The sequence below is a fragment of the Melozone crissalis genome, unplaced genomic scaffold (genome assembly GCF_028551555.1).
Source record: "Melozone crissalis strain CALT ecotype California unplaced genomic scaffold, PUWL_Pcris_2 ptg000005l_1, whole genome shotgun sequence".
Taxonomy (NCBI): domain Eukaryota; kingdom Metazoa; phylum Chordata; class Aves; order Passeriformes; family Passerellidae; genus Melozone; species Melozone crissalis.
The window spans coordinates 37,055,591-37,632,306 of record NW_026535783.1 but is presented as its reverse complement, the minus strand read 5'-3'; the positions used below and the strand labels follow the sequence as shown (position 1 = coordinate 37,632,306).

Genomic DNA, 576,716 nt, shown 5'->3' with positions numbered 1-576,716 from the left:
ATCTTCCAAGTCATCAGTTATGAAGTGCATATTTAGAGAACAGAAAACTTCTGTGAAATGTTTCAGAAAACAGCCTTGGCTCCTTTATGCATGTGTACTTTTTAATTCAGTCATATGATTTTTTTAAAATATTGCTGATCATTCTGAGTTTCTTTTTCAAAATTTAATCTGTCATTTTATTGGAGCAAAAGCTCCAGTCTGAAGCTAAACAGAAAAGCTAGATGAGCTCTGATAAAAGATTGAAAACCACTCTCTGCCAAAAATAAAAGGATATTCCAGCTTCTTGCACTTAATGAACTTTGTCTCACAGAGCTGCTCTAGGAGAATGCCATCCATTTGTAAAGTAACCCTTATTCAGATAGCTTTGTCCTGTTAGAGATTGGATGTGCTTATTTTATTTGCTCAACACCAGATATTGAGCAAATTGGGTTAATACAGCTTTTCTTCTGAATCTACTGACTTAAAAAGAAGGATAGCAATGACACTTCCTGGCCACTTTTGCTCTATCAGCTGTGGAATATACAATGAGCAGTTGCTGAACAGTATTATTTTCTACCCATCACAGTGTAAAAAGCTCTGGTAAATTACAACAATAAAGGCTTCAAGCATTACAATCAATACTTAATGGAATAATGTAAATCCAGCTTGTGTATGACTTGGGGATTGTGTTCTTTTGCAAAGAGCAAAAGATTAATGCACAGCAGCAGAAGTGCATCTTTTTTTCCCCTGCAGTCTGAGCTATGAGAGACAAAATAAAGTGCTAAAGTTGCTTTGCTTGTATTGCGGAGTTATTACTTATTTTTTAGCCTAGTTTAAAAGGAGGCAGAAAGACATTGTGTCTCCCAGAGCTCTGTAAAAACCAAGTTAATGGTATTCTGAGTCTTTAGACACATTTACACATCCTCCATCTGGTTGGGAAGAAAAAACCCCAGATTTCAGTAACAAAAATTGTACAGATCTGCCTTCAGGCAACAGAAAATGCATGTGATAAGGGAATAGCCATGAAGTGTAAAGGAGTATTTAGGTCTTAACGCTTATTGACTGGAGACTGTAAAGGAGATGTGAAGGATGTGTGAAAAATCCTAAATAAAAGAGCTGGCATAATACATAATGTCTGTAAAAAAATGTGCTTGGAAGGGATGCAACTATCTTTAAAGAACTTGGTGAGAGGAGAAGGTGGGATGGAAAAAATTAATTACAAGAGTGAAGATAAACAGCATTCTGCATCCAGGGCTTGTTTCAGGAAATATACTGCATTCTGCAATTCACCTGGGTTTGTTACTATCAATAATAACAACACTCAGAATGCACAAATTCAGCTCTTCTCCTATCCTCTGTCTCTATCAGGAAAATGTCATCTTTCCTGATAGAGACAGAGGATGAGAGCAGAAGACAAGGCTGGAGACTGCTATGTAAGGCCTGGTTTCCTGCTTCTTCAAGAAGCATATCAGAGTAACACCTTTCTTCCAGTTCTAAAGCACACAATGAAAATGGGATTTTTCCTTTTTTTCTCACTACTATTACCACTGGTAACCCAGTAGCAATGAAGTTAGCAGTCATCTAAATCCTAGCTCAAAATCTATTCATGGACTGCTGACACAAATTTGGGTTTATGCTAGCACTGACCTTTATCTGACCTTTAGCTTGGCAAGAGATTCCTCCTAGGTGTTTGACCTCAAAATGTTCTTCTGGAGAGCGATCCTGCCTCTTTTAGGCTAAACAAGCCAAAGTATTCCAGTCTCCCAAGAGGCTCTATCTTTATTTCAGAAGTCTTTCTACACATCCATTTCTGTACAAGCCATCTTTCTGGAGGAGAAGCAGCTAAAACTGTCCCTTCTACATTTCAGACAATAGGATCAGAAAGTCCACACTGAGATATTAAAGAATGGAAAGAAAAGGTGACAACACTACAGAAAAATCTGTTCATTGCTGACTCATAGAATCAAGTCTTATATGTGCATCGAAGAATAAATTATATTTCATAACTTAAACCTGACAAGCCCTAAAGTCTGATTTGAGCTGACTGCTAATACTCAGAAATGGGATCTATGAGAGAAATCAATACTTCCATGAAAATTTTAGTTGAGACCTTGGTAGCACACACACGCATAAAAAAAAAAAAAAAAAAATTAGAAATTACAAAAAAAGTGGAAAAGAAATAATGAAGGAAAACAAAAAACAGAGAAAATAAACCATTGTATCAATCTGTGGCATGTCTGCCTCTTGAACACCATAGGGTATGAAACTTTTCATCTCAAAAAATGAATAGAATACCTGGAAAACATTCAAAGGCAGCAAGAAAGCTAATCAAAGCCTGCAGCATGGAAGAACCATTAAATAGGCTTATACTCATCAGCCTGAAAAGAATGCAAATGAAAGTGGCTGTGGTAAAGTTTTATAAAATCATGGGTGTCAGAAAGGTGGTGGAAATAGAAATGCTGGTAAAGAAATGGGAGTAAAATTTCTTTCTGTTTGGAGTGCTGGAGCAAGATCACGTCCTGCAGATATACCCTGCACACACCAATCTGTGCTATGCCAGCTTTTCTCCACTGAGAGAAATGTGTTGCTATGTGTAAAGTGAAATGGGATACAGCAAAGCTATCCAGAGTCTGTTAAAACAAATTTATGCAAAAGCATTCTTCTACAACCCATATAATATTCAGCCAAGGCATTAACTGAGTATGAGTATGAGTATGGGTATGAGTATGAGTATGAGTATGAGTTTGAGTAGCATACATACCACTATGGAGCTTCATAGAGATGAATTTAATGCTGCCCACAGATATCTAAGTAACATTCTTTAAATGTCTGGAAACAACAGGGTAGTCAATAAAGTAATAATAAAAAAATTTAAATATCTCATGAATATCTGAAGAGAAGCCAGAGATGTCTATGATCAGAATAAGATCTCTTGTTGGATTTCCAACTTAAAACAGTTGAAGAAAAGATAATTTTCAAGTGTTAACACTGCTGTATTTCTGTGCAGAGGAGTTGACACATGTCCTCCTTCAGTTGCTGACCTAAATTAACAAAAAGTCATCTCATGGGACACACTTTTAGTGACTCTGAGGACAGAGCATAAGAAGGAGATGAGGAATGAAATCCTGCCATATGCTACAACATATGTACAATAACATTGATTGTTGCATTGCAATGAATTAATGTCAACATCAGCCTCTCCAATTTAAGCATACCATGATAAATTGTAAACTGAGTTTTACACAGAGAACAGCCACATTTAAATAAGATAAAACAAAACCACAAGAGTTGTTCAGTACCATCACTCTTAAAACATAACAACACCTAAGTATTATATTTTGCTTTTAAATTCTGACTGTTTTCTGTTATAAATAACATTAATGCTACAGTACCTAATGGTATAAACTACACTAGGTAAAATGCCCCATATCTATTTGGATGACTTTTGGACAGGAGGGCCTAAATGAATTATTATTATTATTATTTGCCACTGGTACCCAAAGGCACCCTCTAACCCAGATACATATTGCTTTCTTTCTGTTATAAATAGCAGGCCAATTCTGGTACTACACAAAAGGATATACAATCATTCAATTTTCAAAGACTTTACATATGCTTAAAAAACAGTTTGAGAGGTTCAACTGACTTCACAAAAATTACAGATCTTTTCAATATTAAGTTATAGAAAGATCTTTGTGGGACAAGGGTCTAAAATCAGCCTGAACAGATCTTCTGGGTTTGTTACTTTAGATCATCACTCAACAAAATCATGTTACAAACAGCATGAAGTGGGAATTGATTTAAACCTCTCTGGAAGGGAAAAAAATAGCACCTTATTTACACTTTATGGAAAGATGGTAAAAGAACATTTCTGAAACAGCTCCTTGTAGCTGAGTTTTTGCTAGGATTTTGAGAACTCTTAGAAATCAAATTTCTCACTTTACAACAAAATAAAATAAAATTTAAAAAGAAAGCCCAGTATGCTACTTTTTTAAAAAAAGCATTGTCAATTTCATATGTTCAGTGATCAGGATAAAGAAAAGATAAACAAAACAGCTAAGAATTCAAAGGAAAATGGCTCCAGAAGGTTGGGTTTTATTTCTAAAGCCATGACCATAAGTATAATGGGAAGTCAGCTAGAAGTACTATATGAAGTCACACTGAAACCATAGTAAGCTAATATTTAGAAAAAAATATGTTTGCATAATAAGGTGTTTCTTGGAGATCATTTGAAATAAAGTAACTTTCAAGACCAAGGAACAGGGTAAAGGGATGTGCACAATGACAAATTTGGAGAGGAATGTGTGGGGTGGAGAGTGTTAAGAGGAGCAAGAAGTTGATTGGTTTTTTTATGCTCCCATTTTTGATTATTTCTCCTGCCATGTCTCTTAATTTCACTCCTTAAATACAGAACCAGCACAGTTACATCAATGTAAATGTGATTTCACCAATGCAACATCAGGTAGCAAGCTGCAGAAATAGGAGTAAAAACTGTCCTTCCTCTGACTTACAGTAGCCTACACTGAATTGTATCTCTGTGTGTTATATTTCATAACATAAAATATGTATTTCTCCATATTTCTCTGCATTTTAGAAACTGGTGAGTTTTATTTCTTTGTCACTACCAATGTGAGCAAAGATAATTTTGTGCAAAACGTACAAAGAGATACGTACACATTTCAAAGCCTGCTACATATATAGAATAGTGATAGGTAGTAGCATTTGCTGCAAAACACAGAAAAGAGCAGGAGCTTCAATGTCTTAATTACCAAGACCAGTACAGCTCTATGCTCACTTGGTGCCTCACTGTCACTGATTTTAAGCTGGATTTTCTGTACTAATACTTAGAAAATCTCTAATTTGGTGAAGGTTAGTTAATTCTTTTGCAATGTTAGGAAAGTGCTGAGTATGCCTACTAAGGGTTCAAGATAGGAAAATGCAATACATTTGTCCATGAGGGTCCCCTCCTTCACATAGTGATTTAACATAGTGAAAACTACCCATATGGTACAACATATGGCAGAATTCCAGTATCTCGTCATATACCTGATTCTTCATTCTCAGTGTAAACAAATGGCTCTTTCACAGGGGGATACTGAATCAAATTGGGCCCCAGACTGAATGATTTGTCTTTTCCTAGAGCAGATTGACAAAGGAAAATTGATAAACCAAAACAGACAACAAATGTTTTTTCATCTTAAAGGGGAAAAAAACCCAAAAAACCCCCACAATTCACAGCACAGGTATGGTATATAGGTGTGCTGGTTTTAGATTAGCACTTATGTGTTTTTTAGCTTTTTGGGTACATTTTAGAGGGTTGTTTTCTTCCATACCCCTTCTAACACGAATAACAATAATGGACCAGTAGACGGTAAGTATTTTCCTAATTCTAGCTTTTTTCCCCCAAATCCTTTCAGAAACTGAACTTTATGGCCCATATTAGAATGTTCAGTTTCAAAATTACCTTAGATTTACCAAACAAACCTCTGTGCCCAGCATTGGAAATACAATCAAATCTTCAGTTCCATTTCATCCCATTTTTAAGGTGAAGTTTAAATGCTTCATTCACAGGAGCTTGTGATGCTATATACCTCTATACCATAATATCATAAAAGTATACCAAAACCTCTTTTACTGCTTTACAAAGAGAAATACTGGAGACTGGATTAAATCTGAGAGAAAATAAAAGTAAAATCTTGTCTTGTTTTAGGAAACGACTTGCCACAAGGGCATTTAATATTTTCATAATTATCATAAAGAATGAGTAGTGAAATCTTGACCAGATTTTCATGCGAAATAAGAATGGGACCCAAGTCATCTGCACAACTGATGTAAATATCAGCTGCCTTGATTTATGCACACTACATACATATATGTTTTGAGTATCCAAAAATACAAACCTATAGAACTGACAAATTCAGTAGACTGCTGCTCTGAACAGGTATCTTTCCCACAATCAACTGTATATGTTTTGCATCCAATAATAGATTTCAAAAAAGAATATGAAGACAAAACCTCTGATATGAACAAAACCTGTACAGAGACAAATCAAGAAAAATGAGCTCAGAAAAGGAGTTAATTTCTACTCCCTTTCTCATTTGCTGACCTGCCTGGTCTCCTCTTGGTGCTAAAGTTAGGGCTGTGAAAAAGTTAGCTACTGCATTTGCACCAGGCTGCAGGTCCTCCAGGGAGACAAAATTGAAACACAAATTGGAAATGGCATCACAGAAATAGGGCTTCTTTTAGAGGTTTTAATTTATTTTTGTTTCAGCTCAATACCAGTGTACCGTGGCACAAATCCAGTTGACCAAGTCAGATTTCTAGATGTGATAGGACAGAACAAAAGCACTCAGGATAACAAAGATTCTATAAATTTAAAAATATTAAACAGCTGAATTAACTAAAACATAATTGTCCATATACATATATATAAAATTATTTTCAAGCCATGTGAGACATTTTTACAGTGCATTTTTAGTCAGAAATAGCTCCTTCAAGTCAAGTGATTTATGATTGATTTACAGTATTTCTTTCAGAAAGTTCTCTTAATTTCAGACCAGAAAGAATCCTGGAAGAATGCTGGTGGTTTTATTTCAAAGATCGCTAAACTCTTGAAAATTTGCTCCTTATATCCAGTATGGTTTTGTTTAGCTTTTTTCCTTTGGTTTATTAGACTCTTTATGGCCACTGTGTTAAAAAGAGAGGCATTACTGCATACTTTTCCCCATGCAAATAATTACAAAGTAGTATTAAATTAGCTTTCAGTTTTCATTCTGATGAACTAAAACATAGAATTCTTTTTATTTTTCCCCTAAATTTATTTCTGTAAGATATTTTTTCTCTTCTTTGGATCTCTCTTGTGATCCTGTGCTGAATCACCTCCAAAGTTTCCATGAACTTCTTTTGGATTAGGAAGAAAAAAATTAAATTACATTGCTCTTAGTGTTTGAAAAACAGAGCACCAGTGATGACAACAGTGTATCACAATAGTTGTATACGCTTATAGAAAATAGGACAATGACAATCTAGTCATTTGCCCCCATCATAAAATCAGCTTTATTGTATGCATATAACAGGACTGTAATCAATACAGGAGCCAATAGCAAGTGTTCAGTATCAAGGTGTACCAAGAATCCCTTGTTCATGTGTTGCTTTATGTTACATTGGACTGAAAACTAGAGGTATTTCTTCTACTATTTTTAAAAGACCTCTATTATAAAGAAGACCTAAACTCAACCTGTCACTGAAAAGACTTTTCCATAGCCAAAAGTAAGTTAGTCAGAATTTATCTTCAGGTGCAAAAAACCATTCCAGAAATTATTTAGTGAGTTTGAAGACCTAAAGCAATGCAAAGTTAACCCATATATAAACATTTTCAACACTGGCCTGCTGTGATTGACAGCCACTGCCTAAACCAACAGCATAATCATAGCCTAAATCTTCAGGAGTCATAATTGGAGAGCACAGAGATAGAATGAAAAACAAAGGCTTGTTTGTAATAGATTTATGTGTACATAGGTGTGCCTCCAAACTACTCAGCCACTGACAGGTTTGACTTGAGTTAGGCTAATGAACAGGGATGAAACATCTAGAGTTTTCCCCCCATATTTCAGTCCTATTGAAGCAAAGTTCCATCTTTCTCAAATGAAAAAAAAGTTCATCAACTCTCTTGTTTGTTTTGCATTACAAGTTCCCCAATAAATTATTGCTTAAATATTAAGAAGGCAAGCAACAGCAGGCTAACTCTCATTAGCATACATTTCTTCACAAAATTTTTTGATCTGCTTGGTTAAGTAGGAAATCTTGAGAAAAACTTATCTGATAGATTTTTATGCCTGTACAGTCAAGCAGAAAAGAAAAGCAGGCAAAACTGAAAGAAACTAATAGTTTTAAAATGGTTTGAGATTCATTGTACAAAGATGTGAAATCTGCAAATGGTCAGTGTCTGACACCGGTAGTTTTACAAATGAAATCCAAGTCAAAATGGTATGTTTCATGTACATACATGCAAATGGTTCTTCCATCTATGACTAATATGAAAGCTGCATCTAGGAAAGATGGAAAGACTTCAGAGAAAATCAAAAAAACCTCACAGCATCATGAAAAAAAATATACTGGGAAAAGTAGCAGGGACAAAGAAGTCATAAATAAAATTCAACTAAATTCCAGATGTAATATGATGATAAAACAACAGACAAAACATGAAATGACTGGTCATAAAAACAGGAGACTTATATTCCAGGAACTCCCTTTCATCCCTATACGAATGAATTTTTCTTTAATTTAGCCAGGTAAGAGGGGAAAATTGAAGTATTTCATTTATTGGTTGGCCCTTTCTGATTTTTAAGTGCACAAGTTTTTCGACATGAGATGCATGCAGGCTAGTATACTTTTGTTCTCCACTTTGCAGAGAGATTTCTGGAAGCAGAGTCACTGCTTTGGACTTTTAAAAATGTACTAAAATAAGCTTGCCTTTCACAGTCTTTGGAACATGGTGGGGTATACTGTGGGCTTGTCAGCAGGGAGTGTCTTTTACAGTTTTGTAGGGTTTTTTCCATTAGGAAGGAATAGACTTCAATGACAGTATTGTATATTGCTGTTGGAATCCATAAGGTTAGAGGGTTTTTAGGAAATGGTTAAAAAAGGTATAGGCCTCAGACTGAAGTTCTGTTAGCATTGCAAATGTAAGCAGAAAAGTTTCCCATACAAGCAGAAAAGTTTCCCAAGCAGTAGACGTGACAAATAACAATAAGTCTCTGTAGAATTGGTTTTAGGATGGCAACAAGGTTATTTAATGTATATCTTTAGAAGGTTAGCATGAATAGAGCTCTGTTCATTGTCTCTTATGAACCAGTCTTTGTTTTAGCTACGATTACGTATACTTTGTGGGATTAGATAGAATGCTTGTCAATATGTGTTTTCTGTGTGTGATTGGCTGAACTCTAGATTGAAATGATTTTATGTATTGCTGTATGAGCCCTCCTGGGGGAGGCATTTTTTGGGGTGGATCAGTGAGCTGTCATGTCTCCTTTTTGTATTATGAGACTGATGTACTAGAAATAAAATCAAAAATCTCTTCACTAATCTGTTTACAATGTTATCCATATTTAGATATTTTGCCGCAGCCTAGTAGGTTCCTTTTTTAAGACGTGAGTTCCAAACACAATTAAACTTATATCTACCCATCCCCCGAGAAATGTCCGTTTCAATTAATAACGTGGAGCAAAGGGTATGCTTCTATCTCCACAGGTGCTGGAATTAAGTGGGTTCCTGCCAAAAACGTCAAACCATATCGCACTTCAGAACCTGTTGTCGAATCCAGAACCGAAGAAGCAAGTACGCAGACGTGAACCGAATCGAAAGATCCCGAGTCTCACCTGACGCCTCTTGTGCCTGACGTTCTTTGTGCATCGGTAGAACCCATGAACTCTGATTTTGTGCCAATGTTATTCATGAGTATACTAATTGAATGCTGAATGTTTGCTTTACAAAATTAATATTTAGCTGAACACTTAGGTTGTCGTTTTTGTGTAGAAAGAATTTTGCCAAAACTTAGTTCTTGAAAGAGATGGGGAAAAATCAAATGGTATACTTGTTTTGCTTGATTTTAATTGTTTTTTGTCGTGCAGATTTGCCTGTAGATCAACCAAAAACGAATGTTTGAGTGACCTTAGCCAAGGCTGCTGGATCGGATACTATATGTCTGTCTAATTCGGAACCAGAAAAGCCTTTTTCAACCTGTCTGGTTGGTGTGCCAGTGAAAGAGTTGCCTTTGATCAAAAAACAATCTAATAGTAAACCAGGTGGAATTGACAATGGAAACAGTCCTTCCTTGAATTGGAACATTTAGTCCAAAAAACTCCTTAAGGCAGCATCTGAACCTCAAGAATTAGAAATCCTTAGTTCTTTGACCATGGATTTTTGTTTTACTTTCATGACTCGTGCCTGGCGAAAAGGTGATCCCCCGGCATATTGCAATATTTTTTCTATCACAAATAGTTTCTTCAAGTAAGAGAGAAATAACAGTGTTCTGGTTTCAGTGGGGACAGAGTTAATTTTCTTTTTATTATCTGATACAATGTTGTGTTTTGGATTCAGCATGAGAATAATGTCAATAATACAGTAATATTTTATTCTCTGCTCAGTAGGGCCTACCTTAAGGCAAGGACTTCTCAGCTTCCCATGCTCTGCCAGCCAACCAGTGCAGAAGAAGCTGGGAAGGACCTCAGCCAGGACAGCTGACCCAAACTCACCAAAGGGATATTGCATACCATAGAACATCATGCCCAGTATATAAACTGGGGGGAACTCGCCAGGAAGTACCAATTTCTATTGTGGGACAGGTTGGTCATCATTCAGTGGCTGCTGAGCTGTTGTATTGGGCATCTCTTGGTAACTTTCTCTTCTGTTGTTGTTCTTGCTGTTGTTGTTGTTATTATTATTGCTGCTCTTGGTATAATACCATACTATTTTACTTTATTCCAGTTATTAAGTTGTTCTTATCTCAAACCAAGAGCATTTTTCCCCTTATTTTCTTCCCAATCCTGCTGCAGGGGGCGGGCAGAGGGGTAATGAGCAGCTGCATGGTACTTCATTGCCAGCTGGGGCTAAAACACAACAGACAGGCAAACACTATGTCTTAAAACCACCATAGAGAGTCGTTCTGTAGATCTTTCTATCACATCACTAGATGTGATAGAAGCAGCAGGAAATATCATTTTGGATTTAGTGTTTGACACACTAGTGTTTCTGTCAGTAGTGTGAAAGCAATAAATGCCTGTTTGAAAAAATGCATGATGACTAAACAATTCTATTTACTAAAAAGTTGAAAGCTACTTCTGAGAAATCTAACAGTTACCAAAATAAAGCAAGAGTGGGACAATGGTCACAAATTTAATTCAACAGTTTCAGAAAACAACACAGCAACAATCATGAAGATTCATTTAGATAATATAATAATACCTCCCCTCTTTTCTTTTTCATATACCATGAAAATGAACTAAGTCCCTGACTAAATGACATGAGCAAAGACTCCTTAATCTGAAGAATAAGGACAGGTTCCAGTTCTGAAGAATGAGGACAGGTTCCAGTTGTGACATGAAATGATATGGGAGTATCCTTTGCTAAGATTCTGCAGGCAGTATTGCCAAGTGAGGAATCAACTGAAAATTTTAATATATTTCTTTCACATGTAAATTTAAGGAAAGGTCAGGGTTACCTCACAAAAGAAAACTAAACGTTTGGACCTGGTTTGACTGTGTATTGAGTTCTGGACTGTGCAATGCATGTGTGGGTAGCTCAGGCTTCAGCAGTAACACATCTCAGCTTCAACCTTCTGGACTGTCTGTCACTTGCTAAGTATTTTTATGACAGATCCATAGAAAATGTGCTCTGGAATTTATTATTAATTATTCTGGTGGTGTAATGACAGCAGAGTCTACTTCAGCTCCTTCATCAACCCTGCAGTGAAATATCAGACTTTTCACTTATACTTTTTAACAACAGGTTTTGTATGCTTTGCTATACTGCATAATTTTTTATTGCACTTGGAATTTCTTTGGTGTGGCTGAATCTGCCTGAGAGAGTATTGCTAGCTATTTGGTCTGCTGTAATTTACTGCCTACAAACCCAACCCAGCTTCTGTAACTACAGAGCTTAAATATCCTTTTCTTAAATACCTGTCTCATCTACCTCCAGGCATCTTCTTACTGGTTAAAATGTCAAGACTGAAAAATTAATTAATCATTTCTAAAATGAGCTGCAAAGTACAAACTGCAATTTAGTACGTTGTCTGTAAGTAAGAACCCATATTTTATATTCTGTCTTTTTATCCCTTCAAATTTTGGATGTTCCCTGACTCTATACTGAGTGAATCTTTTTTCTCTTCCATTTGCACTGCCAGCATCTGTTTTGACTGTTAATAATTTTATATGTCCAAAAATTCCTTGCTGATCTATCTCCATTAGACAAAACTTTGAAAATTTGTGTCAAGACTAGTTAAAATCCTTATGCATACATATATATATGCACACATACACACACACACGCGCATATATATATATATATATATATATATATATATATATATATATATATATAAAGAAAAACCTATGTCCCTTTTACAATGGATGAGCTTTTAGCTTTTTTACTTATAGATTAGCAATCAGCGACTGTGGCTGAGGGCTAGCTTATTCCTTTGACATTGGCTAGTAAAAATCCTTGGAACATAAATATATGCAATAAGCCAATAACTCTGCCTGCCTTTCTGCTGCTCTTGAGGGTATCTCAGTTCTGGCAAACAAATGGGTAATGGGAATTAGAAGGAGGGGAAAAAAACAGCAATAAAAATATAAATCACAAAAGGAAGGAAATCCATTTGGTCCTTGGCAGCAAAGACACCACTCAGCTAATCCATGCTGAGTGCAATCCAATACTCCTTTATATAATCCTGTTCTTGTGGAAGAAAATTAAAGTTTAATGCAATAACGGCTGACACAAATCACTTTTGTTGCCCAGAAGCAGATTAAAGAACAGTTAAAATCATACAAATCTAATTTATTTTCTGTTGTTGTTGTTTTATTTTATCCAGTGACATATTTATTCCTTAATTCACAGCATCAATTTTTGATTATTAAGGATATAATCCCAATATAAGAAAGATTTTGTGATGCAAGGAAAGGAAAAGAAAATAGTGACAGCCAAGAAATGATTAGTTTTTAAATGGTACATGTTAAGGTTCTCTCAAAATTTTGTAAATTTTTCATAAATTGATATGGATCCTTATCTTTAATCAATCTGTGTCCAGGGGACTTTAAAATACGCATAAAGGAACTGGAGAGCTATCATTCATAATTGGAACGGTACAGGTCACTCCCATTAAATAACACTCTTAGTACATATGCATTTATTGTTCTGCAACACATTAGAGATCTGTCAGCAATGGACAAACTGGGAAATTCTGCAAGACAAACAGCAATGTAAAAGAATTGTGACTCTGATCTTCCATTTTATTTCTCCAACCATCATCCTTAACATGCCCTTCATCAGCAAATTGGACTGAAAAAAACACCCACAAAACAAAACAAGGTGAAAATACGCCCTGGGCATATTATGCTCCATACAATACATTCTTTCATGACAGAAAAGGTTACAATTTATCTGCAATGTTGATCAGACTCATGACTGTGTTGAAATAGGATCAGGTTTTTCATTTTCTTTGCCTTTGTCCCCAGCTCCAACATATCATCTCTCACAAATTCCTTTGGGAAATTTCCCTTCCTACACTTCATATTGGTGGTACAACACAACCACAGATGTATGTGCAGAGAATGCAGGAGACCGGGTACAGTTACCATTTTTCCCTGCAGAGCTATCAGAATATTACCCAAGGCACTAGAGAAGTTTGTGAAATACAATACAGAAGTGGAAAGGTTGCATAATTTCTCCAGTATTTTTCTTCTTCACAGCTTTCTGCAGCAATATCTCTGCAGGTATATCCTTAGAGAAAGAAGGGGTTACTTTTGAACAGGAGTTAAAAACATACCTTAAAAACATAAACAGGTTTTTTTTAATTTTCATTGTATTATACTGTCGTCATTTAGACTGTAGGTAAGGAAAAGCGAACACCTTGTGTCAGTTCAAGGTCTCATTACTGTTAGATTTAAGGGAATCTTGAGAACAGGTTCATGAGCAAGCTATTTCCTCTGGAAAGGCCACTTTACTAGGAAGAAGAGAAAGGAAACAGATCACAAAAACCTACAAAATATTATATCCTAGGAGTACCCTATGGGAAGGCATTAAAATTAGTAGGGTTTTATCGTGTCTTAGTGACACCCAGCTAACTCTTTGACAGAAGTTATTTCGTATCATCTTGACATATGTTCTTGACTTACATCTGTTCTTGCCTGTGTTAAGAATTTAGCCCAATCAGATGCACCAGCAAGGCCAAAGTAAAAAAGGTAACTCAAGAACCAACTCCTTTCTGAATTTCAACATGCATGCCTATTTAAAACTGGGTTTCTCGGGCTGCTGTAGTCATACTTTTTTTAGGCGTGTTTTAAAAGGACATAGCATGAAATCAGGCACATTTCTGTTGTGTTTTGGGTTGGTTTTTTTTCTTTTTCAAAGCACAGATTTTCATTTTTGGCATGTGAAAGCAAGTCTATAGAGAGTATATGGGAAGAATTGTATACATTTAGGAGTACATGGTTCTAAAAAGCAATTTTTAATTAGAGGTGGTGCACTTTAAAAGACTATAAAATTTCCAGCATAGAAAATAATAGTCTTATTTTTCCTATTTACTTATTTTGTATATATGTGAAGAATGCCACAACAGCATATTTTATGACCCTGTTATATTGTGATCTTCTCCAATTTTATGGGATCAATCAGCAGTGACAAAACTCAGCCTCTGGCCTCTGGAATGCCATTGGATTTGTAGGTCAAGTCCTAGTTTGCCAGACCACTGGTTTTGTGTTCTTGGTGGAAAAGTACTAAATGCAGAAGTGGGGGATAGGGCATGGGGGTGCATATTTGTGTGCGTGCCTGCTCCCTAATCCCTTTGCAGCCTGCCAGCCTTCAACTGGAAATGCCATCATCACGAAGGCAGTAGCCGAATCCAACAGGTGGGGCAATAAACCATGACATTTCTAGTAGGTTTAATTGTAGGGGGTGTGCTGGAATACTTTTCAGTACAAACATGGTTTCACTTGACGTCAACATCAAGATCACTGACCTAGTTTTTACTCCAAATCCACAGGAGCTCGGGTGTAAAGTGCTCACCCCAGTAGACTTTATGACCCTCCAGGTGCCTAAACCTCTGACCCATATCATTCCCATCTTTGCTGGTTCAGCTGGCACATGGTGACAACCTGCTAGACTTTGTGTCTGGTCTAAAAGTGATTTAGTGCACAGTAGAATTAAAGTATTAGCACGATATTCCTGTCCATCCAACCTGAAAGGGCTTATTGATGGCTGTAGAAAAGGTTCCCTGGAGGAAATTGCAATATACAGGGATTTGTTGTGAGCCTATTATTGCCTAGTGCTAAGGCACTTCATAAATTTACATCTATGACATCTATGCTTCAATTTTTTTTCATTACTGCTCTTCCTTATGACAATTTACTAGCTGCATTCCTCAATAAAAAGCTAGTCTGCGATTGAAAAGTAAGATGCAGACTTTGTTTCACTTACAATTTTTTCGTGATTCTAAAGTATAGATATATAAGTTAGGAAAGCAGAGCTAATTAAAAGACAAATTATACTTTTAAGACTCCAAATTAGTATCTCATTTAGATCACAACTGTTTTGCTGTCAACAACATCCATACCAAATTAAGGATAAAAAGACCAAAATATGCCTAGCTTTCTTTTCCAAGTGCTACTACTACTACTACTACTACTATACATCATTATTCTATAAAACAGAAACTATATAAAAGTTATTCTATTAAATAATCAATTACTGAGGGTTAGTTTCTTTGAAAAAACCACCTTTCATTCTAAGATATTGTCATTATTATTGCTTTGATATGACTATCAAAATTACATTCGTACTTGTAAGCAAGGTAGCAAAAGACAAATCAGATATGATCTAGCTGGAAACAGCTTTTTCTGAACACAGTAAATACAAAAATGGTGAATTTGGGGAAATAGGGGAGTAAAAAAAAGGGTTAAGCCATAGATACAGAAAAAGAATGAAATTAACTTGCAAATATCACAGAACAAATTTCTAGTAAATTATGTTAGATTAAATATTTTTCTCTTCTAATTGGATATGAACTGCAGTAATTTCAGTGTCCACTACAGGTTATGCCTTCTTTTCTTTTTGGTGTTGCAAATATTCAGGGTGTTTTTCTGGAATTTTACTTAGAATGCGTACCTCAACACCTGCAGGATTTTAAAATAAAATTTTAATATCTGTTTGCTACTGAAGTTAGATGCCACTTCTTAACTGTAAAATTACTTAAATTCCTATAAATTTACTTCATTTTGTAAGACATTGCATACAAAAGCATAAATTTAAGTAAATAATTTATGCTCACCTGGCAAAATTAATGTCTTTTTTCCCTTTGTTTCAGTTACTCCTTTCTTCTGTCCTGCCAAGATTATTACAGTGTGCTCCTCAAGAACATATTAGACACTTCCTTGAATAAAATCATGCAAAGTTAACAATAAAACTTATGTTTGGGCAAGTTTAACTATCATTTCCATTGATGTCAGTGGCAAGGCTTTTGCTGAATTTATGAAAAAAAATCATAACCATAAAGTGAAAATATTTTCAATACTGCCAATCTTTCCCTTTGATAAGGGCAAATCTTCACAAAATCAGAATCATCAGAAAACTAATAGGAAAGTCCCTGTGAAACTTAACGAATCCACCCAACAGCTTATTATATAGCAGACAATCTTCACAAGCCTCGTTTGCTTTCAGCTCTAAAATAGGCATAAATATCTGTCTGTGCAGTCCTTTACTGCTAAGTCACTTTGACTCTTCAGTGGTATCAGTGTTATCTAACAGAGTGTGGTGAAGAAAAACTCTGAAAATTCTATGTCAAGCAAACTGCAGGGACTGTCTTCTCCAGTTTGTAGGCAGTCTGCCACATGGTTATAAATGACATTAAAGTTTTCAGGTGTGAGAGCCAAAAAGTATCTGCTACTCCAGACATCATTCTCCTGAATTCTCTTTTCTTTTCCACATCTCAAACACAAAAGCCTAACCAAGTCTCTGGCTCCCCACTGACAAATATAAAATGATTTTGCATGTTGCTATTTGAGGCTTCTGCTGGACAATGATAAGCTGAAAATGTAGGAATTTCACAAATATAACAAATATTTTTAAAGCTCAACAATACCTGACAGTGTAACAATATAAATCGATTTCAACTTGCATATTTTATAAATAAGAGAGCACATGCCTGAGGAAGGCCACTAAGAAAATGAGGCCAGAGTACTGACTGGATGCCAGTTTTATGTCTGAGTGACTATGTGACTTCCTCATTTCCTTGTGGCTCTGATCTCCTCCAACACCAGAAGCCCTGAGCAGCTCATTGCACACTATGTCAGAGTGACCTTAAATCCTATGTTACCTTCAGAGTGAGTGTAAAAAGTCATCCATTCCTCAACGTGAAGATCTCATCAATGACAGCTTAAAGTGCCATTCATATTCTTTAAGGACCTTACAGTACCCAGAGAATAAAAGCTCTGAACAGGCCCTCAAATCTCAGACACACAGTGGAAAATGGCTTTTTGCAGGAGCATGGCACCTGCTGTTTAGATCCAGTCAAGTGTATTCCAAAATTGGCTGTTTCTAAAAGAGAGTTTTACTGAATACTTCCATGCCAAAATCGTACTTTAACTAAGAGGTAAAACATTAACTGGTAAGGAACATGGCAAAGAATGCAGAGAAAGAACATTGTTTCATGTCTGTTGTGCCACGTTTTGTACTCTAGTTGTGCTCTATTCTTATTTTACAACACAAACACATATTACGGGCTCAATCAATTCTCTTCAGACTGTTTTTTTTAGAGGTTATCCCGAAATCTCTACTGTTTTCAGAATTGAGCCTCTGCTGAGTAGAATAAAGTTGGCACATTTTTGGTGTAAATCTTAAATAATAATTGTGACTTTTTAATTAAGGCCTGACACAGTACTTCCAGCTATTTTAACTACGCCAATAGCACCAACTCGGGTGCAATGTTACAACAATGCAATAAAATACTTCCCTATAATGCAGACCCACAATAGTCTTTGAGTGTGTTCTTTCAAATGATGAAGACATGATTAACTGCAATATAATACGTGAACTCCATCAATTCCACTGATGGCATTTTTAAGGTAAACATTGCCTGTTGTTGCTTTTTCTTCATGTCTTACCTTTTCCCTGAACCCAGTAGGTTTTCTGGTCTGCTTTTCTGTAAACTTGAGTGTTCAGTAGCAATGCAGATATACAAAGGTACAACTGACAGAGTCTCCATCAGTCACCCCGTATTCCTTACTCACAACCTCAAACTAAAGAAGTTTAAGCATTAATAGAAACAGTCTGTGTCCAGCTGCTTAACTACAGTGAAACCATTGAGTTCTCAGACAGATGACATTAGCAAGAGCAACACAACATACTTCATGGCTGTAAAATTTTCCAGTTGTAGATCCCCTTCTTCAATGGCCAAAAATTTTAACAGACACTGCTGATACAACTGTTTCTTCTGGATTTTTGTCGACAGCAGTTCTAGTTATAAATTGCACCTTACTGCCCCCCTGATCAGCGCAGCTATATCAACAGTGTTTATGGTATAGACAGTCTTTAGTTTCTGGTCTAAACTGGAATTTCTTTGCTCTGTTGCAACTGTGAACCTGACTCCAAAATTAGATGAAGCTTATTAGCCAGTTTCCATCAAGACATCAAAAATAAACCAAGAGAAAACCATCAGATGATTAATCCAATCTGCTCTCAGAATGTGGCTGGTGTAATCCCAGTGTTATTGGAGACCTGAACTCTACTTTTGCAACGTGTTTGCCAGTACTGCAATATTTTTAGTTTTCTTTACTGCATGTTTATCTTGACTCAGTGTTGATTAACAGACTCTTGTGCAGTAAAAAAAAAAAAAAAGAAAAAACAAAACAAAACAAAACAAAAAACCAAAACAAAAGACATTCTTTAAAATCTATGTTGTTTTAATATGTATTTAAGAAACAGAATGTAGTATGCTGAGCTATGAATACCTGGCCAGAGTCCAACTGGCTATCAACCAAATAGATTACCAAGGAAGAAATGAGGGGGAAAAAATTCCAATCCTCAAAAAATAAATAAAATTTTTAAAAAATCAGCCATATAAGACTAGATGTTACGTGAACTGTCAGGTATAAGGTTGTTATGAGGTTTTTTAAACAAAGAGCTTGATTTAAGCTCCCAGTTAAACTCTTTAGGAATTTTTTATGAGGCTCAAAGTTGTTGCAATAATAAACATTCTTGCCTGTTGGTTTCTGTGTGCACAATACACAATGTTTTGAACAGCTCTTTTTGATAGGTCAGGACATGTCTCCCTTGTTATTACATAAATGGACCATGAGGGCATTTCAAAAACCCTCTTACTAAAAGTTTGCATGGCAGGGCCCATTTTACCACAGCTTAGCCTAGTGAACTGCAATGAAGAAAGGACAACAGACAATACAAATTCATACAATTCAAGCAAAATTTTTTGCTAGCCAGGCTTGCAGATAAGATATGACTAAGAAATCATTGAACATAGGAATGCAATATTTTCAGCAGCACAGTATGCCAGAAGCAAGAAAACGGCACCCTAATGTCCTCAGATTACTTAAAATGCATTATTTTCCAGTGTCAGGTGCTCTGACTCTGAACTGCAAAACTTCAGGAAATTACTTTTCTACTCTGTGGACATAAATACAAGCATATTCTTTGTGTCAAACGTATTCAGACTACACCTTTGGAAAGACATAGGCCTTATCAGATGCTGAACAATCTTTCAAATTGCAGAATTCCAGCCAAGAACCTCACTTATAACCTGATGTGATAAGGTAGAGAAGCAATAAAGTTACAGACAACAGCTAAGGCAATTTGGTAAAGAGCAGTTGCAATGCTGGTATAGGCAAATGGACACATTACAACAAATGGGGACACTGATTATATGTAACTGATTCATTATAACAAGGTTTGCTACATTTCTAAGAATATGCCATCTGTGACATGCTGTTGTTATATTTCAATATGCAATAGTACTCTAAACAGCAATTATAATTTCTATGCATTTTAGTCCCCAAAGCATTCACAAAACCATCCTATCCTAAAAAATTACATAAATATCACTAATCTCTAAGTTATAAATAGCAGTATATCCACAGAAAAATGAAGAAACATGGTGAAAACAGCAGCAGAAAAATCTGTTGCCGGGCCTTGTATAAGAATGTAACCACTTGGTATGAGCTTAAGTCTGTGGTTGTGGCTGAAGTCAACAAAAAACCTAATTTTTAAAAATCCCACCCTGGAGTTCACAGGTTGTGAGGCCTTACATTCAGACTTCAACAAGTTACTCCAAAAATTTAAAAAAAAAATATCCAAAGGTGTGTTTGCATAATTCTTTTGGGTTTTTTGCTTTTGGTTTGGTTTGGCTTTTTTGGGGAGGAAAGAAGTTAAAAATAATGTGCCAGAGCACACTAAGGCAGCATAAACTATGCAACATTCCTTTCAAGCTGATGGCGTGTAACTGAGGTACTGCTTAATAATTTTAACTGCAAGGGACAAGGAATACCTGTGAATAACAGCTACGGAAAGACAGGTATCCAGGGTCTCTTTTAAAGTTACTGAATTGATAGAACCTTTACTCTTCTAATTCAGAGTCTAATAAACACATTGCAGAAAAATACACTCAAATAACTGACAGAGAGGAAGAGAGACAGATTGCAGTGAGCAAATACGCTCCAGGCACAAGAAATCTCCACTTTCCTTCTAAGGCTTGTTAAAGTTTTGAAGTCATAAAGCCATGAAGAAGGGCTGTTCTGTTTTTCTAACCATGAAATCTCCACATTGGCTCTTTCAAAGGGAAATGATTTCTGATCATGACATAAGCTTAACTTGCCATCTATTGTGCAATATTGTATGGAGCATGAACTTGGATTTCAGATTTTGTGAATGTTAACACATGTTATATCAATAAATCCATTATTTATTGATACTAGCAGAACTAGCTAATTTTGTAGTTCTTACCCAGACAAAACACAACAAAAGCTGAAGTGAGCAACACCTACAAAAAGGCTACAAGATTTGGGAACTCTAGCTCTGCTTTTTTTTCCTCTTGAAAAACCAAGGCAAACAGGTTTCATTTGATTTTATGCATGCCATTGGAAGGAGAAAGGAAAGAAATGGGAAAATAAGAAATTGAGTTTAAGGAAATAATTATTCTTATCCTTCCTTCCTAGGCCCACACTACACAAAATCCCATATCCAGGGAATCAGTGGTAAGGGTGAGGGTGAAGTTCCTGGGAGACTTCAGGATACTCAAGTGGTCAGGAGGTTTCTTATGAAATTCATTCCTTACCCACTACAGTGATGGGACTGGAGCCTCACAGGTCCTTGTTCAATTCCACAGTAAGGTAGAAGACCATTGGTGTGCACCTCCCAAAGCACAGCCAAGCTTTCCTGTGCCTGTTGGGCAGAAGTGTAAGCTTGAGACTACAATTTATTGCTAAGCAAACTAAAAGTCTGATATCAGTCTGCCACAGCCACTCAAATAATCTCCAGTGTTAAAATAAAACTGAGATCTTTCAAATTAGTTTCAAGGAAGAAGTTTTCTGAACATGAAATAGCTAATCAAGAAGAAAATGTGTTTAGTAATTCTTAAAATGCTAAGTTTCACAGTAAGACATATAATACCAGTGATTTATTAAGCAATATTATTCTCATGATTGTAGTGCTATATTATTCTTACATTGTCAAGCAATCTGTAGAAATTCGTTCTGCTTCAGGCAACCCTTACTCTTGCCATACAACTGTTGTTATGTACATTTTTCTGTTGTTATGTACATTATAGTAAGCACTTTGATCTCTCAGAAAATGTTCAGCGTCTTATCAACTGTAACATAAAACCTACACAGAGCAACATGGTGGCTGAAGAGATCATAAGAATCACAACTGTAGTTCTCAGACAATCCAAAAATACACAGGGGAAAAATAAGGGGGGAGGGGACAAGATTTCTTTTGACTGTCAGTAGAGATTTAAATTATTTTAAACATCAGATTATTTTCTCTTTTAGAGATGTCCCTTGGAGATCTGATTTTTACTGTCATCATAAGCCAGATTCAAGTAAAACAGTTCCCCTGTGATAAAAAAGCAGCCTTCACAATTCAGAACTCATCTTCCAGAGAGCACTAACCGCAACCCACATTACCGAGAATACACCTAACCAAGCACAGTCATGAATTCATAAAGCCTGTATTTCAGTGCTTTTAACATTAAATCCTGCAGACTGTTATCAATTTGAGGCATAGTTTAGTGTGATTTATTGTTAGCTGTAGGTCAGCCTTTTCTATTAATTCAATAGATGTGTATTCTCATAGAGAAGAGACTCAGAGTGTAGCCAAGATGTGGATGTGTGAGGTTCCTGGGAAGCAGCACAGTACCTCAGTCATTCTTTCATTATTTCATTCATTCATTTTCTTCCTGACAAAAGAAAAAAGTATTATTCCCCAAGGCAATGCATGAAAATTAGGTTGGCCCAGTTCAAGCAGGAATCTCAGAATTTTTTCAGAAAAGTAAAACCTGTTATAAGGTTGACAATCAGTTTCACTGCAGTGCAAAAAAAGCTTTAGCTAGGGAAAAGACAGGATTTCTCTGGGCTTGTCATCTAGCACAGTCTGGGCTTGTTAGAAACATGGTTTGAATTTTCCTTGGGAGAAATATTTCTTTCCTCTCTTCCAGCTTCCTGAGTTTTCCCTCCCCTGTCATGTCTCTCATCATTTCACTATCAGTATACCTATACCTATACCTATTCACTATACCTATACCTAAACGCTGTGCTTCACACAGGCTTTTCTATGCAAAGGCACCCAAGGAGGACCTATAAGCACGTGAAAAGAAGCTTAACAAACACGGGTAAGTAAATGCTGACAGATAAAGAGGAAGTTTTCCCACAGATAAAAAGGGAAAGGATAAATAACCTTCCAAAAGGGCAAAGTGCAGGAGTTATAACATTTTGTCTATAGTGTTTTACACCTGGGGAGACAGTGCAGACACATACTAGCAAAGACAGAAAATTATCTAACCAGCATAAAACCAAGAAAGAAAATCACTTTAATCAGAAGTTATAGTGTTCAAGAGCAAACCCTCTAGCTTTATAAATTGCTGTTAGCAGGAGCACTACAGTGAATCACTTTTTGCAGTAGTTGCAAGGTCTCAGCCTCTCTCAAAGGCAGTGATGAAAACGAACTGCAAATCCAACACATACCACAAAGTGGCCTTGGCTGAGAAGCCCAAGCCTGAACTGTCACCTCTGAGGTATTTGAAAAGGCCATTTTGGCTGGGCACCAGCTCTGTGACTGGGTTTGGAAGATCATCTGTCTAAGGTATTTCTTTATGCTTTTGCTTCCATGCTTGTCACATGAGACTTGACCGCTAAATATGAGACACATTACTTTTGTTAATGCAGGAAACTGCTAGTGACAAATTGATTTTCCCTGTTATTCTACACTTATTTCAGCACAATGTTAGGCATCTGAAAGAAAACTACTGCTATTCCATTTTGTTTGGGGAAAAATAAAAGTTGACTTATGAAACTCGTTATTTTTACTAGTCTGCTATACTCTTAAATGTGATGATTTTCTTATAGAAAGGAAAGAAAGTGTGTCTCAGATTCACTATTTCTATATTAGTGAATTTGGACCATACAAGGAACATGGTTAATAATGGGGATCTTACACAAGTAAGTAGGGACAAACAGATCAAGGGCAAGTACCAAGCCAGAGAAGATATGTCAACATTTGCAGAATATTACCTAGGAATCTTTTTCCCAGTGAGACTGGAAAATGCTCAATATTTAATGGCATTGTAACATATTCACTTCTACTTTTTTTAAAAATCAGAATCAGTGTAATATCATTCCATAAATTGAATGCAAATATATTCTCCCACAAAGTGGAGGAGAGAAGCATGAAAATAATTTTTAGCAGGGTGTCAAAATGGTTTTGCATACAACGCTGCATATATTTACTGGAAGTTCTACCCTCAGTCCAGAATCTGGTTTTCATTAACATAATCCTCCAACTGTGCATGATGTTGGTGTTATCTTCACTCTCTGATTTCTAAAAGGACCTGCAGTGACCCTCTATGCTCTCTGGCTGGGGTGTTATGATCTGGTTTAAACACAGAAGAGCAGAGGAAACTAATTCTCTGTGAAAAAAGTGGATCAAACCCAGAACAGTTCAAAATATACCCAAAAGACATGGTTAAAACCAGATGAGGTTAGATCTTGGTGCCAAAAAAATTATATATTTTATTTAATAGTAAAAGTGGCAAAAAGAAAGAGGGAAAGAGCTGAAGAAAATAGAAAAAGGAGTGTGCATAGGGAGTAGGAGGGCAGGGAGAGAGTGACAGGGGTTAGGTAGACACATATTAACCCTCTGGGGGTCCCAATGATGTCTTCTCCTTGCTCTCCTCCATCTGGTCTTGGTGGTGAGGGTCCCCTACTGCTGCACTTCCACTGCATAACACCCTGGCACACGGACTGTATGGAATCCCGGGGATGGATGTACCTGTGGGCAGTGGGGATGCCCAGGTGCCTCCCTTGCAGGCCCGGTCTGACGGCGTCCCTTGCGGCGCTGCGGCTCTGTCGCACCGCGCTGCCGTGCCCCGGGCGGCTCTGGGAGCCCTCGGGGGATCCTGTGGCAGTCCAGGGCACCCCCGGGTCCTCGGTGCGGCTGCGGCTTCTCCGGGGTGAAGGGGCCCCTCTGCCGAGCGCTCTGCACAGCCGGCATGGGCGGCCACGGCCTCTCAGCAGAGGCCCTTTCCCCACAGCCCAAAGCCTCTCCCGCAGTTCTGTGTGAGGCCTGTGCGGGCCTGGCCGCTGAAAGCCCTGGGGCTGTGCTTTCCCTTCCCAAGGTGCTCAGCTTGTGCGCTGTGAATTGATTCTCCTGCCCCAGCCCTAGTTGTTACTTTATTTATCTTCATCAGCAAACAGTGTAGGGCCTCTGTCAGGACCCCATTTAGGGTGTGGGGGTCTTCTCTGCAGCTTTTGTAATACAGTGTTTGCTATACCAGGCAAAGGTTCTTCATGAGGATGTTTAAGTCATAAACTGTAATATTTCAGTCTCCAACATGGAGTTAATTTGTTTTCTAATCTGTGCTAAAAGTACTCCTAGATACTACTATCAAAAATTGACTTTTGCCAGCAGACATAACAATATCCATCCTTTCAGGAACAGGAAAAGACAATAAAATTTCAAGTAACTATTATCTGGCTGTAAACGAATGAGTTCATATTGACATCCATTCCCAAATACTTCATAGGGAAAAAGGGATAAATTTTCTTTAATGTTTAGAGAATGCTTTGGAGGCTTTAATAATGAGTATTAGGGACACACATGTGTGAGTAGCTATGAAGGGTTTTAGTCTTTTCTAGTTACTCTCTCTCATGGATCTCTTTTCAGCAGTTGTGGTGGGTAAACCCCAGAAAAAGCCATTCCACTCCTCCCATTTACAACTGGACAGAGGACAGAAAATATAACAAAGACTTCGTGGTTTAAGATGAGGACCAGGAGAGATCACTTACCAAATACCATCAAGGGCAAAACACACTTGCATTGGGGATATTAACTGAATTTATTACTAAAAAAATCAGAGCAGGAAAATGAGAAATACAGTAAATCTTAACAACACCTTCCTCTCATACTTCCTTCCATCTCAAGCTCTACTTCTTTCCCTGCAGCAGCCCAGGGAGATAGGAAATGAGGGTTATGATAAATTCATCTCTCTCTGCCACTGCTCAGAGAGAGAAGTCCTTCCCCTGCTCCATTGTGGGGTCCCCCTCACAGGACACAGATCTCCACAAACTTCTCCAACATGAGATCATGCTACATGCTACAGCTCTCCACAATCTAGTCCCTTTCTCCATTAAAAAAACGTAATTAAAATAGCAATAGGTGAACTAGCAGCTTTGGGTTTTTACCTGGTACATGGAATTGCCAGCTTCTGGAAAGTAAGGTGGATATAAAAGTAATTTCATAGAATTAAATTTAATGTAAAAAGAGAGCAGAAGCATGCTTCATGGTGCAAAGAAGAAACTTCTTATTCAGTGGACCAAGGCAACAAACAACTCACGGTGCAAGTTTCTTACCCAGCCTATACATCTCCATTAGGGACACATATATGCAGCAATTTATAGGCCAACATGAACTTGCCCTACCTATATTCCAGTCAGCTCAAAGCTGCAAGACACATTATGAAATCTGAACTAGAATACCAGCTCTGAGAGAGCTCTTGCTATGTTCAGGCTGAGTCAGTACTAACAAGGTTTCTAGCTGGTTTGGAGCACAGAAAAAACGAGCTCATGCCCACCTGAGAATGACTAGGCTCAATGTAACCCATGATTCAGAAAAGGTACCTCATCCTGGAGGACTGCTTATGTCTCTTCGGAAGAAAACAGGCAATTTTTTTGTTGTGAAACAGCAGTGAACTGAACTTTTTAGAAAAGGCAATAAAGGACCTGAAAGCACCCTCTCAATTCTTGGTAATTATAGACAATGAAGATGGTATTAATCAGGGTTCTTGACAAGAAATACTAGATTTGAAGATACATATGTGTTGTGATTGAAAAATAAGGACAAAAGTAGCTTCAGGAATGTTTTCATTAAAGTCAAAATTAGTAAGAAACATCAAAAACACACTCTAACATTAGTAAACAGGAATGCTGCCACCTACACACATGCATGCAATACTTAGTATCCTCAAAATTAATCAGACTTGTCTCCAGATCACCCGCTCACCTGTGCTACCCAGCTAGCAGAAAGCCAGCACAGCCAACCCGGTGCCAGCCCTTCCCAATTCATCTGGAATACACAGGAAATGTGCTGTAGACAACATGCCTTGTGCACCACAATCCCTGATCAATGGGTTTCAGCAGGTTTCAGTCAGTGGGGGGAGGCTGACTATTAAGTAGGGGGTCAGGTGACTCAGAGCCCTCCTGCTTCTACAGCCTACTACTATGTTTAAGGCGCTTTGATCTGGCCAGCTGATTTTAGCTGTCATAATTGAGCCACTGTGTGACACCCAGTAACAACCTCTGGACCAGGAAGAGTTAACTTGTAAAATAGCGCTTTGTGAATTAAACCTGGCAAAAGCTCACCATGCTTTCCTTCTCAGGGATTACATCTTTACTATGCAAATTCTGACTGTAGACAGGCAAATGGATATACTGGAATAAATCAAACTTCAGCACTTACACTGCTAAGAACAGTAAGAGAATATAATACACCAAGCAGATTTATATCCGATTGGGTAATCCTCCAGGATTTCCCTTGCTGAAAAGTCAGACCCAGTTTATGTCAGAAGCAGTCAATAATACAGAAAATAAAACATGGAATTGAGTGAGTGTCAATTTCTTAATTCATAAAGGGAGCAAGTAGCTTTTCTTTAGTAACCTCACCTCCCTCAGAAGGTGGTGCAATATTTCTGCAGCAGGAGAGTAACAAAAATTAGACATTGTAGAGATATGTTATTTAGCTAAACAAGCACTATCAAAGCAAAACAAAAGTAATGGCAACAAATTTCTGTCAAGACTGACTTGCATGAGAAACAAGGTGGGGTCCTCCTCTGAACCTTGAATAGAAACATTATTTTTACCTCCACAAGAAGCCATTATCACTCTTTCACCAAGAGGAAGGTCATACCATCTTTCACAAAAGATTTTCCTGCTCATAATTGCCGCCTGCAGTGTACAGACAAATGCAATCTTTTAAAATGCTAACTGTGTTATACTTGCACCCGAGGGATCCAATGGTACAAATGTAATGTGGCCTAACCAGTTTGTCTTAGCAAGACCTTACAGTGCTGATTTGAAACAGCTGAACTAAATCAACAGTTACCTTGAGCCAAAGGCCTTTGGAGAGCAATTAGAGTCAAAGCTTGGGTTTTGAACCCAATATGCCCTGTCAGTCTCAATGATTTGTGTTTGTTGTACTCAGCCTCATTTCCTGCGTGAAATATGAGGCTGTATAAAGAGGAAAAATTCCCAAGATTAAAAAATATTTGACCTCAGTGCATTTGCAAGCATGAAAGTACACATGTCTAAATGACCATTTTGGTTTGTAGTACAAAGTTCTATTGATGTTGGCAGGCTGAGCTTCCCTGTCTCAAAGCCACATGAATGGTTTCAAGTTTCAGCCAAAAAATGTTTTCCACATGCTTTAGTGTGGGCCAATTTACACAGCAGATTTTGCACAGTCTGTGGCCAAGTGCTTCATAAAGGGCTGCCTTCTTTGGGATCAGGGAAACCACAACAGACACATTGCTAATGCAATCTAATTATCTGCTTGAATATTTTTCCAGATGTATCCAATGTCTAAAAATACTGCAATAAAAAAGGTATTATTTGGCTCCTTGGACTGAAACAGTGGCATAAAGAACCTGCTTGTCTACAGGGGAAGTTATAACGAAGTAATTCTGTGACTGCCTTTAAATCAGTCAGAGAAAACTGAACAGCCCAAAGGCAGGCTATTTCTTGACTCATGTTTGGAATTAGCCTCCCAAAGAAAACCATGGATAAACGGGAGCAGGTTTTTTTGTCGAAAACTGCATCTATTTCTTACAAAGCAATTTCCGTCATTTGCAGATCACAATTTGATATTGGGTAGGCTCATCTAATACAAAACATCTTTTCACTGCAATGAGATGTAAGACAAAGATTCTGGGCAGTGGTATATGGATAGTCATGTCATGAGTTATTGCTTATTTTTCACTAATAGTTCACTACAGGTGAACTATTAGATGCACAGGCAGGATCACTCAGTACCCTCAGTACCTCAGGTCCAAACAAACATAAAAACTGAAGAGGCTTTTTCCCTAACAAATCTTCCTAGGGGACTGTCACTGGAGACTCTTTCCTTTCTTTCCACAAATGTGCCTGAAAAATCAAAATGTGGCATAGGTTATTCAAACAGGAACTGACAATTCAATAGATTTTTCTGCAGTTCTATATTTTGATCAAGTAATATAAATAAAAATACAAATTTAAGATGAAGCAGTAACTAACATTTATTTTCTGAGTATTCTTAGCCACAACCACAAAAAACCAAATCAAACAAAAAAAACCTCAAACAACAAAAACAAACCAATCCAAATCAAACCAAAGGAAAAAACCAACCCAAAGAAACAACAAAAAAAAAACCAATGCAAATCAAACAAAAACAACAAAAACCCCCCAAAACACACAAAAAAATAACAAAAAAACACCCCTAACCGATAAACACACAAAATCCCCAAACAGTAGGAACAACAACCTTGATTTCCCACAAATCACTAAAATGAAGGAGCGCTGGTGCCAAGGTTAAAAAGGCTGGAGCTGAAGCTGTGGCTGCTGAATCTGAACACAATATAAGAAGAATGCTGCAAACCACATGGGAGACCAGGACGAATCTGCTTTGGTATTTCTGTCATTTCAGTGTAGTTCTTGAATTATTTGAGCTATTTCCATGCTCAAATAATAATGTTTGTCATTTACAAGAGGCTGTGGTTATGTGTGTACTCTTAAGTACTTGCATCAGAAGAAGAATTTGCCAGTCTTATGACTTGGTTTATTGGATAAGGAGAGGCAACAGTGGAATAGAGAGATTAGTCCAGAAACAGATAGATAGGCACCTTTCTAGTGGTTTAAATCACTGTTTGTATGTTTAAGAGAAAATAAACTTCATCAGGTTACCTGTCTTCTCTCATCACATTGGCTTGCCATAGCTCAACATGCTTGCTTTTATTTTCATAAAGCAAATTCATTGCCTTTTCAAATAAATTCCAAGAACTTGAGAAACAGTAGAATATGGAATCTATACATTGTGCAAATATTTGCAGTACAATGATGTCATATAACATTGAAGAAATGTTATTGAAGAAATATCATGTATAAGTACATTCATGTCCATCACACACATGCAAAACAATCACGTTATGAAGCTGTCAGTCAGTATTCAAAACTCTAATGTTTTAAACAGGTTATAGAGGTTGCAAAAATCCTCAGTTAGCAGTGCAGATTAACAGTAAGTGATTAGCAAAAAAAGTATAATTTGAAACTACCTCTAATTAAAATGAGTTTCAAAAGACCTGCTAGGGACAGACTCCCTTGACAGCATATTTTTTAATGCATAAAACATATTGTACGCTCTATTGCATTTTGCAATGCAATGGTCTCTACACTGAGACCAACCTACTAAGGCAAACAGTTCTGCAAGTTAAGACATACATGCCTGTAGATAAAGATGTACATGAGGCCTGAATCACACAGATTGATCTGTTATGTTGCATGAAATAATGAGAAAGATTCTTCTATTTGTTGTTTCTTTCTCTCTTATGTAAAATAAGAGAGAATTATGTAATATGTTAATCGTGTTAACATTGGTATAAGGAACTTTCTGAGGAGCAGCTCCCCCTAATTTTTTCTGTAGCAAGGAGAGACTGCAAGAGGCATTTAACTGATTGGCATTCCTGTTGGGAAAAAAAACCAGAAGCAATTTTGGGATTTTGTGAACTGACTTAGCTATCAACAAGACTTAACCATCAAGCAAGCTAAAGTCCCAGTGTTACTTAAAGACACCACTATGTCTTTATACTATGCCATATGTACCACATTGACCTAAAGCACTTGCTTTCAAAAGTCAGTATTTTCAAAAATATGTGGGACTTTCCATTAGGTGTGCAAATTTCCAGCAAAATATTAATGTGTCAAAAGCTAAGCTACATTTAAAATGTTGTTTTCATTGCAGCTAAACCTGTTTAAAGATCGCTGCTTATAACCATATGTGAAAGGTTCTCTTTCCTGAGACCTGTTGGATAAGCTGCATATGAAAGTTTGACTTTAGGCCATCTCTGACAGAATGATCCAGATTTTAAAAATGCAATTACTCTAAGTATTTAAACTAATCTAGACCACACTGATACAGTAAGGAGAAGGAGTGACTTCACAGTTATGCTCCAAAGTCCAGTAGTGAAGATTGTGGGACCTCCTGACCTTTCAGTCTGCATCTTGTTTTATCTTTGTTTCCTCATCCTTTTTCTTTGACCTCCTACCTTTATTTTCTTCCTTTAATCACTGGTATTTCTGTTCCCAAAACTGACACATTTTCAAAGACAGTACAGCTTTGCTGAAGCAAATCATGGGTGAAGTTACAAATTCTCTCTTTTTCATGAAAAAAGGATGGAAAGAGTAAAGGACAACTGGGAGGTCTGGTCAACAAGAGCAACTGAGAGATCACTCTGCAAGAAACAACTGGGTAGCATCTCTACAGAAAGTGCAGAGCACAACTGAAACCTGTCAGTACTACCATAATGTAAACATGACCCTGTTGATATTAATATTGACCATGATGAAATATCAGGTGCATTTTAGTGTCCTCTCTTTTCCTCTTATATTTTTTCCTTTCTAGTTTGTTTCTGATTTTGTTTTTTCTGGGTTTTTTCAGTGAAGGAAATTGTCTCTCATCTGCTTGCTACCATTCCTTCCTTTGGCCTTTCCTTTTACCAATTCATTTCTTTCAGTTTCTTCCAGTTTTTTGCTTTGTCCCACTTCCACAAGTCACACTCCTACTAAAGGCTGACAGATTTCTACACAACAGTAAGGAGCAAAGAAGTAAAGGCACAGTGGCAAATGCCATGAGGGAGAATGCATTTTGCAAATTTCTACTCTTATGTGGCATTACCAGACAAGGAAATATATTTTCCACGCAACTGATAAAAAATTACTATTTGAGACATTGGGGGTTTTTTTTTTTTCCTCAGTAGCTAAATAATACCTGCATAATTCCAGATACAAGCTCGGGGCTCTTGGCTAGTTGCACATTCTAATGAAATTGAAAAGTTCCTATCCAGCACAATATCAGTAAAAGTTAGTTATGTCAGCACCACTGGGTATTAAATACTGCTGTGGGAAACCATTTACCTTTGCTCCTTGCTACTGACTATAACCTGTAAACAACAATCATACTCAAATACAGGTGTGTTGTTTTTAACATGAAAGAAGAAAAAAAAAGTTGCTTTGGGAAGTCAAGAAAAATCGAGAATAATTTCTAAGTTGCAAAACAATTACATAGGACAAACTCAGGGAGACTCATAACTTCTCAATACTTTTCCTGAAGCTGCAAATGCTTCATCTTATGTTACTATTATTGTGGGTGCCACTGAAAATACTACTTCAGCACACAAAAGTGCTTGCAAATAAATTGAGAAAACCTAAGAGCAAACACAATGTTAGGTATTCTCATGCTGATGTTTTGTAGCACTTCTTTTCAGAAAACTGTCAGCCTCATAGTAGAAGAAGATTTTACAGGATTCACATAGTTCTGGGAAACCTGTCAAGGAGGAAATGAAGACTTTAAAGAAGAACAGAGAAAGGCAGAAAGATTTTCAGACTCTTCAATCCCTTACTGAGGTAGCACTTGCTGACACAACCACTCACTTTACATCTATGCACACACACTTGCAAGAAGTGCTGTGGAAGGTTGACCTCAGTCAGGCCAGGGTTCTCCCCTGCTCCCCCATACTAAGCAAGCTATCAAATAAAGTAACATATTATGCTTTGTGTTGCAAGTAATTCCCAATAATAACACATAATGATATTTTGAATTTGCTCACTCTGTAGAAAGTTACTAAGTTCACAGCATTTACTTGTATCTTAGCAGACTACATCTGTCATTTCATTCAAGAGCAGGCCTATGGGTAATCATTTAATCAAAACCACTGCTGTGATTGCTGCTCGTAAAAAAAATTACAAAGCAGCAGCAGCTTCAAAGCCAGGATTACAAAGATTAAATAGGAGCCGCTTTTTGCTAAGTGTTGGGTAAGAATAAATTGCAGTGTCCTTAAATTTGAAGGAAGGTAGCGTGGGAGAATTATTCATTTTGCCTCATGAGTATTTCCTAATTTTCATATCCTCTCCTCACAGTTACACTAAATTATAAAACTGAAAATTCATGTAAAACTGCTTAGCAATAGAGATAGAAATTCTAATGGTCAAAATGATACAAAGAAGACACTTTGTACTAGATCTACAACTTGGAGTAATAAAGACATTTTATTTAATGTTGATTTATTTTTTTTTTTAAATACACTCTTGACATTATTCTTACAGGTTACCACTCAGACTGAAGTCTGAAAATGTACAATTTTATGTACTTTCCTCATAAAAGATACATCACTGTACACAGTATATAGATTCATACCTAGATGCATGGACAAGCATGACCAGTTTCCAGATTTAGGGAGATTGGAGAAAAAAGAAACTTGTCAGACTGGAGTTCTGATTTTTAAACATGCTTATAGGGAAAATAATGGCAAGCAATTCATTTAATTTCAAAAGACTAAGAATATTCATTGTGAAACAGAACACTTAAGTAAAATTAATACATCTATTTATCAAAATAACTGACCTCATATTGATAAAGAGACTTATATCTGTATTACCTCTTGACATCAAGTGTATTGCCAAGTGATCTTAATTACTACACAATCATGTCACAGACACCTCCCAAATACAGTGCCCAAAAGTTAAGAATGAAAGACAGAGACAGGGTTAGACACTGAATCAACAGAAAAGCTTCATTTCTAAAGGGTTGGAGCACATGGATAAAAGAGCTGCACTACAAATATATTCTGTCAGCCAACTGTTTTTCTTATTTACATTCCTTTTTCCAGAAGTCTGCTATATCTGGCTGCATGTAGCTTCTATTCTAGAGCTGGTTGAAACAGCTGTGATTGTAATACACGTCTCATTAATCTTGGCCTTTCCTGTTAAAACACAGGCATACAGTAGAGGCATACATCTAGGCTGAGTCTAAATATAATTTCAAATTATGTTTTTATTGTCATTCCTTCCTTGTGACACAACTCATTCTTATCATCTTACTGAAACCATTTAAAGAGACAAGAGGAGAAGGAGGAGGAGGAAGAAGAAGCAGTGCAAAATGCACAAAAAGAAGATTATTGAGGCTTACTTTACACAAGAGATACACCCAGATGTACTTTGTTACTAAATTCACTATAATGTAGACAAGCATTAGAAGAAGCCTATGGCAGTTTTAAGGACCAGGAAAGAGTGAACTTGCAACACTATTTTCATGTCCCAAAAACCATTTCCATGTCTGAACTTCTAATTGATTTCAAAACATTGAGAAAATCAACGTTGTATAGTCTTAGTTCTCCCTATTCTATCAACAACAACTCCTTAAGGATAGAACAGTTCCTGGGGCTAGAAAAATCTTGAACCTTATTTCCCATAGAGACTGTACAGTCAGGGTGCTCTATGTGTTACAGTAAACCCTTACAGTTCACCCCATGTACCCAATTCTTAGAAACTCATTTGTCATCTCAATGAAATGTGACCTGCATCACAATAATGAAATATTCATTCAGCATACTTTACTTCAATACCTGCTAATTTCAGAGTAAGGCTCTTGCTTTAAATTCATGATTAAATTTTCTTGTGACACACACATTCAAGTATGACTTACTCAGGATTACACTGAAGTAAGAAACCAATGAATTTGCCTTTATCCGAAAAGCCCATAAGGAGGCATCAACATCAAAAGAATCCCTAAGTTGATTTGATGCTTGTCATCAATATTTTTTTCACAGGATCAAAATAATTTTGAGTGTGTTAAATAATACTGACCTCTAATACTGACCTCTAATACTCCTTAATCGTTTTGATTTCCTCCAATACATTAAGGAGTTTATATATAAGGTAACATAAAATAGGCTTATATGTATGTCCATTTGTATTCTTATTTTTTAAGAGACAAGGGGGAAAGAACACTAAGCCACTTGTGACAGGTTTGGGTTTTTTTACTATGTCTGTTTCTAGCACACAGAAAATTGAGTTGAAAATAATTTACATCTAAAACTCCTATTTTAAAATGCCTATGAATTTACAGCCATAAAATCTGATCAAATGTATCTAATATTCAGGGTATAAGCAATTGCTGCTTTATTGTTCTTTTACCCCATCATAAAAGCATGACTTTAAATGATCTTATATTGACATGGTGACCATGTTGCAACACACTTATCAATATTAAACAACCAGTCAAGCACATCAGCAGGTGTTCTTTCTATATACATTACTTATTTTGTGTACTTAACATATTTTGTAAAATGTTAAGTATACAAAGATATGCCAGAGTACTATTTTTATATCAACTTGATTGACCTTTAATAGCCACAGTGTTCTGCATTTCACTTCTTTATAATAGCATTTCTGGGCTAGATGGCAAGGGAAAATTTTTAAGCTTCAGGCATGTGAAATACTAGTCCTACTTGTAAATATCTGGAAATAGGTCCACTAACAACAGTGCTTGAAGAGCTGTAAGCAGATTTCATTGTACTCTCCATCATTACAGCAGCAACCTCCTCAACCCAGCACCACACACTAACATAGTGTTAGCTAGTTTCCAACATCTCTCAATGGAAGATCCAGTGATACAGCCTATAACCAGCCATCCTTCTTCAATCAAATGGGCTCCTGTCATTACATGAGCCACCAAAGGTCATGCACAGCTTAAGGAGCCTCTCCCTGCTCCTAACAGCAACAGTTCTGCCCTGGACCAAGGCTACTGCTGGAAAGAGGTACCACCACAGGTTTACTCTCAGCACAGACTAAAAGTAGTTCCTGTTACATCTGTGAGGATGCAGAAAGTCAGTTCATGTGTCACAGATTCTCTCTGTTCGCTGCAAAATATCCCTAAGAGTTTTATCTTCTCTAATATCTACCTTGTAAGGATACTATGCTTCTAGAAGGCCAAAGATTCATAAAGTAAGTACTATTGGATACAGCTTAGGTAACACTTATGATGTGTGTTTTTCACAGGTTCTGTTTATATGAAAGGGAGTAAAAAAATTTGTTTCTCCAAGGAATTAGTCACCCTGTTGCAATTTAAAAAAATAAACTCCCCATCTGAAGTTTAGGTGTTTGATTCTTGGTGCACAAATAAAGTTGAAAAAACCTTATGAATAAATCAGATAGAGACCATCCTGCCACAAGCCCGCCAACAAATTTAGTTGTACCACTCCCTCACCTTTCCTTAGCAGATACTATGACTTCACTGTTCAGATGAGTAATTTTTCAATACATAGAGCTGCAGCTGTGCTTTTCATGGCCAAGCTCTAGAGTTGGTCCACTTTGTTGTCCTGCTCTACTATTCATACCACCAAAAAGACAGGAAAAATGTTAGTAAATTTGAAGAATGACCGAAGAAAGATGTTTTTTTGATATGAGGTTTATAAGATTTCAATTTATTCATCTCGCAGAATACAGACTGAGAAGTGTCTTGATGACTGTGGGTAAGAAATCACAAAAGGAAAAGACAAGATGCAGGAGAGCTTTTCAACCTTTCTGTCTAGGGTGTAATAAGATTCAACAGCTGGGCAGTGAAGTTAGATAAATCAAACTTTGAAATAAGATACGATTTTCTCACTCTGAGAGGAATTGAACAGAGAAAGAGGGGACTATGAAAAGTCAACATGAAATGGAATGTTTTGAGATAAAATTAAATAGCTTGTAAAAGTTTCCTAATTTAGATCTGGAAAAAATTTTACATTTAGAAAGCATAAGTCAGTTAACATATAATTGTTGAATTTTATGGTTGTCCATTTGCTTTCCTAACTAGGAACCTGTGATTTTAATTATATATGATTCACCTTCCTGTGAAACACAAATTTTCCTAAAATTTTCCTCATGATATCATGGTCATTTTCAATTGTTTAAGGCCCTAGATCTCTAAGAGTTTCCCAGTGAAAGAGCAAATTGCATTGGTAGATTGCTAAACAGCATATGTGACCCAGAAAAATTTCATCACCAATCTATTCAGAGTTTTTAGAAATAACCTAAAGTGTGAGAGCCACAAAACAAAACACTCCCTGATTAATACTAAAAATAATTACTATCAAACTTCAGGTGGTCACCTGTAACACTACAGGTTTACATTCTTTTGGTCTAGGTTTTTTTGTTCCTTTTTATTTCCCTCAGTCATGTTTTGGTAAAGGGAGTGAGCAACATCAGTAAAAGGGTAGAAAAAATCCTTTTCTGAGTTACTTGAAGATCAATACTGCTTACACCACAGAGCCAGCTTAGGAGTCAAAGGGAAATGTTTCCTATGTTACAAGTGGATGTCTCTTTTTTCCTTTACAACTGGGAGAATGGTCAGTCTCCTGGTGCTATCCCCACCTACTTCACTTCCTTTTGTGGGAATCTTAGACATTGATGACAGGAAGGTGTTTCCTCATTATCATCAGTGGCACATAGGAAAAGTAAAATATAATATGTAAAGTAACCATCCCACCATGATGGGAGCTGACAGAGTGCTGGGGGTCCTCCTTCTAGGAGAAGTTTTTTTGTGTATATGCATTGAATTACACATTCCTCATGATACAAGCAACACTATGCTTTTTCTTAGTCTTTGTGACCCTGCAATCTACCTCAGAAAGTCATAGACTAAGTTAGCAAGAAGTAACTAATGTAAAGCAGAACTTGCCGTAGAGATGCCACCCTCCTGTCTGATGAAGGTGCTCAGCTACAGTGTTGCCTGAAGAGAGAAAGCAGAGCCTAACATGTAAAGAAATACAAAACCATTGAGAACTCCTACACCTGATAAGATCAGTATTATAAATGTATTTGTTTTGAGAAATGCTACCGCTATCACCAATATAATTTCATTTTCAAAGCAGTTAGATAAAAAAATGTGAGACCTACCAGGTTATATAGCTTTATTTAATTGCACATATTATTGGTCAAATTAACAAGTATTCTAACTGAATTCTGGACTCCATGGAAACAAAACCTGCAATTCCAAAGCAAGTTGATGCTTTTGAGCAAAAAGGGCCTATTTTCACCAAGTTTTTATTGTGCTTATTGTCCTTTGAAAAGGAAATTACCTCATGAAGTCTTTATTAAATACTACCACAGCTTTCCCAAAAGCAAATGCTTATGCCTGTGTTTTCATAAAGTACTGCTAAATGAATTAAACTTCATTTGAGATTCCCTGTCCTTTAACTTTTTTCCCATTCTGTCAGAAGTTTGAGTAGATTCAGACAGATTATATTTTTGCCTGTCCTTGCAGTGGTTATTGCTGGCTGGACCTGGGGAAAAAAAATAAACTGGATAAAGGGCACAGTTTCCCTTCTTCCTTCATTCCTCAAGCTCAGCAGTGTAGGAGCCTGTGCACAAATCCATATCAACTTTCCCTTGATAATAATGACCACAAGGTGCAGGATAGGACCAGGAGTATTAGCATTACCAATAACAACAACAAAAAACTACATAAAAACACCCTTGTGATCAAAGCAAGGACCTGAAACAGAGCTATTCAACCTGCTTTACAATGAGCAAATTCACTGATGTGAATAACCACATTAAGAAGGTTTCCAGAGCCTGAGCTAGGTCAAATATCACAGCACATAGTACCGGACAACCACATAGACATTCTCCTGTTCACGGCTTGCATACAAGTGTGTTCATTGTTACACTCTGAATTCTCAGAGCTGCACAACACTTCCTTTCACAGCTGCTCCTGACTTCACAGCATAGAGGTGTCTAAAGACAAAATAACTTTTCTTTTCAAATAAAACCATTGCAGTTAGCCAAACAAGCAAGGAAATAATCAGGAGACTTAGGTCTCACTGTGACGAGTTATAATCTTGAAGTTTTTTTTTTGAAAGCACCTCCAATCAATGCTATTCAGCGTAAAGGATTTCCTACTGAGTAATCTTCCAGAGTTTTTTCCCTTGGCATTTTGATGCCAGCTACCAGTCTTTACTGAACGTATACCTCCCTGCATCATAAGCAAGCACTTTAATAATAAAAAAAAAAAAGGAAATAAAAGAGAGAGAGAACAAAAAAAAAAATTACTTGTTTATACAAAAATAAATGGGATTTATTTTTTAAACTCCACACTAACCTCTTAAAGAGGCACACAAAAATGTTCTAAATTTCAAGATTCTAGTTTTAAGTAGAAACTATAATGGAAAGAAGAAAAGTATTACAGGACATCAAGCATTTCTTCTAAATTCACTGCTATATTTCCTTTCCTCTTCAGCACTGGGGGTCCCAGAGCTGAAGAGGAAAGGAAATAAAGCAGTGAATTTAGAAGAACCCAGAATTCCAGATGAGGTCCAACCAGTACCAAGTACAGGGGGGCAATCACTTTCTTCAACCTGCTGGCAATGTCCTGCCTGATGCAACTCAGGATGCTGTTGGTTATTTTTCATAAGTGGGTGCATTACCAGCTAACCATCAGCTTTTTTTTTTTTGCTAGAAATCCCAGGTCTTTCTCAGCATAGCTGCTCTCCAACAGGTCTCCTGGGGGGGGGGGGGGGGTGTCTACAGGTGCCTAAGACTGTTCCTCCTCAGGGGCAGGATTAAATATTTTTCTTGTAGACCTGCACAAGATTATTTTTTTCCTCAGTTCTCTATCATGTCAAGGTCCCTCTGGATGGCAGCACAACCCTCTGGCATATCAGGCACTCGTCACAATATTATATTGTCTGAAAGTTTGCTGAGGGTAGCCTCTGTTTCGGCGCAGAGTTCATTAATGAGGATGTTGGGGGATTGGCTTTGGTAGAGTCCCCTTTGGTGAGGTAAACTTTTGGTAGAGTACCTTTGGTGAGGTAAACTGCTGATGATACCTTCCAACTGGACTTTGTGCCTCTGATCACAACACTCTCAGCCACTGTGCCAGTTTTCAGTCTACCTGCCTGATTAATTATCTAATCTGTACCTTGTTAGCTTGTTTATGATGGTGTCAAAGACATTAGTATAGTCAAGGGAAACACAGTCAACTTTCTTCTTCTCATGAAGGCTGCCAGATTTGTTAAGAGTGTGTTCCTCTTCATAAATATATGCTGATACTGATAATCACTTTTTTGTCCCTTGTGTTTCTGGAAATGTTTTGCAGGATTCTCTGTCACCATACGAGGTTGTAAAATGACACCAAGTAGCATCCAGCTTAAGATTAAAATGACATTTTTTATTTTATGGGCTGCAAGAACCTCTCCCAGTTCCCACAGCCTTTCAAAGATAATCAAGATTGTCCTTGTAATGGCAATGAAGCAGGCTTGCTTCATCAGAATTTGTGAGTGCAACCCATCAGCCCCCGCAGACTTATGTCCACATTTTCCTGTGCTCTCTCTAGGCTGACACTATCTTCCTTGTTCCAGACTTTCCCTTTGGTCTGAGAGCCCTGTCTTCCCTAAGGCATGTGTTAGTAGTGGTGAATGAAATTTAAAAAATAGCATTGAGTATCTTAGCTTTTTCTGTGTGTCTTCATCAAGTGCCTTACCCCATTCACCAGTTTTCCCTAGCCTTCCTTCAGGAAGCTTTCCATGAAAGCTACAGGCACATCAAGAGCAACTGCAAAGAATTAGAATTGTGATTAAGCTCCTAGTTCTGCATACACAATTAAAAAATCTAAAGCCCTCCAAAAGTTAAAGACAGGATTACACAAGGACAAGATTCCACAAACACCTCTGTGTGAATTGACACACGCAGGTGACCAGAACAACCACAAAAAACCTGCAGCTGAAATGCAGAGAACAAGTTTATTCCATGACCTCTCTAACTGGAGGGTCCTGAAACAAGGCGGGCAGCAGTGACACGAGTGAGGGCACAGGCACCATCAGGCTCAGTCCAGTCCTGGCAGTGGCAGCAGGGCTGCTGCTGTGCCCATTTCTCCAGGGCCTGAGCACGCGGAGTTTAGCACCGTGCAGTGACCTCCCTGTGCTTTTTATGGTCTCTGCTTTGATCTTTCTCCCAACAGGGAGCTGAAGCATGTCTGGGATAGGGCCTACAAGTCTCTGTAAACATCTATGTTATCTCTACACAGAAATTCTACTTCTCCAAACAGATAGGGGATAAACAGCAGTAGATTTAATATATGGTTTCCCACACTGATATTCTCCAGGCCTTGGTATTCCCAGCTGCAAGGTCACTCAAGCGTATCTATCCTCTCCTCCACAGTCTTCTGCTTTCAACTCTTTCCTCCCAACAAACTACAATGTTAATTGAAAGTTATGTCAAAAATCCAAATAATAACCATTCAGAAATTTTGGGAAGAAATATTTTATTTTTATCAAGTGTCTTCCAGTCATGATCTGAAAAAAATTCTATTAATCCATATGATGCCAATATTTATGTTTCTTTCTCCAGTATTCTTTAATGGAGAGTAAAATTGTGTCCAAGTTAGCACCAAACTGGTATGAAATTCAATGAGGTTGCAGCTGCTAGTTAAGATAAGTAAAATTTTCACAATATCCACATGCATTAAATGTATCCATACCCAGACATTTGGCCTAAAATTTCCTTGAAAGAAAAAATATGGATTTTATATATACCCAGCCATTTGGCTACAATATCCTTGAGAACATCCTGCAGACAGGATGGTTTAGGATTCATTAGTATTCAACAAAGTTTGCAGCTCTATGACCTCTGATTTGAAAAGACATCAGAAAGAAGCATGTTTCATATGAAAATTCCTGCATCAGTGATCCAAAGACAAGAGCATAAGCAGTAGCTTAAGTCCTATCCCTGAAATAATGCTTCTGCCCCACTGCATAACTCTTAATTATAATTTCAAGAGATTTTTCTCCCTGAATTAGATTTGTGACTATTCAACCATAACCACCATTGACAGCCCCAAAAATGTTCCATCTAACCCCAAAAATGTCACAAGGCTTCAAGGTTAAGCTGCTTCTTCAAACAAGTTTCCTTCCCTGCAGATTCACGAGAGGATACAATTGCTGAAGTACTTTTTTGTTGGCAAGCCTGTCCTGAACATCTTTGTCAGTTTTTATCGCTTCTGCTGGCTTTGAAATATAAGAGGTTCCATGTAACAGCCTGCAGTTTTGTGACTGCTTCTCACTCTCTGATTTGCCATATGATTAGTACTCATTAGCAATGCTTGACTGTTCCAAAGGAGATGCTGTTCCTAACTTCATTTTTGAGATCTACTGCCATCCAGAATCTGTGTGCTACATCCTGCACACATGTAAGAGCTGATATAAAAGCACCCCACTAATTTGAACATTAACTTTTGGCTCCAAAACTACTAAATGTTTAGAAAACTAGGACAAGTTGTTTCCCTTACCTGCACCCTGCAAATCTATAGAACCATTGAATTTGGAAGTGGGAAGTGCCTTCCACAAAGATTCCTCACAAATGAAACAAAAAAAATTAGAAACAGATCCTGGAGTAATAAGCTTTGACTATATATCCTTAATTAATTAAAAAATACAGGACTAATATGAAAAATTTAAAGTTATGCAAAAGCATAGCATATCCCCTCGAAAAGATAAAACACCAATAAAACCATTCTTAATATTTTAGTGGTTTTACTGTGTCACAAACATGTTACTGATACAGTACTTTTCTAAAGGACACAGGGCAAAGGGCCATTTCCTTTTAAGCTGTAAAATTACTTTCAAGCAAGCAACAGATAAAATTGCTGATTTACAAAAGCTTTTATCAGACTTATGATGGATTTTACAGAAGCGGAACTCTATATGACCCATGTGATTTGTTTTCATTTACAAAGGTGGAGAGGCTTTGAATTTAAAAATGGAACTTTTTCTTCTCGTGCCAAATGTAAACAATTTAACATCCATTTCCCATCCAAAGATTTTAGCAGTTCAAAAGACTTCATATGAATCTTATCTGTATTATATTTCCTGCTGATTGGCAGTGCTTCACACTTCAAATTGAAAGCCAAAAATGTGTTGGCTCTGAATGGAGACAGGAAACAAATAACAAAGAAAACTGGGAAATAAACATAATGAGTAGTTACGAAGTGCTGAAAACTATACTTAGTGTTTGAGTTCTTGTTAGTTCTTGAGAATCAAATGCTGCCATATTGATTTATGTCTGGGAAGCCTTGTTTAGAATCAAAGCATAAACAAAAGCCTTTCAGTATTTTGTCAACAAGAAAACATAGTTTATATTATCTTCAAAGCTCATGTCTATTCCTGACTTGACTGATTCCATGCTCCTTACTGTGAAGCACTTTGTTATTTCCATGAGAGGTGCATGTTGCATGCAGAAATTACTTTTCCCAGGGGTAGTGCGTGCATGTATCACTAACAGTCAGTCAAAGGATTCAATGAGACCAATGTTCAGCTCAACCAAAAAACCTGTCCTGGGTGACATCATGACTGGAAACAGAACTGATGCATTCTTCCATAGCAGGCAGTGCAGCCACTGGGAAAAAAAAGATGAAATTCATTACCCTTAAAGAATATGAATTCTTCATATTCTCCCTTTAAAGTCATGCAATTCCCAGTAATTTCTCAAAAAAAAAAAAAAAAAAAGGAAGAAAGAGGACAGAGAATAATCACCTGTTTTATAAAACAGAATCTAGCAATGACTTCATATATTGCAACTGAGTTTTGTATTATTTGTATAACCTGATCATATCTATCATGACTCAGATATAAAACACAGAAAACAACACTGTATGGCAATACTTCAAGAAAATCCATATAGTGCTTCTTTTTAATGAGGGAGTTCACCCATCATAAAGAATTAATAGATTTTAAAACCAGCAAACACTGCCGTGACAAACCAAGTGGACACAAAATCCAGATACAGCGCTGCAGCTGGTATGTACTGTGGTACAGTGAAAGTCAACTCATTCCAATGCTTTGTGTTCTGCCTTACTAAGAGTTTTTCCTTCCTTCCTTCCTGCCTGCCTGCCTCCCTCCCTTCCCAGAACTTCCCTTCCCTTCCTGGAACTTCCCAGAACTTCCCTTCCTTTCTTTCCTTCCTCCCTTGTTCTATCCAGTTGTTATAAAGGTGTATAATCCAGAATCCATACGTATCCTCTTTAAAAGTTCCAGACATGGGCATTTCCCCATCTTCTCTTTCTTAATATGCAAGTTCAGAGAACTGCACCAGGTACATCTTAAATAATTGACATTATTTCTTCTGTCAAATGACAGAGATTGCAAACTTCCAAATTGTCTTTTTTAAAGTACATGGTGAATAAGTTAAAAAAAAAAAGAGTTCTACAATGTATCACATTCTTTCAATATGAATGGTCACTTTACAGGCACAGTCCAGACCTCATTCACCACTAATACAGTGTAAACTAACATTGGCCATGGACACAAAAATTTCCCTTGGTGCTCATGAACACTAGTGCTTCCTGCAACACAGAAGAAACAGACTTGTCTGTCTTCATGACATCCATGAAAACCTACTTCCTTTTAAATAAAGAAGACTTATCTTCATTAGCAGGTTATAGACTTTGGCTCTAATTCAGCAACGATGAATGCTGGATCAAATTTCTACTGGAGAATGAGTCCTCTTATATGTTATCAACAGTATCTTCACAAAAGCAAAAATAGTGTGCTTACAAACTCTGAGATCTTGCACTGTTAACATTCTCTTTTGCTTCTTTCTCATTACTCTTTAAACATTATTAGGTAAAGCTTCATTTAGCTTTTCCAGCACCTGCATAATGATTGGACCCAATGACCTTAGAGGTCTTTCTCTACATTAATGATTCCATGACCCTATCTTTTCTTCTTCAGTCTTGTCGATCTTAACCAATTCTCAACTACTTCTTCTTCTTCTTCTTCTTCTTCTTCTTCTTCTTCTTATTATTATTATTATTATTATTATATTTTTGTTTTATTATTATTTTTATTAATTTTAGCCATCTTGACTTTGCAGAAGCTCAACTATCCCTTTGAAACAAGTCTATCAAGATTTGTGCATGGGGGAAAGGAGGAAGAGTACTTCTTCAACTGTAAAAGGGACATATACCATTAAGCAATGTTTCTGTTTATCCAAATGCTGTTGTTTCTTGACTGGAGTCTGAAAGCTGGAGTAAGGCTGAGGCTGATAGAGTTACGGCAACAATATAAATTATGTTCAAGGACTGTCATTGCCCCAACACAAAACTATATCACTAGGACAAAGATGGCAACAATACATGACATTTAGAGGGAGACAACAGGCTGAAAACCCATGGATGGGAAGGCATGTAGCAGAGGAGGGGCCTCCCCCTTCAGATTATCTCCTTTATGCTCTGTGCTTTCATACAGAAGTCTGTGGGAATGAATCAGGTATTTTCTGGTGGAGAATGATGCCAGTCCTTCACTCACATTTCTAATACAGTTTTTCCCAGACACACAACAAAAGTATTACTAAGAGCTGGGAAATATTAGAGTACCACTGAGGATTTAGATATATTTCCAATGAGGTTTCTCTTTGTACTGCCCTTCAACCTTCCTCAAGAAAGGAAAATATGCAGCCCAAATGCTTACTGTCTATTAAGTATTGCTACTGTGTTAAGTTCTTGTTACAGCAGTTACATTTGGTGAAAAGGTCTCAATTAGCTTTTATATATAAAGTTAAATTTAAATTCTACAGGTCTACTTAAGAAGAATTTGAAATTCAACAAAGGCAAATGCAGGATTCTGCGCTGGAGAGGAATAACGCCAGGCACGAGAACAGGCTGGGGTCTGATTTGCTCAAAAGCAGCTCTGTGGAGAAGGATTTTGGGACGCTAGTGGACATCAAGCTGTCCATGAGCCAGCAGTACTCTGGTGGCCAAGAAAGCCAACAATGTCCTGGGGTGCATCATGAAGAGCATGGCCAGCAGGACAAGGAAGCTGATTCTGCCCCTCTACTCAGCCCTGGTGAGACACACCTGGAGTGTCTCTGGAGTTCCATGTCCAGCTCTGGCCTCTTCAGTACAAAAGAGACAAGGAGCTCTTGAAGGGAGTCCAGCAAAGATGATTAAGGAACAGAAGCATTTCTCTTACAATGAAAGGCTGAGGAAGATGGGACTTTTCAGCCTTGAGAAGAGACAACTGAGAGGAGGATCTTGTCAGTGTAAGTATTTGAGAGACAGTGTTGAGGATGGATCTAGGCTCTGCTCAATGGTGCCAAGCAAAAAAACACACCAGGCACAAACCGATGGACAGGGAGTTCCACCTGACTAGGAGGTGTGGAGTCTCCCTCACTGTGGGAATGTAAAAGAACAGTTTGGACACAGTCCTGTCTGTGCTGGGCGCTCTTGACGACCCGGCTTGAATGGAGAAGTTGGACCAGATGACACTCTGTGATCCTTCCAACCCTATGCATACTATGATTCTGTGATAGCTCATGACAAATTAGAAAAGAATATAATTGCCAAGAATAGGGAGAGGAGTAGAGGAGTGCAGATAAGCATCTTTTGTAAGATTTATTTCCCTTTTTTTAAGCCTTATCTTCTCAAGCAACCTGTATTTTGAAACTGAGTGGTTTGCATGCTTGTTTATGTACAAATTATGTCACTGTACTCATAACAAGAAACTTGAAAAGTTGTATTACCACCACTCCTACCCACAGCAGAGATGATACTTTTACTCTAGAAAAGCAGTTCAAAAAAGGCACAACTACAGAGCTGTCACGCATTTTCATGCCTATAGAATTGCAGAATCTACTTTAGGAATCTTTCCCTTTTAAATATACATATATATTTATTCATTTCAGGTTGAAGCAAAGCAATTTTATTCATATTAAGGCATATGGGGAAAGAGCAATTTTTGAAGAGACAGGGAGTTTAATTATGACATAGCATGCATAAATTTAGAAATATGCATTAAAATATAAGCAGAATATCAGTAAAGAATCAACTGAATTTGCTAGAAAACAAAATAAAAAGTGAAACAAAACTCCAACACTTTTTCCCACACAAAACTATACTGAATAACCTCCCAGATATCAGTTTGGCTTAAGTTTTCAACATTTTGCTAGATAATACCTGGTAAAGTTTGTGATCCCCACTTATATCCTCCAGTTCTGCTGCAGTAGTGTGAGTTACTGTTCACAACTGACATCTCACCAAAACACTGAAGCCTTTAGCTCTCTACAAGATGTGTTTTTACAAGACTCTGAAGACCTATGCATCTCTAACTTCTTCTGCTAGGAGTCTCAGAACTGCATAGGCTTTTTCCTAACAACAATTGCTGCTTAAATTTAAGAGAGCTTGAACTTTAGGATACCAAAAAAATGTAGATACATAAAAAGCAAATAACTTTTTATGTTCTTGATAATATGGAACATGCCACTGTTTGTCTGTAGTTACATTATGTACTGATAGTCATTTACAAACTTAAGAAAACTTTCTCCTTTAACACACTTAATTTTGGAAAATTATGTCATTACAATTGTCCTATTTAGGAAACTGTGGGGCAAAGTCATATCCTCTGCCTTCTGTACTATTTCAGTGTAAATCAGAAGTTTCCAACTTACTGAGTGGAAATCCCCAGGTTGCTATAATCATATATTTGAACAGACCAGCTTGTTCATAAACAGAAAGATCAAGCCTCAATCACTGAACTTTAGGCAATTATGTACTTTCCTGTCTAGTAAACAGAGATTTAGCCAGATAAAGTGTTGTAACTACAAAGTAAGCTCTCAGAGAAATTACTCCAAAGATTTTTTTTACTAGAGATCATAAAATAACTTCTCATTTTGATTCCATAATTTGAAATGTGAATTTTAAAATGTCATTGTTCAACTCCTCAGTTTTTAGAAGAATTATGGGCCTTTCCTTTCCTAATTTTAAAAGTTATGAAATAAACAATACAACATATGAGATTTTTACAGAAAAGGGCTTAGTTTAAAAACGTGCTATTTAACATGTTGACAACACAAAAAAAAATAGTATTTCAAAGAAACTCTACACAACAAAGCTTCTCCTCCTGGGTCAAGCTTAATTAAGTGAACAACTTGGAGTTACTGTGACGTTTTTGTTGATAACCTATGTACACTGATTAAATTATTTCAACATGGTATTCCTTAAGCCATTACACAATTTTGTATTTTTTACAAAATCCACTAGAGATATAAATTGGAATTATCTTAGAAAGAAGATTCAGTTTATTTTGCTCTAAACTTCTCCATCCCCATTCTCTTATTTTCAAGAACCCCACCTTTCAGAACATGTAAAATTTAAAGAGCCACATTCGGTACAGAAATTAAGCTACTTCCTTTTGCTGTGTCATAAAATTATGGGGCCATGTGTATGTCTCAGCTCTGTGCTAGAAACATACCAGCCAATATAATATAAATGAAAATAAATTAATTCTGCTTAGATATCACACCTCAACCTTATCATCTAGGAGAACGTACACCTAGCTCATTCATTGCATCACAGAATGGCTTGGGCTGGAAGAAACCTTAATGATTATGGAGTTCCAAGCCCCTGCCACTGGTAGGGACAAATTTCACTAGAGCAAGATGCTCAGAGCCCTATAACCTTCATCACTTCTAGGCATGGGGCATTCACAGCTTCTCTGGGCAACCTGTTCCAGTGCTTCACCACTCTCACAGTAAAGAATTTCATCCTAATATCCAATGTAAACCTGCTCTCTTCAGTTTGAAGCCACCTCCCCCCCCAGTCCTGTCACTACATGCTCCTGTAAAGAGACTCTCTCTGTCTTTCTTGGAGGCTCCCTTCAGTTGCTGGAAGGCTGCAAGTAGGTCAACCCAAAGCCTTTTCTTCTCCAGGATGAATGATCCCAATTCTCTTAGCTTTACTGTGTAAAAGGGCAACTCTATCCATCTGATCACTTTTGTGACCCTCCTCTGGACTTGCTACAAAAGGAGATGGAACTGGAAGTTGGCTCAGAACAGCACAGTCAAACCCCCATAAGACTTTTTCTCAATCATAGTTTTCCTGTCACAATAATTAGGATGTTTAACAAAAATACACTTACGTGCTTCTGCCTGGTACTCCACAGGTAGTACTCATGGGATTCAGTAATTTGGATACACTCATATTTTTACACACATAGACCTGTATCCTGTCTTGAGCAGCTTCTAAATGAAACACTCAGAGAAGAGTAAGAACAAGGCAAGCACAATATTTCTTCCCTGGTCTCCAACTATTTTCAGGTTGAGGGATTCCCTGAACTTGACATGAGCCATCCCTTTTGTAATCCCCAAGGATACCTCATGTTTAACATGTATGCAAACTCCTTCACTTGTGTCTAAGTTTTCCTTAGATGTTCCAAAAAAGATGGCATTTCAACCCCAGAATGGTAGTAGGAGAAAGTTAGCAACATTAATAGAAACCTGATAAAAAAAAAACCTGACACATGCCCTTAACGTATTTTCACACAATATGTTACTAAATAAAGAAACAAAACCGCAGTGAGATAAATTACCTTCTTTTAAGACCAGGAACTTAAAGCCAGGATTGGCCAGAATTTTTTCAAAACATCCTAGTTCATCCATCTCCTGCCATCTCTGGCCATCTCTCCCACGGCTGGCAGTGAAACTTCCATTTACTTTCAAACAACCAATGAAAAAACAAAATAATGGCTTGATTTTGAAAAGAAAATACCCAATGTACTAAAGCATATAGTATTTTCTAAACTCCTTTATTTTTTTTTTTTTAAGTAATGCTGTTTTAGCAGCAATTCTTCAAGATCAGTACTGCAAAATGCTGACTTCAACAATGACTTCTGAAGATTGATTTTAATTCAGGCTATCACCATGTTTCTTCTGGAGTGACATATTTCAGTAAAATTTAAGAAACTTCAGGAGTTTTTTCAGCATTTGCCTTGCTTCTTTCCCTCAGAAAAATGGATATACCAGACATTCAGAAAAGTAATTTCTGATCCCTTTTTAATTTTTCTCCATAGGTCAGAATTATTTAGATTTGTGCTGAGTGATGGTATCAGACACAGCTCTAAATGAATAGAAAACTGTCCATTACACCTTATCCCAATGTACATTCTATTCTTCACAAGTTTTTATTTCTAGAAAGTACATTACAGAGGAGAGAGCGCCTGAAGGGTATAGTACATTTAAAAACACAATTAAACTAAACTCTTCAAGTGGAAATGTGAAATGTATTTGTATTCTATTAAAGCCTTTGGCCTTATCAGTCACAGTGCACTATATAGCAAGGTCATTAGCAACAAGCCACATGAAATGGAGAACATACATCAGCAGCAGAAAAACAAACATGAGTCCAAAACATCACAATAACTTCCTGTACCTGTTCTTGTTTGCTTGCTGAGCTCTCAAACATTGTGAGTCTCTGAAATACATAAAAGCATAACAGCTTGAGTCAATATTTGCTGACCAAAGTGAATGATTTTATTTAGCATGATGACTGGACTCCTTGAGCAAATACATCTTGTAAGGAAGCATAACAACTGCAGGCCAGCCTGAAAACCAATCAGAAGTGTCCAACCACTCTAAATGTACATTGTGTCTGAGGAAAGCTTAGCAGCTGCTCCAAGGTATTCCTCACAAATAAAAGATAAGATGATTCATTTGGTTTTCCATAAAAACCTATTAGGAACATAAACTGGAATGATTTTATAATAAACTTGTGCTTTCCTTTTCTTGCTTTGAGATGGTTTATCCCTGTTTGAATTCCAGGGAATGAGTATTTTCTGATTCCTTTTCATATAGAATCCTTCAAAGAGTTCAGAGATCCTTTTTAATACCTAAACAAATGTCTATTTAAACAAGTTCATTTGGGATGTGGGCAGAGAGGTTCATAAAACATATTGATTTCATACCAATTACTACAGGAAGCAAATTGTGTTGAATAGGGAACTGCATCTGAAAATCAATACAAGGAAATTTCCCTTTTGCCCATGGAAGTGCCAACTGAAGTAAAGTCTTAATCCAATTTTCCTTTTTCTTCAATAAGTACAAGCTATAGTTATGATATGGACCAGCTGATGATTATGTAGTGTTATAAATAAACACACATTTTCTGTATCAAAAAAATTCTGCTTCCTTTCCATTTTTTCATATATATCAGTGAAAAAACCTGTACCATATGAAAGTGCTGATAATGCAAAATAGCTTCTTAGTCTGGAGAAAATATTTTTCTCTTCCATTGACCTATGTCATAGTTATGCAGCTCCTCAAATGCAACAGAATCTAGAAAGATAACCTGTTGTGGGTGTGGGAGCAAGGTTTAGCTGTCACAAAAAAACCCCCTGTGTTGGGACTACTAAATTAATGTTTTATTCTCACTTGTCTGTATGAAGACAAGGTGTCTACACCATCTATTAATCTGTCTCTGTGCATGCAGACCAAAGGCCAGAATTGGAGCATTCCTTACCCAGCTGCCTTGAAAGTTCAAATGCTCTTTGTCAAGACACAAGTTGTGTATAAAAAAAGAGGGAGCTTTCAGTATTATATGCCTATGATATAAGGCACAAAGAAAGCTAAAACTCATCAAAAACAAAGCCAAGACCAATCTGAGGATGCAAGTGGTTATCTTAAGGGTAGTGTGGTATTAGTAGGTTTATTAAAAAATATTAATTTTGTCCAAAGTGATGATTTTATCATGCCTAAAATGTAATGCAGGAATAAAAGAGGTCTAAAATTTGCATGGTATTATCAAGATATTTCATACATTAGCTGGGCTAAAACCTCCAGGGTTTCAACTGGTCTATTAGAACAGAACTTCCTGTCTGTGAAGACAGACAGAGGCCCACACACTTTGTAGGAAACTTTGTAGGCATGCTATGCAGGCTGCAGGTTGCCAAAATTCAAAAGTCATCCTCAATTTCTTCATCCATATAGGTGTATTTGCATTCTTGAGTTTTTTTAACTACTTCAAAATGTGTTTATCCAATTAAAATAATATTTCTGAAGTGAAATACACTGGGGGTAATAAACTATTATTTTATAATTGGTAGACCAAATATAATCAGTTAAATTTGAGTAACTAATGCAAAGTACTAAATAAAGATGCCTAAGATAGTTCTACAAGTTTGTGTATTTAAATCAGAGTACCAAGTGCGCTCATTATTTCCATCCTAAAGAGTAGACAAGATATAGGTATTTCTGTAAAAAATATCTGAAAGCTGCTCATGATTTCAGTATAAAATCCTTTATGTTTTTAACACATACACAGTAAAGAGGCTTTGATTAAGTAGAGCATGGCGCTAATGAAGCCCACATTCATGGGTTCCTTCCCTGTATGAGCCATTCACTTTTAAGAGTTGGACTCAATGATCCTTGTGGGTCCCTTCCAACTCTGAATATTCTGTGATTCTGCGAAAAGTGGTGAAAATTTTGCAAAATACTTTACCCCCTCCCAGTAGGAGAAGGGAGAGGACTGATTGCAAAAGCATAGCAAAAAGCTCAAAGAAAAAACTATACTGTTTATTTACTGATAACTTCATTTCCTCAAATAGCCAAGTCCTTCTGCTTAGCAGCTGACCACTCCTATTTATCAAGAGACTAACACAGAGAGCAAATAAAAGACAAATAATGTATAGGATCTGTTTACACTTCTGCATAAAGGTACACCAAACTTCCAATTACTTAGAGCCTTGAATTTGTGAAATTTTCCAAAGCAAAAACATAACCATGTATTATATGGTTAAAACAAAAAAAAAAGAACTGCTGAGTTTTCTTAAGCACAGTATCTAAAACACAAAAGTACAACTGTTCTTGAAGATTGTGACATGACTATACTTTCATAGGTCTCACTATAATATGATGGCATTTAAAGGTGCTATTTTTGTTGCAATTACAAACCTGAAAATCACAGTATTGAAGCCTTCTTGATTGATAAAAACAACCTATTTATTTTTCTTTGAAAAATTCTGATTATAGTCAAATTTTCATTTGACAGATTCACTTCCCATTTTTCTTTACATTTTAAAATTATGAATATATATCCTTGATCCAACCAGCAAAGTATTTATAGGCACTTTTTAAAACAGCATGTAAAGTATTTAAGATCAACTTCAGCAAAGTACTTAAAGGTCTTGAGGTCAGAGTTAGCAAATACCACTGTCACACTAAGAACACCAGCCAATATCATGCTATGTGTCACAGAATCACACAATATGCTGAGTTGGAAGTTCCTGGTCCTGCACAGCACCATCCCCTAGAGTCGCACTCTGTGCCTGAGAGCACTGTCTGAATGCTTCTCGAACTCTGTCAGCCTGGTGCTCTGACCACTTCCCTGGGGAGCCTGTTCCTGTCCCTCTGCGTGAAGAACCTTTCTGTAACATCCAGCCTAAACCTCCCTGACACAGCTTCAGGCCATTCCCTCAGGTTCTGTTACCAGAAAGAAGAGATCAGTGTCTGCCCCTCCTCTTCCTCTCAGCAAGAAGTTGAAACTGCAGCGACGACTCCCCTCAGTCTCTTCTTCTCCAGGCTGAACAGACCAAATAACCTCAGTTGCTCCTCACATGTCTTCCCCAGGTTTTTAATGAAGACATTGAATAGCAGAGGGCTGAGGATGGGGTCCTGTAGAACCTCACCAGTGGCAGGTCCCCAGTCTGCTGTCACCCCATTCACTGAGACCCTTTGTGTCTAGCCTATGGTCCAGCTGCTCTCCCACCCCATGATGTGTTTATGCAGCTGAGGGCTGCACATTTTGTTCAGAAGGGACCTGTGAGAGATGGTATAGAAGCCATTACTGAAATCCAAAATGATTACAACCATCTGGCTTCTCTAGATCAACTAGGTGGCTTATCTTTTCCTTTCCTAAAAGAAAAGATTTGATAAACAGGACTTTCCTCCATGCTGGCTGTGACCAATGACTGTGTTGTCTTCCAGGTGGCTTTCAGTACCCCCAGAATAATCTTCTCTATAACTTTACCAGGCACAGAGACTGACAGGCCTTCCTGGTTTCCAGGAGTTTCCAGGGCCCTCCTACTTGTCCTTGAAAATCAAGACAATGTTCATCAGCTTTCAGTCAGCTGAAACCTCTACAGATTCCCAATACTACTCAAATATTATTGAAAGAGGCTTTGAGACGACATCAACAATTATTTGAGGATTCTTGGATGAATTGCATCAGGCCCCATAATACTGAACAAGTAATGTTCTTATACTAGCTCTGTCTTCAAAGCCATCAGTGTAGCTCAAATAATTTTACTTGAACTTGTATGCAAGCTGTGTATATTTACATCATAAGAGACATAAATAGTCTTCCTTTCACTATGTCAAAGTAAAATTGCTTTTATTTCACAGATGAAGTATTGTCAACTCATCAAAAGTTTTACTCTCTTCAAAACCCATTACTCCTCTACTTTGAAGAGCTTTTAATTTTCTGTGCCTGTCATTTCAAGCCATTCTAGTCGTCAAGAGTGGCATGCGGAAAAGAATACATGCATTATATATTACATCTCATGAGCAAGCTCTGCTGCAACATTTATCTTCATATGCGAAGAGAAATGGAATGGCTCCGTGAGGGTAAAGCACCCAACCCTATTCATGAGTCAACCACTCTTGTCTCACTCTTGATATGTGAAGACAAAGGACATAATCAGATACCACTCAATATATTGTTTATATAAAATATTAAGGTTTTAGCTTTGCAAATGTATAGGAGATAACCGAGGTAATCTGTAATCTGTATAACAAAGTCATGCTTTGGCAAAAGAGCTCTGTATTTATTTCAAAAAAATCTTCTTTCCAGCTTTGAACAGTTATTTATTCTTTTGTCCTTTAAACTTTGTCCTTTTTAAGAAAAAAAAGTGCAATAAAAACTACATTCCTTGGACTAGGACATAAAGTGAAAGAAAAAGGAGTGATTAAAGGGTTAAGAAGTAACTGCCATACATTTTTAACGATCATCAAATGAATTCCCTGTCTTTTGTCATTTTAATATTAATTTCCTAAACAAATGTTGATACTTGCAGATATTTATGACTTTGTGATATATTCTGAAACTCTAAGCATTTTCTACATGAAGCTCTATTAGTTAAAAGTTCATCCACTGTAGAATTAGACATGAACTTGTTCAGTTAATCAATGAGTAAAGAATCCAATAGTTTTTTTGATTGCTAATTTGATTCCAATAAATCAACTGTATATTGCTATGGCTTGTGATTATGTGTGTCTTCATACTTATGTTCCTAGGTAAAACATTCCTTTATCTGAAACACAACTCCAGCTCTACCTCACTACCTGGTGAAAGACAAACAATTAAATGTCTTCTTGCTCTGCTGCACCTATATATGTCCCTCTGCAGTTGTGTCTCCAACACCAGCCACAGACACTTGAAAAGCACCCCTATAGGAAGACTACTCCCCAAAAAAGTAACTGTCTGAAAGAGGAGGAAGAAGGGCAGGAGAAACCCAAGCACCAACTTCCCCAGCATGATGCAGCCAGTGACTGTGCCAGGTGGGACCAGGTGGAGGAAGAGCAGGAGAAGGAGGAGGAGAAGGAAGCATGCCAGCTAGCAAGGCTCACTGGTGGGCAGGAGAGGAGTCAGGCAGAGGAGGAGCAGGAGATTCAGACAGGTAGAACAGTTTCTAGCATGCCACTTCAGCATGCATCAGACTGAAAGATAGAAAGAATAATGGGAGGGAGGCAGGATGAATTTCAGGCTTGCTGGGTGATTCAGAAGACTTGTTTGGCAGAATGGTCTAAAGAGAGAGTTTTATCTATTTTCCTTACACAAACTATTATCACAAGTGTAAGCAATCAATTCTCTGTTCTTAGAGCTCACATACATCACTCTGTCTATCTTTGGCCTCTCTCTCTACTCCTACCTTCTTTTTTGCTCTCATCTTGATTTGAACTACAGGCAAATACTCAGCAAATGAAGCTTAACATTTTGGTTGCCTTAACTCTGATATTTAATGAGCACGATCTTCTCACAGAAGACCTCAAAAAAACCACTGAAAAAATCACTGTTGTATTTGTTCTGCATAAATCCTAAAGACTTGGGGTAGTGATCCTAGGGAGAGGCGGAGGTCTCCCTTCAGTCTCCAGTATTTTATATAATAGTTCAAGCCAATACCTATGTAGCCTTTTTGGTACAGATTGGGCAATGCTCTCACTGAAATGGAAGTAAGTACATACAAACTGCACATTTCCAGATCTTGCCAGTCTAGGAATTAAAACCATGGTAGCTTAATACCACAACTTCTCTGTATCCCACTAAAATTGATCACAACTACTCCAAAATGCTTCAAGTTTTTAGTTAACCAAGTAGCTGAGTTTTTGAACAATATTTGATTAATTCCCATGTACCTTTCAAAAATATTAGGATTCCAAAGTTTTCCATGGAGTAGTTTTCCACTGCCGCTGCTGCTATGTGAAGAGACAAGTCCTCTTCTTTTGGCAGAGCTTTAGCTCTTATTCTGTTCTTGTCAGAGACAGCCTCAGGCAAATATTGCCTGTGAACCCTCTCATGTGTTCTGCCTTCCAATCAAACTGTAGAACTCCTGCTTCTCCCCAGTACCCCTGCATCAGGAACAGGTCATGACACTACTGAACATTCCCTTGAGGCATCACTTCCACCACACTGTTGTCAGTCACTTCCACTACACTGTTTTCTCTGTATGCATGATACTTTAGAACTCTCTGTTCTAATACTTTTTTAATATATATATATACACACACATATGAAAAATTTTATTTAGTTAGCTTTAACCTAGAGGTTTACATGCAAGCTTATGTTTATGTTGTCAGCCTGTCTGTATACAAGCGCAACACGTGTGGAATTTTTAGATACAGGCTAGTAAGTCATTCTATCCAAATCCATTCCTTTCCAAATAAAAGCAGCATATAAATAATGCTCCAAGACTAACATCAGTTACTTTGATACTAGTAAAATTACTATCCTTAAACCGCACCAAAAAAGCCCCCACAAAAGTCCCCCACAAAAAATCTGAAGCCCCACAGTGCCTTCTTAATGAGAGAATCACTCATTTACTTCACTTTCTTACCGGACCCTCTACAATCACAGCAATGTAGTCATCATAGAAGTTTATTTGGCATTGAAAACAGCTTTCAAAATAAGAGCAGCTTTCTGAGGGGGTATGATATTATTGTTTTACATATTCAGTTATCTTTGGTCCAAGTAAAACCAAATGACCAAGCCAATAACAAACTATTTTTCAAATCTTCACCTGGTCTCGACAGCTGGTTTGTTTCTAACCACTAAGGGTGACAATAACCATGCCAGCAGTGTGTGGCTTAGTCTGGGTCTCATCTCTCTTGAGTACACCAGTGCTGAAATCTGTATATCCCCTACAAGACATACTCAGCCACTTATACCATAGCCTTATGAGATCAATGTTTATGTCTTTCTAACTTTGCAATGGGAACTGTTTCTTCCAACTGCATTGCATCTTTCTCATGTGCTCTTCAACATTAAATTCCTTCTTTTTATCAATAAAGGTCCTACTGTATCAAGCTGTGGATTTCCTCCTCTTTACTTATCTATGGCTTTATTTTCAAAAGTATTATTTTAATCTCGCAGAATTACCTTTCACTATCATTTTCTTCTTCAAAAAAGCCCATTGCTAGGAAGAAAATGCATTATAGCACTACCATTTTCTTTGTATTTGTAATACTTACTTCCTTAGCATTGAAGAATGTTAGTAGTAATACAATATATTCCAAAACCTACCTCCATTATACCAGGACAGTGACTTGCACAGATCACTCTGAGTGCAGATTTATCCTGGCTTTGAGATCCAAACATTTTATTACCTTGCATCTTCTGAATGCGCTTGCACCAATATACATTCCATCAACACAGTTAATCTGTCTGGAGTGACATGTGGGATGACTGGAAAATTCAAAGACTTGGCTTTGTCTACTCTAACAATCTTTCTTTTGCTGTGGTATTTGGGGTTTTTTGGTTTTTTTAGGTTTTGGGTTTTTTGGTTGGTTGGTTGGTTGGGTTTTTGTGCCTGATCAAAGAATGTATCATTAAGAGGGATTTGAACTCAGCTTCTCCCATGGGTCAAGTTGCTTCAGCCAATGAAAACCCCTTCTGTAAATTCCGAATAACTACTAATGACCCCACAGCTCTGAATTGGGTTTTGTTTGGTTTTGTTTTGTTTGATTTTTTTTAAAAACTAGTCAACCTTAGTTTTCCTTAGTTAAGAGTTTCAGGAAATAAGAAAAAGCAACTTTCAGACCACCTTTTCTTTCTATGATATACTCTTCTTACAGGTATAAAAAGAAAAGCTGAGTGTATCTTTTTCAAGATACCTCAAGGGAATGTAAGTCTTGATGAAGGTTTTATCTATATTATTTGTATATTTGGGGTTTTCTTGCAATCTGCTAACTTCCATTTCTGTCATACATTGCTCTTGACTAATGTTAGAGGGTGGAAGTCTCCACTCAGTTCCCATCCCCTTATGTGTAATATTTCATATGCTTCTCTCTTAACCTAGCTTCCAAATCAACCATGCCATTTAAGAACTTAAATCTCACTACCACGTTTTGTTTCACAGAAGACAAGTCTTTTGTACAACTTGATCCAAATTATATTTCTACCTAATAAAGCATAAATCATGACAATTTGTCCATTTTTATCATTCCTGCAGGACTCTGGAGTGTATATATGTCATCAGTCTAAGAATGAAACCAAGTACAAGGCCACAACTAAGATTCTTATAGCATATTCTATGATATTCTCACACCTAAACATAATACAGTTAATTTGGCTCTCCAAGCAATTAAGATTTTCTTAGTTTATTGTGATTGCAGTATATAGGATTTATAAAAACTTAAAGCGAACTACTTCACCTGAGCAGCTTTTAAGCTTTTGTTCAGAGAACTAAAGAGGTTGAGTTTAGTGATTAAGTACTGTACTGCTGGTTTGATCACTTGAGCTGGATTTTTTTGAGAACCATGCTTCAGTTTAAAAACCAAATCACTTCAAAGCCAATTATTTAAGACTTAATACAACACAATACATTTGAGCCAATAATGACCTTACTGTATTGCCAGTTTTCCAAGTGGCTTCTGGATCAGACAGAAAACAGAGATCAGCCTACAATTCACTCCCAAAAAAAGCCAGTCAAAAATAAAATTAAGGCTCAATAAATATTCTGATCACCCCCCCAATTTTTTTTTTTACAAATATAAGTGCAATTTTATAATGTTTTCCTTTAGAATTCTCTATTTACCATAAGTAGAAAGACTCATTTTTTCAAGGGTCTTTATAATTATTCATGTACCAGATGAAAACAAAGGATTCATTCTACCCCATCCTTTAATTTTAGTCACCAATAGGTGAATTCTTCTTACAGCTGGCATTTCAAACCTATTAGTAAAATTTATCACTCAAAGGCTTATGGAAGGACTAAATTACACTAATGAATTGACTATGAATTTGAAGCCTAAGATGAGGCCAAGTATTTTCCGGCTTCGTTTCTGTATCTCAGCAAACTGCTTAATTTTCCCCTTACTTATCCATTACTGCTAAATTGTCTTGCTATTATTGCAGAAAATTGCAGCTAACATTGGCTTGCCCTTAGGCCTATACTGAATGAAGCAGAAATCAGGATTCCTGCAGAGACACTTGCAAGGTATGAAACCAATTCCTCCACTAATTTTGCTGAACTGAAAAAAAAATGTGGAAGATAACATTCAATCCCTCTTTTTCAATTTTATTTAACAGTTAGTGAATTATTCCTATAGTTAGCTTTTCAAATATATTAATTGATTTTCTCACTTAAAGCCACGCAAAAAAACTAGATTAATGAAGCAGCTACATATCTTCTATATATAAAAGAAGCTAAATACTTTCCAGCTTCAGATTGTATTTGTTTTTCTGGAGAATGGGTGAGTATATGCATTTTTTTGTTTGATTTTTTTGTGTATTTTTTTGGGTTTCTATATGAGGAAAGAATAAATGTCCTTATATGGGTTAATCTTAAGCATGATTCCAATGCTTGATAGAAACACTAGGGTCAAATACCTGTGGTTTTTGCTATTAAAAAGGCGACACTATAATTGAGATGTGATGGGGGAGAAGGACAATATCTGAGTTGTCCCTGGCATGCTGTAGGATGAGAGGAAAAGGCTAGAGGGATAGGGTGCTAGCAAGGGCCCTCAGCTAGGGACTCTGAACATTACTGGCCACATTGCTGCAGATCTTCAGACTTATGGAGATGAACCAGGGACTCCCGAGCTGAGAAGCCAACAGGGAAACATCAGGGAAATATATGAAAGAAACTGAGGGGTGCTCCTCTAGGAAGATGACATATCTGAGATCTCAGCTGCATTTATGTCAACATACAAACAGCAAAGGTTGGAAGCCACTGTGCCACTGTGCTGCTAGAAAGTTATGACTTCTTTGCCACTACCGAAACTTGGTGGGGTGGATCCCATAACTAAAGGGCAACAACAATCAATGGCTACATGCTGTTCAAAAGAGGCATGGGAGGAAGGAGAGGGGGAGAAGTTTCCCTTTGCACCAATAGCTGGATCAGGTGTGAAGAGTTGTCCCTGAAGAAAAATCATGAGCTGGCTAAAAGCCTGTATGAATCAAAGACTGAAACAACAAAGGGAACCTCATGCTTGATGTTCAGCACAGGCCCCTGATTAATGGGAGGTTGCTTATGAAGCCTTCTTTCTCCATTCAGAAGAGGCGTCTCACTCACAGGCTCTCATCCTGGCCTTCAAATGTTCCAGCATCTACTCGGCAAGCAGCACACAAAGGTGTAGGCAACCTAGGAGACTGCTGGAATGCTTGGAGGATAACTTCCTGATTCAGGCAGCAGACAGACCTATCAGAGGAATGTGTTACTGGATCTGTTGGTCACCAGTGCAATTGAGCTAACTGGAGGCATTGAGACTGGAGACAACACAAGCTGCAGTGACCCTGCATTGGTGGAGTTTGCACACCTTGACAGATGCAGGGGGAAAGTTAGGCCCCTGGACTTCAGGAAAGCAAACTTCCAGATCTTCAAGGAGACAGTCAACAGGAGTCCCTGGAAGACTGCTCACGGGAACAGTGAACAGAGCTGGTAAATCTTTAAGGGAGTCTTCCATAGAGAACAAGACCTGGCAATCCCCAAGAGCAAGAAATCAAGTAAGACGGACATGAGATGGCACAGCTGAGTAGGGAACAGCTGGTCAAACTAATGGGAAAGTTCAACCAGCAGGCAGTGGAAACAAACAGGTGACCTGGGAAGGGCATAGAGATGAAGTTCAGTTGTGTAGCGATGAGGTGAGGAACAACAGCCTGGAACTGAACCTGGAAAGGTGTTGTAGTGTGTTTTTAAGTTTTTCGTTTTGCTCCCCCATTTTATGTATTGTTCCCCCCTGTTTTATGTAAAATGGTTCTGTCCTCCCCAGTTTTCCCGCCACAAGCCCTTTGTCAGTTATGTTTCCATGCTTACCCCTGCTCCTCCAGTTTGTCAGTCACCTAAGTTATGTAACTTCTCCTCCCCTATTTGTCCTTATAAGTAAACTTTTCCTCCTCCTTGGGCCCAGTCAATCACCCCCCACTCCTCCTAGTCTTCGAGAACCTTCCTCTCTCTGGGGGTTGTGGTTGGCTGTGGTCCCAGGGCCCCTCCTTTACTTTGTATTTATTGGTTGCTTTTGTATGTCAGTTAGGTTATGTACCTCCCCATACCTTTCCTTATTGGCTAGCTGGGCATCCCTCCTTTCTCCACCCCTTGCCTTTAAAACCTTGCCTCTCCCTTTGTTCCTTGCCATTTGCTGGTCGGTGCCTTCCCTCTGTTGGTGCCTACCTGTCATCAATAAACCGACTTCCACCCCCAGCAAGTGGTCACTCCTTTCCTCGTCTCCTCCGTGTCGTGAATCCGGTCCGCCATCCAGCCCAGTCCAAGGCCAAGACGCCAAGGGGGGCTGGCCTTCGACGCAGCAGAGGCGTCGGCCTTTCACCTTCTGCTAGCCGGACCTTTGGCCACATACGCCTCCGCCGCAGTTTGGGGCCCAACGTGGGGCCCACGAAGTGGACATCTAACCACCGACGGACCCCCTGGATTGGATTATAAATTTTCCTCTGGACGCCAGGCTACCCCAGGTAGTAGCAGGCCCTGTTCTAGGGGCAGCGCTCCCTGGGGATCAGGGTCACAACTCCGTGCACCCGTCAAGGAGGACCCCGGAGACGAGGACCACCGCACAGTTTTCATTTTCACCGTCGCTGGATTGGTAAGTCTGGGCCCTGACCTGGGGACTCTCCGGGCTTCCCCCCTGCCTTTTTAGCCCCCCCTAGGAGTACATGCCCTGCTCTGGGGACCTACTCCCTACCCTCTTCCCTTGAGGGCTGACAACCCCGACTTGGGGACGGTCCTCACCCCCTTGCACTTTTTGTTTTCACTTCCCCGTGGGGCCGGTTTCCCCAAACTTGGGGCCCGGACCCACCACCCAACATCCTTTCTTTCCCTCCATTGAACCCCCAGACTTGGGGACAGTGGAGGGAGCAGGGACCGGTGGCGGGCATCGCAGTGTTTAAGTTTTTCTTTATCTCTGGGCGGGTGGTGTACCACCAGCGGTTTTTCCCCCTTCCAAGGCAGCAGTTCCTGTCCTAGAAGATAGCCATGGTTGCGGGCTTGGGAAAATCCCAAAAGGGAGTTTATTATGTTGTTAAGGGTTTGCTGCTTGGGAGTGGCTATCAGGCCCCCAAGCAAGAGTTGAAATTTTTGGTTAAATGGGTCTTTTCGAAGTTCCCTGAAGTTTCCCTGGATCTTGCTAAGCAGCCACGGTTTTGGGCAGCCATTGTGGCTAAATCAGACGAGGCCGTCAACTCTTGGGAAACTAAATTGGCCACTGTGGCGTATTGGGTGGGCAGGGTATATGCTACCCTCCGCCCGTCTGGGGAACTGAAGAAAAGTCCCTCAAGTTCATGTTTGTCCCCCCATTCTCCCAGTTCAGTTGCCCCTACCCCTCAACCCTTACCCTCTTTCCATAGGCAGGAGCCCTCAAGGGAGATTTTAAAGGCTGATAAGAGGCAGGGGGTTCATCCCGCCCCTGTTCCCCCTCGACCTGCTTGGCCTCCCCCTTCGAGGAGCCCTGGCCAGGCTCCTTCTTTTCCTTCACCCTCTGTCCCAGTCCCCAAGTCCCCGGTTGCTCATCCCAAGGTTGTTTGGTTTAGTGATGGTTTTCAAAATGGCTCCCATGGAGCCCAAAATGGCGGTGACCACGCGGTCGTTCCCACCAGGGCTCCCTCTTCTCTTCCCAACCCTTTCCTTCCCAGTGCCAACCCCTTCCTTCCCCCTGACCCAACCCCCTTTTCGGCTGCCCCTCCCTCGTTTCCCCCCTCCGTCCCTCCTATTTCTCCGCCCTCAGCTCCTCCCTTGGCTTCTCCCCTTACTCCTCCTACAGTTCCACCCCTTGTTGACTCCTCCCCTGCTCCTCCCTCGTATTTCGCTCCGCCTCCAATCTCCACCCAGGAGGCGGAGAGGGGTGGTGTGCCGCGCCCACGCCCTCGTCCCGCCTCGTTGCCAGACCCCGCCTCAACCTCCTCCTATTCCGGTTCCCACGTTCCCTCTTCTGGTTTCCACGCTTTGTGCGCCGGGGCAGGCGCCTTTATTGGAAGCCGCTCCGGTTACCTACCACCTGAGCGGGGAAGGGGGTTCCCAGGCCCAATGGACACCTTTAGCACAGGCCCGGATCAAGGAACTGTGCAAGGCCCAGAAGGAGTACACCCGGGAGTCTGAGTACTTTCGGGGGCTCCTTCGTAACGCCCTTGCACAGGGAGATCTGGTGCCTGCGGACCTGAGGGCCCTCTTCTCAAGCCTCACAGGACCCATGGAGTTTAGGGTCTGGGTGGCTGAATGGAGGAGGGAGATCTTGGAGGTTCTCCCAACTCTTTGGGGGAGCCCTTCAACGTCTCACGACGCGGATGGTCTGGTGATATTAGAAGACCATCTGGTGGGCGTGGGGCAGTGGGCAAACGGGGCAGCACAGGCCAAAGCTCTCTTTACAGAACAGTTAGTGGAGACCGCCAAGGCTGCAGAACGGGCTTTCTTCAAGCTCGCCATTGTCACCTCCCAGTGGGAGGAGGAGGAGATCCAGCAGGGCGCACAGGAACCCTACATGGCCTTTATCGAGCGCCTCTACTGCTTCGTCGCAGCACAGGTGTCCGGGGAGAGGGAGAGAGAGGAAATGCTCAGGAAAATGGCTTATTACAACGCCAATCCTGAGTGCCGTAGAGCCATCAAGACTCTCCCTCGGAGTCCCTGGCCCACGGTAGAGGCCATGATTGAGGCGGTGGTTAGTAGGGTTCCGCTGTCGGCACGCCCAAGAAGAGCATCTGTAGCCTTCGCTGAGTCTCCAGAGCTTGAGCTTTTTGACGTCGAAGCTGCCCCCGTCGCCGGACCATCAACACCAGGGTCCGGCAGAAGATCAGCGGCCACCCACCCCTGCCATTTGTGTGGCAAGGTCGGGCATTGGATGCCACAATGTCCAATGCGCCTAGACTATTTGGAATACAGGAGGAAGCGGGACAAGGAGGAGAACCAGGGCCAAAACAACTAGGCCCCGAGCGCAGTCCCTCCCTGCGCGAGGATAAAAATGCGGCGGGTGAAATAACATCAAGCGGGGAGGGAGGAGAAAAGGGAGAGCCACCGTACGCCTCACCGAATTTGACTTACCTATCGGACTTGACATCTTCAGTCTGTGGTATTCAGCCTACACCTGCGCTTAACACCATGTCCTCTGTTTCCCCTTACAGGCTGCAGCTAACTAGGGACCTCCATCTCCCTAATAGTGAATTACAGCTGGTGTCTGTCGACCTGCAACATCTGGGTCGCTGGAGGAAATTAGGATGTTGCAGGTGGACCGTCGTTGGGGACACTAAGCACACGCCGTGAGACATCTACATCGTCCCGGGTTTGGTAACTACCAACCGGGACCGTTTCGCGGTAGGGCTGTACTGTGTCCGACCCCCACTTTTCCTCCCTAAGGGACAGGTCATCGCCCAGGCCATCCCTGTTCCAGAAGAAGAACACTGGAAGAAGTCACGGGAGCAGACATCGCCTCCAACAGTGGCCTGGGTGCAGGTGGTAGGGAGGGAGAAGCCCCGCCTGACTTGTCAACTTTCCTTGGGCGGGGAAAAAAAAAATGTGAGGGGTCTATTGGACACGGGGGCAGATGTGATGATCATTCCCTCTCGGGAGTGGCCGTCACATTGGGGCTTGCAAAGCGCTGCCGGCACGATTTTGGGTGTTGGAGGGCTTCAATTGGCAAACCAATCCAGGAGCGTTGTACAAATTAAGGGGCCCGACGGGCAACTGGCTTCTATACGCCCGTTTGTACTAGATTACACCGAGCCACTCTGGGGGAGAGACCTTCTTGCCCAGTGGGGAGCCAGAATTGACCTACCGAAGGCTCCTCAGGTTTTTCAGGCGGTGGCCACTGAAGAGCGCCAGACCTGGAAACTGAATTGGCTGTCAGATAAACCAGTACAGGTCTTACAGTGGCCACTTAAGAAACAAAAATTAAAGGCGCTCAATGAACTCTTTCAGGAGCAGTTGCTTAAGGGCAATATCGTGGAGACCATGTCTCCATGGAATTCACCGGTCTTTGCCATCAAAAAGCCCAATAAAGATAAGTGGTGGCTCCTGACCGACCTCAGACAAATTAATGACCAAATTGTTGATATGGGACCTCTCCAGCCAGGGATGCCTTCCCCAGCAATGCTCCCCTGAAATTGGAATTTGGCTGTAATTGACATAAAGGACTGTTTTTTCCAAATTCCTCTCCACCCGGACGATGCCCCGCACTTTGCATTCATGGTTCCATCCATCAACCGTGAGTCCCCAGCCAAGCGCTACCTGGCGGGTCCTTTCACAGGGCATGAAGAACAGCCCTGTGATCTGCCAGTGGTACGTTGCTTCGCTGCTGTCCCCAATTCGTACAGTCCTCGGGGATGCCGTCGTGATCCACCATTATATGGACGACATCCTCGTGTGTGCGCCCGACCACAGTCTACTTGCCCATGCACTTGACCTGACAACCAATGCGTTGGTTGCTGCAGGGTTCAAGCTCCAGCAGGACAAGATTCAGCGGATGCCACCTTGGAAGTACCTGGGCCTCGAAATTACAAAGCGGACCATTGTTCCGCAAAAATTGGCTATTCGGACGAAAGTCCAGACCCTAGCGGATGTCCATCAACTGTGTGGGTCTTTAAATTGGGTGAGACCCTGGCTGGGTATTTCTACCGAGGACCTGGCCCCCCTTTTCAATTTGTTGAAAGGGGGAGAGGGGCTTAGTTCCCCTAGGGCTCTCACCCCAGAGGCACAGGTAGCCTTGGAGAAGATCCAAAAGGCTATTTCGGCCAGGCAGGTCCACCGCTACCATCCAGGCCTGCCCTTCAAATTCATTGTGCTGGGAAAGTTGCCACACCTCCATGGCATTATCCATCAATGGGACGACAGTTTAAAGGACCAAGGCTCAGGAGATAAGCTCCTAATCATAGAGTGGAGTGGGTCTTTCTGAGCTACCATCGGTCCAAAAGGATGACAAGGCCACAGGAGTTGGTAGCCGAACTGATCCTCAAGGCAAGATCGAGGATCAGGGAGTTGGCAGGTTGCGATTTTGCGTGCATTCACATTCCAATTGAATTAGAATCGGGCCAACTGAAATGAAAGACCTTTGATGAACTGTTGCAAACTAATGAAAATCTCCAGTTTGCATTGGACAGCTACACTGGGCGCATTGCAGTAGATCAGCCGGCCCATAAATTGCTTAATTCGGAGTTCAAATTGTCTCTAAAAAAGGTCCAAAGCAGGGAACCACTGGATGCTGTGACAGTTTTTACGGACGCGTCTGGAGCATCCCACAAGTCAGTGATGACTTGGAAGGATCCTCAGACTCAGCAGTGGGAGACCGATGTTGCTGTTGTGGAGGGTTCTCTGCAAATTGCTGAGTTGGACGCAGTCATCAGAGCATTCCAGAGATTCCCGGGACCTTTCAATTTGGTGACAGATTCTGCGTATGTCACCGGTGTAGTGTCCCGAGCGCAATCCGCAGTTCTTCAAGAGGTCTCCAACAAAACATTATTTTAATTACTCAATAGGCTCGTTGAACTGGTCTTCCACCGCGAGCACCCGTTTTACATAATGCATGTAAGATCGCACACTGACCTGCCTGGGTTCATTGCAGAAGGCAACCGTCATGCCGATTCTCTGGCCGCGGCTGCTGTTACGCAGGGCCCATTCCCAGATGTGTTCAGCCAGGCTAAGATCAGCCACCAACTTTTCCACCAGAACGCGCATGGCCTGGTTCGGCAATTCAATCTGACGCAGGATCAGGCCAAGGCCATAGTGGTCACATGTCCCCAATGCCAGCAAGATCAGATGCCCACCGATGCCTCGGGGGCTAATCCCCGAGGTTTGGCAAGCTGCGAGGTGTGGCAGATGGACGTAAGACACATCCCATCTTTTGGTCGATTGTGTTACGTCCATGTCTCAGTGGACACCTTCTCCGGGGCTATCTATGCTTCTGCCCACACAGGGGAAAAGGCAGCGGATGTCCAGAAGCATCTGCTTCAAGCATTCGCTGTCTTGGGCATCCCTAGGGCCCTAAAAACAGACAACGGCCCAGCGTACACCTCCAAGGAGCTGCGGAGCTTCCTGCAGCAATGGGGGATAGTGCATAAGACCGGCATCCCCTATTCCCCGACAGGCCAAGCCATGGTGGAGAGGGCCCACCAGAGCCTTAAGAAGATCCTGTCAAGTCAACAACCGGCAGTGAGGTGGACACCCCCCACGTCCGGTTGTCGAGAGCACTTTACACCCTCAACTTCTTGAACTGCTCATTCGACAACCAAAATCCTCCAGTGGTCCGACATTTCGGCAGCCACCAGCAGCTGCAGCCTAAAGCCAGGCCTCCGGTTCTTGTCAAGGATCCGGAGACCTGGCGGACGGAGGGGCCTTTTGACCTGGTGACCTGGGGGAGGGGATATGCTTGTGTGTCCATTCCCTCAGGCCCCCGGTGGATTCCATCAAAATGGGTCAGGCCTTTCGTCCCGAAACAGAGGACAAAGAAGGAGGCAATACCACAGGTCTGGCAGGCGTGCTGGCAGCGGCGGAGAAAACCCTTCCACCGGTCGACATCCTTTTCTCCGGAACTCCCCTCCGTGGCTGAGGAGCCCTCTCCTCCCTCTTCTCCTCCACCCCTGGATCTCCTATACCACTTCCAGTCTTATTCCTCCACTCCAGCTCTCTCCCCGCTTATGTTAAATTTAAGTTGGTTGTTTGAGGAAGAACCATTTTTGTGAATTCTTTATACTTTTACCACTTTCTTTTGTTTCAGTTACATCTCCCCAATGGCCCCCGCTCTGTCATCGCTGGCTCCCAACCCTGGCCTACTGCTCATGTTGTTGACGACCTGCGGACTCCTCCTGCCATCCTCGGAGCCGTGGGTCATCCCCCAGCTGAAGGTCAACATCTGGCGTGCCTTGGCTCAGTCGCTAGGACAGGACCACATATGCCTTGACACCGGCGCAGCAGAGGACCTGATGTCGTCTTGCCTTGTGGGGATCCCTTTCTCTCCAGGCGAGTTCCCCTCTGCCTTCCAGTCTGCCCTTTCCCCTATTCTGGCCCGGAGCCTCACTATCCTTCCCAGTTTCGACTCCACCAATGCCTGGAGAGACGGAGTGGTCAGGCTGGATCCTGCACCCTCCGAGCCCACAGAATTACACCTTCTCGGTTCGGCCAATTCGTCTATTTGTTTTCAGTTTGATTACACCATCACCCCCATCGAGAAGGGCAGTGAGGTGGTCCAACAGTCTAAACTAGAATATCAAGCCAATCAGTGGTGTCGGGCTAAAGATCAGTGGCCCCACCACTACTGGACGGACTCCTTACGCTCTTCCTAGGAGAGTGTTTTTAGTTTGTGGCGACCGAGTGTGGGCAGGCATCCCCTCTGGTCTGGTCGGAGGGCTGTGCACTTTTGGCCGGTTGACGCTGTTTACCCCCAACATAACCCAAATTATCAATTGGAGGAAGACAAACATCACATCCGAATTGGCCAGATCTAAAAGAGATCTTAAAGATCTCACCGAGGATTGTGATGACAAAATTACCCATTGGTCACATTCCAAATCCGTCGCTTTTACCATTTTATTGCCATGGGTATCAGTGGCGAAGTCTCTAAGTGAATTGGGCCGCCTAGAGTGTTGGGTGGCTAAACAAGCCAATCTTACTTCAGCTGCGCTATACGACCTCCTTACAGACGAGGAAATTACAAGGAAGGCGACGCTCCAAAACAGAGCAGCGATAGATTTTCTATTGCTGCTTCACCATCATCACTGTGAGGAGTTTGAGGGCCTCTGCTGCCTGAACCTGTCCTCTCGAGCCGAGGACACCAGACACTCCATCAAGAGACTGCAAGACCTCTTACATCAGGTTAAGCAAGAGACCTCGGACTGGCTGGGGGACATTTTCAAGGGTTGGGGCCTTAGCGGGTGGGCCAGTTCTGTCATAGAATCTGTTTGTAAAGTTGTTTTGAGTTTAATTATACTTTTAGTTTTTATTACTTTGATCTGCGGTTTGGTCAAGAGACTGATGGCCAAGGCTGCCTCGCCAAGTGTGAACCATGCCGCCGTTCTGCTGGATGAGCCCATCGAGCTGGAGGACCTCTCCTCGGAGGCCGAGGAAGCTGCAGATGAGGAGGGGGCGACCGCACTGCCCCTCGACCATCCATGGGCGGGCGGACTCCAGCTCGAAGAAGGCGAGGCCTGGCAGGACCAGCCGCGGATCTCTACGTTTTAAGCTTATATGGACTTTTCTGTTCCTTTTAATTTTTATTTGTTAAGAAACGGGGAGATGTTGTAGTGTGTTTTTAAGTTTTTCGTTTTGCTCCCCCATTTTATGTATTGTTCCCCCCGTTTTGTGTAAAATGGTTCTGTCCTCCCCAGTTTTCCCGCCACAAGCCCTTTGTCAGTTATGTTTCCATGCTTACCCCTGCTCCTCCAGTTTGTCAGTCACCTAAGTTATGTAACTTCTCCTCCCCTATTTGTCCTTATAAGTAAACTTTTCCTCCTCCCTGGGCCCAGTCAATCACCCCCCACTCCTCCTAGTCTTCGAGAACCTTCCTCTCTCTGGGGGTTGTGGTTGGCTGTGGTCCCAGGGCCCCTCCTTTACTTTGTATTTATTGGTTGCTTTTGTATGTCAGTTAGGTTATGTACCTCCCCATACCTTTCCTTATTGGCTAGCTGGGCATCCCTCCTTTCTCCACCCCTTGCCTTTAAAACCTTGCCTCTCCCTTTGTTCCTTGCCATTTGCTGGTCGGTGCCTTCCCTCTGTTGGTGCCTACCTGTCATCAATAAACCGACTTCCACCCCCAGCAAGTGGTCACTCCTTTCCTCGTCTCCTCCGTGTCGTGAATCCGGTCCGCCATCCAGCCCACTCCAAGGCCAAGACGCCAAGGGGGGCTGGCCTTCGACGCAGCAGAGGCGTCGGCCTTTCACCTTCTGCTAGCCGGACCTTTGGCCACATACGCCTCGGCCGCAGAACAAAGTGTAACAGAAAAGGCTTTTGCAGGTGTGCTAACCAGAAGAGGAAGGATGAAAGAAGGTGTAACACCCTCTGATAAATATGGCCAACCAAGTGGTAACACAACTGATGGGGAGTAAGCTAAGGTTTCTGATGTTTTTTACCTCAGTCTTCAATGGCAACCTCTCTTCTCACACCTTTCAAGTGGATGGACAGCAGGATAGGGACTGGTGGGGGCAAAGTCCCTCCGTCGTTACCTAAGGAATGTCACTTCCAACCCAACCCACTCTACAGAATTTTATATAGAAGTGTTAATAATGCATTAAGAACTGCTATTCATGACAGGCTCCTTGGAGCTAAATCTTCTTCATGAATTGATGTAAATTGATTTTTTTCCACCCGTAAAACATAGGCAGGTAGGTTTTCCAGTGTTCTTAAAAAATACAAGACTTTGCACAAATTGTTAGCTTGTTCATTCAAAAGGCAAAGAGTATTTTTAGGAGATTATAGCTAGGTAGAGATAGAGGCTAGATAGGTAGATGATAGATAGATAGATAGATAAATAGATAGATAGATAGATAGATAGATAAAGTCCCTAGTCAAAGTTCTCACTTGGTCCTTCAGAATTCTAAAATACTGGATGTGTATACCCTAACTCTGAAGAAATAATCTAGCACATAAATAGTTCATATTTAGCAATTTCTTAATATGAGTAATTCTATTAATGGCACTCTGTGTCAATGCTTACCTTGACTCACCCCCTTGTTTCACAGCTGTCCTTACAACATGTGCCATATTTACTGTCCTTCATTGCTGTTGACTACATGACTAACCAGAACCTGGGTTGAGACTATGAAAACTAAAATAGACATATATCTAAGAATATCTGCTTTTCCTGATAGAATAGTTTAAAAAGGGTTTGAATGTAACTTCTAACAGGGAATTTACTTTTGAAATTGAACACTTCGCACCATTAAAAATCTCTCATTAAAGAGGTCCAGGCAACTATTTGCCCTAGGAAGGCACAAGTCTCAAATTTTCCAATTCTAAAAAGCATAATTCATGCTCTGTTTCTCAAGTATTTGGACCTTCTTTTTAATTTCCTCTTATTCTCTTCCCACTAGCATTTGAAGCCTGTGATTACTTTCTCTGTCTCTTGACAAATAGTCCTAACAGTCCCTGAAGTTACTGTGTGAATTGGACACATTACATTTGATTTTACCCTCTATTTTATAACAAAACGTTTAACTTTTTTTCACGTGTATGCAAAGAGACTCTTAACCATATTGAGGTTTTGGCATCATAAAAATACAGAAAAAGTTGATTTTATCGTGGAGGAAAATAGGATTTATATAGTTTACTTTAAAAAATTACTGGTTTACTATTCATTATAAATCTTTCTATATTACTGCATTACCTTTGCATATACATTGAAGATCACTAAATGCTACCTCACAGAAGTGATCACACCATACTGAAGGGGCAATTTTTCCCTTTTACACTAATTCCCAATAAAGTTATCAATCTGGCCTCTTTTATTTGTTGTTTGCAATGAGGGTTTTACAACAACATATCACTAAATCAGATACAAAGAGCAAATACCTCTCTGTCATGCCTACCTTTTATTATCCATTACCTTTCTGAGTACAAAATCCTGCTAGCTCAAAATAGAAAAATTGTTCACACCTTTTCTGTGCATTTTTTTCCAATATTAATGATTGTATGCACACACCTACTTTGCAGTAACTGCCATAGAATAATGCAATGCAATAGTGCTCTTTAGAACAATGCTGATTGTTTTGGTTCTTCTAGATCAGGAATCAACCACTGACAGATATTCCTGAATGCCAGTAAATCACAGGCTATTCAATCTAAGTTGTAGGTCTAAAACAGTAAAAAAGCAGGACATGTTCCATGTCAGAGTTAATTATGTTTCAAGAATACACAATATAGCATTACATTATTTGTTCTTCATCCGCATCTCAATGATAAACCTTTCTGCTGTGTTGCCTACATGCTGAACCTTTTAAAAATTTTTAAATAGCGCCCAGGGATGCAATATCATGGCATTCTAGCCACAATGCACAGGTCCAGTTACAGCAAGTGCTGTAAGTTCAGCAGGTCTTGGAGAAAGTAATGGACAAATATTGATTTCACAAAAAACAAAACTCTTAACATCATATCAAAAATAGCAGCAGAGGGATAGAAACTTACACCAACACTACACACATCTGCTAAAGTATCAGCCACTGTCTTGCTCCAGACAGTTTTCTGAGCTGTCTTCCTTCTAACATGTGTCAGAGAAGCATTAAGGATTTTTTATTACAGCTGTATACAGTACTTCAGAAAAAACAAACTGCACGAACAAGTGGTCTGTATTGGCAAGACCACAACCAGAATGTCAATGGAAGTGACTATTCCCTTCTCTGCAGTATTTTTGTGACTACATCTGAGCACTGTATTCAGTTTCAAGCTTCTCAGCACAAGAGAGGTGTGGACATCCAGAAGCATGTCCAGTTACCACAGGGGTTAGGTGATTGCAGCAAGAGAGAAAAGAGTAGGAGTTTGTTCAGCCTTAGGAACAGAAGTCATCTAATTTCCGTCTGCAACTATCAAATTAGATCGCAGCTATATGTTAATAGAAGGTGCATAGTGACAAAGTAAAAGCCAGTAGCAAAAAAGTAGGAAAATAGTAGCTTTTCACATAAGAAAATTTTTTACAGCATGAGAAGAGTCAAACCCTGGACCATATGCTGAATGACATTGTAGAATTTCCATCCTTGGAGATGGTCAAAGCTCATCTGAACAAAACCATGAGCAACCTGCTTTAACTGGACCAGCTTCAATGAGGTTCGATTGAACGGCACATAGAGGTCCCATCCTAACTAAATTACTCTATGATACTGCCAACTGACTGTAATAGAGAAAACATTGAGCCAAGGCACTTGTTAGCATTTAACTTCAACTCTAAAAAGCTGAAATTGCTATCAGCTCTGCCATTATACCACTCACACAGTGCAGTTGATTGACAAGTGCTAATTTAAGGGACATAAATGAAGTTTTACTGCTTTTAGTTCCTGGTAGGTCAACCAACAGGGAGCCAATATAGCCAAAATTGAGAAAGCTGGTTTGTATTCAGGCATATGGAATGCTGGTGCTTTGTGTGACACCAGAACATTATCAACCTTACTATGTAATCCACGAAAACCTGTGAAGCTGGATGGGTGTTAATCACAGAATACTCAAGGACTGGATATAAAGCAGAATTTTTATTATTTCTTGGAGTGGATGGGATGAAAGAATCCTTCATGTTCTCCAAGGCTGAGTTGATTGTACAAACTAGAAATAGGCAGGGAAATAGTCTATGTATTTTCTTACATCATACTTCATATACATAGCTCAGAAAGCATTTCAAATCAAATGCTGTACATCATGGAAAGATTTTTATTATGTTAGTTTTTAAGAATGAAATTGCAGTTTGAAATTTTCTGGATGAACAAACAATACAGAAAACTCTTTATCATGTTTTCTTCATCACTTTAGCAAAGATGTGTGAAAGGAAACATTTTGCTCCCAAACTGTTAATCTCTTGTGTACACCCAGTATCAAACCCAGACTTAGAATTCCTCCAAGTAATCTAGATAACTTTTCAGTTTCTTTCTTGTTTAAACACCATGTGGAAAGGGTACAGTGCAAAGGACATAGCTGTGTAGAGCTGAACTACATCTGCAATGTTAGTGACACAAGAGACCGTTTCTGTTTACATTGTAAATTTTTCCACTGATAGGAAAAAAGCTCTGTATTACCCTTCACAAAGTGCCATCTACTAAGAGTAAGAATGGAGGTTGAATCACTTACTAAAGGAAGGTTGTTCTGAGGATCTGTAATGCCTGGTATCACCTAGGTAAAGCGCCCTCACAACAGGAACTCTTCTAATGAAGCCTGAATATGTGTATGTGTAAGAACACATTTCAGTCCTCAACAAACTGTTTACTGTTCAAACATTAAATAAATGTAGAACTGTTTTAATCAGCTGAACAAATATTTAATATACACTCCTGTGTAAGAGCTATGTTTAAAAATATCGCTTATGCAGTTAAAGCATGGGGAATTTATGGAAACTAATGCTCTGAAAGGTAAAACAAATACTGTCTAAACAAAACTTGCACATAAAAACAAAAGTCATATCTTTTCAACCTCTGTCTAATGCAATCTTCATTATTGACACCATGAGTCTTTTATGTTGAAGTGTTAGCAGGATTGGCTTACCATGAAAATGCTTTGGTTTTCAAGAAGTCATAATTGCAGTGCAGAAACAGGATTAGTTTCTAATAAACTAACTGAGGAGTGTAATGTTAATGTTACATTCACAGCAGGGCTTCCTCTGTAGAGTAAATGTTTGTTTACTCTCTGGGATCCAAACACTGAAGGTCATTCATTGCAGGAGTAGCTGGATTTCCGCCTAAGCTGTTAGAAAGGATTTGTAAAAAGTCTGACAGGAAATTACAACTTCTTTGAAAACACATGTGCCTGAATAGTTTCTGTGTAAATATAGTACAATGCTGGCAGAAATAAAAGGGTTTTTAGATATAATCTCTTGAAAATACATAAATGTGCTTCACCTTGGCTTTATCTATTTTCATAGAGTTTATGGCTGTCTTTTTGTCTTTCCTTGGAATGAGCATGTGTCTGCAGGACGTTCTACAAATTATTATGTAGTGAGAAAGAGGTGATATTCCCTGACCTCAAAAATTGGAGCAGAAATTCAGTACCTTTACTCATACACATTTTGTTAACAAAAAACATTAGAACCTGTTGCAAACTCTTCTCTCATCAACTGTTTACTTTATTGTACATAAATGAAATGCAAAACTAGGCAGAATAAATATTTTTAAAGAGTGCAGGTTAACTTTCAAATATGACACAAGTTCCCCAAGCATGACCTTAAATGCCTAGAAGAGCAAGAAACAAAGTCAGAAAGCTTTCTCTGCCTCTTACTGAAGCAAGGAGTATAAATTATTTTTCTGTAAGGGTACGATAGAGCATGTTCGGGTCACCCAGGCATCTGCTTTACAAAATACTCCTTCCTTCAAATTACTGGTTACTTCAGGTGAGGACAAGAAGGTAGTAATCATTAAAAGCAAGAGAAACCTCCAATTCAGCAAGAGTTCATTAAAGTTTTGACATCTAGATACAAGTGAATAGAGAATTTTATTTTCTGGGGCTCCTCATGCACTCAAAGAAAGTAGTGAAATCAACCTGAAGGAAGCTAGCCCTTTCAAGGATTAAATTTGCTCTGTCCTGTTGTTACTCCAAACCAGTTTTATTTATCTGTGATAGTGGTTGCATGAGTCAGAATTTCTTGCACTTATGTCAGAAGACAGACACTGTGCTTGATGAGAATTCCAAAGATGTATTTTAACTACATTTTTAATTGCTTCTGACTCCCTCAAAGTTTGTGTAACATAATTTTTGAGTTCAACATCACATGAGATTACTTGCATCATTTAGCATACCGTATGGCAGGTCTACATCTATTTTAAATAACTTTCTTAGATGAAACAACATTAATGCAAAGATTAAAGATAAAATATGAGTCTAGACATGTTTAGTTTTGGAAAAACAAAGAACTGATCCATTCTGTATGCACTTGGCTGGAATATATTTTGGAAACCGGGAAGATCCAAGATCTTCATCAATAAGTTTTTGGAGATTTTTGGAGACCCTGAGAGGCTGCCTGGAGCTTCTGTGAACTGAAGTGAATAAACTTGCAGAAGGAAATATTTCTCTCACCAGCATAGCAGTTCTCTTCTGTCTAGCTGATGCATTGTGGCAACAGCACTTTGCAACATGGCACAAAGTCATGGTGAGAAGGGTTAAACGCAACTCTCTGGAAAGGCAGCAGGCAAGGTGCCTGCCATATACATGATGGGTATCAAAAGTAGCTTTCCAGCTACCACTTGGATTGCACTCTAAAAGAGCCCCAAAGATTAGGAGCTGATACCCCATTAACAGTAAATTATGGCTAATTGTCCTCTTAGCCTAGTTCCCTTTGTTGTGCTGGTTTCTGTCTGGATTCACACTGAAACAGAAGGTAGTCCATGAGGACGAATTGCTATCAATGAAAAGTAACAGGTTACTGACCTTCAAATTACACATTTTTCTCTTTTCAATAAAGCCTGTAAAATTTTTGTGTCCCTAACCCAAGAGGACCTGTGTGCACGGCAATGAGCAAGGATCTATATTTAAGTTTGTGGCACATGTAAACTGTATCAGAGGAACAAGAAAAGACAATGGGCTATAAAATCTAACAACTAATTATTTAATAAGAATTAAATGAATCAGACCCTATTTTGGATTTCAGAGCCATCTGCAGAGCTTTTTTTCACTTCAACTTCTCAAAATCAATTACATTGCCAGTAGGTCTTTGTTTTCAAGTGTTGTAGGGTGACCTTATATGAAATTGCAGTAAGCATACAGATGTAGTTCAAGACGTGTCAACAACATGATGATATTTGGATATGTGAGATGTTGGGGTTTTTAGGTATTTTTATGATATATTAGTCAAAAATTTTACAGTTTGCTTCATTAACTGGCATATTCTAAACACTATGTCAAGGACGCCACTGAAAAATATAACTATTTTTGGTTCAAATTAAATGAACCTTATAATTTTGTATTTGCTCGGAGAGAGCTTGTGAGGAGATAGTACAGTTTTGATTTGCTTCAACAATGATTGTCGGACGCATGTGGAGGAGTCAACTAGAAGAAGCCTTGTCTCTGTGAGGACTTCTGACAACACCTCACAGGAGACGGGCAGTAGGAGACACTGAACTCCCCAGAGGGGCTTTCCCAGCCAGGAAGGGTTGGACTGGGCCAATGGTCTCCTGTCAGCAGCCAGGCTTTGGGAGGAACCAGGGTCATAGAAAGCAGCTGTGTCACAACCCTGGGTGTGAAACTTGGTTTCTGAAGATGGGCTTTTGACGTGGGCCTTTTTTGAGACTGCGCTTTTGCTTTTAATGTTTGGTGACGGGGGAGGGATGGGGGGGGGGGGGGGTGGTTCTGAGACTTGCTTTTGCCTCGGGGCTTTTTGAGTCTTGTGCTTCTGATTTGGCTCCAGCCTCCTGAACTCTGCTTCTTGCCCTGGCTCTAGCCTGGTTTTGTCCCTTCTGCCCTAGCCCCTGCCAGCCTTTTGGCTCTCCTGCCCTCGCTGGCTCTCGCTGGCCCTCCCGTCTGTGCTGCCGCCCTGAGTCCCTGTCCAGGCCCGGCCCGCTTCGTCCCAGCGCCCTGTCCCTGCGTCCGGCCCTGCCGCCTCCGAGCCTGACCAGGCCGCTCCTGGCCGTGACCCTGCCCGATCCCTCCCCTCGTGTCCCGCCGCCCGGCCCGGGCTCCTGCCCGATCCCTCCCCTCGTGTCCCGCCCGCAGGGGCCGTGCCCAGGCCGGCAGCTGCACAGCGCCGCCTCATCGGGGACATGGCCGCACCTCCGAGGCTAACGCCCTCTGTGCCCTCTGCTCCTCTCGCCCTCTCTCTCTACAGCCCCGCTTCTTTCCCATTTTTCCTCCTCTTGCTCTGTCTTCTCTAGCCCTCTTAAGTAGGGTAACTGGTTTGATTTTGTTTTTTCGTTACCAATAAACGGTTCTCAGATACAACGCTTCTCTCATTTGACTTAATTTCGTTCCTGACCATCTATTTTTAAACTCCTCCCAGTTCCCCTTCGTGGAATGGTACAGAGCTGCTGAAGGGTTCAATTTAGATTTTGTGCAGAGGAAGGAGCAACCACACCTACTGTTGCTGCATCAATTTAGAACAGATTAAATCAGTGATAAACTCATAATGATAATCACCAACCAAAAAAAACAAACCCCAAAACAAAACATAAGAAAAAGACACAGTGCAAACTTTAACTTCCCAGCTTTCCAAAAACACTTGTACTTGAAGAGTAGGTTCAGAGTTTGACTACTATAAGGCCACCCTGGGTTTTGAGTCGCTGTTTAACCTCAATTCTGTAAAACTGTCCCAAATAGACCTGGAGGGTAATTTTTTTGGACCAGATACATTCATAATCCTTTAATTTTACTTGCAGTATAGCAGGACAGGTGCAGACATCCAGAATTCTTGAACTGAAGGATAATACTAGAAGAAAGAACATATCTACTCATTCTCACTCACTGCTGTAAATGAGATTATGCCCTTTCTGACATTCTAAGCACTTCTGTGTCTTGCTATGTGGGCAGGTACATTACAATTACTGTTACTTGTTCTTAACATGCTGTGATGATAGGCCCTATAAAAACACATCCATTTCTAAAGACCCATACCGTAGGTAAACACCCAAGGCAGACTGTCAGGCAGCAAAGAGAAGTCTAGAGAGATTTTGTTCCTATACTGAAAATGTTAAAGGGTTGTAGATTTTAGTTTGCTTTAGATCATATTGCAGGCCACTGCCCTGGAATTTATTACTAATAAATCAAAACAGATGGTCTAATTTAAAAAATTTATAAAGTTGCATCAAGTTTCCCTAAATTCATCAATGTTTTTCTCAGTGCTTGTAAGAGTAAGATAAATCCCTCAGTAATTTAGTCGTTAATCTTTCACCTCTTTAATCAATGAGGAGTTTGCTTTTCAAGTGAATTAAAACAGGAATAGAATTTTTTTTATTCTTGTCTGGCAAATTAGAGTTGAAGTAAAAGTCAAATTAGTATTGAAGTAAACACATTTGCTAGCAACTATTCTTGATTTGGATAATGATTACACAAAAATTGGCGTAGTATGGCCCCTGGTCTGTACATCTTACATGATATCTGTAATCCTTAGATCATCACAGCTACAGGACATGAGGTAGAAAGCATTTGTAAGCAACTTAGAATCTTTTATTTGAACAAAGATAAAGTTCAGGGAAAAAAATGGGGTCATGTGAATCTTTATCTGCTGAAGTTATCTGCTAGCTGTTGGTGAGTTTTAAGATTACCCATATGCCCTGTTGATAAACATTTGTACAATCATGAATTCTTGTTTATTTGTCAATGATTTGAAGTTACTATTTTTGGACACATCAGCAATTACTGGAGTATTCTTTGATAAGAAGGACTAGAAATTCCTCTCTGGGGTATATGCATTACAAAGATTGTTTAGAAATAAATTACACTTTTTAACCCTGAGAATTTAATTATTTAAATGTACAAATATTAGGTACATTTAAATATTCACTTGTAAAAATTGGCATATTTAAAATAGAATATGAAATATCTGTTCATTTTGTTTTACACAGATGAGAATTTTCTCCCAAATGTTCAAAGATTCCCCCAAAGATTTCATAGAAACTCACTAAGAAGAATGTATATGGGTTACATAAATGTGAAGTGAAATTTACTGAGCAGTTTTATCTCTGTGCAGATCTTACCTCCACTCTGTCCATTGTTAATGACAATACAGAATGCAACAAAACCTCAGTTGTTCAAAAAACCAAATGGCCTTTACAATATTAATGTAATACAATTGCAAGATAAACAAAATAGGTTGTAGATTTATGTACAGCACAAATACAGCATGTATTAAAAGTGACAGCCTGAATGACTCTTTGAAGGCACACAAAATTAGCTCTTCTTTTCTCCTCCTCAAAAGCACAAAGAGACTATATATTAGACTAAGTATTTTGCTGCTAAGTGCACGTGATAATCCCGGGTTTATACGTGTTTATGAATCTCCCTCCCAGATGGCTTTGTCTGTTCAAAGGTAGAATTTGGTGCAGTATATCTGGTTTTTACATCACATGTAACTGTAATATTAACTTACTTGAATCCTTTGTAGCATCTTTGCATGAAGGAGTAGGGAGAGCAACTCACAAGCAACTATTAATCTATGTTTTCTCTGCTAAATGCCAATAAAACGTTTCAATATGTGTTCTTCAAAGCTAGAAGAAAAAAACATAAACATACCAATTTCCTCCTGTTTACTAAATTTTAACCAGAGCCAGCCAGAGAAAAATGAAATTCTGATATCGTGGGATCTTAGGTGGGATCTCCATTTTAATCCAAGAATATAACCTTAGTCACAGTTCCACCTTAGAAAATCGTTTCTGCTTCAGAGATTTACCCCGTGACATAGTTCTTATTCAACAGGTACACACTGCCATCTAAAGGCCAGTCTTTGGACTTTTCTAGACCATTTGGGCTCCAATCTCTCCACTGATGCTTCTCGCTGTGTCCAAATTCTTACTTGCAGAAATCGAAAGGCGACATTTTGGAAGAAGATATAAGGAAAGATCTTATCGCTTAGGCTGAAATGGAAAGATGACACTGAGTCAGGCCCTGCAGACCTGCCAAGAGCCGGTGTGCTTCTGGGACATGCAACATGACTATGCAGCCCAGCAGCTGACTCTCTTAATTGGAACCTTTCTGGTCAGTTACTTCACAGGGATGTTGCTGAAATGTAATATCCAGACCTCAGCCTCACTAAGGCTACTACCAATGCAGAAAATATTAAATGGAGGCCAGAATTACATTTCACACATCAGAATATTTTCTTACATCTTTACCTATCACGTGTGGATGATAGTGAAGTATTCTCCCATGAAAAGAGATTGTGCCTCTCTAAGCAGATGGTTGCCTTTACTTGCAAATTCAAATGAATAAAATAATTTAGAATGGATATATTGTTCTCTGGAGCTCTGGTTTTAGCTGTCCATTTCGACCTCTGTGGAAATTTTGTATCATATATCTTCTTCCTCATCTACACTAAAAAAAAAGGAAACAAAAAAAGCCCCCCAAAAACCATTACATTCTTTCTTTTGAAGAAGCACAAGGTTGTCACACTTCAGGATATCTTCTGAGTCAACCAAAATATGTGGCTGCTTCCAAACATTGTCTGTTTCTTTGCTGGGGAATAGGCAGCTCAGTACATTCCCATCATCCTGAAGACCCTTTGGGACTTGAATCTATATTCATTCCTCAGGGCGACAAGGAATGAGAACAAGTGCTGACATATATCCTTTACTGGTGTTTATTCTGAGTCAATACAAGTAGAAGCAAAGAGGTTTTACAAAGCAACATTTGACCTCAGCCTATACCAGATGATACTTCCCATTGGTATGATTTGTTAAGGAAATTCAGCAGTATTAAATACAAGATTTCTCTGAATTTTGAAGTACAGACTTTAAATAACACCACATTTTCCAGCTACAGTTAAATGGTACCATGTTATATAACTACAAATAATGATACTGATAGAGCTCAAAACACAAAGGAAGATGAAATGAAGATTCTTTTTTCTAATTATAGGGCTGCCTATACTTTGGTGTGATAGGAGCAGTTTTTTGTTGTGTAAAACAAACAGCAAAAAAAACCCAACAAAAATACCCCAAACCGAAATTCAAACGCCAGACCCAAACATTATGTTGATTGATCAGTTCAGTTAAAATAATATCTCAGTAGAACCTTCAGTCTCTCTGCTATGTGTATTGAAGTTGGGGGGTACAGAATGTCCTGTTTTAGGCTGGGATGGAGTTAATTTTCTTTCTACTACCTGGAACAGAGCTTTATTAATGTGTTGATAACACATTGATATTTTAGTTGCTGCTCAGTAGTATAAGGACTTTGCTGTTTCTCATGCTCTGCCAGCCAGCAGGTGCACCAGAAACCAGAAGGAAGCTCAGCCAGGACAGCTGACCCAACCTGGCCAAAGGGACCATTCCCCATTCTCCCCATTTCCCCATTCCACAGAACTGGAGGGAACTGGCAAAGAGGTACTGATCATTGCTGGGAGACTGACTGGGCATTGTTCAGTGGGTGCTGAGCAATTGACTTGTGAACCAATTGTTTCTCTCAGGTATTATTCCTCTCTCTTTTTAATTTTTAATTTTATTATTTTTATTTTTAGTAGTAGTAGCTTTCATTCAATTGTTAAAAGACTCTTATCTCAAACCATGGGGTTTAGATTTAAAAAAATGCTTTTTCCGATTGTTCTTCTCATCCCACCAGTGTATGGATGGGAAGTGAGTTAACAACTGTGTAGTTGTAACTTATCTGCGAGCTGGTGTCATGATAAAAAAGAACAGCACAGTAGACTTAAAAAACTTGAACCATTGCACAGGACCATCATAGGACTACAGTTATTTCTAGACTAGGTATAATAAATAAAATTCCTTTGCTGGAAATGTTGCAAGGATAGATTAGCATCTTAGCCATGAGAACAGTGGTGTCTGCAGGTATTAGCATTTTAAAAATTGATTCCTAGCATATCAATTTCATAGTCACAGCTTAGAAACCTAGAATCTGAAATTCAGCAAGGTAGATAAAGAGATGGCATGAGGAACTGTCTTTAGAATTGTACACATTATCTTGATCAAGGGTCCAGGTATGAGAAGTGTGCATCCATCCCCAGACTAATCAAAGCACGGGGAGCAAGACTGGTGAGTAACCCTGACCTCCTTCTGGAGTCCCAGGACTCATGGCAATGAGGATAAACAATCAGTACTTCAGCACAAGCTATGAAAGCATTTTAGCTTCATATTGTCTTTAACTTTTATGGCAATTCTGCTGCTGTGGAGCTTGGCCAGAATACTGCTTATTAAATCAGCACAAATCATATTAATTTTTACCATGGAACCAAATTGGTTTCAATTGGCCTAAAAAAAGATTTATAAAATGCTCAACCTTCAGTATTATATTTTGGATGGCAATGTGGTTTTAGAATTTTTGCTTTTTGGCATTTTACTCCTTGTTCTAAGAAAATACATCAGCTCCATAGTGTAAAACATCAGCCCTTCATTTTTAATATAAATAATAATTATAGTAATAACTAGAATAACAGTAACATATGAATGACAAGATATTGTATATTGTCCCACTGTTGCTTAATACATACCGCTCTTACTTTCTCACACAGGTAATTTATAGAAGGGACATTTCTGAAATGGTTGGTTTCCAGCAGTAAGGCATGATTATTACACTTTTTGTTGCTGTTCCAGTTTAGCAGATGAAAATTTGAGAATGGTGAAGGGGAGAGACATTTGTAGGTCCAGTTCATCTTTCCTACTCTTCTAGGTTGCTTTACCCCAGATTTTAGTTCTGACCAACTATTTGTTTATAGTATTTGCTATAATCCTTCTGTGTCTGTATGTAAAATCATAAATCAGTGGCCTATTTTTTCTGCAAGGAACATTACCTATGTAATCCTAATTTCTTGGAGAGAACCTCCAGATAATTTAAATCTATGAAGTCTATCGAGGCCACTCTATCCTACTATAGCTAAGCATTTGGATTTCTGTTTTGAATTGCCAATACGTCTGTACAATCTGTTTACCCTTCGTTCTCCAACTCTTCCCTCAAGTCTACTCTTGCTATTTGCTCTGATTAAGAACAAACACAGCTCCCAGAGTATGCACATTGTTTACCTCTCTTTTCACAAGGAAGTTTATAGTTTGAAATTTCATCTCTCCATTAAATCCACTGAAGCTCATAAGTAACTAGACACTTTTAAGATCTCAGAGTTCAGTGTCCAAATATGAAATTTGAAGCTTCTAATAAATACAGTAAAATACACCTTGTTCCAAGCAGAGGGCATATAGAATATGAAATAATGGCTATGGACTTTTTACTTTAGATGTGTGTGTATATTTCACAGAGAGAGAGATAATATGCAACCATGGGGGAAGAAAAACTTGATTGAACACTAACTTTCCAATCATCAAAGAGTATTTATGAGTATCTATCTTTCTATTTCAACAGATTTTATTTGCTGCAAAGTTATTAACTAGCCCATTAGCATTGTCCTTGGTGATTATTCTCCATTAGGCGCAGTATTACAGATTTTTTATTTTGCATGTGTGCATAGAATAGGATGAAGTGAAGACAACCTTCACATTTGTTTAAGAAATATGAAACACTTTTGGAAGGAAATTATTATATTTTTGTATCATTTTTCCTTTTTAAGTTAAAAACATAAGTAGCAGCTTAGTTACATCTAGTACTTCAAATTTTGAGGAAATAGGACAGAGCATCCACTAATCAATCCAAGAAGAGCCAGAATCCTGTGCAAGTGAATGATTTATTTCTCAAAACAGAATGAAGAAAGGTAGGTAAAGTATAAGGAAGGGAAAGTATTATTCCTTTTCTTTAAAAAACCTTGAAATATGTTCAAAAACATTTTATGAGGTCACACTAAAAAAAAAAGAGTAATTGGAAGAAAAATTCTGCTTGTCTAAGCGAAGAGCACATTTGTTGCAGTAGGCTAAATGTTTTATCGATTGGGAAACTGGGAAACTCAAGTCATTACTCACCATGGGCTAAAGAATAATTGCTAATGCTCTGGCGGAAAGATTAAAAACAGTTTCTGGAAGTATTTCTTACAATGATCAATGGTGTATCATCCCAGGCCATTGGATCTTCAATAACATTTTTCCCTTTTGGGATACAATCAATTTTTATAATATGATTCATTTGCCAGCAGGCATGCTTTCTTCATGCAATGAAAAGGCACTTATGCACCTTATATTGTTGAAAAATAATCTTATACATCCAGAGCCCAAGCTCTGATATGAAAGATTTTTCTTAAATCATCTCTATTTTTACATGAGTTTGGGAAATAGATGTGTTGAATGGCTGCTAGCTTTTGTATTGTTTTCCCTCATTTGGGAATGAATGTTTTCATAAAATTGTTTTTAAAGCTTTTAAAATAATAATCATTATTACAGAAGTGATGTGCAAGAAGATTTGAATAGACAGTAAAGTGAGCCATTCTCTGACCTGTGGGTGGCTTAACTAATTTATTGCATGAACATTAATTGTAGTGGTAATTCAGGTCAGGGGTAGCTATAATGCTACTCTAGCTCATTTAAAAAAATCTTGTATACCTCTGCTTAAGTAACCAAATGCTGCACACTGCTTTGCAATTGTCTGATTTAATGAATAGCTGCTTAAATATTTAAAACTACTAGGATTTCAGAATCAAATATATGTACACACAACACAGTTTATTTCTTACTCTGAGCCTGAAACATTTCGGAAGGAGAGAGCAGCTGTCACAGCAAACAGCTGACTTGATTGATAAACGAGACAGATATAAACCTAGACTCATTTACAGTTCCAGCTAAAATCAGAAAACTCCTCACATCTGAAATAAAGGAGTATCTATGAGACAGAGACACAGGTACAGCTGGGAGCGCCTCACTCTTTTTGCCCAATGTCAACTGTACCATATTAAGGAACCTGAAAACTTTCAACCAAGATATTTCTTGTCCATTTGTCTTTTACATGTCAAGAAATTTCACAATAAAATACTATTAAGATTTTCTTATAGGTATAAGAAATTTACATAAAACTGAGAGTGTAATTGGCTGCATCCCATAATCTGAGACAACCAAGTCTAAAATCTTTATACAATTTCTGCTAAATATTAGTTAGCTGAAAACTGCAAGTTAAACTGGCTAACAAGAAGGCCTAATAGTGCAAGAGTCCTTATCTTTTTTGATGGAAGGAGAGAATGGCATTCTCTAGAAAAGTTCACAATACATACCATACTCAAAAAATCTACCAGTCGGCCAATTAAGGAAGGCCCTAGCTATATTAACATTAGTGGAAGAACAAAGAATGGGGCAACTATCAAGCAAGACACAAGTGTTTCCTCAGTTTTTCTTGTTCAAATAGGTTTAAGCAAGTTTCACAAAAAATGTGCTTGTGTAACAGGCTACAGACAATTTTCTATCTGTGCATATATTGACTTTGGCTGGAATGAAGCTAATTTTCCACACAGTATCCTTCATACTGCTGTGTTGGCCATTGGCAGCTGAAAAGGTTTTGTAACACAACAGTGTTTTGGCTACTGCTGAGCAACGCTGGCACAGCATGAGCAATGTCTCACTAACAACCTCCTCATCCTCAAAGGGTCAGTAGTCTAGAATGGACAAGAACTCAGGAGGGGATATAGCCAGGACAGCGGACTAAAACTGACCACAGATATTGGGAACATTACATACCATATGACTTTGACTCAACAATCACAGCTAAGAGGAAGGCTGGGGATGAAGCAGGGATGGGGTGGAGTGAACATTTGTGATTGCAGAGCAAACTTCCTGCCCTCCTAAGGGGAGTCATAGAGTGTCTTGGTGGGCAACTCATGGCCAAAGTCAACCCACCACAGTGCATCATGCACCTATTAGATTAAGATTCTTTTGATGCTTTCATGGAGTCAGAAAAGACACTCATTTGCAAAGACAGTGCTTAAATGAGAATCTGGTAAAGGGCCAAACAGTGATAACTTCTGTACTGTAGCTTCAAAATTTACATTCTGCCTTGACTCAGGAAATTTTTGAGAAGACATATATTAAGGTTTTCTATTAGGGATGTACAATTGATCTGTTAGTAACAAAAATATCAATTTATTCTTGAGGTTGATACTTGATTTTACCTTCCACAACTAATGGCTACCACCATAACTAGTTTATCTTTTTAGACAAAAGAGGATGTTAAATATCAAGCAGGCTACAAAGAATAAGCAAAAGCCCTCCCCTTCCCCCCCCCCCCCTCCCACCACAAAAAAAAGCATCTAATGGAAGAATGCAAAAATAAAACATAAAGAGAAAATTAGAAGCAAATAACAATCTAAATTAATGGACTGGAGTGTACCATGAAAACTTGATAATGAAAAGAAACATTAATTTAACATTATCTCTACAGAGACTTCCAAGTAGATAAAATATGGATTTGTTTTAATTAAATCCTCTAAAATATTTTTTTAAATCACATGTAATTTGTTTAAAACCAGAGACACCTGTAATCCTCCAAGTATAAAATTTCCTATAGTTACACATTCTAAAATACAGCAATTTCTAAAACAAACAAGCAAAAAGCTATTTGGATAATACATGTTCAAAACTATTTGGAAACATGCAAGAGGTGGGCCAAGACTAGCACTGCCCTGTTTTGTTCATGGCTTGTCCTTGTCCTGACATGTCATGCTTATGGACTGATCTCACTTAAAAATTAAAGGTGTTTTAAGAGCATTCTTCCCATTGCATCAATGAATGATGAATATTGTGCTAGGTCATAGTTTCTTCTTCTTCACAGTGAAGAACATGTTAGATTATTCCCTCCCTAGTGCAATCTGGAATTAGGGTTGAATTTGTGAACCTGAAAGGCAGTTACTTCCTTGACATCTTCAGATTTACCTTGTCCCCATCATGTTTTCTAATTAATGATGTCCAGAATATTATATTGTTATAGGTACCCACACAGGAAGGAATGCAATAAACATAGTGACTATAACTAATTTTTTTTTTTTTTTAAGATCAAAGCTGCCTTTAAGAAAATACATCTTTGATATAAGGAGGCTTACCTAGAAGAGATACATATGCTTTACTGTTTTAGAAAAAGCAGGTTTTCTCAGCTGCCTGACTTTTTTCCCTTTTTTTGCTCTTTAAGGAAAAGGGGAACAGAAAGCAAGGGAGTGAGAATCAAAGAGCAAGGCTTAAAGGCTAATCAACTTAAAGTAATTTTAAAACTTTATATTGTAACAGGAAGTCATGGGAGAGAGGATTGAAAGCAATATATACTTACATAGATGCAGACAATCTAACACAAACAAATTGGTCATGATAACCCACTACTCAAATCAATTTCAGTCTTTAAAAATACAACACAATACAGATTTTTTTTTCTCAGACTCAGCAATTTAAAACTTTCATAAGGAAGAAAGCATTTTCATGAGCAGACTGTCAATTAGAAAACGTGGGTTTAACAGTAAGACAGAGCACCTACAACTCCTTCTCATATCCATTAGTTCAGGGCCAGCTACAAAAATGCAGGCCCTCGGAAACAAAATCAAATAAATTTCTGTGTCTCCATTGTATTTAGGCATTTAAGAAGTGACTTAGCAGCCAGCATTCAAAGGTGGAAGCCAAATTCAATGGAAATATTTTAATAAATCCCTATGTAGAAACAATCCCAACTGAAATCAAGAGGAGTTCTGCCATTGGCTTCAGAGTTTCACATCAAAATTTCTGTTTCTACAATGGGTAAAAAATATGAGCATTACTGCTAGCATATAAAACTTACAATTCAGAAGGGCCCATAATCGCGATTTGCACAAAAAGGTTCTCCACACAATTTTTAGTAAATGTTACTACCAACATTTATTGCATATTTGTAGAGGACAGTGTAGGGAAGGCAGCATTAAGCTGAAGCTAGTTTGCCTTCTTGTAAAGCAGTTTAGAAAATGCTATTCTAGAGAACTTAGTCCTATCCAACTTTTCTTTATACTATGATGAATTTGACCAAACCACTCACCATTATCTACAGTTTCTCCACTGATTATATGTTTTCATGTTCCACCAGCAGATTAATTAGTCCTCCTTTCATGACATCCAGTTGTTCTACTTCATTGCAAAGCAGTTTCATTAAACTTAGTCAACAACGTGGTATCTTTCTGTACTACCTGTTACTTTAAATCCATGACAGAGTTGTTACTCCTATTACTTGTTCCTTGCAGTACAGTTTCCATTTGATACTATTCATATGCCTTCACCTTTAATTATGTCCTTAATTGCTTTCGCTTAATACAAAATACCACACTACCCACTATTTGTACTTAACAGACCTCCTCTAAATTTTGTGGATTGACTACTCATCCATGTACAAAATTGAAAAAAAAATTAGCAAGCTTTAAAATGTCTATCCAGCTTGACCAACTTCATTAACTGCATGAGCAATTTTCTGCAACTCTTCATCATAAACTGCTTATGTGATGGATTTAACACATTACTCAGCAGTGACTGACTTTTCAACCACATATAATATTAATCTGGATTTTACATGAGAAATAAAACATTTCTAAGTATCTCTGTACATTGATTCACCAAATCAAAGACTAAAATGAACTTTTTGCTCCAGAAAGCTGAAATATTCTGTCAGCCTGGTCTTAATGATGGCAAATGGTGTTTGGTTACTGATGTCATAGAAGTGACAACTGTGACATTCCTGATTCAATGGCAGACTGTTCACAATGTATTCCACATTCCATCAAATGCAGAATTGATTTGGCTTTGTTTTCTCTAACTCAGGAGTTTATTTGCATACAAATGGTGTCTGTGTCCTGTAAAAGTACAAGGTTCAGAAATATATGCTTATTAACAACTGCCAAGCAGAGTTTATCTAAAATATTTTTATTTGAATAGAAATACTGCTCTTTTATTACACTTAAAAAAGAATTTGACATTTTCATCTTTCATCACTGTTGGTAAGTTACTACTAAAGCATTTTAGTTATTGTAGGCTCCATTTTATGTTTACATGCTATTTTACTGGTCAGCTTATTGCTGACCAAAAAGGTGTAATCTTAAATACTTTATGAAACTAATTCTGGTCTTCTTTCCTTGTTTAAAAATAGCAAAATAGAAAAGAGTTTTATAAATGAACTTCTGGAGAGTAGCAATATCACTAAAGAGAAAATATTGAGACAAAAGAATATAATAATTACTTCAGCAGCCTTATCAAGAAAGACTTTCTTTATATGACTCATAATTATCAACCAAAAACTTTATTTACTGTGCTTGGGAAATTATCAATATTTATTCATAAGAAGTACTTATGATGCTGGAACTATGCAGATCCTAAATGGTTTTCCACAGGGAAGAAAAAGGACACTTCATGATATAATGATCACTTTCTGCATAAGCTTTCATGAAACACAGTCAGCAGAACCCATGATTTCTGGACTCTGTTAAACATTAATGTATGTTTTGTGTGCGCCAGCAATTATAATCTATTATAATATATGAATTCATGTCCCATTCAATAACTATTTATGCTTGCATACATCCACCTCAGAGCAACATAAAAATTACTTATGGAATTTACTACCAAGTAAAAAGATCTACTGATTAATGTAATGCTATTATTTTTTCTATTTTATGTTATTTAGAACTGTAGAGAATTGTTTGTTTTGCTGACAATGGCAGTTTAAGATTTAGAGTATCTGGTTTTTTAGTCAACAGTATCTTAAGATTTAAAGGACCTATATATTTGTCTAAATCTTGTTACATGCATTCCCATTCTTCCCATTTCTTAAAACACTTTGGTGGTACAGCTCAGCTTCCCTGCCAGGTGCTTGCTCCTGCAGTCACTCTCTGGGCTGCATGTTCCTTGAGGACGTGCTCCCCTGCTGCAGCTGCAGTGCTTTAGAATGTACAGTGTGGAACAAAATGCTTCACCATGGTCTCCACCACCAGGGAAACTGGGAAGGGGAAACTGGGCCCTGGTGACTGGGTCACCTATTCCTTCTTGTCAGGCCTTGGTGTCTGCAGGTCTGCTTCTCTCACATTTTGTCTCACACTTCTCTGTCACACAGTGTTTTGTCCTTTCTTAAATAAGGTTTCCCAGAGGTGCCACCATCTTTGCTGGGCAGATTCAGCCATATCCTACAGTGGACTTTTTAGAGAGAGCTTGCACCAGCTGTGTCCATTCCAGCACATGTTTTACTGTCAAAGCCTTGCCACATAAATACCATATTTCCACTTGACCACTGTGAGGACATATTTAACAACTGGTGTTAAAATATACATTCATCAGACAACCTTAATAAATTACATCAACAACAGCAACAACCACAAAAATTCCTCATACCAAAATCAAAGCAGTATCATCTCAATACTGGAAAAAGTAGGCAATTCACACACATATTGTGAAGGCCAACCACTCCTCCCTTCACCACTTTACAACAACAAATACTCCCCCACAATCACTCTACTTTTCAGCAATATCCAGTATAAGTGTTGCCTATTACCTTGAATTCCTCAAGCTTCATTTTGAGTGCTAAAAAGTACTGTGGTGAGTCTTCCCCTGCCTTTCACACATTCCCCTCTCTTTGGGCTGTGGAGATAAATAGAAGGAAGGTGAAAAGGATCAAGAGAAAAACAGTTTAATAGGAAAAGTAAGAGTAGTGCATGCGAGCAAACAAGAAGAGGGATTATTTCACCGCTTCTCATGGGCAGACAGGTATCCACTGGAAAGACTCACTAGAAAGAAGAGACCCAGCACACTTAATGGTCACTTCAGAAGGCAAATTTCAATGCCACAAACATCTCTCCTTTGCTTGAACTTTTATTGCCTGACATGAATTCATATAACCATAGAATACTTTAAGTTGGAAAAGGTCTTTAAGGTCACTTGTAAACCTAAGAAAGCCAAATCCAACATCAAACCATCTCCCTAAATGCCAAATCTACATGTATTTTAAATACCTTAGGGATGGTGTATTTTAAATACCTTAGGGAGTCAGCCATGCCCTTTCCTGGCCATATTGTTCCAGGTGTCTTGGGATATTCTATTGGCGATCTTGGACCAAATTTTTCAGTTGTGTCACCTTCTGAACTCCTGCCCACCCCAAACTTCCTGACGTTCAGGGAATGAAGGGGCAGAGAGAGAGAAATCCTTGTTGTTGTGAGAGCACAGTTCAGCAATAGCCTGAAGATTACTGTGTCATCAACACTGTTTTAGCCAAAAATGCAAAGTGCAGCTCCCAACAGGCCAGTATGAAGGCAGTTAAATTCATAACTTTATCCCAGAAAAACCCGGTTTTGCAATCACAACCTTCTCATGGTTTTTTGGTTTTTTCATTCATTTATTTACCCAGATAAAATCTTTGGGTAAATAAATGAAGGTATTTCTATGAAGGCATTTCAGTTCCAGTACAGAAAAATTTGCTGGAGACTGGAGTTCTGAAATCATACCTACCTGCACAATTTCCAGCAAAATTTCTCTGGTTGTGGGATTTCAGCCAACTAGTCACCAGGGATATAAAGAGACTGAAAAGCCTTTTTTGAGACAGCATGATGTAGTGGACAAATCCTCAAACAGGTGTTGATTCAAATGTGAGTTCATTGAGGAACCACCTTCCCTTATAGTTCCTTTGAGATTCAAGACTAAAGTGATATTACATGCTAAATTGACATTAAAATCAACTAATTTATTTTAATGCAAAATTTTCAGACATTCACAGATCAAAATAGCAGAAAAGTGTGCTGCTAAGACGGGAAACTTAGATGTAGAAAGTGCACATTCATCTCTCAGAATCAAATCCCTCAAAAGCAAATATCAATGGAACATATCTAGAATTTTATTTGCAATAAGCTACAGCTAAAACATCAAATTATGATAACATGTCATGACATTTATTGATTTCTCTTTGAGCTAAGATTAAAGCCTCCACACAGGAAGCAAAATATTTGCCTAGCCAAATATAAAGTTCTTCCTCCCTTTTTATGAAAGTTCTTTCAGATTTTGCTGAAACATTTGAAGTTCCTGTTCCAATTGCTCAGAGTTTCTTGCCAAGCCCAGTGAACGGAGAATTTAGAATTAGCTAAGTAAATCCTAGTATCTTTCTGAAATTCTTTCCAGGAAGATAAAAGTCATTTATCCTTCCCCCAATTTACACAGTGCTGAATGAATAAGTAATTTAAACTGTTAATCATTCTGACTAAAAATATAAAACTTTTAATTGCCTTTCCTTCACATATTTCTCATTTTTCTCTGAAAAGCATCCATTCTCTTCTGGTTTTGATGCAGAGGGTTTGTAGATTGACCTACTTCCAATTTTTATTACTGCTGACACATATTTTATTTTCTTTGGTTGAAAGCAAACAATAATGTAACAGGTAATCAGCATGGATGTAGGTCACCAAAATGTCCCAGTTTTGTTAGCATTCTCTGTAAGTGTATACAAATAGCTTGGATTTTTAGGCATTCAAAAACAAAGAGACACTCCCAACCCTGATCCCAAAATGACAATTAAAATCTCTGCGTCTGACAACACATAATCAATTTTATAATTCACCACAGAATTCAGAGCTACATTCAGATTTATTGGCATCTACATATGGTAATGAAGAGCAAAACAAAATCCAAGAAATCAGTCAGTACTTTATAAGTAAGTTCTTCCAGTGAAACAACAGTCAGATATATTACTTCAGCCTCGTCATACCTTTGTCCCAATACTGGAGTGCAATTTTTTTTAATGAACAAGCTCTGGTGAAATGGAATACCAGCTTGAAACAGTCAAGATAGGTAACTAGACAGGCTGTACTTGGAAGCAAGTTAGATGGCAAGAAGCAGAAAAGGTGGGACAGATGCTGTTAGCACCAATTCGCTCCAGCACATACACATATGCCATGCATTTCTGAATTAACCATGCTTTAACCACACCAGGTAGCAGGCCCACACAAATATAAATACAGGTTTGTTTTCCTTCATGCTGTATTGATTTGTTTGACTAGAAGTAGTAGCAGTGCTCTTCCACCTGGCCTGTGCACTGCTGATAAGAAGAGGTAATGATTTCTAACCCTACAGTCCTGCGATTCTGCATTCTTCTACAATTGTAATTCAAAAAAATCTAATTTAAACGCCATGCTTATAAACAGGAAGTTGTTTAGAATTAGCAACTCGGCAAAGTATAGCCAGAGCTTTGACATTTACCTGGCACAGATAAACCTGAATAGAGAAAAAGAAAATTCAGCTCATGAGTACTCCAGGTATTCTTCTACAAAGCTAGTCTCAGCTATGTTTAAAAGACAGGACAGCAATGTTGATCTAGATTGTGCCCACCTTCTAGTAGAATACCATGTTAAGATATTTAATTTTAAAAGTTAAAGAAAACATTTCAGTGTTAGGAATAGAAATTATTAAAGAATTTGTCTGTAAAACTCAAATAAGTTCCACATCTACACCCCCAATCCAGAATCAATTCCTAATAAAGTTTAGATGCGGCAGATCTTTTTGAAAGAGAAGTTGGCCATTTTAAAAGCCTATCTCAAAAACCACATTCTGAGCAGTACACATTCACCTCTTGTCTCCTTGTGCCATTTTATCTCAGGGTTCTCATTATAGATTTGTTTTCAGAAAGCAAAAATATTAATATTTAGGATGCATGTTATTTTAATTTAGTAACATTTTCCAGATGATTGTGAAGCATTATTTTTAAGTGTATGGAGTACCCACCTATTTAAAATATTGATCATGCTTATTAATACACCATGTCTTTCTCTGAAGTTTAATCAGTTTTTTATCACTTTTGCCTTTTTGGTGATATCAATCAAGCAAGAAAAAACACATGTACTTTTAGAAAGTTAAGAAAAAAAGGATTTGAGAATGCATGTTTCACCAAATTTACCTAAGCATCTAAACTCAGTTTTTAAGATAGCAAATAGTCATTCAATTATCATTCTTGCAAGCATTATAATTTATTTCAGTGATGCACTGGAAATGAGCTGTACACTTCATTAGAAAAACCAAAGAATATCCATACTGACGTTACTTTTTTGAAATAAAGGGAATACTAAAATAATGGATAAAACTTTTGATTAATATCTATCTTCATTTTTGAACAAATTCTGCAAGACCAAATGATCTGTTATCACCAGTACACAAATTGGTGCACATGATACTGGCATGTGCACCATACTGAAAGAATAAAAGATGTTTTCTTCCCAGTCCTTGACTCAGATATATTATAACTGAAAGGATGGGCATGGGATAAGCACACGAATACAAATTTAGTCAGGGTATATAAATCCTAATAATTTGACTCTTCCCCTTTTGGCACTGCTTGTAGATGGAAGATTTTTGGATGCACTAACAAATTTAAGGTGGGGAAGAGGGGTTGGGAAGACGAGGAGATCTAAAATCAACATTATTGACTTTTTTCTGATGACAGTTTTTGATTTATGACCAAGCAGGAAAAATCTCCTTGACTTTTTTATGCCTGTAAAGGAGATGGACAATGCACTCTTGCTTCTTCTTAGAGGACAACTGTCATTTCCACACTACTCAAGTGTATCCACACATCCACTTGAACTGAAAACCAAAATATTTTCAACTCTGTCTTGGAATAATATAGTCATAGGTGCCTCAGAAGAGGGTTGCTGAGTGAAAACTAACTCAATAACAGCAGAAACATGTACAGCTTCCATACTGAAGAATTTTCATGTAATAAGAGAGGTGAAACTGGCAAAGAAAAAGTGACAACTTTTCAGTCCAGCTGAGCAAGCTCCAGTCCTTTTTAAAAGTCAAGTTTTTAATTTTCTTTCATTCATTTCTAGCAATGCAAAAATGGTATCTCAGATGAAATTAATTGCTTTAAACTATCTTGAAGGCTGCCTCAAATCAAATCTAGAGCCAATTCTTATCCAGTAGGCTACTAATATAAAATAATTTAATTACAGAATCCTAGAATTATAGGATAGTTTGGTTTGGAAGGGGCCTTAATGATTATCTAGTTAAAACCCTCTGTCCTTGGGGAGGAACACCTTGCACCTAGACCAGATTGTTCAAAGCCCCTTCCAATCCAGCCCTCAACACTTCCAGGGATGAAGCACCCACAGTTTCTCTGTGCAACCTGTTCCAGTGTCTCATCATCCTCATATTAAAAAATTTCTTCCTAATATTTATTCCAGACCTACCTCGTTCAGTCCAAAGCCATAACCCCCTTTCCTATTGTCCAGGTTTAGAGCAAATTTGGGGAAGAATCCCCCAAAAGGAGCTCCGTGGGAAAAGCAGATCCAATCGGCCCCTCCCCCCAACTGGTCCGGGAGGGAAAAAATACCTCCTTGGAGAAAGATGGAAAAAACCTGTTTATTAAACAATAAAACCAAAACAATATCAAACAATGAGACCCCTTACCACTCTGAAAGAGATGACAAACTGAGAAAACCCCGGGTTGAAGCTCAGCTCACTCAGTCTCCGATCAGTCCCTCAGTGCTGGAATTGTCGCAGGCCAGGCCCAGCCCGGTGCGCCACAGCTGCAGCTGCCCGTGCTCTGCTGGGTGTTCAGTCCAGAGCAGTTTCAAGAGGTCCAAAGAAAAAGGAAAAAAACAGTCCAGGGAACTTCTCTGCCTCAGCTAGCTAAACTAACTAAAAGCAAAGGAAGAGCTCTGTCCCGCTGTCGGTTCATCCACAGACAACACAGTCAGGAGCAGGAATGTGAGTGCAGTGTCTGAAAACAAACTGCGCGCTTCTTCTCTCCCTCCCTTCACTCTCTGGAACACTCTTAAAGGTACAAAACTTATTATTCAACATAAACAGAATGAGATGACTGGGGATAAAAGCATCATATAGTCAACCCAGGACACCTATTACACCATGAACCTCCCCAGCTCTCTTGCAGGCCCCCTGTAGGCGCTGTAAAGTATCCGCAGAGCTTTCTCCAGGCTGGACAACCCCAACTCTCTGAGCTTGTTTTTAATGAAGAGCTGCTCCAACCTCTGACCATCAAACACAATCAAATCTTATGTTCCAGCAAACATAATATAGAACAAAAAGTGTTGTGCTTAGGTCCAGCATGAGGAGATCAAAATAAGAAGGATCTATTTCATTAAGGTTTTGGGATCTAGAGGGATAAACACAAGCTATCAGGAATAAACAAAACTAATTTGAATAAAAGCCAAAAGATATTGAAGAGAATTTGAAAATTTTATAAATCCAAAGCCTTCTGGAAACAAAATAACAAAAAATATTATTATTTTCATCTCTATCTACAAAAATAAATATCCCCTTAAAGAAAATCTACCGGATAACTGTCTGTTGTTTAAAGAGGTTCAGATGTTGACCTATTAGTCAGGCAGATTTCAACTTTGAAACTCTGTCACAGAAACTTTAGGAATATGTATTTTGCAAAAGATAATGGTAAGGTGACAATATATCATTCTGTAAAGACCAAACAAAGAGAAGCACCAAATCTCAGAGAAGGGAAATGAGTAAGTCTTTACAGAGGGCTATAAATTTAAAACTCCATCTTCTGTTTTGAGATAAACAAGCCAAGAGTAAAATTGTAAATCCCCTGGAAGAAAAAAACCAGAAATGTAGCAGGAAGTCTTAAAAAAAATGCTATACAAATATCAGGAGCTCCTCAGTTCAAAATGACTCACATGAGAGACATGTGGACCCTGTAGGATATGGTCAGCATGACTGAAAATTTTTCCTGCCTAACAGTTCCCAAAACATAAAGGTGTATAGTGCTCAGAAGTCCGAAGACTTGCTTGACCTCTCCAATGAAAAGCAGGTAGCATTAAACCAAGACAATATATGAAGACTGTGCAAAGTAGCATAAAGGTGTAGATGTACTGCTGTATGTTGAATTTAAATGCCCTCATGTACATGTAAGTCGTTAACAGGAGGCACAGAAATAAATTCTCCCCGAACCTCTTCATGAAGAGTAGCTCTCAGAATTTTGGCTGCAGTCAAAAGTTGATGCCTGCTGATATATATAGAAATTTGGTTAGTCAAGGAGAGGATGTTAGAAAATTAATAGCTTCATAAAATTTCTTAGGGAAGGTCAGTGTGACTCGAATCACACTGTAATTTAATGACATTCTCAAAAGACGAATGATGAACATAGTCCTGATCCTGAGAATATCCCTGTTCTTTTTCCAGTTATCAGAATCTATTTCAAAGTTAGAAATGTACCTGCCACCTTGATCAAAGATGCCCTGCCTTGGTGCAATTGCTAGAGCAGTTAAAGATAAAGATCTGGAGGGGCAGAGTCACTTAAGTATGACTTTTCAGTTCTGAATAGGTCTTTAAGAAGCATCAGGATGGTAGCAGGAAGTATTACAGAAAATACATTCTAAAATTATTTTTAATTTAGGGATTGAGAAGCAAAAGTATAAGCAAAGTGCATTGTGAACTGAGCTGAAACAGTAACACTGAAAAATTTCAAGGTTTTGTGTGTGAGAAACAATGGAGATAAAATGAAATAAAGACTTTGATGAAATTGAACACTGTCCCTGTGACAAAAAAAAAAAATAAAAAACCAACAAAAAAACCAAGCAAACAAAAAAACCCAAACAAAACAAATCCAATCAACCAATCAAACAAAAATATGGTGTATCTTTATTTAACTATTAAAAATGCTTCTTAAAAATTACACTTCTGGAAGCTTTTTCTAGACAGATCAAAAACAAAACAGTGGACAAGGCACATCAAAACAACTTTTGTTATCAAGCTATACATATAGACATGTACTTGTTATAATGACAAGGGTTTGCCACACAGATATTGCTACATTTCTTATTATAGCTTGAAAAGAGCCTAGTCTCATTACAGCTTACTTTAAAAATCATTGAATTTCCATGCCTCAGCTCTTCTGACCTTGGAGTTCACCAGCTTTTCCTTCCCTAAGGATAACAGTGTATGAGCACAGTAGAAAAAATTATGGTCACATCTTTGTACAGCTGAAGTGGGCTTGACAAAGGTGTTACCACTGCCTACACATAAGATACTGCTGACCTTAAAAATCATCTGTCTTGATGTACCAAAATTCTGTACCCTTTGTCACTTCCAGGATGAAAGGTGAAAAAGGGAAAAAGTGGGTGTGTTTTGGACAGATGATTTAGCATATAAATGGTTAGCATGTAGCCACACAATTCTTGACCCTGTCCAGTGCAGGGACATGGGTTGCAGTAGACTGTTGGTAGACTGTTCAGGAACGTGAGACAGGAAAGGGCTTTTCAATTAGTACAAAATGCATTAAATGCAGCTGTGTTGAAGACTAATCCTTTTTGTCACAACTGCATTCTTGGGTTGAGGGCCCAGGCTGGCTTTGCTGAGATTTTTTTATGTTTCCCTGACAAGCATTTTACCTATAGAAAGCACCAGTTTCTCAGTCCCATTAACACCAATCTGCCATTCACAAATTCACAAGTCCAATGAGCATCACTTGCAATGTTTTAACTTCAAGTTTGGCAGAGCTGAAAATTTGCAATAATGTACATTCTTCTGACCTAGTGAATGACATTTCGAATTTTCACCTACTGCTAAGAAAAGTCAATCTCACTATCAAACACCCTGCTCTTATATACACCTAATGTGGGTTTTGTCTCACTTCTAGTTTGTCTCTTCCACGAGGAGAAAGAAGGCAGACAGATGAGGCAGACCAAGAGCCATAAAAAATATATTTTCCTGAAACTGGATTTTTTTACCATCTGCTTGCCCTGCACTTTAGGAAGCAGTATAAAACCCAGCTTTGTCTCTTTTCAACCATTTTTCACATTCCTACCACACAAACCTCCACCTCAGGAAAGTGTTCAACACAGATATGGGATCCTCTGAGAATTCTTTTCCCATCAAGCTCCTTTGTCTGCCTTAGTGTTCCTCAGTTTTGGTGCATCTGTGGTGTGAAATTCAACTCTGCTGCCTACCTAGCGCACTGAATACATAAAGGACATCCAGAAAAAAAAATAATTCAAGTTTTCCTCTGCTCCAAAATCTCATGTTTTAGAGATGCAATCTTTTAATTGAAGAATGGCAATGGCATACAGGTTTTCCTACTCATTGACTAGATCATAGTGTAGGGTCTTATGGACACAGCTGAACTGAAAAAGACCTGTGATTTTCAAAACAAAAAATTCTCCCAAGAGACACACAAGGTTTTTCTAGGAATTCCATCTGCTGCTTGAAAATCTCATTATAGCAGAAACTGCCTTCCAAAGTACCATTTACAAGCTGTTATCTCTAGTTCATAGTCAGCCCTAGAAAGAAAACACTGGCTAAACTTTTTTTCTTGAATATTTTGTATTTTATGGGTTTTTTTCCACTAAAACAGAAGGCATTAAAAAGGTGCCAAATAGCATTTAACAAATTGAACTGTAAAAAATAAAAATATAAATGATTTAACATTCCTACAGTGAAACACCAATCATGATAAAAGACAATAAATTGCAATCACAGAATGCAGAAAAAGATAGAAAAACCTTATTTTTTGGAACCAAGTTCCAAACATAGTTTGCATTTTAAAACTTTCTCAGATTTCTAGAAATGAGGCAGCAATGTGTAAGATGATAGCATAGGAAAAGCAGACAAGAGTAGACTCATTGAATCACTCAGTCAGAAAGACTGGGAAACATCCTAACTCTCAGCACCCATTACATTTTCTCACTGGTCATCAGGAAAATGAGAATGCATTGAACCTTACAGAATCAATAACTAAGAGAGATAATATTTCTCTATATGCCCATGCCTTTGATTTTGGACATTAAAGAATTCCTTACATATGCTATGGAAATTTAGAAAATATGTATGTAGCCAAACATACATCATCTTCTTACCTTATACCGAATTTGAGCTACATTTGCCAAGTTCTCCCATTTCTTTCTGAATATTATTCCTACTTTAATGATGCTCTGTTATTTAATTGTCCCATAAGCACTGAGAGCTGTGGTAAAACAACACCTTCAAACTGTGCCCCTCATGGGCGGCACAGCTGTAAGGGTGTTCTCTATCAGTACATGCTGTCAAGAAACAGGTAATGGAGAAAAAATGATCATAGATAACTTCATTACAGAAGTGGTTTTTTAAGGACACAGAATCTAAATTTTCAGTCACATTCTGGATCTTAGGACCTGTGGTGGGTTGATCCTGGCTAGATGCCAGGCACCCACCAATGACTCCTGTCTACAGCTGGACAGGGGTGAGAAAATATGATGAAGGGTTCATAAGTTGAGATGAGGACCAGGAGAGATCACTCACCATCCATGGGCAAAACAGGCTCAGCCTAGGGAAATTACTTGAATTTACTACTAAAAAAATCAGGGCAGGACAATGAGAGGCAAATATTAAAAAACACCTTCCCTCCTTCCTATCTATGTCTCCTTCCTGCAGTTGCACAGGGAGACAGAGAATGGAGGTTATGATCAGTTTGTCATAAGCTGTTCCTGCTGCTGCTCAGGGAGAAAAGTCCTCCCCCTGCTCCAGCAGGACATCCCTCCCACAGGAGACAGCTCTCCATGAACTTCCCCAACATGAGTCCATCCCATGGGCAGCAGCTCTCCACGAACTGCTGCAATGCAGGTCACTCTTCCCCAGGGTGCAGTCATTCAAGGACAGGCTGCTCCAGTGTGAGTCTCCCAGAGAGATTTCAAGTCCTGTCAGGAAACCTGGTCCAGCATGAGCTCCTCTCTCCATTAGTCTGCAGGCACCTGCCAGGGCCCTTCTCCAGAACAGGTGTCTCGTGCATTCACAGCCTTCTCTCAGGATGGAGTCTCTAGCTCCAGCCTGGGGCTCCTCCACCAGCTGAGGGTGGATCTCTCCATCCTCATGGATGTCCATGGGCTGCAGCGCACAGCTGCCTCGCCATGGGCCACACCAGGGGCTGCAGGGGAATCTCCACTCTGGTGCATGAAACACCTCCTCCCTCTCTTTCTGCACTGACCTTGTTGACTGCAGAGCTGTTCCTCTCATGTGTTCTCATTCCACTTTCCCTGGCTGCAATTACATCTGCTATTTTTTTTTTCCTTCTTAAATATGTTATCATAGATAGAATGTTACTATCATTCCTGATTGGCTCAGCCTTAAGCAATTGTGGGTCCATCATGGAGCCAGCTGGTATTGGCTCCACTGGACATGGGGGAAGGTTCCAGCAGCTACTACAGAAGTGATCTCTGTAGTCCCCCAGTTAGCAAAAACTGGCCACACAAACCCAAAACAGGACCCCATATGCTTAGTGTGAAATAGCTTTGGTGCACACTCAATTCCTGTTTTATAATCTGAAACAGCTCTGTTTGAAACCCTGTGTGTGTCCTGATGGCAGGCTAGGAGGAGACAAATACCTGAAAACTTCCCCAATTAACATCTGATTAGTCAGGCTTCATGGGGGAGAGTGACTTTCACTTCATATGTTCTGTCATACTCAACAGTGTACTTAATGTACCAATACCACGCACATTAGCAAAGTACACACCAGAAAAAGCAGCCTTTCATGCATTACATGTGACCGGAAATCTGGGACCTCATTTCCTAAATGTTCTGCTTTATTTTCTAATTGAGTATCAGAGGAACTCCTTGCTGGGTGTAGGTTCTTTGGTAATTTCGCATCTCTCTGGTTGCGTAGCAACGAAGGTTAGAGAGGCAGGCACAAGTTCATCACTATATATCTGACTAAAATGCTTCATTAATCTGTGCACAGTTTTTGTCCCTCTTGGTAACAAATGGATTAAAGCAGGTAGAACTAACATATTCCCCTGTCAGCCTTTCTGCTCTATCTTCACTGCAGGCTTCATTTCAGATGATTTTGAGAGCACTTTTTCCCCCTATAAACTTTCTTAAGCAGATCTACCAGAGCTAATTTCAAAATTAACAATTCTTCTATAATGTGTAGCTCTTGTCAGGCATCATTTCTCTAATAAACTCTCAAAGATAGTAATAGAAGCTTCCTTGCTCCTCACAGCATTACACCATGAATACATTGACATTTCATCCAAGTTAGGTTTCAAAGGCTTCAAAATAGATCAAAGCCTCATTGAAAAGGCCTGATTTATTCAGGACAGCTACATAAAATCTGTATTTAATCTCTGTTTAATCCAGTAAGATAAAAGACACATAGTATTTTATAAGATTAAAAATATAGACTTTAAAAATCAAAAAAGATATTTTCAGGAGAAACCAGCGATATTTTTCCAGCCACCTTCAATGCTAAACAATTCATTTCATTGGAGACAGTCACTGTTTCTCTGGCCTCTACACGTCAGATTAGAAATAAATACAAGTTCTTTTACAGCATCTAGTTGTCAATATGTACTGTTACAGCAGTCTTTCCAGCATCATCATCCTCTGGCTATAGAGGATGTGATTAAGGCCATATTCTGCTAAAGCTGTTTGAGCTCAATACATCCATGGAAGGCTTTGCACAAATCTTCACTTCAGTAGGGGGTGAGAGTACATCACATCTTCAACACAATTTGAAGTGTATGGAATAAGGTTCATAATGAATTCTAACCTGAACTATGTTCAAAGAAAGGTGACACTGAAAAGAAATTTCTGTCTCCTTTGCATCCAACAACACATAGTCTCTAAAACTTCAAGAAACTACATACAGCCCCCTGCTACTCACCTTTCTCTGTCACCACTTTTCATTAAAGGAGATGCACTTCATAGGAAAATTAATACAAATTTCTTCACAAGTAGAAGGATTTTTTTTGTTCACAAGCAATCAGGGGTGAAAGCATATAACGAAAGCACATAACTTTGTCTAAGAATTTTAAAGAATTGGTGCTCTGAAAGAAAACATATGATGCAGGTTAGCAACAGCTAAAGTGACTTGGCAAAGGAAAAAGAAACAAGTCCAGGCTTTAACAAAAAAAAAAAAAGACACCCCCCCCCCCCAGACCACCAGACAAAACAAATATTTCAATGACCTTTTTTGTCTTGAACTTTGCCAAATTTTGATTGGTTACAGCATGAAAGTCCTAAAAGCACAGCTTTAGCTTTAGAATTAGAACTTGTAATTCCACAGAGGGCATACCCATCAACGCTGTGTGTGTAAAATCCTTGTTCATGTGCAAAAGTGGAATTTCCTTAGTGAATCTGACTGCATTTGTTAAAGAGTTCATTTATGTTTGGGGGACATGCAGCATGAGCACTGTTTCCATCTCCCCAGGTGCCTGCTAGGTGGCTTCTCCAATACAGTTCCTTTTCTGTTTGAAAGTCTTGCCTCTGTACAGCTCTCATAAAGAAGCTCCAATAAACAGCTTGTTATTTGTCTCACTGTAAACACTAAATATAAGGCTGCAGTTTAACCCTTAAAGAATTATTGCCTGTGTGGCTAACCAGTTTTAACAAGAATTAGCACTTAAATTTATGAAAAGAATGTGCTACAATATCAGTTTCTATCTAGCTTATCTCTTCCTCTGATCTCTTGCAAATCTAGTGCAATACACCAGTAATTGATAAAGAGAACTGAGAATACTTGTTGCTTCCTGGGACTTCCATCCTTTGAATAATGGAGGCAAATAGCAGTTTGCCTCTTTTATCCTTTCTTTACTTTCCTAAATTCTGGAGTATCTGAGAAAAAAAAATTGTACCAAGTTCTAAGATAAAGGAAAACATCTCCCCCAGCAGATTATTTAGGGTCTTTTATTGTTCTTTTAAACACAGGAAGGAGCCCAAGACACATTCCATTTTTTACTGTTGCTCATGATTTCATTTCTATTAGCTGGCCTTTTTTATTGCTCTTAAAATAATTACGTATCAGTAAGACATGGTCAAGATAGTGGAGGTTCAGATTAACTAGAGAAATCTATAGCCCTTGGCTCTTTTATTATAGAAGATTTTCCTCTTCTCTGTCTCTTGATCCCACATCCTACACCCCACTTATACTGTTACTTTTCCCCACATTTCCACACCAGAAATAGGGTCAATTATCAATATCTCAGTAGAGTTTAAAAAAATTAAGTAAGTTAAAAAACCACTTTTTTTGGGTCTATCATCTTCTCTGTCTGCAGACAAACAGTCGTGACTACATTTCTGAACAGCAGTAACATGAGAAAATTATATTCTGTCTTTCTAAAAGGCAATTTTCCTCAGCTTAATGTGCCTCCATAAAATAGAATTAACTTCAACATGGAAAAGACGTAGGTGGACAGAAAAAAAGTAAGGTACTGTACACAAATGTTGATTGCAGCTCCACTCCTTTAGGCCAAGAACACCACCTAGGAAGAACAGAAGCGAACAGATTTGATTCACTTAATAGACTTTAAGTGCCTCAGGACACAGCATAAACTTGTATCACATTATCAGACAGGCCCCCTCATGGTGTCAATGTCTGTAAAGGCTCATGAATATGTAAATAATATATGTATCTTGGAAACATGCTTGACAAGAGAATAGCTAAAATGAACTGATTCTAGTTATAACCCATCAGTATGCCATTCTTTATGTTTGAACAGGCAGCCTATTGCTAGGTGACAGATCATTAAGGCTATCTACTCAGTCAGCGGAAATGAAGAAATAATTTGTTCATAATAACCTTCAGATGACCTCCCAGGCAAAACAGAGTCTTTAAAGAGCTATCCTTACTGATACATGTCATGCCTCTACGTGGGGTTCTTCTGGCTTCACAGTAATAGCAGGGCTGCTGGTGAAACAGAGCAATAAACACCTAGTGACAGGGCTGTAGCGTGAAAAGATCTCATCACCTGCCATCAACTGGCTGATGAATAATTCAGGCCTTCCCATCAGAACTAGGGATTTTAGACAGTGCCATGTTATATGGAGAAAGCAAGCAGAAAGGAAACATTGCTGCCTTCAATCGAAGCCTTGCTAAGCCCACATATAAGGTGATATTGCCAGGCACAATAAATACACATGCGTCAGATTGCTCTCATCAACAAGCCTAAGTCTCAGAGATATTAGAGGCAAGATCTACTCAACAGAAACAGGCCTCCTATGTAGATGCTGCTGTTTGCTCCATTTCTATGTATCGGTTTATTCATATCTAGTCCTTCACTGTAGGTTGCTTTTTAATTAATTTTTCCACAGCTGTATGGCATAGTCCCCTATTGCCCTGGAAAACATATTCCTTAATGCTTCAGCCTTCATCCTTACTGTAAATTCTCTGTTAGCTGATACCTCCCTGAACTCCTCGACTATTTATATTACTGCACAGGGTAGCCCTCTAGACCCACGCATTTTTGCCACATCTTATTAAATGTCTCTTCTGCAGAGAGGGAAAACTGAAAGAAAGAAAGGAAGGTGGCCCTCCATGATATTATCCTCTCAAATTAAAAAAAAAAAAAAATAGAGCATAGGCTTTACTTTTCATGTGTATTTTCTCTTGGAAGAGAAGAGAAGAACTTGGAAAAAAAGGTCTTACACCTTGCGTTCTGTTTTGCTTTTTTGTTGGTATTGGTGGGGTTTTTCCTTCATTATGATAATCCTGCATTTGTTGTGGAATACTAAATGTTCAATGGGGAGATTTTCAAAGAATACTAATAGAGATTAAACCTTTATCTGTGAAACATAACAAAACTCCATTTTAGGTTATTAACCTAAACTCTTGTTTCAAGATAGGGTTTTAGTGAAAGTAAGCCACTGAACCAGAAATTGTCTGTCCAAGTTTTTTCCCTTCAATTATTTCTATAAGGTTCACAGCAACACATTTCATATTGCAAGATCACAAGTAACAGGAACGGGGTTATTCTAATTACAGGGTTGCTCAACAGAATGATATTTTCCTTTTAAAACACTTCAAGGAGAAAGCCAACCTTTTGCTATAAATCACTACGTGTTTGAAATATTTTTTTTTAATATTCTATGTCAGAAGTTCTTTTCACCTTGCTTAGAACACATTGTAAGCTCACATTGAAGAGAAGCACCCAGGAAATATATACCCCACAGATTTGTTTTCACTATTTTAACAACTTTGTTTTCTACTGCAAGTGGATGGAATTAATCCAGCCACTTAATTCTTTAGAGGCAGATCTGTCAAAAAGGAACAAACATGGCATTGTCTTCTGCTCCCCCATCTTTGTCTTCAGCTAAGGAAAAAATGTAATGGAAAATTCCCCAAGCCAAAACATCTCAAGAGGAACTTGTTGCAAACAGGAAAGAGTTAATAATAGGTTTACCAATTCATTTTGGCAGTAAGGCTGGGACAAACACTGCACCATACATTGCTTGAAAGCACCTAATGGGGTTCATTTGCAAAGAAAGAGTCTTTATTTCTCTAGCCAAGGAAAAGCATCTCTTGCTATTTGCTATAGCATTCATTTTCAAGTAAATAATTACAACTCTTCCAGGGATGAGGGTAAAAGCAAAGTTTTAATCAAACTGTTTCACTGCCTAAGCCCATAGATGGCAGTTTTTTATCTTGCCTCTCACCTTTTCTTTCATTTTGGTATTCCTGATTAGTTTGTGTTATGGATTTCTGTAACTGCAATGTAAACAAAGTGAGAAATATTGGCAAGAGGATACCAGGGGAGCAGTAAATGAGACAAAAGGTATAGCTGAGAATACATTCAGTCCAACAGAGAAAAAAACTTTCTCTTTCTGTAAGTTCTTCCTAGTTATTTCCTACACAAGCAAGAACAAATGACACCCATATTAGATTTATTTAATTTGTGTATGTCCTGAAAATGAAACTAAAGAAAAAATTGAGTACTTGCTTTCCTTCAACTAAAGAGTTAAATAGAAAAAAGCAGACAATAAAACAAAACAAAATAAACAAACAAACAAAAAACCACACCTGCATAAAGGTAGTCTAGGCAATATAGACAAGATAGATCTGGAAAAGTCATATGTTCCTACCTTCTGACAAAAAGCCATCCATTATTAACAACACAAGCACACTTTTGTCTAGTCTAAGTGGAATTATATGTATGAGCTTTACTTATGCCTATAGATATATCTGTTTATGTAATTTCCTTCTTCTATGAATAAACAAACTAGTGAAATCACAGCAGAAGTGCTCCAAATTCCAGGTGTCCCTCTAATAGATTTCATAGGATTTTACTCTGTAGCCATGATCCAAACTGAGAGATGACAGTTCAGTGAAGAAAAAGGCATGTTTACTTCAGGAAAGGATGTCCTTATGACACCTATCTGCTCTGATGAATCCTCTAATGTGAAATTTCTGACCCAATAGGCAGTGATTGCACAGCACTGAGACTTCTCTCATTATTCAGGAAATATGTGTTGTTACAGTGTCAGCTCTCTGCCTGCAGACTTGCTGCCAAGCAATTACTCATTTTCATCACTTAGATTTTCTCATCCCCCCACCTTCTCCTTTTTATTTTACTATGTTTGGTGGGTGTCTATATATCCAGCATACTTCATGAGGCAAACACATACAGTACTGGAATGAAAATTATGCTTTTCTTATTTGATTTTAAATAGAAAAGCACTTTCACATCCTTAAAAATTGATGCTCTTTTAAGCTTTACAGAAAGCAATAGGAAAAACCAGTATCTGCAGGGGAAAAAAAATGGAAAGCAATCAAGAGTATTTCCACTGTTATACATATTTTCTCCCTGTGACGTCCTGTGAAAACCATCTTCTATGCCCTGAGTCATTCATCTCACTCTCTGTGAAGCATCAGTAGTAGACAGAGGGGATAAAAAAAAAGCAAAAGAAAGAGCAGTGATACTTTTTTATGAATGTGTCTAACTTGGTCTCTTAATGAAGAACACTACTGGATTGCAATCTGACTGTCTTGATTTTTTCTCATTTAAATCCATTAATCCATTTAAATCTATATCTGCATTTTGAATTCAAGAGTTCAGTTGCAGTAGGTGGAAAAGGGGTTCTGGTGAGACAAAAAAGAGTTTTAGAGAAAATAACTACATATATGATATTAGATGATATATCCGTGCCAAATTCTTTCTATATGGTCAGATTTGTACCAGCACAAAAGCATTCAAACATTAGTGACCTGTAGAAGATAAGTTATTCAACAATATAACTGATCTAACATCCCATTAATCCTCAATTTAAACAAAGTATCTAACAAGCCAAAAAATGTGTATGAAACAGCCATCTAGGACAAAAAGGTCAAGATTTTACAGCAACTGTTGATTTGACATGCTTTAATTTCAGATGTTCCACCTGACAGGAACATTCTGTATTTTCAGAAGGTATCCAGCAACCTACATTGAAAGTTGAGACGTGGTAGTCAACCATGATGGATGGCAGAGAGTTTAGAAGGCCCCCAGGAAGTATTACTGATGTTATTCCCAGAAGTTTGTTGTTCCTGTGAGCCAAGGAGACAGGAGACTCAAATCTATTTCTTGGAAAAGTTTGTGAAATGGCTCCATTGTGAGGACTCTAGATTTTCTTATAGCTCAGAACAAGGCTTTCAATATACTTCTATAATCTTAACCTTCGTAGATGTCCTCCCTATTTATATATTCTTTCCCTTCTCTCCTACCAGCCCAAGCACAATCATCTAAGACCTTTCTCTTACTCCAATAAATTAAAGGAATAGCAGCCACAAAACTTTCCTCCGGTCACTCATGCTGGGAATCAATCCTTACCTTCTCACTGGGAACTGAACTTTCCAACAGGGCATCATGACAGCCTCCAGGACTCTACTGAATGGGAGTGTCATTCTCTATTACTTCTCTATGTTCAGCAAAATAATGTGTGTGAGAGGAGTATTTAGATGACTTGCTATCTGTACCTCCTTCCTATAGTGCAGAATACAAATTCATGACAGGACATAATCTCAGACAATATGCCAGGACACAATGGCTAAATGGGTGCGTAATTCTCACAAGCCCTACACTCAGAAGAGAGCATACCGTGAAGAAATCAAAATGATAGCCATTGATGTGGTAGTTCAGAGCCATAACAAAGCTTTGTGTCATAGTCCATAAATGACACAGAGGATAAACCTAAGTCATCCCAGAGCCAAAACATGGGAACAGTCCTGGCAAAGGCAGGACTCTAAAATTTAAAGTCTCTAAAATCTCTAATGTGTAGTATGTGGAGATGGCATGGAAAACCAGAACTATAGGTCCATTTAATAACATATATTAATACACCTAGTGAAATTGTTGCTGTACTATCTAGACAAGTTCACAGATACACAGAATCAATTAGGATGGAAAAGACATCGAGTCCAACCATAAACCTAACACTGCCCACTCCACCGCCAAGCCATGACCCTAAGCACAACATGTACATGCTTCAAACTCTCCAAACTTGAGCCTCCCTCCTCAACCACTGTCGAGGGGTGCAAGTCCCCAGGCACTGACTGGAAATGGAGCTGGAAGCAAAGAGGGGCAAGGAATGCTTCTTTTCAGAATGTGGCTGCAGATGAAGTCTGCATGCCTGCTAGGAAAACTCTATTACAATTTTTATATAATCATTATTCAGTATAATCCCTTGTGATTTTTGTCATCATTTGGTCATCATTAACAGGATTTATATTATCAGACAAGTAATTTTCCTTAATTAAGTGGCTAACTGCAGATGGTATCCTACAGAAAACATCTGATATCATCATAAATATCCTCAAAATCTTCTTGTGTGTACAGGCAAAGCTCTTTTGTCAGTCTTTCATAGCATTAATAAGCAGTAAGTTTTACCTTAAATAGCTGAATAATTTTGCTTCTGTTGTTGTCAGATATAGCATAAAATACAGATTTTTGAAGCAAAGTCAATTGTGAATTTCTTTATCTTGATCTGACTTAAGAATTCTAATTTTCTAATTCTTAATATTATGTGCAGATCATTTCTATTTGCATTCCTCATTCTTCTATTTGTGTTCCTCAGTCTTCATTTTCAAAGGATGGAACAGTGGCCAAGAGCAAGTACTAAAATTTAATAAATATTTGCATAATTTAAATGAGGAAGTGGACCTTTTCCTAGAATTTGAGACAACCATCCAAATATTTTTCCTGCATTTCCTCTAGAGTCCTTAACACTCAGTGACATGCCTGTTTCCCCTAATGTAAGTGGACAAAGGATAGAATGGAATGTAAGATTGATGTAACAGGAAGAATGACTGAATAGCAAAAGAAAAATTTCATTATTTTTTAAGAAATCTGTGGTTTTTAGTTAAACCTGATGTGACCCTAACTTACCAGAAATGTCATCTATAGAAGTTAGCTGATGGTGTCTTTCCTCTCATACTATCCTATCAGCTGCTCTCATGCAATCCAAAACAATGTAAAATTTCCTCAAAGAGAAGAGAGCTTTCACCAGCATAAGAATCCAGTGCCTGGTCTTTTCAGTCTGTTTTCTGGAAGGAATGCACAATGCAATGTGGATTCCTCCTACAGAGTGATTATGATGCTATTTTCCTTCCTGAAAAAAAAAAAAAAAAAAAAAAAAAAAAAAAAAAAACCAACAAAAGAAGAAAGTGATCTCAACTAAACTGAGTCTACATTCCCCAGAGTTCTGTTTTCAAGGTATCCAATGCTTTGAAACTCAATTATTTTTGCAGATAGATTATCCTGTCAATGTAGGACAACAAAACTTTTACTTTATTTTTTTTAATCGGGTTACTGGGGGCAGCTCAAATCCATTCACTGAGATTCATTAATTCATTACAGAGGAAAAAAGTCCCGAAGTTTTCTGCCATACATCAGTGGCATTTTGGTCTTCTTGTAGACAAGTATATAACCTGCAAGGCAAATCTTCAGTAGGAAGATATTTCTCTGCTCAGAATCCTTATAAAGTAAGTATATCATAGAGCACTTGTATGATAATCGTGCAACAGTTGCAATACTTTATTCAGTGAAATTTTTACTATTTATGTGGTATTTTGGAGATATTTTTCTCAGCAAAGGTATGTCTAGGGATTTTTTCCTCTCATTTTTGCATACAATGCTATTCTGTATTGCCCAAGGTTCCAACAGAAGTATCATGGGAAGTAAAGTAACTTAGTGTAAAAAAAATGTTCAACATTGAGATTGTTAAATTTGATCTGGGAGAAAAAAGTCTTAAGTGGCCAATTGCAGAACTATCTGTCTGGTAGATTAAGCAGATGTAAGTCTTGGAATTTAGATGTCTTACCATAGTCTGATTCACCCTGAGCCAATTCCCAAAGTCAAAGCACTTGGAAAGCTCATGTGCTGACAGACAGATAAACACCTTTTAAGATGTAAGCCTTCATCTCTGATCTCTATTCCAAATTAATATAACACAAGTCTTGCTGAGAACAGTAGAATAGTGTGCACAACACTCTTTCTTCCACAAGGCCTTTCTTTTTCACTTCTCCATTGCACCTTCACTAGCAGTTCAGCTAGCTGTACAACAGACCACTCCAGAGATGAGGTCTGGCCGACAACAAAGACTTTTTTCCTAGAATGAATTTTCCTCTGGAGCTGTTCCCTGACCTAATTCACTGTGTGACTGCGCCCAAGCCACGAATGTGCATCTGGAGATGCTGAACAGAATGGAAACATGTTGTCTGCTCACAGCAACAAATTACCAAGACTAAATTTCTAACTGAAGACTGAATTCCACAGCTATGGTTGATGGTATATTTAATTAATCACAATCCATGTCTTCAAGAAACTGACATATTCTCTAGTTCTTGACATTAAATTAGTAAATATATGGAAAAAGTAAAATCCAATGGTTTATAGTTCTTCTGTTATTTATTTTCATGTTATGTAAATGCATAGTATGAAATGCACCATCTGATAATGTGTGTAATTAATATGCCCCTTATCCCACTAGTTATTTAGGTCAGTGATTTCATATTTTATATTTCAGGTCTCCTTTTGCAATAATAAATTTTATCAGACTTTTATTGTAAGAAGGAGAGACACATCTGGAAAAAAGGTTTGAAGGCCAAAAATCTTTCTGTGTTCTATGGGGAATCTTGAAGTCAAAGCAAGTACATACATCACTTTGCAGAACTGGTGCTTGTTTTGTTAGATCAGCAATTTTAATCCATATGGCTCATACTTACTCAACTAAGTTTGTATTTTGTTAAGAGCAGTCAGGCATAGTTGAAAGCAGTGAGGTGAAAGCAATCAGATACAATAAGGTAAACCCGTACAATACCATTTAAAAGATACTAACAAAATCCGAAATTTTTTTCCCATCATTTTTCAATGGACTACTGTAATTTTCTTACTTTTTAACACAGTTATAAAATATTTGTCACAAAACAGAAGCAACATGAATCTGCAGCATCATATACTAAAATTAGTTCATAATTCTAGTATATAAACCAAAGTTAAATTTGTAACTTTGATGACAACTATAGAAATAATATTGGACTATCATGGTTCTTTTAATTACTGGCACTGTTGGCTAACAGAGTTCTTCAAAGAGGAGAGTTTTCAGACCTCCAGGTCTACCACAGTCCTGCTGTGCATAATTATCTCTACAAAAAGAACGAAAGCTTGTCAACACTTTCTAAAGTCTGTAAAATATTTGCATTTCTGGAGATCAAACAATCGATAATGTAAAATATATCATAAATACATCATATGAATAAATTCTTAGCAATAAATCATTGCAATTATAAACTATTTGAGCGTATAGAATTTATTTCTAAAATTTCCTGAGCACTTTTTATTGATCCATGCTCAAAATACCTAGTAGGCACCTAACAATAATTACAGTAAGCACAGTCTCAAGCCTGCACCACACAAGCCAATCTCTTTGCTGAAAGAGTGGAAAACTTTGGTAGTCAGTAGTTAATTTGCCACTAGATTGATTTAAGATGAAGACTCTTGTAAGATGCAAAATTGATGGCTGGTATCTGGGGACTAGGCTTGGCTGGGGACTTGGTTGGGCTTGGGGGTGGTTTTTTTGGTTGTTGGTTTTGGGTTTTTTGGTTTATTTGGTGGGGATTTTTTGCTTGAAGAAAAATAATTTAATGGGTCAAATGCAATTCAATTTTCTAGTTTACTGGGACTTCTTTTACTAGTTTCACTTTTTGCTAAACAGTTTGTTCAAATTAACCCCAGTTTTTTTCTTAACATTTTACCATTTCCCACACACCATTTTTGTGGTACTATGTAGATGTAAGTATAAAAAAACCCCCATTTTTAAGGTAAGTTTTGCCACAGAAGTTAAACTTTGTAGCGATTGTGAAATAAAGCCTTAATTAGGAAATGAATGCTGACATTTTGAGATGACTAATTTAAGTGCTTTGAAATTCCTAATTGCTTCAGTCTCCTGAAACTGGCAAAAACTAAAGACAATTGAGATAACTCTAAAAAACTATAGCAAATTATGTAAAATTACTGAAAAGAAGTTTTCCAAAAGCCCTTTGCATAAAGGCTAAAGCTACGTGTTTACTCCCAATAGAAAAGCTAGAGAACTTTTGCCAGAAGACCAACTGAGGTTAAACAAGGCACTGTCAGATAAGTTGGGATGGAAAGACTTAATGCAGCAACTCACTCACACACATTTTTCTTCTCTTTTTATTGTAACTTATATCTACATATTTGAACTTGCTCAGAAAGTCTTTTGGAAACCTGCTGCCTACCAGTGATGGTATAACTGGTGTTCTCACAGGCAGAAGGACACTGCCATTTTACTCTGGAGGCCAGAACTGATTACAAGAGCCCATTTTTTTTTAAATGGTAACAACACCATGTTTCTTGAAAACACCAGAGCAAAGCCATGGTGGAACCCTATTGCTACTCTATGATGGAATTTCTTATTCTTGAAATAAGTGAAAAGTAAGCATGTTGGCAGAATTGAGCTCTTACAAAAATTGAATTCACAGCTGTGCTTCATCACTATTTTGATCTTCTGAAGCACGTAAATAGAGCATTTTTCACCTCTGTATATTAACTATCAAATTGTTATCATTTAGTTGAAAATATTATATTGGAATGTTCATGATACAGTAAAGAAATTGGCTGCGCCATGAGTAAAATGCTGTTCTTAAACTTTTCCTGGAGGATTTGACAGGGAAGGAGGCAGTATAATTGCTCTGAAGAGGATAAAGATTTGAGCCTAGGATTCATTTCTACAGCTGGGTCATAGGTCCATGGAAGCCTAAATTGGCAGTGAAAACGTTAACTGACACAAAGTATAGCTCCAACACTACCAGAGATAAACAATTGGTATTTACATTGGCAAATATTCTTGCTGCATTATGTTTGCCCTATTTACTTCGTTGTCAGTAATGCATCAAGTATCCTATAGCATAATCCTTCTCTCAGCACTTACCAATGAACTATGAAATAGTATTAAATAGAATTAATTAGAAGTTTTAATGAATCATGTCTGTCCTCATTTATTATACAATGTAATTTTCAAGGAGTGATTAATTATGAGCCACAGATGAGTGAATGGTTAATGTAGTTTGTTAACCTTACTAAGAAGCTACAGTACATGGTCCAAGTTAGTTCTCCTATAGTGTTAGCATACTTAAGTGCTTGCCATTACTTCAAGTGAGCAAGATTTTCATGACTTTGCTATTAAGATGCAGAATCGGCTAGATGCTGACCTTCCTCCTGTTTTATTTTTACAGTCTCTGACACACAAAACCTTTTCCTTCTCCTTCCTTTCCTTTCAACCTTAATTTACAGATGGAAGCCACACAACAAAACCCTCCCTCCTGCCAAAGTGAATTTGTATGCTTAATTTAGCATACGTCATTTAGCTCATGCAATATTTTACCCAACTGTACCCAAAATTGCTAGATTCTGCTATGTTCTCAGCACACAGTATTACCATAACTATAATTTCAGCATTTCCTCCCAGCTGGAGCTGATAACACAGCAGTGTTTTAGGTACGGCTAAACAGTATTTTCAATTTCCAGCTCTTGCCTGAAGGGATTAGGCTGGAGTTGTACAAGTAAGTGGGTGAGGACACAGCAGAGAGAGATGAACTCAGCAGGCAAAAGGGATATTCCATGCCATACAACATTCTCAGAAGTAAAAACTCAGGGAAAGGAGGAAGAGTGAAATATCCCTTTGGGTTACAGCATTTTTCTTCCCAAATACTTGTTACGTGTAGTGAGGCCTTGCTTTCCAGGAGGCAGCTAGACATCTCTGCCCATGGCAAGTAGTGAATAGATTCCTTATTTTCCTTTGCTTTCATGTGCAGTTTTGCTTCGCTTCCTAAACTGTTTTTATGTTGACTCACAATTTCATGTGAGTTTTTAGGGTTTCCTCTTCCTATTTTCAGGTCTGTCTTCCTGCAGAGAACGAGAGAAAGATTGGGTGGAGGTTCCCCTGTCAGCTGGGATCAGTTCACTGTTGTTCCCACTCAGACTTCTTTAAAAAGTAATCATACAACACAGGTTGGTATGGGTGAATTACGTCAATCTCTGCTTTAATAATTGTTTGCTTTTCCTAGCTTTAATATAATTGCTTTAACAGGTGATATTTGTGTGGATACATGTTGAGGCAATTCTCTTTTCCTTTTATTACCTTGGAAGAATGAGAACATTTTCAAATAGTCAAGTTCTCAATAAAAATATAACTTAATGAGACTACATCTTTGCCATGAAAACAGAAATCAAGGTCTCCTTAAATTTTACCTCATTATTTTGAAGTCTTAAAGAAGCATATCATTCCTTCTATTATGGTAGTAACATAACCTCATGAATTTGCAGAATCATCAAAATACAGGGGTTACATTTCTAATTCCACATGTAGTCATAGATATGGATCCTGTCCTCAGTAGGCAGATTTCCTTTGTAAGCTTAGATACAGAAATAACTGCTTAAAATGTGGCTTGAAAGGACTCTTTCTATACACACCTTTTGCCCATGGCAGGATCCAATTCTTTGTGTCCTCTAGGATGTTTGCCTACAGCAATACCCTTAGCTTTTGCCAGCTCTCAGAAGCGCTCTTCCAACTCAGAGACTGAGGTCACAAATAGGACCATCCTGAGCAGTGCGGATCAAGGCAGACAAGATCCCCCACATACTTGGGCCACAAGTAGTCTCTGGAATGATTCATGTCTAGAAATGGCCCCACACTAAGTTTCAGCACAAAATGAGTTCCAGAATTTATCTTAACCAATTAACTGCAAAAGGCAGCAGAATTCTGTCTATTTTCCCAAATCAGGAGGAAGAAATAAAATATATTCTCTATTCTTAGGGTACAAGGACTATAATGTTTCTACAGGTGTAGAGCTATTTTTCATCTGAACACACAAAATAATAATCCCAGCAGTCAGTCTGCTGGGATTTTCTCTAGTTTTACCAAAGTAATTCTTAATATTGAATTTGAATAAAATCGGTGGGTAGATAACAGTTTATGTTCTTGCTTCACTGATAATATGAAGTAGATCTTACACACATTCATAGTCAACTGCAAATTTATTATGGCTCTTGCAAGATGTTGAACTGCTTATGCTTCAGCAAAGTAGGCATACAGCTTACTAAAATTTTTCTGTTGGTGTAAAAGTGTGTTCTACTTCTACTGTGTTTTCCTTAACCGTGCTAAAAGCCTTCCTTAGCCTTGCTAAAAGCAAGGTAGTTGTGATCCAAAGCTTAAGTTCCTAATCTCAGAACAACAGAGAGAAAAAAATTATTTTCACCTTTAACAAAATAAATAATTGTGGATTTATAACAGCTTATGTATTTAAAGATGGTGAGAAAGACAGCATTAGCCAAATGTTGATGTATTTATGCCCAAGCTGAGTGATTCGAACGGGAGCTTAATTAGATGGGAGCCCTCAAAAAGTGATTAATTGATTATTTGAATCGAAGTAAAAAGACTTATTCAGAAACAATTGCCTTGTGTTTGTGTGTGTTGTATGCATGTATTATTCTTAAAATCAAGGGGATTCTATGATTAAATTTATCTCAGGGTAACTTAGTGACAGTTTCTTTCATTGATTCATATTTCATATCCATACTAGGGGGTTTCTGATCACTCTGTATTTGCTAAGACAGTCAATTTAAGTAGCCACCAAAAAAAACCAAATAAGTATTTCCTTCCCTCTTAGTAATAGAAAGCTTGAAAAAAAAAGGCTTCTTCATAAATTTGGTGCCCAAAAATGCTCATGGTTATCATGTGTTTATCATTTTGAACTGAATTTTATGGCTCTTTGTCACCTCCTGTTGCCTGGTCATATTAATGTTTAGTGATACTGTATCAGGATGTTCTGCTCTGGAATGTGGTCAAGCAACTCAGGCAATGCCCTGTTTGAGGGCTTTAAGTGGCATACTGAGAGGGGGCTGTCGTGCTGGGTTTGGTATTGAGCTATGCTAAAACAAATCTGGCTCATCAACTCTGAAGCTAACGTGCTGATAGTGAGACAAAGATGTGACAGATATGGTAAATTCTTATAAAAAAAAATGCTGTGCTGATCAGAAGACATGTGACTAACAGCCAATTGTTTTTTACTGTAAAAGTCAAGTTCCACTTTTGTACAGTTAGATTCTTCTAACATGTCTCTTCTTGGAGTCTGTGTGAAGATGCCTCAGTTGGACAGGTATGCCCCTCAGTGTTACTGCTCAAGGCTGAGTGAAAGAGATTTTGCTCACCATTGTTGGTAAGGGTGAATTACATCAATCTCTGCTTTAATAATTGTTTGCTTTTGCTAGCTTTAACACAATTGCTTTAGCATGATGGCTTCGATGTAGTTCACTATCCTAATCTATTCTAGCCATTTTAACTTCTGAGCTGTATAATAAATTATTCTGATCAAGATACTTCTGGCTAATTATTTATCATGATAAATAATTTATTTTTAAAGAAATATATCTGATTTCTCATTATTAATTCTACAGGATAAAGTTGTACAAAGGCTCAATCACACGTCTCTAATTTCTTAAACTTAAACCATTCTGAGGTTAAGATTGGAAATTCTGAGGCTAAGATTGGATCCAGCTGCACCCAACAGCTCTGGGAAGGAGTTTGGAAAGGAAGGGGGTCCTTTCAGCATCTCATGACTCAATAGGAGGCTTCCTCTGATAAACTTTGTCTCAAGCTTCCACTCCCAATGGCAGCAGTTCCCCTCTTGTAATACATATCTCAGGTGTTAACTTGGCACAAGTCATTGTAAACATAGTTCTCAGCTTAAGGAGAATCCATCTGAAATATATTTAAATAAATAAACAACAGAGAATGACCTCATGGTATGGATTAAACACATCAGTCACAAAACGGAAGTGAGATGGAAGAATTTCAATAGAGAAAAAGAAATATCTGTGGCATGAAGCTCAATTTGTAACGACCTCAAACTGCAGGACTCCCGAAACAGAAAGGCTGCTGCTGAGATACATCAAAAGTGAATCTTTATTGAAGAACAATTGCATGACCTAGTTTCTGGTCAGCAACAAGCTTTTGCAGAAACTTCAGGAGCTGATAAAAATCTTTGTCAAGTTAGGATGTGCACTTTTATCTTTATACCAGTAGGAAGGAGGGATTAGAAGAGATTTTCTGCCATCTTATTTTAAATTTAATTCTAAAATTGTATAATTGTAGGACCAATGGAAGAAACAAAATTTGTATACACTAGATGTCCATAAATATTTATTGTACTAGGTACAATATTTATTTAATATCTATTGTACTAGGTAGAAGTTTAATATTTAGCTAGTATGCATGAAAATATGCTTCTGTTTTAAGTAACTAGAAACAGTAGAACAGAAAAATATAAGGAAGATGCGATTTGATTCAACTCTTAATATTCACAAAGTAAACTTAAGTTATACAAAAAGGGTAGACAAGATTCCTTAAAAGACATCTATGACATGTGTTGGCTGTACCCAATCTGTATGAAAAACAAACAGAAGTATGGGTTCATTTCACCTGTCTGGGTTGAGTTTTTTTGCTGTTTATGCAGTTACACTTACCCTTTCTAAGATCCAATCCCTGACATTCAGCCAGTTAAACCAGCACACTTCAAGCTACCCTGTGTACTGCTTCCAGTTGTCTCCAGCTTTTCTGCACATGCACTTTACCTTCCCATGCCACACCAGCTTTCAAAGGTACATCTTCTAGAATGACAGATGAATCCTGCAGTGCATGAGCTCCAGAAACAAGCAGCAGCCCAGAGCAGTAACTCTGGATCAGACTTGGGAGAAGTATCAGCAGGGAATGATTTTGGCAGTTGCTTGTCCCTCAGTGAAGGACAGTAAATGGGGTGGGATGAGAGGGAGGAGGAATCACAGAATCACAGAATATTCTGAGCTGGAAGGGTTCCAAAAGGGTCATCGAGTCTCTTAAGTGAGCATGTCAATAGAATCCACAAGCATTAGCACCACCTTCTAACCAGCTGAGCTAATCTCAGGGAAGAGCTTCTTTGAAGTTCTCAGGTTTCTTTTCCTGAGGAAGACTAGATATAGTGAAATTTTTTACAGCTGGAGCATGTTTTTAACTAGATGCAGAAAAGCTTTAAAATATATTCTATGTCTATTATACGTGGCAAATCACCCTAAAACCTCACAGATGATAGGAGATAGTATAGACATATAGTTCTACTATCCATAACCCCAGACCACTAGTTCAGAAATCTGTTTTTTACTGTAATTCCTCATCTCTAATCCAAAGCAGTCCCTATGGGATGTGGCTTATGTACTTGCAATGATGCTGGTAGTTCACTACAAAAGCTGTCTTTAGTAGCCCCAGTTGCCTAAATGGATGGTTTCGAAATCCAGAATCTTCTGAATATCACTGAGTAGCTTCATATCTTTGTCTCTGATGCTTACCAAATAGATGTGGAAACACAGTAAAAATAGAAAACAAAAATAAAAGTTACCAAACCCAGAAATTGAGAAGAAAAACAATCTCAGATTTATTAAAAAAGCAAAGACAAAAAAATACAAAAAACCCCCAAAAACAACAACAAAAAAAACCCAAAACCAAAACCAAAACCAAACAAGCAAAAACCCAAAACCGAACCAAAACAAAAATACCCCAAAACAAAACAAATCAAACAAAAACAAAACAAAACAAAACAAAGCAAAAAAAAAAAAAAAAAAAAAACAAAAAACAACAAAACCAAAAACCCAAATCCTGACTTTCTTTGTCAAATGCACCAGTTTGGCATTCACTCTGAAGCATGTGGTGCATGGCATCTTATTGACATTAATTGTTCAAGTATTTTCTTCTGGATGCAGTTCTTTAGCACTGGCATTGTCCAAAAGTGTTTTTTTTGTTCCAGATAGAATTTTCCCACCTTATGTACAAACAATAACACACTTCAAAGCCATGCTCTCAGGCAATTTTGTAGGCAAAAAAATTAGTGGGCCAGATGGATTCATAGTGGAAACAGTAACAGATTTGGCAAGACTGATGCCGTAAGAGCAAAGATTTTCAATTCATGTGAAGCAAATTGTCAGGAGGGAACCATGTGATGTTAAAAGCAAGCAAGGAAAGAAGTTGATGTTTGCACTCCTCACCATACTTTTTAATGTCATTCAAAATCCCAGATGTTTCATGTAAAAGCACGACATATTATAAAGACAGACCAAGTCTCATTTTTATGAAACATTTAGAGTTGTAAAGTATATCTACAATGAAAATCCAAGCAGCTTAAAAAATTCATAAACGTTCTACTGGCATGACCAGACATCAGCAACAGAGAGAAAGACACCACTTTTACATCTGCCTCAAGAATCAGGCTGCTTGTTGGTGACAGGCAGACAGAGTCCACAGCTGTTCCCTTTCTTGTACCTGCAAGGAACATTAAAAGCTGTGGTGAAGCACAGAGCCACCACCACAGCAGTCTCAAGAGGTCAACAGCCACGTATCAGAAAAGATATAAGATAAGATAGATAAAATAATTGTTGATCAGTTTGGTTTTGTGTGATAGAACAAATTTTGAGTGTCCTCCTCTGCTACAGCAAGAACTTCCTGGGAATAATCCTGTGAAAAACATGGACAACATTTTAACTGGCACTAGCGTGTTTCTTCCAGGTTGTACTACACAGTAAAATATTGAATATAAAAAAATTACTCATGCTCCCTGATCAAGTGACAAAAGCGGGTAATTTTCAATTAATGCACAACAAAAAAAAAAGAAAGACTGCTGTTTTTAAGTATAAAATCACCCATTCTTGGATGTCTGACTCAACCTTGGCTGTTCTACAGTTAAAATTTAAAAAACAAAACATATACAGCCCAGACATACACTTGTGTGTCTCTTGAGAGCTGGCAGTCAGGGACTGCAAAGGATCAAGCAAAAGGCAAGTCCCACCAGAACTGCAACACTCCAAAATCTTAGCTCTCAGGTCTTGCACACAAACTCACAATTAGCAGAATGATACATACATGCACATTTCATAAAATAAAAGATTTCTTCAATAACGAGATGCCAAAACCACTATGAAATTAGAGAGGGAAATCAAATCAATAGTAGGTCCAGCAGGAGACTGTGTGCTATCCTTGGATCTGTTTGCAGGCGTGCTCGATGCATACAGATTAGCTGATAAATGGCTGATTCAATAGACTGGTAGCAAACACATGGTTTGCTAGAGATGACTTTTTAAGTCATCATACATCAAACAGACAGTGTCAGCCTTTGAGGATAAACCAGTGATGGCTTGTTGTGCTCTTTGAACTGCCTCGGAGACCCAGAGACTTAAAAAGTGCCTGAATGTTTCCCTGAATCCACTGGGAGGATTGAAAGCTTCAAAGAGTAACACTATCACATCCAAGGGGAAATGCATTGATTGAAGGAACCAGTGTGAAATAGTCTTTTATAATTACCAGAATGCTGGAATCGACTGGTGTTTTGCTGAGCTATATTTTATCTTTATTGGATTAACTGTGACACAGTAGGTTATGTCAAAGGGAATCTGCATGAATATTAAAAGTAAATGTGGTGTGAATAATAGATAACTTACATTAGATGCAACAGCATGCAGCAATTTTTATTCACCTATGTAATTAGATTAAAACAAATCTGCTGAATAAAGTATATTGTCTTATTATAATCCAAATTCAAAAGTATCAAGAAGTTATGAAAGAGGGATAATTGCTGCTCTTTAGAAGATGCATGTGGTTAGTCACATATACACATGACAGGGAAAATTTTTGAGAAGAGTTCTTGAGAAAATGGCTTGGTAATGGATAGAAAACCATTTCACTCTCAAATTGTTAGTATCACATATCTACTTAGAAATTTGGTAGCAGGTCTGTGCTGTTTGGGTAAAAAAAAATTAGGGGAATTGTAAGGAACAGAAATTATGTAAAGTAGATGAGCTTAGTGCTAGGACCATATATCAAATCCTTCTGGTCATTTTGAAAACATATACTCAGCATTGGGTCTTCTAATTTGCTAAATCATTAGCTGTATGTTCTTTAACATAATGAGTGTTTTCTTTTGTACGCCACAGAAACACACATTGGTTTGGAATTTTAGCAGAGAATTCAATTTTTGCAATGCTGAGCAATTGAAAATATGAATTTCAATTATAGAATCACAGAGTAATTTAGTCTGGAAGGGACCTCCAGAGGTCATTAGACAAAGCTCTGCCTCAAAGCAGATCTAATTAGATCAGGCTGCTCTGGGACATGCCTAGTAGAGTCTTGAACAGAGCCAAGGACAGATACGTCACACTCTCTTTGTTCACTTATTCAAAGATTTGATAATCCTCATGAAAAAAACTAAACCAACAAAAAACCAAAAAGCGCCTCCTTAACTTAAAATAATAATTTTTCTCAATTCAAATTGTGTCTGTTTCCTCTGCCAGCATTGACTTCCCGGAAGAGTTTGGCTCCATCTTCTCCCTATCCTTACATTATGTAGTTACAAGGCAGCAACAAGGTCTCCCCTTTGCCTTCTCTTGTTGGAGCTGAACAGACAGTTCTCTCTTCCTGTGCTTTCTGCTCAAGCCCTCTGATCTTGTTCGCCTTCACTGGACTTAACTGTGTCAACATTCTTGTTGTTCTGGGGATCCCAAAACTTGACAGAATATTGCATATTTAGCCTTACAAGTAACAAAAAATAAAGGATCACCTCTCCAGACCTGTTAGCTACAGTTGTCCAGTACAGTCACAGATGCAAACGGGATTCTCTGATTTCGTTCAGCTTATTGTGCACTAGAACCCTAAGGTCCTTTTCTGCAGAACTGTTCCCTGACAACTGGACCTCAGCCTGCATTGTTGCATGAATTTATTCCATCGCAGATGAAGGATTTGCAATCATGTTAAACTATGTGAGAGGCTTAGCAGTCCATCTCTCCAGTCTGTCTTGGTTTCTCTGACTAGAAGCCCTGCCGTCCAGTGTGCTGACCACTAAAGCTAATTTGGTTTTGTCCACAAACTTGCTGAGGTTGTATTTCATCTTATAATCCAAGACATTAATGAAGACATTAAACAGTTTTTTTCTCACTATAGATCCCTGAGGGATGCCTCTGGTTACTGGCTGCCAGATGGACTTGTGCCACTAGTATAAACTCCTTGATTTCACCAGTCCAACCAATTTTCTAATCAATTATTATTCACTTGACCCGCTTCTATCTCACCAAGCTGGTGATAGTGAAACCGGTAGACTATCAAAAGACTTGGAAATCAAAATATCTGACACTCTACTGCCTTGTTCAAAGTATCAGTCCGCTATAGGAAGCAATCAGGTTGTTTAGTCATTGTTTATTTTTGATAAAGTCATGCTGGCATATGAAAATTACCCTTTTGATTCTCAAGTGTTTAGGAATTACTTCTCAGAGGATTTGTGCCTCAGCCTTTCCAGGCTGCTTTTAGTTGTCTAGATCCAACCTCTCGCCTTTCTTGAATATGGTTGCAACTTTTGCCTTTTTTCAGCCACCCAGAAGATCTCTTCAAAGGCTTGCTTTTTCTCTTTTTCTTTTTCTTTTTCTTTTTCTTTTTCTTTTTCTTTTTCTTTTTCTTTTTCTTTTTCTTTTCCTTTTCCTCCTTTTCCTTTTCACCTTTTCTTTTTCTCCTTTTCTTTCTCTTTTTTTTCTTTTTTTTAATCTGACATCAGCTAGCTCCTTCATCACCTTTAGGTGCTTCACATCTCACCCCACGGGCTGTATATGTATATCTGACTTAGGTAATCCCTAACTTGCTTCACTCCCACAGACTTTTCTAGCAGACTTAGGACTCTGGGAGGCAGGTTGGGTAAGATCTTAGCAGTAAAACTGAGAAAGGCATGGAAGCATGACAATGAGAAAGAAGGCTATGAAGATTCTATCTATTTTTCAACAAATTCTAGTTATATTTTAAGCATACATGCACACATAAAAAAATGTACTGCCTGTAAAAAAGTCATGGCAAGGATAGAACAAGTTTTAAGGACTGCCTGCTCTGCATAGTCTTAGCTATGTGTCTAATGCTCTAGATTTTGTAGAAATCTCTGAAATATCTAAAAGCTGTGGCAGGGTTTTATTTTTTTTTTTTACTCTAATCACCTTTTTCCCCACACGATAGTAGTTAAAGGCAAAGTCAGTCTTATTTTGCTTTTAAATGTATATGTTGAATAAGTTCCTTTCATTTTCAGACTTTATTGATCAAATCAATCTATTCACTAACTGTTGGAGAGCTAACATTGCATAGCTGCTGAGGCAAGCTCATTTTTGACAATGGTGCATTTAAAGTCAATGAACACAGTCCACACAGACCAAACATAGCCCATAGCTTCTTTCCAACAACATTTGCATCACGTCACACTTAGAATGATTCAAGTTTGACATTTTACCTGCTAAAGGAGCCATGAAAGTACATCACAGGCAACCATTTTTCTTATAAATTGCAAAATAAGGAAGAAGTATTCCCTATTGCCTACCAAGCTCCCATCGGGAAAAAAAAGAAAAACATTTTATGCCATTTCCCCTTCATCTAAAAGAGCTGACCTGTGTTTAAAAACTTAATTGTAAGATTTTTTTAGTTTGAGGGTGGTGAGGCACTGGAACAGGTTGCCCAGACAAGTTGCCCCATTCTTTGAAGTGTTAAAGGCCAGGCTGGATGGAGCTCTGAGCAATCTGGTGTCGTGGAAGATGTCCCTGTCCATGGCAGGGGGGGTTGTTGGAACTAAATGATCTTAAAGCTCCCTTCCAGCCCAAGCCATTTTATGATTCATGATCTCATGATTTACATTTAACATGTATAGTGCTATTTTTAAATATATGCAGAACTCTCAAGAGGGCACAAAAGAGGCAACAAGCACCAGAACTGTCTATAGCAATATGACTGAACATGGGTAAAAATTGTGTCTTCCAGTTCCCACCTCCTACAGACAGTTTCTAATAAGGTATTATCTGCAGCATCCAAATAGAATACATTCATCTCATAGTAAAACAAAAGGAATTTTATGTTGTTGACTAATGTTTTGAAGAAGTACACTTTATTTAGCAATGTTATGAGCACAGTCGTGCTTGACTGTACTGAGAAGATGGGCACTTCAAGAACAAATCTATAACCAGCTGCAGAATTGGTGCTGGTGAGAGGGGTTTGGATTCTATGGCCAGCTGGTCAAAACTATTGTCACCAGTGCAATGATGAATGTCATGAAGATGGCTTTAAACTAAGAATGGCAGCGAGGGACAGAGTAACCAGCAATCCTGTGAGGGAGCAACCAAAAGCAAAGCAATGTTCATAGGATGATGTGACAGCAAAGGATCAAAAAACTCAACAAAACTAGGCCTTTTTGCATGTAGCCAAGGAAGTCCCTACAAGGCACCAATATGGAAAAATCTCACAAACTCTCTCCAGATATTTAACATGCTGGGATGCCTCTTTGAAGTGTCAATATACCAATGCATATAGTATGGGGAATAAATATAACAAATACAGACTGTGTGCATTTGCAGAGCTACAGTCTTACTGAGATCATGGGATGTTTCCCATCACTGGAGTCTTGAAATGGCACAGTGATATAGGCTTTTTAGGAAGGACAGGGTGGGAAGAAAAGGCAGAGGAGTTGCCTTTTACGTGACAGAACAACTACAGAGCATGGAGCTTTGCCTAGGGATGAATGAATAACCAAATGAGAGCTTTTAGTTTAGTGTTAAAGAGAGTACTGGTAGCAGTGACATTATAGGGGGTGTCTGCTATAGGGTTCCTCACCAGGAAGCAAATCAGGCCTTCTGCAGACAGCAGTACTCTCACATTCACAGGACCTAGTCCTCCTAGGGCCCTTCAGCCACTGCCCCACTGCTGGGGGCAACACAGCGGCACAATACCAGTCTACAAGATTCCTGAAGAACATTCATGGTCATTTCCTGCTCCAAGTGGTAGAAGAGCTGATGAGGAGAGGTGCTCAGTAGAAAAGATTGTGTTGTGAGGTGTTGTAGTAGAAAAGATTCTGACCTCTTTGAAGATCTGCTTGGAAGAGTTCCCTGGAATAAGAGCATGCAGTTAAGAGAATCCCAAGAAAGCAGGTCAATATTCAAAACTCACCTTCTCTAAGCTCAAGAGCAGTCCATTCCAACTAAGAATGAATGAAGTCTGGCAAAAATGCCAGGATGTCTGCATGGATGAACCAACCATGCCCTGGCCAAACTCAGACACAAAAAGGAAGCCTACAGAGAGTAGAAGGAACAAAAAATAACCTGGGAGAAATAGAGATGAAGTTAGGAAAGCTCTAGCCCAAATGGAATTGAATTTCTTAGGATGTCAAAGACAAAAAGAGAAGGGCTTATTTATGTATATAGGAAACAAAAGGAAGATTAGGAAGATGTTGGGCCAATTCTCTCCAGGTGACCTGGTGACACAATACATGGAAAAAGGCTGAGGTACTAAATACCTTCTTCATGTTAGTCTTCACTAGCAAATCCAATTTTCAGTCCCAAGGCCCAGATATCTGGGGGTTAATTTGGAGCAAGGAAGTGTGCAGTAGATGTGCCTGTTGCAGCAGAATCGGGTTAGGAAATAAATAAGAAGACAGGACATGCGTAAACCCATGAGATTGTGTGATGTCACTCATACGAACTAGGGAAGCCAAGTGATGCTCCTTTGAGGTCACTCGCAATAACCTTTCACCAGTCATGGCAACTGGAAGGGATGCCTGAAGACTTGAGAAAAGCAAAGGTCTTCAAGAATGGCAAGGGAGATCCAGGGAAACACAAGCCTCACCTTAACCCATGGGAAAGTTATGAAGCAGTTATAATCCTGGAAGTTATGAAGTTATAATCCTGGAAACCATTTCCATGAATGAGAAGGTGTTAATCAATAATGGTTAGAATATATTCATAGAAGAGATTTCATCCTTGATCAGCTTGAGTTTATTAAAATTCTACTATGAAATGACAACTGAATGCTTGGAGGGGAGACCAGTGGACGTTGTCTATATTAACCCATTAATATGTGTCAAAACCTGGAGAATACTCAGGGAAGGATCTCATTAAGGCTTCCAAATAGCTGAATGGAAGGTGTAAAGAAGACAGAGAGAGGCTCTTTTCGGTGGCATGCAAAACAGGATTCAATTACAAGGACACAAACTGAAATACAGCTGGTGCTTCCTCAAGACATGAGATATACTTTTACTGAGGTCAAATGAGCACAGCAACAAGCTGTCTAGAGAACTGGTGGGCAATTCATCTATGGAGACCTTCAAAAGCCATCTGAGAAAGGTATTTGGAAAGCTGTACAGAGCAATGAGGTCACCCCTGAGCCTCCTTCTCTCCAGCCCAGACAGACCCAGAGCCCTCAGCCCCTCCTCACAGGATGTGCCTTCCAGCCCTTCCACCAGCTCTGTTGTCCTCCTCCGGACCATTCCAGGACCTCCTTCCCACCCTTCTCAGAGCGTGGGGCCCAGCCCTGCACACAGGACTCAGGGTGAGGGCACCAGGGCCGAATCCAGCAGGATGATCCCAATCCCAGCTGGTGATGCTGTGTCTGCTGCCCCCCGGGATGGGGTTTGCCCTCCTGGCTGCCCGGGCACACACTGCTGGCTCACCCTGAGCTGCTGCCCGCCAGCACCCCCAGAGCCCTTTGGCAGGCTGCTCCACACACACTCCTCTCCCAGCTTATACTCGTGCCCAGCCTTACTGCATCCCAGGGGCAGAATCTGATATTTTTCCTTGCTGAATTTCATGCCACTGAAGGTTCCAATCTATCTTGATCCCTCTGCAAAGCTTTGTCCCCCAAGAGAGACAACAGTATGTCTCAGTTGGCCTCATCAGCAAACTTAATAACATGTATTCAACTTCTTAATCCAGATAATTAATGAAAGTATTGAACAGACCTGGCCCAAGAATTTAATACTGAGGAATGTGGCTGGTGGCTTCTCACCAGCCAGTTTTAGCCCTATGCACTACAGCCCCTGAAGCCCTGCTGTTCAGCCAGTTCTTCACACAGTACACTGCTCATCTCACAACTATACAACTTGTCCAGAAGGATACTGCAAGGGACAGTATCAAAAGCTTTCCTAAACTCCAGAAAAACTACATCATTACCTCTTCTTCATCCACTCTGTAGGTACCTTATCATAGAGAATTAATAAAAGAGGACTTTGTTGAACCTGTGCCGACAGCGTCTGATGATCGCATTAATTTCTAAATGCATTTCAATAGTACACAGTATGACCTTCCCCATAAAATTTCCACATATTAAGGTTAAACTAGCAGGTCTGTAGTTTCCTGGGAATTTCTTCATACCCTTATAAATTGCAGTTATGTCAGCTAGCTTCCAGTCAGGCGACCTTCCCAGAATTTCCAGATATTTGAGAGATGTTTCTCAAAGATAATGGTTCATCTCAAAGAGATGGCTTAACATCTACAGACCCCTTCAGTACTCTCAGATTAATCCTACCAGCCCTCACAGACTTATGAACATTCACCTGATCTAACTCATTCCTTACAATTTCAATGTTCACTGATGGACTGATCATTCCTCTGAGTCAGAGGACTTTGTAAGCAGTGGCATTCCAAGGTCTACGTTTAATATTAAAGACTGAAGAAAAGGAGCATTTAATGCCTTCATTTTTCCTTCATTCTCGCTTGCTAGATGACCAGCTTTAACAAGCATTGGTCCAGTTTTTTCCTTAGTCATCTGTTGCTCTTGACCCACTTGAAGCCTTTCTTGTTGTCTGAAACAGCACTGGCCACTTTCAATTCCTGCTGCACTTTGTTCTTTCATGTTTGTCCCCTGCCTGTAGGAACCACCGCTTTGTCCTGCAAAGCTGACCTCACTTCCAGAGATCATACAATATTTTTTCCTTTATGAGGAGTTTCCTGTTCAGCCAAGCAGATCTTCTGCCCCATTTGCATAGTGGTATTGCCTGCTGCTATGCTTTTAAGAAGTGGCTCTTAAAGCCTGACCTATAGTCATGGACCCCACAACTCTCAAACACAGATTCCTGGGGGACACCGTGAACTAAATCCCTGAGTAACGTAAAATTTTCTCTCTTAAAATACTGACTAGGAATTGTACTGAACTTTTTTATCGCTACACCAAAAACTCTGAACTCAGGTATTTTGTGAGCACTTGTGGCCAAGAGAACTGCTTAACCTTATATGCGCCAATAATGCTTTTCTGTTCACAAATAACTTGTCTAGGAGAACATCTTTCCCTGCCGACTCATTGAGTAGTTGTGACAAGAAATTACCTTCAATATACCACAGAAATTTCCCAGACTTGTTTGTCACAGCACTATGTTATTCTGTTGATGTCTGAGAAGTTAGGAAACCTCAAAAATGGTGCTCTCAAAGGCAGCATTTGCTGCCCCTCAGCTTCAGTGACAGGTTTCTGTGCATTGGTACATGTAAGTCATACAGCACTTGAAAAGAATCCTCAGCAAATGCAAATTATTCCAGCTTCAGTCACACCAATGAAGCTCTGTCTATTCAGAACTGGCATGGAGCTCATCCACTTTGAAAAAGAAATAAATAAATAATTAATAAAAACTAAATAGCAAACTGAAAGTCTTTGCAAGGAAATTCCCAGCTCAAAGCAGATTTGTTTTTCATGGGAGTTATAAACCCTTGAAAGTAGCAGGTTTATAATGGAAATGCTGACACGACTTTAACTATAGCATTGCAAATGGCGATGCTATAATTAAGCTTCGATCTTCTTTGGAAAAAAGGAAGAGGGAGGTTATTGTTCAATGGACTGCTCTGTCATTTGCTGCAGTGATTCTTAATTGTGTCTCATTACTGCAAGATGATCATTACTCTACTTGTCTATCTGATTTAGAGACCACTAAAAGTGTCTTGTAACAAGCAGCCGTCTCCTATGCAACAGTCCTTTGGCTCTCACCCTCATTACTCAGAATCTGTCCAATTATTTGTCATTAAAGTAATAAAAAGGACTGCAGCAGAAAATGTGGGAGGTAATTGTTGGAGGCCTGCCGAGGAAAAAAATGAAAACTGTTTTCAAGGCACTGGGAAAGTGACATCGTTAATTAAGTGTTAGAGAATATGCAAATCAGTCACAATCTCAAGAGACTGTTATAAAATAGAGAAAACATTATTATCATTTGAGGTAAAAGAAGGCAGACTTTCCCAGCCAGTGTTAGGTTTAGTTACTTCCTAAGAATGTCAGTGGCAATAGGGTGCAAACTCCAAATAAAATGAGCAGACAGGTATATTTCAGCATAAACTGCCCTTCTAACATTCTCCAGCTCAGAGAAAGCTAAGAATGCAGTCACAGTATAGGATCCCAATTATTCTATTCTATTTGTATTCTATTTGATAGCTACCTTACATGAGAGTGAATATATCACACACTATAACTCCTTCACAAAATGTCGGAAAAAATTTGTACAAGTGACTTCATTGTTTGTTTATATTGCTGAATTTGTTGTAATTTACACTTCACCTTCATGGGTTCATTTATTCAATCAGAGAGAGAAAGGCAAAAAAGGAAATGGAGAGGGAAAAACAGCAAGAAAGGAAGAGCAAAACAAGAACTCTTGTGCAACTAATTAAAAAAAAAATCAGGGGAGTCGTTTCAGGTAATTATTTACACAAGTGAAAAAAATGATACATCAGTACTTAATCACACAGTTCTAGAAGGAAGATTATTGAAAGCAATTGTTATTTGGGCACATCGTGAGCAGATGCAAAGGTGTGGCACATCACTTCAGAATAATCAAGTCCCAAAGAATCAATCTTCCTTCATGCCAAGTTCTAGATAGGAAAAAGGATACCCAAATTTATGAGGAAAACAGTTCAGATGTGAAGTAATAGATTTAACTGAACATATCAGGGCTACAAAACACTGATTTCCAGAGCAGAAATTCAGGCATGAAGGGGAAGAGCCCGGACTAAAGAACCCTCTCTGAGGCATTCTGATAGGTATCTTGTCTTGACTTGGAAGGAAAGACAAAGGCTGCTATCAAAGTATCATAGATTGGTGCAATACATCTTGTGTAAGGACCATCAGGGAACCGTTTGGTACGTGGTTACTCCATATTCAAGAATTCGCTGAGGTTTCTTGGGCCAGCTGAGTGCAACCACAAGAGTAAAACTTCCCTGTTTTTTACACGTATCTCTGCTTTCTGGCCTCCTGAAACAAGTCCTGCTCAACGTGCAATTTTGAGTCTCACAGGAAAGAATCACTTCTTTATAAAGTTATATGTATGGAAGCAAGACGATAGATAAATTGTACCTTGCCAGACCTGGCACAAGCAAAGTGCTGGACTTTGAACTTTAGAAAAAAAGAAAAGCATATTTAGATTTGCATAGACCAGCTGTTTCCTTTTTTTTTACCCACTTAGGTTTAACACAGGAAGATCAGACAGAAAGCACATGGTAACTTGATGTTCCTGCAGTAGTGAAGTCAATGAAACTTGACCACTGTGTAGAGAACCAGGCTGCAGCAAAATTTAGTCTTCTTTAACTGGTAAGCAATCAAAGTAAATTATCCAAGGAGCGAAATGGGAATATAAAATATTTGCAGCAATATGTTTGGCCTCAGCATTCTGCACCTGAGCATTTAAGCATTAAGCACGGTGCAAATACATTGCACAACTTATTTGAGGGTTAGTAGTTTAAGGAAAAGCAGTCTTAAATAGATACTAACTCTCTAAAATCTGAACTCTGGAAAGCAAAATAAAATGTATAAACCCTGTATATAATTTTAAATTGTCATTGTGGCCAGCTCTACAGATAATTACAATTGAAATACTTTGTCCTAGGACAGAGAGGAAATTTTTCTTTCTTTTTTTTTTTTTTTTGTATTGCTGAGGTTTCTGGAACATGCCTTGTTAGTATTTTTAAAAATTACAAAACTCTCCTAATATATGTGGTTAGAATGCAAGTTGATTCAGCCAGTGTAACCCTACATATCCAGTAAACTAATTTTTTTGATGGTACACTATGAACGAGAACCCACTGCACACAACCAGTATTTTCAGTCCCATTTCTCAGTCTAATCATAACCAGATTTTTTGAGTGACAGCATTCATGGTATTTTAGTTTATCCCTTTTACATCCCACACACCCCTTCTGAAGTCTCAAATATTTTAGAGGTGTTGAAGTAAAGACTGCAAACATAATTCAGAAACAGAGGAAGTGTTTTATCTGTCTGTTCCTGTGCTAGCTCATACTAAAATATTTTTCTGTCCTTATTTCACTCTCAAAGACTCACCAAGAGAGCTATACTGGAATACAGACAAGTTCAAAAAAATGGTAAAATCAGAAATCTTTCAAAAATAAGAAGAGAAGAATTTTTTCTCTATCTCAATTACTAAAATAGAAGCATGTGTATCGCTTTTGGAATTACTTGTGAGGAATTCTTGTATAGCCCACCTTTTCTCTCTAGAAGTTGCACTGTACATTTTCTGCATTTTCCCAGTTTTCAAACACAGCTGTAGATTGTGAAATGAAAAACTAAAACTAAAATCCAGTTGTGAATTTGCATTGTAGTAAGTTTCACTTGATATTTAAAATATGCTAAATATCCTTTTCAGGACATTCCAAAGTTTTTTTGCGTTTACTGATTCTCATAGTGTAGGTTATGATCTTCAATGTAAATGTAGGCCACCTCAATTTAACGCTTGTCTTTCACTTGACAGTTTTGTACCTCTAATACTTTTCCTTTCTTCCCTTTGCCTTCATTATATCCTTTTTATTATTATTGGTTTATGCATAGAGTAAAACAATGCACATTACAGATACAGCTCTTCATCCTCATCCTCTTTTCCTATGGTGAATTTTTTCAACATTAGGTGAACAGTACATCACTACTGCAGCAAATGTCGTTAGCAGATTGATTATTTTTTCCAACACTTGAAAACTCTGAGAGGAGGCAATTTCATCAGGTCTGTGACTTTTAGCAGTCTAAAAATAAGACTACTCAGTCTGTGTTTTAAGCTTTTCATTAGGTCCAAATCCCAGGCTTCTTTCTGAAAATTAAAGGAAGGAAATTGGAAATAGGGACGACTGATTCTTGTATTCAACAAGTAAAAGTGAAAGCTTTGTTTATTCATTCTTCCAGTTACATAATTTAAACTTGACTAAGCTGAGTAAAAGGTTCATTAACTCTTTAGGATATTTTTGATGAGGTAAAAAAAGAACTAAAAGTATGTAAACAGGTTTCTATTCATCTCACACATTTTTCACTACCTGTTGCCCTTTTGGTTTCAAATTAAGTATATAATTAGTTTGACTATATTCTTTCCTTTGAGATAGACAGGAAAATCTATGACTTGTGAAGGTGGAAAACAAAGAAATCAATAGGTGTCTGCCTTATTGGGAACCTGAGGGGATTTGTAAGTGTGGCAGTAAGAGCTGCCGATTTTGCAAAGATGGTATTTTACACTGTGTCAGAGATTATATCTTGATTCTTATCGCAGAATCAGTAAAGAAATAAAATGCAACAAACTCTACTTGCTTAGGGCATAGAGAATACACTTGGAATCTACTCAACAATTTCTCATGGGTGAATTTTTATTTATATTTTTCTATTTTAACAAATACTCCCCACACATCACAGAGGCCTGAGGACTCTTGCAAATACAGTTTACCTATAAATAGGCTGGAAATCTTAATGCTATGAAGGGTTTGGGGAAGAAAACAAAGGAAAGGTTTGGTAATAAAAAGTTCTGTCAAACTACTTCTCAGGTTTTAGTCTCTGTATGCATTACTTCCAAATAAAATATTTTGACTGGGGGAGGTTGGGTTTTGAGTTTGGTTGGTTGGTTGGTTGTTTTTTTGTTTAGATTTGTTTTGGGGTAGAGCCTAAGTACAGGAGGACTTTTTATGCATATGGACCCGAATGAAAATATTACCTTACAGTGAGTGTAAGTTTTGTAGCACAATTATGCTTTCAATAAATTAGGAGCCTAAAACCAGTAGAGGAAATTAACATTCAATATATTTATGTAATTTTTTTATTGTTTACAGAACCTAAAAGCTAACACTTCTAAATTTTAAGCAGAGGTTCAATTATTTGCTTATTTAGGAAAATACAATTAACTAATGATAGAGTAACCTTACTTCAAATACAATTTTATAAATCTTCTGTCTACTTATATTAGATAAGAGCTCAGCTTTGAGATCTAAACATGTTCAGATCCAAATTTAATTTGGGCAAACCTTCTGTTCTAGTTATTTGCAGGACCATCATGGAATGGATTCTTTACGTTAGAGTTGCAAAGTGCTGCCCAGGTAGTAATCTGAATTATTGTTTATTCACAGTTTCATTAAATAATTTTAACAAAAGAATAAGTAAAATAAAAAGATTCAATAATGCACTAAGTTGCTCCAGAAAGACATCAAAATTACTTGAAGGGAAGGGATCTTCTGAATCATATTTACCTGTCTGGAAATGGGCAGTATATTATAAATATATTATTATATATTCTGTATTCAATATTCTATATTACATATTACATATTACATGTTATGTATTATGTATTGTATATTGTATCTTGTATATATTATATATTATGTATTAAATTGACAGTATAATACAACTATATTATTTTAAAAGTAATATAAGACACTTCTAAACTTTTCTGCAAAATAGTAATAGAACTAAAACATGGTCCTGATTATGAACATTGACTGTGGTATGTGTCTGGAAAATAATTTTGTCTAGAGTTCATGTATAACCACACTGATAACAACACTTCACTTGATCAATTAAAAGACTTGCTGAACTAAACAGGAATCAGCAAGATTAGGTAGAACAATGATATAAAAACTTTAGAAATTAAGAGAACCATGAAAAACTAAGATTGTGAACAGGAGTTTAGATAAATTGAGATAGATAATGAGATAGATAATGACACTCTTACTATGGTTCACTGTGTCTGACCCTTTGCAATGACTTTTTAGCATTTAAAAAGTGGACAATGCTGGTAATATTTGTGTCATTGCTATTAGTAGCTATAATACCTTTAACAAAACACTTTGAAGATAGAACTGTTTCCCTCTTTTTTTGTTTTCTTCCCAAGCTATAACTAACTTCCCACATAGTCAGGGAGACAGCTGACAGGAACAGTGAAAAGCACTTTATATGAGTAAGGATTCTTTCCCTGTCAAACGATTCCATTGGTTGTGAGACTTAAACAGTAACTTTTAAACATTTATCTATGTAATTATTTTATGAGACCCATATTCTGGTTAAAGCCTGTTATTATTACTGGATATCACGTAAATCAAGCAGTAGCTTACAATGTAATTAATATAAACCCCCGAGTTCTGTCAACAGAATTTGACCCAAGGAGATCCTCTAGTTTACATCATTTTGCAATAAAACCGAAGTAATTTAGAAATACATAAATATTTCTTTAGGAGTAAAACATAAGATAGTCGTGAAGGATTGCTGTGTGGCAAGGTTTTGAAATAGGAATCTAAGTAGCATTACAATATGTCTTCCACATATTGTGTTAGAACAACTCTGATGCCCTCATGTGGGAAAAAGATATTTTAACACATGCCGAGTTGGCTGAAAATTCATGTTAGGAAGAAATGTAACCTTGCCAAAATATTCAAAGACAAAATTTTTGATATTAAGAATAGAATAAATTTTAATTTCATTTCAGTTTGAGCAGGAAGATGCACCAAATGCATAAAAACAAACAAACAAAGCAAAAACCCCCAAAACAAACAAACAAAAAAATCACAATAACAAGATATGAGAATTATTTGAGGAAAAAGTCAGGTAACAAACACAAAATGTGCATCATTCCAAAGAAAGGCTTTACTTCCTATAATTATCTAAGTGCTCAGAATTGCATTTTATTTGTCTATTTGTCTAAAAACTGCCTTCAACAGAAAAATAATCATTAATTTCTCACTTCTTACTTCCACGATCAGCTCTTTTAAATATGGTATTTTCTAGTGGGAAGCCTAAATACTGTGTTTAGGGGCTAGGCAATTAATTGAAGAGTGAAAAATAATATTGGTTGTCTTTTGTTTAAATTCATTCACATTTATATGGCAGTATAAATTTTTTAATGACTTGCTATTTTACTGATTGACTGTCTATTGCTTAATCTTCATATCACACTGAACATGAATAAAAAAGTCTGCTGAAATTAATTATTTCAGGATTTAGAAATGTATCATCACTATATATTTGTACTGAAGTTGCACCAAGTTATGTCAGGAATAAGCTACACTAATAGACATCTATAAACAACCAGCAGAAATAATTCCTCATATGCCAAAGAGATCTGAATTTGTGTATTTTTATGACCTAACTACAGCAGAATGTCCAGGAAAAGTAAGATATAAGGGTTACATCATTTAAACCAATGGCCATTTCATGGATTTTTTCCCCCCACAAACTGTCCAGATGAATGTGATTATATTCCCTTTGGTACCCCTTTATTTCTTTTTCCATGATAAAATATATATGACAAAAAATTACTCAAAGAACTCAGGGTATTTTATACAGTTAGATGATCTGTGAACAGTCGATTTTCTGAGCGCATTCATTATTTCACCATCAATACTTTATGTGAACATATCTGCCCAAGGGTCTGCTGAAAACTATTCACTTTGGTTACTGTATTTCTTTGAATATTTTTAATTCATCCTTTGTGTTGTATGCCTAAATCACGAGTTACATGGCATTGTTTCTGCTTCTCAGTTATTTGACAGAAGAAAACCTTTGTAAAGCAGTAGGAAAATTATTTATTCAGGACTATCATATTACTATACAAATATAATTTAATGTATATGAATATTTTTCTGAAGAACACTGATTCCTCGTTATTAATACAAACAGATGTCTCTTCTGAGCAAGTGTTTGCAACAAATAAGGGTAAACAGAAACATACATTCTGGTCAGATCAAAATCAATTGGAATTTTAGGCCATGAGCATACTTTTTCCTCCCCTTGCTTTCTCAGCCTTGGTCTCTTCACTTAAAAAAATGCTAAGGAATTAATAAACACTACAATTTCTACATCAGAAAACAGATAAATGCAACACAAGGGAAAGAAGTCATAGGGATGCTGCAACCAGCATGAAAAGATCTTCAAATTTACATACAATTTTTGACCAATCATGCAAATCATTCCCTTTTGGATGAGGACACCACCATTGGAAGATACATCGCTTCAAAGCATTATGGTAGACACTGTCTCCTAGTGCAACTCAAGAAACAGATATAAAGAAATTAAATTCTGCTCCAATAACCAGAAGACTCAGATTTGGCCTGAAAGGCTGCCTTTAAAATATCACACCTTTTGCCTCTACATACAGAGAAGCTTGTCTGTGAGCACTGTAAGGCAGGGCTGAATTCTTTGAGGAATCTTTGTCAGATGGTGAGGGAAAATATGGATAGATAGTAAAAAAAAGAAAAAACCCAACCGAGGAAACAAAAACTGCAAAGCAACAACCATGCTGGGGCATACCTTAAGGTTAGCCCTTTAGGAGTAAACATTGGCACTGACACAGTTTAAATTCCTTCATACAATTCTCCTTGGATCTGGTGGGTTTCCTAAGGCTAAGGATGACACATGCAGAGGCAGAAACAGCCTTGGAATAAAATTAATGAATTTTTCAAGTTTCCAGGTTTGCAAATTAATTTCAAAACTTTTCAAGTTTTCAAACACTGAAACTCAGATGTTTCAAATAATCAAGGTGACTTTTCTTTAGTATATTTATTTTTCCAGAATAACTATCTGGCCTTGACTCCAGCTCTCAAAAAACCTAGGAAAAAGACTGTTCCTGTTTTTGTGTGTCATGGGGAGGTCCTTACCAACTTAGGACAAAGCCTGAGATCACAGCATTTCCAAACTGTAACTTTTCCACATTACTTCCTGTCAAACTGGAACTTACACTTTTTTTGCTGACAAGCAACCCGATAAATTTTAGGCTCCCTATAATTTAAAACTAGCACTTTTCCTAATGACCAATATAATTTTACTACATCCCTGAAGCTTTTTACAGTTGCACTTTTTGTTGCAAAATAGGGGAATGGTTTCAAACTGAGAGAGTAGGTTTAGGTTAGATATTAGGGAAAAAAAAATTATACTGAGATGGTAGTGAGGCACTGGAACAGCTTGCCCAGAGAAGTTGCAGATGCCCCATTGCTGAAAGTGGTCAAGGCAAGTGGATGGAACTCTGAGCAACTGGGTATCTACTGAGAGATGTTCCTGTCCACAGCAGAAGGTTTGGAAACAGATGATCTTTAGATTCCCTCCTACCTAAATCATTCTATGAGTCTATGATCCTCTGATTCTGCTTGGAAATAGCAGCTTTTGGGTAGAAGCATGTAGTGCTTTTGCATAATAAGTAAATGACTTTCAAAATCTAACTAATCTTACTGAGCTCTCTAAATCATTGTTCTGAATGTCTGCATCTAAGGGGACTTTTGGATATGGTTTACCTAATTAAAAAGAAAGAATAGGAAACTAAATATTACTTGTTTCTTATGAGCAACATCATCTGCTTGTTCGTGTGCCTTTCTAAGTGTTTTACTGAGGAGTCTCACTACCCACTGAGGACCTCAGAAGCTTCCTCAGGAGCTTCCTCAGAAATCATTATGAAAACAAAAACCAGAAATAAGTAAAAAGCCTAACTCTACAAAATAATGCAGAAGTTATCCTGCGAGAGTCAAACATCTGATGTTTTCCTTTGATGGTAAATCAGCTTTGGGAAAGGATCTTGAAGTTGCTTAGAATTTGCTTTTAAAAACTTCGATGCTTTGTCACTAAGAATCTCTTTAAATCTGATGCAATTGTGGAAAAATTCCAGTATTCAGTAAAGACTTGGCAAAATTTATCTCACATTTCATTAAAACTAGAGTTTAGTATGACTAAGCATATTCTGCTTTTCAGATTCTACTCTTCTATAGGTGATGTCACCACATAAGATTTCATGTCTTTCAGATCAGAAAGAAAATAGGGTTTTTCCTTCCACTCCATACCAAGTTTGGGCTGAACACTAGAAAAGAGACCAAGAAACCTCTTCTCAACCCAGTCCCTTCCAAACATGCAACATGCTGTCTTCTGTTACCCCATCACGCCTGAAATGGAAACTTCCTGATTTGAAGAGAAGACCAAAAATGTTTTTTTCACAAGAGCCTTTCTTAAGTAGACAAGAATGAACATTATGCCAAAAATGAAAAAGAAGGAGGTGATGGAAATTATGGTTGGCAATGAGAGGAATAAAGAAGCCTCAAAATGGTGAGGACAAACCAAGGAATGCTCCAGCCAGAAGATAGCATTGTAAAAGAAACAGTTTGGGAATTATTATCAGCTGAGAGGAAAGGGTAATTATAAATGGGCTTTTCAGAAACACCAGGCATGAAACCAGCTTGATAGGTGAGAAAAAACCCAAAAACTTATTAATTCCTTCCTACAGTGCTGCATCTGTAGAACTAGACCTAAAAACCCAAGTCAACAATTTACAAATTCTAAACCAAGTATGCCCAAAGTTTGGTAAAAACTTAAGAATAATGCTGTGGGGAAAAAAAAAAAAAAAAAAAAAAAAAAAAGGCCAATATATCATTTGATTTAAAATAGGGAATAATGCCTATTAATAGTTATTCATTTTTATGCTATGTACAAGTGATTTGTGCTAAGCAGTCTAATTTACAAAGTGGATCAGACTCTCACTAGTTGCCAGCACCTGGATATAAGGTAGCAGACTCTCATGTGCTCTCACCCTCAGAGCCACATGGGCACATTCTCATCCAGAGCTGGTTGCTATCAGTCCCACCCACCACTTTCTCCCCAGTCTCTTCACCTGCTCACCAACTGGTGCAGCTTGGCCATCACACACTCATTCACACAGCCACATTCCAGACCCTGGCATCATGGACACATGGCCTTCCTACTACCAGTCCAAGTTTATTAGTAAGAGAGAATGTATTAATAAAATAGAACAGACTGTGCTGATCAGGCACAGGGAAGGCCAGACAAGCAAATCAATCACATATGATCATTTCTTTTTATCCCCTTTCACCTGTATTTTCTCAAATTTCTTCCTCTCCCAGTCATCCTGGTCCCTCTCTTTTTTCCCTTTACTCCCCTAACTCTACCGTAACAAGTCCGGTGCAATCCTGAAAGGCTTTTGTTCCCCATGTCATAATGTGTCTCACGCCCTGAACCAGCCCCAGCCCAAAAGGGGATTTGCTCCTGATGGCCCATCTTGGTGAGTTTCACACCTGGGCGTGGAAGCTGAAGGTCCCTTGGGTCAGCTCTGGAAGGACCCAGACATGACAGGTGTACCCTGAATTCCACAGGTCGTGTCCCCATCTGCAAATTCCCTGTGTCCCTGTGATTTTCTGAGCTTGTAGAGATGCGCCTTTCTTTGGTTGGGTGATGACCCATGGGATGATCTTAGGAGTAGCTGGAGCTGGATATTATTTGGCTCTCAAATAATATTGGTGGTGTCTTTCTCTGCTCTTTTGTAGGCATGCAGAGGATCTTTTATCACATAACCTAACGAAGCTTGATTCAATCAAGTACCATAGTTCATCATTTTATATTGGTACCAGAAAATAGTTTCTGTATGCTAATATTTCTGAGTTCATATTGTTCAGAGACTTCTTGAATATTTTGAAGACTTCAAGCAGTAGTTTTAAGTGAGATACAAAGATATAGAAGGCTTATTTCAGTTGAAGTCTATTTTATCAGATGGTTTATAAATTATTTATTCTTTAGAGTTATCCAGTCTCATTAAATGCAGTTATTCCCTTGAAATACTTAACTAAAACCCAGTTATAGTTCAACTCAGCACTCTTGAGTTTTTCTAGTTTATCTTGAGTAGATCACACCTGACAGACAGCTTATGCTTCAGAAATCTTTCCAAGAGACATGCTATAATGGTACCAAAATGTTGCTGAACAGTTGGTGCTGAATGGCTACCAGATATTTCCACATTTAAAGTTAGGCTGCTGACTGCAAATGTCACGCATCTTTTTAAAAGATCTACAGCTTGATTTGATGGTACCAATGATAGAGCATTTCCATGTCCCAATTTAAGTAAAACTCCTCAGAAAAAAGGTCTACATAAACTTTTCAATAAAATTAATAACTTCTCAATCAGCTTTATTTCAATTTTATTCACTTTCATAATTTTATTACAATTCTATTCTAGCCACATGGTCTCAGAATAAGCAAAGTCAAACCTGAAAATCAAATAGTGATTTTTTTCCCTTCATAAGGGGAAACATCTTCCAGTAATGCTGATAGGATGGTTGTATATTTTTCCTTTTACATAATTTTTTTAAATTACAATTATTGTATTTCATACCATCACATTGTATAAGCTTTTTTTTTTGTTCTTGTGGTATTTACACTTGTGTTAAATGTGGGCTTTTACACTTCCATCATTACTCAAAGAAGAGTGGCAAACTTTAACTTTAAACATCCTGCAAAAGTAAATCCAATTAAAAAGGAAGGATTGGAAGCAAGCTTAAAGATCATCAAATTCCAACTTCTCTGCCATGTACAGGGACACTTTCCACTAGACCAGGTTGCTCAAAGCCCGGTTCAAAGTGGCATTGAACACTGCCAAGGCTGGGGCATCTACAGTGCCTCATCCTCGTCCCCACTGCAAAGAATTTCTTCCATACATCTAACCTAAATTTCTCCTTGTTCACTTTGAAGACATTTGCCCTTTTCCCATCACTACAGCTGGTCATGAAGAGTCCCTCTCCATCTTTCCAGTAAGCCCTGTTCAGGTACTGGAACGCAGCTATGAGATCTCCACTCAGCCTTCTTCAAGCCTAACAGCCCCATCTTTCTCAGACTGTCTTCTCTGACAGGCTTCTCTGTCTTCTCAGCAAAGTCTGTCTTCCCTACCAATCTCACAAACTCCTCAGGACTTGCTCCAACGGTTCCATGTCCTTCTTATGCTGTGTCTTCTTTGACAGTGGTGGGACAACAAGTTATGGGTACAAATTGAAAGAGAACAAATTTACGTAGAATGTAAAATGAAGCTCTTTACTGTGAGTGTGGCGAGACACTGGAACAGGTTGCCCAGGAAGGTTTTAGATGCCTCAACCTTGGCTATACTCAAGACCAGGTTGATTAAGACCTTGAGCAACCTGGTCTAGTGGGAGGTGTCCCTGCCCATGGCCAGAGGATTTGGAGCATGTTGATCTATAAGATGCCTTTCAATCTTTTAAAATTCTGAGATTCTCCCAGTGCTTGCATTTTCTTTTCGCTACTTGTGCTGTGTGCCTAGAACACCTTATTGAAGAATTAAAGCATGGAATTTATTGACAGCCTCAGCCTTTTCCATAATCACAGTCTCCCATTTCATTCCAGAGAGGGTCCAACTTATTCCTTACCTTTATTTTGTTAACAACATACCTATAGAAGCCGCTCCTTTTTTCTGACACCCTCACTTCCTTATTTATCTGTGCTTATCTCCTGTAAATTTTTCCCGATTTATTTCTTGTTAGGATGCACCACTCCTAAGTTTGGAAGAGGTGATTCTTGAATATTAGCAAGCATTCTTGGGCCTCTCTGCCCTCCAGGGCTCTATCCCACAGGACTCTACCTCCTAGACTTCTCAATAGGCCAAAGTATGCTCTCCTGAAGGCCGGAGCAGTGAGCTAGCGCAATGCCTTTTTCACTGCAATGGGAATCTCAAATTCCAGCATCTCATGGTCACTACAGCCACAGCTGGCTTGGAGCATCACATTCTCCACCAGCTTCTTCCTGCTGGAGAGCACAAGGCCCAACACTGAACCTCATCTCATTGACTCCTCTATCCCTTGTATGAAAAAGTTGTTGCCAACACATTTGAAGGATCTCCTGGTTTGCTTGTGCCCTGCTGTCCTATTGCAATACATATGATAGAATTTTTTTGCAAAAATATTTAAATTTATATCAAAAATAATGCCAATGTATGCTATTTTATGCCAATAAATATTGGCGATAACTGAACCATAGTCTTCAAACACTGAAGTCTCATACAAGGTAACCAAATAAGAGAAAAGGGGGAGAAAGTGTCCTGCTGCCATCACACAAAATACACAATCCATATTAAACCTCTTTACAGGTACTGATAAAGCCCCTGGGCATCAGGCGCCCAGCAGAAAACAAAAGGCTACCTCTGAACTTTTTAGGTTTTGTACGACAGCTTTCACAAACAAACACTACCAGCCTTTCTCATGACTCCTTGCTATAAGAAAATATCCTGTATCCAGAGCCAATAGCAGTCCTTAAACACAAAGCAGCATTACTGATGACATGTTATTTATATTTATCTCTAAGGTGAAATACAGCATAGACTTCTGTATTGTATTTTAATACAAGAACAGCTGCTGTGATTTAGCAATATTTTTATGTGCTTACATACAGGGTAGATAGACTACCGGAGCAATACCAATGTTCAGAAAACTCCACATAGTTTCCAATGCTATTCTGCCATATTGAATAAATAAGACCAAGGATATTTTTATTTCTTTTCTTAAGCTTTGCCTTGGCAGGTTTTTGCCTTTTAATCCCCTCAAAGCCTTTTAAGAATCCCAGTATAGTATGTCTAGTCTTCCCTTAAAAATACAGGTCTTCCTCCACTGTTATTTAAAGCATTGCACTCCCTACCATATACATATGGAATATGATTAAATATGGAATTATGATTAAATAACCATCTAGAATGGCTTTTACATGTGAATTTTCTACAGAAGGCATGCTTGCAGCAAATACTTTATCAACACAGCAAAAAAAGTTTGCTTTCTTCAATATTATACACAATATCAGTTAAGAAACACTGCCAGATGCCAGAGCAATCAACCAGCTGGATATATGCAGCATCTGTGCCTTTTTATACCTCTGTATCAGGCACAAAACAGTGATCCCCAAGTTGAATAAGAGCTTCTGATCAAGCAAAGAAATGACCATAATTACACAGTAAGGTATAATGTTCACATTATTTCCTTTACCATAAAAGCAGTATAATTTTTAATAACAAAAGAAAATCAGGCTTTGTTTCAGGAGCAGTAGAAGATTCTCATGGCAGTCCTTCAGTCTCTTCACTTTGGATTCCTAGTTTAGGCAATGACTAATTCTCAGTAAAGTCTGTCTATTCCTTACATGTAATTTTTTACTGAAGTATCATATTAATTTTGTCTAAATTTAATACATTCCTCAACTAACTCTGCTGCTACTTGAAATATTAAAGGATTTTCATACTCCCAGTAAAGAAATCTGCAAATATCATATGCTCCCAATAGCCAATAAGTTTATGGGAAATCATAAAAGTTTTTAACTTCTAGTTCAGATAGTTTAAACTCAGCATAATGAATTTCCATTTAGATATTCAAAACTTTAAAAAAGTATCTGTGTTTATGACCAGTGAATATATTCCTCAAAATTAAGATGGTTTAAAAAGCACATGAAGATATAACATATACTGTCAGATATCCAAAAGATTCATCATCTAGAATGCATGCATTATCTGTCTTTACTTTGATCCAAAATATCAGCAATGGGCAGAAGACAGGCATCCAATTCTGCCACTATTCAGTGATTCTGTGATCTCTAAAGTCATATAATAAATTTCTGATGAACTAAAAAAATATTCCTATTATTTTTTCTCACAAACAGTGCATTTTTTACATGCCACATAGAAAAGGAACCACCAAGAAATGCAGCATAAAGGACAGGATTTCAAATTGAGAATCTGGACCCATGAGAACGCACTGCATCACTCAACTTTGTGTCATCTACAAACTTGTAGTGGCTGCACACAATCCCACTGTCTATCTCATTGATAAAGATATTAAAGAGAGATATTAAAGAGCACCAGGCCCAAGACAGAGCCATAAGGGACCCTACTTGTCACCAGCCTCCATGTGAATAGAGAGCCACTGACTAAAACACTCTGTCTGCATTCATCCAGGTAATTCCTTATCCACAAGTAGTCCAAGATTTGATTTGGGGTAAGCATACTATGTGGAAGGCCTTACAGGCTTCCAGGTAGATGACATCAGTCAATCAGTCCTTGCTGGGCACTGCCAGCACACCATCACAGAAGGCCACCAGACTGATGAGGCAGGACTTGCCTTTAATGATGCTGTGTTGGCTGTCTCAGTTTGTCTCCTTGTTTGGTATGTGCCTTAACATTGTTTCCATGAGCATGTGTGATATGATATTCCCAGGCACACAGGTGACACTGGTCTGCTGTCTCCCAACTCTATTCTTCCACAATTTTAAGGATAAGAGTGATTGTATAGATTAAATGTTAAATACTCTTACTCTTGCCAATGTGAAGACTTTTAGCAAAACACTCTTCTATTTCAGAGCTACAAACTAGTATCCATACAGTTCTGCATACAGTGGATTGAAGTGTTACTCAGTGCTTGCTTTATAGCCAATGTCCAAGCAGTCAAATCTGTGTTTTATTCTGCAGCCAGTTATGTCTTTACAATTAATTAGAAAACAATTACATTACAATCAGAAATCAATTTTCAGAGACACTGCTTTTGCAGGAAACAAACTTCTCTAGTAGTCAGTGATTCCACTAGCTGGAAGTGCCCAAGGTTTTGCTTGCCAGTTTACATAATTTCAGGAAACACTCCACACATTCTCCATGCACATCAAAAACAGAAACAGCGCTGAAACTTACATGATCATTAATAACTTTCCATCTTAGAAATACTGGACCTTGTTCTGTGTATTGTGAAAAGTCAAGCACAACTGGGCCTTTGCTCCTCTTCAATACTGACAGATGTGACAGTAATATTTGACTGGTTCTTCTGGAAAAGACATGGGAAATTCAGGAGTTCTGTTGTTCTGTTATGGTTTTTCAAGAAAATGGACTTACTTATCCATGTTCAGTGATATCTCAGTACCAGGGAAAATAAATGTTTAGCATGTACTTAGAAAGGATGTGCTCCTTGTCTTGAAATAGCAAGACATACAGCCAGTAATGCACAGGTACCAATAAAATTTTAACTGTTGTAACATAAAGGGATGTCCCATACACATTTAAAATACTTTGCTAAGCAAGAATTTGCACTATACTACCCATGATGTGACTAAGTTTACACGTACCCACTATTTAACACTGTCAAAATCCTTTTTCCTAAATATGTACAACACTTTCTAATTGAGTGCTGCAATGTGTGGAGAACTATAAGCAAAAAATGGAAAAGAGAGACAGCAAAGAGCTAAACAGATGGAGAGACAGAATTGCCTCTGCCCTCCTCTCACTTCCTGCCATACTTCCTTCCATTATATTAAGCTGCAAAGTAATTTTAAAAGTTTCTTTGCAGAGCATAGAGTTCCATTATGAACACCAATACCATATTTTTTAAATTATTAGTTTTTTTTCAAAATTGACCAATATTAGCTATTTTAGAAAATATCTTATGACAGACTTCAAAAGAAAGGTAAACACCAAATAGCAGTGTCATAGTGATACATCCCATTAAATAATTCAGATTTTCTGTCTTGTTGTCTTTGCTTCTTTCTCACTTCTCTGGAATTACCACTTAACACTGAAATCATCACTATCTAAAGTTTTCCTGGAAGTTCTTCCATCAGAACCCAATTTTTCTATAGAAATCAGAATTTCTTTTTAAATAACTGCCAGAAGACAACTTTTTATTGCTGTTGTTATTGTATCAGTTTGCAACATGTGATGTTTGGAAGTAAAAACAAGATTTTTTTTCTGGAGTAGATGACCATTGTGGAGAGGAACACTTTAATCTTTTTTTCGATTACACAACCATCCTGATCTCTTCTTCTTTTATTATACTCCATCAAATGATATTTGGACTTCATTTTACTTACTCTCCACTGGTTTTACCCAAGGTAATTCAAGAAACTGCCCTTGTTCCAGATCACCTATTACTGAATCACTGGTAAAATTGGCTATTAAATGTTACTTTGAAGTTTGTCTGCCTAAAGAATCTCATTATACTTCAGCTGAAGCTTCACACAGATTGGCAATTCTATTGCCTTCGCACATTTATATTACGGCAGGTCAGAAATACAGATTATTCAAGGAATGATTGCTCATCTGTTCTTGAAATACCACATCAGAATACTGATCCTTATTAAGACATTTTCTGCCAGTGGCCACGTGAAATCTCATATTTGCTCTTACTTTTATGCTCACTGATTTCTCTGAATAACACCAACAGACTGTGGATCGGATCATCACTTAGCTCCAGAAATCCTTGATCTGCATGAGTTCTAACTCTTAAACACACTGCTTTTGGTGAAATGCAGTTTTAGTGGTCTGCAGATGTAAAACATAACTTACATTACATTCACACAAGCTGTACCTCAATATACATCACAATTTGGCAATCAGTTGTGATAAGCAACCATTTAATCACTTTCATTTTTTTCCTGAGACCCAGCTTGGGTTCCTTACAGAATAACCTTTGAGTCTTTGCACCATTAATTCTGCTCTTATATGACTTCATCAAGCTGTTGTCATTCCCCAAACAAAAAACAAGCATCTTCTTGGACCAGGATGATTTTTCTCCTCTAACTTTCCAATTCCTACCATGCAGAAGCTAAGCATAATGATTTTACATGCATTTAGGACTTTAAAAACTTTAGTTAAGCCTCATTTTGTGAACTATTCCAATCAATAGTATTTATTAGGATTCTTTATCTCTCTTATATATCAAACCAGCTGATGCTAAGGTCAGCAGCATTAACTAATTTCTACTCCTAATATTGTTGCCTTTGGCTCAGAATGTGTGCACAGAGAATTTAATTTCTCATACTCTCTAATATTGCCACTTCCATCTAGGAGATATTTTATCATTTAATGGTCTTCTTTTCAACAGAGATGAACACCTGCATCTTTCCCCAAAGCAGCCCACAACCATTAAGCATGTATAGTATGATTTGACAGTGCACCTTCTTCATTTTCTCTTTATCATATCAGAAACATTAACATACCTCAGCACATTATTTTTGCTCACTGATATCATCTCATGTTCTTTTGCATATAGTTTTTTTTCCTTAACTTTTAAGATGTCATCAATGCTCCTCAGAATTAACTTAATTTCTAGTCTCTTATGTTTCCAGCTTGCTTTTCCTTACTTGCCATCAAGGATATGTCTGAAATAACCAAAATGTTTGTCAGTTTGTTTTTTACTTTGCTGCTCCTTACACAGAAAGAGCAGAAGACACAAACTCAAAAACAAATAAGATATTTTTAGTATTTTTTTTAAGTAAGCTGTAGAGAAAATAGACTATCAAAATTTTAAAGGCTGATTATTGAGTAACACCCAAGAAAATATACACAAATCAAAAGAAATAAAATCTCAACTACACAGGACAGCTAAAATCCACATGGCACTGAAATGAAAAAATCATGTTTGAGTGAACTCTTATGAAGTGAAATGTCACTTCATACATTTGAGTTTAAGTCCAGTTACTTTAATAAATGAGACTCTGCAACTTGAAATGTTAATGATTATGAACCTTCAATAGTGATGTTACACTGTGGGAGAAGAACTTTTGAAATGAGCACACATAATAGTCCTGTCTTTGATTGCTAAGGTAATGACAGCTCCTTAAAATTGTTCCTTCTAATTTCAACAGCTTAAAAACTTCTTAAAAGTAACACCACTTTTGAACATAGTGGAACGCATCAGTAATGCAATTGTTTGTAGAAATCATATAAGAAATACACCAATCTGGTCATAAATCATAAAAAAATAAAATTAGACAAAAAATTAATTCCAAGTTTATCACTTTTTAATGATTAAAGGAGGGTTTTATTTGAAGGTTTTGATTTTGGTTTTTTTTCACCTGTTTTTTATTTTCCCATGTCAGGACAGTTGTTATATGACCAGTCTCAATTTGTGCCTTCAAAAACTTGAAAGATATTGCACAGCTTGCTAAAAAGTATTACATAGCATAGTTCAACCATGATGACTAGATCATGACTGTACTGGTTTAATTGTTCTAACTGACTTGTCAACATCTCAAGGAGACTCACAGACTTGAAATATTTTTATTGACCTGGAAAGGCTGGGAGGATTTTTTCCTAATCTAGAAAGACTCAGCAGGGTTTAGACAAGATATTCATTGACCTGGAATGACTGCTTTTTCAGCTTTTCTTGCTCCAGAATGATTGTAAAAGACTTTTAGCAACTATGCTCTTAGTAACAGGTAATCTAATTTTCTGAACAATGTGCTGCTACACATATTGCCTTCATTTCTAAAAGCACTTTAAGAGTCCATGTATTAATTACAAGAATAAATACTGTATGGCATGCACAGCATCTGTTGGGTGAATTCTTTGGCACAGAATTTTACAGTGCTTTAACATGGGTTTGTTTAGTCTCTGTTGCTGACACACTATCTGAGACTGTTTCACTAGTGCTAGGACTTTTTCTAGCCAGAAAAAAGCAGAAAAAAATATTTATTAGGAATATATGATAAAGACACCCTTATCCAGAAAGATTTCTTGATTTTAAATGATATTTTTGAAAACTGGCGGCTGTAGCAAGAGGTTGGGGTTTTGGGCTCTGTTTTTAATGCCACAGGTGAATGATTTGAAGAACCAAAAAAAAAAAAATTCATAATATTTTACATTGTGTATACTTTTGTTTCCCGTATTTCATCACACTGAGCAAGAGCTAATTAAACTCATGTTTTCTGAGGGAAAAGAGATGTGAGTTCACAGGTTGCTGCCTAGCACATCATTTTCTAGGAGGAAATACCAAGGCCCTAGACTGGGCATCAGTCATTAATCAGGTTTTAAGCACTTAACTTCCTTGGCCCTTCTTAAACTCATATTGCTAGAGTTGTTTTAAGTAGGTGTGAACTTCAATTCATTAGAGAGCTGACAACACCTTGTCAGAAAAGGATCAAAGGACAATGTTTATACTGCTGTTAAAAAACCTTGACTTGTGCCCTATACGTTATGCATTTATAGCAAATGTCCAGTGTTTGTCTTTAAGTTTGGAAAAGCTGTCTTTGCAAGCTACATATGCCTTGCTATCTAAGGTCCTCCCTGTATAAAATAAACATAATCAAGAACAAATGTAATTCCTATGCAGAAAGACATTTAAATAATGGCATCATGATTTTCCTAATGTCATGACAGTAAATGCAAGGGGCTTTGAGGATTCCAAGACAAATTGTCAAGACCGTGGTCTAGAGAAAAAAAAAATATTGGTCATCCTTGACCTGAAGTCTATCAGTTATTCTAGATACTTTGTTCCCCAAAACTACAAAAGATCCTAACCTGCCATTGCAAGAGCATTATTACTTCTAAAAGAACTTGTTTAGAGCAACACAAACTTTATCAAAAATATCTAATTATAAAGAATAGTAGGTGTTTTGCAAGTCCTACATGCACTCTGTATTCCCAGCTTTCAGTTGCGAGTACCCATATTACATCAAAAATGACTGAAAATTATTTTCTATAAGTTTCTTTATTACTTAAAGTAATATAAGAGGAATTACATTCAGGTAGGGAAAGTTTCTTCATGGTATAACTTCAGGATCATGGCCTATGTGTTTGTTTTGATAGGGAGCAAACATGGCAACCAGCAGAAGGAAATGTATGAGATATTGATAAGAACACTGCTGGTACATCCTGTACCCAGACCATAAAGATCTGATGTATTTTCTGAGACAGCAATTTTGTCTTATTTGAGGTGAAAGGAAAGAGAAGAAACACAATTCATTCTCTAAATAAACAACTTAGTTTTAAATTATAACAGTTCCTCTCCATACATTTGTTTCAGAACTGACAGATTTTCAGTCATTTTTACTCAGAGAAAGGATACAAGAGTTTCATTACTCCCCCCAGCAAGCAGATATTACAGGAATTAAACATTTTTTGTATCACATTTAGTGGTGAGGGTAAGATGCATTTCAGCAGGATAACTTCAAAGGAAAAAAAGGCAAAGATTCCTGAATAATCAGATGATCATGCCTTCCAGAGAAAAACAACCTGGCCTGGTGTGATAGTTCAGAAACTTTTTTCTGCACACTGGAATACAAGCCTTGTCTCCATAATCTGACCAAGAGCCATAACAAAAGCAAGTGCAATGTCAGAGAAGTGTGTTTGCAATTCTCTATCTCCTCTTGCTTTTTTCCCCAAATAATATCTTATTAATTTTTTCTTCTGTTGAAAGGGCCTCATATGGAAATGAAACTTTATTATAAGCCACATCTTTCAAACATGTCATCCTATCCAGATTGGTGACAATGACAATGTGAAAAATCAATAGACAAAGGTATAATAAAGAAATATTTTCTTTCAGTTTGTCATTTTAAAAACGTGAATGACTGCAAAGATCATTATAATTTTCAGTTAAAATAAAAATTGAATACCCTATCAGATATAAGGACAAGGGAGAGTAGAGAGCAGAAATTATCTAGTAATCACATGTCCTTTATTTTCTTCAAAAGAACTGGTTTTGATTGAGTTCTTTAGTGTAAAAAAGAGAAGTTATTATAATAGTAGAAAAGAAAGCTAAAGTAGATATAATTAAAAGTATGCAGATAAACAATTGACAATCTTTACATGGTAATTGCTTGGTAACCAGCAAAATCACTGTAAAACTATTTGTCAAGAAAAGTAGAACACCTTAGAGAAAATGCTGTTCCTAAACATGCATATGGGAGCTCAGATTTATATGATTTAAAGTCATTCCAATTATCTAGTTGTGCTGGTCCAAGTCCTTGAATTTTTTGAGTATGGTTACCTCCATTTACAAGAGCTATGGATTTCACCCAAATATTTTCTTTTTCAACAGGGAAGTTGGAAACCAAACCAGACTAGCTGTAGCAAGCTTTTTAAAGAAACTAGTAAATTTCAATGCAATTAGAGAGGAGACATCTGGAGTTGGAATAGGTAAGATAGTGGGTTAAAAGCCGAAGAAAGAGGACATCAAAGCAAAGCTTGCTTTTTGCTTCAGCAGAAATTTATAGAAAACTTTTTCGAATGTCTGATTTAATTTTTGCTAAAAAGATAAGAAGCAAGTGTACTTGAGAAAGGTACATAGAAACAGCTGGGAGGCAATAGATTAATTATGCTTGTCATGAGATGTACAGATCTGAAAGCCAATCAGAATGGTTTTTACTGCATGATAGATAAATTAATAATAATCCTCCCTAAACTGGCAAAGGCTGCAAAATCACACTATGATTTGACAAGGTGTAAAATTAATTGAAATTAATAATTACTGGAGAAGATGATCCAGAAACCTTTGTCAAACTAAAGAACTAGAGATTAGTTTGTGTAGGAAGGGAAGTCTTAGAGATCATCTAGTTCAACTCCCCTGTGATAGTAAGGGACATTTGGCCTTTAACTTTACTAGGTCCCCACTAGGGCCCACTAATATTCCTGGGACCATGTTCAATTAAATTTTGGCTGTCTCCATGAGTGAAGATTCATGGAACAGATCCTGATGACTTAAAGAAAGGTTGGAAACTGATTTTCTTTTAATTAGCTTTTTTTGCTTCTTGTTAACCTCAGTGATATTAGATGTACAGCTAGAAAATTATGTGAAATAACTCAGCGACTCACTTCTGCCAGAATCTCTTTTTGTATGGGATTGTACTGAGTATTCATTGCATTTTTATTTACATATGTGTTGGATTCTACCTTCAGTTACTTCTAAAACAAAGCCTGGGAAACTGGATACCAGCAAAAACACTCCTCCATTATTTCAGGAAAGGCAAGGTAAGGCGAGGTGAGGTGAGGCAAGGAGAGGAGAGGAGAGGAGTGACAGACTTCTGGTCAAAGTTTACATTTAAATTTCACAAAGCTTTGCTAGCCCATCCCTGTGGTACAAGCTGTCCACAGAATCCTCATATTATTATTTTCTGTGCAACACCAGCCATGTCATATCAAGACACCCTTTATTTTGTTACAGAGTGATTGTGACAGTGAGTGTCCATAGTCTCATTCAGTCTTCTACCTAACTCAACAACCTTGTCTCCATTCTGATTTTTTGGAACTGGCGCACGGTTCAGTCACTGCCCACTACAGCGTAGCAAGGGCTTTTCCAACAAATAAATAAATGTTCTCCTCCTTATTTAACAAGTTCGATAGAAATATCTTAGACACTGAATAAGCCTTGATCCATTAACTCATTCCACCACTAAAAAAAGACACACTCAATACAGCATTGGCAAAAATACTGTCAGTTAAAAAAGAAAATGCTACCGTTTTATGCAATGTCTCCTCCTCCAAAGTAATAGTTTTCCTTCTTTCTCTTCCATCTGATCACATTATGAAGCTTTTTTTTTTTTCCATTTATATGGCTTTTTTCTTCTTCATTTTGTTAGCTTTTTCCTCTCCCCTCAATTCTGCAGTGAGCAGACTGTATGCGCACACACACATGCACATCCACCCCCCACCCCCGCTCTTTCTCAGTCTCTCTGCTTTTAGCAATAATTTGCACATAATGGAACAGCCAGAGGGGGGTTTGATCAATGACCTCTGTCTCGGAGATGCTGTTCCAAGGGAAACACATCTGCCAACATAAAGTATTGGAGCAATCATAGCTCAGTGAGCGCCGTAATAAGCAACTGTTACACTGGAGCCATCAGTCATGTTCAGTTACAGACCTGAAAGGATATGGCACCTCAGGGAGCAATGTCCTTCCATAAATTTGGGCAGCAATGAAGAATGATTTGCAATCAAGTAATAAAAGGCCTAAAAAAGGTCCACCACGCATACTAACATCCAATACAGCTGACAAAGAAAATAAAAAACCTTGGCATTGTTTGCTCGTTATGTAAACTACACAGCTGTCCAAGCAATTAAGATATGATTTTGGGAATTCTCTCGTAAAAATTTGCTAACAGCGCTTCCACTTGTGAAAGTGACATTCTTCTTTATCAGTAAAGTGCATTTCATTAAGGTAATGCAATTTCATCTAGCTTAATAGTAGGAATTGCTTAACCTTATGGCAAGAGTACGTAAACAACATAAAATTAATGACACTCCATGCATTGTGGGAATAGATTTGCATTAGTGACAGCATTGATCAAGTAATAGAGAAACTAACATGCACTTCAAATTGTTAGTACTCTAGGGATTCCTGTTCACTATCTGCAAAGTCATATTTCTGGTCTTCTGGTTGCAAAACTGTTAGAAAAGATAAAATTCACAGTAGGCTTTGCAATTTTTTAGTACTAACACTAATGAAATAAGCATGATAAAAAAGGCATGAGTCTGAGGGGATCCATCTTCACAGGCAAGCTAAAAATATAAATGGAACAACAGAGATGTACAACGTCTTCTAGAAATGATTGACTATACATGTGCAACAGCCCCATGATTCAAAAGGCTTTTTTCTTCCATTCTTTCAGATAAGAAAATTTTTAAATGCTGCAGAGATCAGTTAATGTTTTGATATTTTTATGAATTCATCTACAGGAATGTTTATTATGCTTATATTCTTTATTATTTCTGCTTCTACCATTAATGTTATGGCTGTGTGGTTTTGCACAGTATTATGGGCTGGATAATTGTCTAATATGTAAGGTTTTCCCATGTCAAAGTCAAGAAAACACCGAGGACATCTAAAGTCACATCAGCTTGAGAAGGATCTTCAGTCTTTTGTACTTCCTTTCTTCCAGAAATGAGGTTTTACAGATACACACAATACAATATCAGTCAATCAGCAGAGTTTGTTTTGGGTAGTCCAACCCCTGTCTTATCAGAGATGTTTTTCTCAGGCCCCTATTGATGCAAAAGGTTAGGAAACCTCTGACTGCTTAGAGAGGCTTTGTTACTTCCTTAAAAATCTCCCTTAGGCTAGCACAAACATGTCAATCCATAGAAGTAACCCCTATTAAAACAGCTAAATCTTGATTGTTAGTATTTATATACTGCACTGAAGATCAGCTTTCAGTTTTTCTGTGTTTCAGAGGAACAACTTAATAAAACTTGTCTGAAATGCTCTCATTTTATTAGTGTATGCCCTTGTTTTCTCACAGTCCAATTAAACGTTGTGGTTTAAAACCAGCTGGGAATTAAACTCCAAATTAGTCTCCCTCTGGTGAGAGAGGAACATAGGCAGAGGCTATGGGCTGAGATAACAATTTACTGAAAACAAACAGCAAGAAACTAACAGGAACAGCAACAACACATTAATAATGAAAGTGTACAAAAGAGAGAGATATTTACACAAAAATGTGCTCGCCACCCTGACCCAGCATGGCTGCTGAGACAAAGAAAAGTTGTTGGACATTACCACTGCTGGCACCACACGGCCTCCTGCAACAAAGGAGAAAATGGCAGACATTACCACAGCCCTGCAGTGACAAACTACTCCCCTTCCCTGAGCCAATGGACAAATTATGGACAAACCACCCCAAGCCAGATTGTCCACATCGCTCCATTCCATCACGGCTCCTTGTGGTACCTGTGGTGCATGCACACTGCCGGGTTCGGCACTATTTGGCTGGACTGGGCTGGGCTCAGCTGGGCTCCGTTCTGCTCAGCTGTGTTTATCACTTGGACTTGCACTCTCCCTTGGGAAAGAGGAACAAAATGGTGTGGCTGCCGCTGTGTGGTGGCCGCTCCTTCCCCCGAAGCCATGTTCCCAGCAATGGCAGGAGTGGTATGGAACAGCGAGCTGGCCTTGCCCACACAGCCCTGGGCCCCACCCCCCCTCGCAACTGTGAGCAAACCTGGGCAATGTGTCAGCAGGAAACACATCGCAGAGGTGATGGAAAGTAGGGAAATGGGGAATGCTATAGCTGAGATTGGCAAGACATATCCAACAAGGAGTGCTACTTCTGGGACTTTTATTTTGGTTTGGTTTACAACTTATTGCTTATTTTAGACTTTTAATTTGAAAGACAAAAGCTAACTCTGTCTCTCTCTTCCAGATGCAAGACATAAATGGAAGTATTACCTGCAAATACTCTTCACTTAATTAAATTCATAACTGAAAAAATGCTGCAGATATTCCTGCTCAAGCAACATGCACATAGTAGACAAGCTTACAACACAGTAATAGCCTCAAGTCTCCTTAAGCAATAGCAGGTTAAGGTGTTTAAAAATAGGGTAGGTGACACTTTCATTTAATATTGGGCTGGACTCCTTGTTCAAGGAATCCTTTTCATATTGAAGTTATTCTTCAGCAGGAGAAAGATTCAAAGTTATGAAACAAGAGTCATGAAAGTAGAGGGAAAGGACGTTTTACTAGCAATCAGTCGGGTCCTTGACTACAGAGGCCTACAGTGGAAAATTCAACAAAGAGCAAATTCCTCTTATTTAAGATACACCAGTATGTTATTCCAGATGGCAGGCCAGACATATTGCTGGATTACTGAGAGCAGAATAGAATGAACAGTATAAATCTGAAGCCTAAAAACCTAAATCTGTATAATTCCTAAACCCATCAACAGGACAATTTTTAGATACAGAACAAGCAGGTCTCTGTATGGATATCTCTAAACCAAGTAAGAAGAGGATTAAGAGAATGCTTTGTACAAGTCCCTAAAGGCATTTGTTCTTAAACAGTTTACTGCTTTATTGCTATACACAGTAGGACTCCAGGATACTGTGGTTCACAGTGTTAACTTATGACAGGGCAACTAGTCCTAAACAGTGCTTGCAGGGTTTTGTAAGTCTGAGGCTCAGATTTATGAAATAAGCCCTTTAAAAAATATTTTAAAAGGGCTTATTTCATAAATAAGCCATTGTAAACCCAAAGAAAAACCCATTTCTTTGGGTTTTTCCCTCTTTTTGCATGTCAGGCTACAGCTAGTCTAAGAAAGCTAGGCAAAGAACCTATTGTCTTTAATTGCTATTATCCATCAGAAAGTCCTCTTTACAGGGAAAAATTACACTTCATGATAAATCTACATAAGAGATAGCTGCATTTTTCATAATTTAGCCACCCATTCTAAGGAGGAAATCAGCCTGACAGTGGGCATTACAGATTGTGCTAAGCAGCTGTCCAGAAACTGTTAATTTCTAGGGGTAAGTCCTGCAGGTAGTTTTTATTTCTAAACATGAAAGCATTAAATTGTTTCAGAGTTTTTCCAGTTATATCTCCCAGGGCTTACAGAAAGCCTTGATATGCAAGAAAAATACAGGGGCAAGACCCCCATGGATTTAAACAGAGGACTGTTCCCGTGTACTAAGACCGAAAAAAATTGAAGTTCTTCTGGAAAGGGATCAGTGGGCCATCATGTTTTAATTCTCTAATACTTTGTCTTAATACTGTAACACTTCTATGATTCAGGCACAAAAAGCTTTGTTCTCTAAATATGATTCTCCAGTTTCCACAGGATTGTTTATTACTATTTACACAGATGAGCAAGTTTTTCTTAAAAGGTGATCTATGAATACTGGCTTCAGTCTTGAATGGATACCTAATTATGAGTGAATAAACACAGCAGATCTGAGGGAAGGGGAGATAGATTTGAATACTTTACTTCCTTCTCATTTCTTATAAGATTTATGTGAATCAGATGATTGTGTCCATCATATCATGCATTTTAATCTGTACTTCCTCTGTGTCCCCAACACAGAGTGCTGATTTCTGCACTATTAAGTTAGAACTTAATATTTTCCCTCCTTGTTTCCATCTCAAATATCTTTACTAAAAAGTCACTACTGTCGTCATTTTGTAAGTGAGGACACATGGTCCCCTTTGCATCAGTGAGACTTTCTGCAGCCCTGAGGGCTCAACAGATCATAAAATAAAAATGATTAAATGTTCTGCATCTCAGTTAGATGCACACAATCTTAATGGCTAAAATCAAGATACCTCTTATCTTTTGGGTTTAACAAAATAGAAATAACTTATGAGCGAATTTCATCCATGAGTAGAGCACCAACACATAACTCTCTTGGATTTTCAAGTACTTGTGGTAAATTGCACCATTTGATAATAAGGGTGCAATTTTTAAAAGCTCATTCCATCAACCATGTGTTTTATGTCATAATTAAAATATTCAATTTAGTTGACAGCCATCTATATCACATATAACTTCTTCTAATTAGATACACACTTATTTTAGTGACAAAACAGCCTCAACATTATCTCCATAGACAAGTACATATTGGACTCCTTAACATCCAACACTTGGCACCAGAACTATGAAGATGTTGCCTTACCTAATGCAACATAACTATCATGAAGTGGAAATTAATTAACAAATATATTCCTTTTATTTTTCTTTCTCTTCTCTCCGGCCCTCGTCATTCAAATCATACGTATTCTGGATCTGTAAAGTAGAAAAACAGACAAAAGCCACTCAGTTCAGACGTGTCTCTTTCATCACAGACAGACAATAGTGTCAACGCTGTTTTCCTTATGGATAAGATTTAGGGGAGCTTCCATGTAATGGAAGCTGTTCACATGTCCTGAAAGCTCCATGTCTGTTTTATATAGGACAGTGACTAAGAAAGATTTTGTTATTTTAAGGTTTTTGATAGGATAAACAGGCCAACTGGAGACTTCACCATTTTGGAGAAGCTATAAACTCTGATGTCACGTTCTAAAGTTGCAGTACCTTATATTTGTTATTTATTACATTTAAACATAAGACCAATAAGAACTATACTTCCTGACACTCCCATGGATATGTTGTCTATAATTCTGATACTTAAGTTTAATTCAAAACAGGAAATAGTTTCCATCCAATCCATCTCTCCAATACCCCAACTACATTCCTGGTCTGTTTTAAAATATTTTATAGGATATAAAAATCTATATACTAGGCATTTGTCAACTAGAAAGTCTATTGTTCATTTGGAATGCCAAGTGACTTCATAACTTTATATTCATTGGCAGTCATTGCCACTACTTTCATAAGTCTACCCTACCTATTTAATTACTATTGAGCTGCAATTAAAAGCTTTCTCTCCCTTTCTTTAAACAATAGTTACTTGAAACATAATTTGGGCTAGACTCATACAGACTTGGGGGTTTCAGTGGAAAAAACCCAACAAAAACAACAGACAGTATTTTGGCATTACTTTTTGGCTTTCAAATAACAAGGTAGAATGAAAAAAAAAAAAACAAAAACCCACCACAATTAATACATCAGAGAGCTCTGCCAGGCTTTTATAGCAATACAGGATTTTTTTGGCTATAAAGAAACATATTGAATCTTCAGAGCACAGCCCATTCTTCACTGCTTCAGTTGTCTTCTTTTGTTTACAAGTCCCTGCCATCCTTCTCTGTGAATTGAATGCTAAACTGTCTCTGGAGAGACATTATATTGCTTACAGAATGCCTCAGCAGATGGTGCTTCCTGTTGCAACAGAAGGCTGTGATTACACCTGAACTCTTCAAGAACTCTAACTTACACAGAAAAACAAGATAAATGGAAGTCTTACAGCTATATCCTTTTCCTCCTCTGTTCTCTCATCTTCAGGAAAAAAAAAATCTAGATTCGGAAACTGCTAACATTTTACCACAATAGTTTGGCCCAACCTCCATTGCAGAAATTTGGTCACTCTGTACCTTGTTAGAGCACTGCTTATTATAGTCATAAAATGGAAGAAACCTCCACCAGGAAGAGTCCATAAGCACAAAATGAAGCACCATGAAAACCACTGGATTCAAATATTCAATGTTCTATAGCAGCTTGCTATTGAATGTGAAATGGACACTTTTACAGAAGTGTCCATTTCCTTCTTTGCTGGAAAAGAAATATTCCCCTCATCTATTAATTTCTGTAAAATGTAAAGCTAATTTTGGGACCATATAACTTAAAACCAAGAACCATGGCAGCATAATAGGAAGTTAAATATGTACATATTCTCTTAATAATTAGCAGATAAATAATTACTATTGAAAGGCAGCCATCTGAAATAAAGATTTTCTGTAAGTTACTTTTCACTGTCTCTATATCCCCAATACTGCTCTGCATGGTTTCTACAGACAGCCTGAATAGTTCATATGGACAAGGAAGGACAGAAAAGGGCCAATACTGCTCTTTGCATGTATTAGTCATGCAAATTAGTCTTTAATCTGGCAGAGAAATGTCCTTTTCTGTTGTGTGACTGCATTGGGCTCTGCCTACCTCTTCCATGGTTATTTTGAGCTTTGATTATCTTCAAGCTTTCAGCACTCATGCAGATTCAAATCAAAACCAATGTTTAATTTGTTTTTTGAGTTCCAGGTGGCCAGGGACCTCTTGGGACCTTGCAAAACAGAAACAGATGAGAATAGGTCCAAGTCCTTTTCTTAAAGGAGTATATGGATCTGCCCACATGTTAGAGTCTATTCACTGAAGCTGGAAAGGCTGCATTCATCTGTGGTTTTGTAGCCAAATTACAATATTTTCACCATAAATGGATCCCCATCACAGATGACGTGCTCCTTCTCCCCCATTCCCTACTAAACTAGAGAGAAAATTAAATATGTATTTGGGTGTTTTCTGTGAAATTTCAAAAGTCTCACTGTACAAAATCATTTATAAAAGTTACCAGTTAAAAAAAAAATTGCCTCAGAATCTTACAGGTTTCAACACTTAATAATTTCTTAACATTTTTTATGGATGTGTTTTCCCCAAGACGTTCCAGCAAATCTGAACAGCATCAGATTTGACATGACTAATTTCTTTATCTAGGACAAAAACCCCTTACCTTATCAGGTGATTGTCAATAAAAAACCATCTCTTCTTACCTTCTTTTGCATTTTCAGGATACAGCTATACATTGTAACAGAGGAATCCAATAGTAGCCAACTAATTGTATTACTGCAGAGTTTCACTCTTTTACCAAGCTCCGACCAGACCTGTCCTGTTTCCAGTGGGTCTTTCTACTTGCCCCTGCGTCCGTGTTCCCTCACACTCCTCTCTGTAGGTGCTCTCCACTCTCTCCACACCAGCACAGCCCAAGGGAGAAGAATATTCTCAGGCCCTTGTGTTTGTTGCAACATTTCCTACTGACTCAAGTGTCTTCTTATGACTAACAAATAAAAAGAATTTATGTGTGCTGACTGCCTATTTAAGAATTAGGATAGCATTCAGTCATTAAATTAATATGGGCCTATCAGGTGTTCTAACAAGAGGCCTCAAAAGAAGATGTGGGAGAATATGTAGAATTCAGTTCAAATAATATTTTATTCTAAAACTAGTATCAATTCCCATTTTAGTCAGATTGATTAATTTCTTTTAGATGTCAGTTGATATAGATCTGCTTAGCTATATGAATACTTAAGCATAATGAGCAAGTATGGGAACTGGATAGTAACACCATTTTTGTTAGAAACACAAAAATGAGAAAGTAAGTCACAACGACTCGGTCAAGAATCCCCATAGGCTGTAAAGCACTTTTAAACACATGAAAAGAGATAGCAACATTTTCATCCACATTAAAGATACACAGGTCAAAACCTGGTCGTCATCTCAGATTCCTTCACTTCTTTGCCCTGTACATCCATAACAATGGCAAGTCATGCCACGTCTCATCTATGATGTTTTAAAAACCTCTTCACCAGTCATTCTCCCATTGTGGTGGAATAAAATATTACCAAAAAAAAAACCAAAAAAAAAAAACCAACCAAACAAAAAAAACAAAAAAAACCAAAACAAAACAAAACAAAAACAAAAACAAAAAAGGCAAACAAAAAAACCCAAAACCAACAAAAAACCTCCTTACTTCAATTTTTCTGAATAATATATTGCATAATGCCTTATCTCATGTTTTTTACATCCTTCTATACTTCCTTTACTCCCCTGCATTCTTAATGTATGCTCATTTGCTCATATACAGTTTCATCTTTCTCATATTTACTTCCTGTTTTCCTACAGTTATTCATCTCTTGGTGTCAGTTAAGTAATTTCTCTTAGATGACTCCTCTTAGAAAAAAGCTCTGTCCCTAAGCTATCTATTCAGGTAATCTTCTACACTAAATTTCCTATTAAAAACAAAACAAAAAAAAAAACACACAGTGATCCCTGCCCTCCCAAAAAACTCCAAAAACCCAAGAAACTATAAAAAATCTATGTCTTATGTAATGGTAATAAAAGAACAAATAGACAAAAAAAAATTAAAAGCTGTTTGGTCACTGTAAGGCATATCTTTACACCTTTACTTGGCTGATGAAAATAAATGGCTCATTGGCTGTACAAAATAGAATTGTTGCCTCTTATAAATCGTGAAGTTAAGCCTTGAACTCTGGTACATTTAAAAAGCTCTGTGTCCTCAGCCATTAATTCCAATGCATGATTAGCAGAGTTACATTTGCAGCAAAGTAGCCAGGACAGACTCAGACAGCCAAAAATCTACACCCAAGGAAATATTATATTTTCATCCTGGTGTCCATGCATAGTCAATGCTTGCTTGCTTTGCATATCAGAGAAAGCCATTTCTTTCTTCCTTCTTTGACTGGTTCAGAAATCTCCTCTATTTTTTAATTTCACACATTTTGCCTAATACTATGGAGAACAATGATTCCTGTGGCTTTTTCTAGCATCTGGACAAAAATTTGGGACCTGACTGCCATCCCAAGAACAATAGGATTTCTACTGTCACCATGAGGTTTTTTTCTGAATGGATTCTTTTTGCTTTTTGTGACAGAACTCTGCTTCTCAGAAAATCAGCTTACATCTTTCCATATTCATATGAACACCTTAATATTCTTCTTAATGTTCTTTGGGGCCTTAAAAGGGCAATAATTCTTTGTGTGTTTTTGTGAAGTGCTTCACCAAACAGGGAGCTATCCCAGATATTGCCAGAACATTTCAAAACTTACCACATTCCATTTTTCATGGCTTCTGGTTTGGGATGAATGTTAGGAGGACAATGATGGAAGGAAACTGGTTTAGGCAAGCGCTGAAGCAGCAGACCTTAGTGGTGTTATATGGAAAGAGCAATGCATTCAAACAATAAACCTCCCTTACTAGATATATGCAAAGATGGATCACTAGTTCTCTCTACAGAGGTTTCAAAGCACTTTTTTAGAGGTAGGCAAAAAGATGCTTGATAAATTTTGCATTCCAACAGTGCTAGAAATAACACATTTTGCTGAATCTTCAAATATCAGCACATCAACTGTGGTTCATTCTTTTCCTCATCTGAGGAATAATAATGTGACACCTACTAATGAAGTAGCCAATGATCTTCAAGACCTCTATATCCCCACCCTCACAGCTATGTTTTCATGTATACTGACATTTTAGATATACTTAGATCGGCTAGTGAAGGGGAGAAAGGCAGAAGGCCTGTGTTTTGATAGGAATGACACAAATATTACTGATAAACTGGTTAAATGGAGATCCATGAAATTGACAGAAAGTCAGTGGTAGGATACAAAATGCAATCCAAAGCCAACTACTATCATTAGATAAATATCCTTACTTTCATATCCCCTTTTCAACACAAAGTTTTTTATCCTTGACTTTACTGGAACATTGTACACAAACATCAGGAAAGAGATGAGTCAGCTTTTAATATCAGACATGGCAAGAAAGTTGTGTTTCTCTACATTTCAAGTATCACCAGGTTTTCAGATCTAAACTTTAGTGTTGCATGCATTTCAGCACAAACACTAATCAGAACGAAGATGATGACAGAAAAAGACCTCCACAAATCTAGGGTCTCCCTTCTTCCAAGACTTCTGAAGGGTTTTTGAGATCAGCTATTTTCAGGAAGGTCCACTGTCAATATCTGAATGAAATCACATATTCTGCTTCTCCAGAGGACATTGCCAAATGAGATAATCAAGATGCTTATTAAATTTCATGGCATGTTTACCAGGCTGCAATATTGGTTATTAAAAAAAGTCTCATGCAAGAAAATTTCATACTGTTTCCAGTTCAAGTTGATTTAAAGTATTAAGTGCACAATAAAAAAATTCATATATAAATTTTAATAAATTTATATTAAAATTCTTAAATACTCATATTTTGCATTTTTTTCTCTCTAATCAATGACTGAGAAAACAATGTGTAATGCATACTACGAAAAATAAAATGTGGTTTAGAGTAAGTACTAATATGTACTAATACAACATGTACATGTTTACAACATGTTCTAATTGTAGAAAATTTGACAAAATATAAATGAATTTTAATTTGGTTTTAAGGTCCTTCTTCTTGAGACACATACATGCAACAGTGACTCATGTTGGCAAAAAGTACATGTCCTTACAACATTTTTAAGATAGCAACTATCTTCTCAGCTGAGTTTATTATTACTTTGAAGAAACAAACTCATCTAACAGAATCCAAGTGTTTAAGCAAAGGAGCAGACGTCTTAGGGAAGTCCTCAGGTTTAGAAATTACAGGCTCACTAAATAATTATTTTATCTGTGTAATATGCAACTTAAGCATTGAGATATAGAAGACCCAGAGGAAGGAAGAGATAAGGTTTTCAAACATCTGACTGATGGTCCATTTTTTTTCCAATTGTCTTGTTAGATTATCAAATTTAAGTCAATGAATATATGGTTATTACTTTTAAATATGGAGCAATTTCTAACTGAAATCCCAAGCTGCATTTTGTAATGTGAACTTACATTTATTGTAAAGCTGAATGAGGTGTGGAATCAAATAATGTTATCTGATGTATTTTATACTTTAAAAGTACATTTTTTTTTTCTACATGGTTGATGAAGGCAATTCTGAATGTGTCCACCAATTATCAGCTAACCTGTAAACAAATTCTTTGGCTTGGTTAATTGAAAATTACTATTCAATAGTCTCCTAAAATACTGTATTTCCTAGCTACCAATCAATATATTTGCATTTGACCAAATATGTCAGGTAGTATAAAGTCACTTTCTTTCCAAAGAGTTCTGCTGGACACTGTCTTTTTGATTAAACCCTTCAGGTTTCTTTTTGTATTGAAAGAAATTATATTTTCTTTAGCTTTTGACAGATGTAGGTACATAAAGTGATACTGATTCAAAAAAGGTGTTTAATCAAACATTTCAACACTACTTGTATGAAGGTATCATCATTTCCAGAAATTCGTGTTCCTCCTCCTCTACTGGATGCGGGGGACCGAAAGTGCAGAAGGACACTACAGTAATTTTGTAACATATCTGAATAAGTATCTTCGTTCATTCATGGCATTGGTATTGGTAACAATATGTAAGGAGTTTTTCCTTTCTCCCCCGCCCCCCCCATGCATTGCTAGGCATCATAGGAACCCTTTGGGAAAGAATCACTATTCCAGCCACACAGGATCTTTTTAAAGCTCTCTCCTCTCTACCAGCACCGAGACTGACACCTGGTGCCCAAGTCAAGGATGCTGCTCAGCTCCTAATGAAAACACCCATCCAAATTAACACTGATTTCCAATAATATGTATTGATTTAACAAGGCTGAAAGGCTCCCATCCCTTTTACCCACCAATTTACATACATATTCTAATTTTCATTCAAATCTATTGAAAGTGTAGCAAGCTTATGGACCATGATTACAGCCTTGTTCATCCCTTAACAGTTAGAGTTGCTGGATCATTAATATCAATAATGAGCTAGAACAGCAATTAGTGTCTAAATGAAATATGCCAGAAATTACTGATTTATCATTATATTTGTCAGTAAGAATATACTATGGAATAGCAGGGTAGGCAATTATATCATTCCTAACACTGCAAAACTACAAGTTTTTCCTAGAATGTATGTAAGAAAAATAATCATAAACAATGTAATTTTATTTCCAAACAATTTGTGAAAAAGTCACAGCATGTAGTACAGCAAGAAAATCCAGCAATTTTTTAAAACTGCAAACTCTTAAGTGCTGTCTGTTAAACTGTTATTTGTTTGATAGATTTTCTGACCCATTGCCTTCTTCTTCAGATGTTTCTCCTTTCACCAGTTTTAAACTCTGTATCTTCATTCTCTTCACGGACTAGATTTCAGACACTTTCTCTCATTAAACTGGCTCAGACAAAAACTGCCAGGCTGCTTGGCCACTCCATTTTTCTCCTTTCTTTTGTGTCTATTTTCCAAAATCTGTGGCAGAGTAAGGTCCTAAAACTAGGTTTGATCCTCATATATCACTTATGCATTTTCTAATGAAGTCATTGAAATATGGATCTCAGAGATGTGCTGCTTGTAGTGTACGAAAAGTATTTCTAATCTCATCTTATATAGATACCATTTCTACCACTCCATCTTCTCCAACATTTCAATTTCATTGCAGCAGGAAGAATCATGCTAAATTGAGGGGGTTTTAAGAGCATGTCACTGTATATTTCACCAGAGTTTTAACATGAGTTTCTGAATTAATCTTTTGATTAATTATCCTCTGTTTTAGGATAGAGAAAATTCACATCTTTTTTATACAGTTAGAGGCATTTTATTATTTTTTGTATACTCACATATGTATAAAAGTATGAGGTATTCTAAATGCCTTATATTATTTAAAAACTATCAACAGCAAACAAAAAAATCCCCAACACAAACAGAAAAAAGACCAAAAAAAATAAAATTAAAAAACCCAAAGCAACCCAAAATTTTATATTAATTCTGTTTTCATTTATTCTAAGTTTCAAATTATGTCCATTGATCAGAATATGCCATTACAGCAACAGGAAAGATCACTTTCCTTGAATTGTTTGCCAGCAAAGACCAGAATTTGTGGATGATAATCAGCAAAATACAAAGTAGCCAAGTTAAGACAAACTCTCTCTTGCCATTAATTATAACTGAGCAGTTTTTTATATAGAAGTTTGCATCAGACATTTAAACAGTGATTCCTAGTGCTCAGCTGTTTGGAACAAATTTATGCTGCAGATCCTCTGCTACTCAAGTTAGATTCTTTTGGATTCTTTCTTTAGCATTTTCCAAGAGTTCCCTGGGAAGATGCCTGCAGTGGCTTATAAAGTCTAACACTCTAAGAAAACACATGCTAGCCTATTCTAATAAAAGTGACACTCAAATATGAGCAGTGAAGAAAAAGTCACTACGTGGATGAGCCCCATGTTTGGTGTTGCAGTTAATTTGTAGTCTCACTGCAACCAGCATCCCAAATGAATATTTGCATTACATAGTTACAATTTCTCAAGATGTTTGGTAGAATGGACTTGTCATGTAGTCAAATCACTGTAGGAAGGATAAGGATATTCTTCCACCACTATCAGATACTTCTCAGTTGTCTGGTACCCACTTCTTCTCAACGTGATCTCTGGAAAAGTCTAATTTTTTCTGAATTTCTTCTCCATGGACCTCATCCCTTGAACTAGAGAGGCACAGAGCTGCCTACTATGGAGAAGAAATATTAAATAAGACTGTAAGAAAGTGTTGGAAGCAAAGCAAGAGGTAAGATTTATTTAAGTAATGGAACAGAATTATTCTACAAGCCTTTAAAAAGGCTTCAAAGCTTTTGAAACCTTGCATTTCAAAAGCCACATGTTTTGAGAACATGTGTGTTCTCTTGTCTCTGCAAAGATAAACACTGAGTTGTCAATCTGGCTTTCTTTTTTTAGGCGACAGCTCCTATTTTAAAACTAATAGCAAAGACAAAGAAAGTGTTTGCCAGGCCTTTGGTGTAAGCTGGAAGTTCTTAGTTTATAACAAATTTTAAGTTTTTGTGAGAATATATCCTTGTGCTTCTTAGCAGCTGTCTTAAAGACTCTACCAAGAAGAGCAAGTGACTTTGCGGACCCAGCTTAATGGTTGGTCATGTTTAGTACATTTAGTTCTAAGTAGCCAGTATGACACACATCTCTCACTGCAAGAAACCACAGTTTTCTTACAAAGGAAAAAAATTGTGAGATATTCTGGAAGATTTCAGTTTGACTTGATAAATTGTAAAAGCAAAGGATAGAAAGTATATGTCACATATTCTTACTGCCTAATAATTAGATGAATGTTCATGAAGAAAACAAGGAAAAATGTTTTGAAATCATTAAGCAGGAAAGCCATACTTATCTGACTTCTCTCAAACAGAATGCCAAGATTCAAATTTCTCGTTCTACCATAATGACTTTTGACTGTGTAGCTATTTCTCCTAAACCAGATTTCCCAGCTGAAAGAGTATTTTAAGCAGAGAAGCACTAGCAATAGTAAGACATCCACAGAATGCAACACAGATACCATCCCATAAAAAGGATAACTATTACACCATTATTGTCTTGAAACACAAACTTATATCCCTGATGGTGGACTCATTGATCTGACATTACACACCATGCATCCACACAACAGCCTTCCTGCAGTCATGCAGGAAAAACTCTCAGATTTGTGTTCTGTAAGTCAGTTTTCTCATTGCATAAAGTGTAGAGCATAGTCTGCATGCCTGTAATAAACTCCCAGTTTCCTTTCTATGTAGGTTTATGGCTACTCAGATTCTTCAGTGTCACTTCTTTATCTTCCGCTAGATAAGGCACGCTATGGGAAGAAATATTGGTCAGACATTTTCAACAGGAAAGGCAAAGGACAGACCTGGCATTTTGTTATTCATCTCTAGACATGTCCTCATCAAAAAGGTCACATTTTCTACAGAAAATACTGTAGTGTCATTTTGTTGCCATGGAATAATTCATTCTCAAAGGCCTCCTGTTATTTTAGGCTCTTTCCTTAATCCTTTAAAGTTCAGCATCAACATCACACACCCTTCATCATCATCACCATCACAGCCACTAGTTTAGCAGTGGAAACAGAAATCAGTAGAGGCTTGGAGGGTCAGTTCAAATAAACATTCAAAAGCTCAATTGTCTATCAAAATAATTTCCATTTTTAGAGCAGCCCAGAAATCCTTTAAAAGTAAACTGCATTGTAAGTTTAGGCCATGACATGCAGAGGACCCTAAGAATAAGACCCTTATCATAATAAACATACATACATTAAGACTATAACATTATGACCTTTTTTTCATTCCTTTAATTGACAATTTCTAAGCAGTAGTGTCTGTCCTAAATAGAAAATTATTGATGTTTAGAGGCAGAATTTTGAACAGAACTAGTTAGGACAGACAGAACACAAAACCCAAACTGATGTGTTGCTAGAACACCGAAAACCAGGAGTTCGGTCTTCTGTCTGTGCAAGAACAAGTGAGTAGGAGCTGTGCAAGAATGACCCTACAGATTTACCCCACACAAGGGTCAATCTGTAGGGTCATTCTTGCACAGTTCCTACTGACTTGTCCTGTTAAGGAAGTCCCTGAGTAAGAACAGACAAATACCAGTTCAGTGAAACTCAGCTCTGACTCCTTCCCCAATCTGCTATACCAGTTAGCCATTTCCCATTCATCTGGAGTATACACTTTGAGGACAAGATATAGCATAAGTTAATTTGAAGGGTGGATGGTCAAGAAACAGGACAGTGTTCAAATTTGACAGTCTAGCTGGAGAAAGTTATGTGCAGTCCATCAGCATGCTCTCTCTCAGGCAGCTTGTTACTGAAGACAAGTATAAGAGCAAGCAAACTGTACTCATAAATCTGCAGCTTATTAAAAAGGAAAACACACACTGTCCTTGACAGTATCTTTCCATGTTGCCAACTATAGGGTAAAAAAGCATGTTTTCCCACCTCCTGAAGACTCCAGCTGAAGATTCCAGACTTCTCTCACAAAAATGTATCTTCATGGAAAATTTTAGTTCAAATGCATAATATTTGTGACAACAGTTCTAATGCAAACTTCTGAGCAAACTCCCCAGAATTTCAGTGTGAAAAACTGTCAGATAAATTTGCTTAGTTTTTTAAACTATTACAAGACTGACTGAAGTACAAGCAGAAAGGCCTGGACAGGAAGTCACTACATTGCACTAAAAGATGAAAATCAGAGGATAGAGAGGCATGGAGAAGGGCTCATTAATAAGTTAGATGAAGGTGTGTTGAAGCTATAAAAACAAAATGCACAGGTTTTTATTTATGGATCCTAGAGAACTGGCATTGGAAAAGTTTGTCGCTTTGGTTTTGCACAGCAGCACTTACACAAAAGTCATAATGCGGCAGCCTCATTGCATTAGCCAGCTAGTGAGTGTTACTGCTTCTGAAATGTCTGGCTGTACAAAATCATTGTGAATCAGAGGTAGCAAAGGAGTGGCCTTTTCCTCCCCCTTCTTCAAGGATCTGCCAAGCATGGCAGATTGTTCATGTTAAATTATGCTGGATGGCATTGAGATGTGCACTGCTGTCATCTAAGGCTGAGTTGCAGCTGTCAAATCCATTGCACTGTGAGCCTCCTGCAGCAATCCAACACAGGTCCAAAACAGGAACAGACCTTTATCTGCTAATTCACAACTAGTTCAAACCTGACAAATAAAGAATGTGCATGACAATTAGAGAAGAATAATAATCTTATCAACTCTAACAACTTCTGCTTGTCTGCAGACAAACTAGTTTATTAAAATCTCATTGCCAAACTCATTTGTAGCACAAAGTGCGATGGTTCTGTTGCAATGGTCAGCAGCTTATTTGGCTGTAAATTATAAACCTTCACATCAGGCAGAAAGAGAAAAATTACTGAAAATTTTAAAAATATCTATAAAATCAAAATATTTGTCTGTATATTTATACCTTGAATTGTGCCATGGCTTTAGCAATTTAACTCAAATTACAAACTGAGACTCAGCAATAATTAAGCTTGTACTTTTTACATATTTATTGTCCTTAATGACCTCTCTATTTACTTAGCAAACAATCTTTCTCAAGTTTTCCTGTGGTTCAGTCCGTACTAGGAAAACACTAATCTCTCCCAGGTTTTAGCTTTCTCAGTTCCCCTGCACCATGGTTTGACCTGCAGGCAAATGAAGCCATTCAAATATTTGCTTATCTTGTCATCTGTTCTCATCAGACCTTGCAATTCCTGTCATGCCCCACATGTCAGTTTAAAGCATAACGTCATTAATACCTCCAGTGCACTAATGGATGCTTCACACATGAACGCATTAATGAAATGTGTTATTGTTTTCCCTCACAGGACATTAACAATCTCGCTCATGCTGAGCCTCTGAAGCCCTGCAGTGCTGCTGAAAACCACTAGCTATCAAATGAACCCTCAGTTACGCCTCAGTAACTTTAAGTTCAAGTTTATCACTGAAGTGTCACTAATGTGAGGAGAAGATACAAGCCTCTAAGGTCTTTTGGGCCCAGCTTCAATTACCTTAAAGAGTAACAGGAGGCAATAGCTGCAAGGGAAAAATACACCACCATATAAATGAAATGCTGTCAAGACAAAATAGGAAAGATCTGGGTGTCAATGTGGTAATTTGTTTCTTGTTTCTACCCTTTGTCTCTGGACTGGTGGCTTGGATAATGAGCACAGGATTGCTTTTCTAGGGGATTTAAACAGAAGTAGTCTTATTTCCTGATAGAGATTTTAAACATAAAAGGCAATAAAATTTTCTTACACAAACCATATTTAAAATTGCTTTTGAGTATCTTTGAGAATTATTTCCAGAGGAGCTGTGAAATGGCCACAGCAAGTTATGCAGCTTTTACATACAGGTTAGTTAAAGAGGACTGCTAGTCTTCTGTTAGTCTGTGGTTGCTAGAGCACTTTGGCAGCAGAAATATAGTGGTGGCATTTTCAAACCAGGAATAATTTCACTAACTTTTCTATAGGTCAAAGGAGAATAAAAATCAACATTTTTCCTGCAATTATATCCACTATAAGGATCAGCTTCTGATCTTGCATTAGAAGATTTGTTTTTTTCACAAAGGCAGTGGAGGGAGTATGGTTAGACTTAAAAATCAGAAATCAAAGTAGCTGGTAAATTTAAATTTTCCTCTATGTAATAAATATTTTTATGTAAAGTCCTGAACAGGATAAATACAGAAAATGTCTGGAATTTTATCTTATGTTTCAGGTATGAAATCAGGAAGTTCTTCTATACTATAGTCAACATTTGGCTCTCACTTTGTTCTCAAGTAGTGATGCTCCTATATAGAGACTATGAGCATAGCTAGGAGAGAGGCCATGCTAGGAACAGGCAGTAGAGATCCTCATCTGTAGAGGAAACAAATAAGTAAATCCTGGAAAGGCCATTCCTGGCTTGTTCTACTCTAGCCAGGAGTACTCTTCCTGTGAACTCCCCTGAAAGCTCCATTTTTCCTCATTAGTCCAAGATATGAGATGAATCCCACAGCCCTTCAACAAAGGAAGTTTCTGATGAGTAGTCTGCAAGGTCAGGAAGGTCAGCCACCCCTATATAAGTTTATTGCCTATTAACTTCTTAAGGCAGTCCCAGAATGCCTTCATATAGTTATAGCATAAATCCCCATATACATTCTGTATATTGTACCAGCTAAGTCTCACAGAACTAAACCATATACTGGGAGAATGAGTCCTGTAATCAAAATTATCAAAGTACACCAGGAAATCAGGAACTTTCACTGCCACAAATATACAACTGTCTTCTCTAGACTAAAGTGGACTGCCAAGAAATGTTTCACTCTTCTCAGAGTACCAACAAAGAGTTGCTGTTTCTTGTTTCTAAAATTCAGACAAATGGAAATATTATTACAAAATTTCATACGTTTACAATCCAGAAGCAGTTCTGATACTTATCACTCTGGTGCTTGCTCATACAAGTCTTCTTCCATAAACCATATTCTTTTCTCCAGCATATATTTCCATAAAGATCAGGGTAAAATTAGTGTCAGGATATGAGAGTTTTTCTTCACTGTTGATTTATGAGTGTTATCATGTCCTCCTTCTTAGGGTCTCACAAATCAGTAATGGATCACAATGTCTCTGGCGCAGACATCACAGACTGTCAGCAGCACCTTAATTTTTTCTTTTTTATTGCCATTAGCTAATCAATATGGCGCATAAATCTGTGACAAGCTAATGCTATTACATGTCATACTGGGCTTCATTTCTGAACATTTCAAACCAAGAATTTTTCATTACCAACCCATTTCTTCCTCTTAATTTGCTAATGGGAAAACTTATGCTGGAGCGAAGGAATTTTATCCCCTGTGCTGCTGAACAAGCTAAAATAAGTTATGGACAACAGCCAGCAAGGATTTCCGAATGGCTTCCCTCTTTTTTTTAATGTGTACTCATATATGCCAAAGGGAGGTGTTCTAGCACTAGAAATTCTGATTGCCAAGTAACAGAAAGGATGAATTGCTTGCCATTTGGAAATGTTGTACAGCATAAAGTAGTGGTCACATGCTTCCCACGTAGTTATGAGTACACTCAAGTTCTGCAAATCAATCATTTCTTAGATAACATGCACAGTAGTAAATTAAAGCACCAGGGAATATTTCTATACACAGAAATCCAGTTATTTCTAATTCTAGGCTTTATAATGGCCCCTGTTGCTCTCCTAAAAATTTTCCAAGTGCAGCTCAGGAGTTGAGAAAATCTCCTGCTCATGCTAATTGACAGTTTAAGAGCAAACTCTGTGTTTCAGATGTCAGTTTAAAATAATTTGGACATAGGCTGCTTTGTGTCAGTGCTGAGAAAGCTCTAACATCATTTAGCCAATTTGAATAGAATTGAACAGCCTTCAATGTTACTCCAGATATATAGTTTATATTTATGTAATGATGTATATACAACACACTTACACATTTCCATGTGAAGTTGTTACTGAATTCTTACTTACTGACTACAAATTTTTGTAAAGGAGAATAAATACATGGAATATTAAGGGGTGTTCAGATGCTGTGTGTTAAGATAAGGTTTGCCACTTGCCATATCAAATGGAGGGGAAAGTTTATCTACCTATGTCTACATTAAAAGGGAACTAATGCATTTATAATGACAGTGTTAAAACACTGATGAAGTGGTCCAAGAGGTGATGGATACCCCAACCCTGAGAATAACCAGGATCAGGTCAGATGGGGCTGTGAGGAACCTGGTCTAGTGGTAAGTGTCCCCTCCCATGACAGGGAGGTCGGAGTAGATGACCTTTAAAGAACATTTTCAACCCGAAATATTCTATGATTCTGTGATTCCATTTATATTGGATCTGTACATTCAAAGAACACGTATTGAGGTGTCTTCATGCATACATCATGCATACATAGACAGCATGCAACAGAGAGGGATCCTAGTTCAGTGCAACCCAGCGCTGAGCATTCCAAACACTTCTGTAGTCTAAAGTTCTCCAGTTCTCTAATGTATACAGACTTTCATTTATTGAAACACTGAGCACCAACAAAATATTTTTTATTAACTGCTTTACTACCACAGTGTCTTCCTAGCTTCTCTTGCCCCGGGAAAGAGTCCCAAGTGCACAAAAAGACATGCATAAATGAGAAAGATCTTGCAGATGCGGACCTGTCAGCTTATGAAGGTGCATCTCAAAAGCAACTTTATTTATTTATTAAATAAATTATTAATTATCTATTTATTTATTTGTTTGTTTGTTTATTTTCAAGTGCCCTAAGAATTTCCAAATTAACTTCAACTTTGTTTAAAAGTGACTTTATCATAGCTGCTGAGATATTAATTCATTTACCTTTTCATTTTGAAACAAAATCTAGTGCAAGGTTGTTTCATTATTGTTCATATTTTATGAACAATAGCATTGTTCATAAAATACGAACAATGCTATTATGTATATGAAAAACTAACCTAAAATTTATTTAGTAAAGTGTTATCTTCTCTCTTTGCTTGGTATTTTCTTTCCACAGTGTGAAAAAGCAGCAGATGCTGCTTTTTCCTTCCTTCCCCATCGAAGCATGGAAAAAGTATCTCCCCAGGTTGAGGAAGTCTGCACATTTGGTATTGCCTGCCTGACACTATTAGTTCTCCCTATCTTTAGCTAGAGTAGCACCTAGTGAACATTTTCATTAGAGCAATGCTCAGATACACCATGTTAATTCAGGAAACTACCTTTTATCAGTTACCATTAGAGAGTATTACTCAATAAATATATGCATACACACACACACATATATATATGTATGTATGTGTATGTGTGTGTTTGTGTGCATGCAGAAAAGTAGCCAAAAGTTCCCAAGAGACACATTTCTAGAAGGGTTCAGGTGTCTAAAGAATCAATGCCAACTGGGCCTGTAGGTTGTATTAAAACACTTACCATTATATTCTTAGATAAAGTTTTGAAATATTTGCAGACGCCTAGTCCTTCAAAGCTATAGGTAATGTGAAAATACAGAGGTGGAGGGAACCTTAGCCCATAGGGAGAAAAAAGACTTCTGCTAAAGAGAAGAGCAGTGCCAGTTCCTACTGGTCATGCCTGGATTGCTTCTAGTGAGCAGTCCTTGTAGCAGCTGGGATCACAGCATGCCTCCTGTCCACGTGGCAGCCTGCTCTGAAGAGACTCTCTGTGCACTACACCATCAAACAGGCACACACAGCTTCATGGACTTTGTAGAATTCCTTCTGGCTATACTTCAAGCCATGCTTTCAGACTTATTTTCTGTATGGGCATGTCCTGGTTTAACCCTTTAACCCCTGCTTGCAATTAAATACCCTTTAGCCTCGTTACACACACTTTCCAAGGGGATAGGGAAGAGAATCATGAAAAGGTAAAACCTGTGTCTTAGGAGAAGAACAGTTTAATAATTGAAAGAAAGTAAAATAATAATAATTAAATGTAAAAGAAAGAGAGGACTAAAACCCAAGAGAAACCAGAGATGCCCAACACTGATGCCCAGCCCATCCCTCAGCAGCAGTAAGTACCTCCTGGCCTCTCCCCCTGAGTTCATGTACATGGCATGGAACATCCCTTTGGCCACTTTGGGTCAGCTGTCCTGGTGGTGCTCCCTCCTGGCTTATTGTGCTCCTGATGGCGGGCAGAGCATGGGAAACAGGAGAGTCCTTGACTTGGGGTAAGTGCTATTCAGCAGCAACTAAAATATCTGTGGGTTGCCAGCAACAGAGAAACAGCCAACCTATGTGTCACTAGATACCTCAGAGTTTGGTGTGTATGGATGATATATTAAGATCCAATGAGTTGTAAGCCTTGACTTTCACTGAATAATCGGGGGAAGAAGCATAGGCATAGAAATAGGAAGTACTAACTGTTAGTGACAGAAAGGAAGAGAGCAGATGTGGATCTCAGGGCAATCATGTACAGTAAATAGGGTTACTTTCACTATGACCTCTAAGCAAACCCATGCTGTTATAGTATCCCATACTCTTGCTTCTACCTCATCCTTGATCCAGGTTATATTGACAAATATGCAGCAGAATCACAAGACTTCTAGGATATAGCTCAGACGCCCAACAGGAAGCAAGTCACAGATGATATGATCTAGCTTATGGCTTCATCTCAATGAGTAAGGCCATTGGAAGGAGATGCTTTTTTTTTTTTAACTGGACTATCCATGTAATTTCAGAGTTTTTATTATATTTTTATTATCCCTCAAATTTCTAATCTCAAAATACAAAGGGATATTAAAGAAATTTACTGCTGAGGACGTGGACTAAGTCCATCCTTTACAGCATTATTCCACTATGATTTAAATCTCTAGTATGTCTACAAGCAGCATTTGTGGATGACATCTCAATACTGTATAGGTAAGGATAATACAGTTGGTGCACATGAAAGCACCACCTGTTTTCAAGAATAATGAGATTTATACAATACTTCTAACTAAGGAAGTTAGTTGAGTGTTTTCAGGAATAACTATCAACAGGTAGAAAATATCTAAAAAGCTTCTTGTTTTCTGAAAACTGACAGACATTGAACAGGAAGTTTCCTATCGAATATAATATTATTTTTCAAAAATAAGTGTTAGTAACTTCTTTGCCAAAATGCATTAAAAGCTTTCATAGATGTTATCACACCGAAATATTAGACATAAATTCTTGTTAAGACTTAGGATTTTTCCTTTTGTTTCTTTCTGTCATGGAATTTTGCCCCATCTGTGACTAAGAAATATAACGACTGGTATTTAGGAGAGACAAAAGAAGCTGCCAAGAACAGGAGGGCACCTGGCTGCACTTCTGTCATCTCAGGGGTTTCCCTTGGAGCAGCTGAGATACCTGGAGGTTTGAGCTGGAGGAAGGGGTTGGGTGCAGCTCCTAGCTCTCTTCCCTGTCAGCGTCAGAGGGGCAGACAGGCTGCATTTGCTCTTGGGACAATTCAGCACCACTGTGGGGTTCCATCTCCTGCTGTCTTCTACCATGAGTGGAGCTCTTCTTGTAAGAGCTGCCATTACACTGGGACCTTATTAATATACCGCCTCACTAACAAAAGAACTTTCATCATCTGCTCAGGTGCCTCAGGGAAAGCCCCGGGACCCTGAGCCCCTTCCTCCTCCAAGGGAGCCTCTCCCAGCTGTGTTTGGGAGCCGGGCTGCCACTGCCCAGCCCCGCCGTTCCTCTGCCACAGCTCCGGCTTTTTGCCACACCATAGCTTTGCATCTCCTGCCTGCCGGGACACCCGCGGTTCCAGCTACAGCTGCAGAGTGTCTGCTGCCTGTTGCTCGCTGCCCCAGGTGAGCCCACGCTGGCGTTCCAGCCGCTGCTCCGAGGTTCCTGCTGGGCCCTGTTTTTGCCAGCCCGGCCGCCATGACAGCATGGGGTGCCTCGGCCGGGCCGCGCACAGCGCCCCCTGCAGGCGCGGGGGAATCACCGCACCCACCCGGCCCGCCGGGAGCCAGCAGCACCCCCTGCCGGCCAACACCGGAACCGCACCAAAGCTCTCAAAGAGCGGGAAGAGACTTCCTGGGATTTCTGCTCTCGCTGGTTGTGCCAGCAGTGCCGCTGTTCGCTTGCCTGGTTATACAGACACACATGCTACACACACTAGTGCACACACACTAGCAAAGAACCGGTATTTCTTTTCCCATATCTTTGCCTGAAGGCCCTTTAATTTCAAAGCTATAATTATCTGGGGGGAAGGGAGTCATACTCTCCATTCCAAGGGAGGTTCCTTTCAAACCAAGACAATTTTACCGTGGTTCTCTAATGTAATCAGAAAATTTAAGTACTTTGCAGTACTGAAACTGATTTCTGAAAACAACTTTTGAGAGTGGTATCAATGAGGTCTCTTTGTGAATAAAAGTAATTAATTTGATTCAGTTGTACTTGCCTTTCACTTTCTACAACTGTTTGTAGTGAACTAGATTCTGATCCTAAGTTAAGGCATTGATAACACAAAGCAACTATCTTTCTTGTGCTAATAATTGCACAAGAATTATCTGCCATGAAAGCCCCAAAGTCATGGAGTCAGGATCAGGGGTTATACTACATCACATGGAAAAACAAACAGTACATGGATGCAGTGAACCATAACCAAGAAATACACTGTGTTTCTAAATAATGTACTGCATACTACAGATTTTGAAAAACACTGTAAAAAATTACAACTGAACATCAGTCATCATTCATCATGAATGAATAAAACAGTCCCTAGTTCAGACTAGTGGTTTTTTGAATGGAGAAATTCTTGCATTAAATTTTGGATAGATTCTGGAGTAGCTGCCATTCACAAATGTAACAATTTGCTGGTGCATAGATGTCTGGGTACACAGACATTCTTCAGATAAGTGCAAGCTGAGTCACTATAAATCACTGTCTTTGCTCATAATAGTGGAAGATGATGAACAAATACCACCACCTGAACCTTAACAAAATTCATCCTGGATTTGCCCCTCCAACAGACTGTGCATCACTGATATTGAATCGGAGACCAACTGACCTTGTTATTATTGCCTTCAACATAGTCATATTTAATCATATCACCAAACCCAAAATTCATTTAGAAGCACTGTAAAATTAAATGCTTATCACCCAAGAAATCAGAATCACCATTTTCAAGAAAAATAGAAACCAAAAAATCTATGACATCCGCGCACCTATCTTATCTGAAAATGAATTTGTATTACTAGCTTTAGTGATATCCATTTTAAAAAATGCCCAACAGCACAAGAGAAATATTTATGTTCCTTGCTTTCTCATGTACACTTAAGTTGTTAGGGGTAATTTCTTACAGAATAAGTATGGATTACTTAAGGGAAGATTACATTGCAAGAACCTGGTAGCACATGAAAAGATTTAAATTAGACTTCTTTATATCCATTGACTTTACATGTATAAAGGTGAACTGTCAATGAAGCTATCTAGGCTTCTGGAAAAAATCTCAATTTTCTCTACTTCTAACCCACCTCAGTTTAGATGTATTTAGATGTATTGCTTTTCCTTTGGCCTCTGGAGCCAAGCAGGCTGATCATTACCCCTTTGTGAAGATGAAACCTTTCAGCCATACACAATAGACATCAATTCTGATTATCCCCACACCTACCCTGAACTTGGAAGAAATCCCTTTCCAAAATATCCCTTTTATGTGTGTCTTGGATTTAAACAAAACAGTTTGGTGGACTCTGTGGGCCTTGCCTAAAACTCACAGAGGAAGAGTATTTGTAAGAAGCAGAACCATGTTACACAAAAAGATCAGGAAAAACCCATGAAGAGTAATGTTTCTAAAACATCTGATTTTCCTAGATGCATTATTTGGTCTGACACATTACTTCTAACTACAGTCTCCTGCCAATAAATAGGACAACTTGTATAAATCAGGTCATCATCTAATTTCATGCAAGACTTTGGAATCCAAGAATGGAGAATTCACAAAGTCTGCCTTGGTGATGTCATCTGGATAGTAATAGATGACATGACATGAGAGCATGGAGAGCATATATGAATGGCCCATGCAAAATTTTCACCAGGTGTTCGCCAAAAGTCTGGTAACAGTGGGAGGCATTTAGCAAGGTTTGCATGAGATTACCATCTGCCAAAATTAAACACTATAACCAGGGGAATAACAGAAGACTTTTTAAGAAAGAAGAATGAGCTTGAAGGGAAAGGTAAGATTTTAACAGCAGCTGAGAGAAAGACCTTGGTAACAGAGCAGCCATTCAGAGTGGGTTTGACACAGCTAGATGTCATCTCACCACTGTTGTGAACTTTGCCTGGACCTGATGAAGCAGCTTCACTCCAGAAGTGTAGCCTGCTCTGCTTAGAGGGTTGATTGGACCGCCCACCTCAGGAAGACCTATGTGACCTTGTAGAGAGATGGTATTCTTCTTCACCATGGTATGGTCAGCAGGTTGTGGAAGGTTACATGGATGCAGACTGAGCTGCAGCACGTACACCTCTCCCAGAAGGGATGGTGAAATAAAAGTACCAGTTCAAGAATGTGGGTAAGCCTAGTGATCCTCAGATTCTCTGACCACGGCATTAGGACTTTGGAAAATTACTATTTCTGAGGATTAAAGAAACGTGTTGAGAAAGTTGTAAAAATTGTATAAGTATCTAGAGATATTCTGTTGTATTGTTGATATTGACCTTGAATTTGTCAGATTACTTGATAATTACGTGTTGATACAAATTCAAGAACTATTATTGGATTTAAACAAGAATTGAGCAATGACAATACACACAACAATATTTATTGCCTTCAGATGATACCTGTAAGCCCTCCCTTCTGGAAAGTCAAAAAAGCTTAAAGACAATAGAGAGCTTCTTGGATTCCTTTTGAAACAAAGAAGGTTTTCTTCTCCCCTCCTCTTTTGCTATAGGCTAGTTAAGTCTGAAATGGAAGTAGTCCCACAACTAAACAAATACTTCTCCCTTGACAAAGAGAGGATATATACAAGTACTTCTCCTTCTGTTCTAAAAAGACTAAGTCTTAAGTCTAAAAGACTGTTCTAAAAATGGAGATTTTCAGGAGCTCTATCCCAGTACATAACCATTTTGCTGGACCAATTTTTTCCTGTCATTTAAGTCAATTTCCTAGAAAGAGTCTCAGTGAAATCTGCCCATTTAAACACTACCTGTGGGCTTGACAGAGCTACAAACAGGTGCAATTATGATACTGAGGAATCTATGGTTACTCTTACGAACAACAACTACACTTAATCACAGAGCATAGGCCAGAATTTAGGCATGGCATATCTTTCTTAATATCACCATAGAATATAGATAGGCTAATTAGCCCCCAAGTTATTAAATTCTAAACTTGTTCAGTGAAAGCAAAATGTTTTATGTTAATGAGCAGTTTCTTTATAAAGACCAAACCAGTCTTTTCTTACACTTAATTTAATAAGAATATTGCTCATCAGCAAGTCTATCAGAACAGCACAGCCCTGTGGGTAATTACTTTATCGGTTTACTAAAATAACATCCATCAGTTCCTTTCAGTCCGTTTTTCCTAGTTAAAAAGGGTTAGGACAGAAATCTAATCTAATCTATATTTTACCCCATCAATTCTAGGACAATGATTCTGCTATAATCATCTTTACGAGCTTCAATGTCTATCACATGTCATCTCTTTCATCACCTTAGATCAGCATTATTCAGTCTTGCATAATCTTTCCAGAAAGTTTTATAATTAAGAGATTCTTAATGATAGCTTAATCATATTTTTATTTTTTTAGTAGAACAATTGTGATTGCCATTGGACAGCCTTTCAGACTCAGGAAAAAGATGGTAGAACACTATATTTCTTGGGGTTTTTGTTGAAAAATTGAATGGCCTTGATCATTTATGGTAGGAGCATATGAGGAATATTTCTATTAATCACATTTGTTGCTAAAAAATGGACCTATTGAGACCATGCCAAGCATTCTCCAGGTGCATGCCTATCACCTGTTGTGGTTTGACATTGGCCCAATGCCAGGCACCCACGAGAGTCACTCGCTCACCCTCCCCTGCCACAGCTGGGTAAAGGAGGGGGGGAAATAATTAATGAAGGTTTCATGACTGAGATAAGGACCAAGAGAAATATATCAAGGGCTAAACAAGCTCAACACTAAGTTGCAAAGTGAATTTATTATCAACAGAGTCAAAGAATGATAAAAAAAATACCTTGAAATACCTTCTTCCCAGCCCCTCCCTCCTTCCTACAGGGAGCAGGGAGACAGGGTATGGGGGCTTTGGTCAGTTCATCACCGAGACTTTCTTCCGCTGCTCTGGGACAGGACTCCTTCCCCTGTGAGACCATGGGGTCCCTCCCACAGGAGACAGTTCTCATTGAGATTCCCAGGTGTGGGTCACTCTCACGAGCAGCAGGCACAGCGCACCTGCTGCAATATGGGTCCCTCCCATGGGCACACAGTGCTCCAAAACTGCTGTGGCACAGGCCTCTCTTCCCATGGGGTGCAGCTCTCCAAGGACAGGCTGCTCCAGCCTGGAAGCAGGGCTCTCTCCCTCCACCAGGTCTCCCACTGGATCACAGCCTCCTCCAGGCATCCACCCACTTCAGCCTGAACACCTCCCCCATGGGCTGTGGGTGGATCTCTGCATTCCCCATGGATCCCTGTGTGCCATGGGTGGATCTCTGCATCCCCCATGGATCCCCACGGGCTGTGGGTGGATCTCTGCATCCCCCATGGATCTCCATGGGCTGTGGGTGGATCTCTGCATCCCCCATGGATCCCCATGGGCTGCGGGTGGATCTCTGCATCCCCCACGGGCTGTGGGTGGATCTCTGCATCCCCCATGTATCCCTGTGGGCTGTGAGTGGATCTCTCCATCCCCCACGGGCTATGGGTGGATCTCTGCATCCCCCATGGATCCCCACGGGCTGTGAGTGGATCTCTCCATCCCCCACGGGCTATGGGTGGATCTCTGCATCCCCCATGGATCCCTGTGGGCTGTGAGTGGATCTCTCCATCCGCCATGGATCCCCACGGGCTTTGGGCAGATCTCTGCATCCCCCACAAGCTGTGGTGGATCTCTGCATCCCCCCTGGATCCCCATGGACTGTAGAGGCACAGCTCCTTCACTAGGACCTCACCACTGAGGAATCTCAGCTCCAGAGGCCTGCAGAGGAATCTTGGCTCCAGTGCCTGGAGCACCTCCTTCCCTCCTTCTCCACTGGTTGGTGTCTCCATGTTGTTTCCCTCACATATTCTCTTCTCTGACTAGGAGCAAAAACCCTATGACTTTGTTTTGATTTTCTTCTTAAATGTGTCATGACAGAGACACTACCAACCTCTCTCATTGGCCCAGTTTTGGCCAGCAGCGTGTCCATCTTCAGAGCCATCAGCCATTGGCTCTGCTGGAAGCTTCTAGGAGCTTTTCTTTCATGGGAGCCACCTTTGTGGTTGCCCTGCTGCCAAGAACCAAGCCCTGTCAAACCAACATACCTGTGTAGTAAGATTTTCTGGCAGGCCAAGAATTTCTGAGTACATAAATTCAGAACTAGTTTTTAATCTAAAAATTAAGTTGGACATGCTGATAAGAAATAATTGATTTTGGGAGATAAATACTTATTTTTATAGAAAAGGCAATGTGAAGCACAAAATGAAGTAGCAGCAAGCATTGAAGATAACATCCACTTGGTGACACAGAAGTGTTGGTCCTTAGTACAGAAACCTTAGGTAAAAGTAAGATTCGTGTTTAGCTCAGTAGGCTCATTCAGGGGAATTGTCAGTATCAATTCTGGAAAAGAACGGACAGTTTTCTAGCTGAAATGAAAGACACACAACCTTTTACTTCCTAAGATTTCAGCTAGCTTCCCTAGCTTCATTGTAATATAAAAAAAGACCTCACGGATGTTTTGTTGTTTGAAAAAATAACTAAAATCTTCTGTTACAGAAATCTTCACATCAGTAAGATTTATTTCAGTTCTGATGATGTGATAGGGCTATAGAGCTCTTGTTTGAAGTTTAAAAAATCTCTCAGTTACAAATGACTGATAAATAGAACTTCCTATAATTTTTAAACATGAAAAAGGGCTGGGCTTCTATCTTTATGGGCTTCAACTCAACAGGTTTATTAGAGAAAACCAGCTGCTAAAAATAAATTAAACATGTGATTAAAAATAATCAGAAAAAAACCAAATCAAAACCACAAAACCCTTCCCACTTTGCTGGATGGAAGGAAAAATTCAAACACAAAAACTAATCAAGTAGTCTTTCGCATCATAAATATAAATAATGCTTTATAAACCAGCACATTGCAAAGCAGATGAAAGATAATGGCTCTAACATAATCTAGAGTAGGTAAATACAGTTAGATAAGGATTGCAAAACTCTGAATTCAAGACCAAAGCTAAGCAGTTTTTGAGAATTCAGTGCCAATAAACTCATGTGGAACAGCCTCAGAAAATTTAAAGCAACACAATTAATCTATATGCAGTGTATAAGCAATGTGCCTCCAAGACAAAGTCAGAAATGTTTATGTTAACATCCAGTACAACCATCAGTTTTCCCCGTTTTGAAGCCATGAGTTAATAAAACAAATTACCTCATAGTTTGTTACCTTAAGTAGAAACCTTTGATTTTGATAACATTTCTGCAACTGTACACATTTTGGGAATGGGGAGAATACCAGGTACACAGAATACCATGCACAGTTTTATACATCTGTAATAAACAAATTGAAATGAAGACAAACATCAAACAGACTACTTAAAATGTTGGAAATAACAGCTCCTGTAAATTAAGTCAATGGAGAATGGAAAAAAAGCTGTTTACTTCTGAAGTATTCATAACATTATAAATGAGCAGAGACAGTGATTCTCAAGCAGATATGAAACACTAACAAGAACTTACAAGTTGTCGGAGATTTCTACTCTATGAAAAGGATCCTTATGCTAAAGGACACCTAACATTCCCTACAAAAAAGGAAAGAAAGCCCATTGCTGTACTTAGGGGATTCCCAAAGGAAACTGGAGCACTTCTAGGCTGAACACAAAGTGAAAAAGCTGGGAAGTCTGAGCATGGAGAAGATTACATGGAGATCATAGTAAGCTTCTCCCACCAAGGAGGCCTACAGGGAAGCCAGAGAGAAAGACTCTTCATCAAGAGCTGTAGAGATGAGACAAGGGGAAAGGACTTCAAGCTGGGAGAGGAGAGATTTAGACTTGGTATATAGAAGAAATTCTTTATTGTGAGGCTGGTGAGGTGCTGCAATAAGCTGTCCAGAGAAGCTGTGGGTACTCCATCCCTGGAAGTGTTCAGGCCAGGTTAGATGGGGATTTGGGCAGCCTGGTGTATTGGTATGTGCCCCTGACCACAGCAGGGGGATTGTAGTTAGATGATGTCTAAGGTCCTTTCCAGCCCAAAGTATTCCATTATCCATATAAATCCAGATAGAGGTCACATGTATCTGCATTTCAGTTCCATCCTTTTTGCAGGAAAAATGATGCAAGCAATGCTTTTCTCTGGAGCCAGTCACAAAACCCCAAAAGAAAGCATTATTTTCCTGTGTCCCATATTTTGGCTGTACAACAGATTTACAATGCTTGACTTACTGATTTTTAAAACAAATTTTTTCTGTTTCTTTCTAATATTCTTCTAGGGAATTAAAATTCATATTTATGATGCAAACTGATCATTTCATAATACTTTCATTAATATTTCCACACTCTTAAGATCTCAAGTTGAAAGGGGAATTAATTGCAAGTATTTATTTACACTGCTGAAGCTATTTGCATCTACTTGTTTATATAGCAGCAATTTTTATATATGACAACCTCCCAATGAATCAGCAGTGCTAAATCTAGAACCCACTGAAAATATTTCAGCTCAATTTATGGTAAGTTTTCCAGAATCTGATGCACATTCAAATACAGCACATTAAGTGTTCTATAGGTTTATGATTTATACTCAATGATGAGTGCGCATTGAAACATATACTGAAGAATCAGATGATGCTTATAGATAACCACCAAATGGATGTAAGAAAAACACAGTGAGATTGGCTTATCTGCAATGGAAAATTAGGGGATGGCAGAAAATAGGAGTAAAGTGTGAAGTAGCAAATGGTGGAACAAATGAGGATAGTAAGGTGTTGAAAATTAATTAATGATTGAAGTATCTTGAAGAGGAAAACTACTGTATAATTAGTTAGTACCATCATTAATCAATTTAAGTTTCTTTTTTTTTCAAGGAGTCCGTTATACTGAAATATTTCCTTACATGTTGTGGAAGGATGTATTACCTTCAGCATTTCTTTCAGCTGAAGGGCTTGTCAACTTACTCACTATTAGGGACATGAATTTCAAGTGCAGAAGCTCTGTAGTATCTCTTGTGTTCAAACATAAGAAAGCCACGACAAAGCCATTATGAAAAACAAAAGCAGTCTAGTGAGATATCCATGGATTTTGTGCACACAAAAATCCCATTAAAAGAGCCTTCAAGTATGTCAGTACAAGTCAAATATATTAATGGATTGTATAAGAATAAAACAATTGAATATTGTCATGTTAAAAATGAAAAGACATAGACACTACAGAAGGAGAGCAGTGAAGATTTTGACCAAGTGTTTTCACCTACAATATCAGATCTGTCAAGGGAAAGGTGTTGCAAACAATTCACGTTTCAAAGTTATTATCACAGATCATCCATTGCCCTTTTAAGGCCTGATTTGTTACTCATTCTGTTATCTTCCTGTACTTTTCATCAGATGTCATAATATTACACATTTTCTGAAAGGTTACTCTTCTCTGTACATAGAGAAATTAAAGTAATGAGAGAAGGAGCCACAAGCTGATCTCAATTAAATGTGTTTCTATGCAAAGGAGTCTAGGATTATTTACCACACCAAAGATATGATTCACAGTTAAAAGTAAGTCAATGCTTTCGAATGCAATCAGTTTTTCAGCTAGAAAGAATTATTATTTTCAAACATTATTTTTTTCTTTAATATTTGAAAAAGATTATCCACCCACATGGAATTTCTGCTCCAATGACTGCCCCAGCACATGTTCTGCTGTCACTGATTGCCTTATTTGCTAAAAGATGAATCAGAAAATTTACCTCATGCCCAGCAGGTCTTTTCCTCCTTTGTTCTTTTATTTATTTATTTATTGGGTCTTGCCTTTTAACACAATTCCGAACCAGTGAATACTGGCATCATTGTTTGAGTGAGCTTAAGGTGTGATACTCTATGCCTTAGTTATCAGATATTTCTAAATCCAGGTCAACAGACATGTTTGTATTTGATCCAAAAGGCTAAATCCCTCTCTCTTCAACCAAAAGATTTGAGCAAGAAAGCCACAAAGAAGGATTATCTTGGCAAGGGTACGTAAAGCTCATTCTTATACCTGATGTACCCTGAAATCTCTGTCACTTAGCAATCTCTTTTTAAAAACAATAATGTATATAAATAAACACCTAAAAAAAACCAACTCAGCTCCGCAACTCTCATACTTAAGCAGAAAAGAATTGCACACATCAGCCGGAGCTTTGTCTATCAAAAAAGCCTGAGTTTCAGATGGTTATTGCCACAAAATAAACTTTTCTTCTTGTAAACAGGGACAAAAATAAAAATAACATAAAAATGTTAGACAATTTGATGTCAAATCGATAGTCAATTGTTTGGCTACACCTTGTATATTTCTTTTTTGTGACAAAAAGAAGGATAGTCAGTAGAATCAGTCACTGGAATTAAATGACATTGCCATATTCTTACAAGGAAAAAAGATTTGCTATCATTTTCTATCATTTGCTGTCTAAAATTTGCTTCCCGTTCTCTGGTGTGGAAAATATTTTGTAAGTCCTGTCAGTTACGAGCATACTTCCAGAGTGGCTCAGGTCCTTACCATACATTCTCTTAATTGAATAATTATTTATTCAGAACCAAAACAAGTGGAAAAGAAAAATAAGATGACTTAAGTTTCATTGACTTCCCATCCATTTATTTATGGTCCTTAGTATTATAGCTAGCTTGATTTTACTGGTGTTAGTCATGTTGTTCAATGCTGGTCCTTTTTAATCTACAGGATAGAAAGGAGGTCTAGTTTTTGTCATATCTATAAAATTATAAAACTCTTAGTGGAGGGTTCTCAACTCTTTTCAAATCCTTATTCCACAATCATCATAAAGCTCATTTGCAAACATAAGCAATTTCTCTTTGATGGTGTATTTACCACTTGATTAATTGCAAATTAAAGCATCTCAAGCCAAAACTGAAGTCTCTGCATAAATAATCCATTCACTGTCCATTTATAAACTGTGAGGAATTTGAGTGATTTCTTTCATACTCTTAATTTTAAGTACTAGTTTGAGTTTTGACTCAGCATGTCTTTCTGCTGAAAAGATACCAAAACCAAGTAACATAACTCAATTAAAACATAAAAGAAATCAAGAAGGAGCATTTCTCTATCAATAACAAAAAACACTCTACTGGATCACATGAAAGGTCCTTTTTTGGCTAAGTTTCTCTTTGCAATAGCGTCCAATTGTTAACTTCTTTCTAAAAGGGTGAACTCTAGGCTTCAACAAGGGAGAAGTGACAAACACATCCAGAGAGAACTTTTCTTAAATGTATCTTGTAACAAACAGGTAAATGTGGTGGTTAATCCCAGCCAATACACAAATATGCAGACAGCTGCTTGCTCACTCACCTCTCTATTAGGATGAAGAGAAAATAGGTGGAAGAAGATAAAAGTCCATTGGGTTTGTTCAGACCATAGATGGAGTGCCTTCTATAGAGTACAGAACAGAATACAAGGCTTGCTTGTTGTTGAGAAGCAATGGCAGCTCAGGCTGTCACCAGCTCACCTGCCCAGCTCCTTCTGAGGTTGGTCCTCCATTCACTCCCCCATTGTACCACTTCCTACAACATACAACTCAAACAATCAGTTCAATATGTATAAATGATAAGGTTAATTGTATATCCATTACAATCTGCACCCCTTTTCTCTTTGGACCAGGTGATAGAGTTACCTTTGCAACAACATCCACACACTGCACTTGTGCCAGCATAAATCCTCCATGGGTTGCAGTTCCTCTGAGGATGTGCCTGCTCCAGCATGGGTTTATTCATGAACCATAGTCCCTTCAGGGGTTTTTGATCTAGTTCATAGCTACTCCATCCATATCTGGTATAGCAGCACATGAATGGAAGCATTGCCAGGTCCATATACCAGCCCAGGCACATGGGAATATCAAAATGGCATGGCAAAGTAAGATGATAAGCAGAACATCAAACAGCAAAAACCAAAAACAGTCATCACCAAGCCACAGGCTCCAATATACAGTAAAGTAATGAGCCTCATGGCAAGCATTAGAGCCTGCCAATAAACAGCTAAGCAGTTATAACAGCTATAAATTCAAACTACAATCAGTCTGATGTTATCTTGCACCTCTTAAGCCCCACTGTGCAACAAAAAATCCTGTGGTGGGTAGGGCAAATACCTACACATCCATCCAGTCACTCCCTTATCCCTTGGAAAAAGGAGAAAACAGAACGGAGAAAACAGAACAGAGAAAAGAATATTCATGGATTAAAACAGCCAGTTTAATAGGGGAGTTAAAATTACATGTGGAAGCAGAACAGTTTCACTGTTTCCCATAGGCTAGAAGATGTTTAGCCACCTCCTGCAAAGCAGAGCCTTAGCAAACCATAACACACAATGATTAATTGGGGAAATACAAGCCAAAACAACAAATGTTCCTAATCCCTCCTTCTATCCTTTTATTGCTTTTATTGCTATCGTTGCTGACTGTGACATTATATGGCCTAAACCACCCCTTTAGTCTTTTGGGGTCAGCTCTCGTGCCAGCTTCCTGGCTAAGTCCAACCCTGAGAGAGGAAGGTGAGAGAAGAAAGTGAGAAAAAGGGAAAACCATGATGCTGGGCAAAGAATACTCAGCCAAAATATGAGTTGTTGGCAACAGTGTTTCAGTAACAAATTCAAAATAGCATCATACAGCCTGCTATTTAAAAAAAAAAAAAGATATATAGATAAATATATAAAACCCCAACCCACACCCAAAAACAAACAAACAAAAAGAAACCCTCTATCTCAAATAGACACAGTACAGTAGGCATGAAACCTTACATTTATATAGTGAATTTCCCTAGTTCCAATAGCCTTTATCTTAAGGTCTTCCTGAGATTATGGCATTAAGCATTTGATTGGACATAGTGTGCTATTACTAGAATTCATGGCCCTCCTATGTACTTGCTTGAACAGGTCCCTGTCCTTCCTGTTCTGGGACCTCAGAGCCGGATGCAGGTTCCAGGTGGGCTCTCACTAGAGCAGAGCAGAGGGACAGAATCCCCTCCCTCCCCTGCTGCCCACGCTGCTCTGGATGCAGCCCAGGACACGTTTGGCTTTCCAGGTTGCAAGTACTCATTGCTGGGTCATGTCCAGCCTCTCATCCACCTGCACCCCCAAGTCCTTCTCAGAAGAATCTGTTCATCCCACAGCCTGTGATGGAACTGGGGGGACCAACAGCACCTCGCTCTTGGTCTTGTTGAAACTTATGTGATTCCCATGGTCCCACTCCTTCAACTTGACCATGCCCTTCTGGATCTGGTTTCCCATCCTCCAGGAGTGTCCATGGCATCACTCAGCTTCATGTCATTTGCAAACTTGCTAGAGGTACATTTGCTCTCTTTCCTTATGTCATTGTTTAAGTCATCAAACGGTACTGTTTCCAATATGTACATCTGAGGGACAGCACTTGACACTGATGTTAATAAGGACAGAGAGCCATTGGCCATACCCTCTGGGGAACCAACCCAATTCAACCGACTCCTCCTCCACCAAAGACTCCCCACATCAAATCATCTCTCCAATCTAGACAGAGGGATGTGGGGAAACAGGTCAAAGGCCTTACATAAATCCAGGTAGGCGGCATTCACAGCCTGTCCTTTGTCCATGAATGTAATTATTCCAGACCAATGATCTGAATGCCCTTAAAGGACATTTTGATCACCCAAAACCTATGCATGGCAAATTCATCCCTACCCCCATGGCAGACTAGCAAGGATCAGTAGTCCATGGGCCTTACTAGGAAGCCTCTTGGTGATGTCCTTAACCCTGGCCCCAGGTTCACACAGCATATTGGACTCCATTCCAATTTTAAGGTAATCACCTACAATTATATCCTGTCTTTTTTGTTGCTGTGGAAGTGGTTGTGGCAGGAAGTGTAGGTCTTTCAGACACTGGTAACACCTCCAATGGAGCTGGGTCTTCATCCATTCTCATCATCCATTGACTGTCCTTCCATGACCCTCTTATCTATTGTCTCCATTCACTCTTTCATTTTGACCTCCTGTCCTACTGCCTTCTCTCTGTTGAGGGGACAACAGACAGTCCAGTTGATCTTGTTTTGTTTCCTGCTGGCTGGTTCTGTCTCAGAGAGTTATGGTGTTGCTGTTCCACAAGTGAAAAAACATGCTTCATCTCTCTTAGAAAGGTTCTGTCTGGGAAATTACACAGGGAAGGAGAAAAGGGAAGATGAAGGACAAAGGACTACATGACTTTAGGTACCCCTCAAAAATCAATACGCATCCTTCCCACCACATAATAAGACCTGCATCCACAGCACTGTGAATCAAAAAGAGAATCACAGAAAACTATCAAATAAGTTTGCAAAATTAATTATGAATTTTCCATGTTGGATATTAATGCAGTGAGAGATCACACACAAGTATGACTTTACATATTTTTTATCATGTATAGAAGTAATGACTCTGATATGTACTCTACTTCTCTTCCTCTAAAACTTTCATTTCAGTTTTACTTGTTTTGTGTTGCAAGAAAAAGGAAGACTGCATTATGCTTTTTATAATTCTATCCCTTGCTTAAAATTACAGCAAATTTTTCTAGTTAAGAATTTTTTTCTCATGGTTCGTTTGCTTAAGTCTATATTAAATTTATTTTGATGTATTATCAGAAATTACTTAACCATTTCCATGAAAAAGCGATCAAAAAAAAAAAGGAAATCTTCCATTTGTATCAGGTGGTTTAACAGTACTAGCCACTTCACAACATACATTCTGCAGAAGATAAGAAAACAATCATAAAGTTACATTTTCTTTTTTTGATACAAGTATAGAGATTTGAAGAAAAAATAGTTGGAAACCAGAGAAATCTTCTTTTGTCCAAGCTCACACTAAGATTTGTATTTTAATTCTTTGAAAGTTCTAGCTTTCCTTGACATTTCCAAATCCCTTCAGACAGCAACTTGGCATTCTGTACTTATTGACATGACACTCTTATGAAAAAAATTATCAGAGATAATACTATGCATCTTGCAATATCTTCCTGTAAAACCAAAAGAGAACTAAGTCTTCTGCCACGCAGAGCTGTATCTAGGATGAAAAGATTAAGCCTACATTTGGTTGTTCTATCTTCTGCAACAGTTTTTCAAAAAGTGTTTTACCCCAGAGTTAGGGGTCAGCTGCAAGAATTTGAGGTGTCAACACGCCCATGGTTTCTAGGTAACACACTCTAGTGATTCAAGTAACACCATATCTCTAGCTACTTATGTCAACAACATAAGCAATAAAATGTAAGAATTTCTTCTTGTACAAGATGAATCTAAGGCTGACATGTGAACAATGAGTATTACAGGCTCTTTGGCCCTGTCAGGTTCCCTTGATCACCTGAAACAATGGAAGAAAAAAGATTAACCAATTCAAACTACAACACCCAGATCACTGCTCCAGCAGTTGAAACAGTTCACAACATATACTTGCATTCTAAGCAAGGTTTAAAAACCATGTTTTCTTCTTGACAAATGGTGCTCACCCCTGAGCAGGGCTTACTACTCAGAATAATTTATTTCAAGCAATTTATTTTAGCTCTTATGCTTCCCCATAATACATTTTACATGTTTCCAATATGTAGTAGAGACCAGCTCCACAACCCACATGCTTCTCCCTCCTCACTGCTGGGCATTCAGCTGTCTCTAATTGAAGGAAATAAAGTTTTAATTAAGAAACTCTTCGATTAAGTGGCTGTTTGGTGAGCTTAACTGATATGGACCCAGCCTCACCAATACCTGATTTACTCAGACAGCAGGAAAAACAACTTGTGTGGAGGCACACAGCCTAGGGCTTTCTCAAAATAAACAGAGTTTTGCAATACAGGCAGTGGTTCCTGTTCTGTACTTTATTAACCAGTGTAGTTTCACACTGAAACTGTGAATAGTGGGCAGGGAGAGGTAGCGGGGGGACGGGGGAACGGGAACACACACTGAAAGAAAGGATCAGATAAAAACAAATTATGAATGAAGACTTTCACCATTCTGGTTAAAGTTGTCTTGCAACAATTTTCAAAGTGCGAGAGGAGCTTTATCTTTTTGCATGAGCTCAAGAAAAAACCCCCATTACACTAAATAAGGAAGAATTATTCATCTGCGGGGTTAAATGACCGAACAGGAAGTTCTCTTTTTCAAGTGTTTAAAGTGTACCTACTCATGGTACCTTGCCAAAAGATTAATTCCCATAGCTCAAGTATATATGCACGTCTTGTGTAAATGTTCCTGAATCATAAATGGAAAAGTACTTGAAATAGCAGGTTCAAGATTACCACAGAAAAATGGAATAGCAAATATCTGATGTCAATATTTCATAGAATCATAGAATATTTCGAGTTGGAAGGACTTTAAAGTTTGTCTATTTCCAGCCCCTCTCCCATGGACAGGGACATTTTCCACTAGATCAAGTGGCCTAAAATTCTGTCCAGCCTGGCCTTGAACACTTCCAGGTCACTCACAAATTCTCTGGACAACCTGAAATAGTGTCTCAGCACCACATGGTATAAAACTCCTTTATCTGATCTGAGTCAACTCATTTTCTGTTTGAAGCCATTCTCTTGTTTTATGATTACAAGCCCTTGTAAAAAAAATCCATCTCCAGCTCTCTTGTAGCCCCTCTATAGATATCGAAGGGCTGCTATAAGATCTACCTGGAGCCTTGTTTTCCTGACTGAACGGTCACAACTCTTTCAGCCCATCTTCACAGGAGAGGTGCTCCAGCCCTCTGATCACCTTCATGGCTCTCCTCTGGATTTCTCAGTGTCCTTCCTGTGATGCATGCCTTAGAGCTGACGCAGCACTGTGGGTGGGGTCTCACCAGAGGAGGCCATAGGAACCAAATCCCTTCCCTTGCCCTGGTGGTCACACTGCTTTGGATGCAGTCTGGGACACAACTGATTCTCTGGGATGCCATCTCATGTCCAGCCTCTCACCCACCAGCACTCCCAAGGCATTTTCATCAAGACTGTTTTAGATTCATTCTCTACCCAGCCTGTATTTGTGCTTGGGACTTTCCTGACCCTAGTGCAGGATCTTACGCTTCACCTTGTTGATCTTCATGACGTTCATACAAGCCCATGTCTCAGACCTCTCTCAGTCCCTCTGGATAGCATCCTTTCCCTCCAGTGTGTCAACCACACCGCACAGCTTGGTGCTGCTTGGGTGCCCTCCATCCCACTGTCCATGCTGCTGACAGAACTGTTTAACAGCACTGGCCCCAACACCAGCCCTTGAGGACAGCAGTCATCTCTGGTCACAGGTCTCCCCTTGAGCCATCGATTGCAATTCTCTGAGTGTGGCCATCCAGTCAATTCCATATCCATTGAGTAGCACATTTCCTGCTAGTTAAAAAAGGATGAAAAAAATCACCAGTGTAGATTTCCAGCTATTTCTGGCAAACAGCAACATGTTTTAGACTCTGGAGAGTACTCTGGAGACAGTGTAATAAACACAATTTGTCATGTTTCTCCAAATAAGTTCTCTAACTGGTAGTCATTTGCTTGCTAGGAAAAAAACCTTTCAGGCATTCTTAGTCCCTTATTTACTAAGTTTTGATGGGATAAGCCAAGTGAATTTAAAAATCTTTTAAACATTATGTAATAAATCTTGCTGATTTCTTTTGCTCAACTATTACCTGTCATATCCCTCTTTCCCTAGGTGCAATCAGTCGTTTCAAGTCTGGATTGAATTCTAGATTTGGAATTTAAGCTATTAGAGTTCTAATGTAGGGAGCTCACTTGCAAGACAACACTTCCGCTTTGCCATACTTGAGGAATTACTAACATCAGAGTTTGAGATGGAATTTCAGTGACATATGAGAAGACACAGCTGGTAAGACTCTCAGATTCAAAAAGCTACTTTCTTACTTGTTCCAGATCAACCTTCATCTGTCGCTGGAACACACTGAAAGTAACTGCTGAACTCCAAGAACCTGCAAGAAAGCAACTGGAGAATGACCAATGAGTCAGTTGAAATATGGGGACTCCCCTTCTAGGGGTGCCCCTTGCTTAACATTTGTCTGATAGAGTCTCACTTATCTGCTAGGACACCCAGTTCTACTCTCGTTTAATCATTTTGGAGTACTGGTAACACAAGGGTTAAGTCTATTCTTGCAGGCTAATTGAAATTAGCACCACAATGCCCTGTAGTAACTGTTCACTTGTGAAGATTCTGTAAAAGTCACATGGATATTTGTCTTTCTAAAACAACTTTCATAATCAATTCCTCAAGTGCACTGCCAATTAGGATATTATTTTTTATAAAGAGATGAAGATCTCTTCATTTACAAAAACCATTTTTGACAATAGTCCATATTTCAATTGTACCACAATAAAAAACAACATTTACATCAATTAAAAATAAGTGGTTCAGCCATCTATTTTAATATATATATTTAAACCTAATTAGCCTATTAAGTCAACCTGATTATGTCTTTTTAAATGCCTGCTTTTCTTATTTGTTAAAAGAAGCTTTTAAACACAAAATATACTAAGCAGCATTTCATCTGAATCCTATCAAACAAAGCTATTGAGGCATGAGTTCTATATAACCAGTGAAGCAGAAGGCCATGCTATTACATGGATAAATGCTCCAGAGTTACTGAAGCAACACAAAAACAATCATACAAACATGGCTTTTGAAACCTCATAAGCAACTCATTTTGGAAAAATGTGTATGTGGGTGTGTGTATATATATTAATAGGCACACACATGCACACACACACACACACACACACACATATATATATATATGCCATTTGATATCAAATCTCCGCAAGAGATATAGCTAGACTAGCTTTTAAATTATTGTTATCTCACTCAACTCCTCCCAAAAATCACAGGGAAAAAAACCCAGAAATCAAAGCTTTCTGTGAGACCTAAACAAAAAAAAAAAAAAAATCCTTTTTCCTTATGGTTTAAGATCAGACAAAGGAAAAGTAACAATTCACACACTGTCTCTGGAAGAACATGCCCTAACAGTAGCTTCAGCCCCCATCATCTTACAAACTCCTTGTGGAGTCCAACGGGTCCGTAATGCAACTTCTATACAGTTACCCTTTAATTTGGGATTAGATCCTACATTTACACCGTCAGGCTTATACACAAGTTTGTATAGTGTTTCAGCATTTGCTGCCCAGGGTGGCTGGAGAGGTCCATTGGGTGCTTAAGCCTGAATGCCCCAGCTCCCACTCCCCAGCAGCTGCAGCCATCGACGTGTCCTTCAGAGAGATAGATTATGTCAGATCTGGGCCTCTTCCAGATAGTGGACACAAAACATTCTCTGTTGTAAAAAACCCCCAAAACTTACGTAAACCAGTGGGAATCCCTATAAACTTGTACAGCAGAGTCCCATAGAAGGGCTGTGCCCTGCTCCCCCACATGGTGTGCAGGAGCTCAAGGCAGCATCAACAACCAGGGTGCAGCAAGGACACATGCCACACACAGGCTGGCTGAGCACAAAGCATTATCCTTCTTTATGCAATTCACCTGGCACTGCAGAAGAGCATACTTGGAGTATACAGCCCTGATACCCACTCAAAAATAGGTGCTGTTGCAGGCAGTCCATATAAACAGCACTCCCTCTATGCCTCCACTCACACACTTTGGTTTCTGTTCTCATCTCTCCCCAAGCCTCTGAGCCTATTCCCTTCCAGTAATTATCAAATTATTTCATTCATTACACTGATTTCCTCTCCACACTCACCACAGTCTCACTGGTCTGCAATGGAGCAATATATGCTCTCTGTTCTCCCACAGAAAGGACCTGTACACACAATATGGGAGAGGGCCGGCTCAAAGAAATACACCCTGGGGTTTATCCCCAGCAGTAGATATCAGGACCCACCAACTTAGCATACCAGTCAAGCCAGGGGACAGTGTTTTATAGTAGCTGGGAGCATAGCCCTGTGGCTTCAGCCTCCCATTCCCACTCTGCTGAGAGGGAACGTTGGGTGAGCCCTCAGAGCCAGGGCTTCACCCTCACTCTCCAGCTCCCAGCATCCTTATCCCATCTTAGCCCGCTAGCATTGGCCAGCACCAGCCAGCACCTTGCCAGGTTGGGACGTTATAGGTAGCCTTATATATTAGTTTATACAGCATATGGAAATTTTTAATTCAAGGATACCATGATCCCATGGGGGCATCAAGATCTCCACAGCCACATGTAGTTAGCCTAGACCTTATTAGCAGGGGCAGTGAGAGCAGTGGTGGGACAGTTCTCACCTCAGCCCACAGCCTCCATAGTAAAGGCAAAAACTCCTGTAGCATCAGGTCAGTGTCTTTGTTCCAGGGTCAGAGGTTCACCACTTAATGAGTAATTTTTTCTATGTTTGCATGTGTTTTCCATTGCACACAGTAAGGCTAGCATGGAGCTTATTTGTTTCCAACTGCAAACATTTGTTTATTACCCTAGGCTGATCAGCAGGGTAAAGAACTAACCTTTCTGCATCGATGAAATGGAGCAATGAATAAATAAATACCTTGGGACTAGCCAGTCTTAACATTTACAGCTGTTTTACTTGAATTGAGTTAATTGTCAATTAATGCATTCCTCTACACTACCAAAAACTCTAACCAGGATATTTGCAAAGTGAATGTCTTCTACTTACATTTTTATTATTTGCTTACTCAAAATTAACATATTCAGGCTAGCAAGATACACATATAAGAGATCCTTAGAAGAAGTAATCTCTTAAGTCCACAAGGCAGTCTAGGACACAAAACACAGCACACATCCCTCATTCTGTAAAACATCAGTCAGGGGAGGTAGAATGGGGTTTTTTCCTTCCATTCAATGCTATAATGAAATGCTTGTCACTACAGAAAATTGCCCTAAGCAATGTTTTTCTCATAATAATAGTAACCTAAAAGACAAATGAAAGAAATCAAAGAATGAAATTCATCCAACTATTTTTGCAAGGCAGCAGCTGGCACCCATAGTCACAGCAGTATCTGCTGCACCACAGACTCCAAGAAGAGAGCAGCCAAACCAATCTACAGCAAAGGTCCAGTGTAGTGGGGGTGGGAAGGTGGTGTAAGATTCTTGAATGTGAAATTTTAGCCTTGGGGGAGTTTTCACAAGCAAGTAATAAACAGCTCAGAAAGGCTGTTTTAGTGAAAACAGAACTGGATTTAACTAGCACAGGGCAAATGCTCTGCTATACAAACCCACGTCTGAACTGGATGTATTTCTAAAATGGGGGGTTAGAATGTCAGCTTTTGCAGCACGAGCCAAACCTGAGGGGTAAAATAGTTTTCTGTTGGACATTGCTGCCCTCCAGCGACAACACAGAAGATGCAACTGGGGAAGAGAGCTTTTGCTGCAAAAGGTTTCTTTGCTCTCAGGATAAGTGATCTTCTGATCATTGAACTATGACAGAATTTAATGAGACTGAAATCTAAATTAACCTTAGCCTTAAAATATCGCTTGATTAAACAAAGTATTTGAATGTAAATAAATACATATTTCTGCAAATAAAATGTGTAATGCAATACAATTACAATCAGCAAATACTTCTGTATGTCAGTAAAACTGTGCATGACAAGCATTTCAGAAAAGCTGAAAGCAAGAAAGCTATATTACATGACAATTAGTTAAATAACAAATGGATGTAATTTAGGTATGAAACTTCTTATAGACGTGACAGTGTTTACACTACTGGGGACTTTCACAATAAACATTTTCAGACATTTCCACAAAAAGCAGTGTAAATCATAAATATGTATCATTGCTTTCATTCCACAAACTGCCCAGCATTTCAGTGGGAATAAGTGACTGCTTTAATGTTTGCTAAAAATTAACCTGTATTTTTTTACAAGAAGTGTGTTATATGATAGACAAGTTGTTTGATAGTCCTTAATATTGTAGTTCCAAATTTTCAACATTTTGCGACTTATTTTCTCTTTATTTTGCTTATAGATTTGTATTCTGATGGGACCTTGTCCGTATTGCAAAAAAATTGTGAAAATCATAGCCTTTGATGCAGTTTCTTGATGCAAGATCTTAAACCTATGTTTCACCAGGAAACAAGTGTGTTCCTTATGGGGAACATGATCAGAGCACAAACCCAGGCCTTGCAGATCAGTCAGTCATGACGATACACATTTTTTTGATTTTGAAAACTTGTCTTCTGTAGCTAGATTCAGTAAAATTCTCTTCTGAATCAGATTAATAGTTTAAAAAACATACTTATGCACTTTTTATCTTTCAGTTTTCCAACACCTTTTGGATTCTTACACACTTGTGCTCTGACGAGCACAACGCATTCCTTTTGTTTTTTTGGTTACCCCAGGATTACAACACTTCAGATGAATGCAGCAAACTATTTCCTCTGTCATTAGTAAACCTTTCAGTTCTGCAATGAACCTGGCAGAACAGTGTGCTGTACTAAACAGCTATCTAACTTATACTCAATCTCTCAGACACATAAGTGCACTCCTCTAGGTTCTTGCACTGCACTTTTCTACGTCACCAAAAAGTTGTGATCTGAAAGGAAGTAGTGACAAAAACACACTACCTGAAATATGCCTACCTGAATTTCCCTACCAGAAATATCTCAGAGGAAGTGTCTACCACCTAAGCTGCTTTTTACTAACATGGCAAAGAAACTATCATGATTATCTGAGAAAATTTTCTGCGACACTCTGGGAATGTCAGGAGACAAAGTCCTTGCATTGTTAAACAGGAGGGATGGATGCTTGCAAGAAACCAGCTATGGGTGAAAGAAAATCAGAAAATATGAATGAAAGGGTGTGGAAAGCATGGAAAGAGGATAGTGAGTATGGGATGGACAAACAAGTAGAGACACAGGACAAAGAAAAAGATCATTTCCCATTCTTATATGAAAATAAGAATGAGAAAACTTCAGAACTTGCGAGAAAAACAGAGTCTTTTCCATGTGCTGTGCAAACAGTCTTTTAATCTTCAAATATTTGCTTATATTTTTTCAATAAGTTACTTTCCTTAAAAAGAAAATATTTTAAATTATTGATATACAAAGCACTCCCTTGCCTGAATCCCAAATCTCAAATTTAATGTAAAAGTAAGGAAAATATAGAATTTAACAAAATTTTATGACTTAACAAAATGTTTCTAGAACTTGTCTTTAAAGGAAAAGATTAAACCTTCTTATACATCTTTCCTTTAAAAATATAAGCATGTCCATGCTTCACTGGTTTTAAGGCTCCACATCTGGCTTCAAATGTATTCTTTGGAAGTAAAATTTTACTACTTTTATTCAACAAAATCCTATCAGTAACTAATCACAAAAGATATTTCAGACTTTAAAGTACCTATTTGTTTCTTCCACTTTAAGTGTCATATTTATTTTGAACCTTGATTTGTCATCATGTTTTCTGGGAAAGCAACTACACACAGGCTGCATGACTTCCACACACCCTAGTACCTCATTATTTGTAAGTACACTGAGAGAGAAAAAAAAGAGAGATGAAAAGACACAAGACTTTCTTTAGCAGGAAAAATCTCCAAAACTATCCATTATGCACATAAAATTATCTGTGTATCTTCTCCACGTAAGGACAGATTTTATGTCCATCACAGCACTTTGATGTTACAATTATTCACGTTTTTTTCAAAAAGCACAGCTATTCCGTGAGAACTGTAATGCTCAAATGGTCCATTGATTCTATGGAAAAGACACTATTGTTCCTTACGACCACCTTGCAATGTAAATTACCCATGTAGATCTTGAGAGAAATTCATTCTGAGGCACTTCTACACTCAAAAGTTGATACACATTCTCAGGTAAATACAGAATGGGATGCAAAGGGGAGACCCCTAAAAAGTTCTGTGCCAGGAATGAGAGAAGGACAAGGCTCAGTTTTTGGTCTTCATATTGCTGTTTATTTTTCTCTTATCAAAAGTTCAGCATGCCGTATACATGCCAGACTTAGCACACAAAGAGAAGGCACCAAAAGTCACAAGACACACTGGTTCAAGGTCTTTTAAAGCTATTTAATCCAATTAATTCTTAGAACTTATTTTATTTCTACCTTTCTACCAATAACTATTTGTCTGTCCACACAACATCTGTGGTTCTTCCTAACCAATCACTCTGTGCTACCAACACTGCAGAAAATGGAGTAGATGAAGAAGAAGAGGGAGATCAGACAACGTCCAAAATCCCCCATGCTGTCTTCTATTTACCTCCAAACTGAAAACCCAAAACTCTACGTTTTTCACCCTGTGATAAACTACACTACTATCTATTTCACACACTCATAGATTCTGATTCATCCCAAAGTCTTGGGAGCTTTCTCCATGGATGAAGGTTAAAAGCAGTGTTCTCCTGGGGATCAGGACTTCCCAGGACAGGCAGAGAAACATTCCCTGTGCCCTGGGTTCCAACCCCTGGAGACCTGGTTGTCACCAACCCTGAAAGAATTTAAAAGACGAGTAGATGTGGCACTTACACATGGTTTAGTGACGCCACTGCTGGGTTAATTATTGGACTGATGACCTTTAGGATCTTTTCCAACCTCAATGATTCTGAGATTCTATATGCAAAGTAGCCCACAACATTTTGCAATGAAGTACTAAAAATTCTCTGTTTTTCAAAAGTAAAAGTAGTTGCCAGTACATGTTTAGCAAGACACAGCCTTGGATACAGAGCAGACGTACACTGAGAAAAAAACATGTCAAGATGACTGATGTCACCCTAATCTTTTATGAAAACCACTACAGAAAGGCTTCTGTGATCCAGGATTTTAATTTTTTTAAGGGAAAGGCAGAAGTCATTGTTTCACATGCATGTATACACGCAGCACATATACATATATGTGTGCATGTTTGTACATAAATAAAAAAGAAGAAAGAGCATATATTCTAATGTTTACGTGTATACAGGTAGGTGTACGTATATACCTCCCTACAAGTGATTTTCCAGAAGGAACATTGCTATACAAACCAAGTTTACTACTCACTGCTTAGCCTTACACTATCACTTGTGTTTGGTCACTTCTGATGACTTGGAAACAAATGTGGAAAAAGCATATGTACTCTTGTGCATTTGCAGAATCTCTTCATGTATACAGCTTTTGTTCAGATTCCCACCAGTTTGATCAAGTATAATGAGTAAGAACAGCAAGAGTTGGCAAGGGCTGTGTATGGTTCAGCTAGGATTCTTGTGGTCCAGAACTCAGTTTTCTAATGGAAAAGTTTAATATTACAGCTCTGATAGTGCCAGAACAATGTCTTCAGTTTAGCATAAACACTAGCAGAAGTATTTTGGAAAATATCAACTACTTCACAAAGTGGTACTATAATTCACAGTTTGGGGTTTAGATTAATCTAAAACATTTCACTCAATAAATAGCTTCTATTTTTATTTTCATCACTTACACACATAGTTTCATACAGTACCATCTGCTCTCACAGACCTGGTTTTAGTTAGACATTTTTCACAGTTAATTTGCTTCCTTAATTTATCTTAGAATGTGCATCAATTCAGAATATAAATGTTAAGTGAGTTTGTTTTGTGGAACCATTGCAAATCTCAGGCACTTTAACTTACTCAACTGATAAAGAGAACTTTGATAAATTTACTGCAAAATTCCTGAAGATTTTCTAATCCAACTACAGTTATCTCTCTAAAAATATGTTTGTGACATGAAAAGAACAATACCCTAAAAGCTACAAAAAGGAAACACTCCACAGGAATGGATACAGACTGAAGTGGAAAGCTACTTTCAGGAAAAACAAACATGAGGCAGTCAGCATTTAGTGTACTAAATATAGTCCCTGTCTTTTTTTCCTGTATCTTACATTTTGTCATTGATCATAAGGAATGCATGAGGGTTTTTTTCCATTTTTTAAGGACAACATCCTTGATTCTGTCTTTGATTTTCTTCCTAATTTTAAGTAAGATTTTTTTAAATTACCTTTTTCAAAATGAAAACAATAGCAAGTTCTTAGAAAATCTGTGATTATTGGCAGAAAGTAACAGAAAAGTTTAAACTACCAGGTGTGTGTTTCTCGTTGCAGTAAGACCAGCTTTTGTTGTTGCACGCCTAATTTTCCTTGGTTTATACCACTAGCTGGTGAAGTAGACTTCCCTGCTGACTATGTCAGTAAAGATATAGCCCCCAATGTAAGATTATAAATATAGTTTCTGATTATACATTGATAACATCAGGTGTTAAATATGGCTAAATGTTTTTAGTTTCAACAATAACTTTTAATTAGTGGAAGCAATAAAGGAAGCAAAACAACATTTTAATTCTTACTGCTTTTGTGGATGGTGAAGAACAGCTTACAAAAATAGAAGGGAAAAATACCTGAAGAGGAAATAAAATATGATGTCTTAAGTTCTAAAAGAAAGGAAATTGGGTTTTGAAAAGGGCATTTTTACAGTGACACACCCCTCATCCCATCCCATCCTTCCAGGGCTAATTGTTCTGCTTCAGAAAGCAGCACACATTCTTGCTTTAGCTCCAAATTCAATCATTAGTGAAGTCACATGTGAGCTGGGAAGAACAGGACTTGGTCTTACCCAATGGACTCGGTCTTGGAGGTCTTTTCTAACTTACACGATTCTGTGATTCCATGGTAACATCTAAATGGGCCAATTTTACCTGATGCAGCTTTTAATTTTTATTTTGGGGCATTTTTTGTCTTTGATATACATCCCCCTAAGTATTTTTTGCTTGATGCCAAGAGTCTTACATGACCACATTTGCAAGAGGCTTGTTATTTTGGGCTACTTATCTTCTTTTCTTTCTTACTTGACCAATATCACATCTTGGTGGATAGGGACACCATAGCTAATGTATCTCTGTAAAGAAGTAAAGCTAATTTACAGCACAGCATCTTCACAGTACAGTACAGCACCTTTGTAAAGAAGTACAGAAGACTTATTTGAGAATCACAGTAAGAGACATCTCTCAGCTTAAAGCCAATGACTGTTCACTGAGGCTAAAAATTTGGAGGCAGCCAGATACCGGTGTTTGGTTGCATCACTCTTGCATGCAACTGGCTGCTGAAGTTGGTGAACAACAACAACATTAAGCTGACAGGTAACAGATGTTATGCTGGACTGCTGTCCGTATGTACTGATAAGAAAATACACTGAAGAAAAATGGCTATTGAAGCGTATTTTATTATTCAGTAATTTTTAATACAGGAAAGGTGTCAGTTTCAAACCCATATATACAAACTTACAGTAAATGATCAGTTGTTTCAAGGAGAGACAAGCTGCGCTAAATCCAGTTTTAGTTGTATAAAATTTTAAAAACCTTTTCATAATTTAGAATTATTTATAGTATATACAGACTTTTATTGAAAGATGAACATACAATGGGTACAATTTCCTCATACTAGTTTAAAAACAGATTCACATTTTACATACTTCCTTTTAGATTCAGTGGGAAACTTCCATAGCTTGGTTTTATTTGTTACTCAGCCACTTCACGATTAATTTTGTATTAGTCCAGGTATCTGAAACTGTAACTCAAGGAGCAGAATTGCAGAGAAAGGACTTCTTTGTACAGACTCAGTAACACTTTACATATTGAGTCACATCTTCTTTTACAGGAAGTTTCCTCAAAATAAGGAATAGTTTTAAAAAATTAATAATGACAAATATTGGTACTACTAGTCCCAAGAATACCAATAAGAAAGGATTAGGACTGATAGTAATACAGTGGAAGATAAATAATAAAATAACTGGCACTCTAAAAAGCTTCTCTAATCCATAAGTAGCCCAGACAGCATTAAAGAATTACACACTATATCAAGTCTGGCAGAGGTAGTGGTAAAGGCCACTGGAACTGTACATGAGATATTAGTCCATTTTTACAATTCTCTAACACAACTAGAAACATCTTGAAAATATGTTTCTTTATAATATAATGAAGTACCAAGAATGTATTATTCTCTTTGGTTTATGAATCGGGGATTGTTGACTGCAGTATTTTAACCTAAAATGCTACCCTACCATTGCTGTATAACAGTTGATAAGGGAAAAAACAGAAAACCTCTTTAAAAGGATATATATTTGGACTGCCTGCACTAGCACAGAACTTATTACTTTATTTGGAGATCTGCATGTATGCACAGCAGAACGATGTTCCTTGAAGGAGTGGCCTATAGATATTTTCCTTAAACTACATTTTAGCATCTTATACAGATTAATAACTGTAATCTTTTTTCCTAACAGAGGATCTTCTAGTCAATATGAAAGTAGTTACACAGAAAAATACTTAAGCTATGTAAGGCCATAACAGAACTTAGAAGCTGAAGTTTGTCTTATTAAGCCAGCAATATATACTAAACAGGCACAAAGTAGTTACAAGAACTTACGTGATCAAAACATTTTTGGAGTGTGTCATAGGAATTATTGCCTCAGAAATGCATAATAAATTACAATTTAAAAGGGTCAAAATTACAGGATAAAATAATGTTTCCATGTCAACTGAATAAAAATAATTTATTTACAGATCATGAGGAAAAACATAAAAGACTTTTCTTTTTCAAATAAATACATGTCTTAAGGGAACACTTTCACCGACTAAAAAAATAAATTTGTGTGATTAAACGAACAGTTCTTATGTACTAAACAAAACCATAAAAACATTCAAAGGACAATAGTGCAACCATGTCAGAGCATAAAGCTGATGTTTGTCACTTTACCTTTTAGGCTGAAGACAAGGTAACCTTTTAAAGTGAAACAACAGAAAAAATTATGCATTCATTATTTCCACATATAAATACATTCTTTAATTTCTAGATTTAAACATTCCAAGTTCTTTTGCTTTAACATAAATTCAACACAGTATTATGTGAACATTCAAAATATGATGGAACCGACCACGACAGGACTGCTAAAATGAGTTCCAACTGAGCTATAGCTATATCCCCATTTAATAGTGCATTTTCAGTCCTCTAGACGTTGATCATAAATTTACTCCAAGGTAAAACTTTGTTAACAGCTAACAACTTTCAACCCTGAATCTTATTTAGAAAACAACACTGTTGCAAATTAAAGTTGCTTTACATGACACAAAAAAATTACAGAACTTAATAAATTGATGCAGGCTACATAATTTGACTAAACAACATAAGGTAGATTTTGGTTATTAAAATAAATGAAAAACAAAAGTACTGAAAACATCAGTGGCCTGCAGAGAGGGAAAAACTGGTATGGAGGCAAGTCCCTGAACTTACATCCTTCAACCAGCCTCTCTACAAACATGGATACTCTCATGACACCCTCTGTATGATAAAAATATTAGATACGAAAGCAATTATATTACACATGCACACATGCTGCTAATTCTGGGATGTGAAACCCAGAGACATTTTGCAAGAGATACTCCTGATGTGACACTGGTGGAGAGAAGGCCAAGGGACAGCTACAGATACTGAAAAGGAAATCGCCAAGATTATAGTCAAATTCTTGTACATAGTGGGGGAAAACTGTTAGAAATTTGAAGTCATTTGGGGAACTGAAGTTGGACATGAAGAGAAATGTTTATACAGAAAAGGAGGACAAGTATGAGAACATCTTGCCCAGAACGGTAGTAGTATACCTCTGTCCTGGAGTATTTTCACAGGCAGGCTATCCAACCCCACAGATAACCAAATCTAGGACTAGCCAAAGTCCATCTCTGCTTGAGTCCTTGGAAGGCTGGACAAAACCACCTCCAGAAATCCTGCCTGCAAATCACTTTATGTGATTCTCTGTGTCCAGCCAAAACACTTTGCTCATGCAGGTGTGTCAATAATGTTTAAGCAAACATTTCACCTCATTTACTGGAGGCCAAGACCATGGAACTGGTCAAACACAGTAGCTCAGAACACACACTTAGAACACTGATCCCTAGTCCAGGCTCTCCAAGCTAACAACACCGAATGAGAAACATTTTTGGAACATAAGTAACAATTTATAATCTTGATCTTACCCTGAGAAAATGCAAATGCCTACATGTTGAAGGCTCACACTTCACAAACCAAGGTCTATATAACCTTCCTCTCTTTCCCCTACTGCAAACACTTCCCAAATTAATTTTACTTCCATTTCATTCACATGGACAAAAGGAAGGGTTCACAGAAACAACACAGAAAAGGCCCTCACCAAAGCAGTCAGTTAAATTTGGCTTTTCTGCTCCAAGAAGCTAACTGAAGCTGTATTTTTTTTTAATAATATAGGGTTAAGAGTAAACAATATGTATGTATTAGGCATATTCCTAATACACTTGAGTGTCCTGCATTCTCTGCCACATGCTTCAGATAAGTCTCAGAACTACAGTGAGGCATCCTGTACTGCTGTGTGGGAAGATGCTACAACCCTGAAATCTCCTGCATCGAATTAGGTAGCATGTGAAGATTCTCCTAGTACTTCAAAAAATCCTCACCAAACATGTTTTGTCTTCTAGGTCTGAACTATTATACACTGAAATAAAATGTCTTATTCATTCTGGCATTAGATTTCTCTCTCTTGGTGAAAAAATTTCTGATAATTACCCAAGGATTAGCTGCTCTGATTACATATTTGAAAGGATGCCTAAAACAAATTCTTTTCCTAGGTAAAACCTTTTTATTATTTCTAAATTATGAACCTTCCTGTTTATCAGATCTCTATGTTTTATACAAGCGATAACACAGTACAGGCCATACAGCGCTGATAAAATGCAGCAAACAGCTGCTAGTCATACGGTTTTTCCATCAATTGATAAAACTTTACCCAGGTTTGATTTACTTAACTAGGCTTCAGCTTGGAGATGTTTTATTAATGGAAACAGAGGAGACAACAGTTTTCTGGCTCTGAAAAGGTCCTATCCTATTTTGATCAAAATCAGTGAAAGTCAAGAAGAACTGGATTTTGACCGCTAATTGTAGAAATGCCCATGATTTTTTACTACATTATGGAACTCCTGGGAACTATTTTAAGCAAAATTCAGTTTAGAGATGATGACACCTAAAGCTACCACCCTCTGGTAAATTTCTCAGAACTTTTCTAAAATCAGTTGAAAGAACTCTCATTAAAGTGATTGCTGTTCATTCCAGGGTTCTCTTTTACTGAAAAATTTATACAAATGCTTGTGCATGTGCAGCAATTCTTTCACCTACTGATTTAAAATTTATAAAAATGTATTAAAATATATATTAAATCAGACTCCTACATACTATTACAATCTTTCAGTTAGTGACTGAATAGAAGATATTTGAAAAAGCAAAGGAAAAATTACAACTTGTACCAGTTTGTAGTAACAATAAGGATCTAAATTAAATAGGCAGAGAGATATTGGATCATAACTCATTTCGGCAATCCTACATATCACAGGTGTTACATTCTCTCTGGAATTTTGAACAGTAATAGTCCAGACAAATGCTTCTTTCACCTCTTAGCTGTGTAGGATCAGGTATAAAGTCTATTTCTCACTTCTTAATCAAACCCCAACACTCGAAATGAAATACATTCTAACTAGCCAACTTTTGAGGAACTACAACAGAATACAATGCACCTGCCACTGTCTTCTCCTGATAAAGTTCATTCTGGTTCCCCTAAACTTAGGGATTACTTGGACCTAGGCAACCCTTAATGGTTTGGAGTTTTCTTAAGAAATGTTTAATCAACATATATTTAAGGCTGTCAAAAACTAGATAAGCAGACTTGATCAAAAAGAGATTATATTCACTGAAGCTGTAATTTTTTCTTTACCTGTGAGTGATATTGGATATTACTACGTTCTATATATAAGAAATACGAACACCATAAAGAAACATGCAGGTAGAGACAATAATATATATTACAATATTGTATGCAGTGACTACTGTAGCATTGATTCTGAGCTCATTGCACTGAATAATATTACTTTAAAAAACTGAAAAAAGAGACTATGGGGTGAAGCAATTTCACAAATTTGAATGAGTAGAAAGTACAGTCTGGATTTTGAAGATTATGTGTAGCTTCTAAATATACAATGTATAAATCCATAATAAAAGGGAAACACTACTGAAATATTTTGGTTTAGTTGTTAACTTGGGTTTTTTTAAATATACAAGTTATTTAGTTAAGGAAAATTATCTATCATTTAAACATTACAACAGTTTTTTGTGAGTGCTGACTTTTTGACAGGTGTCCCAGCCAGGCTGGTTACTGATCTTGTATCATCTTGATTATCACTTCGTTTTCGCACCTCACTGTAAAAAACAAAAACAAAAATTTGCACTCAATTAACACATTTCTATTCATGTTCATTCTTCTGTTTTTACCACAATATGCTGCAGAGTTCATCACCATCTATTGTACAGCTAATACAATGTAAATTAGCACAGAATCAACGTGTCTCACAAATTTCCAATTTGGTAATCATATTGACATTTCTATTCAGTTCATAGTGATAAAAATATGATTTTTTTATCTAGTAACTCCCCCATGTTCTGATTTATCTTCCATTTTCTTTTGAGAAGTTTTTATTTGATTCTATATGTTACCATAAAAAAGAGAATGTTTATAGCTCTAAGTACAAAAACAAATGACTTCAGTTTCAAGTATGAATTTACTTTCATAGAATAAATGCATGCTGTTGGATGCCTTTTAGAAATGCAGACTTAAAAGCTGTGCAAATATGATTGATTATGGTTACAGAACACTTTCTTGGAACCATAACTTCTTTCTTACAGGTCTTTCAAAATTATACTTTAACCAAAAAAGGCTTGAAAAGTTAGTAGAACTGTGGTATTTGGATTACACACTATTATAGAAATACCAGGGTGCTAAATGTACATAAACAGAATTTCTATCTGTAAATAATTTAGAGAAGGGGATATCAAAGAAAATATATGCAATTAGAATTTTAGAATTCATAAAACTGAATAAATATTAATATGTGTAAAAGAATGAAAAAATAATTACACATAGAATTATTACATTTCAAAATAAATTATGAAAGTATCAAGAAAACAAATCCATGTACAATTAAAGTTACAATTCACTCAGCAAACAGGTCTTAAAATTGTGGGCTCTGTAACTGTGTCCTGGTTTAAATATTAATTATTGAGAGAGCTTTGTAACATTTTCAAGCAAAAATGTTATTTCATTAAACTGAGAATACATCCCATCTTGCATTTATCTATAATGATTTAACAGAGTATTATTTTCAAATTTTTTTAACATTGGTACAATTTTGAAACTATATGTGTACCTTTCCATGTGCATTCACATAAAATGTCCTCTTCATAAAATATACTCAGATGTGCTTAGATGAAAATAAAACATAGTTACTTACCGAGCAAGATGAAGAACTGCTTCTACAATATTAGATCCATCTTTAGCACTTGTTTCACAGAATAGTGCATTGTAAGTCTGTGAGTAAAAATAAAATGTTAAGCTAACTGATCTGAGATGGCTCCCATGTGAATGGGTACATTTAATTACAAATTGTTTCCTGAATAACACAAAGAATGACAGTACATTTAAATGAACACGATTTCTGCTAGTGTACTTCACTGTCGAACACATTCTCTTTAGTATTGTGAAATAAAACAGTAGTTGTTTTTTAATTACTTCTGGTTTATAATCATTATATTCTGAATTATTAAACTGAAAAAAAGCCATATTATAAACATAATGCTCAAACTCAATCTTCTTGTCCACAAGACTATAAAATAGTAAGAAAGAGGCCAGGACAGGTTACTTAACCTAGCTACTGTAACTATAGCATCTGGTTATTGTAGGTTAACCAAAAAAAATCATTCCACAGGTAACAGACATGGTATCTATCCCAGTATAATCAATCACTTGTGCAAGCACTCATCCATTCAAGACCCTTAAGACTCCTCCTATTCTACAAAATACAGCATTTGTGCATTGCTTTCACCCATATAAATACATGCAAAAAAAACTTGTTCACACTTCTATTTACAGCAGAGAATTTTTTTTTTCTTTCTGCACACGGGGTAGGAATACAAGAGTCTCTTGAAGATAAAAGCACTCCACACAACATCTGGACAGACACAAATCAGTCAATAGTGTGCCTCATATTCGAACTATTGAACAACTTCTATTTGCCAGCAGAAAAACTCAGTCATCTGTCCATCCACCTTTTTACGAGAAAGACTGAGAAGTCTTTCAGAGCCAATAATGAACTTCAGCTCAGCAGACACTGAGATGTGATTTAACCCAGCAAACACCATCAAAACACAATAGTTTAATGCTAAGTGTCCATGAATCCTCATTACTTGACTTGGACAAATGAGCATAAAATTATTTTTCTTTACTAGTTTCTCACATGGTTTTCAGATAAAAATTCCTAAGACCATTTTATACTAATGAGGTGCACTTGGACCTTACCATAGCCAGCTTTTCTCCATAGTTTATAGGCACACACTTTTGCCCTTGTTCTGTAATATCTTGACGGAGATCTGCTTTGTTTCCGACCATCATAATTGGAATATTCTCATGAGTTGCATCCTGTAAGGAGTTGCATCCTGTTATTGCTAGAACATTCACAATACAAAGAAATGGCTAACATCATCACGTCATATCTATTTCCTTTCCACAAAGTCTTGTACACTAGTAGAAAAAAACTGACAAATTACAAAAGCTATGATGAGAAATTTCTATAAACCACTCAAAATGTAAGCAGTCAGCTTAACTATCAGCCCGTAAAGATGTGTTTCCATTCCCATAAGCCTTGTTTCCCAAAAAGGAATCTAATGTGTTAAGTTCATCTAATGGAACTGGTTACTGCATCTAAATGCTGTATGACAAAAGTACTAAGGGAAAAGTAACCAACTCCTATGCCATGACTAAAAGAAAATGTTTTCACAGAAGATGAACTAAGTAATTTGCTTGCTACTTTCCCTCCTACTAAGCATCTGCAGCAGAAGAGGAAAACCCCTTGCACTACATGCAAATTCATATTCAAATAAAAAACCAAGAAGCACAAGTAGAAAGAATTCCTGAAAACTTCACTGAAGCTATAGCTATTTTATATATCTAATATATTGGTTTAAAATACAAAGACTCCAAGGACTATTCAAGCCATCCAGAAGAAGGTATCTGAAATATGCTGTCACATTCATTTTAAAAGGAAGTGAGTGGGAAGAGTGTCATTGCACAACATCCTTTAACAGACAAAGACGTATCAGATTGAATTCTAACTGAGTATGTCAGGATACATTTCGGACTTCTACGTAGCTTTTATTTCTATGACAGCCTCCAGTCTGGATAATTACAATTTACATCTAATCTAATTTTATAAATAAAAAAAACAATAATGTAGTGAAACATAGGTTCTAAGTTCTACCATATGTAAGGGTCTTACCTCAATCATATCCACCCATTCTCTCACATTAATAAAGCTTTTTTCACATGTTACATCATATAGCAGTAAGACACCATCTGCTCTTCTGAAGTATGATTTAGCAATACTTCGAAATCTTTCAGAAAAAAAAGAAAATATTTGCATAAGGCCACATTATCAAATAATAGTTCAGTTTAATATCACTAATATATTAGGTTTTTTCCAACCTTAATGGTTCTATGACTCAATGATTGACCTATACGTAACTTCCTAAATTGATTGCTCACTTTACTTCTTTGAAAAAGATAGAAATCCAATAAAATTATTTGAGGACTTCATGATCAATTACAGCCATCTTTGTCATGAACTTTCAATCTACAATCTTTCAATATACAATCTACTCAACCAAGTACAGTAACTAGGTATTTACAACACGTATTAAAATATTCTTCACAAATTCATTACATGAGAAGAAGGCTGATTGGATTCCTACATACATACAGCCAACACAAATCTTGGTCAATGAACATCTTAAACTGACTTCCACAGCAGTAGATTAACCTCTTAAAAAGCCCTAAAAGCTGTTGGTAAATAAGTAATGGCTCTCAAGTAAAGATGTCATAGGATTTTGAGGAAACTTTACACAATATTTTGAAGAATCATGGATATAAAATCAGCAATATACAAAGATAATTTTAGCAAAATTCCAAAGTCTTTGGAAAGAAGTTTTTATATACTAAATACAATGCAAATCGGGACCACGATTTTCATGGAAAGAATAGGAGATGGGGAGGAAAGGAAGGGAATCTCTAAGAAAAAGTCTGCTTAAAAATACAGGTGTAATAAGAACAAAGAAAGCTAAAGACTAAGAACAGAAAAAACCATATGCATCTGCTCCACCGTTTAGTATTGTCAAGGAGGGACACACAGATTTAGTTAATTAATCCTGCAGTGAACCTCAACTATTTCTCTTGATACCTCAAGCATCATCGAAGATAACACATAAGCATTCCACCTGTCTTGAGGTCTCAGCAGAGAAAAATTGCATCTGTTTACAGATACTTACATATGGACTATACAATTAATGTTTTTTTCCAGCTAGATGAAAAAAAGGCAAATGACTTTTACGAACAAAATAACTCAAATAAGGTAAAGTGCAGGGTATATCACTAACCTTTCCTGCCCAGCCGTATCCCACAGCTGTAACACTGTAGGTTCTCCATCAACAATTAGTCTTTTCATTTGAAAATCCACACCTGAAAAGAATCATGTTTATAGTCTAAAATAACCCATCAATAATCTTAAAGAAACCACAAATAAAAGGTAGGGGCTACATATAACAGTTTATCCAAAATTCGTATTTTTTAATAGGTTGTGAGATTTCAGTCACTCATGCCCATACTTCGGAATTGCAATAATCCCCTGAATGTATTTGCCTTTTCAGAGAAGAATTGATATAAATTGCAAGTCTGAACAATAAGCAAGAACTCTCGCTGCTTTATTTCACTAAACAGTTTTATCAAAGAAGTGAAAATACACATAAAAAACTTGATTTCAAATACCAAGGAAGAAAAAGATAAATTAGAACAAAAATACTGACAAGAGGAAATAAAACAAACATAAAAGTATGATTTAATTGGAAGACAAAATTCAGTCTTTGGGATCCTTAAGTTCGTTAGCTGACAAGTACACTAATATACAGAAGTCAGTCAGAAATCCTTCTAGCTGTACTTAAAGCAAAGCTTCAATAACACTTTGAAGAAATTGCAACAAAAAATGGTAGGAAAGACATGAAAGCATAGTACGAAATACTATGGAAAGAGTGAAGTGTTGAGAAAACAAGAAAGCAATGAAAAATGCAGAAAAACTCATACACACACTGTAAGTTCCTTACACAGACATTCCTTCTCTGGTGCTTTGTGTTATTCAGAAAGAGGCTTCATAAAGAAAAACTAAATTAGACCAGTACCCTATCTTCTACTACAAACACCTGTTATTACTAAACTTTAGTACTCAATTAGGTCTCACAGCCTGCATAAGAAACTCTTTGTGTATATCCCTAGCAAGGAATCACAAAGACAAGCTTTTCATCCTCTTCACTGCAAAATGACAATGAAGTTAATTTCAATATTTTAAGAAGAACACCAACTATACCTAGAGTTGCACTGGTATTGCCTTGAAATTCATTCTTGCAAAGTCTCATAAGAAAACTGGATTTTCCCACTGCTGCATCTCCAGCAAGAACAATTTTGTAAGCCTTCTCTGTACTGGGGTATTTTGGAGTGCATTCAGCTGCATCTGACTGAAAATAAAAATAATCCTTCTGTAACAACTCATAAAAACCTACCCTTCAGTATCATTCTTTTCCATTTTTCCCCTGAAGAACTGGTTACCTGAGGGGCGAGAGCAGATATGTATTTCCTCGTTGAAGCAACTGAGCTGCTTCGACTCACTGGTCGCGAGGGCTTCCAGTCTAAAACTGCAGTGCTGTTAGCAGGACTGTATGCTTCTTCATCTCTGATCTCTGGAACCTGAAAGTATGAGTTAGTTCTCTGGTGAGAAAAGTATGTTTTTCTGGAAAGGCACAGCTAAGACTGAGTAAAACACTTTAAGAGTTTGGATTAAACAGAGATAAATGACCAGATACAGCTGTGCAAGTCTAATCAAAATACGGTGATAATTCTCTTCTCATAAATTTCTGTTTAGTATAAGCTACACTTTGTCTTTTAATGTTTTTATGGTTTGGCATCCATTCTTTCAGTACTCTAACAGAGCAAACTAATTTCAATAAGAAAATTTCAGCTTATAACAAAGTCACAGTAAACAATTAGGACAATACTCAATTTCAAAGCTTATTTTGCAAATATTAAGAATTTCCCCAAAGACATTACTCTCTATGCTATTAATACTCAAGCTAAATCAAGTAGAGCACAGCTGTAATCAACATTATTCACAGCAAAGTCTCCACAGAGATTAATGCCTACTAAATGAACAGGTTTTTTTAAAAAAAAACATATTACACTGTGCTTGATATTATTTTTACTTTGTAGTCCTCAGAAACTCTTTCGATGCTACCGGCAATAAAACAGACACAGTAATACCTTCTTAGATTTTTTTAATTCTCTAAGACTTTAGCCTGTAAATCGATGTGTGAACTAACAGTATTCTATCTCACATGTGCTTTTTTTCTCCACTGCCACAGCATAGTAAGAGGAAGTGAATAGACACCTATTTTATTTCTATCCATTTTTTTATCATTAGAAAATGAGCTCCTTTCTGCATACAGTTTGACAAACTTCAAAAATCACATAAACTTAAAAAATGAAATTATTACCTGAAAACTTATCAAAAAATGTAAATTCAAAAAGAGAACTACTTATTTATTCTCAAAATATCTTCACTAATTAATTTAAATATGTATGACCCAAATATTTACTTTTAATTGGCCTGTGGGCAAAGATCCATTTTATTTTATAAACAGGAAGCTAATTTTGTCTCCAGTCAAAGGCTTTTCTCAGAGAAGAAGTAAATCTGGCACTTACATCTGTATCAGAAGCATCACCACCAAAGACTTCTTGCATACACTGTGACCTTTGAAAAATCCTTTGATGCCTATATTCCACTTCTGAATCATACTCATTTGAATCTCTCAGGGTAGACAAACCACTGTCAAAACAGCTCTCAGGTAAGCTGTCAACTTCACAGTTTATCCTTTGCATCGGGTCACAAAGGGCTAAAGCATCATAATCTTCATCGACACAAGAAGAATGAGACGACCTAATAAGAAAATATTGCAGGGGGAAAAATAAATTATTCCATATTATAAATCCCAATAATAAATGCTCTTCCCAACAAAATCTGAGCCCTTCTGGAATAGTCAATTCTTAGAAATGCTAATGTTATGTTTAGGACATATGTCAATCCCTATCTTGTCTTTACAAAGAATTTCTTTCTCAATCATATGTCTTGGGATGCTCAAATCAAATTATTTAATCTGTGTTACTGATGATCACTTTCCAAGTGTCAGTAATTATGACTATCGGTTAATTTAAAAAAGCCTATCTAAAAGACACTCAGAAAGTGATGTACCATGAAGACATGAGAAAAAGAAAAATACATATGATGTTTTAGTGAATTTTGGCCTACTCTAAGACATCAAACGACCTTGACATACTGTATCTCATTTAAATTAATACATTTGTTCACAGAGGCATGCATGTGCATGCCAATAAGAAACAGCTATAAATGCAGAAGATGGAGTAGCCAAGTTCAGGAGATCAGTAATGGTGGAAGAATTCACTGAATAATTTTCTTCCAGTTTGATACACTATGCAAAACCTAAACTTTTACACAGAATTCCTCTCTTTTCCCTTTACCTTCCTTTAAAAGTCTTTTTTTTTTCCCTTCTGGATACAGTAATATATAAAAATATTTTAATTAATGCAGCAATGACAGTATGGATTGTAGAAAAAGAAGATTTTATTTATGCAAATAAAAACACAAAAAAATGAAGGTTAATAGAGTGAACTCTAAGAAAACCAATATCATAAAAAAGGTTACAATGGCTACAATCATTATCATGCTCCTGCAGGAAGACAGGGACAGGCATCAACGAAAGTGAGGCAGTAAAGGTCGCCAAGTCATAGTAGAGCAGAGAGGGTCTGGCTTAGCCCTGCTGGGAATGGATGTGATGCACAGACCTGCTAAACCAGACAAGGTCAGCATCAATCCTTGTAACAACAGCTGGCTCCCAGAGGGGCTCCCCTGTGATGGCACAACACAGGAGAGTACACGGGGGAAAACCACCAAATTATGAAGCTGTTACTGAGTCGAATTCTTCCCTGCACCTGGCCAAATGGGGGTGAAAGTGGCATCATTTTCCTATGCAGTAACATTCAGAGCCATCTAATTTACACCCCTTCAGGCTAATGAATAATCACATGTATGCATGTGATCTTTGCTGTAGGATATCAAAGCATACACAGTCTTTGTATTCATGCACCTACTAGCCTATATCAAATCACTGAATTACTGAGGAAGAGTGCATGCTATAACAAAGTTAAGCTTGTCAGGCATTCCCTGAAATAAAGTTCTTAAGCAGGCACTTCTCAACTGCACTGAACTATGAATTCAATGCTGGGAATTTCATATATGCTTAAAACAAGTTAGACCAAGATGAATCTTACAGACAAAAAAAAAATCATACATTTTAGAACAGATTGCTTAAATCATGTCAGTATACAAACCAATACCTCTTAATGCTGATCTGATGTCAGGAGACAAAGTACTGAAAACAAACAGGTTTTGGGACATTCACATCTCTTTCTGTTTTTTGATACTATCAAGTCACACATGTTATGACTAAACTTTATTCCTACCACATAACATATTCCTACCACACTTTCTTCTAAATTGCCTTGTATTTCTCACTTTTGTGGAAATGCAAGGGTTGCACCATGTGGCATGTACTAATAAATATTCAAAAAGAACAACATAACCAAGCCTCCAGAGAGGTTTTAGTTACTCCCTCAGAAAATTACTGAATGCAATATGCAGCTTACAGTGGATGCCTCTAAAAATTTTCAGAGGGTCCAACATTAGGGAATTGGGTTTTTGTGCATTCAGAATCAGGAAAGCGCTTTTGACAAGCAAAATTTTATAGCCAGCAAACACATCTCACATGGAGACAACACAATAAGAAGGACACTGCTGAATGAATGGGGATATTGTAAGTGTGAAGTGAAGTCAATTTAATTCCTCTCCAAGATATTTTTCTTTCTGGCAGACTACTAAGACCTCTATTAGAGATCTCTCCATGGTTTGGAATACCACTGAAAGAAAAAGAAGACAAAATAATCCATCAATTGATTAAGGACCACATTTTTGCTGATGGATCTGTTTAAAAAAACAAGTGTGAAAGCATAACATGACTGATAGCACTCAGGATTGCCTCCAGTACCCACTGTCTTCAGGGAGTCTCTGAAATGATGAGGAAGTTCTGCTCAGTGATCTTTATCTAGTAAGTAGAAAACTAAGTACCTCTGACTATCTAATTGCATTTAGATAACTTAGTGTTTTTGTACTCTTATCCCATAAATATCCAAGCGCATCCACTACTCTTGCATGTCAGTGTGAGATAAGGTGATTTGAAGAATCAGGCCCACATTTGTACTAATTATTTTATGGGGAAAAAAGGCATACAAAACCAGAAGTGTTTTATTTCTCAAGCACTGAGAAAGGCTAACAAAGGTCCTCAGAAGAGTTTTACAGTTTCTTGGAGACAAAGAGGCGGTGACTGAAGCTAGAATCAAAAGAGGCCAAGAGCAGACAAGGGGCTGTCTGATGTCTCCATAAGTTTATGGCTTCTACTAAAGAGGGTTAGTCTGAGCTTTCTGAAGTCATTGAGAATATTCCTATTGACTTTAGTATATTTTGGATCATCTGCTAAGGTCACATATTTGTTCTAAATCAGACAGAACCATTGTCTGTTACTTAACACTAATCTCGTCTTCTAAGACAAGCCATTCTCAAATTAACAAAAGCAAGCCTGGCTTACCTGTCATACCGTGGATTTAAAGGAGAATGTTCACCATTAAATTTAGGACTGCTTCTAGAAATGGTACTTCCTGGTGAGGTATTTGCCAACCGCTGCAACAGATACATAGTAAATGCACTATAACTTTGATCAACACAGAGGATTATATCTAGATTTGTTCAGAAAAAAAAGTGCGCATCATCAAAATTACAAATTGGATGTATTTAATATATGTTTATTTATATTTTTAAAATATATATACTTCATATATATATATATAACCTCATACTTCATATATGACTGAGGGTCAGAAGGCTTACTACCTATAGCATGAAGCATTTAGGCTTCACCTCTGCCTTTATACTGAACATACTAGACATGTTCAACTACAAAAGAAAACAGAATTTCCAAGAGGATGATTTCATTGACTGCCTCAAGACTCTGACCTCAAGACTATGAAATGCTAAGCTTTGAAAAGGGATATTTAGACCATGGCATGCTGACTACTGAAAAAAAGGGGAACTGTCACTAGCTGAGCTAGTTTCAGGAGAGCTACCTCCTAGTTCCTAAGAGAGATCGTGAAGGAAAGGTCTCAACTAATAGCATGTGACAAAAGTATTTTGTAAATTCTGCTGTGCCTTCATTTATTCACTGGAAACAGTGTCTTCTATGTAATATGCTCATTTATATTTCCACGCATGACAGTTGAAAATGGTATCCATTGTTGCATCTGTAGCTTGTATCAACAAAAAGCAACACGCTCTGGTAGCTTGTATCAACAAAAAGCACTCATGTTCACTGGTATGGAATACTGCAAACAGGCAGTGAACTGACCCCTATTTTCCTCCTTCCTCTCTAGTATTGTCTTTGTGGGCCCATTATTCTGATCCCATCCTAAACCTATATGCTTTCCTCATGATGCCCAATTATTAGTTTTAAGAGCTTTAACAGGTTTCACAGGATAGCAAAACGACAGTGTAGAGTAGGTTTTTTCTTACTTTAAAGCCTTCCTTTCTCTAGTTTGGAGGATTTCAAGTGACATTTGCTACAAGAGACTCCAATGCATATTCACACACAACACATATTCACAACACTCATATTCACACACAACACAAATATATTCCCTCTAGCGCAGGAGAAACTGTTGATTTATTCACCTCATAAAGTATCACAGAATATTTTTTAAAATAGTAATTTTCCAAAGCACTTGGAAGGCAGCTGTGCTGTAACAAAACTTCCAGTACTTAACAAAGTGTAAGTAAAATCTAACAGAACTACACAGGAGTATTCCCACAGTGAGTCCACTGAAAAAACCTCTATTTTCTCAGTACCCAGTGAGGTACCAGTTTAATTGTGCTGTGCTGATTCTTTCACCTTTTATGACAATGTAACAAAATCATAAATACATACCAATGATCTGTTGTACTTGCTGAAACTGTTTTCAAGTGCACTTCTTAAACCATCGTTGCTGTCATGTAATTTTCTATTAGCTGATCTAACAAGGAAACACAGTTCAACTTGCAGAACTCAAGAAAACATGAAAAACTCTCCAAAAGAAAAATTTTCAAAATACTTCTAAAAAAACCCTTTTCTTCTTTAGCTAACACTAAAGAGTTACATGAAACTGGAAACACACTGACAGATACTCAAACAAATCACTGTGAATTTTAGGCTTCAGTGGCAGCCCAGGAAGCCCATTTTCACTTGTACAGCATGTTCTCTGGTCAGTGGAAAAAAAGGTACTGTAGGAATGGTGATTAAAAAACAAAAAACAAAAAACAAAAGCGCCAAGAAAAACCCAAACAACCCACACAATAAAACAACTAGTCCAGCCATTTCTGTACAAAATGACTACCCTTTAAATATTGCTGAGGTGATTCTGAAGACAAATATCATTAATCTGCTTGAAAAAAAAGAATTTTTTTTGGATAAGGATATTAAATAAAGATATTAAAAATCTATTCATTGTGACCCTTCTTGTGCACCTATTGCATAATATTGCACACTCTTGGTACTTTCCAGACAACAATAAGACAGGGAGTTACTGGAGAAGCAAAGCCAATAGAAAAAGGAGTGAGGCAATAATTTTTATTGGACAGACATGAACAGACTCAAATCACACATTCAGCTTAATAGAAAGAAATTAAAGTTAGTGGGGCTAAGAAAAGAAATGGAAAGAAAACAACTACAGCGTTAGTGGGTCAGTACCACTGCAGAATTAATACCACAGTAACATTTATGACAGTTGAGAACAATACCTTTTATGATAATTTAGGCCATTTCAGTATTTTAACTTGAAACTCTTCCCCACATTTCAACCCAATCTTTTGCATACTTATCTCAAATACGGTGGGACAAAGTTTGATAATAAAAAACCTGGATTTCTAAAAACTTACTGAAGTATTTCAATTTGTCTTTCAAGATTATCTCTGTCTTCAGTATACTCTCGAATAATTTCTAGATCCCTGGGGAAAAAAACAAAAACAAAAAATAAAAAACAAACTTAAATAAACTTATGCTTAACAGGATAGTCTTACATTTTCACCATATTGCCTTTGGCAGAGTTTACATTTATGCTGAAACATGCTGAGAGCAGTTTTACACAAAGTAAGATAATTTGGTGACTTCATTAATCTCTGCAATTATAGCTCAACAAAGACTGTGAACTGTTTCCTTTTCCCTTCAAATATAATTTGTATTATCTGATGATAACAACACAATGAAGCTGCCCTTTATGCTCCTTTAAAAGAGTAACTAGAAGTAGTTTCCATTCATTTTAGAAAAACAAATGGTTAAGATAGACATGGAAGGCTTCCAAATCTAAAATTTATACAGGTCCTCATGTGAGTGCAAGCCATGAAGAAAAAAAAAATCCTGATTCTGTACTGTTGTTTCATTCCTAATAAAGTCCCACTAAAATCAATGGATATTGTTGCAAGACTGAGAGAGTTTGCATCATAGCCAGAACTTGCTCCTTCAGAAACCTAACAAGAATTATGAGCAGCATTGATGACACGGTATCAAACATGTACCTACCCTTTAAGGCAAATTTAGAAAATAACAGTTGCTAACTGCATACACAATAATTACATCAGAGAATAGATTCTGGTTAACTTACCTCTCAGTGTTCAAAGACTGATCTGCATACTCGCTTTTCAAGGTATCTAATTCACTCTGCAAGAAAGCTATATTTGTCTGCGCTTCTAAGAGATCTTTCCTAAGTCTCTGATTTTCCTTCAAAAAAGGAAGATATTAGATGTTAGCTGTCACAGTCACCTCCACAAAATATTGATATATTATAACAGGAGAATAAAAACCACAGTTTTTAAAAAGAAAAGTAACACAAAAATGAAACACTATAAAATTTGGCATAGACAGGGAAAGAAAATTAAAGAAGGCTAAATCAACAGAGAAGTCATTAAATTAACACGCAAGAACCTCTTAACTTTTTATTTTCCATTCAGTTACAAAAAAAATGCGACCACAGGATCTCAAGCCATTTCTAAATATCCTATATAGAATGTGTACATATTTAAACAGGTTTTTTTTCAATTTAATAGATCCACATACACTTATCCATGACTTCAAAGGTTTACTTTCTAGATTACCATTACTAAATGTAAAAAAAAAACCCCAAAAAAACTCAACAAAAATCAAAACCCAAATCTCCACAAGTATAACAATCCGTATTGCAGACACTAAAACTGAGGCTAAATTAATATGTTAATAATAATAACATTGTCTTACCAGCAACATATCATGTATCCTTTTTTTCAGTTCAACTACATCTTCCCTGTGATTGACAGACTTGGATTGCTCCTCCAGCTTGAAGTATTAAAAAATTCAAAATTAATTTATTTGGCTGTTCTGCTTTTAAAAAAGCCTTATGAAAATCACAATAAATAATTGTTAAAAGGTTTTACAGTTACTAAAGTTTTTAAAACTTAAGAGTTTTTCTGAATGTATTAGACAGCATTATTTCAAAAATCACTGGCTTTCTAGAAAATTGATATGCTTTTTTCACTCTTTCGGTATAAAATATTCATAACTAGTGACACAGAAGACTGCCGTTAAGATAGAAACAGAGAGAAACACTAACTTAAAAAAACATTAAAAATTATTACTACCTCATCTATGTAGTACTTGGACAAGAAGCTCTCATGTTTCTTGTAAGAAATTTCAATTTCTGCAAATGTTCTTCTAAGTGCAATTAAATACAAAACCCAAAAAATATATCCACTTTGCTTGCTCTAATTCTGATAAAACTTATAGCAAAAACGAAGGTCAAAATAAAACCCAAATTACGAAATATTCCAAAACATCATTCCTATCTGAGATTTCATTTTACTCTATTACTAGAAATCAAATTACTATCTCAAATTGCAATTGAGTTCTAAAAGGCACTATACATAAAGTTGGGTTCTAAAAGGCACTATATGTAAATTATAGTATCCATGTTGCAAATTCCATCTTTATTTATAAATTACAAATACTTAGTGGCAATATTTTGGACTATTTCTAATGGGCCAAACATAAGACTAGGTAACTGCAATGTTAATAACCTGATGGACCTAGAAAATTGTTAAGCTACAGAATTTAGGTAATAATTGCTGCTCCCTTTCCTAAGTATTTCAACAAATTACACAGCATGAATACAATAGCACAGAATATCAACACAACCTAAAAATTATCTGCAGTTGCCATTTACTAATACAAATTAAATTAGAAACCTACAATTATGATTATCCATCTTAAAGGAAGCATTTAATGAGGTCAAGATCTCTTAAAATACTTTAAAAAAACTCACCAGACTTCAACTCACTTACCTTTTTAAGTCTTTTTATTGTCACCTGAAGATCCCCAACTTCAGTGTCATACTGGCGCTTCAGCTCATTTAGTGCTTCTTCAGCCTTTTGCTTCTCCTGCAATATTTTCAATCTCATTAGAAGCTGAGACAGGTTTCAAATGTTTATCAAAAAATTCATTCATTGGTTTGGAAAGCACATGCTTTTTGCTTAGACAAATGTATCTTTCTATTCTATCCCTTTCTGAAGATCCATAGGTTCTGATTCTGTAATTGCAGTCCACTTCTAAAACACTCACAGAAATAAAATAATGTCATGAGAGTAAAGATATGGGTCAATTCAGTGTTTTTCATTCATGATTCCTGCGCTTAATATTCTCAATTTCACTTACTTTTTTACTTCTTTCTTTTTAATTTTTTTTGCTTGCAAGTGTTAGAACATTAGAGGCCCATGTCAGTAAAAGCAGATGACAGCATCTCTAGTTTTAGATAAATGGTACCATCCCAGGAACAGAGACAAGAAGGTGGTTTCACTGCTGTCTATTCAATACTACCCACATCACCAGGATGGTCTCAGCAGATGGAAATGGAAGCAATGCCATCTTCTACCAGGGCATATAGCAGGGTGTGTGCCTATGTTTAAGAGGCTGCACCAAGTACTGCCTGCAAGGATGCGGTGTGCTATTGACTGGTGTGTTTCACTCACTCCAATCACTCCCAGGGACTCCAGTTTCACAACACAAGAAGTCAGAATGCAGCAGTGAGAAGTGGAGCCAATAAGACAGGTTGAGTTTTCACATGGAAGAGGCAGGCATAGATTTTGTTTAGAATTCAGAATTTCCTGTAGGTGACGCTGGCATTCACGTGTTAAAACAATAATCCAAGTAATCAATTCAAGTTGGATTCCCCTACTGTTGCCAACTACAAGGACTTGTAAGTATTGTTGGGTAACTATTTGGTTCCCTTGAAGAAACAAAATACAGGATAGGCTCATGCAGAAGCAGGTGTCCCGGTGGCATGAGTGAGATCACTATGACAAACAATAGCCTTGATTACAGACATTAAGATTAATGGCTTAGTACATTCCCACAAAGTAAATAACTTAACATTTACACTCAGGGCATTTTAGTAGGTGCGGTATGTGGAGTTAGGAGCTACAAGGAACACTGGAGAGTGAAAATTAAAAAAGCCTTGTGAAAAACAAGTTAACAGACCATCCCTCATACCTATGGCTAGATGCAAACAGTGATTGAGAACACAGACTACATGTAGATAATATACAGAAGATTCACTTCTGCATAATGCCAGCACATAACTGCAACCACACATATCCCAGTCATCTTTTTTAATCAGTGAAAAACGGTATTTCAGTGATTTGTCACGTTTTGAGGACAGTAATTTTTCAGAGAAAATGTAATTGTTTTCTAAACATTAACAACTTAGCTTCTCTGGAAGTGAAAATTTATCTCTACTAAGAGCTGCATTATCATTAGTTAAACATATCAAATCACACTTTTTTTTTGCAGGTGTGATATCTTTAAGATTTTTATGCCATTATATTTTGTTTCTAGGAACACAATAGCCTTTATGGTGTGGTAGAACTGTTTTCTCCTGTACAGGAAAAAAAGTTACTTGAACTAAATCTATCAGAATACCATTTACCTTCACATATCAATTAGTGTGAACTACTTAAAATCAGCAAGTTGTCAGACAGCAGTTTGTTACTTCTGCTTCTGCAAGTACTCTGGTAAAACAACCCATAGCAAATACATACAGATGTTCAGTATACCACGTGTCCAACCAAGCAATAATTATGCCCATACTATAAGTATTAATTAAAGCATTTCTTATGCCCTCATTAAAACACTTTCACAAACTGTTATGCCCATATAAAGTTTGGCCTATCTCAAATGAATGTAGTAACAATTCAAAATGAACCAGCGAGCTGGTCTTTCTCCTTTGAATTATTCAGTCACATGTGGCTCTAATATATCTCTCCCTGGGTAAGAGAAGAGGATTTTTACTCCTTTTCATATAGACTGCAAGTGGGTTGAAACCACGGATAAAATTGAGCAGATCAAAACAGAATTTCCCATTAAGTTTGAGGGGCCCAGGCCCTCACACATTGCTATCACAGTTACCCCTCTCTTAAGTCTCTAAAATGTAGTTGCAGAAGAATGGAGGAAAGAAAGATCATTATGTATGTCAAGCAGACATACAAAGCAGGACCAAATAATCAAAGCATTAAATTATACATAAATTATTTTACTAGGAGAACTAGATTACATTCTTTAGTGCTGAAATATAATTTTCTCCAGTCTGTTTTCAATACTGGTCTCAGAAAAGAAACTCTTCTTGGCCAGTATGTTCCCACAAAAGCGGCAGACTTTTTTTTCTTGGTTTATTACACCTAAGCAGATACTCCTCTTTAGGAAAGCATTAAGATCATGCATTCTTTCATCTCAAGCATAGCATTTTTTCATCCAGGCCCTGCCTAGAACAGTTTTGAGTCAGTCCATCAGGATCAAAACCACACGTGGCCATCAATCCTGCTTAAGATCACAAAGAGTTCAGTAATTATGAAATGCTGTAAATATAAAATACTCACTTCCTTTTTAACTTTATGCTCTGCAGCCTGTATCCGTAGTTCCATTTCTTCCTCTAATTCACTGAGTTGAACTGCTGCTTTGTCCTGAGCCCTAAAATTTAGAAGAAAATATTCTCTTAGGAATTGCCCTCCGGCTTGAAAGAAATACAGTGTGAAACTATCTGCCCACCTCAACTGAAACAAATTAGACAGAAAGACAGGGAAACAGTTAAACATTGCCCAGACCTTGAAAAGGGTGTGGCTAGGAACCTAAATCCCAAATAATTTTGAAAATACTGGCTAATTAGATTTTAAATAACAGCTGCAAGCTGATGATTAGCATTAAATACATCTGCACTTTTAAAATTAATTTACAAAGATGAAAGGTGCCCCTCATTATCCTATGAAGAGACTTCAAAAGCAACTTGCATCAGCCACACATACAAGATCTCTGGTCTGAGCTAATCTGCTTGGTTTTGGCAGTTATGATGTGAGACTGACAGTGCCAAGTAGTTAAAACAGATAAATACAGTCCTTGAAGCTCACGAAGCAAAAATATGATTTCTAAAATTATAGTGGACATGTATGATAAAACCCAAAGTTGCAGCCAAGGAAGAGGAGTCAAAATGTTTTAAGGCATTTAACTAACAACAGAGTCTGCAAAAATTTGGCCCAGAATTTATCAAAAGTATGAACACGCAATCATTTGCAGGCTGCTATATGTGCTTATGCACAAGGGTATGCACACAAACTAACTTCAGAACTCAGTTTACAGAAATACTTTGCAAGGCATATTTTAGCATTAGCTGTCAATAGTTTAATCAATAAAAGCATGAGAAAAGGAATAAAAAAGAAACTGCAGAACTGAACTAGAAACACAATTCACTATACCTTTTTACCGCTATGGCCAGAGTTTCCATCTCTGTGCTTTGAAGTTTGATCTCTTGGATGAAGTTCTTAATGACATGCTCATATGGCTGGATTAATCTTGGTTCTGCTATGTGTATGTTCTGATACAGAACACTGACCTGCTCTTGTCTGAAAAAGAGAGATATGCACATTTTAATGCACTTATTTGGAACAATGTTCTATTACAGGTTTGAGAAACTTAGAACAAATTAAGATATTCCCCTCTCTACTTATTTTTAAAATTTGGCAAGCTAGATACAGGCTTTCAACACTCAGGACAGTATGTCTAAATTCTTTAAATTATGTTTACCATTTCCACTTCTCTAGTTTAATATAGCTACTGCAAAAAAAAAAAAAAACAAACCAAAAAACAAACAAACAAACCAAAAAAAAAAACTGCCTACTTCTGTTCATAGTGTAGTGAAGAGAATGCCACTGGAGTAGCCCACAATGATATCAAGTTTCTCAATTGCTCTAACGTTAATCATAATCCGTGAAGAAACGTAAGTTTCAGGAGGTTGCATAAGAACTGAAAACGGGTATGAATGCCAACTACCTAAGTTAAAAGGGGAAGAAGAGACAGAGGGAGGTGGGCTGCAGGCAAAATAAGAATACAGCTCTTCAGTCTCACACAAATTATTCTGGTCTACATCCAAATAAATCTGTCATTATAAGAAGTTAATTCTGTATATTACTCTCATGTGAAAAATGACAGATATATCTCACAGAGAAGAAAGAAAACATTTCTGTTGGTATTTTAGTTGTTAAAAGCTGTCCTGAAATTCACAGTGAAAAGTTGCCTCAATGCAGGAATAGTATATTCTGATTTCTATTTAATCTACATAGATCGCATGCTTTTCTAATTGTTGGAGCAAAGAACCTTTACAAGACCAAAAAAAAATAATAGCGTAAGAGCCAAACCTCTATTACAAAGTCTACTACACAAATACCACTGATTTCTGTTCATGCTACCGGTATGTCATGCAAATCTTTGTTTTGCATGCTAGGTTCCAACTCCTGGATTACATTAGGCAACATAGCAGAAAATATTCTGGAACAGAATTTAGCTGTCCTAAGGAAAACTGAATGTGATTGACATAGACTATATGCTAGAACATGAACGCATACTCAACAACTTAAAAACCAAATGGAAAAAAGTAACAGAGAAGATGAAGTCTAGAAAGGTGGAGAAAACAGGCCAGTAATTAAGAAATACACATTATTAGAAGTAGAAATACAGCCAGAAACAATGTTTTGCAAGTTCAAGTCTAACATCATATCTAACATTACAAATACGTGCTCTCTTTTTCTTGTGAATGAAAGTTTCGACTCTGATTAACCAATCCTCCTTGTTAGACAGCTGAAGTTTTCCTATCTTCAGTGGAGGTAGTGCTACTTAATACATTCACCATACACATGATATAACAACTGTGCAATCCAACAAGTGTGTATTCTCTTCATTTTTTCTCACTTGAAGCAATTCCACAGCTTTGATTATCAATGCTGCAGCACTCTGCTTCTTGTATGTGATTTCTCCACTGAATGTCTAACTTAACTTTAATAAAAGAGTACCACAAATGTTACTATAGCTCAAATTCCACTTTAAACAATTTAACAACTTCAGGACACTGTAAAATTTGCTTCCAGCTGAAATGTTGGCATTCATTTTGAGATAGAGAAACCTAAAACCAGCACAAAGAGATAAAGATTTACTGATGCTTGAGAAATTTCTGTGGTTTTGTCTTGCAAAGGATCTCCTTTACAAAGGCTAATCCTGTATTACCTGTATTTAGGAAGTTAAGTATCTTCCAATGTATGCACACAATTTCTTTTTCAAAATGTATTCTAAAGAGAGTAATGCTGAAGTTTACAAACAGTAGCAATAACAGATTTATCTGATCATCAGATGCTACAAACTCTGTATAAATAATGCAACATTATAGAACTCTTCAAATGTATATTTATTCAATTAATGATTTGCATTTAAAAAACTGTTAAGGACACTTCCAGAATCCACCTGGAGGCCTGTAGTCAATGTCATTCTCTGGGATCAATCAATACTGGAACCAGTCTTGTTCAACTTGTTTATCAATGACCCAGATGAAGGGGTGGAATGTACCCTCAGCAAGTTTGCTGATGGCACTAAACTGAGGGAGTGGTGATCCACCTGAAGGCTCTGCTGCCATTCTGTGGGACCTTGCTAGGCTGGAGAGCTGGGCAGAGAGAAGCTTAATGAGCTCCACGAGGGCAGGTGTAGGGTCCTGCACCTGGGCAGGAACAGCCCCAAGTGCCAGCACAGCCAGGGGCTGTTCCTACAGAGCAGCTCTGTGGAGAAGGACCTGGGATCCTGGTGCATCACAAGCCATCCATGAGCTGGCAGTGCCCCTGTGGCCAGGAGGGCCAAGGGTTCCTGGGGTGCATCAGAAAGAGCATGGCCAGAAGGTCATGGAGGGAGTTGTGTCCCTACTCAGCCCTGGTGAGGCCACACCTGGAGTGCTGTGTCCAGTTCTGGGCTCCTCAGTAAAAGAGACACAAGGAGCTACTGGACAAGGTCCAGCAGAAGGTCACAAAGATAATTTGGGATCTAGAGCATCTCTCTTATGAGGAGAGACTGCAGGAACTGAGCCTGTTTAGTCTAGAGAAGACTGAGAGGGGATCTCATTAACACATATAAATTTCTGAAAGGTGGGTGCCAAGAGGATGGTGCCAGATTCTTTTCAGTGGCGTCCATCAACTGGACACGGAGCAATGGCTCTAAACTAAAACAGAAGAAGTTTCACCTCAATACGAGGAAAAGTATCTTTGACATTGTGGCTGGCAGAGCACTGAAAGAGGCTGCCCAAAGATATTGTGAAGTCTTCCTCTCTGGAGACATTCAAAACTGGCCAGATTCCTGTCTAGCCTGCTCTTAGCTGACCCTGCTTTGGCAGGGGCATTGGACTGAAGATCTCCAAAGGTTCCTTCCAACCATAACTACTCTGTAATTCTTTTCAAAGTATATGCAAACCTGAGTTAGTTAGAGCATGGTGATAATAACACCAGGTTGTGGGTCCAATACCTGTATGGGCCATTCACTTAAGAGCTGGCCTTCATGATCCTTGTTGGTTGATCTCTTCCAACTCAGAATATTCTGTGATCTGGAAATACACATGCCTGAATTTAAGCTAGAAATCAGTAGGCCTGTAATGCTGATCCTCTGCCACACAGCTAAGTCTGCTCTAAGATACAGTAGTCAGAAACCCAAAATAGTTACTGTGAGGTTTTATTCTCCCTCTGGGATGAAAAAAAATGTTTAGCCCAATGACCAGCTATCACACAGTTGGATTCAAAATATTTCAGTAACACCGTTTCAGGAAGCAGCACTTAGGCTCAAGAAGTCTTCCTATCCAATATCAATACAACCACAACCATGCAAGAGTCCGGAAAGGGCCTGGAAAGATCACAGCTGGTCATTGAAACTCTCAATGATACTTAAATGAGTGCTTCTGCAGCACCAATACAGGATGTCTCAATTAAAAAGTAGACTCACAGCTACTACATCAATCAAAAAAAATCACAAAAAAACACCAAACACATTAACAAAACAGATGAGAAATCAAAGTCATGCAACAAAATTAGCAGGATTAGTTAATCACCTATGATTTCAGGAAGATGTAACACACTTTCATGAACTGCAAAGATTGTCAGTAATTTAGTCACTCCAAGTATCCATGGATCCATGATAAAGACAGCAGCAATTATATGGACTCTGTATCAACATGCAGTAAGTATTTGAAGATTATTTGTTCCAAATCGCCATTTTTCTATTTTTAATTGTTCCTCTGCTTTCACATGATTTTGTGAATATCAGTGACACTGCTGCAGCAAGGCAGATTAGCTGCAATGAATATTGCCCAAATTTTGTTGCCACTTCTTCTTGAATACACGCTATTTCTTTCCGCAAATTCATTAGTTATTCAAAATTAATTATCAAAGAAGATTTTACAAATGTATTTCATCAAGATGACTTGAACTCTAAACAGTCTGTCCTTTTGCTAGACAAAATGTTTCAGCAAAACTAATCTCAAATGCTTGGACTGGCCCTTTAAAACTTGTTTTCCTTGAAATCCTAAATTAATTTTTCAGTGTATATTAGCTGCACACCTGTAAGCTCCACAGTAACAGTTAGTGTGGAACTTAAATGTATTCACAAATACTAATGCATAGAAAGAGCATTTTCTAATATATGGCATGAAAATTTGTAACTTTGTTCACCTGGCACTATGGTTATACTACTCATGCATGCATTTATTTCTGTTGCTTCTGCAAAGTGCAGACACCAAATACTAGTAATCCACAAAAAGTATAGCATTGTGGCCAAGGACTACTTTGGCTTTACCTTACCTCATCTCAAAGTATGGTTTATAGCATAAACCATCTGTAAAATTAGTACTTAGTAAGAGTAATTAGTCAATATTTGCACAGCTTCACATGAGTTAACTTAAGCAAAGTTACAGTATTCACATGGTTTCAGAGAGTTCCTGTGAGAACTGCATAAAGAAAATAAAACTGCTCAATTTCTAATATGATGGATTTAAAATACCATGGTTGAATAGAAGAGGAGCAGAAGGGAAGCAGGGGGACAACTCACACCAAAAAAAACCACAACACTAATTCTGGCTATATCAGATATTTAGATTATATTGTGTTATAATTTCCTTTAATCCACACAGCTATTTTAATCCTTATCAATTCATAGTATTATTTCTGGTTTGCTGATTATACAGTGACCATTTGCCTCATAATCCACACTGTTCAGAGTTCAGAGAAAGATGATAGAATTTTTCAACTAATAACAGCCCCAGAGTTGCTCAGTATCTTACATGTGTGGTCACCAGAAAGAATACGCTGTTTTACACAAGGTCACCCAGTCTGACCCTAAGGGCAGTACTTGCTTTTAGAACACTATTTTAATGATCCCTTTTTACTGTACATCAGCGGGTTAAATTGCTCTGATCACTTGTAGAAGTTTTGTTCTGGTAAGGACATGAAGAGATGAAGCATAAGGTGGTCTGAGCTGGGAAGGTCTGAGCTGGGTGGTCAGAACAAAACAAAGCTCAAGCATTATGTATCTGATACCTGTCCTTACACTGGAGACCAACAGCCTATGTGTTCCCCAAGAGATCAACAGGTACTTTTTTCGGAAAAGCAGACACATTGGATATGCCACTGTACCAGCCAGCAGAAAAGAACAACCAAATCTAATCCAGATTAGAAAGGATCTAACTTTGTCACAGCTGAGTGCCTAACACTTACTCTAGATTGAGTGCCTGAAGGAAAAATATACTATACAGAATTTTAACATGGTGTAAAATTCAAAATATTTGTGCACTTGAAGCACAACGGGTTTTTTAATACTACCTTTTCTTTTTCTGTCCCTTCAGAAACAGGCTGCATTAAAAGATGATGATCAAATCAGTAACCCCCAGATGAGACAGCCCAGCCAAGGTCTGATTCCCAGAGGAAAGATTTTTAATGTTTCCAAAGCATGAATGCTGTTCCCTTAGAGGTGTGATTTACAGCCAGTGGAGCAGCAGTGGAAAAGTCTCTGGGACAGGCAGGGAAAGATTAAGTCTGGGGAAAAGGAGAACACCTCAAAGACATTATGGCAAATGATCACATAATGATACCAGGAAAATAATCCAGGAAAATGAATACTACAGTGCTTAAGTTTGTTGGCACAGATTTCGATTAAAGCAAAAATCAGAAGAGCAGTAAAATTTAAAGTAGCTCAGAAAGTCTTCTAGCTCACAGAAAGGCATTCATCACATTTCCAGCAGAGCGCATCTCTCAAACTCCTGTCATGGTATGTATTAAAAGACAACACAACATTCCCACAGAACAGATCCCCATCTCCAGCATGGTGGTGAATAAAAAGGACACAGCATTTGGCTTTCCCCAGGATTTGCCTTTATCCCCTCTCCAGGGAACACGCTTCAACTTCCAAGGAAACCTCTCCAGTTCTGACATCATGGTTGATCATCTCATGGAAGTAAACACAAATTTCTGACAAAAGTTAATACTGTGCTCTATACTGACTTTGGCAAAAATCCATCCTAATTTATGACACCAAGAGCAAGACAGGTTTTGGATGGGTTTTTTATGCAGCAGAGCTTCTCTTCTTTGCTGTAGTACAGCAGTATATCCCATGAGCATCGCCTGTTTTCACAGTTTAAGTAGCTCACATTAAGAACAGCATGCTTTTCTCATTTTATCACATCCCCCAGATCCACATTTTCCATACAGCTCCAGATGACACGACTGGGGGCACACTGTTATTATAATCACATTAAGAGACTTTAGAATTGTATGAGGCATAAAATCTCACAATCAGGCAGCACTGAAATCTGAGTCTGATGAATAGTCAGCTTGGCTGAAAGTACAAGGCACATAAATAAAACAAAGACTAAAGCAAAGCAATGGAGTATGAGGGCTCTCAGTGGCAGCAGATTTAACTCGAAACAGGGATACAAACTTTCTGCTTCAGATTAATCCACCCATTCGTGCTCTAATTAATTTAGTTCATTTTCCAATAAGATCATCCAATTTGCCAAATATTGCACAAAAGTTGCCTGGTAGGGCTTAATCTTTTTGACAGTCCCAAGCCTTTGTTCTTCATAACTGAAGTCTTTGACATTGAAATTTAAAAATCTGTTTTCCAGGAAGTTTTTTGCCTGTTATTTATAGAGAGAGAAATGCCATAGCATTCGTAAATACCGGATTTTTCTTGTAGCATCAGAGGATGTTAGATTGTTCCTTGCTCAAGCTGAGGAATGGAAAAGGATTGCCATTAGGGAGACATTCCCACACACTTAAAGGAAACATCTGTCTATCAGGAGCATAGAGGGAACCTTTTAGTCTTGCCACTGAAATTGAAACTGAGACTGGCCACAAGAAAGAATGCAACAGTCCAGTAACACCATCAAGGGCTAAACATTTCCAGTGCAGCAGAGCACTGAAGCACTCACTGTCTGGAGCACCAAAAAGGTAAGTTTATTTTTCGTCCACTCCCGTACCATTGCAAATACTTCCTAGAAGAACAAACTAATGAACATGGCTGACTTCTCAATAAAACAGATCTCCAACTGGCAATTCACTATAAATACATATAAACTAAAGGCACTGCATGATTCTGTGTTTAATTACTCACTATTCCTGATTAAATGTAGCAATGCAGAAGGGTAGCTGCATTTTAAATGAAATTAAAAATTAAAAACAAACAAATCAAAACAGTAACAAGAAGAAAAAAAACCCAACAAACAACCCTCTGTAAAATTCCACTAAAGTCTGACTTCACATATTGGGTTATCAGCCTGCAAAGACCTTCCACCATTTTTTCCCTAGAGGCAAACTGCCCACCAAGCACAAGTAAAGACTAAGGCAAACAATACTTTGACTCACAGTAACCACCTAACCAAGAAATCTAACGTAATTTAGTCCAAAAAATCTGTTCAAGTGAGGAGGAAAGGAGCAAGGCTGTAAAGAGACTCTTTAATGTGACTCTGCCTGTTTAACTGCAAAAAGTAAAACAACAGCTTCAGCACAAACTTGAATATTTTGAAGTATAATCTTAAAGGACTGTGCAACTGATACACCAAACAGCAGAGGTATGATCCATCCCATAATAAAATTACCTTTTGCAAAGAAGTAATTAAATTCAAAATATGCTTATTTTAATATATGCTTATTTTAGTATCTGGCAGTAAACAATTCTGCATTAAATGCCTGATACTACACTGAGGACTGGGGCAAGGTACAGACCTGTTACTGGGTTTCACACCTCGTTATGGAGGGTATTTATGCCTTCTAAAAGTTCAGTCACAGAAACTGAACTTCCAGTTTCTAAAACAATGGAGACAGAACCATATGCATTGTGGACATTTTCCCTTTGATTTCCATGGGTTCCATGATTTCCACTCAAGCTGAGGAGGGACAGAGACCACAGATGTTTAATGCGTCATCTTCTCCTGACTTCAACCCTTACCTCACTACTTCCATTTGCTATGCCTTGTTTCTCTTTGTATACACCCCAACAGCATCAGAGCACATGTGCAAATGTCTCGCTGGCCACAGTCTTGTGCCATAGCCTGCGGCCACAAGGCAGAGCATTTTGAGGAACTGAACCCCAAACGGATCAAGATAAAACTACACAACTGAGATTAAAAAACATAGACTCCCAACTGCACTCATCTGGCTGTGAGGAGTTTCTCCTTTGTAATTACTTTTCTCACAGATGTCAATGCCACAAAAATCTATGAAGAGCAATAAATCCCAGCACAAGAACGCCAACTGTTTTATAGCACTGAAGATTCAGGTGTGTTCCAAGCCTGTTCTAGTTTTCAAAGTACTGCCTTTTCGTGAATAAAAACTTGAAGTGACAAACAACTAAAACAAATTAAATCATTTAAACAAAAAGATAAATATATTTTTTGGAGTCCAGTTTGTACTTCGCTTGACTTTGTTATATTCTTCTACTGAAATTCTCAAAGAATTTCAATTTATTTATTACTCATGTAAGTGGTCCTAATGATTTTAGTGGGACTACTCACATGGGAAAAAACCTTACACGTACATTTCAACAAAAAAAGACATAGACTACAAATGGAAAAAAGTTGAGCTGTAGAACACACCTGCTTCTAGCACTTCAGGATGAGAAAAAAAAAAAAAAACAAAGGGCACATTGTTTTTCAGTTGACACTGACACATATTTAATAAATATAGCCAACTGTGAAGGATGTTCATATCTGAATCGGAATAAGAAACACTTACATCAAATTACTGCCTACCTGATAGTATTCAACCATCAAAACTTAGTTTTCAGTTTTTATGTAAAAGAACCATAACACAAATTACATCATGATGAATTTAGCAAAACTACTGGATGTGTCTGCACAGTGGAGCCAATTAAAGCTGTTCCCCTTCCTATTATCCTTTCAGACACAGACTATACTGAAACTGCTGCTGCAAACAGTAACCAAGGTACTGAAATGGAACTATTACCAAGAGGAGACAGATGCTTTCACAAGTTACCACTGTTCATGAGTCAGATTTCTTTCCAGGTCCTATTGAGTTTCTGAGTTCAGGTTATTAACTGTGTCTGCAAGCTTTCAAACAGTCTTTTGTTCTTTAGAAAGCAAGTGTCTAACAAGGAAAGCACCATGAACAAATGAAAACCTGTACAAAAATACTGATCTGTCTGAAATGGGGCAGTCCAATAAGACTAAAGTGAATTAGCCCACAAAGAAAAGAAAATTTACTCTGGATTTACACATGACTAGTAGGTTAACTGAAAAATTTTCTGAAAAAAATTTTCGCCTCATAATCCAAAATATTTTTAATGTGGCTGGAACCAAATTGGTATAGGTAGGAATTTAAAGAGCACTATATAGAAAAAACATGGAGCTATCTATATTCAAGTGCACAACTTTTTTTAAACTCTCTTGACTTGCCGCCAAGCCCTGAAACTCAGATTACTTGTTTTCTGTCATAAATTACAACTTTAAAATGAAGCAGAGCCACTCTGTACTTTCTATAGCCAACATTTTCAAATTCATTTTGAACACCTCAGCTTTCAGGCAGATTCCTGAGAGTCACCAAAATGTGTCTCTGTACGCTAGAACCAGCCGCGTATTGACAGACCCGCGGTAAATGAGCTTCCTCTTCAACAAAGCTACCATCAGTTGTCTTCATTTCACTGAGACCGGGGACAAAGACTCTCACAAACTTCAGGGAGCTCATCACAGAGAGGGCAATATTTACCAACACCGTTAACGTGGAGGCAACGATGTTGCTGGTCAGGCTTTACCAGGAAAAGACTGACTGGGCTGGAAGCAAAATGCTGGGGGCCGGTCGGGGAACAACACAAGGAGAAAGTTCTTGCGGAGCCGGCAGAACTTTGCATCTCGTGCGTTCTAGCAGCCAGACTTTCCCACGTCGGTCGCTGGCATAACAGAGCAGAGGGAGCCAGGAGCGGCTGCAGGCTGGAAGAACACCGCTGGAAACCACCGCAGCGGGGAGGCAGGTGTGCGGAGGGCTCTCTGCACCTGCAGCCACGGGGGCGAGGGGTCAGCCTACTCGGCCGCTCCCCGGCTGGGATTGCATCAGCGCCGGCGGCGGCTCCGCCAGGTGAGCCGCTCCCGCCCCGCAGGACGGCGGGGCCAGCTCGGCAGCGGCGGGGCCGGGGTGCCCACGGCCCAGCTCGCCGACCCCGGGGCCCGGGGCCGCTCCCCCCACCGGGGTCGGCGTAGAACGGGGCAGGCGGGTCCGGACCTTACCTGGGGATGTACCTCGCCTCGTCCCCGAGCCGCACCTCGAAGTCCTTCCAGGGTTGTTCCAGCCCCGCGGCGACCCAAACCGCTGACGCCTCTTCCTCCTCCATGTCCTCGCCCCCCGGCTCGCTGCCAGCGGGCTGCGGCCGCGTGGCGCCGCGGAAGCCACGGGCGAACTCCGGGAAAGTGATGGCCCCGTCGCGGTCGCTGTCGAGGCGCTGGAAGATGGCCTCGGCCTCGGCCGGCTGCACCCGCAGCTCGGCGCAGAGAGCAGCGAAGTCCTCCCGCTCGATGCGGCCCGAGCCGCTGGCGTCGCACGCCAGGAAGAGGGCGCGCAGGCGGGACAGTTCGTCCCCAGCCGCCTCGGGATCCATCGGCCAGCGCCGGGGGCGCGGAGACTCGACCGCGGCCGGAACGCGATGGGATGGCGTGGGCCGCTGCCCTACCTGCGGCTCGGCGGGGCGGGCCGGGTCCCGCTCCGCCCCAGCGCCCCGCGGGGCCGGGCACGGCCGGGAGGCGGAACGCAGGTGGCGGCTCTGGCCGGGGCAGATCCCGGGCCGGCCTGCGGAACCCCCGGGACAGCAGGGCGCGCTCCTCACGGAGTGCAGGGGCACGGGGCTCCCCTCGGACCCACCATGTTAGGAGCGGCACAGGTAACTACACACAGCAACGCAGGGTAAAGAAACATGTCTCACCCCCCTGCAGCGCTCAAATGTGAGTCCCGACACTGGGCGGTCACCGCATAAGGTGTTAAACCTAACTGCCGTTTTCCAACATAATAAAAATACTCTTCACGTTCACGGAAGACCCAGAAGCCACATGATAACACAAAGTTTGAACAGATAAGTTCTCTCTGGCACGAATAGTCTTGGAGTTATACCTTGTGGGTATGTGCTCACAGATGTCTCCCCAGCGGTGATTCGCGATGTGGACTGTTAAAATCCCATCTTAAACTGAAAATGCAAAAGATTTATTCAAATCAATAAACCAGAGGAGACAGCTTTTCTGTGCTTTGTGAAGAACTAGTGTCTTTCTTGACAGAAGTCAAGATGTTTTCCTTGTGAAGTCAAATTCAAGACTCCGATTCCATTTGAATCTAAGGGATATTTTAAAATTATTATTTATTTCCCTGCCCTTATTCTTGTTAATGTCTATCTGCAAATGTAAATTGTGTTGTACCACAGTTGTGATAAACAGACTACAAATCTAACGGTCAAAGCAGCATTTCCTTATTGACCAAAACAGCCTAATTATGTGATCTAGCAAAGCACAAGTAGTCCATCTTACCTCTCCTCAGAATAAAGCACATACCGTAAATGGGAACTATCAAGTTCCTTTGCCTAAGACGTAGAATGTCCTCAAATGGATTTTTTTTTTCTTTTTGTACAGCTTTTGATTATTAATCCATCAGGATTAGGCAGACAGCCAACCGTCTTTCTCTAGAGAGTAAAGAGTTTTGTAAAATGTTCCCCACACTTTAAGGAAATGTATCTGTTAAGCAATTTGAAATATAAATTTTAGCTTTAAAATATAAAATAGCAGAAAGACTTAAATTTGTGATTTTACACATTTTATTACATTTCCACCACACAACTGCAAAACTACAAAAAGTGGCTCATCATCAGTTTCTTAGTGTTTTAGTAAAACAGAATTAATTTAACAAAAGTGTTCTTCCTGTTCTATGGTCATTTATTTATCCACCAATTTTTTATTACTAAAGTGCATCATGGAGCATTTAAGGGGTTGTTCAGCCATCAAAAGAGAGAAACTTTTCTTGTATATACAACCCAGCTCTCTTTATAGGAGCTGGGACATTTGGCTTTCGGAGCGGACAAGTTCGTGAGGTGAACTGGAGCAGCCTCATCCAGGTCTGAGTGTGTCTGACTAGCCAGACAGGGTGTTCCCATTCCCACTCAAATCAATGTGCTCATCTTATTTGCTTTATTTATGGCTTATTTGCTGTATTTACGGCTTATTTGCTTTATTTTTTCTCCTTTTTTTCTTTTTTTTTTTTTTTTTTTTTTTTGTGGCTGCAGAGTTATGAGTTGACATTGGTCAGCTATCCTACCCACTCTTTTACGTACTCTTGTGTGTATCTTTACTAATAGTCACTACCTTGGGCTGCTAAGCAGAGGGCACAGACTTTGGACATGCCCTGTTGGCTTTTTTTCCTTGTCTTTTTTCTGTTAGAGAAGTTTTGTCGCACAAATCTCAGGCACTGGCATCACAGTGTATCATTTAGCACTGCCATGGCATAGGTATATTCTGCAAAACAGATCATGCTTGCAATGGTGCACGATACTACACAGCCCATGCTTGCTTGGCAGGACATGGGTTAGTTGAATAGTTCTGACACAACCACACAAAGATAATAAATGGTTTATTTGTTAAGACCAAAGAATGGTCTTAATGGACCAAAGAGTGGTGAGACCAGGATTACCAGCAGGCAATGGCATGCTTTCTTCTGAGATCATGTCCCTATTCTTAGAATGACCTGCTCTTTAAATCCAGCTCTAAATTAAATAAATATGCAAATACAAGGCACTGTTTATGTGGCATAGTAGTCTTAAATTCATAAGAGAAGTTTTTAATTCATGCATAAGATACTGAAGATACAGGTATACCATGCCTTCAATTTTCAGTTTATCATCTCTTTTCCTTCACTCTGCCTTGAAACTCACAAGCTAGCCCAAGCATCTATTGGGCTGAAGAGGCAAAAGAGAAAATTAAATCATTCTTAGGAACTTTAGGTGACGATGTGCAGAGTAGAGTCTGGGAGTTCTCAATGAGATGGGCTGTGGTAGTGGTTCTTCCTAATGGTTTCCATGTTCTGCCATTCTCTTACTGCCAAAGTGTCTTCCTTTGCACTCTTTGTTACTTAGATGGCATTTTCTTTGCTTTGATGGCATTAAACTTACTTTTTACCTGGTTCTATCCTGGCGTGCACTTTGTGTGAAACAATAGGATAGGTGCATATATTAAATGCCAAGTCTGGACAGATCATAGAACATTTCTGCATGCTCTCATTACCTGCTGCATAATTTTAATACTACTGAATATGATTCACCCTCAAAATGCATAATCTATGTCTTTAAAAACTTAGTCCAGGAAATTAAAAAATAATATTTTGAGAGAACATAATTTTGTGCTTTGACTTTGTGATAAAATGATACAAAAAGTGACAATAAAAGTTCTTTGTCTAAGAAGAGGTACATTTAAAAGTCCAAAATGTTTCTCAGGATATACAGATTTTTTTTTATTCTCCTAAACATTTAGCAGTTCAGACAATGAAGTTTTAAAAGACTCTATGGTATTATAACACTTTAACAAACTTCAGATGATGACTCCAGATCATGAAGTATAAACCTTTCATGTGAAGTATCTTCAGCCTGAAAAAGACAAAAGTGACCCTTGATATTTAAATTTCAAAGTACCCAAGGTGCTTTTGCAGAAATTATTAAGTATTGGCAGTCTTTTTAAAAGCTTGTCTGTATGATCAACTGAATAGCCAGGGAGATGCTGAAATGACTGATAATGACTGCTGGGCCTAGTTTGGACATATTAGCTATCACTCTCATGCTGGTCTACTGTTCTCCCGCCCCCAAAAAATAACATTACAAGACTGTTCTAAAGACATTTTATGATATTGCCAATTCTCAAAAACTGTAGTGTTTTTGAATAACATGAACAGCTAGCAATACAACTACTTATGAATCGTATGATTACTTACAAAATACTTACAAATTTCATTTTGTTTATGGGAAGCCTTCCTTGATTTGGGTAGTCTATATAGTTTTTTCAATTCTAATAGTCAAAACTGATGAAGCTTCTTTGTTGTTAAAGAAATGGACATCTCAAAATGCAATTCTCCGTGTGCAAATCCTGTTAACAATGAGCACTGCTGAAAACAGAGGATGTAAGTGTCCTTTTGAACGGAGAGATAAACAGTTTTAGGTCAAACAGACATGCCTCCTTCCAGTTAGGATTAGCTTTAACCTTTTACTGCAAAATGATGCCAAAGCTCCTTCAAAAACACAGCAAGGTCCAGGTTTCCCTTGTAAACACAATCATCACTGTTTCATCGTCTACCTATTCCCTTTCTTGCTCAATGTTTTGGGACATTTCCCCAGAAGCAGAAGATTCAAGTTTAAATCACTGCCTTGCACGAAGGAAATTAGGGTTACCTTTCTTTTTCCTCATGCAATGTCCTAACCACAAAGATACTGGAGACAGTGATGGAATTGAGAAGCACCCAGCTCTCAAAGCCACTGTGCCAAGCATCTGTGTTTTACAGTTCATTATAACTAGACAAAAATAGACTTTGGTGAAAATGCTAGTTGACAATTTTCCATATGCCAGTTGATCTCTAATCCATCTTTTATTTCTCTCTGTCTGGTCAAAAAATTCTTACATTATTTTCACAGATTCTGACTAAATGGTATCATTTAGTTGAGCAGCTGTAAGACAGTCTGAAAGATATTTGCTTAACTAGAGAAAGAAATACTGAAATCTGTTCAGACAGGGAGGAAGACTGAATTCATTTCCAGTCTTGTGTGTAATGCTCTTACCTTCAGGTTCCTCCTTAAAGAAGACACACATATTCAGTAATTCTTCCTACTTTATCCTAGCAAAAGTGTCTGCCACTGTTTCACATCAATTCTGCTATTCATGTTAGGCAGATTCTGTGTACCATTAACAGGGCAGGCCTTAAAAGAATGAGGGAAGAATGTCTTACCTGTGGATCCCAAGAGGGATGTTTGCTTTTGAGCAGCTCAGTGCCCATAGGGCCATTGGACATGCCTACATTTCGAGCCTTCTGGGCAATATTCCTGGGGAAAACATCACTGGTCAATGCCCCATTGACAACAATTTTGGATGGGGTCAAGGTTTAACCTGAGCCAGCGGCCAATCCCCACACAGCCACTCACTCACTCCTCCACCAGCACGATCAGGGACAGATTGGAAACGTAAAAGTGAGAAAACTCATGGGTAGAGATAAAGACAGTTTAAGAGGTAAAGCAAAAGCCACACACACAAGCAAAGCAAAACAAAGAATTCATTCACTGCTTCCCAAGGGCAGGCAGGTCTTCAGCCATCTCCAGGAGAGCAGAGTGCCATTACACATAAAGTGACCTGGAAATATAAACACCATCACTCCAAGCACCCCTTCTTCTTCCTTTATATACTGAGCATGATGTCATATGGTCTGGAACATCCCTTTGGCCTGTTGGGGTCACCTGTCCTGGCTGTTTGCCCTCACAAGCTCCTAGACACCCCTGAAGACCTCACCAGTGGGGCCATACGAAAAAGCAGAGAAGGCCTTCACTCTGTGTAAGCTCTGCTCAGCTTTAACAATTTCTATGTTATTAACCCTGTTTTTAGCACCAATGGAAAATACAGCTCTGTGCTAGTCATGTGAAGAAAATTAACATTCCCTAGCCAAAACCCGATGGAGTCTGTCAGTCCCCTTAACTGCAGCTAATGATTCTGTAAGTGCCTGTTCCCAGACAAAGACTCTGAAACTCGCCTACCTATGCTGTTCTATTGTCTAGAACAACCTCTGGCATTGGTTACAGCACAGCTAGCATCTCCCATGATTCTGTCTCAATGAACACTGTTTGGGAGATGGGATAATCCAGTTTTAATGTGGCCACTCTGTTTTGGAAGGCACATCCAGTTCAATAATAAGGTAGACACTGCCATGTCCACTGACCTCATTGCCAGAGAACAGTCCTTTTTTTTAATTTACAAGAGCAGAAAAATTACCTGTGTAGCCTTTTTATTTATAAAAGGTCAGAATAACATTTGAGATTATAATCCTATTACAATTTACTTCCTGAATACATCACACTTTGACAATAGGTCAAATCTAAATGCTGAATAATTGTGAACATGGCCAATTTCACCTTTCTTCACCTAAGGAGGGTTAATTTTTTATCATGAGAGAAATAAAATAAGTGCAATAAAACCCCTTAAGTTATTACTTATTACAATGACCAAAAAATATTGCCATAAAATATTGGAGAGGTGGACAAAAATGGACATGTAGTAAAGCCTTCCTGAAGGATCTTCTAATCAGGAGACATCAAGGAACCATCAAACAAAATTAATGGGGGATTTAAATGAAAAGAGACTAAAGATTACATGACTCAGAGAAGAAAAGTAAAACAAACCATAAAACAATCACAGAGTTATAAAGCCACACTAATTTTTCATTTCTACCAATTTAAGGAATCTTCTTTTCTTAGCATGGAAATTTCAGAGAAGACAATTATCTCAGCAACACAGTATAAAATCAGCCAGGAAAAAGAGAATTAATTATATTGAACATTTCTTCTACTAAAGGGTTGTTATTAAAAGAGGGTTGCTTTTCACCTGTCCCTAAAGCATAAAGAGAAATAATACGTTCTGAGCCTGAATCCATTAACAGACTTGATATGAGTTTCCTCAATATTTACACAACTGGAGGAGACTACAAAAATAAGTATTACAATGACTTTTTTTTTCTACAGATGAAGTTGCCTCTAAGTAAATACTCAAGAACTCCTATGAGAAGTTAATTCTGTTTGTAACATAAATGCTTTTGGTGACAGTCTGACCCTCCTCCAAAAGCACCTGATTTCTGAAACAGCCATACACAAATAACAGCTCAGCTCAGCTGCACTGAACTAGGCTCTAGCCATGGTGATGTCTAAGTGCTTTAGCTGACTATACTACATGGCTAAAAGCTTTGGGATATTACATTTCATACCACTTTATAGCTGAATGACAATTGAATGCGCTCTGCTGACTCCTGGGGTTTCTCTCAGCACAAAGAGGCCATCGAGTTCTCCCACCTGATACAGGAGGAAAAACACCTCATGTGACTGTCTTCAGTAAAAGTAAGGACAGCTCTAAATTCAAATAGTCTGTGTGAGCTGATAACTTTCAAACAAAACTAAGGATGAACCAGTAGGTAATTTTGAACACAGCAATCTGAGGGAGGAAAAAAAAGAAAAAAAAAGAAAAACTATTCAAAAGCAATCCAGAACAACAGAAAAAGTTATACTCTTAACAATTTGTTAAAAGATCTATTGTAACGGTACCATAGATTTTCATAATTATTCTTACTTTCATGATAAATTTTAAAAAGTGATATTTAAATAAAACACATTATTTTATTAAAAAATCTCTTAGTGAGTTTCTGTGCTATGTCATTTTAGTAAAAACATAATACACTACTTAAAATAACTATATCATAAGGCTGTAAAAAAATCTATCTATGAGAGCTGAAATTTTGAAAAAGTAATGGACAGCATATAAAAGCAAATAACAACAGTCATTATGAATTAGTATAACATGAATATAGCATCCTGAAGTGCAAAAAAATTCCTGTGAGAGTAACAAAACCTGACTGCATTTTTAAAGTTAGCTGTGAATGGCTTTTAGAACACATTTTGACCTTAATGGCAATACTAATGCTTTCATACTTGAGTTAAGGCCTCACAATCTGAAAGGAAATGCTGTATCCGTAGTCTAAGAAGACTGAAGGATATCCAAGCCCTCGCTTGTCTTCTGTGGTTACTAAAAAGTATTTTAATGGCACCTAGAGTGGCATCTCTGCAGAAACTGAGCTTCACACATTCCAGACAGACCAAGAAAAAGCTGGCCAACAAACAAAAGCCAAGAGACCCACACACAAAAACCAAGCTCACCCTGCATTCTTCCAGGTGTCTTTAAAAACACCTTCAGAGGTTCTATAGGCATAGAGACCTACACATAACACTATTCAAAGGCTGAGTCAGCTTTACTTTTGGAAAACCATAAATAAATATTAAATGTAGAATATTTCAACGTTACTACTGTTGATGATATTTCAATGTAATGTTGTATGCTTTAGAAAATTCAAAGGAAATAAAAGGAAATAATGTATAAGTTGTCTAAGGAAAAACCTCTGGAAAATATCAAGATTGAAAAAAATTTTAACAAAGGGAGAGTTTCAATATATGGAGTTTGAAAAAGGTCTTCCAAATGCAACTTAAAATCCCTTTACAAATCTTCTGAGAAATAAGTAAGTAACACCATCTTACATTCTTTTACTTTTCCTAAGGGTGACATAAAAGAGAAGGCAAAAGACATTGTTTTAGTTTCAACTCTTCTTTTAATGGTTTACCGTTAGACCTACTGCTGTGTAACAGGAGCCACCAGAGATCTCATTTGCAACTCAAGCTTCATAGTGATCAAACTGCCTTGAAAATACAGATTACAGTTAGGGAAAAACTAGATTTATTCACAGACCACCTTCTGTATTCTGCAACAAACCAGACTGCAGCTTAAACTGTCCATTCATCCCAAAGGAGTCACACAGGACAAGGTGATAGGTTTTATAGCTGCTTTCACATGGCAAATATACACCCAGATAAGAAAGTCCCTGTTTAAATTTCTCATCATAATCTTGAACCTGCATTGTACTGGAAACTTGGTGTGATTATTTCCTGAAACTAGGAGCATACAAAAGAGCATTTCTCCTGAAGAGAATTATGCTACTTATATGTCTTATATTACTTCAAACTTTATTCTTTGTTGTTATTACCAGTTTCTGTTAACATATTTCCTTCTCTCTGATAAAAAAACTTTTTTGAAATTATCACAATTATTCTTTTTTGCCTCTTCCAAGTATTTTCATTCCATCTGAAGAAGAAAAGAGACAAAATCAGTTCTTTCATATTCTCTAATGCCATTTTTTCTATGCCATTTCTATTATTTTAAGAACAAGAGGAGCTCCCCTCTCTGTGCACTGCATAACTACTTCCATCTGTCTTCGTATTTTGCAAGACTGGAGTAATTTCTGTCTTACAAAATTCAAGGAACCGAAGTAAGAGAGGATTCATATTTAATACAAGACCTACATGGAAGCAGAGGAGCAGGTATTTGAAAGTGATGAAAGAGAAGTTGGAGAAGGACTGTCAGGAGAGCCACTGAAACTTTAATTATAGGATATGGATCCTGTCAGGTTTGTTTGTTTATATTTGGTAGCAGTTGGCAACCACCTGTCATGCAGCCATATGTAGACATATAGGAAATTGAAGGATTCAATTGAAGGATTCGACTTGGAACATTGAGTCCAGTGCTTAACAAAGCTAGTTTAAAGCCAGATATCCTTAAAGGACATATTACCAATCATGGTGAAGAGTTTCCTGGGGTAACTGTGAGTGAGTTATCCAGCTCAGGAGAGCAGCAATTTTCCCCGTGCTGGCTTGCCTAGATGCAGCTGGAGCACAGCCCTGCAGGGCTGCCTGCAGGGCCCCTGTGCCCTATTTCAATCCAGACTGCTTCAGGCACCTGCCAATGTCACCGCGGGCCACTCCAAAATCAACTCAGTGCTTCTGTTTTCTTAAACTGTGAAATTCAGTTAGCCCTGTGAAACATACAGTGGTTAAACAGACTGTGTTTGCCAGCTGTGAAAATCAGGCCAATCTTAAAGTTGTCATGTAAGTAACTTATTTTAGATGCCTAACCTTGGAAGAGGAAACTCAGACTAAAGGTTGTGTCATAATTACAATGGAAGATAATGTTTTCATTATGTTGTATTTCCTACTACTAAAACTAACTGAAGCCTGCCATGAAGAAATGTGAAACCACATGCAGAAAAAAAATCAGATAGACTCCTGAGAGGCAGTCTGGAGAATTAGATGCTCCTGTGGCAAGGACTTGTACCCTACTGGGTTTCCTTTAGACTGGTCAGGGCTCTAGTTCATCATGAACAATTCCAGGTTACTGTGAGGAGCATAGTCCTGTCTTATGCTTTGATATACATTAATTTATGATAATATCCAATATTGTGGTATGAAATGGGAAGATCAAATGAAGGATCAGCAGTCCATCCTATAAAAACAATTTTATGTTATAGAATCAAAGAATCATGTCAGTCTAAATAAATAAATCAGTCAGATGATCCTTAACAGAAAATATTTAAGCAACCTCAGAGCTTTTAAAACATGCATGATTTCTTTGTTGAAGAAAATCAGATTTATGGGCAAAGATTTCTTTCCATCAGCCTAATTTATAACATACATTCCTTGCATAGAATGCTGAAGAACTGCTCTGAGGACAGTGCAGCTGATTACTAGTACTCTCTTCTTGCTAGTGTAATTTTTTTAAGGAATATTCCAGAGAAAAAAAACCCAAAAAACTGTTGAATTATAAAAAAAAAATCCTTCCCTGGAATGTGCAGCACAAGTGGAAATGGATGAGATTACTACAATATCTGAAGTATGTCATCCTTACCAACAAATAATGCATAAACTGATTTCTCAAGTATGTACTGCTTCAAACAGATAAAAATTTGTTCCTATTGCTCAAATTCTCACAATTAGTTTAACTGAAACCAACTAAAAATATCATGAAATTCCCAAAAACTTTTACAAAATGCAGCCTTTAGGAACTATGAATTACCTACTTCTAAGAGAGATCAGATATTTCCTCCTTTTTACACAGAAAACTGCTTTTCAAATTCATAAGAACTGCAAGATATCACCCCACTCTGTGTTTCAAAGCATCAAGTCCTAAAAAGAAGGAGATGACGCTTAGTAGGGCACTACCATGTGTAATCCATGTTCACCACCTTCCTTTAAGAGATCCTTTTTTTTTCCCCAGAAACTTTGTACAAATTGAAGTTGTGATCTGTCCATATGAATGGGATTTTACACATGCCTGGCAGCCTGCCCAAAGCAGCTGCTTTCTGTGGTCGCCAGGCATTAGGACATGCCAGGGTCCTGCAAATTAGAGGCGGCACCTGCAGTGAGCCCGCGCTTCTTCCATGCGTTGGACCCTTCCTTGTGTACTCAATCCGTACAGCTAACACCATGGGTTCACATCTTGTTCCACTTGCTGCCTCTCTGCTGGCCGCTACAATGTCTGTGCTCGCATGTCTGTGTTTCACAAGTGAAATTCAAGGTAGCTCACTATGGGAATGTGCTCCCTGTTGACAGAATGACAAAACTATCCTTTGTTTCCTTAAAAAGGAAAAAGGCCCAGAAGTTTCTGTCCTCAATGTGGTAAAAAGACACCTCACAAGACCTGGGGGACTTCACTTCATACTTAAGGATAGCCAGTTGGACAGGAGCCAAAAAGTCCTACCTAAGCAATTTAGTAGAAAAAGAGGAAACAAAGGAACTAATTGCTTTTTGTGAGGTGTTTTACCAGGAGTAAGAACCTCTTGCACCTGGCTCTCTGTAAAGAGTTTTGTTATTTTGCTTTTTATTAAAACTTCCCTGTTTCCAACACTACCACAGAAGCCATCCTGCTGATTTTATGCCTTCTAAGGTAGCTGAGCTATCTTGGGTGTGATATGTATCTCCAAGAGCTTATAAGACTTGGCTTGAGGAGATCCATATATCGGCTCACAACCTCACACTATCAAGTAACATACTTGGGTGAGTAAAATGTACTGGTTATTAACATTAGTTAAAAATAATAATTTTATGATGGGCTAAGTTTTGATCTTAAGTTAAAGCAATTCTTTTAATGTTTATTCATTTATATGTATGTATATATGTTGGTATATATTGATGTAAAAGATTTTAATTTTAGACAGGATTAGCAAAAGTGGAACCATTCACATGCTTACAAGAATAAGAAAGAAATTTCCATACAGAACATTGCTTAGAAATATCTATGTTAAGGAGGATCATTTGAATACTGCTCATCTTTTGAGTAGTTGATAAGCAGGGAACCATTCTGTATTTATTGTATCCAAAAATACACACTAAACCCCCCCCTGCCAAAAAAAAAAAAAAAAAAGCAGTCCCTACAATCCTGGAAAGCTAAAGGATTTTTAAAAAATCCTGCCAAGAAGATATGAGCAGGAAAGACTTACACAACTAAGTCATATGGGGCAGTATGCCCAGGGAGGAGGTGGAGTCACCATCCCCAGAGTGTTTAAGGAAAGACTGGATGTGGCACTCAGTGCCATGGTCTTGGTGACAAGGTGGTGTCTGGTCAAACGTTGGACATGGTGATCTCAGAGGTTTTTTCTGACCTAACTGGTTCTGTTATTCTCTAATATACAGAATCTGGTTGGCTAATGTATTGGTTAGAAATGGGTAGCTGTCATCAGTTTGGACAGAGATAAACTGAGATGCCTCTTCAGCTGGAAGAGTTAATCCAGACAGATCTGAAGTGTGCAAAACAAGCAGAAATAATCAGTTTAGCTTGTACTGGGTTCAACAACTGCATCAGGTGACTCACAAGACTGATATTCACTGGTATTTTCACCCGTTGCCCAAACACCATCAGAGAAGATTTCCATCCCCTGAAGTCATAGAGATGCTGAAGTCAAGACTGGATTTAATGACTGAATTTCTATTAATTTATACTTGTTGCACACTGAACATGTTCTGAACCAGTTGGATAAACTCCTTATTAGAATAAAGTCAGAGACCAGCATTTCCTCCCAACAAATCACAGTGAGAAATTTGCTACCGAATAAAATACATTGACTGTCAGAGCTATTAAATAATCTGCCTCCTCTCGCACCAAACAAGGCTTTTACCTAAAACTCAGCTCCATTACATTTCAGAAGAAATCTATGTTAAAGTCTACATAACTCTTTACTTCATTCACATGATTTTTTATTTGCTTCACTCCACCCTAAGCAAGCATTTGAGGAAAAGGACTGGCCACTGGCTGTAAACAAAAGACAAATAGGTCTCATCTGGCTGAGCTTCTCTGTCCTCTGCGTCACACTTATTTGCAATAATGAATGGAATGTCAGAAACACACACACATACAAACCACAGATATAAATGTTTTCTGATTCCATGTATTAGAAGGAAATTCAATGACAAGCCAGCAAGGCTGCTCTAGATTACTCCTGTATCTAGATAGTTGAAAAAATGTCACAATTCACACCCTTAATTTTTCTATTTATTCTTTAGATGTTACACAGTCAAGATTCCTTTTATCACAGGGTGACACATGCATTCTTATACCTTATTGTCAAAATATTTTATGTTAAAAAAGTATTTTGTGTAAAATATATGTGTAACACACATATGCACAGAGTACTCCTGCTGATTATTAGATTTGTGCATTATGAAAAATATAAAACCACTGACTAATTCCAAAAAATTAGCTAGTTTTCTCTCATTCTCATGCATCCTGTTACTTTGTTTCTCCAAATATCACATTAACATAGTTTTCACTGTTAACAAATCCTTATTGTTTCACAGTTTGATTATTTTTCTTAGCAAATAATTTTCCTGTTATATATTCTGAAACATAAAATTAATATAGGTTGACATTCGGGTTCTTACACAACATATCTACCAATTGAAATTGTATAAAGCCAGGAAACAGGACATTCATACATTCAGTTCTTCTATTTCATGTTTGATTAACCCTGTTACAGCACAGAATTTTTTTAGAGAAGAACGCACACAGTTTTTAATCTGAACAGTCAGATGGTGACATACTCAAGCAGTACTAATTCATATTATGACTCTTCTTGTTTAGTTTCAATGTATAACTCATAAACACATCTGGAATGAAACCTGCTCTCTCACAGGTGGATGTAAATAAATGTAAGGGCAAGGGATATTAAGGAGATGCTCCCTACCAGAGAGTAGAGGAATTGATAGGGTTCTGCCTTGACTTCTCTCAAACCTGTGGTCAGGTCACTTCTCAAAGCTCAATCAACAGTAAAAGCTCTGACACAGATCTGTGTTTCTGGAGTGTGAAAAACACATCTCCAACCAGCTGTAATGAATGTCCTCAGGTAATCACAACCCAGCTGTTGAAACCACTAGGTTATCACCAGGTGTTATTCTGCGTAGAATAAAGATTTAGAGTTCTGCAAAACAAGCACTGTTTTGCAGCAGCTAAAACCCAATTTCAAGAAAAGTTAAGAAAGATTTTTGGACATTATGTTAGTATCTACCTTCCAATGTAAACACAGTTGTGCACACCTTTACTGAGACAGGTTAAAACAGATGATGAAACTCAAAACCAAAAACTTTTAAGCTTTTAAGATGAAAACTTTATGCCAAAAAATCTGCATTATCACAGTAAACTGATAATTTTACTACATATGGTCATGTGAATGGCAGTTATCTTTAACTGTGTTTTTCAACCAGAATTTAAAGTGTCATCAGTAATATGGAATCCAAGGGCAGAAGTACCTTGAAAACTGAAATGCAAAAATTGGGGTCTATTTCTATAGTCTTGGAAGGAAAAAAAGAGGAAAAAAAAAGAAGAACAGAAAAGAAAACTCAAGACAAAACCAAAAAAAACCAACATCAACAAAACAACCCAAAGCCGACAATTTCAATGGCTTTGGATTTTTCTTTTTTTGTTAGAATTCTACCAGCATATTTAAAAATACATTGGTATATATATGTATGTGTGTATATATATACATATATATATATATGTGTATGTGTATATATATATATAAACCTACATGCTTCATGTACTACATAATTTTCATATACAAAGTGTAGACTTAGATGTGAAAAATTAGCTGTTTATACTAACTTATGTGTGTTTAGTTACATATTTTATATGTTGCAAAGCTAAATAAATATTTCTGTAGGTGTGAATAGGGTACACCTTTATTGATGTGGCTGTGTGCTGCTGAATTTCACTTTGGAGTTTGAGTTGAAGTTGTTATACCTCAGTGTAATATTATAGCAATGCCCTTGTTCTCTACATCTTATTCCAATATAACTCGTTCATTAGCTAAAGTCACAGATGTTGACGAGAAAATAATGGACAGCAAAGAAAATTTTTCTTTCCTTGGTCTGTTGTTAGAAATAAAATGGCAAACTGGAAGAAGCTGGGGCATTCATATTTTGTTCTATCAATTTTAAAAGTCAAAAACCCCAGCTGTAAGTTTAAAGCTGTTTTAATTCAACTTAAATTAATTGAGGAAATGCTCTACTCAAGGGTGACTGGTAGGTAGCTGCATGCACCAGTTTAGTGTTTAAATGGAATCATGCAGCTCCCAGGCGGCTCTCTGCTCAGCCTCAGGAGTTACGAACCACAGGCTGTGGACAGCAACAGCAAGCAATTACTCTCCCAGCCCACAGGCGGTTCATCTATAGCTAGTTCTCAGCGTGACTCACCACACTCACTCTTGTGGACAAACAGGATGCGTTTACAGTGTGTGTGAAGGCAGCCAGTGCCTGGTTTGTGTCCTCCCTCACCTCCTCTCCAGCCAGTGAAATCCCCTGTCCCAACCCCAGCGGTGCAGTGAAGCCTTTGGGACCTGCGCTCCGATCTGTCCTGCGAACAGAAGGCAAGTTCACAGCTGATAATATCATTACTAGGCTCCCCTTAATCACTCCTCACAAAGCAATCTAAAGCCCTTTCTAAGTTTTTTTTCTCCTCCTGGTTACAGTCCCCTGGATGCCATTATCTGTGAACTGAAGCCAGGCATTATGGGCTGTCCCATTCAGATATCCCCTGTGGTTTTCCTCTGGTTGGCGTTCTGTCCCCTTGGCAACTGAATTCTCTCTACCCCTGCTCTGAAACCTACTCATTCCTGTGGAATGAAACCAATTGTAAATGCCAGAAACTTTACTGTGGTACTACAAATTAGTTCTCTGTACGACAGGATACAAATATGAATTTCCAATGAAAACAAGAAAACTCGTGTTAATCAGTGGAAGACTCATTATTATTCTCCTATAGAATAAAGCACTGAAACGGGCTTCTATTACATTTTAAATAATTTTTAAATCATTTGCCAATTAGTCGTTCATACCTGTAATCTTCAAATCACTAGGTACTGCAAATAAAATCTTTCTATTGAATTGGGCCATGGGACTCCAGTTAAATATTGTCATTTCTTTCCTTCTCTTGCTTTCATATTTGACATTATATTAACAATATACAGACATACAGATATATTAACAAGATTGAAAACTATTTATAATTTTAATCCAATATTCTTCCCCTACTTATCTGCCAAGATAATTTTGTAGGATTGTGTTATCATCACACTTGACAAGTAAACACATCTTTCCAGTCTCATGATTAGTCATGAAGAGGAATAAAGGTGTCGTGATTAGTCCCATTAGCAGTTAATAAAAATATGAACTGAAGAGATGGATATGAGAATTCTTGAGTCGCTACAGAGCTGTGCAACCAGCCAGATTTTTTTTAGGTTTGCTATAAAACACTGTGAAGAAGACCATATATAAAGAAAAGATGAACCTCAAAATCTGTGAACAAAGAGGAAAGGAGGAACCTGTCTCTCACAGAAACCACTAGGATCCTTTCTATTTCCAGGAATGGAAGTTGTATTGGCTCGAATTGTAGTTATATTTTATGAGCTATAAGTAGAAAGAGTATTTAGTCCAAATTTTGTAAAAAATCAGTTTCCCAGCTCCAGAGCTAAGAATTAATATTGCTACCAAACTAAGTCCTACAAAATACTGGAAACTATATCCCATAACTCCTTTATCAGAGTGGATTTGGGGTTTTTTTTCAACTCAATCGTCTGAAACTTAGAGAAAAGGATATATAATGAAATAGTTATTGCATAAAAATGAACTGCTGCAGAAATCACTTTAATTACTCTTAGTCTTAAAATATTTAAGAATTATTCTATGTCTTAAAATAATTTTACTGTGACTTTCTAAGGCTCTCATTAGGAAGCATGCAGGCACAGCTAACATTTGGAAGAAAACTAGTAAATGTATGTAACTGACAATCTATTTACAAGCTAATTACCAGCAACTTCATGTTCGATGATAAAGGATTTGTTCGCCTTTCTTGGTTGTTACCCAGCTCAAACTACTGATTTGGGGCATAATAAATATATGGAATGTGTTAAATAGTTTGTCTATACCTGTGTGTTTGCAACTGTGCCCTTACCCATGCATATGAAGTATCACTCTCTAACAAGACTGCTTGACTCCTGTTGTTGAGAGACTTTCCTCTACAACAATAGGCAGTAGCCACTCTGAGATTCCAACAGTTGAAATGTGAAAAGCTTTCTTATTTCCCCACTTCTTGCCTTTTGTGAAGCCAGATGACATTACTGATAAATACTTAGATTTGTTATCTAATCCTGACTGGCAAAGCCCTGCCACACGCCCTCAGTGTGGTTTCAGCTACAAAGCCAGAAGCATCATAAGGACCATCACTGAAAACTCTAAATCATAGAGGGCCAAGAGCAAAGACTGTGAAGAACTCAAACATTCTTTCTATACTAAAACAAATCACTGCCATCTACTCTTGAAACAGATTCAAAACATTTTTTCATTTATTTGTAAAGATTTGCACATAACATGTTTCCCTTGATTGCTTGTGACAACAACACAGAGATTAGTGCCAAAAACTTATTTGGTATCTTACTCTCTCTTCAAGGTTTGTTGGCATATTGCAGAGCAGGGTAAGATTGATTGAAAGAGAGTAGCTTTTACTTTTTGCCCTTTTTTTTTCCCCCTTCACCATTAATAGTGAAATTTGATTATTTCTCTGAAAATTTGTCAAGGAATGAAAGTTATGTACTTGCTTCTCTTCCTTTCAAAAATAAGCACTTGTTAAGGGATTTTAGTCATCTGGGACCCCATTCTCCACAATTATAACTTTATATCTACAGCTGAGGTTTTATCTGTCTGCACTTTAGGAGCAGTAGTCAGGAGGAAGCACAGAAGGCCCAATGAATTGCAAATATCTAAGTTATGCAGATGTTACTTAACCTCGATCTCCCCTACAAAATGTTGAGCACTTATCCATTCATCTCTATTATCAATTATTTTATCCAAATGACTGTAGTTACCTTATGCAAAATTCAATGTAAATATTTTTCCCACATTGTTTGCCAATCATTTTCCTTGTCCAAACAACACAATATTTTTGTCTTCCTCTTATTGCCACTTTTGTAGAATGGCTTCCTGTAACTAGGGATAAAATAGTCTAGCTACATCTCCTCTGGAAATATGTGGCTATCTTGTTAATAAGTACACTCAAATTGCATGTAAAAGTTCCCAATGTGTTTCAAACACTGAATTCTCTGTGTCATCTTACAGTTCTGAGACAATTCAGTGGGAATTATATCTACACTTTCTTTGTAGCTGAGGTCTTGACAATGGATTTCTTCTGCTTCTCAGCATGTTCTGTTCACTAAAGAAGTTGTGGATGTCCCACATCCCTGAAAGGCCAGGCTGGATGGAGCTTTGAGCAACCTGATCTAGTGACATTCATGCCTATGGCAGGTGGTTTGGAACAAGATGATCTTTAGGGTCCCTTCCAACTCAAGCCATTCTATGACTGTATGCATGCAAAAGTACATCTATGACAAATGCTGCTTGTGAACATTTTCCTCCTCAGTTTGGCAGCACAGAAGGAAAACTAAACCTAAATGAAATTTGATTAAAAAATGTCTGAACTCAGTAGAGAGCAGCTGAGTCAAATGAGCTTCAGGACCTTCTTTCTTTTTTTGGTTTTACACAAAATAAGTCTCTTAGCTGTTTAATACTTCCCCTATATAAAGGTAACATTCAGAACTGTATCAGATGACTTTTTACTGGGTCCGGTTGAAAAGAAGGCTGAAGACATGTGAATACTGAAGAAAAAACATCATGCTTAACTCTTTAAACCACAGAGGATCGCTTACTCAGTATATTAAGAAAAAAAGAAAAAAAACCAAAAAAACAACGTGGTGACGTGGGCTCCCCCTCGTGGTTTTTGTTATGAAAGATTTTAATTTTCCACACAAGCCCCTTTAATTTATAAGGACTAGTAAGAGACAGGCAAGGGAATGCTCTGAAAGGAAATGTGTTCTGTATAAAAACATTTTTCTAAATCATCTGTAAATTATCAAAATCAAAGACTTCTTGATTCATCATTTTTAGGATGCTTAATTAATTAAGCATACTGACAGATCATGCTGCTAGACATCTGCATCCTGTTAAAGGCAACCAAAGTTAATTGTGCTTATGGTTGCATTTGCTGGAGTGATAATGGGTTTTTGAAACCACACACCCCAGATTTATTACAGGTTCTGCATCGCCCTTTCTCTTGCATTAATGCGCAGGTTTGTCAATCCCACTCCCTAACTCTGGGCTTCTTGAATGTTCTTCTAAAGACGAGATAGGTTTTATTAGCCTTAAACTTGCTGTGTTATCTTTTTTTTTTTTTTTTAACTGAATCTCCTCATATTTATAATATTGTGCATCAGGAATACTGTCTGTTTGCTGTAAGAAAAGGTGCAAGCAAGACAAAAATTGGCCACTAGTTAGCCTAATGAAGTTAATTGTTCTTTGCACCAGCTGTAAAATCAAGACAAAAATTATGTACATTAACAGAAGTGCTGCAGAGTTTAAATTTAGTCTCCATTTTAACCTGAAAACCTAATTTATGATACAAATACAGGGAAATTTAACTGTTCCAGTAAAGCAGACCTTTAATTAACCAGCAGGTCCTTGGATGACTTAGGTTAAGAAATTCCCAAGAATTAATGAAGATCAATATTTCTGATCTAGGTTTTGGCCTACAACTGCAAGACCTGTGCCACTGTCATGCCATTCTCCAGCATGACAGTTCAGGTTTTTTGCAGTCAGACTGCAAATGAAAATTGCTTTAATTACCTGAACTTTATTTCACTCCACTTAGAAGAGAATGATTTCTGATGTGCCAAAACTAGAAATATAAGATACTAATGTTAGCAAGCAGTGCTTCTCCTGCTCAAATTCAGTATTAAATTATTAAATGTGCAGATTTCTTCACTTCCTTATGTACAGAATGCAACAATATACTTTATACAAAAAACCTCAAAATTAAACAAAATAACCACCACTGCCATGCAAAAACAAACAAACAAACAAAAGAAAAACAAAACAAAACTAAAAATTGAAGCTTGACAGCTTGATATCTCCAGATAACACCAGACAAAAAATTTCCTTCGTCAATATCTTTGTTTGTAAGAGATAAAAATTAAACCTGAGGACTTTGAGTATACTTCAAGTTATTTGTTATACAACACTTTTACACAATAAGCAGTAAATCATAATGTTTATTAATAGTGTAGAAGTTAATTGAAAAGCAAGTTTTACACAAAACAGTAAAGAGATCTATTTTAATCTCAGTAGAATAAAAATTAATGAATTAGTAGATTGCCAACTAGTGGTTGCTTAAAGTTCCATTTTTGTAACACACATGTATTTGTTGTGGAAATACAGAATTCAGTTCCCACAAGTAATTTGCTGTTCAAAAGGGCTAAATTTCCCATTTCAAAAAGCTGTAAGAAAAACTACTGGGAAGAAGAATGTTCAGAGAAAACTGGGCTGTGAGCTCTAGTTAAAATTTGAAGTTATGAGAAATGCTGTGTTTGGCAGAACTACTTAATTCTGGTAATCTTTGCCTAAATAACAGAGAACTGCATTTAGAAACAACAATAAGGAAAAAACAAAACAAAACAAATTTAATTAATGTTTAAAAGAAGAAAATATATGGTAATACAAATGAAATTATAAAGTATAGGAAAGAGATTAGACAACCTAAAGATTTCTGAAATAAAATGTAGTCAGATGTAAGAACAACAAGATAAACATGTTTCTTATAAATTAGCAACAAAGGAAATAATGCCAATTATATAATCCCACTTCCAGACAGTGGTAGAAATCTATTAATACTGCATGAAAGAAAGACCTGTGAATCCTCCGGACAAGTCAAAGCCAGCATTTTCCCAAAAGAAGGGCTGCATTAGGAGTGTATCACCAACAGACTGAGTGAGGTGATCCTTCCCTTCTACTCAGCACTGGTAGGACACACCTGGAAATCTGGGTCCATGTCTGGGCTTCCCAGCACAGGACAGACACGGACATATGGGACCAAGGCGAGCCAACAGCTCTGAAGGAGACTGATATTCCATCATTAGAGAACTTAGGCGTCTGTCACAGAAGGAAAGGCTGAGAGAGCAGGGAGAAGGGAAGGTTTAGTGTGCGTAATTACCTGATTGTAAGTTATAATGAAGACATTCAAGCTTCTCTCAGTGGCATCTGATAGCAGAACAAGAGGCAATAAGCACAAAGTGAAATGCAAGAATTTACATTTAAATAGATTAAAAATGATCATCTAGTGTTCAATAGTCCTTGTTTGGCACTAAGGACTATTGAACACTAGAAGTTGGTCCCCATGTAGGCTGTGGATTCTCCCTGGTGAGTCTCCATTCTGGAGGTATTCAACACCCAGCTGGAGACAGCACTAAGCAACCTGGCCCAGCTGGCTGTCTTTGAGATGGGGTGTTGGGTTAGCCGATACTTAGAGCTCCCTCCTGCGTCAGCCAATCTGTGATTCTGTGAAACAAAGAAGTCCAAAATTATTGATAGGCTACGCCAATTATCAAATCACTTTCTAAAAACTCTCTCCTCTCTTCATTTAAAGTCTAGTCTCAATGAGTATAGCTCAAAGTCTTTTACAAATCCACCGGCTTAGTGGAAGTCTTACTAAGACAGGATTGAGGATCAGTGGCAGCAAAAGCAACCTGGCTTGCCTTAAATGTATTGTCCCTTGTGCAAAGTCCTTGTGAACACATGTGCAGCAGGAAATGCAATGCCATACTAGGGAAAGAGCTGATCTAGTTATTAATGAACTGGAACACCACATTGCCATGCAACAATATTAGCTTATGTATCAAAAAGCTGTCTAATTGCATCAGCACAATGCTACATCCAGGCTAATTAGCTCTGCCAATCAAGCTAATTAGCACAGAGCAGAGCCATGCCGAATACCAATTCTAGCTTCTGAACTAATGATCAAGGCACTACTAGACAGTGAACCCCAAACAGAAGGTATCATTTGAGTATATTCAGAAGTGAAAACTTCTGTAATTCTATCCATTCTGTAAGTATGTGTAAAACTTTTAGAAAAAACCTTTTTCTTGCTTTTCAAAACACACATTTTTAGCACATTTGAAGATATTGCAAAAAATAATTCAAAGATTTTTAAAATGTGCTTTGCTGAATACTTGTTACTCTGCAAGATGATTGGGTCCTATAGCAGATTCCTGTAAGTTTATTTCTCTTAGAAGGTGAATCTATAGAAAGACATGGATTTCACAGGTGAAATTTTGCTTCTTGACATAGTGTGTTCGCAAAGCTCTGTTTCCTTTAACAGAAGAGGCATAAAATCACAGTCAGTTTTCTGGTTTTTGAAGTAACACTTTTTTTGAAGTGTTACCCCTAATTTTCATCTGCATTAAAAACAAAAAAAGACCAAAAAAAAGTGGTTTCTGGTGTTTGATGCATTTTCGTGTTTGTTTCTAAATGTTCTGATAAAGGTTGGACTAGCTGGTGCTTGCTCAAAATTGAAGGTGCATTAGCAATTCTGTGTAGGATGTCAGGCTTACATAGAGAACTCAAGCTCAGCCTTGGTCATGCTCTGTTTATTTCACAGAAAATGATCATCTTGTTCATGTGGATCATGTTTACTTCATCCACTTCCAAATAAGTAATGCTTTTGATGTCAGCTAATTAGTTCTGCACTGTTTGAGCCTGTTTAACAACATTTGTGTATCTGGGCTAACACAGGAAGCATAATAAAACCTTTCAAGAAGACTCATCTAAAGTACACTTCTCAGGTCATACTTGAGAGCGGATTTCCCATTCCACATTTACATTTTGAATTACCTCCTCAACATGCTCATGATCTGACAATGTTTTCCATCTAGGCAGAGCCCTTCTGGACTGGATAAAACTTTTCCTTATCTTGATCTTGAAAGGATCTTAATACCCAAGATTTTACTGTATTTCTTTCCAGCTGGGACTCTTTACTTTGAGCTGCTCATTTGTGAAAGTGCTTTAGCCTTGACTCCAGCTAAGTGACTTTGAACAAAATAACCGAGGCAAAACCTGAGCAGAAACTTGAGTTACTTCTGGCATGTATTTAAATAAAGTAACAAAAACATTTGTAATGCATACTCAAATGCTAACTAATGATTTGTTATTACAAATGTTAGTTTGACTGTTACTGCTGAAAAATTAACCTTAGTGGTTCAATATTTTCCAAATTGCTGAAACTTACTTGACAGAAGGGCCCTCTGGAAAGTTCAGTCCTTTTCTGTTTGCAGCAGGTTGTATAATAGTGTCCATAGCAACCCCATAAGTCTGCTCCAAGACAGACTTCCTGCTCCAAATAGAGGGCAAGGCCCGGCACTAATAAATGCCACCTCAGTTACCTCCCTTTCTCTGTTCTAAATATTGTTATTTGGCTGATGATCCCACACCAGGAAGTACTCTATATAAATACCTGAAACACACTTTGAATTAGCTGCTTAATATCAATAGCACTAGACAGCAAGAAAAAAAGGGAAAGCAAAACTCCTAGATAAATAAAGGATTAAATGATTGCACTTTACTAAGCTCAGTGCACAAGAAGAAGAAGAATCCAAATCTAGGACATGAAAAATAATTCATATTTTAGTTGAGAAAAGGGCACTCTAACTGGGACTGTTTAGTAGCTGTAATTTGTGACAGAGTGGAGGGCGAGGAGGCTTTGCTGCAAAAAGGGGTTAACACCTCTTTGCTTTCTAGAGTTTGTACCTCAAAGATTTATTTCTTTTAAAATCATTGCCTCTATGGCAGCTATAAACGTGTTTTTGTACATCCATCCATGCTTTGTATTCATGTAAAACTTAAGAAAATATCTGTAGGACCCATTTTCACCTGTTTCCTCAACAAGATACAGGATACAACATACTTGTTATATACAATATACAGGATACAGGATACTTGTTTAGCTGAGCTAAACAAGCCAGCTATTTTTAACAGTCAAATACAGTTTATTCACCCATGTAATACCATTTCCTAAAGAGAACTGCTGATTACATGAGATGGCCCTATGCTCAGTCTCCAAATCCTTGCTAGCAAATCACTCCCTAAAATTGCATTTGCCCTTTCTACAGACTAGTACTAATTATATCTAAACAACTGCTTGGGAACAGAAATTAAGAGTATGGGCTAAACGTTAGAAGTAGAAAAAGATTGGATTTTCAGCAACATAAACACTGAAGAACAGGAACTGTGCAGAGAGATGCCTCCCACTCCACTTTTGTTGCATGATGGAGTATTTTAGAACCAGCTGGGAGACTGCCAAATGAGCCCAAAACAGCTGTCTGCCCTTACAACTACAGTGCAGCTAAATGATTAAATTATTTCTAGTTCAGCCTGATGAGATAATATATTTGTTTGCCTATAAAATACCCATGAAAAGGTAATATAGATAAGTAGTTTTTCCTAAAGTTACCTAGTTTAAATATAAAATATTTGCTAATAACACTAGTGGATAATAACACTAGCTGATTACAGAGGAAGCAAAGAATCTTCACACCTTTGTACACTCAGAATGCTAGCTCTGCCATCCTGCCATTCTTTCTGTTCCAGCAACTGGAATTCTTTTAGGAAATTTTCCCTCAATGCCACCTTGGTGCTAGCATGCAGATTTTGTATGGTTGTCTTTGTATAGGCTTCACCATTTTATTTCCCTACTCTTAATTATGCCAATTAAGATACTGGTGTGAATAAAGTAGAAAATAGCTACAGTTATCAAACATATGAATACAGGAATTTATGAAAGTTTTTAAAATATACACATGAAGTACATGGTTGTATTGACAAAGTGGGCTGAACATGATTTTGTGTCAGTATGAAGTGTTAGAGTGAAATAATGGCAGGCTATCTCTTGAAATTCCTTCAGTTCAGAAAAAAAACAGTTCCACTTGCCAGAGGCTTCCTATCCAGCTAAAGAAAATCCACATTACCTTCATATTTTCTAACTTTATGCATCACAAGTAGCAGAGTACTGATAGCATATGGAAATGTAGATACAGAGGTATCAGCTGCCAATCATAACAGTGTACCTTAATCAGTCTTGGAAATTGACTACATATCCTGTCTTTGGAAGTACTGCACCACTACTCTCACCAAGCAAAAGCTGACAGCTTTTCTTACACAGCTGAGCATGTACAGCTGAAAAAACCTAGCTGAGTTTTGAAGTTTTGTTTCATGACATGCACAAGAACCAAAGCGAACTAAAGCACCAGGACCAAGTGAAAAATCCCTCTGACTCGCATTTTTCCATGCCTGCGTGATGGGTGCCATTTACCCCTATGTGTGTTACCTATAGCCGATAGCCTGTAACCAGACAAAATCCTGCACAGAGGCTCCTGCCTTCTGTGTCACCAGCTGCTGGTGGGACAGCCCAGGGCGGGCCAGGCCCTGACCTGCCCGCAGGGACGCTGGCTCCACTGGATCCGGCTGCTGCCGCTGCTGCTGTGGCCTCTCCAAAGGAACAGCACGCTTCATTGCCGGAACATTTGTTCAGCGCTGCTGAAATGCAGCTCCTGACGTTTGTTTGTGCAAGGTGTATTTGCTCAGGAATTCACTGTGAGAACGTGACATAAGCCATGACTGGGCTACCCTACAGCAGGTGACCTACAGCTTTGTTTGCTTCTTTAGTCACAGCCTTGAGTTTCTTCTTTTTTTAGAAACTACCTAACTTATTAACTATTCAGGTCCTTCAGTGCATGCAGTTTTCTTTTTCTTTGCTTCTGTTACCCTTTGGTCTTTGGATAAAAGTTTGCTGATGTTTTTACTTCATAAGATTTTGACTAATTCTTGAGAACAGTGAAATAAATGTTCTATGCCAATGGAAAACATTTGATTTTTTTTCCCTTCAATAATTTAACTGAACTGAAGCAACTTGGGTTCACTGAGCAATCCTAGTCATAACAGAAATTTGTGGCAAAGATCTGATTGCAGATGTCCCTGATCACAAATCTACAATTCCCCTACATACGCATGTGCATCTAGGTGGTCAGAACCTCACTGAAGAAGGAGAGCAGAAAGCCTTTTTCATCACAGAAAACTTTGCCAAGTAACATCTGTCATAAGTAGTATATGGATTAGATCCAACAGGGTGGCACGTATTTCTTGAACAATAAGGGCGTTTCTTTCACTCTTGGTATATGCTGATATATACATCTAGCTGAGTAATAGCTGCTTGGTTAAGGAAAAAAATTCATCAATGGCTCAGTAAAAGCAGTTATCCAATGGGAAATATCAACAAACTTTGCAGGGACAATATTACCTTGCATTTCACATAGCACACATAATTTAAAATTTGTGTCTCAGTGCTACCAAAACAACCCAAACCTATCTGATTGGTACTCCAGTTAGTTGTGTGTTGTCAGACAGCTGGAGAAATGGGTAAATAGGAATTTCATTGAGCTCAGCAAAGGGGAAAGAAAAGTCATTTTCCTGGGGAGAAATAACGATCAGAACTAGTTGAGACACACAGCTGAGGAGATACTTGATAGAAAAAGACTTAGAGGTTCTGTGGGCAATTGAATGTGAGTCATCACTATGCCTTTACTGCAGAGGTAGCCAACAACCACCTGGGCTGCATTAGGAGAAGTGTTACCAGCAGATTGAGTGAGGTGATCATTTCTCTCTACTCAGCACTGCTCAGACATACCTGGAAAACTGGGTCTAGCTCTGGGCTTCCAGTATAAGAGAAACATGGTCATACTGGACTGACCCCAGGAAATGGCCACAAAGGACAGTGGTGTCAAGTCTCTGACCCTGGAGACATTCAGTACCAGCTGAAGATTGGCCTTGAGAAATCTGCTCTAGATTGCGGGAGCAGTGCATGAGGCAATCTCTGGATGTTTCCTCTACTTCAGTGATTCTGTGATTCTACATTCAGCCAGGGGCCTATTTACTCTCCCAATTTTTCACAAAGTGCTCTGATTTTTACTCTTTATTAAGACTTATTTCAGAAATATTAACAACAAAATGCATAATTGAAATAATCCCAATGATAAATTGGGTGACATTACTTTGTATGTTTAAAGCTACAAGCAAAGCAGAACCCTTTGTGGACACTCTTCAGCAGGGGTAGAATGTAGGGAATAGAAGAAGACGTCCCCAAAAGCATGGAGAATATAAACATTAGAATGGCAAAAGAATGAAGAAGACGAGCTCATACATGACATGGAGAAACAATAAACTTTTGAATTAATAAACCAAGTTACATTTTAAAGGTGAGTAACATGCATTTTGTTTTCAGAGTCAGTCTTTCAGTAACTTTGTGTGCCACACAGCAGAGTTAATTGGAAATAAGGGAAGGTTAATAATCAACTTAGATCCACAGGGTCAAAATTCTTTTTGGCAGGAAAGAAGCACATTGTGATTACCACCAAACTCTGGGATGCTACACTAGTTTTGTACTAGCTGTGTATTTCTAGGCATGTGTAAAATCCAGTTCCACTTTGTAAGCTGATATGAAGACAATTCTGTGCTTCCTTTTCTCTAGCCCATATTGTCTATTTAGAAGTGAGATGGGAGATACTACATCACATTTAATGAAACTGATTCAGAGAAGTGAAACAGGAAGAAGTAAAGGGAAGAATATTGAGCAAGTCCAAGATATCTGTTCCCCTTTCAGTGAAAAGCCATAATATATTTCTGTTGTTAAGTAGTATATACAAAAAAAAAATTTGAAAAGTTCGTCCCTTCATGAGCTTCAATAAGGGGTAGTGCACTTGGGTCACAACCCAATGCAGTGCCACAGGCTGAGGGAGGAATGGGTCAGGAGCACTTTGGCAGAAAGGGACTTGGGGATGCTGGTTGAAGGTGGCTCAGTATGAGCCCAGGTGGCCAAGAAGTCCTGTGGCATCTTGGCCAGCATGACTAAGGAAGCGATCATCCCCTTGTACTCAGCACTGGCGTGGCCACACCTTGAACCCTGATCACTTCTGGACCTCTCGCTTCAAAAGGGCCTTTGAGATGCTTTAGTATGTCCAGAGAAGGGCAACAAGGCTCATGAAAGGACTAGAAAACCTATCATATGAGGAATGGCTGGGGGATCTGGGTTTGTTTAGTCTGGAGGAGAGGAGGCTCAGGGGGGACCTCACAGCTCTCCACAGCTCCCTGAAAGGAGGGTGTAGTGAGGTCGGGGCTGGTTTCCTCTACTGTGCCAGCAGGGAGAGGAGCAGAGGAAATGGTCTTAAGATGAGACAAGGGAGATTCAGAATTTTATTCACCTTTAGCATCAAGAACTGGAATAGGTTGACCAGGAAGGTGGTGGAGTCACCATCCCTGGAGGAGTTCAAGAGAAGTCTGCAACCTTAGTGGTTAAGGGGTTGCTGTGGTAATGCTGGGCAGATGGTTGGACTGGATGACCTTGTAGGCCTCTTCCATGATGATTCTATGATTCTATGACTAAATTTACCTCCCATGTAAAGGCTTATCTGGTCCATGCTAAACAATCTCCTCTACTTAAGAATACAAGCTTTCTAATAGTTACTTTTCTAGTGCCTGTTTTAAATATTTTTTTCTCTACTAAAAAAAAAAAAAGCAACGTAAAAAAGAAAAACACAACAAAACAAAAACCCAAAACAAAGCAAAAAAAGAAGCTATGAATTTCTGAAGATTTTGAATTAAAAAATTACTCCATAGACATTATGGAGGCTTAAATGATATTAACAATACTGGATTTGTCTTATTTATGAACATTCTTCAATGAGAGAGAAACATTAAAGGATTAAAGGAATGTATTCATTGTATTCTACCATCTTGCTGAAGAATATATTAAAACAAAGCTCTGACAACAGTACTTTGATTTATTTGACCTAAATCATTCACAGGACACTCCATAAGGCAAGATACTAAAACCAGAAAAATATTAAAGCTACAGGTAAGGATTTAGGACACTGCAGTTTTAAAAATCAGAATTAAAGCCCTTAGTAGAATATTCCTTAAAGATAGGAAAAATCTTGTAATAAATGTAAGTTAAAAAAGTAAGCCAACCTTGATTTCAGTTCTCCATTTAGGTAAGATGACTATTCACCTCTGGACTTATCTGAGTATGTCCTTGGACCATTCGCTTTTGTTCCAAGGATTATCTGCTTCAAAAAATTTCCTATCTAAACTATGTGAAAACACTTAACATTAACAAACACATTTATTTAATGCAAATAATTATGAATGTTACTTTCAATAAGGAAAAAGCAAAACTTCTCCTCCACTGTAAGATAACTTATTTTAGCACAGTTTCATAGTTCTTCATTACATTGTGATGCATTAAAACCAGTTTTCTCATGTGAACACCCAAGAACAGCTTTTCTTCATACGATTTGTGTACGACCAGGCTATAGAAATGCCAACACTAAACCAAGGCACTGAATACCCATATTCAGGAGGTACAATCTGTTTACTGTACCTGGAAGTAATGGCAATGACCGTAGATTTGATCCCGCCTCCAGTAAAGGAAATTCTTTAATGGAGACAAAGAAGACCCTCAAAATTTAGAGTTCAGAGGATGCCACATGAAGACATAAGAACTGTATTCCTTTATTGCAGTTAGACTACATGCCTAACATGAAATAAGTGAGAAAATTTAGGTTTTTTCAGAAGCAATTAGAATTGGGTGTATGCACAACTGTATTCTCTCCATTGCATTTTCAAAAGTTACCAAAATTTGAAGTACTCATAGCAAGTAAGACATCTCTGTGAAACTTTCCTTACTGTCTTAAACATCTAGAACGTTTTTTCTTTATTTACTTTTAATCCTGATAAATAAGCTCTGCTTGTATGAATCCATGAATATTAAAAACTAGCTGATATTTAATTTTATAGGTTACAAAGCCTTTTACACAGTATTCTATTGCTACTTTGATATATCACAAATCAAATCACAACCATGCTGACAATTATGTTTAAGTGAGATACAATGATACACAAAATTCCATCTTGTGTCAAAACTGTATGTTTTCCACTGGTCAAACAGAATCTTTACATTGCTTGATTTGAAAATCAAATCAGAAATTTAAATGGTATAACAGAAACAAAATGATGAAACTATTTCCATAAACAATGTCTTGGAACAGAAACATAGTATAGGGTATTAGATAAAATTGATATTTAGTCACTAAATCAGCTGTGAAGCTTAATAAAAACAATAAAACCTAATTTTAAAATGAAATTCTTAATCACAGGCTACTACTCCAAGGGTCCAATGAGTGAAGTTCTCAGTCAAAAAAATAGGAAGAAATTTTTTAAACTGTTAAATAGTCAACAAACTCTCTGATATAGACATGTATACCTCTGCAAAGTTCTTTTGATCTGCTAAAGCTACATGAAATCCCAACAATCTTGAAGGATAAATACTGACTTTATTGAGATAAAATATGTGAAAATATTTCTTGTAGTCGAATGCAAAATCTACAGTTTTGTTTGTTTCCCAGGTCCAGCTGAGTCTGGAAGACCCAGAAATACTAAATTAGCTCAGCTACCCTGAATCAGTACATCAGTGCCTCAATTCACATGAAATAGAAAATTTCATGTCAGATGAAATTTATCAATCAAGATGTCATTCAAAAAAGATTATCATGTATTTGAATTTGATGTTTCCATTTAAAATTAAAAGCCAAGATAAAGTTGATATTGCATGTAACATTTTGTTGTACATCTAGATTTGTATGGATCTTGCTGAAGGAAAAGTAGTAATGGAAATAGCAGGAAGTCTGGCCCATCCATTCCTCACTTCAGCTTTCAACTTCAAATGTATAAATAGCTAGGTCAAACAAAAAGCTGCCTTCTTCTCTCTCTTACAGCTTAATGCTAACAATTTTATTCCAGACAGCAATCAAATAAGGAACTGTTGCTATTCTTATCCTACATGAGACTGAATATATAAGGCCTGGGTAAGGGTTAATATCAAAGAGTTTTCAGTGTTTAGTTCTGTAATCATGAATTCCCCTTGAGATGAAGGAACTTCAGCAATGTCTCATTCAGATTGAAGTGCTCATTTCAAAGTAGACACTTTCAAGTAGATACTATTTAAAAGTACTTTTCTTGAGTATTTGAGTACTTAGAGTCCTATTGCTACTTTTTATTTTAGCAAAAAAAGGCAATAAAATATGTTATAAGTTAATCAATCTCAATTTTAATATGAAGAATAAGAAGGGCAGAGTGAAAGGGAGGATTGAACTGACAGTAGGTCCAACACTGATTTTTTGTTTTCACAGATGAATTCTGCAAGTTAAAATAATCATTAAAATAAATTCATTCAGAAGATGATTTGGGATAAATTCTCCCAACTCAAAACTGACAGCCTATAGTTTCAATGCAAGCCAGATTCCTTAAGATATGAAGCATTCACAGGGTTTAAAGACACTAAGTTGAATTGATATAGATTATCAAGAATTATGGGTGAAAGACTGAATATTCTTGGACTTCTCTTCCCACCATGATGTTACTCCTTTGCCCAAGTAACTCGCCTAAGCAGGCTGACTCATATAAAGCAAACAAGAAGTCAGAATTCACAAGTCTTATGATATCATTTTTTTAGGTTTAAGATATGTTAGACACACCTTACTGCTGACAAAGGTCTTCCACCTCCTCCTTTGGCATTCTGCTCATGGACCAGTGGGCACATGGATGCAGGTATCAAAGGAATCAAGAAAAAAATTATTACTCTCTTCATTCTCTGTTCTAGCAAAGGGTTCTTGCCTGTCTGCTGGCCTCAGGAACAACGTCCACATCAACAGAGCCACCGGGTTGAATCCAAGCAGTCTGCGCAGCCCATCCAGTTCCAGCAGAGCAGGCAGCATGATCGCCACAAGACTGTCAGAAGAAAAGCCAAGTCCAAATGACACCCAATAGTTAAACATGTGAGAATTCCTCTAATATTCATGGGAAAATTATTATATCCGTAACGAAGTAGGCCCCAAATGAAATCTATAATAAATGAAATGTTAATAATATGGTTTTTGCAGATCTGAGGATTGCTACTCACAACTATAAGTAATCTGTGTAGGATATAACAGGAAATAAAAAAAGGATTACAGAGGAGACAGTGGGGAAAATCAGATTTTCTTGTTAGAAAACTTACTTGGAGGTCCTTTCAAAAATTTTCTTATTCATTATTTCACAAATGAAGTTTTCTTTCTACATTTTCCTTTGAAAACCCAAAGACTTGACATTCCCTACATATTAAGGTTTTTTCCCTAACCATTTCTAAGTTTCTCAACTGATCTCTATTCTCCACTTCCAATTTAGACAATAATAATAATAATGTTCTGTATTTTTACCATTTGAACATTATGTTTGGGGCTCATAAGAATTTTCTCAGTTGATAGAGGTAAGGAAAATAAGAAATAAACAGCTTACTCCAAATCTTAACCAGCACAGCAAGAAATGCAACCTAGCCTCATGGGTTTGATGACAAGCAAGATAAAACAAATTATTTACAAATAATATGGGCACAGAAACAACACGGAAGAACATGGAAACTAGCTTCATCTTACAAACACCATCTGAGCAGTAAAAAAAATTATACTGAGCTTATTTATAATTACTCTTCTTCGAAACCTGGGTTTCAGGTTATCAGCCCACATTAATTTTCAAAGCAAACTTCTCCCACATGTTTTTGCTTGCTTGCCTTCTCCAAAGGTAATTCTCAAATATCCGTGGTTTTATATTTCTTGCTAAATGAAGTCTAAAACCAAAGCCCTCTGTCTCAGATAATTTATTTTTTGTGAGTACATCCTGTTCTCTACAAACTAAGTGTTAGAAACTAATTTTCTTTTGTATCACCGCAAAGATTTTTCAGGGACTAACCAGACACCAAACAATTTTATCAGTGATAGTTCTTTGATAAAATTCAGGAGAAGGGCATGATAAAATGATACAAGTGATGATGTCCCATTTTTGACCAGTTTGTGAAATGCAGCAGAAGCCCTGGCACTATTCATCTGACCATGAACAGTGCTGGCAGGGTTTTTTCATGCCAAACTTGTCAGTGAAAAACCCTGCTCCATGAAAGTACTGCAAGACCTTGTTCTTTCTTAAGGAATTGGCTGCTCATGAGAAAAAACAATCCCTTATAAATTAAATATTTCATCCTGGCATTTCATGCCTTATCAACTACACAACTCTATTGGCTTCATTTCCGTTCCCTTTTTTTTTTTTGTGTGTCTGCTCTCCAGCACAGTTTTAACCTATTTTTCAATGTGGTATCAGATTCTTGATGTCTCCCATCCTGCTCCACAGTGCTCAGGAGAAGCTGCCTGCACAGAAGTGCAGCCACAGGCATTAGGACCTTTCAGAGCATACACCTTTTGGTGAGGTGTATGCACATCAGAGGCAATCAGCCCCAGATGGACAGATTTACCTTCTGTGATCCTGCCCAATATCCCTGTCAACTTCTGGAACACCTGAACCACAGCAGTCCTTCAGCAAATTAAAAATCACCTGTTATTGCTTTGACTTTGGTGAGAAAAGTAAGTTCAAAAGCACAGGACAAGCAGCATAAAAAGTGACTAAATGTAGTCCATTTGACTAAACTGTAAATACCTGAGCTGTGGCTAGCCACATTTATCCATGATACCATCAGCTAAACATGATAGCATGATAAGCACTTTTCCAAGCAGGGATGAGAGGCATGGCTGAAGGCAAGCTTGACCTGCAGAGCAATGCATGGTGCCAGTGGGAGGGTCATTAGAACCACAACAACTCAGCCCAGGACCTGAATGCAGGTTGCACCAGGCCTTTCAGACACAACTCTATTGTATATCTACACTGGGCAAATAGCAGGAGATATATACATTCATGGACCTGCAGGGGAACCGAGAATGGCCGAACTCTGCTCAGGATGGCTCTGCATTCTCAGCTCCATCCAGCCCCCATCCCCTTGGGAGGGCAAGAAGGGGCACTGCTGGAGACCTTTGGCATCGTGTCTTCCTGAACCAGTGTAAAAGCTTGTTCCCAGATCAACCAACCTTGAAACACTTATTACTAATTTTATAAACACCTCTTCAAACACTTTTGCAAATATTTTTTAGTAACATTAAAAAAAAAAAAAACCTCACCAAACAAGACCTAAAGAATCCCAGTTGACTAACCAAACAAAAACATCTACCAGAACATCCCAACCAACTCCAGAATCTAGTTGTTAAAAGTGTTTCCACAAAGACAACTTCATATGGCTTATTCTATAGTGCCACAAGAGGACACTCTTGAGCAGTGGTTTTATTTTTAATAAGGACAAGCGCTTTACAAGTTATTTTGTATTCTGTGTTCTTCTTACAAGTTATTTGTATTGTTAAATACAGATTTCTGATCCCCAGCAACCCAGAAGTTAGGGACATCTCTTCACATTCATTCAATCTTAGTTAACCTGAATTTCAGGCAGTAAATAATTAACATTTTGTTATCATAACTGCTTTAAAAGTTTAAGATAAACTAGCAGCTATAGCCCATTGTTTAATTTCCATTAGCCTTGGTTCATAGAGCTTTTTCTTATACTCTGTTCACAGCTTTTCTCTGTGAGAAAAATGTATTTTACACTTTAGTTGCAGCTAAAGTTGCAACACTTACACTTCAGTTGTTGGAAATGTGCTGTTTCCATATGCATAAAACTCAGGTACCAATACCCATTTACTTTGTCTTTAATTGCTAGAAGCAACTAGGCATATGTACTTTTTTTAAAAATACAACTTAAGAAATACATTTTGATGAATGTAAAACTATGTTCTTAAATATAGTGATTGTATTAAAAATATTGTATTAAATAACTGCACCGTCATTGCATCATAATTATTTTGAAGACATCAGGTAAAAGTTTTTTAGATGGAACAAAGCAAGTGATTACAATATGTGAATAATGCATTAAAACATCTGAGGTGATGTAACCCAATAATCACTTTGGGACAAATGGAAAAGAAAGAAATAAAATATCTTGCTTCTTTATAGTCACCTCAGTGGAACAAGTGCTTACAATAACATGTAGAATCTACTTCCATTTTGATCTTTATATTACCTGTGGTAAGTCCTTTTGCCTGAACAGGAACAAAAAGAAATAATAGTTGAATGACAAGTTAGCACCTTCATACATACATACATACATACATACATACATCTTAACAACAAACTGATTAGAAACAATAGAGTTTAAGACAGCTGGTGATCTGGTTATATTTGGGTTAAATGTGTTCTGGTTATATTTGGGTTAAATGTGTTTCACATTTAACTTCATTTTAAAGTATTCCGAAATGGTTTGTTGTTTTGGGGGAAGAGAGGAACTTGAAGTTGTTATTTAGGGGGGCTAATTACACTTTTAACTCTGACTTCTGTCATGGCAGCAACTAAGTAGGTGCAGGAGATCCCAATTACCTGAGCCTTGACCAGTGTGTCTGGCTCAGGGATATTCTGCTAAGACTTACTTAGGACCTCCAAATCTCTTTGCTGGTTTTAGTTCTGTCTGATGTGGTAATTACCTTTAGAACATCTTTTCCCACATTACTAGATCCTGGCTAATTCATTACAGCATTTCCAATAGGCTAAATCCACCAGACACCATAAACAGGAAGGATTTGGAAAATGAAAATGTGAAGAAACTCATAGTAAAACTATCTCTGAAGAATACCCAGTTTATAGCTGATGACACCACTGAGGTTTTTATCAATTCTACTTTTTGTTTTATAATCTATGTGGGAGCTTGGATAAATGCATATGCAAATAGGATTACGCTCCTTACTTTGTATATCTTTGGAGAGAATATAAATACTGTAATTATCAAGGCTTTCTAGTTTTAAAATGTTTAGCTAGATGTGAGGTCTACTTTATTAACATGGATAGTGATACATAATTTTACATAATTTTAGGTTTACTATATTCTTTTTCCTAGGTTCTTACTTTGTGATGCATTAGTGGAGCTTCTTGGGGGAAATATCTTGTGATTTCAGGGTTTTGCTGATCAATTTTTACTAAACGCACTTCTTGCTGCCCTGCCAAGAGAGTACTGATAACGCCAGAAGTCAATATGCAGAGTACAACCATAAAGCCAGAGCTGTTACTCAGAGGCAGAAGTGACACCTGCAAAATCTTTGAAACAGATGTTTCATAAAGGTCCTGATGTTTTACAAAGTTTCTGAGAGAGCAATTATAGTAGAATTGTTTCTAATTGCGGGTTTTTAACAAATATAGCAAAGTGACTGCTGCAATGCAAGTCATAAAAATTTGCACATATTACACACTATTACAGACTAAAAAATTGGTCATGCTGTCCAGCACACCATATTCAGGACTAAGCTGTTTGTGTTTTGAAGCCCAGGGGCAATGCTGAAGTTTGGTACAATTGTTTGTGCATCCAGGGCATGCACGGAATTTGCACATGAGAGATGAAAGCAGAAGAGAGGCTTTGGAAATGACATTTTGACAGGTGGAGCTTTGTGGAGGGCAGTTCCCTAAATCAGACCAGTAAAGGAGACTTAGATTGTAAAAACAACATACACGAAGGAGGAAGTCATGAGTACATGGCTGGCAGCAGAGATTCTGTTTTCAGCTTCTGAGCTTCCTTCCCACATTAAACAGGGCTGCTGTGCTATTGTAAGGGCACTTAGAATAGCCCAGCTATAGGGCACTATGACAAGGCTGCTCACACATTGAAAGGTGAGTCCTTTCCCTGAGCACCGATAGCACTTCAGCTCTTTAGAGATGCAATGTTTTATCTCATTTCTGAGATTCCAAAAGAACTTTTTGGGGAAACAATGTGTTTGGGAAAGGGCAGGGGCAACCAGTGAAGACGATGTCCTATAAATCTGTGACTGCAAAAGTTGTAGGGATATAGTCATGGTCCCAAATATGTGGTAAGTAACATTTATGGTGAGCTGTCCAAAGGAAATACAAGTCAGCTACTATGGCTACTCTGGCTTAACAGTAGGTTGAAATTTCAAGGGCAAGTTAGACAGCTATGAAGCAAAATTGACTCAATCTATTTTTCACCACCAGTTGATGTTTATTTTGGTTTTATGCCTGTTAGCTCAGCAGAGATATCTCCTTTCATTGCCTTTGTTATTACAGCTCCCTGTGGTCATATCAGGATCTCAGGGGGAAATGGCTCGTGCCATGAGCTAGGCAAAGCCAGTAAAGCAGTGGTGATGGTCTCTGTGCTACTGAGTTGGGTATATCCAGTGGTTATACAGCTTCTGAGTGAGGATTACATCTGTTGACTTAGCTCTCAAGAAACTTTAAGCAAACTTGGTGCTCAGAAGCTTTTATTTAGGTTTTGGTTTTGCAGAAGTAATTTTTTCCAATACCCAAAGTGTATGTCATTGTGTGCATACAGCTCTATCTTGGAGAAGAAGAACCTGAATATATAAGAATGTAAAGATTTGAGAAAAACATATTAGATCACATTTAAGTTTCTGTTGATAGGTTCGTTGCATTAGAAGTTAATTCAAAAGTACCTGAAGCCTTTCAAACTTCTCTTTAGGGAATTATTCATGTGCATAATACTGAAACACAGAAAATACTTTAAAATGTATTTAGAACTAGGCTTTTCAGAAGACACTATAGGCAGTAGAGCTTTTCATTATGAATTTGACATAAGATATATAGTATTACAAATGAGAGGCTTTTCATGTTGCTTTTTCTACAGCTTTTTCTAGAAATAGATGCCCTATTCAGTCATATTTAATCATTCTTCTATCAAAGAATACTGTATAATTATATACTTATTGTACATTTAAATATATATTTAAATCTTTAATTAAATAGATTCAAAGAATATACTTAATTATTCTTCAAAGAAATGTGACCTATTTCACCTGGACTTTTAGTCAATTTAAACCAATGATGACAAAACTAGCAATTAGTAGGTAATATTTTTTCGTCATGACGCTGATGAAGATTCTAGTGGGCCACTTTGCTTCTCCAAAGTATTTGCCATCTCGTGAGCTCAACAAATATTTCTTCAGACAAAATAAAAGTAAGCTAATATGGGAAAGGTCAGAATGAAATAAATAGAAAAGGTAATTTTTCAAGTACTGTTGATTTTTTATTTTTATAACAATGTTTTAGTTCTCCATCACTATATGATGCTGAAGTAGAAATTACGGCGTTATTGTTCTTCAACGTAACACACAAGCACTGAGCTGTGGCTGGTTATAGCAGCTGATGTGTGTGATGAGCTGTGCCACAGCTAAAAATTTATACTACCCTTAAGCATTACAGGCACGAATAATGCCCATGTTTTCTGGGAGTGAGCTATGAGACCTGTGGGCAAGCTGTGAACCTTTGTAAAACAGGATCTCTGCAGGGAGCTCATCTGGCTGACATCAATCACCTGCCCTAAGAGAAAGAAACCCCAAGCAAGACAGCTTCTAAATGTCACAGCAGCTCCCTCAGATTTCTGAGGATAAAGCTGATGAGGGAATCACCTTTGTAAAGGGGCAGAATGAAAGACGTAACACTTTGGCATCAGTTTTTATTATGGCATTTAACAGCTGTGACAGCTGAAGTCTTCACAGGGTGTCCCAGACATATACCTTTTTCCATATAAAATGACAGCTTTAAGGAAATCCACAGCAAATCCATGCAAACAGAAGAGAGAATTACTTCCTTTGGGATTTAAACACAATTAAAGCCTACACAACCAAACAAAATGTTAAGAAATGTACCTTGACTTCCAGGTGAAGTTTCTTGCCTTCCAGTTCTTGCAATCTCCAGTTTGGTCCACACATCTGTTGTCAAGGACCTACAGCAAGTATTAGCGCCAAAAATGCAACCTGATTTCTTCAAATGCACCTCTGGCATGACATTTCAGTGAAATGTAGTTTTAGAGAAATATGTGTGATTATTCAGAAAGAAGTTATGGCAAGTGCTGAGTTTCTACCCAAAGTAAAAATACTTTGTTTTACAAATGCTAGTTTCATAAATTATAGTAGGACTTCAGAATACAAACAATGTTGAGGAGGATATATTTTATTCTTATGTTGAAGCAGGAAGGCAACCTCTTTTGAAGGCTGTATTACAACCTGCATCCTTTTAACTGAATTAATAGGTCTACCTGTACTATATAGTACTGGTGTTTTACGTTTCAAATTGCCAGAATTTATTTAGATTTTGGAACTTTCTATACTGTACAGTAATGTCTTCATCTAAATGTTTTATGTGCTCAGGAAGTAGCTTCTGTTTCTCTTAGCTCCCCAGAATTATAACAAATTGCTTCATTGCAGACTGTATATTTCTTACCAAATACTTTTGCTCTGTCAGAGCTCCAAACCAACTAAATGTAAGAAAGCACAGCTTTTTCTACATAACACTCTAGCCAGACCTGCCTCTACAAATCACAACCATGTGTCCACTACCATGGCCTGACTGTAAAACCAGCCTCTCTTTTTTCACTCAGTGTGCAGCAATTGTATCTCAGTACTCTGACTCACTCTTACGTGGTTACCAGGCAAACCAACAGTCTCTTGGTAAATGACTCTGAAACCATGTTAATAACATCCTATTTTAAAGTACTTTTTAGTGTCTCACCAGCTGATGAATAAAGAAAATCATATTGAAAACATTGTAAAAGTCATGAGAAATCTCTACTATATTATATTCCACGTACTTCATGTCAAAAAGTACCATTTATAGAAAATCTTTCCCCATAAAAACTATCATAACTATAGAAAGCTTTTCTCCAGTGTAATTTTATTAGGGATTCCTGCCATCATATCAACATACAAAACAATCAGGATGTTGACATATAGAAATGTGAAATTCACTGTACAAAGATAAGGCTCAAGTTACAGGTATATTTTCCCCTTACACTCCATGAAATAAAACCATTTTTAGTACTTCCCAGAGTTGTGTTTATAAATGTTGGACAAACCACAAAATAGATTTCAAGTACATAACATTTTACAATATAATCCAAGCACAGACAGAAATACACAATATTGTACCTATAGACGCTCCACAGTTCGCTCTCTTAATGTGCCCAGCCACATCCTTCTGTGTATGACATGGTCCTGACCTTTGAGTTATAACACTTTCATGACTTTTAGTTAAATTACTTTGATAGACCAGGGAATATCAGGAAGGAAAGGTGAGAATATTAAAAGGCCAGGTGTGAATGTATGCACGTGGTTAGTAAATGCAAGCACATGTGCACACACACTTGCATCTAACCCTGCACAAAACTCCACTGCACTGCTCAATTTTTGAGATTATGTTCTGATGCAACTGAGCTATTTTCTGACAAGAGTTAAATCAAGCATTACAATGCTCCTACTTCTGGGGTGCACAGGGACAAGTGTATCGTAACCAATTTTTTTTTTTTTAAGTGACTCTCAGACTTTCTAGGAAGTTGTATGGAACCATGTCTTCACAGTCCATCAGGATGTCTGCTCTCACAGCCTTCACCACTGAAAACACCTTTCTGACCCCTATATTTAGAAACAATGCAAATGAATAATTTCAAGTTAAGACCAAATGTCTGCATTAGTTCACTCTCCATTTCTATTAGGCTGAATGATTATTACCTTGTGGGAAAGGATCATTTAGCTGCAAGTAGCACAGGAAGAAATAGACATTAAATAACTAATCGTTAATGATTCTTCTGGGACACAGATTACAAAGGACAAACAAAGACAAGAAAAACACAGTTGTTTAATTTAGCCTTTGTTGCAGGGGAGATCAAGAGTAATCCAAAAGTTTTCAGCTGAGGAAAGGAACTCCTGAGCCCTGTAACTGTTCTGTCTTTTAAAAACTGGAGAAGATTAGAAGGGAAGGAAAAATCCTCTATGAAAATCACCATTTTAAAACTAGACACTTGCAAAGGCTTACAAGAGAAAACCAAGCAAAAGAGATTCCCTGATACTGAAACTAATGGAATTTATTTAGTAGGAATTAGACATGTGGTTGCAATGTGTAAAATGCACATCTAATAAAATAGCCTCAAATATATTTCTGATTCATAAATGTCTAAGCAGGAGAAAGAGTCTGAAGCCAAAATTCAAGTTCTTTGATTTAAATATGAAACAAGGCTGCACTAAGATTGTGGGAGAGGAGTGATAAAAACTTTCTTGTCTTAGATACAACCTCTGTGGTATATTTGAGGGCCTTCAAATGCTCTCAGCATTGACAAGATTTTACATAAGTATGTTCTCTAAGCTATATTGGAATACTTTTAGATATACAAATCCATGTTACACAAAACAGCATTAGATCTTGTAACTGGGCTCATAATAACAAGGAATGAGGGTGAGTATGGTGCTATATGTGAAAGGAAGTATATTACTATGCACAGAAAATATGTTGTCTTAGAGATTAGTCATAAAGGGCATCAAGCATGAAGATTCATCTCTTAAAGTGTTTAAGCCTTTAAGTGTGAGCCAGTAGATTATTTTGACATCAACTGTACAGCCTAATGCTTTGCTTTTTAAAAGAAGTATGAAAAATTTATTCCTTTTTCATCTTTTTATCTTCTTTATGATTTTAAAAAGTAGCTTGCTCACCTACTGATTTATTTTTGCGTCCTTTTTTTCTTTTTTTTCTTTTTTTTTTTTTTTTTTTGCTACTTACTATTATTGTCTTCCGTTATGTACAATAATCTACATTTAGACTGAAGACTCGATCTTTCTCTAAACATACTTGGACTATCTTGTAAAGACTTTCTACAGAACTGATAAAGTGGAAGACAACCTGACAGATAAGAAGAAGGATCATTTCAGTTCTGCCCACTTCCCCAAGCTTTAGAACTGTGCCTTTCAGAAATTCTTTTGCATACTTGCTGTCATTTCACCTCGCCCAGGCAGCCCCTACAGAACTTGAGTGAACTTTCTGTTTCCCAAACACAGTCCCTTTGTGTAGAGCTACATTAAATTCATTCTCCAGCCATAGTTTAAAAACAAATAATTGGTAAAACACTAAAAACACCCTGCATGCCCCTCTACATTATTCTTACCAATGTGTACATTTAAATAACACCATAAGTTGTCTTTTACTAAAAATTTACCAAAATATCTTAAACACATAAAAATATAAAAAACAAACAAACAGAAAAACAAACAAAAACCAAAAACCCAGCATAAACATTGCTTGTATAGGCATTGGTTAGAAGAGATTGTTTCACTAAGGAGTATATTCAAAAAGGTTTTCTTTCAATATCATCAGCTTTAGTGTCATGATTGAAAGGTTAAGGACAATGAAACTTATTGTGACCCTATCTTATATAATGTAATAAATGAGATAGAAGTCTGAAATGTAATTAAATAAAGCTTCTTTTTGGTTATTGAGAGGTGACTGTATAAGCTGGTAACTAAAGTGGCAATTTAAGTATGTAAAGGGAACTTAAGAACATGACAAGTCTGTAAAGAAAACACTAAATGAGGATATGAAGGCAGCTGCCAACAGATGGGCCCAGGGGCATTATGGAAAGCTGTCACTAACTGAAATTTTGAATATAGCCCTTAGTTGTACAATATTAATGTAAAATTTAAAAGCTGCCCAGAATGTCACGAATGAAGTTTATTTTGCAAGCCATCCACTGCCTAAGGGGGCAGTAATATTCAATATGAAACTGCTGAAACTCCGGCGTCTGGCGGATTTCGTGAAGGAAAGAGATTTGAAGGTCCGACTCCAAGAGAACAAGGAAAAGGGGGAACACAAACAACAATAGTCCAAGGCCTACAAGAAAAAGTCTGGAGAAACTCTTCACAAAAGCGTTCACCTCTATGTTGCCCATCAGAAAGTCATAGCTCCACCTCAGGGCTCTCCGAGCTTCTTTCAGTTCTTCCTCCTCTGCAATTAAAAATGCATTTTCATCTGCTTCAAGTTCCTCAAATGAATCGGTATCATCTTTCTCATTCTCTGCTCTTGGGCAGGTATCAAAGAGCATGTCAATCTCATCATCAACCGGTGTGGGCAGCAAGCTGGCACTTGGATTGTATACCAGCTCTGAGATGGTTAAGGGTTCCTCTTTCATCTTCTCTTCCTGTTCAATGGCAAGATCAACATCCTTCCCAGTATCCTTTACTGGAGAGCTTGAAGTCACAGGTACTGAAATCTCCTCTTCCTTTGGCAGCTGGATACCTGAAGAAATTAGATGAAAACAATAATACTAAATTTCTCACAGACTGGGGGCAAAAGTCAGCCTTCCAGGAGTATACAATAGATGTATGGAAAGAATATTCTGCAATAATTTTGCATATTAAAACCAGACTGTACATAATTATCAAAAACTGGAAAAGCTTTTTGAAGAGGACAGTATCTTTACAATGCTCCAGTACATCAGATCTGCTTAAGAGGGTCTGATGTAGCTACCAATGATAACAGTGTAGTCAAAGCAGAAAAGAGAGCACCTTATTTTCTACTGGCAATCTGATTTCTGGTATAAATTAATACCTACTACACACGTGGATTGGTGCTCTTTGGTGTACAATAATAAGAATAATAATAACAACAACAAAAACTACCAACTCTCATTGCTTTGAGATGAATGATTGTGCTAAGATAAGAGCTAAGGCTGAGAATAGAGCATGACATTAAAAAGAGACAACAGATTATCATGATAAATTCATCTTAACAGTAAAAAGGGCAAAGGAGAGGAAGGTTAACACATAAGAATTGGACGTCATTGGAACAGCATTGTAACAGCCTCACCTGTTAAAATAGCTCCTTCTCATGTAGCTTTTTTGTTTTTTGCTCATCTAGTTCTTTAGCTCTTTCTCTCTCCTCCAAATTTCTCTCTCCCCTTTATAGAGGATACTTTCTTATGACATTATTCTCTGCTCTCTCAAAACTTACTCTCCTTTTTCCAGTCCATCTCTAACAGCCGGAAGTCTGCCAAGAAGTCTGGCTGTTTACATCTCCATCAATACTTCTGTGATGGCTGTTAGTTGTCAGTCGTAGGAGTGGAGAGGACAGTTGGGCACAGACCTGCCTTGCAAAGCGATGTTAAGACAATTCCTCATGGAATTTTCCCTTTCTAAGTATTCAAATTGCCCCAGACAGATCTCTTCCCCTGTAATTTGTTATCTTTTCTTTCTTCTCTAGACATCACTGGCCACGCCACCAGGTGAGGTTTCTCATTTTGGCAAAATGACCAAAATCACAATTTCTGCTTCCTTTCATTTCATCACTGAGCAAAGCAGCTTGGGTTAGCATCTGATGGGGTTTTTTCCTGAGCTGGCTAGTCATGCATTCTTGTGGAAAGAGTACATGACCAGGGACAGAGAAGGAGAGCAGGAGAGTTCCTTTCAGCCGCAAAAGTGCATAGCTGAAATGAAACCTTGTCCTCAATAATTATTAGTTCAATAATTCAATTAGTTTAATTTTCATAAGTTTAATTTGACTTCCTACCAAATAATTCCTTGCAGCAACTACTCTGTCTTCTCTTATCACAGCCAATTTAGAAATTCATCATATTTCAGCATGAAACCTACACCAGTCTTTACATTAAGAAATACACTTGCCACAGTCATCAAGAGAAGGATACAAACCAATTGAAATGAGACAAAACAGAGTATGAACACCAAGAAGTGAGAACAGATTTGGAGGATCTTTCTTCTAAGCATCTTTCTCCTAAGTAACAGAAGATAATGCTGGATCATCAAACCATACTCAAGTTACTTGAGAGTACACACACAAGACATTAAATTACAAAAGCCAGAATTATTTAACTCTGGAATCCAGCTTTAAGAATCTACACATATCTTTAGATACACAAGTACTACCATTTGATTCTCAAATATGCTTTTCAAATATTCTTAATATTAGTAGAATTTAAGTTGAGCCACTTACTTAGACATTTCAAAATGGTTGAAAGCACACAATTTTATTCTCCCAAATTCAAGAATTCTGGCCATAGGCCTCTCTATACCAGCTTAGGTGCAAGGTCAGTCAGCAATAGATCTTCATCATTTTTCTCATCATAGAAGACAGGTGCAGCTACCACAAAGAGACGTCACCCCAAATTTGTGATTCTTGAGCCTCCTCTTCCTCCCCAGAGTAAATTCCAACTTGCATAAAATGCACATTGAACATGAACAACATATATTAACTTTTATTACAACTGTATTTTTTTCTGACAATAAATAACTGGCAAACTTCTGACTGTGGGGTTTACCTGTTGATAGAAGGCAACAGAGAAACCTTTTCATGTCAGTGTTTTTGTTTCCTGAAGGGTTTGTATTAAAATGGTAATGTGTTGCATCTCTGCAGCACACATCAAATTTACATTCCATTATTTAATTTCAGCTGCTAGGAAGAATTTTCCAGACCTTTGTTTTTACTTAGACTCATTAAATCATTGTAATTGCATTTTATATCAGTCAAATACAAGTGTTAATCAATATTTGAAAATTTAGAATGGGCATTAAATGCTGCTGGTCCAAGCTTATTTGATATTTTAAAAAATAAAGATATAAAGTTGGTTTTTTTGCTCCTTCATATTCTCTGTAGCACTACAGCATCTTTTAAATCAAGGATTGAGGAAAGAACAGGCTATTAACCAGAGTCTACATGACTGATTCGAGCAAAGCTTCAGTCACATTGCAATATATAGCTAAGTATGTTGGGCCATTCATATTTTGATGGTTTCAAAAGATATAACCATAAAATCATTATGGAAAATATAATTTACAAAGCTTATGCAGGCCAAAGAATATCACATTAAAGTACCAAAATTCCACAGTACAATGAATATTCCAGTAACACGAATTTAAGAGAGAAGAAAGTTTTTTTGATTTTTTATTTTTCAGATAGCCCTCAAGACAGCCAGTTATCTGAAGTAATAAAATCAAATTAAAAGAAAAAAAATCCTCAAAATGTTCCAATGGAAAAATAGAATATAAAAGTTAAAGCAAGCCAACTCCTAATGCTAATTATTCTACGACTACTGCAAATCCTTTGCTCCTATTCATACATAACAATTATTTTGGTACTACCCTTATAAGAGTATCATTTTATATAATTTGTTGGCAAGATTTTGAAAAGTCTACTATCTTTTTAACAATATTTAAAATTTATGTGGTGTTCAGATTTAAAGGACTATGAGTTGAGAATTAAGGTACATTTGAGAACCTCTTCCTTCAATTCTTTACTTTGAATTCTTAATGGCAGTTTATATTCCATAAATCAGAAACTTCTAATACAGATTACTGGAATATCAGGTAAATAAACGTGGGTTTATTTCTTATATTTCCACAGCAAAAGTTTGCTACACTTTTCTGGCAAGTGGACAAATTTTACAAAGCCAGAGATCTCGTTATCCTAGGTGAATGTCAGTATTCCTCTTCCACCAAACACTGGGATTGCTCCAAGCCAGGAGCATGAACAGCTGAATAAGACATGACATTATTTTCGTCCTCGGCTGTGAACATGAACGTGCAAGAAGTCTGACATAAAAGTTGTCAGCTGCTAGTACTTCTACAGGGGCCAAGACCAGCAGCTGAGGATTAGCAAAATGAAGGGCAGCTCTAGCTCCACCATTCTTAGGAAGCTGCAGTTGCTGGAAGTACAGCACCTCAGAAGAATGTGGACTCTGCTTATTAAAAAATTCAGTTCACACATTGTCTGTTGGCTGGATATCCTGCACAGGGCTTTGCTTACCAGAAACACAATTACACACCTATAACAGCCTTTAATATTGGAGAAAGAAACAAGTGTGAACATACATTCATTTTAAAGAGACAAATGGAAAATTAGATATGGTCCAGAAAGTACAGTGCTAGGAACATTTCATACACACATGCAAACAAAAAAGGCCAGCCAGGCTGCAATTAGGAGAAATCCTTCCTGTCCTTTTTACTTCTTCCTCTAGAAATATCATGTATCCTTTGCTTATTTTCCATGTAGACAAAATTCATCTGCACTATGAATAGAATGACCTTTCAGAGGGAAGGAGAAGGTGGCTTTGTCATGTGAGCAAAGTGCATGAATGTCACAAAGAAAATGCAGAAAAATGAGACAGACTTTAGAATGGCATTGCATTTAAATATTTCCCTACACAGGATCTATATCAAGCAGGATTTGCATCACAGCCAGACCTCCTGCCCTCAGAAACTGAATGTCACAGATTTGTACCATACCCACATCCCGTGCCTACAAAAGACACCTGTTATAGCTTTTCAAGGAGAGTTAATCAATGACAGTTTATAGTAACTCCTTTTTAGGCAGTGACCTGACTTTCCTGCCGGCCATTACTGCTTGCTTTAGTCTAGTGGGAACTTCCAGAAGGGAGCAAAGCCCTGTCCCAGCTGCCAGTTCATATCAGTTGGATGTTTTGTGGCATTACAGCTCGCCTCCCAGCTGTGTTGTGTCATGGTTCCCAATGTCACAGCTAGTACAGACACTGGAGGCCATTGCTCTGCTCTCCACATAAAGAGCACTCAAAGCACAGAGGCAGAAGCAGAGCTTACTGCATGGTGGGCATTCTGGGATGCCTGTTTTCCATCTCCCCTTGGCCTGGAAGGAGTTCAATCCAGAGTTGTTGATCCCCTGCCAGAAAGAGGATTAAGCAGCAACGGGACTGAAGGAAGCATCAGGGAGAGAAGTGTGTATCATGGGAACAGGAATGAGAAGGCAAGGTACATCTGTCGGCAGCTCGGAGACAGAAGGAGCTGCTGATGGCACTGCAGTGGCTCAGTGCCCAGGCCCACGCCAAGGGCAGTGAGGCTCGAAAGTGCCAAGTACTGATGTGAAAGTTTAGCACCCAAGCAAAAGGGCAAGTGGGACATTTCAGCATTCCCACTCAGCTTTGGGTGACCCCTCCCAGCACAAGTCAGCATTGTTCTGAACAACATTTTTTCGGAAAGTGTTGCAAGGGGGCTCTCCCAAGGAGTTGTGTGCCATTTTAGGAGTCTTGCACAAGCTACCTCCCCTGCTTTGGTGCTATATGCTGGTGTATATATATATATATATATATATATATATATATATATATATATACATCTATGTACACTTTTTTCATGTTCACTTCAAAAGGAATAGCAATACTGTTCAAAATGAACAGTACTACAAATTCAAGGTGTTTAAGAACTAATGTAGTCCCAACATACAAACCTCTTATGAGTGCTGTCATTATATTAAACCAAGATATCTTGCACCTATTTGAAACCAGTATTTAACCTCTGAGATGTAAAAGTACAAAACATATGTCAATAATAATGCTTTTTCAATCTTGCTACTATGTTTCAATCAAGGGAGTTTAGTATATTCTCATAGATTCTACTTTCTTCACTGGGTGGTGAACTCAGGAAACAAAGACAACCAGTCGCTGCTGCTACTCAAAGACAAATCACTGCAAGAAGCAGTTTCTCATGTATCTACTGCACTCACTGCTTTCTAAATTTCAGATATCAAAAGAGTAACAATATTCTAATCTTTGCCAGAACACTTTCAGTTAATTCTTTGATTAAAAACTAATCTGCTGAAATGAAGATTCAATGCAAAGATTTAACATAGGTTAGTAAAAACTGAAACAATTCAACCTATAGGTGCCCATACATCAAAAATTATCAGTGCTACAGAAAGCATGGAAAAACAAATTTAAAAATGTCTTATGACATTAAGGAAATGGACATATTTAGTGAAGGGGATCTTTAGCAAAGTCATTTCCTAAAAAAAAACACCCCTTTGCTGTTCATAGCAATACTGAATGCTTTTTGTTACTTGGGTTGCACTTCTTCTGTGTGTACTGAAAAAGGGAGGTAAATCAGACTGCCCAAGTTCTACCTTTTTCCACCAGCCTTAGAACTATTATTCAGTCAATGAAATGATTCAGTATCTAGAAAAATAAACCAAATAAAGTTACAAACTGGAAATCTCAACTACTGCATTCAGCTCATATTTAAAATCTACTATGTTCTAGCTTAACAACTATTTTGTTTTGGCATAAATTGCTATAGTTTCAAAGTGTTTCTCCCCACCTCAGTCACAGAAAAATACATAGGTAAAATTCCAGTCCCTCATTTGCTACCAATTAACAAATAAACCTACAATTTTCTGTAAGTTAATAAATAAATTTATGGTTTTTTCTCATTCATTCTCCATTTGCCACTTCATTCTTGTCAGCAAATTGTCCTTATTCTCTGCTGTACATGTCATTTACAGTACAGTTCCTTTCCAAGAAACAACTATTAACTTAAACTGGGGTAAGAGGGTTTAAACAAGAGGATTGAGTAAAATAAATGCAAATTTACCAGCCCTTCTGGCTGTGATCTTGGAGCCATGCCGCAGTAAACGAATGCACACTTCCTTGTTGCAGTGGTTAACCATCCGCAAATGAATGCTTCTCTTGGTTTGGATTTTTACAAGACATTTCACCATGTTGACTATTATATCCTCTTCTCAAAGTCTTGTAAAAGCTCTAGCCATACCAGCTTTGACCTTTTATTAAGTTCCCACCGAGTTTTAAGATACTAACACACAGGTTGCTCTCAATGAATCAAATGACAAGCTTCTAACATGGCCAACAAAAATATCCCAGCAGGGAACAGAACCAGAGGTTATTTTTAAACATTTCCAAATGCCTCATAATGTACAATACAAACTTTCACAGCACCCGTCTCAGTTAGCAGTTGCTAGCATAACAGCTGAACCACACACAGAGGCATAAAAATATCTAAAGCACCAAAACATAGTGCAGTTAAAAAAGAGGCCAGCATCCATAATCCCATTATTTTTCTAAAATGCTTTAATATGCCAGTAATGTCAGTTCCCCATCACTGCCTGGAAATTATTTGTGAAACATGTAAATACAATGGAAAAATCCCATGCTGTGCTTACAAATCTTACCCACAAAGCAAACCAGTGAGACCAAAATACATTAATTTCTAACCTAGAATAAAAACCTGACCTGCCCATATAAAAGAAGAACAGAAAATTTCTAAGACTGGAAAAAAAAATTCTCTCTTTACATATGAGCTCCATTTCCAGCTTGAGGACAGTTGTTGAACAGATCCTCCTTGTACAGAAAGAATTGTTGTTTCAGAAGGCTGGGCACTTCCCTGTTCCTGCCCAGCAGAGATATACACATTCCCAAAAATGCATGATGCACCTATGCTGGCTGCTGATAACTTGCTCCAGCTGGGAGCTGGAAGACAATCATACACGTAACATCACACTATCCTAGTGGGAAAGAAACTCTTTCCTGGTACACCAAAGCCACAGAGAAGAGACGAACTGGAAGGAGTGTACTGGTGGGGATGTAGTCTCTCACTTCCCAGAAAACTCATCTGTAATGTTTATGACATTGTACTACCTGAATCCTCATTATCTGACGTCCTTGTTCTCTTTGTACCAAAAAATCAGTGATGTGTATGCAAATATGTGGGAGAGAGGGCAGCAGGGGAGGGAGTCCTGCAAATGTCTATTTTACACCCAGCTGTTTCCCTCATAAAAGACATCTGCTTCAATGAAGCTTTTTGGAAAGAATTTTTATGATGGCTCCTTTTTCTTACACAGCCTGTATAGTACAAATGTCCAGCAGAGGTCCTGTTTTCTTCCTCTGCCAGAGCAAAGATTTTCTCTCTTCCTTTCCTTCTCAGCAAACACTTTTTTGTGGGTGTGAGGAAAGATCAAGTACCCATTTGCTTCCTATCTCCATTTTTTCATCCCTTCAAAAATACGATTCTGTCTTCTTTTCTCATTTTTATTCTCATAACTGTCATAAGAGCCAAAACAGGATCATTAAATCCTAACTAAAGGAGGTTGACTCTTCATTGTATACACAGCTACAAAAACTGGAAAGCATGAATTTTTACAAAAATCTAACCACCGATGTCTTCAATACATAAAGGAAGGCCTATACAAGGACTCAAGTGTCAGCCAGACAAGGTTGTGAAAGATTTCCAACATTTGACACATTTCCAAATGCCTCATAACACTGCAAACTTCCACAACATCCATCTTAGCTAGCAGTTGCTAGCATAACAACTGAACCACACAGAATTATAAAAATATCCAAGGCGTCAAATCTTGGTGCAAGGGGAAAAAAGGCCAGTGTATTCCTACATACTGATGTTGAGAAGTAAAATCTATCGTTTATGTTTCATGTGACCATGCTTATGCAAAAGAGAAATGACTGTGTTAGTTTCAAATTGTTCCCCATAATTTTATCTACACATAAGTAAGGGAGAAATCTTAAAATCTTACAACTGACTCAGAAACTCTGAGCCTATATCAACTCTCTATATTAACTCTCAGCAAGAGACTATCTAAAAAAATTTTAAATAGTTGTAGCTACAAAAGCTCCACACAACTCTCCTCTACAACCAAATTTTACACAGCGAAGCACCCACACAGAGACAGACAATTAGACTGATGGTAGCAGATGTGTGCTCACTCCTGCTCATAGCAACATTTAGGTTGGAAAGACCATCAAGTCTGTTAACCAGCACTGCTGTGTTCACCACTAAGCCATGTCCCCAGGCACCACACCCACACACCTTTTGAAAGCTTCCATGGAGGTTGTTGGTTCAACCATGTCCCTGGACAGTCTGTTCCAATATCTGACCATCCTTTTCCTTAAGGAAATTTTTCTTATATCCAAACTATACCTTCTCAGGCGTAATGTGAGGCCACTTTCTCTTGTCTATTATTTATTACCTGGGAGACAAGACTAATCCCCACCTGGCTGCACACTCCTTTCAGGGAGTTGTAGAGACTGGTAAGGTCACCCCAAGCCTCCTCAAGACTAAACAACCCCAGGTCCTCCAAGTGCTCCTCACAGGACTTGTGCTCCAGATCCTTCACTCACACCAGTGCCCTTCTCTGGACATTCTCCAGCCTCTCAATGGCATTCTTGCAATGACAGACCCAGAACTGAACTGAGAATTTGAGGTGCAGCCTCACCAGCACTGAGCATAGCTCAGTTCTTGCTCCATGTGTAGTTGAACACATTAAGTTTCTTGCAGTCCTGCTATACAGATTCTGTGGCTGCCTTCTTTTACTGTCTGATTTTGGACAGACTACTGCCTTTGCAGATGCAAGTCCATTGTCTCCAGATTTTCTAGCACCAGATGCTATCACAGCTTCACCTATTTGAGTAGACTATTTTTTTAAAAAAGGCAATACCTCTCCAGTCACAGGATATTAACGTAGTTTCGACAAAGTAATGAAAGCTTCATTTTGGTCACCTGATACTTCTGTGCTGAGATTTCATGCCCGAATTATTGATCTGATAACACTGACTTTTGCCTTTTGAACAGCAAAATGAAAGTATGCTTCACTGGGCTGAGACATATACAGAGATACCAAGGGTATTTCATGTAGCACACTAAAAGCAGTCTCCCAAGGTAGTTGTGTCAATCTCAAGGCTGTATGCCTCCCCTCTCCCCACCTCCTGCTCATGCCCTTACTCCAACACAGGACCTTGGTTGACTCTCTCGATGATCCAGTCAATAGTTGAGTCAGGCAATAATAGGAGACTGCACAGTTAAGGGGTTTTTGTTTGGTTTTGGGTTTTTTGTTTTAATTTGGTTTGCTGTTGTTACTGGGTTTAATTTGATTTTGTTGTTTTGAATTTATTTTATTTACTTTTTATTTGCTTGGGTTTTGGGTTTTTTGGTTCATTTTTTTGTTTATTTTTGGGATTCTTTTATGGGGTTTTTTTTTTGTTTTCTTGGTTTTGGTTGGTTTTTTTTTGATTGTTGGTTTATTTTTTAACTCCTTCTCTTAGTTCACACTGTTGTGATTAGTGCTGATGCAGGGGCGAAGGTGGGAATCCACAGAAGTGGATGTTGGGAAGAGAGCCAGCATCACTGTCGAAGAGCTGTGCGATCAGTTCAAGCTGCAATTTGATAATATTGCCAAGTTTTATGCAGGAAAAGCCTGTAAAAGTCTAAATACTGTTAACTTAGCATCTGGTGATATTTAACAACATATAAAGTATGCAGTTAAATACCACCAGCAAATACGTCTATTAGCTCATCATAGTAACAACAATCTGTCTGACTGAAAGGAAATGTAATTTTCAAACTTACATAACACAAACATTTAAAACAAGCACTGTCGGGTGAGCACTTAGCAAGAAGTCACCAGTTTCCAAAAATGGATTTCATTGCCTCGAGTTGTAAGTGCGGTTACAGGATACAGAGCAAGCTGTTGTTGCTCTGCAGCAGTGACAACTGCCCAGAGGAAGCACAGTCGTGGTACTTGGCTGCTAGAAGGCAAATTCTCAGTTAAAAATAACAGCTGCTACTAGTAATTTTAATAAAGTACGAACACAGACAAGGTAATTCACCCTGTACTTGCTACATTCAGTGTCCAAACTCTGAAGAATGAACAAAACATGTTCATACAACTCCTATAAAATAAAGTTAGGACATGCTCCCATGAAAAGGATATTCACTCAGCTTTTTTCTGGTTTTCATTGACTAGAACAAAGCAACAGCAAATATTGTATTTCCCAACCTCTGAAACAATTACCTCACTACATCTCAAGCAAGAGCTAGTGTCAGATTTTGTTTGGTTGGCTTCCTTTTTATTAGGACATAGGCAATTATCCCTATTTAAGCTGGCAGTGGTGTTCATGTCATTGTTTGTAGTGACTTTATCTCAAAAAGAAAGTTGTTCAATGTGATATTAAAAATATCAAGAAATAAAGAAATGCATGCAAAACATTGTTATACTGAATAAATTCAGACTTATCTTCCAATCATGTCCCATTTTGTCAAAGAAGATAAATTAAAGATCTTTCCCAGCTGATCTGCAAATAATAGTTTTGTTTTTTTTTTTTTTGGCCAAGGAAATTAAATTGGCAGACTAAAGCAGAAAGAAGGAAATATGAAAGTAAAGAGAATCAAGAAAAACAAAATATCCAGCAGTAAACAGCCAGTTTTCACTCCTGAATGACTGCTGACACTATTCAGAAAAAGGTGCCGTCTTGAGACTACTTATTTTCTAAGATCCTTTTGCCTGACAGTTTAAAAGATTTTTTGAAACAGAAACCAGATAGTAGTAACTTTCCTCACCATATATCTCTCATGTCATTATATTCCTTCATCCTATTCCCTAGTCCTAATGCACTGCTTCTTGAGATAGTGATCATTACTGGGTATGACATATGGAGGTTTAATGATTAGGAATACCTAATGAAAATTATTATATTTTTTCCATATCCCTGAGTCAGTATCACATCTTTTCCCATATGCTTTGTAATAAATATCAGTGGGAATTGTGTAAATGACTCACCTTCATCTGAAGGAACCTCTTCCTCCTCACAGGGAGAAGGAAGGAGAGGCTGCAGAGGTTCCATGTTGATTATGAGTTGCTTGTTCAAGGATGGAGAGCTGCGACTCTGGGTGATGCTCGTTCTAAAAGAATGGGGAAAACAGGGTCAGTTTGCTTACTGGAAATAGCTGCAGTCCAATAGGTCTCATCTCAGAATCGTTTTGCATAAATTACTAGGCCTTGAGCTGTTGTAAAAAGCTCTACACATTGAATGCTGTTTTCAGCTGTGTTGTGTTGCACCCTCCACAGATGTAAACATTGCAACATCTGAAGTGTGAGAGAGGTTTTGTCCAGATCTAGCTCCTTTACACTGCCCGACTTCCTTTCGTCTCAGGCAGGATTTCAGTGGGTTGCTCCTCTCCACAGTGCACAGCAAACACTAATATTTGGATTCAAGGAAGGGAAAAGTTGTTCCATTGCCTCCAGAAGTGGATAAAGGATTTGTTACAGTTTGAGCACTGAGGATCAAAGACTAAAGCAGGAACAACTGTATGCCTGTGGTTTACAGATACAGAGTGCTCTCTCTCGTGCCCACGCACCCCAGAGGCTGCCTCTACACCATGCCTCCCAGCACTCACACTGGCTTTCTTTCTTGTCTTGCTTCACTCTAAGAGGCTTTCCTGGTAGCAGGTGTTAAATATGCTCTGGAAAGTTTTAGGAATGCTGCTGATTTTCTTCAGTCATTATGCTTATTAGCCTAAAAATATATTTCTGAGAATATAAAATGGCTCTTTTGAATATGTTATCTAGAATTTACATGATACAGGCCTGAAGCAAGAGTCCTGCAGTAAATCTTAACCATTATATTGTAAAATATTTACTTTGACAAAAGCAAAGAGGAAATGGAAGAGTATCCTACTTAACTTCTCATGGTATATTGATACAGTGCTGAAGTGTCACAAAATGTATTTCAAGTCTGCACAAAAGGCTCAACTTAAAACTCCACATAAACAAACTGAACAAAGAACCTATTGCAAGTCAGAAGATGGAACTGTGCGTTGCTGAAGGTTTAGGTAAACTTGGGACATAGGTGTACAACTCTTAACCCACACTACCTGTCAGTAAATATTCTGTGGGAATAAACAAGCTTTCTTGCTCAATTGACATGATTTCATGTGCCATAACACATGCCCAATGATATTTATATCCTTATTTGTATTCTCTGATAACTATTTCGTTTAAATTTTCACTATCCACAGAGAGTTTTCACTCAGGATATTATAATTATAGTCACTCCAACCCAATGGTAAATCCATAGGCTTTTTATGCAGAACCTTTGTTCTTGTTGTAAAAAGCTCTCTAACAACTCCCAAAATATAAGTTGTGCCTGGGACCACCCACAGACTTCTGATCCATATTTATTTACAAAGATCCCTCCTTCAGGCATGCCCTGGAAAAAAAACATGAAATCATTCATTTTGTGCTTGGCAGAAGAGCTTGCCACTGCATTAATCCTGCATGATGACACAGATTTTCAGTACACAGAGCTTTGAGTATAATATCCAAACACAGAGATTTTGAGCAATACCCTCCTCTCAACAGTCTGATTCTTTCTTAATGCAACCATGGTACAACTGAATTGACTTTGAGGGTAAGAGCACAGGGAGAAAAAACTTTATATAGATATGGAGATATAGAGATATAGAGATATACAGATATATAGATATATAGATGCATTGATATATAGATATATGTTTAGGTTCAAATATTTTTTTCTGAATGTTTTGCTTCTGATGAAGGATGAAAAGCCATCATTTCGTATCCCCAAATCCCCTTTCACAAAGAAACTTTTTTCAAAACATATCTCTTTTTTGAGGTGAAAAATTTCTATATTTTTTGCCTGCTTGTGCTTTTAGAAGGATCAGCCATCTCTGTCTCCCATTTCACAACCTGAGCTATAAAAGCACCTGAAATCATTATATTCCTTAGTCTTTCTAAGAAACTGAACTTGGAGCTTCCATAATATTATAATTGCAAGCTTTTTCAGAAGGTTAATGATTAAAGAGATACATTGCTAGTTATGGATGTTAAATCCATATGATGTTGCTTTATAAATTTATTTGTTCTCTGATCTGCTTCTTTATGTACACTAACTTTTAAATTATGTGTTTAAAATACTTTTAAATATAGAAATCAAAGAAAAGCAAAATACAAGATAAAAAATAAATGTGTGAAAATATTTTCTTATCCTGGAACAAAGAAACCTCTTGGATAGTAGGAAATAAGCTATTTCCTAAAGTGAGCAACTATTCTCATTTAATATGCATTTGTGTGCCCAAGTACTTTATACTGCCTCAGTGATGCACCTATATTCTACCTTCTGTGTTATCATTTAGCACATTCTAGACCTTCAATTACCTCATTTTAAAACATTATCAGGACAAACATGTTTGAAAGCATGCCTGCATGGCCTAACTATTAATTACACAGTGTGACTGGACAGCATAATATAAATATTTATTGCAAATATATTCCCATCTTTTAGTAAAGATAATCTACTTTTATCCAAAATATAGACAGAATAGCAAGATTCAATTAAAGAATGTGTATTCCCCTCAAACATGAAATCTCAGCAAAAAAAGGGAATATGGCTGTAGAATATTCAGACTGTTAAGTAACCTGTTTTTAAAAACAGTTGCAAAGAGTTTTCCCTGATGGCCTCCTTCTTTTCTGAAGAGCCTTCTCCAGGTTCTTAGGAGTTTTTACTGTCACTACAATGAGTGATAAGGACCCGACAGCATTAGTTGGCTTGCAAGGTTTAGGAGCTTATTTCTCACAAGCTAAATTTTCCTCTGAAAAAACGATTCTTGAATATTTTTTCCTCTTTACTGAGTGAACTTCATGCTTTATAATCTGACTGCATTATGGAAAAGGTATGAAGTATACTGTGAAACATACCTAAAAACATATAGAAACCAAGAACTTACAAAATCAAACAAAATCTAGGAATGAAACTAGAGTGTACTTTTCTGTCAGGAACATGTAATAACAGCTTATGTTAGCACACAAAAAATAACATAGGTTATCAATCTGACTGATTATTTAAACACAGCTTCAAAGCAGCACAGATTAGGTTCTCCTTTATAGGAGACATTTGTCTGAATTTTGAGACATTGTGTGTGAGACACATATTTCCTAAGGCTTGCACGCATAGTTGTGGAAGCTCAGAGTGAGGGAGAATACTTCTGTAGAAAGCAATAATCCTCCCTAGTCCTAAACTTCAATACTGAATGTCAAGACATACCTGTGAACTTCAGGAGGTTCCCTCTGGATTTTAGAGCTTGCCTCCACAACTTCTTTGGCTACTTTTCCGCTGCATTAAAAGATGAAATGAATATTCAAGTAAATACTAAGATACATGCCAAGAACTACATAAATGTAGAAAATTAGGTTACATTTTAAAAAATTAAAATAAAGGGGGAAAAATTGCAATAAAGTGCATAAATAATGTTCTAGAATAAAATTGTGCTGACAACTTGCCCACAAAGCTACCACAAAAAAAGCAACTTTTTGTAGTAGAACACCATGGGTTGAACTGGCCTATCTATCTCACACCTGGTTCAGAGCTGCACAGCAGCAGGGGACATAAAATCTCTGCATTGGTCACACATCCTAATTTTTACAGAAGATGCACCAAAAGTGGAGCTATCTGCTGGCGGAACTACTCTTGACAGAAGTGTCTGTGTGAAAACTCCTGCTTAATTTCTGAGTGACACTAGAAAAGGCAACAGGAAGATTTTCAAATCTTCACATCAGCTAGGCATGAACAGACCCTCCAGCAGTAACAACCCTGAATTTTCCATGACTAATTACTTACATTTTCTTATTTCCTGAAATGATTTACTATGAATAAGAAACAGCAAACACCCACCTATATCGAAATCTACTGCCTTTAAAAAATATCTTGCTGCTGGACATTGTCTTGATCTGACTGGATTTTGCATACCTTGAAAAAAAATAACAGAGGCTGTCACCTTTTCGAAGACATGATAAGCAAAAATGAACAAGGCAAAATACAAGTTTTGTTATTTTTATACCATAAAGTAATTTTCAAAAAATGAGCTTTTCAATTTTTTAAGGCCTTTATACAAAAAATGAAGCACACATAAAATCATTCAGACAGCATAGAATGACTGAGCATGCAACAAGTGATTGTCAAGAGAACAAGAAAATTAAATGCAGACACTTGCTGCATCTCTATGAATTTTCATTCCCAGGATGAAGGAAAGACCATGGTATATCAAAGACTCTGAGACATGTGTCTTAACACCAGCTTGTTTTGGGAAAATATGGCTATTTCTGCTTTTCCACTAGGAAAACAAAGAAATAATAAAGACAACAACTTGTCTGCTGAAGTAGGTTCTTCTCCAATATCTCTACTCAGTCAATTCTTATTCTCTATTCTTAGTAGCCTACATCATACCCTACTGCTTCTCTGTATTCAACAGGTACACAACAACCTTTTATCTTTATTACAAAGACCATGGAAGAGCACCTCGTGTGCCATTTCCTTGATGTCCTCTTGAAAAATGGCAAATTGATTTTGAACAGTCATCTCTAATTCCCAGACCCTAGTGAACAACTGTCCATTATTAGTATCTACTTGAATAATTGCAACAGTGACTCCTGAACCTGGATCGAGACAGGACTAAAGCTCTGTTTTTCAAAACATGTCATGTTTTGAAAACATGACCTTCCCTTAAATTCAAAATCTCAAACTCTTCTATGAAGAGGAGAGCACCAAATTTAATTAAGGCAAAGTGTCAATGATGTGAATTATTTTCACTGTCTGACTATGTCTGTTTTAATCTTATTCAAATATCTTGTTGGTATGATATAGAACTTAAACAAAAGATAATTATCAAATGTTGCTAAATAACAGAGCCCCCACTGCACAACTCTATTTCTCTGAAATGTGTGAAAACATTTCCTCTTTCAAAACTACAATTTTAAGGCTTTACTTATAGATGGTTTTGGCTTCAGTTTCATGTTTGAAGCATTACTGTTATTTTTCTGCACTCTGCATATTAAACATTACAATTTTCCAATCTATTGTTCACATTCCTATCTGTTGAATAACATTTCCAATCCTCATTTTATTAAAGAAGTCCTCTTGAAAGACCCACCGAAATTGAAACAGGTGGGTGTAACTTTAAGCAATCATTGTTAAGGAATAATTCCAATCCATAAAATAATTTGGAAAGTAGAAAAATAGATGAGAGAAACAGCATTGAACACACCAAGGTCAGAGAATAGTGAGAGGGAGGAGGTGCTCCAGGTATTGGAGCAGATTCCACGAATGGAGAAAACTGTGGGGAAGGAGTCTGTCCCACTGCAGCCAAATACAGAGCAGATATCCACGCCACAGCCCAAGGAAGAGCCTGCAGCAGGCCAGCATGCTCTGAAGGAATGGAGAGCTCACACATGAGCTGGCTGCAGGCAGGCCCTGCGGCCCGTGGAGAGGAACACAAGATACAGCAGGTTTGTCCGGAAGGACTGCAAGCCTTTGGAAAGGGCCCATGCTTGACGAGGTCATGAAGGAGACTGGAGTACAGGAAGGGTATAAGAAGGAAGGAGCAGCAGAGAGGAGCTCCAACCTCCATTCCCCGTCTCCCTGAGCTGCTCAGGACAAGGAGGACATAAAGGAGTCAGAAATGAAGGAGTAAAGGTGATCCTGGAATGAAACAGGGGAAGGGTGGTTTTATTTCTGTCTCTGTTGACAAATTGAAATAGAGTGAAAAGGTTAAAAGGAAATTAAATTCAATTTCTCCAATTCAGGCCTGTTTTGCTGCGACAGTAATTGATAAGCAATCTTTCTATCTTTATCCTAAGCTATAAGCTATTTTATCATACCTTTTCCTCTTGACCCGCTGATTAGAGGGAGTGAAAGAGCAGCTGGGTAGGCATCTGGCATTTAGACAAGATCAAACCCCCTAAACCATGTATTTGTGACCAAAACCCAAATAGTTAATATTACTGCCGTTTTGCAACAAGAACAGAGAAGTGATATTCCTGTGAGCCTCCCCAACACATTTTTACATTGAGCTAATTTCTACTCTAAGTAATTTGTTTTCTTTATGGGGAAATCATCTCCTATTCCCAATTTATTTCTTGTGACATGAAATGAAACTACTCAAACACCATGCAGTATTTTCCTACTTAACTCTACTTAAAACAGAAAAGGCTTCCGGATAAGCTTCAAATTAGTCTTTATTTATAGACTATATTTAGGCTTGATATAGTCTCAAGCACAGTAAATGTTGACATAGAGAATTAACAAATGCATTTTGCCAGTTCCTACTTCCTGTTTCTTTTTTTCTATCCAATTGAATATATCAGTTGGATAGATTATATATTATTGTATCACTGTTGAAACTGAAGGGAATCACTTCTCCAAATTAAAGCAGGTCATTAAGAATTCAGGTTAATTCTTTTTTAATTGTCCTTACAGCAGCCCCCTGGTGTGGCTGTGTGCCAACACAGAAACAGTAATATTTATTAAATATGTGAGAGCCTGTAAAGAAACACTAAGTAGCAAGAATAAAAGCTACATGCCTAGAGGGAAGCATCAATAAACAGACCTAACAAAGTCAGTGGAGGGCAGAAAAAATGCAGAGGAATTTTCAATGAGGAATTATTAATAGGGTCTCTTTCAGGGAGTAAGGAGGTAGATACTACTTTTATTTTTTGTCACTTTACAAGCTTTTTATGTATAACAAGATCACAGGTATCTTTCAAAATGCATCTAAGAACATTTTCTTTTCTTCCTTAAATCATTAAAGAGAACTGTTTATTTTTCAATCAACTCTTACTAAGCCTTGCATTTCAAGCAGAAGAAAAATTATCTCCTGGCACAAGAGCCCAGAGAATCAAGAATGACAGATTTTTTTCCCTTCATTCTCAAGATATTCTACGGCTGGGCTGAGATTAACAGCTATGTTCCCAGACACAAGTGCAGTACTCTGTCCATCCAATATCTCACTACAGAGCAGCAAAAGCATTGTGCTGGAGCCAAAACCCTCCTGTCTCATTTATATTTTAAACAATTTCTAGTACTGGCTTGAAGTGAAATAATATTTCCCATTAACTTGCATATTTTCTGTTTACATTTTGCCTTCTATTAGTTAAATGGAACATTTCACAATGAACAAACCTCCACTCACACACTTTTTTTTTTTTTTTTTACTTTCATTATAGATAATGACTTCAGGTGAACATACTTGTAAAAAGCCTGGTTCTCCACCCCACACTTCCAAAGATGCTTGCAGGCTGCTGGTGTAGAGGTGTGGAATGCCAGCACAGCCTTCTTCTAAATGCAAGGAAAAGAAAGCAAATGAAAGAAGTGAAAATGTTGAATTCTCAGTGCCTGAAATAGCTCTACCTGATGGCATCACCTTTAACCAGATACACGGAAGACCAAGTTTTCCTGTATAGTGTAAATCTGTGGCTCACCCACAGATGCACAATCCATACACAGCTGATATTTAAACAGCCCAGGCAATTTTTCAGAGAAAAGGAGATGCTTCAAGGGGGGAAGAAAGAGCGTATGTACAAGTGGCCTTTAAAACAACTGTATTACTGGTCAAAATCGAATGAGGGAAATCTCTGAGTTCAATATTCTTTGCTGCACTACTTACCACCCACCTCTCCCTCCTCTCTACCACTTGATGTCCTACCATCAAAACCTCCTTGCAACCACATGAGCAGTTGTGATACCTCCGGCATTATTTCCTTCCTTCATTTTTTTTCCTCACCTCCATTCAAAACCATAACCTTAGGCTATATCACTCTGACCTAGGGAAAGAACTGATGTAGGCAAGTCTCTAGGATTTCAATGACAACAGCCCAGTGATAGGACCTAATTATGAGACACACTCTAACCTTTTCAGCTCACCAAAATTTGAGGGTGGGACTGTAATTAGCAGAAAAATGCCTCAAATTGATCCAGGTATCAATGCTTACTTGAGTTTGCAATCATATACAGACATCTTCTATACTTTAGAGTGAGTGAGTACAACTTTAGCACTTAAAAATACATTAAAACTTGACTCCAAAGGCATCCAAAACCATGAACAATCCACATAGCCCAGCGTGAATATTAAGTGAGAAATGTCTCAACCCTTTGCAAATTAGACATTTTTTCAAAATTTTCAATACTCACATTCATTCATATTCTATATTTTAGTTACAATATTAAGTACAATTATTGATTTAGTAGTTTGTTTATTTAAAAACATATACTATGTCTCATACAAGCTTAATCAAGTACAGAAGTTCTGTAAAAATATTAAACACAACCTCTTTCTGAGCTCCAAACACATAAAATGTCTTCCCTTCAAATTTCAGCTTATAGACATCACACCTAGAAAGAGAAAAAAATTTAAGTATAGGAAACAAAGATAAATTTATGAGTAAGAAAAGTAACTAGCATGTAAGTTTTCCTGATTAACAAAGTCAAGCAGGCAATCAAATGACAAAAGCCCTCTACAGGCCTTACAAAATTTAGGATAAAATTATTTAATAGTTTAAATTTTTCCAGAAGATAAGTCCAGAGTATTTCTTTTACGTCCTTATGTATCTTCAAAGAGTTAACTTTGTCTGCTGGAAAGTGAAGAGAAAATCAAAGGTAGACAGAAGCTTATATTTATATTATATTTAAGGCACAGTTTGTAATTCCTCTTATATCTTAAAATCTTACAATGTCTATTGTAATTGAGTTGAGGAAAAGATAATATTCTTTTCTCTATACTCACTTATGAGGCTTCACATCACATGTCTTAGTAACAGAATACAAGAAGAAAAAGACCATGTTTAGCAGTATTTGTTATGGACAGGCTTTTTGAGTTGCAAAATTTATATCAAAATTTAATTTAATCAAGGTTAAGTGCTCAATCTTCATATGGAATAACAGTGAACCATAAAAAGGCAATGCCATGCCTCTGCTTGAATTGTAATGGAAATTTTGCCATTACCAGAGTCAAAATTGAGCCACTGCTGTTTTTGACAAATTTCCCTAAGGGTTTTGGATGTCAGAGTTGAAACACGAATTGTCTTGTGGCAAGGACAATGCTATACCTGAAACTTTACAACAAGAGTTTTCCTTTTACATGAGAAAGCAAAAAATCATTGAGAAAGCTTTTACATTGAAAAGAAAATCTCAAATACAAATCTGGGGTTTTTATTGTGTAGTGCAAATTTCAGCTAAAATTATTTACAGCTACTAGCACTCACTTCTAGGCCTCTGAAATGGAAGAAGCAGTGCATAGTGTTCAGATAAAACTCACCAGACTGACTTTGAGCCTCTACTGTAACACTGAGAGTTTATTGGCTCCTCCTCCATCGCTGCTTTATTTTTTATCTGGTTTACATATTAATGCACTTAATAAGTATGCCTGGATCGCCCAGAGGATGCATTACCCTCAAGGGACATGAGCAGCTAAATGCTGTGAGATTCATGTCCCACAGTATGGTGGGCACATGCTTGGCAAGGGCTACTCTCTCCTCAGTGTGCCGTAGACTGACATTACTGTTATGTTTTCCTTGTGCCAAAACCACAAACCACTGAAGTACTGTGACCACAGTTACCTGCAATTAACCCTGGGGAAATTGTACTGTAAACCCATGATTATAAATGGATGGCTGCTGATAGGTGTTTCCCCAGACCTCCAGTTGTACAGACAGGACTATGCTGATTTTACACTTCTGAAGATTTCAGGTTATTCAACACTCAGAGAAGTTTCTACAGATGTGTAGCAAGGAGCCCAGCTTCATCTTTTTTCCACCTTCTGCCTGTCTTGATCCCACAAGACAGGCTGAGAGCTCAGAGACAGAACATTTACAACTGTTGGCATGCATGTAGCAGCAGGGCTAAAATGAGATTATCAGTGTCTAAGTATGACTGGTCACTTTCCACCCCACTGCTGAGGGTGTGCCCAGCTGCTCTTAACGTCATCTGCAGGAGCTCTGTTTTACCTCTTCCTCAAATGTGGCTCAGTGAGGGTAACAAATTAAGTAAGTACAGGAGTTCAAATGAAAGCAAAACCAGACTAACCAAAGACAATTGCATAAGTACTCATTTCTTAAAAAAAAGATATTCAAAAAAATAAATTCAAATGCATTCTCACCTCTTTCTCCTCTGTTTATCAAATAAGTTTTTTTTTTTGGTTTCAAATTGAGGGTAATTAAATGAGCAAATTGCAATATTTCCAAAAATCAAATAAAGATTAAGGTGGGCTCTTTGCCAGTAAACCTCACTGGTGATTTACAGATAGCTGAAAAGTCAATGTACTCAGTTTCAGCATTTGTAAATTATATTTACTAATGAACTCTGTGGAATAATTTTCACTGGCAGTTGAATGAGACTAAGTTGTTATTGTTCATGTTATTTTTGTAGTTGTAGCTGTTATCTAAAATCCTTTAAAACAAACATAATGGGGCAGGAAAGGTAATATTCACATGGTTCTCCTTAAAGACAACAAATGCAGGTGAAGATGGTAGGAAGAGAAAGCACAGAAGAAGATATGCTTATTTATTAAAATATTCTTACATCATATGCTTACCATTTTAATAAATGAATTCTTTTATTACCCTGGAAAACTACAAATCCTGCAGCTGTGAATCCTAAAAATGTAGTTGTTCCGAATGAGTCCTTGAAAGAGAAAAAGAAACATAGCAACATAACTTTCCCCTCATCCAACGAGGTATTTATTACTGATACTGAGGTACTTCTTAATGATTTTTTACTGATAGCATAAATTGTTACTCCATTCTAGATTACCTTTATTTTGTTTTCCACTTCAAAACAAATTTGCCTTTAAAAGATATACTTCTAAAGGAAAGGACAGCCCTTGAAATAAAGATCTCATTTATTTCTAGGCATTTGAGTAAAAATATCTTCTTTGTTTTCCTCTACCTGATGACACCAGGGACTCCTCAGGTAGACTTACCAAATTTATTGAAAATGTGCTTCTGTGTATGTCCCAGTCTTAAAAGGAGGACTAACTACAAACCAGGGATTCATATTTGCTTCAACACTGATATTTTTTTAAGATTTCACAATACATTGTTCCTCTGCAAGGTGTCATGCTGGAAATATTACTGACAGACAGCATTTACTAATATGAGCTTCTGTTTTGTACTCACGAACTCTTCAGTACAAACCAGAAGAAATAGCAGTTGCCTTTCAAATAGAAAAGAAAATTCTTAAAATATAGCTCCACCATAAAAGTTCTGGCTTATCATTTTTGATTAATGATTAAGGTGTGTTTTGTATTAACTGGATTTTCTGTCCATCCCAAGTTCCATACCCTCATCTTGATAAAGGTAATCAACTTTTTTGTGCCTTATGTCTCAACAACGAAGTAAAGGGGAACAGAAACAGGGATGGTTCTGGAGCAGCAGCCACAGCGCCAAAAGGAGCATGTCATAAGGAGCCTGCCAAGGACCTCGCTTTGAGGTTCACTTCCAGAAGACAGACAAATTTTCCTCAGGCATGGGTGATGAATTTCTGATTGGCTCCCACACTATAAACCCTGCCTCACAGGTAAAGAAGTAATTCTGAGCCAGTTATGCCTCAGTTTTTGGGATACCTTTTGAAAACCTGCAGTATAGTTTCAAAGTAAAGTTTACTGCATCACTGACTTCACTAAGCTCTGAGCCAGACCCTGTTTCACACAGGAGCACCATTCCTAACAAAGTGTATACAAAATCTTCTGCAGCTTTGTGTTAGAGCTGACTGCTTAAGGATGATCACCACCAGAACAGCTAACTAAACAGTACTGCTGTCCCAGCAGAAGAGACAATACATGAGCCAAAGCAAAAGCAGCAGTAAAAACAAAAAGGAAGTCACTCTAAAAATAAACACCACAGATGAGACAGATACAACCACGTAATTAAAATGTGCGCGTACATGATAATCAAAACTGGTAATTAAGATCGCCTTCTTACAGAAGATCACAAAATATCAAAGTGGGAATTGGTAATTGGAAATGGGTTTTCCTCCCTGTACATTTGGCTTGCTTTCTTCCTAAGATTTGCATATTTCGATGTTGTTTGAAAAACTGATCTGCCTTGGACTATCAGTCTTTTGCATTTTCTCATCAAAATAATGGTGAATCCTGAAAATCTTGGCAAACAAAAAATATTTCATACCTGGACTAATTAAAAGAAACCTTTGCACTAAATGCAAAGAAATTATGGACTATTATCAGAGCTTATGCCATTACAATCTACTAAATTCTCCTGTGATGTTCTTCTGCTTCCTCTGGAGAGACCCTTTTTTTGACTGATGTAGAAATGTTAGTCAGTCAGTGTTCTTCCAAGGCTTAAGCATAATATGTAGTTCCAGGGCAGTTTTTTTAGAAACTGGTCACTATTTACACCTAGATAAAAACCAGAGCTAAATCAATTCCATTACTAACTTTTAACTAAATGTTAGTAAAAAAAATGTTTTATTAAAAGTTAGTAAAAAGAACTGTTACCTTGCAAGGATGAGGATCAACACCATAAGTTTCCAAAGAATTTGCTTTAAGAAGCAAGTTAAATTCAGCAACAGCTGGACTCTGACCTCTGAAATTACAAAAGAAAATAAAGAAATAGGAGAAAAAGACTTATTGACTGGAGAATTTCAAAGCCTAAAGACAGAGGAAAGGAAATTTTTTACTGACATTCAAACTATTTCAAATATGTTTTGTTTGTAATAAAAAGATAGAAAACTTTTCATATCATTTCTTCTGCTGAATTGTACAGTGCCTGATGTTTTCAGGTAAATTCTGAGGATTTTTTAAAAATCCTGAGATAACAACAGCAGAATTATCTCATATTTTGAAAGTATTTCTTGTCTTTTGATATACCCTCATGTCAGCCTGATTATGAAATAAACCTCAGCATCTTTTTTCCACAAACTCTTGCTCCCCATTTCATTTAAAAGTATTGCGCAGATTAACAGACATTCCTTCCAGTGCAGGGTATAAACACAGCAATCATATTACACTGCCTACTCAGATGTATGTCTAATTATAGCAGAGCCTGCTACCAATATGATAGCTCAGAATCTGTCAGCATTTCCATTTATACAACCCTATTTTTAGGGTGTCTATAATCAACAGCGAATATACACTAAAGCCCGAAATGTGACATGAAGACTTGGGGTCTAGAGTAAGTTTTATCAGATATTTATAGAGATTTATTTATCTCTAACACAGATTTACAACGCCCATTTGGAAGTGAGCTGTTTCAAGTATTATTTCATTTCTGTATCTGTATAACTACAATATATGATTTTGAAAGACAATACAGTTTTATGATAATGAGCAGTGCCTAGAGCCCTTAGAAAGCCAGACTTCATAAATACTTTCCATGCAAATAATAATCACAAAAAGTAAAAAGAGCCATTAACAAATTTTCAAGGACCATAGTGATAGTCATACTTTATTCTGCCCCTGAATTTTTTTGTGAGTCTAGCCTCACATTGCAAATTGTACATAGGAATTGATATTTAATACTTCACTGTATATTGTTGTCGCATAATTTCCCTGAAAGCCTGTTAAACCCCTTCAGGTAGAAAACAAGTACTAACGTATGATATCCAGCATCTGATCCAAAGTTTAGTTTGACAATTAAAACAACATCTAGCATGCTTGTGGACATCAAATCCTATTTTGAATCTAACAGGATGATGACCTGTGGCAATGTAAGTGTCAATAACCATTTCTGTTACAAAGTTTTAAAATTGCTTCTTTTTACTTCACTGTTTATCATCTCCTAGTCAACCCCATGATATTTCTTGGGCTTCTTCAGTATTGTTTTGACACTACACAACCTTCACTTTATTTCAGACCACATTTTTGTGGATCTTTTACTTGTAAACTAAAATAGATATATATTTTAGAGAAGAAGTGGCCTTCTTTGTCTTTCCTGTTTCAGCCTCTTTCTCACCACTTGCCAGTAGAGAAGAGCATATATTAAGTGGAACACCAAAAATTACAAATGTGTATTTACACAGCTAATAGTTAAGGAGAAAGCAGCACCAAAGCAACAATCAAAACAAAAATGCTTAGTTTTCCACTCAGTTTTTTGGTGGCCCTACTAAGCTTTTACTCCATTTTAAATACTATTAAATCACAACTTTATGTCATCGCAATGGTAAGACCATAAATGACCCCTAAAAAGACAACAATTTTATTTCATGTACTAGTCAACTGCATATGACAGGAATAATTAGCTAGATTGACCTAAATTTCTTTGAATAGTTATGTTGCATACTGAAAAGTCAAACAAATAGTTTGGTTCCTTATTAGATATTGGGCCTTACAAAAACAAAGGATTACAAAACACATTTTTTAATCCACCTCCGTTTGCTGGTACAAAGGATAGTCAATCTTCTGGTTTCAGTGGACCAAAATGTGACGAGCAGTTTGTAACAATGAGGTCTGGGGAGTTGACATATTGAAATGGGGAAAAAACCTCAACTTGCTATTACTATTAAAGAGACATTCAAGAAAGTATTATCAGGTTCCCTTCCCATACAGCCTCTGCAACTATGATGATTTTGTGTACATCCAGTGAAACAAGCTCTGTGTGGTATTTGGGGGAAAAAAAAGCCAAAGACATGGACAAATTTGATCTTATCCGGTTACAGACTAATCAAATGGCTGCAGTGCAAAGCCTTAAAAGAACATCACAAAGCACAAGAGTCAAGGACAATATCAAATGAAAAAATCCTCATTCATCTCTTATCAAAGGATTAACAGTTAAGCCTTGATAATATGTTTTTCGTGTGTAACTTAGTCATGAAATTTTTCTTACTAAATAAAAATATAACTGTAACAAATCCTATCAGCGACGGCAACTTTTTTTTTATCAATCACTGTTCTAACATTAGATATGCTTTTGATTTGCTTTGTTAAAAAGCCTTTAAGATTTCTATATGCAACAAACAGCCCTATACAAGAATTTATAGTGTACTCACTTATGCAAGTGTTTTAGAGTGGAAAAATGGGCAATATTTAGGCAATACATATTTGCTTTTTTGAAACTCAGTACTCTCAGGAAATTCAGGTCTCGGTGCATTTATTGCTCTTGACCTTATTTTCCAGTATTAATTCAGCATTAAGGGAAAGATATATTCCCTTTCAATATGTTGTAGGCACTTCAGCATCCATCTGTTGCATGGCAAAAATATTGAACAGGACAAAAAAAAAGAAACTGCTACTCAGAAAATTTCTGCATAGCATCCAAATGATAAAAAGTGGATTATTGGTGAAATTAGAGTTCCACAGCCATTAGCTATGAATTAATTATTCAACCTCTAGGCGTCAATTAATCCAAAAGTTCCTAATAAAATTTTTTGAAATAAATACTTCAACAGAACACTGAGAAGTATGCAACACACTCTGTTTTAACTTGGGGCTCATGAGAAGTATGCACTAGAGGATGTAAAAGCTCCTTTTATCACCCAAAGGGCAAGGAAGCTCAACAGGGAATAACTTCCAGGACGCGCCACAGTGATGATTTACTTGCTTCACTCACTGCCAATATGAATTCATTCCAGAAGTTTCTTCCCTTCATGTCTTTCCTTTGAAGTATGTATCTATTACATACTAAAGTCATAAATCTTAGTGCAAGTTAAGAATGAAATACCACAGGATTGAGCATTAACTTCTTTTGACAAAGAAAACCATGTAGCAAAAACAGCAAAGAAAAAGCATTTTTAATGCTATTCTCATCCTCCTTGTTCCTGAGTGCTATTAGAGAGGTAATTTGATTTGTTATCTCTGATTTTCTTACTGACTTAAAAAGTGCTGTGAGATGCTAGTGTTAACAAACTAGTAATAATAACAATTACAGTCCACCTTTTTGACTTATGTCTGCATCAAGAAAATGTACTTGCTGCAGAATACAATAGCAATACTTTCCTAGAGTATATCCTATCTGTGGTTAATTTCTGAACATTTGCAGTTTGTAAGGTGTATTAATGTATTTTAATAAAACAGCACATAAATACGTATATAATGGTCTGGCCTCTAGAGACCTTACATATTCACTTCCATGCAAACCAGGGACACCAGCCACAATGCTTTAAACAACGCAGGCTCAGCCTCCATCAGCCACTCTTTGCCCTGCCCTGCAATCTTGGACATATTTCACCGTGATCTCAGGACAGACAAGAGCAACAACTTCAAGAAGGATATCCTCCTATTAAATATTCTTGCTGTTATTAGGGGACATCTCCCAGCAGAACTGAGTTGCCCAGGGTTCTTTCTAACCTAAAATAATGCTAGAACTCTGCTAAAGAAAAAGCACACTTAGCTGCACGGTACACTGAACACAGAATTGCTTACCACGTGAATAAGTTTTTGGTGTTGCATCTTTAAATCTTTTTACATGTAGCTGAGACTCCCATTGTTATAAAATTAAATTGCTAATGGTCTTGATCAACTTTTACTTTAAGCTCAGAGTATTTTGGTAGATAGTGGAGATGTTTTTAAATAAAGTCTTTTTGCTACTATTTTTCGTCACAATGATGGTGCTATGTGTCATTGAAATAAACCTGCTATGATTGCTAATATTTAAGTTGCAGTGGGAAGAATAGCACAGTAGTGGTGATAATCTCAAAGGAAAGCACCAAATGACTACGCTGGTAAGTGAAATTGCATTGTAGGCCGTAGTTCAGTTTATCAGAATAATAAGGCCAGCCCAATCTGGCACTGGCAGAGGAAAGCCTTTAAATGTGTCTGTATATGGTAAGAAACATTATCAGCTAGGAAGTAAATGAATTGCTGAAGATTGCTGAAATATACTAAACGTAGAAAGCTGCAGAACACTTAAATATCAATTTTAACTTTTACTGCAAAGCTCTTTTCCTCCCAGATAGATAGAATCCAGTAAGACCAAAATAACCACTTTAAAACAAGAATCAAACTCTTTTACCAAGTCCATTAAATGCATGCATGCTGTGATAGTATGTGCCACTCACATAACTCCTTCTACCACAATGTTTCAAATTACCTCTGTGCCTTCAGAGATCAGAGTGAGATGATGTCTCTGAAGTCTATGCTCAGACATTTGTATTTCAGCTTTACTTCATAAATTGATGCAGTGACACAGACAGCTTTGAGTGTATTCAAAGACAGAACACATTTGCAGAAGAGATGCAGTTTTAATTTATCTAATATTAATTTAAAATGTATTCCCATGATACAGAGAAATCTGCAAAGCTTTCTGGTCCAGACACATCTAGCCCATAAAGCCCTCTCCAAACAGAGAAGAGGTGAGGATGGAGGAGGGTGCAGAGGAAATAGTTCCTTCCAGCTGATGAAGAAACCTGTACATTTTAAAATTTCACACAGGCATTTGGAGATATCAGTGTGTTAAGTATGCAGAACCTGAATCCAAACTTCACCGTTAGAGAGGCCGCAACTATCATGATAAAAACAATGACATTTGCAGATCAGCATTATGACCACTCTTCCCAGGGAATAAAGAAGTAAAAAAATGCAGTTAATGCATGAGTGCACATACACACAAGAAAAATCTGTCCTAAAGATAAAAAATTATCAATGTTGCCATAAATTTTAAAGTGTTTTCATCCCAAGTAGATTATCCTTTCTACTGAGTACTTCCTGGAATTAGATAAAAAGAAAAATCCCATGTATGGGTATATTTTTTTCAGTTCTCCAAATGAGAATGAGAACAACAACTCTTGTCTGTGAAGTTTCTTACTCTAGATTACTGCTACAGCTGCCTCTTCCATTAAATTCCCACCTCACCACAGAGCTTCTGGAAATATTCTCTTTACCATGCAAACATTAATCAAACAAAACAACATCTCGCTCTTACTATTTTCTAGTTAGTGAAACCAGAATTATAAGAACCTTTCCATTATTTGAATTGGTTTTAAGAACACTTTTGTCAGAAGAAATATGGTTCAGAAGAAAAAAGCTTTGAAGAACTCAGCACGCAGGGAATGCTTCAGGGAAAGGACTAGGTAACTACATTCCAACCATCTCTCTGATTCATCCAGATTACAACCGGTATGAATTCTGGAGTGAAAACACTGGGAAAATGTAGCAGAATAGAAACAAATTATTCACCTATTACACCACACACAATGATGTTTTGATACTTAGAGAATTAGTTCGTTTTCAAGCAGTGACAGTGGCCAACATACGGCCTGATAGATAAATCTAAATTGCTTCACTGGAAAACTCAGGCAGCATGGGATACCAAAGCTGAAATGAAGAAGACACTGGACTGAGCCCTCCAAAGCCCTCAGTATATTTTGTATTACCAGGAACTAAAAATACTTTGGGTCCTGAGGTCTGGAAAGCACTTATCCCTGCAGTAGCCCAAGCCCTGCTCTGATCCAAACATCCCCCTCAGCTCCACATAAACCTCAACAGATCCTTGATCCCCAGAAAAGTGGCTTCTATTTTCTGTAACATGAATTGCAAGTTTTGGAGCATACTATCCGTCCTTTGAATTAAATTCCCTTAGTGTATACAAGGCTGTTAGATACCAAAGTGATTCAAGTACTACTAGAAGCTAAATTTAAAGTGTACATGAGTGGGCCACCAGCACTATGCATAAAACCACATAATATGAACTTTTAATTGTGAGAAGCACCAAAATGAAACAAATTCACCTTATTCCGGATTAGCTAGATCAAAATTTAGTTTTAGTGCTTTTTAATGTATTCATTGCATGCTGAATTTCAATGTATTGTTTAATCTTGATTGAAATTATATTAACACCCACAAAGAAAAGCATTTTCTAGCAACCATTGCCAAGTCTTTTAGGACAGCCTCCCAGATTGCACTCAGACAGTAACATTTATAGGCATGCTTGCCAGTGGCTCCACTGACAGCTGCACAAGAGCTGGAGAGCCACATTGGTGGAGGCTGGGATATCCTGTGCTCCTGCTGGCACCACTGTAAAAGCCACATGGGAGCTGATGGGACGGCTAAGGGAGAACAGTGAGAGTCAAAGGAGCACAGGAAATTGGAACGCGCTTAAATCCTCACTGCGCAGTTACAGTGTGGATGATACAGTAAAGGATAAAAATGTTATATGCCTTTCAAAACAAATTTAAACAACACTTCTCTTTTAGCTTGGATCAAAGACAAGCAATAATTTGCTACTCTGGTTTTCGAGAAAATACTCCCTTTATCTTAACATTTTTGAGATAGTTATTATCAGAAAATGGCAGTGATTTCACATCCTCAGAGGAAAATTTTCTTCTCTCAAAAGACAGTCTTTCACATATGATTCCTGCAAATCATTTGATACACAAAGTAGAGACAAAAGCCTATTCAGTAACATTCAGACACCCCGAGCCTGCAACCACATTGGTCATCCAAGGGAATAAAAAACCTTATATTTACCTATATGAGTTCAGCATTGAAAACAGGCATTTGAACAGGTCATGTAACTTTGAAAAAGTAAATATTTTTGGGGGGCTTTCAGGTAAATTTAAAGCGTTTTACATAACATTTCCATAAATATATGGTGCAATATTTCATATCAGAACTAAAAATGGAATACTAGTTTTCAGATGGCATATAAAAGTACTTGACTTTCAAAGTTCTTCTAAAAAAAGAAAAAAAAAAAAAGCAAAGACTCCCACTCCCCCCCCAGAAAAACCATACCCAAAACCAAATAAAAAAAAAAAAAAAAATCAAAAAAACCTGAATAAAAACCCTACCAAAACATTAGTCCTATAAACATGAATTCCTTTGTTAGGGACATATGTCAACATTTCCCTTACAAATCTTTATTTTTTCTGGTGCCTAGCCCCTGGGACCTCTGGCTAAAAGGTATCTTTCCAAAACTAGGGAAGTTTATCAGAGTAATAAACTCTGTTAAAGGACGTAAGACCTGATATCAAATTCTTTAGAAGGTATTTTTTTCTTCTGTATTTTGTCGTGTTCTGTAGCTCCCCCTCCCTTAATGAGGGAAGAATAAAAATTCACAAGACAATCACAACTCAACAAACCTGCCATGAATTCCTGTCTGTCACATTTATATTTTTGCAATTAAGTGCAACAGAAAGTCACACAATGGATTATATTTTCTTAAATCCAGTAATGACCTCATAGCTAAAACCAATAAGAAATAATGATACCCTGTCACACATCTGCTTTAAGTAATTAAAAAAGGCTTCTAAATAAAACTGAGTGAGTCACTGGAAGCTGTCACAGTACCCCACTGTTGCTTCTGAGACACTCCTCTCTTGATCTTCATGCTCCTTTCTAAAGCTAAACTCTTCCATCTTTCTATAGGACAGAAGAAAAGGTGGGACCAATGAACAGGCCTTAAGGACGTTGATACAGGATTCAGAGAAGAACTGGCCTCTTCCAAGCCCCAGGGCTTTGGTGATATGGGAGCCCAGTGCTGGAGAGAGATGTCATTGTCTTTGTTTGTTTACACAGGTGAAAGAAGCTCACAGAGCTGAAACTGCGAGGTTACAATCGTGAAGGCAGATGAACGGCAGCTGGATTAAAAAGGCTATCAGTCTCATCTGTTCAGCTAACATGGCACTTGAGTATCTCCAAGGAAAAAACCTGAGAGATCCCTTGCAACTCTTAAAAATACTCGCTGAGCAGCACAATATTAATTGTTATCAGAAAATTGGACTTCCTGAAGAATGCATTGAATGCCTTGAAACGCATGTGCTAATCAATGCCAAAGAGAAGCCCATTTTTTCCTATAATTTTTTTGCAGCTGGTTATATCAAAATATGATAATCTAGTACTGGAACCCTCTCTATATACTTCATTATATGTCAGATATGTTTTATTAATTTGTACTTCTAGAATATGCTGATGTAATATTGAATGAATATTGTACTTCTAGAATATGCTGATGTAATATTGATGAATATTGTAATGCTAGAATAGAGATCTGTGGAATTAAATATCCATCAAAAGGTAAAACTTCCTGACAAATGACTGGCTAATGTCTGGTGTAAAAAATATTAGAGGATTATCAGTTTGGGGAAAACAAAGATTGGGAAATTACCAAAGAGCAGGTACCCAGACAGCTCTGAAACTGCCTTTATTCTCTGATAATAAACAAATAGGTAAGGCACACAAGATGCTGACATAAGCAAAGAAAACAGAAAAGAAAGATGGCAGTTCTTGAAGGCTACAAAGAACTGAGCCACTGAGCCTAAAATTCATAACATTAAAATTGGTAAAATATAGAATAGAAAGCAAATTAAGGAACATATAATGAGAATATATGAGAAGAATATATGGAATATATGAGCAGAATTGTGCTATAACACATAGATGTGTCTCAAACACCTCCTGGTTGTTTTTGTTTGGGCATTTTGTTTTGTTTTTGTTTTTGTTTTTGTTTTGTTTTTTTGTTTGGTTTGGGTTTTTTTTGTAGGAACTAGAAGATCCACAAGCAAAAAAAGTCAGCCTAATATCATCTGATTTCCAAAAGGCAATAATGAATGGTGTCCCTTGACAAGAATACTGAAGAAATTCAGGGACATCCTCATGTGCTGAGCTGCCACTGATGGAAGGAATTCAGGCCCTGGAAAATCCCAGAGGGACCTGTGTGAAAGTTTATAACATTCACTGTCACAGGATCAGACAGATTATACCGACAGGAAAGGGGATTTAAAAGATGAGCTAAAAATATGTCTGGTTATTCATAACAGGAGAACTAGATGATTGCATGAACAAAGAATGCAGAATTACACATTTGTAAAAAAGCAAACCAGACAGAAAAATACATCTCTGCCAGTGTTACAAAGTATAATACCAACCAGCACCGGCCCACCAGCTTTCCGTTCTTCTCTTAACCTTGAGTAAAGCATGAGACTGTTAATGAAAGACTGAATTTATGAAGACTTTTCAATAGCATCTTGGCTTAACTGATGAAATATCTTTTCAAAGGTTGAATTTATCCTTTGGAAATCTGTAGACAGTGTACGGAAAATACTGACAGTAAAATAAGTTATTCTTATTTTAAAATGTTGTTTCTATGGGTCTGTGTACCGGGCAGGCTGAACTGCTTTAAGAAATATTAGATATAAACCATTTAAAACATTATTTCACTGAAAGAAATACAAAGAAAGTATATAGGTTTCAGAAAAAAAAAAGACAGATTAATACTGGCAATCTTATTGTCATGAGTGTTGAACTTTACTCGAAAAATATATTTTATAGGCTTCTGGAAATAAAAAGTGTTTTAAGCTTTAACTCTCCTTAAAAGGAATTTTGCTCCTTTCTTTGCATATGTTGAAATATGAAAACAGAACACAGGGTAAGCAAATGCAAAGGGCCTTGTGATCTTTCCATAAAAATGTCCTTCTAGTTATGTAATTAATAATTTGATTTAATTTGATTTTCTGCACATCCTGTGCCTTTCCGCGTGTTCTGAAGACCATCCTCAACTAAGCAGGATGCCGAGGGCCTCATGAAATCTCCCTCCACACACTCTGCATGTCATTCACTAACAACCCTGAAGAGGGTATAGTTGCACAGCTCACTGTTCCTTCTCTCCTGAAACTCATTTAACTTAAAAATCAAACGATTGACTACTCTGTTTTCTCCTTTGCGTTTTGTTGCAGTACTAAAAGTTTAGGATGGAAAAAAGAGCATGCAGAGAGTTCCGGATCTCACCTCCTTAGTCTTCCAAGGAAGTTAAATACATTTCTGTGCAATTCACCACTACGTTAACCACCGACAGATAAAATAACCTAATTACAGTTTCAATCAGGTCAATATCTACCAAGAATTTTAGAATTGCACTACAGACAGAAATTTCTGAGCAAGAAACATGTGCTACCTAAATGAAAGATGTTATTCCACTAATCAACTAGAGCAGCTCTGATCATGAGAGCTGTTCCCACTAACCAGACCTACATTTCAAGCAAATGAAGTCTAAATTACCAGCAGTCATGCAGGAATCAAGTATGATTAATGAAGGTTAACAGGCAAAGAAAACCCCCTGAGCTGAAGCCACATTTTCAAGCACAGCCTATCAGACAGCATATTGGTAGAGCTTCTATTATAACTCATGGAACAAAGCCTCTTAAGTTAACATGCGCAACTTGGAAATAGATAAAAGTATTTCTTAGCTGTCTCTTTATCAAACAGCATTACAAATTACCTGAATTCATTTTTATGCATTTCAGCTATTTTCTTCTCAAGCTTTTGTGACTGCTTCGGAAAAATCTTAAAGTCGCTGATGTAATTCTCTGGGTGTTCATCAGGATCATAATCACCAAGCTCAGCTGAACAGATCCAAAACACAAAACAAAGCAGAAAAATTGAATTGTAACATTAATTAATTGGGAAAGAAGTCAGTAAATGCACTGTAATTCAAGGTACATCCACAATAAGTAAGCATCTAGTATGTCTCAAGAAATGTTTCTTTGAGGAATTTATAATTAACTGAAACAAGAAAATCCTTATATCTGTCACTTTAATCAATGAGTTTCAAGAGAAGTTCAATGGTTTATTAACTATTGCATTAATTAGCAATACTGAACTATTTTCTGTGGCAGAAAATGCTCTGTAAAACAGAAGCTTTGGCAATGTTTCACTTTGAGTATTTATTTTTACCACGCAGACCTAAAATAATGGATTCTTGATTCTCCCCTTTTTCACATGATTTATCTGCAGTGGCATGGACTGGTCCTAATTCTGTTCTAGCAGAGAAACACAGTCCACAATGTTAATCAAGGTAACAGGCAGAACTTGTTTTCTTTTCTAAAAGATGTGCCACTTAGGTACACAAACCTGACATTTGGTGTTCTAATTTTCTGAATGAGTCTCATTTAATAAGGGCTGGGCTCAGTTTTGGTTTGGATACACTGCCTTGTAACGCTTTAAGAGCTTTGTTCACCTTCAGGCAGAATAAAGGGAACGTTCACACTCATGGTTTCCCTGATCAGACATTTAAAGATGATTATTTGTCTCTGTACAAATAAAGACATCTGTCTGAATTTGGTCCTAAGGAAATGATGGAGAGAGAGAGGGAAAAAAAAAAAAAAAAAGCTAGGGAAAATAAACTAAAATTTCTTTTCTCTTGACTTATATCTTCTATTTTTTGTCAGATATTCCATCACCATACAGGTCTTCTTTAACATAAGAAAGGACATCAAATCCTTTTCCTCCTTAATTCAAACAGAATAGGCTACATTTCCATTCAGGATTCAGAATGGAGTTTTTCTCTTTTGGTAAGTGGAATCTAACAAAGATGGCATACTTCTTCACTAAAATGCTAAGATAACTTATTTGGTTTAATTTTTTAAGTTCCACTTCACTGGCTAACTGCCAGAATTGCTTACTTCACAGTGCATATCAATACAGGGAAACAGTACAGCAACAACAACAAGAAGTTACTGCTAGCTGTAGTCACACAAGTTTTGCATTGCTTATTTGACAGAACCAACATAAGACTGAAGTATTTAAAGAAGCCTGTTCATACTTACCTTGGACTATACAGGCACCCAAGTAGGCAGCATCAGAAAAGGAGCACAGCAAACGGCCATGGAAAATGTCCCTTTTTATTTGTAGATATAAGAGGTATCTGAAATATAATTTTAAAAATTAAGAAACTATGTGCTATCTTTTTGTAACTGATTTAACATATCAGTGTGAAACCAGCTGTGCAACTATTTTGAATCTTCCTCTTGTTGTTTCAAATGGCAGGAAAAAGGCAAAACACAACCATAAGAAAAAAATAAATCAATTTTTTTTCATTAACAGTGAAATAATAAGGGCAAAAATAACAAAACCCCACATAAAATGTCATAGAACATGTGGTATTTAAAATACATCTATTACAATGCTCATTACTAATGTGAAATAAATTATGGTAATGTAAGCTTGTTTGAGCACCTCTGCTTTTATTACATACAAGTTTACACAAGGAAATCTTTCTCTTACTGTAGGCAAAATAGCACGCTGACCACAGTGGAGATTTTTTCCTCTTCTGGTTTTGGAATTTTTGGGGTTTTTTTTTTTTTGGTTGTTTTTTGTTGTTTGTTTTGGTTTTGGTTTTTTTTTGTTGTTTTGGTTTTGGGGTTTTTTGGTTGGTTGGTTTGGTTTGGTTTGGTTTTGGATGTTTTGGGTTTTTTAATCTGTAAAGAATCCCAGATGAAGTTTGAAGGGAGCAATAACGTCATGAGGCTTAAAGAGCCACAGGCATGAGGCACCTGCCTTGCAGGGAGCCACTTTTCCCATTCATCTCTTTCTCTAAGGACATGGGGAGAAGAAAACAAAAGGTTCCTTCTACCTGTACTCTGCCTTCTACCACAGAGAGCTTCTACCACTCACAGCTTCTTTCCCAGCACCTAGCAGGTTACAGCCACACCACTCAGCCACTTCACCCCTCTGGGAAAATAATCTATTTAAACATTGCTTTGACCAGACAAAATCGACCATCTAGAGGGTTCTATCAAGACTCAGTGGCTTCTGCAGACCATCAGGACATTCCTTGACATTCCTGCCAGTCCTCTCCAACCTTGAGCAACATACAGCATAGCCAATAAAAATGTAGTTTATGAGTAACACCAATGTCAGACATATTTTGTCCAAGTTACCTTCTCCTGTTACCTGGTCATATCATGAGCTTCTGCATCAAGAGCCAGCCAGGAAATACTATCTGAAGGGCAGAGAAACTTTTCTCCTTTCCTTGGATTTTTACTGAATACAATAAATGGGATACAGTTACCAATGAGAAAAGCAATTTTCTCTCATTGTAAACACATCCCTTCATTGATCTTTATACTTTAGGGCTTTTTTTTTTTTTTTTTTGCAACACCTTTTTTTCCGTCCTGTAATCAATGTCCAGTAACAGCTCACAAATTCACTTCTGTATGTTGGTGCTGCTATTCTACAGGTAGATCCAGAGGAACTATCTGTAACAGAGTGCACCAGAGGCCTCAGAGAGATAAAGTAAAAATTCTTAATCTGCAATGACAGTGTACCAGAAAAGGTTCAGTATATTGGTGTAAATACCATGTATAGCTTGGGCAATTGAGCAGTCCCTACACAAAGAATTTTAGTAAGATTTTCCAGAGTGAAAAAATGAGATGCCATTCTCCAGAGTGACCATTAGCTTGAGGTTAAACGGTGTTCAGCTTTTAAGCAGTGCCAAAAAAACCCACCCAAGGTTTCAGAGCATGGCTTGTTAGCCAAGCTCTGAGGTCAACAGATTAACACGTGTTATTCCTAAGCAAATTGTACTGACCACAATTAAAGATCCTCAGTGTCATTTGCCAAAAAAAACAAGCTGTGTGGGGGTCTGTCAACATAGCTGGAGGGAAGTGATGCCATCCAGAGTGACCTTAGCAGGCTTGAGAAACAAGTCTGCTTCCACACACATCTGTGGGAACCTCATGAAGCTCAACAAGGCCAGCTGTAAGGTCCTACACGTGGGTCAGGGCAATCCAAAGCACAAACACAGGCCAGATGGAGGATTAATTGAGAGCACACCTGAAGAGAAGGACTTGGGGATGTTGGTGGATGAAAAGCTCAACATGACCCAAGAGTGTGCAATGACAGCCCAGAAAGCCCATCTTACACTGGGCTGCATCAGAAGAGGTGTGAGCAGCAGATCAAGGGAGGGGATTCTGCCCCTCTGCTCTGCTCTGGTGAGACTCCCCCTGGAACCCTGCATCCAGCTCTGGGGTCTGCAACACAAGAAAGAGGTGAACTTGCTGGAACAAATTCAGAGAAGAGCCACCAAATTGATCAGACAGCTGGAGCACCTGTCCTATGAAGATAGGCTGAGATCTACAAAGCAAGAAGGGCGGCCTGGAACAGGACTAAGACTTTAGAATTCTTTCAAATGAAAAATATAAATGTATTTTCAGTTGAAAGGAATTTTTGCACATTTTACCAAAGGCTCACTAAATTTCAGGCACTTCCTGTAATACTGATGCAGTAATTTATGACCCAGGTCAGCAAAAACTTATGAAAAAAAAAACAAACCTGACTCCTAAATTCACTGAGGTGTATGTATGTACTTAAAACTGCATACACTTACAGAAATAGCATGGCTGTTTTTTCCAAGCCCTGCCATGTCTTTATAACCTGATTTACAGCCCTAAGTATCCAAGCTTAATAAGAAGCTAGTAAACTTATGCTTACATTCACAAATGTCTCTCATTGGAATAACCTCATTTCCATCTATCATCTCTTTGCAGTACATATGACTCAACTTCAGGTCGGCCAAACCTTTCCTGCCATGCAGATTAAGGGTCAGCAATAACTATTCTTGTTTTTAAGCAGGCATCATGACCCCCAGAGACCAGATTGCTAGCTGCTTAACAGACAATTTATCTATTTTAAGGTGTTCAGGGAGGCATGAAAGCTTTCCCACAGCCAGGCCTTGTGATTTGGCCACCCAGTGGTTTTTTACTTTGTTCAAGTCACTTAATATGGTTTATTCTCATAGCAAATGTATCTCTTGGTGTTGTTGCAGTCTTTCCAGCTGACAGATATGGTCACCTCCAGAGATCCAGCAATTCAAAAAATTGCTATCTCAGCATGGCGTCTGACTTTGACTCGCTACTATTTTCCATGGTGCTGTTTGTGGTACAGTGTGGTAGAAGGAAAATAAATGTTTTTACAATATTCCTGGATTGGGTGTCCTTCTACCTAGAAGAATTTTTGAGTTCTTTATGCATATTATTCTGAATACCAACTTTGCATTTTTGTCTTCCCCAGCAGATAGTATCAAATACACTGCAGGAGCACCATTTTCCTGCCAAAGCATACGAATCTCCACCAAACACTAACTGCTATGTACAAGTATGCAATATCACAAATAAGAAAACGTATTTTCTATACTTTACAAAGCCATGAAGAGAAAAAGGGTTGAACATGAGCCAGCAGTGTGTCCGGGTGGCCAAGAAGGCCAATGACATCCCAACCTTTGTTCTTTATCAAGAACAGTCCATCCAGAGGGACTAGGGAAGTCATTCTCCCTCTGTACTCAGCACAGGTGAGGCCACACCTATAGTCTTGTGTCAAGTTTTGGGGTCCTCACTTCCAGAAGGACAATGAGATGCTGGAGTGAGTCCAGAGAAGGACCGAAAGACTGGTGAAGGGTCCAAAGCACAAGTGCTTCAAGGAGTAGCTGTGGGAGCTGGGGTTGTTCTGCCTGGAAAAAAGAGGAGCAGGGGAGACCCTATTGCTCTCCACAATTATTTCAAAGGAGAGTGCAGCCAGGTGGGGCTTGGTGTCTTCTCCCAGGCAACCAGTGACAGGAGAAGAGGACAGTCTTAAGCTGCACCAGAGGAGGTTTGGGTTGGACATTAGGAAGAATTTCTTCACAGAATGGATGATTAGGCTTTGGAATAGGCTCCCCAGAGAGGAGAGTGGAATCACTGTCCGGTGGGGTTTAAGACAAGGCTGGCTGTGACACTCAGTGCCATGGTCTACTGAACACCATGGTTTTAAATCACAGGTTAGACTCAATGATCTCAGATATCTTTTCCAATCTAATTGATTCTGTGACAGAAAAAAAAAATTATATTAGCTAAAATATATTGCTTACTTATTTGCTAATCCTTTAAATGGATTTTGATATACTTTAAAATAAGTCATCATTCTGAAATCATTAACTCAGGGTACAGAAGCAGCCAAAAACCCAAGAGAATGCTGGGCATCACCAGGAATGATATTGTGGAAAAGAGGCCATTTTGCCAATACTTAAAGCGTTGAAGTTATCACACCTTGAAGTTTTTACCGAGCTCTGGTCCCTTCAGCCTGAGTAGGACATAGATGAGCTTGATTAATAGAGAAGAACTAAAATGAATGAGAAGACAGAGCCTCCCTTATAGGGCAAGATGGTGATTAAGGGAGACTAAGAGTGAGTCTTCTGAAATCACGAGATAGTGGGAAAGGCAAATGAAGAACTACTATCCACTGAATCCTCAACATTAGAGCTAGAGGAAAATCAATGGAACTGGGAAATTGCTTAAGGCAAAGCAAGATAGTAAACCAACTGCTTAAGGCCATAGCAGATAGTAAACCAACTGCCTCAGAAGAGTGTGAAGAAAAAGAGTATTACCAAGTACAAAAAAAGAATGATTACACAAATATGGGCAAAATATCCAGAAAATAATACTAACATGAATACGCATGAATTTCAGTGTTGAAAGTCCTAATATAACAATTCCAACACCCTCTAGTGAATTTTGATGGGAAGGAGATCATCTATTAGATTTCTTGGTTTTTTGAAACAGTAGGAAAGTTTTGTTCATGTTAGTATGGTTTAAACCCATTTGTAAAACAGATACCCATGACAATAAGCATGCCACACTGATGTCAGTACAGCAGTTGCCCTTTTTAACTCTCTGATCTGTCATAAACCAAATTTTAGTAGATAAATTAGGAACTGGGGGTATATCTATCATGATTTCAAAGCATAATCTTCAGTTAAACACAAGAAAAAGGAAAATTCTACTTTTCTTAAAATATCTGACACCAGAAAATTTGAGAAACTGCATGACTGCATGCCTGTGTTAACAGGCACCTGTAGAAAGAATCACTCTTCTTGTTCTACAGTTTCTGAAGGTGTTCTAATGCTAAGGACTCAAAACATAATGAAGGTATCAGTACTCCATATCTCCATTCTGAAGGTATCAGTACTCCATATCTCCATACGCCCCTCCTATACTGCCAAAATTGTGGATTCCTGGTAATAAAAAATGCCCCAAAGCACCCAAAACTACTCCTTCAAAAAGAAGCACTTCATTTTATGCCTTGGGGTGGGGGATGGAAGGTGGCTATAATGACAGCTTTCAGTAATCTCAAATCTCTGACTTCTGCGGTCAGGATTATGACTGCCACTTGCAGCTAGCAAGACATGGGCTTGTCCTCCTGGCTTTAGAGCTGGTCAGTGCCTGTAAGGTCGTTCCTTGGGACAAGGGTGATAAATTACCATCCCAGTGAGTTTCTTGACAGCACAGGCTACTGGGGAAAAAATATTTATTATTACGTAATAATTAATTTCACTAATGAGTAAAGCAGACAAAGGAGTGGTAAAAGACAAGCATTGTTTTGGCTCCTGGCTACATGAAAGTCCCACCACAGCATGGGAATAGTCTTTCCTGCAAAACACCATGACTGGACTGCATCCTCTCTGCCATTCTGCCTTCCCCACAGAGGACCACAAGAAGAGCTCTGAACATGTACAAGGTCTCTTCTCCCTGAGGTGCAATCTCCAGCAAAAAAAACATGACCCTTCTTGGTAATTTTTTCCCTACTCTGAATCTTATCTGCAAGCCTGAGGCATCAAGTGCCCTTACTAACAAAACACTCACTTTTAAGATTTATGTTATTCAATCTGATTGTGACTGCAATACTATTAAAACTATAAACTCACTTGGCAACTACCAAAGTTGTCCTTGACAACTTTCCAATGTGTCCTTGACAAAGCCAAAATAGGTAAGTGGACTTTCATAGACATCAAAGCATGACTTCACACTTCAAGAACAGCAGAAGGGGGTACCAGGAAGAGCAGAGATATTCCTAAGTGATGTCTGGAACAGGGCTAGCAGCACAGGCCCAGCTTGTATGAACTCACCTTAGAGCTATTGGTTAATAGCACAAATGTATTGCACAAATTTCCTACTTGCAAATAAGTCATTTCATATTGAGGCATTAAGAACCAGATCCATTCAGGCATTAAAAATCACTATCAAACACAACTGGCCTCCTGCTTCCAGAGGGAAAAGCACCAGGCTCTTCCAGCACATAGCAACATAAAGTACAGCTGATTGAGACTGGACTAGACAAACACTAAGCATGCCATGTTTACATATGCCAAGTCTTTGTCATTTTATATGACTTCCAATTACACAATTTTTTCATCTGCTTTTCCTGCTACACTTGTGACACTGATTTATGACAGATTAGTCATTGGATTAGGAAGTATGGATTAGGAAAAAAAGGCATGATGAAAGCAAGTTGAAATAATCCACCTTTGGTTAATTCCACCATCTATTCACCCATGCCCTCTTCTTTTTTTTCTATAATAATCACGGATTACCACTGATACAGTATTATCTGTAGCATTTTAGAGCATTTCTTTGGGACCTCAAATGACTTTATAGTCTTCCATTTTAATTATACATACACACAAAAATGTAGGGATTTGAAGATAAGAGAGCATGAGGCCCTGGGATTCTTTCATATATAAGAAATAAAACCCACTGATTTATTTATTACCTAAGCAACAACACCAAAAATAAATAACAAAATAGAAAGTATGATCAATCTTTGGTTCTATCTGTTCATAGTCCCTTGATTGCTCAAATCTTGTTAATGTACAGCATCTCAGGCTTTTCCAGCTATGGGCTCTGAGCTGTGAACAAGAACAGAAAAGAATGGCACAGTGTAAAATATCTTGTGCTTTTCATAAAGTCTGCTGGGATGGTGTGCATTGAGTGATTTCTACAGGTGAAACTTTCTTCATAGCAATTCTTTATCTTTACATGCCATGCCAGCAGAATAACCTTGGGCATTGTAGTGAATATCCTTTTTTCTGCACACAGTTAGATGCACATGGCAAAAGAAAACTTCTACCCATCAAGCTATCATGCTTTCTGGAAAAACAAAGGGAATTAACCAAAAAGAATTTTTTTTATTTTTAAAAGGAAAATTAAGAGAAAAGGAAATTAACAATAATACCAAAACTATGTATTCAAGGCCTCTATCCCCAGTCCTGTCATGCTTCATTACAAATGCTGATTTAAAAAGAAAGGAAAATGAAATCATGTTTTACAGGTATGTGTGGCAGGGGACAGGGGAGATGTGAAGATGTGGTGTGCAAAATGTTGCAATTGCGTAATTAAAAACTGGCACTTATTACTCTCATTAGATACACTCAATTATGCCAGTTAAATGCTATTTTCTAGAACTGAAGCACTTCACACCATCTGTAAGTGACAGATAACCAGACCTAGAGAGCCATAGATGTAACATTCAGAAGAGCCCGATATCCTCCACATACTACACACGGAGCAGAATTCAAACCCTCAGAGATGGCCCCAGTGTAAAGGAGTGTGTTGGGTGGGCATGGCTAAGCTTTGGTAGCAGTGGGGACACAGCGGTGGCTTCTGTGAGAAGCTGCTGGAAGTCTCCTCCATGTCCAGCAGAGCCAATCCCTGGTGGCTCTAATACAGATGTGTCACTGGCCTAGGCTGGGCCAGTCAGAAACGGTGATAACACTGCTGTGATAACAGATTTCAGAAAGAGGTGGGGAGGGGAAGTGACTGCACAAGTGTAACTGCAGCCAAAATAAAACATGAGAGGAATGATTCTGCAGACACCAAGGTCAGTGGAGAAGGAGGGGCAGCAGATGCTCCAGACTCCAGGGCTGAAATTCCTCTGCAGCCTCTGGTGCAAAGCATGGTGAGGCAGCCATGCCCTTGCAGACCCTGGAGATCCACAGAGAGGCAAGAGATCCACCTGCAGCTCATGCCAGAGCAGGTGGAGGTAACTTTGATCACGGGGCAACTTTTTACATCAACAGGCCTTCCAAAGTCAGATGGACTCCATCTCTCTAACAAGGGCAAAAAAGATTCTAGCCCATGACCTGGCAGGGCTGATTCAGAGGACTTTAAACAATGTTTGAATAGGGAAGGGGATGAAAATGGGCTCTCCAGAGATAAGCCATAGGTGGCAAGCCAGAGTCAGGGCTGAAATCAGCAGTCCAGCTGATGTGCATGTGCACTAGAGTGGGCAGCATGGGTGACAAGCAAGAGAAGTTGGAAGCCACTGTACAGAAGGGAAGCTAAGATGTCACTATCATGGAAACATGGAGGGGTGACTTGCATGACTGGAGTGCTGCAATGGATGGTTACTTGCTCTTCAGAAGAGACAGGCAAGAGTAGGGGTGGCTCTGTATATTAGGGTCCTGGCTCCTTACTCACTCGGGAAGTCCTTGATGACCGGAGGCTGGCCAGTGTGGCACCCATCCGTAAGAAGGGCTGAAAGGAGGATCTGGGAAACTATAGGCTGGTCAGCCTGACCTCAGAACCTGTCAAGGTTATGTCTCGGGGTTTCTGCGGTCGAGGTCACCCTGAGGTGTTGGAAAATCTCTTTTTCCCAGCCCCAAGATTGAAGGAGTCAGGATTCTTCAGCTGTGGTTCTCAAGACTGTTTAGTCTTTTTTATCTTTAACATTTTTTCCCCGACCCGCTGAGATCCGATCAGCAGGTCAGACAGAGGCACACTGACCACCAAGTTGACACCAAGTTGAATGTGTGTTGATCTGCTAGAGGGTAGGAGGGCTCTCCAGAGAAACTTGGACAGGCTGGATAGATGGACTGAATCCAGTGGTTTGAGTGTGCCAGGTCCTGCACTTTGGCCAAAACAAGCTCCTGCAGTGCAACAGGCTGAGGTCAGAGAGTGTGGACAGAGGCCAGAAGAAGGAGCTGACAGAGTACTGAACATGAGCTAACAGTGAGTCCTAGTGGCCAAGAAGGCCATGGCATCCCAGCCTGTATCAGCACCAGAGTGGCCAGCAGAACCGGGGCAGTGACTGTCCCCCTGCACTCAGCACAGGCGATGCCACACCTTGAGTGCTGTGTCCGGTTCTGGGACACTCAGTTCAGGAAGGTCATTGAGTCGCTCAAAAGTGTCCAGAGAAAGGCAACAAGGCTGGTGAAAGGTCCAAAGCACAAGGGCTTCAAGGAGCAGCTGAGGGAGCTGAGGTTGTTCTGCCTGGAAAAAAGAGGAGCAGGGGAGACCCTATTGCTCTCCACAATTATTTGAAAGGAGGGTGCAGCCAGGTGGGGCTTGTTCTCTTCTCCCAGCCAACCAGTGACTGGACAAGAGGACACAATCTGCACCAGGGGAGGTTTAGGTTGGACATTAGGAAGAATTTCTTCTCAGAAAGGGTGACTGGACATTGGAATGGGCTGCCCACGGAGGAGGTGGAGTTACCATCTCTGGCGATGTTTTGGGAAAGACTGGATGTGGCACTCGGTGCTATAGTCTAGCTGACTGTAGGTTGTGTTAGGTCATAGCTTAGGCTCGATGATCTGAGATGTTTTTTCCAACCTAGTTAATTCTGTGATGCCTGAGGAGGCTGTGAACTCATGGGAGGCCTGTGGAGACAGGAGCCCCCTGTTCTTAGAGAACTGCACCCTGTGGAAGAGTGACCCAGGTTGTGGCAGTTTGGGGAGGGACTCACATTGCAGCAGGTCACTGAGAGCTGCTGCTTGTGAGATAGACTCACATCAGAGAAGTTCATGGAGAACGGTCTCCCGCAGTGCAGGAGGGAAAGGTCCCCTCTCCCTGAGCAGCAGGAGAAGCAACTTGTGATGAACTGACCATAACCCATAACCCATTTCTCTGTGCCATTGAAGGAGTAGGTAGAGTTGGGAAAAACAGGGGTGGGGAGGAAGGCATTTTTAAGATTATTAGATTATTTAAAAGATTATACAAACCATTGAAAAGTATATATACACTGCTTGTGTTTCAGTTTGCTGAGCCTCCAGTGCACATGCAGAGGCCAAATCATTTGAGAAAAATAAGTTAAATCCTTGCCACTTTCTCATCCCATTTTTTTTTTAATTCATTGGGAAAATTGCCGAATTAAAAAAGAAAAGGTGTGTCTTGAGTCTTCCTCAAACGTGTTTCAAATGTGCAGCCTTAGTGCTCTGCTGTGGAAACTATTTCCAAAAATAAGGACAGATCTTCTAAATCCATGTTGACATCCATTAAGCAGATGAGCTGAGAAGCCCTGAAGTGCATTAAGATTTTGACTTCAGTGACAAGTTGGGTTTCAGGCAGTCTATTACTACAAAAGCAAGAGAGATCAAGGCAACAACCCCCATGGCCTCTAAACTTGTGAATTACCATTCTAACACCAGCTCACTCTAGAGAAAACAGTGACCAAGGATCATGCAGATCCTCCTTTCCACAGTGAGAAGCAGAAATATTTTCCACAGAAATTCTCCTTTAGTGTGGAAACCCAGGGCACCAGGAATATTTCTCTGTCTGCTCTGGGGTGCCCTGACCCCCAGGGAGCACTGACTTTGACCCTCATTCATGGAGGAAGTTTCCTACACTTCAAGATAGACTAGAATCCACAGAAGTGTGAAATAGATTATAGAGAGTAGTGTAGGTGTATCACTTGGTGAGAAATTTAGGGTTTGGGATTTTTAGTATGTTGTGGATGGAAGCAAGATGGAGGGCACAGAGCATCATCCTGGGTTTCTTCTTCACGCTTCTTCTTCCTTCTTCTTTGTGGGTTTGGGTGGCATTTTGTAATTGGGCAGAAACATCTGCATTGTGGGCTCTGTGGGATCAGTTATTGGGTTAAAAGGGAAAATAATCTAGGCGTCAGTTCTTAACTGGATAGTTTAGTCTAAAAGACCTTGTAAGAAGAGATTGTTAGCCATTTTGTGCCTGCTAATGAAAAGCTGCCCAACTCACAGTAGTGAGACTGTTTCACTGATAAGAAATAATAAACACCTGAGTCCAAACATGATCTACCATCTCAAATGCCTTTAATCCAGACCCAGAGAAACCAATACTTTAACAATAATATTTCAGAATGCCTTGACATCCAAAGGCAGACACTGATTTTATTTCAAAAACATAGCTATGAAAATGGTTGTTAATTAAAACAAGAGAAGATAAAAATAAGTGGCTGGAAAGGTACAATGTTGACTGACAATATTCTTAGCTGTCCTTAGCAGTGTTATAAAATGCAGTGACAGGCAAGAACACAGCATCATTGTTTGCCCAAGGCACTCCTGGCCTCCAAACATGCAGTGTGCACAAGTTTTCAGACTACTACAGGGTTTTTTTCTATGATATCATAGACATAGTGATAACTTCAAATAGATAATTCTCCACCTTCATTTTCTGAAACTAGTTTCACATTTTAAACCACAGAGTAAGTCAAGGATTACAGTCAAACCCAACCAGGGAAGGTTGGGCCCAAGGTAGGACAGAAATGAAGCATCAGTAATCTGAGGGGAAAACTCTTAAAATTTCTTGCTGCAAGTGATGTCTAAATCCTGAATAGTATGTTAAACTGGTTTCACAGAAACCATACCTTTACCCCATAGACACAAAGCTTCATGCACTGAACAGATGATTTTTTTCACATCAGCTTTTTCTATAGAAGAGTAGGAACAGCAGTTCTTTTTAAGACCTGTAAGTCTCTCTGATGTCTCTAAGATGCTTCATTAAAGATTTATTCCTATAAAGCTTTTAAAAAGACTGTGTTGACCATAATCCATATGAGGCATTAACCACAGGGTTAATCGATGTTCTGAAACAAAGAGTAGTATGGCAATGTGATAGAATGTCTTACTTAATTTCATTATTTAAATGGGGACCACAGACACCCATCAGATTTCCACCCAGCCAAAGAAGTGATAGAGCAGCTCTGACATCCTTAGGCACGGACAATGACAGAAATGCAAAACACTATTACTCTCACTCAGTTGACTGTACATACAGCTGCAAAGTACAGATGGTTTTTAAGTCAAAGGGTGAAAATATTATTAATTTCTTTTCAAAACGTCTTAAGAACACCCAGCAAAAATATGATTGTCAAGTGAACACAGCAGCACTAAAAAAAAAAAAAAAAAAGCAAAGCAAAAGTCTACCAAGAAGCCTCTAGAAGAAATAGAAGTTCATGGAGAACTAGAAGAACTAGTCCTCAAGGTTTCACAATTGTCCTCTCTAAAATGCTAATGAACACTCTTCTACTTGAATTTCACCAATCATTGCAATTCAAGAAAAAAGAAAAATAACTCCAGCCAATCTAGAGCATCACATAGAATCTGACCCTCTGCTTTGGTCATGAAGTAAATTCTCAGAGATGGGTTGCATGACTGCACTTCACTTGCTCATTTCAGGAGCATTTTTTGTATTTTGTTATTGTGTAAGACATATGGCAGAGATGAAGCAAAGCTTCTCAAATAACAACACTGAGAAACTATTAAGATGATCAGATACAAAAACATTTTGAATAAATGATGCCTCTAATTATTTCTCCTTTTTAAGTTCTTAATGGTATTAGTTTTTATAAAAGACTGTAACACATTTGTCGCACAACAACTTCACTTGAAAAATTTATTTGAAATATCCCAGTAAAGACTAAAACATACTCACAGCACAACAACTATCAGTGAGCGAATTCTTTATATTTCAATAAAATTTATCCTGGGAGGATAGCCAAGTTTTTTAAAAGCCAATTAATTTAGATTCTTGAATGAGAAAGGACTATACAATCGTACTCTGATCATAAAAGGTAAAATGTTCATCCAAGGACAAACAGTAGCAAATATTGAAAATTCATTGACTGCCTGGTTTACAACCTGTTCACTCAGCTGTACAGTTCCAGTATTTCATCCAAGATAAATAGCTATAAAATAACAGCATGTCCCAGCTGTTTTATACAAACTACAAATGTACCATTCAGCAGAACATAACCTGTTTCTGAAACTTTCAGTGTGAGGCCAGTGACAATGGGATCCCCACACTGTGATTTGTGAGCACAAGCACATGCAGTGCTTGGGGAAAGAATCAACCAAGAGCCAAGGCAGCAGGTGCTGAGGCACTCGGTGCTTCTGCAGCTGCAGCCAGCAGTCAGCAGCGTGCCTGCTCTCCAGCAAGGTGGTAAAGCACACACACAGTCCTGCACAGCTGGTACAGAGCTCAAAAGAGCTACTTTCCTGCATTTCCCCCCACCACGTACACTTCTTGTGTCCAGAGCAACAGAATATTCACAATGGCCGGTAGGAAGAGCAGAGCTCCCATTCATTAAACACAGCTAAGCTGTTGTACAACTCTGTTTTCACAATAAAATTTTCAAAATTCCAACATAAGCAGCAAGAATTCTTACCCTCCAGAGCAGCTGTACTTGAAAAATATGCATATATTGCACCTCTGTATCAGCTTAAGGTCTGTCACTACTTTGAAAAGATTGTCTTATTTGTGATTCTAAAGATACACCCAAGAGAAAAATAAGTGAGACTATGCATAAACGTCTTGAAATAGTCAGGTCTGAATTAAACTTTCCAGATTATGGGGGGGGGGGGGGGGGGGGGGGGGGAAGGGAAGGGAAGGAAAGAAAAAAGAAAGCAAGAGAGGGAAGGGAAGGGAAGGGAAGGGAAGGGAAGGGAAGGGAAGGGAAGGGAAGGGAAGGGAAGGGAAGGGAAGGGAAGGGAAGGGAAGGGAAGGGAAGGGAAGGGAAGGGAACTTATCCCTGCCAGGGAAAGAACCAGGGTAAATTTTGCCCAGTCATTTCACCATTGCTTCATTTTTTGCAAGTTTTTGTATAGCATAACTACTTGTCTGTATGTTATAGAAGACTTCCTTTAAACTGCTTTAAAAATCTATAGGTATCACAGTACAAAGAAGATCAGTATTGCAAATGCCAGCCTATGCTAATTTTATCAGAAATAGTGAGAACCGTACCCTAGACAACAATCTGCCTTTTCTTGAACTTATTAGCAAAGCACATTAAATGCACAGACTAAAAAAGGACCAAAAAAAAAAAGGAAAAAGCCCAAAACAAAACAAAACAAAAAAATACCTGGTGAGCTCTTCTTTAATCTTCAAGGGTTCATGTGGATAGAATTTCACTCTAAAGCACATGGTATATGGTGGATGAGCTGAAACATTATAAAGAAAAAACATGAGAACCATAGAAAACAAACATTGCTTAAGCCACTCTGAAGGAGTGACCTTAAAGTCACTTACTAATGGTTAGTTTAGGCAGAGATTCAAACAAGGGCATTATTATATATCCTTTATTTTGGGGTGGTCGTTTTTGGCAAATGATAAGCAGTAAGCAATGATAATACTACAAAATTGAAGAAACCATTTAGGTAATGAAACTAAAGACAGTAGAAGCATTTCTGTTCCCAGTATTTAATAAGATTATAGTACCCAACTCTGAGCAATGATATCAATGCCAGACCTGATGTACAATCCTTCCAATACAAAAGAAAGAGGGGAAAAAGAAAGGAGAAAGGAGAAAGAGGAAAGAATCACAATAACAGGAAATATTTCAATTTTGCAATCAGTGCCTCTCGATTTAGAGCAAAGTGCAGATCTACAATATTCTAGTTAGTTTTAATATATTTTGGTCTTGGTATATTCTCAATGTACACAGACAATTTTAAATTTCCAAAACCTTGAAAAGATTGTGCTTTTATGGCAGGGAAAGGGAAAGCAGAAGAAAAGGGCAAGAAAAAATTACAGAGAAAATGGAAGACATTACCAGGTGAAATCATTAATTTCTTTTTTAAATTGTAAATTGTAACAGTAATTAGTAAGCTACTAGAACATTTTACTGTACCACCTTCTTAAGCTCACCAGTTCAAAGGCTTGTAAAAACTTCATGTGGTGATTAGTTCAACAATCATGATACTCTTCAAGCTACTCTGACTGCAGTATCTACGTGTATGCTGCAGTGTTTCAGAAACACATCCCTAGATATCACACAGTTCCATGTGATGCACAACAGCAATAGAAAATAAAAATGAGTTAAATCTTTTGTTACAGTTGATGTCTTTTGGATAAAATATTCCTTTATTTTCTTGAAGATAAAGGAATATTTTCCTCTTTTAAAATCTCACATTGTACTTATTTTAAGTACAGTCAGTTTCCACAAAAACTGCTGATTTAATTTTTTTCCTTGTTTAAATAACTATTAATTTAAGACACAAGGAGGAATTTCAGAAGGGATAGGAATGGAAATATGAAAAATACTGGAAAATAAAAAAGCAAGTAATCAATAATAAACAGAAATTAAGGGGAAATTAAGAAAAAAAATTAAGCCTTTGTTGTTCTCTAGAGATGGCTTGAAGTTTCACAGTTTTCATATCTGGAGAAGCTGTCTGACAGCTAGAGAAACACTCAGTCTGTTTTGTGTGGGCTTTGCTGTCCTAGATATGACTGCAGCATTGTCTTACAGTGACTGCAAAACAGAAGACATTGTTATGTCTTAACTGCCCTGCAACAGCAAAGTAGAAGGTAAAGTGAATTCACTGTCCCAGAAAGGAAAGCATCCATGCAGAAACTCACTAAGGAGTCATGTTGCCTGGACACAACAAAAGATAACTTAAGTAATCTTAAATGTTTCTGTCACTCCTCAATAGTCATGTTAAAACTATTAAGGGAGGAAAATTTTGGAATACTGTTCCAGTTTAAAAATGTGGCAGGAGAGACAACCTGTATTAAACAAGCAAGAGCTCTTCCCCTGGGGAAAACAAAGGAAAAAACCTCTCACTTTTAAATGTTTTGGCAGATTTAGAATTAGTTTGGAAATAGCGATGAAGATATAAGAATAGCTAATGCATATATCTTCAGGGCCATAGCAAATACAAGCCTACTGCAAGACTTCAAAAATGTACTGAATTTCACCCAATTTTCCAGATGTCAATTAAAAAAAAAAAAATGGAAAATTTATCAGTGGTAAAAATAAATAAATAAATAAAAGTTCGTTCTGGCAGTATATGGTAAACACATAAAAGTATCAGCTGCCCTATATACAAAGAGTATCACGGTGAGGAAATGATGGCATTCACTGCACTATAAAAATAGCCTACATTCATAGGAAAGGTTAAAGTAGGAAATGTTTTACTTGAGCAGAAGAACAGTATGTGACAGAAGTACACACCAATGCACAGGACATGCAGGGGATTTGTCAAGGCAGCTTAAAGCCTATTTCTCAAATCTTTTTCTAGACTCAAGCTCCTGTAACAATATTCCTCCTCAGCGGTGCAGCAATACTATACAAGTCTGCTGCAGCCTGCTAAGCCAAGATCCCTTCTCTATTGCTGTGCAAGAATGGAACAAAAACAACTTGCAATTTGAAATGGTAAAAAGAATATGAATCTATCCATCTAATTAATCTGTGGAGATAAAAAGGTTCCCTGCAATTACAGGAGAGCCTCTTTTTCTGTTCCTTATTCTCAGCTGGAAAACCAGCCTCAATGAACATTTGAATGGGGAAGAAGGGAACTCCCAGAGATATCCACTTTACCATCCATCTTAATTTTAAGGTAGATCATAAGCCTAATGTTCTTCCAAACAGGCATTTGATGATATGTAAATGTTTAGCAAGGCCTTTTTCTCATACATTTTACCACACTGGGGAAACATGCATGAGGACTTCATGTTCTCTCTGTGATTTCTCATAGCGGAAACCAAGACAATCACCGAATTTTATCAGCTCAAGAGATGTGATTGTCAAGCCAGATAATTTCTCAATTCCTTGAAAGTAAAATTACTTTTGACCACTTCCATATTAAAGTGGAGACATTAACAACAAACCTTCCCAAAATAGAGCAGAATTGCAGAAGCACATTTCATCAACACAAAACTATCAAGTCACATAATCAGTTTTTTAGTAGCTATTTCTTATAAGTCTTTTCTTTCAGAGGGTCCTTTATCTCTCAGATAAGAAGCAGCAGGCATAGCAAAATGCCTGAGGCTCTGTCAGAATTTCCTGCTATCTGAGTTCACTTTCTCACTAAAAACCATTCACAATTACAATGATTTCAAAGGACTTTATTGTGGAGAATAGTATCGACAGCAAACTCCATTGAAGCAGAACCATTAATTTGCCAGTTTATATGCTAACAGTACGTAAGATGTGAAAGAACAAGTACAAATAAAATAATTTAAATTATGTTAAATGTTGAAACAAGTCATGATCTAAATGCTCATGAAGGAGCTACACACAGAGCATAGTTTTCAAGGCAACTGGCTGTATGTTTTAAAATTTTATTTCATTTACATTTAACTAAGATACTGTATTCTATGTACATCAAAAAGGAAGGATCTTCCTAAAGTACTCCCAAACCTACAACACCATGACAAGAGCAAAGAGGAATATGGGAGATGCCTCCCTTGGTACAGAAATCAGTAAGTAAGGGACTGAGTCTCACATGAGCTATTTTTAACCACCCTACAAAAAAGCCCCACACATTTGTATTACCATTTTCTTCATAGCAAAAAAATCTGAAAAAAGAATAAAATATTTATGTGTGCTGATTTTGGCTGGAGTAGTGTTAATTTTCTTTGCAGTGGCTTGTATGGGGCTGTGTTTTGCATTTGTGTTGAACACAGGGTTGATAATACAGAGAAGTTTTTTCGTACTGACACCCTGGTGAGGAGACTATGAGTGCATGGGAATTTGGGAGGAGACACAGACAGGATGGATGACCTCTGCTGACCAAAGGAATATGCCAGATGACATGTCATCATGTGCAATATATAAAGTAGGAGAAAGAAAGAGGAAGGGAGACTTCTGGAGCAATTGTCTTCCCAAGTCACTGTTACACGTGGTGTGGCCCTACTGTCCTGCGGATGGTTGAACACCTGCCTGCCCATGGGAAGGACTGAATGAATATCTGGTTTTGCTTTGCTTGTGTGTGCTTTTCCCTTCCATATTAAATTTTCTTTGTCTTAACCATGGGTTTTCCAGCTTTTACCCTTCTCTCTGAGATCTTGATGGTAGGGGACTGGGAGAGTGCCTGCATGAGGCCAGTTGCTAGCTGGGGTTAAACCACAACACTATGAAAGATGAAAATAGTTTTTAAAAGCTGTTGAAAAACTTGATTGAAATTTTACAAGTGTCAACCAAATAGATAAAGATGGAAGATTCTCAGCTGATGCTTTTTGGAAAGTTTGTTTTTCACAATTTCCTTTTCACCAAGCACAAATGTTATGTTCTATAACGCACTGCACTGTCAGTGTACATGAACATCTGTACATGAATTTCACATGGATACTGAAATCCAAAAGCAGGTGTTAAAATTATCTTCATAGTCCTGAGAATGCAACTTTGCAGAATACTTCCTTCATCTCTCCTTGTTGTTACATATTCTCTGAATTACAGATTCCTACAAAAATTTAGTGAAATTTAAGAAACAAACAAGCAAGAAAAAATATTACACTCAAATATTCTTCATGTTCACTATCTCTGCAGAAGCATCTCTGGGAAACCATTAAGACGTACATAGTTGTTTCCATATGCCTGTTTCCTTTCCAGAGGAATCAGCTCTTTATCCATATTCCTTGCTGAGCATTTTAAAGACAGGTAGAACGTTACTCAGTGTTTTTATGCATAAGGGATACCTGATCTACCATAAATGTCAAATTAGGGCTATCCCACATTGCACTCATTAGTTACAGAGCAACACAGGGCAAGGTGGATTTTTGTCAAGTGTTTATAATAAAGCTTAAAATGCTGTTATGAAATATTCATGGGGATTATAGAATACACAGCATTCATATAAGTGTCTGAAGGATCACACAAAACTCCCGTTGTATATGTATTTATGAATTTTTCATTGTATATGTATATATGGATTTTTGTATATATGGATTTTTGTATATATGTATATATGTATATATGTATATATGTATATATGCATATATGTATATATGTATATATGTATATATGAATCTCACATTTGATTAAACTTTTCTTTACATTTCTGCTGAGATCAACCTGGTTCATTCCATCTCCTTTCAGGTTTTAGGACAGCATTAGAGATCACGGAAATTAATTGAAAAATTCCAATGACCTGGCACAGGAGAACATCCTTGTAGCATTACTCTTTTAGATCATAGAATCATAGAGTGCTTTGGGTTTGAAGAGACTGTAAAGATCATCGAGTTCCAACCCTTGCTGTCAAGGCAAGCTTGCACTGGACCAGGTTACAACCTGGCCTTGAGCACCTCCAAGGACAGGACACCTATTACCTTTCTGAGGAACATGTTCCAGTGCCTCAGCACCCTCACATGAAAAAGTTTTTCCCTAATATGTAATCTAAACCTACTCTCTTTCGGTTATGCGAGGCATAGTACCCAATAAAATGTATACTAGAATACTTCTACTAGTCAAACTTTTTCTGCTCCAAATATTTGTCAATATTGAGCTGCATGAATAAATAGACTGAAAATCGTGCTGCTGCTGTGATGGAGGAAAAGGGAACTCCCTACAAATGGTAGCTGAGCTCAAGAACAAAACATTTTTGAAATTTTTTCTGCACGTATGCAAGTGCTTCACAATTCTATATAAATCTAAACATTCAACTGAATTTCGAACTTTTTGAGTCATTACAGATTATCACAGAAAATTTTTCATTTTTTCCTGAATTCCTTAATGCAAAGAAATAAAAGGAAACTTCCATTTACTACAGTCACTGTGAATAGCTTTCTGCACTACTTCTCCCAGGAGTTGTGTATACATAACACATGTGCTATTAACCAGTCACTTCATTGCTTCAGTTTTTAGACTTTCAACCTTCTACTAATTCCAGTCCTCACTTGTGCCACCTGACACTGGAAAGTTTTGCAAGTGAGTATCAATAATTTCTTCTTCTGAGTTTAAACCTTTTCATAGTAAACCAAATATTTCTAGATCAACTATGAGTTAACCCTGTTCCTTTAGAAATTTTTTGGTTTTCTACCTTAATATAGCCTATTTTTAGAAACATAAGTCAAAAGGTTCTTGATGCCAAATTCATACAAAAAATGTCCTTGAAACCTGTGGGAGCATAATCTTCATGTATTCTACACATGTACAAAATATATATACATAGCTCTATTTTTTTTCCTTAAAGGGTTATTGTAGCCACTGAAGTCTTTCTTCTGTGACATAAGAGAAGTTAACTTACACTAGTATTTTTAAATATAAGTTGCCAATCCAACTTTTAAACGTAAATTGTTAATCCAACTTCTGTGTCCTAAGGCTGGTAAAAAAAATCCATTCTCTTTGGCAGTTGTTCTTAAGACCTTTCCACTATGATAAACAACCTCATGCTAGATGCATTTTATTTTGCCATTTTGCTACATATTAATCTGTTTTTAGAGTTTTGATTAGGATTCTATCTCAAAAGCCACAGAAATCCTCTGATGAGGCCATCAAATCACTACATCTACGGAATTCTTGGGCTATCATCTATCACATCTAGGTAGCATCTATATGCAGGGAAGGTTGTTTTGAATACATCAAAACATTCTCAGCACATCTGTTGGCAGAGCCCCTGCATGTGCTGCTTTGCAAAGTGCACAAGAGGAATGAGCCCTTATACTTTGCTGGGTAAAAGCAGTAACATAAATGCAGGAGATACATTCAGGAAACTGTTCTACTTTTGATAACACATTAGAAGGAAGCAAGAGATCCAGATAATTTACAATTCTTATACTTTTTCTGTTCTTCCTTCTTTTCTTCCTTTACTAGCACTGCTGAGGAGAACAACTACGTTCTAATTTGACTTTTTTAAACTTAATTATTACTGGATAGTACTCCAGCTGGCTAAACACTAGATATAAAAGTTCATATTGAATATGCCAGATATATGAGTATTGGCATATATACACATGCATGCATATACTCTAGTATGGCTGCATTAATGGAAGAATTCCTTGAAATTCCTAGTCAACACCCAGTATTAGCTGGTTTTGCATATTAGACAATCTCTTAAGCCTCACTACATTTTAAAGCAAATATATTATCTCCCACAAAAAAAGGCTCCTTGTTAAAACAGAAAACTGTATATGAACAATATGAGGATAAAATTCTCCTTCATTTCATAAGACAGAATATAGATAGATAGATAGATAGATAGATAGATAGATAGATAGATAGATAGATGACAGCTAAGACACAACTTCTAGTGAGCCATGGCAATTGTCCAGAATTGCCAAATAAACTGCTGCATATAACCTTCTGAGTGCTAAAGCATTTCTGTTTCCTGAAGAGGTCTTCACAGTTGGACTATTTGATGGAAACCATAGGCCAGACAGTAACATTTCAATAAAATAATTAAAATAATGCAGTCCTGGTTTAAAGACACTTTTTAAAATACTGATCTTAAGTTCCCCCCTACCTGTAGCAGAAAGCTCACTTCTTAGCCCACGGTACTTGAGTTTGCTGGACAGTAACAATGATCTCAAGCCAGTGTTCTGCATTTTCAGGAAGCAAGGGGCAGCAGAAAGAAGGATAACCAGAAAAGACCTAGAAGCAATTGCCACACACCATTTTTATTGCCATCTCCCAGTGGCTGATGGCATCTGACTGAAAATGAGAGCTGGGACACACAGGTCTTCTGACTAGATCTGCCATCCCATGTCTGCTGGCCTCTGGCTGTAGCCATGGGCAGTGAGGAAAAGCTTTGATTGCCGAACACTGTAAGATGGTAAGATCAGGATAGCATGGAGTTTTTAGGACTCCTTCATGTGCTGACATGAAGGACCTGTTTACATTGAGAAACAAATGAATCTTATTCTAAATTACTGCATGGAAGCACAAGAAAACCTTCCGTTATTTAAAAATAAGTTTAAAAGCATGAGCTTTCAAGACTTACATTTCATTTGCTTGAAGATGGACTTGTTGGGCTCAAGCCAGTGCTGAAAAGACAAAGCAGAGAGCAGAGGTTAATATCAATCAAAAATGGCCTTGTAAATGTAAATGGTACCAAAAACGAGAAGTAGGAACTTTATTTCACTGAGGCATACATAAATGAGAAAAACACCTCCATAATGGAATTGTACTGTATAAGCATACTTGATATCACCAGTGCCTGTAAAATAGATGTAGCTGAGAATAGAAATAAGACAGATATTTCGAAGACCTATTTAAAGGACTACAGACTGTAGTCCTCAGCTTGCAGTAGACATTTTAGTCTTATACTTTTAGACATTTTTTTCCAGAAGAATGATCATATCAGACAGTAGGAAAGACTATTCAGAAACTTTAACATTGTCTCTTCATTGGTGTTGTCTTCTACGCTTCTTAAAACTAAAGAATGTCTAAGTACTATATCTTCAGTCAAAACACAAGCAATTGTTCTCTTCTAGCAAAAACTAAAAATCTCAAGGGAAAAAGATTGCACTTTTCTGTGAAATGTTCACAATAACCTAATCATAACTAATATACAGAAGAGAGGTATGGATGCTTATTAGTAGGTGCATAAATTTACAGGAAAAGATGCTTTTGGCAGGAAAATAAGTTAGGCTCGCACTTTAGTTAAGAGCCTTAGCATATCCCCTGCTAGCACTAGCTGACCTGCTCAGGAGGATGTTTTGTCAGACAAAAGAACATGCTGATATTCAAGTGCCACTTCAGACCACAGCCAGCAGCCTTTGTATTAGTATTTTTCATTTAAGCAAAAATCTCCACAGTAAAATGAGATTTGTGCTGTGGAAGCAGCTGGTCAAAAAGCACAGCATTCAACACTGGAAGGCCTTGCACTAAGGGATTTCATTTTTAACCCTTTCATTCTAGCTCTAAAACCCTTTGGTCAACTGCAAAAAGAAAACGTAGCATTTATTAAAAAATGTCCAATACTTAAAATATTGGATCCTAAAACATGGGCTATCATTTCTCTTCATAGCCTTTAGCAATTCTACTACAGAGAAAGGCCAGGGGTAGATATTTTGTAGGAGATGTTAATATCTGACAGAAAAGTATTACTTTAAAAATTATGACACCTCAAGAATTCAGGTGCAGTCAGGGTAACTGCAAATCAGTTTTCTGAAGAGAACTTTTGAAAAAACAAATACCATTGAATGAGCATTTTCAATATCTGTGGTTTATGTGCCATGGTTGCTCAGAAACTCACACAGAAATAGTCTACAGTAGTACTGGAGATAAGCCCTGCAATGTATTTCTATTTGAAGTTCGCTTATCACTGAGAGACTGATATGGAACCCTGGTACAAAGAAAACAAAAAGTCAACAACTTCAAACTTCAAACAACAGCCACAACACAACAACAGCCTTCCAACATTTCTTTACCTATTCTGTCTTCCCAGTATCTCTCTTTTTAGGGGAAAAGATGAAACATAATTGAATCAGCAATGACGGTTTCACTGAGTTACCAGAAATATCTAGCTCATTTCATTCTTTTTTTAGATAATACACATAAATTATTTATATGTTTCACTCTGAATTATGGGGGCTGAGAGTTGCTCATAAAAAGATAAAGACAATCTGATTTAAGAATTCTTATACAGTCTGCAGTGGTTTAGAGGTACATAATCCAGAATGAATTCACAGATGGGAAACTAAGACAAACCAGTATAGAAGTCCACTTTCCACAGCCCCACCCCACATCCACCAGGATCAGGCCACTCCTAGATGAAGATTCAGACAGCAAAAGGGGACTTGGACAGTGAGCCATGCTGTACTGCTCCCAGCAAACTGAAAGTTAAGAGTATTCAACATTTTCATCTGGCAGAAACACAACATGATTTTCTTCATATTTCTTTTTGAAATACCAAGCTGAAGTATCAGCACAGACCAGATCAGCATTTAGAACTGTTTGGAGAAGTTAATTACCTATTACAACAAAGCAGTTAGAGATTAAAAAAAGCAAATTTGCAAATATGAAACCCTGATACCAATCATGTGAATAGTGAAAGAGGGGAAACACGGAAATTTCTCAAACTCCCAGGAATGCAGATTTACCTAACATTTCCAAAATCAAACGTGTATCACTAAGACCCGACCTTCATGGGTTAAAAACAGATTGGAAATACACCAAGAAATTAAGCAGTCTAGGCTTTCACATGGAGGTCATGGAAGTGACAGGCAGTTTCTACAAGCTCAGATTTCTGCTGTGACCTTCTGTTGGTGGAAGATTGCAAACGTGTACACAATTCAGCTGAATCTTCCAGAAAACAGAGGAGTTACTTCATAATTTGTGGAGACTTTCAAAGACACAGCAATTAGGTGCTTAATGCTCTCTGACTGTCAGGGGAAGATAAACACCTTGTCATTGCTAATATTTCTGGAAATAGCCACCCCTATATTTGTTTGCATATTTCAATTTGAGTTTTAGGAAAGATTTTCCCCTGAGTACTTATCTTTCAGCCTTACAGCATTGACTATTAATAATTAATACCTGTGCCTCATCTCTACTATACAGTATCCAAGCCATATTTATTCCCAGATTAATTAGCTGTTATAGTAAGGAGGAGATTAAGGTTCCTAAAAATTAATCAAGCTGTTTCTGCAGAAACTTTATATTGAAAAGTATTTGGTTTTCCAAAATGCTTTTTCCATGTAGCAATATTTTTTTAACAACTTCCATGAAAAAAAATCTTAGGTGAATGAAAATATAACACCTCAAGTTAGCTTCTAAAGACGAATTTTAGAAACAATGCAAAAAAATGTCATTAATTCACATGTCACACTGCCTTGCAAGAACAGGCCACAGATGTTTTCAACTGTTCATTGCAATGAGTTATTGTACCCTTTATTGTAATAAAAACCCAAACAAAACTACTCAGGTATAAAACTGAGACAATAATCTTTTATTTCTTTACTAGAACTAAAGTGTCCAAATCAGGGAGAGAAAAAGAACTTCAGCAATTTTAAGCAGTTTCATCTCTGTCTTGTGTATTTGACATTGTAGTCCACAAAGGCTGCTTTAATTGAAGGATGGCCTACACCTGCTTGGCTTTATGTGTGATAGTAGCTAATGATCACTAGAAATCATTCCTGGAGGGGCTGAACTTCTTGTTTCATTGAAAGCATGTTAGCAACATGGTGGCTGCCCAATGGGGAAGGAAATACTTTGATCCTAATCCTGTTAACACATTGCCAAGCATTCTGAGAGGAGATTGATGTTCAGCACTACTAATTTCTAATCTCTTTTCCACAAGAGGTTCCAGTAGCTGCTATGTATCTCAGGGGTCAGACAGGTGCTCTCACAGAAAACAGAAGGGTGAGAGAAAGATACACAGAAACCTTGAAGGTCAGTCACGGGATAGCTAACGAGTCTTGGTGCTTCAAGTGCCAGTGGTGTGTAAGCAAACTGTCACAGATATCACTTTTGGTGTTGGATCCTAAAATATGCTGAGCATTGCCTTCTGACTAAGATTTCATTGCAACTGTATGCTGTGTTTCAGACTAGTGCAATTTTTGCTTTGTAAATAGAGCCTTCACCTCTGATCAGCCCTTAAGTGGCGCTGAGTAGTCATTAGCGAGGCCAGGTGTGTTCTTGCTTACCCACAAATGCTGAGCACCTGATGTGCTATCAGCTTTCACAGCAAAAGCTCAGGGTGAACAAGGACACCCTGCAAGGGTAAAAGCACCATTCTAGAAACTCAGTTTAACTCCAAAAACACTGATATGCTTTTGGTAAAAAACACTTCAGCCTGTTTCGACCTGTTTCAAATAAAGCCATTCACTGAGAAGGTCTGAGAGGGCCAAGCTTTGTCTTGATCCAGCACAGGGTTAAGAGTTCTAAATAAGAAGCTGTGAGGAAAAAGGAAACAGTGATAGACTCAAAGAACGGCCTGGGTGGAAGGGGACTTTAAAGATGATTTTGTTCCAACTCCCATTCCATTGACAGAGACATGTGTCATAAGACCTCATTGCTCAGAGTTTCATACAACCTGGCCTTGAGCACTCCCACGGATGGACCATCCACAGCCTCTCTGGGCAACCTGTTCTAGTGCCTCAAAGCACTGGCAGCAAAGTAAAGTCTCATCTCTTCCCAGCCTAGAGGCTTTTGATTAAGTCTCTGTGTTTGGAAGAGGAGCAGTCAGGAAGGGGCAACTGAAAGTGGCCAAATACTGTGAATACTTAAATTTCATTCAGCAAGCAATACTTTGCCAAGTGCTTGTATTTGCATACAGTAAAACACAATCAGAAGAACATGCAGGTTTTACAAAAATACTTCAGGCAAGGGCTGGACTGGAAAACTTTGTTTAATCGACAGAAAATAGCAGGAGAATGGAGTTATGAAACACTGCTAGAAAATTAAAAGAATAATTAATTTTATTGAAAAGTCCCTATATTAATCTTGGAAATAAACCCTATATTAATCTTGAAAATGAATATCTAATATTTTTCTTGAATGAAGAGCAAAATCAAGGTAAATTTGCTTTAGCTTCAAAGAAAGGACTTGCATAGGGACTGCCAAAAAAAATCCCAAACCAACCAACCAAACAAACAAACAAAAACAAACAAACAAATACATATTCAAAGCTCACATAAGTTCAGACAGGGCAATTAATTAGGCGACAGGCAACTCTTACAGGCACAAGAGATGCCAAAGGACGTAGGGCATAATGTGTGTCTCCTTCGTCATGCCCTGAGGCCAACACGGCTTTCTCATGGTTTCAAGAACTTTTATATCAGGAATATTGACATTGTTCTGCCACAGCAAAAGAGCTGCTCCTCTGTATTTTTGCCAAAATCAGAGCACCAATGTTATTTAGTGGCATGTTAATGAGGAAGAAACAAGGTGCATCACTATCACAAACATTTATCTGGTCCAGAAAAGGTAGTCACATACACTGGAGCAGAATCACCAGTTCAGAATATGATTCTGAACTGGCAAATTTCCAAATTATCACTGTTGTATGTTGGAACTTATCCATAGTCTCTACATCAGCTGAACATCTGGCCATAAAATCTGCATATATTGATGGATGCATGAGCCACCACATTCTCACAGAAAGCTGGTTCACAACCAATGGGAAAAAAAATCTTTGTTTTTATCAATATATGATAATATAAAAGGATTTCGTTTACAAGTTTCTAATCTTCACACAAGATATTTAGTTAGTAATATTTCTGCTGAATTAAGTGTATACAAATGTATATATTCTCTTCACATTATTATTCATTTCTGTCAAATTTTTGTTTAGTACATAAATGCAGCTCTACTAGTAAAAGCATGATGCCATTTAACTCAGCACTTAGTCTCTGAAAATGGTCTGAAACAAGCACTTAGAGAAAGAACAAGAGCAGTAGCTCCTATTGTGCTCAATGGGCTCCCAGCCTCCATTAAAATTCATTTTAAATCTTTGTAGGCTTTAAACAATTTGTCCGAACTCCAATTTTTAACACTTCTTTCAAATTCATGACAGCTACAATGAATTTTATTATTGCCTATGGTTTTCTAAAAACTATTTCTCAATACCAGTGACTTTACACTTAGTTTACTTTAGAGTGTCTCAGTTCTCAGAATTACAGGCCAATTTTTCCCTGATCACCTTCTCCAAGTTATTTTACAGCATGTTTTTCTCTCTCATTCACTTTTGCTTACTCTCTTATTCATTCTCTCTCACTCACCTCTTTTCCTAGACATATTATTTTTTACTCCAGCTCTGGATGAAATCCATTTCTATTAGATATAATTCCCACAGCCTTCTTTGTTCCTTTTCCAGTTCAATTATTTTGAATTAACATGACCTGAACAACACACAGCAAGCAGCATTGCAGCAAAAGTTCATGCAAATGCAATAAATTTTGTGATAAGTCTGCCCTGGAGCAGAGGTTGATATGCATGGATTAGGATTAAGATTTTTATTAACTTATAGTTCAGTTTCTCTGGGATTCTGCCCATAATACTTCTGTTCTACCCCTTCACAGAGACTGGAGTTCTCCCAGACTGGTCTCTACTCCTAACTGTATGGAGTATTGCAAGTCCTTAAAAACAAAACTTCATTAAACTGAGGTTGCAAGTTGTCTGATGTGTCTTTCTTCCAACCTCCACCACTCTCATGTGGGACTAGACACACATTTTTAGAAACATGTGTTAAATAGCTCTCTTGCTAAAACACAGATCAGCTGCACTCAAGATTTGATGACCCTTTCCCAAGGTCCCTCTGATGAGGAACTGCTGTACATTTTGTATATAACTCCCATTAAAAACAGAACCACTGCTTCATGATAAAGAAATTAATTACTAATGGACCAGAGATGAATTTCCTTTCCTAGTAAATACTGGCACAATGCTAAACTACTTAGGTTGTAAGATTAAACAAGTATTCTGCCCAGGTCGATTGTAAGTGATACACTTTGGTATACAAATGAGTCTCCTCACCACCCTTACTAGTGAAATAAATGAAATAAAATCTGATTAAAAAAAAAAAAACTATATCTGTGTCACCCAGTTTTCATCATATTTAAGCTTGAAAGCAAAATGAGAATTTTATCTGCAATAGTTCTTTAGGGAGGAATTAGCAGGCATGCCAACAAATCCATAGTGTCCAGTGTCACCCTCCTATCAAAGCAGCAAACCAGGCTCTATGCTCTGGGCAAGTCAGAAAATTCCAGTGTACTCAAAGCTACCACTCAGGATCAGCTGCATAGAGGGAGTGTACTCATAGAGTAGTTTTACTAATTTGAAAGCTTTATTTTCATACAAGCACAGGGCTAAAACCACTGCACTGCTCTGCTACTCCCAGACAGCCCTGCAATACACCCACATGACAAAGCATCTTAATGCTTAAGGGTGATTCTGATTTCAGACATCTCCACAGTGACAGCTAAGACTTCACAATTGCTTCAGGGTCCTACAAAGCCTTTTCATGACATTTCCAACCTACACCATGGGTAGCTCCAAGGTATTTCTGTCTAATTACCACGCCAAACTTCTACACTCAAAAACAAAATCCCAAGCATTGGGCCCAGATTGATCCACTGGGAATGAAAAAAGAAAAAAAAAAAAAAAAAAAAAGGAGAGAAATATTTCCAAATTTAAATAATTGCTCAGATTGCTCAGGTGCACTTCTGAAGGGACTTAAAGACTATCTTTTACCACACTAGCATTTTTCTGCTGAATCTCCCCTTGCACTCTAGAACAACAGCCTCTTTCAACAAGAAATCCACTCTAGAGAAGATGCTGAACAGCTGCTTCACTCTGTCATCCTATTCTCATCTTGTATCAGTCCAAAAATGAAGCCCAGAGAATTAGCCATTTTGCATTTCCACAAGTGTGGGAGGGTACAATTGGCCTCAATATGGTATTTAGTATATGGAAAGGTACCAGGAATAGTTCCTTCAGCAGGAGAATCAGTAACAGCTGGTCCTGGCATGGTTCCTATTCGAAACTGTTAAAAAGTACAAGCTCCAAAATGATTGTTCCTGTGTTCTTACAGTGTTTCTTACAATGTATCAATGTCTCTTTATTTTCTTGAGATTTCTTGGGCTGGGTTTGGTCTTCAGTGTTTTCCTCAGTAAGAAAAATAACAGGGTTCTATCCACCAATGTGGTAGCTTATCTTCATGAACCCATAGAGGAACTTAATAATGAGAATTATATAGAATTATAAAACCATCAAGGCTGGAAGACACCTTTAACACCATCCTTCACCCAGCACTAGCAATATAACCCTTAAATCACTAAACCACATAACCCAGCAACAGATCCAGACTCCTCTTCAGCACTGCCAAGGATGGTGACTCTATCACCTCCCAGGGAAACCTATTTCCTGACCACCCTAAGAGTGAAAAAAATTTCTTAATAACTAATCTGAATTTCCCCTGTCTCATCTTAAGGCCATTTCCCCTGGTCCTCTCCCAGCTGGCACAGTACAGGAAACCAGCCCCCACCTCACTACACCCTCCTTTCAGGGAGCTGTAGGGAGTGATGAGGTCCCCCCTGAGCCTCCTCTCCTCCAGACTAAACAAACCCAGGTCCCTCAGCCATTCCTCATAAGACAGGCTTTCTAGTCCTTTCACGAGCCTTGTTGCTCTTCTCTGGACACTCTCCAGCACCTCAAAGTCCTTTTTATAGTGAGGGGCCCAGAACAGAATACAGGACTCAAGGTGTGGCCTCACCGATGCCAAGTGCAGAGGGATGATCTCTGACCTGGTCAAATTTGACCAAAAGTAGCTTCAAATGTTACTACAGTTTAGAGTCAGAGAGAAAGGCAATATGATCCCACATAACAGTCTCAGAAATCCACATGAGAAAGTTAACAGTTAATATATGAACACTAGGAACTCCTTTGTTCTCACTATCATTAGACATAAAACGGCATACCACAATTTACTGCATAAAATTAATACACAACTGACATTTTTGAATCTACGCTAAGGAAAAGTTTCCCCAAAAGACTATCCAAATGTGACACTAAAAGGTAAAACATGGTGGAGAACCTATGGTTTTTAATTGCTAGTTCAATTTGATTTATTGTCACTGTACTCTCCCATAGACATAAAAGAAAATGCAATGCTACCTTCTGTTAAGAGTGTCATCCAGAGTTTGTCTGGAGTAGAATATGGAAAACTATAGAAAATTTTTTAAAGTTTATGTATGCTCAAAAAAGTTTAAGTATGTCCAAAATATACACACATGTTTACTTACGTAGGAGGAAAGGATTATTATAAAAGTGAAGTTGGGGAGAGGAAGAAATATATATTATTACTTATTTGAAAAATAATCTATAAAAACACCAGCTGTTTTCCTGTATTTCAAATTTTTTTTACATAATTAGCTCAATTTTCTGCATTTTTACACAGTCAGAAATTCTGAATGTTCTAAACAGAAACCTTGAAACATTTAATTTTAAACATCTGAAATATTGAAGCATTTCATTTTTTAACTTCTCAAACTCAATCAAACATTTTCATACTCCTAAATCAAAATGCTACATTTTAGTAGCATATTCTACATTTAGAAGATATTTTGGATTAATTAAAGCTGGTATTTTTGCCTGCTTGAGCTCCCTCATTATAAAACAAAAGGACTGCAAATTAGCTTTCAGAGCAACTATGGAACGTTTGCACAAAAGAAATTAAATCTTAATAAAATGGAGGCAAGCATGGCTGCTAGACTAAATGCCAGCGGCATAAATCTGCATAATATTTAATATATATGTGTGTGTGTGCATACACTGTATAATAATATACTATTATTATTTTGTATATCACTATTCAAAAAAATCAATCAAGAATAATTCACTAGAAGCCTGAATTAAATGCATGATTTTGGCAGTTTCATTTGGAACCAGTGATATAGCCCATTCTGTGCAAGCACAGAGACTATGCAGTCGAATATAAAATTCTGCAACATATGAAATGCTACAACAGAGGCATTTAGCATTTCCAAGAAATTCAGCAAAGCAACGCCCATTGTGTGCTATGTACATCAGAATCAACAACAACCCTCCTGAAAAAGAGTTATGCTTTCTTGTTTCAGCTCCTATTACATGTTATTTGAAAGAACAGTCAGAAGATGGTGCCTAGTCTCTGTCTTTGCCAATATTTAATATAAACTTCTTCCATAAAATTATAGAGAATTCTCCCAAAATTATTGACCAACCTGGTGAAAGATTTTTCCCCACTGCCTCCATTAGGACTGTCTCAGACAGTGCAGCTCTCACCACTGTAAGAACCACCTCCCTTGCTTAAACATTTTTTTTTCTTTCTATTTTACACTCTGATGCATGTATAACCCTATCTTCCTAGCCTTTGATTCCTGCGCTAAAAGGGTGTGTTCTTCTTAGAAGCATCTCATAAACAAGCTCTCCACTCTTTTATGCTTCTAATACACCTTCTCCCCTCTTTCCATCTTCAGTTAAGTTGATCTTTCTTGAATACAGATATCTAGATCAGAGCAGCTGAGGTCTCATTAGAGCCTAATGATATTAATACCTTCCCGCAAATACAGTCCTGAGAGGCAAACAAAGTGTCTGTTACCATAGCCACGCCATGCACTAAAACCAGACTAGCCGATAGTCACTTTATTCATTTTCCCACACCCCTTTATTTGTCTCTGGGACACTGAAGTACATTGTCGCACACATTATCAACTAGCATGACAGCATGAACTATCACTGCCATCAAAGCAGTTGTGCTTGGCCAAACCACAAGGTTTAAATTCAGAAAGCAGCTGCTGCTGAAATCCACATACTGATCTTTGCTGGGCTACTGTTTGCATTCTGTGAACCAATCTCACCAAGTCCTAATAATTTACTGTGGAAAATGTGTGTCTCTTTCTCTTCATTGGGACCTGTAAGAATTCCACTAAGTCTTGGAAATTTTTTCGACCAAATTACAAATACACTTTGGAAATTTCTTCTACAGAACTATAAGTACTCATACCTGTACAGTGGCTACAGCCATATGACATTTCTCCTGTGATATTATACTTGCTATAGCTTATCTCTTTAACCACATGCCTAGGCAACTACTGATGGATTTTTGTTACATGAATTCCAGGCATGTAAGCTCACAATTGCTAAAATAAAAACAGTGAGGAAAACTGCCACATACCTCATAAATTCAAAACTGTAATGTCCATAGTTTTTTAGTGAGCTGTCCTGGTTTTGGCCAGGACAGAGTTAACTTTTTGCAGCAACCATGAGGTGGCAAAGCCTGGAGCTATGTGGGAGTGTCTGGGTTATCATATATTCACGTCATTGCTGGGGTGCACAAGTAAGGAATTCTTGGACTCCCAGAAAGCTGTTTGTGACAATAAAAGGTACTGGATATAAAAATAGCTTATTTTAATGAATTGTTACATAAAAGAATGTACACTGCTTTCAACTCATCAATGAAGCATTTAAGTCTGTACAAAGAAGGGTCCCTTATAAATCGTGTCCTAATTCATGACAGAATTTAAAATAAAGAAATAGAGAGACGTTATTGATATGCTTAAAAACATGAGAGCAATTATGAATCAGCATTTAAAAACACATTTGCGGAAATTCAAGTTTTGTAAGTCTGTTTAACAAAATCCAGCTGAAGACTGGACCAGTGGGTAGTGGTCCAGACTATTCAGAATAGCAACAGTATTCTCTAGTTGTGGGATAAAAAGTGAAATGAAAACACAAAATTTTTTAGGTAAGAACATTATTTTTTTTTTCAAATTGTCTTGTGCTGCTAAGCAATAAAAAAAAATTAGCTTCTGTAGAATCTTCCATAAACTTAGCACTAAATTAGCTATTCTACAAGATGTAAAACAGCAACTGTATGGCCATGATGGATAAGACAGTGCAGCAAATTCAGCTAACAATATAGCTAACAGCTCTTTGAAATGCGGGAACCACATACTGTATGATATAATGGGCATCACAATCACTTCCAGGTTTTGGAGTTCTTTTCTCAAGTATCACTGTTTTAAAGTATTTTGACAAAAATTTGGTTTTATTTGAAAGACCCTCTTTACTTCCGTTAAGTAAAATAACTTTTCTGTAGCTTTTTTGAGTGACTGTCAGAGAAACACCCAAAAGAAGTAAGTGTTTATTAAGTCTTACTTAATTATAACCCAATTATTAGCCCCGCCAAATCTTCCTATCAATTCCAAACAGGTGAATATCTCTATAACTTTCATGATTGTGAAGAATTAAGAACACTGGTGAAAATAAATGCTAATTATTTTCGCTTTAAAGGGGGGATGCAATGGAAACTATTTGGTGTAGCTTTGAAAAGCTTTTGCAATTCTATAAGGTTGAGCTGATGGTGATAGCCCAACTCCTGTGATTTTTGACAAAACTAATTAAGGCGTAGTAAGAGGTATCCCGCCAAATTATTTTTTTCGTTTTCAATCACAGAAGCTTCAAACTGGTAGTTGTTTCCAGAGATTAAATGCCATTGTATGCACCCAAGATATTTAAAGTCGCATATCTAAGTCTTAATACTGAGACCAGCAGGACAACATGGTGAAGAAGCAGTTCCGAATTTCAGTATCTCAGGACTTCTGCTTTCTGTGTTCACCATTTGCTCCTACTGTCATACAATAAAAGTCCTCTGAAGCCATGTGGGGGTAGCAGCAGCAAATCACCGATAAAATACAACCTGCAGAACCACCTAACACCTAGGAAGGATGACTAATTGCTGTACACAAAAATGTCTACAGCACAGGCCTGAGAACTTTATTGCAGAAATGTAAAGATGCTTATAGGGAGGACCAGCCTGAAGAACCCCCCAAAGCTTGACAAATCACATCTGTTTTCTGTATTATAGACTTAGGTCCATGTATCCTGTGATGGGTGAAACAGAATGACTGCATAGGATTTCTTCTTACATATCCCAAAAATCAAACACCAAGAGAAAACTAAAAATCCCAAATTCCAGCACACGGTCAGAGCCTAGAGCTGCTCTGTGCTGACTCTGAGTCATGCCTATAGATTCTTTTCTAGTTTAAGTGACCAGAACTACACAAATCAGAATATATAATAATATAGTAATAGCATGATAATAAATACATTAAGTGAGGGGGAAATTAATTTAATAATGCCCCTTTAGGAACCTTTACAGATTACAGCCTGAGTACAAATCCTCAGAGATACACAACTTTGCATCAGAACACACATTCTTACTAAAAAAAAACTTCAATTAACTTTGCTTTAAAGCAAATTTAGTCAGAGATTATATACATACCCTCTGCTTCTCAGGGTCAACATATCGAATGCCAAAATAGTCTTTTTCCAGCAAGCTGTAATAGTTGCAGATGTGATCGATAAGAAACTGACCCTTGGTTTCCCTCTGTAAAAAGATAAAGAAATTAAACATTATGTGAATTTGCTGTCTACAAATCTATGCAAAGTGTCAAGGAAAATGATACGTGAAATTTGTTGTTATTCAGATGAGGACAAGGATTTAACTGTTTATCGTCTCTATAAGACTCAAGAGAGTAATGATCAATACACTCCCTGCACATTCATAGATTGGTTAAGGAAATATCATTACTACTCCTACCTCAGGAAAACTCTTGCTGCTCTAATGGCTACAAATTTATGAGACTCAATATGCCACTAGCAATCATATTTCCACGGATGCTATAATGGCATAACATTTATATACAGAATTTCAAAACCCTTTTTGGTTTTTTATCCTCTCAAATTTGAAAGCAGATCTGAATGTGAATACTCTATTGGATGCTTACACAGTGCCCACAGCAAGAGAGGTCTGATCACTAATTCCCTCCATTAACTCAAAGCTACAGTATAAAGAGCAAATGCCCAAATGACTGAAAGAGAAGTTTTCATCTTTGTGGTGTCACTGGGTAACCACAGCCAAATCTTAGTGTTACACATGATATTTAGCTAACAATCTCATTTTTTCTTTCTGTTTTCTTCCATCTCAAGAGTGTGGGTTTATTCTCATTTATCTGACACCTAATATGGAGATCCTACACGAGTTTTCACATTTCTTCTGATCCAGCTAATGTGAAGGTTCATGTGGGTTTTTTTCTGAAATGTGATTTGTGTCAGTATTGGCATGGGACTAAAGCTGTTTTCCTGAAATAGTCCCTTCCAAACAGACAACGGTGCTTTACTACACAGTGGTGTAGGTCTCTACATTTTTTCCCTCTATGTGTTCACCCTCATCCTGCACTGAGACATCTCTGCTGCAGACCAGGAGCCTCTATCCTTTGCTGACATGAAACAATTTGAATTCAGCTCTTTAATGTCTACTGAATAGAAACTACACAGGACATTAAATCACTTCATATAAAAATACGGCTTAATTGTTTTACTCCAAACTACTTCCTGAAAACTTTAATGCTATGCCTTGTTCAAACTTTTTTTTAAGAATTTAAGAGGTACTTCAATCTGTAAAGAGCATGGCAAGCAAAATTGAAGGGACGGCATCTCTATATCTCATGGTACTTTACAAGGCTGGGTATTGCTAGCATATTCACTTTGCACAGAAGTAGCTGAGCCCAAACCAGCACCATGACCTGTCAGAGGTCATGCTCTAAAGGGCAGAGGAGGTGATAGCTTGGGCACCACCACTGTTTGGTGAGATCTACTGCTTCCCACAGGAAGCAGTAGACATGCTGAAGACTGGAGAGTTAGAAAATAATACAATCTGTGAACTAAATTTTTGTTCTCTTATCTTTACAATTAATAAGGAATTCTCATGTAGAAACAGTTGCTTATTTTTTGGTCTCCATCACTCAACAAACAGATAAACAAAAAACATCCTCAGTTAAGGCCCTGACAAAGACAGGCATTGCCCTTCTGTATGCTGAGGCTCCTGCAGACGTAACCTTGCCTGCCATAAGAACGTCCTCTCTTCCCAAATTCACTTCCAGCCACAATGGAATTGCCAATTTCTCTACAGATTTCCTTTTCCTAGGAAGAGGAGAAGATGTGGCAATCTCTGTTTCCAATGCTACTGTGTAAGCCATCTGATTCCCCTACTCCTATCTGTCTCCACCTTTTATCTCTTATAAATTTTAGTCCTGCATTCTTCCATGCTTTCCTACTTGCCTGGAGATATCTCTGCCTTGTCTGCACATGGTGCTCCTATAATGTTTTTTCGTATTTTCAAACAACCTTTGTCGAAGGATGTTAACACATTTTGTCTGTTCAGTTTGTGCTCATGCATCCCCATGTTTTGCACCCTGTAGTGTTACCTTTTCCCATGTAATCTAGATGCAACAGGTTTCCTTCCAGCCTCAAGACATAAAAGAATCAACTTGTTTACTGTTAAGAGTGGTTACATTCACTGACATCTCTTGGGGCTGTACCCAGTTACAAGTATGGGCATCCCAGAGACAACATAGAGAACACTTTTCTCAAAAGGAAAAGTCCTATCAAAGTCTGAAAAATACAAAAGGAAAACTGTCACTCTGCCTGTGGCTAACAAAAAAAACCCTCATACGCTAATGCAGCCATAGTTCAATTAACTGCTTTCTAACTTAAAATCTTGTAAGTGTCTGGAAAGTTCTGTGACTATGAGAGGCCATCAAAATATTGACAAAATTGCATGGTGACATTTCATCACAAAGGCAGTAGGGGCAATTATAAACACAGATGTGACATTTAAGTTGCATACAGTTTTCAACTAATCTACAGCAAATTAAATTGGACTGGGAAATAACAGCTATTAGATGACTCAGGTACAATCAAACATGAAAACAGATTTTACTGGCAACAGTGTACAAACAAAATCCATTTTTTAAAACACTGGAAGTGGGGAAGCCAGGCTATCCATATTTTCATCTGACAAATTTAGAGGGTGTCACTGTCTTCTGGCTTGTCTATATGATGCTTGTATGCGCTAAACCAGGACACATCGGAAAAACAGTCAGTAATACAATCTTCTACAACAAACTATTAGGGGTTGACTTTCTAATCTGTGAATTTTAAAATTTGCTTTTCTTCAGTCACCTAAATAATCACAAATTTCTGAGCTCCTGAAGAAACCAATAAAAGCCTACAGCACACATAATGTTTCTAAATCCAGTGACGCCGTTCTGTTTCAAAAAGGAATTGATGTCCTAGTTTTCTTCCTTGGAAAATAGATGATGGAAACAAACCAAACTAAAAAGAGCAAAAAGCCTCCAAGCTAGATTCATGCTCTAGCAATCTTTAAGCTTCCCATCGATAAATAGAAGGGACTAGTTAATAATTCATCCTTGGTTAATATACCCCCTTCAGTTCATTACATTTAAAAAAAAAATCAAGATGCACAAAAGTCGGCTAATTCAGCACAGGCATAATGTAGTGAGAGTCCTCATATGAAATTGTAAATGTTCCACTATTAAAGCCTTCTAGACACCTAAAATTTTGAAAAAAATAAAGATATATTAATTGATACACAGAGGAAAATACTTGATGTGGCACATTGCACATCAAGTCCTAATTCATAATAGATTGTATGACAAGAAGGATGGGCAGTGGCAGTTAATTTTATTTTCTCCAAACAGCAGAATAAATAAACATTTTTTACATTTCTCTAACCATGCTTAAAATTCTTCTGAGCTTTAGAATCTAATGATCTTTTTCTACACATTACTACATATTACCATGCTACAAAAGAATATATTAAAACACAATTTCGTTCTGATTCATGAAAGAATCTGGATAACACAAATTAAGAACAGCAAGTCATCCACAACAGAGAGGGGAATGGATTTGGGTCAGAGAATAATGAATATAAAACATTGCCTGAAATTTCAGACAGTTGCTATATAGCTTTCCAATTAAGTGATCCTTAAAAAAAAAAAAGAAAAAAAAAGAAAAAAAAAAGAAAAAGAAAGAAAAAGAAAAAAAATCCAAAGAAACAAAAACAATCCTTAAACCCTTTTATACAAAAAAGTACTTTGTAGCAATTCAGAAAAATCATTTTATATTACATTTTGGAATGTTTGTCAGGACATGAAAAAATTACATAATAAAGAAACCCATTATTTCCAATACCACTGAAGAATTTCAGCCACAAACAACAGGGATCTGAAAGTAATAGTCAAGTCATACACTTAAAATTTTCACAGTTCAAATATTTGAGAATTATACCACAGTTCACTCAGAAGTTATCCACTATCATCCATTAAAGAAGATATATGCAGGCAGAAGCAATAGTCAGAAAAGTCTGTAGGTGAGATATATGAAATATCCTGAATTGTAATCAATACATTGTGTTCAATTAAATAATACTATTAAATAAGCCACTTTTTAAAGTGTATTAATTCAAATATGCCTTTCTATCTTAAATGAGAAGTATTTTCATTCATATTTTTGTTACCCATGCAATGGCTTTAAACGAAGTCCTATAATGCAGATATACCGCACACTTAAAAATTTGGAGAATTCTATAAATAATTTGAGAAGTGGCTTTCTGATTTATTTAGATGAATAGGCACAGACAAGATGAGTATGTTTTTCCTATGGCTGTATTTGAATATCTGACCTTAATACTACTAAAATCCCACAACAAACCCCAACACATATGTAACAGATATAATACCATGTAAATGACAAAATCCCCGAACACACAAGGTCAGTTTGCAAATAACTGTTAAACACTGCTTTTTTTAAGCTGGATCAAAAGTTTTCATTTCCATTGAAACAAATATGTATCAAACTAAACTAGCAGCTGTGTAAAAGAATTAAGCAAAACAGGATGTTCTGTGCTGCAACAAGATATGAAAACATGATCACACGGAGTCTTCCATTGATAGGCTCAGAGGGCAACCTGAGTTTCTACCTCAGCTCTAGGAACTGAGTAACAAACTGGAGAATGCTTCATTCTCCCTACCAGACACTCTTATTACAGCTTCCATTTCTGCAACTCTGCAAATTTATGACTGAGTAACCTAATTCCTTGGTAATTTCTCTGGTATACAGAAACTAACCCAAACAACAATCTTTGTAGCTCTTGCACAGTTTAACACATTATCCCCATCTCATGCTTGCTTTGGGGATTTTTTTTTTTTTATTTCATCTATCTTGATGCAACTTAAAAAGCAAGGCAGAATGTAACTTGTTCTACCAATTTAACAATTCTCCAATGACATAAAACAAGATCACAAAATCTTTCTGACTGCTTCATAAAACCAAAAATGAGAGGAAAACTACTTATAACACTTTAAGATCTTACATTCAGTGAAATGTTTTCCCTATTTCAATTTGCTTTACTGTGGAGTTCTGTGTCTATTAATCTGAATGTCGTCACAAGGAAGAGCAAGAATCACAAGCAGATTAAACACAATGTTTCTGCTCTGTTATCTAACCACTGAAGTCCTGCCATCTGTGCTTATCTCTGTCAGGAAGCCACTGGCTTTCCTAAGAAGTGTGCAGAGTCATAAACACATATTTATTAATACTGGGGATTTCAATCCTCATCCCATAAGTGTCTTTACTTGTGTGAACAGTTCCTAGCAGTGACCCTAGGCATAAAGCTGGTCACTTAAGTCCTTACTTAAGTCTAAAGTCATGCACAAAAAAAACCCCAAAAAACAAAAACAAACCAAACCAACCTAAAAACTATCAACACAACAAACAAAGCACAATGAAACCAGCATTTCTGTCTAAATTAATGGAAATTCAGGCTCTCAGGCAAGGCAAGCGTGCTGTTTGATTTTGTATGCTTGTTTTCTTTGGTGTGCAACATATTTGAAGTTCAATAGATGTAAAAGAATGAAATGCATGTATTGAAGAACAATCACGATAGAACACAAGAATGAAAACTAATCCAGTCAGAAAAATGGACAAAACCATTGTGCCTCTAAGGCCCAAAAAAAAAAAAAAAACCAAAAAAAAAACTAAAACAAAAGCCAAAAGCATTTTTATCCACTAAAAACTGTAAAAAAGATAGTTCTGTTGACAATATGTAACAATTATAAAAAGTAACAGAGCCAAACTACATCTTTGACTGCCATGTCTCACATTTTTGACTTTTCTTTGGACATTCTCTACCAGTGATAAGATCATATTTCTTCTAGGCTTTTCATGACAGAAATTACTTGAACACCAACAGGCACATGACTTCTGTTTCATTGACAATTATTCCGTAGTTCAGGATGGGGCCAGCTCTCACGCACCAGAGTTTGGCTGTGGAAGGACAACTGGGAGCAATCCTTGCTCATGCCCATTTTAATACAGCTATGATCACATTTGCATTTGTCTCCAGTGGCACAGCAAAAGAGTTCACTGAGCATCACTGGGGTGGTATGTGCCCTGGAATGGGATTCATTTAACATCTATCCTTTGAAGCTGAATAGGGAGGAGAACTAAGGGCACAGAGAAGGAGGAATACTAGGCATGCCGGAATTTCTCAGTATCTTCTAGATAAATTTTTAAGTATTGCCTGAATAACAGCATGTGGAACAGAACCCTCATTCTGCAGCAACCAAAGTCAGTGAGGTGGAACAGACTCAACTCTGACATGGAAAAACTGGGCCAGCCCTAACCCTGACAATATCCAATGTCCTCTGCAAATTTCTTATGGCTCTTTGGATTTATGGATTCACTGAGACTACAGATGACAGCAAGTACTCACAAGATAGATACAGAGACAAGTACTTTGCCTTTTTTTTTTCCTTCTTTGGAAACAACAACAGGAATATATGAAAAGGTCTCACAAGAAGTCAATACTGAATAATGCCTTCAAAATATATAGAACAATAAAAGCATGCCTGTTTCACTCCGCAGCTAAAGTGGTATAACTCTTTAAAAGGAATTCCTTCCATCCATAATCAGCATCCTACAGGATTTTATACTATTTGAAAATACACTGGAAGAGTGTACTAAACTAGAGTCTAGTCTAGTATATAACATTTAACCAGAAAATTTTCTCAGTTGCAAGAGGAGTCAGTTATAATTTACTTCTTTTATTGTAGTTTAAGTCCCAAAATACAAAAGGAAACTTTTGCTGAAAGAAAACAAACAAATTGGAAATTGAAGATTTCATTTTAGAAACCAAGTACTTATTGCAGATTTTTCTTCTGTTAACAGTGAAGAATTAATTATATTTCTACAAACCTAAAATGAAGCAAAAAAAAGGGACAACGGTTTTTAATGAAAGGCACAAAACATGACACTGCAATAAAGTCACTGACATTTACTTAATTATATGTAAGTATAACACACATTATTTTATGTTAATTGCCCCTTCCACACATTATTTTATATGGGTAACTAATATAAAAATATATGCAAAGTATATATTTTGTTCTATATACTAGTTACTATTTCTATATTAATTAAAAATCATTTCTATCAATATTATCTAATTCTAGAACTTAGTGAAGGAACAATTTTTAAATCTGTCATTTAATATATTCTATTACAAATAAAAGTATGTGAATAGATGATAGAAAACATTAGAGAACTAATGCCCATCTTATTTCATAGGGAGTTTAGCAGTCAGTAGTGATAAAAAATGCTTCCTGTCTGAGACAGAAACTACTCTGGCTTTAGAATTCATTTGGTAAACTGGAATGGATCTTAAAGAACTTAATTTTTGCAAATATATCAGTCTTTAAACTCAAATTTCTAAGCTCTTAATTATCAATTGGGCCCTAAGCTATACATACTAATAAAGATAACTAAAGGAAAAAGAACCCCATAAACAAGCCTTTATTTGCAGTTTCTTTTGGGGAAGAATTATACAAATATATCTTAAAAATAAAGGAGAAAGGAAAGAAAAAAGAATAATGTCTATGTTGGGAAGAAGAGAAATAAGGGAACAGCAATTTCAAGGGTGTATATGTGAATGTAGCTGAGGAAGTTCTATTAATCTTCAATGAAACTGCAAGACTAAAGGTTCAAGCATTGAAAACTTACCCAGAAATAACTGCTGCAGTGAGGTCAGAAACATACTTGTCAAATTCCTCCTATCTTGTTTGGAAAATGAGGATCATTTGAAGTTATTTATTTTTCTTTAATTTACATTATTCATTTGCAACAGATGGACAGATTTGTCCGTAAGACAGCATATTTTTATGCTCTCTTAAATTAGAGGTTATTGTATGAGGATAGTGATCAAATAATAACAGATGAAGAGGAAAAGGAAAAAATTACACAACAGAAAAAAATCTCGCAATGCCTGTCCCATGCAATGAAAACTATTCTAAAAGCAAAATACTATGGAAAATGAAAAGTATATTCTACTACACAGTAAAACCTGAGCAGCAGCAGTGAAGACAGGTAACAGCTCTCACACAATCAGTTCTTGACCTCAGTGATATTCTGCAAGTAAATGACTCTGACCCATGGGTAAGTTATAAATAATAAAAAAGAAATATTTATAGTTTGCATACTGCAGCTTTCAAAAGTCTCCACCAGTCTGGCCGGCAAGCACTGAGGAGACCACAAATGGAATATTCAATTACAGGGCTCATGCTCATTTGCTGTTGTGCACATGGACATCACTTAGCCATGCAGGCTTTGTGTCCCTGAAGTGTGAGCCTCACAGAAGCCTTGCAGCATTAACTGCTCACTTCTGATAACAGCTTCCATTAGCACTGCATTTGTGATGCCATCTGAGACACTATTGATTTCTTAAAAGGAATTGAGTCCTTCTGTCAGCAAATCTATCTTTTTATTCAATATCCAGCATTGTTCAGCAAACCTGACTCCGCTTTCTCTCTTTCATTCTTGACATCGTACCACATCTAGGAAAGTGGACAAGAGATTTCAGGAATGAGTTCTCAGTCCCCACCTATGAAGCAACATAAAAGCCAAACCAGGAATTTAATAAAAAATACCTAATGTCCCCCAGTACAGGTGATGGTCAACAATCCTCCCTTGGCCTGAATCTTCTCAGTAGTTTTGAAAGACAGAAAAATCACTACATACTCAACTACAACTCCAAGTACCATTTTTTAAATATGCCTTTTCCAACAGATGCATAGCAGTCTGTCCTTATTTTACAAGAAGTGTTTTTAAAAAAGAAAAGCACCAAAAATTCCTCTAGCCAAACAAGACACCTCCCTGAGCACAGGCTAAAGGGAGACTCAGCAGTGCATGATGCAGCTCACTTATGTTGCCCAGGTGAAAGCAGCCAGCCAGGGTAGTTGCAAGAATGCCCCTTCAGGAGCACATTTCGAGCTCAGCTGCGCATACTGAACCCCAACCATGGTAAGGGTCGTGTGGGAACAAACACACCTTTGCCTCCACACCAAGTGGGAGAAAAGGGTGGCTTGAAAGAAGCTGTTAGTAGAGCGGGGGAAGCCCTGCAAGCCCTGAGTGGCCCCTCAGCTGATCCCCACATGTTCGTCACCTCGGACGAGGAAACACATCTTGAATGTCTGCAAGCATGGCACGGGATGTGCATGCACTGGTGGGAGGAATGGAGGAAGAAATGTAAGACCATGGAACACAGTCCCTAGAGAGGATGAAGTAATGCCCATTTGAAAGGCTACTAGGCCGATGTGAAAGGCTAAGAGCTCACATAATGAACAGAATATACAACTAGATATCGCAGAAATTTGATCCATCACTCTGTGGATTATTCCGGAATCACAAACCCAGCTGTATAGTCATTGATCTGGCAATATCATCTCTGGAGCACACCCAATCACAACAAGTCCTGCAACTCACAAATAATGTCTCCTGACAGACAAGACCCTCAGTCACGGTGAAGAAGTCACCAGCTCTCAGTGAACCACTTGAAAATGCAACTCATACACTAATCTCATGTGATAAGGGCCTAGATAAAATTTTCGGTTAATTGAGGAATCCTCACCATGCTATGCATTTGAACTGTCAGATAGACATACGATATAATTATATCATTATGCCTCAGAGGACACTTGCCATAATACCTACTGTGCATCTTCAAAAAATGCACATTAAAAAAAAAAAAGTTTTTATGAAAGAGGATGGGGATAAACACAAAGAGCTCTCGCCTTCTACTAATTTAGAATCCATCAACACACATTTTTTCAACTACTCATCCTGCTTACCTGCCTTAGGTAAGTAACTCCTTTCTATCCATCTTTGGTAATATGTCAGAATGCTTAATCACTTTTCCTATGTGCTCTGACTGCAGAAATTTTGTAACTTCAAGGATTATGTTGGCTCATTTCCCACTCAGCACAGTGCTTCATTCCTGTACTTTCTTTCAGCAGACTGTAGGAATAATTTTACCACAAGAAATTATTTTCAAGCTGCTCAACTAGTGCTTTATAGACACATATGGTTAAATATATTTTTCTGCCAGAAATAATTACACAGTAAAGAATCTTTCATCAGTACTTTTCCCCCCTCATAATAATCCCAGTTGTTAAATGCTTGTTTTGAAGGAAAACAAACATTAAATTTGTAAGATTTGACATTCAATCTTCAAAAGAGCAAATTAATGGTGGATTGAAAGCAGTGAAGAAAGAAGTCCTCCAGAAGATTTCCTTGGACATGGTGCCTACACCAATGCACCCCAATGGTATTTAATAAAAGCCAGCTATTGGCATCAGGGGAGAAACTCATTCTCTGTGTCATACAAATTTCTGTCTCCTTGCCAAAGAAAAACTCCCCAGCTCACAAATTTTTTGCATTTTGGGAAAGCTGGATTGATTTTTTTTTTCTTTCTTTCTCTCTTTCTTTCTTTCTGGAGGTCATTCAGTCCTTGAAACACATACAAACTGCCTCATTAGCACCACCTAAAATAAAACCTCCATTGCATAGCATAGCCAGAACTACCCTTGCATTTATAATCATCACCTCACAAAATTACAACTATGGTCTTTTTTTTCCACTCTTTAAAGAAGTACTTATAAGAACACAGATTGAAAACAAGTCTTTCTGAATTTCTTTTAACTATCATCACAAAAACCTAACACACAATTGAAATTCAAATAGAGGGCTCTACAGACTTATTCCATTAACCACAGCTGCAAAAAAGAAGATAATAAAGCAATGCATTTTACAGACCCTAAAATTGTTTCACCTTTACTAGACTTCACTTTCTCCCTTACTGTGTCAGATTCAGCTTCATCATTCCATCATGTGCTCAGACTTCCTGTTCCCACACACTCAGCAGAGATCAAGGCAAGCTGACCTCACTTTTTGCTGTTTCAGTAATTGGTCTGTTTTCCACATTTTTTACTTGGGGAACGTACTGACATGCTATTAAATGCATCCTTTTTGACTAAGTTGGGAACTCAGCATACTTTTTTTCTTCTTAGCAGTAGTTACTCTTGTATCTCTTTTAAGATGGCCTCCCCCAAATTAATCCTAGGATGCTGCAAATGTGTCTCTCCATCTAATAAAAGGAAAGCAAAGCCCTGAATTACATAGCAAATGTATGTAACTCAGTTTTCCTGACCTTACAACAATACTATTCTATCTATTCTTTCCTATCTGTTAAGGGCAAAATTTGCTATCTTTGATATTTATGAAAGTTTAGCTCTTGGCTGAAACTGAATGAAAAAAAGACGAGGAGGAAAAAAAAGGACTAGAGATTATATGTTTATATATTGGAAGTTTTCTCCCCAGTGGCTGGCTTTTGGGGAAAGCCTTGAAAAATCTATGGATGCAGAGGATGTTTATGCACACTGATCGATTTCCCTTAACCACACGCATTGCCTGTTGCAACTGAATATAAAACCCAATAAAACAAAAAAAAACCCAGAAGATGATGCTTAATAGGATTGCCTATACTCATTTCAGTACATGTAGTGGCAGATAATAAAACCATATGATGGAAGCTACTTCCTGTACACAAATAAGCACAGTTCTCCTGAGCAAATTATTTTAGGGAATGTGCCTTGTTAACAGATATTTCAACATCAAACCACAACTTTTAAAATAAACTCCTGTTCTCACACAGGTGATTATGGAGTGGAAGGAGACCTGGTAAAAAATATAATATACAGTAACTTTCATAAACAGAGAGTACAGCTGGTTCCTAGGTCATTGTTTCATCAGAAACGTCTCTCTTTAAATTCCTATCACATTTAGAATTGAAGAAGAGCAATAGAAAAAATTAGGAAGACAACTAAGGAACTTGAAAAAGGAGTGAATGACCTTGAATATTATTGCAAAATAAAAGTAAAGTAAGATTTCTTATTGTCCTCTGAGAGTTGAAAACCTGTACTTAACCTCTTGTAATTTGGGAGCAAACCAAGGCTACATTCTCCTCACCCAGGTCATCTATGGGTACTACAGGCTTATGTGAAAGAAAAAAACTTCTTAAAAAGTGTCTTAGGAAAGAGCTAGATGCAGTGCAAAGCTGATAAGCAGGTTCTAAGAAGAAAAACTCTGACAGCTTTGTTACTGCTCTGCCAAAACTGACTGCAAAACCTCAGGATGAAATTATTTTATAATGAACCTCTTTTTCAAAACTGGAGAAGTTACATAAATGAGCATATGACACCAAAGAATAAAAAGGTATCTTGTCTTGCAGCACAGGACAACTTTTCAGATTTCTCTTTCTGCCTGACACATCGGTGCAAAAAGAACTTTTGAAAAATAAAGCAAGAAACAAACCAGCATGGAAACTGGTGAAAGAGCAATCAGACACTCAGTGGCCTTGCGCACTTCCTTGTGGGATGCAGCAATCATCCTCAGCCATGTGCCCTAAGTACAAGGAAAGCAGCAAGCAGAAGGAAAGCAGGGAGCAGGGGAAGGCCACTGGGGCTAGCTTAGTTGGTTAGAGCCTGGTAATGTCAAGGTTGTGGGTTCATCCTCATATGAGCCGTTCACTTAAGAGCTGGCCTTGATGATCCTTGTGGGTGCCCTCTAACTCAGAATTTTCTGTGATTCTGCAAATCTCTGAAGATTTCACCATCAAGTGCTTCTACTGCCATTAACCCAAACCCACCCATGTCCAGGTGTTTTCTGAAGAGCCTTGAAGACCAGACCTCACTGAAAACTCAACTGAGAACGCACCAGGGTTTCGCAAAACCATATCAGAGACACAAGAACCAGTAAAACAGGATATATTTTTCTAGAAAATATAAAAGATACCCTTTCATACAATGCATTTAAACTTTATTTTAATGCAAGAATGACACTCTGCTCTTATGCTGCCCAGTCTCACCACCTAGTCTTCTCTAACCCTTCCCAGTTCTGCCCATCTTCCTCTTCACCATGCAGTGGGTGGCCATCCTCAGGCCATGCAGGTAGGTCTTACACATCAAGGTACCCAGCAGCCAATCCTCTGAAGCTTTGTCTTCGTCGTCTCCTCTCAACAGCAAACAGAAACACAAATATAAACTCTCCTGCCATGCCTATAACCCAATACACAAATATGTGTAGTTCCATAGGATGGCTGAAAGGTGTTCCAGTAATTCCAGACATTACTACCTATTTAAAACTGACTCCACTGAACCTCTGCAGTGCATGCACAATCATGGCTGAAGATACTAGTCTTGAAATATTTAATAAGGAATCTCTCATAGCAATGGCCAATAGATTAAAAATGCTGACCATCATCATGCATTTAGCTCATCAAATGCATTTCCTTTTCTAGCTTATACTGAGTCTTTGCTACATCTCACACATACCACCCCATATTTTTTGTGCATGTGTGTCTATACACATACATACCGGTACACACTTTGTATATAAATACAAAAAAGATGTCAAGAAAAAACACTAAGGGATTCATTCTAACATTAGAGAAGGCCATTAGATGATTTAGCTATCTACATAATCTGGAACAAACACAATTTTATCCAATTAACGTCTCATACTTGCCAGCCTTATCTTTTGCAAAATGAAATAATTGCATTTTTTTTCTACAGCATGTCTTCAGACAAGGCAGTCAATCTTGATTTAAAGCTTTTTAGAAGAGAGATTGAAAATATGCAGATTCTGATGCTGGTTAATTCTACTGCATAACGAGCTTTACAAAACAAACTTGGAAAAAACATGCTTTGATTGTACTGGCAACATAGCACCACTGAGCACCATAATTTCCCACAAATATTGTTACTAAAATAAAAGTACTAAAAAAGAGAGCTACCTATCTAGAACAATCTCTTTTCATCAAATGGATTTAATGAAGGACTATGATCTATTTGACAGCATTCAAAAACTGTTATTTTAAAATGTATATATGCTGTCATATTTAATAATAATCACTTTATCACAAGACAGAACACATTACAAAGTTTTAAGCACAGCTTTCCTCAAAAAGTTTTAAGGTGCAGTTTCATCCCTGTTTCACTGAGTCCCTAAAACAGTTATGACCGGTCAATTTGAAGCATCATATTGGGTGAAATTTTTCACAGATCATTCAAACGAAGTCTTAAAAAATACCTGCACAACAATCTGTGTCAAACATCTACCTTGTTACACCGCAACACCTTGTTCCTCAACATCACCCTTGAAAATTATGCAAAACTTCACAATTCCAAAAGCTCCTCATATACTGAACAGCTGTAGAGTTTATAGGCATCCTTCCCCCCAAAAAATGTGAAGGGAACAAAAAAAGCATTTGAAAACTGGGCAAGTCTCCTCTGCCTTCCAACAGCTGATGCTGAGCTAGCACCAAGGAAAGAAAAAAGGGGATGGATATAATTTTTATTTTTTTATATTGGCACTGGAAACACCCAGTCAGTTCATAACAGACTAATGAAAGAGAAGGAGGGTAGGCAGCTTGCCCTTGGATGGAATTGTGCATTCCCTACCATGAAAACACAGTAAACCAGATGTCAGCCCTGGCTCTGTGACTGTCAGTATTCCTGTCTCACTGTCTCGCTCAAATTTCAATGTTACCCTGTATCAGGAGGAAAAACAGGCACGGCTCCTCCCTCCTGGCAGAATCAAGGGAAATCCTCAGAACCATGCACTGAATGCTAAATTTTATATTTGTCAAAACAATCTCAGCTATGAAGACACAGAAAACAGGTCCTGCTTACTGCAGGTGGCAATTCCATACACTTTAGACTCCTTGTGGCCATTTCAAACTCTTCTCTCTTTTTATTAGAATGTTACCCAGCTGACTTCACCCTCCCTCATCTACCATTTGGAATTATGGGATCTGCCAGAGACCTTTGAAATTACCAGAAAGGTAAAACATTAAGACTCTTATACTGCAGAATTATTGTTGGTTAAGCACATTGTGCACATGAAAAAAAATTACCAAAAAACCTCTGACAGATTAAGATAGAAATTCATGTATTTTTTCAGCTTCTTTCTCAAATCACCAAAAGAAAAATTACAATATTCAATATTCCAAAACAAGTTGTACAACAGGGGCAGGTCTCCACCTCTCAACTGCACAATCAGGTCACAGCTGCCATACCCTTCCCTTGTTTCACACCACTCTCTGTTTGGGTGATACCAGAAGATAAGAATGATGACTCCCGTTATTGCACTAAAACTGTTGTGATATTTGATCTACTCCTGAAGGAATCATTTGTTATAAAACTGGGCAGTAAACTGTAGTTGAACTTAAAATTTTACATGGAAAACATGAGACCCAAGCTAAGGCAAGTGCACACATCCCCTCAAAACACCAGAAAGTGAGAAAAGAGGGAGACATATTGTATAAATGCACTTTTCTTTTCTTGAAAGACAATCTTCCTGTTTGGGGAGTGATTTGTATATGCTTGGAAAAGAATCACAAACATGCCATGTGATATGCAGCAAATGAAATACTGCAATCAAAACAGTTACCAATAAACTATTAGACTTCAATAGTGTCCTGCCAGGACTTCATAAATGAGAATTCAACTCAACTTTTCTCCTGAACATAGAGATATTAATCTGTGTCAAGGACAAAGTTTAGCTTTCCTTGTACAAAACTCTTCTGCCAATACCATGGAAAAGCAAACATCTAAAAGTCATTTAAATCACAGGTTTCAAATTTTAAATTGCAAAATTAATCCCTTTATTACAGAATTTTATCTGATCTACAAATCAGTACAACACATTCTACTGAAATGGCTTCATGAATCCAGACAATAGAACATGAACTGCAAAAGCCAGTTTGTTTTACTGTGAAGATCAACATTGTGTAGATCTTGTCTTGCAGCTGCAAGACAACACAGAAGAATATCTGCTGTCTGAATTCTGCACCAAATGTATAAATAGACTTTATTCTGATAACCTATGACAAGCACCTGACAATCTTTTCCATTTAATAAATTTTTGTGCTTGGTAATCCAAGGTTTAATGACAAATTGTCTCGATTTAATGAATTATGTTTTGACAGTTTTCTGCCTTACCGCTTGATTTCCTATCATGTGAAAAAATACCTGTATTTTACTCTTCGCATCTTGATGCCTATTTTGCTACAGCAAGCTATTAGGCAATGTCAAACTCTATTTTATTGTACTCTTCTAGCATTGAACACCCAAAACACAGCAAGAAAACCATCTGCATTATTCAGCTTGATAATCTAATCATGCATCCATTCCATCCACTTAACAACAGTATTTCAGTCAGGAAGATAGTCTTGCTCCAGACTAGCCTGAACAATTAGCCCCTCTGCAGAGGGCAATTTCTCATTAACTTTTCATCTTAATAAGATGGCTGTTTCCTGGCAATGTACAAAAACATAGGTATAACATAAGTCCTCCGGAAAGGAGCTGCATTAAGGATGTAAAAGGAAATTTGTCTGGTAATAGCAGCATCTCAGTTGCTAGCACATTCATGGAAAACATCTGAGTAATAAAGGTATATATTTGTTTTCTTGTTAAGACTGGATTCATTTACTCAGAATGAAAAGGTAAAGAGCAGCATCAGTGAATGCCTTTCATCAGTGAAGAAACTGGAAACTTTCTTGCCTTTACTGGCTTCTCAGAGAAGCTCACAGGTAGTTCAAAGTCTTATTCAGACTATTAATCATAATCCAATATATCCTAAAGACCACATAAAGGAAATATGGACAATATTTTTATCCCCCTGACAGTAATTTTTGTTACAGCCCTGGACAGGCAGATTATTCCAGTGGTGAGACACTATTGTGCACAGTAAGGGAAAGCAGAATCATCACAGAAATCAGAGGAGGAAAAGATTACTATGGGATGCATCCAGCAACTGACTCAGCTTTGTCTTGGTAGGGTCTATCGCGGCTGGCTCTACACCAGCTTTACTGGTAACATGGTGGAATGCAAAAATAACATTCAAACATTCACTATTAATTCACTTCAGAGTGTGCCATGACTAAAGCATGTAACAGTGAGAGTGAGAGTAGAATCAGCATAAAACAACATACTACTATTGCCTCAGTAGCATCAGCTTCTGGGCTACAATATAGACATTCAAGTTACCATGACAAATTTTTCATGGTTTCTAGAAATGCATGTGTGAGAAGAATGTTGATGAAGAAGTTCATTAAGCCCTTCTAAATCAGTAAGTAGTATAGCTAAATACACATTTCAGGTTTTAAAATACTAGCTGAAAAGATTATTTTAGGGGATCCCTCCTGCAAAATGTCATATTTTCAAGTTATTTACTAGAAATCTTCGATCCCACTCTGAAAGGCTCGCCAGCTTTTCAAATAAAAAAAGAGTCACAGCTTAACTCTGCAAGGGTCCAACTTTACATTTGATGGAGTCTGAATGAGTTAACAGCTAGGCAGAGGAAAAAAGAAAAAGAAGTATGCACCACTTTGCAGTCTCAGGCTAGCATCTCAGCCTACAATGCAAGCTGCTATTCACACATCACAAAAAGGCTCTTCCTGTTAATCTGTGGAGCTCACGTTCATACACAAATATGAAGGTCAAATATAGAAATCAGTGCACAAATTATCTTGTCCTAGTCTCAACAAAATTCAATGTAAATGTAGCATGAGTAAGCCAGGGTCACCCTTTCTTGTGTTTCCCTTTGCACAAGCTTACATATTTTTGTTAATCTCTATTTTTTTTTTTTTTTGTTTCAGTGTGTTAAACATTGCAAAATGGCAGCACTGCCCACCACACAGACCTCCAAAGGTCTGAAAACATGCATACATCATGGTAGAGCCACATGCATACATCATGTGTGCTCAGGAGAAGGTATGAGGGAGGCAGATTTGCAAAGGGAAGATGTGTGCCTAGATTACACTGCTCACTAGCATGTCCTCTGTGCAGGGCAGTAAAAACCAGAAAAACTGTCAGCAGGCACCAGACTCAGTAGTAGCACAGCGAAAGCACACTTGAAAGAGGCAGAGCAAAGGCAAAAAGCTTTTCACCAGCACCTAACCAGCAGCTAGGATGGGTGTGAAGGTTCAGCACCTTCACAAAATACACTCAAAATACACATGGATGTGCAGCATCCCAAGGTACACGTGGATCTACCAAGGATAAGCAGCTACTGTGTCCATATTGCTGTATCCCTTTAACCTGCTTGCAGCAGGAGCCTTTGGAAAGTTTACCATATTCCCAAAGGCAAGCCAGAAAAAGTAGGTTTGCTCTTTGTATCAATTGTGCAGTCATGGGAAATCACATCAGAGCACTGTTCAGCAAAGGTATGAAATGGAACCAGTAGAACAAGAAGAACAGCATCTTCAAGGCAAAGGGATTGAGCAAATTATGCAATGAAACAGAATGATTAAGCCTCATTTCTTCACTCTGCTTTCATGTTTTCATGCTTTCAAAGACATCTGTGTATTAATTTCATTATTATTAAGTTTAATTTTAAATTTTTCTAGAGATGAAAAAGCTAATTAATTACTGCTCCTTTTATGTTCATTAGTTCAAAGGTAAGCTGACCAATAAGTTTCATAAATCTTAAATATTTTTAAAGTAGCAGGGCTTGAAATTTTCTTTGAAATTCCTTAGGAAACTGAGTAACACAATGGATCTCTATTTTGCACAATCCTTACACTCTTTGATCTTTCCTTCCAGGAAATTCCAGTTCCTCTTTATGTTTACCACACCTAATGCTGCCAAAGACACTTTAAATGAGAGAGTGCACATTCTAAAAAATCAGCCTACAGGAACTTGATATTGATCTTCTTTATTAAAAAAAATTAGAAGGAAAGAAAGCTCTTTGTGTTTAGCACTTTGATGAATTTAGATAATCCATCACTGAATATTTATTGAAAAATCATTGCTTAAAGTCAAAAAATAAAGCCATTTAAATAAAATAAGAGGAACAGAAAATCCACCATTTTGAATCATCCAAATGAAAATCTAGCATTTAGTATCAATTTTTCCTCTGGCAAACAAACATGAAGTAAATGGATATGATCTATATAGTAAAAATAGCAAGTGAAATGCTTTCCCAGCTCAAAGTAACATTCTGACCACAACTGCAGCTTGCCTCCAATGCACTGCCACAAACAGGAATTGCCTCACAGCTTCACACAGCTCAGTGATGATCCTACAACTTCCTCCTCAATTCTCCTCTGCATGTCATTGCACAAAGAGCTAACAGAGAACAGCACATGCTCTACAGCTCATGGCAATTAAATACCTTGCTCTGATCTCAAGAGCAGGTCTCCATATCTTTCAGTGGAGACTTGATGCTTGTAAATACCTTTAAGAAAAACAAGAATAGAACACACATAGAACAACAAACCAACAAGCAAAAGCAATCAAAGAAACCCCTACAAAAAAAAAAAAAAAAGAAAGAAATCTGAAAACTAGAACAAGTCAAAATAAAGAATATAGCAAATACAAAGTCATAAAAGTATGACTTTGTATTTGCTGTTTTCTTTATTTTGACTAGGATATTAGAATTCTACTTGGATCTTGTTTTTCTCAGCCCATTACTTGTGCCTACTCATTGCAGAGAGGTTGGGTTACAGGGCCTTTAAAGGTCCCTTCCAACCCAAATTATTCTATGATTCTATCATGCCGTGATGATGATCTATGTTAAGGATCTCTGCTTATAGCAGAAGTGACCATGGACAGTTTTGAATTGAGCTGTCTATCAAAATCAAGCACATTCTTCCCTATTTCCTAACCTGCAACAGTAAGATTTTCTTCTCTGCTCCTTCAGGAAAAATTTGTTATGGACAACATTGCTGCCAGAATGGCCTCCTTCCACATTTTCATGCTCTGTTATTACTGAACACTGGCACATCACTGATCAGTGATGACTTGACAGTGCTTATACTTACAAAATCTCAGGGAAACCTAATTACAATATGTATTTACAAGTGCAGATCAGAAATACTTGTTCCTTTCATAGGTACTGACAGTTCCAAGCATTTTTATAGATCACATTAGCACTAAGGGGAAGCTAAAAATGAAAATAGTGCAAATAAGGGCTAAAGGTGATTTTAAAATCTATCAATCAGATATATCAGAAAATAAAAACTGTTCTTTCTCAAATTGTTAAGACCTTGTATTGAATACATATTGCAAGTGAACATAAAAAAGCAAAATGCCTAATGCCTTCTTGGGGGTTCTAGAAAGCCTAAAGCAACAGAAAGTAAAAATGGGGAGGAATTCTTAGTTTATGCTCCCTCAGGGTGGTAAGATCAACAAGAGAGAAAAAAATTAAACACCTTTATGATTCATCAGAAAAACGTAAATATTTTCTGGGCAGGAGTATTTCTCCTTTTTCATGTTGTCTTCTCCTATCTAGTTGTGTGTTCACCATTCTAAGCTTATCTGTACAGAAGAGACTAGCATTTCCTGCAACAGAAGAAGAAAAAGAAAACAATTAAGTGATTTCTAATCGTCCTACTTACAGGTTGTGCACTAGATTCCCTTTGATCTGTCCTGCAGTTCACAGATTTACAAAGTAAGGAGGTGAAATCATTGCTGTTGATAGAAACCGTTTTTAATAAAAACATAGCCATTTTTAAAAGATGGAAAAAAGGCTGGCCTCTTTTTAAAAATTATTACTTAATTCATGGAGGTATAAAATGAATGGACAGCTACTAAAAAGTTGAAGGTGCAAAGAGTAAAGAGTGGAAACAGTCTTTATGTACACCATTGAAAGTTCACCCCTTAAACTTCTATAGAAGTGGTTTCCTCAGAGATGAAGTGTTTGGCATTTGCCTCCAGCTTCAGCACACTGTGAAATATGAGCTCCCAAGGTAAGAGCAATCTATATGACAGCACTCCTTTCAGGGATCTGAATGCATCTTTTTGCAGAAGCCAGGTAAAAAACATCTCCACACTACCTTACCAAATTGGCCATATATCACAACATTGCAAAAATGTATTAAAAAATACTATAGTCCTTCATTTTACATGCCCTCCATCTTTGTCACATAGCACTTCCAGTAAATATTAAAGACACAATCCTGTTGGAGCAGCTCTGTGGTGGTAATTAGTACAATGCTTCCTATTTCAGCCAGGAAACTAACACATTTTGAGACAGTTGGAGAAACTGAATTTGGGAGCCTGAGACTGAGAATTTTAATGACTCCTGAGAATTTTAATGGTGAAGGCAAGTTCAATACTTTTCCCACATAAATATATATCCTGAGAACCTGTGAGTCTCCAGTTTTGAAAACCATAGCCACGGTACTTTTAAATTTGGGGGTTTTTCCTCTCTTAGGGGCTTTCCTAAACTTAATGTAAGTTCAGAGATACTGTCTCTACACGTAAATATATCCTTCACCTCTTCTGTCTCCACTACAAACCACTTCCCAAGAAACTACTCAAACATTTCCAAGAGGATGCCAACAGGGACAAGTACCTTGCTTGACAGTGTAGGCTTGTATTTGCTGTTCACTTCCTCTTTCTCACCCTTCTGCATATCAGTTTTGGACCTGACCAGCTCAGTGCCACAAGACTGTTAATACTATTTAAAACAAGCCCTAACAGACTAACATTTTTGCCAAAATGCCATTTTGTGTGCCCATAAGACAATCTTGCATGTCTCAACACCAACCTCCTAGCAGAAATACTATGTGGCATCAGCCAAGAGCTATTATTCATCTGTCAGTCATTTTTCTTCAGAAATATGCATGAACTAGGAATCTAATCCTTGTAAAAAATACCAAAGAGTTTGCATTAAATAGGATTAAAACAGAAGCCCACTGTTCTTTAAGGATGATAGAGGCATGTGTCCCATTGGTCTCATACACTGCTCTCATACAAGCTCTGCCAAATTGCTTTGGGGAGAAGCGAGAAAAGCTTCCCACCACTCATTCAGCTTCCCACTTGCATACCAATTTTCAAGTGTAAGAATGAGAAATTAACAAGTGTGACCCTGTACTACAGTGATGCCATTCAGTTCAAGGAGAAAACAACTCAGTCTTAAATAAATGCAAAATTTACAATTGCTTCAATTTGTACAGGTTCCTTTAAAATAAAAGGTTAACTACTATAACAGAATATTAACATATTGTAACACAGAACCCTACCACAAAGAAAACCTCTATAAAAGTTCATATAAAGAGGCAAACTGCATTCCTAAAATTTAATTAAATAAACTTTCAGTAACAAATATTAGTGTCTAACAAGGAGAAGTTCACTGATATAACTGTGATAGTAGTACTCAGAAAGCTGTTTGCACATTTTAAAATACTTAGCTTCTTTCACTCCACACAATTTGTCCTTTTAAAAAGAATACCAGTATGAAATTTAAAGTCAAATTTCAAAAGTAGGATTACTGTACATTTTGCAAAAGTGTACACTTGTAAAATATCCCAGAGGGAATCAAAGTGGAGCATGGGGTAGAATAAGGATGTGCAGTTCCACATCAGTAAGCACAAATTTCTAAAGGGACGTGAACAGCACATTCAAATCTGTAAAATTGTTGCTACAGAGAGCCAACCTGAATAAATTTGGTGAGAGGTGGGTAAAAACACATGTAAAATGGAAGCAATGACAAGATAGCACAACCATGACTTTGGATTTTGCTGCTTGAGTGTTCTCCTTTAGGTCAAGTGCTCAAGAAAATGCGCACAATTTATGCATTCATGAAGAACTGGAGGAGCAAAGATATTCACCTACACATAACTAAATTCTAAGAAAGGTATTGGTATGCTTAAATATTTATTAGAAGTGTCTCTCAGGTAACTTCTTTAGCTAGAGACCCAATGTTTTTAGGTTTTTCATACTTATTTTTCTGCCTCTAACACCAAATTCTGAATACAGTTAAAAGTACATCACACCCAAGTGAAAAAGACAGAAATGCACATAGGAGTAAAATACAGCGTTAACACTAATCTCTCTCAGTCAGCAGTTCTGCAATGGATCACATCAGTAAATACCTATCAAAAAGGTTTACTATCTCTTGATTCTCCTAAACCAGCGTCTACATGTTCTACAGAAGGTCAGTGATTACAGACCTCTACAGGAAGGAAACTGCAAGTTCAAAAATGCACAGTAGGTAGAATCAAAGAATCACAGAATGATTTGGGTTGAGAGGGACCTTAAAGATCATCCCATGGGCAGCAATGCCATTCATAAGATCAGGTTGCTCAGGGCCCCATCCAACCTGGCCTTGAACACTTTCAGGGATGGGGCATCCGCAGCTTCTCTGGGCAACCGTAATCCTCAGTCATGCATTTACTCAGTCTGTCATGCTTTGCCAGTGAGGTGGTAAAAAAAAAAAGTCTGGGAGGGAACATAGCCAGGACAGGTGACACACACTGGTCAAAGGAATATTCCACAACACAGAACATATTGCATAGTATATAATATTAGGGAGTAACCTGGAAATGGGTTTGATAAGTGTTTGGGAATGGTCTGGCATCTGCCAGTGAGTGGTGAGCAATTGTACTGTACATTACTTGTTCTTCCTTGAGTTTTATCCTTTTTCTAACAAAAAAACCCCTACAAATTTTATATCATTTACTTTGCTTCAGCTGCTTAACTGTTCTAATCTCAACCTGCAAATTTCCCTTTTCAGTCTCCTTCCCATTCCACCAGGTGCAGGGGGGGTGGGAACAAGTGTGTGCCCGATGCTTAGTTGCCATCTGGGCTTATGATGACAGTAAAGCCAGTGATATAAAGATACAGAAATTTGATAAAGACTAAAATGACTTAAAAATTAAAAACATAAAGTGATAAAAAGTGATGAAGTGATAAGTGGTAAAAGATAAAGCGTGTTTAGCTTTTCTGTTTGCAAACTCCCTCACACTTCAAGTGTTTTTACTGAGAAAACAGCATCTTGTTTAGTTCGGTATTTGCTGGTACTTGAATTTTCTTAGATAGATGAGCAGTATAGCCAGTTTTAAGCCAGTAGCAGAAACTTGAATTTCATCCAAGCAATCACTTGATTTCTGCCAGAAGAGTCCTGTTCCAAGTTGCTGGTGTTTCCTTACTTGGCACTGCATTGTGCTACTTTAATGTATGCCAAATGTAGAACTCTTGCCGCTACTGCTGGTGTAGCATTTGCTCCTAAGAGAAGGAGAAGGTGCAGCTGCTAACAGGAGATGTTAGCAAAACCCAGGTTCACTATCTTCCTTCTCAGCTCCAGTATTTTCCCATTACACCTTCCTCTTAACTGGAAAATTAGGAAACATTGCTGCTAAATTATCACTGTCTCAAGTGGCTATTGCTTATTTTCAGAGAAATGGCATTGCACTGTGACTTCCATTGCTCCTGAGAAGATCTGGGACAAGAATTTAATAATCAAAACATCAGAATATTACTTATAAACCCACTGGAAACTGCTCTTACTTCAAAATTGGTCAGTAGGACTACTACTCCATGTTCTTGCCTTTGTAATTTCAATATACTTCTAGCTGATATTAGGATCTGAATCTAGAATGAGCAGAGATTAACACAGCATGTCATTTGAAAGCTGTGATTATACATTTCCAGTTGGAAGGCACATTTCCTTTAGTTCCATTAATTCTGCAAGAACAGACATAGGAAATAATGCGAGGGGTAGGGAAAAAAGAAAGTAGAACTGAAAATAAGAAATCAAATGTTGCCTAGTCTATTGCCTAGTGGATATTGCTAAGAATAAATTTCACCCTAAAATTCCAGGATTATGTAAAAATCTTTAGGGATTGTAGGTGTTCCAACCTGGTTTCTGGACTTTAAATCTCAAAGTCTAGCTATGCTGAAGATGAAAATGCTGACACCAAACAGTCCAGCACCTTTTAGAACAATCCTAGGTACAAAGCCTTACAGTCTTAATGTTTTTCTTCTTCATAACTCTAAGTATTACAGTAAAATGTGCATGACACTGTTAGTCTCACATTTCAAACTGCTTTCCATTTCCTTTGATTGCTTTGTTGCATTTAACACATGCCAAAGATGAAGGGGAGGTTCAGAGAGAGCAAGAGAGAGAGAGTGTGTGTGTGTGTCTGTGTCTGCGTGTGTGTCTGTGTGTCTGTGTGTCTGTTTGTGTCTGTGAGTGTCTGTGAGTGTGTGTGTTTGTGTCTTTGTGTGTGTTTGAGTCTATATGTGTGCATGTGGACATATGTGTAGGGAGGATGAGAAGTCACAGTTTTAAATCTGGAAATTTCTTCCAGACAGAGGAACCTCTGTTGACAAAGAAAGCTGTTTAATAAAGCAATGCTAACAACTGAGCCTTGTGAGAAGGCTTATTCTCTACTAAACCAAAATCTACACCACAGCCTTTGGATTGAGCTACTGGTCTGCCTGATGGTTCAGCCCAATGGGGAGAAGTTGTGCTAAGGAAAGAGGGTGTCAGGTCATGGCATTAGAAGCCCACCTAGGAATCCTGTTGGTAGTGCTCAGTGTGTGTGCTGACAGCACTGGTGGCGCAGTGAAAGCATTCCTGCTGAGGAGCTGCTACTGCAAGCAGGCACAGTCCCCATTTCTGGGGGCAATTGTGTTGCTTGCATAGCCAGATGACAAGCTGGCAAGCAGATCGTGCACAAGTAGTGAATTCTCCATGAACATGCAGTGAACAGTGAACAGTGAACAGATGCAATTTGAGGGGTTCTCCCCCTTCTGCTGGGGGGACTAACTAGGAGTGAGACCTCTGCCTATACTTAGCCCATTATAAAAATGTCCTGCAGTAATAATCAGCATCTAAAAAGAACTAGCATTTTAAAAACTTGCAAAAAGATTTTTCTGTAGTGCTTGATGCTAGGATGAGGCAAAAAGAGAAGGGAGAAGATAGGACAATCCAGAACAAATGATAATATTTCATGATATCAACATATTCCTAATTATAGATATTTAAAATTACTCTAAAGTTGGACTTCTACTCTATCCAGTATATTAAATTCCAAATAATAAGCATTAGATTTTAGGATCAGATCTTTAAAATTCACAAGTTCACAATATATTATGGAAATGCATCTGCATTTGTTCCCCCTGTCCTATCCAACATCATTGGACTGTTGACCTTTGAAGAACTTAATATTTTCAGATTTGAGGTTACTGTGATATCTTTTAATACCAAATGATGGTGATTATGAGTGCAATTGGTGAGATTTTTTTTAGCTCTGTTGTGCATTCCCTAACAGCTGTTCCTAGGAAAGCTAACTTCTAATTGCTTCCATTGGAAAGGAAAAGGGGGAGGGGAAGAAGAAAAGGGGAAGAGGAAAAACCAGTGTAATTGAGGTTGATTGTGAGAATTATTGTAGTGGTATCACCACACATTGGTAGCCCTTGGAAGTGTAATACACAAGGAATGTTTGGTGTACTGAAAATTCTGTTTTTCTACAATCTTATTGTAATATTTAATAAAAGTTGCTGAAGGAGTTACATACAAAACTCGTTTAATATGGTAAATATTATTTATCTTGTAATCAAAACTACTACATGTTTTGGATGCATCTTGTATTAACCAACTACAGTACCTCAAAACTTAAGAGGTGTTCTGCTTCATGTTAATATTGCCCCTGAAATCGCCATTGATGGAAAAAAAGTTCTTTTATCTCGAAATAGATTTTCTCCTTTTCTTTGCTAGACTTCATCCAGTATTTTGAAAACTATTTTTAGTGTTTGTGGGATGAATGTTCTACAATCATTCATCCTCTTGCCTCTCTCAGTTCTTAAATGTGCGAGTCAGGGGAACTCTGATGTGACCATGCTTCTCAGATGATTTGTTTATGCCTTAGGGTTTGTATACATGTGGGCTTCACAACATGTTTGCAAGGGAGAAATATTTCCTGCATCCTTACGTACAAAGAGCTTTTTTGCATAAAAGTCATTTATGATAGCTCCTGAGACTATAACTGGGAGCATGGAGGAGGAGCCTCATTATAGCTTTAGCCTCATTATATTTTGAGTTTCTGTTTTGATGTATTTTTAATCCTGTTATTGGTTGATGTAGATTAGTGGTTTTGATGCAGTACATGTCTTCAAAGACATTACACCAGTTGGCTCAGAAGCTGAACCATTGCTTGCAGTGAGCTGCTGCTGGTGCACAGCAGTAGGTTCAGGAATGTTAAACTTGTGAATTAAAATTAGGTATATCAGTCCAGGAATCTTCAAAATATAGAGCTGGTACTTCAGTTTCTTTGTCCCTTAAGTCTTTATGTGTAGTTCATCTGAAAAACTATGTTGTGTTTTCATGCAGGGGAAGGGAAACATCTCCCCCATTTTTAAAATGACAATCTGGGGTACTACAGCCCAGTAATCTCATCTCTCTTCCTGAGAAGACCATGAAGCAGATCCTCCCTGAAGATTTGCTAAGGCACATAAAAGGCAAAGAAGTGATCTAAAGCTGCCATGGGATTTTACTAAGGAGAAATTGTGCCTGACCAGTAAAGTGGCATTCTATGACATGGCAGCAACAATCAAAACAGGAAGACTGGCAAATATCATCTGCCTAGAGTTCTGTAAGGCCTTCAGTATGGTCCCACATTATATCCTTATCTCCAGACTGCAGAGACATGGATTTGATGGATGAACTGTTCAGTAAATAAAGAATTGACTGGATGGACACTGGCAGAGAGTTGTGGTCAATGGCTCTACACCCCGTTGCAAGTCAGCAACAAGCCGTGTCCATCACGGCTCTGACTGCTGCTCTTTAATGTCTTTGTCAATGGCACAGACAGTGAGATTGAGCGCAGCCTCAACAAGTCTTCAGATGACACCAAGCTGTCTGATGCAGCTGACACATCCACAGGACAGGATGCCATCCAGAAGGACTTGGACAAGCTCAAGAATTGGGCTCATGGAAATCCCATGAGGTTTGACAAGACCAAGTACTGCAAGCTGGGTCAGGGCAATCCCCAGTACCAGCACAGGCTGAGGATGAACAGATGCAGAGCAGCCCTGCCCAGAAGGACTTGGGGGTGCTGGTGGATAGGAGGTTGGACATGACCCAGCCATGGGCACTCCCAGCCCAGAGAGCCAAACGTGTCCTGGGCTGCATCCAGAGCAGCGTGGGCAGCAGGGGAGGGAGGGGATTCTGCCCCTCTGCTCTGCTCTGAGGAGAGCCCACCTGGAACCTGCATCCAGCTCTGGGGTCCCAGCACAGGGAGGACGTGGACCTGTGGGAGTGAGTCCAAAGGACAACGAAGATGATCAGAGGGCTGGAGCACCTCTCCAAAGAGAATTGGGGTTGTTTATCCTAGAGAAGAGAAGGCTTCAGGAGGACCTCATTGAGGCCTGTCAGTACCTTTAAGGGGGCTTATAAAAAGAAGGGAGAGGGCATGTAGTGACAGGACAATGGGGAATGTTTTTAAACCGATAGTGCTGTTTTATCTTGGATGTTAGAAAGTAATTACTTTCTTAGAGGGTACTTAAGCACAGGAGCAGTGTCTGCCCCTCTTCTTCCCCTCATAAGGAAGATGTAGGCTGCAATGAGCTCTCCCCGCAGTGTCCTCTTCTCCAGTTTGAACAGACTAAGTGATCTCAGCCTCTCCTCATACATCTTCCCCTCAAGGTCATTCACCATCCTCATAGTTCTCCCTTGGATGCTCTCTAACAGTTTAATGTCTTTCTCATGCTATGGCCCCCAAATCAGCCCCCAGCACGGGAGGTGAGGCTGCCCCAGCTCAGAGCAGAGCAGGACAATCCCCTCCCTTGCCCAGCTGTGATGCTGTGCCTGATGCACCCCAGGACAGGGTTGGCCCTCCTGGCTGCCAGGGCACTGCTGACCCATGTTCAACTCACCAGGACCCCCAGGTCCCTTTCCATGGTCCTGCTTACAGCAACTCATTCCCAGTCTGTCCATACATCCAGGGCTGCCCCATCCCAGGTGCAGGATCTGACATATCTTTATAATAGTTTATACAATTGGTGGCTACCCATCTTTGGTTTGCTGAGGTCTCACTGCAGGGACTTTCTGTCTTTGAGGGTGTCAACAGCTCCTCCCTGTGTAGTAGCATTAATTATTAACATTATTCTCTTACTGAGTCCCAAACAGCACTGTGCCAGCCACTGAGAAGTAATTAACTCTACCTCAGGAAAAACCACAACACTGACATTCAACATTCAAATTATTTTCTTCTTCTTCTTCTTATCGCATTTTGAGGTAAATCACTTGATTCAAATTACTTTGCAGCTGTCTACAGTACTTAATTGCACAGTACTGAATTTCAGTACTGTAGTTTCACTACAATATTGAAATGCCCTGAATACTGTTTTTATGCACCATTGTCTTACAGCTCCATAGCTGCCATGCACCATCCTCTCCACAGATTTGGTCACCACACCAAGGCCTTTCACTTAAACTTAGTAGTACTTATCTTGCCTAGCAAACAGTATTAACCATGCATATTGAGCTAGGCAAAAGGAGAAAACGAGTGCCTGTGAATGAGACTAGTATTGGTTTTTGACAAGAATTACACAGCAGATGCTGTCTTTTGCTAGCAATGCAACTTGGCCACAGTTCAGCTGGTCACGTCTGTGGTTTCCCATATGCTCTATTTTAGTTTATGTTTCTACTGAAGAGAGAAGGTGAGTAATACAGAGAATTGACCTGCATTGGGCCAGCAGATCTGCCCCAGCTAGAAATGGCTCTTTCTATCACCCCTCTGCATCAAAGGGAGGTGCCATTCACACAAGAGGGAGGAGTCAAGTTGACTCTGGGAAAGTGGACTTCTGAAAAATGGCCTAAAGATATGAGTTGAATTTTAGCCAGACATTTTCTCAGCTGGCAGGTGCAACTTTTATTCATGTACTACTAATCAACATTAAAAGGCTATTTCTTATTGGATATTATCCATGGATATTCATTGGACATTATTTTATGAAACAATTATTCACCATGAGACAGGCTGCCCAGGTATGTGGTTGAGAATACCAGCCTTTGAGGTACTTTAAAAGACATGTAGACATGCCACTTAGGGACCTGATTCAGTGGTAGACTTGGCAATGTTAGTTTTATGGCTGGACCTGATGATCTTAGAGGCCTCTCTCAACTTAAATGATTCTATAATTAAATGCAGAAAATGCCACTAATGCAGTTGTCTCATACTTTAGGTATGATAAAATTCTTAATTGTACAAAGCACTTATTACCCAACAAGGCAACAGAAAACTTCAGCTCATCAGTCCATCTATTAAAAATAATTATGACCCTTTGAAAAGATCCTGAATTAATTGGCAGAAGTTAAACAGGAAAACAATAAAAAGTTGCAATCTATTATGCTTCCTTAAAGATTTAGAAGCAGATGCTTTTCTTTTCAAATCCAGTTTCTGACCACAGCATCAGAATCTTTCCACATTCTCCCTCATTTCTTACTTTTCTCACTCTATTTCAGTCATCGTCCTCTTTCCTTCTTTCCATTTTTTCCAAGATTTATAAGCAAGAATCATTACAAGTTAGTAAAAGGAGACTTTACAAAGGAAGCACAAAATATATAGGAGAAGAAAGCAAAAGTGAAGGTGACTGACAGTGAGAGTAGGCTGAAATTTTATATTTTGACTATAGTCCTTAATATGTTGTAAATTGACAGCAGTATCTGACCAGCAGTGCAAACACAAAACCAAACCTACTACATGCATAAAATCCTACATTTATTTTGAGATTATTTTTCCAAATTAATTCTTCAGTGTTTTGAAAGCAGTGGCTGATGCTGAATAATTTTATTTGCTTACTGGTTGCTACTGCTTGTGGGTTTCCAACATGCTAAACCAGGCATAAAATTATTTTAAATGGCAGATTCTGGCCCACAGCCAGCTTGTACTTTGTCAAGGCTCCACCAATGGCCCAGATATGCAATGCCTTTTACATTTTGGCAGGAAATTCTTCCCCCTCTCTCTCAGGGCTTTGGGAAGTCGCTGCAACATACTGCTTCAATTTCCAATTGCTTAGAAAACATGCAGTGCCTTTTGGCATTGCAGAGCTGGAATCAGCACAGAGCAACTACTCCCTGATGCCTGTCCTTGTGGGCAGTGAATTAATCAAGGTCTACTTTCAGTAGACTCAAATTAATTACGTAGTTCTTTGTCAACTGTGATATTCACAGAGTAAATATCTCAGTGACCAAGTCAGAGTGATTCATAAAACTATTATAGATCATCATCAGGATATGAGATTTTCACCCAAAGCCTATGAATGGAGCTTTGGGAAGTTGGTCCTTGCGAGCCACTCCAGTGGTGCTGCGCCCAGCCCTCTAGAAAGAAACCTTTCTCTACAAATCACTACTTTTGAGAACTTGCATCAAAACAAACAATTTGTTATCAGTGTGTTAGGAAAGTATGTCTCATCTTCAAAATGAGTTTTTATGTAGGCAGAAAGAGAGATAGAAAGGAAGAGCAAGAGAGCTCAACTAGTGACAGATTGTAGAGTACTGGCTTCAAGTTACAGTACCGTGGTACTGGTACGTCACAATACCGTGCTGACTGACACAGCAGCTGCTGAAAAGGCATACTTGTAATTTCAAATTCAGAACCGGTCCAGGCTCTGATAGTGGGCCATACAAGCCATTAATTTCCTCCACCAAAGTAGGTATTATGTCGCCCATGCAACTTCATATGATTGCCCAGACCCCCAGTTTCTGGAGATCTCTCTGCAGGGCCTCTCCCTCTGCCCAAGGGAGTCAGCAGCTCCTCCCATTTCTGTATCATCTGCAAACTTGCTCAGTATCCCTTCCAGTTCCGTGTCCAGGTCATTTAGGAAGATGTTGAAGAGCAGAGGGCCGAGGATGGAACCCTGTGGAACCCCAGTAGTGACAGGTGCCCAGTCTGATGTCACCCCATTCACTGTCACCCTTTGTGCCTGACCCGTGACCCAGCTGCTCACCCACCCCATGAAGTGTTTATCCAGCTGTGGCTGCACAGTAGGTCCAGAAGGATCCTGTGAGAGACAGTATCAAAAACTTCACTGGCTTCCCTTGGTCAGCTGGGTAGGTTACCCAGTCATGAAAGGAAACCAGGTTAGACAGATTAGGCTTTGCTCTCAAAGCTGTGCTGGCTATGACTGGTGACTGCATTACCTTTAGTGTTTTTCAGTAATTCCCAGAATAGCCTTCTGCACAATTTTACCAGTCACTGAAGTGAAACTGATAGCTTCCAGCGTCCTCCTTTTGATCCTTCTTGAAAAGCAGGACATTTGACACATTTCAGTCAACTAGGAACTCTTCAGATTCCCAAGACCACTCAAAATCATTGAGAGAGACTTCACAATGACAGCAGATAATATTGAGTATTTTAGTATTCTCAGATGAATCCCATCAGGCCCCATAGGGGCTTTGTAGGGATCCCATAGGGATTTGTAGGGATCCAGCTGGAACAGCACATCCCACACAACTTGAGAGTCAACTGAGGGTTCATGATTGTCACACCCAGTCTTCCGTCTCAGGACAGTGGGACTCCCAGACCCCATCATCAGTGCTGAAGACAGAGACAAAGAAAGCATTTGACAACTCTGGCTTGTCTGTGTCCCTGTTCATGAGGTGGTCATCGTTGTTCTGCAACAGGCCAATCTCATTTTTGCACTGCTTTTGGCTATTAATGTATTTTTTTTAAACTCCTTTTCTTGTTCCCCACAGTTCTGCTCAACTCCAGTTGAGCTTTAGCCACACAAATTTTCTCCCTACAGTGATGAGCAGCATCTCTGTATACTTTCCATGTCACCTGAACTTGCTTCCATTGGGCTTACACCTTCCTTTTTTGCTTTATCACCTCATCAAAAGAAGATCCTTGCTCAGCCAAGCTTTACCTGCTTAACAGGTGACATTTGGGATCTGCTGCTCCTGTGCCCTTCAGAGGAGGTGCTTAAAAAGTGACCAGCACAGAAGCACTCCAGCACAATACTTCAAAAGCATTTCCTACAGGCCCTCATTGACTAGTTCCCTGAGAAGCCTGAATTCTGCTCTCCCCATGCCGAGCATTGAAGTTTTGGTGTCACATTTCCTCCTGACAGCATAAATTTTAAACTCGATTGCTTCATGGTCAGTCTGGTCACATCAAGCACAAACGACAACTTCACATGTGGGACCTTCTCTGTTAATGAGCAACAAAAAAAAAACAAAAAATCAAAACCTGAACAGGCACAAACCAAAGAAATCCAGGGAGGATTCTTCATTGACTGGAGCAGAAAATACAAACCTTGCAATATTACATAGGAATATAAATACTTTGCCTTTTGTGAAGATACATTCAGCATACAATTATTTTAAAAGGGCCAACAATTGAGAATATAAAAAAAAAAATTGAAGCAAATGCCTCTGGATTACTACAAATTAGGAATAAATTTGAGAATTTAGATTAATATAGCAACCTGGCCAAGAATTATTCATAAGGCAAAGAGGTAAAGGGCCAATTCATGGCTGCTGAATTTCTCCAGTACTATTTTGAGTATTCAGTATGGCTTAAACCAATGTGTCTGTCCCATTCCTGAGGACTCTTTGTACCCTAAGTATATCCCCAGCCATAGTACAGATACTACCATGAAAAAACTTTGAAGATATACAGTTTAACTGCAATAAGATGAATAATATGAATCTCGCACTAACAAAGAAATGTTCCATGGATTTTCTTTTGGCAGAACTTGCTCACTACTCTACAATAAAAGTGTAAGCACCTCTTAATATTCAAGCTACAACTATACCTTGAGGCATCCTATAGTGACTAGAATGGAAATATACCAAATTTGTATGTTGTAACTGGACTGCTGCCAACTTCAGATGTTGGAAATGGCATAAATAGGACTAAGTTTGCTTTTCAGGCATTCTATGGCTCCAAAGAAAGAACATCTGACCAAGTGAAGTTGATAAGGAAACACATAAAGATGATGAAGTCAGAGAAAGCTCTAATGTTTCTACACAAATATAATCTTGTCCTTGTTGCATCAGCAACAAAGCAAGTCCTTAGGGTCCCAGCTGCCCACCTCATGGACCCATAGCCAAAAAGATTCAGGAGCCCCCCAGCTACATACATATTTTGCCCCATAAACAATTACACTGCCTAATACAGGTGTCATGGCAAATTATCCCTATCCTGTGCAGCCCCTCGCCATCATTCCCAAGGAACTCCATCCTTCTCCAAGCTATCAGTGGAGTGCTGTCCTCTGTCTCAAGGCAAGGAACCAGTCATCCCTGCTACCAGCCCAGGCAGCAGAGGCCACCAGGGTGAGATCAATAGCCCTGGTGGCACAGCCACAGCCACCACTGTCACACCTCCGTAGATCTCGAGGCACAAAGGGACGTGTGAAGTGCATGTAGCAATGCTGTGGTTCCTGTTCTTAACACTGCATTGCTAAAAACTTCAGCAAGAACAAAACCTGGGTCCTGCCTCCACCCCAAGAGACAAGACAGCCTTATAAAGAGTGGGTGCGCAGGCGTGTATGAGGAAATGAAAACACTCTCTGCTCAATGACATCAGAGATAGATAAAATCGATTCAAGACCAGAGATGTTAAAGGTCAGAGACTTTAGTTACACATCAGAAGATAATGGGCCAGAAAAGTTTCTGTTTTAAACTATCAAATGGTTCAGGAGCTGAATAATTGAGCTGAAAATTTCAGATAATGGTAGCAGCTTCCAGCCTTCAAGGATTTTCAGAATAATTTTAGTCCACTGCCTCTAAATAAAAAAATAATTAAAAAAAACTAAAACCCTGCCCCTAAAAAAAAAAAAGGCATCTTAAAAATAGAAAACAGATAAATACAATAGAACATGTCCTTTCTGCATATGGCTGAGCCATAGCTCAGTGCAGAATTTCATACACATGTACTATATGTGGTAATACTAGCAGTGGATGTGGGTAATACTAGCAGTCAGTATCACTGCTTGAGGAAGGATAACTTCGCTAAATTATGTTGAATTCCATTAAAAATTAAAAGTTCTCCACAAGTGACACATATACACTTTCTGCTTTTGTCCCCTCAGACTCATACAGTTTCTTTAAAATAAACAAATAAATGCATTGAAAACCACAAATAAATAGGTAAATGTTTTTACAACAAGTAATAAAAAGTACTGATTCCCATTTACCAAAAAACCTTTGCTGATACAAGGACATCTTTGTGATCAGTAATTCAACCTTTAGTATTACTATACAGAATTCAGTGAAGTACTGACCAGGAACCAGAAATAGGTTCATAATAATCCTTTCAATTAATTATGTTTCATGAGAAACTGCATACCCCAAAATGTAAAATAGGTGTTTTTAGAGACTCATGCTTAAATTCACTTTACAACTCTTTCATACAGGCTAAATTAGGTTTATGAAAATGGAAGAAGCTAAAAACTTGATCTTAAATTTCTTACAAAAAACATATTATTAATGGGCTTGATTACTTTTAGTTCAAAAGCAGAGTAAGATTTGTATCTTCAAAAACACTGGCGTCCCATTCCCAGAAAATTATTTATTATTAAAATAAATTTCCAATCTAACACTGTCTCTCTGCTTCAAAGTGCTTTCAAACATCCTTTTGTTGTGATAAAAAGAAAATAATACAAAAATAGGACTGACACACTTTTGTGACCTTTATTTAAATAATATTACCTACATTGAAAGTTCTATTTCAGTAGATGTGAATTCCTGGGACCCTCATATTTGTCTCCTCCTAAGCACAAGAGTGAATTAAGGAAAACACAGCCAACATAGCTTTTCAAATTCTCTTTAAATTGATAATTCTCCCTGTTTCACAGGCCGTGGCAGGAGTGCCCAGAACATGAAGCAGCAGAGCAGCAGAGTCAATGCACATGCCAGCATTCCGAGCCCTGACCGACCCTGCCCCGTGCAAACACTGCCTGCAATCACAGACATTTGCATTTGGAGGCATATTCCAGCCCGCAAGATGAAATGCAAAGGTGGAAATGTTCACAAAAATCCCTCATCAGGCGTAATTTAAAGTAGCAAGGAATGATCTTCAGCTCCAAACTAGTCAGGATTTTTGCTTGCTAATTTTTGTTGGTAAAACCTGAAACCAAACTGGCACTTCAGCCATTACACACATTGAAAACTGTTGGGCAAGTGCATATGATTTAAAATAGAAACCAGGAAACTACTGACACACAAAATAAAAAATCAATTTTAATATTTGCACTTTTTTCCTTTAGATTAGTTGTCTGTATTTGCTAATCTTCAAAATTGTTATCCATTTAACCATGTCATTATATTAAATATACATACCTAATTATTTAAGTAATTAAATATCACCAAGCCTGGGTTCAATATTTCCATTTCCATTTGGAAGACTTCCTAAAGCTAGACATCATTTCTATTTGTGTTCTGTTTTAATGGGATGGGCACTAGAATTCAACTGAAAAGTAAACAAGATAAATGTCTACTAATTAAAATTAAACTATGGCTTGGAAGTGAATTGGAAGTGTGTATTGTCTACAGTACTACTTTCATGTATGTTATTGTGCTTATATCTTTTTCTTATAATTTCTTCAGTTCTTATCAGTTTATGAAATTTGTACAAGACATTGAGGTGAACAATCTGTGTAATTGTTCAAGGAAAAACTATTGTTGTAAATATTGTATATAATATGCTGCAAAAATTATTAAATTATTATTAAAAAGCAGACAGCTTTTCTAGGGTTTGTCATGCTGGAAAGGGTTGGGGTTTTTTTTAATTTGTTGCTATTTAAACAAATACAAATTTTTCATTTTTGTATTTAATTAGGTATTTAATTATTTAATCCTTAATATTGTGCAGGGGAAATGAAGCAAAACAACTATAACAACTATTGATAACACTCTTTTGTGAGAATAGGATGGTTTGTAACTTTTATGTTTTCCTTGATTACAACTCAGAATCAGAGACTGGACTAATATCATCACAGGAAACTCCAGCTTATTATTTGTTTGTATCCAGCTTAAAATCAGCTTTATTGTAGTACATAAAACAAATAACCTCAGCATTCTGAGTGCTTGAATAAGACTGTCTTTGTGAAAACTACATAGCTTTACACAAATTATGTATTTGGCCTGACAGCAGTTCAGGATTCTTGCATAAAATTAACTTTCAAAGCTCATGTGATGCTCATGTGATTTAGGGAGTGAATCCTCAGTTTCCTGAAGAAACATTACTGAAGATGACAGGTGTAACATTTAAATTAGCTATTGTTGATGCTGGAAGTCCAAGACTGTCGGTAGGTCTGTACCAGCAGAGCTGGATACAATATTCCAAACCTCTCTTAACTGCAGCACAGCAAGCTGAGAAACCACTTACAGTATGTTTAAAAAAATGAAGACCACCACCAAAACGAAGTCATGCCTCTGAGAAAATGACCCTCTTCAGTGTAAGCTAACAAAATTGTAAGAATGCACATGTATTTCAGAGCAAGTGCTCTCATGTACTGTTCATGCGCAGAGTCCAGAGTCCGGGCATAATTCAGGAAATAAAGGTCACTCATGTATAGTCCATGTACCTTCAACATATCCTCCACTGTGTTGCTTTCACTGACTGCACTGGAACCACTCCATTCGTTTCCCTCACCCTAATGCACACTGGAGTAGTTTTGCAAAAAGACCTTACCATTTCTCCATACTAGAACTGCTAGATATAAATTTCTGATTCTCACCCTGAGCTTTTGAAGTAATTTGCACCTGAAGACTGATCTATTTCCTGCATCCTTTCCTATGATGTTTTGTATAGAAGATCTGCTTCAAGGGGATGTTGCTAACTGGTTAAACAAACAGAAGTTGTATACGCCTTAATCTAAAATTTAAAAAATTATGCAATCTCTGTGTATTATTCACTGTATGGTTTTGCCTAAAGCTGATGCAAATCATAACCCTATTCCCACAGGAACATACATTAGCTGTAAAGCACTACAAATAACTTCTAACTTCCTTTCAAATCCACTCTGCTAGGAGTTGGACAAGCATAGATCCATCCAATTAGTTACATGTTAATTTAGCTGGAATCAATGTGTTTTAAGGTACCTAAACTTATGTGCCTTTATATTCAAAGACATTGGCTCAATGCATTTTTTGTAGTTAATGAACATGTAATCCGTCATACAGCTTACGTACAACTAATTTTTAAAAAAGCATTTTAAGTACATTAAAATTTAGATTTTCCCTCTCCTACATCTCTGGTATCAGCAGTAAGGAGAGCACTATGTACAGCACTATGTACATTCACTTCTGATTAGCCAATGAAGTTCAGGAGAAATCTGTTGCAAAACAAGAAAACCACTTTCATAAATCAGGTGTACCACATTGAACCTTATACATAATATCTCTGAGTAGTTAATGAATAATGAAGTGAACATTAAAATGGTTTTCCTTCACATATTCATTCAGGAATAGAAAACTGACATAGTGAGTTGGCATTCTTCACCCCACAATCTTAAATCACACTAAACAATCCTTTAAAGACAGCTGTGAAATGTTGATTTAAAAATATTAGGTTATTTATGATTGTTATTTTCTAGCAGGCATTCCTTATATTGCTGTCTTTCAGCACTAACATATAAGCTGATTGTCTCATGCTGAAAGCCTGTTATCTAGTCTAATTTTAACTATTCTAGTTTAGTAAACTAATCTAGTCTAATTCAACTTAAGCTAGTCAAATACCTTATACAAATCAACAGAAACACTTGTTTTTTTTTCTAAATGGAGTCTAATTTTCCCTAATACCTCAAATTTTTTCTCCAAAACAGCAAACTACATTGGAAGTCAATAAGCAGCTCACCTGCACTTGCACCTTATAGAGTGTTCCCTAACACTTTGCTAAACCTCTGAGTTTTTCACACTAAAATTCTCACATTAGAGATGCCAGCCATTTTTGACAGTCAAAAAGTGTAATTCTTTTTAAGAACTGAAAATCATACCTCTTCCAAGGTCAGAGTACATATGATTTGCTGTATTAAAGTATAGCAATTTTTTAGTAATTGAAGTGCTCAATAGATTTGAAACTCACCTTTCAAGCTTGTAGATAATATTAGAGACAACCTCGAAACATGGAAAATATAAATCTAGATGATATCATCCAGAAGACTGTGACCCTGCCAGCACCCAACAGGACAGTAGCAATCAGTCAAAATTTTCCATGCCAAATTCAAAGCAAAGAAGTACTTAAATATCATTTATTAATTGCAAATGGCATTCCACTGCTAAGCTTCCAGAGATTTAATACCTTCTTGTAAGCACACCTAATACACAGCCAGCTTCACAGCCCATGCATCCTTGGCCTGTCAAGGAACACTTTTAAAAACCTCTTTCTTATTCAGTTAATTTTGAAGTATGACAAAGCTCATGCTCTCATAACACACATCTACTTTGTTTCCTAAAATTATATTCTTACTACAAATAATCATTATTCATCCTAACTTCTAAGCACATTAAAGTATAATAAATGAAGATATTATTTCATTATTGTTATTATGTGACTACATTATCCCAATATCATATCCTCTAGCCTGCCAAATGCCATTCTGCTCCACTGGTATCTTTCAAAAAAATCACACAAAGATTTTTTCCATGGTCTCCTGCTTCAGCATATTCCTTTATGTAGTCAAAGTCCCTGGTTCTCATGGGGAACATCAACCACTTTAATGTCTGTGGTAGGAGCAACACAGCAAAGCACAAACAATCTAAGTGGTAGCATGATCGAAAGCATTGATGACAACTTTCTGCTACTGGTGATGGAAGGGCCAACCTGAAAAGCTGGGCTGCTAGACCTTAAACTACATAATAAGGAAGGTCTGGTTGCAGATGTGAAGGCTGTGGCAATCTTCATTTCAGCGACCATAAGATCATGGAATTCTATATTGCTTGAGGACGAAACAGCCCTGGGCTTCAGGAGAGTTTACTTCAGTCTCTTCAGGGAACTTCTTTGAAGAATATCACACGAACATGCTCTGCAGTGAGCAGGATCCTAGAGTATTCAACAATTACTTCCTCTAGGCTCAAGACCAGTGCATGATCAGCAAGGAATTCCTGTCAAAATCCAAACATAGGCAGGAGATTTAAAGGAGGTGAAAACAGGGACAGGTCACCTGGGCCGATTACTGTGATGTTGTCAGAGTGTGTAAAAATGCAACAAGGAAGGCCAAGGTCCATTTGGAATTAATCTGGCCAAGATCATCCAGGATAACAAGAAGGGCTTTTTCCAATACATCAAGAACAAAAAGGAAAGTGTGAGCCTTTTTCTGTGAGGAACAGGAGCCATTGCAACAGAGGCTGCAGAGAAAGCAGAGGTACTGAATGCCACCTTGGCTTCAGTCTTCACTGACAAGACCAGCCCTCAGGAATGCCTGACCCAGGAACAAGGTCTGGAGGAAGACTTTCCTTTTGTTGAGGAAGATTGGCTTAGAGATTGCTTAGGTAAACATGACCTCCACAAGTCCATGTGCCCCAATGGGAGTGATGGGAGTCCCACAAATTCTTGAGGGAGCTGGCAGACACTGTAGCTGGGCTATTCACAATCACTGAAAAATCATGGTGATCAGGAGAGGTGCCTGAGGGCTGAAAGAAAGCAAACATCACTTTGGTCTTCAAAATGGGCAGAAAGGGGGATCCAGGGACCCACTGGACAGTCAGCTTCACCTCAGTCCCTGGAAAGGTGATGGTATGGCTCATCCTGGATACCATCACTGGACATGTGAAAGACAACGTAATAGGGAGTACTGAGCATGGATTAACCAAAAGGAAGTCATGCTTAACCAAACTGATTACCTTCTACAGTGGCACTGTTGGCTGGATGAGGGGAGAGTGGTGAACGTTGTCTACCTGAACTTCAGCAAGGCTCTAGGTACTATGATACCATAAAGGCAGAGTTGGGAATACCATCTTGATGAGTGGATGTGGATTGAGAACCGGCTGTTTGGCAGATCCCAGAAGGTGACACAGTCACAGTGAGCAGGGTCTAGTTGGAGGCCTGTCATAAGTGGTGCCCCCAAGGTTCAATGATTTGGACAGAGACAGAGGCCTCCTCAACAGGTCACTGACAGCACAACGCTGGGAGCAGACACAAGTACCCCAGAGTGCAGCCTCCACAGGATGGAGAGATGGGCAGAGAAGAACTGTCGGAAATTTGACAAGAGCAGTGCAGGGTCCTGCACTGGAGAAAAATAACCCCTGACACCAGCTGGAAAGCAGCTCTGAGGAGAAGGGCCTGCGGTTCCTGGTGGACTGAACCATGAGCCAGCAGTGTGCCCTGGTAGGCAAGAAGGCCAACGGTGTCCTGGGGTGCATTGGCAAGAACATTGCCAGCAGGGTGAGGGAGGTGATCCTGTGATCCTTCCACTCTGCTCAGCCCCGGTGAGGCACATCTGGAGTGCTCTGTCCAGTTCCAGCTCCTCAGTGCCAGAGAGACATGGAGGTCCTGGAGTAAGTTCAGTGGAGGGCCACAAATGCGGTTATCTACAGATAACCTTCACCCCCTGTTCCCTGTTGTAGCTCAGCCTATCAGGTGCCCATCAGGACCCTCTCACTTTAATCCTCCTTGTCTCCTTCCTCATGAGTGAGAGAGGATAACAATCACCTATTCTTCTTAGCTCCCACATTTTTTAGACTTCCAAAACAAGGAGCTGCATTTCCTTCCAGGTCAGACCTTTTGCAGAAAAAAACTGAATGCAAAACATTTCATTATAATGTTCCAATACCCTCTTTTCTTGGCAAAGATGGCAATATGCAGAGACCACCACACCACAGTGTCCTGTGTCATTTCTTCATCTACTGGTGCCCATCTAGGTAACAGTCTCAATTTAAGGACTTGGGCTCAGTACCCTGGCTCAGGGTAATAAGTCAGCTGCATTTGATGATTCAATAATTATTGCCTGCCTTTGTGAACACTGTCCAACCGAACTTATTAACATGTGTTGGCAAAATACATGTTAATACATACATACAGACTGCTATGTTTTCCCTCCAATTTGTCATGAACCAAGAGCACATACAGATTCAAGTACAACTTCTCATCTAAATGTCAGCAAGCTATTTTATTTATATATGTAATATACTATTCCACTCTGTCTGTATCCTTAGACATGACAAGGAAATGCATCTTACTTTGTGTTTGCGTAGCAAAATGGGGTCCTTATCCATGCCTTAGGCTCTGTGGCACTATTGTGATAATGTGATAATGCAGTAAACACTGCTGTCACTGCCCACGGAAATGCACTCCACATGTTTCATTCTGTTTCAAGCTGTCATTTGCATGTTGGCCCTCAGCTTCTTGCATTCATTAGATATACAGAGACAACTGAAGCATGACTGCTAGTTGTCTGGTGTGGCTTTTTTAAATTACAGAAATGAAATAACAGATATTCTTAATGAAAGTTGCTAAAACTTTCACAACATACATTTTTAGTTTAAAATGGCAAATCCTGCAAAAATAAAATTGTAACATCTTAGAGAAAACAAATTACTAGTATGGAGGAAAATTATTATCCGCCCCTTTTGCAAAAAAGAAGAAAAGGGTGACTGATAATCTGTGACAATTCTGGCACTGAGGAACTTTGGACTCTGAAAGAACATGATTCTGCTTTCACCAAATTATAAGCCCCTGAGAGGCTTAGGGTGTGATTTCTGGAAATTCTGAATGTTACCTGTACTGTGCTCTCCATTTGTATTCCCAAATGGTTGTCTTGTAAACAATATCGGAAAATGGAGTGCTTCAGATGATGTGGTGTGCCTGAGGTCTGGCAGTCACACTGCTGTACACAAGGTCATAGCTTGTGAGAATGACAAAGATACAGAAAAGCTTAATGCTCGACATTCCTCAGGGACATAATATCTACCCCACACAGCACAAAAGCAACTTTTTCTATTAAACCCCACCAACTCTGGAGCAGTGACAGTGTAGAAACAGCCTGCATGTCTACTTCTCTCCTGAGCACTTCAGGGGGACACAGTGACCTTGCAAACCTGGGGTATTACAGAGACACTGTGATCAATGCAAGCTTCATCCCCTCTCTCTGCAAAAGGGGAGAGGTGCAGAAGGCAGACCACAAATAAGAATGGTAACTCATTTTTCCACACTACCCATAGCAAAGCACATTCTCATTCATGAGCTCTGCAGAAGACAAGTTCCAGTGCAGTGCAAAACACTCTATCCCACACAGTAACCTGAGGAACTAAATGTTTCTTTTGAAATACAAATCTCAGACAGCATATTCCCACATGAATGTATTCACATGTATAGAGGGCAGAGCATTCTATCTCAGATTTTTGAATTTTATTTCTTGCAGAACTGAGAAAGTGATCCAAATTAAACAGCCATTACAGCCTCTCTCTCAATAGCAGATTTTATCCTTGAAACCTCCTTTAGTCCTTAAAATCTACACCTAGATTTTAGGGGACGAATAGTCCCACTGAAACCATAAAATTTCCTTTTAATAAGTATAGGAAATAAAGTATAGGAAATAAAGTATCCTTTATTTCCCTGAGGGACCGGACCGCCTCAGTCAGCCCATTTCCCAGGCACAGCCCTGGCAATGACCCTGGGTAAATGCAGCCCCACTTTAGGCATTCTGCAATCTCATATTGTAAGCCCATAAAACTGAGCTCAAATACTGCCCAGTCTGGCTAAGCATTCCTATTGTACATGTCTAGTTTTTCACCAACTACTGCTGCTGTGTCCTAAATGCCAAATGCTTCATCAAATCTCCAGACCAAGACCAAGGCAGATGGAAAGCAACAGGCTTTTTGTACTCCACACACTCTCATACCCTTTCAGGGATAAAAGCAGTCACTCAACATACAACTTCACCATTATATCTTGCAACATTTTACTAATTGCCTCACTGTCAGGGAACTCTTGCAGAATTTTCTTTATCAAATTCTCACACCAACTAAGCCAGAGGATGCGCCCAGGGCACAAGAGTCAGAGTTGTAAACACTTTTCATTTACTTAACAGAAAGCATGTTCCATGCCAAATCTGTAGCTGTAGCCCACATCCCTTTTGTAGCCTTCAACATTTCAGGTCTCCCTATACAATGAACGAAATTTGACTACTAGCATATGCTCTTTTACATTTGGGCCACTAATAAGGTGAAGGATGTCATCAATATTACAGCAGATCTGGCGCTGGTTAAAGCAAATCTGTGTAGATGAAGGAACAATCATTAAGGCTTTACAGACACACTTTCCTCCAGAGTGTCTAAAATCCTCCCCACAACCCCTCAAGTGCTGGAGTTCATTTTGATCTCTGATGTAGCTGAAAGATGTGCAAAAGCAGGCACAACATTAATCACAGATGAAGTGCTTGAGAGGGCACTGTTTCGTTTATTCCAGTGAGTGCATAAAATATCTGGCATTCATGAATTGTGTCAGGATGATGTTTACTTTGGACAGAAATATACAATTATCTTGTTCATAAAGCAGAAACCCTTCTCTCAGCAAGACAACTCAACTCATGGTATTTCTGCAAAGAAATACTGCTACAAGAATCCCACTGGACCTTTGGGAGGACAGTACTTTCCCTTTTATTTCCCTTCTTTCTTAAGCATATATTTAGCTGATCTATTTCAGGAATGCATGGGCAAATCTTCACTGTTCAAAATGAGAAAAACAATATCCTGTAGAAGCAGATTCAACTTTAATTACAAAGCAATATCAAATTTGTACAGACACAATAGGGGAACAGAATTTGTTAAACTGGCTTCCCCATGGATTCATAATCTTCCTGTACCATCCAGTCTGCAGGATAAAACACTCAGAATCCTCCTCCAGCAAACGTTTGGGTTACTGCGTAAGCAGGAAATCCTCTGGAGACAGAGAAGGCAGAGGGAGGTTAGAAAATGCAATTTCTTCTGCATCTCTCAGAGAAGTGCCAAACATTATGTAGGGCACAAACCAGCTCTGCATGTTCACCACAATCACAGCTCTTCTTGTCTTCTTTGAGTACTGCAAAGTCAGTGAATCGGGAATTTCAGGAAGAATTTACATGTCACTGTGCCTACCTGCTTGTTCTTTAAAAAAACAGAAACTAGGAGAGCAGTTTAAAATACATTTTGATGCGGTGAACAGAACAAAGAAGTTCTTTTCTCAACAGATTATCTCTGAGACCGAGTGTGAAAACACAGAGTTTTGCTTCAAGGGAAAGAGGTTAATATAAATTATTATATTAATAATTTATACTGAGACAGGCAGCAGGGGAACCACAGAGCTGTCTCTGAGGCTGGAGAGGACATCACCAGCAAAACGAATAACCTGCTTGGGAATGAAGAATAATACATTACTTCTTGGGCCACACCTGTCAACACCTGGTAGAATTTTAGTTGTTCTTGGAATACCACCAAAATACAGCTTGGCTAGACACAAGAAGGACATCAAAATAATTTTTAGAAATTGGTGCCCTCAAAATTACCAAAAGCTCCTCCTGCAAAGGGTGGGGAGGAGAAGAAAGAAAGCAAAGGCAGCTAAATCCACATCTGCATCTTCCCCGTAGTTTTCCAAACAATAAAAGACAAAGCTTTTAAAAACAGGCTAATAGAAAGACATCAAATGCAAGTTCTTCCATTATCAGAATGCAGAATATTTATGGAAAATCTAAAAGGAAAATACAACTTTTCTTAAAGGTTTTGGATTACAATGGTAGGTCTGACCACAAAGAAACAAGAGCATTCACAGAGTAAAAATAGAACAGTGAGAAAGCAGATGTTGGAGCTTTTCAGGACATTCAGATTGTGTCTATTTTTTCAGAACAGAGGTATCCACTGAACTACTTATGACTCATGAAAGAAAACTATGTACCATATCCTGGACATGGTGTGTAAATAAATTCTAGAGTGAACATATGTACACACATAAAAAAGAAACATTAAAATATGTGAATATTCATACCAAATAATATATCAACAGTGCTGACTTATTACAGGAAGAATAGGAGGTATAGTTATCAAAAATTACTTGTTTTCTCATGCTTTGTGAAAGCACCTGCAGGACCTAGAAATATTTCCACTATTTCTGAACAATCCTGGTATCATTCAGGATTTCACATGACAGTGCAAATAAAAAGAATGGGCAAAAATCGCTACTATAAATATTGTAAGTTTTTAACAGTAAAGTTTTTTTAAATCTCATTTTAAAAATGCATAAATACCACTACAGCTTTGGAAAAGATATTTTAAAAATGTGATTGGGTTTGAGAGGGATCAGCAAGCAGACCATGAAAAATAAGATTTTTTTATTTTAAAATCAATTTAAATAAATTAAACTTGTCAGAATAACCTACTTAATGAGCAAGAAGGTGTGGAAATTGAAGTTTTTAAGGTACAACATAGCTACTGCAAAACCTGATTAATATAAAAGAATTGCAAAAAATCCCCATAGAGACAGTTAGGATATTATAAAGGCCTTACAACTGTACAGATTACTATAAGAAAATTATAGGGTGTGCACAAACACACACTACCCTATGCAGACAGTATGTTACAAGAACAATAATATATAACAAGGGAGTCAAGATAATTCACAGAACAAATAAATTCCAAAAGATTACTCAAACAAACAAGCCAACCAAATAAACAAAACAAAACAAAAACAAAAGAAACAAAAAAAAAACACCAAACAAAACAAGAACACCCCAAAAAAAACGCCAGAAAACAATCTCTGCCCAAAATATTGCAAGGAACTTCTAGCCATCCCTGTCCAAAGACTAACTCCAGAGCATTTTCATCATAACAATGATCCAAAAAGGTACTTTGGGGTGAAAAAAGCCAATAGGACACAAGTAAAAAATTATTTACAGAACCTATAACAATTCTTTAAATAGTCCCTGTGAAATAATTACAGGAATTACCAAACTGCAGAATTGTTTATCAACCAATCGGGTTTCTGTTTCCAAGACAGTACAAAGACCTCCACTTCCAAACAAAAAGTAGAAATCACAACCTGGAAGTGCCACAAAGAGAATCTGTGAAAAGGACTGAAAACAATCTGGTGGACTGAAGAAGCAGGTAATGAAAAGGAGGTGTGAATGTCAAGCCAGACGCTGGCCTCAGAAAGAGGGTCTGTGTCTATGCACAGATTTGGTGTCTTTACCCATTTCAGAGAAGGCAGTAATCTGGGAGTTGCTGAAAGGCAGGAGTTAGCAATCAAAACCTCTGTGGCCACAGTGAAGAACTGTAATTCCTGCTTCCCCTTCCTCCCCAGTCCAACCCAGCCTCCTGTAGTTCTTCCTACACTCACAAGATGAATGAGCTCTAACAGAGTCAGGAGAGAGCAAGTTATTTACACAAACCTAGCTGAAACAGAACTCATCCCTTGACACCTGAAAGTACATGTGAATATAGAACAAGGAGGAGAATATATTAGATTAATAAAAATTACCTCAGTGGTTGTGATTGTAGATTTAAAATCTATGTGTTCTTTCACTGGAAAGACTTTCTACATAACAGAATGAAACAAAAATACAGGTGCAAATGTTGGTAAGATGTAACCAATACTGCTCTTTTTGCATTTTATCACATAACAACAGAAATCTCTACACAACCAAAGTCTTTTTCTCTTCCCCACGAGCACAATGGAGACAAGAGGGGTCTCTCTATATATTAAAATAAAGTTGATTTCTGCCTCTGTCTCCTCTACAGACACTAGCCTTGGGCAGTGTGATTTTCCTCATGCCCACATATACCAGCATCCTGCTACCAGAATTTCTCTTCTACAGCATTTTTCCACACTTAAATTAAAACTCAGGCCAGCTGCATAAATTACTTTGTGAGATCTCATCATCACAATATGAATGAAGCATTCCTCCATTATGTTTTCACTGAAATTACACCATAAATTCTTCTGGGCAAGATACAAGCCTCTGATTCTCAAGAAAATAAGAGGATGAAAATTGCTACCTCTTTGGTGCATATCATCCATGCACAAAAAATAACCAGAACTGTTCTGAAACTTTGTGGATTGGTAATTTTCCATTTTGATGTGCCACTCTTCTTGCTTTAATCCCACAAGCCAGCAACATGGTCTGGTTTGGGGACTGACAACTGCTCAACTCTTCTCTGTTCTGGTGGCTGTTAAGTACCAATTGAGAGACCATATGAAAAAACTCCAGAAATCCTGGAAATGTGAGTGGATTCTCCAGTCAAAACAGAAAACCTCCCTGGATATGCACCTAGCAACTGGCAGGGGCTCTTCAAGCTGCTGGAATGATTTTTTCTGAATGGCTGAATCTGCACACTGAATCACTCACAGCACCGTCTGTGAAAGCCTCTGCTGTTTCCTTCCCTTTCCAAGGATGGAGCTAAAGAAAACTCACACAGAGCAGGAGCAAGCAGGGTCAATGTGTGTGGTGCACTCCACCGACTCGCACACTGAATGTTTCAAGATAAATTCTTAAAGTCATTAAAGTTTAGGCTGGCACAGCCTTCTAAACTTAGAAGCACAGCTTCTAAGTTTAACTCATACCCCAGGTAACTGTCCCATCTAACACAAGAGTAGCTATCGTCCTCTGACTGTGCAGTATTTATCTTTGTTTCTTAATTTTAAATTAATAGGGTGAATGTGAAAGATCTGCTGACTGCCTTTTGTTCTGAAAAGCAAAAATAAATAGGATTAGAAATATGTTCTGTAGCATTTCTGTGCCATGCATAGCACTCCACTCCACTCTCATCTGCATTTTCGCAAGTACTCTTCAAATAAAGAAACAGCCATGTCTCATTGATCGCTCTTCTATAGGGCTTGGAGATTGTGTCCATAAAAATGAGAACAGAAAACCATTGACTGAAGTTGTGCAGAATACTTTTGTATTAGACTCTGCTGCTAAGAGCACTCAAGTGAAACAGCACACACATACACCCTCCACACTACCCAGGAAAATCAAGACTGTCATCACAGAACATATTACAGGTACAAATCCAAGATTACAGCCACATATTCTAAATGCTGATGTTTTGAAAGTACCTGCTAAAACCAGTGTGACTCCTGGTTTAGCCACCAAAAACCACTGAAGATCCTCTTCACAATTTTTCAGATTTTCCACTTAAAATGAAAGTGCCATGAACATAGCTACTATTTCACACGATTTAGTATCAAACCATAAAATACATCTTCAGTCGTTAAAAAAAAAAATCTCTTTTTTTCTTTCTTTTTCTTCCTTTTTAAAAATGGAGATTGCATCTATACTAAGACTACTAAAACCCTCCAAGCATTTTGGAGTGTTGAAATCCACCACCCATGTCAGGCAAACTGCTGGGACACAACAGTACTGTTTCTCCAAATTAGCATTCTTGCTGACTAGTTCCCAGGTAATGATTGGTAGACAGGAGAGTCCAGGAACCATTCCCAAAAATCAGTGCACATATAGACACTCCGTTTTGGAAACAAAAGTGTTTGACTAGTCTCTGCATCTGGAAAAAAAAGAAGTACACACCATTGCAAGTCTGAACTTCATGCATCAATATCTTCACAATTTCACCTTACTTATGTTTAATAAATTATTATGTCCTGTTGTAAATTTTCTGACACTGTCTGGGTTTGGAACATGAGGGTATTGTGTGTTTGTTTTAATTTTGTAATACCATTTCTTTTTAGTTTTCTGTTATGTGAAAAATTGTGAAAAGTGGGCATACAGACTGATGGCATGAAAAAGGTTTTACATGGTGTTGTCAGAAGTTCCAAAGTTATCTTTGCAACATTGCCCTTTTACAGCAAGTTTAAATATTATAACATCGAGAAAAAATTGGTCAGATGGAAATTATCTTGGTTTGTGTTCTTTAAGCACAGTTCTAATCAAAAGGGAGTTGCTATGGGGAAAATATCATTGTGAGATAATGTATTTGAAAGGAGAAAAATTTGTCTTCAATAGAAATAATTTACTTCTTCCTGGGGTTCAAGTAAACAAGGGAAAAATAACTTTATTTTTAATGAAGGTGTTGACTCACTTAACATATTTTCCAAAGGGAGCATTTAAAGAGCAATGATTTTGCAGCCACTCAATACTTATGTATCTTACTGCAATTATTTTGAATCATCAGATTTCCAACTATTGCAGGAGTTATTTCCATTTGTGAACACTTCTGCTGAAAAAGAACTTAAGGTATATGGCCCTTTACCTTCTCATTTCTGACTGTGAACAGCCTTGAGAAATTTTATTTGTTTTCTAACCATATATGGATTGATATGATACATTTCCTATCAAGTTTCCAGAGGGGAAATTTTCCTCTAAATAGAACAGTACTAGATCATCAGTGTGTATTTCCCATAAGCAGAAGCCACAAATATGATGATTACTGCTCACACTCGGCTAACAACTGCCATAGAACAACGCCGGTCTTGAAATTGTAAGCACACTGAAACGGCCAGAGGTGGTTGTCAACACACCTCCACCAAAAACGTGTTAGACCCTGAAAAGAGGAAAAGAGAAGCACTTTTAGGAATTGAATGCCTGTAGCTGGGAAAGATAACATAAACTGACAGAGAAGTGAAAAAAGAAAAGTGTGATGTTGCTTGAAAAGTGTGATATTATTGTTGTTGTTATGATTATCATAATCATTATTACAATAATTATTATTATTTCATGCCAGAAAGAAGACTTAATATTAAATTGCTGAATTATTAAAACTATGTTTTCACTATCAGACAAGGAATTAAAAACACAGTGAAAAGAAGGAACAAAAATGTGACTTGTAAGGTCTAGAATGGGTCTGTCAGAAAACAAGGCTAGGGAGAAAAATGAGCAGTATTTAAGCAATCAAAAATAAAGGAACAGACAAGAAAACTAAGCTAAAGGAAGAACTCTAAGGAGATATATTCTATATGCAGCAGGGAAAGGCGCAGCCAAAGTCGTATGCTGACAGCTTGACTTTAACAGGACAAGGAGAGAAGGATTATCTGGACGTTATGAACATTGCTAACAGGTTGACATTATTCCCTCTCTAGGGAATGGAGGGGAAGTGCAAAAAGAGAGAGAGAACGACAAGAAGATGGAGAGCCATTTCAGTATGTTTGATTTAATAAGCCAAAATACTCAGAAGAACAAGAACCTGTGCTACAGAAAACAAGTATTTTATCACAGAGATAATTACTTTCCAGTCTTCTAACCCACCTGGTTGTTTTTGAGGAGGAAGAGAAAAATCAGCTGTCATTTTTCCCATTCTTTAACCTAAGTGTTTAGAACTTGAGTTTTTACTATAATATTACAGGGGACCAGTGAAAACCATTCAGACTCTCTCTCACCTTGCCATAGGAAAGGCATTAATATCTCCTTTTCTTAAAGCTCAAAGTTCAGGAGCATTGATACACACTGTAAAATAACTTCTAACCTCTACAGGAAATCCAAGCTACAAAAATACAACCAAAACATGAAAATACATTACTTCCTCACAAATAAATTATTTTGGCTACTTAATTCTGCCACATTATTTCTTCTTGGCTGCCTCATCTGTTCAATCTGTATCAGTGCACTGGAGATGCTTATGTAGACTAGGGCGTCTCAAGGTACAAGAAAACCTTGGGGTGAGGTGCAAAAAGACCTTTCAAAACAAAAAAGTGCATGAAGTTCCTGCAAAGCATTCTGTATCTCACAGGAGCCACTTTTCTACACACAGGATCAAAATTATGATTTGCAGTTCACAGATATAAGCAGTGCTGCATTGTGCTTAAAGATTTTTCAATTGCCTTTTATTCTTATTTCAGCTCTACCTCTACTGTTCAGATAGTGTTCAAACATGCCTGACCATAATGAATGTAAAATCTTTATACAAAGCTGAAAGGAAAATGAAAGGAGGGTAAAAGTGAAAAGACTATACTTTATATTAAGTTACTTATCACCTAAATTGTTTCTTTTTACTGAAACATACTTTCATCTTAACCACGGACTGGGTAAGTCTTTAAGTACAGATTCCTTTATTTACTAGCAATCACACTATGAATTGCAATGTCAATCACAACACAAAGTAAACAGGCAGTTAAAAATTAAAGGCAAGATTATGGTCTTAGGACAGGAAATTTTTAGATTTTGGTCATTAATCAGATGGCATGAGATTGTGGGGAAAAAAAATCATCATTAATAAGCTTTAACCAACAGTAAAGCTGTTCATCTGCAGTTTAGTATATGTTGGATAAAATCCTATGTAAACCAGCTTTGTGAGTATTTTCACTTAAAAAATAGCAAGAGAGAACAACAGAGTTTATGAATTGTTAGTAATATGGCAATATTACACATAGGTATGCACCTTTTCTTTATAAGAGACAAGGAAACTAATGTTAAGCAAGTACCAAGTTTCAGGAACACATATTAAAACCTATCAAGAGAATTAATTTCTTATTTTTAATGAAAAACTGCCAACACCCAAGTAATCTTCTAGCACCACACTCTGTTCCTGTTTCCTTTTCAGTCTTGGAAGAAGCTAAGAGCACATCTTTAAGAATTATTAATGTATAAAAACAAAAAACAAATTCCAACACATGCAATTACAACAGCAATAGCTTTAACCCATAGGTGTAGCTTCATTAGAGAGTGTTCTCATGTACAACTCTCACCAAGAGTACCCCCTGTAACTGTACAATTAGAGGCTCAAACATGAAGACAGGAATACAAGCCCTAGTGAGCAGTTTCTAAAATGTGTCAACAGAACACAGAGAATAATTCTTCCTAACCTGCATCTCCTTCCTTATCTCATCTTACTATTTTGAACCACTGTAGTATCAATCCAGCAGCTCAAGGCGCTTGCTGGTTACGCTTCTGACATCTCTTACAGGATAAATATAAATTCACTAAGTCTCCTGCCTTCTGTCTACATAATCCCTTAACCTCTCCCTTTCCACAGCTATGATTTGCTGCCTTTTTCACATCTCTGGCCTCTCCACTATTTTCATTCTGCCTTCCCTTTTCATGCTGCCTTCCCTTTCCCACTTATTTTTTTTTAACTCATTGACATTCAGCATACCTTCACAGTGAGACTTGTGGTAACTGCTCTTTTACTTCACAGCCTGCTTCAGCATGTTGCTTTGGGGTTTACATTTTATTGAGGGATGGGAATTTTAAATAGTGTTATCTGGTTAGCAGATTTCTATTAAATTTAGCATTTGCCTGTAAGACACAGACCAAGCAGATAATATTAATCAAGTAGACAACTTTTCAGTGGTCAATGTGCTACAAAAAGAACTAGACGGAACAGTGTATGTCACATTTAAAAGAAAATTAGAAAAAAAAAAAAAGAGTCAAGCAAATAAATTATTAGCTGAAGTACAGGCAGCACAGAAGCTGCTCCCAAAATTAGATTAGCAAAGCACAAGACCATTCTACATTATTGAGCTATCAGCAGCAGAAGGAAGTGAGCTTTCTCAGATTATATCACCTTCATTTTAAATTCTGCAAAAAATGTTAAAAGGTCTAAGAACAGAACATGAGTAAATCAAAGCTTTATTCTGCTATATTTTCTCCCTGATTCCTAAACCACTTTTTAAAAATAACATTTTCTCCTTGTTCAAATCTGGACACACATAGAAATTCAAGCTTTTTCTTTGAAGCAACAATCAAATCACTATTTAGATACAATTAAAAAAAAAACAGTATTGTAGCCAAATTATATTTTTGGGAATATCAAAACAGATTTCTGTACAGGAAAGGTCATTCAAAGCAAAACCTGTGACATTTAAAAGGCCCCATTACAACACAATATTACACATGTGCTGGGGCACAAGAAGACCCAGTCATGCAGTATTTCTACAAATAAACACACAGACAACAAAGTTCATCTTTCAATAATAAGCTCCAAATGAGAGGAAAAGCTTCAGTCGTGCCAAACTTATCTCCGGTTGCACACAGCTGAACCTGAAAATCTCAAGGAGTAGAGAAAACTTGAATTAAGGAGTGAGCAAGTGGCACGGGTTAAACCAAGACTTGGTCTAGGCTATTACCACTAAAAGGCTAAATTGTTGAATTTAGTTATTGCTTGAAGTCAGCAAAACTGGAAGTTTTTACCCATTATGTCATTGAGTCAGAAGAGAAGTATCTCATTAATACCTCCAGAAAGGAGGTCTTCTTGCTGCTCCAGACTCATTTCCAATAGTTTTGAAGACCTGCTTCCCCCATTGCCCTCTTTCAAACCTTGGTTCTGTGCTTTATCAGGCAGGCTGCACAAGCAGGTCACCTCTTTCTCTTGCAAATGGAAACAGACAGTGGCCACTGGCCCTTCAGGCTGTTTTTCATAACCTCTCTATTTCAGCTGTGCCGCAGCCACTTCACCGTACTGCTGCTATAAGACTGTCTGACTACAGGTTATAGAGACAAACAAAAATCAAACAAACACAAAAACCTTCACATGGGAAAATAAACATCACCATAAGAATTAGTTAGGTGTTCCTCGGGTCCCAGCCCATTCTTGTGTCTGTCACCACTTCATCTGTTTTGCAGTCACAAAGTCTCTCAGATGAGGAGGACAGCACATTGAGTCTCGACCTTTGAGATGCAAACCTAGCCTTGAGCAACTTGGTGACCCACATGGCAGCTGCACAACTCGATAACTAGTTGGCTGGAGTCTAAAAATGCATGATTCATTTCTGATTCTCTGATTCTCCCCACACTGCACCATATGCTGTCACTAGACTATTTGCTAAAAAAATGTAATTTCCAAAAGCAAACTTTATTAGCTTGGTCGCCCGATGAAACACTACTTTAAAAGAACTTTAATAATAAAAGAAACATGTATTTTCTTTTCCTACCTAAACACCGAAATTTACAGAAGAAGGAAAAAAATACACACGTGTGCATATGCAGCTTTTAAGTATATCTCCTCCCACTTATTTTTCCTAAAACAAATACCCAGTGTTATAGACGAGTAACATACAATTCTTGTTGTATATTTTGTAGAGCCAAAGATCTACAGTGCATCTGAAAATTAGCATACACCTCTGCCCAGAAGTGGTACCAGGTTCCTGTGATACTAATCTACATGTACAAGCCAACTGCTGGAAAGACATACTTGAAAAAGTAGGGTTTCATAAAACTTGGTGTGCTAAACTGTATCAAATCATACCTATACACCTCATCATCTAGACTAGCTACATATCTCCCCTCCCTTTTCCCTGAACAGCAAGAATTTCAGTCATCACATTCCTTACTGCATCCTGTGTCCTTAGGAGACTCTGATGGCATTTCTTAGTGTTGTAGAATTAGGATTTCTCATCCTCTTAATGACAAAAACACAGCTGTCCATCATGTTCCAGCCAGCACAACCCTGGCATCTCTACTGTTAACCCAGCAGCACATCATCTGGGCCATTTTGTCCCAGTGAACATGCATCAATATGCACATATAGATCTAACTGGCACATGGGAGTTCCTTTCATTAAAAAAAAAAAAATTAGTATTGCTAAAGCTCCTAGCAAGTTTTGTCCACACTATGAAGTTCAAATACAGGTCTGACAAAGAGACTAAAGACAAAAAGTTGAGTGGTTTGGGATTCATTAATTCATTCTAGTGTCTAAAAAGCTATGTGCACACAGAAGGATAAAGAAACAATCTGAGCTAGTCTGACATTTTAAATGCTTTTGTCAGTGTACAGACACAGGAAAACAAGTTCTAAATGAGATTATAACAGAATTCAATCTTCAGAATTATCCTTAGAAATCTAATAGTTAAAATATTTTCAACAGTGATTTTTCTCTTGCCTGCAGAATGAGCCACAACAACGCAATACCATACAACTTGTTCTGAGCTCATTGCTCCACCTTGCCTAATACAACACCTAAAGTGTTAAAGTAACTATTTTTCTACTCTGTAGACATTGAAGGGAATACTCTCAGCATATGTAAATCTATTGAATACTTCAAGCCCAAAGAACTGTCATAACATCGTCTCAGAATCTGACCTTAAATTTATGATTGTTTAAAGAGACTAATTTTTAAAGATGCCAAATAAGTTCTGCAAAGCTTCCATTAACTTCAAGAAAAGACTCTGAAGGCCATGCTGCTTCTTATTCAATAAATCTTATAACCATACTCTTCACTAATGAGAGCACTAGAATGATACACATACAAAATGTTTTCAGTGATTTCTTGTTACTTCCAGGTCACACGCCGTTCAAGAGTAACTAGTAGGCAACCACGGACTGGGAGAGGAGCGTGTGTGGAGCAGCCTGCCAAAGGGCTCTGGGGGTGCTGGCGGGCAGCAGCTCAGGGTGAGCCAGCAGTGTGTGCCCGGGCAGCCAGGAGGGCAAACCCCATCCCGGGGGGCAGCAGACACAGCATCACCAGCTGGGATTGGGATCATCCTGCCGGATTCGGCCCTGGTGCCCTCACCCTGAGTCCTGTGTGCAGGGCTGGGCCCCACGCTCTGAGAAGGGTGGGAAGGAGGTCCTGGAATGGTCCGGAGGAGGACAACAGAGCTGGTGGAAGGGCTGGAAGGCACATCCTATGAGGAGGGGCTGAGGGCTCTGGGTCTGTCTGGGCTGGAGAGAAGGAGGCTCAGGGGTGACCTCATTGCTCTGTACAGCTCCCTGGGCAGGGGACCTGGAGAGGGAATGCTGCTGTGTTCCTGGCATCCAGCAACATGGAACAGGAATGGCTCAAAGCTGCATCAGGGGAGGTTCAGACTGGATATCAGCAAACTTTTCTTTACCAAGAGGATGGTCAAACACTAGAGCAAGCTTCCTGGAACTGATGCCTTAAAAAGAGACACTTGGGCAATGCTCTCGGTAACAGGCTTTATGTTCTGGTCAGCCCCAGAGAAGTCAGGCAATTGGACTAGGGGATTGTTTTAGGTCCTTTTCAACCGGAACTATCTTACTCTATTCTGTGTTAAATAGCTCTGTTAGAACTAACAAAAACATAGTTTGGTCCCAGCAAAAATGAATCTTGCATTTCATGGCACTTGGAGTTTTTCAGCCATAATGGTCTTAGTATAAGATTACCAACTCGATTTAAAGATGTAGTTTTTTCTGTCAGAGAAACAGAAATACCAACTGTGAGTGACAAACAACTTCCTAAAAGGCCACTCACATCTTCTGATCTGGATGCCAAGTTCGTCTCTGTTATTCTGTGAACACTGTGGAAATTTCAGAGGGTAACTTGATTTTCATGCTTGCCGTTAAATCTGTAAGAATCTCTACGTCTTCCATAGTGTAACCAGAGTTACAGTTCCTGTCAGAACAACTGAAATACCCCTGCTTTCATGCATTACAAACATTGCTGCTACACCACAAAGGCACAGACTCCTCAGTGTTTGCATCTATCCTTAATACTTGAAGGAAGAAAGAGGGACTAAGTAATTAGGAAGAAGCACTTCGGCGAAGTTGTTTTTTGTTGGTTTTTCCCCCCCCCCCCCCAACCACACAGCAACTACTATCACTGAAAAGCCTGCTCCAAGTTATCTTTTGTCTTAGATGAAGAGAAAGAGGGGGCAGAGCTTCATTTTGAACTCTGCCCGCTATCTCCGTAACGGCGGTTCCCGACACCGCACGCCGCGGGCCTTGCTTCCAGGGCAGGGCTTTCCCGGTGTCGGAGAGCGAGTCCTCCCGCACATCGGCTCCGCAGCCTGCGCTGCCGTGCGGGCGCCCCGTTACCCCCGCGGGACGGGGATGTGGCCGCCGGGGTTTCCCTGCTCGCCCAGGCCACCGCAGCCCAGAGCGCTGCTCCCGCCCGCGGGGACGCTGTGCCGGGAGCGCCGGAGCCCGACGGATCCCGCGGCTCCGGCAGCGGCCGGGCGGGCTCCGCGCCGTGCAGCGCATCGCCGTGGCGCAGCACCGGGAGCCGGCGGAGCAGCCGTGGAGCCGCCCCGCAGGTGCGCGGAGCCCCCGCCGAGAACGGGGCGTGCGGGGAGCGGAGCTCCCGCCGCGGCCGCGCCGCGCCGAGCCCAGCCCAGTCCAGCGCAGCCGAGCCCAGTCCAGCCCAGCCGACACGAGCCCAGCCGAGCCCAGCCGAGCCGAGCCCAGCCCAGCCCAGCCGAGCCCAGCCGCGCCGAGCCCAGCCCAGTCCAGCCCAGCCGAGCCCAGCCCAGCGCAGCCGAGCCCAGCCCAGCCCAGCCGAGCCGAGCCCAGCCCAGCCAGCCGAGCCGCCGCCCGGGCCCTGCGACCCACGAGCCGCCGCCCCCCGAGCCGCCCCGCCGCCGCCGCCCCTTTCCGCGCCGGCACCTGGATGTGGCAGGAGATCTCGGAGTCGTCCAGCAGCCGCACGGTGCATTTCATCTCCGCGCTCAGCGACCTGATGCTGGAGCTCCGGAACCGGATCATCCCGGCAGCCCGCCCGCCGCTGCCGCCCCGCAGGCAGCCGCAGGGGGCCAGCCTGCAGAGGCGCCCGGCCGACCACGGCACGGCACGGCGCGGCGCGGCACGGCGCTGCACGGCGCCACACGGCGCGGAGAGGCGCGGCGGCAGCGCCACCCCTCAGCCCCGCGGCGGTCCGCCGCCGCCCGCCATCCGCCCGCCCGCCGCGGCTCGGGCCGCCGCTGCGTCAGGATGCGCTCCGCTGGCCGGCCTCAGCATCCTCCTGCGCCCGCCCCCGGCACGGCTTGGCACGGCACGGCACGGCCCGCGGGGGCACCTCTCCGCCCTCACCTGCTCCTCCCGCTTCTCCGCCCCACTGGTCCCCGCCGGGTGCCCTGCGCGGCTCCGTTCCTGTCGGGCTGGCAGCGCCCAGGGGGAAATGGACAGCGCGATCGTTTGTCTTCGCCACCACGGGCGTGCCTCGCCTGGTTTTGAGCCCACCTGGGCGACTGGTGCTCGCGTGGGAATGCCCGATGCCCTGCAAACGGGGACAGCCCCCAGGCTGCCGGCGGGGAGCGGAGTCCCCAGGCTGGCTGGCCGCCCATGCCTCCGGCGTATCCCAACACAGCCCGAGGCAGGAGGAGAAGCCTGTGGAATACATATAGTCATGTAAAGAAACCTCACCAAAGATGAGTGTACCCTAATGAAACAGAAGAAAACAGAATACAACTTACTGTAAGAGTGCAAGCCTTGGAAACTTGTTTCCTCAGGGAAAAAAAAAATACCCATTAGGGAACAGCAGTCATACCCCATTTGTTGTCTAAGTGGGAAAGAAAATAAAACATCCAGTGGTTTCACTGTTATGTTCTGCATCACAAAAGGGTGTGTAAAACTTTTGTGTAAAACCTTGCTGGCAGAAAGCAAGCATCAAACTTAACCAGCCTTGAAACAGGCATCAATACTGTGTTAAAAAATTAGCACTTGCCTTTGAAATATGAAATGAAAAACAGCCAGGGCAAATGTGACATGACTGGAAGTTTTTACAAATATAAAAGAAGCACTGACAATCACACATTTCAGTTATTATTGCCCAGTTGTCTGTGATTACCTCTAAATGTCCATATTTTGAAAATAGCTCTGTGTGAGTGTGTTGTTCTTTAGAAAATCCCGTGTAAGAGCATAAGTGCTGCTACTGCTGTAAGCTCTTCCTTTGGCTTTTTGCTGGACTGCTAACAGCAGGAAATACAGGCAACCACAAACAAATGTGAAATATATAATGCTCGCTACCATCAGCTAATAAATATGCAGAGCCCTTTAATGTGGAACATAAAAGAAAAGCTATAAATTTATGCTTCTCTGAAATGATAAATGCTTTCTATTGCATAGTGAATAGTGAAGCAAACCAGTGAGTATTTAAAATAGATTATTCACCTCAGCAGCCAAAGTCAGCCCACAAGTTATGGAAGAAGGTCCTTATCAGCTGAGACACCAGATGTGGACACCTACTCATTAATAATATAATACACTTTATGTCTTACAGTCCTGCAACATGGGAACTCAATAGCAGGATTTAAACCCACATGCAGATTGACTCTCAGGTGACACAGATTTTCCTGCTTCTCATAGAGAAGGAATCTTCTCTTTCTAAGCCAAGTATTTTAGCTTTCCTTCAGTCTCTGCAGCACACTTTTCTCCACCCAAAAGGGGAATTACAAGAGAGAGCTGAGCCAATGTTGAAGATTTAGTGAGCAGGTCATAGCCTACCATTGTCTGAAGGGGGATTTTGCTTTACCTTCAGGACCACATGGAGAGGGATGAGCTTTCCAGGAGTTCTCAGAGTTACAGCAGCAGTGATGACTACAACATGAAATCTGCAGCCCCAAATAAGTGTGAGCACAAGAAGTGTGAACTAGTGTGTACCAACAGCAGCACAGCTGCCTGAGAACAGAGCTCAGCAGAATTTTATTTGCCTGTTGTAAAACCAGGTCACTCCTGTCTTTTTGTTCACTTTATTTGCCTCTTTAATATCTGATGCCATGTTGACCTGAGGTGCCTGAGAAATCTGTGAGACACAGAACCCATTTCTATGTTTCAGCTACCACAGCAATGGTTTTTATGGCACAGAATGTGGCAGCCATCTAACAGGAAGATATCAGATAAATAAAACAATCAAAACCAAATACTCCACCCTGGAGAAAAAAAATCAAAGAACGACCAAAAAACCCAACCAAGAAATGAAAGTTATTTTTGGTTGAAAATAAAACACTCTGCCCAGTTGCAACTTCACAAAGTAATCCATCAGATGAATTTTGCATCACGTATTAGGACTACCTCCCCTACCTTCTTCAAAAAGAATTCTAGGTTTGTTTTTTTCCCTTACAAATAGAAGGCTCTTAGAGTTCTCTAAGTATCATAAATTATGCAGAAAAACCCCACAAACTTACCTCAAAACATATTACAGTGCGCCCTTTTTTGCCAGATCTTGCAGGCCAAACCGTCCTTATATAGCTAGCATTCGGAAATACTACCTGAAAAGGCAGGTACTTGAGGAACTGACATTTAAAACACTATTATGGCAAATACAGGAAAACACAAAGCAACCCATAGATAAATTTAATTCAGTTACCAGAAAATGCTGAGCTGATGGAGTATATAAAAAATATGCTGCTTGAACTTGCAGAATACGCTTTTGACTCAGGGGAAGGTTATCAGCTACTGCTGTTAGACCATGTTATGTTGTTGAGGTGTTTATTGAAGCTCTCACCTGGCTTTGTATTGCCAAAGACCTTGGAAGTTCTAGCAGGAGATTTCAATACCTGATAAAGCCACCTTCAAGAACTGGACGGTGGTGTGCAGACACATGCTTGAAATGCATTTTAGATCCATCAGTCTCAGAACTACTCCATTCAATAGCCACATTCCCATTCTTTCTTCGCCTAACTGGTCTGAATGACTTTGCTTTGGGATGAGCGCATGTGGATGTCCTAAAGGACAGCAGCCTACTTACCTAGGAATTGCTGCCAGATACTATGTGGGACAGCAGGGAGCACTAATGAGCTTGAGTGGTACTTTGATATCTGGATGATTCTGCATGGAGTTAAATTACAGAATATAGTTGTCAAGGATTTTCCCTTCAGTGGCTGATAGTAACAGCAACTTAAGCTCTTTCAATTAATGTTTATAATCTAACCAAATATATAAACATTTGATTTGGATTTGTCTGAGTTTTTTTCAAAATACTCGAAGATTAATCCATAAATACAACAGCTATGGCTATAAACACTGCCTGCCATGGGTCAGACCTTGAGTTCCAGCATGGGTAGGCCAAGCACACAAATCACTGTCCCCAGAGGGGTCCTTCCCCAAGGCCCACACCTCCCCATTGCCTCGGCCGTGGGTCCCTCACCGGGCACAGCCATTAGCCTTTGCTCAGAGATCATGGTGCCATAAGTAAACAGACACCTTTTGTGAAGTCTGTGACAGTTTAGATTTTACCCAGTTCCCTTCTACAATAGTATTAGGAACTCCAACACTTAAATATTTCAGATGAAGAGAGATGGTCTGGGCATTAGGCTTCTCCAGAACATGTCCTAAAGAATGGGAGGTGAGGGTTGAGCTAGCAATGAATCAATAGTTCAGAGAGTAGATTCCTGTTGTCAGGAAAGTGTGCCTTTGTTTGTCAAAGGCACAAAGGCACACACCGTATGATTGCAAAATAAATCCAGTTACTAAGCTGAAATTAGCAGTGAGGTAATTGAAGGGTTGGGCATACCAGGCAGCATGCAAAATATGAAAACAAGTAAGAGATTCCACACATATGGGATCTCTTTTGTTTCAGTCTTAAGTAGTTGTCTAAAAAAATCACTTCAGATCAAAAAAACAATTGAAAAAATAAAAATAAAAAACCAGGGGGTTTGCATCTTGAAAGAAAAGGTTTCTTACATGTAAATATTATACCAGTAACTTGAAAACTGTGTATAAAATATTAATGCATATATTGAAAAAACCCTACGAGTATTAAAATATACATAAATTACAAAGAAAAATATATTTAAATAGCAAAAGTTCTACTGCTCACTGGGGGCACAGTTGAGTCAGAAGGTGAACCTTGAATTCACATAGGGTTTCTACTTTCTTTTGCATTACAAAATCAGTTTAAAATATCACATATTTATTGCGTGAATGAGAAAGCAACAAGATACATTAAATGCTACATTATTTGACAGCAGTATAAAAAGACTCAGGATTTTCATGCTTGTACTCTAAAGGGAGCTGTCAATCCTAAAGTCCACTAAGAAGTCCAGGGCTATAAGTAATAAATTTGTTCATAACTGCCCCAGTAGAAAAGACCTGGAGTGTTATTGAAATCTGCAGGACTGTATTGCAACCTGCATGGCATGGACAGTCCTGTCGGCCTCCACATCCCTTGGGGGCACTTGTGCAGCCCAACCATGGCTTTCACGGGGAGAAGTGGCAAGTCAGAGGTAGGTATTTTCTTCCACTGTTTAAGTTTAGCAATCTCTATAAAGATTCAGAACAAAGTATGCCAAGAACATTACAGAACTCACTTTCAGTAGAGAATGATGGGTTGAATTTACTGTACAAACTTTTCAGCAAATTTCCTGCAGATGTCATCTGGAAGCTCGAACTCCAATCAGCATTTGTCTGAGTTAAACTGGATTGCACAATACCACACTTGAAATTTGCTGATGGGAGCAAACTTTGCATTGATTTTAATCTACATAGTACAACTACCAAAAAGGCAAATGTCAGCTTTTAGCCTTTTGGTTTGAAGTAAAAGTCAGTGAGATGATTCTTGTGATTCACTGAGTCCTGGGACTTGCCAAGTTTTCTTATCAGTAGGATCAAAATGCTTCTTTGATATGCTCTTCTCTTTTCAGGGAATATATATCCAGTTATTCTAATCTAATTCTAATCCAATGAGTCTAATATCCTTTTCTGGAAAACTACAGCAGGCAGTGTACTCTCTGTTTCCCATGCTGCATCTCCAAGAAGTGCTCTCAGGACCAAGTTTGTTCCCAAAAACTTCATTCACTACAGGTTCTCTCTAGCTGCTTTCACACAATCCATGCAGTACTCTTACAGGCTTGATAACAGCCCCAGAGAAACCCTGCAGCTACCACTGCTGAAAGATTTACAGGTTTTGCATGTGACACAACCAGGGGTTTCAGAGGTCTAGAGTTAATTCAGTACCTAGAAGAACCTGATTGTCTCATGCTGAATGCAGAGTGGCTGCCACATCCATATATCTCCTTAGTCTATGATGAATTTTTAAAATAATTACCATACCAATGATTTGGGAACCTGAAAAAAAGGCACTTTCTAACTCTTGATCAAGCCACAAAGCACAGCTCTGTTCTCCTGACCGTATTTATGCACAGAAAATACAGCAATCTGATCAATGAAGAAGTTTGGTTTTTTAAGTAGGTAGAGATATATTTGCAGACAGTGTTGATAATTGGAGAAAATAGATATTGCCTATCTGTAGCTTTTCTTCCTCTTATAGAATTTGTCTAATTAAATTGTTTAGTAAGACTCCAATTCAAATGCAATCTGATGTTACAGCAAACAACCACATTTTTTCAAAATTATTATTGCATGTAGGATTAAATTTGATCCTTCCTGTAACAATAGAAGTCATCATAAAATATATAAAAAACTACATTAGCATCAGTTACTGGGTGACCAGTCCAGCAAAATATTCAGAGTCAGGCTTTGAAAAGCTCTCAGCAGCCCAGAAGCCCTGCTTAAGGAGCACACAGAGAAACAGTCCCCACCACACACCTTTCTGTGTATCCTTTTATACTCTTTTTGCTACTGGGTGGAATTTGGATGCTCATGGACAGAATTCTCTTGCAGCAACATCCTGTTTCCATGGCTGCTGCACGTGCACTTCGAAAGAGATCCAAGTGTGTAGACCAGTTTCAGCTGGTTTTATAGTTCCTTTTCTTCTTTTGGGGTTATTCTGCCTTTTAATACTCCCGTCATATGATTTGAATTTTACATCATTTATCTGCAGTGGCAGTTGTCTAACTCCAAATGTGTTTATAGCACTTTTCCAACCAGGAATAGTCCTCAAAATTGAGGTCTATATGAGGATTCACATTTTACACCATGTTTAATTTGCATAAATCAAGGTAAAGTCCAGCAAAATAAAACAACTGCTTTGCAAAATTATGTCAGGCTCCCAGTGCATTTTGTGAACAAAGTAAGTATTACAGGAAAAACATGTATGATTTAAAACATGTATTTCAAGTTTGCTCATCTTGTCAGCATCTAATCTGTATCCAGAATCTGTTATTAAAGTAATTAGCACCACAATTTTTAAATAATAATATGCAACAATATTCAGTTTCTGATACATCTCCCTCTATAGCTTCTGGCTTCTGTCATTAATTGCTTTCCAAATCAGTGTACAGACTGCTGCTTTTTATTGGTCTGGCTCTTTTAATTATGTAAAAGCTAATATGGACAGGATTTGAAGTTGCAACAAACTTTGTTGTTGGACCTCCTTGCACATGAAGGACTCTGTGGTGTAAGAGCTTAAGCGTGCTTGTAAGTGATCACAGAATGGAGGCTTGGCTACCCAGGGAAGAGGTGTGGACTAACTACATGGAAAAAATTCATCAGAGACACTAAGACAGCATACTTCAAAAGCCCTCAACAGAAAAAGCTCAGAAATAGTAATCTTATTACCTGCTTGCAGAAGCAGCATTTTAAGGTACATATTCTCCCTGACACTTTATAAAGCCAGCGGGTGGCTCCATCTTACTAATGCTTTGAGTGCTTCCAAAATTAATGGTTCTACATCAGTGCACACTGTTGGTATTGTAAGTGATGTTGAAATATAGACTGCATAACTTTTCCATCCTGCGTCTTACGAGACAAGTACAAGATGAGAAGATAAAATAATTAATCTGTTGCAAAACCTGTACTTCCAGTGGAGGCCAGAATCCTTTAAAGCAACAAAATACTCCTGTAGAAGCAACTGTTATTCTCACATGGACTGGAATAGAAACAGTAAAACTCTCCCAGACGCTCTTTTCAGCTCTGCCTGATTTCTTTTTGAGGAGGCTAAAGAAAACAGTCTTTCTGTAACTCTGTGGTCTTCTTTATTTCCAGTTTTTTCCTACAGTAACACTGAAATTATTCCTGACTGTATGTGACTGTGGCTTGCAAGCAGTAGCTGTGCACTACCTCTGCTATCAGCCTTCCACACCCGGGCAGAAAAATCCATGTATTTTCCTGGGCTGTGCTCTGAGTGTCACACAGAACACCCTGCCTTTCCCCGTCACTTTTGGGTCACACTACTGCAGCTCTAGTTGCTACTCTGGACTGAAACTATTGTAACGTTCACATGTTTTATACTCTCCACATGGCAGATAAATAAAATGTTATTTTATAAACTAAGTGTTTCAAACAATTTTGCTTTTTTGAGCACTTCTCTGGAGTATTTATGCTAATCCATTGATTTTGATCACATCACATGAAGAAATTTTTATGTGGTAAAACACTGGGATTTATTATACAAAATTGGTAGAATGTACATGCAAACCTGAGTTGCTATTGAAAGAATTAAATATGATTACACCAATCAAATCAAGTCCATAAAATGAAAAAGTTTTCAAAATCTAAGGAACAGCCATGTAAAAAACCCAAGTAATTTTCCGTTTCTTATCTACATCAATTTGATTGACAGTCAATCAGCTAGCTGTTACAAGCAAATCATAGTATTTCCTTTGCTGTTGTTAGGAAAATTTAAATCATTTAACAATAGCTTCTCTGTTTAGAGCTATATGTATTTAAACTTTAGATAAATGTGTTCATAGGCTTTTCTGTACAGAAATTAGTAAGCTACATCATGATCAGATTGTAGTATGGTATGAAGAACTGCATTCCTCTTTTACCTATAACTAGGCTCAGAAGATTTTGTCATTCCTACAGATTTGGAACCAAACTGAGAACAAACTTGTGTCACAAGCAACAAAGAAAAGCTGCTCCCATTCCTTCTTACCTATTTATTTGTTTGTTTGTGTTTGTACTGCAAACTGGAAAAATAAGAAGAGTTATTTACAGTGTTCTTTTTTTATTTTGTGAAAATCAGCTCTGAGTTTCAGTATTAAAAAAGGGATGAGTTAATATATAAAAATACTTAATGTGATTTTAAAAACATTTAACAGCTTTAGTTTGATTTACTCACCCCAAATGTCAGAAACTATGGCTCATTTACCAAATTGATGATTTTTTTTCTCAGTACTGACAAATTCTGGTGGGTGCAGAAAGCCATTATGCACTAAATTCTCCTGAGAAAGAACTTCAGACAATATATTGACCGACTTTGCATAGCATAGGACAAATTCTGAAAATTGTTGGTAATGTTCCAATCAACAAACCTGTAATTTGATGATTACTTACTTCACAATGAGGACTAACTGTGACCAACAGAACACCACAGTATAGTTTCTTTCAGCTACTCTCCTCAGAGTGAACATATTGTATTAACACCCTCTGCCTTGGATTTGCTATCAATGCGTATTCAGGATTTGATTTGAACCCCTAAATGACTCCATAAATTTGGGCCTTAGCTGCTTGAAGAACAGTCTTACTCCCCTTAAGATTCAGGAAGCTCAGATTACTAATGTGTCTGAGCCCTCACTTTTATAAGAAGCAGATGCCCATGACAATGGATGCCCCTGGAAAGCTTTAAGAGGCCTGTGCACTTTTACAGTAGTTCACCTTTTATACTGCGATAAGTTTCCATTAGGAATTACCATGGGAATGTTTTTTTCTACCTTGAATTTGGTAATATTCTGAATAAAACAGACATTTCCGAGTATCCACAGGAAGGAGATAGATATAGTGAAGGCAAACAGAAATAACTCCAGAAAAATTAATTCTCTCATTCATATTTCATGTTACCCTTCTCTAAAATTAAGCAGCTAATTTAAGGAGAAGATGAAGTTTTACTGAATTCCATAAATTCAATATTAGGCAATTAGTCAAACCAGAAAGGCTCGGAAAGACACTGAAAATACTCCCAATAGCCATAAAATATACCACTTGCCATTTAAAGAAGTATTTAAAAGTACAGTATCTGGAAAATTCTTTTGGGGCTGAGAAGTACTTGATGGGTTTTCTGGAAGGTATTCTTGAGGTTTTTTGGCTTTTAATTCTAGAATATTTATCCTTCACCATTATATTGTAATTTCACCTATTACTAAATAAAATAAATGAAACATCAGACAACCTCTACATTCCATATTTCAGCTAAGTGAATGTACTCTGGAACTCATGACACCATGCAAGATTTTTTATACAGCTACATCAGAGATTCAGAATCAGTTCTACATTCTCACAACATTAGAAATAAAAATAAATTTAAATTATAAGGAGAAGGCACCCATGCCGCCTCCAGGAAAAGATCTTTAAAGAATAAGCATCGGGTCAAATTTCCTAGGATGTATATATATCACTAAATGATGAAGACTAATATGAAACTCTTCCATGTTATTAAAGAAGTAGTAAGTGTAAAAATATTTAATAGTTTTATGACTACAACAGAGTGAAAGAAAAATCCTCCCTCACATGAAAACAATCCACATATTTTATTGGATCTACATCTTAAGCATATCTTAAATGCTTAACTGATGCTGTTAAGTCAACCATTTGGCTGAGTCTTATCCAGTTTTCTCTCCAGTTGACTAGAAACATGAATTATATCTGCACAAGTCAGATCAGCCACACAAGCAGAAAGTCTGAATGTAATTGCCTGCTTCACATTGCCTATAGGCTCTAGTGTTTGCACAATTCAATCAGCTTTCTCCAGATCTTGTTCTCCTCCCTGCAGCAGCATCTGCAGAGCACACTGCTGTCTGTACAGCGCATGCAAACTCTGCCAGTGCATGTTCATGTTATGTTTTCCTGGGATTTAGTAAAAGAGAACCCCTGGCACAACTTTCTGCACAAAAAGGATATAAAATAACTATTAGATAACATCACACCAGTCTAACATGGCTCTTTTAGCAAAAGGCAAGGATATTAAGGATGAAAAGGTATCAAAGAGTGAAGCTTGTTAACGCTGGTTACAACAAAAGACATTGAGCGTGCACTGTAGGCAGGCTAGTCAGTTGCTCTTCATGTTAGCAAAATCTGAGGAATTATTGTGACAGAGCAATTAAAAGTTCTAATTTTGGGAATGCAAGTAGTAATTGTGATGCTTCCAGGTTCAAAGTGACTGCTGGTATTTTTGAGCTTGTTCATTTGGATCTCCCAGGAACTCTCATCCAAATTAAGCATTTTTCCTGTCTCATAATTGATAAGCCAACAAATGGAAAAGATGTAACCAAATTCAATTACTTTAGCACAATCATAACCTATTACAGAAAAATATGTATCCAGTCTCATGGCGCCTTAAAGAAATCGTTGTAGTCTGTTAGTAATCTGAGAACTGGCCTGATTCAGTAATAGCTTAATAATGTTGAAGGTTCTGGTCTTCATTAAGAATTTCTTAATAGGTATGTGAAATACGTATATGAAATTCCAGATCTCAATTAAATGGTCAGAGACAGGCAACAATTAAAAAAAAGAGATACATGTATCATTCATAATGTTATTTGGAGTGCCATGCAAAGGACTAAAATTTCATGCAGACTGGGAGACTTAATGTATGTTCTGAGAATTTATTCCAAGGTTTGATTGATGTAAAAAATATGAAGGGGGCACACATTGTGCTCTCCTGAAGCCACCGTCACTGGGTGGAGTAGCTCTTACAGGCGCAGCAGATGCTTCTTCACTGCACAGGTAAACTTCCACGCTGGTCGGCAGCATCACTGCATTTGATCCTTGCAGAGCTTTGAAAATGTTGCTAGGTCATATTTATATACACAGTAATAGCAAGAATACTTGCTATATAAGAGAATTTTCACAATTTTCCACAGTCTTGCCCTTCTTCTCTGGTGAGGCCTCATCTGGAGTGCCATGTCTGGTTCTAGGCTTTACAGAGCAAGAGAGTCATGGAGCTCCTGAAGCAGATCCAGCAAAGGGCTACAAAGATGATTGAGGGACTAGATCATTCTTACGTGGAAAGGCTGAGGTACCTAGTCCTGTTCAGCCTCGAAAAAAGACAGCTGAGAGGGGAGGGATCTCATCAATGTTTATCAGTATCTGAAGGGAGTGTATCAACAGGATGGATCCAGACTCTGCTGGGTGGTGCTGAGCAATAGGACAAGAGGCACTGGGCACAGACTGAAACACAGGAAGTTCCACTCAAACATCAGGAAGCACTTTGTTACTGTGCAGGTGACCAAGCACTGGAACATGTTGCCCAGAGAGGTTGTGGAGTCTGCCTCACTGGAGATAATCAAAAGCCGCCTAGACAGAATCCTAATGTGCTCTACGGGGTCCTGCCTGAGCTGGAGTGTTGAAATAGATGACCCTACCAGTGGTCCTGCCCAGCCTTACCCACCAGGTAATTCAGTGATTTAAAAATATGACTGGATCAAGGCTTTAACAAATACTAAAATGGCATTAGTCACTGCATAGCTGATGCCTTAAATAAATTCCAAAGGCAGACCTTTATCATCAAAGGGTAATACAGAATTCAATGGGCACAAATGTGCACTTAATAATAAATGCACTGCAGAAATTACTGTTTTTCTATTAAACTCGCCTGTGTTGCTGAGGCTGCAAACAGTGAGTACCGTGCTAGGAACAGCTGAAAGAGAAACGCCCGACCAGACTGAAAAGCCTCAGACAAAGAGGGCTCGGGAGACGATCAGGTAAACTCCAGCACAAGGAGCCATTGCGGGGAAAGAGAGCGGGAGACACGACACGGGTGTCTCTGGTTCCCGGAGAAGGGGAGCGGACGGTCCCGGACAGCGGCGCGGGGCGGCGGCCGGGGCAGGCGGGGCGCTGGGGCCGCTGTGGGGCCGCCCCGGGCGGGCCGCACCCGCTTCCCGCGGCAGAAGCGAGGGCGGGCCGGGGCGGCGGCGCAGCAGGGCAGAGGGGCAGCGGCAGAGCGCGGCGGGCCGCCATGGTGCTGGTGGTGGTGATGGGCGTCAGCGGCTCAGGGAAGTAGGTACCGGGCGGGGGGCGGAGCAGCGGCGGCGCTGCGGCGCAGCCGGGGACTCGGCGCTGCCGGGGCCCCGCGGTGCGGCTCCGGTGCGGGTGTTAATCGGCCCTTTGTTCTTCCCCGCAGGACCACGGTTGGGTCGCGGCTGGCTGAGAAGGTAGGGGCCTGTGGAGCCGCCACCTGGGAGGCGTGCTGGGGCGGGCAGGCACCTCCCCGCGCTGGGCCGCCGGCCTTCCCCCGGGCTGCTGGCCTCCCCAGCCGGGTTCGGCTGGGGCAGTGGTGCCTGCACGGACTTCGGCTCAGGGCCGTGATGCAACAGCTGTTGCTGCTACCAAGCTGCCTTAGTGGTTTTTTGTTGGTTTTTTTTTTTTGGTTTTTTTTTTTTTTTTTTTGCTAATCATCATACTATAACCGGTGACTCATACTGTGGTGCAAGAAGCCTGTAATTTCATCGGTGTCGTCTTTGTAAATTCTGAAGTCCTTGTTGCCTCACCTGACCTAGCTGAACGATCTATAATTAATTTATTTTTTTTCTTAGTTAGGATGGAAATTCTACGATGCAGACGATTATCATCCTCTAGAGAATAAGAAGAAAATGGAAAAAGGGATACCACTAAACGATGAGGTACCTTGAATAAGCTCTGAAAAAACTTGTCCACACATTTATCTCTGTAACTTCATGCACATCTTGTTGAAGTAGATTGTGGTGTACTACGTAGATTAGTCTAACTGTAAACACAGGTCAGCATTTGCTAAGGTGAGGGAGGCTTCTTTTATCAAAAAAGATTCTGCATTAAAAAGTAGTTCATTAAATGCTTGTCAGTTCAAAAGTGGTATGTATGCTGCTGCTTCGGGATTTGTGAGAAATTTCCCCCTCTACAGTCCACACACAGAGTTGCAGTTTTGGATTTGAATCATATAATATTCTGAGTTGGAAGAGACCCACAAGAACCATAGAATCCATTGTGTGGCCCTGCTTAAAACAACTCCAAAAATTTGTTACCCTTCTCTCAGATCACTTTTGATGATTTATCACCACTCGTGGTTAAATTGGGAGGTTGTGCTAGGGGAGGTTCAAGTTGAGTATTAGGAAAAATGTCATCACTGCAAGAGTGGCTAAGCATTGGAATTGGCTGCTCAGAAAAATGGTGGAGTCACCATCCCTAGAAGTGTTTTTAAAAAACGAGTAGACATTTGGTTATGAGCTATGATTTAATTAGCATGGTGGTATTCAGTCAAAGGTTGGACTTGATGATCCTAAAGGTCTTTTCCAAGCCTAATGATTCCACAATTCTGAATTGCAGCATGTGCCTGATAGCACTAACCAAATGCTTTGGAACTCTGTCAGGCTGGTGCTGTGGCCATTTCCCTGGGGAGTGTGTTCCAGTGCCCAACCACCCTCAGGGGTGGGGCCTTATTCTAATATCTAATGTAAACCTCCCCTGACACAGCTTCAGGCCATTCCCTCAGGTCCTGTCACTGGTCACCACAGAGGAGAGATCAGTGCCCACCCCTCCTCTTCCTCTCACAAGGAAGCTATAACTGCAGTGAGGTCTGTCCTCAGTCTCCTCTTCAGGCAGAACAGATCAAGTGACCTCAGCCATTTCTCATATACCTTCCCCTCAAGGCCCCTCAGCATCCTCAAGGTCCTCCTTTGGGTGCTCTCTAATATATTTCTATTCTTCTTATATTGTGGTGCCCAAAACTGCACACAGGACTCAAGGTGAGGCTGCCCCAGTGCAAAGCAGAGCAGAACAATCCCATCCCTTGATGGGCTGGCAATGCTTGAAATACTAATAGCATAATGGTACAGCTTGAAAAAGGATTTTTCCATTTGCCATCAATTAGGACAGTGGTTTTACAATTAAAGCCACTTTTCCTGTACAGAATCAGGAAGAATTAAAAAAGTTAATGTCCACTACTTCTAGAGAAATACACACTTATGACTGTAGATAAAGCCTTTTAAACAAAGAATATAAACTAAACAATCCTGGTGAACATATGAAATCAATCTAAAAGCATACGGAGCTTAGAAACGGGGCAAGATGCAGTAATAGGATATTTTGAAAAAGACTTCAAGAATCTATCTGTAATAGAAAAATTTTGCACACCTCCTACCTTTTTTTTTTTTTTGGCAAGGCTTCCACTTTTTTTTTTTTTTAGTCCCTCAAATCTTCTGGGAGATGTCCTTAGCCAATTTAAACTGAAAAAAAATTTCTAGATTCTGGTTAAAAACTTAGATCTTTCACTGGTGGTTGAAGCCAGAGCAGAGTCTGGATCCATGCTGTTGATACCCTTCATTCAGATACTGATAAAACTGATGATATCATCTGTAGCAGCATTATACACTTGAATGACCAAAGCACTGGTGTGTGGTGCTCAGCAAGAAGCATCTCTTCTGAAAAATGAGAGGTGCAAAATTGTGAGGGCGTTCTTGAATGCCTAGGGGAAGTTACTGTGTAATGATAGTAACAAAAAATTGTTGCATTTATTTGTTCATGTTACCATTTGTTGTGCTTACCCAGCACTAACAGCATTGAAACATTAAATGGGAGCAGTTGTTTTGTGCTCATTAGGCATGATTGAGTTTGCAGCAGCTTAAAATTTCAAATTAAGTAAGCATCTGACTGATCACTCATGTTTGCTTAAGTAATGGGCAAAAGTTTTGAGGAATTGTGATTGTGGTTACATTTATTTGTGAGTGCTACTGACATAAATATAATTATTGCAGATAACTAAATTTAGATCTGTTTCTGAAAGCTTCAACTTGGATCCAAAATGGGGATGGGGTGTGTGTATGACACTATATCAGTGAAAAGAAATAACAACTCTAGCTGTACATTTGAATAGTGTAATAGAAGCAAGTAAGTTGATTGTCCTTCAGATATTTACATGGTGCATGCTGCATTTGAATACGTATTACTTCCATCATATACTTGAAAAATAAAAATTACTATTGCACCAGAAGTGTCCTATTCATAATGTGCCTAGCACTTCTTATTAGCCTTCAGGCAGTGGGAGCAAATCTATATAGGAACAAAGAGATTCAAAACTGAACTTGCTGTACAGTTTAATGCTAATATTTACCTCTTGTCAAGTATCTGAGATGCTAGAAGCAATTGTTTCAAAGTAATTTCTGAAGAATTTTTAACTAACTTGCTTGCTTTCTAGGACAGGATTCCTTGGCTTTGTGCACTGCATGATATACTAAGGAGGTAAGAGAATATCTAGTGTTTAAATGTTTTTGCTAAATACAGAAGTACCAGAAGTGTTTTTCCCCACTGCATTGCAAAGCAGAAATGTAAGTGGTAGTGTAAAGAAATTCTGCAGATTGTAAAGTCATTCTGTTTTTACTAATCTAAACTGTCGTAGTAATTGCTGATGGTGAGCTAATCTCTGAGAATTAAAATGGGAAATTGTTGCAAATGATGGTTGTTTTCTACTATCTGTGTAAAAATAATTGCAAGGATCCAGTTTATTAATAAGCCTGACATTAGCTACTTACAAAGAACATAACCTCAAAATACACCAATGACAACAGTAGGATAAAATACTGTTATTTTGAATAAGATACAGTGTCAGGTTTTTTTGACACTGTTTGTTTGCTTGAGTGTTGCTCTGCTAATTTGCAGATAACACCAAAATGCGAGGAGTAACTGATGCAGAGGGACCTTGAAAGGCTGTAGAAATTGATTGGTAGGAACCTTTTAAAAATGCAAGTACTGGTATGGACAGTGAGGGACACTCAGCTGGAAAGCAGCAGAAAAGGGCCTGAGGGAGCTGTGGTGGACAGCCCCAGCTGGACATATGCCAGCAATGTGCTCTTCTGGCAAGGAAGGCCAGCCAAATCCTGAATTCTGGGCTATATTAGACCAAGTGTTGCCAGCAGGTCAAAGGAGGTGATCCATTCCCTCTCCTTTTGCACTGGTGAGGCCACACCTGAACTGCTGTGTCAGTTCTGGGTTCCTCATTATGAGAGAGGCATGGACATACTGGAGAGCATCCAGCCATGATGAAGGGACTGAAGTGTGTCCCAAAAAAGGAAAAGGTTGGGAGGTTGTGTAAAGCCTGTTTAGCCAGGCTTTACACTTGCTTGTGCACATTAGGTGATCATACCTCACTGGAGCTGAGATACCTAATTTCTCACTGAGAAATTTGTCTGGATTGATTTGCTGGATCCATTGCTTCATGTTATGTGATAGCTCAATGCCACTGCCCAGCTCTGGAAACTTTATAAAATCAACTATATTTTAAACGAGCCTAATGCCAATATTTAATTATTAGTACTTATTAGTAGCTGAGGCTGTCACTGACTTACCTAGGTGATAATGGTAGGTATTAGAAGTTCGTACTTCCCTTTGAACCAAAATCTAATGACCATAGAATGATTTTTAAATAGGTGTATACCTGATTTTAATTTTATTACAAAATATATTTTCTTAGGCAGGAATTTTATTCACTCTTCACAGAGACAACTAATTCTGGATTTGCTTTTTAGTGAAGCAGGCACACCCAGAATTAAACGCTTTATTTGAAGAAACCTTGACAGCAGAAAATAAATACAGTGAATACTGTGCACCCACTGACCTGCAATCCCTTGTTTAGGGTGAATATAGATGTAATGCTATCAACGAGTTACAGGAAACATAAATTACAGTTAAATCTGAGACAGTGACAGCAGGTGTTGAAAATATTGTGTATTTAAGTGGTATGTGTTGCTTATCAGCCACTTACCCTTAGAGAGAATAGTACAGTAATTTTATGGATAAGGGATAGGTGTTTCTATGGATATTTATTTCCTGTTCTCAGCAATTAAGGACATGAGCTTGACACTTCCTTGTGCTAGAATTGTATTTCATTTAGGAAAAGACCAGTTGCTTAGAAAAGGCTATAGAGAGAGTTCCTAAGACTGAGATTTTATCAGAAGGTCGGCTAGCTTGCCCTCACTTTCAAATCACATCTTTACCTGGACTGGAAATTTGCTTTCAAAATCCTGTCAAGATTACTCAAATACCACTGTCACAATGCCACTACTCCCATGGCTGGCCTTCTTGAGGAGCTAGGGCATGTCCACCTTGTTTAGCGGAATTAACAAGTCATTTTTGTTATACCACATGTAGATATGTAAAGGTTTTTGGGGTTGGTTTTTTTTTTATTTTTGATAGAGAAGACACATCTAGACAAGATACAATTCTGGCCTGTTCTGCACTGAAAAAGATGTACAGGCGTGTGTTAATTGGTGGAGCATCTGCAATTGAAAGCAACCAGCCAGAGCAACCAGGAGAAAACCCAGCACTGAAGATCCTCTTTGTTCATTTGGATGGACCTAAGGACATAATTGCTGCCCGCTTGGAGAAGCGGAGAGGTCATTTTATGCCACTTGAACTTCTCCAGTCTCAGTTTGATACTCTAGAGCCACCCAGTGCACCAGAAAATTTCATTACTGTCAGTCTAGAAAAACCTCTTCCAGAAATACTCCTACAGATTGAGACCGCCATTCTTCAGGGTGAGGCTTTGCCAGAGTAATTTTCTGAATGACACATATAGAAATTCCCTGAAGGATAGCAGGGCAAAGAGACAGAATTTTAATTATCAAATTGATTATTAAATCAAACCAACTTATTTTTAAGAGCAGGTTTACTACTCTTTTTTTTTTATCATGGCTCTGTAAAAGACATTTAAAATGTCTTTACATCTTTTGCATATATAAGATGCAAGAACTGTTAACTTTTTAAGCCCTTCACTCCATTAAGTTAAAATTCTCCTTTTAGTAAGAGGTTGCTTTTGAAAATTCTGGCAAGGGTCACACAGAATAATTTATTTTCTTAATATTTAGTCTGTCAGACACTGAGATGGGCACATCTGCTATTACAAGATTAAATAATTTCGCTGTGTTAAAAATAACGTCATTTTCCTAGAAGAAGCAGGAACATGCATGATGATGTTCCATACATGACACTACCCCTGTCTCACTCCTGGATTTTCATCAAGTTGTACGTTCTGTGCTTGTATTCTTGTTGACCTCAGCAGAGCACTGATGACTTCATGAGAATTTTTCTGATCTCTTACTGTATGTACTGGCCACCAAACTGAAAAATGTGAGGAAAAAAAAGGTAGTGGGGGCGATGCAGTATACAAAATTTAATTGAATGGAAAGCTTTAGAAATAAAGTATAAGTGGCACCATACTGACTCTGAACTTAAGGGTTTTCATGTACAAAGTGCACATTGCAGTCAAGTGTGAGTCAACCAGTAATTTAAGGTACTGAATTGAATGCAAGGTTGATACCCTTTCCTTATTTTTGAAAACTTACTTTTTGCAGTTGGACCTTCTCCTTCACTTCCCAGTACTGGCGGGCACCTCAGTGTCAATGTAATTGCTTTAAAGCTTTTGATCAAACTATTCCTAATATGTATCTTTTTTGATGAAGATGAGAAGAAAATTCCAAATACCCAATCAGTCACCTAGCTCACAGAATTTAACTTTAAAGTCCTTTTTTACCACCAAGGTGTTTTTCAAAAAGTACTTCATGGTGTGTTATACAAGACATGCCATTTCAGTTTTATGTTATAAAAACTTCAGATAGTTTGTGCAAGCAAGATTTGAGTCTTGTCCAAATGGAGACATTTCCATGTGCTGTCACACGTGGATTATTTTTAGTATGTCATGCATGTTATTTTTCTTTATTCCTGGGATGATAGATCTTGTAGAAGATCTATCTTCTTGTAGAAGAACACCTCATGTCTGAAAGCATCTTTAGTGCAGTTTTTACCTGGGTAAGTAGTTGAAAAACATTCGTCAGGCTTCTCATTACGTATGGAAATAGTAAAGGCTTTGTGGTTTACTAGACAAACTACTGTGCTTCAATTAGTGCAATAAATGGGCATTATCTTACTGAAAGCAGCAGGTTTTAAGTTGGGATTTTAGGCATTAACCTACCCAGACATAGTGTTTTCCTGTTTATTTGTGACCAGAAGGGAGAACACCAGGCAGTTACCGGTTTTAGTCTACTGCAGGGTGCTCTCACCTCAGAGCCTGTTTGTTCCAAGAGCCAGGGTGCCAGGTGAAGACATAAAGGCAAAGTGCAAGAGACCGGGATGTCTGTATGCTTAATATCCTCAAATTTCAGAGACCCCCTCAGACCAAGTGACTTGTCAGATCTGTACAAATTTTGTAGCTATGAAAATCACAGACACAGCACCCTCTTGTGGCACCTCTGCTGTTAATGAGATCTTAATCTTTTCCAATACACCATTTTACGAACAGTTGACTAATGTACCCACTATAAAATACAAATTTATGCTTACTTCTTTCACACACAATAAAGCCAGACCAGGACACTCTACAGCAGCTGCATCCTCTCACACGCAGATACGATCAGACCTTCAAATATTTTTTTTTTAAAGGGACATTTTTAAGTGTGAGTTCTAAGAAGGCCAGACTGATTTTCAGATCTACTTGTCCACATTTATAGAATACTCTCAAAGTGGCTTCACCACTTTCACCACTAACAAAAAATTCTACTCAACAGTTAAAAAATAATTCTCTTTCAGAAAGTTTTATGTAAGCAGCTTGGATTTTGGAAGGCTTCTAAACAAAGTTTGTACTTACAGGCAGTTCATGCTTCTTCAAATTAGGTCAGGGTATTTTTCTTAGTATTTGCTTCTATGTTGGGAATATTTCCTTCCCTTACCCTTTTACTATGTTTGCATTTTGCTTTTACTTAAAAAATACTGCAAAGAAGGTTGTTGTCAACCTAATTAGTTGTCTGTTACCTGCTATTCTGAAAAGACAACAAAGCATTATTTCTGTTCAGGTATATTCTGTGCATTACAAATTAATAGATTAAGATGTGAATTGCTGAAAAACTAACAACTTAAAACTACTCTCAGATTTTAATCAAGCTATGCACATGTGCATTGGAAGAAAAAGGTAGCAGAACAATCCCTACCCAAACACAATTCTACAACATTTAATTTCCTTGATTTTGGTTTCATTTGATTTTTTTTTTTGTGAAGGTATATTTTTTTGGTTTTGTTGTTGTAGGTTTTAAACTAACATCACTATTCTAGGGATGTCATATTCAGGTTAGTTGGACAGGCTATTAATATTTAGCACATACACACTGTGTGTGCATTTTGAAATGTATTTAGTAAATGCAACAAAAACTGAGGAGGAAACACCTTGAGTTAGAAATTGCTGTCTGTCTCTAAACACAAATTATCTGTGCAAGGTACATGCACTATACATCCTCATGAATTTATGCTAAGCACAGTTAGTAACATGCTGTGTAAATACTGTACCTAGTACAGCATAAAGCACAAACATTTTTCAGTGCTAAAATGAGGAAATAAAAATGAAATGCAATCTATCCCAAAGTGTGCAATTTTTCTTACAGGGAAAGCTGCCTGCTACCGCAACTATAAATTGATAAGTGTTTTGGGTTTTTTATCAATAATATTTATTTTATTATGCCAGGTTGTGCTGTTGGGGAAAGGGGGTGGCTACAGGAGTGGCTTCTGTGAGAAGCTGCTGGAAACCTCCTCCATGCCCTGTAGAACCAATCCCAGCTGGCTCCCAGACCGATGGGGATTGCTGGCCAAAGCTGGGCTAATCAGAAATTGTGACAACACTCCTGTGATAACACATTTAAGAAGGGGGGGAAAAAACATGATTGCACAGATGAAACTGCAGCCAGAAAAGAGCAGGATGAGAACATGTGAGAGGAACAACTCTGCAGTCACCAAGGTCAGTGCAGAAAGAGTGGGAGGAGGTGTTTCATGCACCAGAGTGGAGATTCCCCTGCAGCCCCTGGTGTGGCCCATGGCGAGGCAGCTGTGCGCTGCAGCCCATGGACATCCATGAGGATGGAGAGATCCACCCTCAGCTGGTGGAGGAGCCCCAGGCGGGAGTAGGTGTATGTCTGAGAGGAGGCTGTCACCCTGTGAGAAACCTGTGCTGGAGCAGGGTCCTAGCAGGGACCTACACACCTGTGGAGAGAGGAGCCCATGCTGGAGCAGGTTTCCCGTAGGATGTGACGCTGCAGGAGACCCACACTAGAGCAGCCTGTCCATGAAGGACTGCGCCCCATGAACAGCGACTCACATGGCAGCAGTTTGTAGAGAACTGTTGCCCATGAGATGGACTGAGATGTTGGAGAAGTTCTTGGAGAACTGTCTCCCATGGGAAGGAACCCCTGCTGGAGCAGGGAAATAACTCTCCCTAAGCAAGTTTTTTCTTTTTCTGCCAAGGGGAATAAATCTCCCTCGGCAGAAAAAACTTGCGATGAACTGACCATAACCCCTATTCCCTGTCTCCCTGCACTGATGGGGATAGGAGGTAGAGCTAGAAAGGAGGGGAGGAGTAGGGGAAGGTGTTTTAAGGCCTGGCTTTACTCCCCATTATCCTGCTCTGATTTTGTTACTAATAAATTCAACTAATATATCTCATTCCAGCCAGTTTTCACATGATAGTATTTGATGAGCAATGTCTCCCAGTTCTTATCTCAATCCGTTAACCATTTTTTATATTTTCTTGCCCTTGTTCAGCTGCAGAGGGGGGGGGGGGGGGATACAGTAGCTTTTGTGGGTGCCTAGCATCCAGCCAGGGTCAACCCAGTATATCCAGTCACTGAACCAAGAAGAAAATTAGGCAGACCACATCCTTTATAAAACCAGCCATTTAGCAGTCATACTCCCAATACTGAATGTACGCATTCTGAGTCTTTTAAATAATATCTGTCAGTTCAGATCATCATAACTTTTAGATTTCTTTGTTTTGGCATCAGTTACGTTTTCTAGCAGGAGTTTGATGATCAGGCAAGGCAGTTTTGCAGACAATCCTGTCAGGTCACTTGATCCACAGCAGAGGAAAAGAAGAAAGCAAGAAAATGAAGAGACAACCTTCAGGCACACATGCCCTTCTGGTCCAAAATGCAAGCTGCAGGTTTCAAGTATAAGTTATCTAAGTGCTCATCTGAAAGAAGAGGTAGATGGCAACGTTGAAGAGAGAATTTTCAAGAGAGATGGATAAAGGGGCAAGGGGGAGAAGTGGGGAGGAGTGAACAGAGAAACACTGTAACACAATCTTAAATCACTAAGTGTGGGTTTTCTTTCATCATTAAAGATGAAATAAGAAGTCTCTCCTGTCTATAAAGCATGTTGTGCTTGCTGTATTTTCAGACAAAACTAAAACTTCTATTAAAAAGCAGCTGTTTTTACCATTAGAAAGCCAGTTTAGTTGACAGTAGTTACTGATAAATATTGATTCTACTTCAAGAAGTAAGCTTAGCTAAAGGCTCGGTATAGAACTTAGGTCAAACTTACATCTCCTGTTGAATTGCAACGAAATTTTACTTCAAATGTATTGTCTCTTAGTTTGTAACAGGCAACTGAAATGCTCAAAAATGGTGAGCTGAATGATGTCTCGAGAAAGTATTTGTGCTAGTTAGATTCATTGATTTAGTGTCTTGGTAAAAACTGTTCTCTTCCCCACATCACCCTTGCCCTTCCATCTGACAGACTTTTTGGATGCCATGGACTGTATTCTCAAATAGATCTGCCTACTGAATGATGAGGGAATCTGAACTTTTTTTTTAATTCAAGGTCCCAGTAAGGCACACTTAAGTTGAATTAGTTTCTTTGAACATCCTATTAATCACTGTGAAAATAACTGTAAAAAAGTAGAGGCTATTCTACAGAAACTACTTGCTCTCCATCCATCCTTATCCAATGGTCCTGTAACCTCCCTGTGCCTGAAGATCAGAATGAAACGATGAACAGAGGCAAGAACTTGCTTGGGACAACAGGCCAAGATGCCTCCTTGCCCATCTCACCCTCCCTTTAGGTTCCTCTCTGTACAATAGTTACAGGTAAGGAAGGTCATGCAACAGATGATGAGGATGAAGGTCCCTCTCCGGGGAGAGGCCGGACAGGCCTACAGCTCATAACAAGATCAGTTCCATGAGAAAGAAAATAATGGTTGTAGTGGTAGATGATTCCCGTCCAATAAGCTTGTAAGAATATTCCCCTCAAGGAAGTTTACTGCACCCCTGGGGTCAAGGTTAAAGGAAGTCACCAGGAAATTTCCCAGCCCAGTACAGTGCTCAGACTACTACCCACTGCTGATCCTCCCTGAGAGTGGTGATGAACTCACAACATGTAGTCAGTCCAAAGGCCATCAAGAGACTTCAAAGCCTTGGGACAATTGGTGAGGGAGTCAGGGGCACAGGTTATTTTTTCCTCCATTATTCCATGTGCAAGTAGTGATTCAAAGAAACAAATGGATGGAGTCTATTAACATAGGCTCTGAGGCTCAAGTCACTGCCCAAATTTAGGGTTGTTGGACAGTGGGATAGCTAAGATAGCACCATTCTTGCTGGTATCAGATAGGATCAGAAGCATCACCTCTCTCAAAAGGAAAAAAGGGTCTTTGGTAAAGGGTTAGCAGTCATTGATACAGCTTTAAACAATTTATGATTGGGAAGAGGGAGGTATCATCGTATTTAATAGGATAAGGTGTGGGATGACTTGCCATCCCACAAGTCAGTTAGCTGAGTTATTTAGGTGAATTACTAGTCAGTTAAGTCAGTTATTTCTATCAGTTAGGTGCCAGAGCCAGCAAGAGACACCCAGAATCTGGAGAGGGATTGCAGGTCAGCAGGAGAACACCTGGAGGGCAGCACAAATGGATTCTAGCCACTCCAGAGAGAAGATAATTTTCTGGGGGACCCAACTTAGATGCATCTATCCTAACACATCCAGCATAGGGAATAAAGTAGAGACATATGCATGCCTGCACATCTATGATCTTCCTGGCATCATGAAACATGGTGACAACTCCAATGACTGGAGTGTTGGAATGGAAGGATACAGTCTCTTCAGGAAGGACAGGCAGGGGAGATGAGGAAGAGGTGTCAACCTCTCTGTCAGTGACCACCTGGAGTGCATGGAGCTCCACCTGGAATGGACAAGGAGCTAACTTAGAGCTTTTGGTGAGGACTAAAGGGAGGGCAAGCACAGGTAACTTTATAGTAGGGGCCTGCTATGGACCACCTTACCAGAAAGACCAATGAAGCCCTCCACAAGCAGAGAAGAAAAGCCTCACATTCACAAGCCCTGGTCCTCATAGGCGATTCCAACCACTGCAACAGGGAAGTGCTGATTGGCTTGAGAGGGTTCTGCAGAGGTGGAGCAGTCAGTCCCATTATGAGCCAACTTCCTTTTCCTTGCCAAGTTGTTAAGCTTGTAAGTCTGCCTCAAGACTCATGCTTAGTGCACCTGTGTCAAGGGTCAAGTTCCAGACACTCACTAAAAGAGGTTCCAGGACACCACAGCCCATTAATTCCCTCACTTCCTGGAGGGCTCTAAATAATTGACTACACACATGTGAACAATACAGCATGAATGGCACCAAAAAATCTATTTTACATGAGAGGCATATACCACGTAAACGATAAAAGGAAGGGGATTGGTCTCCCGCATTCTCCCTGTCGACCCCAGATCCAGACTATCCACAGCAGCAGGACCAATGCAGGATCTAAAGACTGACATTTTTCTTTCTCTTTTCCACCTTTTTCTCTCCTGTTTTACCCCAGCAATCATATTCTACCACTTACTCAACACATGAAGTTAACTGTGAGATTTGGGAGCTAGTCTGAAAGTTTTTTGTAGAAGTTGGAGAGCTTGTTAGCCAACTTTTTACAGCTAAATAGTAGGTTAATTTCTGGAATTAAGGCTACTGTATAGACATGTAGACCTTGTTGAGACAGACAAGAATTTACAAGAAACCTCACACTCACTTCTGGTTGTGACAGCCTGTTGGAGGCTAAGGACAGTGGAGCACATGTATTCCAGGAGGTTCACTGATGACAACTGCCCTCTCCAACTGATAAAGGAGCCAAAGAGGAAAGGTGCTAGGCTGAATAATCTCAGCAACAAGGAGCTGATGGGGAATGTGGAGCCCAAAGGCAGGCTGCAGTGACCATGAAACAGTGGAGACTGAGATCCTTGGGGCAACAAGGAGAGTGGAAAGCAAGATAACTACACTGGACTTCAAGAGAAGGGAATTTGGCCTCTTGGAGGATCTCTCTGGTAGAATACCATGGGACAGAGCCCTGAGCATAGAGGGCTGGATGACATTCAAGGATTGTTTCCTCAAGGCTCAAGACTAATGCATCCCAACAAAGAGGAAATAAGAGAAGAGTCAGGAGACCTGTATGGATGAACAAGGAGCCCCTGGACAAATTTAAAACACAAACAGGTAGCTTACAGAGCACAGAAAGAGGGAAAGGTAGCTTGGGAGTAATACAGAGAAACTGTCCAAACAGCCAGGGAGATGAAATTATTGCTGTTGTTGTTATTATTAGTATAATGAAACAGAGAGAGAGGAAAAAAGAGAAACAAATGATACACAGGACAGTGGCTCAGCACCCACTGTCTGATGCCCAGCCTGTTCTCTTCAGCGGCAAATACTCCAGTCACACTGTCCAAGTTCCAGAACATAAAAGCAGGGAGATGGTTAGGAAGGCTAAAGCATTGACAGAAGTAAATGTGGTCAAGAACATCAAGAGTAACAAAAATCTTCTTTAGGTACATTAGCAGTAAAAGATTAGGGAACATGGCTCCTTTCAGGAGGGATTTGGAAGACCTGGTTATGTAGTACATAAGCTGAGGTACTCAATTTTTTTTTGCCTCAGTCTTCACCAGCAAATGCTCCAGCCTCACTGCCCAAGTCATAGAAGGTGAGAACAGGGACTGGGAAAATGAAGAACTGCACTCTGCAGAAGATCAGGTTTGAGAACATCGAAAGAACCTGAAGATGCACAAATCCATTAAACTGACACAAAAGAGCAATAAAAACCAGATTCATTTCAACTTTTGTTCTGCAATCCCTACTTCATCTAAGCTAAAAGTCTTCAACATCATCCATCTCTTATTCTCCTCTGTCCACCTCACACCACAGGAGCTGTTAACCAGTTTTAGCACAGAAATGGTAAGATGGACTGTCATCTTGATTTTTAGGTAATGAACAACTGCAAACACACTGAAACAAGATGCTTAAAGATTTTTTTAATTCATTTATTACCTGTGCACAAGAGAAGTAACTACCAATAGAAACTCAAAAGCTATACAGTATTTTTTTACTTGGTGGTTAAAAGTAATTAGAGTATCACATGACCATGAATAGAAGTAATTTCTCCAATTACAAATCAGAATACATGTAAAAATCTCAGTGGAACAAGCCAAATAGCCATAGAAGCAATTCCAGAGCACAAGGCTGTGGCTCTTTAATTTGGACAATGACAAAAGTAATTTACAGTTAAATCTGTGACTATTGAAATAATGTTATAATGCAAGTTTCTGTACAGTTAAATGTAAAGAGACAACCATAACAGTAATTCTAGCATATTTTAACTGAAGTTGCTTAAGCATTTTTTCTGAGATAGTTACCAAAGATCTTGGGCAGCTCTACACCAAATTCAAGTCCTATGATGGTTTTTCTTGTCGGTTTTTTTGGACTTTTTTGTGGGGTTTTTTGGGTTTGTTTTTTGTTTTTTTTTTTTTTTTTGCTTGTTTGTTTTTTGGGTTTTTTTGGGTTTTTTTCTTGTTGCTTTGGGGTTTTTTGTGTTTGTTTTTTCATTGCTTACGATTTCACTCTATTATATTGTGTACATCTCTAGAAATGAGCCATCTCTGTTGTATATATTGTGTTTATACCTTAGACAAATTAAAGTAAAAGATGGTAGATTACTCAAGTGGTATAAATCTTCCAGCATTTTGCTAGTCAAGAGAATAAAACATGCTAAAATCACAATAAGCAGTATTGGTACCCACAGCTTCAATTCATTTCCTTTTTAATGTGTAATCTACATAAATTACTATTGAAGGATACTGTTTAAGTAGTAAATAAATTGGCCATTTGTAGGTCAGACAAAACTTGTTCATCCAACTGTGAAAGCTGATACTGTTTCCAAAAAATCACAAATAATGCTGAACAAAAGAACTGATGCACTCGAAAGTGAAAATGCATTGATTCCCAATGTCTGAAGAAAACTACTGCACTCCACCTTCAAATGCATCAGATTGGTTTTAGTTATAACAAGACAATCCCAAGAGTCAGAATGAAATAAAGCAATCTGAAAGATTAAAGAGCTGTTATCAAAAATAAATTACATTTTTCAAGTTAAAAGAAACACTGCTATGAAGGCTGAGAGCCAAGCAGCCTTTCAATAGCTGCATTGATGTCTCCTCCTGTTGCTATTAGTGCTTGTAAATTTGCTTCACGGTTCAGAAAGCCCATTGCGCTCAGCTGTTCCAGTTGTTGCTGAAATCGAACTTCTGGATTTTGTAACTGCTAAGAACAAAATTTCAAGCTATAAAAGCATAATACATATTTAGCAAAATACACAATTTAAACACAGGTGGGTTTGGCACCACTCTGTCTTCTCTAATTTTTGACTACACCTTTTTCAAATTCCAAAAAATATATTAAGATAAATTCAATTAGCAACTAAAGAAATTTTTTTTAACAAGTCAGCAACATCAAATTATCTACACTTACATACCATTCCTGAACTCCAGGAAAAACTGACTAATAGTGGAGGAGTCACATTAAATTGGGTACATTATGTCCAGGAACCGTTCCTTAAAGATATGCATATAGCTGGTTTTCTAAAACAAAACAGAGTTCAACCTAGCAATGTGGAGCAGCAAAGATTATGTTGTCAGCAATCTTGAACATCACAGGCTTTATCTTTCTTCAACATAAAGATCACCACTTTTGTAACACTCTCAAGTATCTGTTGACTAAAATTACCAAAATCCTGATTGTTAGAAAGCTTGAGTCTAAGGCAAAGTCTTAGCTTTGCTTTATAGGAAGATCCTGATTACACAAACTCATGGCAAAATCCTGCATTGTCTTAATGATATGACCTTCAGAGGCATGTTTTTCATCAGGACAGAGGATGTATTTTTTTCAGTATTTACTTGCACAGCTGAAATAGCACTTTTAAGCCTCTGCTACTGACCTCTGTTGACCAGAAGCATCCAGTGGGCTCTCTCCTCAACTACCTGTCTTCTTTCCAGTGTTTTACAATTAAGAATAAAAGCAAAAATATTTAAATATAATGATGTACATTACCTGAGCATTTGCACCAGCAAGTGCCTGCAACATCTGGTGGACAAACTGTTGGTGACCAGGTTCAGCAGTTCCTGAAGCTGGACTTGTATTTTCAGTGGAAACAGAACTAGGTACAGTGGATGCTGTAGAAGTTCCACTGCTTCCCCCTCCACCCAAACCAGGATTAAACCTGTATAAATTACAGAAAAAGAAATATACCACTTGAATAATAAACACTAGTTTGTCTCTTCTCATTAATTAGTCAGTACAAATTCTGTGAAAGAGAGGATAACAATTTGAGTAATGTACTGAGAAAAAGCCCAGAGTTATCACTGTTTAGAATTGCACAGCAGACAAATGTGACAGATTCTAAAAAAAATTTGGTTAAACTAAAAAAAGGCAAGAGGATGAATCTTTAATAAAGACTGTATAAATCTCTAAATCTAAAAAGAGTAACCAAAACAAGGGAAGACTTCCTGTCCAAATTTGTAAGATCAATTCTTACCCTGGTATAAGCCCCGGTGCTTCTGTTGCTAATGTCTGCAAGCCCTGCTGAATCTGTAGCAGAGCCTGCATTGCTCTGGGGTTTGACATAGCTGATAAGGTGTCAGGATTCTGCATCTAAGAGAAGGAGAGAAACTCTTCAGTATATGTAGATGTTTCAAGGTAATTTTTACTGCTAGATGTCTCATAGAATCTGACATAATTTTGGAACTTGGCTTTTGATTTTGTAGTTGAATATTACAGGAAATCCTTCAGTTATTTTTCTTCTGTGAGAAAACTTCCATAGAAGGTGATGAATGAACTCTCTAGATGTAGAAAAAGTCTCTTGAACAAGAATTATACATAAGAAGTATTTTTCATTACAGATTTCAATCTTTCAAAGGCTTCAAGACTTTGTACTTGTTAGTACATTATTTTAGAATTAGTCTCCTATATCATACTACTAGTAAGCAACAATGCTGAACATGATGAAATTTGACCAAAAAATACCTAAGAAAAAATACTAAGTTCCTTTTTCCTAGCTGATTTCAGATCACAGCAATTTGGTTGTGACTATTTGTACATATCTTATCTGTATTGCTCTTACAGCCTGAAATGTAAACAAACATACTGGAAAATATACCAACAAGCAAATATATAATATTCAAGGGTTCTCTGTCGACTGTGACTTCTATTACAAATACGCTTTTACATCATCAAATAATTTAGAATGCAAATCCTTTTCATTTCTGAAATGAAACATCCAAAAACCTAATTATTTTAGACACAAAACTAGTGGCTTATGCTCACCTTTGCATAGAGATGCAACAGGTACATGAAAAGCAATGTTTCAGTTACAAATAACAGGTTTTGATAATCAGACCAAAGAGCAGATAGGCTTACTAATAATCTGGGCAGCTTTCCCCTGGCAACTAGACCAGGTTACTTTTGCTGAAAAACCACATTTGATTAATGTGAAAATCAGAGATTAAGGTGAAACTTCCCCTACTGCAGAGCAGAACTGCAGCACAGGACATGAAGAACTCTGATCTGAGTGCCTAAAGAGACTTCAGAAGAGCAATTAATATTTTCCATTAATCTCTTGGACTTTTATCTTCATGATAGCTAAAAGTCAACAAATCAACGAATAGTATATGGAAAAGATAACTCAGATTTAAAGAGATTAACATTTTGGGGTCTCCAAATACAGCTGCTGCAACTACTTTATGAAAATATTTAAATTTTGACTTACAGTCTGATATTTGAAGCTGTCTTACATAAATGCTAGCCCAACTATTCTTAGAGCACTTAGGTGACCTGGATCTCATCTCTATTAATGTTATTAATTCCAGTAGCAGCCATTCTTCCCTAATTCTGCTGGGCAATTGCCCTTAATTGCAAAAGATGTCTTCCAATATGCAGATTCCATGGTTTCTGTCTCCCAATCCCATAATATAAACACAGGTAGATAAGCAAGAAAACACAAGTTGAAATATTACCAACATTCTGAGAATATCCAGCTATTTCTCCACACCTCACCTGCTAATCTGTTAATCATCTAACTTCAGAGAGTGAATACAACAGAGAACTATTTGTGCAGATAAATTCCAAGGTGGTAATAACAGAAAGCGATACACAAAGGAAACAAGATATGATTCCTACTGTGCATTCATTAATTACCAATTATTCACAGATTTCAAAACATAAATGTACTGGCTCCTCAGCTACTACTGAGTCATTACAAAGCAGTGGCAATACAAAACACCACAGCCATTTATGTGGTTCAAACAATATAAACTATCTTCTGAACACTGAACATGCTACTGTAATTCATGTACGTTCTCATTATTTTACTCATAAAACCTCCTGCATGCAGCCAGATCTTGGAAACACATATTTACAATGATTTGCAACGACAGCCTAATGACAGAGTTCATGCAGTAGATTAGCTTTTTAATTCCTACAAAAATCTTGCTTGCTTCTATTTAGGAAACAAGTACTACTACACACTGTGGCAACTAATACTAAGCAGATACCTGGGCTGCAAACACAATGTTGGTATGGGCAGAAGATAATGGTACAGCAATCTTTCCAGGAAAGACTTCAGAACCCACTTCTTTTAAATTAGCAGATGACTTAGGTCTTTCAAGATATGCTCGAGGACCTCTTTTCCAAATATTTAATGCAGGTTTGAGAAGCATGAGAAAAGCATACTGAAACTTTAACTAGCATTGTGAAAGGTACTATTAATTTCTGAAACAAATTTTGTCACAAACAGGTGTTTTCTGGCTGGTGTGCAGTAAGAGCATTTATTCCTTCTAAGCAAAGAAGCAAGAACAAATCTTAGTGGTTATGCTAGTCACAGACAACAGGTTTAACTTTTGAAAGAGATGGAGACATTAGCAAGAATATTATTAAGGGACAATCTAACTTAGTATCTAAAGCTAATGAGAATATATTACAGAATCTAACTATTAGCCAAATCAAAGACAGGCACCAGTTTACCAAATATATTGCTCATTGACTTGAAGACCTTTATTAAGAGCTAGTATCTCATCTTACTTGCTGAAGGAAAGTTGGAAGTTGTTGTCTCATTTGTTCCTGAAGTTGAGGATTTCCAACAAATAAAGGATTATTCAACATCATCTATAGGACAAAAATATTTAACTTCAAAAATCAAGCAGTAAAAACCACTGGAGGTTTTAAAGCAACTACGGATAATACAGTAATAGTCTATGAAAATTACCTCACAGAATAATAATCATCTATCTACTCCTTTGGCCAAAACTTTCTGGGGGTGTATGTATTTTTTGTTTGTTTTTTTGGTGGGGTTTTTTGTGGGGGCTTTTTTTGGATTTTTTTTCTTTTTGTTTCACTTTTGCTTCATTGGTTCCTTTTTTCTTTTAAGTGAATGGATTTCCAGATACAAATAAGGCAGTCTTGCAAAGTATTACAAGAAAATACTTTTCTGTTCAGCCTCCACCAAAAATCTAAGCAATAGCGTTGCTGTAAATATCACCTGAAGTCAAGGATATTTCCAAGTGAATATTTAACACAGAAGAGGTAATATTTTTCAATGTCAGTTCAGAATCTGAGCTTCAATATTACCACTTTAAATAAAAATTCAAAGCACTTCTACACTACCATACATAAAACAGCATCTCTACTTTTACAGTGAGTCACAGGTCAAAAATAAGAAGTTAAAAACCGAGTAATATTTAGATAGGGCACCAAGTCCCCTCCCTTCACTTCCCCCAGACTAGAGAGGGTATTTATTTACCATTAGCTCTACCTTAATTCATAACGAAAGCACTTTTTTTGTCTGTTTCTAATGCTGGATCACAAGTTTACACAACCCCATGATGATTTCTGAAGCATATCAGGCATGATATCCAACTACAAATTGAAGAAACTCAAGGCAACAAATTGTTGAAAGTAAGCAGCTAATAATTTCAGTAATTACTTAGGAATTAACACGAAAAATTAGCCCATTTGCCACAGGCAATTTTTGAGCTTTTGGCTTTTGTCTGTTTTTACTTTAACACACACAATATATTACTATACTAAATGCAATTTACCTGTACTGCAAGATCGGGATTCTGGCTTAACGATTGCATCATGCTTCTCATGTAGGGTGCAGACAACATATTCTGCATAAGTTGTGGGTTTTCTGTTATCTGCTGTAATAAGCTCTGCATTCCTGGTGTATTGAACATACCAGCTTAAAGAAAAGGTAAAGGGCATGTTAGTAAGCATTCTGATTATCATCAGAGAAAGGAGACTATCTAAACCCAGAATATAACCACTTGGTTTTCATGAGTTTAAGACCCTGAAACTTACCTCAGTGCTGTTCTACTTACATAGACACATCTACCCTAAAAGTTAAGACAGACGTTGTACCGAACACACATTCCCATCAACTATTCACATTATTACCTGTTTTTCCATTTGCCTTAGAACAGAAAAAATACTACAATTCATCTGCAGAATCGCTACCTTTGTTATTTTAAGTATTATTATCACTTAGATTATTTTTCCTATTTTTTTTATTTTTCTTCAGAGGACTTTAACAATAGTAAAATGGTCTACAAAAGTAAACAGCAATAAAAACTGAATCAAAAACTCTCTGTCTAATGAAAGAATAATTTCAGTTTGCATGTATGTGCAAACATATACAGTTGCAGTAACAAACACACCTCCAAGCCCAGGTCCCAAATTTGGTCCAGTTGAGCTCTGTCCCGTTGTGCCTGAAGTGCTACTTTCGGCATTATTGCTGCCACTGCTCTCACCAGTAGTGCCAGAATTTGTTGTGGAAGTCTGTGAGCTGGACTGAGGAGCCCACGGATTTGGCAGAGGATCTCGATTTTCCGTACGAGATGGCTGATTGTCCCCTCCTGCTGATGCATTGCTTACTAAAGAAGCAAATGGGTTACCTCCAAACTACAAAGGAAAGCAAACACTTATCATTCTACAAATTTATAAATCGTACATGAAAATAAATGTTTATGGCTTCTAATCAGTTATACTCACCAGTCTACAGTAATTAAAGGTAAATATTGTGAAAATACACTAACACTGAGAGATACTAGGACTCCCTCAAAAAATTAAATCACATTTCTTTTCAAAAATAGTGTTGCTACTGCATTGTATTTTGATCAGAGTAAAATTGTGTCTTGCATACTGGTTTCTGACTAAAATCTTTTATTCTTCTCACCTTCAGTTTAAAATTACTAAACACACCCTTAAAAGGATTTTACCGAACCTCCGAATCTTAAGGCAGTGAATTAAAGGAATTAAAAATTAAGTAACAAACAAATCTATTAACTTTAAAATAGCTTCTCAATCACAAAAAGTGATAGCTGTATTTCTTCAGGCTCAGAAGAACACGATTTTTAAAGGTCTTTCAAGAGTAAAAGGCTACATAACAACTTCAAGTTTCAAAAATTGTTTTGTCAAATAAACATCTGGACATTTTAATTACTTAAATTCTTTTATTAAATATTAAGTATGTCCTTTCTGTGTCATTTTTAATCTTTTCTCACCTGTTCCTGTGCTGCATTCAGTAATGGCTCCTGGATGTCTGTGTACATACGCCGCAAGGCATTGTATCCCCCTGGTATACTTTCAAGGTTGCTCAAAGCTCGGTCCTGGTTTCGCATCAATTCCTGCATCATTGCAGGGTTTCTAGCAAGTTCTAGTGTCTAGAGAAGTGGAACGTTTAATCTGTATTAATAAGAAATCCATTCTAAAGTGAAAATGTCAGCATTTGGTAATATCTCAGTCATCCCTGTCTAACCCAGTTTAAAATTATGATTAGAGCTGAATCAACCTGTCGGCACAGTGTCAATCAACACAATTCAGTATTTAGCCAGCATTCTACCATAATTCTTACTGTTTCTAACATCACTACAGCAGGCAGCCTATAATATGAAATTTAAAATAAATACATAGAATTTCAAAAGCATCTATTAATCTCTTTGGGTTTTGGTACATTTTGCCATAAGATACAACTTATCTATCTTCTAATTTAAAAAGCATTTAGAAGTACCCACGGTGACACAATGAAAGTATGCAGAATTTTGGAGAATTACAACTTATGGCAAAATTCCTGGCTAGACAACAGGTTTCAAGGGCAGACAGCCACATCCAGTTCTAGCCTCAGAAGACATGTATTCAGTGACTTTCAAAAACTATGCTGCAGATTTTCTGAAATATCAGTCTATTTTGGACATTAACAACAAGATATGTAGATACTGGTTGTCTATGGCAACCATTTATGGATTTCGAGTAAGACTAAATACTTAAAGAATGTTCACACCCTCCACTAAGTATGTCCAATTCTGGCTCTGTTGTTTACATAACAGCAGAATCACAAGTCATGAACTAATAGATCTTTTTACATACCTGTCTCATTATATCTGGATTATTCAGCATGTGACTGATTTCTGGATTTCTCTGTATCAGTTGCTGCATTTGAGGGTTAGCCATAATTAACTGCCTCATCAGGTCAGGATTTGAAAGCATGCTCTGAACAAATGGATTCTCCATTATCTGAACCATCATTTCCGGGTTGGACATAAGTTGTCGTTGCATCTGACTTTGCAGCTCCGAGAAGTTTGAACTATTTAAGCCCAGGCTACTCAGGCCTGCTAAACCTCCAAGGCCACCTTCAAGAGAATGAAAAAATGTGACTGACTATACTTCCAATCACATCCAGATTTTTTCTAAATACAAAATACTTGAACATATCTCATACTTCAAAGTAGCAAAAATGAATGGAAAGTCCCATCTTTTTCAAGGCTGTTCAGGAGTTACTCACTATATTTTTAAATAAAATTTGTTATAATTCTAACAGCTTTTCTTCTCATTTTCCAAAGCCAAGATACAAGAAATGTTTGAGACTGGGGGCTTTAGGTCCATGTGCCTCCAGCAACATTTAACAACTGCATTTGTAGTAATCATTTATCTGTCTCCTCTTGGTTAAACTGTAACTAAGAGTGATATGAGTAATATTTCCAATTCCACTTAAATGTAAAACCTGTGTTCCTCCTGGTAATAACATACCAAGAGGAAATTATGTTTTGAATTTTTGTGCTTTGCTGAATCCAGATAAAAAGTTTCAGAAAGTACTAAACAGACCAAAGAACAATTAAAACCCAAGAAATCATCTGCTTACTATAACTGGCTTTTCCAATTCTACTTCTTCCCCACTCCCAAATGCAAAAAAAAAGACAAAAAAGAATGAAACAAAACCCCACCACAACTATGAAAACAGATTATAATTTCTAAATCAACAGACTGCAGCCTCTTCATTCATAGAAGTGAAGACTCTTAATACTTGAAACCTGAGAAATAGTTAATTGTAAGATTAACAGCAATTTTGTTGCTTTTATTGCAGATCTTGGCTTCATGTCACAGGTCCAAACTTCTATGATTCATCTGTATTCAGATAACAGGAATTCAGATGCACTTTAAGTAGTACAAAGACATTGGAAGGTATTTCATTACCCATAGTGCCAAAATAAAATATCAGTAGCACCTTACCACTGAAGGTGAAACAGTACAAATCTTGTAGTGAAGTTTGTGGTGAAATACTGGAACATTTTATCAGGGGGGGTGATGGATGCCCCACCTCTGGAAACATTCAAGGTCAGGTTGGATGGGGCTCTGAGGAACTTAATCTGGTTAAAGATGTCCCAGCTAATTGCACAAAGTTTAGAATAGATCACCTTAACAGGTATCCCTTCCAACCCAAACTACTTCATGATTCTCTGTAAAACTAATGAAACAGTTCTCCTTTGGTAACTGACTGATCAGAAACCTTCTACAGCCAATTGAGTATATAACTGTAATTAATTTTCAGGCTGATGTGTTTGTTTGGGTTTTGTTTTTCAAGTTTTGTCTACATTGTGATAAAGCTTTGGGCACAATTAGTGGAATCCAAGAGAAGATACCCACCATTCCACCTAACAAATATTCTTACCCAAGCCAAAGGGATTACTATTTGTTGATGCTGGCGTTGAGGTACTACTGCTTGATGTTGATGTGGTAGCAGTACTCCCAGAGGTGTTTGCCTGTTGAGTTGGGTGGTCTTGTGATCTAAAAGAGCAATTTCAAAACTTTATATAGAGTGTAACAAGTTATTTTAAGTAGTGCCATTTGTAGCTAAAGTATTTTACTTCAGAATCTTAAATTACATTTAGATTCTTGGTCATAACCCAGGGATAACTCCATTTATCCCCACATGGTTTCCTGTAATAAATCTTTCTCAGACATCTGTTATGTCATCAGTTTTTCAGAACAGTAGTTTTATATAGTGAAAAAAACAGATAGGTATCACTGTAGCTATTACAACCTTCTCATCCTACCCCATGACGCTTGCCAATTAATTGTTTTCTCTGTCCTTACCTTGTTTTAAGGATCCATGTCTTATTTCACTATACTCACATACTACTGATAACATGCCCACACCTTCACAAAATAAAGCCTGACAAATTTAATGCAGAATTTATTTCATGCCACATCTCCAAAAGGATGCTTTACTGAATGTGAAATTCAGTTAATGTCACATTTTATTATAAGACAAATCTCAAACTCTCAAACCTTTAAGGCTTCAAAAAAAGGCTGATAATAGAATCACATGACACTAAAGCCAGCATAATTTAGCACAGACATTAAATACTGCCCAGGCTGTGTACTCATCACACTCTTCTACTGCAGGCAGAAAGACAAATGCTGCCATGCAGTAAAAGAGATCAAGGAATTGAGCTCGAATAAAGTTAACCTGACCTCTCTGTTCTAAAGAAAAGAGACTGCTTTGAAATCCAAATCAATTCTCCACTGTGGTTCAACAATCAATAAATGCCTATATCTGCAGTACTACAGAATAAAATACTTTTGAAAACTACGAATTCAGACATCACAAAAAGATTTGAGAATTTGGCAGTACACTAGACTCCATACTTCAGTTCACCTTGGAGGACCTTTCTCCTACAACATAACTCTGCACTTGCTCCACTCAAGCAAACATCAGAAAAAAAACCCCAACCATACAAAAAAACCCAGAAAGATGCTTTAAAAGCATAGATTCTCCTGAGGTTTCTAAGAGTTCTTTAACTTAATTATCAGCAACTGCAAACTTTGAACACAAGATGACTATAACTGGCCAAGCAGCTGTAACTTGAATGAGAAAGATTATAGACTGTATACTGATTGTGATTCTCCTGCTAGAGATATTGAGTTTTCTTTTATCTAGAAAATATACACATCTTTCCTCCAAAAGCAAAGTAAAAACAAGAAGCATCAAATCCTACTTGTATTTTCAGCTGAGAAACTATTTTGAGAAGCAACTATGCTGCTTTATGTAATAGACATTAAAGGTTCTCAAAAGTGTGACAGAAAAGTAGGTGACACTGAAAGCTAAGTACAATAGTGCTCCCATGCAAACTGGAGCATATTCTTTGAAGATTAAGGTTCATGTGAGTTTCAAGCCTTTGAGCCTTCAATCTTTCAGCTATATTCCTGTCAAGTGCACATCGCCTTTTACACTCATTTTGCCATTATGTTTCCTCCAAGCACACATGAACAAATGACACCTGTTGACCTAGAACTCTACTCAGAAATTCTATTTATCTTCACTGCCTATTGCTAATCACTCACTACTACTCTAACACTGTAGAAGATAGGTAACAAGAGTGCACTGAAAGTCTGTAGCAGTCTAGAAAATGTAGCACAGTAGAAAAAGTAATCTTTTTTTTAACAAGCATGTGGCTGGGATATATGAAGATTCCCATTTTGAAATTACAAATCTAATAACATAGTTTACAAGGGAAAAGATCACTTTCAGATCCAGTTTTGGAAAATAACTGACTTTTTCAGATACACAGCAGCAACAGTAACAGCAAGAGTCAACAGAAAAGTAAATGGCAGAGCGTACCAAAGTACCTGGGAACAAATCAATCTTGATACTCAGGGCCAAAAATCAGCATGTTCCAGGCCACACCGGCAGGGTCTAAATCTTGTCTTTCAAGACAAGCATAAAATATAGATATTTTAGCAAGAATACAACTGAGATATTTCAGGACAATGCTGATTTACATTTTCTCCAGCAGGTTTTACCATGTTTTTAGTTTATTCAAGTAAAGCTAGTAGGTGAAAACTTCAATGCATCATTTGAACACAGCACATGTACATGCAAAGGATCTGTAGTTCTTAGTTCATACTTCATTTTCCCAATGATTAAAACATTCTGCAGACAGCAGAAATACGGCCTTCTAAAATGATTCAAACAAAAGCAGGCATGAATGAAGACATGGAGTGCAATGCTGATAAGACATATGCAGGAACACTGAAAATTCCCCAAAAACCACATGTTTGACATTTGCATTCCTGAGGGTTCCTCTGCTCAGAGGCAAAGTGCAAGAAGGACCAAGAGGCAGGCAGGGGTGTATTTCAGTATATATAGCTACAGTAGGTCCAAACTATAAACCCTCTGAAGATTGTGCAAGTCAAAGCATCCTTCTAGTAGTACTCATGGTGCCTCTCTGTCATACTTAGGACTTTAGGCAAAAAAAGCAACAAAAAAAAAATAGCAACAGCAGAATACTCACTCAGATGCAAAAAGAACAGAACTGCAGTATTGCCTAATACCATATTCAAGACTGGCATGGCTCGTATCAGCCTAAATTTCAGGTGGAGGAGGCAAAGGGCAGGAAAGGGACACTTCTGACAGTACAAACATGTATTTTGACTCCAGGACAGAGAACATAATCCTTCCAGGGCATGAATATAGAACTAAAGGTATCAATTTGAAAAAGTACCTACATTGAATGTTAATGATACTAATTTCAACAAGAATTTGTATTTAATGCTAATGTTAGTAGCCAGCCTTGGTGTCTTGGTAAGGCCTTGAAAGGGAAAGTCTACTTCTGTTCCCTCCTACACTTCATGCTCTTTCCTTCAACATAAGACATTTTCACATCAGAGGGGATCCTCACCATAAACAGAAAAGACCTAAGTAGAACAGAAGCAAAACCACTTTCACTCTAAAAGAATGAACATGTTATTGACTAATAGCAAACTGCTTTTGAGGGATCTATTGCTCTACTTGTTGGAAAGATTTTTGGGCACTTCACTTCACACAGCTTAACAAAAAAAAAAGCTATATAACAAAAACCAAAAAAAACTCAAAAAAAACCAACCTAAAGAAAAAGAAATGTATTTAAAAACATAAATCAAAATAAAATATGAGATAAATTTTAAAAAACAGTGTAATTTCATAACCTCACTGTTGTCCTGCAGCAGCTGAAACTAAGGAGCTGATTAAGGTGATTTAGTCAAATCTAGTTTTGCCCAACAGAAAGCTATTAATAATACAGAGCACTTAAACTTCTCTAGAGGTAAACAGAAGACCACTTGTTAATAAGATTACCTGTTCTGTGTTTTGATAACCAGGTGAACAGTGAGTCCATCATGAATTCCATGCTGAGTCAAAGTATCTTGATCTTTTAAAATTTTTCCAGCAAATATCAACACAAGCTGATCAGTGTGGGACTTGAAACGTTTAGAGATTTCTTCCTTGAACTAAACAAAAAAAATTAATATTATACATTTATATAATTAAATACTGAACTGCAATTTTTAAAAATAATTTAAGAACAAGCTGTTTTTTACATTCGCTATATTACCTCACTTGTACTGCATATTCTGTATTTCACAAACTAGAAATACTTTTGTTTCCTGAACTTCTTTCTGTCTACAGGAAGATGGAAAATATTTCTTTGCTGTTCAGAAAAGGAAATCTGAAGAATTTAATATCTAGATCATTAGTTCCACAAGTCGTGACAACAAAAATCTGATTTCTCTTGAAGACTACTGTGACTTCAATCAAGCATGCATCCATGATGTAAATAAATACTAGTATATACAGTACTTAAACACACCCATATGTATATACATGGTAAAATATGCCTATAATTATATACCAGCAAGTACACATATACAAATGTGCATACCACTGAAGCCATCCATTGCTGAAGAACTGAAGACGCAATGCCATAAAGAGGATAAATCTGTCTAGACTTTTGCTTGAACTGAGTATACTCTCTCCTTAGATGTATTTTTGCTGCCTCCCTTCCACGTGTCAAAACTAACATTCCTTGCCACACAGACAAAAGTTATACTTTAGGTGGCTCTGCTTTCTCATTTAATGCATGACACAGCTACATAAAATGAAGTTACAGCCCAGGTCACAGTGAATAAACACATTTTTCATTCATTGAGAAATCATTGCCATACAAGACCTTTTACAAGAGACTGCTTACTAAGTGTTAACTGTCAAAAACACCTTAAATAATAGATTAACTTCATGCACTTTATTTTATTTTTTTTCCTGAGGCAGACGAAGAAAATCCTCTACACATATGGAAGACAGAATCCTAAAAACATTGTTGAAAATGAACATAAATATCATCTAGTTTCAACTCCTCTGCCAAGGGCACGACACCTTTCCCTAGACCAAGTTACTCAAAGTCCAGTCTGGCTTTGAACACTTCCTGCAATGGGGAATCCACATCTCCCTGGGCAACCTGTACCAGTTGTCTTCACAGTAAAGAATTTCTTCTTAATATTAAAGAGGCTAAAGTTATTACCCTCATATCATCACTCCATGCCCTTGTAAAAAGTCCCTCACAATCTTTCATGTAAGTCCCTTTTGGTGACTGAAAGGCAGTTCTAACATCTCCCTGGAGCTTCTCTTCTCCATGATGAACAAAAGTGTCTCAGCCTGTGTTGACAGGACATGGGCTCCAGCCCTCTGATCATCTTGGTGGACTCCTCCCAGCTCACTCCAACAGGTCTATGTCTTCCTCTGCCAGGGTCCTCAGAGCTGGATGCAGCACTCCAGGTGGAGTCTCAGCAGAACACAACAGAGGGGCAGAATCCTCCTGGCTCTCCCTGCTGGCCATGCTTCTTTGGATGCAGCCTAGGATACAGTCAACTTTCTGGGCTCTGAGAACACATTGCTGGGTCATGTCCAGCCTCTTATCCACCAGCACCCCCAGGTCCTTCTCCTCAGGGCTGCCCCCAATCCAGCCTGCCTGTATTTGTATTTGGGATTGCCTCAAACCAAGTATAGGACCTTGCAATTGGCCTTGTTGAACTTTATGAGGTTCACATGAGCCCATCTCTCAAGCCTGGCAAGGATTGGCTTCCCATTCCTCCATCACCTCATTCATCCCACACTGATTGGCACACATTGTTGGGGTGCACTCAATCCCAATGTCTATGTTACTGACAAAGATGTTAAACAGTGCTTGCCTCTGTACCAATCCCTAAGGACACCACTCATCACTGGTCTCCTTATGGACAATGAGCCATTCACCACAACCCTTTAAATTCATTATTCACTCAGCAGCCCATTTGTCAAAAACATGGGTCTCCAGTTTAGAGACAAGTAATGTGGCACAGTGTCAAACACTCTACATATGTGCACTTTTCCCTCATCTGTCACCACTGCAACACCATCACAGGCAACGATCACATTCGTCCTTAGTGAAACTGTGTTGACTGTCACCAATCTTCTCCTTACCTTCCAGTTCCTTAGCATAATTTCCAGGAGGTTCCATTCCACAATCCTGACAGGCACTGAGGTAAGACTGACCAGCCTGTAGCTCCCTGAGTCTTCCCAATTTCCCTTCCCAAAAATATATGGATGTTCTGTTTCGCCTTTTCTAGTCTGTGGGAACTTCCACGGAGAACTGCTACAACTTTTGAAATATGATGGCTAGTGGCTTAGCTACTTTCTTGCCCAGTTCCCTCAGGGCCCATGGATGTATCTAATCAGATCCCATGGGTCTTGAACCTGATCTTCTAGAGGGGATGGTTCTTCATTCTCCCAACCCCTGCTCTCACCAACTTTGACAGTGTGGCTGAAGGATTTGCCAGTGAAGGGAACAGGATGGGCATTGGAGAGTGGGTGCTGAGGCACTGTACCATTTGTTTCTCTTGTGTTTTACTCCTCTCTCTCTCTCTCTTGTTCATTAGTATGATTATTGTTATTTTTACTACTGTTATTTTAAATATTAACTGTTCTTATATCAATCCCTGAGTTTTACTCTTTTGGTTTTTTTCTGATTCTCTTCCCCATTTAACTAGGCAGGAAGAAAGTGAGGAAGCAGTTGCATGATAATTGCTGGCTGGGTTTAAACCATGACAGATTATGATGATGGAAATTCAGGTAGTTCTAAAAAAAAAATAATTTTGGTGTTGTTTAGGTCTTCAGTTTGCACAACATAACTAAGTAACAGTATCTGTAAATTACAGTTAAAATACTTCATCCACTGGGGAAACCAAAAGCCGAAGGAGTTCAGCATCACTGGCTGGAAATGATGAGCATTTCTATCCAATTCTCCTAATGCAGTGACTCATCCTTTTAATTATCATGTAACAATTCAACCAACAATGTCAGCTCATTTGCTTTATTGTTCTAAATGCAAGTTTTACTTCATTGCAATAATACTACACCTTGTGGTACCACAAAGGTCATTCAGTCATATCTGGGCATAGAAAAGAATTCAAAGTTGTGAAAATAATGTTTCAACATACTTGAAACCTAGTGTGTTCATGGAAACTAGTTCACTGTACTCCTCTAGTAACTGAATACAGTAAAAATAATGTAAAATCATGTCAATTTTTTACATGATTATTACAAAAATACGTGGAGAGAAACACAGTGGGAATCAGAGTAAAACACTGGAGTAATGTCTAGTCAGAGACCTGGTTTTCCTAGGGAGAAAAGTAAAAAGCATCTTAACCAGAGTGAGCTGATTCAAGGTAACATTCTCCTCAAAGCATGGCAACTTGAAGATTTGGAATTAATTAGAACAAATTCAAAGCTTGTGTTGTTGAAGGACTTTGCCCAAATTGCCATTTTACCTCAAGCTAACTTGTTTACATAAATATTTTTTTTTTTTGCTTTGAAATACAAAAGCAGTAGTTTTTCATGTTGAGAACACTCAGTGGCTTTTAGCAGCACACCAGCACTTCTTGTGTATACCTTCAATTCCATGCCAAATACCCTTATCTTCACAGCACTTTAAAATAATCACCATTAACAAGAGTTGCCTTTTTTTGTTCACTGTTAAGACACACAGAAAAAAAACCGCAACTCTCTGAAGCAATCTAGGACTTTCCGTACACCTGCTCAACTTGATTGCCTCTCAAGTTTTTTTCAAGGTACAGATGGACACCATAAAATGCTAATGTCCAGTGTTGAACAAAATGCATACTGTACCTGACAAAGTAAACACTTTGTCACCAAACAAAGCAAATATCTGAATGCACATGAAGTAGAACAGCTGACTAAACCAGATATTGTCTTGCACTGTCACTTTGCAGAGCAGATCCATAATTTAAACATTAACCTATTAACATCTGACAACCTGGCCTTGCAAGAACCTGGTAAAGTGTTATTCCAGGTAAAGTGAAAGTATTAACATTCAAACTCTCCCTTGACATATTACAACCATATAATGTTTCAAAAGCTTCTGTTGACTCATTTTATGATATCAAAACCAGTAACTGTAATAATCTTATTATCCACTCACAAAACAAAGTGTTGTGATAAAGTAGTAAAAAGAAGAAAACAAATCAATTAAAAAATACTTTCCCAAATTCTCTCAACCTCAGCTTAGTAAATCATACTTAAAAATTAAATTACAGTAACAACCTGGAAGAGGTCTTAGGCAATTAACATCCAATTAACATCTGTTTCTTTAACAGAAAACAGGTCCCTAAAAACTTCAACTACTTTGAAAATATTAAGCTACAATTTTATCTAGATGACTGTAAAAAAAAGTAAGGTTGCTGACTCTCCGCACAGGAAACTCCTTTTTGAACACAACAGAAGAGGCCATGGAAGCAAATGCTTGTACATAGAAGGCTGAACTGCAGTTTTCATTCTCAGCAGTCTCTCAAATAGTTCTACTACAAAGAAAGATTTTGAAACAGCATTACTTTGTTTGGCACTGCTGTTTCAAAACACACCCATAATATTTAAACTTTCAACTGTCTTTCCTAACAACAGTTAGTTACATGCACAGTTAAGCATATTGACTCAACTCCAGTCTGTTTTACACCCACAATGAGCAGTCTCAGAAGTAAACTTTTATGAGCTACAGCTTTCTTTTATACAACAGAATTAATGGTTACAGGTCGTCTTGACCCAAGAAGTAAGGAACCAAACACACTCACGGCCACAGCTGATAGCTGTGTTTTCCTTTTGGGATGAATCATGACCTGGACATCTTACGACTGACCTAAAGTGAGTCAGTAAAAAGAGAGTTTCCTTGCACAACTCTAGGACACTATACAGGAAGGAAGACAAGAATTCATCATTTCAAGCAGGAATATAAGCACTTTTGGCCCACAATAGATAAAGTATAGATAGAAAGAATGCACAAACTAAGGCTTCTATGTAAGAGTACTGTCCTTAATGTCTTAATGGAGTTACTATCTTATGGTAGCTTTGCCAATGACCCATGCTAGTTTCATAATAAAATTATTTCCTCAAATGCCTGCAATCAAATCAAACTCACAGAAAAACCACATTTCAAAACACAAAGTCAGATTCTTGATGAGCTTAAAAGGCTAGCAGCCCATAAAGGGCAAACTGCAGCAGCACATGGTAGTGTAAAGTTCTAGCCATTTCTATTCCCTTCAGGGATTCTTCAACAAGCCACTACCAATTCTCCAAGCCTTTGCTGGAGAAGCAACGCTTCTCCCCTAAAAGCACTTGGCAATCTACTCTCTCCCTGTTTGTAATGTACCTGACCACTGGCAAAGCAACACAAACTGAAAATAAGCACTGTCTTAGCTCAGGCCAAGAAAGGGTTCACATGGAAACCCAGGGCACCAGGAATATTTCTCTGTCTGCTCTGGGGTGCCCTGACCCCCAGGGGAGCGCTGACTCTGACCCTCATTCATGGAGGAAGTTTCCTACACTTCAAGATAGACTAGAATCCACAGAAGTATGAAATAGATTATAGAGAGTAGTGTAGGTGTATCACTTGGTGAGAAATTTAGGGTTTGGGATTTTTAGTATGTTGTGGATGGAAGCAAGATGGAGGGCACAGAGCATCATCCTGGGTTTCTTCTTCACGCTTCTTCTTCCTTCTTCTTTGTGGGTTTGGGTGGCATTTTGTAATTGGGCAGAAACATCTGCATTGTGGGCTCTGTGGGATCAGTTATTGGGTTAAAAAGGGAAAATAATCTAGGTGTCAGTTCTTAACTGGATAGTTTAGTCTTAAAAGACCTTGTAAGAAGAGATTGTTAGCCATTTTGTGCCTGCTAATGAAAAGCTGCCCAACTCACAGTAGTGAGATTGTTTCACTGATAAGAAATAAACACTTGAGTCTGAACATGATCTACCATCTCAAGTGCCTTCAATCCAGACCCAGAGAAACCAATAACTGGTACCACCAGAGATTAACTTTTGCAGAAGCCAGAAGGGGGCATGGCTTGGACCCGGAGGTTATTTTATACCACCTCCTGTCATTGACAGCAGCTGGGGAAATGGAATCTCTTCCAGGGAAAAGGGGTTCCTTCTGGCCAAGAAAACATGGTGGAGGGAGATGTCCAGTATTGTCAGTTATCAAGGGAGTTTTTTCGTGTCAATCACTGACTTTCTTGCACCCTTTGCCATTAGTATTGTTGCTGTTAATATTTGTTTTCTTATTGCTGTTTCCAGTAAATTGTTCTTATCTCGACCTGTGATCTTGACCTTTTGTGCTTCCAACTCCCCTCTCCAGCATGTCTTGGGTTGACTGACAACTTAAGAAGAGTGAAAAGAGAAAAAAGTTTTGTAAGTTACAGGACACAAAGATTCAACTTAACTCATTGAAGTTTTTGTGCTGCGTAAAAATAGAAAATGCTTCAAATCCTCTTTTCAGTGTTATTTTCGTCTTGAAAACTCTCAACTGTATACTACAACTCAACTAATTTATACAGCATTCAACATTATTTAACAAATAAAGCACTCAGGCTCAGGGGGGAGAGGGAAAGGAAAAGGTGGCAGAGAGAGAGAGAGAGAAAGAGAGAGGCAGTGTGGTTTGGGAAGTATCACTGGGGTCACTGAGTTAGGAAGTAACATTCCTAAAAAACAACTGTTTTTTAGAAAAAAACACAGTTTAGGAAGAGCCAAAATCAGTGTGTTACCAAGATTATTCTTGCACTTAATACAAAACACAGCACCATACCAACTACTAAGAAGATGAACTCTATTCCAGTCAAAACCAGACCACCATGTAACCATATCTTCCAAATTCTTAAGATTTTACCCTAACTTTACTCCCAGACAATGATCCTTTTAACAGAGACAAGGTTTCTAGTCACTTATTGAAATACTGATTGGTTTTTAAAATCTTTACATGATACTTTTAACACAGCTAATTATTCATTAAGGTTTTCTATGCTGTTGGCAATTTTGAACTGTACACATGGCAATTTTTTAAAACTGTGTGACACCCCTGACTGAGGGTGAAGGATTTTAGCAAAACAAACTCACAGGACAAATGCATCTGACATAGATAACACTTTTTAAAAAATAATTTAAAATATACATGTCTTAGTATTATGCAGAGAGGTATCTACACAAAAGACACTTCAACTACTACTTAAATAGGTTTTCCTATTTTACTCTGTTTGCCAGTCATTTATCAGAAAACACCTGTTGAGTACTATGGCCACTGATGCCTCTGAGTTACATCTAACTAAGCCAACAAAAGTCAACATACTTTTACTTCGGAAGGTTACTCTATAAAATAATCACCTACCATTGCTCTAAAACAATTTTCATATCACAAAATGAGGGGGGAAAAAAACTCAGGTTAAGAAATAAGTGTAATGAGAGTATATCATGAGACAGACTCCATAAAAAATCACAGAGATGTTTTACAATGCACTGAAACACCAGACAATGGAAAACCTAACACTAAATGCTTAGTGTATTCAAGTGCCTTGAGACACCTGAGAAAGAACAGAAACCTGAATCACAATCCTAGAAACAAAAAACAGACTGGATTCCATTATATAGTTTCAACCTATTTGGTTTATAGCATTCAGGAATCCCTGGATTACACAAAAACAGTGAAACAGAATTGGATCATGTTAAAAGAATTGTTCCTAAAGAGTACAGTTTCTTAAAAGGGAAAATATTACATAAAATACTAAAAGCATATGCAAACCAGGAAAGATGCTCCACTACCAAACTATCCAAAGCTTTAACAATTTAACATTTACACCTGTGTGATCTGTATGAAGCAGAACACTACCAGTTTGGGATCGTGAGATCCAGGCACAAAAATGAAATCCTGGATTTATGGATTTAAAGTTTCAACCACAAACAGTACTGTAATTTCAATCAAAAATTTAGAAGCTCTCCACTTGACAAAAATCAGTAGTCTCAACACAATGGATACATGTATACTTAAAATTAAGCAACTCAGGGATTTTTATCTGTAGTTTAGTCTAGTGCAGAAAGCACATTTGTGTTCACCTACTTTAGAAAACACACTAGAAACTGTTAAATATGCTGTTACTGAAAACTGTATTCCACACTGAAGAGATATTGTATTTAAAGGTTGAAGCTAAACAAAAAGGGGTGAAAGAAACCCAAATCCTGCAAAAGGATCTAATCTGTTTTCCGTGGAGCTAAACTCAATTTCACTAACTCTTTCTGACGGGCATTGCTCTGAAATTATCATATAATCAAAGGACTGGCAATCATTCTCTGCAAGAACTGTAAGCTTCTGAAATTATTAGCACAGATTACTGTATTCACTTGTTGGCCCAGAAGTTAATAACATACAGTTAGACATGTTACTCTGTCTCAGAGTTGGAATGCTCACAGAATGGACAACTCAGCATCTTTCAGCGTGCTACACATGCACAGACAGTAATTCTGGACCAGTTATAATAAACCCACAAATACAGCAAATCTCAACACAAGGCACTAAAACAGCATCAAGAAGCATTAGCAAGCTTTAACTCTTCTAAAACTCCCTTATTCTAAATGATGAAGGTAAAAAAACTAGTTTTCCATGTAACAGGTGCCAACACCTCAATACTCAAACAATTCAAGTCATCCACTAAGACTTGAGTCGCTCCTAAAATGAGTACACTTTTTCTTTGTATACAGGCTTTACCAAACACATTAAGACAACTCTGCTAAGCAAGAAATTGCAAAGACTGTACTGCCATGAACTCAGAAAATAAACTGAAGGAAGAAAACACAAGACAAGAGACAAACCATTTTAGTGAGCCGGAATACCAGCACTGTCAGGGTCAGCTAGTCAACATATTTTACCCATCATGTATTCATTAAGCCTCTGCTCTGAGAAAGATCAGTATCATACCCAGTCAAGAATGCAAACATTTGGTCCTTTCCTAATACTGAGCCAACCTGTGCTAAGCACAATCAAATAATTTTCAAAGAAAAGACAGACAGACACCAATGTAAATCAACTGATCTCCCAGAGTAGCTTTGTACTTACTTTGTTTTCCATACCAACCTGCATACTCACTGTTCTAGCTGCACAACACAGGATCACAGTAACAAATCTATTCTACTGAAGTCTTCCAATACAGGAAAAAATCTTGACAGAAAAGTTGCAGACATGGTTTACATTAATGGGGCAACATAAAATTTAAATGTTTTTTACCCTTAAATTTGGCCCTGATGACACAAAATATTTTCCTAGAAAATCTGGTTTCATGTTCTAGTAGTGTTCTGAAATGACCATAAAGAAATAAACAACTCAATTCTTTAAGTTCTAATGTTAGCTATAGAAATATACTGAGGGAGTTTCTTTTGCTGGGGTTTTTTTGGGTTTTTTTTTTTTTTTTCAGCCGACAAGTTACTGGCCCACCTATCTCAACTGTACAAAACATTTGCTGATCACAGGTGCATTTGAACAGATGTGCAACTTGCCTGGTATTTGAGATTAACCTATTTTCAAGGCCAGTTCTAGAAACATTGCATCTACTGTTGATGCTTTGATGCTTATTACTATCAACAGCTCACTTTTGCAGTTAAAGAGAAAAAGCCAGTATTAGTCACACTACAGGGACAGCGCATTTTTAGTGCTGTTACACTGCCTGGGACTTCAATCCAATGGTCAACCCAGCAGGGCAATCTTACTTCACAAGAACCAATTTATAACTGCAGACCTAATATTTTAACAACAGTTCCAAGAGAGACAACACTCACAGTTTAAGATACCTGTAGACAACAAAGACATCTGAAGCAGTGTCCTCTGTTAATTCCCTAAAGTTGCATAACTGCTTTCAGTAAAAATTCATGCTCTTGACAGGCTGTACAACCATTTCAGTTTATGACTACTGTTTATTTGAAAACATGGCAGCTCCACCAGTATTCAAATATGAAACAAACTGTTAAAAGTCAAATGCATTACAAAATTCACAGCCAGAGTAAATCTGTTTATTATTTCCAAAGGATCCAACTAACGGCTGACTGCTTTACAGGACAAACACAATCCTCAGGTTAGATTCAGTTTATGAATCTCTCTTTTGAAATATCCTAACAAAACAAAAGCCCCAAAACTGCAAAGACTTTTACAAAAACTGCATTGAAGCTGCTCACAAATCTATGGAGAACAGAGAAATGAAAAGCACCCCTTTCAGACTGAGATTGCTGGGAAAGCAGTGGACAACATTAAAAAGCAAACACAGACATTTTACTTTCGGGAGAAATGCCTACATCGAGCTTGCAGAGAGAGTAACTCACAGCACACAACATTGCAGCTGCCAAAAGACTAGATAAGAAAAGAAAGCGGCTTCAATGCATTGGCAGGTGGAGAAAACCACAATGAAACTCAGGTCTGGGACACTTCTAGCCCAAACACTTATGTAAGAAAGGAAAAAAAAACCAAACAAACAAACAAAAAAACCCACAAAACGAAACTGAATGTAGATTAGACTTAAGGACAAAAAAAACCTGAAAGAAATACTAGCATTTTCTCTATTCACAGCAGCTAGGTGAAACAAAAGTCTGACAGTCTAGTTGAAGTGCTAGCACTACATTTGAAGTTTCAGAGCCTTTACTTCACCTTTTGTATCTCTTCTATTAACCTGACAGTGTCCTTCAGCTCACACTTAAGGAATGATGTCAAGTTCTGCATCTAGACGTTAGTGGTGCTTTCAGACATGTAATCTTTTTTTGATGAGGTCTGCAATACCAATAACACATAAAAAATGTGGAATAGCACAAAATTGCCATATTTAGAGCCATTTCAAGGAGAAAACTGGGAAATCCTATGGAAAATGAAAGAAGTTCTGAATTGAGCGATGTCTATGTGCTTTATAGGCAGGACACTGCATTTTTACATTTTGATAGCACCTTTGCTATGATTTGCTGCTTTCTAATTTAAATAAATGAAATTTTAGTCAATACTTGCACAGCAAACCTTCTACAAAACTAGAAGACTTGCAGGAAACAGAGCAGATGAATCAGCAGGTGTCACTAGTTTGAGAGAGAGGAAGCTGTGGCACAGGCTTTCACAGGGAGGCACAAAATCCCCAATAACTTGGTTATCTGACATAACCATGCCATGCTAAGTACCATACCCATAACTAGCACATCAAAGTACAGGAGACTGCAGATTTTACACACACATTGCAAGGCTACAACTTCCCAAAGTTGAAGGCTGACCCACTGTTTCTAAAGACAGTGTTAGATCAAAATAAACAGTGGAAACAGAGAGATACAAGTGACTGCATATGTTTTCTACAGTCATGTTAGCCAGCCAGTGAGACAACTACCACCAAAACCAGTCAGCTCAACAGGACAACTCACAGCTAGAAAATGAGAGAAGGTTTTGGGGTGACCTAATTGTGGTCTTCCAGTACCTGAAGGGAACTTGCAGGAAGGATGAGGCAAGACTGTTTGCAAGAACGTGTGCTGACAGAACAAGGGGCAATAGCTTCATAGTGAAAGAGAGTGGGTTTAGATTAGCAATTACGAAAAAATTCTTTACTGTGGGGGTGGTGAGGCACTGGAACAGGCTGCCCAGAGAAGCTGTGGATGGCCCATCCCTCGAAGTGTTCCAAGCCAGGTTAAACGGGGATTTGAGCAACCTGGTCCAGCTGAAGGTGTCCCTGCCTACGACAGGGGAGCTGGGAGATTGTTGATGTGACTTCACGAATGAGCTACATGCCCCTTCCGAGCCGGCCCTCGGCAGCGCAGCAGAGAAGTCGGTGAGGAGGGTACGAGGCGGCACATTTCTCCACTACCCCCTCCCAGCAGTCCTCTCCTGGGCCGGGATCGGTGCCGGTGCTCGCCCAACAGCGCCCGGCGCGACCCGGGCGAGCAAAAGCTGCTTTGTCACCGGGCAGGGCCCTCGCCCTGCGCTGCCGGAGGCGGGAGCCGCGAGCCGGCGCTCCCCTGCCGGGCGGCGCTACGCTCGGCCCCGGCCCCAGCGCGGCCCCGCCAGCCCCCTCAGCCTGCTCGGCCGCCCCTCACCTGCCGGATGCTGCTGGTCTCGGAAACGGCGAACTCCTCCTTCTCCTTGGGAGTCTTCACCGTAACTTTGATGATCCGCGGCTCGGAGACACCGGCGGAGTCGCGGGTAGGGGAGCCGGGGGAGCCGGGGGAGCCAGAGGGGCCCCCCGCGGGCCCCTCCGCTCTGTCCGACATTGCCGTGTGCGGGCGGGCCGGGGCAGGGCAGGGCCGGGCAGGGCGTGGGGCAGGGCAGGGTCGGGTCGGGCAGGGCCGGGCAGGGCAGGGCAGGGCAGGGCAGGGCAGGACAGGACAGGAGGCCTGGCTGCTGGCTGTCGGCTCCCGGCGGCTCCAGCCGAGCGCTCGTGCCGCGCCGCGCCCGCGACACCGGAAACGGCTCGGCCCGGCCGCCGCGCGCCGTGATGACGCAGCGCAACGGGGAAGGTACTAGAAAGGGGCACCGCCCGTGCGCGCGGCCGGCCCCGCGCGCGCCGCCGAGGGCCGAGTGTGGCGGCGGGGCGTGGGCCCGGTCCCGGTCCGCGTGACCCGAGCGGAGCCTGCCCGCCGCCCTTGTGGCTTTGGGCTGTCCCGTCCCTGCCCTTCGGCCATGGCCTGCCTCCACGGACCTCCCTCTGTGAGGCACCTCTGGAGTGCCGTGTCCCGTTCTGGGCTCCTCAGTACAAGAGATACAAGGAGGTACTGGAGAGGGTCCAGCAGAGGGTCACAAAGATAATTTGGGGTTTGAAACATCTCTTATATGAGGAGAGACTGCAGGAACTGAGCCTCTTTAGTCTGGAGAAGCCTGAGGGGATTCATCAACACATGTAAATATCCCAAAGGTGGGTGCCAAGAGGATAGTGCCAGATTCTTCAGTGGTGCCCAGTGACTGGATGAACCATGGCCATAAACTAAAACACAGGAAATTCCACCTCAGCATGGGAAAGAACTTTACATTTAGGGTGGCAGAGCGCTGGAGTAGGCTGCCGAGGAAGGTCATGGGTTCTCCCTCTCTTGAGGCATTCAAAACCTGTCTGGACACGTTCCTGTGTCACCTGCTCCAGGTGACCTAGAGGGACGATGATCTCCAGATGTCTGTGCAGAAAGTCACCAGTTCCCCAGCTAGGGTCTGGGAATGCAGGTGCTGGCCATGCAATTGTGGTTTGCTGGAGCTCCAGTCCCTAAGACATGTTACAGAGGCCTCTAGTGAGATGCAGGGGTTTGGTGTTGGAAAATGCAAGAAGACTAACGTGGCATAGTTTGTGAACTTACATCAATGAAATAATTCAGTACCTGTTGCTTTTAAGTTACTTGGCCCCAGCTAAGGAGTAATAAATACTAGACATTGACTACATTAAAGGTATTGCTACAGTAGCATCCTATAGCAGGAAATCACATCTTTGTGAAACTTGGACCAAAAAAACCTCAAACACAACTTAAAACTGCATTGCCAAATTAGGCATTCTCCCAAAATATCCTTGCCTCTCAGGAAATTCAAGATGTCTTTTCCTGTTTTGGTGTAAAGTATGCATGTGGCTGAACTGTAGAATCAAATGTCCTTTTTTGCTTGGATGAGAACAGATGTTTCCCACAGTATTCTGAATCACAAGATGATTTCCTGGTTCCGTCTGCTCTTGGGATAACCTCTCAACACCCTTTGTGGATTGGTTCAGCTAGTACTAAAAAAAAGTGTAACACAGCATGGCAGGCTCCAAAACACTTAACATTTTTACTAAAGTAATTGAAAACCTGCTAAGAGACCTTAAAATAGGAATACCAGAGATTAGCTGAAGGGAATTCCAGGTTTTGCCTGATCTAGAGCTTTTGTTTGTTGCAGATGAAAATGATTCCAGGCATATTCAAGTATTAAGCCTTTCTTTAGTCGCACATGTTCCCTTGCCCATTGGTTGTGACGCTACAAGGCTTCTGCTGCAGCTGAACACTTGGGCAGGTGCCTGTGCCACATTGTCTTGTTGACTGGCAGAGTGAGGGACATCACGCAGTAGAATCCTGCACTGCCGTCAAGAAGGGATTTTAAGCAGAAATTAGATCAAAGAGCAAGGAGATATTCCTCATCTGAGCTGTTCACAGTTTACAGGTATAGCTCGTGCTGACTGTATCATTACATGAATAGACTTTGTACCACAGTAGCTCAGCTTCTACCTGGTTATAGCTAGCAGAAGTTTACTAGTTAGAGGAATTTGTGTTATTTACTGAAGTATACTTGTTGTAAGTGGCAAGAATAGTAAAAATGTATAGCAAATAACTTGGAAGTTATTGAAAGTTCTTAACTAAGCAAGGAGGGAACTTTAACAAAGTATGTTTTTATTTTCATGTTAATTTTGGTGCAGATAACAGGAATATGGGATCTCATTTGCCAGAACTGAAAGGGTCCAGATGGAAAATACCCTAAGCCAGAACAACATGCATATGGGTTCTCGTCAGATAGTTGAGAGCAAAGCTTATATACAGTGCATGGAAAATGAAAATGATACAGCAAAGAATTTCGAGTTCTTAATCTTCTTAGCCTGACTGATTTTTAAAAATACTTCTTTCTTTCCTCTTGCTTTTCCTTTTCTTTCCCACTTTCTTCCACCTGTATTTTTATTTCTGCTTTCTAAAAGGGAAAAATAAACACCTGTGCAACCTTTTTTCATTAGTTGCTGATATTAAAGAACAAAATTCAGTGTGTTTATTAGACCAGCTTAATTTTTATGCCACTTCATTTTGCTCACCTACGATGACTAGTGTTTACTGCAGAAGTTCAGCTAAATTCCCAACTTTGACTAGGCAGCATCAATTCAGTATTTTTTTCCTAGTTGATATAACCAATGCAAAGCCATCTAAAATGGCTACAAACTAACAAACAAAATTAAAATGGACATGCAGTGACCAAACAGTATTTTGAATCAAGTGAAAATAGTGGCTCACATCCAGTTGAATCAAATTAAGAATTTTAGCAAAAGGTTTTGAACCAGTTTGGCTGAATTCTGTTTAATGTTTTACCTGATATTAAAGACACAATCTTGACTTTAGATGAAGCCTCAGGTGGTCCAATGACAGTAAAACTTATATACAATATCTCCAAAGCTCTGCTGTAAATGATGCATAACATTCTTTGTATTTCTGAATATTCAAACCTAAACATAATACAGACACCTGTGATTTATTTTTAATGTAAAATATATAGACTTCTACTTTCATATGTCATTAAAGAGATATTCTATATATTTTTTTCCATTCCTGATTTGCCAGAACAAAGGTTAGGGCTTTTGATTTAGACTCATTTAAAGGGGTTGAATTAAAAAAGCTTCATGCTAAAGCATAACTGGCCAGACAGCAATTATCTACCCAATTATTGTCTACCCAGTTACACCTTAGGGGGCTTTATACCCAGTTATGCTTTATAGGGGCCTCACTGTGCAGATTCTCTGCCTTTAGTACAGCAAATCTCAAGCACATGCCCTTGTTTGGTCTCAGCCAGAAAGCAGCATCCTTGTCAGGTCTTCAATAATTCTAATAAATGAAATTATCTTGTCTCACTTTCAGTGGGATTTGTTTTTTTGGTGATTGCTTTTCGAGTTCTTACAAAGAATCACACATTCAGAAGTCCAGGAAAAAGAATAATCCTTTTCACTATCCCAATCCATTAGCAGGTATTTTCCCAAATTTTGCCCTAACCTGAGATATTTTTGTTAGTTTGATTCATAAAAATAATATTTAAAGTTTTGTAGTTGTCTTTAGTCATATCCATCCCAGAATTCTCTTCTCCAGTTCCTCTCTATATGTACACTGTGCTTTGGTCTTTCCAACAAGCCTCCTTGTCTCCCTAGACTCTGTTATGTGGAACTTTTTGTTTCACTGGGAAAGTTCCTATCATTTCAGAACTTTAACTGCGTATTTAAAGGTAGCACTAAATCTATGCAGTCTGAACTCAGTGTTCAGTAAATGAGAGTCTTTTGCTCTTCATCTTTATTCTGGCTTTCTCACCTCACCCTTAGTTATGAGGGTTAGATTTCTTTTTTTTTTTAGTTAAACTTTTTGAAAAAGAAAGGTTTTATTGTGTTGTGACACAATTTACAGCTTATTTCAAAGTAACTAGAACAGATACAAAATAGTGTTGAACATTTGTACAGGAAATCAAAATAATAACAAAGCTGTCTAGTGCCAGTTTACATACAGTCACATGCTAAAGTGACTCATTGTGAGAAATAATATTGAAACAACTGCTGAATTTTCCGAAGAAAGCATAAGAGGGGTATCCTTCCTGAAACAAAGTGCAACAGAAAAAAAAAAAGAAAGAAAAGCTTTGTCTTTGTGAACATTCAGTCATTACAAATGTAAAAGGAACTAGATATGAGAAAATGCTTTTTTGCCCCCCAAGAGACATAGAAAGAATTTAAGAGTAAGAACAACATAGAAGGGGAAAAAATCAGCTGATTGAAGAATTTCTGTGTAATTAAGACTAATTCTATACTAGACAGGCTAATACAGCAAGTAGGGAATTGGGAAAGGAGTTGTGTTGCATAAGAACTATATTCAGCATTATCCAAGTTAGAAACGTATGTGTTTCTTTCACACTTAAAAACTGGTTTGTATGGACTTTTTTATGATGGTATCAACAGGCACTTGTAACATTCAATTTTGGTTTCATTTAAATAGAACTCCTCTTAATTAGTAAGCATAATACAAACTAATTTTTAAGTATGTCAAACTCAATAGCACAAGAAACAACACAAGGTAGTTCTACAGTGGGGGATGACAGGGCAGGGGAGTGGGCAAAGCTTTAAATAAATGCCCTGAAAGAAAAAGAACATCAATCTAAATCTGTCAAATAGGGATAGGTGGACAAATTAAAACTTAAGGGAAGACAAATTTATAGAATAGCAGGTAATCAGTCTTATGGATTTTGACTTCTATTTTATAATATAGAATAATCAAATTACTCTCTCTAAAAATTATCTAGCAATTTAATGGTACCTTGAAATAGACTAATTAGTTTTTGTGGAAAGATAAATATCCCAGATTTCCTAATTCAAAATTTGTTACAAATACAAACATGTTGGAAAAGAAGTCACATCTCCAAGTTACAGGCACCACTGATTTGATTAAATAAAAGTCATGTTCTTGTAATCTTTGTAAGTATTTTCTGTAGTGCTGGAGATAACGAAAACATATAGCACCTCTCCAGATGAAGGGACTTTTCTTTGAATCAGACTGTAACAAGCCAGATTACTTCATTCCACCCAGCAGTGTTCTGTCTGTCAGGATATAATTACGCACACTTTATCCTGTGTGGTCACAGGGTCCACAGTTTTGAACAGTGGCATCAGTACCATCAAATACAAAGATATCGTATTTGAAAATTATTTTCAAAGAGTTGGCCAGAAAACAAAGAAACAACACACAAACAAAGGTAGGACAAACAAATTGGTGGGTCTACAATACGACTTTCAGCATTATTATGAAATCTGAATAAATATGGACTGTTAGTTACACTGTCTCATTTATTTGAAAAGTCTTATTTCACTGTTAGCATCTTCATGAAACTAGTTTTCAGAAGTCAGTAATAAGTTGTAACATCTTTACAGGTTCATGGTACTTTTATTAATAAAAGAATTTTGTCCCACTTTCATCTCCTGCTGCCCACCAAAGTGAAGCGCTCTCTTCACACATACTTTACTTGGAAAAGGCTTAGTGCTACCAGTGTGTGGGAAAAAAAGTCTTCTTTAGACTTAGAGGTATTTTGCTTTGTCTACTCTTTGGTCTCTTCTATGGTTCTTTCCCGCTAACATCTGTGTTCTCTGCATTTTTCGCAGGTAACTGACAGAGGTTTTCTTATCTAAACTTCTAATCAGCCAGCTCCTACTCATAGTTTAACATTCTGTAATGTTCAGCTTCAGCAACTATCACTAAGTAATATCCCAGGATTTAGTACCACATTGAATGCTGCAGAAACATAAAAACAATTCTGCGTTTTTATAGCTATATTGCATTGAGAGTTATCATGGGGCAAAATAAATGCTTGAGCTTTGTGTTTGTAGTATCAGAGGAATTTTTTATTACTAGGGTGGCTCTGGAGAATGGCACTTTCCTTAACACTTAACAGGTATAGAAGAGCTTTTCCAGTGGTAGTTGCACATGTTGGGATCTGCATTTTCCAGCTGAAAGTCATGTAGGTATAAACAAGACACAGACCATAAAATTTTAGAGTCACAGAATGCTTTGGGTCAGGAGGGACCTTTCAACATCTGAGTCTGCTATGTACCATCTTGGCAGTCCAATGCCAAGGGCAGGGATGTCTTTCACTAAGGTCAAGGTGCTCAAAGCCCTGTTCAACCTGACACTGAACACGTCCATGAATGGGGCATCCAATTGTTATTGTTTGTATTGTTTAATGTATTGTTATCCAAAACCTATTTCCAACCTATTTGTTATCCTAAATTCTATTCAGATTTTCTTGCATTTAAGAGCTACATATTGTTGGGAATATTTCTGTACATTAAGTTGAATACTGAAGTAGTTAAAAAATCAGTATTTTCTCAGGTTTAAGAGAAGTTCCTTCAAAGCTGCAGTATAACAAGAATACAGATCTGAGGAAAGTGAAGGGAGACTTGCACATCCCAGCGATGATCATCAATCTCCGATTTATTGATCCAGCTTACATACTTTTATAGTAGTGTTAATTAAGCTCATACATATTGCAAAAGCCGAGCTCATTGTTGAGGCTAATACTTGTTTTCCTCATCCCACTGTTGACTGTTATTAACCAGCCTCAAGGACTCCATGTTTTTCACCGTGTTTTTCTCATCATTTAACCAAGGACACAGTGTTATTTCTTTTCTCGTAAGGAAAAAGGTGCTGAGAACTTACTACTTACAGCTGCTTTTTACTGCTTAGCCAGCTGTATATGATCATGGGCTTTTTCTATAAGCCATATCTGAACAAAACTCTCCAACACAGATCTGTACTTTGCTGTATTTTTTCCTATTACATATAACTGAAATTGGAAATCTGATTCACCACCCAGAAGAAAAGATTTGCTTGTTAATAATTGCACAGTACTACTATTCACCACAGTGAATAGCCACCTTTGCCACTACAATGGCTAAGGAAAATTGCCTTCCCTCCCTGTTTTCAGTCTGTGTTACCATTGTCTAGATAGTATCTAAAGCAAAACCCAAAAAATTTCCACGAGGAATTGGCACTGAAACAAAATCTAGTAAAGCAGTATAGAATTATTTTAAATTATTTTATTACTATTTATATTCATTGCTTAAAGTATATTGAGCAGACTGACAGAGTGGGAATTTTCTGATACTTCAAAAAGTACTTTTACTTGTAGTTAGTAAAGACATGAACTTCGTTAACAGCTATTTTTACTTGAATTCATCAGAAGTAACTTCTGCTTCCTCTTGACTGGATAACAACACCAATACTGTTATCTAAAATGAAATTATCAGCAGATAAATAACTAAAAGTTACAACTTCTCTGAGTGCCTGTCATAGGTAGGCAACGTGGTTTTACTGCATGAACATGGTAGAAAGTTATCAGCACCTCACATTTTGCCCTTGCTATTAAAAAAGTTCACCATCTACAAGAACATAGGAGGTACTTGCCATTAATCTCATCTGAAAAGGTGCTGCTAATACAAGGCTCACCATTCTAACTTGTCATGTATCCTAGTAGGCAGTCTAAAAACAACTGAACAATGACAAATATGAAATTATTCATATATTGAAAAACAGTCAGCAACTATACTAGTACAACACAAAAAAGACATTCAAAAGATTTGACTGCAATATACAAACGGATTTTATTATTTCTAAAGCCCAGTAACAAATTATGGTTTTATTGCATTGTAGAGCAACATGTTTCATAATGTATTAAAAAGAAAAATAACTAGATGTGGAGTACCTCTTATAAAACTTGCAAATATATGCATTGGAAAAAAGTTGGAAGTTTACAGGGACCTTCTCTCTTCTTCCCACTGCTACAATTTGCCCAGGAGAAGTGTTTGCCCACATAGATACATATCCTAAACTACATGCTTCTGTGTATACTAGACACAGAATAGTCTTTCCCATCCTCTTTTATTATCCAGTCTCTGGAATCTTCATGTTCACAGTTTGGTGGTGTACTTTATAGTAATGAATGTGCAGGCTCATTATCTTGCCTAGAGGGAAAGGGCCGAGCCCTAATTCACTCTGGGAGTAGAGGTGTGAGATCAGCATCTCTCTGTAGGAAGGCATGGCACTGAGTGGAAAGAAACAGAAGCATCCATTGGGAGGAAGAACCAGTCTTGCTGAGCCTTAAAAAGAAACACCAACAGGCCAAGAAGGCTATATTGGGTATGTGAGGTACTGTGGTGGCATTGAGAGGTATGAGACAACAGAAACAGTGATGAAACTGAACCTTCTTTTCTCCTCCACATGAATAGCTTTGTTGCACATCTGGATTCTGGCAAGAAGGACATGAAACGATTAAAAACTTATACTAACAGTTGGTTGTTGTTGTTTTTTTGTTGAGTTGGTTAGGTTTTTTTATGTCAAAGCACAGAGTCGTAAGAGAGATCACTTCTTTTTCCCCTTCAAATGTGTAAATGCTCTTTCAGCTTTAGTATGTAAGTAGCTAAAATAAGTAACTGGAAGTGTGGCACTTTTCATTCACAACCTCCCAGAAACTTTTAAGAAATCAAATGCATGGCATATAGCAAAGTGGTTAGCGACAATAGATTTCAGAGGCTTTCAGAGAACAAAATTCCTTTGCCTTAACCATAACAGTATGACATTGTAGATGCTGAAGTTGTTAGAATCTGGAGAAAGCAGAACAAGAATTTAAACCATTGGCACACCACTGCTACAGCTACAGCTATAAACAAATGTCTCTCACTTGAAACAGCAGTAGAGGTAGAATATATTCCTGAAGAACAGTCAATACAGTAAAAATATGATGTTTTACAGCTATCTGACATAGTTCTGTGTGTTCACCACTCTTCAAACAGTCTACTGACAATTGCATAAACATTATCAGATAATATGCTTACATTTACTGGATGACAATAATTATTCAGTTGACTCTCCAAGAAGGCCCTTCAATTTCTTCTTCAGCTCTCTGCTGGTTTTCTTATAGAAAAATAAATCTTTTTCCAGTTGCTGGATTTTTACTTCATACTCTTTCAGGGTTTCTGCAATACCTTCACTATTTTGTTCTAGGAGAAATAAAATCAGTTTAAGAACCAAGTCTCTGTGTCAAAAATCAAGATGCCCAACTAGGCAGAGTATCTTGATGGCATTTTGCTTGCAATGTGCATGTTTTAACTCATATGAAATAAGATGAAAAAGGCTGTGCCAATCCCACCTTTTAGTTGTAATAGTATTTAGAAGATCAAGATCAACAGAAGCAGTATCTTATGACTTTTCAATATCAGCAAATTCAATATGAAAATACAACAATTCTGATACTGCTTAAAAAAAATAATCTGTTTTGCATTCGTATGGACATCATGTGTCTATCCTTGACACCTTACATAGCAATAGAATTAGTGACAGCCAAAATATATCTCTGAACCTTATTTGTTTTTTCAGCTGGAATACAATACTTCTCTGTTAATGACCAAAGAAAATACTTGGTGTATAATCCCCACCCCAAAAAAAATACCTTTGAAATTATTCAGTATAAACTGTATTTTTTTCTCATGTTCTTGGCGCTGGTGAGTCAGCTGCCTGTCACACTGCAACTTGATGTGTTCAAGTGCAGATTCTAATTCACGCATCATGTTTTTCTGGTGTATGGACTTCATTTCCTGTTCTTCAATCTGCACTTGTAATTTTCGTTCAGACTCACGCAGGCCAACAATCTTAGAAAGAAACATACTTATTTTGATTTATCAAGAGGTTTTAAGAAAATCTTTTACCCTTCAGCCTAATAGATTAAAACATACAAAAGCTCTGGATCTCTACAAGTAATTAAGCTGGAAATACTGGAAATAGACTTGCCACTGCTACAGGTTGACTCTTCAGAACTAAAATGCATACATTTTGATCACATGGACTAGTGGAGTTTTTTAATATCCTATGCAAAATTTAAACTGAAAGAATATTGCTTTCCAGACTTCCAACTTGCATCCCACAGACAACTTTTTTACAAAATTACCAAAGGTTCACCCAAGGTCACAAAGACACCATATCATAATGCATTTAATATTTATGCTTCCAGATGTCAGTATGATTCCTAAGCACGTAGCTGCACATACTGCAAAGTATCAGTTTACACTGGTGTTGTGGTTTGATATGCCTAAAAGCTGGGCACTCACAAAAAACTGTTCACTCATTTCCCCTGCTACAGTTTAGCAGAGGAGGAGGAAAGAAAAACTAAAGGGCTTATGAGTTGAGATAAGGACCAGGAGAAAACACTTGAAGGGCAAAACAGGCTCAAATTTCAATGGTATAATGAAAAATGTATTAACAGAATTAAAAGAGGATAATGAGAACTAAAAAGTTTTAGTACACTGTTTTTCTCCCCCTCCAGCCCCTCCTTTCTTCCCACTGACAGCACAGAGAGACAGGGTGTGAGAGTTCTGCTCAGTTTTTTCACTTGAAATCTTTTTTCAGTTCACTTAGGGAGAAGATTTTCTTTTACTATGCTGTAGGGTCCTTCCCACGGGAAACAATTCTCTGTGAACTTTTCTAGTGTGGTTCTAATTTTCACGAGTAGCAGTCCCACTTGACCTGCTGTAACATGAGTCCCTTCCATGGTTAATGCAGCCTTCCCAAAACTGCATGGTGTGGGTCATTTTAGTTCATGGTATAGTCTTTTAAGGATAAACTCTTCTAGCTTGAAAGCAAGGGCTCTCTTTCTCTATCCTCTCTCTCTGTTTAAGTTTCCAACTAAATTACAGCTTTTCAGCATCTACTTACTCCAGCATGAGCACCTTTTCTCATGGGCTGTGAGTGGATGTCTGCATCCCCCTATGCACTTCATGGAATACTGGGAAATTTTGTTGTATTATAGACCTTCACCACAGCTTGTAGAAAAATCTCAGCTCTGATGTTTGGAGCACCTCCTCTTCCTGGAGGAGGTTTTCCACTGACCTTAGCATCACCATGTTGTTCTCCTCATGTGTCTTCACCTCTTTTATCTGACTCGGAAGAAAATTGTTGTCTGCAGGTTTGTTTGGTCTCAAGTTCTACCCATTGAAAAGTTCTTATGGGATTTTGCAGTGCTAAAAGGCTGATCTCATCTTGGCTCAGTATTGGGGAAGTGCTCGCCATGCCCCTCACTGTTGGGCAATGCTAGCCACTGTGGGGCTGGCACCATTCAGCTCCTCTCTTGATGTGGGGTGCCAGCAAGGAGACGCCACTACCGCTGTCCCTGCCCTTCTGCCCGCAGCACAGCTGGCTAAAAGCGGCCAGGCAGGCACAGTTCCCTGTGGACTGTGCCAAGATAGCTGTGGCTGTGTGGGAAAGAGAAGCTGCTGCCACCCCTGCCTTTCTGTCGGTGGCACAGCAGGGTAGAAGTGGCCAGGCAGGCACAGTTCACCGCTGGCCATGCTGAGGTGGCAGCAGCCACACGGCCCCAGCAGCCACATGGCCACCCTGGCGCCCCCCCAGCCCTCAGAAAAGAAGAACTGCGTGCATTTTTTTTTCCTTCTTAAATATGTCATCACAGAGGCATCACCAACTTCTCTAATTGGGCCAGCAACATGTCCATTGTCAGAGCCTTCAGAGACCGGTTCTGCTGAACATAGCAGAAGCTTTGAGCAGCTTTCCCTCCCAGAAGCTGCTTCTGTGGCTTCCTCTGCCCCCTCTAAAAGCCAGGCTGTGTTAACCCAACACAACCAGACTTAGGAAAAACACAATAAGAATAGCAGCCTGAGCTTTATGAAGCTTTCTGAAATTCTGCATTCAGGAAGAATTTGAATACAAGACCATTATTTAAACACGTTGTTTCTCCTTAAGTTAGCAACACAGAGCACTGGAAAAAGGCAAGGTAATTTCCAGATTTGTAGCACGTTTCTAGCTAATCTATTAAAACAAGATGTACAAAGTTAACCCACAAGTACCCTATTTAAGCTAACATAAAAATTAAAAACAATTTAATCGCAGATCTATGTAACCTGAAAATATATTAACCAAAAGCTTAAGCTTCTTAAATTTATTTTTATTTCCTGCCACCATCTCAATATCTAGAATAGTAATAGAAAGTGGGATAAAATAGTATTCATTAGCCAAAACAAACCTTGTTGAAATAACTGATGATGATAGCTCTGAGTTCAGCAGCAGACAGGGAAACTAGTTTCCCTATTACATTATGCTTGCTCTGTGAAAGATTCTGAGAAGATGACCAAAGTAAGTGCTGGCGATTATGAATACTTTCATTCTTGTAATCAATTGCAGCTACAAGGGCTTCGATTCCTTCTTCTAGCTGGAAAAGAATATGTTCTTCCTACAGAGGAACACATGAGTGAGATCTTTACTAAAAGAAAGCTCAGAATTAATCTTTCAAGACATCTTTAACTTCATTCTCAAGAGCAAACCTAAACTTTATGGTAAGATGAACTAGTTGTAGCGCAGACAGTGGAGGGGAAAACAAGATGTAGAGTGCAAATCTAGAACTTTTGTCTTTTCCTGTCACAACACAGAGGTTGATCAATTGGCTCATCACAAAACTAGAAGTCACGTTTCTCTTTTTATCCTTCCCTCATCCTCACCACAGTTTGACTTCTGCTATTTTATTTTTTTTATGTACTAATTTTCTGTTAGATTAATGAATTAATCAGTCAATCAGTAAAGAGTTTGGTGACCATGATTTGTGTATGGAAGTGGCAGAAACGCCTGGCCTGAAGCACAGTAGACTTTGATGAGTGAGTCAAGTAGAGGTCCTTCCAGAGCAGTATCACTCAGCCATAGTCTCATATGGCTTCTCAAGACCTAAAAGTAATCAGTTCATTTTATATGAATTCATTTTATGTTCAAAATAATGATACTGATCAACTCCAAGTAATGGGCCATCCAGGTAATATGACTTATTTTCACTGTAGGACTATGTAGTCCTTCAGGTAAAGTTTGCTTCTTTTACAAGATTCTATGAAAAAAATCAAGGGGCATGACTATGTGAATACCTCACTTGTTCTGTATCCTAACATTAAAATACCTCCCTGTGATAAACTGATTAACTTCTGTTTCCCTTACTTCTCATTATATGACTCTTAGACCAATAGAGTTTGGCAAGACACAATCTGACTTACGTTCCTCTGATCTTAAACTTCATTCACCAGTACATAATTGGTGCTATCATAGCACCTCTACTAAAATTGCTATTTACAAAAGTATCTAACTTCTGCTCCTTATTTCTAGCTTACCTGATATTTGGAGACATTTTAGGTTCTGACTGGAATTCTTTATTACCAAACAATACCTAAAACCTGTATTTATCTCAGAGGTGCTTACTTACTTCAGTTGACAACACTTTACCATCTTTCAGTTTCTCATCCATACTATTTCTCCTTCTGAGCAGCTGATCCCTTTCCATTTGGAGAGCCTGAATTTTTTCCAAAATGTCTGACTTGTCAGTGGTGCTGCCCTGAAGCTGCATACTTTTATCACACAGCTCCTGATCCAGAATACTTAAGCGGGTAGACAATTTCATACTATCTTTGTTCAAAGCCTAAAAAAACCCACAACAACCACAGATATAAAAATGAGATATTCCTTTCCAGTAAGAAAAAAGTAAGTGACACTGTCACATTCTGACTCGAAAAAATTGCTTGTTTGTTGTAATGGGACCTCATTTACTTTGAGTGGACAGATATCATTAAAAAAAAAAGTTCAACATGTAGTTTTCTACATAATAAAAATAAAAGGCACTAGTCTTTATATGTGACAATGATACTTTGCATTCACTCTTTCTGCTGAAAAGTAAATATTGCAAGACATTTTCCTGCTGTTTTCTCTAGAAAGCAGAAAGATTTGGTCATATTCATAAATAATAGATTAAAAAATCCTATAATATAATTGAATATATTCAATATTAAATTATATTAATAATATTAAATATATTAATATTATTAATGTTAATAATATTAAAAATAATATTAAATTATATTAATTATATTAAATATATTATGTTATCTTCAATAACAATTCCACAGTTCAGAATTGTTTGGTTTTGGGGTTTGTTTCGTTGTTGCAATTTTGGGGGGAAAAAGTTAATTAAAATGATTGTCTGTGTTAATTACAATTTAAATGTCAATTGGTCAAGCTACATAATACCTGCATCACAGTAGTATAGACACAGGAGGTCCCTTGAGCCCCCTCTGCTATCTTATCTGCCCTCCCCCACCATCAGTCTTTGAGTTAGCCTTATAACTGTGGTGAGTTTTGAATCACCTGGCTAGATCTCAGTTTCTTGATTTCCAGGTAGCTTTTCTCTTGCATATATGCTTCTTTTTTTGCTACAATGGCTTCTCTTTTCTTTAAATCTTCTTCTAGTTCTGCTAACTGTTGGTGCTGTTGAAGAATTCTTTCCATTTCTTCATCCAGCCACTTCTTCTGCTCTTCTAATTTCTAAAGTTTCAAGAGAGATCCAGAGAGTATTAACCAGGATATTTTGACTCAGAATGTTATGTTTATGCTGTATCTTTCTTCAGAATTACTGATAAAACTGTAGAAGACGTTAACATTTCTAATGTCAGTATTCATTCTGCCACAGAATCCTTACTCAGAATAATACAGAAACTGGACTGATTTAAAAGAGGCCTCAGCAATATTATGTTGCTACATCTCATATAAACAAGCTTGTATCAGATGCTGTATCTTTTCTAAATAATATCTTTTCTAAACTATTTACATAAATAGATGTCATCTACCCAAGCACAGCAACTAGGTTTAGATGGTACCATGAAAATTCAGCTAGCCCATCCTCATTGCATTTTAATGGCCCAAAACCAGCTTTTTGTTGACCTGCAAGCACGGTCCATTATAAATTTATTCTGAAGCCAGAGTTTATCAGAGGATATATTCCTGTTAAGGCATAAAAAGTTTCTTTTATTTAACTTTTAAAATTTCTTTTCACCTTTAAAGACTTAGGGTAATTCATATTTCAGTGTCCACATCTGAAATAATGTAGGTGGCACTGCTACATAGGATACATACTTTTCTAACCCTGTTATCAACAATCAAAACCAGAAACCACTGTAATTTATGTCTGAGTAGAAACCAAACAAAACACCCGAACAATGCGCAGAACAATTAAAACCCAACACATCAAGGTCACCCTCAAACCTGCTGGATAACCAAATCTCCTGAATTCACAGGTTTCTGAATCAGCATTTTTGACAAATTATAGGGGAAAAAAAAGAGAAGACACTAAAGGCTCTCCTTTCTTTCATTCAAAAAGAGTACAGTACAAGAGCCACTAGGCTCTACTCCCAATTTTTGCTAGAGAGAAAAAAAAAAGACAAAACTATGATGGAATACTCTTCATACAAATGGTTTACAAAAATAGATGACTAGAGATGAAGAAAGATTTTTGTATTTCAGGGGTCACACATATTTGGAATAGATTAACTACCTGTAGTTTCTGTGGAGCTCCCACTGAGTTTTTTTTCTTCTTTTTAAAAGCAGCAATTTCTTTATCCTTAATTTTGAGGATCTTCTGTTGTTGCTCCATCTTAAGCTGAAGTTCCTTTGAACAAACAAAAAGCACCATTCTTCCTACATCAGTCAGTCAAATACATTTCATGTGACAGTCCCCCCAAGATATAATCTGAAATACTGACTCTAAATTTATTTATAAAATTGCAATTCAGAACTAGACACCAGGTAATAAAATGAGGAAAAAAAAACTGAAAGAGAAAGGCAAAACAGAGATTAATGTGAATTGTTTGTAGACAATTTCTTTGGTGCATTTATCAAGAAATTCATTAAGGCATTATTGAAAATAAGGGAAAGCCTGGTAGTCTAGTTTATTGGGGAAGCAGGGGCAAAAATTATTCATCCTAATCTTTGTCGTAGGGAAACAGGAAGAATCCTACTTTAATTTGTTGCTGGTCCTGCTGAAGCTCTGCTTCCAGTTGCTTCTTCTTTTCACTCTCCTCACACAGTCTCTTTTGCATCTGGGATTGCTGATGCTTCATCTGAGCCACTTTCTGCTCAAGGTCTCTTGCTTCTCTCTCACTTTGGTTAGATAATGAAGCCAAATTCTTGGTATCTTGCTGCTTCTTCTGTAAGGTCTGAATGTTCATGTCAAAATTTCAGCTTAAGAGCAGGAAAACTTGTAACTAAAATATGACTCAGCTTCATTCTTTATTTCACTGAATTCTTAGGGTAACCAAGATTTAGTAACTTCTGCCCAAACAATCACTTGTTATTACTGTAGTTTTGAGCTATCTGGTGGAGTTGGCACAGGCTGAATTAAACATGAAAAGGTACAGTTTATGCTTGGTAATACAGTAAAAGTACTAAAATCTAGCAGACACCACAGTTCTGGAAAATTTGCAGAGACACAATGGTGTCAGAATGCTGGTGCCAGAATGGTGGTGCCAGAATGCTGGTCCTGAGCTCAAGTCAACAAGCAAACTCCCTCTTTTTGTATGGAATTTTCTGACCTGTCATTCTAGGATTGAGAGGCACAGAGCACCTGAGCTGATCCTATATAGAATACTAACTTAGATATAACAGAACTTAAAAACAGAAGGTCAGTGTCAAACAAATATGCCTGCGTGGGCCTGATCTTGCAAGGCATCACAGGGATTTGCTCAGACCTACAATTTATATAGTATTTCCATAAAACATTGATTTTATTTAAGGCAAGTAATAGATTTGTAATACCCTCTCTTGGATAAATTCCTCTATTGGACTATATACAATGATGTATGGAAATCTCATATCTCTCAATACTTTCTTAGCATCTTACATACCAAGAAGGTATTTCATGTTTCTAACCAAGTAGATGTTAACCAGCATTTTGAGTGTAATAGCATTAAGTTTCTCACTAGCTACTTCAATCTGCCCAGCTTCCAGCATGTAAAACAGGTAAAAATTTTACAAACAGAGTGTTAAGGTTCACACAGTGAGACAGAGATTTGCAAATCATAATAATCAGATCAGAAATACCTGCACTTTCAACTTAGCTGCCTCCATCTTCTTCTGGCACTCTTTCAGTAACATGACTTTCTCAGGAATATCTCTCAGCTCTTTACTGTCCAGCTCCTGAAGCTGCTTTTGTGCTTCAGCCTGTTCTCTTTTGGCCTGCTCAATTTCTTGCTCTAGTATACTTATCTTCAAAGAATACTGCCTGCTTACAGACTGAGCATCCTTACCTTAAAGACAGCATATACAAATAGTTTAAAACCAACATGATAATCAGTTGAAATGTAATACTTCTGGAGTGGAAATATTACTTACTTTGTTCTGGCTAAGTCAGTAATTTCTGATACATTTTCCAACACTAAAGGAACCTGCAGTCCCTTTCTAACTCTGAAATGGAGTTAAAGAGAGTCCTAAATCTGAACATTTCATGAGTCACCTCATGCCACCAAATAAAGTGCCATCTGAGTGCCAGAGTTAAATTCTTATGCCTACTGTAGATTTTGGGAAAATGGCTATCCTGTATTTCATAATTTTGTTTGGATTTTTTTCCCCCAGAAGAATATGCCATAATTTTTTTACTCAACTGTCAGCTTAATAATTAGCATATGATCTTGGATTGTGTTTCTACTCTGTGACTTGTCCCATTCAGGCAATCTGGGATGGCACAGAACCTTTCTCAGACCACCTCAAGAGAAGGTAAACAAAAGAGAAGATTGTGATTGAAGGGGCTGAGGAAAGGGATTGTGATTGAAGGGGTTTCCTGTCATCACAAGGCCACTTTCTCTATCAGGACAGATGTGTAAGGGATGTATGCTACCAGGGACACTGATTTTTTTCCTTTTCCACTTCTGACTCCCATTTCTCTACTGTTACAGAACATAGAAGATACAATGATGTATCTTTTCTCCAATCCCAGATACTATGTCACAAATACGCATCTACAAAGAGATAGCACTGACCATACATTAAAAATTACACTACTGTTGGATAAAAGTGATAATCAACAAAGCACAAAAAATATTTAACAATCAATCTTCATAGTAGAGTAGGCTGTAATCAAAATTTTCAGTGATTACAGCAAGTAATTAGCAAAATCTATGGATTTTTAGGTTGTTAAAAGTATTTTTAAGATAATTATATAAAAACTAAGACATACAGGACTTTAGGTTTTCAGTGTCTCTTCCTTTGTTTCAGAACATCATAATTCCCTACAGTATCCAGTATTCCTACAGTAGACAGTTACCTGTTCTTACTAACTCCTTAATAAGTTCCTCTTTCCTTTTGATATTAAGTGCAAGTTCTCTTATTTTTTGCTCAGCCTTAGCAAGTCTCAACTCTGAATTCTTTAACTTCTGCATGTTAAAAACATGGATTTTCTGGAGGCTGTCAATCTCTTCACCTTGAAAAAAACAAAGCAAAATAGAGTTATAAAATCTGGAATAGATGCTGTATTCAAAAGGTAGTGCTGTGCAATATCGACTGTGTGCAGTTCTTCCATATGAAGTACAAGAATCAAAAGGAGAGAAGAGAGCAGGGTATTCTACCCTGCCATGTGTGTAAACAGGAAAAAAAAAGGATGCTATGCACTTGTATTTCAAGGCCCTAAGTCTGGAAAATATTCCAGAAACCACTTCAGTATTTTTGGTGAGATAATCGCATCCATTTCTTTCATTGAAGCAGTCCTAAAGATTTATATGTGACTAGTTTTTTGATAAGTGAACTCCTTTCTGGCTAGTGGGTATTATTTAGAGGTTACTAACATCAGTTTCAGAATGGGAAAGAAAAACAGAAATTGGAAAACCTACTTTGAATTATAACCAAAAAATATTTGTAGGAATTGCAGATATTTTTCTGGGAAAACTAATTACATGTGCTAAAGCCATTATTGCATATTCTGATACTGTACTAAGATTTGCTCTAATGACTCCCATCATACCTGTAGTTGTGTCAGTTTGTAGCGCAGATTTATTGGACACACCAGACTTGTCTACTGGAGATTTCATGTCACTTACATCAGGAAGGAAGCACAGAGAAGTACGATTTTGTGTCCATGTTTGGTTTATGGAACACCTATCACAGAACAATAAACATGCTACTCTGCAAATGCACAGCGATTTTTTTCTTTAAGCATCATGCAAAGTAGATGATCTTAACAGAGAAGAAGCTCAGACTTACAAAAGCATTCTTACCTTCTTCCTCATCCACACCAGTCCCACACACACCATCACCCAATCTCCCGGTCTTCAAGGTAGATTCTGACGCACAAGCAAGGATTATGCAATCTTTGCTAAACCTACATATATTAAACTTATTTTGCAGTATGCCCAAATGGTCCCACAGGTTCACTGTAAGTATTATGGAAGGATTAGGCACTACTACTACCTTTGCTATACATTTTTCTGTAACAAAAGTTAAAGAACAACAAAAAAATTACTTATATGAGGTTTTCTCTTCACTGCCTGTATTGTCTTCCTCTTCATCACTCTGATCAGAGAGGTGGCAGTGAAGGACTTTATCTTGATCTTCTAACTTGGTCAGTATAATCTGCCTGCGAATATGGAATTCTGCCATTATCTGGGCCAGAGACAAGATGGGGGGGCTGGTATACCCCTGTCAAAAAGCACACAAAAATAGTGATGGGTAAAAACACTTGCAATAGTTCAGCAATTCATTACTCATATTTTAAAAAATGTTTCACCACCTGAGCTTGTAAGCAATTACACAGGTTTTCTATAATAACTCTGAGTATCTTTGTAACAAAACATTTTGCAAGAGCCTAGAGGAGTCGTTTCAAATGTGAAAGAGGTCACTGGTAGCAATTCATTATCCCATGTACTGAATGTATTGGTAAGAATAAAATTCATTTTTTATAATGTTTCATACTCAAACCCTCAAAACCCCTAGAAAACCAGCTGGGGGGTGAAAACATGACAGCCATAGCACTTGTAGGTGGAAACTTTAAGCCTAAACATTTTGGATAATTGTGGCATAAACAAATGTTACAAAACTAGTTTTTCAGTGGGAAGTTAAACATCAGTATCTGAGGAAGACATCGTATATTATCATGTTGTGTCTAATGATTGGCCAATAATCATTACAAAGTAAAAGGGGGAAAATCTGGGTAGACCTTACCTTTTGGATCTCTGTCTCTGAAGGCAGGTTTTTTGTTACTGGGACACCATAGCCCCTCCTAGCAAATGCCATGACAGCTGGCCCATCTTCATAAGCACTTGGGGAATCTAAAGCTTTCACATCTGTGAACTTCTCTAATTTCAATTTTAGCTGATCAATGACTATGTGCTGTTCCACCATTTTCTCAATCTCATGAGGAAAAAAAATAAAGCAAAAGCAAAACTGAGCACTGTACCGTATTCTCAACTTCCTCACAAAAGTCATGAATCTTGTAAACCACCCACTGACCCTAAATTATTGTGCAAGGCACCGGCAAATTGTGCAGCAAACTGGGAATTCTATGACATATCATCAGTCTCAGAATCCCCTCCCACTCCCCAATCCAATAAAGTTTAGACACATTTTTGTTCAGAAAGACCTACCTGAGTATCCTGGGTTGCAGAGAGAGTGCTAGTGTGGGGTGTAACAAAATTGAGTATTCTATGCCATTTCTGACAAACTGTTAATGATGGGTTTGTAGTAGATGCCCAGTAAATGCCCAGCAGTTGCCCAGCTGACACCTCAGGCTACAAGCTGGGTGTTAAATGAAATAAGGGAGAAGAGCCAAACCCTCTGAGGAGGGGAAGTGCTGCTTTTTCTTCACAAATGACTCTGCAGTGCTAACTCCTTCTGGGGAAACACCAGCACAGTCCCACCGATTACCCCCCCCATCCTGAGGAGGTCACCTCTGCCAATGGCCCATAATGGCCCAACAGCACCACCATAATGGACAGCTGTAACAACTTAGACCACCAAGGATTCCCAAAAATATCCTATGACTTTCAGGATTACATCATTCCCAACTGTCCATCCTGGGAGAGGTGCTGAATACTCTCCCTTGAACCTGACCATACATAACTGGGAACTTGGAACCCACATAACACCTGGACAGATCCAGACAAGGCCGAGAACTTCCACAGGACCACCACTTTTGATTGCAACCATCACTTCAACAGGACTGCAATCACCACTTGATAGGACTGCGACCACCACCTTGGCCAACCGGATGGCAGGTTGTAATCTGACTTTGTGGGTCTCAGGCAGTTTTAATGTGTATCATTACATTTATATTAACCTTTCTATTAAATTGTGACTCTGACCTGAAATCTCTCTCTCTCAGCACACCTGGTTTAGCTACTTAGCCTATCCAGGCATCTAGTGAGAAATGACTGACATAATTAGGAGCTCATGCTTGCTTTATATGGAGAAATAAAATGAGAATTAAACAAATATTTTCAAATTAAACTTATGGTCTGAGTCTTATTAATTAAACATGTATATGGGCTTCCTTTTCCACTTTGTACAATTCCACTTTAAAGATTACTTGTATTAATAAACTAAACATGTACATGATCCAAGGTTCACTTCCTACTTTTTCTTCCACCCAGCCTCAGGTGTGTTGATAATGCTAGTTTGGAGACCTTAACTGCTTCTCCTACAGCATTCTCCATACATTGTTCAAAAGTACTTAGTACTTAGATAACTTATGTTATCTAAACCGATTCGTCCATAAGGCCAAGATTATATCCATTATCAGCTCACTCTATCATTTTTGACTCTTTTTGAATATGGCCTAGCAACAACAGAGAAGTTGAAATATAGCTCACAATACATTCTACATTCTTCTACTTTGAGTAACACATTTTTATTAATTCTTTATGTTGTTGTCTTAGTTGAAAGTTCCTTCCAAACACAAACAATGCTTTACAAGTTGACATTGTGTTGGAATACAATACATATTATTCCTATGTCATAGAAAATCGAATATATGTATGAATATCATAATTGTTATCGTTTTGGAAGAAGTAACAGCCAACTGATCCACCTTGAAACTATTTATCCCTGATACAATTGCACATACAGCTCCACAGTGTAATAATGTAACCCATTTCATAAATACGTATGTGTATAAACATTTATTACCTCCTACCTCATACCTGCTACTCTAGAAGTCCTTATTCTATCATGTACCATTAAATTACATATGCCTGTGAACACAATGTAAAATATTTGACAGAAGCACTTGCTTTGCATTATATGTTCTTAAACAGAAGTGGCAGTTTAGTGAACTAAATGCCAAAATGCTGCCTGAAAGCTCTCAGGCTTCCTTCCTGTCTCTGATACTAAAAGAACCTTCTATCTACACTGTAACAGCTACCTTGTATCCTCCAAAATTTAAATAAGCATTATCACACTATCAGTTGACACTATGGTGTGCCGGCTAAAAAAAGTTTAGCCAGAATGACAGAAAAGAGAGAAAGTGACAGAAGGAAGAAAAAAATCATGACTAGTTTACTTACCTTTAATGCACTGACTCTCCCCAAGCCATCAGAATGGAAAAGGAAAAAGGAGAAAAAGTATGATAAGGAGAAGAGCGCTAGCTATCCATGTTTACGCTTTTCTCTTTTAAAAATTCATATAATAAATTATCTGTAATCCACATGTCTGGCAACACCAGCAGAATATTAACTATTCTAGGTGCACATTATGCATGTACTAGCCACAATAATTTCATTAGCAAATTCAAGATCTACAGAAGGAAAGAGGCAAGCAGCCTTTTTGTCTTTACCTCACTTTCCATTGTGTCACTCAGTTTTCTCTAATGGTAAATGATCAGAACATCAGGATGGAATTCTGTCTTATAAAGCCAAAAGGAGCCAATACTCTAATTCTTAATAAAGCTATAGCAAAATAAGTTTCTATATAACTTTTCAATTCAAGCATTCTATAGGATCCATACAGTCTTTTTTCAGTTCTAAACCATCTTTCAAAGTCTTTCAAATCCTAATCTATTAATTGTCCTGGAACTCCTTAACAATGATACAAATCTGGGGAGAGGGTTGTGTGTTATGGTTCAGGAAGCATGGAGAGCATGAATGGTTCACTTCTAGTTATGCAGGAGGCTTCTGGCACAGCTAGGTTCATATACAGTCTCCAGAAATCATATTACTGTGATACATCCACTAGAAGAACCCAACTCATTCTGTGAAACAGCTCTAATTAAAACAAAATGTCCCCAGTATTGACTGGTAATAAGTAAAAAAAAATCTGAGGGACTGTTGAATGCGTTCATATGGTAGAAGGATGGTTCAATGCAGATAAATATGTACCAGTGGGAAAATACCTGTAATCTTTGTGTTTCTTGAGCCTCCTTTAAAAGTTCCTGTTGTTCTTTCTTTTCTTGTAGTAATGTCTTTATCTGATTCTGCAGTACCTGCACTTCATGATTCTTCTGGCTAAATAGTTCTTCATCCATAACTAGTACCTGCTGCATAATAAAAGAAAAGTTCAGCTGGGCAAAAGGGACATTATTATTCCTACAATAAAATAAAACCTCATTTGTTGTTAAGAGACATGACCAGCACTGCAAAGTCTTGAAGTATGTACAGCAAATTGTCTAAGTGGTTATCTGCAGTTTCTAGCAGCTATTTCTTCACTTCTGTTCCATCTACTGATTTTGTTCTAACAAGTTTCATTCTTCCCAAGGAGATAATGTACTCATAACCAAACCTAATTTATTGAAGTATATATTAAATTCAATTATTATCTTTAGTATGCTGTTATATGTAGCTACAAGATCACAGCATCTTGTGATTAATATACTTCTCTAATGAAAAAAAAAGAACAGCTGTCCTCAATCTGCAACTTGGATAACAGTTTAAACATTAAAGAAAACACAAGAATGCTTGTTCATATGTTCTTGTGAATGAACTTATACTGATGGATGGAGACTTCCAAATGTTATTAGTCTTCTAGAAAGCCTGCAGAAGCCAAAGACAAAGTATTGAAACATTACATCAACCCACAAACCTTCTTATTCCTGCTCTTCCTATTTTTTTCTCCAAGAGTCCTGGTGGTGGACATATGAATGAGTTTGGATGTTAGCTACAACAAATTTGGTATTTTAATATCATGTAAGACAGCATTATCCAAGCAACAATAGCTGCTAGCAAAGAAATGTGTATGTACAGACAAGAACAGGTCCTCTACTAGTTATTAAATCTGTCCATATGCAAACCCTGCTCTGGAGTCTGTAGTGTCTCATTTATTTTAGCCTTCCTCTAACCATCTCTTCCTGGCTGTGGATGGTATACTCCCTGGGGAAGAGAGTTCAAGCTAAGTTTAAGGTCAGCTTTCACACTGTTTTGAACCAGGGAAACAGAGGTTTAAAACAAGTCACAGAAGAAAAACAAGAAAGAAGAAAAAAAGCTGTGATTTAGACTGCTTGAGAACAATGAAAAGACAAAATTTGTTTATGCAATTGCCAGATAACAATCTATAGCTTTATCAATTTGGTTGCAAACTTAAAAATGGGTTGATGTTACAAAATTCTAACTTATTGGAGCACTGCCTCCTTCTACACGTGACCAAACTCAAATTAGTTTCTCTGAGCTATTCATCTGGCATCAGAACTTCACTCAGAATCCAACTGGTGTATAGTTGTTTTAAGTAATAAAATCTGTTATTAATTTTGATTTCAGATGATTTTCACTGTACAATAACCTGAATTTCTTTTCTTTTGATGTTCACAGTCAACATTTTAACTCAGCACATCCAGTATAAGTACTCCCTAAATGCATATGGGGAAGTTTCCAAAAAGAATTATTTATTTGATCATGTGTCAGTTCTGTTAGGAGACATGCTGTCAGAAGGCTGAGAGCTCTTCTCCCCACAGGTCGTCTCTAGGACTATTATCTACTGTGAGAGAAATAGCTGATCAGCACTAGCGATATGACAGGATCCTCATGGGGTATCTGCATGCTAAGACTCCCAGATGTTTTGAAATTTTCACCTTTTTTGGAAAACCATAAAGAAGTATGATGTCACCAAAAAGCAAAAGTTGATGTTTAACACAAAAGCAAATGTTAGAAAAGATTAGACAAAGAAATCTGCAAATAGTTTAGAAACTCTGTTAGCTAAAGGCATAGCAATGGAAAAGGAAATATAGGAGATTTTGTGAGAAATACAGTTTAGGAAATTGCTAAGAGATAAGAGATGAAACTGTAACTTTGTAATATTAGACAGACTAGCATATTACATACATAGTATTAGATAATATTAGACAAAACTTGCAAAACTTAGTCCCTGGGTCATCTGTAAATTCACTGATAGCTTTGAAAATATCTGTATTGTAATTATATCTGTAATGCTTCTGACAAAGTAATATCTTCCAAGATTCAAAACAATTTCTGGGTTCACAGGACAACTGCTGAGGATATGCACCTAAATACACACTTCCCAGAGATAGGAAAATTCTCTTTCTGTCTTTCTCTCTCTCTTTCTCTTCTTTCTCCCCCTAACTAAGAGGAAAACTAACTTGCCTAACTGAGTACACTCCCTCACTTCCAAGCCCCCAGTCCCAAGGAAAAGTAAGAAAACTTGTGGGTCAAGACAGAAATTGTACAGTAAGTGAAGGTGAAGTGAAAGAACAGAGAAAATAACATAAAGGTGGTTAATTACTGCAAAACCAATCACTCTCTGCCTTGAAAGGGCAGATTCCCATTAGCTCCTGTGCAAAAAGACAGCTAGCATAACTAAATCTCCCTCCTTCCCCTTTCAGTTTCTGAGTATGTCAAATGATGTGAAATATCTCTTTGGTTGACTTGGGTCATCTGCCTGGCTGTGCTCCTCCTGTCCCTGGCACACCAGCCTATCTATTCACTGGTGTCACAGTCAGAGTCAGTCCCTTGATACTGTGCAAACACTCTGCAGCAAGACCTAAAACACTGGTCTTCTTTCAGAATCATACTAGTCAGAAATGTAAAACATGGCATCCTGCAAGCATTTATGAAGAATATTAACTCCATCTTGGCCAGACTTAGTACAACCCCCACTTAATACTCCACACCATTTATGTCATGCTCAAGCCCCACGCTATCCAATGCAACCTTATTAACTATCCTTTCTTCCCTTCTCATCCTTTGACTTTTGCACAGATATCATTCCTTGAGTCTATAGACTAGTCCTGTAAAATACCCACAAAATGTCCACAGAGTTTATTTAGTCCATGATGTGGGTTCTGTCTGGCTACAGTGATCACTCAGGACAGGCACCCAGGTTATGCTACAAGAATATTTGTATGATCCTACAACAGGCCAGCACAGTCCTTCCATGGTGTCAGAGACTGAAATGTTATCACTCATGGCTTAAACATTGTCATAACAATTTTTTTCCTGTTATGGCAAAACTGTATGATGAAGCTGCACCACCAAAGCCCAGAGTGAATGCGCCTCCTGATTGAAACTCTGTGAGTTAAACTGACCAAGGCTACTTGAGAGAAGAAAAGTGAAAAAAAAAAGAAAATTGGTTAAAGCATCTCAGGCCTGGGAAGTAATGGATAAGGCTAGGAGAGCAGTCACAGAAGAGCCAAGCCCAGTGGGTTCAGGGCGGAGGCCATGGCCCCAGGCTTATCTGTTGCCAGGTTTGCAGAAACCTGGCAACAGATAAGCCTGGATTCTTCCTATCCCCCACTAAAGGGTGGGGGAGGAGGGTTTTGGGTGCATGTGAAAACCTCTGGTCAGAGGCACTGAACATGCATCCTCTGCTGTGCAGATTAGCTCAGCTGTGGGGCCCCCCACCCCAGAAAATCAAATCTATGGGACATTCACATGAGCGGGAGCTAAGGGGGCATCAAGGTTCATCAAAGGCCCCCTGAAGGGTTCCCGTGACCCTGTGCCTGAGGACTGTTCACGATACAAAATGATGCAGCTGACCCAAAGTCTTTCAAGGGACAGTGTCAAACATGGCCCCCCTCAGGGGAGGCACCTGGGCATTCCCACTTGGCCCAAAAGTATGCTAATCCATTGGATACTATGGTTTTGGCAGGGGACCCTCACCACCAAGAAGACCAGATGGAGAGGATCTATGAGACATCATTAAGACGCATGGAGGGGTGGTATGTTTCTACTTAATCTGTCATTCTGCCTTTCCTTCCTCCCTTCCTCCCCTTCCTTCCTTCCCTTCCTTCCCTTCTTTCCCTTCCTTCCTCCCCTTCCTTCCTCCCTCCCTTCCCTCCCTTCCCTCCCTCCCTCCCTTCCCTCCCTTCCCTCCCTCCCTTCCTCCCTCCCTCCCTCCCTTCCTTCCTCCCTCCCTCCCTCCCTCCCTTCCTCCCTCCCTCCCTCCCTCCCTCCCTCCCTCCCTTCCTTCCTTCCTTCCTTCCTTCCTTCCTTCCTTCCTTCCTTCCTTCCTTCCTTCCTTCCTTCCTTCCTTCCTTCCTTCCTTCCTTCCTTCCTTCCTTCCCTCCTTCCCTCCTTCCCTCCTTCCCTCCTTCCTTCCTTCCCTCCTTCCTTCCCTCCTTCCCTCCTTTGTGAATAGAGCAGATTGTAACACATTGTAGAAGCATGGAGTTCAAACCCACAGAGCTGTAAGTCCAGTGAATCAGTATCAGAAAGAGGAAGGGGTCTACTGCATCTCAGGAACTGGTTGACAACAACTGGAACAGTAATCTTCCTGGAAGACCCTTTTAAACCACTGCCTCTTCCCCCTTTATGTACAGACTGCTTTATGTGCAAAGTTCCAGGACCAAAATAGGTGCACCGCCCCACTTCTCATATCCATTTCACAGATAGAACTGTAGGGTGGGATTTGTCATGTGCTCATGGCCCCCCTTCCCTTAAGCAGAGTAATTCCTGGTCAAGGTAGTCAATATGCTGGCCTGCCCAAGCAAGGGGCTAAAGAGATTATCCACATTATCTTTTGAGTTGCTAGACCTTGTGTAACAATCTTTCCACAGCTGAGATGCAGGTCCATATCAAGGAGAGGGAATGGAGATTTTCAGTAAATCTCTAGGGCTGGCAAACTGTTCTATACAAAGTTGGTGCCAGAGAGTAAGCCTAATTCAGCCTTACTAGGTTGCTGTCATATGATGTCTGTGTGTTCTGTATAGACTTCAGCCACTCAGATTGTGTGGACTGTACATTGTTTGGATCTTTCGAGGCCTGATTATTGTCCATGTCACTGAAGATCACCTCCACCACCTCTAATTCCCTCAGACATTAAATATATTCCTCTGTGGCAATCCACATGCCTCACTAGATGACAATATCTTCCTTAAGAGAGTACTTTGTCTTCATGCTCAATAGGAGTCACCTCTGGAAGCTGGAGGTGGCTGACCCTCTTCCAATCCCTCTATCAGTCCCACAATCCCTAGCAAAGAATCCCAGCTACTGTGTTCCCCTTCCTTTTAGTTCCAGACTGTTAGCCCTACTATTCCAGCTCTGGAGCAACCAGGTAGCAATTAGTTCATCTTGTCAGGCAAAATCTTTACACAATATCTTGCAGCTAGGCTATGGATAGGGACCAGGTAGCTTCCGCCTCTCATGATTTCTGTCTCTTTCCTTTCCTATCCTGCTGTGGAACAGGCTACCTGTTCTTATTCTTCCTCTCTCCTCCTCTGAGTATGAGCTGCCTCTTCTCTTATTAACTTGATCTCTGCTTCCACTGTTTCTTTACTACAAGATCAGCTATTACAGTTGAGGGTTCAGTCTCTGATTTAGTGTCTCTGTGGCCTCAGACCAAGACATCTTCTGAGTCTCAGACCACTACAAGCCTGTTTGTGGGCTTTTAGACCAGGCCCTCTTGCATTTCCAAGGGCACTGGACACTGACTTTTATAGGCATGGGGCACATCCAACACAGCTATAGAAGTCACTGTGTTTCACCTTCGTTTCTTCAAATAATGTATTAGTTTGATGGGTTAATGAGCCTGTTCAGATATGAAATCACAAGTAGTCAGAGGCAGCAATGGCCCTGTGCTCCTGCCCATCTCCTCCCAGACATACTGACACCCCAGGGATCAATCACCTTAGAGCATGTTCCTGGCGTGCTCAAATCATGTGGCAACCCCAAATAGCTGTTTAACCTTATGAACATTAATCAAAGTTGGGATCACAACACATTACTATGAACAGTCTGATTACATAAGGATACTGAAGGAACTCAGAAGCCACTACATCAAAACTATAAAAAACTGTTCTGGAGGAGAGGAAGGGATAGGTACCACTTTTCCCCCTCTCTCTGCAAAATGTCTCTCAGGGAAGAAGAGGGTAAAATATAGTTGCTGATTTTATCCATGAGGTGGTTCTTGGAGTACTGGGACATCCACAATGTAAGACCCAGATTACACTGATGGACAGTGGTTTTGCCATAGCACTCCCAAGCAAAGGAAAACCAAGTAATAAAGAGCAAACAAAATCGCAAAATCTGAAAATAGTCATTAATGATTCTTGGAGGCTTTTTTACAGCTAGAAAGGAATCAAGCATCTAAATATTCGCGCACACATACAAATCAGCACCCAAAGCAAATATGCAGCTTCATGACCTGCAACAGTCTTTAAACATCTTAACCAAACAGGTATTATTAACAAGTTTACTTTAGCACACTGTCATCAAATCTGTTATTATTTTGAAAGCCTTGAGCCACAGGTTGGGTTCCAAAATAGACTGTTATGGGTTATCCAAGGAGGTAGCTAAGCACACAGAGCTATCTCTTCACTTCCCCCTACTCCCATCTCCTAGGAGGACAGAGGAAGAGCAAAGGGAAAGTGAATGCAAGAAAATTTGTGAGTCAAGATAGAAACTGATCAGTAAGTGATGATGAAGTGCAAGAGAGAAAGAAAATAAAACAAAAGAGATAATGCAAAAGCTATTGCCTACCACCTCCCAAGGCTGACTAATGCTGAGCCAGTTCTGGGTAAAATACAGCTAAGTCTCCCTAAACCTCCTCCTTTTTATTGCTGAGCATCACATTATGTGGTATGAAATCTCTCTGATTAGTTCAGGTCATCTGCTTTGTTTCATGTTTGTGTCTCCAACTATTCATGCATCCTCCGATCTATTTACTGGGGGTTGCAGGCAGAAAAAGAGAAGGCCTGTCACTATACAAAACACCGTTCAAAAAGAGCAAAAGCATTACTGTCTTGTTATCATTGTATTGGTCACAAATCTAAAACACAGCACCCTCGGGGATGCTATACAGAAAACTAACTTCATCTCAGCCAAACCTAGCATACTAGCATAGCTAAAACCAAATATCTAACACATAAAACAGCTCAGCCTGAAGAATCATCTTGAAACTGACTAGAGAAAATATAACATTACTTCAACTCATCTCTGTTGTCACTGATTGTGTATTCAAACATCCATTACAAAACACCTACATACCAGAGATTGGCCAAAGAGTATTCTACAAAGCTGGAAATTAAATTTAATTGTCAAATTAAGTACAGGTGACAATTTTATCCATTTTTCAAAATATAGCTCAAATTTTGGCAGATTGCTTTTTTACTTAGTCATTTAAATAAACAGCTTATAATTAAATACCTGGCATTTCTTTAGTTCCCTCTTCAGCTGAAGTATTGTAATGTGATGTGGTACTGGGCTGGTCTCAGTGCCTGTGTCAGCCTCCTGGATGGTGAGAGCTTCCTTCTTTACTTTCTGTACCATAGTGATCCAGCTCTGCAACCTGTCCCGCTGACTTCTTCTTAAGCTAACATCATCATACAAATCAACCAGAAAAGGTAAGGCTTCATCTACACAATTTCTGTAACCGAAACATTGAGCCTGAAGGCGAGTGAGCTGCTCCTCAAGTGAACTGATATGGGCTTTTTCTTCATTTAAGTCATGTAACTGCTGATTACGGGCCTGCTGGCTCTGCAAAGCTTCCCGAAGCAATCTGATTTCAAGTTCCATTTCATCAATTCGGTCTTTTTCTGGGTTGTAATTTACTACTGGTTTATTTCTAATGTTTTTTACTCTGTTGGCATATTTGAGGGAATTTAAAGATTCATCAAAGTCCAGTGAGGATGGACTTATACATGTTATCATAACAGTCTTGGCATTTCCTCCTAGGGAGTCTTTCAGAATACGAGTGATTTTAGCATCTCTGTATGGAATATGTACACTTTTTCTTTTTGGGTCTCCAAGGGCACTGATGACATTTCCCAAGGCCAAGAGACCACTATTGATCTGAACTGATTCTTTGAAGCGCTCACCAGTATTTCCAGTCTTTGCTACCCTCTCTGATCCTGCCAAATCCACAAAATGAAACTTTGAAGAAATTGAATCCTGTGCAGCATTCTGATACTCTGCAGACTGCTTCTGATGAATACTGATGGTAAAAATGGCATGAGATCGACTAGAATGCTCATTCATCTGCGTTGTGCCTGTGTGACGAGCTGCATTGCCACTTTCCAGCAGGCTTATTACTTCATCTGCACATTCTACTTGGAATTCCTTAGCACCGACAATCACTTCAAATGCCAAACCAGATGAAAGTAAGAATAATTTAATAAATTCTAATAGCAATAGTTTATAATGATAATTCTTCAGCAATAGTTTACAGCAATACCTATAATAGTGTATTAGAGAAAATACAAGCCTGCTATGGCTATGACCTACCTATGAACTCATAGCATATAGCCATAGAAATAGAAGATACAATAAGTGCAAAGCATGAGATACAATACATCTGAAACCTGCAGATATTTAATGTAGGGGTCTATTGTGCCATAACATTTGAAACATTATCTTAGACACAAGACACAACTCATTTACACATTGCACACTGCACGTTACCTTTACAATTTACAGCGTGGTGCTACCTAGAAAAAATATGAGCAAAATCAGCTCAAAGGATATTCTGCCAGTTAAAAAAAAGACTAAGAACTATAAAGTTTTTAGTAAAACTTATTCCAAGCCTGTACTAAGAAAATAATTTCTATTCTGAATAGTGCAGATAGTTGGGCCTTTGGGACAGGTATCTGTTAGTAATCTAATAAAGTGCAAGTGTACTTCTACCAAGTACTCTTACTAATGATCTTCTTTATCATATTTTTCTTTTAATGAGAGATGGAAAGCATCCTAGAACAAGCAGCTTACTCTAACTGTACTGAAGAAAATAAATAATTTAAAATGTATTGTGGGATCCTTTTGAAGCAATGATATTGTCTGCAAGATTTGTGCTGAACTAGTGCTTTCTCCTAGCTACAGATAAAAAACTCATGACAGCTTAATATAACAGTTTAAGAATACTAGACTAAACACAACAATTAGAATATAAAGAAAAAAAATCCGAACCCAAACCAGATTAGGTACTTTCAGAATAAAATAACTCTGATATGGATTCTTCTAGCATTTTCATGGGGTGAATAGGATACCTACAGGGCAAGTATTAATCTCAAAGCCTCTAAGAATATCTACTTCCCCTTCTCTTAATGAAGTGGTCTCTTCCACTCATTTCATTGTAAAAGGGGAGCAGATATTTACAATATCATTGACTTAACAATTGTAATTTTGAAGGAAGAAGCAATGGTTTAATCTTAAAATATTTATTCAAGTGAATAATCGCATACTATTCTGTTTCTAGACAGAATTTGCAGAAACAATAACTGTGTTATTTACTTTACCATTTGTTGCCACTTCCATCTATATAATAGAACATCTATATTGCTGACAAGCATCTAAACCTCAAGCTGTTTCCAAACAGCTAAACTGAGCTTATATTAGTATTTTTTTTCCTTTTATTCATTAGTAGTGAATAAGCACTTTCAAGAGAAAGCAAGAATTTGGACAGAAACTGAAACACAAAACACCAAATTTGAGAGCTGGAATCCTACCTGTATTTCCCTTCTCATCTTCTCGAATATGTAGATATTTCACGGAGGTCTCCAAATCCAACAAATCTCGAAGTTCTTCCTTGTAAACCTCTATATAGGATACCTTCACACGGAAGTTAGTATTACGATGTTCGGAAATATGATGAAATAATTCCTGAATAGCCCGTGGGATTATGCCCCTTTCATCCACTGCGACTGATGCTAAAATATAAGCACAAATGTCACAGAAAACTGCAGTCATTCTGTAACATAAATTACAAAGACTGAAATTTGAGAGAAGCCTGCGATATTTAGTGTGCAACACACTAAGGAATCTGAAGAGCTCATCGTTCACAAGAATTTTTGTAATTTTTTTTTGTGTGTGTGTCAGAAACTTTGTTTGCATCCAGTACTAGGATTCAAATCTAGTACTAGGATTTTAATTACATAATTTTATAGTTATGAAAGTTATGAAAAATATGGATTCTGCTTTAAAACTATACTCCTCAGAGTACAGATTTCTTCTTTATCCCTACTCAATATGGTTAGCAATGACATCTCAAGGGTTTGAGAAACTATAAATTCTACTTATATAAAGCAAAATCATCAGTAACATAGCGAGACAAGATTTATGACCAACACTACCAGTAATTTCCTATTTTTTCATAAACATGGAACACTGGTGCCAAACTCTACTTTTTTTTTACATAGTCAGCACAGGACAATGTTTCCATTAATCATCTGTGTTCTTTATGCAAGACTATGGAAGCTGTTTGCCTATGAGACAATAAAAAGAATATCTTTTACCAAAAAACTAACAGGTTGCTCACATCTAAGTATTAATTTAGTAAATATATTCATTAAACTAAAAAGGTGTAATTGCAGAGCTATGATCAGTCTTAGACTGTGACATCCACTACCAAAACAATTTAGCTAGCAATAGTACTTACAGGAACATTAAATACCGACTAGTGAAGGGAATGGAAGTGAAGTTACAACAATAAGCAGAAGAGACCAGTGGTATGAGGTTCAACAAAGCCAGCTGTGGGGTCCTGCCCTTGAGGCACAACAATCCCCTTAAGCACCATGGGTTGGGTGGGGGCAGAGTGGCTGGAAAGGTGCTCAGCCAGAAGGGACCTGTGGGTGCTGGTTGACAGCAGCAGATCACAGGCCAGCCAGGTGTGCCCAGGTAGCCAAGAAGGCCAATGGCATCCTGAGGAGTACCAGCAGTTTTGTGGCCAGCAGGGCCAGGGCAGTGATTGTCCCCCTGTGCTGGGCACTCATGAGGTCACACCTCCAGTGCTGTGTTCAGTTCTGGGCCCACCACTGTAAGGACATTGAGGAGCTGGAGTGTGTCCAGAGAAGGGCAACAGAACTGAGGCAGGGTCTGGAGGAGCAGCTGAGGGAGCTGGGGTTGTTTAAGCTGGAGAAAAGCAGACTCATGATAGACCGTAGTGCTCTCTACTACTACCTGACAGGAGGGTGTAACTGGGGGGAGGGGGGTCACTCTCCTCTCCCAGGTAAAAAGTGACAGCACAAGAAAAAATTACCTCAGGCTGCACCTGAGGAGGCTTAGATTTGATATTAGGAAGAATTTCTTCACTGGTGGTCAACCAATGGAATAGGCCTAGTTGTGAACCTGGAAATGTAGGGTTAATGGTTGGGCTTTAAGATCTTAGGGGTCTTTTCAAACCTACACAGTTCAGTGATCCTATGATTCTAAATAAAAGGAAGACTCTACCAAAATATTTGCAATGCTCTATTTATATCAATTTGGAAAAATTAAAGCATAGATTTCTCAGATGTCACAGAAATTTTTCTCAAAAGCCCCAAAAAAGCAAACAAATCCAACACAGAATGAGCAAGTAAATAATTAAGTGCCTAATGAAGACACTTGCAAGGTAAGATTAAGTATAGTAAAAATTTTCAAAACCACTATATCTCAGAAAAAAAAGTTGTAATATAAACTGCATGTTGAAATGTGGAATGTGAAAGAACACTTAACAAATTGGGGCTTTCTTAGATATTTTTGGTATAGTCTAATTTATGGAGAAGTTTTTAGAACCTTAATTATCACATAAACAATTGGAAGTTTTGGGTTTTTTTACTACAGGTTTTTGCCTTGATCCTTAAAACTATGCAGCATTATCTGCTATGTAATAAATATTTAACTTGCATAAATGCACTCTTTGCCAATTAAAAAATCTCCAAAAACCAAAAACCCTTCTATAACCTACCAATGTGGTCACCACCGATGGTGTAAGTCTTCCCAGAACCAGTCTGTCCATAGGCAAACACTGTAGCATTGTATCCTTCAGTCAGAGACACTAGAAGAGGCTTAATACAAACAGCATAAACTTCTTCTTGGGTTGAGTTTTTGCCAAATACAAAATCAAAAGTGAAGACATGGTCCTTTCCAATGATAATTTGTTTAGCATTTGGCACTAATCTGACACACACTTGGTGGTTATGAAGTATTTCTTTGGAAAGCAGAGGTCTGACTCGGACTGCAACTTTAACTGGGATCTCCTCCATGCCAGACTCCACCACTGTGCTTCCCACTCAGTATTCACATAGTCAAGAAGAAATCTGTCACCACAGCTCTGTTCACTTCATTCACAGCTGTCTGCAACTAAGAAAAAAGTTTTCCATGTTATATAATACAAAAGAATGTATCTCCTGAAGTGAAAAGCTGAGATTTCCTAAGGAACATGTAAGCAACATTACAATCTTGAAAACTACCTGATATAAATGCTGCTCTATTAATAACTATATAATCAATTAATAAATTATTTTTGCAATTATTTATTTCCAGGTTAGCAGACTTAAAGTTGCCTGATTTCCTCTTTGAATATAACACAGTCATACAAAGCAACAATATTGTAAGAGTTTTAATAAACACTGTTGGTAAAGCAAAGGCTTACAATGGATCCTCTAATTTTCCTGTTCCTGCATTCATATTGTGTAGGCAACACAAATCAGTCAAACAAAACCTTTTTCTCCAGAAGTTGTATATACATACCCTCTTTCCACTTACCAAGCACCAAACATTTCTAACACAACAAGCACAAGGAAGTGTGGTTTTAAATGTATCTATTTACTACACGTAGAACATTCCTCCGATTTTGATCTGAAACTTTAGGCACATATGTAATTATTTTTTAGTAATTATAATTTTAGCATACATGGTTCCTTATACTGCCTGGTGTATATTCATTCTTACAGCATAGGCATTGCACAGGAGCACACTTGTAAATATTAAGGAATTGCCTTTCTTTATAGCTGTTTTTCACTAGAATTCAAAAATCTGCATGGGATCCCACACACATATTTTCCATTGTTGTTGCTAACTCTGAGAATTTGTGTCATGAAAGGTAAAGTTTGCTGAACTTCGTGCTCTCACACACATTGTCTTCAAGAAAGCTGTATTACTGAACTGGCAGAAATCAGCTAAACTCCCAAAATTCAAGTTTGCTGAAAACTAATAGCTTAAAACAGTGTTATCTCATGGCAGTGAAGAGAAGAGCGTTTGCATTTCATTTTACTCCTTTTAATTTGAAGACTTGGCTGAACTCTGAAAAAAGAAAAGCCCCATTCTATTGACTGAGCACAAGAACAAATAAGCAAAGCATGAGAATGACTCGTATCATTAGGGACGTGGCCAATCAGAAACAGATACATAAATATACTAACTACAGATTAAAAACACGTTTTGAATGATAATTGAATGAGTGCATTATTTTTTTTGCCCCCTAGCAAGTGCTGCTCTTAAGTGCCAACTTTTCTTATTCTCTTTTTAAAGTTATTTTCCTAAACAAACAAGTTAACAAATCATGTCCCGGGTGTGGCAGGGAAACCGTATTTCCTAAGAATCTACTTTGTAAAAGAACGTGGGAATATGAAACATTCCCAAAACATCAAGGCAAGAGAGACACTCGGGTGTCGACGCTCGCGGCTCCCACAGGGCAGAGGCAAACATACATGCAACCTTTTCGCTTGCAGGGATGTTCTGCGTGCGGCCCAGCGGATTTTCCGTGCTTGCAACGTCTCCAAACCTGAGGAGCGGCCGGGATCGTATCACGCGTGAGGGTCGGGAGCCGCTAAAGACGCGGAGGCCGCCGTGCCGTGCCGTGCCGTGCCGTGTCGCGCCGGGCCGTGCCGCGGGCCCGGGCCGCAGCGAGGGCAGGCTGCGCGCTGTTTGCGACCCTCGCTAGGCAACGGCCGCCATGCCGGCCGCCCGCCGCGCGGACAGCGCCCCCAGCGGCGAGACCGGAGCGAGTCCCCGCCCTTCTTCCCGCCCTGCCGGGACTCGGCCCCTCTGTGCGGGAAGGACGGTGAGGTGTGTGTGTCCAGAGAAGCGCGAAGGAGCTGGGGAAGGGTCTGGAGTACAAGGGGTGTTAGGAGCGGCTGAGGGAGCTGGGGCTGTTCAGCTTGGAGGACGCTCAGGGAGACCTTACTGCTCACTACAGCTACCTGAAAGGTAGGAGTAGCAAGATGGCGTTCGGCCTCTCCTCACAGGCAACAGGTGACAGTACAAAAGGAAATAGCTTCAAGCTGTGATAGGGAAGGTTCAGGTTGGACATCCGGAAAATTTCTTCACAAAAAGGGTGATTAAATATTAGAACAGGCTGCCTAGTCAGGTGATGGAATCACAGTCCCTGGAGGTGTTTAAGGAAAGACTGGACATGGCACTCAGTGCCATGGTCTAGTAGACAAACTTGTGTTCGGTCACAGGTTGGACTTGATGATTCCAGAGATCTTTTCCAACCTAAGTGATTCTGTGATTCCTCCCCTCCCTTCCCACCTCCCTCACTGCATGGACTGAGCCCCCCCATCTCACCCCCAGCAGTAAAAACACAGACACACCCTCATGGCACGTCTGTCACCACACTGTTTATTGGACGACTGGACGGGTTACACTTCCATCTCTGAGCAGTACAGCATCTGCCAAGCACCTGCCGCCTCTGTGCAGGTATGACAGGGGGCAGGCAGGAATAGGGAGGGGCTGAGGTACACCAAGGTACATCACAGGATCTGCACACACATCTGGCTGTGCGCACAGGTAGCCACATACACCAATACAAAGGTTAAAGCGGGAGTAATAAACCCTACCTTAACATGGGCTGCCTGCAAAGTTTACACTGTTAATTCCAGTCAGGGCAAGCAAAAGATTAGAAGAAAGGTAATAAAAATGTAACAAAACAATAGGGAAAAGGCACATTGTTACTACATCACTAGAAAACAAGCATTTGATTTAACAGTTCCAAATTAGTGCATGACAAATCACCATAAGAAAAAGCAAGTTCAAAAGATAAGGCAGCAATACAAGAGCTGTTGGACTAGACTTAGTAATATATACACCGTACTCGGTGGAACGGGATATCTTTCATCTCTGCCCTGTGATCTCTGGCATAATCCCAAAGATAATAATCGAGTAAAACTGCATTGATTTTTTCATGCATGTCCTGACCCTTCTTCTGATAGAGCTCCTGAAGGTGCTTACAAATCAATGCACAACACCAAATAGAACAGCCACGGATCTCTACCTCTTCTTTGTCTCCAGACTGGAAAAGTGTTCCTGCAGACACAAGAGACAGCAATCCATTTATATGGAGCACACAGGAGGACAAGGACTGACTAAATTTGTGAATTTTTTCCCCATCACATTTATTCTGTTGCAGGGTTCTAGTTCTCATGACTTACCCAGCAACTGTTAACAGTGTTGCTACACATTTTCTAATGGTTTCTTTAATTTTACCATGTTGCACTTAGAAGCTTCCTTCCCATTCAATTCAAGCAACAGCCTGTATTCTAAGGAACTGCTTTAGGAGCAGTGTGTACTGCAAATCATATGATCATTTCTTTGCTTACAGTGACAAAAAAGATAGTCTTTTATAATAGTATACTTTTTAGTATATAATTATCATACTTCATAGTATATTTTCTACCAGGATGACTGAAGTCTAAGATTTTAAAATTGAAAACAAACAACCCCCCCAAAGGAACTGAATGTAAAGAAAAACAGTGGAATTGTTTAAATGGTAATCATCTCATTAGGATTCATGGAAGGACAGAATGTCTATGATGTCTATTTAATTATATAGATATGCATAAAGACACAAATACACGTACAGCCATTCTTTTAAAGTTCATGGGCGATTGCATTAATCTGTTTATCTTCCTGAGTATTTCTGAAATTGCATAATAGCATTTCTACATCTAAATACAGTCATTTTACAGTGCAAAAGAGATTGGCTTATTTTTATTCACTAAAATTCATGGTTAGTAAGTATTGGGAAGATGAAATCATGGTTAAAAATGAAATCATATATATATTATAATTATAATATGATGATGATGATGATTATTATTATTATTATTATTACTTTGCTTATTAACTAGCAGTTCAGAGGAATTCCCATGCTTTTACAAATTTGAATTAATGACAAAAATCATTGTTTCTTTTATGTAAAGTTCAAAAATTGTAACTATTCTCATTCTGAAAAGTGGTTTTGCAACAGCAGATTTTCAGAAATTCATTCAGAAACTCAAATTATCTTTGAATCTCTTTAATCCCTCCCATATCAGTGTTTAATCCACAAAACAGTTAGGTCTTTATAAAAAAAGTAACCTTGAGATCTCACTCAAGATCATGGCTAGAGAAAAAGTTCCTTCCAGTACCTAAGAAATCCCTGGAAGGAAAAATGTGACACATAACCCTTACATGGACAACATATCACTTTTTAGAACTAGCCTTAGTCTACAATATTGGGCAGTAAGATTACTTGATATTCTCAAGAACAGAACAAACCTTCACGCAGTTTCTTCATTAATTTTTCAGAATACTTAATTGCTTTTAAGTGAACAAGAACTTGTGGAATTCTGTAGTCAGCAAATATTGTCAGACTGGATATATCATCAAAAGAGCCATCTCCTTTGCCTTCTAAAACACTCCATGTGTCAGCCACAAGTATCTGTGCCCGTTTGTAGAAAGACACCTTCTTTTTCTAAAGAAAGAAATTTATGGATTGTTTAAGTGCCTGATCAATAAATATAGCAAATAACCATTAACCATTTCATATTGTTAAGCAAACATTAGTTAACTAGAACAGAATAAAACTGCAACACTCTTAAATATCTTGAAATCTAAGCAATATCAAACTGCAAACATGGATTATGTGGAATGCTCATAAATAAACTGAAATAAAAAAGTAACATAATAGAAGTTACTGCAGCAAATAAAAATTGTTTAGAATATGTCTGGATCTCAGAACACATTCAGAGTTGTTTACTGCCATTTGGTAAACACTGTAGTTGAACAACAGCAACATTAATTTTCAGAAACTCTACAGTACATCCAACCTTTTAATTTGACAAGAGAGGCATAATAGGCATGTATTGTACTAGACAATTAAAACATTTTGTTAATCCATTTATCTGTACTCTTAAAGAAATAGAATTCTGGTGAAAACTTTAATGAATGCTCCTCTTTGTTTACTGCCAAGATGCTGTAACTACTCCTGACAGCAAATCATATTTTTTGTCCTTGAATGGTATTCTCCAAAAATACTGGGAAGTTCAACTACATTTCATAGAACAACTTCCAAAACATCCTCAAAACTTCTGCCTTCCATATGCCTCATGCTATACTTGACATAAATGCACAAACTTTCTTCTAGAGAACATAATGATTTTGTACTTTAAACAACAAAACACCACCTTAAACATCACACAAGAAGTGGTAACAAGAAGTAAATAATTAACAGACCAAATTTTATCATTGTTCCTATGTCCCAAAGCAAGGGTGTCATTCTTTCATAGCATTAGGAATTTTCCAGTAGTAAAGTACTGATTGTCTCTAGCACCACACCATTTCCCAAGAGAAGAGGAAGGTGGAATTAGAACGGGCCTTTCATTTCATGCTATAGCTTAATTAGGAAAAAAATATTGTCTGGGAGTCATGGCAGAGCAGATAAATTTATAATTTCATTGTTTCATTGTTAACGTTTTTGTTGTACAGAACATATTAAGTTTATACAAAAATCACAATGTGAAAAGGACTATGAAGCATTTTGAGTAAATTTTCCCACTATTTATCAGAAAGCAGGGAAAATCACTAGGTGGATGATACTACATGTCAAATTGGAAGAACTTAAAAACTTCTTTACTGTGGAAGTGACTGCACTGGCACAGATTGTTTGGAGAGATTGTGGAGTCTCCTTCCTGGGAAATGCACAAGAACTTTCTGGACACAATCCTGAGCCAAGTGCTCTGGGGATGACCCTGCTTGAGCAGGGAGGCTGGACCCACTTATGGTATAGTCCTTTAAATCCTTACCTAGTCTATGATTCTGTCTGTGAAAGACTGTAAAGGTAGTTCATTTATCAAAAATGAAACTTTTTTCAACATGGCAATACAACTATATCTCTTTTATCTTTTTTTTTTTCTGCAACACTTTGCCTTTCAGGAAATAGTACCATGTACAGGAACATTTGCATCCTCTCTGCAGTTCAATGTGCTAATATTAAGGAATATACCTAATTATGACCTACTGGCATTAAAAGAAAGGAGGAGTATTGTGTTGGCAAAGAGAAAAATGTGATAGCACAGCCATTAAAAAATAAAGCAAAGAATAGAGAATTTTACAACCTCAGTCCCAGGTAATGGATGGTAAGTAAAAGATGAAAACATACAATATAAGGGAAGATCAAAAAGGACTCCACTAAGTCTCTGTCAGAACACAAAAACCCTGATATATGAGTACAATATAGTCTAAAACTTAAACTGCTGTTGGGAATCAAATGCACAGCACAGCATCTAAATATGAATTATCCACCAAGGAGAAAAAAATGTTTTGGAGATTTTGGTCTTGGTTTGCATTTTCTTTTTCAGAAAAACTAACACTGTCCATTTCTGGGATTACATATGTAATTATTAAAAGTATTTTGTATATGTATTTGGAAAAAGATACAGTCAAAAAATTGTGCTATTTTTAGAAGCTTCCCTAGAAGGTCAGCTGCAGCAGTCTGATAGCATGATTCTAATGTATGACTTAACTTATATATTTCTCCTTTGGAGAGTTACTGAAAAGCACTGGCTTGCTGTTGGATATTTCACCATCTTTCCAGTTCCCTCCTAACCCTTTAGAAGTCTTATTTGTGTGAGCTCAACCTGCTGCCATAAAAATATTGTGATCCATGTCATCACCTTCAAAATACACATCTTGCTTAGTGAAAGCAGAAAAAAAGCTTCCATATTCATGCAACAGGCTTTATTACTAAGTCAGTGCTTACGGTCTGGGATCATTTTTGGATCTGCTTTTCATTCTGTAGTCTGCTGCTGCTTTTAAGGACGCTTGCTTTATAAAGCACTCATCATCATCTCATGAAAGATATAACATCAATGAGTACAGTCACTATAAAAATAAGAAAATATCACTTTACTTAGAAAATATTCCCTTTTTGATCATAAAAATTATCAAAAAATTACTTTTTACGTTAAAAAACCCAAATAAACCCAAATAAACAAAACCAGTAGCTCCAAAGAATAATTCAAAAGAACCTCTGATTTTTTATGTAAATATATTTTGCTTCACAGCAAGAGACAGAAGAAAATAAAATCACACCTCCTACTGAAGGGCAATAAATGCAATAGGTTCAAAGCTTCAGTGATTGGTATTCCAAGAAGTTGAAAAGACTGCACAGACCAGTAGTATAGGCTGTACTGTCACTAACAAAGTCTTCTAGATTTAATGATGTAACAGCAGAGTACTACTTCACATGCAACTGAGCACATGAGCTGCTACATAAGTCACAGGTGCTAAATGAAAAACATGCCTGTATAGGTGAAAACTGGGAGACAAAAAATATCATATGATCCCTGCTTAATTCCCATCAGTTTCTTTCAGTAAATGCTTCAGTATACTGTCAACATTTGTAAAACTGTGGGTTACTTCTAATCTGTAGTAATTTGAGTAATGCCTGTTGAATCAACAGCTGTTAGAGGGTGGAGTCCCAGTAGCTGTGCGTTAATTCCACCAGAGTTTCACTTCCTTCATTAGCTGCAGAGAGCCTTAAGGTAAAAGAAAAAGAAGATGGTGGGAGGAGGGTTGTCAGCAATACAAGGCAAGTGGGAAAAAAAAAAGAAAGAGGATTCCCATTTTTCAGGCAGGAATTATCTCAAATACTATGCATTTTTAAGGAGTACAAAGGAAGTGTGATCTAACTGGGAACTCAGAATATACCAAATTAAATTACAGTAAAGTGATAAAGAAACAGCATATGAGAAAAAAGGTACTCCTCTGGTGGGAAAAAGAAAGTGACTCTTGTCCTGACTAGTTGTGGACTATCAAGTGTCTTTTACTATTACTAAATAGTAGGATTTTTTTCCAGAGCTTTAGAATTAACTTACCTCAAATACAGCTTCATCTCTGTAAGAAGGAAAATTTTCCAGTATGAGATGTAGCAGTTTCTGAGCACTCTTCTCACTCATTTTAACGCAGGTGAGGAAGGACCCTCCAAACTTCTCTAACAGAACTATTCCACTTTCATTCAGCACCCGGTGTCTTTCTTCAATCAAGGGCAAAGGCACTTCTGTGTCAGAGCGAAATACGTGCCTAACTTGGTCAAGCGTCATGGTGGCAAAATAGGACGCACTGGTGATAGGTATTCCTTCAGAAAAGTGAAAATAAGATAGTTAGGCTATCACATAACATACAGACCTAGTGCAGTGGTCTGCTAAAGAAAGAACTTCTATAGGAAGATCTAAGAAGTCCATCAACTCTTAAACCCACCTTTGCTTTCAGCAATAACCACATCCACAAAGCTGCTCACAATTAAAATTATGAGTGCATAAAATGTTTTCCTCTACAGCAAACTTCCAATATACAATCATAGAACTGTTGTTACTTTCTGTATGCAATTTCCCCAGCTGCTTAGTTTTCATATTTTAAGTGTGATGTTTACATAGCACACTAGCAAATATACTCAGTATATAGCTAGTTTTGTCAGAATAGGCCTGTTTTCCCATGAATCCTAATCATGCTGTGCGTTTACAAAAAGTGTCTTAATGCTAATACCCCCTTAATTTACTAAATAACTATGCAGAAAATGAATTAAAACCTTCATCTATATCTACTACCGGTTGGGGAGTTTTTTTCTGAGAACAGCAAAAAGAGTGAGTGCTAAAGTACTGGGTTTAAATACAAAACTTTAAAATACTGGTTTTAAAATACTGGTTTGAGGGGCATATGGGTTTTCAGATTTACTTTAGACACTAGCATTTGATTAGTCCAGAGGATTCTCACTTTATGCCTCATTTATTCATTTGCCATGGAAATATGCAACTTAACTTAAGAATACATGTGAAATAACCCAAGTCACACACAGCTGACTACTGGAAATCCTTAAAGTCTCTTGAATGGAAGAAATAGCCCAGACACAGCCAAGAGTTAGGTAGTTTCAGTACAAGGGTATTTTGAAAGCACTTCCAGTTCCCTTCCCCAAGCTCAACGGGACGCCTGCACACACACAGCTACCGACACGGCGAGCACCAGTTCCCAAGAGCGTGTCCCAGTTCCGAGGCGCCGCCTTCATTTAATACACGACGCTCGGCTTCCGACGACCCCGCCCGCAGCCCCGGCCCGGCCCCGCTTCCCCGGCGCTCACTGACCGTCGTCCAGGGCCCTATTGACGGCGGCGCAGAGCGACCAGTAGCCGCTGTAGGTTTTATCCTTGTACTTCACAAGGTACTTGCGCTCCTCCTGCTCGGACCAGAAGGAGAAGTTGAGGGTGTCCACCAGGAACACCCAGTCTACAGCCTCCTTGTCGGCGGCCCGGGGGTTCAGCTCGTGTAGGCTTTTCCACCCCGCCAGCCCGAACTCCGCTGCCGAGGCTTTGTCGAACAGGCTCTCCGCCACCCGTCGCGCTCCCTCCTCGTCCACGGAGACATCTTTGCTGTGCTCGGCTATGAACTTCGCGGACTCCAGGGGGGACGGGAACACCTCCATGCTTGGCAGGAAACACGCACGCTGCCGAGGTCAGCCTCTCCACCGCGCTTCTCGCGGGGCGCGCACGGGCAGCGGCCCCGCCCCGCTCCCCGTTGCTGCCGCTGCGCGCAGGCGCGGGCGGGGCCCGGGGGCGGGGCCGAGCACGGACGCCAGGCCCGGGGCGATTGGGCCGGCACGCTCGTGTTGAGTCGCCCCCTGAAATCCTGCCAGGCTCGAGCCGTGGGCAGACTCAGCTTCACAGCAGACAAGTTTTCCGGAAGATTCCAATCGTTGAAAAAGAGACAGATTAAAAAAAAACCTGACTGAGGAACGAACAAAAACGTGCTGTTGAGTTGTTGAGCTCTTTTCCTCGATCAAAACAGGAAGAACCAAACGAAAGACAGTCCAAAACCCCTTTTGGATAGATGCGTAAGTTGGAAGCACCCAGAGAAATTGAGCCTGTTTTAGTTAACTTGCATTTTGCTCAAAACCTTAGCCTGGATTACACTCTAGAATTTAGGTGCCAAGCTGTGTATCAAGCCAGCTGACTTCCCACTGACTTAACGAGAGTGATGGCATTTCCTTCTACAGAATTCAGTACCACTCTGCCAAGGGAGCCAGCCTTATGCATAACATTTCAGGCTCCTCACCTTCACCATGCCATTTTAAAGGGCAGCTGTAATAAAAAGGCCAAGTTCATGCACCACAAATCGGGGGAGGAGGAGACACCACAAACCAACCAACCAAAGACAATAAAAGAATCTTCACTTAGTCTGGACTCATATCTCTATGTGCCACACACCTTTAAACTTTTTCATCTGTTTTTATTCAGGAAGTGAAATTAAAACTTTAAACTATAAATACAAATGCAAAGGTATTACATGAGATATCCAGAGGCATTGTATTTTTTTTAAATTTCTCACAAGTAATTCTTACGGAACTTGACATACATCTGGGAAACAAGTTGAAGTTTTGCATACAATGGAAAACAAGTTACATAGTTATATCTCATCTCGCCAATTTGCAATTCCTACCTCATACAAACAAAAGCTCGGGAAACAGGTAAATTTTTTTTCAGTAATGGTAGAGCAACTCTGCATTAAGCAAGCTGTCTAAAACCAGGTGTACTTTACAACTGTTTACTCAGTGACATCACAAAGTTTGAAAGTATTTTATTTATATACTGTCACCAATATATATAGGTATTGCAAAGAGGGCCAAACACTTGCAAAAATGTCAAGTTTTACACATTTGCGTATTTTCACCTTTCTGCCCCCACAGCAAAGCAGTTATTGTTTTCACACGATCTCTTTTAATTTGTCAAAAAATCCCACATAACTCCATCTACATATCAAGGAAACTGAAGAGCAAGCTTAACAGCAACTTTAATTTATAAGGGGAAAAAACCCCAAAAAACTAGGTGTATCGATTTTAGTTGACCTTATGCAGACCTGAAGAAAAATGACCACCAAGAATAAGTTCACTAAATTTATTTAAAAATCCTAAAATGTTTCTTACAAAAATGCATTTCATTCTGCACACTGCTCTCAACAAATGCCAGGGACATAGGACCTACCATATTCTCCCCCTTCAAAGTAAGATACAGTGTACATAAAGCAGGGTGTTCACAACAATTACAGAAAAACAGTACAATTTACCACCAACAATGAACAAAAATAGACTTCATTCTCTCTGCCACTTCAAAATTTCAATGTTAGTCTCGTGCGCCCTTCCCCCCCATGTATCTGTAAGGAACTAAAACATTACATCTGGTGTACAGCAAAGATTCCACTACACCTCAAATGCAGAACACCTATGAAGCAGAGGAATGTTGGCTTTTTAAACAGAAGCAGATAAAAAAAAAAAGGGTGCAGGACTCCTTCAGTTCTTCACTAGTCTTAGAAAAACTTTCCAGAATACTGCTTCACACTATAAAAAAGAAAAAATAATCTTGCATTAGAATCCTTCAACATCTGCATACTGCTTCACACTATAAAAGAAAAAGAAAAAAGCATGTATTAGAATGATGGACCATACATCTTGCATCAACATTCATAAAGCATATTAAATTACAAATTACTAACACATTTAAAAATACATAATTTTAAAATGTCAATGTCTAACAATTATATTAGTGTATTTCAGGCATAGTTAAATATTAGTAATCTAAGATATTAAAACTGCTATAGCAGCCAGAATGTTAATACAGCAAATGCTATTTGTAGCTGTTAATATTTGGCAGAAAAGGCAAAGTACTGTCAGCAAGGTGTGAAATGCTGCATAACAGCCCCAAATCGATTTCAACTTGTCCTGTAGAGGCATGGTCTGTGCCATATGGCAGACTGCGATTTGTTGTCAATTTAGTTATCTAAAAACAACAAAATCACTAGTCTTCCACACAGAACTAGGCCAACATCCACTGAAATCTTCTATATTTTCTACAGGCTCTATGAAATTTATTACAAGTAGTTTTTTTGCAGCAGTTTTCACCAGAGAAATGAGAGGACTGCTTGGTTAAGATGTCTTCCAGCAAGATTAGTTTTGAGGGTGTCTTCATTTTAATTAGAATGGAGAGCAGAAGAGAATCAAGGCAGAACTACCACTAGAGAAGTTAGGTTCAAATAGTTACTTAAAACCTGCCTTCTTAAAAAAGTGATTCACAGAGGAGAGCAGTTTTATAATATATATGTTAATTTGACAGTAAGGACAACAATAAACTTTAACTTGCCTGTTCTGCAGCAAATACTGTGCATTTTGTATCTGGTCCTGTGTTCCTGTAATAGTTATTATCCGATCTTCTGAGCCTTCTAGTGGTTCATCAATTTTGATCGAAGCTCCTGACTCATGACGTATTTGTTTGATTCTCTGGCCTCCCTTTCCAATAATAGATCCTGCCAACTAGGAAGAAAGCAAAAACATTAATTTCCGGATACAACTGCCTTTCCAAAAGTTAGAAAATTACAACACCATTTGAGCAGTTTCCACAAATTCAGTTTTAAGTGCTGCAATGGGAGCTTTTTTCTTTATAGCTTAAAAATATCCCCTGTGGTATTAATTGTATAAACACAGGTGAGATTAAACTGGGAGAACCAGCTCTCATTTGCAAAACATGGGTTACAAGGACCCTATCTATTACTGAGTATTAACCACAAGTAGAATTCTTTAACGTGTCTCTGAAGACAGAAACCAAACAGTCAAGCATTACACTGTTGGCAATTTAGAAACACTTGTTTTGTACTAGAAGTACTTAAGCATTTTAAGTATTTCTGATTTACTTAAACAGTCTGAAAAATGGCTGTGACTTTTTTTTAAGAGAAAGCCTGAGTTGAAAGCAACTCAACTTTACTTACATCTTTGGGAATCGTTACTTGTGTTGTGATGATGGGTCCACCAAGATCTCCATATGAACCACGCCCCCCTGCGTAAGAATAATCTGATTTAAGTGTATGCATCAAGCCCTTTAGTAACTATATAATGAACTACATGCAAAGGTTCTATATGAACACTTACCATAACCAGAGCCACCCTCAAACTGTAAGAGAAAAGAGAAAAAAAACATTAATGTGAATAGCCATGTTTCATTAACACATTTTTACCTTAAGCATTATATTGTTAACTTTGAGCCCATTTAATCAAACATCACAACCCTCAATCTGATATAAATACAACAGTGTTATGCCATCAAGGGCATCCTGAGGCAAAGATGGAAGACCAGAAACAAAAGGGGTGGGTGGGAGAGATCTCATTAATCTCTGTCCAATTTGGATCAAAGGCTATCTTGTGCAAGACCACAAGTTGGATGCAATGATTCTTGGAGGTCCCATCCAACTCCAGATATTCTGTAATTCTTATCCTGCCTTATCAAAACCTCTAAGAATAACACATAAAATGACAAAGAATTCTGCCATGCCAGTATACCAAGGCAGTCTCACCATCTCAGCTTCTTGCAGACAGCTGCTAATGCTGATCTACTTGTGACCTCTGTACTAAACATTAGAATACAAAAACAGAGTAGAGCCTTATTAATACTACAAATACAGCTCAAAAGACATTCCAGTCTGCAGTTCCGGGGCTAGATGTCTGTCCAGCAAATCACCCTACTACATCTACACCTTTGATTCTGACTATGCTAGAAACCCTTTACATCTTAGAATAAACAATCACAACAATAATTACTTCTGTTACCTTTGAACCACCATACACCGAATGTCAATGACTGCAACGAGCTCTCCTGGCTCTGTTATTTTTAGGATTTGTAAACTTGCATTTGACATCAGGTTCTCATTTCATCTAATGTGTTCTGAGTGTACAAAACCATGTATTTATACTTTGCTACAGAAGCAAAGAATAAATCTATGTGGTTCTCTCAAATTCAACTTCTGATGATATCTCAGTGATAACATTTAAGAAAAGAGTAAAAAATACCCAATGTGCACTGACTGCAAGAGTGAGCAAGGATGAAAAAAGTGCTCCAGAACTGGCATGGAGACTACCCTGCAGCCCATGGAGAAAACCACACTGGAGAGGATCATTACACTGTAGCCCACTGACAGATGCTATGCTGAGACCAAGTAGAAATGCCCAGAAGGAAGGCACACAGGCAGATACCTGTGCCCTGTGGGAGGACCAACACCAAATTAGTCTGTTCCTGAAGAACTGTACCACACAAAGGGGACCCACACTGAAACAGTTCCCTAAGAACTGCAGTCCACTGGAAACAGATCATTTGAGCAGCTCCAGCTGTATCATTCCATGGAAGGAACCCTACACTGTAGAAGGGGAATAGTGCAGAGAGGAAGGAGCAGTGACAGGTATGACGAACTGACCGGGAACCTACCATTCCCTACCACCCCTGCACAATTCACGGCAGAGAAATAGTAGAGAAATAGCAGAGAAAGGAATGAAAGAGTGAAAGCTAAGTCTGTGACGACGTGGAAGTGGGTGAAGGTGTTTTTCTGTTTCTCACCATGTTACTCAAAGTGGCAGTAAACCTACTCAAGCCAACTCTGTTTTGCCTATGATGTTAATTAGCAAGTGATCTGCCTGTCTCCATTGTGAGCCAGACTTTTCTGTCTTACTTTCTCCTATCACTCTACTAAGGAGGGGGCATGAGAGCAGCTGAGTAGGCCCCTGGTAGTCAGTCAAGTTCATCCACTCACAAGGAGGGGCCCATAGAAATTGTAATGTAACAACTTTCCCAAAAAATATTCCTTACCATATTTTTTTTTACATCAAAAAGGAAGCTATTCAGATCAAAGTGTTGAGCTTATCCTCTGTCTCTAAGCAACCTGTACTGTCTAATCATGTTACTAAGCAATACATATGATAAGACAACATCACAGAGCTCACAAGTCCAAAATACAAGACAATGAAGGACTCTCCTAAAGGTTAAACTGAGAGGCCGATCACATAGGTTACTGCTTACACACGCATATTGCTGCTGGTATTTGCCAGAGGATACTTTTTGGACTAACTTGTTTTAAAGAAAATACCTTTCCTTGATCACATCTGCTTCTCCACAGTACAAAATAATAGAATTTTATAACAGTTGCTGTGTACAAAAGGTAAGAACTGACTTTTCACATGAATTAATAAAAAAGTATTAATTTGGCAGCATTTTGCCATCTTCAAGACACTGGCAACACCTGATGTACTCTCTAATTTCTACAATGGAGTGACTACATCGGTGAACAAGAGACAGGCTACAGGTACCATGTACTTGGACTTCTGTAAAGGCTTTGACATTGCCCCCACATCCTTCCATCCAAACTGGAGAGGGATGGATTCCATAGGTAGACTGCTTATTGAATAGAGACAGTTACATCCAAGGGGCAGTGTCAATGGCTCAGAGTTTCAACAGACATTAAGTGGTGTCCCTCAGAGATTGGCCTCCACTGGGACCAGTGCTATTCAATGTCTTCATCAATGACACAAACAGATTAGGTACACCTGCAGCCAAGTATGCAAACTGAGTGGCGCTGTTGACAGACCTGAAAGACTGGATGGCATCCAGAGGAACCTGGACAAGCTCCAAAAGTGAGCGCATAGGAAACCTCATTCAATTTAACAAGACTAAGAGCAAGGTGCTTTCACCTGAGCTGTGAGGTACTGTACTGAGGTACTGCAACCTCCAGTACCAACACAGGCTAGGGGAGAAACAGATGGAGAGCAGTCCTGCCCAGAAGAACTTGGGAATACTGGTGAGTGAAAGGTGGGACATGACCCAGCAATGAGCACTTGCAGCCTGGAGTAGCAACCGTGCCCTGGGCTGCATTGTAAGGTCAAGCCTTGAGATCCCAATATGAGTACTGCACCCAGCTCTGGGGCCCCCAACATTAAGGGCATGGATCAACTAGATTAAGTCTGGAGGAGGACCACAAGGATTATTAGAGGGATGCAGCACCTCTCCTGTAAGAGAGTCTGAGAGCTGGAACTGTTCACCTTGGAGAGGAGAAGGCTCCAGGGTGACCTTATTGTGGCCTTCCAGATCCAAAAGGCAGCCTACTAGAAGGCTGGAGAGGAGTTTTCACACAGGTATGTAGAGGAAGAACAAGGGGCAACAACTTTAAATTGAAAGAGCGTTGGTTTAGTTTAAGTATTGGAAAGAAATTCTTCACTGTGAGGGTGATGAGGGATGAGGCACTGGAACAGGTTGCCCAGAAAAGTGCAGACTCCCAATTACTGGAAGTTTTCTAAGTCAGGTTCAATGGAACCCTGAGCATCCCAGTCTGGTTCAAGGTTCTCTACTCATGGCAGGCTGGAATTAGATGATCTTTAAGGTTACTTCCAACCAAAATCATTCTATAATTTTGTGATAACATCCCAAAACCTATCTGGTCAAATGACACATTTTCAAATAGATTGACAGGTAAACATAGTTGATTCACAAATAAGTGAGAAGCTATTTTAAATATTTGTCGCTTGAAATAAAATCCCACAACATTATGGGAGTAAAACAAAACATAAATCATAAATTGATATATCTACAGTGCATCAGTTATGGAGAAAGCTACCATTTATCCAAATGAAAATACTGTGTAAAGGAGGCAAAAGAGGTACAGAGAAGCTCCCCTATTCTCACCAGGCTGCTGCATAATTCCACATTTCTATTAACATTATCTGACATCAAAGGACACACCATTACGTCTGCCCCTAAATTCAGAGTCAGAAGAATGGCTTCATAAATTTTAATAGGCGCAAGTTGCCATGGACTACACTCAAGATCTCTTAAATTTGCTTCATCACTGAACTCATTCAATAAAGCGGTTTTCAAAACAAGGCTGAAAACACTCACCAACTCTGGTGGCTGCATGTCATCACAGGCATCCACATGACACTGCATCATCTTCCAGATGCAACATAAGAGAAAGAAAGGAAATTCAGGTCATACAAACTTTTAGAGAATGTTGCAGCCAAACAGAATGCAAAGTGGTATAAAGAAACCCTTATACCATTAACAAAGACTTGAAATTATGTGATTTACATCACTTTCAAAACTCACTGGCTTTTAATTTTACTTTGGGGCAACTCTAAATGGGCAACTTTTGTTTTCCTTCTCTTTCTATGGTATTAGCAGATTTTTCCTCTCACTAAGAAGCTCAGAAACTTTTTCCTCTCACTCAGAAGCAAGGCAAAACTTAAGCCTTCTTTTTTCTTTCAGAAAAACTTTTTACATTTTTACATGTATTAATTCTGCTATCTACTAGAAAAAGGTTCAGTAAGATTGAAACAAGTAACTGCAAGTGATTATGCCAACTGCAGGTTAAGCAGGAAGGACACTGCTTCTTATGTTTTACTATCATATACCTCATCCTGTTAGCAAGTAGACTAACAGTCTACCACTGCCTACCTACATTAGAAACTTAACTATGTTTCTAAAACATATGATATATGGCATTTCTTTCTTTCAGAATTTTACCATTTCAACAAGTGATGTTTATTTGTGCAAAATTAGTTTCTGAAACAGAGTGTCTTAGCATACATAACATTTTATGCTGCAGACCAGCACTGAGTAGTGCTAGTCACTACTCAGAACTGGAAAAGAAACCAGATGACAGAAGGGCTAGATAAGGCAAAGAGCTTAACTTTTACATATAAGAAAAAACCCTGCATGCAGTCCTAACTGATGTCAAATTCTCTTGTAGTAAGTTTTTCTAGTTTTTAAGAGTGACCTAGGAAAGTGAAATTTTGTTACTTCCTTCCAGCATCTGCACAAATAAATAGAAGAGTTGTCATACATTCTTCCTTTACTAATTTTTACATGCCCCTGATAATGAATATGTTAAAAAATACACAGAACTGAGGATTTTTCAGATCACCATAGCCCTTACGGTACACAGGACTTGATCTGGAGCGTTACACACTGTAGTAGTTACATTTCTATATGCTGATAAACAAGTCTGTACTTCGGAGAAAAAGCTTCAGAACAGACCATAAGTCAAATGAGCATTTAAACAGCAGTACGTACTTATACTACAACTTTAAGCCAGGCTAACAGACAAGTTAATCATCTTAAGTGATTAAATCTGTACAGGCAAGAAGAATTTACGCATCTTTTAAAATCAAAATGGGTTTTTCTCATCTCAGCATTTACAAAGCTGTCAATGCTCTGTCGTATCTCTGAAACAGGAAAAACCACAGTTCAGCATCCAGACTTTAAGACTGTAAACTGTTCAATCTTTCTGCCTTTAGTGAAAAAGAGAACTGGCAAAAAATTTGGTTTTGTACAATAAATTTACCCAGTATTTTGGAGATGTTCATCAATTGCTGCCTTTCATTACACCTATGTAAGATAGAATTCATGTGAAAAGAGCATTTCTACTCTTTAAGGGCAGCTTTTTCCATCACAAACCACAGTAATATTGGTTTCATTTAAACTTTTAGCTACATAACAGCTTCTATTTGCTGCTTGTAGCACAGGAGGACTTTACTTTTTGGCATAACACTTGAAACTGTGATGTCATGCTCAGTGTGGAAATTTCTGCCTACACAATTTAGGATATCAGGATCACGATTAACTAAAACTAGAAATTAAATTCTATCTTTGCTGGGAAGTAGTCCTCACTTTAACGGCTATAACACTTGGTTACAAAGGAGCCAAAGTTATAAGCAGCTTCACTATGAAAAGAAATGAAATTGCTTTTTTTTCCCATGAAAGAAACCAAGCTAGCAGAAATTACTCCACTTGTGTATAGAAACTCATGACAATAAAGTGAAGGTCAACCTGACAGGCTAAGCCTAAGTTAAAGTGGATTTTCTAGCTGAACAGGAATAAAAATAGAACAAAATTAGAACACACTACTGCCCAAGAGTCAAGCTAAGTAAGATTGTGCTCAACCAAATACCCAAAGAAGGGCAGGCTGTTAAGTTTATGTACTCCAGCACAGGCTTTATAAGCTGCTAACAGAAGAACACAAAACCTAAGCCTTGAAAACATGTAATTACAGATAAGGAATCTTGGAGAGGTACTTCTCCATTCTTTCAGTTTCTTAGCATGTAGATTAGCATGGGAAACAGGGTTTTTTTTGTAACTGCAAATCTTTCCTTTTATTATTACTAATAAGCATATGGCATTCTTGCAATCTGGAGTTCCAGTAACTCTTACTCCAAAGGAGTTCATGTGAAGCCCATTTCATAGCTTTTTCATTTTTATTTTCTACACTAATTTTGAAGAAAAAAAAATGTGTTACTTGCTGTCTTAAAGAAGGTGCCAAACAAAGCCAGAGGAGAAAAGAATATTGCTACTATAGAGATCCACCCCTGTTGTGATTTAAGAGCAGCTGGTAACTAAGCACTACAGAGCTGCTTGCTCACACACCCCCACTCAAGCCCCAGTGGAACTAGGACAAGAATCAAAAGTAAAACTTACAGCTTGAGATAAGAACAGTTTAGTAACTGAGAAGAATGAATGTCATACTGATTAAAAAAATCTGAAAGAGGGCCAGTGCAAGAAACCCTACAGACCTGAGCACAATCAAAATCACTGAATCTTTTTGATGACAGGGAAAAAGAAAGAAAACAAAAGAGTACAATTTGCACCTCAAATATTAATGCACAGGAGGACCATTTGTATGGATGAAACATATGGTTTTACTATGAGAACCATGTATGTCCCGCATGAAAGTGCATGCTAACTGTGCTTAGGGACACAACAGAGCAAATTTTAAACTCATACCATGCCATCGTAACGGTCTCCTGGTCTGCCCCTTCGGTCATAGGACATTAGATCTCTAAAACGAAAAAGACAGTAGCATTTTAATTGTGTTACGTGTGTTATAAGCTAGCTTGTTTATTCTTATCTGAATTTTCCCATTCAGGGCTCACATAAACTTAGTATCAACCTACTCTAACCAAGTACTGAGTAAGAGAAGTTCCAGAACTACTGATCATAATCCTGGCAACTTACCACATCACAGCAAGTAATTAAATTTCAGTATACTTCAAAATACTCTTGTCTAATACAAGCTCAATCCTGCCTAATCATTACCAACATGGACGCATAAAAAAAATCACTGAAAATATGAATATGACTCAGATATACAACATGAGTTTTCGTATAATGCACTTATCCAACAACTTACCCGCCACGAGGAGGTGGTGGAGGAGGAAGCGGAAGATTACGAGCTCTGCTGCCACCTCTAACACCACGACCTGGTGGAGGTGGTGGAGGTCCTCTGCGAGGGCTCATATCATCATAATCTCTTCTTGAGGGAGGCATAGGTCTTCCACCACGACCAGGGGGCATTCGATCAAAACCTCCTCTTCCACGCATTGGAAAGCCCACTGGCCGTCCCCTTCTATCATCAAACATCATTGTGAAGCCACCATAGTCATACGTTTCATCATAGAAATTGGGATCGTAAGGCTGGGCCCGTCCTTTAATTGGAGACTAATATAAACAAACAAAACAATTCCCCGAATCAGATATTTATATTACAAATGGCATATTTAATTACTAACACAATGCATTTGGAACATGTTCTTGATTTCACAATGCTGCCAAGAAAGGAGATGTTGATGTGCCTCCTGTGAACTTAACTATGACAGTAAAACTACTTAGATGTGGCAGACACATTTTGTTTTTCCTCCTCTTTGAATTTTTCATTCTGATCACATGCAAAGCATAAATGGCCCAGTACTACCAAAAATTGCTCATGAGGTGTACCCCAATTCTAAACAGCAGGAACAGATCCCAAGGTTTGTAACTGTCCATCATTTCCTGCTGGGAAAGCACAAGGTACTAAATTTAAACTAGAATATTTTTCATCTCATTAATGTCCAAAATATTCATGAATGCCAGTGAAAGAATAAATTTAATAAACATTACCTCAGAGATAAGATCCAAGATAATCTTGATGCACTCAACAACTCTATCAGGTTTTCCACCAATAAGCACCACTCTGTCAGTCGAATGAGGACAACACTCCTGAAAGAGCTTAATGGTGGTCTGAGTGTTCTGCAGAAAGAAAGAAAAAGAAGAAAAAAACCAACAAGATTATCAAATATATTTTTAAAAACTTTATAAAACCATTACAATATTTTAAAAATAGATTCAAAAGACAATTAAGTTCCCACCCACTTCAATCTTCATGCCTGCTTTTGAGTTATCACACAAAATTTCAAGATTACATATTTTAAAGATCTTGCTGCTCTAAGTTTTGTATGAGGATGAAAAAAAAAATAAATTTTCTTCTATTTTAATTATGATGCACCTATGATGCATCATTTAATTAAGAATTAGAAAAAGGATCACATAACCATTGTGAGCTTACAGGCTGTATTAGCTCCCAAATTAAACATGCTCTGAATGCTAAGACAGCAATGTTGCTAGGATTATGTCTAGTTGTCTTGTCTTTCTTAATCCATGCAAACAAGTATTGGCTTATACCTGAACTGACCTGAAACTGCCTGACACAATGCCAAGAAAGTCAACCATGTGTTTTCAGTTCATAGAGACCATAAAGTTTTTAGTATCTTAGTCTTTCACTTAAAAAAAAAATATGGTCTTCCAGGAGTTAGAATTAAAAAATAGAAAAGCAGCATGAAGTCTTTCCACAGTAAATCTACTGTGAAGATGGTTTCATTCTGAACTGTTTTGAGTGTTCAACCACACAAATACTTCTACACTATGCAGCAGTTCGGTCTAAAAGGAGAAATGAATATAATTTTAATAAAATGAAGTAAAAATACTTTCTTTAAAAACAGTACTCTACCAAATATATGTTTAACCAAGTCCTGGCTCTACCACTGACATTACTTCTGAGGGTCTGCAAGAAAATTGCAACTTCCAGCTCTGCCTCACAACATCAAAAGCACGTATGCAACACAGTGAGAAGGAATTACCACACAGCAGATACTTAGATGTATCCCTTATGAACAGAAAACATTGCTTATTGAACAAAATAAAATCTCAGAAGAACAGAAAGCAAGTACCTCTCTGAGTTCTTTAATTTTAGCACCCTTGACACCAATAATGCCTCCTGCCAGACTCTGGTGAATAAGAAGCCGAAGTTCGCAGTCGAAGTCACTGCCTTTGTAGTGTTGATACTGTAAATACGATGCATATAGGGAGAAGCAAATAAAGATGATTCACAAAAATTCAATATTTGGCGTTTTAAGCTTTTTCTTTATAAACAGAATTTATAATTTATTTAATTTATTGCTGAACTGTAGTTGTGTATTTCTTTTGATACAACCACAACAATTTAAACACCTCACCTCAATGTCAAGTATCAGTTTTCCCTACTTTTTACATTAATTATTAAATTACACTGCACCACTTGCTATAACAACTTAAGAAGGCTTTAAACAGTGCAACACTTATTTTTGGAAAATGGGAAATGTTCAAAAATGTTAGTTTAATAAACAATGACAGACTTTGCCCTCTACCCAAAAAATGCCAACATGACAGCCACAACCCTTCTTTAAAAGGCTTTTGGCATTTTTCACTTTTCTAGTTTCCTGTTTTAAAAGTAGCAAATACTCTAGAACAATCTCATTCAAAAGCTAATCTTTTCATTCGAAACAGAAGAAAATTTCAAGATAAATACCTCTTCTAAAGTAGGGATAATCTTCTTCAAGATTTCTCCAATTGTCTCTATATCTGCACTTATACTCAAGATGCTGTTGGAAGCCACAATGACAGACAATATGGAGAAGGTAGAAAAGAAAAATAGAAGTAAATTATTTTTATCACCACCCACAAAATTTTAACAAGATTTACTACAAAGAAGAGATTACAAGTATTCCCCATTTAAAGTAAACCTGTTTGCTCAATTTACAACACATGCATCTTTGTTTATGCCCAGTATATATGCATGAGAAATTTAAGATTAGGTAGGTCTTGCAGAAAGAGAAAGACAGAATGGGCTTTTGGAAGGGCTCAAATTAAGCGGGCAAGAAACTGACGCAGAACTGAAAAGTAGAAGTGAATATTCATGTTCCCCGCCACCACTAATTAGGATACCCTCGCTATTACATTCGTAGAACTGGCACACCTTCTCATTTTAAATGTGAGGATATACAAGTGGTGAACGTTGTATCTGGAATAAGGTTATGGAACTCAGATTACTAATGGGGCCTCCAAGAAAACAAATACAAAATGCAAGACAAAAAAAAGACGAAACAAATGAGAAGTGAAGGAAAGCGAACCGGAATTAGCACTTCATCAGAAATAATTATGAACAGGCAATGTTGAGGGGAGCAAGGTGGGCCACAAAGACAGAGCGAGAGACTATTTTGAACCAATCTGATTTACAATGCAGCAAATATGCAACACTTGAAGCTGTGCTCCTTCCATTGAAATAAAATTAGTGGATTGTTTGGGTGGGCAACTCACGTAAAAGTTCAGTGACAAAAAGACTTAATGGGGAAAATAAGACAGAAAACTTGAAAAAAAACAATACACCGTCTATAAGGGGATACTATTTAATTATATCAAAGGCAGGTAATAAAATACATTTCTCTCTTTCTATTCAGGCAGTGAGGCATAAACTGTTGGGACATACCGCTCGGGGCCACTGCTGTCTGGGACTGAAACACTGGCATTGTACTGCATTGGTCATTGGCGTTCGTGGATGTTGGCATTGGGCATGGGTATTCAATCGGAAGTTGTCAAGTATGGTACCCGTTTGGCAACGAGCACATTTTTGGGCATAGCCAACCAGGGTTTTCACATGGGCGTTCAGGGGCGGATGGGCCAACGTCATGGTGGGCAACGCAGGGGCAAGTCGATCCAGTACATGGGCAACGGAGATATATGGCCAAAAAAACAAGGAGAGGGAAAAGGGGGAAAAGCAATAAATTTTAATTTAATACAAACTATACTCATTACTCTCAATTAACGAAACAAGCTTAAGTTGTTCTGAAGGCTAACACAATAACGGATTGCTACACCGACTGTGGCCTAACAGTATGGACTTTAAAAATGAGTCACTTGATCTGACTAAACTACTACTGACTAAACTACTACTTTCAATAAATGACGTTCCAGTAGCAGGCTGGCTCATGAGGGTAGATGCAAAAACTGTCGAGACTGATAGTACTAGAACCTTGGGCAAATTGGGAGTTTGTGATCCAGACCAACCTAAATTATCTGGACATAGGTGACATACTGATTTACTCAAAAAGCAAACCAAAAAAAAAAATCAAAACAGAAAAACCCGACTAAAAGAACCCTAAAAAAAGAGGAACAACTAGTTGCCAAAGTTAGTGAGCATATGTATGATTCCTGACCATTTCAACTAAAATCTCAACTCTAGTTGCAGTAGTTTATGAACTTAGTTGGAACTGATTTGTAATGATATACCACCAAATATTGTGCTGAACAGAGTCTTGATTGGAAAAACCATTGAAATTGTAGCTGATGTTAAGTACAGGAGTGTAAACGAATGGAATTTAAGAAGTGTTGCCAAGTTTTAAAAATACACAACATTAACGCTGAGCATGTGTCTAATCACCAGTCAACCCCCCTGTAAAATGTGAACAGGCATTAAGTCATGACCATTTAAAAATACTTCCAAGTAATAGAATACAATGCTCCTTTAGTGTTTCATACTCATATTTAAAGCAAGAAACCTTAATATTAATGGTTTTGTGCTTCATGTGCAAGCTGTTAAGGAACAGATGGATGACTTCATTTTGCTTTTTTGAAGGAAGTTAAAGAATTCCTCTATCACTGGGTTAAGCCAGCCACCTGCAAGGTTTCAGCAGTACTGTAACTGATGCACACGTATGGGGAATGGTACTCTTAAGAGTTTAAGTTTTGTCAATATTTTTAATTAGGATGGTAACTCACTTCAAGCTCAAGTGTGTAATTTAGCAGAATCCTATTAAAAAGTGAAGAGATTTAACATAAACCTCTCATCCCGTGCATCAGGCTGGGTTTTAATTGAAACAGAAATTGAAGAACTGTTATCTACTCTGACAATCAATACAAATGGATTGTAACTTGGATGTCTATAGAGTTGAATTGCTCCCATTTCTAGAAAAGCACGCAATCAAGTTTTCGATGTAGTGCTCTGAAAGAAGCAGTGTTAAATTAGTTCAAACTCATATATACTCACATCTGTACGAAGTGCTTTAATATTTTTGCCACCTTTTCCAATCACTGCTCCAGCATTCTGGAAAATAGTTTTCAGAAGTTACATTATGACAATTCAGTACAAACAAAGTTTATGAACTCAACACTAAGAACAGTAGATCTGTTTTGGCTGACCCAAGAGGTGGGGGGAGGCATCACTTTGGCATTACAAAAATTACCAAAAGCTCTTACAACCACAGAACACAGCACACAAAGAAAGATAACTCAGCTTTGCCATTAACATTTCAATTCTAAAGAGAAGTTTTAGGCAATTCTGCCCATGTTGAACTTCTCATATTCTTCTAAATCTATTAAAAAAAAGAAACTAAATGAGTGTAATGCAGGTCAACTACTTCTTCCATTATCTGATCTTTTTTTTTTTCCCCTTATGGAATATGTTTGCAAATTCCATTTTAAGCTCCAAACATTTGATAATTTCCAGTGCTAATATTGTTTTGCACATCAGTAAAGTAACTAATTTCTCAGAGCAATATAAATTGAAAAAGGCTGAAATTAATGTTAACAGCCACCAACTTCCTTAAAGCCACCAATATTAACAGGAATAAACTGACAAACAGTGAAAAGTAGGAATTGGAAAACCGCATTTTTACCAGGTTCTTTCAAGGATTCTACAAAAAATATTGCTTTTATTACATATTATGTTAAAGGCATGCAAAATGGAACTCCATGCAACTTGGCTATTGGTCAGAAATGCCACACAGAGTTCAGGCAACAGTCTTTCACACCAACACCAAAGACTGAGGTACTTCAGAACATACAAATCATCTGTAGCAACTGGAAACACCAGAGCAAATTCATACACAGCAATTTGAATTATTTATACTTGTCAACAAAATCACTGCAATCCCTAACAAACTACTCCCACATTTCTTTCTGTTGATATAGTTGAACAAGTTTAGTAGATCTGTTTGAGAGAATTACTAAAATCTTAAGTTCTCATCTCACATATTTAATCTAAAAGCACTTATTTATAATCCTCTAAAACCCTTATTTTTCGAAGACTCATATACAGTCATTACCCCCAAAATAGCTACCCTCCACTCAAATGTAAACATATCTTAGACTCTTTACTGCTCTACTTCTTAGCAAGTATATATTTTTAATAAACCCTGTATTGATCCTTAGGGACTTATCCTTTTAAGAGAACCTGGAGGACAATTCCATTGCAATACACCTACAACTACCATTCCTATATACTGAAAATTAATTTAATAAGTTACCTTATTTCCAAAAAAGCACATAATTTCTCTACACTTCCATCTCACCATACACTTTGTCACCACTATCTTGAGCAATGCTACACATGAAGAAAGTAAAAAAGCGTACTTTGCTCTGAAGCAAGATGCGCAGTTCAACCATCTCATCAGTGTTCCGAGATCTTTTGAAGGCCTGCTCTTCCTCCATATCTTCTGCAGGACGTTTGCCTGTAGAGAGGTCCATAGGGGGGAAACATAAACATTTATTTAACTTTCTAAGTCATAATGAAGTGGAACACATGCCAAAGTCATGCTCTGTACTATTAATACATTTGTTCCTATTAGTGCAAAACTAATTACAGTTAATGCTCTATTCTGAGCATCCACAGCACAGAAACCAGTCTTCACATCAACAGCTTTCTTACTAATTAACAACTGAAAATGCTTAAATAAAATGCTGCACACAGTCAGTATGAAATTCACGACATTTTAGACACGTCCAAAGGAATGCAGCATCACCCACTTAGTATTTATTTATAATTTCAATTGGAGAAAACCTTTCAGGCATAAAGCTCAAATGTAGTTTGTATGACACTGAAATACTGGTGAAATAACAGCAAAGCAGCACTTCAAATATTCTGGGAAAAAACTGCACGCATCAACAACAATAATGCCCAAACGTTCCTAGTACTTCCCAAGAAATTTTGCATTAAGCTCTTAGCAATATTTTATATATTCGTACTCCTGCATGTAATTGTTACAATGAACAAAATGCAATTAACAGATACGCCCTATACCGTTCATACATATTCACATTCTTCATACACCTATGAAATATGTTTCAACATTGAGTCATAACTTTCAGTTCTCATGTCTAAAACATATCAACAAGAAAGATTATATATTTATGCTCCAAAAGCATGTGTAAAGATACATTAATTAAAATAGAAGACAATTAATGCAGAACACAAAATTACTGCTGATGCAAACATATAGTAAAGGTAAATCATTATAAAATTCTTTGGAATACTAAAATTTTAAAGAGAGTCTTTCTAAAAATGAATAGTCCTTTAAAAAATTTACCATTTGTCTCTGTGTTGGTAAAGGTCTCCTCCTGTTGTTCAGTCTCCATTGCCTTTTTTTCTTATGTAGGCAAGCAAAACCTGTTGAAAAATAAAGACAGTCCATTTTTTTTGTCAAAAGACAAACTGTACCTCATGCTAAAGTGAAAAAAATAAATGCCTGCTGCTAGAACTTACCACTGTTATATATCCTTGCTGACAAAAACTCAAGTATTCTGGGCGGGGTCAAAATCCAACAGCCTATTGCTTCAAGAGCCTATGAAAACAGCATATATCAGGTGTGAGTCTTCCCACGTTGTGAGTCTGATTCTGCTACAGCGAGAAACCAAAGGGTTGACCTAAACTATTGCTGCAAATTTTTTCCTTTTAAAAGAAAAACCACAGCCAAGCCAAACACACCACGAAGAGAAGTTGAAGGTGAAACCTGTAGACTTACATAAACCCTTAATGTCTGAATTACACTTCTTGGGCACACATAAGTTTTAAGTAACCACATAATCTCAACATTATAAGATACGTGCCTTGGTTTCTCTTTCTAAAGGGCACTACACCAAAATCTGGTCCTGCTATTTAGCCCAACACTATTTGCACTTAATAAAAATTCCTGTCACAAGCAATCATCAGAATTTGTTTTACAAATTCTCTACTAGCACACATTTGAGCATGTGTTCCTCTCAACTATAATTGTAGATAAAATAAAAATTACAACTTCCAACTACACTAAATAACGTCTTTTTAAAAAAATCACCCTCTGCAATTACATACAACCTACTGCATGCACACCCCTCCAAAACCTCCAAAAGCACCTCTACTTCACTACAATTTTCTGAAACAGTCTGTGACCTGCTTTTAGCGACTAAATCACATTAGCGAGAAGCATAAATAAAAAAATATTCAATTACTATCATTAAAATCGTGATTTACAGGTACAGCCAAACAATCACATATTTCCCTTTGCATTCCATTAACTTCCATTGCCTCAACAAACAGCAGGCACTCATTCTTGTATCCATAATCGGCGGAAAGGGAATGAGGGTGGGGAAGAAGCTGATTCTAATTTATTAAACGTACTCTCAAACAGCTATGTAATTGCTGCCCGGCTTGTTGGGGCTAAAAGCAGGCTCTGTCTTCCCAACACCTGCCGGCATTTCCACATATTTGAAGCGGACTAACGGGCATGCACAAGTTCAGTAAAAGCAGTATCTCAGACAGACACTACCAAAATTGCGCTATTACGTGGACGGGCGGTAAAGAAGACATGGACAAAGTGTAACAGCCCTTTCAGACACCGGCTAATCTACTTCCAATTATGCCAAGAATTCTAAGGCAGCGGGGAGCTAACTGTGATCAGTTGCAGTTACCATTCACGACTTAGCCTCTCCTAGTCAAGCTTCCCCATACGTCATATGTTCTCAGTAATCTTGCTCAGCTAGGTAAATCGAGGACATTCACATAACTAATAGTCAGGTTCTCTACGAACACCGAAAGGCTAAAGCAGACACGAGGGGTGGAACCAGCGACCACAGATCTAAGAGCTGAGGAACGTCAGAGCGCCTCCAAGGCGCAGCGGCGCTTCTCGCCTGCTCCTCTATTCCCCCCCTCCAGCCGCCCGCGCAGCGCGGGGGGAACGGGGCGAGCGCGGCGGCGCTGCTGCGGCACCCCCGCGGAGGAACAACGGAAATGGCGCCCTCCGAAATGGCGCCCGCCGGCCCGCTGCGAGGCGGAGCCGGGAGCGGAAGGGCCGCCGCCACCACCACGCGGCCGCGGGGAGAGTTACCCAGCCCGGCCCGAGCGGACACAAAGGAGGTGCCCGGCGGCTCCAAGCCCGGCGCAGCGGGCGGAGCAGGGTCAGTCCTAGCGCCACGGGCACTCCGCCCTCCCCCTAGAGCGGCGCGGCCGCGATGCGGAGCCTCCGCCCCCCGATCGGCCTCTGCGGCCGCTTCCGCGCAGGCCGCGGCCCGGAGCGCCCTCGCTGCGCTCGCCATAATCCCCCACAGCAGCTCTCCCTGGGCACAATTGCCTGGGGCGGGCGCGGGAAGGCGGCAGCGGCCGCCGCGCCCCTGCCCTTGGAGCGCACCCGCTGGTGCTGCGAAACGGGCGCTGTCCTCGCGGGGCAACGGGGACAGAGGCCACCGTAAGCCCCTCAGCAATAGCCGAAGTGGCCACACACCACTGTCCTCCATGCAGTGTTTTCCTCGTTCTACCTCAAACCCCACGAAAGCCCTGTGGCCACGGCAGCCCTCGGCGGTTGAGGCCCCACGACAGGAGACACAGGCCGTCTCGCACCGCTGTGTCACGCCGCGCCGCAGAGCAGAGTCCATCGGCGGCTCTACCGGCCCAGGCAAGGCCCTACCCGGCCTGTGTCCTTCTCCCACCCCCCTCCCCTTCTCGTCGGCCCCGGCCGCACGGCGCCACGGGCTACGCGTACCTGCGCCCGCCGCCGGCCCCGCCGCGTACGGGAAAGAAAGGGGAGCAGCCCCGGACTCCGACGCGCACATCCACCAGCGCCACCCGCGATTGGCCCTGCCACCGCCCCCCGTGCGGCACCGCCGCCGCCTCGTTGGGTGAAGCCGCTGCCCGTCACCACAGGAGGCGGCGCCGCGACCCGCACCGCCCTCCGTGAGGAAAAGGACTAGACGGGCCCGGGGAAAGGGTGGCGCCGCTAGACGCGTGCCGCGGCCGGCCGGCCTGCCTTTCCTACCTGGGCTGCGGGAGCCGCGCTGGGAGCGGCGCGGGCAGTGAGGGGGCGGCCCAGAAAAGCAGGAGCGGCTGTGGCCGAGAGGCGAGAAAATGGCGTCCCCTAAAACCCCGCCTTGTGCGTGCAGCCCGGCGCCGGCTGTGGCGAGACTCTCGCGATGATTCGACGCGCGCCTCCCATTGGCTATTGGGTGCTCGCGGCGGATTCGGGGAGCGCGGGCTTGGGTACAGCCCGGTCCCTCAGGCCGGCGGCAGCCGCGGCCGCCCCGCCACCACCGCTCGCTCGCTCGCCCCGGTGAGTTGGAGCTCCCGGCCCCTCCGAGGGGCTGCAAGGTGCGGCCTAACCTCACTCAGGTCTTCCTCCTCCCCCCACCTCTGCTTCCCTTCCTCCCTCAGCCCTTTCACCTCCTTTGTTGAAAGCTGGCGCTTTGCTTGGACTAACTAGGCGGTATCTTCCGAGTGGTGGATCTTTTGGGGAGAGCTTGGAGGCAGGGTGTTCTTTTGTTCATTCTAAAGGTCAAAATGCCAAAAATACCCCAATAAACACAGCAGAACCCATACCTGGTGTTTCTTAAATATTCTTAGTGTAGGTTTTGTTTTCGTTGTATTCTGTAGAGGGATTGAGCTACTCGGTCGCCCTTTCTGAGGGATTCAATATGATCCATGCGCTTTTAGGCAACTTGGTATCTTTTCAATATTTGTAGTACTGACATGGATGCAGGGTTTGAATGCACCATTAGCAGGTGTGCTAGCGATACCGAGTTGGGAGGTGCTGCTGACTTTCTCGATGGAGAAGAGCCTTGCAGAGGGATCTGAAATAGATTGGAGCACTGGGTAATTATCAGCGGTATGAAATTAAACAAGAAAAAATCCAGATTCTGCCCCTGGGATGCAGTAAGGCTGGGCACGAGTATAAGCTGGGAGAGGAGCGTGTGTGGAGCAGCCTGCCAAAGGGCTCTGGGGGTGCTGGCGGGCAGCAGCTCAGGGTGAGCCAGCAGTGTGTGCCCGGGCAGCCAGGAGGGCAAACCCCATCCCGGGGGGCAGCAGACACAGCATCACCAGCTGGGATTGGGATCATCCTGCTGGATTCGGCCCTGGTGCCCTCACCCTGAGTCCTGTGTGCAGGGCTGGGCCCCACGCTCTGAGAAGGGTGGGAAGGAGGTCCTGGAATGGTCCGGAGGAGGACAACAGAGCTGGTGGAAGGGCTGGAAGGCACATCCTGTGAGGAGGGGCTGAGGGCTCTGGGTCTGTCTGGGCTGGAGAGAAGGAGGCTCAGGGGTGACCTCATTGCTCTGTACAGCTCCCTGGGCAGGGGACCTGGAGAGGGAATGGTGCTGTGTTCCTGGCATCCAGCAACAGATGTGGGAATGATTCAAAGCTGCGTCAGGGAAGTTCAGTCTTGACAATAGGAATAATTTCTTTACCAAGGACAATAAAGCTGGTGAAAGGCCTAGAGAGTAAGTGATGTTAGGAGTGGTTGAGGGAGCAGGGGCGGAGAAATGGAGGCTCAGGGGAGACGTTATTGGTCTCCACAATCTACTTGAAAGGAAATTATTGTAAGCTGGGGGTCAGTCTTTAAAATAGACCTCAGGTTGTACCAAGAGAATTTCAGGTTGGACATCAGGAATTTTTCACAGAATGGGTGTTTAAGCAATGATGGAGTCGCCATCCCTGAAATTGTTCAAGAAGTGATTGGACATGGCACTTGGTGCCATGATCTAGTTGGCATGGTGGTAGTGTTCAGAGGTTGGACTCAATGATCTTGGAAGTCTTTTCCAATCTGAATGATTCTAGTTCTAAGAACATGATCGAACACTGAAACAGGCTTCCTGTAGAAGTGGCTGGTGCCCTGAACCTGTCAGTTTTTAAGATGTATCTGGGCAATATCCTTACTAACATGCTTTTACTTTTGGTCAGCTCTGAATTTGTCAGGTGGTTGGACTAAATGATCTATCAGAGTCCCGTCCAACTGAAATATTCCTGTTCTACTCTGTTTGTGCAGAACTACTTCCTAAACTAACCAGGAGTTAGAGTTTGTTAGCCACTGATGTCCTTGATGGCTGCCAAGGCTTGGTGCTTATGCAGCCAAGTCCTGCACTGGGTCTCCAGATAACAATGTTTCAAAGCCAGCTTTCTGTTGTCAGTCACTCCTCTGACATAGGTGTTGATAGACCTCAGCTTGGTTCTATAGATCCTCTCCTGTTCCTAACAGTGCTGGTGAAGTCGGAGAGTAACATCTCAGGTCAATTTCTGAAGTATGCTGTGTGTTAACAGAAAGAAAACCATAAAAAAAGAGGAAATATATTTTAAAACCTACTGCTCTTATGGTTTGGGGTTTTTGTCCATTCACTTTCAATCTATTAGAACAGAGTTTCATTTCATAAACTAGAAACTATGTTTCTAGTTTAATAAACAGAAAAGAAGTGTGGTTGCTTGTATAAGTCTCCATGCTTTTCTTATATTTTGCACATAACTTTTATGCTGATAATTGCACATACGTTTTATGCTGATTGAAACGTTAAATGTTAGAAATGCCTATGAATTTCCTTGTCTGCAGAAGTGTTTTTAATTTAAGTTTTTTATGCAATATAAGCATGAAACTTGTAGTAATTTCAGTTTTTGTCAAAATATTAAATATGTCTTTTTGGATTCAATTTTAGGGAATTCAGTATCTGACCATAAAAGAAAATGTCTACATCTAGCATTGTAGCAAGAGTGGAAACCTGGCTTTCATCCACATGGCACGTGAAAGTTCCTTTAACATGGCTGGAAGCATGTATTAATTGGATCCAGGAAGAAAACAGTGGAAGTAATTTAAGTCAAGCTCAGATTAACAAGCAGGTCTTTGAGCAATGGCTTCTTACTGATCTGAGAGACTTGGAATATCCCATTTTGCCTAACTGCATCTTGGATACTCCCAAGGGAGAGTTATCAGGCTGCTTCTCGGTACAGATTGATTCACTGGTGGATGTTAGCCAGCCAGCATATTCTCAGTTGCAGAAGCTAAGAGGGAAAAGCACTGTAAATGAAGAAGTGACAGCCAGTACTCAGACATTTCAGAAGCCCTGGGAAGCAAAGCCAACTCGAATGCTGATGCTACAATTAACAGATGGCGTACATCAAATTCAGGGCATGGAGTATCAACCAGTGCCCGTTCTCTGCAGTAGTCTTCCTCCTGGAACAAAAATCACGGTACAGGGCAATATTGCATATCGTCTCGGAGTTCTTCTGCTTAAACCAGAAAATGTGAAACTGTTGGGCGGTGAAGTTGATACTCTTCTTGAGGATTATTGTCAGGAAAGAGTCCTTGCTAGATTAATTGGAGAAGCTGAAAATCCTAATTCTGTTGGACAAGCTGGACATGAACAGATTTTTTCAAGGCCTGTGGATGAGTTAGAACAAACTCTTGGCCCTTCAGATGAAGAGCTTTTAGCCAGCCTTGATGAAAATAATGAATTTACTTTAAACAACAGAACATCTTTAGAAAGTGGATACTGTAGTAGAAGCAACAATTTTAATACTGCCTCAGGTTCACTGAGTGCACATAATGGAAATGTTTTGCTACAAAAATCTGGGAGTCCTTTGCCTCAGTCAGATGAACAAGTTTCACCTCCCATGGAATATGCTGATGGCTTTTTAAATGACTTTCCTTTAGAAGATGACTTTCTTCTGGAAGAAGAGATGCAAAGAGAGATGGAAGATGTGCCACCAGTGGAGATGAACAGAAACATGGGTTTAATTACTGGCAGACTTCCACATACATCTAGAAACTCCTGCAGTTCATCTTTAAATAGCACTGGTGAAGAAGACCATGTGAATGAAAGAGATAAGCCCAGGGAAGCTATCAGCAACAAAAAGAACATGAGAAGAACGATATTAGATGAAGATGGAAATAGAATTAGTAACATTTTGCTGCACAAGGGCTTACATCAGACCTGCAGTTCATCAGCATTTTCTTTGGAAACTCCTCCTGAAGAGGGGCAGAATTATACAGACCTACATGAGAGCAGATGTAAACACCAACACACTTCTGACAGCAGAGTATTAAATGATGATCCTGTATTTTCCTTAAAAATGGATCCAGAAGGAGATCAGCAAAGACATGATTCACAGATCTTTCCTTGCAAGGCAGTAGAGACACATTTAGATTTAGATTCTCCACCTTTCACATATATTTCCGTTCTCCTTGCAAAAAACCCAGAAACTGTTACAATTCTGAAAGTTAAATGTTTTATTGTCACTCTCACTGGAAACCTCACAAAAAACAATGGGTCCTGGGGTATAAAGGCAAAAATTTCTGATGGCTCTGCTTATCTTGAAGTACATTTTGCTGATGATATTCTAACAAGTTTAATTGGCTTTTCAGTGCCTGAAATTAATAAGATGAAAAAGGATCCTGCTTTACATCTAAAACTTAAGGATGGTTTAGAGAAATGTCAAAAACAGCTGATAGATCTTTGTTGTTTGATGACCATTGAGTTTAATCCATTTCAGTCTAAAGCTACTGTATTAATTCTCCAGGATGCTGATGCTAGGCATCTAGAACAATTGAAGAAACGTTTGAATAAATAATATGTGCAAAATTCCAGACTATAGATTAGGAAATATTTAAGTCAGATTTCCCTTGAAGAACTCTTGAAAGTTAAACTTCGAGTTAAGTGGTGTGTCTTTTATCAGGAATTATAATGTAAAAGTGACAAGGAGATGACTCATGGGAGCAAAACTGGGCAGATTGCTTTGTGTGGTGACAGTATTGGAAAAAGATTTTGAATATTTGTGTCTTGACTTTTTCATTCTGCAAAATCCTGCGCATTCTAGACTGGTAATCTTGAGTCGCAGAATTTGTCAGTAAATGTATAACAATGAACAAACCATCTGGTTATTTTACTTTTGCAGGTACTTACCTGATTTTTAAAAGAAAGGTGCAGGAGACTCTCAGTTTTTTCTTAGAGAAAATCAGTTTAATAAATTTACATCAAGTACAATCCCTTCTGCCTATGCCAATCTGAAGACTCAAATCTATATTCACTGTGCAAAAACCTAAAGTATAGGTTTTTGTCTTCTAAATGTCTTCTAAATATTCAGGTGTGAGGGAAAAAAATCCAATCCTATGCAAAAAGGAGATTTAAAAACCCTCTATTTTTTTACAAATAACTTAAAAGAAAGCCAAGTGTTTTAAGGTGTTTATTAGCAGAAAACTACCATAACATATGGGGATTCTATTTTTGTCACATTAATGTTAATCATTGCTAGTAGTTTTGAAACCAGAGGGAACTCATTCATTAACTCTTAGAGTTACTTGACTAACCTTTACAGTGTAGTCAAATATTTTGCTGTGCACATGTTGTATAGTATACTTATTGCTGGTTTTAATTTTGATTGCTTTTTTAAAATTTCTGCTTCTAAAATAATATATTAAAGTTTTCATTTCAATTTTGGTGGATGCTGCTTAGTCACTTTGAAAGAAAAAGAAATATTTTATTGAGTGTATAGAGTATAAGAAATTATTTTAGTAAGTTTTTCATTCTTCTGTTAGCTTCTTCCCATTCTTTCCCCTTCGCCCGTTTTTTGGTTTGTTTTGTTTTGGGGATTTTTGTTTGTTTGTTTTTTCCTTTGGTTGATTGGCTTGAGTTGGGTTCTTTCCGTGTAGATTCTGAAGAATTCATATTCTGGCAGGAATAGGGGAACCAGTAACTGGAGCAGTCTGCCCAGCATTGGCAGTGTTTGCAAAGAATGTAAAATTGGTCGCTGGGAGAGAGATTTTTTTTTTTAATTGACCTGTCATTATATTTTTTCAAAGCCTTTTCTTTCTCTGAACAATGTCTGTTAGGCCATTGAGATTTGCTGTGACAAGTTGTCAATATAGCTTACTGCTCAATCCCAAATTGAGAACCATGCTTGAAGACTCCAAGGAAAACTAGAGATGATTTGCCAAGTAAGGTAAAAATGGAGGAAGGTAGAGCATGGGACATCTTGAGGGTTTTTATGCTTGAGGTATAAGGGGGTTTAGGATTTTCTTTTTTATAAAAACAACCATCCCTGTGTCCCTTTCTTTCCTTGTCCCTCCCACTTTGAAGAGAACCTGAGGAAATTAAAAACCTCATGAGCCACCTCTGGGTTTATTTTCTGAGGATTTTGGGAGCAGTACATTGTTTAAAACTGTAACAGCAAAAGCTTTTGCCTGTCTGGAACCCACATTACTGGATCTTGAGTTACAGTTTCAGAAAAAATTGCTTGTTAGTAGGAAACTGACCAAGTTTCATTTCATGTAAACCTTTCAGAAGTTAATAGAGCTGACTGTAAACCTTCAGTGCTGTTTTGTGGAAATATTTCTCCTATAATGAGTTAGGAAACTTCCTTTGAAGTTTTTGTTTTAGCACACAAGAGGATAGAAGCCTTCAGACTTCAGATGGCACAAATAATCCACAGATTTTTATTCTGCTTGTGCAAAGCAAGAGTCATGTTATTCAAACTGCAAAATCAAATTACGTGTTGTGTTTGGTTTAGATGATGAAGTCACACCTGCCCCTCTTTTTTTGCATTTGCATTAATATTTAGCCATCTCTGCTACAATAACTGCTTGTGCCTTCTGTTATCTTCCTCCCTCCCCCACCTTCCCACCTTAAAGGCAATGTTACTTGTGTGACCTTTTCTTCTCCCCCTCCCCCATTGTCCTTGTCTTCATTTGCAACATGCGCTCTCTGGAAAGCCACTGTCATGCCTGTGGTCCAGTGCAAGCAAGAAGATCTCAGTAAAGCTGTTTACAGCATGACTGCTTTGCAGATAGTTCACTACAGTTTTCTGGTGTATAAGGTTTCCAGATCTGTGTTCAAGCTTTTAGAATTAATGAGAAATATTGCATAGTTTTTTCCAACAAGAAAAGGAATTCAATTAGTTATATTGAGAGAGCATGCTTATTTAAGAGCTGATGTCAAACAGAAAATGGTTTGTGTAGCTCTGCATAGCAGTCATTGGTTCTTGCCTTATCCACTTTGTCCACTCTCAGAATCAACTTTTCTCTTAACATTCATAATGATTTGGTGCTGTGTGCATTGCATGGTGCGCATATATTGCCTCACTGTACCTGGCAGTGGTGTGTGTCAGAGCCCTTCCCATAACGACTGTTCTTACAGGCTGAATTCACAACACACGTTGCCACCCCAGCAGAGGAACAGCCACATTTCTGTAGAGTGCAACAGCACTCCTGTCGCAGCTGTTGAAGGCATTTGTCATGGCAGCTGCTCTCACAAGTTACTTGTAGCCTTCTGGCAGAAGGCAGCCTTTGCACTTTCTGTCATCTCTTGTTTACAGTGTGTCACCAACTAACTTCTTCTTGTTATCTTTGTTTCAGGTGTTAAGTAGACTTCTGCACTTGCAGCATATCTGACTGCAGTTTCAGAGTCTGTGTTCTTCAAGAATGTTTTCCTTTTAATGGTGAAAATAAGCTCCTTTTTTTTATTGAAAAACACCAGTCACAGGTCACAGTAAAAATATCCAATTAATTCAGTGTCAATATATATTCTCACACAGGGACATGGATGTTACCCTGTTAACAATGAAAGTCAGTTCTTGCCTTATCGTTATTCAAGAAAATGAAACCAATGAATGTGCTATGGCAGTGCCAGGTACCTGCATCAGAATGTCCTTTAAAAGCTCTGTCACTAAGGGAAGCTAGTAGAACACAGAAGGCTCTCAGAAACTTTGCTGTGCCCTAGTTCTTTTCAAAGTATTCACTCAAACTGTAGAACAAGGCCATGGCTGGCCCAAGAAATATGGCAGGTTTTCAAATAGAGTAGGCTGGAAAAAACAGCTTGAGAACTAGTCTAATCCTACTGGATATTAGTTTGGCCACAAATGTGCATGTTATTATAACCCAGCAACCTCCTTGTTGAATGCAGGCAGTGCTCTCAGGAAGCATCAGCTAGTTGAGATAATGTAATTTCAAAGTATGAGTGAAGAATGTTAAGGGGTTTCCTAAAAGAAATTGTGGACTGATCAGTAATGCAAGTTCACAGTAGAAGAATTATATATTTCAGGTCATGTCAAAAGCAGAAATTTTCATGGTAATGCAACGTTTTTAGATGGAACCATAAACATAACATTTGGTTCTAAATATAAAGATCTATTTCTTGATGTTTTGCTGTAATAATCTCAGACATTCCTGTTTTGAATAAAAAGGTAATAACTTTAAGCTTTTTGCCATAGGGAGGAAAGAATGATTTATAGTACAATGTTTCTGAATTATCTGGCGGCAAGGGAAATTAAATGGTATTTATCTGAGAGGGAAAGGCAGAAAGGACTTTAACATGTAGGTAACACCTCTCATTTTAGATCCAATTCTTTGGTGTTATGCTCCTAGAAGGAACAGAATATCAATAGTAGTAACAGCAAATGAGAGGATGAAGGTAAACTGACATTGCAACTGGTGAATTCCACAGAAGAGTTTGTAAGTTCCTTGCAGATCACCAGCTCATCTAAATGTATATTGCACAGTCTGTCACTTTTACTCTTTTCCTTAAAAACTTCTTATTGTACTGGGTTTTCTAACAGGGTGAAATTGCAGTGTGTGGCTGTTAGAATTTGTTCAGCCTCTGATTCTTTTCTTAAGGCTGAAAAAACTTGGCTCTCATCCTTTCCAGGAAATGGCATGTGCTCCATCTCCCTGACCACCTTGGCAGTGTCTACTGGTCACCTGCTTCACTGTTAGCAGTGTTCTTGCGCTGGTGAATGCTAAATAGGACACAACACTCCACATGCAGCCTCACGAGTGCTGAAAGCAGAAGGCAGCTTCTTTCTGGGACCTGCTTGCTGGCTCTGATGGTTATTGCCATCGCAAGGTCACACGGCTGACTTCTGTTAAGCTGCACACAGGTACACACAGCTCTTACTCTAAAGCTCCTTAAGTGGCTGTTTCCCAGCCCATACTGTTGCATGGAGTTTTTTCTGCAAGGATGAAGTAATTTGTATTTGCCTTTGTTGCACTTATATTTCTACAAGTCCATGTGTCCAACCTGTGCTGTATTAGTTGTCTCTATCTCATTGCTTTCTTTTCTTTTCTTGGTCCTCCCTGCCATGTGTGGAAGCTTCTTGACCACTTTCCCATTATTTACACAATCAGACAACTCTTTCTAGAGGGAATTAGTTTGGGCAGACATGACTTGACATTGTAGGCTTGACATGTGCTGACTGTTTCAAAATACCATCACCTTCATGTGCCTAGGTATGGACTCAGAGAGGATTTGCTCTAACTGCTGGGACTGAGGTCAGACTGTCAAGTTAGTAATTCCCTGGATTCTCCTCCTGGTACATGGGTGTGGCACTTGCCTTTCACCGCTCATCAGGTACTGCTGTAATCTTTCCAGTGTCATCCAGAATGTCCTTGTGGGATACAAGCACCCCCTCTCATCCCTTGGGGAGTTTTATGTGTTTGCAGGGTAGAGTTGTCTGTTGCTACAAGGAGGTGCTGATACATATTATTTCAGTAAGAAAGACGCTTTGACTCTAAAATACAATTTAAAACAAAAGTTATCAGCAATAAGGACAGACAGGGAAGACTCTGAGGTGGTCAAAGAATCTGAATTTATTGTGGAGTACAACTGCTCATATAGTATTTTAGGAACACAAGTAATGTTTTACTACAATGATTGGGTAAAAAATCACATAAACAAACATGCATTTTAAACATCTCTTGCTTGCAGAAGTCTGATGTAATTTTCTTTTTTTCAGTAAATCTGTCTGATTTGATCTTCTTGCAATCTTAAGATTTGATTGATTTGAGATTTAATTCTCAAAGTTCTGTTTGTTCTTGCCAAGGCATCCCGTTATCAAATCTCTTATGCTAACCAGGTCCAAAGTCCATCATCTGTCTTGTGTCCTAATATCCCAATAACTACTTATTAGAACTAATAATTTCAGATGAAGGCAAGGTTGTGCAGGTGGTATAAGCTCTGGTACGAGAGTTTTGTGAAGACAAGAGCTGCCTACTGGCTCCTCCACCACTGTGCTGCCTGAGCTTGTCCCACCACCAAGAGATTTGCACAGCCCAACACAGCCTGAAGGCCACACTGGCTGTGCAGAGCACAGATCTTGCCTGCTCAGGTTAGCCATGACATGATGTGGGTCACTGAGCCCTCAACATCTGGTCAGCATCGCCACATTCCCTGTCCCATTACTCACAGTAAGTTGTAATACCTTTCAACAGACACTGTTAGTAGGCTTGGGAAGGTTAGTAGGCTTCTTGTCATCTGCTCATGCATCACCTGCTTCTTCCAGTATCTGTGTTGCCTTTGTAAGCTGTAAGTTTTTTAGGCTGTATTACGGGTTTCATACTGTAATACAAGTCACAATTAATGCTAGCTTTAAAATAGTTTTACTGTAGTGGCTCTGCAGATGCTGGAAGAACATTTTTGGCTAGATGATACTACTTAAAAAGCCATGGTAATATATAACCTACTGCTTTGTGGCAAGTGAATACCAAAACATCTTTTACATTATCTTCATGGACAAAACAAACATTGACTTCAACAAAGGTCAGTTAATTAGTTCAGTTAAAAAGGGCAAAATGCAGGCTCCAAAAACCATCTGAATTGGTAATACAACAGAAACCAGAGAGATGAGCTGAGTTGAGTGAACTGAGACAGATATTCCTAGAAGGAGTAACAGACTAGAGACTTTTCAGGATAAGGCCATTTCCCTGTGTACCAGGGGAGCTCTCACAGAGTCATTGTGGTAAAGAAAATTTGCCTCAATTCTGTGGCTATTCAAAAGGCAGTAGGAATTCCAAACCAATTGACTGAGAGAGAGCATCTAGTCCTCAGCCTCGTTGAACACCTTTATGGTAAGTGGAGATTGGAGCTGGGAGACATTCCATAGCTTATGCTTCTTCGAAGCTGAATGAGCATCTCCCTGCACACTGACTTAGATTTTTTCACTTAATTCCTTGTATAAACTTCAGAGATATCCAATACAGTTAATTTAGCTGGTATAGTCCACCTTGATATGTTAAACAACTTTTTGTTTGCATACTTGGTAGGTTGGAATTTTCTTCTAGGATGAGCATAGTCTTTTCTGTAGGGGGGAAAAAGCTCTACAGAGAGACCTAGAGAGACTCAAGCTAAGGACAGCTTCATGAGGCTCAACAAGGCAAAGTGCTGTGTCCTGCACTTGGGTCACAACCACCCCATGCAGTGTTACAGGCTGGGGGAGGAGTGCCTGGTGGCTGCAGAGCTGTTCAGCAGCAGGGGGCTTGGGGGTGCTGGTTGAAGCCAGCTCAATATAAGACAACAGTGTGCCCAGGTGGCCAAGAAGCCCTGTGGCACCCTGGCCTCTATCAAGAATAGTGTGACCTGCAGGAGCAGGGCAGTGATTGTCCCTCTGCACTTGGCACCGGTGAGGCCACACCTTGAGTCCTGTATTCAGTTCTGGGCCCCTCACTTTAAAAAGGACTTTGAGGTGCTGGAGAGTGTCCAGAGAAGAGCAACAAGGCTCGTGAAAGGACTAGAAAGCCTGTCTTATGAGGAATGGCTGAGGGACCTGGGTTTGTTTAGTCTGGAGGAGAGGAGGCTCAGGGGGGACCTCATGCCCTGAAAGGAGGGTCTAGTGAGGTGGGGGGCTGGTTTCCTCTACTGTGCCAGCAGGGGAAATGGCCTTAAAATGAGACAGGACAGATTCAGACCAGATATTAGAAGAATTCTTTTTCACTGTTAGGGTGGTCAGGAAATAGGTTTCCCTGGAGATACTCAAGAGGAGTCTGGATCTGTTGCTGGGTGGTGTGCTTTAGTGTGTGCTTTAGTGATTTAGGGGTTACTGCAGGGGTAATGCTGGATGGTGGGACTGGATGAACTTAAAGGGTTCTTGCAACCTTGGCAATTCTATGATTATTCCATGAAAAGCAGATTATTATTTCTGTTAAAAGGGTCAAGGATTTATTTTATTGATGTTGATAATCACAGTCGAAGAATGATGCAATAGTAGCACTAACTGCAGAAGATTAAAGTCTTTTCTCAGTTTCAAATTATTGACAGAATAACAACCTTCACAAAGCATTTCTTCAAATTAAAATAAACATATAAATGCTAAGGTAAAATATACCTATATTGAAAGAATCTGTGATGGAAAAGATTGTGATTTGTGATAATTAAAGCATTGTGCTCCACTAATGGGATTTAGGAAATAAATGTAATTTCAACCTAAATATTCACAACTGACTTTCCTGCTCCTAGGACAATCTCTTGTCATATTTATAATTACTGTACAATCATAATTTAACACATGTGTACTATATATAAAATTTGGGCAAGTATTATTGCTATTAAAAAATATCTATCATTTATCTTAAAAAATTACAGCAGCCTCTAATGCTGCTGACTGCCTAAGCATATGTTTAGGTAATTTACACCCTTGTACCAACTGTTAGTGTAATTCCCTCATACATTTTCTCTAAACTAGAAAGTGCAATTAAGTAGAAAGTGTAAATAAGGTTCTACTTGCAACCTAAAACATTCAAATTATCTTTCATTAGATACCTCTTTATGAAAACATGTCTTTTGTCTTAAACCTTTTATTTTCAAATGGGTGACTCAAATGCAAATACTGAAAAATTTGTTTGAGCTGCTGAGAATATTCTGCCAAGCTTATGTGCAGTAAGGGCCTGTATAAATAATATATTACTTTAAAATAAATGTTAGTATATGGAAGAGCACTTCCACATAGATTTTACTTTTTGTTTTAGAGGTGGTCGGATACAAAGGCAAGCATCAGCCCTTCAGTGCTATGGGATCACTTTGGGTAGTGTAGGCAAAGACAAAATAGGAGAAAAGTAGGTGTCTTACTTACAGGGCCTGTTCATGAAAGAACATGAGGCTAATGCTCATGATATTTTTAAAATCAACATGATGTTTTATCTATGACCTTATTTTCTAATACCAGTGTTGTAAAATATGAATTATAATCTTTTAATGTAAAATAAGAAAGGACAGTGTGAAATAATCCTCAATCTCCAGCCAAGTTCTTTATCTACGGTCTAATATTGGTGATGGGCGATGACTAATCAAGAGACCAAAAAGCCTTAAAAGACTGGTTTTCTTCTATCAAGTGACACTTGATAGAAGGTTAGGTGATTGTCATTTTCTCAAATGCATTTAAAATTCCTGATTCAGTGACCATTCTTCCATTTCTATTATTTGAAAAATAGAATTGGGAGTTAGTTTGATCTAATGATATCTTCATAATGGCCTTTATAGTAATGAATCAGTAAATTAGGCCCTGGGTACATGTACAAAAATAAAGAGGTAACATAATTGTGAGTATTGACAGCTCAGTGCTATTTCTCCATACATAAGTAGTGATTGTTAATCACATTGCAAAGACAGAAACAAGTATACAAAACACAGCATGTGTACTTATTTATACGTTTTCCATATTTTTACTAGTAATTTATCCGTGTGACACAGAATCTGACATGTTTCAACCATATGCTATGTATTGATGGAAGTTTTACAAAACCATTAGCTTGTAGATAGATATTAAATATTAAAGCCTCTGTTGCTGCTTCTTTGTAGTGGGAAGCTTTCTTTACAGAAGCGTTTTTCTCATCTACATGAAAATTTGAATAGTACATACATGAAAATATGTGTAAGAAAAAATATTGATCTTATTATAATCTTAACAAACTGATTTAAATCCACAGTTTATGTTATTTATGAAGACTCATTATTTCGTGAATAGTTTTTAATCTAAGAATCCAGTAGTATGTCTTCAGTGTAATTTACATCTTCCTGAGAAATACTTTCATAATGTATTATAATAAGCATTTAAATGTTTAAGAAAGATGTTTTGTGATGGAAGTAAGCAAAACAAATTTTTATCATGACAGAAGTATATTCTGGTAGTGGGAAATGGTGTGTCTGTTTCTGACTTCATTTTGGGAGTGAAAGGGATTATTAGAGGAGGAGAATTTTTTAGTGGAAAAAGAAAGGGTGGTTGGAAAGAAAGTCAGGTAGCTTAAAGAAAGTGTATTTTAGCAAGATTCTTCTGTACTTGATTGGAGGGAAGAAAAACAAAAGCTTAAATAAAGCAACATTAAAAAAGCCTAAACATCATATACTGGTTTTAATTTGATTTGGTTTCTGTAGAGAAGTCTATTTAAATAAACTAAGGTTGCTGTCCTAGGCAAGGAAACAATGTGCTTTACACATATGGTGTGCTTGATGCTGCTCTAGTGGTGTGCACTGAGTGTCCAATAACAGTACCAAAACTTTTATTGGACACTCTTGTGGCAGAACTTATCTGCCAAAAGCTTCATGCTGCTCTATGGGTCTTTTAACCCCTTCTGGAACATTGTTTAAATCAAAAATTTGTATATTATTTCTACAGAAGAAGCCTGTGAACCTCTCAGATGCTTTGGGTAACCTCATGCTTTTCAGGCACAGGAAATGAACGTATTTGGGTTTTATGGGGAACAGGTTTAGTGCAATTAATTATTTGTGGTACAATTGACACAGATTGAGAACTGTTGGACATTGTAGTATTGGCATGAAGATGTGTAAGCTGATATAATTTGTGTCATTTTTAGAGTAAGTTGTGTAAGAACCCTAGTTAATAAAATAACGCCCCATGTTGCACCTAAAATTTTAGGTAGAATTTGGCTGACTAAAAAAATGACCTGATCACTTCATAGCCTAGTTCTGCATTTGCTTTAGATCTGTATAAACCATACTGGCCACTAAAAGAAGGTATTAAATCCTTCCTGGCCCAGTTTTCATGCTTGCATGCCATCTTCTATGTCTGCATTAAAAACAATCGAAACCATCACCATTAGCTGCTGGGTTAAAAGTTCTCTGCAGTTGTTGGGCTGGATTTTAGCTTGAATTAGTTCCCTGAGGTAAAAAGGAGGAAATGCTGCAGGGGTGGAAAGAAGCAGGGCGAGGGACATGGAGAATGCATGTGCCAGTTTTTTGTGTGTGGAGCCATAACCACTGTTCTGCTGAAGGATAGCAACAGGCACCCTTTGGAGTCAGCAGGAAGAAAATAGGATGAAAATATATGAAGAGGGAAGTCAAGAACTGAAGGGAAGGAAGCTAAGAGGTAGAGCTATGAATATCAAAATGGGAAAGAGCTTACTGTATCCTTTGTTTTCTTTCATGAAACAAAGAATGTCTTTATTAGGACCAAAAAAGAATAATAAAGAAGGGGAAAAGAGAAAATCAAAGCTTTCCGTAACATATGTGATCTATATGTAATTGTAGAAAGCCCAATTCAACTGCAAAGCAGCCTAGAATTAAAAACATACATGGTAATAATGATTAAAGCTAATAGTGAAGGTGTACAAAATAATAGGAATAAATTGCTTAATTTGACAGGGCTTAGTATCTACAGTATGTTTCTTGTTGAAATTTTCCTACCGAAAGAGAAAGGAAGGCACAGTGAATCATTATTTTCTCATAAGTATTCCACTGAACTCTAATTTCTCAGAAGTGTTAAAGTATATACTGTAGTTTTGTGAATGAGTACAAAAATAAGGTTACAGTAATAACAAAATGCTTGTCTTTTTGAGAGGTAGTAACACAGAATCATTGAATTGTTTAGGCTGGAAAACATCACTAAGATCATCAGTCCAACTGTTATCCTAATAAGACATTACCTTTAATAAACCTTTAAACAGTCTTGAATCATGGTGCTAACTTCTTTTTTCCTGTCAGAATTCAGAGGAGCATGCAATGCAGGTATCACACAAGCAAAGGAAATTGTATGTTTAGGACTTTACTCCGAAAGAAAAACAAAATGTGGTGTGTCTTGGTATGTTTTGAACCCAATTCTACACCATCCTGTTCACTCACTGGACTAAACTCACTGCAGTGAGTACAGCGTCTGTTGTAGCATTTCACCCATCCTTCCATTGGTTAGAAGCATGGCTTTCTTCTAGGTACCAATATCCCAATTCCTCTAAGCTGCATAAGTAAATAATGAACTGGTTCTAATTAGCATATAGACAACCATGCTGAATTTTGTAGCACTATTTACAACAGTGAAGGGCAGAATGGGTGAAGGCTGAGGAAGGATTCTTGATGCTGACTTTTCCCTGATGTTTCTTAAATAATGCATTTATCTGTTATTTCTCTTAGTACCGTCTCCAGCTGTGCAGTTGTAATTCAGCAGTGTCATGAGTTGTCATTTCTGCATTAGTAAACAGGTAGGACCTATTTACTGAGTAATTATGAGATAACCTCATAATGAAATGCAGGAAAGGGTTCTAATTAAATTTTAAAGTTGCTAAACAACTATTCAACTTTAAATGAGAATTTTCAATCCATGTATCCCAATGAGTTCTCAGAATACATTACTAAAGTATATCAATGATACAGTAAACACAAAATGGGATTCTCCACACTTCTGGTGTATAGAAAACCATTTGTAAACAACATATACACAAGAATTCAAATATTAACTTATGGTGGAACAGTAGAGCAGCCACATGAAATTTTTAATACTTTTTAAATAAATAACCAGCAATAAAGAAAGCCTGTAAAGATTTATATCAATAACCCATGTAGTAGAGTATTTTATCTGAAAATGTCTAGTACTAGGTGTGGAGGGTAGCATGGCAAGAGGAAAGTGTTATCTCATGGATTCTTTCAGCAATCTTAGGCTTGTGGGCATCCTCAGCCAGAGGTTGTATCTTTGCACTCAACAGTTGGAAATCAAGAAAATGAGACAATCAAGACACAGATGATCACAGGTTTTAGTGAATATAAAATGTTGTTAAAATGTACTTCTTGTCTGTCATCACTGATTCAGGTACTGCAAGGCCTATGTGCAAAGAAAAACTATTTTATGAATATAAGATCTATTCCTAGTTTTCTGAAATTCTTACATCTTTCAGTTACCACACAAAGCTTAGTCAAGTTGTTTCTAAAAAACCTGGTATGTGCACAATCTAAGTACAGTTTATGCCACAATCCACACATCATTAGTATTACTTAAACTGTAAAAACAACACCAAAAAACCCAGCAAACAAAAATCTCCACACAAGTTAATCAAAGTATGAAAACTGATTTAAAACAATTATTGAACATTTATAAGTAACATTAATCATCACAATATTAATTAATAATAATTTGGAATTCATAGCAAAGCTACATGAAGTGCCTATTACAGTATTGTTTGAAATATCTTTTTGATAACTGATAAATTCAGTGAGAATAGATAGAGCTAGCTAAGGAAAATCTTCACTAGGTTAGAGAAACAAATACACAGAACTAGTATATTGTTAAAAACAAGTACCTCAATTGCACAGAAACCTTACAATAATGTAATCCTGTCCTCCAGTTTCTGACTTTACCATTCTGTGCACTGCTTATACTACTTTTTCTCATATTCTTTCCAGTTTTTGTTCTTGAATTGTAAATTCATTATCATATGTACTATTTTAGTAATTGTGTTTTTTCAACCGAAGGGTCTTATACTGTTTCTCTACACTCACTTGGAACTTCTAAGTAATAGTAAAAACATAAAACATAATACAAAGAAACATTAACCAAACCTAATAACACCCAACACAAAACTGTAACACCCTAAACCAAACTCCATAATCCCTAACCCTTAATTCTAACCCTACGATATGAAATAATGCTTTACTTAGTATAATAGACTCATTCCAGTTGGAAAAGATCCTTCAAGATCATTGGGTTCAACCATTCATCCAGCATTGCCAAATCTACCACTAAACCATTTCCCTAAGTTCCACATCTACAGGTTTTGAATGCATCCAAGGATGGTGACTCAACCACTTCTTTGGGTAATTTGTTCCAACTGACAGCCTGTTCAGTGAAGGAATTTTTACTGACATCCAATCTGAACTTCTCCTGGAGCAATTTGAGACCACTACCTTTCGTCCTGTCACTGGTTGCCTGGGAGAAGAGGCTGACACCCACCTGGCTGCACCCTCCTGTCAGGGAGCTGTAGAGAGTGATGAGGTTTCCCCTGCTTTCTCTCTTTTCTCTCTTTTACCCTTTTCTCCAGGCTAAACACCCTCAGCTCTCTCAGCCACTCCTCAGGTTCTAGACTTATATTCCAGGCCCTTTACCAGCTCTGTTGCCCTTCTCTGGACACACTCCAGCCCCTTAATGTTCTTCTTGTTGTGAGGTGCCCAAAACAGGGTGCAGCTTCATCAGGGCAATATACAGGGAAACAATCTCTTTCCTGGTTCTGCTGACCACGCCACTGTCATACTTGTTGAATCTCATACTGCTGTTCTCAGCCTCAGTCCAGAGCCCTCTGCAGGGCCTTCCTAAACTGCAGCAGATCAACACTCCTACCCAAATTAATTAATCCGCAGACTTACTATATGTGCTTAACCCCCTTCATCCAGATCCTTCATCAAGACATAAAAGGGCATGGTCCCAATACTGATCCCCGGGGAACACCTGTAGTTACTGGCCACCAGCTGGATGTAATTCCATTCAACAATGCCCTCAGACCAGTCATCCAGGCAATTTTTAACCCAGTGAGCAGTGGACCCATCCAAGACACGAACATCCAGATTCTCCAGGAGAATGCTGTGAAAAAAGTTGAAAAAGCAGACAATGTTCAGAGCCTTTCCCTCATTTGTTAAGTGGATCACCCACTTCATAGGGTGAGATCAGGTTGTTCAAGCAGGACCTGCCTCCTGATGGGTTGTCCTGCAAATGCCATGCAATGACACTCAGGATGATCTGCTCGATGCCTTTCCTTGGTACCCAGGTCAGACTGACAGGCCCATTGTTGTCTGGATCCTTCTTCTGACCCTTCTGTAGATGAACATCACATTGGCCAGCCTTCAGTCATCTAAGATCCCTCATTTGACAAGGGCTAATGATAAATGATAGAATGTGGCTCAGACAGCACTTTCAAGAGCTCCCTCAGTATCCTCAGGTGGATTCCATCTGGCCACATAGATTTGTGTGGTTCTAAGTATTCTAGAAAGTCACTGACCATATCTCCTTGGACTGTGGGAGGTTCATTCTGTTCTCTATCCCTGTCTTCCACCTCAGGGGGTTGGGTACCCCTGTAACTTATTGCTGTCTCCAACTTATTGCCCTTTCAGAATACAGGAAATCAAGAAGAATAAATGCTTTGTCCAGAAAAATCTGGTTTTCTACTTTTGGTTAACAATCCTGAAGAAAATTTTGGGTGATTATTTTACAAGATGAAGATTATCAGAATGCAGCAGCTTTCTGTTATGTTTCCTTCTTGTTCTAGTATTTTCAGTGATGAATAAGAAGTCAATAGAAAAACAATAGCAGGAAGAGGTATTTCTGCCCCAAGAAGCAGAAGTAACTACTTGTGTAACTACTTTTTTTATATTGCAACCCAAAAATATTAAGTTTTTGTTCCTGATATGCAAGCCTGAGGATGTATACTCTCAAAATTTTTCTCCATGCTCACTTTCCTACCTAAGTCAAGGATTTGGGGTTTTATTTGATTTCAGGTAACCACATAACAGCTGGAAGAGAGGAGCACTACCATCTTACTCAGGTATACACTACGTTATAGACGCTTTACTGAAAGCATGAATGCTACAACAAATCTTTTGGTTATGTGGAGGCCTGCAAAAGAAAAAGGGAAGAACAGATAAGGTGAGAAACTTGCACAGCTATGAGAAAGGGTCTGAGCACGAACTGTAAGATGGTGATAAATGGGCAGGTGCTAAAAGTTGGAACTCTAGAAACTGGCAGGGGTGAAAATAAATGGAAGTTTGATGGTATAGCAGAAAGGGACAGGCATCCAGGCTGGACGTGCAGCACCTATGAGCATAGAGATAAGTGAGAAGAAAGATAAAAAAGATAGATCCCTTCAAATGCATTTTCCCATGACTGTAAAATTAGAAGCAGCTATAAAGCTTTTTTTTAGGGTCAAAATACAGAATGTTTTCCTTTGAAGAATTACAACACTTGAGATATTCCTAAAGCCATCCCAGGGTGGTTGCAGTTAGACCCACAAAAATTTGGTTTATTTGAAAGGCTTTTTTTACCCTAACAAAAGTGGACTATGACCTATAGATGTGCCAATTTTGCTTATCCACGGCTGTGTAATTTCTGTATCTATCATGTAGAATCACCAAAGCACTTTTTGCCAGTGGAGCCCTATTTATGCTGGGAACTTCTTCTGGCCCATCTTCTGTCCCTTAGCAATGATATCTTAAGGCATCTCTGATAAAAAATGGGCTTCTTTGCATGGTTCTAAATTCAGGCCTGCAACCTGCACAATTCATTAGCAAGAAATGGAAAAGAAGATACGATCACAGTAGCAGAAAGGGAAACCTTTATGAAATCCACAACTGAATCCACAAAGATATTAAGTGCTGACAACTACCTCCAGTACTAAAATAATGTGGGTTTGCAGTCTTCAAAGTCACCATCTAATTTTAAAATACAGTATCTCTTAGTTTGCAAAAGTTGCTTCTTTAGTAAATTTGCTTAAAGTATCAATATATACTGATATATATCCAGCTCTATGTATATGTCTATATTGTCCAAATCTGAAAATTGCTTCTCATAATGTCTTTTGACATTAAAATTCAAGTTTGTTCTTGCTTGACAGTTTTAGTTAATCCAGTTCCTACTGTTAAAAAAGGACATCATAGCCTATTTTTCACTTTTTCCTTGGTTTTCCTGGAGCAGGTAATGAGCTCTGTTTGGTTTGGAGAAGTCCTTTCAAGAACGATTTACTTAGCTCATTTTGTCTAAATCATCGGTAAATCCTTTGTATGTAGTGGGATTATCAGCAGACAGACAGATCAAAACTACTGACCCCTTTTTGAGATACTAACCACTTACAAAAAATTACTTCCTGTGTTTAGGTATGTGTAATATATTAATTAAAATGTGTCTTTGCAAAATTTATATTTATTAACTCCTTTCTTTTTCCCTAACATCCCAATCAGGTAATTGTGAGGCCTGTTTTAAAACCCTAGGTACTGCTGAAATATCAGCAAATACTATAACACTGATATATCTATGCTAGCCATGCTCTTACAGTAGCTAAATAATGTGTTCAAATCAGTATTTAGAAAAGGAGCTGATATTTAACACTGGTTTTGAATTACTGCAGTTAGCATTAATACAGATTTCAGGAAGTTGCAGGTTTCTCTGATGTTTTAAAACAGAGCATTGTGCAACAAAAGTTTTATTAGTTATATTAATGTTCATAAATAGAGCTGCTGTAATTAAAAGAAATAAGCTGGCATTTTCAGTTCTTCTATTTTCTCTGTACAGATCTCAACTATCCCACCATAAAAGATGCAACATTTTTTCACATTTCTGGGGCCTTTCTATGTGTAATGCAGAATTCAAGCTGTTATTCCTGCATAAATTCTTTAATTTGGTATTGCTATAACACAGAAAATATTTTAAAGTGTCACAACACGTTGCATTTACTGCATACATTCATTGGGATGATCAGAAATCAATGTATAAAAATATTTCAGCTTCCTAGGGAACCTGACATTGCTACTGCTGTTGTTTGTTTTCAATATGAAATAATGAAGAATGCTTACTTCAAATATGTTTGCATTTTCCTTCTGGGTATTTTTGAAAATATCTTTCAAAAGTTCTTATTTCCATTAAAAAAACTTACAAGCATGGCACAGAATCAACTTCTGCACCAGGGTTGTTTTTACTGATGTTATTTGTTTTAATGCAGTTCCAGTAATTAATAGAAATGGTTCTGAGTGCAGACATCTGGAACACAAAGATAATTATTTTGTGTACTGTGACTTGATACAATGAGTGGAGTTAAGGATATGCTTTCTATCTCTCCAGCAGCAAAAAGCCATCTATTATCCCATGAACAGGACTAAAAGAAAAGAAATCCTATCTTGATTTAAATAGGACTCTCTATTTCCTGTTACAAAACCCCAAAGCCTCAAACAATACTAAAAACAAAATTTGCAGATCCTGAGACAACCACAGAGTAAGCAGTCAGAAAAGAATAGCATCTAGTTTTTGTTCCAAAGGAAATACAGAAGATGTTCTTTCCTGCTCCTGAAGATGAGAATTTATTGGACCTCTTAGCAGATAATTTAGTTTTACAGTAGATATCAGGAATTAGTGAGATTGGTTATGTCCTTAATTATGGGGTTTTTTGAAATGTCCTTAGTCTACTTTGAAAAATTTTGAAGTGGAACTTTATTATGCTTACAGAATTGTTTAAAGGAGCATAGCACTCTCAAAATAAGGGTCACAGGTGGAATGTAGCAAAGCTAATATAAAAGGTAATGGAAAAATCCACTATTTCTCTTTACTGCTTAAATTATATTATTGGGTAAATGGATTTCTCTACTTTCTAGTAGTTTGCTCCTACATTAGACCAGCAGCAATTAGAGAGAAGAAGTTGCTCTGCAAATTGTCTCCATGAATCATGTGGTTCATCTTTTTATTGTAAAACATAAAAAATTGCTTCTAATCAATGGACTTCAATTTTCTATCTCAAATTGTTTATCATCCCTTTTTGGCCTAGAGTACTTCTGAGATGTTTTCCTGAAATTAAGTAAAAGGAGATGGTATTTGTATCAGTGAGCAGAATATGGCTATGTGAGGTAACTCTTACTGTGGCAGCAACAGAGACTCTACATTTTTACCTAAAAGCTCTTAACAAATTGATCAATGCATTTAGAATAATTAGTCCACATTTCAGATGTAATAGTGGTCTCTTATTTCATAAATAAAAGATGCATCTCTTGATTGCAATAACAGACTCATAGAATAGAATCAAAAAACACCCTGAGTTGGAAGGGACCCAGAAGGTTCATTGAATTCAACTCCTGGCCCTGCACAGCACAATTCCCAAGAGTCACAGCATGTGCCTGAAAGCATTGTCCAAAAGCTGTCTGAACTCTGTCAGGCTGATGCTACGACCTTGATGCATGGGTCGTAGCTCCCTGGGGAGCCTGTTCCAGTGCCCAGATACTATTGGGGTAAAAAACCTTTCCAAATATCCTGACACAACTTCAGGCCATTGCCTTGCGTCCTGTCACTGATTGCCACAGAAGAGAGATCAGTACCTGCCCCTCCTCTTCCCCTCACAAGGAAGTTGTAACTGGAGTGAGGTCTGTCCTCAGTCTCCTCTGGGCTGAACAGATCAAGTGGCTTCATCTGCTCCTCATACAGCTTCCCCTCAAGGCCCTCCACCATCTTTGCAGGTTCCTTTGGACACAGTCTAATAGATTTAGATCCTTCTCATATTATGGCACTCAAAACTCTTCCCAGCACTGGTGGTGAGGCTGCCCCAGCTCAGAGCAGGGCAGGACAATCCCCTCCCTTGCCCAGCTGTGATGCTGTGCCTGATGCACCCCAGGACAGGGTTGGCCCTCCTGGCTGCCAGGGCACTGCTGACCCATGTTCAACTTGCCAGGACCCCCAGGTCCCTTTCCATGGCCCTGCTTACAGCACCTCATTCCCAGTCTGTCCATATATCCAGGGCTGCCCCATCCCAGATGCAGAATCCAGCACTTTCCGCTGCTGAGCTTCATATGGCTGGTGATTGTCCAGACCCCCAGTTTGTGGGGGTCTCTCTGCAGGGCCTCTCCCTGTCCTGGAGGGAGTCAACAGCTCCTCCCATTTCTGTATCATCTGCAAACTTGCTCAGTATTTCTTCCAGTCCCACATCCAAGTCATTTATGAAGATGTTGAAGGGCAGAGGGCCAAGCATGGGGCCCTGTGGAACTCCAGTAGTGACAGGTCCCCAGTCTGATGTCACCCCAGTCACTGTCACCCTTTGTGCCTGACCCGTGACCCAGCTGCTCACCCATCACACGATGTGTTTATCCAGTTGTGGACTGCCCATTTTTTTTTCAGAAGGATCCTGTGAGAGACAATATTGAAGGCTTTACCGAAATCAAGAAACATCACAACAATGGCTTTCTTTGGTCATCTCCTGTGCCCTTCAGAGGAGATGCTTAAAAGGTGACCAGCAATGATGGGCCCCTGCACCTTCACAAACTTTTCCCCACAAGACCTTTCTCACTACTATTCTGAGCAGCCTGACGTCTGCTCCACCCCTGTCCAGAGCTGAACTTTTGCTCCAATTGACAACAGAGGTTTTAAACTTGATTGCTTTATGACCTCTGTGGCCAAGACGGCACCAATCAGTGCTTCACTCATGAGACCTTCTCTGTTAACAAGCAACACATCAAGGAGCTTTGACCAGCTCCTTTAGTACATGTACCATGAAGTTATCATAGTAGCAGGGCTTCTCCCTCCACCACAAGAGAGTTTATCTCTTGTTTATTAGCTGGTGCAATAACTCAGGACATCTTTCTCTCACATAAGATGAGCCTTGGTGAAATAACTCAATCAGGACAGTTTGCCTTGTAGTGAGTTATTTCAGTGCCATTCACATTGATGCTTCCAGCTGACAGTACACATCTTGCTGTGGAAGCAGATGTGGAAAGATGAGCTGGAATTTCTGACTGACAACTTCAAAACATTTCACTTCAAAAACTGTAAAAGCTACACCATAGTTTCACAAAGCAGAAGTCCATACATTCCCTGAAATGTGTGGAGCTTTCTCCCGAAGTCAAGATGCCTACTTTGTGATTATTCTCCTGGGGACTGAGAGAAAGGACTATCATCACTATTGTACCCTATTGTCAATCCAGTGGTAAGTTACATTGACTCCTAATCTGTGTTATTTTTTTTGCTAGCTATAATATAGGTTTCTTTATATCATGTGCTGTTTTACGTAATCCACTAGTAGTTCTTTTTGCTTTATCCTGTCTAGTAGGTAACTGTAAATTAGGCCTTTTATCTGCTAATCTCCTTTCTATTCAGTAAATAACTTATTTTATAATAGACCTGATTGGGCATCCTTAAGAACTTGCAAAACAGAGTGATTTAGGTACAGGGATTTAGAGTTGCTGCCAAAAATCTGATCCTAAGGCAGGGCTTGTCTAAAGCTCTCACACAATGCATAACAATCATTCAGGTGTTCAGGAGTCTTCTGGACCTGTTTGTGCCATCTGTGTGGTTTCCCCAGTTAACATCTGGCAAGCTGAAGTCTCCTGTCAGGACAAGGACTATTACAGCAACCTGAGGTGGTCGCTGGGGTGAGAGAAAGACGAGAATCTTGTTTCTTGATCAGAAGGCTGGATTTATTGATATATGATATATAATATGTTATAACTATACTAAATAGAATAAAGAGAGAAGTTGCAGAGGCTGCTAAGCTAAAACTAAGAATAGAAAAGAATCTAAAAACAAGAGAATTCTCTGTCCCTGTGTTCCAGAGAGCTTGCCCTGTGATTGGCTCCAATATTGTACACATGGAACATGAACCAATCACAGGTGCATCCTATTGCATTTCACAGCAGCTGATAACAATTGTTTACATTCTCTTTCTGGGGCTCTTGCTTCCCAGAAAACGAACAAGTCCCAAAGAAAGCTTTCTATGAAAAAATGTCTGCGACAAAGGACAGTTGATTTACAGGCGTCTGTTAGTTCCTAGAAGAGTAATTCACTGGATTATCATGATGGCTAGGTGTACAGTAGATTCTCACTCTGACATCCACATTATTTGTTTGTCCCCTAATCCTTGCCCAAAGGCTCTCAGCTGGGCCAGTGACAACTACAAGATCCATACATCCCAGTCCTCCATTACATACAATGTCACCCACCTTCACCACTTACCTATCCCTCCTAAAGATCCTGTAACCATCCGACATGGCACAACACTCACAGGGCTCATCAAGCTGGCATTCACTTATGCCAGTGATGGGACTGGACCAAGGCTTTGATCTCTTTTGCTCACTCTTTATGCTGCATATATTGTGTAGAAGCATTTCACGTGTGGCTCATTGTAGTTACACCTCCTGGAGCAGACTAAAGGATGCCTCTAGCACTCAGTTCCTCAAGTTTTGGCATGCCATCCCATTCCTTACCACTGGCCAGCCTGGTTTAGTCCCTTACCTGCTTCAAGACTTGTTTAAAATTCTACCAATTAGTGCTGATAGTTCCTGTGTTGGAACTCATTTACCTCTCTGCGAAAGGTGCAACCCATCAGATGTTAAAAGCACCATCCCACAGTCAAAAAGCTCATTTTTCCAGTTACATCAGACTCCTATCCATGTGTTGGACTGATCACTCTGCCTATTCCTTTTGTTGTTCTTTCTTGCTACTGGAATGACCACGAAAAACACAACCTGTGTTCCTGATCCTTGAACCAATCATCCAAGGCGATGATTCAACACTGAAGTGTCTTATTTTTTTAAAGAAGAAACTAAATTATTTTGAACATTCCTACTTACAGATAGCATGTCTCTTACTAAATAAGGGTTCTTTTTGACTTACATTCCTCTGAGACTTGCAGAGATTTCTTTTGTGAACAGTAGTATTTTGTGTGCTTAATGATAGTCATTGGCTTGTAGAATATAATGTTCATTGTGTTCGGGTCAAACAACAGTTGGCATACATGATGGTAGGCTACTAGTTTGTCAGGAAATTATTAAATCTCTGTCTTTTCGGTAGTATGTAGGTGTGCTGTTCATGGCTGGAATATTGCAAGGCTTAATAAATTGCTCTTGAGATGCCCTGGCAGAAGGGATTCTAAAAAGTACTGTAGTCTGAATAAATATTTTGAATCTAGTTTTGTAATCCTCTGGAAAACAATGATATTATTACAGCTGGTAAAAAGTTAGAATTCCATGTCATTATAGCAGTCACACTTCTCAAGTTTGTTTCTCTTCTGTGCTGGAGTAAAACCAAAACTTTTAAAGAATTTTCACAAGGAAAATTGCATTGTTATAGCATTTTATGAAAAAATTATTTCGATTTTCAATCTCATCTTCTCTCAGCGGAAATAACTGCCCCTGCCCTGCCCCTGCCGCTTCCTCAGCACTGCTCCGAGTTTTCGCTGCTGTGCAGCCCACACCCCCTGCCTGCCGAGACCCTGCCGTCCCGGCTTGGTGCTCCTCAGAGCCCTGCTGGGGCACCGGGACCGGCTGCCCCAGGGCTGTGAGGCGAAGCCGCTCCTCCCTCCCTTCCCGGCCGGGCCGAGCCGCCATCACCGCGCGCTGCCCAGCCCGCGCCACAGCGCCCCCTGCAGGCGCGGGGAATCCCCGCCCCGCCCCGGGAGCAGCAGCGCCCCTGCCGGCCGTGCCCGGAACTGCAGCGCAGGGAAAGGGCCCGCGGCCGAGCAGGCCGGGACTGGGCCCGGGGCCTGTTTGGTGTCGGTGCCGCAGCCGTGAGTGCTTGTTTGCTTTATCTTACACACCAGAAAAGAAATGTTATTCCTATCCTCATCTCTTAGCCTGAGACCCCCTTAATTTCAAAATTCTAATAATTCAGAGGAAGAGGGTTTATATTTTCCATTCCAAGGGAGGCTCCTGCCTTCCTTAGAAGACACCTGGCTTTAAAACCAAGACAATCATGAAAAGTGTTGGTTTCTGTAGATGAAAACGTGAAGGTATATAGGTGTAGAGATTCTCATATGAATATAGATATGTACTTTTTTTAATTTTTGCAGAAAACCAGGAGAGGCATGGAACTGATTTTTTTACCTCTTTATTGATAGGTGACTCTGAGAAGTGTGACATATTTTGTTTCTTAAAAACTGCAGCCACAACCCTAAGTTAATACCACCCTGTAAACAGAATCAACAGGTTTTTTTCCATGAGCTTCAATATACTGTCCCTGAGACCAAGCTACCGCCTGTGTAGCTTCCACTCAGAAGTGACTGCCAAAGTGATTCTGTGACTCCGTATCTGTGTCCCAAACCCCAAAACTATCTAGGGCTTGGCTGGAGATTCAAGCTGATGTTTGAACTGTACCCATACACTTCTAGTCTTCTTCACTGGTCTCACAGGCAGAAGTATAACAATCCTTGTCAGGTTTACATCTTCCTGGGGATTCCTGACAAAGTAGGAATCAGAAAGGACTGTGTTTTCCCGTCTCTCTCTCTTACACAGAAGAGCAGAGGAGGAACATATTGGTAAATCCTGCCCTCAGGAAATTATTTCTCCAAATAATGAAGTCGAAAGACTTTACTGAAAAAAGGTCTGGAATTCCCTGTAAGCTACTGTTTTACCTTAAAAAGTATAAATAATTCAGCTTATGGTCAGGCAGCAGAAGTCTCTGGCAGATCTGTGACAAAGAACTCAGACTCTGATTATATTTGTTAGTCCTTCAGGGTCCTGTGACGCTTTTTTTTTACCAATATGAGCCCAGCAGAAAGTAACTGAGCAATCACAGCTGTCACTACCTTGTGTGAAGTAGGATGAGAAATTGAACTGAAAGGATGAGAACTGCAGAAGGCAACATGGTCCCAGGCACTGGGCACAGACTGAATATTGTGATGACTTATTAAAAGCAGAGGTTTATCTACTGGGAATGGAAAACTAAGGCGGCCAGAATGTGATAATGTGATTTCTCTGTGCAAATAAAACTTCATATGGCATCAGGATCTTCCTCTATGAGGGATCCTCAACATGGGGACAGGAACATAGGAATTGGGATGCAGGACAATAAGACTGTTGTGGTTTAGGATTGGTGTTCCCCAATTTAGTAATTGTGCTAAAACCACACCACCACTCACTTCCCCTCCCTACACCCCAAAAGAATGCACAAAAGGCAGAGATCATGGATTGAGATTAAGAACAATTTACTGGAAGGAGCAATGAGACAAGACAATGAGCAGTAACAGCAACAATATTAATGGGAAAAATGTACAAAGAGAGGGTGATTTACATGTAAAATGCTCACAGAGTCCAAGACAATGAAACATCTGCCAGTGAAACATCTGCTTTCTTCCATCTGGAAAGCATGCCCTTCTTCCCAGAAGCTGGAGGGCCCCCTAGCCCCACTGCCAGCAATGATGTGAGGTGGCATAGAACAACCTTCTGGTTATGACAGGGCTCCACTCCCTCATGGCTATGGCAGAAATTAACTCCGTCATTTAATCTATCCTGTATTCTATACCATTTACATCATGTCCAGATCCTGCACCCTCCAACTATATGCACATACATTTATATAAATATACACCAAGTCAGAGATAATTCACCCTTTTGTTGCCAGTCCTGCTCCTCCTGAGACATTTCAATCTTGGCAGCTCAATCCACCTATCCATTGTTGGAACGTTCTTCAGCAGCCCAACTCTTGGGCACATGCGCCTCTCATGATGGACAACTACAGCCAACTTCCCCACCCAGTTATATTGTAATCCCTCTTTCATGTGATACAGAACAAGGATGGTTTCATAATTTTATTTGCATTTAAAACATATTCCTTTAGATGTCTTTCTTTTTTCTTTCTCAGTAGTTTCTAGTAAGAATTTCTTTTAGTTGCCTTCTCTGCCCATTCCTTTTTGAAAAGCATTATGGGTTACTTTGACATAAATGGGTCAAAAGTTCAATGTTCTTGATAAATATGCTGCTTGGTATGTAAAGGTTACATTGTTTTTAGTAAACCATCCATAACTTCATTAAATGCTGAGAAAAACACACTCCTGCACACATTAAAGAAAAATAATCCACTAATTTATGCATAATGTTCCTTTATTTCACGAATAGTAGAATAACTAATCTTTACTAATTAGTATTTTCATCTGTACCACTTATTTCATTTGCAGTCTTAAATGTGAATTTATGGAGGTTCTTATGGCTGTTCTTAACATAATCTATTCCTCTTAATTCTGTTCAACATTTGATTTCTTTATAAGTTACTGGTGATTTCAAAACATCACATGTCCATATGTTTCTTTCAAACCTCTACTGTGCGCATTAAAATGGAAAGGTGTTAATTTTGGAGGCCAAAGACAGAACAAATCAACAGCCAACAGAGGTCAAAGAAACCTCTGGCTTATCAGGCTTTCATAACTGCAGTTTACAGAAGAGGCTGTTTGTGTGTTTTGGTTTTTTTTCCTAATTATATTTGAAAATCAGCATGATTCAGCTCTACTGTATAATATCAGATAGACAAAACAAAATTATTTTTATCTTGCTATACTCACCTGCAGTGTTATACTTCTTGTTATTCTGTAAACCTGAGATAAACTGACCTTTCACAATCCTTGTTAGTCTTGTTTCGAATCCATAAAAAATGTTGTATAAATGATACTTTAGGAAAAGGTATGTAATACACAATGTTTAAAAATAACATTTAAATGTATCTCTTAATATTAGTTAAATTATTTTTGTTTCACACTTGCCTCCTTTAAACAGGTGAAAGTGGAGTGCTTCTGTTGCCTGCTGGAAATCAATATTAATACAGATGGTAAGTAAATAAGCATCTCATCTTCCCCTTGCCAGATGTTCAATAACTGCACAACTGAATAATGGATAGTAACACATCCTAATGTCTTTGTTATTCCACGTATCTTTTTTACAATTCAAAAGAGGTAATCGGAGACTTTTGTAGGTTTTTTCAGCTCTTGCTATGCAGTAACAAGGAGCTATCTGAAAAGGCTGCCATGTGAAAGAGAGGCCACGTTACCTGGAAGCAATAACAGAGTGTGATACCACATGCAATAGAAATTCACTTTGACAATGGCTGGGATACGGTTACTATCTTCATTATCACTCAGAATTAAAGTTACACTTACAAAAGGATATGAGGTGAATTTGATTTAACAGTAACCAAGCTAGCTTGTTTCTCATGAACTCCAAACCTTTGAAATAAGAGGAAGGAAAAAACAGTGAGATGGTGACCGTATTGTCAACACCCCAGTTAACAGCTTTATTGCCTGAAAACAAATGCATTGACATTTTAGTTATCTTTAAAGGGAAGAATAACAGATAATTTTCTTCAGAACACATAAACGACTGTATTGCTCACTAGGTCTTCAAGGTTAAAGCCAAAATTAAAACACTAAAACCATTTTTTAATCCCTTCAGAAGCTTCACAGCCAAAACTGGAATAATGCCTGTGGAAAATGGAATCTGAATTCTGAAGGAACTACAGTGCAGTGTTACAGTAATCAAAGAGGGGAGGGAGTTTAGTGTGAAAGCAGTTAACAGACAGAAACGCAGTTAAGCTATCTAGCTTTGCCATGGCAAACTAGCTGTCCATCACTGTTTGATGACTTTGCACTGCTTCTTGTCCTTGATTTTCCACTCAAGTAACAAAAGTGTTCCTGTTTTTCAGCAGTAGAAAACCAGATATTTAGCATATCCTAGAGTAAGCATTTTGCATATTTTCAAAGATTCCTATTTAGAAACAATAGACTCTTAGAACTTCTGGTGGGAGGCTAAGAGAGACAAGAAAATTAAACATGTTTTAGTGGAACTGTTATATCAAGTGTTATTATATTACACCTGGCATCTGTTTGTCTCTTTTGTTTCTCTTTTCCAGTCTCCTTGCCAAGTGACTGCTAATAAATAGATTTAACCTGAGCCATCTGTTGTTTCACTGTAGACCTATGTGCTGTGGCCTCCTGTTTACTATAGCATTACATTTAATCAATTTTTTTGCCAATGACATTTAAAATATATGCACATACAGGTTAACCAGACAACCACTGCAAAGAAGCACAGAGAACCTTCTCAAGCATACTTTATACTCCATTGTCTTCCATTAACAAGATCCATTTAATCCTGGAGTGCACTTGGAGTGCATCTTAGTTGTATTTGTTTGAAGTTTGCTATTTATTAATGAACTGTACTGGAAAGGGAAGGAGAATCCCCATATGGTATATTGTATAGCTGATTAAGTAACTGAAAGATTGATCATTATCTGTTAACTCTGATTCTTTTCCATTATTAGATCTCTTTCTTGCCTTGCAGCATTTTTCTTTGTAAGGGGCAAAGTACTGCTGTCACTTCAGTTCCTGATAAAATAATTCTGACTTTCACAAGAAGAGGAACTGGTAGCACTGCAGTTTCTGTTGCTGAGCAGAGCAGTAGATTGTAACTCTAGCACCTTTCTGTCCTCATCATAGGAGCAGAAACGCAGCTGATATCAAAGGTGGTGTGCAAGCACTGAAAACGGATCTATCTTGCTGTAATATACACAGAGATTAGGCACAAATGAGTAAATACTCAGAAAGTCTTTTTTTTCTTTCTTTCTTTTCCAAAGATTTTTAGAGCTATGCTTATCTGCATCATGAAACACAGCTGTCTTCCTGTCTGGTAAAAAGATTAAACACTTCAGATAAAGCATTTGGGCAAGGTATTGCCATTATAACATTAAAAACTTTTAAATCATTTTAGTGTGGTCAATGACTTCAAGTCTGGGTTTCTGGGGAGTGCTCAAATAGTTGGGGTCTTTTCCCTTCTGTAAAAGTAAAGATTGCCTGGGTTGAAGAAGTTCTAAATATGTGGAGGTATTATATGAGTGAACAGAAAAAGAGCTGCAAGTGCTATGTGACATTAAACAGTGAAAATCAAGAGATGAAGTTGCAAACACTGTTTTCCTCACCTTTTTAATGAAAGTCCTTTGAAGAAGTGATGCTTCTTAATCCCTGCTCATTTCAAGGTTCAAAACTGACCATAAAGAGATTTGGCAAAGAATCTTTAAAGCAGGTGGCCAGAATGAGTAATACTCTTATGCAACAGCAGATTTTTCTGTGGTATTTCTGAGCTCATGGAAGCAGAGAGGTTAGTAAATCCTAATCCCTAATTGTAAATAATTTGTTTCTTCATGCACAATGTAAATTGCTCTTAAAGATTTTGTTGCTTATCAGAAGTTCTTCAAAACAATACTTCCAAAGATAATAATATCAATTCAATGTGTGAGTTGTACTTACAGCACAAAAGATAAAAATGTAAATTGATACTTCAAGATGCCTTAAAAATATAGTTACATCATTAAGTATTGGTTTAAATCAAAAATTTCACATATTGTCTTTTCCCGTTTACAGTTTTTTTTTCAACATCACAGTTTCTTAGTATTTAAATTCAATTAGGAGTGACGTAAAAACCTCATCTATCAATCCATTTCTTGTTCTTTTATTTGATACTGCATAATGAATCATTGAATTGTTAAAGTTGGAAAAGACCTCTAAGACCATCAAGTTCAACTGCCAACTCAGCAACACTACCACGTTCACTGCTAAACTATGTCCACACATCTTTTAAACACTTCTAGGTATGGTAACTCAGCACTTCCATGAGCAGTCTGTTACAATGCTTAACAACATTTTCTCAATATTCAATCTAAACCTCCATTGGTTTAACTTGAGGTAATTTCCTTTTGTTCTGGGAAAAGATAGTAACCCTGTTCCAGATTGCAATGCAAGATGTATTCTATTACCACCTTTATGGCAGATTGTCTTTTGTCAAGTGAGCAGTTTGCCTTATCTCTCTCTTTGAGTGACCACATTCACACCTCCGTAGGGAGGGGACATCTGCTGATAACAGGCTATTGAATGTCCCTGCATGGCTTATAAGAACTATAACATCCCATTGTGAGATGCTACGCCCAGTGGGAGGAGCCAAGCATTCCTACCCAGATATAATCCAGAGGTTTTCGAGACACCAGCCCAGCTTTCTCCACAGGATTCCCCAGAGGAACGGCAGCTGCCTCTTCTTTCACTGGATCTTCAGAGGAAGAATACATCCTTCTCTACAGAACCCCCTGCTCCAACAGAAACACACCTGATACTTCAGGAGGACTGCAGCCACATTTCCAATTGGACTGCCACCAACACCCCACAGGGTGTCGGGTTGGGTTCTGACTCTGTCAGGGTTGTTCTAGCGTACTGCATTGTTTATTTTATCCTTTTTAATTTTTCCTTCCCTACTAAAGAACTATTATTTCCTGCTCCCATATTCTTGCCTGAGAGCCCCTTAATTTAAAATTTATAGCAATTCAAAGGAGTGGGGAGGGTTTACAATCTCTATTTCAGGAGAGGCTCCTGCCTTCCTTAGCAGACTCCTGTCTTTCCAAACCAAGACAAACCCCCACCTCACTACACCCTCCTTTCAGGCAGTTGTAGAGAATTTAAACATTTAATTTAATATCTTTCCAGATCACAGAATATTCTGAGTTGGAGGGATAAGGTCTCCCCTGAAACTCCTTTCTCCAGGCTAAAACAACTCCAGCTCCCCCAGCTGCTCTTCCTCACAGGATTTGTGCTCCAGACCCTTCACTAGCCTTGTTGCCCTTCCCTGGAGTCACTCCAGCTTTTCAATTACCTTCCTGAAGTGATGGGTCCAGAACTGGACACAGCATTCAAGGTGTGGCCTCACTAGTGCCGAGTACAGGGGGAAAGCCCCTTCTCTGGTCCTGCTGGTCACACTGTTGCTGATACAAGACAAGATCCAGTGGCCTTCTTGTCCTCCTGGGCACAGCTAGATCATGTTCAGCCACTGCTGATCAGCAGCTCCAGGTCCTTTTCCACCAGGCACTGTCCAGCCACTCTGCCCCAGGCCTGTAGCACTGCCTGGGGGAGTTGTGACCCCAAGGCAGGAGCCCATACTTCCACTTGTAGAACCTCAAACATCTGACCTTAGCCCATCAATCCAGCCTGTCCAGGTCCCTCTGCAGAGCCTTCCTGCTCTTCAGCAGATCAACATTCCCACCCAACTTGGTGTCACTTGTAAACTTGCTAAGGGCACACTCAATCCTCTCACCCATGTTGTTGATGAAGATACTAAACAGAGTTGGCCCAAGACTGAGTCTTGGGGAAAACTAGGACTCAGGAAGGAAACTTTTTATTTATTTACTGCTTGATTAATATATTTTACTAGTAAATGGCTAATTTACAAGGCTCAAAATACTGCACAAACTTAAAAGGTGAAATCTTACAATCCTACAAACCTTTAAACTTTAAAAATATATAAAAAGTTTAACCAAGAGCAATCAAGACATCAAGTAAAAAAAGAAAAAGAAAAAAAACCCTGAAATGCAGACTTTTTTTTTTTTCTGTTTTAATAGTGATATGGATAACAATTTTGTTGGTGTTCAAATACCATGATCATTTTCTCTTTTTTCCTTTATTTAAAATGAAAAAACCCTAATGCCTGCAATGAAGACTACCAATATGCAAGGTTACTACAACAGCTATATTGGCTGATGCCCAAGGACCTCAAGAATAGACAGGAATTAAAGCACAGATGGCAGGATACCTACAAAGATGAACGAGGAACTCATTAACTGAACTTGGACATAGGGAAGAATTCAAGAGAATGAAGACACTGCCCAATGCAGTGTAGGAATGAAATTAGGAAAGTCAAAATCCACCTGTTACTTGGCTTTGGAACTAAGGCTTCCTTCAGGAATATCAGGACTGGAGACCTGTGGGAATATTGGAAGCGAGGAAGACTTCCAATATTGCAGAGGATCATCTTAGGGGGTGTTTGAACAGAGCAGACACATGCTAATCTATGAGGCCTGATGGTTGCACCCACAACTGTGGTGAGAGCTGGCAGATGTCATTATGAGACCACTCTCCATTCCCTTTTAGAGGGTGTGGCAAGTGGGAGAGATTGTTGGGGACTGGAAAAGAGAAAGTGTCATTCCTGTCTTAAAAAAGGGCAAAATGGAGGACCAAGGGCACTAGAGGACTCTCAGCCTCACCTCAGTCCTTGGAAATCTGATGGAGAACATAATCCTGGAAGTAACTTCTGTATATATGAAGGACAAGAAGCTGGCTTGGAGTAGTCAGCATGACTACTTGAAGTAGTCAGTTCACCATTTATGAAGGGGAACCATGTGTGACCAGCCTGATGACCTTCTAAAGCTAAATGACTAGCTCAATGGGTGAGGGAGAAGCAAATATTAGGGAGCAGTCTTCTCAGTGGCACACAGCAAAAGGACAATGGGCATATATTTAAATACAAGAAGTTCCTTTTGAGCAAAAGAAAATGCTGCCTTTTTTTTTTTTTTTTTCCAGTAAGGAAAGGGTGATCAACACTGGAAGAGGTTTTGAGAAATATTGTAGCATTTGTGTCCCTGGCTTCATTCAAATCTCAACTGGACAGAAGGGTTGGGCAATCTGCTCTAGCAGTCCAGCTCCCCTCTTTCAGCAGGGGATTAGGCAGCACAGTCTGCTGAGCTGCCTGACAGCCCCCCAGCTATGCTGTGGTACTGTGTTTATTAAAGATATATATAACATGACCTGCACTAAGACCAATGCAAGAAGAAACAACATGAAGGTATGGTATTGGAAGTGCCTTGTGGTATGGAATGGAAATACCTGTTTGCAGACCAGATCCTCTATTGATGGCAATATGTGGCCTCCCTGGGGCCACCAGGCTGAAGAACCTAGCGTGACTTTCAGAGAGGGATCTGAAATAGATTGGAGCACTGGGTAATTATCAGTGGCATGAAATTAAACAAGAACAAATCCAGATTCTGCCCCTGGGATGCAGTAAGGCTGGGCACGAGTATAAGCTGGGAGAGGAGCGTGTGTGGAGCAGCCTGCCAAAGGGCTCTGGGGGTGCTGGCGGGCAGCAGCTCAGGGTGAGCCAGCAGTGTGTGCCCGGGCAGCCAGGAGGGCAAACCCCATCCCGGGGGGCAGCAGACGCAGCATCACCAGCCAGCCAAAAAAGGCTGGAAGGCATGTCCTGTGAGGAGCAACTGGGGGCTCTGGGTTTGGAGAGACGGGGCTGAGGGGTGGCCTCATTGATTTGTACAGCTTCCTAACATGGGGATGTGGACAGGGAGATGCTGACCTCTTCTGCCTGGGATCTGGTGACAAGATGCATGGGAAGCCATGTCAGAGTAGGTTCAGGTTCAGAATAGTTAGTCTGGACATTAGAAAATGTTTATTTACCAAGAAGGTAGGCAAATATTGAAACAGGCTCTTAAAGAGATGGTTGATGCCCCAAAACTCAATATTTAGGAGACATTTGGGCAATGTCCTTATACAATATGTTTTAACTGTTAATCAGCCCTGAAGTGGTCAGGCAAGGAGACTAGATGATAGCTGTAGGTCTCTTCCAACATAAATATTCTATTATATTTTATTGGCAGATTTTGGTTCCTGTAAAATTAGCAAATCAAATACTGTAAGATAGCTGATGATCTGTGCCTGCAAATTTCAAACTAAAGTGGATTTCCCAGCTCAAGCATGAATATTGGAAGTTGTGTCAGCAAGACTGATGTGTTCTTAGTTTACTTGTTTGCTGTGGTCCTGAGGACCTGACAAAAAGACACCTTACAGGAAATCTTTCTTTTTTTTGAAGACAGAGTCAAACACACCCATATTTAGCTTTGTTTTGATGTCTTTCTCCCATCCTATAAGGCCCAAATCATGCCAGCTGAAGAACAATCTGAAAATAACAATAGCTATAAACTACTTTCTGGCTTCTAGCTTCAAAATAGCACCACAACAGATGCTATGCAAGGCAAGCTTTTTTTCACCAGCTTTGGAGTGGGAATTTCATAATTTCTTGCATACATAAATGCTAAGATTCTAAAGAAAAGCATTGTTCATGCGGTCACTCAAGTATTTCAGAGCAACAGAGCTCAGTTCAGAAGGCCGGTACTTGGCCATCTGAAGTGCCCAAACTAGAAATGGCTACTGAGCTGATTTCCACCATACCCTGGCACCGTCCAAATAAATTACTTAAATGAAAGCCAGGAAAGCAAGAGAGCCCATGAATATGTAGAAGAAAAAAATAATTTTGGTTCTCTTTTTCTGAAGATGTGCTCTTTTAAGTATTAATAATCAGCATTTAAACTACTATTAAGCCTGAAGATCTATTTCTAAATCTGTATGCATTTGAGTGCATACAGATTTACCGAGCCAAAGACTGCTCCCAAAATATCACTGCCCTCAAAAATATTGGACACCCCTATTTGGGCAATTTCTACCCTCTTTTGAAGCATCCAGCGCAGTGAGGATATAGCACATCTGGCAACTTTGAGGGCAAGGTGATTTGTTGCACTCACAAATGTTTATGTGCAAAAGAAGTGGCTAGATTAAGCGCTCTGTGATGGGATGTAGATCTGTTCCCCTCTGTATATGTGCTGGATCTGGTACAGCCTGTCAGGAGCTGAACTTGTGGGTGGCTGTCTGATGGGAAAAACTGAGGCAGTCTTATTTGATAAGTTCTAATGACAAATATACCTTTTAGAAGTAGCAAGCCATCTTCTCTAGAGATATTGGCTGGCTATTCAAGGAGCTGTCCTGGACAGGAGTGGAAAGTGGAGTGAGGTGAGAGTGAGTCAGTGAAGGGATATTTCTGAATCTCAGTGAGAAAAACCCAACATAATAAGGCATCTACTTTAATAAAACAGAATAAGAAGAGGATTATAGGTAGTGAGAAACACCTTACATCCCCTTGGGTGCTGGGCACCCCACGTTTGTGCAGCATCAGGCAGGGTCCTGTGAGTTTTGCCATGGCTAGAGCAGATCCTATCCATGGGGAGAAACTCTCCTTTTCTGTCATTCACAGTCCTGTATAACTTCGTTACATGTAAACAATTTTGGTAACAATGATAAAATTATTTAGCTGCATTATGGATTCTGTCTGCCCTGCTGCTATCAAGCTCTCCCTGTGGGTAAGTGATTATTGATATGACGGAAAAATTCTTAATTTTTTTATTCCAAAGCTATACCTCAACACTGTTAGGCACTCTGAAGCACAATGTCATGTCCCAAGGCAGAAAAAGGGGCTTGTTGTTGCTGTAAATAACCAAGATGTAATTGCTAAACACTGTCAGCAATAAATATACGGCTTTTCTACTTCAGGTAAACTCTAATTAATTTCTGATAATGATTTATGCTGAAAGACCACTGTGTCAACTTTCAAATTTTCATCTCTCTTACAGGTAATATATTCGTAATATATTTGGGGTAATATCTTATAGCTAAAAGAAATGAAAATCAAGTTGGCCAGGAATTTTGTGCTTGAATTTGTAAGATTTAAAGAGAGTTCTTATTATATAGCAGGAAAAATTTACATACTATGTAAAAGACAATAATTTTTAATTCGGACAGAAGCAGTAATAGTAATGACATGAGAATCTTGTGATTAAATTACAAATCCTACAGCTAAAGGAGAGAAGTTGTATTAGTCATCTTCTAAATCAATCTTTTATACAAAAAATATCTGGGAACAGCCAATGTCAAAATTATATCTAGTTAGTTATAGCTAAAATGTAGTGCTGCAACTTTGGATTTCTGATTTCTGAAGGTTCTGAGTTTTTTGGTTTTTGTTTGTTTTTTTTTTTAAGGCCATGAACTGTAATCCTGACAGTCCCAACCGTCCCCACACTAAGGGTGATTTGCCAGGACACCATAGGCGTGTCCTATGAGTGAAGGTAGGGATGGAGAAGGCTGGCTGCTCTCTATAGGCAAAGAGGGTCAAGAGTCCTTGTGAAGAGTAGGGATGAGAGGAAGAATATTACTTACATGGGTATGGTCCAGTGAGGTACTGCATGGCCTCATTTGTCAGCTGCTTCACAGGAGCCACTTTAACCTAGCATCAAGCCACTCTCTGCTGGGCACAGCAAATTTACTAGGTCGCTCATGCCACAGAGGAGTGGTTAGGACAGTTCACTAGAATATTACTAGATTTCCTGTCAGGTTTTTGGGCAAGAAATATGTAGTCTGTGGCTGAACTGACACATCAGAATTTTTCTTGCACCTCTACAGTGATTGAAGGACACAGACCATGCTATGCAAGCAAACTCACTTTATTACATTAATCACCAGTATTTATAGTTCTCTAACTTACATACAAAATTTTCCGCTTGGATCCCTTTGCCCCTGTTCCCTTAGCAACACAATCTTTATGGTTATCAAGTCATGGTTACATTCTTTTGTGCCATCACTGTCCTACTTATATCTTCTCTTCTCAGAGCAGTCAGAGTGACCAGACGTGACGTCTTCATTTCTTGTTCTTGCCTCGAGCTTATCTCTCCCACGGCTTCCACTGTGCCAGGGCCAGGAGGTCTGCAGCACTACCCAACTCAGCTCTTCTGTACCTGTCTGATCTTTCACACTCCTCTTAATTCTCAGTGGTCCCGTTCTGTGAAAGAATCCGTTTCCTTCTTGCACAAGGAAAATTGTCAGATTTGTAATAGTTAAAAGAAACATGATGACATCCCCTTCTTTCTCCCTTCACACACTCCTTCTGTGAGCATGCCCACCTTGCTGGGTCGAAGAGTGGGCTCTCACCTTTGAATAGTCTCCCAGTCTCCACTTAGTTGCTGTGACTGTGCTGGTGTTCATCCTCCACCGTACCCTCAGTGTCCTCTTCTCCCATGACAGGGATGTAACTCCGAGATGAGCTCTTGCTCTTTGGTATCCCCCACTGCATCCTGCCCTCCTGTCACCAAGAGCTCCTGATGATGACCTTGTTTGCCACAGACATGTGTGATCTCGGCTCTCCCTTTTCTCACCTCAGAAGGAATAGCCCAGCAGGACTAGAGGTCATCACTGAGGACTAATTCTAATACTCCAGCTTTCTCTCCATGTGATACCTGCTGTAGTGTCACTCTGGATCATTTTTATAACAGAAACATGTGGCATCTCCTCATAGTCATTATCTTAAAAGGCTCAGTCCTAGGCATCTTTAAAGCCACTATCAGTTATTCCCATGCTTAACTGAAAGAGCCACAAGGGGATACCAGAGTCTTCTTGATTATCAGCAAAAGCCTTCCCAGGCTCTTTGGAGAAGAAAGGGTCTGAGCTGCCAAAGGTTGCTGAGCTACACCACATAACCTCCTTTGTGAAAATTGGCTTTGAGGTCAGAGACAGAAAGAGAAAACCTGGAGAAATGTGTACCCTAGAAACTCTTTCAAGAGCCAGCTGGTAACGTTTCTTGAGTTGCGTTTCACTGCACTTGGTTGCCATTCTATCATTACCATTTATTTTTGTACCAGTGAAATAAGGTAGGCTGCATGCAAAACTGCTTTGCTAGAATTAATTTCCCTCATTTTTCCTGTATTACAGTCTGGCTACAGATTGCACAGAAGAAGTGTATGGTAACCATAGCATAATAGTTAAAAGTATTGAGAGTTAGTAAACTTACAAAGTCCTTGAAAATGCTCTTTGCTAGAATTTTCAGAACTTTCCTAAATACTCTGACCTATACAACAAGAATCCTACTTAAAAGATAGCCAACAGTGATTCAGGAAAAAACTTCAACAAGAGGCAGATTCCCTATTCCAAAATTATTAATGAATCAATTAATTAATTCACTGCTGGAGCACTAAAAGACTCTTTCAAAAGCTGCTATAGCTCCTATCCAAACTCAATATGAGAAATCACGAAGTTCTGCTTTAGTTTTCCAGAAGAGTAAGTTAGTAAGCCTGAAATTATTTCAGTGAGCAATGAGGAACCCCCTTCTGCTAAAAATGTTAAACATTTTAAAAGAAAATACTTCTCTTCCTTTTTCACAGATTACATAAAATCCAGGATTTGACTTGAATGTGTTAGAAGCCTAAACAGCTATTAAGTAGTTTGTCATTGCAGTTTACTTATATAACTTCTTTGTCTACAAGAAATATGAAACAAATCCAGACTTCATAATATGGGAACAGGAACATTATGCTTCTTGGCAAGAGTGCATGAAAATAAGAACATGCTGCCAATGTACAAAAATTACCTCTGCAGGTAATTTTTGTCTTCCATTATAAATAAGAGAGATTAAGAGTTTATGAATGATTGCACCTTCAGATCACATGCACCTTCTGTGATTAGAATGTGCAATAAAAATATTAGATTAATTATTTTAAATTAATACACTTGGATGAACATACTGAATATAGGTAATTACTAAGGTATTTACTTAAAAATCACTGATTGCCTTCAACACTTTTCTCTTTTTAATTCAGGCCATTCAATACTAATCAATAATCAATACCTTGAGAGTGTGAGAACTCTCTTGGCTGTTAGCTTTTGGTAGTGCATGCCACACTCAGCCTGGCTTGAAACACCAGTTATGTACATAAATACAGACAAACTGATGCTGATACACCATGTCCCTGGGGACCACTCCTTCCGGTCAGAAGGAGTTTCCAAAGCATTGTTTTCTTCTCTTCAATCCCTGACATCACTACATTCTAATGCCAGATGGTCAAACACCTAACAGACCTTCTACCCACACTCTAGCCCTTATATTTGATCTTTTCAGTGGTCATGGCAGAGCCCTCGGTTCAAATAAATTAATTTCCTTTATGAGCAGACCCAGCACCTTCAGCCTGGAAAGCATCATCATCAGGTTACAAAAGTCATCCCACCAGTAGCTTGGTTAAATTTAATTAAGCCTGGATCTCATGTTTCTGGTCTTGATTTCCTCGGACTCACATTCAGTTGGATGGACACATAGTAAGATTAAACATTATGCAGCTACTAGCTTTGCATTAAGCTGAAGTTGCAAAACACAATTTTTTAGTAAGTACAGTGCACAGAAAAATAACATGAGGGTTTTGATTGTAGTCTAGATGAAAACTAATCCATTACTGAGAATAAGGATTAGTGGCCAAAACAAGGCAAGATGAACAATTGCATAAGAGCATGTTATAATCTCTGAGATACACTAAAGTGCACTTCAGAAAATCATGGAGAACTTGTAATTACAGAGATAGGAGGTTTTTTCCTTCTCTCTGCCTCATTTATCTAGAAAACAAATTGGTATACATTTTGTTTGAGATGTTTACCTTATTTCACCCACTCCAGCTTTTTTTTTTTTTTTTAACTTTAAAACAAAATATAGAGACAGGTTAGTTCTCTCTGGTAGAGTTGAACAACTTCTGATGTTTGGGTCAGCCTGGAAGCTGAAACAGCTAATGGTCAAAAGAAAGGCACAATCCCAAACAGCTACAGTGTGGCAACCTCACAACCGAACAGTGTGTTTGTCTCTTGGAGAACAAGCATTTGACCATGTACCACTGACACAATCCTTTCAAACAAAAGGTTTTTTGAGCAAATTACACAACCTTTGTCTTCAGGAAACTTGGAATCCGAAGACCCAGAACAAACTCTCTTTTGTATCAATTTCTTTTGTTTCATGGCAAGTACTTCTTAATACAGCAAAATTTATAATGTATCTTTGCCTTGCCCATTTGCATTCTATTTCCACCAATGCTTGCCACTGATATAGATTGCACAATTAATAATATAGAATCCCAGAGTAGTCAATGTTCATTAGGCACTTAAATTATTGTTTTAAAACAGCTTTTGTGATATGGAGGACAAGTTTTTCTGTCATCTGCTCAATATTTATTTTAAGCATTTTAAACCACCTCAGGAATATTCAGTTCACGAAAACTTTTTTATGTTTGAATGTATTACATTTTCAACTCCAAATTTAAGATATAAATTGCATTTACATTGTTCATTCTCCACAAAGGGGAATTTGTTTTGTATGCATAGCTTTTAATATATGCCAATGAAGATGAAAATACAAGACACATTGCTAACTTGGAGTTTTTAGACCATTTCAACCCCAGGCTGACGATCTTTCTTTCAGTAGCTGTGTTTCACAATTATGCAGCATGTACACCTGCTCTCAAATAAAAAGGAGCAAAGTAAACTCAAATAGACCTCACTTTGGCTCTTAGGAATATAATAATGCTTCAAAAACTATTACTAGGATTTTGTTTTTTAGCAAAAATAGGAAAAGGTAACTGGGGATAAGCATCGCAATTGAACAGAAGGTTAGGCATTAACTGCCTTTCCTTGTCAGATTGAAAAATCTGCAAGAAAAACAAAACCAAGATCAAATACTAATTAGAATTAGGTTTTTTGATTTAAGAAAAACTAAGCGTTTCTTAGAGTTTACCAAAGCACTTAACCATTTTGACATGTTTGAAATTGGGAGTGTTCATAAGTATAAAGTATGGAAACTTGATAAGGTGTTTGATGGCCCAATCTTAAGTGATTTGTGTTGATGTACTTAAGAAATCAGACTCCTATTTTTTTCTCTTATCAGCAGGTGCTAGCTTTTTAGGTCAATGGAAACATTGAAATTATCCTCTTTCTTCTGCCTTTAACATGTTTTTTCATTGATTAAGAAGAGAAACCAAATTCAAAACTGTCTACAAGCACCTACCTGGCAGTCACAAATAAAATAATTGATGCCTAGGCATTATTTGAGTGAATTTGAAAGCAATATTTAAACCAGCTCATTTTTTTTTAAGTTTGTTGTCTCTGTCTCTTTCAGCAGAATATATGTACACAAATTCAATAATTTGAAGACAGAATTATGCCACTCTTACTGATTTATGTCCTATTAACTCACACAGACACATAAATAAAACTTAAGATGAATGTCGACAAAAGTTCTCGAACCGTAATTATTAGTAGTATTATTATTTGTTACCTGAGCACATATTTCTAGAGCCTGAATATTCCTGCATTGCCTTGCTTCAGTGATGGGTGATCTTTCATTTATTAGTGCCACCTCATAATGTGTAATTTCAACTTTCATTCCAGAAACTCCTTAAATGTTCATGTCTCACTAAAAAAAAAATGCAAATTCATACCAAATATGAAAAGAAAACAAAATTAGACCAACAGTACGATGAGGATTCAGGCTAGTATTTGGCACAAAATTTTGTAACCTTGAATGCCCTTGCAAAACTCCTCAATGGTCCAGATTGCTGGGGCCCTTCTTGCAAGGATGCTTTCCGCATGGGAAACAGCTCTAATGTTTAAACATGTTTCCACCCATGCCTGTGTAGGACCTCCAGTCAGCAACTATGCTCTCTTCTGGGTTTTGTCTTGTTTGGAAAACAGCCGTGGGGACGACACGGATAAAGTGTGCAGACATTGGCAGCTTGGCGTGATCTCAGAAAAGATACTATGTTAAACAGAAAATAGGAGTGCTTACTGCCTGTTAGAGACTGACTGTTCAGCAATATCTGCTTTATGTCAGGGCCTACCTCCTCCAGGGAATGACATGGTGCTTTCTGAGTCTAGAGGTGCTATTATCAGCAGAAAGCACATTTCAGTTTAATTTTTTTTTTGAGCTGATTGGGACCAGCTGTGGGTTTATTCACTGCGCTCCAATCCCTCACTCTCTGTGGAACTGTAAGTAGCTCTGAGTGTGATGTGGACATTACTGTTCATGGCCTTGGTCCTGTGGCTACTGCAGGACTTGTGCCATACTTCCAGAGGAACCAAAGCAGTTTGTACTGCAATCCCATTATAGTCAGAGAACACATGTTGATGTCTCCCTTTTCAGCTATGGAAAATCAGTCAAGGAAATTTGCAGTGGAGATAATACAAAAAAACCCAAGACTACTGAGTCTGTTTAGGGTATAGTTAATGGTCTTGTAGCAGCTTGCACAGTGCTGGGTTCTAGATTTGTGGCCAATACAATACTGATAGCACAGCTGTGTTGGTAAGCAGTGTTTTCCCAGCACCCAGGGCTTCTCTGTTTCTCCCTCTGCCACCTCAGTGAGGGGACTCGGGGTGGGCAGGATGTTGAGATGGGACACAAGGCAGATAAGCTGGTTTACCAAGAAGATGTTCCACACTGTGTCACACCACAGGCAGCAATGAAATAAAGAGGAGAGGGTTTAGAGACATTGGCCATATTTTTCTTCAGTCTACCTGTGAGAGGTGGTGAGTGGTTTTGCAGCACTTGTTTTGTTTCGATGTATTCCTTTCTTCTTCCACTCCTTCACTTACTGAACAATTTTTAGCTGGATCTGAAGGGTTTTTTGCCAATGCACTTCCTTTGCTCCTGCCCCATTCCACTGGGGCAGGGTGCAAAGTGAGAAAACAGCCGTGTGGTACTCAACTGCCTACCAGGGGTAATTCATGTGATGGCAATTAATGTTTGTAGGGCTGAAGTTTCTGCTAGCTTTTGTGCTACTGTTCAGACGGAGACAAAAGGACTTGGAAAGTACATTTAGGTCAAAAAATGTGAAGTGTTGTGCGTACGTTGTGCTGAAGTCTGGCTCTGAGGCAAGTGCAACATGGGGCTAACACACAGCGTCACAGGCCCTCATCAGAAAGATGCATAAGGTCTCTTTAGAGAAAGGAGGGTGAGACCAGGTCAAGAGTGGTCTCTCCTCCCAGGGAATCACTTACAGGACAAGAGGACATAGTCTTAAGCTGCATCAGGAGAACTTTAGGTTGAGAACATTATGAAAAGCTTCTTCACAGAGAGGGTGGCTGGACATTGGAATGGGCTGCCCAGGGAGGTAGAGTCACCATCCCTGGAGGTGTTTAAGGAAAGACTGGATGTGGCACTTCGTGCCACAGTCTATGTGACAAGGTGGTGTTGGTTGATAGGATGCAGTGATTTTCCAACCTAGTTAGTTCTGTGATTCTGTCTTCTTCCTTCACTCTTGTGTTGAAGGACTATTTGACCAAGATTGGAGCTGTTCAAGCCCTTATTTAACAAGCTAGAACTAACAAGCGCATCTTTTACCTTTTTAGACCTTAAAAATAGCCCATTGGATAAAAGATGGATACCAACGAAATAATGCTTTCGTTCAACTTGTGCTGTCTCTCAAACTGTACAGAAAACACAGGCTGTGCTCTGGATGCCATTTGGTTCTCTGATCCCCATGTCCTGCTGATGCATTCACTCTTTTTCTCTGTGCTGTTATATCAGATGGCTTCTACTCCCAGAAAAACTGCTGGCAGTTAGCCATTTAGAATAGACAGCCACAGCATGCAGAGAGACTCTTCCTCTGCTTAGTAAATGGATTTTACTGGACAAAGAGTCATCAAAAGCTGGAATTTTCCTGGGAAGTGGAGTATTTGAAAGTGGTAATTTCCTCCCTTTTTTTTTTTTTATTTTTGCAAGATGCTATTTGTTTAGTAATCTATTTCTCAGTCCCCCCTCAGTTGCAGGTTCATTAAATAGAGCTTCTCCTGCATGATTGTTACAAAACATATTTCAGAGAGAATGATCTCCCTGTTTGACAAATAAACAAATACACAGGGGATAAACCTTCAGTCTTACAATTCTCATAGGAGGGAATGAACAATGTCAGTATTAGTAATGGATGCAGCTTAGAGTACTATTTGAAAGAGAAGAAAATCAGGGAGTGTATAAGCACTGGACCCACAGGAAATATTTGGAGATTTGCTCTTTGTTCTGTTTGATTTACATCCTGCAGCAAAGTTGCAGGAGCACAAGTCCCAAAGGCAAGTAAATTCTCCAGGGAAAACTCAGTTCAGCAGAAGGGCTGCAGAAATTATTGCCCTAGAAGCCTCAGCAACAGATATTGAGGATAGTTTGTATTGGGCTGAAGCAAATATATATATTTGAGTGCAAAAGTGTGAATTTCCTGAACATAATCACTAAGTTCAGCTTAGCAAAGACCCTCATTTCTTTTTTTTGCCATATCTAGGGCTGACATTTCTCATCAACTGCTTTCCATTCCAGATATGTTAAATCATTCAAAGAAAAGAAATACGACCATGAAATAAATTATTCCAGCTGGATTTTCCAAGTCTCTCAGACTTCAAAAAAGGACTTTTGTTTTTGGGGTCTCTGGACCCTATTACTCATATTTTCAGCAGCTGGTTTCAAATCAAGGATTTAAAGTAAAAAAAACCAGAAAACTTTTTTTTTTTTGGGTTTTTTTGGCTGGGTTTTTTTTTTTTTTTTTTTTTGGTTTTTGGGAGTTTTTCCAGCCATATTTTTTTTTTTTTGTCAGTGGATCAGCTTTCATTTGAAAGCTTTCAATGCAACATTTGGAGCTTAAATAAGTAAATAGAAATGCCAGGTAACTTGAAGCTGCATCCAAAAAATAGTGAAAGGAGATGAGCCTTAGAAAATGACATACATATTGCATTGATAACCTATAGACATAATGAGAAAGGTCCAATTCAAGGATTTTTGCTGCAATAGTATTGTTCAAACAAATAACAAGCTTTTTTCCCCCTATAACTGCTTTTCCTTACCCTGCTACTGTTCTGTAATAAACCTGATCCAAAAATGTCAACTCTTCATCTGACCCAGGTAAATCCCTTCTCCCCTTGAATCTCACAAATGAACCTCTTCAGTCTTCTTTAGGTTGTGTTCAGGGGCTGTGGACAACCACATCTGCATTTTCTGTTCCAGTTCTAGTACTGCAGCCAAAGTACAAAGAGTTGATTGTGCTGCTTTCAGTTTTAAAGTAAATTCATGTAGCCCTGCATGTGGGAGAAAATAACACACCACAGTATTATTAACATTTTCAGGGCATTCTCAGGCCTCTGGTCGTGGGGATTTTTTAAGTGCTTTAAGTTCCTGAAATGTAGGATGTTACAGAAATGCTAACAATTATTGATCTATCTCAAATTGTGATTTGTGAACTGTAAAACCCAAGGACAAATTATTGTAGTGGAGGGACAAATCTCCCATTTTATAGCTTTTACAGAAAAATTGTCTCCAGTCTCAATGTAGAATATGCTGTACATTAGCAGTTAAAACAGCAGCACTTAGAAAACAAAGCAGCAATAATAAAACAAGGTCCATTTAAATTCAAGATAAAAAGAAATAACTTGAAGTAATCAAAAAGATAAAGCCCTTAAGCAGGTCTCTGGTGATATATACTTGAAAAATCACTACTCTGATGCACATAAAAATAAAATTAATGCATTCCTTAATAGCCTCCAAGTGCCCCACATGCCTACATACACAAAGGGCTGACATTGAGGAGCATTAGTTGAGGAGACCAATTATTCACTGAATTATAGGAAAGTAGTTGGATTGGATGTTTTCCCATATAAAATCTATAAAATATTTAAAGAAAATCTGAGTTCCATTTACTGTGCAACATTCACCATGGTCCTGAACATGGTGACAAGCCAAGACATTTGGCATGATCCTTGTTGGGACTATACATATCTAACATCTTGTCATCTATCTGCAAAGGCATTTCCAGAGGACTTCAATCTGTGTTTCGCCATTACTGAAAACCACAAGTAGATAATTTTTTTAAACAGACATTATTTATTTAATAGTAAACATATTTATGGCTTTCCTATATCAGTCAAAGTGAGTAACAAGAATCATTACTCATGAATATTTGGTTACAAAGTCTTAACTTTGAAACAGTGGTAAATATGTTCTACATCCATTTTAGCAAATTGCACTAGATTTTTCAAAAGAGCTTCTTTTGTTCCTTAAGTAGGTAGAGCCTGGAATTATCCAAAACATCCTTTTCCTCCCATAAAATGCAAGTTTCTCAAACAAAAAAATGTTTTTGAGGAAACAATAATTTCAACAAATTCTTGAGCTCAAAAAATGTTTGGAGAAGTTTCAGAACTATCAGAAAATTCTCTACAAGATGCAAAATTGAGTCTTTTTCTTGAGTGTGAAAAATACTACTTATAGTGGCATTTTTAATAGATTGTTGGAAATATGCCAAAGAAATATTTTAATCGACCATAATCAATATGTCCCCAAGTTGAAGGGCAGGGCATCAAGACTGAACCCTTTCACTGTATTTCCCAGTTAATAGTTTAGAAAGATACTTCTGTTACTCTGAGACAAGCAGCTCCTTCTGGCTTTCTTACTTAGCAGATCTATAGATTGCTCATAACAAGGGACTGAAGGTTTTCATCCACTTTGTGTAGGCCAGAACTGGCCCAGTATTTTCTTAATCTGGATCATCTGCTATCCTTTGTAATTGTTTTTCTTCACAGGGAAATATACCGTAGAAAGAGGTTTAATGCATAAGGAAAAGATTGGTATCTCTAATTGTGACTTGCATTTGCATGCTTTCCTGGGGTTTTGAATTATTTAATGTCCTAATAGGGTCTTCTCTGGTTTTTATTTTCACTTCGTCATCCTGGTTCTATAAATTCAATGCTCCTAGTCAGTTCTGCAACTTTTCCTTCACTCCATCTACTTTCTTTCTTCCATTCACCCCTTTCTTTCTAATCTCAGCCCAAATGACAGCAGACTGTTCAGTTTCTTTGGCAAGTGGAATTAAAAATGAAAGCAAGAGCAAATTACAGTAAGACAAATGAATCAACCTGAGGAAATTATATCTACAGCTCACATTCTCATTTTAGAGGCAAGAGGGGAGATGTGGTTTCAGGCCCCGCTGAAAATTAAGAGCTGCACAGATACTTGCTCAGCCTCCACTCTCTCCTCCTCTCTCTCCCCCTGTAAAACGGAGACGAGAATCAAGGTAAGATTTATAGGTTGAGATAAGAACAGTTAATTAATTGAGTAGAAATTTAATAAATTGAAAATAAAATACAGTTATAATGGTTAATAATAGTAGTAGTAAAAAGGAAAAAAACAATGCAATTGCTCACTGACCACTGAAGGATGTTCCCACACCCAGATCTGCTGCCCTTCCTGATAACTCAGTTATACTCTGTCCCCCCAGTTTATACACTGGGCATGATGTTCCCTTTTGCCAGTTTAAGTTATCTATTTCAGCTGTGCTCCCTCCCAGTTTCTTTTGTGCTCCTACTCACTACCAGAGCATGAGACTGAATAAGTCCTTGAATCAGGATGAACACAACTTAGTAGAAAACAAAAACATCAGTGTATTTTTGACGCCATTCTCATTCTGAATCCAAAACACAGCATTGTAACAGCTGCTGAAAATAAATTAACTCTATCCCAGCTGAAACCAAAACAGAGAAGTATTTCTTTTTCAGAGATGACAAAACCCATAAATCCATGAACTGCACAGCCACTGAGGGTAGTAACAAGCATTCAGCCCCTCAGGGTTCCAATGTGGCAAACCACTTGAGAGTCACTCATGATTGCCATGTAATCAACTCCTCAGTATAATTTTACATTACTACAGCTCCCAGTAATGATTTTTCTCTTTAGCTCCCAGTAATGATTTTTCTCTTTCAATAAGATATAACTAGTTCTCTGAAAAAATTCCATTTGAAAATCCTTAGATAGGCATCTCTTAAGCTTTAAAAGATTCATTGTTCAGATATTTATGTCATTCTTCCAAGTTTCTTCAGGGAAAAAGAGGAAAAATCCAAGGGTTTCATTCATTAATTCAGATGTAAATCATATAAGAGAACTTTTTAGTTGCTTAGTCCTGTAGGAACACATATTTACTGTGGGTATTTTCAATCTCACTTTACAGTGACCTTGAAAAGACTGTGTCAAACATCTAAGCCTACACAGTATCTGTTACATGCAATCTCCTTCCCATCAGTTTCCCCTGACAGTGGCATCTCAAGAACTCACATACATTATGTTTTTTCCATTCATGTGCTTCAGGTTATAAAATGACAGGTAACTTAATCAACATTTTA

General features: G+C 38.4%; 8 protein-coding genes across 19 annotated transcripts; 2 read left to right on the top strand and 6 right to left on the bottom strand.

The window, feature by feature from the left end:
- Positions 1-209,099: 209,099 nt before the first annotated feature.
- RASEF (RAS and EF-hand domain containing) lies at positions 209,100-237,831 on the bottom strand. The gene is made up of 17 exons (XM_054287900.1): positions 237,464-237,831; positions 227,133-227,279; positions 226,263-226,353; positions 223,677-223,772; positions 222,598-222,675; positions 221,969-222,084; positions 221,247-221,315; positions 220,261-220,345; positions 218,872-218,963; positions 215,858-216,092; positions 214,709-214,846; positions 214,470-214,617; positions 213,490-213,571; positions 212,337-212,451; positions 211,361-211,480; positions 210,297-210,373; positions 209,100-209,208 (listed from the first exon to the last, which is right to left on the bottom strand). The coding sequence occupies exons 1-17, from the start codon at positions 237,829-237,831 to the stop codon at positions 209,100-209,102; spliced, it is 2,166 nt and encodes a 721-aa protein (XP_054143875.1).
- A 40,974-nt stretch (positions 237,832-278,805) lies between these two features.
- On the bottom strand, positions 278,806-408,565 carry FRMD3 (FERM domain containing 3). Of its 2 annotated transcripts, none has more exons than XM_054284404.1 (14): positions 408,467-408,565; positions 350,566-350,670; positions 337,801-337,843; positions 330,006-330,084; positions 315,914-316,011; positions 314,587-314,710; positions 303,939-304,026; positions 302,019-302,107; positions 299,758-299,821; positions 298,680-298,768; positions 295,331-295,405; positions 294,704-294,772; positions 291,421-291,542; positions 278,806-280,317 (listed from the first exon to the last, which is right to left on the bottom strand). In XM_054284404.1, the coding sequence occupies exons 1-14, from the start codon at positions 408,563-408,565 to the stop codon at positions 279,722-279,724; spliced, it is 1,740 nt and encodes a 579-aa protein (XP_054140379.1). In that variant the 3' UTR covers positions 278,806-279,721. The 2 variants fall into 2 exon arrangements, with proteins under 2 accessions (XP_054140379.1, XP_054140388.1); XM_054284413.1 differs by having other exon boundaries at positions 298,680-298,765; positions 408,467-408,564.
- An 11,752-nt stretch (positions 408,566-420,317) lies between these two features.
- On the top strand, positions 420,318-426,816 carry IDNK (IDNK gluconokinase). Of its 2 annotated transcripts, none has more exons than XM_054287375.1 (5): positions 420,318-420,336; positions 420,756-420,786; positions 421,168-421,254; positions 423,801-423,844; positions 425,795-426,816. In XM_054287375.1, exons 3-5 carry the CDS (start codon positions 421,225-421,227, stop codon positions 426,153-426,155), a joined length of 435 nt encoding a protein of 144 aa, XP_054143350.1. In that variant the 5' UTR covers positions 420,318-420,336; positions 420,756-420,786; positions 421,168-421,224; the 3' UTR covers positions 426,156-426,816. The 2 variants fall into 2 exon arrangements, with proteins under 2 accessions (XP_054143350.1, XP_054143342.1); XM_054287367.1 differs by lacking the exon at positions 420,318-420,336 and adding an exon at positions 420,568-420,631.
- An 8,405-nt stretch (positions 426,817-435,221) lies between these two features.
- On the bottom strand, positions 435,222-460,471 carry UBQLN1 (ubiquilin 1). 3 transcript variants are annotated; one of them, XM_054286021.1, is made up of 11 exons: positions 460,267-460,471; positions 448,162-448,313; positions 444,715-444,830; positions 443,136-443,398; positions 442,274-442,432; positions 441,428-441,671; positions 440,810-440,952; positions 439,794-439,877; positions 437,254-437,369; positions 436,770-436,938; positions 435,222-435,983 (listed from the first exon to the last, which is right to left on the bottom strand). In XM_054286021.1, exons 1-11 carry the CDS (start codon positions 460,438-460,440, stop codon positions 435,828-435,830), a joined length of 1,776 nt encoding a protein of 591 aa, XP_054141996.1. In that variant the 5' UTR covers positions 460,441-460,471; the 3' UTR covers positions 435,222-435,827. The 3 variants fall into 3 exon arrangements, with proteins under 3 accessions (XP_054141996.1, XP_054142002.1, XP_054142010.1); XM_054286027.1 differs by having other exon boundaries at positions 435,222-435,980; XM_054286035.1 differs by having other exon boundaries at positions 435,826-436,002.
- Positions 460,472-467,480: 7,009 nt separating this feature from the next.
- On the bottom strand, positions 467,481-497,183 carry KIF27 (kinesin family member 27). The gene is made up of 18 exons (XM_054285812.1): positions 497,078-497,183; positions 495,334-495,728; positions 493,118-493,318; positions 490,824-491,752; positions 483,629-483,772; positions 480,466-480,654; positions 479,768-479,943; positions 479,270-479,403; positions 478,577-478,732; positions 477,358-477,563; positions 476,277-476,474; positions 475,814-475,927; positions 474,631-474,807; positions 473,696-473,908; positions 472,481-472,687; positions 469,901-470,099; positions 469,287-469,451; positions 467,481-468,700 (listed from the first exon to the last, which is right to left on the bottom strand). Exons 2-17 carry the CDS (start codon positions 495,629-495,631, stop codon positions 469,306-469,308), a joined length of 3,687 nt encoding a protein of 1,228 aa, XP_054141787.1. The 5' UTR covers positions 495,632-495,728; positions 497,078-497,183; the 3' UTR covers positions 467,481-468,700; positions 469,287-469,305.
- Positions 497,184-498,120: 937 nt separating this feature from the next.
- On the bottom strand, positions 498,121-505,189 carry QNG1 (Q-nucleotide N-glycosylase 1). Its single transcript, XM_054285027.1, has 4 exons — positions 504,767-505,189; positions 503,507-503,766; positions 499,908-500,103; positions 498,121-498,674 (listed from the first exon to the last, which is right to left on the bottom strand). Exons 1-4 carry the CDS (start codon positions 505,101-505,103, stop codon positions 498,442-498,444), a joined length of 1,026 nt encoding a protein of 341 aa, XP_054141002.1. The 5' UTR covers positions 505,104-505,189; the 3' UTR covers positions 498,121-498,441.
- Positions 505,190-505,885: 696 nt separating this feature from the next.
- On the bottom strand, positions 505,886-525,778 carry HNRNPK (heterogeneous nuclear ribonucleoprotein K). 7 transcript variants are annotated; one of them, XM_054282818.1, is made up of 16 exons: positions 525,663-525,778; positions 523,139-523,217; positions 522,963-523,042; positions 522,010-522,107; positions 520,646-520,702; positions 519,089-519,132; positions 518,132-518,204; positions 517,515-517,628; positions 516,409-516,537; positions 515,663-515,970; positions 515,257-515,311; positions 512,377-512,427; positions 508,593-508,614; positions 508,433-508,515; positions 507,811-507,980; positions 505,886-507,011 (listed from the first exon to the last, which is right to left on the bottom strand). In XM_054282818.1, exons 3-16 carry the CDS (start codon positions 523,009-523,011, stop codon positions 506,981-506,983), a joined length of 1,284 nt encoding a protein of 427 aa, XP_054138793.1. In that variant the 5' UTR covers positions 523,012-523,042; positions 523,139-523,217; positions 525,663-525,778; the 3' UTR covers positions 505,886-506,980. The 7 variants fall into 7 exon arrangements, with proteins under 7 accessions (XP_054138793.1, XP_054138740.1, XP_054138773.1 ...); XM_054282765.1 differs by having other exon boundaries at positions 505,886-507,072; positions 522,010-522,120; positions 522,964-523,042; XM_054282798.1 differs by having other exon boundaries at positions 522,010-522,120; positions 522,964-523,042.
- A 129-nt stretch (positions 525,779-525,907) lies between these two features.
- RMI1 (RecQ mediated genome instability 1) lies at positions 525,908-530,581 on the top strand. 2 transcript variants are annotated; one of them, XM_054286466.1, is made up of 2 exons: positions 525,908-525,957; positions 528,319-530,581. In XM_054286466.1, the coding sequence occupies exon 2, from the start codon at positions 528,347-528,349 to the stop codon at positions 530,228-530,230; it is 1,884 nt and encodes a 627-aa protein (XP_054142441.1). In that variant the 5' UTR covers positions 525,908-525,957; positions 528,319-528,346; the 3' UTR covers positions 530,231-530,581. The 2 variants fall into 2 exon arrangements, with proteins under 2 accessions (XP_054142441.1, XP_054142438.1); XM_054286463.1 differs by having other exon boundaries at positions 525,914-525,991.
- The last annotated feature ends 46,135 nt before the right edge of the window (positions 530,582-576,716 follow it).

What these genes read in the sequence shown, in the direction of transcription:
- RASEF (XM_054287900.1), bottom strand. Translation starts at nt 237,831, where the DNA reads ATGGATCCCGAGGCGGCTGGGGACGAACTGTCCCGCCTGCGCGCCCTC. An exon ending in GAGGCGAGGTACATCCCCAG is followed by an intron (nt 227,280 to 237,463) that starts GTAAGGTCCGGA and finishes TCTCTTTTTCAG; the next exon opens with ACAAGAGCAGGTCAGTGTTC. An exon ending in CTGGCCATAGCGGTAAAAAG is followed by an intron (nt 226,354 to 227,132) that starts GTATAGTGAATT and finishes TCTAAATTTTAG; the next exon opens with GGCTCAGGACAAAGCAGCAG.
- FRMD3 (XM_054284404.1), bottom strand. Translation starts at nt 408,565, where the DNA reads ATGATCCGGTTCCGGAGCTCCAGCATCAGGTCGCTGAGCGCGGAGATG. An exon ending in GAGAACCAGGCTTTTTACAA is followed by an intron (nt 295,406 to 298,679) that starts GTATGTTCACCT and finishes TTTTTTTTCAAG; the next exon opens with GTATGCAAAATCCAGTCAGA. An exon ending in GAACCTCCTGAAGTTCACAG is followed by an intron (nt 291,543 to 294,703) that starts GTATGTCTTGAC and finishes CCATTCTTTTAG; the next exon opens with AACGAGCATCACCCAGAGTC.
- IDNK (XM_054287367.1), top strand. Translation starts at nt 420,591, where the DNA reads ATGGTGCTGGTGGTGGTGATGGGCGTCAGCGGCTCAGGGAA. An exon ending in GGTCGCGGCTGGCTGAGAAG is followed by an intron (nt 420,787 to 421,167) that starts GTAGGGGCCTGT and finishes TTTTTTTCTTAG; the next exon opens with TTAGGATGGAAATTCTACGA. An exon ending in GGATACCACTAAACGATGAG is followed by an intron (nt 421,255 to 423,800) that starts GTACCTTGAATA and finishes CTTGCTTTCTAG; the next exon opens with GACAGGATTCCTTGGCTTTG.
- UBQLN1 (XM_054286021.1), bottom strand. Translation starts at nt 460,440, where the DNA reads ATGTCGGACAGAGCGGAGGGGCCCGCGGGGGGCCCCTCTGGCTCCCCC. An exon ending in AGACCAGCAGCATCCGGCAG is followed by an intron (nt 448,314 to 460,266) that starts GTGAGGGGCGGC and finishes TTTTTTGTTTAG; the next exon opens with TTCAAGGAAGAAATCTCTAA. An exon ending in TTCCAACTTTCCTTCAGCAA is followed by an intron (nt 437,370 to 439,793) that starts GTAAGATGAGAT and finishes TCCTTCTCTTAG; the next exon opens with ATGCAGAATCCTGACACCTT.
- KIF27 (XM_054285812.1), bottom strand. Translation starts at nt 495,631, where the DNA reads ATGGAGGAGATCCCAGTTAAAGTTGCAGTCCGAGTCAGACCTCTGCTT. An exon ending in GGGAACTAAAGAAATGCCAG is followed by an intron (nt 483,773 to 490,823) that starts GTATTTAATTAT and finishes TTTATTATGCAG; the next exon opens with CAGGTACTAGTTATGGATGA. An exon ending in CAGCTAAGTTGAAAGTGCAG is followed by an intron (nt 476,475 to 477,357) that starts GTATTTCTGATC and finishes ATGAACATTCAG; the next exon opens with ACCTTACAGAAGAAGCAGCA.
- QNG1 (XM_054285027.1), bottom strand. Translation starts at nt 505,103, where the DNA reads ATGGAGGTGTTCCCGTCCCCCCTGGAGTCCGCGAAGTTCATAGCCGAG. An exon ending in CAATAGGGCCCTGGACGACG is followed by an intron (nt 503,767 to 504,766) that starts GTCAGTGAGCGC and finishes ACTTTTCTGAAG; the next exon opens with GAATACCTATCACCAGTGCG. An exon ending in GAGATGAAGCTGTATTTGAG is followed by an intron (nt 500,104 to 503,506) that starts GTAAGTTAATTC and finishes TTCTTTCTTTAG; the next exon opens with AAAAAGAAGGTGTCTTTCTA.
- HNRNPK (XM_054282765.1), bottom strand. Translation starts at nt 523,011, where the DNA reads ATGGAGACTGAACAACAGGAGGAGACCTTTACCAACACAGAGACAAAT. An exon ending in TCTTGGATCTTATCTCTGAG is followed by an intron (nt 515,971 to 516,408) that starts GTAATGTTTATT and finishes TGTTTATATTAG; the next exon opens with TCTCCAATTAAAGGACGGGC. An exon ending in TGAGGGTGGCTCTGGTTATG is followed by an intron (nt 508,516 to 508,592) that starts GTAAGTGTTCAT and finishes CACTTAAATCAG; the next exon opens with ATTATTCTTACGCAGGGGGG.
- RMI1 (XM_054286466.1), top strand. Translation starts at nt 528,347, where the DNA reads ATGTCTACATCTAGCATTGTAGCAAGAGTGGAAACCTGGCTTTCATCC.